Genomic DNA, 576,716 nt, shown 5'->3' with positions numbered 1-576,716 from the left:
ATCTTGTGTTTGTTAGTAGTGCATCTACAATATCGAACCAATTGGACAACCTGAGTACTTGATCCACAACGTTAGTAAATGCAATCTGCTCCTTTGTTGGATTTATGACAGAAAAGATGGGTATAACAGTAACAACACAGAAACAAATTTAACATTTGACTCCAGAAACTGCACTTGTGGCAGGGAATAGGAGAACACGTCAAAACAAGCCATGAGTATGCCCGAAGTGAATGAAGGAGATGAAGACTTCAGATCAATCCTAAAGGACTTGAAGCATAGCATGCATGCAATAGATGACAAAATAGATGCTTCAACCTATAGAATGGACAGAATGTCAGAGAGACTGGACGAACATACAACAAGACCGGATATCATTGAAAGATGTTGTCAGAGGTGGAGCTTGAAAATGCAACAGGAAAGGAAGCTCAATTCAAAGTGGATAAAAATCCTGCTCAATTCAAGTAAAAAACTGAAGACTTAGAAAAGGGTTTAAGGTACAACAACTTCAGAATAATGAGAGTGCACAAAATAAAAAATGCAGTGAACATGGAACAGTTTGTAGAAAAACCTTTAGGTAGTGTATTCGGTTGATAGACATTTTCAGAAGTCTTCATAGTGAAATGTTAGAAGTTGGGTCTCTGTTCTCTAGTTGGCAGAGGTATGCCCCGTCCAAGTAGAGACCACAATCCTAGTAAGGTTAAACAACAGACACAAAAAAAAAGAACCTAAGCTCACCCTCTGGTAGCTCGGCACAGAGCTGACAGTTTTATCGAAAGAGGCAATGTCTGGCTACAGGAGTCAGACTGGCCCCACTGACAAAGTGCTTTAGACGGAGAAAGCATCGACATTGAGTACTCAATGCCAGGAGTCACTACAACTTCGTCGAGCACATGGATGGAAGCGAAGCATCAGCTATGATCCTCACAGTCGATGAAGGCCTCGGTGTCGAACCTCTTTATGATGCATGTACTGCGTCGTCGTCGAGCCCACTGTCCATCGTCGTTAAGCTTTGCAGTCCGTCTAGGTGATGTCGTCAATGCAAAGTCATCACTGCGCTGAATTTGGACTGGATTGGCACTTTAGTAAAGGGAGGACTCACAGCAGCAGCGTTGTAAGAAGTAGTTAGATTTGGGGGTCTCTAGTTGGCACAGGTAGGTACTTGTGGCAAATAGGGACCCTCTCCTCTAGTTAGGGTAACGGGGTACACTCCTAAAATAACCCCTGCTCACCCCCTTGGTAGCTTGGCACAAGCAGACAGGCTTATCTCAGAGGCAGTGTGTAAAGCATTTGTGAACACATACAGTGATCCAGTGACAACACTCCAAATGGACGCCACACAGGTGGTGTATTTATAAAAATAGGTATCTTTTATATAGATTTGCCACAAGACCATAAACGAAAGAAATAATCCACAATATTATTTGAAATCAAAAGTTCTTGTTAAAAATGCTTAACTCAAAGTTCTGTTCGAGTTGGTAGCCCTGTCCGGCTACAGCATTGCTGAAATATCACAGAGTCTAACAAATCCAGCGGACTGCGTCGGTACGGGCCCACTCAAGTGTCGACAGACTCAGTCACAGTACCTTTACTTGAGGCATTTGTCGCGGTGCAGAAAAGAAAGCGTTCCAGGACGCGTTGTCCCTCGATGAGGTCCAGGCAACGGCCCATTGACGGAGTCGGTGGGTCTGAGGCGTACGTTGCAGGGCGAGACGGTGCTTCGATGCGGTGCTTGCAGCTTGCGGTGCGGCGACAGAGCCGGATTGAGGAGCTGGCGTCGATCAGTCCTGACAGCGGTACGAGCCGGGCGGTGAATCGTGAAGTGTGCGAGCGTTGCCCAACTCCGATGTGTTCACAGGACTCGAGGTCAGTAACAGTGATCGTGTTGGTCAGACCAGTTCGATTTGGTGTAGCGAGGCATTGCACGTCGCGGTGTCCACAAGTCACGGTGCAGGCAACGGCTCAGTGACAGCGTCAGAACGGAGTCGGTGTGCTCAGAGCTTGCCTTGTTCGATACGGACATTGTTCGATGTGGTGCTTACAGGACACCGGGTCAGTCGTGAGAAACGGTCACAGCTCCCTGCCTCTGTAGCCACTGAAACAGCGTTCCCAGCAGCAATCCACGAAGGCTGGTGAAGTCTACTGGTCCTGAGACTTCGGTCAGGGGGCAAGCTCTTTTCCAAGCCCTTGGAGATCCTTCACAAGTTGAAATAAAGCACACAAAGTTCCTTTCTCCTTTCTTTGGCAGTCAGGCAACCGCTTCAGGTCAATACCCCAAGCAGCACTTCAGCTTAGGGATAGTCTCTTCTCAGTTTCTTCAGGTTCCTCTCCTCAGCAAAGGTTTCTTCTTGTAGTCCAAAAGTTATCTAATTTCTTGGGATCAGGGTCCCAATATTTATGCCCCAAAATCCTCTGACCAGTTATGGAGCTCTCTGTTTACATGACTCCTTCTTTCCTTTCACAGTGCAGGGCAGAAACATCAGACGCCCCACAGGAGGTGGAGCCAGCATTATGAAGGAAAGGCACAGCCCTGGAGCACTTTGTTGACATGATTCCTTCTCTCCTTATCATTCTAAGTTCAGGCACACTAAACTTGAATTTCTACCATGCTCCCTGAGTCAGTTAGGATCATAAGATGTAATAATCTAACTGCCCATTCTGGCCTATGGAGAACAGGTAGCCTTGCAATAGTGAAAAACGAATATGGCTGTAATTCACTATTAGGACATGCCACACACCCCAGGGCTTGTCCTACCTTATTCTTAAAATGCAAACTGCCATTGGGCCTACCATAGGGGTGCCTGCCATGAAAGAAGGGAAGGTTTAGGGACTGGCAAATGGGTGCACTTGCCCCGTTAGCATGGTAGTACCAGACTGCGCACAGCCTCTGCAATGGCACACTTTTACGGGCTGCTTCTGTGGGTGGCACAACCAGTGCTGCAAGCCCACCAGCAGCATTTGGTTTACAAGCCCTGGGCACTCCTGGTGCACTGTACTAGGGTCTGACAGGTAAACCAAACCAGCCAATCATGGAATCACAAATTCATACATCAATTTATGACAGGGAGAGCATATGCACTTTAGCACTGATCAGCAGTGGTTAAGTGCCCAGAGTCATAAAATAGCCAATAACCGGTCAGAAAAAATATAGGAGGAAGACACAAAGTTCAGGGATGACCCTGCAAGAAGGGCCAAGTCCAACAGAAGTCTTTGATATCCCTGAGACTTCAGAACAAAGGGCAAGCCAGCAAGCCATTGGAGCCACTTTGGGTTCAAGTGAGATGTATCCAATCCTTGTTCTCGGCAGGGCAGAGATCAGCAGGCAGCAGGGCAGCTCAGCAAAGCAGAAAAGCAGAAAAGCAGTTCATTCAGAAAAGTCAGTAAAGCAGATTAGCAATTATTGTAGCATTTCAGTCTTTACTCCTGGCAGAGTCTTCACTGGTCCAGGAGTGTACTGTCTTGGTAGGGTCAGAGCTTCAGTACTTATACCTAGATTGACTTTGAAGTGGTGGTGATTTTAAAGCAAGCATTGAAGTTCGCAGGTCCACTTTCGTCCCATCCCTCTCTGCCAGGCTATCAGTGGGGGGTAATCAGCCCTTTGTGTGGGACCCAGGACTAGGCCTGGGTGCAGCGCATGGAGTTTCACTCCATGGAATTTTGTGAAGTAAGCAAAAAACTCAGACAAACTCTGCAGAATTTCATTAGCGGGCAGATTATTGCTCGCCCCCCCTAATTAGGATGGATCACTCTTAAGGGAACTGTCAGGCCCCACAAAGACATTTTTAGGACACAGTGGATGGTCACCTGAATCTTCAGGGGCACACGCCATACTTGCATCTCTCGCTCACTAGGAAGCCCTTTGGCTGGTTGATGTACTGGCCCTACTTATTGGTGCCGAGCTACACAACGAATTTACGATGCATGTCAATCTGGTCTCCGTAAAAACTGAGGAACTTCTGGTTCAGTAGTTCAGCACTTCATATTTGAAGCTATGCAGCATGGTAGAGGGCTAGGCAAAGACTGAGAAGCAGAACAGCATGGGCATGCTCTCGCTCACCTTATCTACCATGGCTGGAACTAGTTGCTCCGCCATGTTCACGTTCCAATTCCTAGTGTTTTTTCGTTCTCTAAGATTGCCTCTGAGCTCCACCCCCTGATGCTAGCAAGCAAGGGTGCCTATAGAGGAGGCATTCGCAGACTGGCTGAGTGAGTGTGCAGTGAAGAAGCTGAGGCATGTTGGAAGCAGTAGCTGCTCCTGGCACCACAGCGGACACTGCAAACTCAAATAGTTCCCAAAAAATGAGGCTCAACACTGGTCATTCTGGATGAGTACTGACTGCACTGGTAGAAATTGGACTTAGTGATTTTTGAGTGCTAAAACCACGCTTTCAATCAGTTACAGACTTGCTTACCACCAACGACCTGTTTCCTCATCAGCTGCTTTCTTCATTATGTTACTATTTGTGCTGATTTCTCAAGTGAAAACATGGTCCAAGAAGCATTAAGGGATTAATGCTGTCACAAATGCCCGCTGATGCAGGCGTGGTACAGCCTGTGAGGTAAGGAGGGGGAGGAGGGCAGAGGGATGGATGCTTACTGTTCTGTCCAGCTGGATTCTAAAGCTTCCTTAGGTGCAGGTGAATGTCTTCTCCTCATAATGCTGACAGCCTGTGGGCTCCTAGTGTCTGCAATAGTCATAATTTAGAACTTGCACCATATTTGCCTTAATGTTCTTCACTCGTATGACAGGAAAAAAACTGGGGGAGAAAACATTTCTGGAGTTTATTGTAGTGGAAAGAGAAATATTTCCAATTAGACAGAGACTCTTAACAATTGTGAACCCCCTCCCCACCCACTTTCACACCATCCTGTTTTTGTACTAGAAACTTATTTTTTTCATTGTCATTGTGCAATGCAAAAACAGATGGCGCCATTGCGGTGCCACTTAAAGATGTATCTTGCAATAGGCTGGCAAACAGCTATGGAGCCCTGTTAATGTTGACAAGTTTAGGAGTGAGCGTGTCGGGAAACTTGCTCTGCTGGTTGTTTGTGGAGTTTTTGCTGAACTCCGCACTCTATGCGGAGCGCGAAGTATAAAAACTCCATGAACTACACCAGCACAGCAGAGTATAAGTGCCTCCTATCCCTTGCTCTTTTCCCTCCCTCTTCCTGCCCAGGAAGAGCTGTCAGAAAGTAGAGAATTTGGGATGAGTTCTCTGTCGCATCCAGCCTTTCTGTGTTTGTGACTGTCTAAAGGGAATGCAAAAAGTGTAGCTGCAACCCACTCCAGAAGTGTATTGTAGACATGCTGCAAGGCTCACTGAGTAGTAAGAGCAGAGAAATGTCCACTTTCTAAAAGTGGTATTTCTAACACAGAAATGTTAAATCCAACTTCACCAGTAAAGAGGATTTATCATTACCATTCCAAAGCTATGAAACACGATGCAGCTACTCCTTTCTAATCAGGAATTACAGATGAAGAGTGTTGTAAGTAATTCCCAATTCTAGCCTATGTGAGGAGTGGGCCTCACTGTAGTGAAAAACACATTTAGCAGTTTCATTACAAGGACATGTAAAACTTAAAAGTACATGCCTTACAATTTAGTTACACAGCCCCCTGCCCTTAGGGCTACCAAGGGCCTACCTTAGTGGTGACGTAAGTGTAATACAAGGGGAGTTTAAGGCTTGGCAAGTGGTTTTAAATGCCAAGTCAAAGTGGCAGTAAACTGCACACTCAGACCTTGCAAGTGCAGACCTGGGACAGGTTTGAAAGGCTACTTGGGTGGGTTTCACAACCAGTGTTGCAAGCCCACTAGTGGTAATCAGATTACAGGCCCTGGGTATATGGTATACAACGTTACAATGGGCTTATAGGTAAACTACATATGACAATCAGGTCTATACCTATGTCACAGTGTATAGGGGTGAAGCACATGAACTTTGCACTCGTCAGAAGTGGTAAAGTGCTCAGAGTCCTAAGGCCAACAAAAAGATACAGTAAAAAGTGGAGGTAGCAGGCAAAAAGTTTAGGGGAACAGCATCCCAAGAATGACAGGTCTAACAAGGGAGTTCACAGGTCACTGCCTCCATCGCTAGAGCCAGAGTACTGAGGTAGAGAATCGAATTACGGGGATTGCCCCATGACCACTAGGAACAAACATGTGAATTAAGGACCCTGCAATACACTGGTGCAGACATTTCATTGTTTCCTCCTGATTTCATGATGCAAGTGTAGGAGGCTAGGTGAGCTTTCCTGCCTTCAAAAAGGAAGCTACAAGCAATGAACATTGAGTATAGTATGTAGTAGCCTCCTCATCTCATAGTGGGCCTGAAGGGCAAACCTTGTGTGTAATATGAGCTGCCACAGGTGTTGAAGGAACATAAAAATCAAACAACAGCCTGGAACCTGTATATTGATAACGATAACGAGGAAAGCAATTCTATATCATCAGGGCTCAACGACAACAAGTGTACACAAAGAGGCATTTTATTGAAGGTGTGCATGTGTGCCACAAACTGTTACTTAGTATAATCCTAAAGTTGGAAGATAATGTACCACGAACAATTTACTCATAAACAGTGTAGGAATGCAATAAGTACAAGTGTCAAAAAGGCACCCAGTTCTATCTGACATGTGTAACAAGTAATGCTGGTTTTTACATTGAATACTTACAAGGTAAAGCAGAATGTTGCTTAATGCCTGAATGATGGCTGTGGTGGCAAGGGTAAACCGTGCTTCCCAGTAAACTTCTATATGAAGTAGCTTTGTCCTACGGACTGCCCATCTACTAATAGAGCAAAATGCGACCACCACTGCCATTGCAGTAGAAGTGGCCCTCTCCTTGTGCTCCATCATGTTATTTGATATATTGCAAGGAGTTGGGCTGGGGGAAATGTAATTCCATCACAACTTGGGGAAAGCGGTATTTCAGGTGGGAGGAACGGATTAAGCATCAGGAGTTATGCATGAACGGAAAAATGAAGAAATCATGTAGTCCTGACCTCAACAAGTTGAAACACAGCAGTCAATTTTGCAGAAGTTAATGGTCTAGAACATATGCCCTTCAGCACTAATACAAATACAACCACTTTCCAATTGTATTCCCGAATGTAAGAGGTCTATAAAGATACTTCATAGATGGCACCTTTCTCCAGGAGATGCATCTTGCTCTCAGTACAACATTAGACCTAATGCAGAAAATTGACCAGGTGGCTAATTCGTACTAGCCAGAGGCCTGCTAGATTGGCAAAGTAGTGTCTTAACCCCTTCGACGCTGATGACGGAGCAGTACCGTCATCAGCGTCGGTTGGGCTGTGCTGATGACGGAACCACTCCGTCATCGGCACAGCCCTGGAGGGGAGCACTGGCGCTCCCCCCCTGGGGCACCGATCTTCATGCCTCAAGCGGGGGTGGCAGCGGAAGACTTTCCGTTGCCACCCCCGGGCCCCCCGCGTTTCCTGGTGATGTCAGCGCGCTGTTGCGTGCGCCGACGTCATCAGGATGCGCTGGACACGCTGAAATCCATTTCTTTCCAGCATGTCCAAAGGAGAGAGGTAGGTGTTTGCTCTCCGGTAGGGCAGGGGGCCGTTTCTCGGTGCCTTGAGGCATCGGGGGGAGGAAACAGTGTTTCCTCTCCCCTGATGTCTCAATGCAGGGCATTCCTGGTGCAGGATCGCGCACAGCGTCGCATCCTGCACCAGGAATGCCCCCACTAAACACCAGGGATCCTTTTCTGCTATGTTTAGGAAGCGACCCCTTGGGCAAGGGTTGCTTCCTTGGGGGAAATATGTTTTTCAGACTTTGATCGAGTCTCTTTTTCCCGAATCCCGACCTGGGGGGGCAGAAAAGCCCACTAGATACCAGGGATTATTTTTTTATTGCAAAGGTAGCAACCCCTTGGGCAAGGGTCGCTTCCAAGGGGACACATTTTTTTTAGTCTTTTCTGCCCCCCCCCCCCCCCTGTGGGCAGATCGGACATTTTTTGGGCCAAATCTGGACCCAGGGGGGTAGAAAAACCCACTAGACACCAGGGTATATTTTCTTTATTATAATGGAAGTGACCCCTTGGGCAAGGGTCACTTCCAGGGGGATAAATATATTTTTTAGACTTTTCTGCCCCCCCTGGGGGAAGATCGGCTGTTTTTTTTCTGATTGTGGACCCGGGGGGGGGGGGGGGGGGTAGAAAAGTCCACTAGACACCAGGGATTTTTTTTTGTATAAGAAGCGACCCCTTGGCCAAGGGTCGCTTCCTTGGGCCCATACTTTTTAAAATATATTCTGCCCCCTCTGGGGGCAGATTAGTGTCATAATTTGGCCTTTTTGCCCTCTGGAGGGAGCTAAAAAACCCACTAGACACCAGGGAAATCTTTTTTTTAAAATGGAAGCAACACCTTGGGCAAGGGTTGCTTCCAGGGGGCCCAAATTTAAAAAAGATTTATATTCTGCCCCCCATGGGGACAGACACCCCATTTGTGACATACCCTGTGACATAGCCTGTTGTAATGTGTATTGTTTTATTTTCTCTTAAGATTGTTGCAGTGTGCGGTTCCGTTACTCGTGGTTCTGCTGTTGTGCTGTTTGTGTAGTTGCATGTGTTTGGTAAGAGATCTTTTTTGATCAATTTTAATGTAATTGTTTTTTTTGCAAAGTGTGTAATAATACGAGTATGTTTGGTTTCTGTTTTTTGTGATTGTAAAACATGTTTTGCATTTGTTCTTGATGTGTGCTTCTGTAGATGTAAGGTTTTTTTTCTTCTTTCTAGTGGGATATCGTTGCCTATTTGCTGTGTCTTTGCAGAGTAGGTGCTGGTGAGTGTAGCTGTCTCTTGTAAGTGAATTGTATATTTTTTCAGTATATAGATCTTTGTGATAAAGGCTTACATTTTTTTACTTACTTTGCACAGTGTTGGTTGTTGAGTTGTTTGTGCAGACTCCTTTCTTAGTAAGGATAATGGCTAGCTGCTGGATTACTGTTCAGCAAGTTGTTGGAATGTTTTTTGATTCTTCCTCTGACCATCGTCCAGAGACTGACTCTGATTCAGAGGCAGAGGCGGGAGGTAAAGATTCAGGTAGTGAGTTTTCTCTACACACAGGCTTCATCTGATGATGAAGATACTCTGAGTGCTGATGAAGCTACTTTTGGTGTGGATGAAGTGCCTGTGGTTGCGGAGGACATTGCTGCGCCGATAGTGCACCAAGAGGAATCTGGGCTGCAGCCTGGGGCTGCTAGACTTCCAGTTGGTGTAGTGAGACAAGAGGCAGCTGGGCGGCAGCCTGAGACTGCAAGACTTGTTGTTGAAAGTTCTGGCCTCTGGGTTGCCCCAGGCATGGTGCAGCCGGCATTGCCTGAATTTACTGGTGTTCCAGGGTATAGGGTGAACACTGAAAACTTTTTGCCAATTGATTTTTTCAAGTTGTTTATGGATGATGTGTTTTTGGCAGAGATTGTAGAGCAGACTAATTTGTATGCAGAACAGTATCATTTTACTCGGGAGAACAAGGAACGCTGGGTGGTAGAACATTTGTGCCGGCACGGAGATCCCACGCAAAAATGTATTAAAAAGTGTTTTTTTTACCTAATTTTAAGGTTTGCAGGGAATTCTGGGTAGGAAAAGGTTGGGGGACCCACGCATGCCATACTTCCCTGGACTCCTCCGGGTGTCTAGTTTTCAGAACTGTTTGGGTTTGATAGTTTCCCAAGTTTGCCGCCGAGCCCCGGACCAAAAACTCAGGTGCCCCCCCCCACAAATAAGGTAGTTTTGCTATTGGTTATTTTTAAGTCTCCACTGTAGATTTGGGCCTTTTCCTGTTGCAGCCACTATGCCTACCCACGCAAGTGAGGTACCATTTTTATCGGGAGACCTAGGGGAACTTTCCAGCACAGAAATGTAAGGAAAATGTGTTTTTTTGGTCCATTTTTTTAGCATTGCAAGGGATTCTGGGTAACAGTGGTGGGAGGCAGTTGAGTCACGCCATCCTGAATTCCCCTGGGTGTCTAGTTTTCAAAAATGTATAGGTTTGCTAGGTTTCCCTAGGTGCCGGCAGAGCTAGTGTTCAAAAACGAAAGGTAGGCACTTTGCCAAAAAAGGGCCAGTTTTCACAGCAAAATTGAGGTGCGACCACGTTGCGTTTTGTGCTGTTTCCTGTCGCAGGCACTAGGCAGACCCAGGCGAGTGAGTTACCATTTTTACGGGAGACCTGGGGTAATGCTGGGTGGGTGGAAATTTTTTGATCCACGCAGATTCCAGAACTTTCCACCACAGAAATTAGAGGAAAATGCGTTTTTTTGTCAATTTTTTTAGCTTTGCAAGGGATTCTGGGTGACAGAACCTGGTGGGAGGCAGTTGAGTCACCCCATCCTAAATTCCCCTGGGTGTCTAGTTTTCACAAATGTATAGGTTTGCTAGGTTTCCCTAGGTGCCGGCAGAGCTAGGGTTCAAAAATGAAAGGTAGGCACTTTGCCAAAAAAAGGGCCAGTTTTCACTGCGAATTTGAGGTGCGACCATGTTGCGTTTTGCGCTGTTTCCTGTCGCAGGCACTAGGCAGATCCAGGCAAGTGCGGTACCATTTTTTGGGGAGACCTGGGGGAACGCTGGGTGGGTGGACATTTGTTGATCCACGCAGAATCCAGAAGTTTCCACCAAAGAAATGTGAGGAAAATGCATTTTATTGTCAATGTTTTAGCTTTGCTAGAGATTCTGGGTAACAGAACCTGGTGGGAGGCAGTTGAGTCACCCTATCTTGAATTCCCCAGGGTGTCTAGTTTTCAAAAATGTATAGGTTTGCTAGGTTTCCCTAGGTGCCGGCAGAGCTAGGGTTCAAAATCGAAAGGTAGGCACTTTGCCAAAAAAGGGCCAGTTTTCACTGCGAAATTGATGTGCGACCACGTTGCGTTTTGCACTGTTTCCTGTCGCAGGCACTAGGCAGACCCAGGCAAGTGAGGTACAATTTTTCTCATAAGACTTTGGGGAACGCGGGGTGGGTGGAAATTTGTTGATCCACGCAGATTCCAAGACTTTCCACCACAGAAATGTGAGGAAAATGCAATTGTTTCCCAATCTTTTAGATTTGCAAGGGATTCTATGTAACAGAACCTGGTGGGTGGCAGTCGAGTCACCCCATCCTGAATTCCCCTGGGTGTCTAGTTTTCAAAAATGTATACATTTGCTAGGTTTCCCTAGGTGCCGGCAGAGCTAGAGTTTAAAAACGAAAGGTAGGCACTTTGCCAAAAAAGGGCCAGTTTTCACTGCAAAATTGAGGTGCGACCACGTTGCGTTTTGTGCTGTTTCCTGTCGCAGGCACTAGGCAGACCCAGGCGAGTGAGTTACCATTTTTACGGGAGCCTGGGGTAATGCTGGGTGGGTGGAAATTTTTTGATCCACGCAGATTCCAGAACTTTCCACCACAGAAATTAGAGAAAAATGCGTTTTTTTGTCAATTTTTTTAGCTTTGCAAGGGATTCTGGGTGACAGAACCTGGTGGGAGGCAGTTGAGTCACCCCATCCTAAATTCCCCTGGGTGTCTAGTTTTCACAAATGTATAGGTTTGCTAGGTTTCCCTAGGTGCCGGCAGAGCTAGGGTTCAAAAATGAAAGGTAGGCACTTTGCCAAAAAAAGGGCCAGTTTTCACTGCGAAATTGAGGTGCGACCATGTTGCGTTTTGCGCTGTTTCCTGTCGCAGGCACTAGGCAGATCCAGGCAAGTGCGGTACCATTTTTTTGGGAGACCTGGGGGAACGCTGGGTGGGTGGACATTTGTTGATCCACGCAGATTCCAGAACTTTCCACCAAAGAAATGTGAGGAAAATGCGTTTTATTGTCAATGTTTTAGCTTTGCTAGAGATTCTGGGTAACAGAACCTGGTGGGAGGCAGTTGAGTCACCCTATCTTGAATTCCCCAGGGTGTCTAGTTTTCAAAAATGTATAGGTTTGCTAGGTTTCCCTAGGTGCCGGCAGAGCTAGGGTTCAAAATCGAAAGGTAGGCACTTTGCCAAAAAAGGGCCAGTTTTCACTGCGAAATTGATGTGCGACCACGTTGCGTTTTGCACTGTTTCCTGTCGCAGGCACTAGGCAGACCCAGGCAAGTGAGGTACCATTTTTCTCATAAGACTTTGGGGAATGCGGGGTGGGTGGAAATTTGTTGATCCACGCAGATTCCAGAACTTTCCACCACAGAAATGAGAGGAAAATGCAATTGTTTCCCAATCTTTTAGATTTGCAAGGGATTCTATGTAACAGAACCTGGTGGGTGGCAGTCGAGTCACCCCATCCTGAATTCCCCTGGGTGTCTAGTTTTCAAAAATGTATAAATTTGCTAGGTTTCCCTAGGTGCCGGCAGAGCTAGAGTTTAAAAACTACAGGTAGGCACTTTGCCAAAAAAGGGCCAGTTTTCACTGCGAAATTAAGGTGCGACCACGATGCGTTTTGCACCGTTTCCTGTCACAGGCACTAGGCAGACCCAGGCAAGTGAGGTACTATTTTTCTCATAAGACGTAGGGGAATGCAGGGTGGGTGGAAATTTGTTGATCCATGCAGATTCCAGAACTTTCCACCACAGAAATGTGAGGAAAATGCAATTGTTTCCCAATCTTTTAGATTTGCAAGGGATTCTATGTAACAGAACCTGGTGGGTGGCAGTCGAGTCACCCCATCCTGAATTCCCCTGGGTGTCTAGTTTTCAAAAATGTATAAATTTGCTAGGTTTCCCTAGGTGCCGGCAGAGCTACAGTTTAAAAACTACAGGTAGGCACTTTGCCAAAAAAGGGCCAGTTTTCACTGCGAAATTAGGGTGCGACCACGTTGCGTTTTGCACCGTTTCCTGTCGCAGGCACTAGGCAGACCCAGGCAAGTGAGGTACCATTTTTCTCATAAGACGTAGGGGAATGCAGGGTGGGTGGAAATTTGTTGATCCATGCAGATTCCAGAACTTTCCACCACAGAAATGTGAGGAAAATGCGTTTGTTTCCAATTTTTAAAGTTTGCAAGGGATTCTGGGTAACAGAACCGGGTGGGAGGCAGTCGAGTCACCCCATCCTAAATTCCCCTGGTTATCTAGTTTTCAAAAATGTATAGGTTTTCTAGGTTTCCCTAGGTGCCGGCAGAGCTAGGGTTAAAAAACTACAGGTAGGCACTTTGCCAAAAAGGGCCAGTTTTCACTGTGAAATTGAGGTGCGACCACGTTGCGTTTTGCGCCGTTTCCTGTCACAGGCACTAGGCAGACCCAGGCAAGTGAGGTACCATTTTTCTCATAAGACTTTGGGGAACGCGGGGTGAGTGGAAATTTGTTGATCCACGCAGATTCCAGAACTTTCCACCAAAGAAATGTGAGGAAAATGCGTTCTTTTTTGTCAATTTTGTTAGCGTTGCAAGGGATTCTGGGTAACAGAACCTGGTGGGAGGCAGTTGGATCACCCCATCCTGAATTTCCCTGGGTGTCTAGTTTTCAAAAATGTATAGGTTTGCTAGGTTTCCCTAGGTGCCGGCAGAGCTAGGGTTCAAAAACGAAAGGAAGGCACTTTCCCAAAAAAGGGCCAGTTTTCACTGCGAAATTGAGGTGCAACCACGTTGTGTTTTGCGCTGTTTCCTGTCGCAGGCACTAGGCAGACCCAGGCAAGTGAGGTACCATTTTTTTCAGGAGACCTGGGGAAACGCTGGGTGGGTGGAAGTTTGTTGATCGACACAGATTCCAGAACTTTCCATCACAGAAATGTGAGGAAAATGAGTTTTTTTGTCAATTATTTAGATTTGCAAGGGATTCTGGGTAACAGAACCTGGTGGGAGGCAGTCGAGTCACCCCATCCTGAATTCCCCTGGGTGTCTAGTTTTCAAAAATGTATAGGTTTGCTAGGTTTCCCTAGGTACCGGCAGAGCTAGGGTTAAAAAATTACAAGTAGGCACTTTGCCATAAAAGGGCCAGTTTTCACTGCGAAATTGAGGTGCGACCACGTTGCGTTTTGCGCTGTTTCCTGTTGCAGGCACTAGGCAGACCCAGGCAAGTGAGGTACCATATTTTTGCGAGAGACCTGGGGGAACGCTGGGTGGGTGGAAATTTGTTGATCCACGCAGATTCCAGAACTTTCCACCACAGAAATGTGAGGAAAATGCATTTTTTTTCAATTTTTAAAGTTTGCAAGGGATTCTGGGTAACAGAACCTGGTTGGAGACAGTCGAGTCACCCCATCACGAATATCCTTGGGTGTATAGTTTTCAAAAATGTATAGGTTTGCTAGGTTTCCCTAGGTCCCGGCAGAGCTAGGGATCAAAAACGAAAGGTAGGCACTTTGCCAAAAAAGGGCCAGTTTTGACTGCGAAATTGAGGTGCAACCACGTTGCGTTTTGCGCCGTTTCCTGTCGCAGGCACTAGTCAGAGCCAGGCAAGTGAGGTACCATTTTTCTCATAAGACTTTGGGGAACTCGGGGTGGGTGGAAATTTGTTGATCCGCGCAGATTCCAGAACTTTCCACCACAGAAATGTGAGGAAAATGCGTTTTTTTTTCCCCAATTTTTTAAGTTTGCAAGGGATTCTGGGTAACAGAACCTGGTGGGAGGCAGTCGACTCACCCGATCCTGAATTTCCCTGGCTGTCTAGTTTTCAAAAATGCAGAGGTTTGCTATGTTTCCCTAGGTGCCGGCAGAGCTAGGGTTCAAAAACTACAGTTAGGCACTTTGCCAAAAAAGGGCCAGTTTTCACTGCGAAATTGAGGTGCGACCACGTTGTGTTTTGCACCGTTTCCTGTTGCAGGCACTAGACAGATCCAGGCAAGTGAGGTACCATTTTTCTCATAAGACTTTGGGGAATGCAGGGAGGGTGGAATTTTGTTGATCCACACAGGTTCCAGAACTTTCCACCACAGAAATGTGAGGAAAGTGCATTTTTCCCATAATTTTTTAGGTTTGCAAGGAATTCTGGGTAACAGAACCTGGTGGGAGGCAGTCGAGTCACCCCATCCTGAATTCCCCTGGGTGTCTGGTTTTAAAAAATGTTAGGTTTGCTAGGTTTCCCTAGGTGACGGCAGAGCTAGGGTACAAAAACTACAGCTAGGCACTTTGCCATAAAAGGGTCCATTTTTAACTGCAAAAATGAGGTGTGACCATGTTGCCTTTTGCGCCGTTTCCTGTCGCAGGCACAAGGCCGACCCACACAAGTGAGGTACTGTTTTTATCGGGAGACTTAGGGTAATTCAGATTTGTAAATCAACTGTAATTACATATTGGGTTTTCATGCATTTCTCCCTTCCCAATGAAAGACATTGTGTAAAAAAAAAATCATTTTGAAAAATGACCAATAATTCTCATGCTAGTATGAGTATTCTCAATTTTGAAAATGTGCAAATATATACTGTTTCTAAACTCTATAATTTGTACCCAATTCAGAAATACATAGGTGTCTTTCATACTGATTTTTCCATGTATACATTTTCCAAGAATAAGTGCTCTATACCCGGTAAATAATAAAATACCATTGCAAGTTGCTGCTCAGTTTTTGGCTCTAGGTTCATCGGGTTCTTGGTGAAACTACAAGTCCTATATATCCCCACAACCAGGAACGTCAAACGGATGTAACGCTATATTATTTTTAAAGAGCTGTCAAAATTTCAAGAAGTTATAGGTGAAAACGTTGAGACAAAAGCCTGTTTTTTTTAACTAATTTTCAATTATTCCAATATTTAACTGTTAGTTTCTATAAAGAAACCTTCATGGATTTAGACAAATGACCCCTTTCTGAATTTATAATTTTGTCTACGTTTTGAAAATGTATAGCTTTCCAGGATCCATTATTGCTTTCAAACTCATTTCTACCATTAACTGGAAGGAGGTTGAAAGCTCTAAAAATAGCAAAAATAGGCTATGTCCCAGAAAAATGCCAAAACTGTGTGAAAAATGTTGGTTCTCTGACAAAAGACTGTCATTCCCTAAAAGCTGAGAAAGTGGAGATTTCAGCCCCACAAACCCTTTTTTGATAACATTTGCAGGGAAAAACCCAGAGGCTTTCATTTGCAGCCCGTTTTTCCCATTTTTCTGAAAAAAACAAAAACTTTACTGTATTTTGCTTAATTTCTGGCACCCCTCCAAGGGAATACACAAACTCTGGGCACCTTTAGAATTCACATGATGTTGGAAGAAAAGGACGCAAATTTGGCGTGGATACCTTATGTGGTCAAAAAGTTACAGGGGCCTAAGCGCGCACTATCCCAAATCGCCCAAAAAAGGCTTAGCACAGGAGGGGAAAAGGCCTAGCAGCGTAGGGGTTAATATGTATTCATGGTCCAAATTATGATAATTGTTATGCTTAAATTGAGCCCGTATTTAATGATCACTGGGAAGCAATATCTTTGATCGAACTGTTTCAGTATGGTAATAGTGTAGCAATGGAAGTTGGACACTCGGGGGGCTTATTTACAAGTCCTTTGCGCCGCTGGTGCGTCATTTTTAATATGAGGAAAGTGAGGTACTGGCGGCGCAAGGGGCTTGTAAATAACCCCCTCTGGCACAGTTTCTTTTTACTTTGGGATGGATCACCAGAGTATGCTGTCTTTTCGATGTGCTCAGCAAGGTGAGAAATGGTGAAAATGTAAACAAAATTAATCTGACGGTTTGTTTTTGGTTGTACCATTTAGTTTGCCCCAATTACACCATTAAAGTATGGGTCAGTAATCAAAGACGTGTCGGTTATTTAAGTAAATAAGAGAGATTTCTTGCCAGACATTGTTTTCCAATAATGTTTATTTTTAAATAGAGATGTTGTATTGTTACATGACTATTGAAGTATTGGGATTGAATTACGTTTTGTTATTTTGGGACACGTCTTTCCCCGTTCTTAGGGATTCGTGTTTGAGAATATCAACTTAAAAGGTGTTGATGTACCTCTGAAATTGAGACAAGTATGAGAAGTTGGAAAATGTAGCTCTTACTTTATCAGTAACGTTTTTTGGCTTCATACAACAACTATTAGTGTTTAAATTTACTTACAGAGAACTGACAAATTATAGATATGTCATTTAGATATTACAAACCATGAGAACTGATTGAATTTGAACTGTTTCCTTTAAGTAAGATATGTTATTTGTAGTTTGTCGTGACTTTTTGACAATGTATTCGAGGTTTGAAGTGAGTTGACACCTGAATCAAAGGCTCAGATTGATAAACGTTCGTCTAAAGTAATCTATTTCACAAGTAGATGACTGTCGTATGATGTGAGAACTTAATCTTTTAACATTTAGGAACGGAAGTGTACCCATGAATTGGGGCTTTAGTTATAAGGAAATGTATACGAACTAAGTATAGTTTCTAGCTCAAACGGTCCAAAGTTTGCTAAAAACATAGTAGCACATATTGCCTGGCAGTAGAAGGCCCTTTGCAAAGATTGACTGGTCACCTTTCTGTTTCTTTTTGGTATATTTGGGTGTTAGACTGGTCCTAACAAGGTGCAACCGATGTCAGACAGTGTTAATAAGTGTTAAAATGACCAAAGAATGAAGTAATACATTCACAAAATGTGCTGCATTATATCACATAATTTGACTTTTCTTGTCACATAATTAAACCTGCTGCATAATTTGGCCCTCCACTGCAACATAATTCCAGTGGCCCTGGCCATGAGTCTCTCTTGTGATCAAATTTTCTTTACATTTTCTTTGCAAACACTTTTTTTAATTTATGACAGCCTTGAAGTCCCTTCTGTGTTCAGGGACGAAACTCGTTGTCTGTGCTGTTCTTCTTGTTATGAAAGAAATAAAGAATACTTTTGGACTTGTGTTATTGAATATGAAGCAATGGAATTTTTTATTGTATTACTAATTTTGTGTTGTGTCCTTTCCATCTGTTTCTATTATTTGAAATAATGGCTCAGACTGGATGCCTCCCACCTTCTATACGTAGAGCTAATTGTGACAATATTGAATCCTGGCAAACCAGCTGCTCAGTGTTTGTCATATGACCATTGTCATTATTTAAGACTGATACAAAAATAATCACAAAGATACTGGCAAGTTCCATCGGTACACTTTGTCAGGCTTGGTTTTACAAAAGCAGACAGGATTTGTGCTTGGAGATCAAGCACACTAAGGGGCTGATTACGATGCCAGTCGGACATGTTTCCGACCAGCATCCGAGCGGAAGCAGAACTGCCCAATAAGAATCGGAGGTCACGCTTCCCAGATTACGATCAGACCGCCGTGTTGGCGGTCAGATCCTGTATTGTTTTCCATTGCGGGTTGTGCTGTTGCTCGCACACAAGCAGCAATGGAAAAAATGCAAAGTTTAAACATCCCTGCATCATGTGGCAGGCATCATGCAGTGCCTTCCACATTGTGCAGACTCTATAGCGTAGGGCTGGGGGGTCCTCCTGGGGGCCCCCTAAGTCTCATTCTGCCTGCCTTTTCATAGCAGGCAGACTGCCACGAAAGGGCAGGTATGAACCGAAATTGTAATCCCAATGGAGGATCCGTGGCTGGTTCCGCTGTGATTTGTGGATTACATTTCCGAACTCCGCCCTGACAGGTGTTGTGAGCCCATCGGCAATGGAGTGGTATTCCCCTGCGGGTTTCCCTCAGACCACCAGTATCGTAATACAGTGGTTGGATGGAAACCTCTGATATCGGGGGAAAGCCTCTGATGAGCTGTCAGATGGCTTTCTGCCCGCATCATAATGAGACCTTTAGTCTTAGAACTTTATTTGGGGGCGCTCACCCAATTGAACCAAAGTGTGCAAGCAAGGGCAGTATTTATAGATGCCGAAAAAGTCTTTGACTCAATAGACTGGGAGTTTATGTTCATGGTACTGACCCAGAAAGGAGTGGGTGATATTTTATGAATTTGGCTTGTCTACTGTACAATTATTCCATAGCCTAAATAAGAGTCAATGGCACCACAACAGACCCTAGTTCGATCGGAAGGGCAATTGGACAAGGGCTTCAGCTATCCCCATTGCTAAATATGTTAGTGCGTGTTCCCGCCCATTTTGAGGCCCACCACTAGGGGAGAACCACAATTACTGAAGAGCCCAGCAGGGCATTACGGGGCACTCCAGCCAGGATCAGTGAATATCATAGTGGAAGGTCTCTCGCTGTACCGGGAGCCCAAATGTCTTACTTTTTGTTTTTTTCCCTTTATCCTGAAAGTGCCCGGTCCCACCTGAGCACCCCTGCATGTCTCCTTCTTTTGGAGCAGCTCTGTGAGCGCACCTCTGGCTGCTCTGCTGTCTCCCTTATGATCCACACCTCATCTGCAGCCGTGGAGCTGACACAGATTCTCTCCCTGCCCGCTGCCAGGGGTAGGTTGGCTTCTTTTGCAGTGGCTGCCCCAATCCTCATAGACATGGCACAGGGAGCATGTGTGAGGCCACTGCCATTGGGGGACCCTTTATTGCTCCCCCTTCTTGTTTAACCTTTGGGGATCAGGGATGGTTGTCCAGCCCCATCCATGAAAAATACACCCAGGGGATGGGGCATCCAGTGATACAGAGAGTACGTGGAGGGGTCCCAAACATGCTCCCTTCCTGGGAAAAATTAATAAACAACTCCTATGCTTATTTATGGACCCAGGCCCACCCTGGGGGTAAAATAACAAATGTCTATGGAACTCCATGCGCTTCATAGCCAGCAAAGGGTAAAGTTCACCAAACATTAAACCGCCATAACTCAGACCCCGTAGGCCGATTTTGATGATCTTGTGCTCATTTTGCTCCTGGTGGGGCGCCCTAGCCACCTGGTGCACTTTCCTCAGGCCTCTGATCTCTATGGTGGCATACTTTGCCAGGGCTGGTTCCACTGGCTCCCTGCACCAGCCTTTGCCTTTTATTTCTTCTGTAGCGTCTCTCCTCTGTGGCACAGAAGCCCAGTTTTTCCCCCAACTAGTCCCCAGGTAGGAGTAAGGAGACCAATTTCCCTGGTACCTAGGAGAGCCCCACTGGTCTTGGGGTCAACTGAAGTTAAAGTCATTAGTCCAGAGTGCATCTGTGGGTTCTTCCTTCCAATTGCTCATGGCCGCTGCCTCCATTCCCAGTGTCCAGCAAACAATCGCAACCAAGAGAGAGCTCTCTCCCTTGTGCAAGACCTTTTAAGTTGGGCTGAGATGTTTCAGCAGTGAGGCACCTCTGGCCTAACCTGGGGTGCCAAATCACCTATGCAACCCATCCCAGAGTTTCTGCATAGCATGCTGAGACATTTCAAAATGGCGTCACTCGGGTATCACTTGCAACATCTGCTCTGAGGGCCTCAGTTCCACCCCTCGCTGACATAACTGCCAGCGTCTTTCCCGGCACATCTTCAAAGGGAGCCCTCCTCCAGTATTTGCTCCATAGGTCTCTGCTCCCTCCTTTGTTTAGTGGGCTTGGACAGGCCAATCCCCAGTACAGTGTGACAGCTTATTGATTGATATAGACCCTTCATTCCCAAACCTTTCCTCCTCAGGAGCTGTCATGTACTGTTGATTGCTACTATTCCCACTTAATTGCGGAGGGCCCCGAACTCCTTCAATCACTGCTCACTCCTTACACCCCCCAGCGCAATCTGCGCTCCATAGGTCAACATTTAGCAGTGGTCCCCCGCATTAAGTTCAGCCGCATCGGAGGTCGCTCCTTCAGACTCCGGGCGGCAAAACTATGGAACTCTCTACCCCTCCACATACGTTGTATCGACAACCTGATCACTTTCCGCAAAGTCATTAAAACCCACCTTTTTCCTTGTTGGTAGGTCCCCTCTCCCTCCCTCACCCCAGGTGGTTGTGCTGTGGTTCTCAGCGCCGGGACGCCCCATTGCTGGGGCAGCTGTCGCGCTCTAAAAAAACCCATAACATAACATAACATAACATAATGCCTCCCTGTCTCTGTTATTGGCCTTTCTAATAGCTATGTCCAATTTCTTGGGATTGTATCCTCTTTCAATGAACCTTTGCTTTCCCGCCATTTGATGATACTCTAAGTCACCAATCGAGCTACAAGCCCTGTGTATTCGAAGAAATTCACAGTATAGTATACTGGTGATGGTATGCTGTGGGTGAAAGCTAGTGGTGTGTAACAATGTGTTGCCTGCAGTAGGCTTTCTATACAGGCAGGTTTCAATTTTGCCTTGATTAATGTATATCGATATGTCCCGAAAGTTGGGTGAGACCTTATCGATGTGTCCTGTAAAACTTAAGTTCATATTATTGCAGTTGATGTTATCTAGAAATAATTCTGCTTGAGCTTGTGTTCCATGCCATATTACAAAAACATCAGCAATGTAGCGCCACCATTGAACTACATTGTTGATCCATGTATTGCTATGTTCCACCTGTAGGACATGCTCCTCCCACCAGCCTACATGGAGGCAGGCGTAGCTGGGGGAGAAGCAGGCCCCGATAGCCACACTTTGCATTTGTAAATTTGTAATTGTGCATTGCTCGCACTGCTTGTATAAATTATTTGTGCCTGATTGTGCCGGTGCCACTGCCCATAACATAGTGATATTCCAGATTGTGCCCCAATCTCGTCCTGTTTCGCTTTTGTTTTTGCTGCCATCTTGTTGTTGTGCCTCCTAGCCCGTCTCTCCACCCCGCTCCCGCCTCCCAGCTGCTCCTCCCTCCCACTGAAAGTTTAGGATCGTCCCGTTCTGGTTAAGCTCTTTGACCGCTCCTCACGCTCCCTGGTCAACTTGATATCGTAGCGCTATACTGCTCACTGCTGCTAATAATTAATTGTGCATTACTCGCATTACTCATATCGTAGCGCTATACTGCTCACTGTTGATAATAATCAATTGTGCATTGCTCGCATTGCTTGTATCGTAGCGCTATACTGCTCACTGCTGCTAATAATTAATTGTGCATTGCTCGCACTGCTTGTATAAATTATTTGTGCCTGATTGTGCCGGTGCCACTGCCCATAACATAGCGATATTCCAGATTGTGCCCCAATCTCGTCCTGTTTCGCTTTTGTTTTTGCTGCCATCTTGTTGTTGTGCCTCCTAGCCCGCCTCTCCACCCCGCTCCCGCCTCCCAGCTGCTCCTCCCTCCCACTGAAAGTTTAGGATCGTCCCGTTCTGGTTAAGCGCTGTGACCGTCCTGACTTCTTCAGAAGCGGTCGCTCCTCACGCTCCCTGGTCAACTTGGTATCGTAGCGCTATACTGCTCACTGCTGCTAATAATTAATTGTGCATTACTCGCATTGCTCATATCGTAGTGCTATACTGCTCACTGCTGATAATAATCAATTGTGCATTGCTCGCATTGCTTGTATCGTAGCGCTATACTGCTCACTGCTGCTAATAATTAATTGTGCATTGCTCGCACTGCTTGTATAAATTATTTGTGCCTGATTGTGCCGGTGCCACTGCCCATAACATAGCGATATTCCAGATTGTGCCCCAATCTCGTCCTGTTTCGCTTTTGTTTTTGCTGCCATCTTGTTGTTGTGCCTCCTAGCCCGTCTCTCCACCCCGCTCCCACCTCCCAGCTGCTCCTCCCTCCCACTGAAAGTTTAGGATCGTCCCGTTCTGATTAAGCGCTGTGACCGTCCTGACTTGTTCAGAAGCGGTCGCTCCTCACGCTCCCTGGTCAACTTGGTATCGTAGCGCTATACTGCTCACTGCTGCTAATAATTAATTGTGCATTACTCGCATTGCTCATATCGTAGCGCTATACTGCTCACTGCTGATAATAATCAATTGTGCATTGCTCGCATTGCTTGTATCGTAGCGCTATACTGCTCACTGCTGCTAATAATTATTTGTGCATTGCTCGCACTGCTTGTATAAATTATTTGTGCCTGATTGTGCCGGTGCCACTGCCCATAACATAGCGATATTCCAGATTGTGCCCCAATCTCGTCCTGTTTCGCTTTTGTTTTTGCTGCCATCTTGTTGTTGTGCCTCCTAGCCCGTCTCTCCACCCCGCTCCCGCCTCCCAGCTGCTCCTCCCTTGCTCCGCCCCCCTCCACTATCCACTTATGTCAGAGCAACATACGCGCAGCGTTTACGCGCAGCATACGCGCCCAAGGCGCGCCAAAGATAAGCCCGTCTACGCCCGTCCGCGCCTGGACCGCGCCCAGCGCCAGACCCCCTGGCCCCCGCAAAAACCACTCCACCCGCCTAACATACGACGCCGCCACCCTCTCTGCACTCAACCCCGCCCGTCTCCCAGACTGCCACCAAGCCGCCCCTGGACATACCCATGGACCCTTCACCTGCCACTCCTGCAAGTTCGACTGCATCAGGACAAACACTAAATCCACAAACGCCAAACAGAACCGACAATAACCACCTGAAGTGCATCCTACTCAACACCCGCTCGGTCCACAAACACGCCACTGAACTATGGAACCTACTCGACACCACATCACCGGACGTCGCCTTTCTTACAGAAACCTGGATGAACGCCTCATCAGTGCCCAACATCGCCATTGCCTTCCCGGACGGTTACAAGATCATTCGGAAGGACCGCATCAACCAAACAGGAGGAGGCATAGCCATCGTCCATAAGAACACCATCCGCATCACAACCAGCTCCGACAACAACCTCGCAGCCGCCGAACACCTCCACTTCCAGATTCAAACCGACCCTAGGACCACACTCAGAGGCACCCTCATCTACAGACCACCAGGACCCCGCACACAATTCAGCGAAGACATCACCGACTTCATCAGCCCACACGCCCTCCCCTCCGAGGACTACATTCTACTAGGGGACCTCAACTTCCACCTAGAAAAGAACAACGACAACACCACCACCACCCTTTTGGACAACCTCGCCAATCTCTGACTCAAACAACTAGTAAACACCCCCACCCACTACGCCGGACACACGCTCGACCCAATCTTCTCCTCCAGCAAGCACTTCTCCTTCAATCACGCCACAGGACTCCATTGGACGGACCACTACTGCGTCCACTTCAACTACAGAAAGATCACAACCCACCACCACCCACAACAAATCCCCCGTAGAAACTGGAACAAAATTACCACTGACCAGCTCACCACATCGCTAAACCAAATCTCTCCCACCAAATCATGGGACCCAAATCAAGCAGCAATCAACCTCACACAATGGATCACCCACAGCGCTGATGAATTAGTACCCTTGAAAAACCATCAAAACAAACCAGGTAGCAAAAAAGCCCCCTGGTTCAATGACGACCTTAAGAAATCCAAAAAGATCTGCCGCACCCTCGAGAAAGCCTGGCGAACAAACCTAACCACAGACAACATGACCGCCCTCAAGAACGCCACCCGCAAACACCATCAGCTGATCCGATCCACCAAGATATCTGCATTTAAGGATCGACTCGACAACAACGCCCACAACAGCAAGGAACTCTTCAACATCGTCAAAGAGTTTACCAATCCCAGTGCCGGCTCCAACGACATCACTCCCTCTCAAGAACTCTGCGACTCTCTAGCCTCGTTCTTCCACAGCAAAATCACTAACATACATAACAGTTTCGGCGACCAGTCCACCCCCCCACCTCCGAACGGAAGCCCCCCACCACCAACCTTTGCGCCTGGAACCCAATCAGCACTGAAGACACCATCCGCTTGATGAACTCCATCCACTCCGGATCGCCAACCGACCCATGCCCCCACCACATCGTCAACAAAGCCGACTCCATCATCGCACCCCATCTCCGAGATATCATCAACTGCTCACTCAACACCGCCACCTTCCCGGAAAGCTGGAAACATGCCGAGCTCAGCGCCCTCCTGAAGAAACCCACAGCAGACCCCACCGAACTCAAGAACTACCGCCCCATTTCGCTCCTCCCATTCCCCGCCAAAGTCATTGAGAAAACCGTCAACAGTCAGCTTGCCGCCTTCCTCGAGGCTAACGGCTCCCTCGACCCATCACAGTCCGGCTTCCGAGCCAAACACAGCACCGAGACCGCGCTCATCGCAGCCACAGACGACATTCGAACACTACTTGACAACGGAGAAACAGCTGCCCTCATCCTACTGGACCTCTCCGCAGCGTTCGACACGGTATGTCACAGCACCCTCATAAAACGCCTCAGCAACGTCGGAATACCAGGAAAAGCATTGGACTGGATCATCTCGTTCCTCACCAGAAGAACACAGAGAGTCCGCCTCCCCCCTTTCAGATCAGAGACCACTGAAGTCATTTGCGGCGTACCACAAGGATCATCGCTCAGCCCCACCCTCTTCAACGTCTACATGAGCCCCTTCGCATCCATCGCGCGCCAACACAACCTCAACATCATCTCCTACGCTGATGACACACAGCTAATCCTCTCCCTCACCAAAGACCCAAACACCGCCAAAACCAACCTACACGAAGGAATGAAAGACGTAGCCGAGTGGATGAAGAACAGCCGTTTAAAACTAAACTCAGACAAGACGGAAGTCCTCATCCTAGGATCTTCCCCCTCTTCTTGGGACGACTCATGGTGGCCACCGGCCCTGGGCAACGCACCCAAACCAACGGACCACGCACGCAACCTGGGATTCATCCTGGACTCCTCCCTCTCAATGACCAGACAAGTCAACGCCATCTCATCATCATGCTTTAACATCCTACGTATGCTCAAAAAAATCTTCCGTTGGATCCCCACCGAAACAAGGAAGATGGTCACCCAAGCACTTGTCACAAGCCAAATGGACTACGGAAACACCCTCTACGCCGGAACCACAGCCAAATTACAGAAAAAACTCCAACGCATCCAGAATGCCTCCGCCAGACTCATCCTTGACATCCCCCGCCACAATCATATATCCAGTCATCCTAGAGACCTCTACTGGCTCCCCGTCAACAAGAGAATAACGTTCCGTCTCCTCACCCACGCACACAAAGCCCTCTACGAGCTAGGACCCAAATACCTCAACACGCGGCTGACCTTTTACACCCCACCCGCCAACTACGTTCGTCCAATCAAGCCCTCGCCGCGATCCCACGCATCCAAAGATCCACCATGGGAGGAAGATCTTTCTCCTACTTAGCGGCCAAGACCTGGAATTCTCTCCCCACTCACCTCCGCCTTACACAGAACCACCTCTCCTTCAGAAAACAACTCAAAACTTGGATATTTGATAAATAACGTGCCCCCCCTCCCTCAAGCGCCTTGAGACCCTCTGGGTGAGTAGTGCGCTATACAAATTTTGACTTGACTTGACTTGACTTGTAAATAAAATACTGCCATCAAATGAAAACACATTGTTAAATAAGCACCATCTGATCATCTTAAGTAACATTGAGTTATGGCTATACATTGAAATTGGTCTTTTTTTCAAATATAAATCCACTGCTTTCAAACCATTGTCATGCCTAATGCTGGTGTACGTGGCAGTAATGTCTAAGGTGAGGAGCAAATATTCGCTTGACCAAGTATGACTATTTAATTTACAAAGAAAATCATTGGTGTCGCATATATACGTTGGAAGATTGGTTACATGTTCCTGTAGGTAGTAATCAACGTATCTTGATGTGCACTCAAATAAACTTTTCTTGGCGGAGATGATCGGTCTCCCTGGAATAGGACTGACCCCTTTATGGTCTTTGGGAATAAAGTAATATATATTCACTGAAAAAACCATAGGTTTCACACATGTTATAGTTAGGAATTAGCATTTAAAAAACCTTGCAAATTCATTGAAAAAAACATAGGTTTCACACACGTTATAGTTAGGAATTAGCATTTAAATAACCTTGCAAATTCATTGAAAAAACCATAGGTTTCACACATGTTTTAGTTAGCTGGACATTTCACTCATACAAAACCTTTGAAATTTCCCCGTTATAGTTAGTTCAGCTAACTATACCTCACGCGCCCGCAATGCACTGCTGATGACGTCACATATTACATCACTCATGACATAGTCAGTGACATCACTCATGACATCACTGATGACATCTCAAATGACATCCCTGATGACATCACTGATGACATCATCCAGTGAATGTGTGTCTTTCTGAAAAATAAATATTTTTGATATATGTATATCTAAAGGTCGATGTAAGAATAAATGGGTAAATAAGTGTCTAAATGGATGTTTTTTTGGGTAAAATTTATTGGTTAACTAACTTATTAAGTGTATCTTAGTGAATACATATATTAGCGAGTAATGTTTAAATATTTAAATATATGTATCAGTGTCTCACTTTGTGTATAAGTGGCTGCATGGGTTGGTGAGTAGCTACATGAGTGTGCATATGGGTTATTAGTTGTTTTTTTGAGTATCAGTATGAGTGTCTGTATGGTTTGGTGGGGGGTATTACTTAGCGCATAGATGCATGAATGACTGACTCACTGTTTGTATGTGTTTTGAAGACAGCATGTGTGCAGAACTGTATGGGTGGATGAGTGTGTGTATGGGTAAGTTACTGAGTGAATGACTGTCTCAATAGTATCTTTATGAGTAACTACATATGTTTTAATCTAGTATATGTGAGTATTGATGTATATAAGTGAGTATATGTGAGAGTGGGAGATTGGAAGAGTTCCTGTTTAAATAAGTATGTGTTTCTATAAGTGATTATTTAAGAGAGTAAGTATGTGTACGTTTCCGTAGAAGTAAGTGTGGTAGTGTGTGTAAAGCTGGAAATGCAAATAAATGGATGTTTGATAGTTTATTTGAATGTGTGAGTATGTGTGTGAGTAACTCTATGGATGACTGTCAGTGTGTAACAGGATGTGTAGGTGTATCAGTACATATGATGAGTAAGTACAAGTATGAGTGACTATATAGGACTGTTAGTGAATGAGTGGATGTGTATATAGATGGTGGAATTACTGTTTAGGTTGTAACTGGTATTGGTATCTCCATTTTGTTGAAAATTTTAGTTTCTATTTTTGAATGTGTGTATCAAAGGTTATATTACGCTGAGAGGAGGTCTGCCACTCTTTCACAAGGATGATGTCATCAGTGATGTCATTTGAGATGTCATCAGTGATGTCATGAGTGATGTCTCTGACTATGTCATGAGTGATGTAATATGTGACATCATCAGCAGTGCATTGTGGGCGCGCAAGTTATAGTTAGCTGAACTAACTATAACGGGGGAATTTCAAAGGTTTTGTATGAGTTAAATGTCCAGCTAACTATAACATGTGTGAAACCTATGTTTTTTTCAATGAATTTGCAAGGTTTTTTAAATGCTAATTCCTAACTATAACGTGTGTGAAACCTATGGTTTTTTCAATGAATTTGCAAGGTTTTTTAAATGCTAATTCCTAACTATAACGTGTGTAAAACCTCAGTGAATTTCAAAGGTTTTGTAAATGATAATTATTAAATGTATTGTTATATTTTTATACCGATTTACTACATTATTTTAAACTATTTATTTTTAGATATTTTATTTTTCAAATTACATTACATATTTTTAATATAAATTGAAAAAAAATGTTTTTAAAAATATTTAAATTGTAATATATATTTTTCAATTTAATATTTTTTAATTTATATATATGTTATATAGCAGGCAATGATATTCTATGGAAGGAAATTCAAGTTACTGGTAAGTACAGTTAAATTTACTTTTCAGGAATAGTACTGAGCTAGATTGGAGAATTAATTCCTCTCCAATCCTGAGGTCCCCTGTGAGCCAACTAGTCCACCAGGTACCTCAGTATGCGCCAGGCAGCTGTGTTGCAGAGAGGTGTTCAAACGGCACGCCCCCTTTTTACAACACTCTGCAACACAGCTCCGAGGTGCTTACTGGAGATACCTGTTGGACTAGGGGACCTCTGGATTGAACCGGAAGTAATTCCCCAACTTAAAACGCGCCTCAGGGCATGTTTGCACTCACATCACCTCAAGCCCTGCCCCCTACCTTCACCACTGTGCTAACACGCCCTGTAGAGTGTTCTAAGTTGGGGGATTAAGTCCCCTTACATACTGAGGGTCGCTGGGGGGCAACTAGCTCACCGGGAACCTCCAGTATACGCCAGGAGGCTACGTTGCAGAGAGGTGTAATGAGGCCACGCCCCTTTTTACACCTCTCTGCAACGCAGCCCCCGGGGCGCGTTTGCAGAGGGGGAATCAATTCCCCTTGGAACCTCCAGTATGCGCCAGGGGGTTGCGTTGCTTTGCCCCGGGGCAGTGTGGGGGGGTTGGGCCCCCCCCCCACACTTCTTTTTCACTATGCCCCCGGGAATTGGTCCCCCCGGGGGGTAATTTGAAAAAAAGCAGACCGGGTTTTTTGAAAGCAAAATTGGGGCCTTGGGGGTCCGGTGGGACCACCTGAGCAGGCCTAGGGGGTCAGGGTGTTTCTACCCTGCCCTCTTTTTGCGTTCTACACGTTTGTTTTTCTGCTTTCTTGTGCCTTGGTCTACCGAGCACAAGATGGCTGCCAACACTTCCTGGTTTGGAGTGTTGAAAGCCAATGAGCATGCAGCTCATGCTCAGAAAGGTACGTGTACCGTACGCGTACGGTACATATGCGTACCCCGCGATTTTTGTAAAAAAAAAATGGGGGGCCTTGGGGGTCCTTGTGGGATCCCCTGAGCAGGCCTAGGGGGTCAGGGTGCTTCTATCCTGCCCCCTTTTTGAGTTCTAAACATGTTTTTCTGCTTTCATGTGCCTCAGTCAACCGAGGCACAAGATGGCTGCCAACAATTTCTGGTTAGGAGTGTTGACAGACAGTTGACAGCCAACCAGCATGCAGCTCGTGCACGGAAAGGTACTCGTACCGTACTCTTACCGTACGCGTAACCTACTCGTACAGCACACGTATGGTTACAGTAAGATTACGATACGTGCGCCTAGATATATATATTACTTTACTTTCGATTTTCTTAGGAACTACTGGAGGGATTTACACCATTTGAGCAAAAGCGTGATCTGCGAAGCAGACTCTACCATTTTGCCCCCACTTGACGAATCCCCCCAAAACTTTCAGGGAAGGAGCGGAGCTGAACGGGCCATCTTCTTTGAGAAATTCACGAATATTCATCAACCGGCGCCAAAGGTATTCCCAATAGAATGTTGCGGATTTCCTATGGATACTAGGTCATAACAATAACTACCTACTGGCTATATTTATATCACCTATTGGCCGTCGCCAGTAGGTAGTTATAGTTAGGACCTATTATCCATAGGAAATCCACAACATTCTATTCCCAATAATTTTGGCACCGATTGATGAATCTTTGCAAACTTTTTCAAATTTTTGGCCAGCTCTGGTGATTCATCAAGTGGGGGCCGTGAAAAGGGGGGGTCCCAAATGTGTTTTCCCCATGCAATTTCTCATAGGACCTTTAGCCACAGCTACAGCCTGAACTGCTGAACTGAATGACACCAAATTTGGCAAAGAGGTAGCCCTCAGTTCAGACTTGTGCCTTTTGCTTAAATGGTGTCAATCTGTTCAGTAGTTCCTGAGAAAACTATAGTTAAAATCAATTATATATGTATGGGCGCGGTGGATCCGCGGATTCTGCGCGCATTGTCATCGTACCATAAGTGCACCCTTCCGATCACGCGCTGAATGCTAATTGGCTGTCAAGTGGTTGTCAACATTCGGAATCAGGAACTGTTGGCAGCCATTTTGTGTCTCGGTAGAAGCGAGGGTGAGGAAGTCCGTGGAATATGTGTGCAAAATGTAGAAAAGGGGCAGGGTAGAAATGATTTTACCCTCTAGACCTGCTTAGGGGGTCCCAGAAGGACCCCCAGGGCCCACATTTTAAAACCCGACAGGTGCTTGTAGAGTGCGTGGACTCTGCCGTAAAATAAATAAAATAAAACAGAGCTTTTTTTATATTTAGCCCCTGCGGGAGCTAAATACCGGGGGCAAAATTATTAAATTTTATGGGGGGCCCAGAGGGGCACCCCAGACCTGGGGATCATCACCTCGGGGCAAAAAAAAAATGGTGGGAGGAGGGGTCCAAGGTCCCCGAAGCCACGGGGCAACCACCCCCCAGGGCTTTATGTATTGTGGGAGGGTGACTGCATGACCCCCCTCCTGGAGCACTCGAGGGCCCCGTTATCCCCCGGGGCTACAAAAAAATGGTTGGGGGGACTGCAAGGTCTCCAATGTATTGTGAGAAGACTGGCTCCTGCCGTGTCCTTGGGTGTCCATCCTGCCCTCCCATAGCAAGGAAATCTGTTCTCTCTTTTAAAATCTAAATCAGATTGCTATTCCACATGGGGAGCTGCATGTTAGTAGCTCCCCATGTGGAAAAGCAATGCCGGCTCCCAAACGCGTAGGAGTTGTGCACCAAAGGCGCTGAAGTCGCGCACCCTACAGATTATGAGTCGTGCATCCAGCGCGTGCACACCAGGGGGCCGCACTGAGCGCTGTGCTGGGTGCGCGACTTTTAATTTTACTGTAAAAAAATAGCCCTTATCAGTAATTTCTCATATCCCCGGGGACCCTATCCCCCAGGTCTTATAAAAAATGTTGGTAACCGAAGGTAGAGCCACAATGCCCCCACGGTCCCGCCGGCTCCCTGCGTCCTTCGGGAGCCGGCATTGCTTTTCCCCATGGGTAGATGCTAACTTGAATGTGGAAAAGCAATCTGGTTTGGATTTTGAAAGTGAGAAGAGATTTCACTGCTGTGTCTTTCTCATAGCAAACAGCAGTGTCCCGGGGGTAGGCACCCCAGGACACTGCAGGAGCCGACCTTGGGGAATGGTGGTCCCAAGGGCCCTTGAGGGGTCCAGGTGGAGGACCACACAGTCTGCCTCCCACAATGCACAAATCCCCGGGGGTGGTGGTTCCCGGGGCTTGAGGGGGGTCGTTGATGTCCACACTTCTAATTTTGCAGGGGGAGGCCTTGGAGCCCCCCACAACCATGTATTTTATAGCCCGGGGGATGGCTCTCAGTCTTGTATAGGAAACAGCAATGTTGAGAAAATCTTCTGGTAAGATAACAAAGGATTTTGAAGTCCATTTCCAGCATTTTTGTTGTAGTTTGCAGGCGTTAAAGCAACAACAATTTTAACTCCGTCTTTGTAAATATGCCACTACGTTTTGTATTGTCGCCAATCTCGTCGTCCATTTAAATAGACACAAAGTATTTATTGAAGTTCATTGTCAATCGTGAAGCAACACTGTCTAATTGTGATCGATAAAGAATTGAATGAGTTGTGTACTTGTTTTGCTCGTAATGTGCATAGGGGCAGATTTACAAGTTCATTGCGTTACTATTGCATCACTTTTAAAATGGGAAAAGTGACGCGAAAGTGGGGCAAGGGGGTTGTAAATCTGGTACACAGTGTTCTGTTTTACTTTGCTTTCCTTTCTGTAATGTAGAGGATCCTGGCTAAATATAACAGTTTCTGTATAGCCAGTACCTTTTAACCCTAACCCCAATCGGTTCTCTGCCTGGTACTATAGTAACAGTTCATGGAACACTTAAATGAGCAAAGAGGTTAGAAGTTCACCACACTATGTTGCTAATCAAAACAGTTTCTGTGCTGGAGTTCTAAAACTTTTCCATAGGAACCCATGGTCATAGCTATAGACGCTGGTAAAGATCTGGTAAAGAGTTACCCTCAGTATTATACTTCAAGTTATGAATATCATTTCTATTTTTAAATGTTTTTCAACTATATCATTATCACACTAAATAATAGTGAAATGTCAGAAAAAGAAGACGTATAAACTTTTATTAAAACAATAATAAATAACTGGAAACGTAACTTAAAGATAACAATGTAATAAATAAGTAGAAACATAACTTTAAAAAAAACAATTCAACAAAATATGATATGGACTACAATAGAGGTAGGGTAGGTAATCTGCAAAACAAAAATGAAAAAAGTGTTTAAAATTAGATCGATGTGACTAAATGAGGTCAAACATTACACGTTAAGGTAACACTTGGCGAAATTTTGTTATTTGCACGTCTGCAGTGTGCCTGATACATTTCACCTGTTTTATAGGCCCGCGTTCAAGAGGTGTCTGTATGGAAGTGCCTACTGCGTCAGATTTACACTATGGACCAACAGGTCTTTAAAATGATTCAGAGATGAGACAGAATTAGGTGAGAGATCAAGTCATTATGCAGGACGATATTCTTTAGGGCTTATTTACAAGATTCTTGAGCCACTTTTGTGTTACTTTTCCCATGTTGAAAGTGATGCAAAAGTGGCACAAGGGGCTTGTAAATAAGCTCTTTTATTTATAATGCATTTAATCAGAGGCATTGTATATCTAGGCCACTCTGCTTACCTTCTATAAACACTGTGGCCAACTGAGTTCACAACTTGAACTCAGCTTTGGTTGTACATTGCAGACTGTCTTAAATTCAGCCTCGGCAGAGTGGACAGTAGCGTCCATAACTTTAAAAGAGAAAGAGAAACGATGTGAGAGTGAGAAAGAGAAAGAGAGAAAAAAACAACATTAAAACTGTGAGAGATGGAGCAGTTAATACTGGAGAAAATCTTCGTAGCTCACCTTTTTACCTCCTTTGTGTGTCCAGGCATGTGCCTGTTCATAGTGCACCCTCGAGGGTAGTGATCTGAAAGATAGTATATAGAGTTATTAACCTCATGCGCGCTAGCGGTTTTCCCGCTGCGCGCTGCGTTTTTAAAAAACCCGCGTTACGTGACGAGCTGAGCTCGTCATCAGCGTAGGGCAGGTTACGCCCATGATGAGCTGAGCTCGTCATCAGCCCCGAAGGGGTTAATAGCATAGTACATACAACTGCACACACATATCTTTGCTTTATTTATTTGTATACTCAGGATATTGTATTTCATCCTGTTCCACTGTAAGGAGGTGTCTGTGCGCTGTTTTTCTTCCAAAGTAGTATATCATATGCACTCCCACTACATAGCGGTGAGTTCTCAATATTGCGTACCTAGACTGTTGAACCCCATTGACTCGCAGAGTCCGGAGGTGAGTGTTTTTCTTGGGAAGTCAGAGGCAGATTTAGAAGCTCCTTGCACCTCTTTTCTCATGTTAAAAGTGACAGAAAAGTGGCACAAGGAGCTTGTAGATCAACCCCTCAGACTTTTGTAACCTATCCTTACTGCTTGGAGGTAATTGTACATTCCTACGCAATGAAGCTGCTGCACACTACCCACTATCTCTTTTCATAGATAAGTTGTTGTTGTTTCGGAAACAAGTTTCTTTGCTCACCTTGTGCCATTGGCGTGATTCAAAGAGGGTGCACCACGTGTCGAAGGAGGCTTCTCAGATGCTGTTACGCTGGCCACACATCATCGCAGATTACACGAACATAGAGCTTTGTAGGTTTTTTTTGGGGGGGTGACGCCAATTTGTGAAACACAACCTGTAAGATAAAAAGGAAGTTAACATTGTGTGTAATTTCTTCATGAAAGGAGTGACTGAAAAGAATATTCGTAGCTCACCTTTCTGTCACCGGTATGTTTTTTTACCACGTGCCGGGACATAATGCACCCTGAAGCTCTACATCTAAAAGATAGTATAAGAAACTGGTTATTATTGATATTTGTTACAATCTTAATGTGGAGTACAATAATATCACCCTTCAACACATCTTTCGCATTTAAAAACAACTATTTGTACAGTTTATATTCTAGACGTTTGACCGATTCTAAAAATGTTCCTGCTATTGGAAAAAATATATATATTAATGGAATAAGATCCGGTATATAGGACTGTGTTTGTCTAAATCGCTGCGTCAGTTTTTTGCATCCAGTCTGCTGCAGCCAATCGACTCCCTCTGATGTGCACCCAGGCCTCACTGCTCACCTTTTCATGGACAGGACACCTTCTACATCATGCAGTCCCGCTCTGCCACCAAGAAGTCTCACATATGGTGCTGAGTCTTGATATCGCTATGACTAACGACATACTCGTGCTTCCATCATCATTGCAGGTTCTCCACCCGCTCAGTCCTTCCAGTACCACTAACTCAGTGACCAAAGAGGTCAAGCACGTAGAGGTGGGACCTCGCGCTCGGTCATTCTGTCCTACATGAGGCGTCCGAATCACTAGGACGGGCCATCACAGCGCTTGCGATGGGAGCAATTCTAAAATGGCGTACTGCACGTGTGCCCGTCTTATTTATTAGTAGGGTCATGTGTGTAGCGATGCATGCGCTAAATGGGTGTGGTGTGGGTGTATATCAGCCATGAGGGAGTGTGTGTGTGCTGTTCTGACAACTAGACCTGGAACTAAGAAATCAGTACAATGGAAATCTTTGCAATGTTTTGTTTTTGCTTTTTCCTGGTAGCGTAAGTTGAGTGGGCTGGCTTGACGTATGCCAGTGCTGCCGAGGCTCTAAACCATGATTACGGAGCTATGGGAGTGGTCCCGTCGCGAGCTGTATGAGAAATCAAGTGATTCGGGTGTCCGTTTTGTAAAGTTGACGTCACCCGGGTCTTAAACGCAAATGTGTCATTATATCTGTAAAGTTCCACAACTTGGCCAACATGGAAGGTATGGGGTATCACTGACTCTATATTCGTTCATAGTTGCACACATAAAAGATGGTGGACATTACGCATTTCTGCGATTATGAATGTTTGTTGTACATTCAGTGGAGTGTTGTAGCTGTAGTAATACAGGGCTGTGAAAGGTTTAAGTTGCAGTTTTTGGCAGTTGAAGGGCAGCTAATATATATACGTATGTGGTTATTCAGGTACACTGTAGAACATGGTGCTGGAACTGAGTGTTCGAGGCCCGGAATTGCGTCCACATCCTGTTATTGTAGAGTAATGACGTAATGTACGCGTGTCTGAAAATGTATTCGTTTTGGGTTGATTTTGCACTATATAAATATGCTAAAAAAAAAGGGGATTAGCCCACACTTACTGTCGCAGGTAAGATGGTTGCATACGCTATTTATAGCACAATATAATGTGGTAGGGTGGAGGAGCAGCATTTTACAAACACAACAAATACACAGACACAGATAGATAGTTGAAGCGGGTACCGGCATGTGTGCTCAACTCCATTTTATTACGTTGTTGTTGTTAACATGTAGAATAGTAATCATGATATCATATACAGATATTCAATCATAAACAGTTTATGACTTCTGCTGTACAAAGGTAGGAGCATTGTTTGTGAAATAATACACAGAAGATTCTATCGTAAAGAGTTCATGAGTTGTGGTGCACTGAGGTAGGGGCGGTTTGTGTGGAGCCTATTGAATTTTGCCTTAAAAAGGGCACGTGGCGATTATTTACAGTGTACTGAGTTAGTGGTATGTCTGGTGTTTATCATGTGCTCACCCTGCGTTGATGTGTGGTCTGAACGGACTGCACTGAAATCATTCACTGTTGAATACTCGACTATATGAACTTTGAGGGGGAAAAAAACTAGCATCGATGGTTATCAATTGCTGTGCAAACTAGGTGTACTGATTGCTCCCCATAACAAATTAAACAACTCCTCTTCACGCAGTGCATTGTAACTTTCACAAATTGGGGATATATATCTGGTGGTGATGTTGAAGGTGATGCCCCAGAGGTACTTGATATTGCTGATGGTGGAGGTACATTTTGGTGCAATCTTCTACATTCTTTGTTATCATAGTTCACACGATGCAGCTATTGAAGGTGACGTACATACTAGCAGTGCAACAGCACTATTTGTTTCTCTGCTTTAAATAAATCGAGGCTGAATGTAATGCTGACTGTAGTGTAGATGAAAAGGTAAATTCAAGTTGTGAACCCTACTGTACACAGTGTACATAGAAGCTAGTAGTCAGTACAGTTATAGAAAAAAAATGTTTTCACTTATTTTAACAAAATCTGAATGCATACAGTATAATTGTCTCTGCATTAAATAAATCAAGGTTGAATTTCCTACTGTCTATAGAGTAGATGCAAAGGTGAATTCAAGTTGTAAATCCTGCTGTCCGCAGTGTAGATCTTAGGGTGACGTGCATCATCTGCAATTATCATTGAAGTGGAAGATAGAACATGTATGCAGCATGCATTTTATTATTCAACTAAATCAATAAGTGATTTAACATATTTTTTGAAGGAAACATACTAAAGGGATATTGTGTAGGGTTTGATAGGTGTTATACTTAGTTTGGTTTCCACTGAGTTAGTGGTACCTGAAACAACAAGTTTCTGTGGACCCTGCAATGATGTGTGGTTTGGGTAGGCCGTACTGATAGTAATGTTTTTTGTCTTGCGAATTCTGGCTTAGTAAGGCCATGTAATGATTTTGTGTAGATTTGAGGGACGTTACTTTGTTTTGTACTGCACTTTATAAATAATGAATGAAGAATCAGTTAAATTCTGCGATGAATTATGGTGCACTGAGTTAGTAGGACCTTTTGGACTGAGCGTGTACGTAACCTGCGATGATACGTGGTCCGGATAGGCTGCACTGGGGATAATGTTTTTTGACTACAGAATTTGGCCTTAATAAAGCCTTGTGGGGATTATTTATGGTGTACTGAGTTAGTGGTACGTCTGGTGTTTAGCGTGTGCTCACCCTGCGATGATGCGTGGTGTGAACGGGCTGCATTCAAAGCATTGACCGTTGCATACTGGACTGTATGTACTTTGAGGGGAAAAATAGTACCATCGATGGTTATGAATTCTTCAGCAACAAAATGATCAGAATCAGATGATTCTTCCAGTAGTGTAGCCATTTTTGTCTCCAAAAAAGAAATTCATGTTTCCAATGAAGAAAAAGTGAGGTTCAAATTGTGACCTATGCTATCCACAGTATAGACTATCATTAAGTGTACCTTTGCACTTGCAGAGTGAAATTTAATATTCAAGTAAAACTATAAGTGATATAAAAGAAGTTGTTAAAGGAAGCATAATAAAGGAATATTGTAGAGGGTTTGATAAATGTTATACTTAGTTTGGTATTGTACTCTGCAAATAATAAATCGACAGTGTAATTAATTGTGAGTTCTGATGACCGCAGTGTAGACAGGAGGCAGCGGTTAGCAAGAGCTCACGACCACATGGCATTGATTAAAGCTTGACAGTATTGGTAATTTAGTGTGTGTGCAGCCAGCGATGGTAAGTGGTGCAGTGACTTAGTGGAAACTGAAGCAACAAAGTTCTGTGGAGCCTGCAATGATGCATGTTCCGAGCAGGACGCAATGGTAGCAAAGTATTTAAAATCAATTTTTCTTATAAATATTGGGTGTCCCTTCACGGGAGTATGTTGCAGTACATCTCAAAAAACTATGATATATTTTCTCCTCAATAAGAGATCTGACTCAATACAGTCACGTGGCTAAGATTTGTGGTGCACTGAGTTAGTAGTACCTTTGGCGCTTAGCGTGTACGTACCCTGCGATAATGAATGGTAAAGGAGGGGCCATATTCGGACTAATGTCTTTTCTCTATTGAATTCTGCCTGAATACGGCCACGTGGTGATGAATATGGTGCAGTGAGTTACTGGTACCTTTGGCACTGAGCGTCTACAAACCTGCGATGGTGCGTGGTCCGGGCAGGCCACACTGGGAGCAATGTTTTTTGCCTAGTGAATTTTGCTTTAACAAGGCCACGTGGAGATGACTTGTGGTGCAATGAGTTAGTGGTGCATGAAGAACTCAGCGTGTGCGCACCCTGCGATGATTTGTGGTCGAGCGGGTTGCACTGGTACAATGTCTCTTGGCTATTAGAATGCGTCATGTGCAATCACCATTCCACCTGAATTGTGAGCCCTCAAAATGTAGATGGAAGGCAGTTGTCAGCACAGATATCGACAAATGATTTTTGTGACTTATGTAAAATAAATCTGAACACATACAGTAGAATTGTCTCTGCATTACATAAATCAAGGCTGAATTCCCTAGTGTCCTTAGTGTACATGGAAAGCTGAATTCAAGTTGTGAACATTGCAGTCTGCAGAGTACATTTATGGCAGTAGTTCACAGAAATATTGACAAATGCTTTTTTGTCATATACGTTAAGAAAATCTGACGACACAGTAGAATTGTCTCTGCCTTAAAAAAATGTAGAATTAATTCAATGTTGTCTGTAGTCCATATCCGCTTCTGGTATCAAGTTGTGAACTCTGTTGATCTTAGTGTACATTTGAAGGCAGTACTTTGTACAGACATTGACGGATTTTTTTTGTGGCATCCATTAACAAAATTGTCTCTGCCTTACATAAATCAAGGCTAAGTTGAATGCTGTCCGTAATTGTCTCTGCATTAAATAAATGAAGGCTGAATTTCCTACTGTTCAAACTTTAACAAAATCTGAGGACATAGTACAATTGTCTCTGCTTTAAATAAATCGAGACTGAATGCAATGTTTTCTGTAGTGATGATGCGCAACTGGTATCAAGTTGTCAATTCTACTGACCGCAGAGTAGATTGAAGGCAGTTCTCAGCACAGATACTGATAACAAATTTAGATTCAAAGTTGAATTCAAGTTGTAAACCCTGCAGTCCGCAGTGTGGATTGAAGACTGTAGTTGAAACAGACATAAGTCTGCTGTGCTGTGGCGCTGAGTTCCCAATGGGTCAAGACTGATTTGCATATGGCTGGGTCCGAACTGAAATGTCATGGTGAGCAAAAAATGATAGGTTTTGGTCCAGATCTCTGCACTGGGGTGAATGTATGACACTGTTCTGCATTCTGTCTATCAATTGTTCTTTTCGCACATGAATAATATAGCATCCATATCCCCTTGGACTGAGCACCATTAGATAAGGGACACAGTTCGGATGACTCTTTCTTTGATGCCACACAAAGCACGGAATGATAAATATTAGCATTTTCGTTCCTGTGCATAGGAAAACAGTGCACCAGAATGGACTCAAAAGTCAATAGCATTCCTCATTAACTCTGAAGACTGGAAAGAAGCTGTCAGCATACCATCTAACAAGTGGCAAGGATGTCTTACAGGAAAGCACTTCAGCTCAGGTATCAATTTTGACAGGTCATCACACAACTTTTTCATATACGTAGCTGAATCACTGCAAATACAAACAATATCACTCCAATCTTCCATGTTTTCCAATAGTCTGGTGTCCTGTTTTAACCACTATCCCAGATGCTTGGTGATAGCACTCTTTTCACATATACTTGTCAAAATACCTTTCATTGAATTTTTTAAAGTCCGAGGTGTTGGCAATTTGTCTACTATCAATGCTGACTCACTAGATACTGGGGGCTGATGTATTAAGGGTTTTTACCCATTCTCTGTGGGTGAATGTGATGACACATATAAGGAAAGATTCTTATAAAACCAGCCATTTTACCTATCAGTGAAAGATACAAACGAAGCCAAAATATCAAATAGGACTTTGATATTTCCTGATTCTGTATCTTTAGACCAAAGACCACAAAACTGAAAAAAATAAAAGGAAGAAAAAAAAAATGTTAGTGGCATCCCTAAACAACAATACTCAATTAGAATATTGTCAGACCAGACTTTCTTACTGCTATCTTGCATAACAAAGTAACATTTTATTGGACCCTTCCGGAACAAAAGAAATGACTCTTTCACTCTTTTTTTCCTTTCTTTGAACGGCATTTAGTTTGTGGTTGTGCAGTTGTTTTTTCAGTGTTTATATGTTTTCACTGGTGGGGTTTTATCAGTTATTATAGGTTTAAACCTAAAACCGGACAGTCTAATTAAAATGTATTATTCCAACTCCAGCGAATGCAACAGTAGAGAAAGTGTTGGATAGCCGAGAGGTAAGAATTAGTATTCCCACTCCAGTGAATGCAATAGTAGGGAAAGTGTTGGCCAGCGGAGAGGGACAATTTACTATTCCCACTACAATGAATGCAACAGTAGGGAAAGTGTTGGATAGCAAGGGACAAAAATTACTATTCCCACTCCAGCACAGTGCAACAGTAGGGAAAGTGTTTGATAGCAGAGGGTTAACATTTACTATTCGAACTCCAGCGAATGCAACAGTAGGGAAAGTGTTGGATAGAGGAGAGGTAAAAATGTGTTTTTCCACTCCAGTGAATGCAATAGTAGGGAAAGTGTTGGATAGCAGCGGGGATAAAATAACTATTACCACCCCGGCAAGTGCAACAGTAGTGAAAGTGTTGGATAGCAAAGGGGAAAAAATTAAAATTCCCTCTCCTGCAAGAGCAACAGTAGGGTAAGTGTTGGATAGTGGAGGGGTATAAATTACTATTCCCACTCCAGCGAGTGCAACAATTGGTAAAGCGTTGGATAGCAAAGGGTTACAATATAGTGTTCCAACTCCAGCGAATGCAACAGTAGGGAAAGTGTTAGATAGTGGAGAGGTACAAATTACTATTCCCACTCCAGTGAATGCAATTGTAAGGACAGTGTTGGATAGCAGAGGGGAATAATTTACTACTCCCACCCCAATGAGTGCAATAGTAGGGAAAGTGTTGGACAGCTGAGGGGTATAAATTACTATTCCCACTCCTGCAAATGCCACACTTGGGAAAGTGTTGAATAGCAGAGGGGTATACATTACTATTCCCTCTCCTATAAACCCAAAACCTGCTCTAAAAAAACACACAATTAGACTGTATATTCAAATACAGAAGTTGTACTGTTTCCAGTACAGATGGAAAATCCGACCCACATTGTGAACAGCACATTCGTGAATGGTGAACAGGTTACTTGAAACTGCCTGTATACCATTTACTGTAGGTGGTGAACCTAGCCTCAAATTCAAGGAGATTAAGGAAATGGCCCTCCAAGACAGACTCAACACCAATGCACACAACAGCAAAGAACTCTTTGTCATCATCAAGGAGTTTGCCAGGCCCAACAGTGAGACCACAGATGTCCCACCCTCCAAAGACCACTGCAACAAGCTCAGAACCTTCTTCCACCACAAGATCAGGCAGATCTAAGACAGCTCCCTCACCTAGTTCCAGCTTCTTTTAATTCCTTTCCCCCCCTCTCTGAAGAACTTTTTTTGTCCCTCCTCCCTAAAATCAAGTCCGGTTCCCCATCTGATATCTGCCCGGCCCACATCCTACGGCAGATTTATGCGGTCTGCCCGTTGCCCCCTCTGGGCTTCCTCAACGATTCATTGGCCCGAGGGGTTGTTACTCCAGCGTTAAAAGCCGCGTTCATCGTCCCCATCCTGAAGAAACCGGGAGCCGACCCCGCTGTGATGGCCAACTATCGCCCCATTTCCCTCCTCCCTTTTCTAGCGAAGGTGCTTGAGCGGCATGTTACATCTGCACTCAGCTCCTTTGCCGAGGAGAATGGGAGGTTGGCCCCATATCAGGCGGGATTTCGCCCAAAGCATTCGACAGAGTCAGTGGTGGTGTCGGTATCCGACACCCTCAGAGAGGGCCTGGACTCCGGTAGACCTCAGGCGCTGGTCCTTCTTGACTTGTCCGCCGCTTTTGACACGGTGGACCATTCCATCTTGCTTTCCCGTGTCAAGGCGGCGGGCATAGGAGGATCAGCCCTTATCTGGCTTTCATCCTTTTTGAAGGACCGGACCCAGGCGGTCCATCTTGGGGAGTTTTCAGCTACCCCCTGCCAGGTCCAGTGCGGTGTTCCCCAGGGCTCTTCTCTCTCTCCTTTACTCTTTAATCTGTATATCGCTCCACTCATCTTTGCCCTACAGCATCTGGAGGTCTCGGTATATAACTATGCCGATGACCTCCAGCTCATTTTCGATCTTTCTTCCTCTCCTGATTCCATCTCTAATTTCCAATCTATTCTATCTTTCATCAGGGACTGGATGAATTTCAACCACCTGAAACTCAACCCCGATAAAACGGAACTTGTGGTGACGGGTGGTTGCTCCAGTCCCTGGAATTCTTTCTTTTGGCCCCCCTCATTTGGTTCTTCTCCTACTCCTGTTTCCTCTGTTAAGACTCTCGGTATTAAGTTAAACAACCAACTTACTATGCACTCCCAGATTGGCTCTGTGGTTTCTTCTTGCTTTCTTACTCTCCGCACTATCCGTTCTATTTCACGTTTCTTCTCTTTTCCTGCACTTAAGCTTATTATGTCCGCACTGGTCCTGTCCCGCCTGGACTACGGGAACATCCTGTACAATGGTATCCCCCAGTACAGCCTCCGTAAATTGCAATTAGTGCAAAACCAGGCGGCCCGTCTTGCCTTTGGTCTGCCTAAATTCCACCATTCCTCCCCCCTACTGAAAACCCTCCACTGGCTCCCGGTGCGGGAACGCGCCTTGTTTAAATTAGGCTGTGTGGTGTTCCAGGCCAGGTCTGGCCTGGCCCCCTTATTTATTTCCTCAGCCATCAAGGCTTATGTCCCTGGCAGAGACCTCCGTTCTTCGGCACAACTTCTCTTGACCGTGCCCCGTTATCGGAAGAAAAGACAGGGGGGCTCAAAATTCTCCTTTCTTGCCCCCACGTTCTGGAACTCCCTTCCTTTTGATCTCAGGTCTCTTACTGACTATTCCGCCTTCCGTAAAGCTCTGAAGACCTTTTTATTTCTTCAGGCTCTTCTTTAGCAAACTGCCTATTCCCCAGCTGTTGTTTTTAGTTGCTGTCCTCGCTCAGTAAGTCGCCTTCTACTTTAGCGCCAAGAAACCGCCCAGGTGTACGTTGCGCTCAATAAATATTTTAAAACTTAAACTTAAACTTTGACACCCAAGATGCTCCCACCATGCCCAACACCACCACAAATAACCATGCCACAACCCAACAGATCCCACTCAACTGGACTTTGTTCACCATAGATGATATAGTCAAGATAATGAAGAGCATTCACACCGGAGCCCCCTCGGGCCCTTGCCTGTATCACATCTTACAAAAAATAGTCACCTCTATCGCTCCCGAGCTTCGCCGCACCATCAACTGCTCCATCGAGCTTGCCACCTTCCACAACAACTGGAAACATGCTGAGATCAACCACCTGCTAAAGAAGCCATCTGCGGACACAACAGACCTCAAGAACTTCAGACCCATCTCCCTGCTCCCCTTTCCAGCCAAGGTCATTGAGAAAGCCATCAATTCTCAACTCTCCAGGTTCATTGAAGGGAACTACGCCCTGGACATCTCCCAACCTGACTTTCGAAGCAACCAAAGCACGGAGACCACACGCCTCGCCACCGACAATGACTTCTTCTTCCTACCTGACCAAGACAAAATCACAGCCCTCATCCTACTGGACCTCTCAGCTGCCTTCAATACCGTCTCCCACCACACCCTAATCACGAGTCTCCATGATGCCAGCATCTTCAAAAAGGTCCTGGACTGGATCCACTCCTTCCTTTCCAGCGAAACACAGTGAGTCAGACTACCTGCATTCCTCTCAGAACCTACAGAGATCTGCAATGGAGTGCCCCAGGCCTCCTTCCTGAGCCCCACCCTCCTTGAACATCTACATGGCCCCCTCTTTGCCATCGTCAGGAACCACAGACTCAGCATTGTCTCCTTGGCCGACAACACCAATCTGATTCTTTCCCTCACCAACGAACCAACAACTGCCAGAATCAACTTCCACAGCAGGAGGAAGGCCGTTGCCACCTTGATGAAATATAACTGCCTTAAACTCAACTGGGACTGACCAAAGTACTCATCCTGGGACCCAACCCCTCAGCCTCGGGCGACACCTGGTGGCCTGCCACACTGGAAACACCCCCATGGACTTAAGCATCATACTGGACTCCTTGCTCACAATGAACCACCAGACCAACACCATATCCTCATCTTGGTTCCACAAGCTATACCTGCTTCAAAATACATGCAGATGGATTACCACAGATTCCAGAAAGACGGTCACCCACACACTCGTCCCCAACAGACTTGACTACGGCAATGCACTCTATGATAGTGTTTCCCGGAAACTCCTCAGGAAACTATACAAAATGCCGCAGCCAGACTGGCCCTCAACGTCCCCCACCACAGCCCGAACACATTTGACACCTCAATTGGCTCCACGTCAACAAAATGATCACCTTCAAGCTCCTCACTCATGTCTCCAAAGCTTTCCATGATGGTGGACCAGCATATCTTAACCACTGCCTTTCATACCAGGTACCCACCAGACACCTTCACTCCGCCCAACTTGCCCTGGCCACTGTTCCACGGATCCACAAGACCAAAAATGGAGAAATATCCCTCTCCCTCCTTGCTGCCAAGACCCTGCCTCTCCACTTCGGGCAATCCCCATTGCTGACCCAATGCAGGAAAGTTCTCAAGACATGGTTCTTTGACTGAACCCCTGTGTCCAGACAGATCAGCAGTCCCCACCTTCCTCAGCACCTCAAAACCCTTACGGGTGAGTAGCAGCGCTATATAAAGCCCTAATTGATATGTAAACCCCTGCTTGAATCCCCCAGAGAAATATGCAGTGTGTAATGCACCAACCTAATATTGTTTCCCTGGGTGTCTGTGGGACCTGCAGCCCCCCCACATAAAATGTGCACAATTAGTGCAATTCTTTCCAGTTGGTTTGCATGTGTGCCCGTTAGGTATATGGGACCTTGCCACATACAAATGAAGGAATGTTTCACTCTGTGTGCCAGTACAAACCATATTGCACAATTGTCTGTGCAAGGACATGTGGCCCTTTCTGTAATATCAGAGTGCCCACAGAGCAAAATGTGGTTTCAAATACCCATTGAACCTGCAGAGAACTTTTTGTAAACACCTTTATATGTTTCATTGCCCAGATGGTTGATTCTTCTTCGGAGATCAAAAAGCTACCATTCAGAAAGGAAACATTCATGTCTATTTTGTGAGTGTGTCAACACTCAGGGAGAGATTTATTAACAGTTCAAGCAGTGCAGCAAGGCACGTTGCTGTGCTGCATAGTGTGACTGGGAGAGAGCTAAAAAGCACCATATCTACTAACGCATGGAACTCGAAGTTGCCTAACGTCAATGTAGGCCCCCTTGCACCAGGGTGCCTGAGGACGAGCAGGATTGTTTTTGTGTAGAAAGGGATACCTTGGTGCACAAACAATGCTTAGAGGCATAATCCTCTTTTTATTTGTGCTGCAGAATGCAGCAGTCATGGAAAAAGGAAGTAGTAAAGAAAAATAAAGATACATCTCCTTGTTAGCACACCATTTGGCACAAACCCAGGTATACAAGTCTTTGTAAATCGTGGTTTGCATCAAAATACATGGGTGGATGCATGCAAATACCCATTAGTTGGTAACACTTACACAACATAAGGTAGCGCTGGGCACTGCATTGTTTTACTTTTTAGTTTTTTTAATGACGCAAAGTGGCTTTTTGTGGCTTAGTAAATGCCAATAATGATTTTGTGTCGGGCTATACCACAAACGTGATGCAGCCCTGTTGCAAAATCATAGTGAACCTGCGCCTCAATCTTTGGAAAATTCTCTGGGCCTCATTTATGAAAAGTGATGCATCGCTGGGTGAAAACAGTGATGCGTCACTTTTCATTGCGTCCTCCTTGTGACACCAATGATGTGTCATATTTACATTATGACGCATCATGTCGCAAGGAGTTACAGATACGTCAGTATTACTGACGTATCTGTAGGTGCAAAAGTGACACATTGCTGGAGTGTGTCACAAAAGTGACGCAACTCCAGCAATGTGTCATGTGAAAGGCCCTGCGTCAGTCTTACGCCTGCTGTGAGGTAGGCGTAAGAAATTGACGCATTTGTGTCCTAGAAGTGGCGCAGTGAAATCTCATAGATTTCACTGCGTCACTTCTATGACCCTGTCTTGCGTCAGAACGCCCCCTCTGCATACATTATACCTGGCGTAGGTATAATGTAGCGCAGGGGTTTACAAAGTGACGCATCTACCTAGATGCGTCACTTTGTAAATATGGTGCAACAAGGCACATTTTTTACGCTGCTGGGTCGTCACAAAAAGTGACGCACCGGCGGCGTAAAAGTGATGCACGCCTCATAAATGAGGCCCTCTGTATATATAGTAAAACTGTAATTATGAAATATCACATTTGATGGAAATCTTCTGAATATTGCTTTGTTGAGATGGATTCATTACAGGCTCAAAATAATTAATCATTCATATTCCGTTTCAAAACCATATCCGGCAGATTGAAGCACAGATACACTGAAATAGTTTGGCAACTGCACAATAGTAATACTCTTTTGTAGAATCTGGCTTAAGCAGCGCAACCTTCATTAGTTAAATCCTCGGCGAATAGACTTTAGTGAAGATATCAAAAGGGGACACACACCTAGTTCCTGTGAAGACAATTCTTTTAAAGTCATTTTAAGAACATCAGGTCCCGAGAGCACGTGCCAATCTGTTTCTTTCAGCATGGCACTTGATTAATTTTTAATGGAATTGCCAATCATTTGAAGATTAACAAATTCAAGGCTTCAGTTGCTAGGGAAATACTGTTGTCGTGTCCAATTTCTTTTGCATTGTCCTCCAGTGATTGTCCAATGGAAAAACAGTCCAACAGCTTAGGTTTAAAGAAATTAGCCAGACGGCCTTTGAAAATGCATGATAAAAGATTAATGTTCAAAGAGCAAAACAAATCGTACACTCACAGAAGAAAAGAGAGCAGGCTTAATTTCTATTCAATTGGCGCTATTCACTTTTGCAGAGCCAGTCATTTTTGGCGTCTGTTTTTTTCTGAGTGGTTCTCCCATGCCTTGAAGCTTTCAATCCAGTTCAGGACATGCACTGGTTCCACTAATTTCCTCTTAATGAGCAGAATGAACTTTTCGCATCGTCTGCAGATCATTATGTGAATGTTTAGTTAATTTGCAAAGTAATCAGGCCGGTTTAAAGTCAAGGCGCCTAATAGTTGACTGAACATTCAAACAATTAAGGTCGATATATATGACGAAAAATAAATGTTTGTAGTAACCAGACTATGGAAGATATTAAGTACACTTAGATTACTTCCTCGAGCAGTTATTGCACACCTTCAAAACAGATCTTTTAAGTGTTCTTTGGACTGTTTTAAAGTGAAATAGCTATATTTCTGAACGATGCACTGCTTACAATTGTCATCAAGTGAAATTCCCTAATGGCGACAGTGGTGTGATTTTCAAAGCATCTTAATTTATGTATTTTTAGGACTGCCGTTGGCCAACACCTCTAGATTTTACTAAAATTATATTCATATTATACTGGCTAACATGGGCTTTCAGCCAGTTGTTTTTATTAGTTGGCCTGTTGTAGGGTCGTTCACATATCAATTCCGCGCACTGCAGCAAAAAGAGGTGCAGAAAGAGGCCTTGTTGCAAAGTCAACCTGTGTCCCCAGATTTTGGCTGACGGTTACTGATGGTAACTAACTCTGGCTAACCAGGCCTAGAGTCAGTGATATGCTAAAAGACACCTAGAATACAGTGAAAACACCTACATACACTAGGGTACACTATGGGTTGTGGTGCCCCTGTGATTGGCATGACCTCCCCTGTAAGGCCTGTGTACATAATAGGGCAGGGAGATTAAAACTACCTCTAAGTCAGAGGTACAGAAACATGCTTTTTTAACAAGTAGCCGCGTTTGCAGAATGGTAGAGAAAGGGGGCGTGGCCTCAGACCACTCTCAGCAATCCTACTGTATGGAACTTACTGGAGGTAACAAGACGGTTACTTGGCCTCCAAGAACATTTTGGGGGCCAACTACCCCTCCTATTACCTCCAGTATGTACCAGACAGCAGGATTGCAAAGTTCTCATGACAGGCCATGCCCCCTTTGCCCACTACTCTGCAAACGGACTCCCTTGTGTGCTCTTCAATGAGGATTGAAAATGCCCCTTCACTGCTGGGAGTCCTTAGGGGGCAACTAGCCTACCTCTTACCTCCAGTAAGCCCCACACAGTGAGATTGCTGAGAGGTGGAGACAGGTCATGCCCCCTTTCTCCACCACTCCCGGAACGCTTTTGGTTGGGGATGAAGTCCCCTTTCCTCATGAGGGTCCCTGGGGGCCAACTAACCCACCAGTTACCTCCAATAAGCCATACACAGCTGGATTCCAGAGAGTGGTCTGAGCCACGCCCCCTTTTTACATCACTCTGCAAACATGGCTCCTGGTGCACAGCTATTTGAGGACCTCATTGCCCCACCAGCAGTGCACCAAAAGGTGCGTTTGCAGAGTGGTGTAAAAAGTGGCGTGGCCTTGGACCACCTCTCTGTTATCCAGCTCTGTTGCGCTTATTTGAGGTACCTGGTGGGCTAGTTGGCCTCCAGGGACCATCAGTATTCAAGGGGCTTATTTCCCCAACTTGCCAGGGGACGGGTTTGCAGGACGGTGCAGGGAGGGGGCGGGTCCTCCTGCAAGATGCCAGCTGTTTTTAATATATATATTTTTAGAAGGGGGGCTGTGTGGCCTCCCTTCCTTAAGTATTTTTGGGGCCCTGGGGACCCCATCCCCAAGGACCTGACGTTTTAGGGAAAAAAAAATAGGAAAGGGCAGCGTGGCCCCATCCCAAGGTAGATTTTGGCCCAGAGACCCCATCCCCTGGGCCGGCCCTCAGCGTTGCGGATCATTGGAGGGATCCCCAATACCCCCACGGTCCCTGCCGGCTCCCTGCCTCCTGCGGGGGCCAGCATTGCTTTTGGACATGGGGAGCAGCTGACATACAGCTCCCCTTTTCCAAAACCAATTTGCTTTGCTTCGTTGAAGTGTGAGCATGTTTCCCGCTCTCTCTTCAACAAAGCAAAGCAGGGTTTGCTATGACAGGGCGGTAGCCTTGTCCCCGCACTGATAAAGCAAACAGCAATGTCCCAGGGTTGGGCACCCCAAGGCATTGTGGGAGCCGGCCCTGGCCCTGGGGGTGGCAGTACCCAGGTCCATAAAGGGCTCCATAAGGGAGGCCTTGCTGCCCCTCTCCAACATGTAAATAGCCCAGAGAGGTGGTGGTCCCCGGGGCTGGGGGTCCGCAATGGACCCCTGTATTTAAATATTCAATGCCGCGAGGAGATGTTGGTCCTCGGGGCAGTGTCTCCTTGGGGCAGTGTGGGCCCCCACACTAATTATTAGTTGAAGCCCCTGTGAGATGGCAGTCCCCAGGGCTTGGGGGGCCTGTGAGGCCCACACCCTTATTTAAGTAAAGCCCCAGCGAGGTGGCGATCCCCTGGGCTGCGGGGGGGCTACGTGCCCCAACGAATAAATTATAAAGCCATGGGGAGGTGGTGGTCAACCGGGCCGTGGAAGCCCCTACAGGCCCCCACACCATTATTTAGAATTGCCCCCTGGACCTGGCCCACCCGTGGGCTTATTAACAAACAAAGCGCGGGAGACCGAGACTCATTTTTTAAACTAATTTCGTCCAGATTCGCGCACCCAGCGCCAATTCGGCAGAAATTATTAAAGCAAATTGCTTTATACAGGCCTGGGGGTCCTTGTGGGACCCTCTGAGCAGACCTAAAATGGGTCAGGGTGTTACTACCCTTCCCCTTTTCTTGTTTTTTAACTTTGTTTTACATTTTGTGTTGGCAGTCAATCAGAGTGAAGCTCGTGCCCTGGAGGGTTCACAAACCCTCCTCGGTGCGGCCAGTAGGTTTTTTATATATATATATATATATATATATATATAAAAATATATATATTACCTACTGGCGGTTGCCAGTAGGTAGTTATAGTTAGAACGTAGTTTCCTTAGGAAAAGTGTTTTTGATTTGCTAATAACTTTGGTGTCTTTTGATGAATCTTCACGAAATTCTTCCAAAAAAAAGTCCATCCAGATCTCCTCCTATCCTGGCAGAGTGGGGGTGATTCTTGAAGCAGCTACTGAGAAAAAAGGTGGGTCCAAAAAAGCATTTTTCATGTGTTAATTTCCATAGGAAATTTTGAGACAGGTTACAGCCCGAAATGCTGAACGGAAATACACCAAATTTAGATACGAGGTTGTGTTTGGTTCAGAAAGCGACCTTTCTTTTAAATGGTGTAAATCCGTTCAGTATTTGCTGAGAAATTAAAAAAATAGGAGTCAAAAAATTAATTTCCCATCGGAAACTTTAGGCAAGGCTACAACCCGAAATGCTGAGCGGAGGTACCCCAAATTTGGCAAAAACGTAATGCTTGGTTCAGAAAGCAACCTTTTTTAAAAGGGTGTATATCCGTTCAGTAGTTGCTGAGAAATTTAAAAAATAAAAGTTTCAATATCTAAGGCTGTGGTGGATTTGCGAACCCTCCCGACCACAAGCTTTATTTTAATTGGCTGTCAACACTACAAACCAGGAAGTGTTGGCAGCCATCTTGTGACTCGGTAGAACCGAGTCAAAAGAAAACTGAGAATTAAGCATGATAAACAAGAAAAGGGACAGGGTAAAAACACCCGACCCCCTAGGCCTGCTCAAGGGGTCCCACAAGGATCCCCAGGCCCAAAAAATCATTTTTTTAAAAATAGGCCGAATTCGCACTGGGTGCGCGAATCCAGACCGAAAATAAAAAACAAATGACGAGCAGGCTCTCGCGCTTCATTTTCAAAAAGCCCCCTGGTGGGCCAGGTCCCAGGGGCACTCATAAATTATGTAGCAGGGGCCTGCAGGAGCCCCCTCAGCCCCAGGGATACAAACTCCCAGGGGTTTATTAAATTAAATGTGGGTGGGTATGCAGCCCCCCTTAGCCCCAGGAACTGCTACCTCCCCGGGTCTTTCTAAAGAAATGCATGGGGGGTCCCAGCCCCCCACGCTGCTCCGGGACTACCACCTCTCCAGGGCATTTATCTAAATTGTCAGGGGGCCTTGGGGGCTCCTCGAGCCCTGGGGACCGCCACCTCCCTGGGGCTACAAAATATGTAGTTAGTGTGGGGGGCTCAAGCCCCCCACACTATACCAGGGACCACCACCTCCCCTGGGCACTTAAAATTGAAATATGGGGGACCATAGTGGACTAACGGCCCGGGGACCACCACCTTCCCAGGGCTTCACACATGTTGGGAGGGGGCCACACGGCCCCCCTCCTGGGGCCCTTGATAGCCCTGGGGACTGCCACCTCCCAGGGCTGGCTTTTGCAATGTCCCAGGGTGCCCACCCCCACGGCACTGCTGTTTGCTATGGAGGGCGGGAGCCTGCTTCCCGCCCTGCCATAGCAAACACTGTTTTGGATTTTGTAAGTGAGAGCAGGTTTCCTGCTCTCGCTTCCAAAATCCAAAGCAGATTGTTTTTCCACAAGGGGAACCTGCATGTTAGCAACTCCCCGTGTGGAAAAGCAATGCCGGCTGCCGCCGGAGGCGGGGAGCCAGCAGGGACCATGCGGGCATTGGGGCTCCCCCCATGGTCCCCACAGTGATGCAGGAATGGGGCGGGCTAGATATAAGAAGTTGGCAATCCTGTTGTGTGGGACTTACTGGTGGTAATAAAAAGGGTAGTTGCCCCCCTAGGTTGACGGTGGAGGCTGACTACTCCTCCTGTTACCTCCAGTAAATCCCACACAGTGGGATTGCTAAGAGGTGTTTCGAAGGCCATGCTCACCTTTCTCCACCACTCTGGAAACGTAACTGGTATGTTATAGTTAGAAATTAGCATGTAAAAAACCTTTGAAATTCACAGGAAAAAAACGTAGGTTTTAGGCACGTTATAGTTAGAAATTAGCATTTAAAAAACCATTGAAATTCACTTAAAAAACATAGGTTTCAGGCAAGTTATAGTTAGAAATTAGCATTTAAAAAAACATTAGAAATTCACAGAAAAAAAATGAGTGCTTGAATGTGTCTTACTGAATGCATGGGTTAGTGACTAAACTGTGTGAAAGTCTGTATTAGTCTCTCAGTTGGTGTGTAAGCGGCTGCATGGGTTGGTGAGTAGCTACATGAGTGTCTATATGGGTTATTGATTTGTTTTCTGAGTATCTGTATGGGTGCCTGAGTGTCTGTGTCGGTATGTGACTTTGTGCATAGATGTCTGAGTGGGTGATTCACTGGTTGTATGGATTCAAAAGTGCATCTGGGAAGGGCTGTATGGGTGAGTTAGCGTGTGTATGGGTGTGTTGGTGAGTGAATGAATGTTTCAGTGGTATATGTGTGAGTAACTACATCTGTTTTAAGGCAGTATATGTTAGTGTTTGCATATATAAATGACTATACATGAGAGTAAGTTATTTCAAGAGTGTGTGTATAAATGAGTGTCTGCTTGTATCAGTGATTTTATAAGCCAGTAAGTATGTGTTAGTATCTGCATAAATAAGTGATGTGGTGTGTGTATAAATATTGTAATTGCTATGTATAAGTGTATACATGAGTAAATTGGTATGTGATTGAGTCTTTGCATAACTGACTAGGTGTGTGAGTTACTCTATGGATGAGTGGCGGAGTGTTACTGTATGTATAGGTGTATTACTGCATATTATAGTACTGTATTAATGAGTAACTGCATGTATAAGTGACTGGATGTGTGTATGGACCTAGGAAATAGTGGATGGTATGTAGTATCTTGCATTGTTGTGTGTATGGTTTCAATAGTAGTAGTCTGTATTTTAGAGTGCGTGTATCAAAGTTTATATTAGGGCATCAGTATATACATCAGATTTTCACGTGGATAATATCATCAGTGATATCATCAGTGATGTCATTTAAGATGTCATCAGTGATGTCATGAGTAATGTCACTGACCATGTCATGAGTGATGTAATATGTGACGTCATCACCAGTGCATTGCGGGTGCGCAAGTTATCGTTAGCTCAACTAACTATAACATGCGAATTTCTCTGGTTTTATATGCGTCAAATGTTCAACTAACTATAATGTCCTTGCACCTATGTTTTTTGAGTGAATTTCTAAGGTTTTTTAATGCTAATTCCTAACTATAACGTCTGTAAAACCTATGTTTTTTTCAGTGAATTTCAAAGCTTTTTTAAATGTTAATTTCATATTTTAATGTTTATAAAACCTATATTTTTTCTATCATATTTTTAGATATTTTGGAACTCTATTATACTTCTTTTTTTTAACTTTAAAAATGATGGCATGTTTTATATCCTCCACCAAAAATATGTATCTCTTTTTTTCTTTTTGAGAAAACTGCTCTCCCATACCACGCGAATCCGATCCACCATATTACTAAACTCATAAATGTTGCGCATTTCGTGTCCGACAGGTTCGTGGCACCGCGTCCCGCATAACATCATATACGCATGAAGTCGCCCCAGCTGCTACTTTAGTATTTCACGGGTACGCAGTACCAAGCCACGAGTTATGTCATGTACGTATGAGGTCGCGCCCACTGCGCGTTGTGAAAGTGATGAGTGCACGCCGCCAGGACCTGTGTTACGTCACATACATATGGTGTCGCACCGGGTACACCATTCCCTATTTGTTTTGTCTCAAATGTATATCTAAATAACTTTAAACAGTATATGAGAGCAAGCGATAATCTAAAATATTTTAAACATTTATATATTTTTAACTGTAATAAACTAATATTATGATAAATATATTTTCTCAAAATCACGTCGGGTGCGGCCTCCTTTCACGCTCGGTGCGCGATTGCCATGTGACCTTAAAAAAAGCATTTGATTGCTTCATAACATTTCCCATTGTAACAGTCGGACGACCCCAACCATTTTAGTCATTCTCTCTACAGCATTTGAGGAGAGACACCTCTTCTGCTTAAAGAGCTTTTTTGAAAAGTTTTTGCACACATCTTATACTACACACAACATGCAACGATCATCTTGATCAATATTCATTGTCTGTACATTTGCCTTCCACGTGTGATGGCCATGCATCTCAAACGTTACATCAAAAAACAAATGTGTGATACACAATGCCCCTGGTGTGTGTTTGTGCACATTAGTGTGCTGCCTTTCAGCCTGGGTATTGGTGGCTCTAAGAAGTATCATCAGCCACGGGCAGAGTGCACATCCTAGATCACATGTGACAAACAGTAAAAAGTAATGTGTCAAATTGTATTGCTGTACACTCTGGTGTCAGGCTTTACCAATATAGCAGTGTGCTATATGTGAGACTTTCAGATTCACTTTTGACATACATTGCCTGACTGTAATGAGCGTTATCACCGTGTATGACGTAGCCTCACTCCTGATCCTCCCTCCATCTGAGCACATTCACATGTGTATGCTACGCGATAGCAACACTTTTAATAATACCGCACACCATTGACATGCGTGTCTGCGCATATCCACAACCGTGACAACGACATGTGATGTTCGCCATTCAATCTTTTCGAACAGCATCTCATTAGCGATAGTTGCCGCCCTCCCGATTCATGCTACATTAATGTTAATTGCACTCTCTGTGACGTCAAAACTGCAAAAGATCCCCGGAACAATTATTCACACCCCTACGCTGGGCTGGCGTACACAAGCCCAGCCCAATTTGCATACATATAAATAGGATAACGACAATGCCACATGTCCCAGTTCTTCCACACTGCCTCAGGTGATATGGCTGCATCCACCTTGCTTATCACAATGGGCAATAAAAAAGGAATCCATGAGGTGTACACCATCCTATCAATCAACACTGGCTCTAAATTGTGAACCCTATGGCCTGTCATGTTTCAAAAGGAATCCATGAGGTGTACACCATCCTGCAACAAACACTGCAACTGAATTATGCACACTGCTGCCCGTAGTGTTTGCACACACAACAATGACAGCAGGTGAGCAGTGGGGCCCTAGTGGACAGTGGCTCAAATTGAGGGTGGTGCTGCGGGAGGGGTGGGCTGCATCAGCCTGAGTGCGCAGGTGCAAACAAGCGAAGTTGCCCTGCGTAATGATGTGATCTCTGACCTCATTCAGTCACATCTCTGTCTTATTTTGAAGACCTGCTGGACGGTACTGTAGGCCTGAGCCAATGGGCAGCTCTGCCCTGCAGACACGTGTGGAGCGCAGTGCTGCAGTAGGGGTGGGGTGCATCAGCCTGAATTCGCAGGAGCGAACAAGCGAAGTTGCCATGCGTAATGATGTGATCTCTGACTTCATTCAGTCACATGTCTGTCTCATTTTAAGGACCTGCAGGACTGTACTGTAGGCCTCAACCAGTGGGCAGCGCTGCCCTACAGACACGTGTTGAGAGCGGTGCTGCGGGAGGGGTGGGGTGCATCAGCCTGGGTGCGCAGGTGCGAACAAGCGCTGTTGCAGTGCCTAATAATGTGATCTCTGACCTCATTCAGTCGCATGTCTGTCTCATTTTAAGGACCTGCTGGACCGTACTGTAGGCCTAAGCCAGCGGGCAGTGCTACCTCACTGACACGTGGCATTAGCTTTTAGGGCACTGTAGTGAGCTCATTACTAAGTGTACATTCACACAGGCTTCCGCCACTGCATTACACGCGCACATTATGCTTCTAGCATGCACTCTGTTCCTTTGTATGTGAACGTTGGTATAACATATTATTATTTAACCTATTGTATTCTCCTGCACTCCAACTCCTCTTTCAACCACGATTACCTCTAACAGTTGGTAGATCGTACTTCAAAAACAAAGGATGCACTCAACTGGGGTTTTCTATTAGGCTTGAAAAACACCTTCATTTAACTCCACATGTTTCCACCATTAAATTATTTCTCCCTTTTTAGACACTGAATTTATCATCATCGCCACCATTAATTCCGTTCTGACAGGGCTTTAAAGTAATGCCTTGTTGCGGACCTGATAGGTGAACTCATAAGATTCCTCCCTCTCGGCAGTAGGCGGACCAATCATAGGAAGGCTTGATGGTCCCACATATGCAAATATTTGGCTTCGGCACTACAGACCAGAATGGGTTAGCGCCTAAACCAATCATATCCTGATAGACAAATATTTAAACCGGGCGTAGGTAGGCACTTTCGAAACACACCACGTCAAACGTAGGAGCTGGGAACCGGGACCCTAACCTCAGGTAAGCTGGAATCATGATTAGTGTAAATCGCCCTCTTACGCTACACTTGAGCGTCGACAGACTATGAGAATGGTTTGTCTTAAACGATATACCGTTTTTACCCTAATAGCGATCCGTCTCTGTAACGTGAGACAGAGAAGAAACAGGGCCGTGTCCCGAACCATTGAAAGACGAGCAACTTTCGCTGCAATTCTCCCGGCCTGCTTAGGTGAACCTACCAAATATAAACCAACAGACTATTACATAAAGGAAGCCTGAGTAATTCTACAACTGTAAGGATTCTATGCATGTATTACTTTATAACACCATGAGTACTACCCGTGTGATAACAGAACCAATAAGGCACTGTCTAGGACCATCCTGCATATTTAAGTAAAGTCCCGGAGGCTGGCAAACCCCGGACTGCAGTTGGCCTCGAAGCCCCCTGAACAAATAGTAAACAATACCCGGGAAGGTGGCGATCCCTTAGGCTGCGAAACGTCTCTGTGCCCTCCTGCGCCTAATTTACATGTGACATTAATATCCCCAGTACTACAGAGACTCCCCAATATAATATTACGATTGGCCACAGAACATTACCCACCAGGGGCTTCATTTAAATGAACGGGTGAAACCCCGCTTCTTTTTTTTCTCTCCATTTTTACCATCTGGATCTGCTCTCTTAAAGCGATATGAGGTCTTCCTCCTCTCGCTTCAACTAGTCAAACAAGGATTTGCTATCACAGGGTGGAAGCCATGCACCCGCCCTCTAATAGCAAACATAAATTCCCGTGGATGCACACCCGGGACATTGTATGAGCTGCGCCTTGGAGGTTGCGCTCCCTAGGACCGTGATGCATTGGTTAGTATAAACGCATACTAACACTATTTACACACATGTAGTACAGTGACCAGAGTGTAGTGAAGAGGCAGAGGAAGTGCAAAATCTAAAAATATAAATCCTTCCAGAGGTCTGATGACATAGTTCAATGAACCGACGACCCTGGGATGCGTAGAAAAAGCTACACGAAGAAACAGGGTCTTCAGCACAACGCCAGCAACTTTGAAATATTGGTGAGTGCTGCCTCCTTTTTACCTTCTCCCGCTCGTCACCTAATTTATGTAATGAAGAGGCAGACAGCAGTGGATCCGATAAGTAGATTTATTACAGGAAATCAAGACACCTTATACGCCCACTAACAGGAGCAGAGAACAAGGCAACCGTCTTCGCCAGCACCGTGTACAAACTCCCCAAGGTTCCCCTCATGACAGCCCTACATTCTAACATTACATACTTACAGTCTAGTAGAATTACATACTAACATTATACTATGACTTACATTGGAATACTACACAGAGCACAAGGCTTTACAGCAATGAGCTCATGGTTTCATCCAGGAGTCTTGAGACCGGTAGGGGTGAGTAGTTTTCTTCCCACTCCCTGTATTATATAGACGCAAACTAACACTACTTCCACAGGTATACTACAGAGCCCAGAGCACATCACTTTACAGCAATGAGCTCACAATTTAGGCTCACGGTCTAATCCCCAAGTCTTCAGACCAGTAGGGGTAAGTAATTTGCTTCCCACTCCCTGTATGCCAAAACCCATACTAACATTACTTACACAGTTATACTACAGCGGCTAGTATCCTACAGCGCCCAGAGCTCATCACTTTACAGCAATCAGCTCAGTTTGATCTCCGAGTCTTCACACCTGTAGGTGTGAGTACTTCGCTTCCCGCTCCGGTATGGTATAAACACATGGTAGTGGTCAGTAATTCGCTTCCCACTCCCTGTATGGTATAAACACCTACTAACACTACTTGCACACATATACTACAGCGCCCAGAGCCCATCCCTTTACAGCAATCACCTCAGTTTGATCCCCAAGTCGTCACACCGGTAGGCGTGAGTACTTTGCTTCCCGCTTCCTGAACAGTATAAGCGCACGATAGCGGTCAATAGTTCGCTTCCCACTCCCTGTATGGTATAAACACCTACTAACATTACTTGCACACGTATGCTACAAGGACCAGAGCACATCACTCTACAGCAATAAGCTCACGGATTAGGCTCTCGGTTTCGTACCCGAGTGTAGCAGCATATCATCTCAGCACCATGTCACTCTGAGCAACACCGCACTTTCAGACCGGTAGGAGTGACTACTTCGCTTTGCACTCCCCCACAGACGTTACAGTGCTCCTACCCTCCTTTCCTACTTTTTTCACCCTTTTGTTCCCTACTCGCTTCAATGGAATCACAAAATAGTGGCCAACACTTCCTAGTTGCAACCGCTTGCACCGCTCGCAGGGAATAAGCAGCAAGCTCGTGCTCGTTATCTCTAAATTTTGATATTTCTCAAAAACTACTGAACGACTTTATAAAAAATAAACAAAAGTGTGCTCTCTAGACCAAGACCCTTCTCCCTGCTAAATTTGGGGTTATTCCGTTCACCTGTTTGACCTGTAGCATTGTCTAAAGTTTGCTATGGAAATTAACATGGAGAAAACACGTTTTGGGTCCCCCCTTTTATCTCGCCCCCCCTTGACCAATCACCCCCAACTTTCCACATAGGAGCTGATATGAACATAGAATTAGTTTTGAAAATGTCATGAAGATTCATCAAAGGGTAGATAGATAGATAGATAGATAGATATTACCTACTGGCTGTCGCTAGTAGGCAGTTATAGTTAGAACCATGTTTCCATAGGAAAAGCCTTTTTAGGGCTCAACCTCTGCCAATGCGCTTGCGCATTGCAGATGTCGAGACACATTGGGGCTTAACCAGAGCTTAATCAAACGGGCGATTTTATGTTGTGCCCGTGAAAAAAGCACGTGCACGCATCAAAGCCACCAGCCTCCCTCCCACAAGCTTCCCCCAGCGTGCGGTCTGGCATTTCTCCTCCCCTAATTATTCACTGCCCACGGCCGGCCTGCACATCAAAGGCTGCTGCTCCCTGTGCGTCTCGTCACCCTTACTCTCCCCTATTCTTCCCTTCTTGCCTCTCCCCGCCCCCACTCCCCACCACAGCAATGCTGAGAGCTTGTTTCACGTGTTGGCTTTGTTTTTTTAATAAAGTGCTTCATTTCACTTTACTGCTGCTTCCAGGCGCCATAAATAACATTTTATCCTTGCTTATTTGAATGATTCTTCATTTACTAACTTCAGCAGACCGGCTGTACCTTGCTGTGATTTCATCTCTTGACCACAAGTCAGCAACAAGCCTTACCCATTGGCTTTCTTTCTTGAATACCGATTCTGCTTTTTCTGTTTCCTATTTTTCTGTTTCCTACCTTGCTTCTATGGGCCACAAACAACAGCTCTGTTAAGTTAATTATTTCCCAAGGTAAGTCACATGCTTTTCCTCTGCCCTGCCATTCTGACCTCTTCAATTTTCTCGTATTTCTAGCACTCCATCATCCGCCTGCCTTTTTTCCGCTCTCCACAGCTTTATTTTCCCCACGCCCCCCCCTGGTGTTTTTGCACCGACACTTCTCTTCCCCCTTTCACGGACGTTTCAATTTTCATCCCTTCCTCTGTGCCCTTGCCTTGTAGGGGACCTCTGCTTCCTCAGTGCCTCCTTAATAAGATCTTTTTATATAGCTCTTCATGACACAATTCTTCGATGTTTTAAGTACTAGTGATCTTTTTACCAACCTCAGGAAGAAGGATTTGAACTCCTGACCACCCTCGTTGTCAGAAGAAATCCTCAAGCAACTAAGATATTTTGCCTGTAATCTTATTCCAGCCGTTTCCGTTCCTACCCTGGGCCACAAGTGAAAAATTGTATGTCTCCATTCAACCCACAATCCGTTCTCCTGCTATCTCACTTTTATTTTCTATTGAGTGCTTTTGTAGAGCGCTGCTATCCACTCAGTGGTGGTGTCAAACCGCTTTGATGACCTCCCGCTGGCATGCCATTTACAATGCTGTTCTCCGTTCACCGAAGTTTCCAATTTCAAAAAGAACACTTTGTGCCCTTGCCTTATACCAGACCTACGCTCCACCAATCCATCCTTGACCAATAACTTGTTTATTTTAGCGCCTCTTACCACACTTCTCCCAATGTTAGCACTATTAGCACAAGATCTTACTACTCTTCAACTTAATAGTATTCAATTTACTGATCTTGGAAAGCGGAGTCTACCTTGACAGTATCTGAAATTGTGACCGGCATATCTCCCCAGTTGTCAGCAACGAGCCTTAACCCACTGAGCCATCCAGCCACTTTGTTGATTTTACCTCTTCCTTTTTAACCCTGTCTTCCAAGGACATAAGCAGTGGTTCTCTTATACAGTTGACATAAATAGTCCACCAGTCCCATAGGATGTCTGTCTGCCTGTAGGACTGGGTCCTGCTGGGATTCAAAGCCCACCCATTGACCACCAGCAGTTGAGTTGTCTAGTAGTACAGTCTTATGTTCAGGAGGACGATTCCTCTCTCATAAGGGCTCCTGGTGGATGTCGACAGGGCTATACGTGAAGTCCCCCATCCCAACGTAGTAGTCTGGTTACTGCATCCACCGCCTGGAAGAACAGCTCCACACTTTGTATAGAGTGTTTTGGAGCATATATAGGAGTGTGGGTAGGGTGGTCTGCTGTAGGGCAGAGCGGCGCTGCACAAATTGAAGTGGGAGTTTCAAACAGTGACCTATTTTGTTTTTTATAATTTCTTTTTTTTAAAACTTTGTTTTATTCGGTTTTCAGTAATTTTGTACTTTACATCGTATAGCCACTGTAATGATTACAATTCCGATCAGAGCTATACAGAAATAAAACACTTATGTCATGCGTCATTGTGGTCAGCATCTTCTGTTATATATTTCTTGTGGTAGCTGTTGGCTTAACAGCGCAGTATATCGTACTAACTCCCATATTACTACAACATAATATAAAACATTGCACCCTACACCTGAGGCATGCACAGTAGAATTATACAAATCCCTGTGGCACACCTGTGCCGCCTCAGCATTCAACATAATATAACTTGTCACCCATGTTCTGTGTGTGTCAAGTTCCCCATGCTTACTAAGGTGCAAAACTTATTCTTCAGTCAGTGCATCATGTTGTGTGTGGACTATACGTCTACCTGGGAGGGGAGACAGGGAAAGTACTCATGTATGTGTGCAGGTCATCTTGACCAAATGTTGATCACCACATTTCGTTGCCTACACTAAGGACCATCTTTGCTCACCTGTCCATTAACAGACATAGATGTTCCCCTCAGTGACTCCAGATAGTCGCGCCAGGTGGTGCGAAAGTCTTATAATATCGCAGCCCACACTGCAGCTACTGGGTGCTTACACAGCCCTTTGGCATCTTCTCGTGACTTGCGCCCATTTTATAGTGTTGAAAGACCATCCCTAGGTTGTGCTTGTGGAATTCTTCCTGGTCTAATGTTATACAAAATGCCCAGATATTTGGACCCCTCTGTGGCCAGCATATCGTGCACTCCAAGCCTGCTGGGGATTACCACTGAGTAAGCGGGAATGCTACCGATTTAGTCCAATTAATGCGTTCTCTCGAGTGTTCCCCAAATATAGCCAGAATTTTTAACAAGCATTGGCATAGCCAATAGGTCTCGCCTTTGGGACCTTATAAGTGCTTAGCCATGCAAAACTTGATGTTGTTGCACCAAGGATATTTTGCTGGATAACTAAGCACTTATAAGGTCCCAAAGGTAAGACCTATTGGCTATGCCAATGCTTGTTGCTTTTATCTCTTGGCTCTTTATTTGCTTTAATCTATGTTTATCTTTTTGATCTCCCCCACCCCCCCTCTTGATGTACACACAATGGACTGTGTTGTAAACATTTCTGGAACCAGGTTACAACGAGGCTGTTAAGTGCAAAGCCGGGTATCTTCCATTTCAACATCATTAAATAAAAAGAATAGGTGCTTTTTAGGGCTCGACCTCTGCCAATGCGCTTGCACATTGCAGATGTCGAGACATATTGGGGCTTAACGAGAGCTTAACCAAACGGGCGATTTGATGCTGTGCCCGTGAAAAAAACGCGTGCACGCATCAAAGCCACCAGCCTCCCTCCCACAAGCTTCCCTCAGCGTGCGCTCTGGCATTTCTCCTCCCCTAATTATTCACTGCCCACGGCCGGCCGGCACATCAAAGGCTGCTGCTCCCCGTGCGTCTCGTCATCCTTACTCTCCCCTATTCTTCCCTTCTTGCCTCTCCCCGCACCCCTCCCCACCACAGCAATGCCGAGGGCTTTTTTCACGTGTTGGTTTTGGTTGCACATCCTATTTTACATTTGTACAGTGTTGACTTCGCTGTCTATAGATTTAGCATTGCTTTGTGTAGTTGTTTGGCTCCATACACATGGAGATTTTCCGTTGTCGTGGATTTTGCTTGGCCTACGAATGTGCTTACATAAGTCTTGTATAGCTCAGTCTTGTTATCGGGCTGTGTTTATAGATTTTGTTTGGCTTAATATGCATGTGTAGTTCCTTCTGACTGTACAAGTTTTACGTATTTCTCCTTGTCCTAGGTGGATTTTGACCTTTTCCTAATGCCTGCACAAATAGTATAGCTTTAATGTGTGATTCGACTTTGTGCGTTAGAAGTGTGAGTTAAGCCTAGACGGCGATTGCAAAATCTCTTGTTACGAGAAAAAAATCCTAAAGGGGTTAGAGCCCCGGCATTACTTACCTTTACTTACTACTAGTTGTTTCCCACGTTACTCGGGTTTCCTTTCTTCCTGTTGGTCAGTGCCTCCTCCCTCCAGCTTCCTGCTTGGCTTCAAGTCTTTGTTCTTGCTGTGGCGACTGGCTCAAGTAATGTTTTCGGCTTCCAGTGTCCTACCACTGGCCTTGCACCTGTAATATCCATGTTTTTTTTTACTGTTCAGCGTCCACATTCTATTTTGTTGCTTGCCTGTCCCTACCACGACCTCACGTCTGTCGCTCCATGCTTCTTCCCCTTCGTTGCTGGCCTGTCTCTCACTACCTAGATCCTTTCACTGCATGCCCCTTCCCCACCCCATTTGTAATTGCCTCCCTCAATCATAGCTTGTTTTATATAACGCAGAGTCCAATGGAAGGACTTGGAGTGATTTAGATGAGCACCAGTTACATTGCAGAAGGACACATCATTTTTCAGGCAAGGGGCGGCTATTTGATTTGCCCAGAATTACAGGATGTTGATCTGGTGCCGAGACTCTAATCTTGTACCCCAGTTTCAAAGTTAGCACCTCTGGCCGTAACACCAGTCTGTCTATGCTCCGTGTTCCAGCTAGCTACACTTTGGCACGCTAGTAACTTCACTGGGCATAAAGTATAGGAAAAATAACAATTTAAACTTCTTTGTACCTGCATAGCTTAAAGTAAAAAAAAGCGATATGACACGATCTGACCACATTTTTTATTTTTTACTTTACATTAAGCTATGTAGCACAGCAGCTTGTACTGCTGTGCAAAAAAATCAGGCTCCATTTGCTGAATTCTAGACTCCCTCCTCGATTGCCCAGAGGCGCTGACAACCCTCCGCCATCGCCTGCTCTTTACACTCGCCATGACTCATGAGCACGCTGTGCCTCTAATTCGAGGGGAGGAGGCTGACACCCTGTCCCCAGCAGGCCGCCTCCTCGCCAGACTGCGCTGTTTACTGCAGCTGCCGCTTGTTTTCACTTTTTAGAAACGCTGCAAACAAACAGGACATGTTTATCCGATATTTTACTTCCTGAGGCGTAAGATCTTCTGCGCAGAAACGCTTCTAATATTCTCACCAAACAATAGTGAGTAAAGATACTCCACTGCCCACAACAGAAGAACTGAAATGAGGGATGCGCGGCCCCTCTTATCTCTCCGCTCTCCTTACTCTCACCACTCTCCCCACCCTCTCTCACCTCCCTCTCACCTCAATCTCCCCTCTCCTCACTATCCTCACTATCCCCACTCTCCCCTCTCACCACTCTCCTCTCACCACTATCCCCTCTCACCACTCTCCCCTCTCTCCCCCTCACTCCCCTCTCCCCTCCCTCTCCCCTCTCCTCACTCTCCCCTCTCCTCACTCTCCAATCCCTCTCTCCCCTCCCTCTCTTTCCCCTCTCTCCCCACTCCCCTCTCTCTTCACTCCCCTCTCTCCTCACTCCCCTCTCTCCTCTCCATCTCCCCTCTCCTCACTCAACCCTCTCCTCACTCAACCCTCCCCTCTCCTTACTCTCCTCTCTCCCTTCTCTTATTCTCTCTCACCTCTCTTCTCCTATCTACTCTCTACCCTCTTACCTCTCTCGTCTCGTCCCGCTCCCCTCAGCACCACCACAGCATCACTCAGGGGCACCCCAACATCACTATGTGCCACCACAGCATCACTCAGCACCACCACAGCACCACTCAGCACCACCCCAGCATCACTCAGCACCACCCCAGTATCACTCAGCACCACCACTGCATCACCACAGCATCGCTCAGCACCACCACAGCACCACTCAGCACCACCACAGCACCACTCAGCACCACCACAGCATCACTCAGCGCAACCACAGCATCACTCAGCGCAACCACAGTATCACTCAGCGCAACCACAGCATTACTCAGCGCAACCACTGCATCACTCAGCGCAACCACAGCATCACTCAGCGCAACCACAGCATCACTCAGCGCAACCACAGCATCACTCGTTCAAATATGTTCTTTCAATGTTTCAAGCTGTTTTCAAGCTTTCACGCTTTATTACAAATCACAAAAAGATGTTAATATTTCACTTCTGTTCTTGGAATTTCCTCACAATAAAAAACACTGAACAAAATCTTCACAAAAGTTATTTACAAAAGTTTAAGCTATTGCCATTATAAATTAAATAAATTATTTAAGTATTAATTATTTAAAAAAATTAAAAGCCATTGTTATTTGTAATATCAATACATCTAAGTCACGTAAATACAAAACATGTTGCATTACAAATGCTATAAGTGTCACATTTGCGAAAGTTATAACTATTGGCATTGTAAATGACAAAGCTATTAATTTAGCTATTTTAAAAAATAACACATAAATAAAAAAAAAATCATTTATAAGACCAATAGCTCAAACTTTCCTAATGCGAGCCCTATTGCATTTCCAATGCTAGTTTGACTTGCTTATATCTTTGCTGACATTTGATGAATCTTCATGAAAATGGGTGCCTAGAAAAGGGGGGTAAAAAAAGTGTGTTTCCCATGTTACTTCCCATAGGACCTTCAGTGGAGGCTGCAGCCCAAAACACAGAATGGAATTACACCAAATTTGGCAGAAATGTAGATTCAGTTATGCAGATCCCACTTTCAGCAATTTGGTGGCAGGGTAGGAATACCCAGACTTGGTCTTGGAGTCCATCAGGGCCCCTGTCATTGCTTAAAAGCAGTAAAAAAATGGGTACAAATATGCAACAATAAAATAAATTAAAAAAACAAGCTTGGGCTTCCACGTGTGTTTGAATTATAGCCCACAGGTGGACTAGGTCCTGGGGGCATGCACGGCTAAAATAAAAAATGGAAGGCATGCACAGGGCCCCCCTCCAAGCACTTATTTTTGCCCCAGAACCACCAACTCCCCAGGGCTATTCTTTCCAATTATTGGTGGGGCCACTGTGACCCCCCCGAGCCCCAGAGATCGCCACCTCCCCAGGACTATTTTAAAAATGAGGTGGGGGGTCCACACAGACCCCCCGGGCTGTGGGGATTGCTGCCTCTCTGGGGCTATTTGCTAAATTTAACAAGGCAGGAGCCACGCCCGGCCCTGGGAACGGTATAAAGCAGGAATATCGACGGGATAATATCGACTAGCATAAATATCGAGGTAAGAATATCGAATTTAAAAAATATCGTTGAAGTAAATATCGTTGTTGTAAATATCGATTTTGTATAATGACAAAAATATCGTCAAAATAAAATATCGTTGTAAAGAATATCGTTTAGAGAAATATCGTTGAATATAATATCGACAAAATAATTGAATGTGTTATATAAGGGTAGAAAAATGTGTTTTATGTTTAAATATTATTAATTAAATGTCTATTTTTATTATTATAGGGATCAAAATGTTTAACAAAATTAAATGTTTGTAAATATTTTAGATATTATATATATTTTAGATAAGAGTTGTTATTAATATATATAAAGTGATGTTTATGTGTTATAATATTACAAATATTATGGTTTACTGTCCAGCAGTTTCTCTGACTTATGTAGGATTGGAGTTAGAATAGTTATTTATTATGGTTTCCTGTCCAGCACTTTATCTGACTTATGTATGATTGGAGTTAAAATAGTTATTTATTGTTGCTTACTGTTAAGTATTTTCTATGAGTTATGTTTTATATTTTTTTATTTATAAAAATTGTTTTAAAATATTATTTTTATTTTTTTATTTTTTAGAATTATTATTATATATAATGTTGTAATATTATTTTTATAAATAAACTAATATGAATATTTTCAAAATTTTTACATACATATCACAAGTGTCAACATTTATTAAGTACAATAGTAATATAGTTTTGTACACATTTTTTTTATTCATACTTTCATTTGTTGATGCAAACATTTACATAATTTTAATACACCTTTTTCAATTATTTGTTTACATTTTACATTGCAATTTTAGTCATATATACATTGTTATATTACATTAATTAGTATATTAAATTTTAAATTTATTTTTTAAAATTTAATATATTAATTAATTTACATGTAATTGTATTTTTCTAAAGTATGTACATAAAATAGTGCTCAGTTTTATACATATAAAAAATATTTTTTAACAATCAAAAACATATTTTTAATATACAATGTGTGTATTCTCTTCTTTTCAGCAAGGTAACCGTTTTCCTCCATATTTTGCAAAAAAATGGTCATTTAAGTTAAGTTTGTAATTGTATTTATAGTAGTGAGTTAATTAATGGTTATATTTGATTGGTTCAATTAAATATATTTTAAAGTCATTGGCTGACAACATTAGTTTGAATTTGAAAGCCGTTATTTTGTAAAGAGTTAGTAGCATCAATAATTGTTTTCGATTTTTATTACCAAATGTATTATATGTGTTTTATTTTAATGGTAAATATTTATTACAATGTTAAAATTAGTGAAATGTGATTTAAACTAATCCGATAAGAGTGTATGATAGTGTTTGGTAATGTTTATATTGGTATACAACCTTTACAATGCAACTTTTACAACGCACTACCATTACAACCAAACTTTTACAATGCAAAAAGCATTACAATGCATGTATTTACAAGGCATGTTTTTACAACGTAGGTACCTTTACAACGCATATCATTAGAACGTCAGGGTCAGTTTTCAGTTTTTGGGTAGAGGGGTATTTTTAGGGTCCAGGGTCAGTTTTCTGTTTTTGGGTAAAGGGGTATTTTTAGGGTTCAGGGTCAGTTTTCAGTTTTTGGTTAAAGGGGAATTTTTAGGGTTCAGGGTCAGTTTTCAGTTTTTGGGTAAAGGGGTATTTTTAGGGTTCAGGGTCAGTTTTTACTTTTTGGGTAAAGGGGTATTTTAAGGGGTCAGGGTCAGTTTTTAGTTTTTGGGTAAAGGGGTATTTTTAGGGTTCAGGCTCAGTTTTGTGTTTTTGGGGTACAGGGGTACAGGGTAAAAAAAGAAAAATTAATATATTAATTAAATATATTTTAAAGTCATTGGCTGACAACATTAGTTTGAATTTGAAAGCCGTTATTTTGTAAAGAGTTAGTAGCATCAATAATTGTTTTCGATTTTTATTACCAAATGTATTATATGTGTTTTATTTTAATGGTAAATATGTATTACAATGTTAAAATTAGTGAAATGTGATTTAAACTAATCCGATTAGTGTGTATGATAGTGTTTGGTAATGTTTATATTGGTATACAACCTTTACAATGCAACTTTTACAACGCACTACCATTACAACCAAACTTTTACAATGCAAAAAGCATTACAATGCATGTATTTACAAGGCATGTTTTTACAACGTAGGTACCTTTACAACGCATATCATTAGAACGTCAGGGTCAGTTTTCAGTTTTTGGGTAGAGGGGTATTTTTAGGGTCCAGGGTCAGTTTTCTGTTTTTGGGTAAAGGGGTATTTTTAGGGTTCAGGGTCAGTTTTCAGTTTTTGGTTAAAGGGGAATTTTTAGGGTTCAGGGTCAGTTTTCAGTTTTTGGGTAAAGGGGTATTTTTAGGGTTCAGGGTCAGTTTTTACTTTTTGGGTAAAGGGGTATTTTAAGGGGTCAGGGTCAGTTTTTAGTTTTTGGGTAAAGGGGTATTTTTAGGGTTCAGGCTCAGTTTTGTGTTTTTGGGGTACAGGGGTACAGGGTAAAAAAAGAAAAATTAATATATTAATTAAATAAATTAAATGAAATTAAATTAAATTAAATAAAATTTAATAAAAATCTATTCATTTTAATTAATTTATATTAAAAAAATTATTATATATTTACTAATACTTACGTTGTAATGGTATGCGTTGTAAAGGTACCTGTGTTGTAAAAACATGCGTTGTAAATACATGCGTTGTAATGGTTTTTGCGTTGTAAAAATTTCGTTGTAAAGGTATGCGTTGTAAAAGTATGCGTTGTAACGTCATACATACTTTATATTACTAATGTATTTTTTCTTATTATATATAAATAAATAATACATATTGTATATGCATATATGTTAGAAAAGCTTTTTTTGAATTTAAATAACTATGAAAAAGTGAATAACAGAAAGGTAATGTGTATATAAGGTTATAAAGAAAATGACGATATTTTTTTTATATTAATATAAGTAGAAAGGTAGTCGATATTAGTGTTGTCGATATTAGTGTAGAAGGTAATGTTATTTTAAATATTGTTGATAATGTAGTAGTCGATATTTATGTAGTCGATATAATTGTTAACGATATTAGAGTAGTCGATAAAAAAATATCGATATTTGTGTAAATCCTTGTTTAAGTATATGGTGACGATAATTTTGTAGACGATGTATTTGTGGCGATATTTTTGTAGGTCGATGTTTTAGTAATAGATATTTCATCATGGAACCCCTGGGAACCACCACCTTTCAGAGGCCAATTCATTTTAAATAAAGAGGGAGGGCAGCTTCCCCTCCTGCAGTCCTACAGAGCGCATTTTGGGGATGGGGTCTTGATGCCTAGGAATACAATTGCATCTCTACTAAACAAAGAAACACTTACTTCTGTTAAGTATAAGTCAACCAACTGTGCTTTCTATGCATTTTCACTGTGAAAAGTTATCTGTAATTGTTGATGGATGTGTTTACATCCTTGCTTTTCTCAAGCACAAAATCTCACACAGTGTCTGTGATGAGGGGTTCTTTCTTTGCTGGGTCTGGTGACTTAGTGGACTAATGCATCCACTGTAGGGACATGTTTTCACATCATGGTGACAGGATCAAATGCTGGTGTGTCCACTCAGCCTTTGATCCTTCAGAAATTGATACAATGAGTATCATTGAGTTGGGTAACAATAAACATCTGTTATTCAGCGCCAAGAGGTCTACGGGCGAACAGGCGCTTTACAAATACACGTTGTCATATTTCCTGTCATCTGCTGCTGAGACTAGAGATCGTGTTCTAAACTTTAAAAAACTAAAAGTACTTAAACTTACCTAGAAATCCCACCTATTTGGCTCCGCCTCATATACATTAGCGGTATGCAATGTCTTTCTGCCCTTTTCCCAGGATGACGGACAGTTTACTAAAAGGCACTCTAGAGCGCAGTTCCCACTGATTTTGGAGATGGGGTGTTCATGACCAGCAATACAACCACATCTCCACCAAACAAAGAAGCACTTACGTCTGTAAAGTTCAAATCATCAAAGTGTATTTTCTCTGCTTTTCCACTGTGACAATGTATCTGTATCCATGATGGAGGTGGTTGCATCCTTGCTTTTCTCAAGCACAATATTTGACATAGTGTCTGTGAAGAGGTTGTTCTATCTTGTCATCTGCTACTGAGACCAGAGATCATGTTATAAACTTTTAAAAACTAGAAGTATGTAAACTTGCCTAGAAACCCCACCCATTAGGCCCGCCCCATATACAATAACCGTATATAGCATCTTCCTGCCCTTTCCTCAGGATCATGGAGCACTTACTAAAAGGAACCCCTGGAGCATTTCTCACTGATTTTGGACACACGTTTTTCATGCCCAGGCATTTCCACCAAACAAAAAAGCATTTACTTCTTTAAAGTATAAATCCTCCAAGTGTGTTTCTCTCCAGATCCACCTTGTACAATTATCTGTTGAAGACGTTCAAGCAAAAATCACATTGGCTAAATTAAAGACACTCAAGGTCAGTGGAGACATTTCGATGGCATCTCTTATGCAGCTGTTGTGTAGGAGAAGCACAATACCATTACCAAATGAGGTAGCACTTACTAATTAGCCAGTAGAAAGAACTCCAGTTGGGTAGAGGTGTTGCACAAAATGGTGGCGTTTTCTTGGATCAATACACAGGGCATAATTAATTCTGGCAAGATGCTAATTTCATAAAAATGAAACATGAATGGGAAGCATTTACACATATAAACAAAGCGTGTGCCTGAGTTCAAGCTTCACTTCTGTAAAGTACTACTCATTCTAACTACATGGGCATGGGCAAGGCAAAGCAAGTGTGGTTCTCTGTTTTCCACTGAAAAGTTATCCTTAATTCATGATTGAGTTGTTTGCACCTTGGTTTTCTTGAGTGAAATACCCCACGTAGTTTATGTGGTGAGGGGGTTATTTTTTGTTATATGCTGCTGAGACCAGAGATCATTTTCTAAACTTTTAAAAGCTAAAAGTATGTAATCTTGCCTACAAGGCCTGCCCATTTGACCCCGCGCCATATTCATTAGCAATATGCTACGTCTACCCGCCCTTTTCCCAGGATCATAGAGAGAGCTTACTAATAGGCCCCTTGATCGCCTTTCCCGCTGATTTTGTTGACAGAGTCTTGGTGCCTAGGAATGCAATTGCATCTCCAGCAAACAAAGACCCGCTTACTTCTGTAAAGTACAAATCTTCCATGAGTGTTTTCTCTGCAGTTCCAGCTTGTAAAATGATCTCCTGAAGACACTCAAGCAACAATCACATTGGCAAAGTTACAGACACAGAAAGTCACTGGAGACATTTCCTCTGTGTCCTTTATGTAACTGTAGTGTAGGAGATGCACTATATATTTACCAAATGAGGTAGCACTGACTAATTAACAAGCAGAAAGTTCTTCAGTTGCTAGAGTTATTGCACAACATGATGGCCTCTTCTTGGATAAATACACAGGGGAGGATTCATTCTGGCACAATGTTAATTTCACAGAAACTAAACCCCAGCAGATTATAGCTCGAAAACAACATTTTAAAAAACATTGAAATTCTCTGGGAAAAAAAATTTGACTGGGATATTATACTTAGGAAATAGAAATTAGAAAAATCTTAGACATTCACTGAAAACACCAAAGGTTACAGGGATATTATAGTTGAGCCCACATTTCACTCGTACAAAACCAGAGAAAATCAGCAGTTCCTTAACTTGTGCCCCCCAGTGCATTGCTTATGACCTGACATATTACATCACTCATGACATGGTTAGTGGCATCACTGAGGACATCTCAAATAACATCACTGATGACATTACTGATGACCTCATCCAGTGAGCGTGAGTGGTTCTAAGTATATGTATATGTGAGTTGGTATATGAATTGCCTGATGAGGTTAATAAGTTGCTGTCAGTAGCTATATTGGAAAGTGTGTGACTGACTGCATTGGGTGAATGAGTGTGTGTGTGAGTTGTTGTATAGGTGAGTTATTGGTTTATTAGTGACAGTATTGGTGAGTGAGTAGGTGTATGAGTGGTTGTATGCAGAAGGAGTGGCTATGTCAGTGACTCAATGGTAGAATTTGTGTAAGTGTAAATAGCTGTACTGATATGTATATGGCAATTAGTGGGTGTGGTAGTGGCTGCACGTGTGAGTTAGGTTCTGTCAGTGACTTTGTAAGTGAGTAAGTTGGTATGCAACTGTCTATATGTGTGAGTGAGTGTGTGTCTGTGTGACTATGTGGGTGAATGAGGGAGTGTATGTCTCATTCTATAGGTGTGTGAGTGGCTAGATGGATGAGTGAGTGGGTGTGTCAGTAACTGTATCTGTCAGTGAGTAACTGTAGCAGTGAGTGTTTATGGATCACTTAGTAGGTGCGTCATTGGCTGTGTCGGTGTGTTAGTGTCTTAGTCACTGACTATATAGCTCAGTGAGAATGTGTGCAAGTAGAGGTATGGCTAAGTTAATGTCTGTCTTAGAGACTGTTTGGAGTAGTGAGTGAGTGTGTTAGCTAACTTTTACTGCTGTATTTATCTGGTTTTGTACAAGTAAAATCTGAGCCTAATGATAATGTCCCTGTAACCTTTTGTTTTCTCAGTGAATTACCAGGCCCTTTGACCAACCCCTCACAGGCATCCAGCTCCATGCCAAGCATGGCCTTTGGCCATGCACAGCTGTGCTTGGCCACAGGCCAGGCCCTGCAGGCAACCCACTGCAAAATATCTGAGTGGGTATATTATATGACTACGTATGTGAGTGTGTGTGTTAGTGTTTAATGGGTCTGTAACTGCATGAGTACGTTTCTGTGAGTGGTTTAGTGGGTGCCTGTATGGATCTGGGAGTGGTTGTGTGAATACCTGTGCAGGCCTCTAAGTGGTTGTGTGAGTGCTTGTGTGTGTCTGTGAGTGGGTGTGTGAGAGGTGCTATGTATTTTTGGCCAAATGGGTGAGGGGCCACGTGCCCCCCTCCTTGGGCTAAATTTGGCCCCAGGGACTCCATCCCCCAGTGGCAGCCTAAAAATATATATTTATTGAATGGGCAAGGGGAAGCCACACGGCCCCCCTGCCTAGGTTAATTTTAGCCCTGGGACCCCCATCTCCCAGGACTCAGCCCAAAAATATATATATTTTTAAAAATGGTAAACCGGGCGGTCAGCCCCAGGGACCCCATCCACCAGTGCTGGGCCTATATTTTTTAAATGGGGAAGGGGAGCCACACAGCCCCCTTTCCCTGGGCCAATTTTGGCCCCAAGGACCCCATCCCCGGGCCATGCCTTAATTTATTGGGGAAGGGGTTGCGCAGCCCCTCCCTGCACCATGTCTGAGTGGATCTGTGAGTGGGTGTGTTATCTCACCGGGCCTTTGAGTGGTTGTGTTAGTGTTTGAGTTTGGTCTATAACTGCATGTGTAAGTCTCTGTGAGTGGGTGTGTGTCAAGAGTCTTACTTGAAGTTTCCCAGGTACTTCACAGGAGCAGAATGAATACTGTTCCCAATGCCTCTCTTTGTCTCACTCTACACTTCCAGATATTACTTTTGTGAGTACCAAAGAAATACCAGAGCTGAGAGGGGGATGGGTCAGAGAAGAGGCAGCCTTGCCTTCTTATATCTGGTGTCTTCTATTTACTGCTACTTCTAGTTGTTTTCTTGCACAGCACTTGTTCAGTAACTAGACACTGTAACCATAAATATAAAACATTACTAGGACATTAACTAGAATTTACAGTAAATCATATACTGTCTACTTTTTCAAATGACATACCCCCAAAAGACTGGGCTAGTGCCTCTCCTGTAAAAGTTGTTGTTTTTAGATTAGCTCCATTGCAATTTGATAGAGCGTTTTAATACCTGTGTGAATTCAAACAGCAGTTTTGATAAATAACTTCTATGCATTCTATAATTCATCAAACTGTGATCTATGTGATGCCTTGGGCTATCTAATACTTTTCTTTTAATTGCATGAGGTTTTAAGGAAGCTGTATGCTCAACTGGTACTTCCACAAATGGTAAGTTTTTATTATAGTCAACTTAACTATTTAACAGTTTTACTAAATTGAATTTCAGCAGGAAATAAATAACAGATATGAGCTGTAGAGGAGCTAAATTTAACACTGTACAGGGAATAGACACTGAATCCACAGATTTTTCTCCTCAAAGGTACTTGGATGACTGGAGGTTTCTTTGTCTCCATCAAGAGAAATGCTCTAAAGGGTGTTTAGAAAACCGGCAGCTGCTCACAGACGACTCGGTGATTTATCTTCTTCACAGGCAGTCTTTAAACCAGAGGGTAGCATGATTTCAAAAACTACAGACGGAAGCAAAACAAAAAACTAACTACTCTCTCACAGGGATTTCACAGGATGAAACGCCAAGCACTATTACACTTGTAACAGTCTTGGTGAAGTGCGCATAACTGAGGGCGAGCATGAGCCTCAGCTGTGCTTAGAATCCTCGCGCTCTCTACGGAAAGGCTGAAGCACTAACCTTAGCGCTTCCAGCCATTTTAAAGGACCGCTGTAAGACCAGTTTGGTCCAAATCTGATCATTACGTTTTCCAAAGGAACATGGGAGCTTGAAAACTCTCTTTCCGCCAATTACTGTTATAGCCCCACAAGCTGGCATCTCTTCTGCCTTAATTCTTGATTCTTGACAATACCCCTCCACAAGGGGTGGTTCCCCAGTTCCCGCCATAAGGGGAAATTGTTCATGGAAGGTTCTTACTAATCTTGGGGCATACACATGAGAGCATGGTTCCCAAGACCTTTCCTCAGGATTGTAACCTTTCCAATCAACTAGGTAGTACCACTTTCTATTCTTCCACTTTGAATCAAAGATTTTCTTTATCTCAAACTCTTCTCCAAATTCAGTTCAAATTGGTTTGGGAAGTTTCCTGGGCCTGAGATGTGGCGAAGATCTTTTCAGTAAGGAGACATGAAAATCAGGTTGAATTTTCATTTGTGGTGGGAGCTTTAGCCTATAGGTCACTGGATTTATCTTTTTCTCAACTTCAAAGGGGCCTAGGATATGGGTTTGGATTTTTTTATTTCCTTTTAATTTCAATGTTTTTGTGGTCAGCCATACCTTACTCCCAATAGAATAATCGTCTCCTCTTTCTGTCAGCATAACGTTTATATATCTCTTTTGATCTCTCTAGCTTATCTCTAGCTGCTTCATGAGTTTCACTTAGATGTCGGACCAAGTCTTTACCTACTGGGACTGAAACTTCACTAGCACTAATCATCAGATTTGGGTGTCAACCATAATTTAAATAGAAAGAAGAATGGCCAGTAGAGCTATTTTGGGAGTTATTGTGTTCAAATTCTGCTGCCCAGAGGAGATCTGACCAGTTCCCCTCCTGATCTAACATAAACAGTCTTAGATACTGTTCTAGCTCCTGATTTGCTCTTTTGTCTATCCATCTGTCTCTGGCTGGTGAAGAATCTGGTTTCTATGTTTAAACCGTTAGAAAATGCCTTCCAAAAATGAGACAGGAATTGAGTACCACGATCAGAAACTTGGACCTTAGGGATTCTATGTATCCTCACCACATGTAAACTAAACCGTGTAGCCAATTTCTTAGCACAAGGAATGTCTTGCAGAGGAACAAAGTGATCCATCTTGGTAAAGGCGTCGACCATAACCAGGATTGGATTGTAGCACCGGCTGGAAGGTAGGTCCACAATCAGAACCAAGGTCACAGTGAGCCAGGCATAAGGGGGTGTAGGTAGAGGCTTTAATAACCCCTGAGGTGACCAGTTGTGTTTTTCCCTGAGTACAGATCCCTCAAACCAATACATATTGCTTGATGTCCTTTTGTCATATTCGGCCACCAAAATCAACTCTTCAGTTTTACTGATTCCTTTATGACCGGCCATAGGATGATCATGACAGTCATGTAAAATCTGTTCTTCCATTGCCAGAGTGGGTCCAAACAAGAGCTTTTCATGATAGGGTAGCCCATTTTGGATTTCTCTAGCTGGGTTGGACAAAACCCATTGCTGAAGGTCTTATAGAGAAAGTGATTCTCTAATTCTCTTCTCCAGTGTCTCATGAGTAATGGTTCCTGCTATCTTAGATTCTGGAATTATCTTTTGGTCTTCTGTTACAGTTCTTGGTCCTTCCGGATCTATTCTAGACGAGGCATCCTCCTTACCGTTCTTGTTTCCTGGTCTGTAGGTGATTATGAAATTGTAATTTGCAAAATACAAAGAGCATCTGAGCTGACGTGGTGTCAGAGTTGTTGGCCATCTCAAGAATTGTAGGTTCTTATAGTCTGTAAATACAGTTAGAGTAATTCTGGCCCCCACTAGATAATGCCTCCACTCCTTGAAGGCGTCTTTAATAGCTAATAGCTCCTTCTTGGTGATGGTATAGTTGATTTCAACTGGGATTAACGTCCGTGATTGATAAGCAACTAAGCAATTGGATGGAGTTGACCGGTCTGCTTGTGTCTTTGCGAAATAACTCCTCCTATTGCTTGATCAGACGCATCCGTTTCCAAATAAAAAGGCTCTGTGGGATCTGCGTGGAGAAGTATAGGAGCCGAAGTAAAACTTCCTTTTAGGGACTGGAAGGGGGCTTCTGCTTCTTCTGACCAGAAAAAAGGAATGCCTTTTCGTAAAAGTCTGGTAATTGGAATCACCTTCTGAGAAAAGACCTGGATGAACCTTCTGTAAACATTGGCGAATCCAATGAATCATTGTATTTCATTCACAGAAGTAGGGGATGGCCAATCCAAAACTGCCTCAATCTTGCGCATATCCAAAGTTATTCCCTCAGGAGACAGGACAAACCCAAGGAAATCCACTGAATGAACATTTAATGCACATGTCTCAAGCTTGACATATAAACTGTTCTCCCGCAGCTTTTCCAAGATTCCATTGACATGTTCTTGATGATCTTCTTCTGACGCTGAGTAAATTAAAATATCGTCAATATAGATGATTGCACACTTGTCGGTATATTGGTTTAAAACGCAGTTAATGAAATACTGAAAAGCTGCTGGCTCATTACAGAGACCGTAGGGCATCACATGATATTCATATAGACCAAACTTGGTCCTGAAAGCGGTATTCCACTCATCGCCCTCTCTGATCCGGACAAGGTGACAGGCCCCTCATAGATCAAGTTTCGTATAGATCTGAGCCCCTTTAACCTTAACCAGGAGCACTGAGATTAGGGGCAAAGGGTAGCTGGTCTTAATCGTTATCCGATTCAGGGCGCGATAATGAATACAGTTTCTTAAATCGCCTTCTTCGGTACAAAAAATAACGGTGATGATACAGGGGACAGTGATGGCCTGATGAATCCGTTCTTCACATAGGTCTGAATATATTCTCTCAAAAATGTATCATCTTTTTCCATCAGGGCATAGATGCTACTGCACGAAAGGTTCGCACCTGGTTCCAACTCAATTTTATAGTTGTAGGGTTGATGTGGGGGGAGTTTTTCAGCATTAACCTAGCTATACACATCTTTGTAATCTTGGTACATTTCTGGAATTTCTTTGGTTCAGATGACAGCCACGGAAACGCCACTTTCACACAAACTGGCAGCCAGCCTGGATTCCTTCACTTGATCCTCTCCATGAAAATATGACTCCTTACAATATTCCGATTTCATTTTAATGGATCATTTCTCCCAGTCAATCTGGGGATCATGCTCCGTCAACCATGGGAGACCAAGGATTAGTTGGAATTGTGGCGTGTCGATTAGATTAAATTTCAAGAACTCCTGATGTCCGTCAGTTAAGACGGGTTCCATCTTTTCTTTATGACTGACTATAGGGCCAGAAGAAAGGTTAGTTCCTTCCACTGCTCTCACGGCCTCACTTCTACATTTTGGTATGGCTTGCAAATCAATCTCGGAAGCGAACTTTAGATCGGAAAAATTTCCGGTCGCTCCGGAGTCAGTCATAACCGGAATGTCAGATTTTACTGATGTTCTGAATTTTAGAGTGACTGAGAGGGTCAAAGGTGGAGCTGCAGATTGTAAAGTGTTTGCTAACTGATGTGCGTCTGAGGTTATGATTTCTCTAGCATCTTCCAGTCCAGCCCCTCCTGCTGGTGGTGCCACCGGTTTTTCTCCAACAAAGTCTTCAGTTTCTTCGGACACACCTTGACAAAATGCCTGCTGGTACCGCAATACACAAAAAGATTATTCAATCTCCTCTTCTCCTTCTCTTCCTTGGAAAGAGGACCGCATACGGCTCCAATTTGCATGGGTTCTACCGTTTGACTACTTTCAACTGTTTTAGAGCCTTCTGACCTAATCCGGTCAAACCTTGGGACACCTGAGTCAAACTCCCTTGTTTTCTCACCTCTTCTCTCCATCTCTCTGTAATCCAATTCTAGGACCAAATCAATCAAGGCAGAAACTTCAGTCGGCTTGTTTGGAATCTGAGACAGGGCGTCTTTAAGTTCATCTTTCAACACCCAGTAGAACAACGCAGCTCTCTTGTTTGCTGGCCAGTCTGTCTCTACAATGAGTTTATTAAATTGGGCCAAATTCGCCACTAATTCGATGTTTCCTTGTCTCAGTTCATGCAACTCATTGTCTGCAGTTTGAGCTACCTTCCCCCAATCAAATATTCTTAAGAACTCATTCTTAAACTTTTCTAAGTCATACAATATTGTGTAGTCTTTGGAAACTAATGGCAAGGACAAGGCAGCTGCATCACCACTTAAATAGGATAGAATGAAGACTATCCGGGATTGCACATCAGGGAAAATGGCGGGCAGGCACATAAAGTGGAGAGAGCATTGTGTAGGAAATACTTAGGCCTTTTGTGGGTCTCCACTAAAGCAATCTGGGGGAGCTAATGGAATAGGTGGGGACAAGGAGTGCACAATATGAGTTGTAGTTCTTGGGTGATGTAGTGTGGTGGAACTAGAAGCCTGCAACTGTGGTTTCTTTCCTACAGGCCAATAAATCTTATCTTAAACCTCGATTTTCCTTGCTAACAGCTAGAAAATCTTTGTCAATAGCCTCTAAAACCCTGCCTAAATTCTTCAGGTCAAACCCCTCAGCCATTCTGCTAAGGGAAGTAAGAGATCGTGGGCCTTTCAATCTGGCAAGAGTCTTACTTGAAGTTTCCCAGTTACTTCACAGGAGTAGAATGAAGACTGTTCCCAATGCCTCTCAGATTCTCCCTCCGCACACACAGATAGTACTTGTGGGAGTACCAAAGAAATACCCAAGGGGAAATAGGGATGGGACAGAGAAGAGACAGCCTTGTCTTCTTGCAACGGGTGTCTTCTATTTACTGCTACTTCTAGTTGTTTTCTTGCGCAGCACTTGTTCAGTAACTAGACACTGTAATGAAAAAAATAACACATTACTAGGACTTTAACTAGAATTTACAGTAAATCATATACTCTCTACTCTTTCAGCTTACATACCCCCAAAAGACGGGGCTATTGCCTCTCTTCTGTAAAAGTTGTTGTTTTTAGATTAGCTCCACTGCAATTTGATAGAGCGTTGTAATACCTGTGTGAATGCAAACAACAGTTTTGATAAATAACTTTTATGCATTCTATAATTCCTCAAACTGTGGTCTATTTGATGCCTTGGGCTAACTAATACCTTTCTTTTAATTGCAGGAGGTTTTATGGAAGCTGTATACTCAACTGGTACTGCCACAAACAGTAAGATTTTATTATAGTCACCTTAACTATTTAACAGTTTTACTAAATAGAATTTTTGCAGGAAATGAATAACTGATACGGGCAGAAGAGGAGCTAAATTTAACACTGTACAGGGAATAGATACTAAATCCAGAGCCTTTTCTCCTATAAGGTACTTGCTTGACTGGAGGCTTCTTTTTCTTCATCAAGAGAAATGCTCTGAAGGTTGTTTACAAAACCGGCAGCTGCTCATAGACGACTTACGTTTTCCAAAGGAACATGGGAGCTTGAAAACTCTCCTTCTGCCAATTACTGTTGTAGCCCCCACGAGCTGGCATCTCTTCTGCCTTAATCCTTGGTTCTTGACAGTCTGTGAGTGCCTGTATGGATCTGGAACTGGTTGTGTGAAGGCCTGTGTGGGTGTCTGAGTGCCTGTTTTTGTCTGTGAGTGGGTGTATAAGAGGTACAGTGTATTTAGGAAAAATGGGTTAGGGGGCAGCGTGTCACACCTTTCCTATAGTGCCCAGCCCATATTTTAAATACTTTTTTTGGGGGGAAATGGGACTCATGCCCCCCTTCCTAGGACCATTTAGGCCCCAGCGACCCCATCCCTAGGGGCCATGCCTTAATTTAATTGGTGTTGAGCAGTCCCCTTCCCTGTGCCGAATTCAGCTCAGCGACCCCATCCCCAGGGCTTGGCCTAATTATATATATATTTTTTTAATGAGTAATGATGATTGATTAAACCCAGATTAGTTGACTGGGGTGAGTGCTTGCAATGTTCAACACTCCGTCCATCATCCCCTTTGGTTTTGATTTGCTCACCCTAAGTTGGCAGGGTATGCACAGACGGGGGTCCCTTGCTTACTTTGCCACTAGATTCAAGCTAGCTTGGCTGATGACAGCTGATTAGCCAGAAACCGGTCCCAGGATGCTTGTTTCCAGTCCAGGAAAGACATGGCTTGGCAGTTTGGGCTGGACTGTTCCCATAAGGCACAGGGTCAGGCCGATTTGCATATGGCCATGTCTAAACTGGGGTGGCGGAGTGAGCTAAAGAATGATGATGGATTAAACCCAGATCAATTGACTGTGTGTGAGTGCTTGCAATGTTCAACACTCTGTCCATCATCCCTTTGGTTTTGCTTTGTTCGCCCTAAGTTGGCAGGGTATGCCCAGACCTGGGTTCCTTGCTCACTTTGCCACTGGATTCAAGCTAGCCTGGCTGATGACGGCTGATTAGCCAGAAACCGGTCCCAGGATGCTTGTTTTTGGTCCAGGGATGACATGGCTTGGCAGTTCGGGCTGGACTGTTCCCATGAGGCACAGGGTCAGACAGATTAGCATATGGCCATGTATGAACTGGGGTGGTGGAGTGAGCTAAAGAATGATTATGGATTAAACCCAGATCAGTTGACTGGGGGTGAGTGTTTGATTTGCTCCAAAGCTCCGTCCATCATCCCCTTTGGTATGGCTTTGTTCGCCCTAAGTTGGCAGGGAATGCCCAGACGTGGGCCCCGTGCTCCTTTTGCCACTGGATTCAAGATAGCCTGGCTGATGAGGGTTATGAACCCGAAACCGGTCCCCCGATGCTTGTTTCCGATCCAGAGAAGACATGGGTTGACCGTTCGGGCTGGACTGTTCCCATGAGGCACAGGGTCAGACTGATTTGCATATGACCATGTCTGAACTGGGGTGGTGGAGTGAGCTAAAGAATGATGATGGATTAAACCCAGATCAGTTGACTGGGGGTGAGTGTTTGACTCGCTCCAACGCTCCGTCCATCATCCCCTTGGTATCGCTTTGTTCGCCGTAAGTTTGCAAGGTATGCCCAAAAGTGGGTCCCTTGCTCACTTTGCCACTGGATTCAAGATAGCTTGGCTGATGAGGGTTATGAACCTGAAACCGGTCCGAGGATGCTTGTTTCCGGTCCAGGGAAGACATGGCTTGGCAGTTCGGGCTGGACTGCTCCCATGAGGCACAGGGTCAGACTGATTTGCATAAGACCATGTCTAAAATGGGGTGGTGGAGTGAGCTAAAGAACGATGATGATTAAACCAGAACAGTTGACTTGGGGTGAGTATTAGATTTGCTCCAATGCACCATCCATCATACCCTTTGGTATCGCTTTGTTCGACCTAAGTTGGTAGGGTATGCCCAGACGTGGGTCCTTTTCTCACTTTGATACTGGATTCAAGATAGCCTGGCTGATGAGGGTTATAAACCCGAAACCAGTCCCAGAATGCTTGATTCCAGTCCAGGGAAGACATGGCTTGGCAGTTCGGTGTGGACTGTTCCCAAGAAGCACAGGGTCAGACTGATTTCCACATGGCCATGTCTGAACTGAGGTGGTGGAGTGAACCAAAGATTGATGATGGATTAAACCCAGATCAGTTGACTGGGGGTGAGTGTTTGATTTGCTCCAAAGCTCTGTATATCATTCCCTTTGGTACCGCTTTGTTCGCCCTAAGTTGGCAGGGTATGCCCAGACGTGGGTCCCTTGCTCACTTTGCCACTGGATTCAAGATAGCCTGGCTGATGAGGGTTATGAACCGGAAACCGGTCCCAGGATGCTTGTTTCCGGTCCAGGGAAGACATGGCTTGGCGGTTCGGGCTGGACTGTTCCCATGAGGCTCAGGCTCAGACTGATTTGCATATGGCCATGTCTGAACTGGGGTGGTGGAGTGAGTTAAACAATGATGATGTATTAAACCCGGATCAGTTGACTGGGGGTGAGTGTTTGATTTCTCAAACTCTCCGTCCACCATCCCCTTTGGTATGGCTTTTTTCGCCCTAAGTTGGCAGGGTATGCCCAGATGTGCATCCCTTGCTCACTTTGCCACTGGATTCAAGATAGCCAGGATGATGAGGGTTATAAACCCAACACTTCTCCCAGGATGCTTGTTTCCAGTCCAGGGAAGACATGGCTTGGCAGTTCGGGCTGGACTGTTCCCATGAGGCACAGGGTCACACTGATTTGCATATAGCCATGTCTGAACTGGGGTGGTGTAGTGAGCTAAAGAATGATGATGGATTAAACCCAGATCAGTTGACTGGGGGTGAGTGTTTGATTTGCTCCAATGCTCCGTCCATTATCCCCTTGGTACCGCTTTGTTCGCCCTAAGTTGGCAGGGTATGCCCAGACGTGGGACCCTTGCTCACTTTGCCACTGGATTTAAGATAGCCTGGCTGATGAGGTTTATGAACCTGAAACAGGTCCCAGAATGTTTGTTTCCGGTCCGGGGAAGACATGGCTTGGCAGTTCGGGCTCGACTGTTTCCATGAGGCACAAGGTCAGAATGATTTGAATATGGCCATGTCTGAACTGGGTTGGTGGAGTGAGTTAAAGAATGATGATAGATTAAAGCCAGATCAGTTGACTGGAGGTGAGTGTTTGATTTGCTCCAACGCTCCGTTGATCATCCCCTTTGTTATCGCTTTGTTTGCCCTAAGTTGGCAGGGTATGCCCAGACGTGGGTCCCTTGCTCACTTTGTCACTGGATTCAAGATAGCCTGACTGATGAGGGTTATGAACCTGAAACCGGTCCCAGGATGCTTGTTTCTGGTCGAGGTAAGACATGGCTTGGCGGTGCAGACTGGACTGTTCCCATGAGGCACAGGCTCAGACTGATTGGCATATGACCATGTCTGAACTGGGGTGGTGGAGTGAGCTAAAGAATGCTGATGGATTAAACCCAGATCAGTTGACTGGGGGGTGAGTGTTTGATTTGCTCCAACGCTCCGTCCATCATCCCCTTTGGTATCGCTTTGTTCGCCCTAAATTGGCAGGGTATGCCCAGACGTGGGTCCCTTGCTCACTTAGTCACTGGATTCAAGATAGCCTTGCTGATGAGAGTTATGAACCCGAAACTGGTCCCAGGATGCTTGTTTCCGGTCCAGGGAAGACATGGCTTGGCGGTTAGGGCTGGACTGTTCCCATGAGGCACAGGCTCAGACTGATTTGCATATGGCCATGTCTGAACTTGGGTGGCGGAGTGAGTTAAAGAATGATGATGGATTAAACCCAGTTCAGTTGACTGGAGGTGAGTGTTTGAATTGCTCCGACGCTCCGTCGATCATCCCCTTTGTTATCACTTTGTTTGCCCTAAGTTGGCAGGGTATGCCCAGAAGTGGGTCCCTTGCTCACTTTGTCACTGGATTCAAGATAGCCTGGCTGATGAGGGTTATGAACCCAAAACCGGTCCGAGTATGCTTGTTTCTGGTCCAAGAAAGACATGGCTTGGCAGTTCGGGCTGGACTGCTCCCATGAGGCACAGGGTCAGACTGAATTACATATGGCCATGTCTGAACTTGGGTGGCGGAGTGAGTTAAAGAATGATGATGGATTAAACCCAGTTCAGTTGACTGGAGGTGAGTGTTTGAATTGCTCCGACGCTCCGTCGATCATCCCCTTTGTTATCACTTTGTTTGCCCTAAGTTGGCAGGGTATGCCCAGAAGTGGGTCCCTTGCTCACTTTCCCACTGGATTCAAGACAGCCAGGATGATGAGGGTTATGAACCCGAAACTGCTCCCAGGATGCTTGTTTCCGGTCCAGGGAAGACATGGCTTGGAATTTCGGGCTGGACTGTTACCATGTGATACAGGGTCTGACTGATTTGCATATGGCCATTTCTGAACTGGGGTGGTGGAGTGAGCTAAAGAATTATGATGGATTAAACCCAGATCATTTGACTTGGGTGAGTGTTTGATTTGCTCCAACGCTCCATCCATCAACTCCTTTGGTATTGTCTGGTCCCACAAAGGGCACCAGTCTGCTCTGGTACTGCAAGGGAAGCCTCAAGGCCCCTGCAGTCCCTGCCAGCTCTGCATCTTCTACGGTACCCAGCTTTGTTTTCACACATAGAGAACTGCTAAATATGCAGCTCGCTGTGTCTGAAAGCAATCTGTTTGTTTTGAAGCTCGCTTGGCAGCGTACAATGAAACAGACAAGCTCAATTTTCAGGCAGCAAGAGCATTTTCACTGCTCTCTCTTGCTGAAAGTGGAGTGTTTGTTGTGGCTTGGTGAGAATGGTTAAAACTCCTGCCAAGCCACAGCAAACATCTATGTCAAGAGGATGGGCACCCTGGGACGTATCAGGAGCTGGCTCTGGGGAGTTGTGGCTCCAAGGACCATATATATTTCCAGGGTGGGGTCCAAACGGCCACCCAAATTCAATAAAATTAAAGCTTGGGGAGGAAACCCCATTAAATTAACTTACCATTGTTAGCCACGGGGAATTGGCAGTTCCCTGGTCTGCAGGGGCCCCTGTGGTCCCCCTCGCATTCAGTTACCATTGTTTTCCCCTGGAAGGTGGCTTTCCCCAGGGCTGCGATGGGCCGCACAGCCCCACTGCATTAAGTTTCTATTCTTTGCCCTGGAAGAGTGGTGCTCCCCGGAATATGGGGGTGCCACATGGCCCATCAGCTGAAGTAAATGCAGTGTCCCTGGGATCCTTGAAAAGAAGCGCTGGAGCCTGCACTTCTTTGTTTCAAATTTTCCAGCAAATCTGCCGATCCACTAGCAAATTCGATGCAACATTGACTCCACAAAAAAATGTTTAACCCCCAGCTCATAGACGACTTACGTTTTCCAAAGGAACATGGGAGCTTGAAAACTTTCCTTTTGCCAATTACTGTTGTAGCCCCCACGAGCTGGCATCTCTTCTGCATTAATCCTTGGTTCTTGACAGTCTGTGAGTGCCTGTATGGATCCGAACTGGTTGTGTGAAGGCCTGTGTGGGTGTCTGAGTGCCTGTTTTTGTCTGTGAGTGGGTGTATAAGAGGTACTGTGTATTTAGGAAAAATGGGTTAGGGGGCAGTGTGTCACCCCTTTCCCATAGTGCCCAGCCCATATTTTAAATACTTTTTGGGGGGGAAATGGGCCTTATGCACCCCTTCCTAGGACCATTTAGGCCCCAGCGACCCCATCCCTAGGGGCCATGCCTTAATTTAATTGGTGTTGCGCAGTCCCCTTCCCTGAGCCGAATTCAGCTCAAGGACCACATCCCCAGGGCTTGGCCTAATTATATATATATATTTTTAAATGAGTAATGATGATGGATTAAACCCAGATTAGTTGACTGGGGTGAGTGCTTGCAATGTTCACCACTCCGTCCATCATCCCCTTTGGTTTTGATTTGCTCACCCTAAGTTGGCAGGGTATGCACAGGCGGGGGTCCCGGGCTTACTTTGCCACTAGATTCAAGCTAGCCTGGCTGATAACAGCTGATTAGCCAGAAACCGGTCCCAGAATGCTTGTTTCTGGTCCAGGGAAGGCATGGCTCGGCAGTTTGGGCTGGACTGTTCCCATAAGGCACAGGGTCAGACCGATTTGCATATGGCCATGTCTAAACTGGGGTGGTGGAGTAAGCTAAAGAATGATGATGGATTAAACCCAGATCAGTTGACTGTGAGTGAGTGCTTGCAATGTTCAACACTCTGTCCATCATCCCCTTTGGTTTTGCTTTGTTCGCCGTAAGTTGGCAGTGTATGCCCAGAAGTGGGTCCCTTGCTCACTTTGTCACTGGATTCAAGATAGCCTGACTGATGAGGGTTATGAACCTGAAACCGGTCCCAGAATGCTTGTTTCCGGTCCGGGGAAGACATGGCTTGGCAGTTCGGGCTGGACTGTTCCCATGAGGCACAAGGTCAGACTGATTTGTATATGCCATGTCTGAACTGGGGTGGTGGAGTGAGTTAAAGAATGATGATAGATTAAACCCAGATCAGTTGACTGGAGGTGAGTGTTTGATTTGCTCCAACGCTCCGTTGATCATCCCCTTTGTTATCGCTTTGTTTGCCCTAAGTTGGCAGGGTATGCCCAGAAATAGGTCCCTTGCTCACTTTGTCACTGGATTCAAGATAGCCTGACTGATGAGGGTTATGAACCTGAAATCAGTCCCAGGATGCTTGTTTCTGGTCCATGGTAAACATGACTTGGCGGTTCGGGCTGGACTGTTCCTATGAGGTGCAGGCTCAGTCTGATTGGCATATGACCATGTCTGAACTAGGGTGGTGGAGTGAGCTAAAGAATGCTGATGGATTAAACCCAGATCAGTTGACTGGAGGTGAGTGTTTGATTTGCTCCAATGCTCCTTTGATCACCTCCTTTGTTGTCGCTTTGTTTGCCCTAAGTTGGCAGGGTATGCACAGACGTGGGTCCCTTGCTCACGTTGCCACTGGATTCAAGATAGTCTGTCTGATGTGTGTTATGAACATGAAACCAGTCCCAGAATGCTTGTTTCTGTTCCAGGGAAGACATGGCTTGGAATTACGGGCTAGACTGTTTCCATGAGATACAGGGTATGACTGATTTGCTTATTTCCATGTCTGAACTGGGGTGGTGGAGTGAGATTAAGAATGATGATGGATTAAACCCAGATCATTTGACTGGGGGTGAGTGTTTGATTTGCTCCAACGCTCGGTCCATCATCCCCTTTTGTATCGCTTTGTTTACCCTAAGTTGGCAGGGTATGCCCAAACCTGGGTCCCTTGCTCACTTTGCCACTGGATTCAAGATAGCCTGTCTGATGAGGGTTATGAACCTGAAACAGGTCCCAGGATGCTTGTTTCGGTCCAGGGAAGACATGGCTTGGAATTTTGGGCTGGACTGTTACCATGAGCTACAGGGTCTGACTGATTTGCATATGGCCATGTCTGAACTGGGGTGGCAGAGTGGGCTAAAGAACGGTGATGGATTAAACCCAGATCAGTTTACTGGGAGTGAGTGTTTGATTTCTCAAACTCTCCGTCCACCATCCCCTTCGATATCGATTTGTTCACCCTAAGTTGTCAGGGTATGCCCAGACGTGCATCCCTTGCTATCTTTGCCACTGGATTCAAGATAGCAAGGATGATGAGGGTTATGAACCAGAAACTGGTCCCATGATGCTTGTTTCCACTCCAGGGTAGACATGGCTTGGCAGTTTGGGCTGGACTGTTCCCATGAGGCACAAGATCAGACTGATTTGTATATGGCCCTGTCTGAACTGGGGTGGTGGAGTGAGTTAAATAATGATGATAGATTAAACCCGGATCAGGTGACTGGAGCTGAGTGTTTGATTTGCTCCAACGCTCCGTTGATCATCCCCTTTGTTATCACTTTGTTTGCCCTAAGTTGGCAGGGTATGCCCAGACGTGGGTCCCTTGCTCACTTTGTCACTGGATTCAAGATAGCCTGACTGATGAGGGTTATGAACCTGAAACCGGTCCCAGAATGCTTGTTTCTGGTCCAGGGAAGACATGGCTTGGCGGTTCGGGCTGGACTGTTCCCACGAGGCACAGGCTCTGACTGATTGGCATATGACCATGTCTGAACTGGGGTGGTGGAGTGAGCTAAAGAATGCTGATGGATTAAACCCAGATCAGTTAACTGGACGTGAGTGTTTGATTTGCTCCAATGCTCCGTTGATCATCCCCTTTGTTATCGCTTTGTTTGCCCTAAGTTGGCAAGGTATGCCCAGACATGAGTCCCTTGCTCACTTTGCCACTGGATTCAAGATAGCCTGTCTGATGAGGGTTATGAACCTGAAACAGGTCCCAGGATGCTTATTTCCGGTCCAGGGAAGACATGGCTTGGAATTTCGGGATGGACTGTTACCATGAGATACAGCGTCTGACTGATTTACATATGGCCATGTCTGAACTGGGGTAGTGGAGTAAGCTAAAGAATGATGATGGATTAAACCCAGATCATTTGACTGGGGTGAGTGTTTGATTTGCTCCAACGCTCCATCCATCATCCCCTTTGGTATCGTCTGGTCCCAGAAAGGGCACCCAGTCTGCTCTGGTACTGCAAGGGAAGCCTCAAGGCCCCTGCAGTCCCTGCCAGCTCTGCATCTTCTACGGTACCAAGCATTGTTTTCGCACATAGAGAGCTGCTAAATATGCAGCTCGCTGTGTGTGAAAGCAATCTGTTTGTTTTGAAGCTCGCTTGGCAGCGGGCAAATAAACAGACAGAAGCTCAATTTTCAGGCAGCAAGAGCATTTTTACTGCTCTCTCTTGCTGAAAGTGGAGTGTTTGTTGTGGCTTGGTGAGAATGGTTAAAACTCCTGCCAAGCCACAGCTAACATCTATGTCAAGAGGGTGGGCACCCTGGGACATATCAGGAGCTGGCCCTGGGCAGTTGTGGCTCCAAGGACCATATATATTTCCAGGGTGGGGTCCAAACGGCCACCCACATTCAATAAAATTAAAGCTTTGAAATTCGATATATGTGATATTGGCCTGATGTATCCAATATATGTGTTAGCCTGACGTACTTATCCATTCTTTGCAAGATATATATATATAGTATTGGCCTAATGTGTCTAAACCAATATGCAATTGCAGCTTATTATTCGTGTGCTGCAACCCACTGAGCTATCTTTGTTTTGTGCAAGCCTCAGGTGTATAGAATTGTTCCTGTAATGTGAAAGCTTTTATCTTATTTTTGCCTTCTCAGTAAGAGACCTGTTGTGGTACATTGCTTTCCTTTGGTTAGGTTTACATTATGGATATTTCTGTATACTTTGCTATAAGAAAGAAATGCTTGTTAATGGCAGAAGGACCTCTGATGCAGACACTTGCTTTGCATCTCCACACAGTTTGCCCCCCTCCTTCATGGAGTCTGAACAGCTGAAAGTATACCGTCTTTCCTTTCTATCTGAAACCCAAGGCCGCATCTGGCTTTGGGCTGCAATAAACACATTCCTGCAGACACTGTTCCTGTACTCCCATGCCCGAGATAGAAAGGGAGTCACCCTTCCTGACCTCCCCAGTAATGACTAGCTTGAGCTGAGTTTCGTTCTAATCTATTGTGCCATATATACGTTTTCCTCTAGGCTTCACGAGAAATAGAAACTTGCCATGTGTGGTGATTTCATGTGTTCACTGAAAGTATATCTGTCTGGTTTTGACTGTAAGCCAGCAGTCTTCTCCGCGCACCTCGAGGGGTGAGGATGTGAGAGGATCCTCTGTGCAGAGTTCTTTGTATAATAAATGATTGACCCTTCTTCACTGCCAACTGACTGATTATTGATTACTTGTAAGTGGGGAGGGGCTATTGGTAAGTATAGCTCCATAGCTCCTATGGTAGAATATTTGGTTCCTTCAGCTTGGGGAGGAGGAAACCCCATTAAATTAACTTACCATTGTTAGCCACGGGGAATTGGCAGTTCCCTGGTCTGCAGGGGGCCCATGTGGGCCCCCTCGCATTCAGTTACCATTGTTTTCCCCAGGAAGGTGGCTTTCCCCAGGGCTGCGATGGGCCGCACAGCCCCACTGCATTAAGTTACTATTCTTTGCCCTGGAAGAGTGGTGCTGCCCGGAATATGGGGGTGCAACCTGCCCCCCCAGCTGAAGTAAATGCAGTGTCCCTGGGATCCTTGAAAAGAAGCGCTGGAGCCTGCACTTCTTTTTTTCGAATTTTCCAGCAAATCTGCCGATCCACTCGCAATTTCGATGCAACATTGACTCCACAAAAAAATGTTTAACCCCCAGCGGATTCCCTGTGGGACCCCTCAACCAGTCCCTGGGGTCTGAGTATTTCTACCCTGCCCCCTTTCTTTATTTTTGTACGTCTTTTTTGAAATTCAGCTCAAGCTGAGCCCTAAGATAGCTTCCAGCACTTCCTGGTTAAAGTGATGGCAGACAATCAGATTTTAACACTGGACTAATGGATCGGCTGAAGATCCTCATCCCTCTATATATATAGATTTGGATTTCCCTTAATATTTCCAAAACTGCTGAACAGATTTACAGCAAATCATAAAAAGCATGATTTGTGGACGAACAGCTAGCTTTCCACTAAATGTGGCGTAAATCCATTAAGCAGTTCTGGCTGTAGGGTTGTCTAAAGGTCCTATGGGAAGTAACTGCAGGAAACATGTTTGTGACCCCCTATTTTCATCACCCATGTTAAACGAAATCAGGCCTGAGCGTAGTTTTGCTATGCAGAACTCCACAAACTTACAAAAAAACTCTGCAAAGTTCCACGAGCGGCGGAATGCAGTGGGGACTGCAGTTTGTGCTGGTATTCATGTCGTTCGGGTGGAAATTCTACCTGAGCGGGAGCTCGCACTCGCGAACTTACCGTTCACGATCGCGGCATTACTGTTCACATTCGCGACAAGGAAAAAACTGCTGCACATCGCAAAGCGGAGTTGTCTGCACTCCGCAAGCTCAATGGAATGTGGAGTGCAGAAAACTCTGCAAAGTCCGCAAACGGAGCGAAGTTCACCGCCCAGGCCTTCATGAAATGCCCCAAAACTTTCCAGACTGCAAATTAAGTAACAGGCAACTCCCTTTGGAAAATTTAATGAACATTCAACAACTTGCGCAAACAATATAGGCAACGGAAAATCACCTTTTCGGCAGAAACCTGGTCCTAAATATCCATATTTAACCCAGAACTATTGACTGGTGGAGAATGTTTGATTTGCTCTGCATTCCAACCAGCATCTGTGTGTCTTTTGATTTCTCACCCTAAGTGTGCTGGGTATGCCCAGACATGGGTCCCGGGCTCACTATGCTACTGGATTCAAGCTACACTGGCTGATGACGTGCGATGCCCCAAAACCTGTCCCCGGATGCTTGTTTCCAGTCCAGGAAGGACCTGGCTTGGCAGTTCAGTCTGGACTGTTCCCATGGGGCACAGGGTCAAGACCAATTTGCAAATGGCTGTGGCTAAACTGTGCTGGCATGGTGAGCAAAAGAATAATGGACTTAACCAAGATCTATTGACTGGGGAGAATGTTTGATTTGCTCTGCATTCCATCCATCATCTGTGTGTCTTTTGCTTTCTTGCCCTTAGTGCGCCGGATATTCCCAGACGTGGGTCCCGGGCTCACTGTGCCACTGGATTCAAGCTAGCCTGTCTAATGGTGGGTGATGCCCCGCAACTGGTCTCAGGATGCCTGTTTCTGGTCCAGGGAGGACCTGGCTTGGCAGTTCGGTCTGGACTGTTCCCACGGGGTGGAGGGTCAAGACTGAGTTGCATATGGCTGGGTCTAGACTGGTGGTGGCATGGTGAGCAAAAGAATTATGGATTTATCCCAGATCTATTGACTGAGGGAGAATGTTTGATTTGCTCTGCATTCCGCTGATCATCTGTGTGTTTTTTGGTTTCTCACGCTAAGAGCGCTGGGTATGCAAAGACGTGGGTCCAGGGCTCACTGTGACACTGGATTCAATCAAGCCTGGCTGATGAGGTGTGATGCCCTTAAACAGGGCCCAGGATGCTTGTTTACGGTCCGGCAGGGACCTGGCTTGGCAGTTCAGTCTGGACTGTTCCCAAGGGGCACAGAGTCAAGACTGATTTGCAAATGACTGGGTCTAAAGTGGAGTGGCACTGTGAGCAAAAGAACAATGGATTTAAGCCATATCTATTAACTGGGAGAGAATGTTGATTTGCTCTGCATTCCGTACATCATCTGTGTGTCTTTTGTTTTCTTGCCCTGAGAGCGCCAGGTATGCCCAGACGTGGGTCCCGGGCTCACTGTGCCACTGGATTTAAGCTAGCCTGGCTGATGAGGGGTGATAACACAAAATCAGTCCCAGGAAGCTTGTTTCCGGTACAGGGACAACCTGGCTTGGCACTTCGGTCTGGACTGTTCCATGGGGCACAGGGTCAAGACTGATTTGCATATGGCTGGGTTTAAACTGGGCTGGCTTGGTGAGCAAAAGAACAATGAACTTAACCCAGTACCTTGGACTGGAAGAAAATGTTTGATTTGCTCGCCATTCAGTCCATCATCTGTGTGTCTTTTATATGTATATAAAATCACTGAAAATACAAAGGCTAGATGGATTTTATAGTTAGGCTCAGATTTCACTAGTACAAAACCATTGGAATTCAGCAGATAAAATCACCTGAGCTAACTATAACTTACACCCCAGCAATGCACTTCTTATGACCTCACATTTACATCAATCATGACATTGTCAGTGACATAACAGACAACATCTAAAAATATATCACTGATTACATCATCAAGTGAGTGTAAGTATTTTTAATAGTTTATGGGTGTTAAACAAATATATTAACTTCCTCAAGATCCTACTGCCTCTTCGTGGTGCTTACTTGCTGCTCGCCACGCTGCAACTGCCCTTCTGAGAACCCCAGGTGGAACGAGGGTCCCAGGGGCTTCGCCGCCACTCCAGCGCTACCCGCATTGGTCTTCACACTCTGGGGTGGACTGCAGCCCCCAGAGTGCACCCCTGTATCTTGCAGCTGCCGCGAGTGAGGGAAGGTGTGGCCAATGTGCTCATAGCGAAGCTTCTCCCCCATGGCGTGGGAGATCCTACTGCCTGCTCGTGGTGCTTACTTGCTGTCTACCACGCCGCAACTGCCCTGCTGAGAACCCTCTATTGGGACGAAGGTCCCAGGGGCTACGCCACCACTCCAGTGCTACCCGCATTGGTCTTCACACTCTGGGGTGGACTGCAACCCCCAGAGTGCACCGCTGTATCTCGCAGCTGCCACGAGTGAGGGGGAACGCACTCATAATGCACGCGCGGCCAACGCACTCATGTTGCTGCCTCTCCCACCACAGCCCGGAGAAAGCCCAGACCAAGGGCTGGCCCGTCTGGGCCCGTCAGGGACAGGAAGAGACTGGATTGGGCCATCCCTCTTGGTCCTGTGCAAAGTGAGAACTACTAACTAAGAGCTATATTTTACTGTGTATAGGGTACCCTCGGGTACTTCAGATTGGGATACTGTCAACTTCAGGCCTGCTATTCTATAGAAGTCAACATGTCTAGGGCCATTTTAGTTATACTGCAGGTGGAGTACCATTTTAACTGGCCCTATCTGTGTTCCTGTAGTTATACGGCAGGGAATGTTGTGGTAAAACCTTTTTAGCTTCTCATAACTCTCCGCATTCAGGGTGCTTGTATTGTATTGGGGTGGCAACTGCAAGTAATCTGTCAGGGGTTACCTATCAATCACATTTTGGGGGCTGACTCTGTTATAAAACCATGGGGAGGCAGAAGACCCAAGCCAAACTAGAAGGGCAAAAGGTTGTGACCAGGACCAACGTTACAACTATGGATGCCTTTCTGCTGAGAGCTGCATCGGTAATTGACAAGGAGATCGAACTAGTGAAGATGAGTCTCTCCAGATCTCCATCTAATGGCCTAGTCTCTACTCTGGCAGGCCCTTCAGTCCCTCTAAAGGAAGCTATCACTAAATCTTTAGGTTCGCCCTCTATCCTTGGGTTGGGTGCTGGCTTACAGGATGATGGTGCCCCTTCACCCTTGCGAAGAACCCTGTGCGAGGTACCTCACAGATCACTATCTCCAGTCATTGTTCTTGAGAACAGGGAGAGCGGTGCTCCTTATTCTATACCTGGGAACGTTGGCAATGATAACTCTAAACTGCCAGAAGCGCCTAGTAGTGATAACCCCCTCCCACAATCTAGGGTGACACAAAGACCCTGTGAGAGTATAAATAGAAAATCTCAGCCACTAGGGAGTAAAGCTAAAAAAGTCAAACGCAACGCACCCGCTAAGGTAGCCAATAAAAATCTGACATGTGTATTGACTGCTGAAAATTCAGTTCACGCTGCTATGATGGAAACCTTCAAATCATCCATGAGTAGTTTGTTGGACGCCAAACTGAGCCCTATTATGGATAGGTTAAACTTAATCCAGAAAAGTCTAGTAGAGTATAACAGGCCTGTTCAACCCACTCAATCGGTGACTTCAGATGGGACTAGAGATATTATATCTTCTAGCAGCATACCTGTCCCTGTCCCTGTCCCTGGTCCATCTACAGAACGTTTAGACTCACGGTTCTCTAGTGGAGCTCAGTTCAAGCCTAAAATTGCTCCTTTTTAAAAAGTAGGAGGGACTGTAGATGATAGACGAGAAAGACAGACCTCTAGGGATGCTCCAACTATTCACCATCAGGGTCTGGCTCCCCAGCAATTATATCACATTGCAGATGACGAGCCCCGACATTCTCTGGTGCATTGTGGTCATGGAAGTTCCGTGTTTTTTTTATGGAACTCACTGTGTGTGACACGAGGCAGGTGTGGGTGTATTGGGGAGGAGCAACAGAGAGCATATCTGGTTTGTTTGAAAAGGCAGATGAATGAGGTATGCTGATACACTCATTTAAACATTGAGTAGGTCAGATGAAGTGCGGCGTCTTTTTGCAGGTATGAAATAATGCATTATAATGATTAGAGCGCTGACATTGTTGGGAGGTGGGAAGTTTTTTTCTGCATAAAGGGTTGAAGTCGAAAGGGTTATAGCGCTAACAAAAACGTTTGTTTTGAACTGCGGCACAATGGGGGGACTTACTGCCACATGCATCATTGTAGGTATTTGCGATTCCTAAATTGTGAAAATTAAGGAATCACAATTAAGAAATCGCAAATACCTATGCATTAAAAAATCGCAATTTTTTTTGCGATTTCTTATTTTTCCTTATTTGCGATTCCCAATTTTGCGAATCGCAAATAAGGAATCCCTTTACATTAATTCCTATGGGCCTAGAGGCCCATAGGAATCAATGGGAAGGCATTTTCATTTTGCGATTCGAATTTAAGGAATCGCAAAATGAGAATGCAATTTCTAGGATGCAGGGGGGGTGCAAAGTACCCCCCCTGCACCCCAGAAATGTAACTTACAGTCCATTTTTCACACATACATGCCCAAGGGCATGATTGAGTGTAAAATGAAAGTGTCAAAAATGCACTTTTGTGCATTTTTGAAACTTTTCTTAAATTACCATGAAGGTTGACTTCATGCTAATTTAACACTTCCAATTTGCGAATTCGCAAACTTTTTCAAAAGATGCATTGCATTTAAAAAATCGCAAAATTGCGATTTCTTAAATGCAATCGCAATTTAAGAAATCGCAAAAAATTTGCGATTTCTTAAATTGCGAAAAAACTAAAAAGGTTAATGCATCCCAAAACAAAGAATTGCATTCGCAAACGGCCGAATTTTGCGATTCGCACCGTTTGCGAATGCAATTCTGTTTGATGCATGTGGGCATTAATGTTTATAAATCGGGGAATGCAAATACCTTATGTTGACAAAGACAATCAAAGGATAGAGCAAAGGGCATGTGATTTAATGGTGGGGTAATGCAGCTATTAGGTACAAAGGTGAGGAATGGTTTAAATGTACTTGTGATGCATCATTGAGGAATCTGCATTGATTATTGCTTTGTCATTTTTCTAGTCACCCCTGATGAAGGGCATTTTTAGCCCGAAATGCATTGGGTTTCAATTTGAATAAACGCTGCTTTTTATGAATAGCGCTTCAGTCTTGTTCCTCATTGAAGTCCGGATGGGCACTTGGTGAACAAAAGAAACCTTGGAAAATGGCGCGCAATCCCACGTGTGGACAGGAACTGCAGTTTGAGTTGAAGAATAGAGAAAAAGTAAAAGGATAAAAATTGTTAATTGTAAAAAAACAAATAAGGAGTAGAATACACCGAAGGGGAGAAATCGCTGTGCACTGGTTTGGGGAGAATGGTCTTCCCGTATGTTGTTTTCCCAACAATTAGGCAGCTCACTGGAGGAGAGGCTGGGGCCGTTATCAAGTGCCCCACAGAATTCATTGGTCTTCAATCTTCCCCCACAATCCACACCCTTTGTAGTGATCCTGGGGAATGTGCCACCACTACTGACAGGGTCTCAAGAGGATGTTAATCAACTCAAGAATAAGGTTCTTCATTGGTTATCATTTAACACCTCAGTGGGTTTAAGAGTGGAACGCAACATTATTATGGTGCGCCGTGTTGGTTGGATAGGGAGTTAGAGGAAGCCCGGAGGGGGTGATTGTATTATCGTGAATTTCAACTGATCTTTTGTTGTGAATTGAATCTTACGTGATAGCTATACTGAACATATACATTGGGGTTTGGATATTCAGATAATCCCTTTGGGTTTCTTCTATAAGGTTGATCCTATAAGGCTCCCTACCACAAACGTTTCACACAATTGGTGGACCAGAAGACCTCTTGAAATAGTAGATTGCGGGTTTCCCCGAACTGCAAGGGTTTTGTCTCAAGCAACGGGGTATTACCCCATTCCCCCATTAGAGTTATCCAACAAATTTTCAATTTTATCAAGGTTGGATGAGTGTGATTGGCTACACAGGAATATAGAATTTGGTGTAGAGTTATCCCACCAACAGGAGTCTCCCAGCCATTCCATTTTAAGTGAGGTGGCTTGTGGGATAGAGACGGCTGGAGAGATCAACCCACAGCAGAGGGTCACATTGAAGGCAGTAAATCATGAGGTGATTCCTAAGGTAGACATAAATAATTTCCTGTTATGGAATATTGCAGGATTGGTAGCCAAGTTTTGGGATCCATTATGGACTAAGTTTATCAGACAATTCTCTGTGATTTGTCTTCAGGAGACTTGGCCTTTTACGTTCCCGCTTCCCCGTCAGTTTGCGATAGAGCTAGGGGGGTTTGGTCATTTTTGTATCTCTGGCTGTGTCCTGCAGGATCGAGCCTCTATTGAGTGTTAGTAAGGACCTCCAAGTATTAAAGTGGGGAAATGACAGTATGGGCATTATTAAATTTGACAATGTGGTTAACACACAGGGAGACTGTAAGATGGCCCAGCTGGGTTGTTATATAAGGCAGTACTGCAACTTTATTGCGCATAAACTTAAGGTGGCGGGTGATTTTAATATTCACCCTTATGGAGAGACCCCAAATATGTGCGTATGGCTGAGCTGGGTTGAGCAAGGATGCGGGGATCCCATTTTGAGGTGGTAGGTGGGTTGCTGCAAACACAAGAAAGGGGGGCAGCACCGGGCTTGTTAAGACCAACAGATGGGAAGCGACGCCAAAAATGGTCGCAGATCTCCCCGGACACTTTTTATGATGAGGTAAAAGTTTCCTGTGCAACTGAATTGGCACTTTGTGTTTCATCTGGCTACTCTTCGATGGCGTTCTTAGTGCCTTTGATACTATTATCATCAAGGTTGGGTAACTTTTAAGTGTTCCCTCACATAGAATAATGTTAACTGACCCAAGATAGTTCGTTCCTTCTTGTTCTAGGGCTGCGAGAAATTTGAAGGAAGCCCTAGAAGTTTTCCCAAGAAACCAACCCTTAATTTGTGCCCGTCAAATTGAGTATACACGGGCTTTGGCCACTCGCAAGGGGTATTTGAAGGAAGAAACTTGGCGAGCCCTGTTGGAGTCAAGTACTCTAGGGAATAGCTCGAGATTATGGTGCATTGTTAATCTCCCACTGTTCGATAAGGACAGGGATGGAGAACTCAGAGTCCATATAACTGAGGACGAATGGGTGGCCCATTTTAATTGTATTTTTAGGTGTCCCATAGATCACTTACAAAACCATGGTAGGGCTAACACTTCTGCCCCTGTGTCCTTTGAGCAGAAGGAGGTTGAGGCAGGGTTCCTCGGGATGACATGTAATAAAGCTCCAGGTCCGGACGGCATTCAACCAGACCTTTTTAAATCAAGCCCACATTTTTGGCCCCCTGTACTAGTGGATGTGCTTAACGCGGCAGCCAGGGATTGATGCCCGACCTCTTGGGCCACCTCTACCATTGTGCCGGTTTTCAAGAAGGGCGATCGTAACAGCACTTTGTGCTATAGACCAATCTCCCTTCTTAATTCTGTGGTGAAGGTTGTGGGGGGTGTTACTGAAAAGGCTATCTTCCTGGGCAGAGAAGTTTAAGATAATTTCAGATATACAATATGGGTTTCGACCAAGACGCTTGACTTTGGCCCAATGCCTCAACTTGTATATGATCTTGGGTAAGTACACCATTGCCCGCCCGGGCACAATCTACATGGCCTTCATAGATCTCTCCTCGGCTTTTGACTGCGTTAACCGGGAGAGGCTGTGGCAATCCTTGAGGGCCATGGGGGTGGAGGACAATTTGATTAACTTCCTGGAAGATCTGCACAGGGATACCAAGGTCAATATCAGATATGCACAGGATCTCCGTGTATCATGGGATTTTAGAATCGAGAGGGGGGGTCCGGCAGGGACGTATCTTGGCTCCTTTTTTATTCAACCTATATATAAATGATTTAGATAAATATTTGGTAAATACAGGGGTTGATTTCCCGTATGTGGAGCGACAAGGTTTACCCGTCCTGCTATACGCGGATGATGCTGTGTTTAATGCCAGAATCGCAAGGGGACTTCAGTCCCTGCTTGACACCTTTCTGAATTTTATGAACGCAAGTGATCTGGCAATAAACACCTCCAAATCATATATCTTGCAGGTCGGGACTCGGCCCAAGATACAGTACCCTTTCAAAGTGGGCAAGTAGAAAGTGCCAATGACATCGATCTTCTCTTACCTGGGGGTCTTAGTAGATGATCGCCTGAACTGGAGCCCCTCATACTGAAAGATAAAGGGGGAGGTTATAAGGGTGAATGCTGCTATTTTTAACTTTGCCACTAAAATGGGTAAGTGCCCAATTGCGGCGATGTTGAAAATGTATCAGGTTAAAAGTTTTGCCACCGCCAACTACGGGAGTGAAATTTGGGGGTATAAAGCTACAGACGACCTGCAGGTGGTCGAGAACACTTTTTTAAAACGTCTCCTAGGGGTGCCTAGCAGCATACCAAACTTGATGGTTCATGAAGAATTGGGGATGCCGTTTTTATGCGACATACTGACTTTGCGTCCACTGGTGTTTTGACTTAAATGTTTGCTAAATAAAGACCTAGCACTTTACCACCAGATTTTAAGGGAAAGCATAAGACTTGATCACATGATACGTATACCATGGCTGAGCTACATCAAGGGGTGTTTTGAAAAGCTGGGGCATCCAGATCTCTTTCTAAAGCCTGATTCTATCACTCTGAAAGACGTGGAGTTTGTAAAAAAAACTTTTATCAGCTTAAAAAAGTTGAGCTACAAATTGGAAAACCGAGTGTCCGTAAATTTGTGATGCTTAAGACAACCCCTGCCATTGAACCATATCTTCTGGGGCGATTGTCAACTCATGATTGTTTTTTATTGTCCAGGTTTCGATTGTTTTTTTTTTTTATTACTTGCTGTACCAAAAAGGAGCTGCAGAGGTCAGGTGTTAGCACCCTGTGGCAGTGGCAGTATGCCTCCACAGGATTTGCTACACTTTGTTTTTTTTGTGTACGTTTTATGAAGTACCTCGCAGACACTTTTTAATACTCTTTTAAAAAAGTTGAATTTTAATCAGGTCTGCCCAGTTTTCTTTTATTTACAGCTGCTGAAACCAGATTGTATTCCTTTTATAGCCGGTTTCTTGAAATCAACATTTAAACTTAGGACTTGTATGGACAGACAGTTTCCCCCTTGACTATGGTAGGAATCCCCTGTGATCACCCTGTTTAGATGCTTTTTAGTAATTGGGCTTTTTATATTTTTGTACTGTGTATATATATCTTTTTCAGGGGTTATTTCCCATGTATTGTATGTTTCATCTGTAATATGGAATTGTGTAACTGTTATGGTTTTATTCTAAAGCCGAATAAAGTTGTTTTTGATTGATTGATTGAACTTCATCAAATGTTACTACTAGGTTACACTATCTCTAACATATTAGATCTAAGTTGGTTTGTGACAGTATCAACGTGTGAGTGGCTGTCCAGGTATGTGAGTGCATACATGAGTGAGTGAGTGGATTTCTGACTAGGTTTGTGGATGTGTGAGTGGTTGTGTCAGTGGTTGTATGGGTGTGAGAGTGCATACCTCAGTGGTTGTATGGGTGTTTAAGTGGGTGTGTCAGTAGTTTTGTGGGTGTGTGAGTGTGTGTCTGAATGGGTGTATGACTTAGTGACTGGGTGTGTAAGTAGCTGTATGGGTGAGTGAGTGACTGAGTGAGTATTTGATTAAATGAGTTTGTGTGTGAGTGTTTGTATTGGATAGTGATTGCGTGAATGGCTGTATGGGTGAGTTAGAAGATATTGGTGTGCTTGCATAGGTTTGTGAATGGGTATGTAAGTGGCTGAGTGGGTATGAGAGTGCTTGTATGGTTGAGTGAGTGGCTGTGTTGAGAGGAGTATCTGTGTTGAGAGGCTGTATGGGTGTGTTAGTGGGTGTGCAAGTGGATTTCTAGCTGAATACATCTGTGTTTGAGCAGCTGTATTATGTGAGTGCTTGACTTTGTGATTGGCCCTGTGGGTGAGTGAATGGTTGTATCAGTGGCTGTGTGGGTGAGTGAACAGTTGTGTGACTGGCTGTATGCGTTAGTGAGTTGGTGTGTGAGTGGCTCTATGGAGGACTGAGTTGTTGTATGAGTACTTTTATAGGTCTGTGAATGAATATGTGATTGGTTGTGTGGGTGCGTAAGTGAGCATACAAGAGGTTGCTTGGGGGTGACAGTGGGTGTGTGTGAGTGGTTCTGTGAATGATGTCATCATATATATTATATCCTGCAACCATACAATTATTTTTTATTATATTTCTAAATACCACCAATATTAATGAAATAACACAAACTATAACTAGCACAATAAAATAACAACTAAAATATAGAAATTCTGACTAAAATATTAAAATTCAATAATAACATTGCAACATAAACCTTTTTTTTAAAAAAGTGCCCGACACTAAAAAGGTGAGATATTCTATTTCCACTCCAGTTTAGCCATATTGTGGAAGGTGTAGACCAGTAAACAGGTGCCATTTACTAGTCCCATTCAAATCTAACGGGAGACATCATTTACAATTTTTAAAAATCTTTTGTGTTTAAACTTGTGTTTAATTTTTAATTAAAGTCCTACCTACCCTCGCAGGGACCTTTCCCTGCTTCGTTTTCCTCCGCGCAGCCGAGGTAGACGCTGCAGCGGGTTGAGGCTCTCTCTCTCGCCGTCTTCGGTGACCCGCCCCCGAGCCACGCCCACTTCCACCTGGCCACGCCCTGATCGGCCCTATAAATCATGTACTTCCCCCGTACGCGCAGCGGACGGGCGCAGCGGGCGCGCCGTTTGTGCGCCTAAGGCAAGCCCGTCTGCGCCCGTCCGCGACGGGCCGGGACCAGGGCCCAGAGATGCTGCCCCTTTCATCATCTATTCCCCTGCTTCGCTCAGAAGCCTCCAGTGTCCCTCTTGTGCCCTTCCATCTACAACCTGGGATCGTCTGGTGTCTCTTGGCATCTCGGCTGATCTGCCTTCTCCTAGACTCCTTCGGGGACCCATGACCGCTCCTATCCCGCCCGAGACTTGCATTCGTACTTTTTATCTTAATACACGGTCCCTTCCACAACATCATGCCGATATCTTTCTCTTGTTGACGGCTGAGAATCCAGATATCCTGCTGCTCACGGAGACCTGGCTGTCTGATCTTTCCCTTCCCGACATTCTGGCCGCTCTACCCCCTAACTACTACATGCTGAACGCCAACCGGCCTAACGGCCGTCGTGGCGGCGGGGTGGCGGCAGTCATACGCAAAGACCTGCCTTTCATCACGTCTTCCTCGTTATGCCTCCCTGATGCCTAGAATCTCGTCATCAGCCTGGCAACTGAAGCTGGTGCCCTGACCCTTATCGTTCTATACCGCCCTCCTACTTCTATGCCCTTGTTTCCCGCCGCTTTCTGCGAGCAGCTCTCGGCCTTGATGACCTCTTCAGCTCGCATTGTTATGTTTGGAGATTTTAACTATTGGTTTAATGATGCTGATGCGGGCCCTCACGCCACTGAATTGTTTGAGGCACTTCTCAGCCTTAACTTGACTCAGCATGTCACCTCCCCCACTCATATCGGGGGTCATATCTTAGACCACATCTGGACACAGGGGGTGTCGCTCTCTTGTCCGATCATTTCCCCCTGTGTCTGGTCCGATCATTTATTGATCGAGTCTTCCATCCTCGTAAAAAGTCTGGTTAGGTCTCCTTCTTTGGAGGGAGGGACTGCTCGGAAATGGAAGCTCCTTGATTCACCTGCCTTCCTCTCGTCCCTTGCCGAGACCCAGCCTCCAACCACTGACATCTTAGATGTTAACATCCTCGATGCTAACATCGCCCATTGGCTCATGGCGGCTAGCGACTTATTTGCACCTTTGTCCTGCTTCCCTCGAACACGCCTCAACAACTCTCATAAATGGTACAACTCTGCCCTGAAACAACAACATCTTGAGCTACGCCAACTGGAGCGTAGATGGAGGCGCAACTATCTTAGCGCCGACAGGGAGACGTACGTGTCCGCACGGAAAGTTTATAAAAAAGCCATCATAACAACCAAGTCTGCTTTCATCTCTGAGAGAATCTTAATAGCCCCCAACAAACCCAAAGAGATTTTTAAGGTCCTCGGCGAATTAACATCAGACGCCAGGACACTCCCCAATCTGCCTCCCTCTGCTGAGTCATGCAACGCTCTAAATTCTTTCTTTATCGATAAGATCACCACAATTAAAAATTCTATTCCTCATTCCCTCCCTTTAATTACAGCAGTACCCCCCCTATCAATTCTTCTACTCTGTCTCGGTTTCCCACACTTGACCCGGATTCCCTCGCCAAGCTGTCCATCCGTGTGAAATCTGGTTCCCCGAAGGACTGCTGTCCCCCGTCTGTACTTCGCGATATTTGTCACACCCTTCCACAATGTATCCTCCCTCTACTTAATTCTTCCCTCAACTCTGGCATAGTCCTTAGGTCATTCAAGGAGGCCGTACTGGTGCCCCTGCTAAAGAAACCTGGCGCGGACCCAGCGGTTCTCACTAACTATCGGCCCATCTCCCTCTTGCCTTTTCTGTCCAAAATCTTGGAGGCACATGTCACCACCTGCCTCTCGCAATTCATCGAGGAGTCCAACTTCCTGGCTAATAACCAGGCCGGCTTCAGACCAGCCCATTCCACAGAGGCTGTGATTCTCGCCGTACTGGACAACCTTAGATGTAATGCCGACAGAGGACTACCCCAGGCATTAGTTCTACTTGACTTATCGGCGGCATTCGACACGGTGGACCATAACATCTTACTCCACCGTGTCGAGTCCGCCGGAGTCCGAGGGCCTGCCTTGTCCTGGGTTAAATCCTTCTTAGAGGGGAGATCTCAGGCAGTGAGGTTGGGCCCTTTCAGCGCCACCAGCGTTTCGTCATCCTGCGGGGTCCCTCAGGGTTCTTCCCTGTCCCCCCTTCTTTTTAATTTGTACCTTTTACCCCTCCTTCACTCTTTAGGCAGGTGGGATGTCACCGTGTTTAATTACGCGGATGACTTGCAAATTATTTTTCCCCTCACCTCCCCTGACGCTGTCACCAATTTTCAGTCGGTCATGACACACATTCAGCACTGGATGTACCAAAACCAACTAAAGCTCAATCCGGGCAACACTGAGCTCCTCCTTCCTGGGAGAAGCGCCTCTTATTGGGGTCCTCAGTACTGGCCCATCGAGCTTGGTACACCTCCTTCCGTTGCTGACTGTGTAAAGAGCCTCGGGGTCATTATTGACTCTGGCCTCACTCTCAAGGCCCAGGTGAGTGCAGTAACATCTTCCTGTATGTTCCAGCTATACAGTATACGGAAGGTCGCCCACTTCCTGACTCCCGAAGCCTTGCTACAAGTCATAATAGCCTTGGTGATGTCCCGTCTGGACTTCTCGAACTCGATATACTACGGCCTTCCCAAATCTCTGCTGTCCAGGCTACAAATCGTCCAGAACCAGGCTGCCAGACTTGTACTCAAAATCTCCAGATGGCAGTCGGCCCGACCTCTATTATATCAACTTCACTGGCTACCAGTCAGTGAAAGAATAGCTTTTAAGGTCCACTGCCTGGTTTTCAAAGCTCTTACCGGCCCATCTCCTGCTTTTTTGAACTCCCTGATCACTCCGTACCATCCCTCTTGTGCCCTAAGGTCCACCCACCTTCATCTCCTAGTCGTTCCCCGTGTCAAACTTACCAGATCCGGTGGCCGCAGTTTTTCTCATCTGGCCCCTAAGCTGTGGAACTCCCTCCCACTTCCACTTAAGACCTCTTGCTCCCTCCTTTCTTTCAGGAAATCCTTGAAAACATTGCTCTTCTCCCACTGTCACTAAATTCCCTCTGTTTAACTTCAGGATCCTATGTAGCGCCAGGAAACTCATGGTGACAGTGCGCTTAAAAAATGCCTCTTAACAATAACAATAACAACAATGCACGTGTTATTGATGAAGCAAAGCTTCGCATATTTTGCGGCTTGCCGAAGTCAAGAACCTCGTTTATGTGTAATAAGGTAACAAAATGTATGTTTTACTAACATTTATTCTGTTTAGGCAAAGTTCCCGAAGCTTGCCTATGTGTATTTCTAATGAATTTAATCCGTGTCCTCTAATATGGCCGCCGCTTGTATTTTAGTTACTGCGCATGCGTCAGCCACACTCACGTGTCCTGACGCGTCTGCAGAAGTGGAGGGAAAGTTATGCGCATGCGTAATTCATAGCTGTGCTTATCATGTGGTACTGCTCGTGCCACTGCTCTTGTGCCCGTATCAATGTAGCTAACATTTAGATGCAATAAGTTTATTTCTTGATGATGAGTTAAAAGTACAAACCCTGTGATGTGTTTTCATAATGACATTATTATGTATTAATTTGTTTTCGCTTACTTTTCATGTACCGCGGGGAATGGGGGTCCAAACTGATTGGGAGCCATATTGACGGTCTCTTCTGCGCATGACCAGGGAGCATTGAAAAGTGGCCACTTTGGACAGTGGAACTCAGCCAGCTGGCAGCCACAGTCAAGATGCGCCTGGGAAAGCCACCTCTGCGCTACGAGAACGGCGAATGTTGCTCCTCATGTGTTACAATGTTAATATTCTGCACAGTTCTCATGAGAACCCCAAACCTGCTAGGCGGTACCCAAATATGTTAATGAAGGCTTCAAATCGTGTATTGTGATTGGTGTGTTACCCAAATCCTACCTTAGGACCAATCGAAATTGAGGGATTCTGACACTTTGCAACATTGGGGGGTGGTACACTGTCCCCAAACTGTATATCTACCCTGGGTTCACCTAGTGAACCGTCCGACTTGTCTGGTTTAGCTGACCTGTCACTGACCCAACGCACTCAATAGGTGACTGAAGATACAGAGCGCTGCGGAGCACTCTGTCCGAATTTGACCATAGACTGAGGTTCTACTGAACCTTAAAGTGCTGGCAAGGCACTTAGCTGGGAGTTCGCTGACCCAATCGGGGTCTTGATCGATAGCTGCAGAGCGGGTGGAGCGCAGGCGTTGCTTCCGAACTGTGGGTTCCGGTCCTGTCCTGAAGAGGGTCCTGTCCTGAGGGTTTGCTGTCCTGTCCTGAGGGTCCTGTCCTGATTCCTATTCCGAGGGTATCCTGTCCTGTCCTGGGTGTCCATTCTGCACCTGCTGTCCTTTGAGGGGTATCCTTCCTTGAGGGTTTCCTGTCCTTAACTGACCCGTGGCCAGGGTTTGGTTTCCACACCTTTCTAGGTAAATATTGCTCTGAACCTCTTGAAATTCTTGCACCTTCTGAATTTCTAACTTTTGCTTTAATAAAGTTCATCATTGCATATGTTATATTTTCCATGCCTTTCCGCAACCATTGAAAGCTAAATACATATTTTTCCGTGAGGTTTTTGTTCTTATGTCTTCTCACTGGTTAGAAATTATATTTTGCATAGCAGTGTGTCATTTCCTGATATGGTCTAGAACTTCGTTGCCTAGATTGTTCAAAGGCCCCTTCACCTTAAGTGAAGCGTGTTATTCATTATAAGCTCTCCTATAGTCACTCACACTTAGGCTATCCCTGTTTAGATAATACTGACTTGCATAGTATCTTTTCTCGTTACATTTTATTAGTACTTTGATGATTACTCTGTCATTATTTCTTTATGCATATGTGATTTACGTTATCTTGGTTATTGATTGCCTTGTTTTATTGTACCTCATGCAAGAAAATAATGAACTTTAGATAAACATTTTAAAACTTCCAGTTGTCCGTGGTCATTTAAACAGTATTTGAATGTTATTGGTTGGGTTTGTATTTGCTGCCTTTCCTTTACAGCTAGCTCCCTGATTCATTGTGGTCATTAGGCACCCGCATCGGTGGATGGTAAGTCGGGTGCACCGAAAATTGGTAGCAGGGAACACACACACACCAACTTGGTAGAGCTCGTGAAGTCACCTGATCGATGTATATGGTGATTTGAAAAGTATATGGGCCCTGAAGCCGGAAACGGCGAAAACTATTGGTCGGGTGGCCTCGCGCGCTCTATCAGTTTTCTGGTAGCTAGAGGATGGTTAGGGACTAGTTGAGAGTAAGGCAGGGATTAGTTGGACTAGTTGAGTCGGAAGCTGCTATTATATTGATGCTGCTAGAAGAGCGGCTGTTCTAAGAGACCTGATCATTCTCTTGTGAATACGCTGCTGAAACTTATGAATTTTTGTATTATTATTATTCTTGTTCTTATATTGTTATATGTACTAATCCATGCATTTGTAAACCGTATTGTTTCGTGTTGTCCGAACTCCCCGGGGAATTGAAAGGGCAAGTGGTGAATAGAATCCATTGTCCTGAGGTCACAGGTTCGAGGAAAGTTAGGTGCAGGTTAGGATAACCGGGAAGCACTAACTAGGGTTTTCTGAATACATGTGTGAATAAATGACAGTAACGGGGTTCATTGGCAAAATTCCCATAGTGGCGTAACCTAGTAAGGGTCACATCGGAAGAGTAGCAGGTTCCTCGAAGCTAGCGTGAAAGCAGAGGGGTCCGCTGAGAAACCTTAAACTCGGAATATATCCCGGAAAGAAGTGGATGAGTTTAGGGGAATAACAGGTTCACCGATGCTAGAGTGAAGGGTAGGCGGAAGAGATCTGCCCGCAGCGAGTGAAAAGTAAATGGAAGTAGTTTACTTGCAGTAAAACAATTCTTTCTCTGTCTAGACACTTGAGCACTGTGGCGAATGTGTATTTGTTGTAAAATAACCAAGCACTGAGCACTTTAAAAGAAAGAAAGTTTCCGTTACCTTGTGAAGGGAGGGAGTCAGTCGCGAAGCGCCTCTGACGTCACTCTGTGCCGCGCTGGGATTGGTAGAAGCAGCGGGCGGGTAGCGGAGCTGGAATTGTAAAGGAGGGGTGAGCGCCGGAGCGTGGGAACTGTCTCACGAAGGGGCCGCGCACCCATTGGCGGAGCTTATTTAGTGTCGCGCACCCATTGGTTGCACGAATTTCTGAAGCGCGTTCTGATTGGAGGTAGTTTGTAAACAAAGTTTAGCGCAGAAGTCGTATGTGGCACTCGCAGACTACAGGAACTCGACCTGATCCAAGGCACCTAGGGTTTGAAAGGGATCAGTGGAAGACTAATAGATACGATATTATGTACGGAACCAAGAGAAAAATGTCCCTTGTAAGTAAGGTGAAAAATTATTTTAAAACGGACAAACCGATTAAATCTAGGGAAGGTGTTCTTGTCCCAGCACCCAATACTCCCGCCTCATTCATGATGTTTGACCGAGGGTACAATACCTGTGTGTGGTTGGAGAATTGGGTGAAGTACACAAAAGATGACGGAGTATTGGCTTTCCCGTTAGATGGTACTTTCAATGGTAGGATCTTATTTAATTTAAGAACCCGAATGAATGAACTGCATCCCAGACCGAGACTAACGCAGTATGAGGCATTAGAGGAATGGGAGATTGAGGCTTTTGAAAGAGAAAGACCCCGAATGGACAAGGGTTTGACCAAGTGGTACCCCAAGCAGAAACAGGAATCCAGGGATAAAAGGATGAAACAGTGGAGGCAGAGCATGATTGTTGAGGGTCTGTTTCCCATGATGCCGGCATGTCATAACATTGGAGCGGGTGAGAAAAGTACTGAAAAATTTAAGCATTGGGGGGCCCTGGGGGATTCAGATGATGAACTAATAGATGACATCTGTACCAGAAGTCCGCCACCTTACAATGAGGGAACCCGACCTTCCAGTGTAGGAGATGTTCCCCGACGCCACTTCCTAAAGGAAGAAGACAGGTCCCTGGGACTGGGAGGGGGTGGTCAAGTATTGCCCTATCCTGAAAAACCCGAACCGACGGAAACAAGGGATATATATCCCAAAGTGCCCGCAAGCCAGGAAGAAAAATATTCACGTACGAAAATCTTTTTCCCCAGACCCTTGTATGAAAGCGAAGAAAAACCATCGAATTCAGGACTGCCTTTTGTTCAACCTCCATATGGGGAAGAGCGCAGGTCCTTTAATACTGGAACTTTATTCCCGAAACCAAATTATGGGGGAGGACCAAGTGAAACGCATCCTACTGCCCCGAGTTTTACTCCTCCGTTGACCCCACAGATATTACATGACACAACTTTAAGAAGGGTACTAGTGGAAAAGGAGCAAGAGGCTCTAGCTAGACAAAGAACAGAAATAATTCAGAAAATTTCCCAGTTAAATACCAGTCCTGAGGCATTGACTATTCCAGTAACTATTGGACCGGTGGTCCCGTTATACGGAAATGGTCAGGGAAATCCGATTACTCCAGTTATGACCCCAGTCATGGCAACCCCGAGACAGGAACCGATCATCATAGATGATCAGTCCAGTGAGTGCGAGTCTGAAGTTGCGTTCTTGGACTTGCCAAACAAACAGACCGGAAAGGGAATGCAGCAGAGGCATAACCCTTTTAATACAAAAGAAATAAAATTAGAGTCAGCAACAGGTACTAGGAATGTCTCTCTGGTAACTCCGGATGAAATTGAGAGTTGGAGTCGTGAATTAGAGAAACAGACTCCGCAAACGAAACCTTTAGACCTCTACAAGCTGAGGGTCGAAATAGAAGAATTGATGGCAGGAAATGTGGGGTTGGACCGATTGAATACCTACTCTGAAGAAGAATTGTCATTTATATGTAAAAGCTTTACAAGGAACACCAGAGTGCTCCACGAAAAACTGACCGAAACAGCAGTTAGTATGGGGGTAGATATCTCAAAATCCAAGCCCTTACAGAAACCGTACAGAGCAGACTTCTCAGACAAAGATATAGAACACCTGAATGTGGCAGGGAAGAAGTTGCAGATTAAAGAATTAATGGGGGTACTGCAGAAATGGGGAGATGTGGAAAGATGGAGAAGCAGGTGGGCGAAAAAGAGAGAAGAGGTTCGCTCCCGACAAGTGACTCCCGAGTTTGCGTTAAGAGAGGTAGAAAAACCTGAGCAGTTATGCCCCATGCGCGAAGTTCCAGGAGGGAAATATGTGCATGTCCCCTGGTCTAGGCAGGATATTGTGTCCTTCACGAACGATTTTCCAAAATTACGAGAGAAACCAGTTGACTGGTACAGGCAGGTGGAAAGGTTCGTGAAGGTACAAAAATGTCTGTGGAAAGACCTGGATGGGTTTTTCGACATTGTGGTTCCAGTAGATTTATGGACCCAGTGTAAAATAAACATAGACTGGCCGAGTGAGGAGTACCCTAGAAACAAGGAAACTGGAGAGCCATCAAAGGATGTCATGCGAAAATATGAGCAGGTAATTCAGCATTTGAAAGAAAAGGTGCCCGCAAAGGAAACTGATTGGACAAAAATAGATAGAACAACACAGGAAAGGGACGAGACAGTGCACTCCTTCTATGAGAGGTTATTGCAGGTATTTAAAACATACAGTGGTATTGATAACATCGACCTGAAGGATATGACGCACTTTATTTACAGGTTTGTAAATGGTTTAAGACCTGAAATTTGTCAGTGGATAAAAGATAATAAAATCTGTTGGCATACAAAAAAAATGGATGAGGTCCTGCGGTACGCTAAGTACTGCGAGGATGAGATGGCAGAAAAGAAAAAGGCCCTCAAGGAAAAGGTGATGTGGGCTCAGGTGAAGCTCGCAGAACAGCAGGAAAAACAATTGAGTAACATGGTTAAAAATGCTGAGAACAAAGGTCCTGGGGGAGGGGGTGGAGGAAAGCCCCGGCCCAAATTTAGCAGGGAAGAGGCTATGAAGAAATTTCCCTGCCATCAGTGCGGCGAAATTGGACACTGGCGAAACGAGTGTCCCCAATTAGTCGATGTTAATGAAAAAACTCCTGATTTAACTCCACAGACGCAGAAAGAAAGACCAAGAAAGACTCAACCCCAGGTAAAAACAGTTCAGGTGCCTCGAGCACCCAAGCAGGTATACAGGGGAAGACAGGCAGAAGATGAAGAGATAGAGGTTTGGGAAAGCGGGGAGAACAGAAATACAGCAACTTCGCAGTATCTGCTGAATGATACCTTCCTTTGTAATGATCAGGACTGACGGGGCCTGAGAGGGGAGGACGAGGAGTGCGTACTTGGCGCTTCCTTGCCGGTAGACCAGTCTGGACCATATATTGAAGGAAAGGTTGACGGAAATGATGTCACCTTTCTGTTGGACACTGGCGCTACCCGTTCTACTGTAAGAACAGTGGACGTTCCAAACCTACCCCTCTCGGGAGAAAATATCCAAGTAGTGGGTGTATCTAATCAATTGATTAGTACTCCTGTTACCGAACCAATGGAGATTTCAATTGGAAATTTTAAACAGATGCATAGATTTGTCGTCTGTGACACCAGTCCAGTGAATCTACTGGGTCGTGATTTGCTGTGCAAAATGAACTGTACCATCTTTTGCACACCAAAAGGTGTTGAAATACAGACCCCAGATGAAGATGGCATTTATAAATTATTGTTACTTAGACCTGACTCAGAAATTAAAAGATTGACCCTGCAGGACTTGCCCCAAGAACTACAGGAAGCCGTAAAGCCAGAGGTGTGGGATTTCACTGGAAAGGATGTGGGGTTGATGAAAGATGTGGACCCCATACAGATAGCCATCAAGGACAATGCAGTATATCCTAACACTAGGCCCTACCGAATGAATGCTGAAGTGAAAGCAGGTGTCACTCTGGAAATACAAAAATTATTAGAAGGAAACATCATACAGGAAGTGATGAGCAGCCCATGCAACTCACCGATTATGGGCATCAAAAAGCCTAGTGGCAAGTATAGGGTAGTGCAGGACCTGAGAAAGGTTAACAAAATTGTAGTTCCTTGCTGCCCTATTGTCCCGAACCCTGCAGTGATATTGTACCAGATCCCTTGGGATGCTGAATGGTTCACTGTGATTGATTTATGTCATGCATTCTTTTCGATACCCCTGCACCCCGACAGCAAATTTCTTTTCTCATTTGCCTTCGAGGGTCACGTGTATTGTTGGAACCGGGTCCCTCAAGGGTATACAGAGAGCCCCTCTATCTTTAATCAGATCTTGAAAAAATGTCTAGAGACTTTGATTTTACCTGGGAACTCTGTGTTAGTACAGTACATAGACGACCTTCTACTGGCGTCTAAAAGTCACAGGGACTGTGTAGTTGACACCATTGCCCTCCTAAATCATCTGTGTGAGAAAGGGCATAAAGTGGCCCCTGACAAACTACAGTTCTGTGCGAAATCAGTAAAATATCTAGGACACCAGATAGAAAAGGGTGTCAGAAAAGTCACATCAGAAAGAGTGAGAATAATTCAAAAGATGCAGTTGCCCCGTACTCAAAAAGATGTCAGAATGTTCCTGGGGGTATTAGGGTACTGCAGACAGTGGATTCTGGGATTTGCAGCTTTAGCCAGGCCCTTGATAAGAATGACCACGAGAGGAATGCCAGATGTTGTAGAGTGGGACGATGAAAGTCTAATGGCTTTCACAAGACTGAAAAACTGTCTGTGTACAGCCCCTGCGTTGGGAATGCCAGATTATTCCAAAGAGTTTGCCCTTTTCTGTGACACTCGCGATAATTGCGCATTGTCAGTCCTGACTCAAGAACATGGCACGACCAGAAGGCCTGTGGCTTATTTCTCTGCCACATTGGACCCAGTAGCTGCTGGGTTACCAGGCTGTCTGAAAGCAGTAGCTGCTACCTGTGCAAGTTTGGAACAGAGTGAGTCCATTGTCATGGGACATCCTGTGACCGTGTATGTTTCACATGGAGTGGTAATTCTATTGACCAGAACTAAAACACAGTATCTCACCCCTAGTCGGCTGACTAAATACGAGAGGATTCTTGTGGGTGCAGCAAATGTAAGCATTGTTAGGTGCGGTATTCTGAACCCTGCCACCTTACTCCCCGACCCCTTGGAAATAGAAGGTGGGGATGATGATGAACATGATTGTATTGACCTGACAGAGTTCAGTACTAAGCCACGCCCAGACATAAAAGAAGTACCATTGCCTGAGCATGATAAAGAACTATTTGTGGATGGTTCCTGTCTAAGACATGAACTAGGAGGCTTGAGTGCTGCTTATGCAGTAGTGTCTTTCACCAAAATTGAAGAAGCAGGTTACCTATATAACATCAAGTCTGCACAAGTAGCCGAATTGATAGCCATGATAAAGGCTTGCAAAATTGGGAAGGACTTACGCATAACAGTGTATACTGACAGTCAGTACTGTTATGGAGTTGTGCATGACTTTGGCCAATTATGGCTACAAAGGGAATTCATGACTTCCTCAGGTACTCCCATTCGGAATGCAAAGGTTGTTCATGACCTTTTAGAGGCCATCCAGTTACCCAAAGAACTGGCAGTGGTAAAATGTGCTGCTCATCAAAGGAGCATGGACAGAGTATCACTGGGAAACGATTATGCTGATCGAGTGGCCCAATGGTGTGCCAAAGATCGGTATATTGTAAATCCAAAACGAGGGGGGCCAGGAACCAGCTGCCAGCTTCAGGTGTTTGAAGAAGTGCCTACGTGGGATGAAGTGAGAGAGTGGCAGGAATCGGCTCCCTGGCAAGAAAGAGAGAAATGGAAGGAGGATGGGTGTAGACCGAGACGTGTGGATGGTGTAATTTTGGGCCCAACTGGTATGCCTGTGTTACCCCGACACTTGCTTGGCACAATGGCAAGATTAATACATGAAGGATCACACATTGGTAGGGATGCCATGATTCTGGTATTTCAACAGACTTGGTACAGTAAAAAGTTCAGGAAGGTAGCAGAGTCCCTCTGCCAGAGGTGCCTGTCATGTCAACAGATGAACCCAGGCAAGAGGACAATGGTTGAACTGAGCAGGATTGGGAGATCAGGGGGTCCCTTTATAAGGATACAGATTGATTTCATCACCATGCCCCGTTGTGAAGGGAAACGATATGTCCTTGTCATTGTTTGCTTATTTTCAAAATGGGTAGAAGCTTACCCTACTCCTCAAAGTGACGCACTGACAGTAGCGAAGTGTTTACTAAAAGAACTGATACCTAGATTCGGAATACCATACATTATTGAATCAGATAAGGGTGGACATTTCCAGAATGAAATACTGGCTGAACTGTGTAAGGCCTTTGGAATAAGGCAGAAACTCCATTGTGCATACCACCCAGAGGCTTCTGGAATAGTGGAACAAGTAAATGGAACTATCAAAAACAGACTAGCAAAGCTGACTGATGCAACTGGCATGACCTGGGTGAAGGCCCTGCCCCTGGTCCTGATGGGACTGAGAAGTGTTCCTGACCGCAAGACAGGCCTAAGTCCCCATGAAATCATTATGGGAAGAGTGATGAGACAAGCATGGGTGCCAGGAAGCAAACTGTTGAGTATTACTGATGATTTGGTGCTTGAATACTGCAGAAGATTGGGTGACCAAGTGCGTTCTATCTCTCGCCAGATTGGAGACGACGGCATCCTCAATCCAACGACTCCTCTCCACAGCTTGGTTCCAGGAGACTGGGTCAAAATAAAGAAGCACACTCGATCAAGCTGTCTGGCACCAAGGTGGGGAAAGAAACGCCAAGTAATCCTGGTAACAACCACTGCAGTGAAGGTCGCAGGTGTTCCTCAGTGGATCCACGCTGGACACACCCAGAAGGTATTACCAGACAGAGGATTTGAAGAAGAAGGGCAACCAGCAGAGGACCCTGAAGGAGCCAGACCAGAAGCAACTGACAACGAGCAGCCCAGCACCAGTCAGGTTGCAGGAACAGCAGACGTTGGCCCAGGAGTAGTTGACTACGAACTGCCAAGAAACCAGCCTGTGGAAGAGGTCCAGGAAACTGAGCCAGGAGTAGCTGAAGACGAGCTGCCAAGCATATGGCCAGAAGAATGGATACCGATGATTGATCTGACCGAAGATCCTATCAGAACAAGAGAACGACTTAGTGAAGGTAGAGAGTGGACTAGTCAGGAAAAGCAAGGCACAGGCGAAGAACCTCAGCCGCTTGAGATTCACATCAAAACTGAGGAAGGAGAAGGTCAGACAGGGACAGAGCAGGTATTCGATACACCACCGCTAACACCTGATGCAGATAAGGGAGAGACTAGAAATAGAGTGATAGTTCGAGCAGAAGAAAATCAAGAGATCGAAGTGCTTGAACAGAATCAGAGAGGGTTAAAAGAACGGGTTCAGGAAACAGAAACAGAAACAGAGACAATCGAAAGCCAAAAACAAAATATTCCTGAACAAGGCCAGATTAGCAACCAGGCAGAAGAATTTGATGCTAGCCCTGGAACTAGCCAGATAAGGGAAGTAGGAGAAGAAAGTGGAGAAGAATTACCACAAGATAAAGAGAACAAGAGAATAAGAAAAGAAAGTGAAGTCCAAGTACCAACTAAGAGACTAAAGAAAAGAAACAACCTTGAGCCTAGGTTTGTAAAAAGATTGAGACTAAGGATAAAGACAGTGGAAGAAAAACGTGCAGAAGCAAGAAGAAGTGCTCGAATAGCAGAGCAAGAAGAAGACTCTTCCAAAAGAAGGAGTGAGCGAATAAAAAGACAAAACAAAAAGTACAAATCTCCTGAATGGACACTGGTATTGGAGGAACTTGAAGATCTTGATATAACTGACGTGAGCGACGGAGAACCCGTCCCAGAGTACTCAGCTGAAGAGGAAGACGAACCACCGTGAATTTGCACAAAGTAAGCTAATTGTGTGAAGCCAAAAAGAGGGGTTCGAGAGACTCCTTCTGAGCCAAAATGTCTGATTCAACAGTGAATGGTAGACCTAGTTGCAGCCGTTTTAAGACGTGTTGCAAGGTGTGTATATGTAGTGTAGTAGTACTGATAGTTATCTGGATAGGATTAACAATTTTCATTCCCTTTGCTGTAAGTAAAGATACTAACATTGTCCCTACTGAAGTTGTAAATACTGACAATGAGGAGCTAACAACACAGAGTGTAGCACGACATGAAAGAGCTTTGAGACAAACAAAACAGAACTTGGAAGCATCAGATGAGGGAGGACTACATTATCATGGAGTTAAGAACAAGACACACTTAAACGTTTTCGCAAACTTATTAATACACTATGTAGAGACTATGGAAATTGAAGATTGCTATGTCTGCATGAAGCTGCCTACTTCTGTGGCTGAAGGCGTGACATACCATCATCTGCCATTGACATATGGAATCTCCTGTAGCATTTTAGCTAGTTTATTCTATAAAAGAGGACCGTTACAGTACTATTACTCTAACAATGACGTGATCTTTTCTGAACTTCCTATACGTGGGAACTTGAATCCTGTACATACCAAAACTGACACCATAAGATATATGGGAGACTACTTTCTGACTATAGGTAACATTGACATAGCAGACGCACACAGAGATAACTTGACTTGTTCTTTGCGTGAGCAGGAAAAGATGTTCCTGAACATGGCAGAGAAAAGGAGAATTAAAATTCAAAAGAAGGCTAATGACGAAAGTCAGAAAAGGCCAAAGTGGGCAGAGAACATGGAAGGCACCTCATCTGGTGGAGCGGGTCCTGCTCTGTTGCTGGATTTTGAAAAGAAAGGCAAGCTATGTCTTCACCGCGAGAAGACTAGCTATTATAATAATGTTTTCATTGGTTCCAGTGAATGCGAACATAATTACAAGGTAATTGGAGGTTGGGGTTTCAAAAATGGGTCAGAGCCTGTGTTTCCTGGAATTTATTATATTTGTGGGGACAAGGCTTATTTCAAATTGCCGGATCACTGGTATGGAAGCTGCTACTTTGGCATTGTCTTCCCGAAAATATACCATGTGAATGGAAAAGCTGGAAGCAATGAAGATACTAATGGCTTAGTGCGTAGTAAAAGAGAAAGTATAGGTGAAATTATGGGTAGTATTTTCAGTGCACTGATACCTGGAGTGGGAGTGGTTCTGAACACTCACAGAATTTGCAAATTGTCTACTATAGTAGATGTGCTGTCTACTGAAACAGCTCATGGATTTCTGCTGGTCAATACCGAAATGGTTGCGATCAGATCAATGGTTTTACAAAATCGACTTGCTCTTGACACCTTATTAGCGAAAGAGGGCGGAGTCTGCCGGATGTTGAAGGCGCAACATTGTTGCACTTATATTCCGGATAAAAGTGTACAGATCAAAAGATATGTGAAAAACATTACTAATTTGGCAAAGGAACTCAAACCACTCGAGGTTGATAGTGCCTGGAAGAGACTGGTAGATGGTCTCTCAAATGTAGGTCATTGGCTTGCTAGCATAGGTAAAAGCTTATTATTCAAAATTCTGATGCCAATTGGTATTATAGGTTTTATTATACTTTCCATTTTCTTATGCTGTAAATACCGCAAGCGTACCAAAAAGCACGAGGTAAATGCAAGAGGAGTGAAACGAAGTGTGGATGAGATTGAATTAGAGGAGGTGAATGATCAGATATACAAAAAGGTGAAGACTTCTCACCCTGCTAAAACTGAGAGAGAAAAGTTAGAACGGCTGCTGGAAGAAATAGAACTTTATAAGGTATGAAAGAAAGTTGGCATCTGGTTCCATTATAATTTGTGATGATAGTAAATATCATCAAAGAGGGGATTGATGAAGCAAAGCTTCGCATATTTTGCGGCTTGCCGAAGTCAAGAACCTCGTTTATGTGTAATAAGGTAACAAAATGTATGTTTTACTAACATTTATTCTGTTTAGGCAAAGTTCCCGAAGCTTGCCTATGTGTATTTCTAATGAATTTAATCCGTGTCCTCTAATATGGCCGCCGCTTGTATTTTAGTTACTGCGCATGCGTCAGCCACACTCACGTGTCCTGACGCGTCTGCAGAAGTGGAGGGAAAGTTATGCGCATGCGTAATTCATAGCTGTGCTTATCATGTGGTACTGCTCGTGCCACTGCTCTTGTGCCCGTATCAATGTAGCTAACATTTAGATGCAATAAGTTTATTTCTTGATGATGAGTTAAAAGTACAAACCCTGTGATGTGTTTTCATAATGACATTATTATGTATTAATTTGTTTTCGCTTACTTTTCATGTACCGCGGGGAATGGGGGTCCAAACTGATTGGGAGCCATATTGACGGTCTCTTCTGCGCATGACCAGGGAGCATTGAAAAGTGGCCACTTTGGACAGTGGAACTCAGCCAGCTGGCAGCCACAGTCAAGATGCGCCTGGGAAAGCCACCTCTGCGCTACGAGAACGGCGAATGTTGCTCCTCATGTGTTACAATGTTAATATTCTGCACAGTTCTCATGAGAACCCCAAACCTGCTAGGCGGTACCCAAATATGTTAATGAAGGCTTCAAATCGTGTATTGTGATTGGTGTGTTACCCAAATCCTACCTTAGGACCAATCGAAATTGAGGGATTCTGACACTTTGCAACATTGGGGGGTGGTACACTGTCCCCAAACTGTATATCTACCCTGGGTTCACCTAGTGAACCGTCCGACTTGTCTGGTTTAGCTGACCTGTCACTGACCCAACGCACTCAATAGGTGACTGAAGATACAGAGCGCTGCGGAGCACTCTGTCCGAATTTGACCATAGACTGAGGTTCTACTGAACCTTAAAGTGCTGGCAAGGCACTTAGCTGGGAGTTCGCTGACCCAATCGGGGTCTTGATCGATAGCTGCAGAGCGGGTGGAGCGCAGGCGTTGCTTCTGAACTGTGGGTTCCGGTCCTGTCCTGAAGAGGGTCCTGTCCTGAGGGTTTGCTGTCCTGTCCTGAGGGTCCTGTCCTGATTCCTATTCCGAGGGTATCCTGTCCTGTCCTGGGTGTCCATTCTGCACCTGCTGTCCTTTGAGGGGTATCCTTCCTTGAGGGTTTCCTGTCCTTAACTGACCCGTGGCCAGGGTTTGGTTTCCACACCTTTCTAGGTAAATATTGCTCTGAACCTCTTGAAATTCTTGCACCTTCTGAATTTCTAACTTTTGCTTTAATAAAGTTCATCATTGCATATGTTATATTTTCCATGCCTTTCCGCAACCATTGAAAGCTAAATACATATTTTTCCGTGAGGTTTTTGTTCTTATGTCTTCTCACTGGTTAGAAATTATATTTTGCATAGCAGTGTGTCATTTCCTGATATGGTCTAGAACTTCGTTGCCTAGATTGTTCAAAGGCCCCTTCACCTTAAGTGAAGCGTGTTATTCATTATAAGCTCTCCTATAGTCACTCACACTTAGGCTATCCCTGTTTAGATAATACTGACTTGCATAGTATCTTTTCTCGTTACATTTTATTAGTACTTTGATGATTACTCTGTCATTATTTCTTTATGCATATGTGATTTACGTTATCTTGGTTATTGATTGCCTTGTTTTATTGTACCTCATGCAAGAAAATAATGAACTTTAGATAAACATTTTAAAACTTCCAGTTGTCCGTGGTCATTTAAACAGTATTTGAATGTTATTGGTTGGGTTTGTATTTGCTGCCTTTCCTTTACAGCTAGCTCCCTGATTCATTGTGGTCATTAGGCACCCGCATCGGTGGATGGTAAGTCGGGTGCACCGAAAATTGGTAGCAGGGAACACACACACACCAACTTGGTAGAGCTCGTGAAGTCACCTGATCGATGTATATGGTGATTTGAAAAGTATATGGGCCCTGAAGCCGGAAACGGCGAAAACTATTGGTCGGGTGGCCTCGCGCGCTCTATCATTATAACGTGTGCCATTACAACTACATTTTTACAAAGCAAAATCCATTACAACGCATTCCCCAAAGTAACACCCGGGCGGAGTTAGAATAGTAATTTAAGTTGTAATGAATTATTGGTTGTAATGTTTTGCTTTATAAAAAAAAGCATTGTAATGGCGTTGTAAGTGCGTGCATCCAATTCAAATCAAACCATAATTTGGGAAGGTGTTGGACATTAAAGGGTCGACAATTACTTTTCCCAATCCAATCTAATCATATTGGAAAGGTTTTAGACGGTTAAGCGTTTACATTTACTATTCCCATTCCAATCTAACAATATTGGGGAAGGTGTTGGAAAGTAAATGGTTACAATTACTATTCCCACTCCAGCCTAACCATATCGGAGGATGGGGTTGGCCACTACAGGGAGACATTTAATAGTCTCACTCCAGTCTAACCATACTGGGGAAGGTTCTGTATACCAAATGGGTGCTCTTTTCTTGTCCCACTGCTGTCTAAACATATTTGGGAAAGTGTTGGACACTGAGAGGATTACATTTCCTATTCCATTCCAATCTAACCACATTGGTGGACGTTTTCGGACAGAAAAGAGAAGACATTTACTATTTACATTCCAATTGAACCACACTGGGAATGGTGTTGACAGTGAAGGATGCCATTTGCTATACCAACTCCAGCATAACCATCATTTGGGGAAGGTGTTGGACTCTAAAGGGGTTAAAATAACTGACACTCCTGTTTAAAAAACTTGAATAAGAAGTTGGACTGTAAAGAGCTATCATTAGCTATGTACACTTCAATCGGTAAACTCTTAAAGTACACAAATGGAAAATAAATAGTCTATGTACACCATAAATACTCCATTCTTAAAAACAATTTCTTAACTATAAAACACAATAAGAAACACACTATCCAACACTACAGACCAAAACATCCATATATGAACATCAAAATATTTTAAAAATTTGATTACATTTACTATGCAATATTTAAAATATGATTACCATTCCTAAACTTTATACCTTAAAAAACGAAATGAAATAAATAATCCTAAATAAAAACATATATTAAAAATAGATTTTTAACCAATTTTTCATTGTAAACATTCAAATATATATTTTTATAGTTACCTTTTATAACTAAATAATAAATGTAAAACAAAATTGAATCATTTTGAAAACATATTTCTGAAAATATTTACATTTTTAAAAATTCATGTAATGGGGGCGTGGCTTCGACTCCGACGGAGATGGCCGCCTGAGCCAGGAGCTCCAGTGCACCGGGACGGGTTTCTGGACGCGAGTGCCTGCTTTTGTGTCCTTCTGCCAGACAGCCGCTGTTTCCTGGTGTGGGAACATGACGTGCACCCTGTGAGCGTTTGTGTCCCCTGCGGCGACCTCAAATTAGCCCTCTTTATGCCACCAACGTGATCTCCTCAGAGCGCCTGCCATTTTGCACGCTGCGATGCGCTGATGCTCATTAAGGATTATTCACACTCTGGAGCTGTCTTACGAGATTTCTTCTCACACCGGGGGCTTTTTTCCTCAAAACAATGCATACTTGCTTTACTTGGTGGCATGTTGTTATGGGTACTTTTTCATTTTCAACTTCAAAGTCCCATTTAACACAGCTATACTTTTAAGGTGTAGTTTGGGTGAAGGTCTTTTTTGAAGTACACAAAACACAATTTTTAAGGAGTTCTCTCTTGGATATCTCTACATTAATGCATGATACAATTCGGCTTTTCTTCAATACAAACCAGGATGTGTCAGTCTCTCGACATTCAAACAGCACCACAGATGGAGATGCTTACTCTATGATGACAGCAGCTTTTCCCTCAGAGGAAATAATTCTCCAACCACGTCACATAGCTGGTCATCATTAATTTGTATTTGCACTTCACATTTATTACTTTCACAATGATACCTCTCCTGGTGAAGTATCTTAAAAGCATTTTCACTTGAAATCATTGCTTTTAACTGAATTTGAAGCTTTTTGATCTCTCAAGTGCCTGTTTTTGTTTGCCTTCTGTGAGGATTGCTGCCTACAATTGCCTTTAGACTCATTTACTGCTTTTTACATACGGCTTACTTATCATCTATATATGGGAACGCTGTGTAAACCACAATTTGTATTTTTACCTAAACTTCATCCTACTTTGCCAATACTAACCTCTTCTTCAGCAAATATTGCACTTCATAACAAAGAAGAGATGGCGGGCATTTCATCTAACCGCTCTACTTCATCACAATCGAATGTCGCAAAATCCTCACCACCTTTATCGTCATCCAAGCATCTGAAGCAAGACCCTCCATCTCCTGACAAACCATCGCCTTCTTCTATATCTATGAAAATATTACTGGACAAAATTCGAGCTCTCCGTCCTTTTGTAGAGGAAACCAACAGTAAAATGTAACTCTTGGAGGAGAAGTGGTCTATAATGGAGAACAGAGTATCCTCAGTAGAGCAATAGAGCAGCAACTCAACATAGTGCATGATACATCTCAGAGACTCTCTTCCTTAGAGCAAGAGGTTTGTGACCTGCGGCTACATAAAGAGGATTTGTAAAACAGAAATAGAAGGAACAATCTACGTATTTACGGTCTTCCTGAAACCTTTGAGGGTGAAGATCCTGTTGCTTTCTTTTCCTCCTTCTTACCGAAGCTCCTGGATATGCCTCCCTCCACATCTCTCAACATTCAGAGAGCACATAGACTAGGCCAATGTCTCTCCAACTATATGACTCCCAGAAAATCGAGAGGAGTCATTATTCTCTTTTTGGAGTTTACCGACTTGCTTTCAGTTCTTTCGGCAGATAGAGCCAAATGAGAGCTTTCTTGGCTTGGCCAGGGGGTATTCATTTCTCAAGACGTATCCAATGCCACTTCATCAAGAAGATAGGAATTCCTTAATCTTCGAGCCCTCTGCGATCCCTTGGTGCTCATTATGATCTTTTCCACCCATGCATTTTCAAGGTAACATACCAAAATCAGACTCAGACTTTCCAAGACCCAGCAGATCTTGAGGAATTCATCCACTCTCATACTGCAATTGTGATGGATACAGCTGGTCCTTCCAATGGTTGATTTTCTGACAATCTTCCTTTTCTAACTCATTGACCATTCCACATTATGGCATAGTTTTGTTTTCAATTTTCCTTATTATTGTTCTTAGACTTGTTTATTATGCAGCTTGTTTCTTCTCTCTGAAAATGTATTGAAGCTAAATGATATTAGGTGTTTATATTTCTATCATATGTCTATCTCTTCATATCATCTCAATGTTAATTATTTCTTTTCTACTCCATATAGGTTTATTTGTCTCCAAAACCCGTAAGGTCCCTAACTTTTTTCTCCGGATGTTTTTGGTTTAGGTGATTCGTATTGTCATGTGACGTTCTCGCCCTGACGTTTCTTCCTTTGATCCCCATAGGTATGTCTTATCAGTCATCATGTTTGGATTTGTACTGTCTCTTCAATTTCTTCCTTTGTCTTTCCCTTTCCCTCCTCTTTCCTTTCCTTCTCACTCTTTTACAATCATACTATTCTCCTATTTGCTGTCCCATCTGACTGTTTCCCTTTTATCCTTTCCTTGTTTTTCTTTTCTTACTGGTATCTGCTTCCTTCTCTTCTATCATCTGCTGATTCCATTTCTCTGCCTCATTTCTTCATTGGTTTTTCCTCTTTATCTATATACTATTGCATACTTGGTTTTGTATAAGTCTTTTAAATTTTTTATGTTTTTACATTCAGAGTTATTTCCTGGAATGTAAAGGGTTGTATCAATCCAGAGAATCCTGTCTCACCCAGCTTCGTATAATCCTGATATAGTTCTCTTGCAAGAAACGCATCTTACAGAAACTGAATCACTTAAATTAAACAGAAGCTGTGTACGGTCTTATTCTCTCCATCTACCAATGAAAAATGGTGTTATCATTCTATGTCATAAAAAATTGAATTGTAAACTTTTATCACAAGAAAATGACGCGGAAGGTAGATGGGTACTAGCAAAGTTATCAATTAATTCTGTTCCTTTAACTGTTTTCAATATTTATAGTCCTACACAGCCTGACTGCACTTTTTGGCCTTTGTTTTCACAGACACAACTTATGGACTCTTGGAGGCTTTCTCACCCTGACACTCTTGTTTATTCTTTCTTCTCTCCTACTAATGCTTCTCTCTCTCGCCTAGACTATATCTTTATTTCTTAATCCCTGTGTCAAATGTTACTGTCTTCCTCTATTGAACCCATAGTTATCTCTGATCATGCCCCTTGACTTCCTCCCTGTCCAAAATCCTCTTGATGGCGTTTTAATAATTCCCTACTTACCGACCCTCTTTTCTCCTCCTCCTTTCGCTCTTTTACTAAGGAATTCTTCAAGTTCAATTGCTACTCTGATTCCTCCCCCTCCCGTATCATATGGGATTCCTTTAAGGCTACGGCAAGAGGATTCATCATAGATTTTGTCTTCAAGAAGAGGAAAAGTTTTCTTCAAAAGCAGAAATCCACTTTAGCACATATTAAGCATTTGGAGCATGAATTTTATACTTCCTCAAGAAACTCTATTTCACCTGAGTTAATACGAGCTAAGATAGAGTTCAACAAATCTCCTACTGACAATGTGTCATCAGTACTCCTCCGCAGTAGCGCTCATTAGTATGGTGGTCGCAACAAGGCAGGGAAACCGTTAGCAAATTATCTCAAATCCCGTAAAGAACGTACACTTATAGACTCTATTTACTCCTCTAATAATTCCCTTCTGTATAAAGATCAGGAAATACTTGATGAATTTATACTATTTTACCAAAATCTCTATACACCAGAATCTCCCCCTTCCTCTACTCTCATTCAGACTTATCTAGATAAACTCCCCACTCCTTCTACTTCTCAACTCAATCTTCTTGATCTTGATAAAGATCTTTCACTTAAGGAACTTTCCACCGCTTTAAGTATCCTTACTAAAGGGAAATCGCCTGGTCCATATGGATTTTATGTTGAATTTTATTTACATTTCTCCGATCAACTGCTACCCAAACTTTTAACGCTCTTTCATTCATTTTATTCAACTGATAAGAAAGAAGGCACCTTTCAGGAATCCACTATTTTCCTCATTCTTAAAGATGGCCGTGATTCTCAATTCTGTAAAAATTACAGCCCAATCTCCCTTGTTAATGTGGACGATAAGTTATTTGCTATGATGCTTGTGTTACGTTTAGATCCCCTCATGCCCCATCTGATTGGTAAAGAGCAATGTGGTTTTGTTAAAGGATTAACTTCCGACAACTCTTCTCTTTTTCTCAATGTCTTAAATAAAGCTTCCTCCCTTTCCTCTTCTTTGGCCGCTACCTCAGTCGACACAAAGAAACATTTTGATAGAGTTAATTGGTCTTTTTTGTTTGAATCCTTACACTGGCATGGTTTTGGTCCTAAATTCACATCACTCATTTCCTTACTATAGTCTGCTCCGAAAATATCGGTCTTAATTAATGGTCGTGTCTCTTCCTATTTTTCTCTTCCATGTGGTGTTCAACAAGGCTGAACTTTTTCTCCTTTTCTTTTCATCTTAGCCCTTGGACCCTTTTTGCCTTCTATTCGTAACAATGATTCTATTTCCGGTTTTCCTTATGGTGATCATCAGCTGATTATCTCTGCCTATGCAGAAGATATTCTTTTATTTATTTCCTCTCCCTAAACCTCTATTCCCCCTTTAATGTCTGAATTTGAATCCTTTTCACAGTTTATGGTTATAAAATGAACTCAGACAAGACTGAAATTCTTCCTCTTACAAAATATTGTCCTCCCCACTCCTTCTCTTCCACTGGATTTGCGTGAAATAGTAAAAAAATTAAATACCAAGGCATTTGGTTTTCCAATTCCATTGCCTCTTCCATCAAATTAGATATATCTGCATCCTTATCTCGTATTGAGAAACTAACAACTTTTTGGAACCCTTTTTTTCTTTCTTGGTGGGGTCGTTTAGATTCGATTAAAATGTGGATTGCTCTGATTTTAATGTATATCCTCTCCATGCTTCCTGTTCACACTCCTGCTCTCTATTTCGAAGGAATTGACTCATGCCTTTCTAGATTTTTCTGGAAGAATAAAAAAATCCAGAATTGCTTTATCCTCTCTTTGCAAGCCAAAATCTAATGGCGGTGTGAACTTCCCGAACTTTCGTCTTTATTATAAATCCTTCTCCCTTCGCCAAGCCTCAAAATGGCTTATATCGGACTCCTCCCCTTTACTCAACTTTGGCTCCTCATTGATCAAATCTAATTATTACCCCATTCTTTCAATGAAGTTATTCACTTTTCAACCAAAACCTCTCAAACCTCTCTTCCCCTATTTAGACATACTTGTTCCTTATTGAAACCTTTGGTCCGCCCTATTGTCATTTCTCATGAATCTTTCTTAGAATCTCCTTTTTGGCATAATTTGCTTATCCTCTTAAATAATAGACCCATTTTTTGGAAGGCATGGAGGTTAAAATGTATTATACAGGTTAATCATCTTTTTGATGGGGCCTCTCCTTGTTCCTTTCCCCAATTTCCATCCTTATTACATTGCCCTCGCTCCTTTCTTCAACAGTTCACTACACTTCTGGCAATTATCACTGACACGTACTATTCTCTTTCCTCCTCACCATCATCTGATACGCAAAACTCTCTCCTTAAAATACTCCGTACTTTACCCAAAGCCTCTCTCATATACAAATTATTTTTAGCCCCCAATCCAAATCGCATTAAATCTAAACTGGAACTCTCTTGGGAATTGGATCTAGGATACGAATGGTCTATAGCCTTTTGGGACAAACTCTGGATCAGTTCCTTAAAATGTTATCGTTCTGCCTCTCTTACCCAATCTATGTTTTTTCTTTACCACAGACTTTATCTTTACCCTTTTTCTTTAGCTCGTTTCTCTTCTTCTACTGACTTTAACTGTTGGACTTGTGGCTCTCCACATGCTGACCTCCTTCACCTTCTCTTCCTCTTGCCCTTCGGTCTCTGACTTTTGGGAAAAAGTCTGGTCCTACAGCTCTCGTATGTTCACTATCTCCATACCTTATTCTATTCCACTCCTCTTTGCTGGTAGTCTTTCTGACACTATAGAGCTTACCCCACATACTCATGGTCTTTTTGATCTCATGCTTGCTCTGGCTTTTTAGCATATCTCTACCAACTGGAAATCCCTCACAAAATTGTCCATTCAACATTGGTGGAACATTCTCTGTCAATTCCACAGACTGGATGTTGCTTTCGCCTCCTTGTGTAAGCCAATATTTAATAGAGATTTCTTCTGGTCGCCTCTCACCACCTATTTGGACTGAAAGGTACTAAACAATGTTTCCCACTTAACCTCTGAGAATTTTAAACCTCCTTGAAAGATATTATCTCTGTTTCTTCATATTTACCCTGTTAAATTGTGATACATTTTAACTCTACAAACCATTTTTGCCTATGTACGATATGTAATCTAGTATGCCTTCTTCTTCCTTATTTTTCTATTTCATAATGTTAGTATTCCCTACCCTCCTCCTCCCCCCTCCCACTGCTTCCCCTTCCCTTTCTTCTTTTTCTTTCCTATATATGTAAATCCTGAAAAATGCTTTTATATTTCTTTTACTGATATCAGCGTATTCATTTACCTTCTCTGTAGTTGTTTCTTCTATATATTACTGGTATGTGTGTACTCTATTAACTACTAATAAAGCTTTTCAAATACAAAAAAAAATCATCTACAAAAATCGAAATATTTTACTTTAAAAAAATATTGTTTTAAATATTGATATTTTGAAAGTTTTTGTAATACATCTTTTTAAAAACATGAGTATAATTTTTAAGTCACTGATACATATTTATATCATTTCATGTATTTGTTTAGAAATATTAAATAAGATTATATTTCAGAACATTTATATATTTTGAAACTTCTGTAAAATACTATGTTCTAGTTTTATTACTGTAATAAAATATGTGTTTATTTTTTAAATTATTTTAATATTTGTTATTGTTTATAAGACATTATTTTGCCCTTAATACCCATTAACATATATGTTTATTAATGTTTTAGGAACCATTACATCACCAAAACACATCATAAAATTATAATATATTAATTTGGATTTCATCACATTTTGTACCATAAATGTTACTATCAAATATATACTTTTTGAAAACCTCTTCTTCCTTCTCCCCCAAAAACCCCAAATCGCGCTGCTAAAAAAGTATAAAATCATTATTTATATGCATGAAAACAAGTAAAATTATAAATTTCATAATACCTAAATTATATTACTAAAATCATACATAAAAAACCATTCACAAATAAACAAACTACAATAAATTACATATATTAACATTTGCGAACGATAATGAATATAACATTTTCCACATCAATATTTTGACAAAAATATTAAAAACCATTATACTTTTACCATCGGTATTCCTGTAGTATTCCTGTAGACGATATTTCCGTAACTTTTATATTCTTGACACAATATTTTTGTATTATAATATTTTTTCAGCTATTTTGTCTAAATACCTACAAAAGTTCCTCATGAATTGGCATTGACTCGTAGGAGCACAAAAGCATGAAACATGTTGGCTCCATTTTAAGAACCAAAGGACCATTGTTCCCCTTATGTCTGTTTTTGATATTGGCATGCATTTCCTGTGAATAATAAATAATGAACGTTATTAACCCATAGCCAATGTTAATCCTCGCTACCAATATCTACCACATCCCTCTGATAGTTTGGCATAGAGCAATACTCAGCTGTCTAATTTCTGAACAGTTGATGTAGAAAGATCACCAGCAGAGAGCACCTCTGAAGGAGGCTGTAGGGAATTACTGTGCCTGCCCAGTGAGGAGTGGGGCCTGATGATGAAGCATGGCACTTTGGAGGGTGAGGGCCTGGGCATTGTTAAAAGAAGGCCTCCAGTGTCAGACCTGTAGCACCAACAACAGTGACATGTTGATATAACTACTGAACAGCTCACTCACATAAATAATGTAGCAAAGGAAGGGGGGATGGGGAAGCTGGGATTTTAATCTAGATTTTCTTATCCATCTCTAGAATCCCAAACCCGGTCGACAGAACTTTTTCCCTGTTCTAGAGGTATAAAGAAAGATTTTACATTGATAACTTTAAACCACTTCCAAATAAATCCAAATGAACTCAAATGACCACTGAAAACTTTAAAGATTTATTACAAAGCCAAAAATAGTTGAACATACAAACATCTCAATAAAAGGTTAAGAAAATAAACTGGCACTAATACAAACATAATTCTACACAAGATCCTTAAGCGACTCAGGACAAAAAGCAAAGTTAACTCGAGTAACATCAAGCAACCGAGAACAGTCCTAGCATGAATTCGGGACTGCATTTACAAAAGGAAAGGAAATGGTTAGTCTGTCCCTACTCTACCTTAAAGTGGCATCCCTACATAACATTCCCATCAGGCAAGAGTAAGGTGTCAACAGTGAGAACTTTCAAAGAGGTACCGTCACTTCTGGCTAAGCAGATAATCTACCATTGAGCTTGTTCTAATATGCTCCTTCTATACCTCACTCTACCTAAGTTCCCAAGACGCTCACTCTACAGCTTACTACATCCTGCTCTGTCAACCCCCTCCCAGAATCTGCTCTCCACCCTCGGGTGCTGTCCCTAATACAAAATCCCAAAATCAATCAACACGCCCAGAGGTACGCCCCTCTGGAAGGTGAAGATCTTCGGAGTTTTCTAGCATGGCACCTTTCCATCCAGCGTCCGTTGGTGTGTCCTTGAGTCTCAGACACCTTCTCGCTAAATGTTGCACTCCCAAATTCCTTGGCAGCTTTTCCTCCATCCGCGCCTTCTATCCTAACTCCTAAACAATGGACTCTTCTACCTAACGAGCCTTGTGGCCTTGCACCAGCAGGCTGAAATACATGGGAACATTTCTGCATCCATTCGAAGCTACAATTTTATATCTTACTGAGGACAGATTTCCCCAAGGAGAAAATCATTTCTTCTCGACTAAGGCTAACAAAAGAAAATATAGTTAGGCCTATACGGCTTCAGCATGTCTCAGGCCTCTGCACTTTTAAATGCATTTCTAACACAGCACAACATTGCATTCTACTATTATAACACGATATTTCGACTTTCAATGTGAGCACCAGCTTCCATTTTAAAAGCCTGTATTAATTCATTTAACATTAAACACATATTTCAAAGCATTTCATTTGCAATACGACATTTCTCATGCGGTTACATTTCTGCATTAGGCAACACTGCATTTTGATTAAGCCCATTAGTCTCTGATTAACACATATTGCATGCTGTTTCTCAGCCTAATATTACATATCTATACTACATTAATAGGTCCTCTAAATATGCGGGTGCTGACTACTTGGGACTATAATGCACCCCTACAAATTTTGAAATAACATGGCGCTCTCTCAGGGATGCGTGCTAGACTGGCCAATGCCCCTCACACCCTGTACTTTCTACACTCCCACGCGTGCTCTCCGTTCTGCTGATCTCTATCTCGCCCGCACCATTAGGGTGCGTAGGAGTAGAGCTTGGGGTCGCTCTTTCAAGTGCATGGCTCCGACACTCTGGAATTCCATCCCCCTGGAAGCACGAAATACCATGAACCATCTGCTCTTCCTAAAACTAATCAAAACTTGGCTGTTTTCCTCCTTTTAGGGCCTCCCTCTCGGACATTGCCCACTTTCTTCTCTCTCTATTATGTGCCTGCCATGCCCTACTGTTGGTCGGTTTGCGAGCGCTTGGACGCCCCATTGCTGGGGTAGCCACGCGCTATATAAACATATTTAACACAACATAACATAACATAACCCCCATATCATTTTTGGATTCCTTGTGCCCTAACAGTGTGTGACTACAAAGACTGTCTATGACTAGACTCTTATAGTACCAATGATATACCACTAAAAAGTAGGTAAAATGTTATATACCTGGCATTGTTGCACATTCCCTAGTAATAAAGTATGTTTTGCATGACTCGAGCATGACAAACATACTGAGAAAGTCACTAATGAGCAATTTATACTAGATTTAGACTACTAGCCATTCATGAGTTAAAGAAAGTAAGGGTCTGATTATGAGTTTGGCGAACTTGGACTGGGCTACCACACCAGTGCTCGCTCTAAGCACATCAAACCAATAGCCAATCTACCAGCCAAATTATGAGTTGTAATCCTTGCGGGTGGTCCTTCAGCAGCGGTACCAAATTGGTGCCTTGCTAAGGCTCAGAGGAGAGCCTTAGAAAGGCACTGCTGTAGTAGCACCGCTGGCCATTCCTGCACAGACATAAAAGAACAATGTTGTGCATTTCTGTCTGTGCAGAAGCGAGGCTGCAAAAATACAGGGGGGCACACCATGTTCCCCCCTGCATGCACCCCCATGCAGAGCCAACAGTGGTCCTGTAGGGCCCTTCTAGTTCCCTCAATGCCAACCTTTTCATGGCTGGATCACCGTCATGAAAAGGGTCACAGTGAGGAAATTGTAAAATCCTTTGTAAAATGCTTGGCAGTGCTGCAGTGGCACCGCCAGCATATTGCAGCCACACACCATTGTTATTGTTATTGTTAATTTAGTCTTATTAGGCGCACACATACCCAAGGGTTTCCCGCATATTAAACATCCATGTTTTTAAACCCTTATGAAAGTTCTCGAACCTGGTTTCAGTCCAAAGTATCATCGGAAGGGAGTTCCACAACAGTGGGCCAAGATAAGAAAACGACCGGCCACCCATGCGGGACAGCCTGATCCTCGGCACCGTGAAATTAGCCTTTGAGGCTGAATGTAAAGTATGTGATGGAAGGTAAAGGTGAACTAAAGCATTCAGATATTGAGGTGCTTTGCCACTTTTTATTCTGAACATATAGCTCAAGGCTTTGAACTTTAATTGGCTCTGAACCCGGAGCCAATGCAGGTCAAGAAGATCGCCTGAAACGGAAGCTGTTTTGGGAATGTTGCAAAGCAGCCTGGCCGCCGCATTTTGGACCAGTTCCAGCTTACGTACTACATCCTTATTGGCTCCAAGATACAGAATTTTGCCATAATCCAGCCTAGATGTAATAAGGGCATGGACCACAGTACATTGTGTAGAAGATGGCATCATCCAGAAGATTTATCTGTGCTATTTAAGGATGGTAAAAAAAGTGGAAGACACTTTCACCACTTGCTGCCTTATTGAATGTTGTTCATCATTTATGACCCCTAAATTCCAAACCTGCTGACTGGGTAGAGGTAGGACACCCATCTCAGATGGCCAATGTCGGGGGCACTATAAATCCACCATTGCGCCACCACCACAGGATCAGGGATCCTGTGTTCAGCGGCCCCACTGCCGGGGTTGTAATACAGCGGGCGGACCGCCAGTCTGGCAGTCCAGAGACCGCCACCATGGGTTTGTGTAACTCGGCCATAAGGGCCTGATTATGATGGTGGACGGACTCCAGTCAGTCTGCCATTGTCTCGGGTGGGGGACCACTTGCCTAAAAGGCAGCAGTCCCACAGGGCAAGTGCAAACTCCACCCTGGTGGTCCCACTTGCCATACTTTGCATTGCTGCGGGTTCTGCTGGCTGCAGCATCTGCCCCGATGTAAAAAAGGTACAAAAGGGGGTGGTGATGGACGGAGCATCTGAACCAATCAAACACTCACACCCAGTCAAAAGATCTGGGTTTGATCCATCACCGTTCTTTAGCCCACTCTAGCAGGGTATGCTCAGACGTGAGTCCCTTGCTCACTTTGCCACTGGATTCAAGCAAGCCAGGCTGAAGACGGCTGGAATGCCAGAAACCGGTCCTCGGAAGCTTGTTTCCGGTCCAGGGAAGGCATGGTTTGGCAGTTCGGGCTGGACTGTTCCCATGAGGCACAGGGTCAGACTGATTTGCATATAGCCATGTCTGAACTGGGGTGGCAGAGTGGGCTAAAGAATGGTGATGGATCAAACACAGATCTTTTGACTGGGTGTGAGTGTTTGATTGGTTCAGATGCTCCGTCCATCACCACCCCCTTTTGTACCCCGATGTAAAAAAGGCACTGCTTACATTTCCCAACTCAACCTGGCAGGCACCATGCAGTGCCTGCCACATGGTGCAGGGCAAAGTAGGGGGACACCTCCCCAAAAATAAAGTGCCCAGGATGAAGGGGGTATGTCCATCCAATCAAGCCTTTCCATGGCAGCTGAAGTGCCATGGACAGGCTGGCAGGGACTGACCATCATAATTCCTACGGCAGTGACTAATAGGCACCACCGCCATTTCAGGGTTTGCGAGGCCTCTGCAGCATTGGCAGGCTCAAGGGGCCCATCGGATGCGTGGCGGTTGGAGTTTCATACCACCATGGACCCGCCCACCATTATTATATGGCGGGCGGGAAATATCCTCATGATGGTGGTGAACCCGCCACCGACAGCCTTTCAGTAGCTGGTTCACCGCCATCATAATCAGCCCCTAAGTCTTTAGCTAACAGTGATTGTTGTGTTAAGTCTTTGTTATCACATTATGAATGGAGTTTGAGTTTGCAGTGTTTCACAGTGTGGACACATTTTTTTAGAATTTGCTATTCTATTACTTAATGAATTTCTTTTTCTCAATATGATTTTCCTTTATCCACAGATACGCAACCTGAAAATACTTGTTCGGTGTCTGTATGCATGAATACATGTATGCAATATGTTTAAAATGGATACAATAAAAGTAATATTTCTGATTAAAAAAACTCTACAGAGATCTCATTTTATTCTGACAAAAGCATGCTGACCCCTACAGGCATAACGAATAGGGCTGAAACATGTACATTAACAGAGGCATTTTAAAAAACACAAAAATTAAAGTATCAGAAATAGGGCATTTTGTAAGGCAATTTTAACCACTGAGAGGCCTTTTAACGAGCACAGTTGTGTCGCTCTTGCACCTCGCAACCTGGTGCATGTGCAACGCAACACAAAAAGGAGATTTATCAATCAATCAATCATATAATTTGTAAACGCGCACTGCTCACCCATGAGGGTCTCAAGGCGCTGGAGTAGGGAATGCTGCTACTGCTCGAAAAGCCAGGTCTTGAGGAGCTTTCTGAATGTTAGCAGGTCTTGGGTCTGCCGTAGGTGGATTGGGAGGGTATTCCAGGTCTTGACAGCGAGGTGGGAGAGCAATCTGCCACCGGAGGTTGCTCCCAGAAGCGGGGGATTGTGGCGAGGGTGAGGTTAGCGGAGCGGAGCTGGCGGGTGGGGGTGTAGATGCTGAGTTGTCTGTTGAGGTACGTTGTTCCGGTGTTGTGGAGTACCTTGTGTGTGTGGGTGAGGAGCTTGAAGGTTATCCTCTTGTTGACCGGGAGCCAGTGCAGGTCTCTCAGGTGGAGTGTGATGTGGCTGCGGCGAGGGATGTCGAGGATCAGGCGTGCAGATGCGTTCTGGATGCGTTGGAGCAGTCTCAGGAGTTTGGCAGAGGCTCCTGCATAGAGGGCGTTTCCTTAGTCCAACCTGCTGCGGAGCATGCAGAGGGTGTTGAGCAGGAGGAGTAGATGGCGTTGACCTGTTTAGTCATGGAGAGGGTGGAGTCAAGGATAACCCCTAGGGTGCATGCATGGTCGGTAGGTGTTGGGGTGGTTCCAAGTGCGGACAGCCACCAGGAGTCGTCCCAGGCCAAAGGGGTGGATCCGAGGATGAGGACCTCCGTCTTGTCCGGGTTCAGCTTCAGTCAGCTGTTCCTCGTCCATTCAGCGATGGCCCTCATTCCTTCGTGAAGGTTGGTTTTGGCGGTGTGGGGGTCCTTGGTGAGGGAGAGGATCAGCTGGGTGTCATGGGCATAGGAGATGATGTTGAGGTCGTGCCGATGGGCGTTGGGGCCAGCGGTGCCATGTAGATGTTAAACAGAGTTGGGCTGAGGGATGAGACGTGTGTTATGCCGCAGATGATCTCGGTGGCTTCGGAGCAGAAGGGGGGAAGGCGGACGCTTTGTTTTCAACCGGAGATGAAGGAGGTGGTCAAGTCCAGGGCCTTCTCTTGGATCTCGGCATTGTGGAGGCGTGTTCGTAGTGTGTGGTGGCAGACCACGTTGAAGGTGGCTGACAGGTCCAGGAGAATGAGGGCCGCCGTTTCTCCGTTGTCCAGCAGGGACTTGATGTCATCGGTGGTGGCGACGAGGGCAGTCTTGTGCTGTGGTTGCTGCGGAACCCGGACTGGGAAGGGTCCAGGATGTTGTTCTCCTTGAGGTAGCAGGTTAGTTGTTCGTTGACAGTCTTCTCGATGACCTTTGCCGGCCGGGAAAGGAAGCAGGGATATGGGCCAGAAGTTCTTGAGGTCCTTGGGGTCCGCCTTGGGTTTCTTGAGTAAGGCGTTGATCTTGGCATGCTTCCAGCTCTCCGGGAAGGTTGCTGTCTCAAAGGAGGTGTTGATGACTTTCTGGTGATGGGGTGCAATGGCTGTGCTGGCGTTGTTGAAGATGTGGTGTGGGCATGGGTCTGACGGAGATCCGGAGTGGATGGTGTTCATGATCTTGATGGTGTGGTCGTCGTTGATGTTGGTCCAGGAGAGCAGGCGGTTGGTGCAGATGGTGGTCGTGGGGGAGGAGGTCTCAGTGGTTGTCAGGGCGGTCATGGCGTTGAAGCTGTCGTGGATGTCTGCGATCTTGCAGTGGAAGAACGTGGCCAGCGAGTCGCACAGGTCTTGCGAAGGTGGGATGTCGTTGGTGTTGGAGCTGGTGTTGTTGAATTCCTTCACAATGTTGAAGAGCTCTTTGCTGTTTTGCACGTTGTTGTCTAGGCGGTCTTTGAAGGAGGCCCTTTTGGCGGATCTGATGTGGTGATGGTGTCTGAGGGTGGCGTTCTTGTGGGCTGCGTGGCTGTCTGGTGCTCGTTCATGGAGGCAGTTGGTGGGGTCGGCGGGTGGGCTCTGGGCAAGTGTGGTGGTTAGCAGGTCTTCTGTGACTTTGCTCCAGCAGCGGCGAGGCATCTGTTGGGTGCGGTGGTGCGCGGTGGGTTTCTTGAAGGTGAAGTGGATGCAGTGATGGTCATCCGGTGGAGTTCAGTGGTGGTGCCTTGCATGGCCCTGTGTGGCTTCATAAATCTCAAGGAAAGCAACTGCAAACACCTTTCTCTGCTCCAGGGAGGCATTTCATGGGCATTGCATGGTTGCTCCCATGCAACTGCCATGGTTTTGATGCAATCCCAGATTTACCAGAACTGATAAACCAGGGAATACACAAAAAAGATATGCATTCTCAGATGAGGCGAAACAAGCAAAAATCCCTTTATTTCTTCTTGCTACTTCCTCTTTCTGTTTGCTGCATTCTGCAGCACAGGTAGAAAGAGGAAATTGCCTCCCAGGATTGTTTTGTGCAGGAAGTTGTCACTTATTTCACAAAAACAACCCTGTCTGTAGTGCAAGCACCCTTTCACCATGGTGCAAGGGTGCCTGCAATAGAGATAGGCAGCCAAAGCGGGGCCAGAATGGGGACAAGGATAGGAATGCATCGTATTCTTTTAAATACAACACATTCTGGGGGGGCGTGGGTGCGCCCGACGTGAATGGCTGCGCGTCCGTAGCTCTCCGGAGACAGCGGGAGCGGAAACGGACTGGAAATGCCTCTTCGCCTTACGCTTTGAGCCCACACTAGAGGATTGTGCAGCGGAACCTCTGAGGAAAATTTTCCTAGCTTTTGCGGCTACAGGTATTTGGCCGTTTTCGAGACTTTCATGCTAACGCGGCTCTGAGTTGCTAGCGGCCGCCATTTTGTGAAACTCGGAACGGCACCTCTCACACCTCTCTTTATATCGACGTAGCTGCTCTCCTCTCAGCTCTGCTGGCTTCTTTCCTGCATAACTTGCTGCATTGTTATTTGCCTCTTTAAAGCTCTTGGATGCAAGCTACTCGACTCATGATGGTGTTTTACAGCGTTCTTCGCCATGGCCACCATTTTGAAGTGCTGTTTTTTCAATCTCCTCAGAGTCCAACATTTTTTCTTTCATACTTACATGAATATACTACTCCCTTCCTATATATTTTCTGCAAGAGGTTTTCAGGCATATTTGGTTACCATATTTGAGAGAAACTATTCAACTGGTTGGAGATGAAGTTATCTTCGTTGCTTTCATAATCTCTCTCAGGAATATGTGTTTCCTCCTGTTTCAGAAGCCCTCACTTGACGCCACTATAGATTTTTTCTCTGCACCTTGATGTTCTCTATGCCTTTGTCTGCTCGTCCTCTGCGCCTATCTTATCTGGATGTGACCCTTTCAGTTGACCTATACCTACCCAGTTACCTGGCAAGATTTGGAGTTACTGCTTTTGCTTTCTGTCTTTTGGCGCTAATAATGTATTTCTATTGACCTGCAGAGGGTCTATTCCTTGTCAAGACCCTAATTTTATTGATACTCTGGTATCTTTCTTTTTTCTGCGGATACTTCCGACGCGGCACTGTTTTTATTCCTCCCACTTACTGGGCTTTACTTATGGGTAAACTGCTCAAGGAGGCTTCTCATGTTAAGGCCACTGCTCGTAAATTCCTGATTCACACAAGCTCACGTTATCAGTGCTTATCCATGGAAGAATCAAATACCTCCTCTTCTCAATCTGCCTCTCCTAAGAAGACCTCTACATCAGCAAATAATCCATCTCCTCTAGGTGGCAAAGCTTCCTCCAAGAGACCAAAGAAGGACCCACCTTCTCCTCCTACATCAACCTCTTCAGCCACCATGGATTTGCTCCTTGAGGAAATTAGGGCTTTACGCCCCTTTGTTGAGGAAACTGCTGCCACTCTCCAGGCAACCACCTCTACTCTTCAAGAACTGTCTAACAAATGGTTGACTGTGGAAAGTCGTGTTACAACGTTGGAACAAAATGTTGACTCTTTGAATGCCTCTGCCTCCAAAATGGACTCCCTCTTGCTCTCAAGTCTCCAGCTTACACAAACAAATTGAAAATTTGGAAAATAGAAACCGTCGTAACAACCTTCGTATTCATGGCCTGGTGGAAAATTCAGAGGGATCGGATCCAATTTCTTTCTTCAAGTCCTTCTTGCCTAAAGTTTTGAATCTTCCAGAAGGTCCTCCGCTAAACATCCAGAGAGCGCATCGATTGGGTTCTTTGCCGCATCATACATCTGCTCCTTCCATGAGTAAACCCAGGGGAGTGATTCTTTACTTTCTCGAATACACTGATCTACTGAGAGTCCTAGCAGCCGCTAGGGCATTGAAGAAAATTACTTGGTCTGGAAATACTTTGTTTTTTGTTCAAGACTATGCTAAATCAACTGCAGATCGTCGTAAGGAATTTTTGGCATTGAGACCCCAGTTACGCTCCATTGGTGCTAGATATGGTCTCTATCACCCATGTCTCTTTAGAGTTACTGTCAATAATAAGACTATTTCCTATGAAGATCCACTGAAACTCAAAAGCTTTCTTTATTCCTTCAATGCTGATTCCATGGATACTGCATCTTCATCTGCTCCTCCATAATATGTTTTAGCTTTTGCTACATTTTTGTTTATGGCTTTTTCGCTTTGTTCTGAGATGTGCATATCACTTCCTCCTTGTCTTTTTATTGTTGTTTGTAATTCATCTTCTTGATTCTATCTTTCTCTTCTAGTTTCTATTTCTGCATTTCCTCTCCCTGAGATCTTCCTTTTTCCATGCTTTCTAGTTCTATTTTTTCTAGTTATTACTCTTTTCTCTATATTATTAACATATTTCTTCTTTTCACAGGTCGTCTACCCACTTCTCCTACCTCTCCTATTGTTCATTACTGGCTCGTTTGGTGCTGTTTCCCTCCTCGCCTCTCCTCCGTTGGTTCGGATTAGCGTCATTCCCTCGTATGGCCTCCCACCCTCCCTCCCTCCGTTTGATATACAGTTTCTGAAAGTTTTTACTTCTTTCCTTGTCTATCCTCTTTATGTTCTATCTTGTTTTCTTTAATGGTCCTTCCTTTCTTCTTATGTCTTTTCTTGTTCTTCCTGCATTCTTCTCCTTAATTTCTTTTTTTCTTTGCTTTACTTCTTCCTCTACCTCTTTGCTTTATCATTTCAATGTTTTTTACCTGATATGTTGTTTGATGTTATGGTCGTTTTATTATATTGTATGCTTTATGTATTACTGTACTATTTTATCTTGTTACATTCGTGGAATGTTAAAGGATTAAATAATCCTATTAAAAGACAGCGAGTGTTATCTCACCTGTCTAACCTAAAAACGGATATTGCTATGTTACAAGAGACCCTTCTCTCTGATGTTGAGGCTTCTAAGTTAACGAGACTCTGGGTTGGTAATGTTTTCTTTTCCCCAGCTCTAGGGAAAAAGAATGGGGTGGTTATCTTAGTTCATAAAAAATTCACAGTTTCTGTTATTCATCAAGAATCAGATTCTGATGGTCGTTGGGTACTTATTAAATTACTAATTGACAATGTACCTTTGGTTATCTTTAATGTTTATGCTCCAGTTACTGTTGATAACTCTTTTTGGCTGCTTATTTCTGATAAGTTGGTTTCCCTTGATGATGATTATATCATTGTTGGTGGTGATTGTAATCAAATCCATGATCCCATTCTTGATAGAAAATCCCCTGTTAAATTTGTTCACTCTAAAATGCACAATCAATTTACCTCGGCCACCCGTCGTACGTCCTTAGTTGACATATGGAGATTTTGCCACCCTGATCTCCAGGAATTTAGTTACTTTTCCCCTCCCCATAAGACTCAATCCCGCATTGATTATCTTTTTCTCAGTAAATCCTTAACCCAGTGCACGATTGCTTCAGAAATAGGCTCTATCCTTATCTCTGATCATGCCCCAGTTTTTGTTGACTTTGATCTAGTCCCTTTTTCTCCACCTTCTGGCAGATGGCGTTTTAACAATTCCCTTCTTGCAGACCCTAAATTCTCTGGTCAATTCAGTTCTTTTATTGCAGACTTTTTTGTTCTCAATTCCACCCCGGACTCTTCTCCAACCATGATTTGGGACTCTTTCAAAGCAACCGCTAGAGGTTTTATCATTAATTACGTCTCTCAGAAGAAAAGGATGTTCGAGAAACAATCCTCCCAACTTTTGACTCAAATTCAACAGTTAGAACATGCCTACTTTCATTCCTTCTCAGACACCTCTTTAAAAGAACTTATTACTGCTAAGGTCGCCTTCAATAAATTATCTACTGACGCTGCTGCTTCTTATCTCTTAAAAAGTAGCGCTCGCTATTATGGCGGCCAAAATAAAATGGGTAAACTTTTAGCTAATTATTCGAAAACAAGCTGTGATAGGACTCGAATTTCCTCCATAATTGATTCTTCTGGTACATCTCACTTTAAGGATGATGACATTTTGCAACAATTTGTCTCTTTTTACAAAGATCTTTACACTCCTGAGTCCTTTCCGCTTCCCTCTGATTTAACCTCTTACTTTCATTCCATCCCTCCTCCTCCTTCCTCCCATGTTGATTTTGCCTCACTTGAAGCGGATATTTCACTTCAAGAAATAACCCACGCAGTCTCAGTTTTAAAACGTGGTAAGGCTCCTGGCCCTGATGGCTTCTCTATTGAATTCTATGATCATTTTTCAAAATTTCTTCTTCCACACATGCTTGTTTTATTTAATTCTTTTATTGCGAATGGTTCTTCCCAAGGTACTTTTCAAGATGCTATGATCTGCCTCATCCCCAAAGATAATAAAGATCCTTCTTTTTGTAAAAACTACCGCCCCATTTCACTTGTTAATACGGATTATAAGATTTTTGCTAAATTACTCGCCCTGCGTATTGATCCCGTTTTACCCGAACTTATAGGTCCTGAACAATCAGGTTTTGTGAAGGGACGTTTGTCCTCTGACATTTCTAGAGGTTTTTTTTATGTCCTTAGTAAAGCTTCTTCCCTCACATACCCACTTGCAGCCATCACATTAGATGCTGAAAAGGCCTTCGACAGGATCAGTTGGACCTTTATGTTTCATGCCCTCACTTGGATTGGCTTTTCACCTAAATTGGTCTCCCTCATCTCCCTTTTGTATTCTGGCCCTAGAGCTTCTATTTTTGCTAATGGAAACATTTCTGATTATTTCTCCCTCTCCAGAGGTGTTCGGCAAGGTTGTCCCTTATCTCCTTTATTGTTTATTGTGGCTTTAGAACCTTTCCGTACCAAACTCCGGCTAGATGCCCAAATCACTGGTTTTAATCCTGGTCCCCATCAAGTTAAATTGTCGGTTTATGCAGACGATATTCTTTTCTATTGCTCTAACCCTGAGTCCACTCTTCCTGCCTTCTTGCTCCAAGTTGACGCCTTTTCACAGGTTTCGGGATATCGTCTCAATCGTGACAAATGTGAAGTTTTACCTCTTAATGTTTTGTGTCAACGCCATTATTTTGATCATACTGGTTTTTCTTGGCAGTCAACTAAAATAAAATATTTAGGGTTATGGTTTTCCCCTTCCATATCAGACACCTTGAAGGCTAATTTTGATTATACTACAAAGAAACTGAATGATTCTATTACTAGATGGCATCCCCTTTTTCTTTCATGGTGGGGTCGTTTGGACTCCATTAAAATGATGTTGGCCCCTGTCATCTTATACTTCCTATCCATGATTCCCGTTCGCATACCCTGTTACTATTTTAAACTGCTAGATTCACTCTTGGTAAAATTTCTTTGGAAAAATAAGCCCCCTCGGATCGCCTTGTCTTCCCTCAAAAAAGATAAACAATCTGGAGGTCTTAAATTTCCTAACTTTAAGACATACCACCAATCTTTCATCCTTAAACAAGCCTCTCGCTGGTTATCTACAGATACTCCCACTTACTCTCCTGTCTGGTTCACTCTGGAGAAATCTCTCATCTCCCCATTTACTTTTTTAGAGATTCTTGCTTTTTCTGCCAACGTTTCTTTTTTGAAACCTCCTGTCATTGCTCATTCCCGTCGTCTCTTAACCCCCCTTTTGCCCTCTTCTTATCCCGCTCTCACTTCTTTGTCGTCCCAGTCTATCTGGTATAATAAGTTCCTTCGCATTAAGAATCGTTCCTTTTATTGGAAATCCTGGCAATCCAAGGGTTTATCTTGGATCTCCCAACTTCTTTCTCAGAACATTCCTCTTTCTTTTACAGACCTTCGATCTCAATTCCTTCTTCCTGCTTCCTTTAGAAAACAATATGATCTGTTACTTCCTGCTCTTCTTCAATATCTTCATTCCCTTCCTTCTTCTTCTGAGATTCCCTCTTCTTACTCTTCTATTCGTCCACTTTTAGATTCCTCTCCGCCCGCCTCTCACTTTTACAAATGTCTTATGACTTCCCCTCACCGACTCAAATCAAAGACTGAATTGGCCTGGGAACAGGATTTGTCAATATCCTGGTCTATCTCTCTGTGGGATAAGCTGTGGTTAAAAATACACAAAACTTCCAGAGCTGCTAATACCACCCAGACTCTTTACTTTTTATACAATCGTTTACTTTTCACTCCACAGAAGTTAGCCACCTTTTCCCAAGATCTTTCACCTAAATGTTGGTCCTGTTCCTGTCAACATGCAGATTTACTTCACATGATGTTTCATTGTCCCTCCATTGCTTCCTTTTGGCAACTGGTCTGGTCTCGCTTACACAAAATTTTTGACTTTTCATTCCCTTTCTCCCTTCCTAATGTCCTTTTAGGTTCCTTATCCCCTGACTTACCACTTTCCCCTTCTCACTATAAGTTGCTTGACTTGTTTTTGGCCGTTGCATTTCATCTCATCACCTCCAATTGGAAAGACTCCACTAAGGTTAGTTATTCAGCCTGGTGGAATGCTATTTGTTTTCACCATAGACTCGATACCAACTATGTTACCCCCGTTTCATTAGCTGTTAAACGAGACATATTATGGATTCCTCTCACTACTTACCTTTCCAAGTCCTCTCCCTCTCCTCAAACTGTTATTGTTCATCACCAAAACCCATCCGATGATGTTCACAAACCACCATGATTTTGCTTATTTATCTTTTTACTTCAATTTACAACGTTTTTCATGCTTAGTTATTGCTTGCTGTTTTATCACATTTTTTCTTTACTTACACTTAGTATTTGCATACAATGTTTAAGTTTTAGGTTTTGTCATACTCCATTCCCCTCTTATTTTTGTTTTTCTTTTCTCTTCCATCCCCTGCTTTTTCTTCTCATGCTTTAGGTATATGTGTTTATTGATTCCATTTTAGTACCCCCTTTTTTGAATTTCATTTGTGTACCTCTTATGCCTCTCTTTGATTATCTGTATTACATTTTGTATTTTATGCTGTGTTTTTGGTTTCAATAAACTTGAACTTAAAAAAAAAATACAACACATTCTTGCCCTTTCCCTGTCATGCAGCTTAGCACAGGAAGGTGACTTTCTGTGCTGCGCTTCATGACTTTTTTGTAAATATGCCCCTGACTATATAGGTCTTCTGTCTAGAACAATATCTTAACAACTCCCTTGAAGAGTTCAAGCCCATCCAGATGCATCTACATTCCGAACGAGAACTCAATGATGAAGCATGCAACAATGACGAATTGGATGGGAATCCTTTTATAAAAACGGTTACTTTTTTTGAGTGATTTAAGTAAATGTGATAACTAATTAACACAGAAACTGCCATTTTGACAGACAATTTCTATCTCTGAACAAGTTTAGTAGTAGGGTATGTCTTTGGTGATTAATTGAACAATGTTTTCTGCCTGACTAATGCCTGTTTGCAAGGAGCTCAATTAATTTATGTTTACCAGTCAATTGACTAATTAAATTCAAAGAAAGCCCAACACAAAGGTGATTGGTAAAAAGCCTACAAGGTTGGTTTGACACTGAGCCCTTTTGTAATCAGAACATCATTTTAGTGACACAAAATACACGCCTGATATTGATCATTCTGACCAAGGTCCTATCTGTAGTGTTTTAAACCATAAAAGTGAACTTATGAAAGCATTGGTCCTGTCTTGGCTGACTAATTGTAATATAGTGTACATTGGAGCCCTAAAGAAGGAAATTATAAAAACACACCAGTGGATATAAACCGAGGACCTGATTTAGAGTTTGGCAGACCTGTTACTACATCACAATGTGACGGTCTCCCATCCATTACAAGTGCTCTATGATATAATGCATGTATATAATGAGAAAAGCGGACAGGATATCCAACATGCTTGTGACAGATTAATCCATCTGCAAAACTCTACATCAGGATCTAAGTCTGTGCCTCCTCCATTGACTTTCCGTTCCATGGTGTCCTCTTTCATGGAAAATATAAGCAATCCCACCTTTAGGAGTGTAATGGTTGGGAAAAAAGCTTGACATGAGTAATGAGAAATCACCAGTTTACAGACTATTCTCATATAGGAATTTAGTGAATGTGATTGAAAAATCCCCCTTTCTGTATCGTTAAATAATTGCATTAGGAAATTAAAAAGGCCATTTCTGTAAACATTAGTACATTAACAAAATTGCAGTTACTGCGCAGTTATGGGAGCCCCATTAATCTTTGACTAATCTTCAGTCTTCTTTTAAGTACTATGGTATTTAAATAATTGTCTCTTAATACTGGTCAGGGAAGTCCCATATTTTTTAGCGTGCATACTTTATTTAACAATTTTTAGATTAATTGTGAGGAGTTATGTATGTCATTTTGTGGAACCCTTTTATTTTTTTCACGGGGGCGCACAGCATTAAAAGGTTTAAAGACTATTGCACTGCAGTGAGGTACTCAATGTGTCCAATAAACTTTTTTTGTGGAAAAAAACTGAATGAATAGGCTCATTTACATAGGACGGGAACAAATTTCGCTTTCAGGCACAATTTTTTTTTTGTATCAAGAATTTTAGTAGAAACCAATATGTTGCCTCCCTTACTAGATCTCTGGGAATGGTTTGAGTGAAGCTGTACATACCTTAAAAATGTGTTGAATAAGGCATTCAGGATACAAGCGATGAATGTTTGTTTGTCTCCTGAACACAGACGTTTTAAGGCAAGGGTAAAGTGGGCTCTGGCCCAGGTCCCCAGCCTTTCAGGGTGCCCCTTGATAGAGCCAGCTCTGTTCAGCAAAGAGACTTGCCCCAGTGACCTTAAATAATTATTCAACAGATTATTTTAAATACCATTTTCCTTTCATTTATTTTCAATGTGTGTGATATGTGAGACTCTGTTCCAGACATTTTGCAGAGAAATGTTGTGTTGCTGTTTCCAGCAACATCCATAAAAAGTTTCTTTCAGAAAAGAAAACTAGACCGCTCATAAAAGAAATAGGAGGGGGTCACTAATATTATTTGCAATATTATTAGTGAGCTGCTGTGTTTCATTATTAAAAACACACCACTATGACTAAATCTTAGATGTAAAGCAAACACGTTTAGAATTTGGAATAATGTTCCTGTGTACTGTCAGTGAGATAGCCAAAGAGGGCATGGAAGAGGTGACATTAGACCATAAATCCAAAGCTGTTCCCAACAGGGGCGTCCAAAATCCTTAATGATACTTCATATTCTTTACTGTAAAAAGAACAAAATAAAAGCGTTTTCTTTTTTTAGCGCACTAAATGCAAACAGAAACCATTCCTAAAATGAAGCCCAGTTATCTGGTGCCCAATGAGCGCCAATTGTGAACACAGCATAATGCAATTATTATCTGTCAGTTTTTTGTTTCAATATAAAAGTAAAAGAATCAGCAGGAGTGACATTTTTGCCACGCCATTAAGGAACTCATTATACTCTGTGATTGAGGTTAATATATACACATAGGAAAGTTAATATATTCACATCATTGTCAAATGCAGCTTTTTATTAATGCGCTCGCAGCATGTCTCGCGACAGATTAGACGAAATGATGATAATTGAAGCATGATCTGACATTAAAAAGAAAAAGATGATTGTTAAATTTGGCTTTGTTCATATTTTTACACAAGCATATCTTTTTTTCGGATTAAAGGACGTGATTCGGTTTGTAAGTGCAAAATGTTACCGGCTAGGTTCTATTTCTGTGGATGCGTAGTTCTCATTTATTTGAGAATGTGTAACGCGCTATTATCCACCCTTTTAAGGCGTCGTAGCGCTTATGGGGCGCAGGAGCAATAACGGATGGAGGGATAAGTGGCAAAGCGGTGCAAATTGTTGCTGGCCACTCTACAGCCAAAGAGAAAATACATACTAGTGGATATTGTGAGTCGAAGTGTAGAGCATGTATATCTGACCACAAGACACTCGAAGCAATCAGAATTGACTTGGCCTTTAATGCTGATATAGTCCTAGGGGGTTACAACCACCTTGCGCCGTCAGTGCGTTACTTTTTATCACAGAGAAAGTGGTTGGGGACTTAGCAGCTGTGGTGGTTCCTCCACTGAGGTAGAGTACTGTGGCCCCAGTGCTTTCGGCAGTGGAATTAACGGAAAAAAGAAAATAATAATAACTGGTTATTATTATCATTTTATTTGTTCCTGCTGCAGCTTAGCGGGAGGGGCGGTTCTCCTCTGCTCTTGGAGTAGGGGAGGAGTAGTGGCACCCTCCTAAGTGCGCAATGACTGTTTGGGCCAACCAGTCACGAGCACTTTGCATGTTCTCCATACAGGCTGCATTACAGCCTGCATGGAGAACATGCCAAGGCCCCCATTCCCTGGATGAGCACCAAATCACAGCACCTAGACCAATCAAAACGCTGCATTGCAGCGTTGTGATTGGTCAGGGGAGCCTGGGTGTACTTCCTGGTACCTGCAGAGCAGAGTGAAGATGACGAGGGACTACAAGGAGCGGCGAGGAGGTATGGTAAGTTTCATTTTTATCGTTACTTTACCCTCTTCCCCCTCTTTGCCCCATCCTCCACCCTGCTACCCTGATCCGTACCGGCAGATACACTAAAATCAAAATTAAGTGGATATGTCAATGGGACATCCCGGAAGGGCCAGCTGATTGCTATTGCTCTAGGAGCAGCGACACAAAACACCCTGATACACTGGCACTCTGCCAACTCCCAAGGCTCTCTGGCTGGTTCCAGAGACTGTGGCTGGTGTTGGGCATGGAGAAACTCACTCTTATGTTGGTCGGTAGAGGGTCTGAATTCCCTGAGTTGTGGCAGCCCTTCCTCACTTTACTAATGTCCGAGGTCCGAGAGTTGACATGCCCTCGGTAACTCCGACTACTTCGCCTTCCAGACACACAGATTCCAAGTGGTGATCCCAGGAAAAACCGTAAACAACGGCGCTGAACACTGGGCGACTTCCCCTTTTTATCTTTTCGTTAAGGATGGACGAGGGGAGGGCTAGGGAGGTGGGAGGACGGGGGGGTAGTTGGGATTCTTTACGCTTGTTTCCCTATTTTGTTCAGTTTTGGGGGCCCGCTCCACGCTTATTCACTTTGGTAACAACATGTATTGCGACCTTGTTGTCTTATGTGCACTGTCTTTAAGGAGCTGGGAGCCTTGTCTTTTCTACCTGGTTGAAAATCAATAAAAGATTTAAACCATACAATCAAAATTAAGTTCTTTATGCTATTACATTGAAAATGGAGCAAGTAGCAGAAAAGTGATATCTTTTACTTAGTGGGATACATTTTTCGAAATTCTTTGTGCAGATATTTGACATACAACAGTTAAAATACTTTCTACAATAGCACATTTTGTAAACTTCCTCCATTGGTAAGCGATGTAAATGAGGCGTTCATAAATGTTATGGTTTATAAATCAGCAGCATATGAAGGATGAATAAGTGAGACAATCATGCCATGAATAAGACATTTTACTTGAAGATCAAAGTGGTGAGATTTTAGCTCACTGAGCCACCTGTCAGCTCAGCTGTATTAACGTGAGTGTACTTCGTTGGTCCATCATAATCTGGTTTGAATCGGGGCATCAGCTCAACATCCTGTGATTCTGGCCAAATCAGAAGGCGGCCTGATTTAGAATTTGGTGGACGACCCTGTCACATACATGACAGACATTACTAGTGACATATGATGCAAGCCACTTATAATAAGGTGGACGGGATAATCATTACGTTTGTTAATGAGTAACCCATTACCCAGACATTTGATCCCACCATTTATCTCCTTCTGCCTTAAAAACATGTAATGTCTGGGTCTGTTGGAGAGCTCTGTAGTTACTTTGGTATAGGTTTGCACTATTAAAACATAGTGCAAAAAAATGACTGGTGTGACAAAGGTGAACCTGGATGAATATGTATATTTCTATATTTGAGATGATTTGATACAAATACCTTGGTGTCTATTCATGAACTTCATCTTGCAGTGCTGCACTGCATGACAGGGAAAGATCATAAATGTGCTGTAATTAAGTCAATCCAGCGCATTGCTGTTTTTTCCTCTGCGCTGGCTTAATTTTGGCAGCCTAGTGTCAATGCAGGCACCCTTGCACCATGTTCCAAAGTTGCCTGTATTGCAAGCAGGATTCTTATGGTGCTTTGTGCAGATTATGGTGCCTTCCTGTACAAAAACAACCATGAGAGGCATAAACCTCTTTCTATGTATGCTGCAGAATGCAGCATACATAGAAAGAGGAAGTAATGTGGAGAAATAAAGATATTTCTCCTAGTTACACCTCTCTTGGGAAGGCTTATCTTTTTGCCCCATACCAGTCTTACCAGTTTTGGTAAATCCAGGAATGTGTACAAACCATTGGAGTTGTATGGGAGCACTCATGAAACACCTATGGAATGCCTTTCCAGTGCAGAGTAATGCAACACAGATACTTTAGCTGCGTTCTATTACTCCAGATTTATGGAGTCACTAAGGGCCATGCAAAGTGGCCTTGTGAGGCTTCATAAATCTCTTGTAAGGTGTCTGTCATTCTTGCACCACCTTGCGTGGTGCATGAGTGCTGCCACTCCGCTCATAAATATGGCCCTAATGCCTGCCTTCTGCAGCCTGTATGGTTCTATTCAAGCGATAAGCACTGGGGGCCTGTGAAGTTTTGGAGTCATGATTTTGTATCTAAACAGTATAATGCTAGTACTACCACTAATACTAAAATATACTGCAATGTTATTACTTAGAGTATGCTCCTGATTTAGTGTAATAGTAAGTTGGCATACAGTAACCTATAAATAAAATGGCTTTGACATTATTCACAATTTTTGTAAAACAACAAAAGAGTGTCGTGGGAGAAGTGTGTAAGCACTAGACACAGAGAAGAAATCTCCCTGAAGAAGTCACAGTGGAAATCAGCGGGGGGACCAAGAGTGTCCTTTTCCCTCTCTCCCAATTTGTTATTACTAATTATTCACAATTTGCCAAAGTTTAGAATATATAGTCATTCTCGCAGCACAGGTTCACATTTTTGTAAAATATAGAAAAATAGCTCGAACACTCTGGCCTGTTATTGCTTGGAGAATTAAGATTGGAGGGGCATATTATCTAGGGTTGGCGATAATTATCGATGAGCGTGCTTTTCTTTATCGCCGGCTATTGCTGGAATATCTCGCCAAACTAGCGCTGTATTACCAACGCTCTGCGCTATGGCGATAAATGTTCCAGCGATAGCGGGCAAATGGCCAAACATCGCCTAAAAAACAGGAATGTCCCTCCCAAAATGGCGATTTTCTTGGTGAGAAGGCCCTGTGGCCTTAACCCCATAATACACCTCCCATGTTAGGTATGCCTAACACAGGAATTTAGCATTCCTGCATTAGGCCAGAGGTAGCGCGATTATTATCATCACTACCCCTCCTTGCTAATATCGCAAAGCTGCCTTTGCGTTTTTTTCCCATGTTGTTTCTGTCATCCACGCCTACTTTGCATCGCATTATCGATGCGTAGCGAGTGGTGACAGAAACGGGAGATAAATCAAGGATACACGCACTAGCGTGTCCTTGTTTATAATGCAATAGAATTATCGCCGCTTTTCGGCTGAAAACGGCCACTAAAGCGGTGATAATTCTCTTGATAATATGCCTGGTAGACTTTTCATGAATTTGTAAAAAAATACTAACATTTATCACCATTAATGAAATATTTTTGAGGCATTATTCACGGGGGGGAGGGGTGAGCGGCCTAGAAATATTGAATAATTTATGAAACAATTCCATTTATTTCTGAGAATTTTTTTTTTTTTTTAATGAGACACTTCGCAATACAATTGTCTTCAAGATCAACACCTATAAATGTTGGCAGGAAAACGAAGAATTATCACAATTAACTTGTCTGGGATGTAATCAGTACATATTCTAAAGATAGAAAAAAAACCTTTACCTCTGGGAAGTTGTTGGTGCCAATATTTTGTTCCTTTCATAGATCGCTTGAGAAAAAAAAATAATGCTCAGTAAAATAACAATATTTCTTCAGACCAGAAATATTGAAATCTGTCTGAATATTCTCCCAGTTTTGACTCAATAATATTATCTTCCCATTAATTAATAGTATGGATGACATGTAGTATACTGAAAATCGGATCATATGAACGAACAGAGCGTTTAGAAGCTAAGGTTATCATTTAGTAGACTGTTTGGGTCCAATAAAATTCACTCACAAGTGTGGATGCCCAAAGAAATGTTCTGCAGGTCCATTCTTGACTCTTTCGATGTAATAGCATGTTGAATACCCAAAGTTACGAAAGCCAACCACAGAAAGCAGAATGCTCAGTTTTGACCACCAGAACAGGTTTGCTGGTTTCATTTAATGTTTATAATTGGCCATAACCATCTTGTTGCATGTGTTACTTCACTGGATTTCTATATCCCGATCTATCTAAATGTTTAGACAATTTCTTTGGGGGTTTGAATTGTTTCAAAGTTCAAGCATCTGTTTTATTTATATTCCTTCTGAACCAGGAAAACTCTTCTAAGTTTAGGGGCAATTCATACAGACATTTGTTTGCATCTACAAGGAGTTGTTTTTGGAATAGGCATTTAATAAAAGTTATTTCTCTCAACAGCACAATTTATATGGCACTCTGGGGCATATGCTCAAGAATGTGTGATAACCATCGCAAAAATAACCATAAATGTAGAAAAACACAGACAAACAAAATGCCAAATAGCAGTGAAGCACAATGGATGTTGCTGGAGCAAGTATGGAGGAGAAACAGAACCCCACGTGCCCCCCTGAGGACCTGCCTGGGACTTCGGGGTCAGGGAAGGCCAAGGAGAAGAAGAGTAGGAAGAAGCGATTTAGTCCGCAGGAAAACGGGATCCTGATAACGGAGGTGGTAGAACACCATTAACAACTATTCATCACTTCCACTGTGTCATTGGCAACCAAAAATTTACTATGGCAGACAGTCGTGGACAAGGTGAATGCAGTCTGAGTGCTGAAGAGGACAATGGAAGAATTCAAGAGGTGCTGGAATGATGTCAAGTGTAAAACCAAGCTGAAACTCGCCAACAACCGGAAAGCAGTAATGCAGACTGGAGGTGGGAGTCGTGTGCCAAAGGAGGAGCTGGACGATATGGAGGAAATGGTGTCCACAGTCTTCAGTTGGGAGACGGTAGCTGGAGTCGGGGACCAGACACTGCTCAACATGACCGAACCGAACAGCAGCAGGGTGAGTAAAGACCAGGGACTAGGGGGACTGGGGGAGATTGGCACAATGGCACACCTGCACAATTGAGCTGAGCACATCTGTGGACAATCCATGCCCCAGCCCCCAACTCCCACCAAGAGACCAACGTACCCAAGTATGCCACATATCAGCACTGTATAAGCACAGAAATCAAAGGCACATTGCAGGAAAGAGATAAGGGGCAGCAAAATTAGAGCAGCAGTTGCAACTCCCCCAAAATGCAGCACACACACATAACATGCATAGCACATCAACACTGACAACAATGTGTCACAAACCGCAACACGTCCACAACAGAACGAAGGACACAACTGGTGCCAACTGGGTGTAGACACTGGCCAATCACAGTTGGCATTGCATGGAAATGTGAGTTGACAATGTACAAGTACAGACACATCCGTGATGTTGTCAAAATGTCTACTGTCCCCATCAAAGAGGCAGCTCCTCCCAAACAGCCACGATGTACACAATCATGCAATTTGTATCTAAACATGTACAATGCAACAACATACATGTGAACACATTGTTAAACTGCATCTCCCCTTCACATTGCAGAGGGAAAATCAACACCTCCTGCAGAGCAGCCCGAAACCCTTTTCTCTGATGACGAAGAGGACCACCACAGCTTCGACTTCGACGCCCTCCAAGACTTCATTGACAGCCTCCGCAGCCCACCTCCAGGATCAGGGCAGCCCAGCTGCAACACGGATACCCAAACCCCTGCACACACCACACATCAGGCAGCAGCCACCACCACGACTGCCTCCAAGGACCTCCACGAAGAACCTTGTGTGTTGGGGTGCCAGGAGTAGCTGGCTGAACAGGTGCGGGTGGGCTTCGACTGCATGGCAGACAAACTAGATGCCATATGTGGGTTTCTAAGTCCCATCAGGGACCACTCTCAGTCCCTATCGGACACCCACAGTCAGTCCCATGCTCTCCAACAGACCATGGCTGACATTGCTGGAGCCCTGACTCAGAGAATAGAATAACTGTCCAGTCAGAGTGGCTCTAGCCAGTTGGGACACATGCAGAGGTTAATGGAGACCATGGAGCGGGCAAATGCAGAAAGAGCAGCTGCCATGGCTGCACACCAGCTGGGTTTCTCAATGACCTCAAAACCGTCCTCATGGCATTGCTGCCACAGGGCCTGGGGCTGATGCATGCTGCTGCTACCACTACATTGACATTTCAGGCCCCTGAGGTGTCACTGCCACATAGTGCTGGAGAAAGGCCAGCACCATCCACACGTGAGGCACATGGAACAGCAGAAGACGAAGATGCGGATGAAACCGCCTTCGTGGTAAGAAGGAAGCAGTAACATTCATCTCCGCCATATGGCTGGTTTCTGCTTGGTTCTGCCCTCTGCATCATCACCTTCCACTGTCCCCCAATACACTCTGCGACACTCACCTTGACCTCGACATGGACTGCCATATGCTGTTTGATCACCAATGACACAGCAATCAGACTGCGGATTGAACACTCCCCCTTCCTTTTGGACTTGTCATTCGCTGAAGGATTCTGGCTGATCCTCCATGGGCCAACATTGTACAGTGGGCTTTGCACGGCCCTGTACTGCTCCAGATGCAACACTCTGCTAAATGTGCATTAAACATTTCGAATCACACAGATGTGTTGTGTCTATGGTATTTCAAGTGTGGAAGTATGGATGAATGTAGCGTCAGTGAATTCCTCTTATGTCCATGTGGATCATGTTGTTGGACTTGGGTTACAGGGTGACACATTGCCGAATGTTGTCCAGGTGGCGCCAGTGCAACAACAGGGACACACGCATTTACTACGCCCAGAGCCCCGGGGTCATTGTTCAAACCCTTCTGCTGGACTGGCATGCCCCAGGCCAGCCCACTCCGCTTAGGCTCACAAGGGGGGACAGCAACGCTACATGTCCCAGGCCTTCCCTGAAGTGATCTGCTGATCACAGGTCTAGTTGTCAGCATGCCACAGCCACTACCTCATAGCTGGTATACACCCACACCACACCCATCCAGCACTCGCATCACCGGACATGTGTCCCTGCAAATAAAAAGGGCCGGGCGCACATGCTTGACGCCATTTCCAACCTCTCTCTGGGTGTATCCTTGTGGTGTGCATGGAGGCATGGAGGCCCAGGAGCCTGCAACATCACATTCCGCTGGGCCGGAATTGACATGATGGCATCCGCACCACAATACCCAATCATAGAGGGTCCATGACGTGCGGGGCACAGACTTGGAGGCACTGGATACACTTCGGCCGGCACAGGCACACCGACACGGGACGGTGACTTTAGGTGCACTGAGGTTGGGGCACCTTAAGTGCTGAGCGAGTGTGCAGCCTGCGATGATGCCCTGTCCCGTTGGTCTGGACTGCTCAGATTTTGCATGCCCTGCTGGACCGCAGTGTAGGCCTTAGCCAGCAGACAGCGGGGGCCTACTGCCACATGGCGTTGCCTCCTGGATCACAGAGTTAGTTGCACCTATGAGGCTGAGCGGGTGTGCAGCCTACGATGATGCCGGGTGCACTGGTATGTACTCTGCCATGGAAAATCAAGACATAGAATAAAAAGTGATACCTGGTGGCCTGCGGAGTGGAGCTGCATGATGTGGAGGGTGCCATGTCTGAGGGCCCTGGGCTTGTGGCTTACAGCAGCACCTGGTGGGACCTCATTTCTACATGCCGGTGGCGGAAGGTGAGCAGTGAGGCCTGGGTGCGCAGGGGTGGGCATGTACCGCTGGGCGGTGGTAGGGGCTGGGGTGAATCTGCATTGGTGAGCAGGGGCGGACAGGCGATGATGTCATGTGCAATTGTATGTGCTTTGTCATTTATGTATCTGAACTCTGTTTTCAGATGATGGATCTGTTTCAGATGTGGGACCTGGTGAACTGCACTACATACCAGTACATGGTTGGAGACACACCGGTTGCAGCAGGTGAACAGTGCGGCCTGGGTCAACAGTGTCCGCACTCTCTCTTCCTGTAAATCTCTTCTGTTATCTGTTTCTCTCCCCCTTCTCTATCCGTCTATCTCTCTCTCCCCCACTCTGTCCATTTATCTCTCACTACCCCTCTCTGTCCGTCTATCTCTCTCTCTCCCTCTCTGTCCGTCTTTCTCTCGCTCCCTCTCTCTGACCATCTATCTCTCTCTCCCCCTCTCTGTCTGTCTATCTCTCTCTCTCCCCCTCTCGTCCGTCTTTCTCTCCCTCCCTCTCTCTGTCCGTCTTTCTCTCTCTCCCCCTCTCTGTTTGCCTTTCTCTCGCTCCCTCTCTCTGTCCATCTTTCTCTCGCTCCCTCTCATTCTCTCTCTGTATTTCTCTCTCTCCTACGCTCTCTCTCTCTGTCCTTTGATGTGTGCAAGACACACCTTCTCATCATGATATTTGTCTTGCAGGCTGTGACCTACGGATTGTCCCGAGGGAGCCGCCATGTGTTTTCAATTCTTTTCTGTGTTTATTTGAATACATTTTCATTTGTTAATTCGAAGGTGAATGTGTGATGCTCATTTTTGTGACAACACATGCATGTCACCAGATGTGATTGTGCAACATCAAGCAAATTATTTGGTACATGATTCTGTGTAGTTGATATGGCATGCCTTTGGCCAGGGGGGTGGGCGCCCAGGGAGGGGGGGTCCTGGGTGTGGTGGCGGTGGATGTTGTGGCCCTGTTGGGGATCCTAGCTGCATGATGAGTAGCTGTTTCCCTTCAGGTGTTGCTCTGGGCTGGGCTCCCTTTTGTGGTGCAGGCTTTGGTCTGACTTTACACCAGGTCAGAGCAGGTGTTATTGTCCTGCTGCTAACGCACCTTATCGCATGTGTTATGGTCGTATCACCAATCTGGCTGGTCGGTGAGAATGTTGCGGAGTGGTGTTGTCGCGGCTTTTAGCACGGGAATGCCTACTCTGCATATCATTAGCGATAGTTGCCGGGGTCATCTGTGGCGATGTTTTCTGCGGCTGCTATTCCAGGTAAACTGATGCTATGGGCTGTTAGCACCAGCTTGTAAATAAAGTGATAGGTTTATCATGAATTTGGCTGCGATAAAGTGCTGTTAACTCAGCGATAACTCCTTGAGAATATGCCCCTATATGTTTAACTGTTCAGAGTATCTGTATGGGTGTCTGAATGTCTGTGTGGGTGGGTGGGGGTGTGACTCTATTCATAGATGTGTGAGTGGATGATTCACTGGGTGAATGGGTTCAAGAGTGCATCTGTGAAGGGCTGTATGGGTGGATTAGTGTGTGTTTGGATGTGTTGGTGAGTGAATGGGTGCATTTGTGGTAGATGTGTGAATAAGTACATGTGTGAAAGGCAGTATATGTGAGAGTTGGAGTGTATAAATGACTATATGTGAGAATGAATGATTGTGAGAGTGGCTGTATGGATCAATGTGTGCTTTTATTAGTTATTGTATAAGAGTGTAAATATGTGTTAGTATATGTTTGAATAAGTGAGGTGGTGTGTATATAACTGTATAGGTGAGTAAATGGGAGTGTGATTGATTCTTTGCATGACTGACTAGGTGTGTGAGCAACTCTATGGATGAGTGACAGTGTGTGAGTGTTTGTATAGATATGTGAGTGCATATGATAATGCCTTATTGATGGTTGACTGCATGTATGAGTGACTATATAGGTGAATGAGTGGATGTGTGTGTAGACCTAGGAATTTGTTAGTGGGTATGTACTAACTGGTATTTGTGTGTCTATGGTTTCGAAAATGGTAGGCTGTATTTTAGAGTGGGTGTCTCAAAGGTTATATTAGGGTATGAGGAGGTGCATCAGATTATCATATGGATGATGTCTTCAGTGATGTCATCAGTGATGTCATTTAAGATGTCATCAGTGATGTCACTGACCATGTCATGAATGATGTAATATGTGACGTCATCACGTACATGATGCTGGATGGGTGATTGGAGGAGTGCATGGGTAGTGACAGAGGGATTTCTGGAGTGCAAGGGTTCTAAATGTGTAATTGTAGGAGTGAATCAGTAGTGCGTAGGTGGATAGGGGTCTGCTTGAGAAATGCTCAGGGGATTGCAGCAGTGCATGTGTTAGTGCCTGGGCCATTGAATACGTAGATGGTGATGGCTGGGTGATTGGAGGAGTGCATGGATAGTGACAGGGCGATAGCTGGACTGCATGGATAGTGCATAGGAGATTGTAGTAGTGCATGTGTTAGTGCCTGGGTCATCGCATGAGTGCATGGGTAGTGACAGGATGATTGGAGTGCTGCAAAGAGTGTAGAGTAAATGGTGAATTTATAAGTGCTTGGATTTTTGCAGAGTGATTGGATAAGTACATGGTACTGACTGGGTGATTGGGGGAGTGCATAGGCAGTGCCAGGGAGATGGCTGGACCACATGGGTAGTACTCAGGAGATTGTAGCAGTGCACGTGGTAGTGCCTAGGTCATTGCATGAGTACATGGGTAGTGACTGGATGATTAGTGTGCTGCTAGGAAAGTGCATGGTGATTTTATAACTGCTTGGCTTTTGGCGGAGTGTTTGTATAAGTACATGATAATGGATGGGTGATTGGAGGAGTGCATGGGTAGTGATAGACGGATTGTTGGAGAGCATGGGTACTTCCTAGGTAATACGAGGAGTGAATCAGTAGTGTGTAGGTTGTTAGAGGTCTGCATGTGGAGTGCTCAGGGGATTGTAGCAGTGCATGTGTTAGTGCCTGGGCCATTGCATAAGTACACGGGTACTGACTGGATGATTAGAGTACTGCAAGGGCAGTGCATGGAGAATTTATAAGTGCTTGGTTTTTGGCGGAGTGATTGGATAAGTACATGGTGCTGACTGGGTGATTGGAGGAGTACCTAGGCAGGGACAGGGAGATGGCTGGACTGCATAGGTAGTGCTCAGGGGATTGTAGCAGTGCATGTTTAGTGCCTGGGTCATTGCATGAGTACATGGGACTGACTGGATGATTAAAGTACTGCAAGGAGAGTCCCAGGTGAATTTATAAGTACTTGGGTTTTGGTGGAGTAAATGGATAAGTACATGATGCTGGATGGGTGATTGCAGGAGTGCATGGGTAGTGACAAGGAGATGGCTGGTCTGCATGAGTAGTGCTCAGGTAATTATAACAGCGCATGTGTTCGTGCCTGGGTCATTGCATGTGTTAATAGGTAGTGACTGGATGATTAGAGTGCTGCAATGACAGTGCATGGTGATTTTATAACTGCTTGAGTTTTGGTGGAGTGATTGGATAAGTACATGATGCTGGATGGGTGATTGGAGACATGCATGCACAGAAGGATTGCTGGAGTGCATGGATACTACCTGGGTGATTGGAGGATTGATTCAGTAGTGTGTAACTGGTTAGATCTCAGCCTGGGAAGTGCTCAGGGGATTTTCACAGTGCATGTGTTTGCTGCCTGGGCCATTGCATGAGTACATGGGTACTGACTGGATGATTAGAGTACTGCAAGGAGAGTGCATGATGAATTTATAAGTGCTTAGGTTTTGGTGGAATGATTGGATAAGTACATGGTGCTGACTGGGTGATTGGAGGAGTGTTTGGGTAGTGATAGCGCGATGGCTGGACTGCATGGGTAGTGCTCAGGGGATTGTAGCAGTGCATGTGACTGCATGGGTAGTGCTCAGGGGATTGTAGCAGTGCATGTGTTAGTACCTGGGTCCTTCCATGAGTACATGGGTACTGACTGGATGATTAGAGTGCTACAAGGACAGTGCATTGTGATTTTATAACTGATTGGGCTTTGGCAGAGTGATTGGAATAAGTACATGATGCCGAATGGGTGATTGGAGGAGCGCATGGGTAGTGACAGAGGGCTTGCTGGAGTGCATGGGTACTACCTGGATAATTGGAGGAGTGAATCAGTAGTGTGTAGGTGGTTATAGGTCTGTATGGGTAGTGCACAGGGAATTGTAGCAGTGCATGTGTTAGTGCCTAGGTCATTGCACAAGTACTGACTGAATGATTAGAGTACTGCAAGGAGAGATCATGATGAATTTATAAGTGCTTGGATTTTGACAGAGTGATTGGATCAGTTCATGGTGGTGAATGGGTAATTAGAGGAGTGCATAGGCAGTGACAGGGAAATGGCTGGACTGCATGGGTCGTGCTCATGGGATTGTAGCAGTGCATGTGTTAGAACCTGGGTCATTGAATGAGTACATGGGTACTGATTGGATGATTAGAGTAATGCAAGGAGAGTGCATGTTGAATTTATAAGTGCTTGGATTTTGGTGGAGTGATTGGCTAAGTACATGGTGCTTGCTGGTTGATTGGAGGAGTGCATGGGTAGTCACAGGGCGATGGTTGGACTGCATGGGTAGTGCTCAGGGTATTGTAGCAGTGCATGTGTTAGTGCATGGGTCATTGCATGAATGCATGAGTAGTAACTGGATGATTAGAGTGCTGCAAGGAGAGTGCATGGTGAATTTATAACTGCTGGGGTTTTGGCGAAGTGATTGGATAAGTACACCCATGTCACAACAGGCCCCGCCTCTTCCCTTCACCACTGTGCAAATGCACCCCCTGGCAGGTTTTAAGTTGTGGAAATACTTCCCATTGAATTCTGAGGGTCCCTGGGGGACCATCTAGCCCCAATACACACAACAGACCTGTTCCCTCAGGCTTATCAAATCTCTACTTTGGAATTTGGATTTTTTTCCTTCACTTTTTTCAAAACACTCCTTAATCTTTACAAGGTAGTGTACTTCCACTTTGTTGGCATTCTTTATATATTTGTCAAGTGACAGCTATACCCCATCAATATTTAGACAGGGGCACAACAGTATAAATACCGGAAAACACACCCATATATGTGTTCAACTAGCCCACCAGGTACCTCCAGTAAGAACCATAGAGCTGCATTGCAGAGAGGAGGTACAAGGCCAAGCCCCTTTTTACACCTCTCTGCAACGCAGCCCTGTGGCGCTTACTGGAGGTACCTGGTGGGCTAGTTGGCCCCCAGGGACCACCAGTATTCAAGGGAAATTAATTCCCCAACTCTTCAGAGCAAGGGCATTTACATGCTGTAAGGCAGTATAGTTAGCCTGTCTAGTGACAAAACAATTGGTCCTCTTCTGGACCCAAAGACCCCATCCCCCTGGGCCTGGCCTCTCCATTGGGAACCATGGAGAAGAGCCAATTCCCCCACGGTCCTGCCAGCTCCCCGCCTCTGTTACAATCCCTATTCACCTGACCAACAGGTACCACAGGAACAAAGAGAGCCTTCCCTCTCACCTCCGGACCAGTCCCCCACACAGACTATGACAGCATGGGCGAGTGGTCCCAGGGGGAAATGGAAGAGGATGACACCAACTCTGGTGTGCTGGGACACAAAGTAAAGGTACTAGGAGGGATGTCAGATAGGGCAGGATCTGACGGGAAGAAATACAGACAGCGTCTGTAGGATAGCCTTGGAGACGGTAGGAATGAGTGAACGGTCTGCAAGACAAAAATCGGGGAATGAAAAGATGGATGAACTAGACTCTAGTTAAAGCTATTGTTGAATATAAGGAAGGGAGAAAAGAAAGAGGCATACACATGCTGAGAGTGACTCAGCATGGCGGGATATAGCACAATCCTGTTGGGCATCGAGGAACAGAGCCAGAGGTTCGAGTGCTACATACTGAATGCAGCTCAGGAGGGAAGAATCAGGGGTGTTGGTCCCTACAGTACATAACAAAATGCTAATTTCTTCTAATGAGCTGTTTCCAAAGGGGTGCAAAGAAAACAAAGAGAGAAGCCAAACTCGTCTTGGCGTTGGAGGAGGTGCTGCCACTACCTGCCGTGCACCTCAAAGATAGAAGAGAGGTAAGGCGACCGCCCTCCCAGTCAGCGTTGGTTATAGCTCCCTCACAGCTCCTGCCACTGTTGAAAAAGCTTCACTGCCCTTGCCCTACATGAGGTCACCTTGCTGCTCCTGCTTAAGTGAAAGATATAATAATAATCAATTATGATGCTCTCGTTAAAACCACGATAATGACTCTAAAAAAATGGCATAAAATTCCCCTTAATATTATAGGTAAGATCAATTTGATCAAAATGAAAATACTGCCTAAATTTCTTTATTTATTTCGCTCTATCCCTCTGTCATTGAGTAATTCTTTCTTCAAGAAGCTGGATGGAATTTTTAGCAGCTTCATCTGGGGTTATCATAAAGCCCGGCGGTCTATGGAGCTGCTTAATTAGTGCTAAGGCACTTGAAGGATTTTACTCTAATTTCCATTGAAATGAATGGGCAGTCCATGACGAGTTACCCTTGTCATTAGCATCCAAGTGGTTAAGGCTGCCCCTGAGGACGGTGGGCTGAATTTCCCAGACTTTAAGTTATATTTTTGGGCAACTTTCTTAGGACGCTTGCGGGGCCTACTTGGTACTGATAATAAACCTTACTTTTTTATTTTTATGCTAAACACAGATTCTGATTTATTTTTGTTGAGGACTAACGACCCTAACTATTTCAAAAGAGTGAAATTTAAGACGGTTAAGGATTTAGTCAAAATCTGGCGCAACATTTTGTTTTTTTGTCACGCCTCCTTTTATCATCCTAAACTCTTATTATGGGGGAATCCTGGTCTTCCTGGAATATTCAATGATGGGGGGACTAATAGTTGGGACAGATGTGGTATAAAAACACTTGGGGATTTATATGGAGCTCAGGGTTTTTTGAGTTTTGAGTCACTAAAGGTCATATATAAGGTCACGGAATTAATGAGGTTTAAATATATACAGATGTATGATTTTTTTATTCGGAAAATGAAACTTCTTGAGTTATTGGACTCAGATATATGGGACTATTTGTATTCTGAAAAGAATAAATCTCTAATTAGCATCGGATATAAAGGATTCGGGACGTAAAAGGTAGCTGACTGCTCCAAGCTGGCGGTAAAGTGGAGCCAAATGCTGGGGACTAATATTACCCCGATTATGATTAGTCAATCCCTTCGGAATAGCAACGGCTCCACCTCTTCTTCTAGCTTGAGGCTTCAGCAATTTAAAACTACTTGCATGCTGTATCATACTCCCGAAAAGATCTCAAAATCGTCAATAAATGCTTTATATACTGAACGAACTAAATGCCCCAAGTGCGCTTTGGCAGCAGCGAATTTGGAACATATGTTATTTTCGTGCCCTAAGTTATCTGAATTTTGGACGGCCTTAGATAAAATAATGAAACAAAAACTAACATATTCCCCATCTCTCACGGCTTCTCTAATATTACTGGATATTCGCTCGGTTAATACGCCCCAGCAAACCTTAATCACGATTATGTTGTCATGTGCTAAGCTAATAATTGCCCGTGCATGGATTTCTCATATTTCTCCACATATCATGGAATGGTGGTATCTTCTAAACGAAATTTATATGATGGAATATGCTCTGGCCAAACAAAGAGGCACAAAATCGTTAATGAAATTTGAGAAAATTTGGGACTCCTTTCTGTAAATGGAATCTTTTAAATGTCCTAATTGCTGTTATCATCTGTAATATCTGATTCTGTTATTTGGCTTTTGTGTTTGGATCTATATGTATGAACTTTGTACCAAAAGTGATTTTTATTCTGTATCCCTCCTCTTGTGTTAATTCCTTTTTTTTATGTGTAACTTCCGATCCATGAGATGCAATAAAAAATGTTTTTTAAAAAAAAGAAAAGATGGATGAACTAGACTCTAGTTAAAGCTATTGTTGAATATAAGGAAGGGAGAAAAGAAAGAGACATACACATGCTGAGAGTGACTCAGCATGGCGGGATATAGCACAATCCTGTTGGGCATCGAGGAACAGAGCCAGAGGTTTGAGTACTACATACTGAATGCAGCTCAGGAGGGAAGAATCAGGGGTGTTGGTCCCTACAGTACATAACAAAATGCTAATTTCTTCTAATGAGCTGTTTACAGAAGGGGTGCAAAGAAAACAAAGAGAGAAGCCAAACTCGTCCTGGCGTTGGAGGAGGTGCTGCCACTACCTGCCGTGCGCCTCAAAGATAGAAGAGAGGTAAGGCGACCGCCCTCCCAGTCAGCGTTGGTTATAGCTCCCTCACAGCTCCTGCCGCTGTTGAAAAAGCTTCACTGCCCTTGCCCTACCTGAGGTCACCTTGCTGCTCCTGCTGCAGTGAAAGATATAATAATAATCAATTATGATGCTCTCGTTAAAACCACGATAATGACGCTAAAAAAATGGCATAAAATTCCCCTTAATATTATAGGTAAGATCAATTTGATCAAAATGAAAATACTGCCTAAATTTCTTTATTTATTTCGCTCTATCCCTCTGTCATTGAGTAATTCTTTCTTCAAGAAGCTGGATGGAATTTTTAGCAGCTTCATCTGGGGTTATCGTAAAGCCCGGCGGTCTATGGAGCTGCTTAATTAGTGCTAAGGCACTTGAAGGATTTTACTCTAATTTCCATTGAAATGAATGGGCAGTCCATGACGAGTTACCCTTGTCATTAGCATCCAAGTGGTTAAGGCTGCCCCTGAGGACGGTGGGCTGAATTTCCCAGACTTTAAGTTATATTTTTGGGCAACTTTCTTAGGACGCTTGCGGGGCCTACTTGGTACTGATAATAAACCTTACTTTTTTATTTTTATGCTAAACACAGATTCTGATTTATTTTTGTTGAGGACTAACAACCCTAACTATTTCAAAAGAGTGAAATTTAAGACGGTTAAGGATTTAGTCAAAATCTGGCGCAACATTTTGTTTTTTTGTCACACCTCCTTTTATCATCCTAAACTCTTATTATGGGGGAATCCTGGTCTTCCTGGAATATTCAATGATGGGGAACTAATAGTTGGGACAGATGTGGTATAAAAACACTTGGGGATTTATATGGGGCTCAGGGTTTTTTGAGTTTTGAGTCACTAAAGGTCATATATAAGGTCACGGAATTAATGAGGTTTAAATATATACAGATGTATGATTTTTTTATTCGGAAAATGAAACTTCTTGAGTTATTGGACTCAGATATATGGGACTATTTGTATTCTGAAAAGAATAAATCTCTAATTAGCATCGGATATAAAGGATTCGGGACGTAAAAGGTAGCTGACTGCTCCAAGCTGGCGGTAAAGTGGAGCCAAATGCTGGGGACTAATATTACCCCGATTATGATTAGTCAATCCCTTCGGAATAGCAACGGCTCCACCTCTTCTTCTAGCTTGAGGCTTCAGCAATTTAAAACTACTTGCATGCTGTATCATACTTCCGAAAAGATCTCAAAATGGTCAATAAATGCTTTATATACTGAACGAACTAAATGCCCCAAGTGCGCTTTGGCAGCAGCGAATTTGGAACATATGTTATTTTCGTGCCCTAAGTTATCTGAATTTTGGACGGCCTTAGATAAAATATTGAAACAAAAACTTATATATTCCCCATCTCTCACGGCTTCTCTAATATTACTGGATATTCTCTCGGTTAATACGCCCCAGCAAACCTTAATCACGATTATGTTGTCATGTGCTAAGCTAATAATTGCCCGTGCATGGATTTCTCATATTTCTCCACATATCATGGAATGGTGGTATCTTCTAAACGAAATTTATATGATGGAATATGCTCTGGCCAAACAAAGAGGCACAAAATCGTTAATGAAATTTGAGAAAATTTGGGACTCCTTTCTGTAAATGGAATCTTTTAAATGTCCTAATTGCTGTTATCATCTGTAATATCTGATTCTGTTATTTGGCTTTTGTGTTTGGATCTATATGTATGAACTTTGTACCAAAAGTGATTTTTATTCTGTATCCCTCCTCTTGTGTTAATTCCTTTTTTTATGTGTAACTTCCGATCCATGAGATGCAATAAAAAAAAAATTTAAAAAAAAGAAAAGATGGATGAACTAGACTCTAGTTAAAGCTATTGTTGAATATAAGGAAGGGAGAAAAGAAAGAGGCATACACATGCTGAGAGTGACTCAGCATGGCGGGATATAGCACAATCCTGTTGGGCATCGAGGAACAGAGCCAGAGGTTTGAGTGCTACATACTGAATGCAGCTCAGGAGGGAAGAATCAGGGGTGTTGGTCCCTACAGTACATAACAAAATGCTAATTTCTTCTAATGAGCTGTTTCCAGAAGGGGTGCAAAGAAAACAAAGAGAGAAGCCAAACTCGTCCTGGCGTTGGAGAAGGTGCTGCCACTACCTGCCGTGCGCCTCAAAGATAGAAGAGAGGTAAGGCGACCGCCCTCCCAGTCAGCGTTGGTTATAGCTCCCTCACAGCTCCTGCCGCTGTTGAAAAAGCTTCACTGCCCTTGCCCTACCTGAGGTCACCTTGCTGCTCCTGCTGCAGTGAAAGAATATTTTGCAGCTCCTGCCACTGAAAAACAAGATTCACGGCCTTTGCCGCTTGAAAGGAAATGATTGGGTTGCTACTACTGCTTTTGTTTTGCACTTGCGGTTTCTGCCGCATGAAGTCAATGTTTTTGCGGCTCCTGTCGCTTTTGGTTTGCACTTGCGGCTTCTGCCGCATGACGAAAATGTTTTTGCGGCTCCTGCCGCTTTTGTTTTGCACTTGCAGCTTTGTCCACATAAAGGCAAATGTTTTGCGGCTTTGGCCGCAGCTGAAAAGGAACTTGCAGCTTCAACTGCGTGAAGTAAATGTCTAGCGGCTCCGGCCGCAGCGAAGATGAACTCGCGGCTTTAGCCACGTGAAGTAAATGTCTAGCAGCTTCGGCCACAGCTGAAAAGGAACTTGAGGCTCCTGCCACGTTTGAGAAGTGCTTGCGATGTCATGGCACTTCCAGGTGGAGAACTTTGGAAGGGAGAGGCATGCTCCAGCACCTTCTCAGGAATAGGAGTTTGGGGAAAGAGGTAAAGGAGAGGCACGCTCCTGCGTTCTTTCGGGGTAGGGATTACACTGCGGTTAAGTCAAGCACCTGTATCAGGAAGGGGACAACCAATGCCAGGGGACAGGAAAGAAGACAAGGATAGAGAACAGAATAAAGAAGTAAGGATTGGGACAGGATTTGGGGAAAGTGGTGACAGCCTCCTGCGGGAGCCGGCATTGCTTTTCCACACAGGGAGCTGCTGACATCCAGCTCCCATTGAAGAAAAGCAATCTGTTTTGGATTTCTGGTAGCAAGAGCTTCCAAAATCCAAACCAGTGTTTACTATGACAGGGTGGGAGCCGTACAGCTCCCGCCCTGCCATTGCAAACAACAGTGTCCCGGGGTGGGCACCCCGGGACACTGCAGGAGCCGACCCTGGGGGGGTGGCAGTCCCCAGGGCCATCAAGTGATCCAGGAGGGGGAACGCATGCCCCCCCTCCCAACATGTGCAAGCCCTGGGGAGGTGGTGGTCCCAGGGCTGCAGGAGGCTGTGTGCCCCGTGCATATTTAAGAAAAGCCCTGGGGGTGACGGTCCCCGGTGCTTAGAGGGGCCTTGGAGCACCCCCACAAATTGAAAAACAAGCCCCAGGGAGGTGGCGGTCCCCGGGCGTGGGGTGGGGGCTCAAGCCCCTCTACACAGGTTTTATTATTAAACAAATCAAGCCTCAGGGGGGGGTGGTCCCTGGGGCTGTGGGAGGGCCGTGTGCCCCTACGTTTATTTACCAAAAGCCCCCGGAGTGGCAGTTCCCAGGGCTGCAGGGGAGCCTGGTGCGCCCACGCATATATAAGAAAATCCCCGGGGTGTGACAGTCCTCGGGACTCGGGGAGCCTTGGTGGTCCCCCACAAATTAAAATACAAGCCCACCTCGGGGCTTTGAAAACAAAGGTCAGGAGACCGTGCTTCATTTAAAAAAAAAATTCAGACGGATTTGTGCACCCGGTGTGACGCCGCCCGAAAACAAAATGCTTTTTTTGGGCCTGGGTGTCCCTGTCGGACCCCCTGAGCAGACCTTTTTATTTCCCTCTCCAACCGAGGCACAAGATGGCTGCCAACACTTCCTGGTTTGAATATTTGGCAGCTAATCAGAGGCAAGCTCATGCTTGTGAGGTTAGGCTCCGCTCAGATATCAAAACTTTTTTTAAAAAATTCTCAGGAACTACTAAACGGATTTACATAATTTACCAAAAAGGACTTTTTCTGAACCAAGGGCTACCCTTTTGCCGAAATTAGTGTAATTCAGTTCAGCAGTTCGGAATTTAGCTTTGTCTAAAGTTTCCTATGGAAATTTGAATGGGGAAAACGTGTTTTGGGACCCCCCTTTTTTTCTCGGCCCGCTTGTCAAATCACCCTGAAACTTTCAAGGTTGGAGCTGACCGAAGCGGGCCACTAGTTTTTAAAATGTCTTGAAGATTCGTCAACCAGCACCAAAGCTATTGGGAAAAGAAAAAATGCTTTTCCTATGGAAAGTAGATCCTAACTGAAACTACCTACTGACAACCGCCAGTAGGTAAAATATTGAATTTATTTTTTTCTATTTTTGATCGTGTGTATCAAAGGTTATATTACGGTGAAAGGAGGTCTGTCACAAGGATGATGTCATCAGTGATGTCATCAGGGATGTCATTTGAGATGTCATCAGTGATGTCATCAGTGATGTCACTGACCATGTCATGAGTGATATAATATGTGACGTCATCAGCAGTGCATTGCGGGCGCGCAAGTTATAGTTAGCTGAGCTAACTATAACGGGGGAATTTTGTAAGATTTTGTAAGAGAGAAATGTTCAGCTAAGTATAACGTGTGAAAACTAGGGTTTTTTCAATGAATTTGCATGGTTTTTTAAATGCTAATTCCTAACTATAATGTGTGTGAAACCTATGGTTTTTTCAATGAATTTGCAAGGTTTTTTAAATGCTAATTCCTAACTATAACGTGTGTGAAACCTACGGTTTTTTCAGTGAATTTCAAAGGTTTTGTAAATGATAAGTTATAAATGTATTAATTATTATGTCTTTCTTTTTACACTATTTTCTTATATTTTTAATATAAATATTTATATGTATTTAATTTTTTAGATCATATTTCATATTCTTATTATAAAATAATAACAAAACTAAATTGCAAAGTAATTTTTGGATTAATTATTACTTGACTTCGGTTGCAAGTATAACACAACTCCAGCAATGCTCTGGAGCCCTATGCTCACAAAGCTGTATCAATCCTTACACCTGCTTCAAGCATGTGCAAAGTTTTGACGCAGCATTAGCTCAAAAGTGACTGAATGAAATATTATACATTTCACTCAGTCACTTTTAGGAGGCGTTGCTGCACCCCCTTCTGCTCAGGAAAGCCTCTTCTGGCGCAGGGCTTTACAATGTAATGCGCCCTCCAGATGCGTCACATTGTTAATAGCACACACCATGGCACATCTTTTGCACCACCGCTGTGTCACAAAAGTGACGCAACGGCTGTGTAAAAGAGGCACAAGGGGAATGTTAATCCGCCCCTAACACATACAAATTCACCCAGGCAGTTTCACCAGCAGCGCAAATTGAAGCATAGACTTCTAACACATTTATGTACATATGTTACATTCAAGTGCTTCGCACATACTACAGTATACTATAGGTAAACACCTTATAGATTTATGCTGTAGCACTTCCTTATAGCTCTGCACTTTCACATTCTCCATACACTAGTAATATATTCATTCATTCATTTATGAACTACACATCTGACAAACTTTAACACACTAACATAGAAATATAGTTCTTTCTGTGACCAGTGAAGGTAGTTCTAAAAAGAACTGTTTTTTTGTTTTGTATTTTCTTTGTGTTTTCTCAACAAATTCCGAGCGGAACAAAAGAATGAAAAAAAGAACAACTAATGTCGAGGACAGCAATCATCCTGTATCCTGCGTTTTATCAGGTCGATAGACTGTTTCTCATAACACAAAAGTTTATTGCAATAAATGCAAAGAAATGTAACTTTAGCAAAATCAGAATCAATATGTGGGTGTGGACTGCTTGCTGAAAATACTGCCGCAGATGATGTGCTTGGTGTAGCAGCAGGTGGGTTCTCGTGCAACCTCCGTCTTTCAGCTAGAGCAAAGTTCTTGTGGTGCAAGTTCTTCACGTGTCGCACCATATTTGCTGTGCCAAAGGAGTATTTTTTACATGGATCACCCCTTGAAAGAGTTGTTTGGCAAATTTTACAGGTTACTTTTGCAGCGTTAAGGTTTTTTTGACCTTCTGGAAAAGTGAAAAACTTCCAAATTAGAGCTTCTTTCCTCTTCTTTGGAGCTTCTTCAGGAATGAAATCTCCCTCTGAAGAACTGCTGGAATATGACTCAATTGCTCTTATTATGGTGATCTTCGTTCTATTTGAGAATATTCTCACAACAAATGCTTCTTCTTAGAAAGTCAAAGTCGAATAATTATAATGGGAAGGAACTTTCAACACTCGCAATAGGAAAAGTAATGAACCAATCAAATCTCTACTTTTAAAGTCACATGGCTTTGCGTACGCTTATGATGCGCTTGCGCAGGTCTTTCAATACAAGTACGCATGATCTTCTAGCGTGATTTGTGTAATTCTTTTTAAAACTAATATAGAATTAATAAAAGTATTTTTAAAAAATCATAGTTATCTCAAATGTCTGCCCTTAGTATCTACATTAAATACATACCTGTTTTAAACCAAGTAGAAACATTGCCCCCTTTTGCGTACAGAACGCCGTACATGACGTCACACCGAAGCTTTAATGCGACGCGTAACGTCAAAGCATATTCGTACCGTAAGCGCGGGTACACGCTGACTATGATAAGCAGTACAAACTATGGTGCGATCACCCTCTCAGTGACAAATCAGAGCTCAGGGCGCGCTAATGAGAATGATTAGATGTGTTCACTCATTGCAGATCCGATTCTGGGCCTGCCTCTGCGTATATTATAACACCGCCCCATCTCTCTCTGTTGTTAATTGTTGGTGCACACACTAATACTTTCACATGCGCGGTGCACACCCACCCACACTACCCACATGCCACCACCAAGCATGCTTGCTATCATTTAGCCCGGAAACCAATACATTAGCCAATGTGATGTCCCCCAGGGCCATGATTCTTATAGACCCCGAAAACTCTACCAATGACGGCCCTGGGCATGGTTTGGTCAGCCCCCGCGGTTCCCATATAATGCGGGCACTGACGTGAGCACGCTCTCTTTTGCCCGCCTCTGCTGCGATGACAGACAGACTGTCGAAAACACCCCAGACTCAGCAAAACCGCAGCCTTTCAAGACACGACAAAAGACGACAGAAACAAAAGTAAGAGAAGACGTCACAACATCAGCCTCCACTGTAAATTGTATATGCATAATACTATTTTTGTATCCTTCATATGGCTTTCCTACCCCTCAATGGTTTTAAATTGTATGCACATAATTGAAATATTTCTTTATTAGTCACGAGGTCCTATATACCTCTAATCTTAAAAATTGTGCGTGCATACATTTCTGTGTCGTATTTCTGTACTATGCCACGTGCTTAGGCCTCTATTATTATTAATTGTGCGTCCATGATAGTATTTTTTTTCTGTGTCACGAGGCCGTCCCAGGCCTTTATTAACTTATTGATCTTCCTTTGTTTGCTGGAGTTGCAACTTTCTTAACTACAGAATATTAAGAACCCACATTAAAATTCACTTTTGATAGTAGTTACGCAACTCAGTTTACGATGACTAATCAAAACGTCCTTTTGTTTCCTTCAGCAAACATCCTTCAGAAGCAACCACGGCCTATCGAGCAACAGCAATGAAATTCTCTGCAACTTATTGAATATACTTTGACATATAGAGGCAGAGTTCAAGTCCAATGGTGAACTCCGGTGGCCACACTCTTTATACAAGGTAAGCACAGCAGCCTAGATTTACAAAGTCTTCATAGCAATGCATTAGAAATAAGTCGCCATAACAGGCGTCAGTAACGCAGTAGGTACTTCCATATAGACACCACTTGAACGCGGCACCATAACAAGTAAAATGTACCATGTACACTGCACTCGTAAAACTGTAGTGTAACTTTTATTTATGAAAGGAGAGAGGGCCATATTATCAAACCTTGGCAACAGAATTATCGCCACTTTATCGGCAGGAAAGTGGCAATAATGGGTTTGATAATATACTCTATGGAATTCCAATTGAAGCTCATGTTAGATGTGAAGGACATCTGACATGAGCTTCGTTTGGAATTCCATAGAGCATATTATCAAACCCATTATCGCCACTTTAGCGACACTTTCCTGCCGATAAAGTGGCAATAATTTTTGTCGTCCAAGCTTGATATTATGGCCCAGAGAGCGTAGTGTACATCAGCTTCTCTGTAAAATGTATAATTACCTCCGAGCAGTGACAACAGATAGGTTACAACAGTTTGACAAACAGATCATCAACCTTATAACGCCACTTTTGAGTCACTTTTAACATGGGTAAAGTGATGCAAGGAGCTAGTAAATCTACGTCTGGTTCAACAAAAAAACTCAACTCCAGACTCTGCGACACAGTTTTAATGTTGTTTTCTCTCTCACTCTCTGTGACATAATTTCTCTTTCTATCTTAAACTTAGACACTGCTGTCTGCTTGGACGTGTAGGAGAATTGTTAAAGTGAAGTTGTGAACTCCACTTCCTAATGTGTTTGGGCGCAAAGTTTACACAACGGTAAGCACTGAGGTCTAGATCTACAAATCCTTCATAGGAATGCATTAGAAATAATTCGGCATAACGGGCGTCAGTAACGCAGTAGGCACTTCCATATAGACACCACTTGAACATGACACTATAACAAGTAAAATGTACCAGGTAAACAGCACTCATAAAATTGTAGTGTTAGCTTTATTTGTGAAACGAGAGAGGGCCATATTATCAACCCTTGGTGACAAAATTATCGCCACTTTATCGGCAGCAAACTGCCGCTAAAGTGGCCATACTAGGTTTGATAGTATGCTCTATGGAACTCCAATGGAAGCTCATGTTAGATGTGAAGGACATCTGACATCAGTTTCGAATGGAATTCCATAGAGCATATTATCAAACCCATTATCGCCACTTTAGCGACACTTTCCTGCCGATAAAGTGGCAATAATATTCGTCGCCAAAGGCTTGATATTATGGCCCAGAGTGCGTAGTGTACAGCAGCTTCTCTGTAAAATGTATAATTACCTCCGAGCAGTGACAACAGATAGTAAGTAAGTAAGTAAGTAATGACGTTTATTTGTGCATGGTTAATTAAAACCTTTTACAAAATTATAAAAACACCAGTAGGTACATTTAGAAAAAGCATTTGTACTTTAAGATTCTCAAGTTAAATTTAATTAAAAGTAGAAAGTTAATTAAGATCAGTTCGTGGTTATCCTCAGAGCCATATAATGTTCGTCAAATACTGTTTAGTCTTTTCCTTGTTAAGTCAAAGAACCTCACGACTTGACAGTTCAATTTAGTGTTATTGGTGTTAAAGCATAGTTTGACTTGCTTCCTGCAGGTCCGAACGGCATATAGTTTAAAAAATGATTGTAAAAAGTTATACCTCAGGTCCTTTAGTCCAGGACCGATTCAAATCACATGAACGATGTCCTCCTTGGCGGTTTTGCACAGGCGAAACTGCTGTGATGAATTGTTTCTTTCCCAGGGTGGAAGGTGTGGGAGTATAGGGATTACGCAAAGGTTTAGTTTTAGCAACTTTTCTTTAACTTTTCTTTTCAAACCGATGCTAAGGTATGCTTGTGGTTGCGTTTTTCCATAGTCACCCAGCGTTATCCAGCCATGCGCCCTATTTGCTAGGTCCTGCTTGTCTTCGATCGCCGAGACAATGCGTGCTGATTTTTTGGCGACTTTTTTAAGAGACAAGAGGTCTATTGATGTTTCCCAGATGTCAGTCAGGCATAGAACTTGGAGTGATTCGAATAGGTAGTCTCTGGGCAATGATTTGCGATGCCGAAGTAACTCTTCCCATACGTTGGAGCTTAAAGAGCCCATCTCTGCAGTGCGGATCTTGTGCCAGCTGGCTACGCACACGCTCCGCCTTTCTAGTGTTTGTTTAAGGATGCCGAATCCTAGTCGAATCTGAGCTTGAGAGACATATTTTGGAAGGTTGAAAATAGCCCTATATGTGTTGGCTATGACTGTATCCAGTAATACGACATCCTTCCCATGGAGCGATTCACTACCGTATGTAAGGGTAGGCTGTAGCTTTGCACGCAAAATTTCAAGGAGAGGTTTGAAGGTGAGATCGGGCAGTTTTGCCTTTAGTGGTTTTAATGCTAGCTAGATCATTGTCGCCTTACCTCGTAAGGAGTCAAGTTGTGCCCTAGACGTGTTTTTGCAGTCCAGGATTATTCCCAGGTACTTATAAGTGGTCATCCGATCAAGCTTTTCTCCATTCAAATGCCAACAGAGGTTCCTTTTTTTTCTATAGTTCACCGCCATGACCTTTGACTTACGGAAATTTATTTGTAGGGACTTCTTTACTGAGAAAGTGTGAGCTACGTCCAAGAGATGCTGAAGGCTCGTTGGTGACAACAGATAGGTTACAACAGTCTGACAAACAGATCATCAACCTTATTACGCCACTTTTGAGTCACTTTTAACATGGGTAAAGTGATGCAAGGAGCTAGTAAATCTACGTCTGGTTCAACAAAAAATCTCAACTCTAGACTCTGCGACACAGTTTTAATGTTGTTTTCTCTCTCTCTCACTCTCTATGACATCATTTCTCTTTCTCTCTCAAACTTAGACACTGCTGTCTGCTTGGACGTGTAGAAGATCTGCTCAACTTAAGTTGTCAACTCCACTTCCTAATGTGTTTGGCGCAAAGTTTAAAGAAAAACCAAAGGTGGTGATGGACGGAGCGTTGACAATACAAACACTCACCCCCAGTCAACAGATCTGGGTTTAATCTATCACCGTTCTTTAGCTCACTCCGCCACCCCAGTTCAGACATGGCCATATGCAAATCAGTCTGACCCTGTGCCTCATGGGAACAGTCCAGCCCGGACTGCCAAGCCATGTCTTCCCTGGACCGGAATCAAGCTTCCCAGGACCGGTTTCTTGCATTACAGCCATCTTCAGCCGGGCTTGCTTGACTCCAGTGGCAAAGTGAGCAAGGGACTCACGTCTGAGCATACCCTGCCAACTTAGGGCGAACAAAGAAAACCAAAGGTGGTGATGGACGCAGCGTTGACAATACAAACACTCACCCCCAGTCAACAGATCTGGGTTTAATCCATCACCGTTATTTAGCTCACTCCGCCACCCTAGTTCAGACAAGGCCATATGCAAATCAGTCTGACTCTGTGCCACATGGGAACAGTCCAGCCCGGACTGCCAAGCCATGTCTTCCCTGGACCGGAATCAAGCTTCCCAGGACCGGTTTCTGGCATTACAGCCGTTTTCAGCCGGGCTTGCTTGACTCCAGTGGCAAAGTGAGCAAGAGACTCACGTCTGAGCATACCCTGCCAAATTAGGGCGAACAAATAAAACCAAAGGTGGTGATGGACGGAGCTTTGACAATACAAACACTCACCCCCAGTCAACAGATCTGGGTTTAATCCATCACCATTCTTTAGCTCACTCTGCCACCCCAGTTCAGACATGGCCATATGCAAATCAGTCTGACCCTGTGCCTCATGGGAACAGTCCAGCCCGGACTGCCAAGCCATGTCTTCGCTGGACCGGAATCAAGCTTCCCAGGAACGGTTTCTGGCGCAACGTTTACACAATGGTAAGCACAGAGTCCTAGATCTACAAATCCTTCATAGGAATGCATTAGAAATAATTCGGCATAACGGGCGTCAGTAACGCAGTAGGCACTTCCATATAGACACCACTTGAACGCGGCACTATAACAAGTAAAATGTACCAGGTACACTGCACTCGTAAAACTGTAGTGTTAGCTTTATTTGTGAAACGGGAGAGGGCCATATTATCAACCCTTGGCCACAAAATTATCGCCACTTTATCGGCAGCAAACTGCCGCTAAAGTGGCCATAATAGGTTTGATAATATGCTCTATGGAACTCCAATCGAAGCTCATGTTAGATGTGAAGGACATCTGACATGAGCTTCGATTGGTATTCCATGGAGCATATTATCAAACCCATTATCGCCACTTTAGCGACACTTTCCTGCCGATAAAGTGGCAATAATTTTTGTCGCCAAAGGCTTGATATTATGGCCCAGAGTGCGAACTGTACAGCAGCTTCTCTGTAAAATGTATAATTACCTCTGAGCAGTGACAACAGATAGGTTATAACAGTCTGACAAACAGATCATCAACCTTATTACGCCACTTTTGAGTCACTTTTAACATGGGTAAAGTGATGCAAAGAGCTAGTAAATCTACCTCTGGTTTAACAAAAAATCTCAGCTCCAGACTCTGCAACACAGTTTTAATGTTTTCTCTCTCTCTCCCACTCTCTGTGACATCATTTCTCTATCTCTCTTAAACTTAGACACTGCTGTCTACTTGTACGTGTAGAAGATCAGCCCACCTGAAGTTGTCCATCCTAGTGGCTGCAGTGTTTGGCCGCAAGCTTTATACAACGGTAAGCATAGAGGCCTAGATCTACAAATCCTTTACAGGAATGCATTAGAAATAAGTCGCCATAACAAGCGTCAGTAACGCAATAGGCACTTCCATATAGACACCACTTGAACGCGGCAATATAACAGAACAGGAATATACGAGTCACACTGCACACTTAAAACTGTAGAGTTACCACAACTTGTAATGCTTCAGCTCATTTACTCACATCTACATAATTCTAAACTCTAAATTTATTTTTTCTTTTGCAGATTACCAATCGGACACCTTTTGGAATCCTTTTCACAATTTCTTTATAACATTGTTTAACTTATTTTGCCAGTTCTAATATAGTTATAATTGAGTTTAATAAAAGGTAATTGAGTTTCGTTTATATTTATTGTTTAATAACAGTTAAAAAAAAAAACTACATACTTCTTTTATTTTGTGGAGGAGGGATATGACGGTCCACAATACAAATAATGTTGAAATACTATAGTAAGATATTCAAGACTAGGATTGAAAACTACTGAGTTCTAACTAACTTATATAATAAATACAACTGTGAGAAACTACTAAAATGGGGATGGACGGAGTATGTATTCAACATTTGGCGCCTCAGCACTACCTTTCAAATAAATGTATATAAAATATGACTATTAATACTGTACAAAAGTACAGCACCAGATGAATCACACGAACCGGGAAAAGAAAGCGACAGATTTACTAACTGATATAAAGAAAGGTTTGCTTGTTGAACTTGAAGAAAAAAACGTGAACTTCGAAACGACGCTGAGCATGTGAAGAGAGTACAACTGCTATATCAATAAAAAGGAAAGCTTTACATACAAAAGGCGATACATTATCGTCGCTTTTATCGACAGGAAACTGCTGAAAAAGCAGCGATAATGTGTTTGATAATAGGCCCTTGTAACTTCCCATAGCAGCCCAGGTTCTGATCCTAACCTAGGCTGCTATGGTTATTCACAAGTACATATTATCAAGCCCATTATCTCCACTTTATCAGCAGTTTCCTGCCAGTAAATGCGACGATAATGTATCGCCTTTTGTTGACAATATAGACCATTGCTCTTTTTTTTTACTAGTAAACTTAGATGCATATTATCAAGGACCGGTGTTAAAATTATCGCAGTTTTATTGGCAAGAAACTGCGATAAAACGTCGATAATGAGCTTCATAATATGGCCTTGTTATTTCCCATAGAACCCCATGTTAGCACCAGAACATAGGCTTCTATGGGAATTAACAAGGACGTATTATCAAGCCCACCCTCCCAACATTAATAAAAAACTCCAGACAATGCAGGTACCCGGACCTGGAAGGTCATTTTACATATCACTGCCCCCGAAAGGTGGCATTCCCCGCAACGTGTACGGGGAGAGAGAGAGAGAGAGAGAGCGCTCAAAACATTTTTTTTTTTAAAAAGACCCCAGGGGTGCCGCTCCCGAGACTGCGGGGAGTAGGACCGTAACGCCCCCGCATACTTCAAAATAAAACCAGAGGAGTGCTGTTCCCCAGTGCTTGGGGCACCTTACAAGCAACCATTATGCAGAAAAATTGTCCCCGTAATTTACCCCCCCGGGACCTAATGAATAAAAATTGCCCCCGTAATTACCCCCCCGGGACCTAATGAATAAAACAAACTTCTACTTTTTTTTTCACCTTTTCCACTGCGTACAAGTACTGCACGATTACCCCGCCATTTTTTATTTTTTTTAAATAAAAATTGAGCCTAAAGATCCATGTACTACCCCCTGACCAAGACTATAGGCTCAGAATGTTTCTACCCTGCCCCCTTTCCTTATTTCTCAACTTTGTTTTATTGTTTTCTTGTGACTCTGCTCTTCTGACAAACAACATAGCTGCCAATACTTCCTGGTTTGGAGTATTGACAGCCAATCAGCATGCACTTCCTGCTCGTAATTGTAGGTATATACATACGCGTATGCCGCGATTTTTCTTTAAAAAAATAAAATAAAAATTGAGCCTAAACATCCATATACGACCCCCTAAACAAGCCCAGAGGGTCAGAATATATCTACCCTACCCCCTTCCCTTATTTCGCAACTTTGTTTTATTGTTTTCTTGTGACTCGGTTCTAGCGAGGCACAAGATGGCCGCAAACACTTCCTGGTTTCGAGTGTTGACAGACAGTTCACAGCCAATCAGCATGCAGCTCATGCTCGTAATTGAACAGATTTCAGTACGCGTACTGAACTCCGACTCTAGATATTGCTATGATTTTACTTGCAATTTTCTCAGAAACTACTGAACGGATTTACACCATTTAACAAAAAGCACAATCTGCGAACAGAACTCTACCTCTCTGCCAAATTGTGTGTAATTCCGTTCAGCCGTTTGGAAAATTGCATGGGGAAAACACGTTTTGGGACCCCCCTTTTTTCTCAGTCCCCACTTGACGAATCACCCCCAAACTTTCAGGGAAGGAGCGGAACTGAGCAGGCCATTTTCTTTGAGAAATTCACGAAGATTCGTCCGCCAGCGCCAAAGGTATTCCAAATAGAATGTTGTGGATTTCCTATGGAAACTAGGTCCTAACTATAACTACCTACTTGCGGCCGCCAGTAGGTTATATATATATATATATATATATATATATATATATATATATATATATATATATATATATATATATATATATATATATATATATATATATATATATATATATATATATATATATATATATATATATATATATATATATAACCTACTGGCGGTTGCCAGTAGGTATATATAGTTAGGATTGATTTCCATAGGGAAATCGCAACATTCTATTGGGAATAACTTTGGCGCCGGTTGAGGAATCTGCCTGAATTTTTCAGCAACTTTGCCTCGCGGCGCTCCGGTCCTTCCCTGAAAGTTTAGGGGGGATTCGTCAAGCGGGGGCCGAGATAAAAGGGGGGTCCCAAAACGTGTTTTCCCCATGTTCATTTCCATAGGGCGGTCTGTCGCACTTTTAGCTCGAACGGCTGAATGGATTTTCTCCAAACTTGGCAAAATTGTAGGGACTGGTACCCCGATGTGCCTTTGCTATGTCTCAAGATATATGCTCCAGTGGTTTTTACGAAAATTAACTTTGAAAAAATATATATTGGGTTAGATTGGGCTATATATATGTTAGAGCCCAAATGTAGCCCAATGTAGCCCAATGTAGCCCAATGTATCCCAAAGATGGCCACCAGAGACAAAAAAAAACAAATGTAGCCCAAATATCAGCCAGATGTAGCCCAACTATAGCCCAATGACAGAATGTCCCAGAGTGTTCTAAAGAACAACTAGAGCGCTAACAGTCTTACTTATGACAAAAGTATGGCACACCTGAAGTCATCTTGATTGGAATAAAGTGTTAACACTTAAAGCATTTAATTTGCAAAGGAACAAAATGAGGGGGTTCATTTTGCCATAGAGATTATGATTAGTGCTGAAGAAAGAAAAATTAGGGCACATTTTGAGTGACTTCTCAAATCCTCTTACATTTCATTAAAAAAAATTCTGATATGCAGTCTCCCAAGATGGCCACCAGAGACAAAAGAGCCCAAATGTAGCCCAAATATCAGCCAGATGTAGCCCAACTATAGCCCAATGACAGAATGTCCCAGAGTGTTCTAAAGAACAACTAGAACGCTAACAGTCTTACTTATGACAAAAGTATGGCACACCTGAAGTCATCTTGGTTGGAATAAAGTGTTAACACTTAAAACATTTAATTTGCAGAGGAACAAAATGAGGGGGTTCATTTTGCCATAGAAATTATGATTAGTGCTGAAGAAAGAAAAATTAGGGCACATTTTGAGTGACTTCTCAAATCCTCTTATATTTCATTAAAAAATTCTGATATGCAGTCTCCCAAGATGGCCACCAGAGACAAAAGAGCCCAAATGTAGCCCAAATATCAGCCAGATGTAGCCCAACTATAGCCCAATGACAGAATGTCCCAGAGTGTTCTAAAGAACAACTAGAACGCTAACAGTCTTACTTATGACAAAAGTATGGCACACCTGAAGTCATCTTGATTGGAATAAAGTTGTAACACGTAATACATTTAAATTTGAAAAGGAACACAATGAGGGGTTTCATTTTTCCATAGAAATTTTATATATATATATTACCTACTGGCGGTCGCCAGTAGGTATATATAGTTAGGATTGATTTCCATAGGGAAATCGCAACATTCTATTGGAAATAACTTTGGCCCCGGTTGAGGAATCTGCCTGAACTTTTCAGCAACTTTGCCTCGCTGTGCTCCGGTCCTTCCCTGAAAGTTTGGGGGGATTCGTCAAGCGGGGGCCGAGATAAAAGGGGGGTCCCAAAACGTGTTTTCCCCATGTTAATTTCCATAGGGCGGTCTGTCGCACTTTTAGCTCGAACGGCTGAATGGATTTTCACCAAACTTGGCAAAATTGTAGGGACTGGTACCCCGATGTGCCTTTGCTATGTCTCAAGATATGTGCTCCAGAGGATTTTGAGTAATTTAGGTACAAATTTTTTTATATATCAATGGCCGTGCCCCGGTACGCGCACCGGGGAGCGCTCTGGGCGCGCCACGCGACTTGCGCACGGGAAGCTGATTGGTTCTCGGGTGTCTGTAAACATTCGAAACAGTCCGCAGCGGCCGCCATCTTGTGTCTCGGTAGGATTGAGACACAAGAGGTGGCAAAAATCAAAGGGGGAAATGACCAAAAGGGGGCAGGGTAGACCCCCCCTGACCCCCTAGGTTTGATGTGGGGGCCATCGGTGATGTCATCAGTGATGTCATTTGAGATGTCATCAGTGATGTCACTGACCATGTCATCAATGATGTAATATGTGACATCATCATCAGTGGATTGCGGGTGCGCGATATATACTTAGTACAACTAACTATATAGGAGCAATTTCAATGGTTTTTTATGAGTAAAATGTCCAGCTAACTATAACACTACTAAAACTTATAGTTTTTTGAGTGAATTTCAAAGGTTTTGTAAAAGCTAATTCCTAACTATATAACTCCTGAAACCTATGGTTTTTTCAGTGAATTTCAAAGGTTTTTTTAAATGCTAATTCCTAACTATATAAGGTCTGAAACCTATGTTTTTTTAATATATATATATATATATATATATATATATATATATATATATATATATATATATATATATAACTGACCCTTTCCCTAGATGTTGCAAACAGGATTGATAAAGTTGAAAATTGCAGAAAAAGCTGAATATGTCTGTGCCCAGTTCTGTGACTTGGCAAAGGGCAATGCCAAACCAGCAGTCTGGAAATCTGGTCTCCTGTAGGCTCTGCTCATTATATTGAGGAGCATAGCCTGCAACGTAGTACTGTGCCTCACAACAGGAGAGAGCTAGTAAGAAGAATGTTTGGTACCAGAACTAGTGCACCAGGCATCTTACTTCAAAATCCCTGTAGAAATTAACTGGCTGGGGTGTGTTGTGAGTGTAACACCCTCCTGCCATCTTAACTTATTATGGCCAAAGGTTGTTTGCGGCACTCTCAGGTCTCTCCAGCACCAGGCTTTTCACATTGTTTAGCAATGCATGTGGCAGGTGCCAAAAGGCAAGGGGGATAACTGCAGAGCAGGTGCTGCGGGGGGAGGTGTACCATGAAGAACTGGTGATACAGATAAGTGTTTCCGTGAGAATGTGCTTTTTTCTGTACGGAGGTTTTGATGGTCCACAAGAATGCATGCCACAGAGGAGGGGGCCCAGCAGAATATGTGCCACTGGGGAAATGGGAACGGGAGAATGGGTGCCACTGTAGGACGTTGTCCAAAAAACATATGCTATAAGGGGTCAAGATAATGGGAAGACCCCAGTACAGCTGCTAAAAGAGGCCAAGTCATTATATACCAGCCAAGTCCAAGTCTCCCATTTGCCAAGGACTTGCCTTGTCTTTTCGTCACGCAAGTTGACCCAAGGTAAAGTAAGTCCTTATGTGCTATTTACTGAGCCATGCAATTTGTCCCGCTTTGCTTGACTTCGTAAAGAAATGTAATGCAATGCAGCAGCTTCAAAAATTCTCTGTTGATATTAAGTTGAAAGGATGTTGTAGTTCTGATGTTCATTCTATAAAACGAATTTTCAACAGCAATATCACAATAACTTGCACTCATGTGAACGAAAATTGAAATGCCAAAACGTAGCTAAATGGACCAAGCATGTGCCAAATTTCGTGCAGATTTGCAAAATGGTGTCTAAGTTATAAGCAACAAAACTTTTGAACGAAACTGAGACACTTGTTAATTACAAAGGATGATCATTGGCTTCAAATGTGTGACATTCACATTTTGACTGACCAAACTAGAAACTTACTCATGTTCTCAATCAATTTCTATATAAATTCGACCCAATATTTTTGGTTGTGTGGAAATAACACTTTGTACTAAGCTCACTTCATTTTCAATTCTGGTTTTAAATGTAAAATACAATGTTTATTTGTTACTTTTGTTATCATTGTTTTAAAGAACTGCGGGCCATATTATCAAGGAAGCTGCGGTAGTTTATCGCCGCTTTACCGGCAGAAAACTGCCGATAGAGCGGCGATAATGGGCTTGATAATATGCGATTCGAATTTCAATCGATGCCCAGGTTAGATGTGTGAACATCTAACCTGGGCTTCGATTGAAATTCCTGCCGGGAAAGCGACGATAAACTACCGCAGCTTCCTTGATAATATGGCCCTGGACTTTAATCGAAACAGTAGGCAGGCCTGTTCTGGAATCCTTTCAAATAATCTCCAGTACTTTTGAAAATATATTTCTAGTGAACCACACAGTTTTAGAGGTCTTGCGGGATCCCAGATCTCACCACTTTAAAAGCAATATATGTTCATTAAAAACATAAAGTAAAATTAAGATCAAAACAGAAGCAGTACACTTCATTAACGAAACAGAAAATCTTTGAATTATTCAAGGAAACACTCTTTGAAATGTGACTGATGTAACCATTCTGTTTCAATGTTAAATTAAAGGAAACAATGTCTAGCAAAAAGAAGAAATGCGGTCGAATTCTATACAGGGCCTCTCGTCAGTGGTTCATAGCATTCATAAGAGAATTGGTAAAAGGATAAGAAACTGATAGAAAACAAAAAAATATCTTCCCATTTACTTCTGTTTTATTCTCTTTCCATTCAATTTATTCTTACCCTGGTAGAGTAAATTGCTTCAGCTCTCCGGTCATTCTGTCACTCACCTGTCTAGCATCAAAGCCCAGGCTGTTTTACCGTGAGCAAAATCTCCAGGGATTGTTCTTGGACTAGAAATGGCATACGTGACCTTTTTCCTTACATACTGGAGTTCTTATTTTTATATTTCCCTTCATCCTTTTGTTCATATGTACAATCAAGCGAGCACACTGCCTGGGTAGCTAGTTAGGAAAGCGTTGCTCTTCAACATGTAAACATATTTATTTACGTATTTGTTTAAAAATGTTATATAGCACATACAAGAACCGAGGGCATCAGAGCACATTACATAAATATTTCTACATAGAGAGCAGGTATTATATGAAAGATCAATATGCGTACATGTCAAGTATTTTCAATCTGAGACAACTATGTCAGATCAAAAAAGTGTCGTAATTAGTTGCTTCTAAATGGAGTTTATTATTTCTTTGGACAAACTAATTACTTACTCAGTCACTAAGCTATTCAAAATAATCACAAAGGATTAGGATGGGGAAAAATACTTTATCATGTTTTACATTTGGTTGCAACAAGGAATTAAAACACAGCTGTGATCCTAGAGAAATTCAGAAGTAATAAGATAAGTGAAGTCGACAATATTAATGTATGTATATATTGATGCACTCGTCCCATAGGACAGTCGAACTTCTATGGGACCAATGCATGAGTGCGCTGTTCTAATATATGAGGTACAAATACACACACCTGTAAATGATTCGAATATTGCAATTCACAAACATTTTCCTGTAATACTTTATAGGCATGTGCAAGCAGGCTAATTATTTCCATATTGTTATGAAACTCTGAAGTGGTTGGCAACATTTTATTACATACAACTGGAACATTTTATTCTACATACAATATATAGAAGAGTGCAATATATGTGTAAAAAAAAACTGGCTATATTTGTCTTTTTAAAGTCCTGTTGTGACATCATATGGCACCAGTTGTAACACATTTACTTTTGTACTCTTCTTTAAAAACCTTTTACAGTTAAGTTATGACGTCATAATGTCCGTAGGCAGAGAAAACCGACAATGCGAAATGCAGGTGACAGAACTGAATTAGCTGATTAAACAATGACAGACCGAAACAGCTTTTCACCCCTACTACAACAAGCATTTGCAATGCAATAGGTCTCGTATTTATGAGAGTTTAAGCTATTGGTATTTTGAATGACAATGCCTTTTATTTATGTTTTAAAAACCAGAACATAAATAAAAGGCTCTGCCATTTACAATGCCAATAGCTCAAACTCACGTAAATGCGAGACCTATTGCATTGCAAATGCTTGTTTCGATTTAAGTGAGCCACGTGTCTCATTGCGCATGGCCGCCATTATTTAGCATGTAAATAAAAAAAAAACAAGAGCTAGGAGACTGAAACAAACAACAGAAGGCATGCGGGCAGGGAAGGAATAGTAACAGGGGAGGGATATAGCAAGAAGATGTAGGGAAAGCGCCGGGGAAGAGAGATGACTGTCTGCAGATGCAGTTAAATTGAGTGCTCGGTAGCAAAGCTGGCTCTCGGCATTGCGTGGGCGGGGGTCGCATTCCTGAGAGTGTGGTTCAGTAAAAACAGACTCACTCAAAGACCGTGGGAGAAAGGTAGGAAAGAAGAGACAATGAAGGACAAAGAAACAATTTATCGTTTCCCTCTTGTCAAAAAAGAATGAGCTACTTGCTTATTAACACTTCAGTGGTGGTTAATGGCATGTTATGCTATACTAGATTGCTACGTGGCGTTATGTTATGCGGCATTCCTGAAGACCTGGCTTCTTGGCGCTGCTAGGTATTTAAATGGAGCTAAAACAAGTAAAAGTGCAAGATAAAACAGAGGTGGGGGCCAAAGGAAGAGATGGGCAAAGACTGCGCGGCAAACAGGGATGAAAACAAGTACTAAACAAGCACTGGGGGAAAGCGACGCAAAAAGGGGGGATGTGATCAGCCCAGTGATTCACATGCATGGAGGCTTGACGCTGAATGCAGCCTGTAGTGTTACACCAGCGCACTGCAGAAGCAAAGATCTTTCACCTTCTGCAGATATTACTTCAGAAGGGAAAAATGTGAGTGAAGGTGTGGCCTAACGGCCAGAGCAGTTGATTTTTGAACGGTGGAAACAGATGCGAGTCTCGGCATGGGGTCCAACATCCTGTGATTTTGGGTAAATCACTTAATCTCCCCTTATCTACCAAAATGAATGTGTCCTTGCATAATGTAAGTGGCGCTTATGTAAAGCGCTACAGTACCTTCGGGATGAGTTCCTGCCATTAACAAGGAACCAGTCTTAACCCCCAGTGTGGGTCACCGGATTCCAATAATTTTTCTTTGGGGGTCCCCAGATTCCAGTTATGGTTAAGTGAGGAGCACAGAAGTCAACAGCGTTTTTTTTAAACTATTGTTGAATGAGGTATTTTTTCCTTACAGGAGAGTAAACTCTTTAAAGTGAGTTGGAATGTTTCTTTGAATGATTACACTGCAAAGTAACCGGTAAATGGCATGTATACACCTCCATAAATAGTGCAGGGAAGCGTCATGAACAGCATGGGTGGAATCCCAGTGCAGTCAGGAGCTCTGCAGGTCTCTGCGTTGCATTCAAAGAGTCGAGTGCTTCGTAAAGAAGAGAAAACTTTCAAAGTCCTGCTCAACAGACTCAAGTCTCACAGCCCCTTAAAAGCACAGAGTCGTTTTGAGGTGGGGCGGGTAGTGGGAGAGGGGACATGAGCCAGAGGTGACTAAGTGATCTGCTCCACTGGGCCATTTGACAGGGGAGTACCAGGCGGTGTCACCCCGCCGGGGAGGGCGCACGCCCCCTGTGAAGAAATGAAATCAGCCAGAGATTACAGAACGGATTAACAGAGGTGGAGCAGAGGGTCAGTGCTGGGGATGGAGCGAGGAGGGCGATGGCTCACCCGAAACAAGCACTAGTAACATTACACAGTAACATGTTCGTATTTTTTGTAGACACAGGGAGATTAATTGGCATCTCTGTTAAACACATTTAAGTAATGCTCTGAGCTGCCGATTAATCTTCCTGTGTCTACAAAAAATATCAAACTGCAAATTGTATAATGTCACTGGTGCTCGTAGGAAGCGCTTCTATTGTGAAACAAAAAGCCTGAGAGTGAGCTCATGCTAATGCGAGCACAGCCTGCAGCGGAGAGGAAGTGGCTTAACAGCGGGATCTGCAGCCTTCGGCACTCGAGCCCCAATTTCTCGTGCCTAAACACAACGTTTAGGCACAAGCGGACACCGTGCTTCCAATCAAAGTAGAAATAAGTAAATCAAGACGCCAGAGAATGCTGGGGGGAAACTCTGCGAGGCACGGCCTGCGGCCGTGCTTCCAATCAAAGTAGAAATAAGTAGTGAGCTCATGCTAATGCGAGCACAGCCTGCAGCGGAGAGGAAGTGGCTTAACAGCGGGATCTGCAGCCTTCGGCACTCGAGCCTCAGCGTGGGTTGAACGTCTTGGGAATGATTGTGGGAAATGTTCGCTCTAATATACACTGTAAAATAGAAACCATTCATCGATATTGGAGGAGCGGTGGGGGCCCACACAATCACTATTGTAAGAGGGGTGGGTTGGAGATCGCCATAGGTGAAGATACTGTTGGGCATGCCTGCGCAAAACAAAACAGTGGCAGCTACGCTCAGAGAGAGCCCGGGCAGTGTCGGAAAATCACTTAATTCCTCGTGCCACAACGTTTAGGCACAAGCGGACACCGTGCTTCCAATCAAAGTAGAAATAAGTAAATCAAGACGCCAGAGAATGCTGGGGGGAAACTCTGCGAGGCACGGCCTGCGGCCGTGAATAAGTGACAGCGGGTGGGGGGGGAGAGAGGGGAGGTGCTGGTGTGGGAGGGGGGAGGTGCTGGTGTGGGAGGAGTGCTGCTAGGGCAAGGCTGTGTTTGCGGGGAGAGAGAGGGGAGGTGCTGGTGCGGGAGGGGGGAGGTGCTGGTGTCAGTCCTGTCAAGTATCACGCATTAGGTGTGACGCTCACGCATTTCAGTGCGGTGTTCCGCATCACCGCACTGAAATGCATTGTCACGCATTTGCCACCACCTGCCAACCTGCGCCACCAGCCGTGCCAACCTGCGCCACCAGCGGCCCCTCACCGGCTCTCTGTGCTTCAGTTCTCTCGAGTTCAAGCACCGTCTGCGCTCAGCTCTGAGAGCGCTACATTGTATCAACTCACTCTGCCCCAGCTGCCTGTTGTGTTGCCTGGCAACAATGCGCAATATCTGGCCGTGGCACCAGCGTGGCGCGCAGCCGTTTACACAGAGTGCTGTCAGTCATGGAACACCACGGGGGCCGGAATTAATTGTGAGCTATGAATCTTCATGCTAGGCTTCAGGCCCTGGGCATTCCCAGACATAGGGGGAAACCCTAGATCAGACGAGGAGCTTGATCGGGTGTGATTATAATTGCATTTAGAAAGTGCTTTCTACCCCTGATGAGGAGATGATACGGTTTGTGCCGGGAAGTATCCGGATGGCAGGTAGGGTGCCGTCACGTCCAGAGTCTCTCTCTCATGGCCGCCCGCTGCGCAAGGGGCATGACAATCACATCGCAGCAGGCGGCAGGCGGCGCAAAACACAGGCTCACAGTGAAGTTGGCCAGGGAGCGGCGCCGGGGTCCCGGGACGAGTGCCCAGTCAGCAGTCCGAGAACAGGTAGGCTGCAGAGAGTGCACCATCCATGGGCAGCAGTGCAGCCACAGACCGCTGCAGTCTCTGAACATTAAGTAAGTGATTTAGTCTGTGACACATTATACGGTCAAGTATTTAGCACGTGCATGTATGCTAAATTATAGCAAGATAAAAGTGTGGCAACAACTAATGTGGAAGTAACCTGAGCCTGTGTGTGTTTGTAATAGACGGTGATGATACCAGAGCAGCGCGCAATCTCATCAGGCAGCAGGCGTACGTTATGGAAACCTTGTAATTCCGAAGTCGTTAGAGAAAGGCTTATCGACACTCTGTGCAGCAATGTAAATTGTGTATGTGAGTGTGCTCTGCTGAAAAACGGAATGCTGTCTTCCTCCTGGTTTGTAAATCATGACGGCTTAATTGGCAAAGTAGCCGTGTTTGCAAAGGTCGGTGTGAACTCTCCTTCACTAGGACTTCCTGAGTCCAGGAGAGGCTGAGCAGGTGATTAGGGCAGGCCTGCCTCTCACATTACCTGAACAGTGCCACTATAACCAGTTCTGCATAGAACTTGGCCACTGTACAGCAGCAGACACAAGGTATTATTAAATTAAGTCTACCACTGTGGAAAGCATTTGAATGTTACATTGCATATTCCCAAAACTACGATCCGTTTGCAAGGCACTAGGTTAATTCCCTTAGATTTCTGGTGATTAGCAGCAGGTTTAAGATTTTCTTAGAGTTTCAATGGGTGTCATTCTGATATTTATATATGTTTCCCTTGTCTTGAATGCTGGATTTTGCTTGTGTAAAAGTGTCACTCATAGTGGCTGAAATGTCACTCATAATTACACTGATTTTATGAAAATGTCACACACAGCAATCTGAAACCTTGGCAGCTATGTGGGAGGAGTGCTGCTAGGGCAAGGCTGTGTTTGCGGGGAGAGAGAGGGGAGGTGCTGGTGTGGGAGGAGTGCTGCTACGGCCTGGGGGAAGCTGGCTGGGGAGGGGGAGGAGAAATGCAAGTTTATGGCCCAAAAGCGCGTGCCTGTGGCCACGTGAACTTCATGAAAACCGCAGCAAAAAGCTAGTGGTTTCATGAGGATTTTGAGCACTTGAATTCTCGATCCCTCAATGCGCTTGCGCGCATTGTAGGTCACGAGACCTAAAAATGTTTCCCCTCTGAAATGTACATTTAGCCGCAGAAAAAGACATCCAACGGCAGTATGTTTAGCTTCTGCTTGGTTGGAGATCATTATATATGAAAGTAGAAATCTCTGCACATCGACTCACACTCGATTTACAGCAGTCTTTAAAAATGAGTTACGTCAAGCGGCTTATAAAAGATATTGACCAAATTTAGTATAAGTTGTATTTCATTTTGAACTCATTGGAGGCTACTCCGCTGAGGCGGAGGTGCATCGCCCGAGGAAACAAATGGAAAACTAACATGATAAGAAATATCATGTTATTTTTCCTATAGCTGTCAGTGGTTCTCGGGTGGGGTGGGGCTGGCCAGAGCAGGGGAGGAGTGCTATGCACTTCCAATGTGCACATGAACTGTTTGGCCTCTACTCTTGGGCCAACCAAACAAATCATGCACGCTTTGCAGGTTCCTACCTGGCTGCATTACCCAGCCTGGTCAGGAACATACACAGGCTCCCTGTTCCAGTCTGAGCGCCGATCCTCGGTTCTCAGACCAATCACGACGCTGCATTGCAGTGTTGTGATTGGCTCAGGTGAGCCTGTGTGCCAGGTGCTTTCTGCTGCTGGCCGGAAGTCTGAAGTATGTTGACAGAGGACGCAGCAGAGGAGGTGACCATTCCAGGTAAGTGTTTTTTATATGTTTTTGAATTTTTGTTCCTTTCTTCACAACACCCCTTCCCCTCGCTCACCACCCGGGTCCAGTAGCAGCCACTACTGTTCGCACTACAGAAAACCATTGATTTAACCTTTTTGGAGAAAGGTAATGGTGTGACTTTGTAACATAAGGAATATATTACTCTGTGCCCTTTATTAAAAGAATATTGCTAGGCACCTTGTAGTTCCTTCTGCATTGTTCCTCTGTCTGGTTACTGATCTCCTTGCTAACTTGCAATATTTGTATTATGTATGATAAATTCTAACTTTTATATAATGCATAGGAATATAACCTCGAATTATTTATTTTCGTACGTTCATATTGCATGTATGTTCTGATATTAAAAGAGACCTAAAGAAACCGCTTCTATTCACAGTAAGCTTTATGGCAGTCGTGTATCTATCTCCTACGCAGAGCTTTTCAATGAGAGACCTTGATACATGGGTTAAAATACTGTTATCGACACAGCAGCACGTGGCAAAGAGGAATCTTTTTTTAAAAGATGCATTTCTTCTTCACATGGTAGAGGCTTAATAGAAACATTTCCTTAAAGTAGTTTAGTTGCCTTTTTTTAATGTTTAATCTTTATTAAAAACAAAGGCAAGACGTTTCTCTTACATGAAATGTGATCTACATGATTAATTGGAATAGACGTTCACATAACATAATACAAACAGAACGTATCACTGCTTTGTGCAAAATGCACTCGACTTGTACAGTCCAAAGCAGACACAAGGCAAAAGTGCCAGAGACACTTGTGTCAGCTTTAAAAACGCTGAAAGACAATATTTCAATATTCATTATGAACAAGTTAATAAAAATGCAGGTTTTTTTTATCTTTGCAGGTTTGCACAAGACATCTGAGGTACCAGACATTGGAGGCATCCTGGGGTCCCCATCCTTGGCACAAGGAACAACACCCCAAGAGTGGCAAATAAGTCAGTTTCCATATGTCACAGCAGTTTTAACTAAATGGGATGTAATATGGCCATCTAATTAATCTAGACTGGGCCACATCTCTATGTCAATCAGTAAAACAGACTCCAAGTATCATTCAATTCAATACTTCAAGTCTGGATTAATTGATAAAGCATTTTTGGTTTAGTACGCCAAGCACCAGTAAATACGGGCACCCTTACTTCGAAAGCAAATGTTAAGTATGCAAAGCAAGAGTTTAGGATGACCAAGAAGAGAAGCAATTTTACTTTTAACCACATGGTGCTTTCAGAAGTAGGTTCATGTTAAGAGCGCCCACAAAAAAAGTGACTATTGCAAGAAAAATTGGAACTTTAAGATCACCAAAAGTTAATCCATGCCAGATTTCCGAGCGAAGGTAGCTCTACAGTGGTTCAAAATGAGCATTTTTTGGAGCCGACTGGATCATCGCAAAATCAAGCCCTTGGTTCTTGAATATTTTGCACTGTATTTATGGGCGCCGTTCAAGAGATAAGGAATGAACAAATTGGGGTGTTAAGCAGTAGCGGGGTGGAGGGATGGCTGATCTTGGGCCTTGCAATTCTACATGCTCAAAAACTAATTGGTTGCAGTATCATAACTGATGACATAAAATTTGATTCATAGAGACAACAGAAGAGTATATAATTCATCATCATTCCCGGAAGGAAAAATCACATCCTAGAAAATGGCTTAAAAATTGAAGCATTTACAAAAAGGTGCACTGGTAAAAAATATATACATATTAAAAAAAATATGAGAAGTGGAATCGCCTTCACAGAAATATTGAAACAAGTCAGAATTGCAAGCGGTTCCTTAGGACAAATAGAATTAGCTCAGAGGTAAACCCTGAAGTAAAGCCAAGGAGCAGAGTTCAAATATAGAGGTAAAGTGTGGATACTTGTCTGAGTAAGAGAAATATTCACAAAAAAGGATTAATGTGTATTGGAAACACAGACACATGGTTTTAGCATGGAGGGTCCCTTTTCAGCTAGAGTACAGAGGGTCTTCAAAAATCGACAAGGAAGTCCAAACCAGAATAAGCCCTTTTTAGAAAACAAAAAATGGCATTTAATTCAATTACTCCTGCATGTTGGATGTCCGACGCCTCTAGATACTAAACTAAATAAGGAATATATTACTATGTGCCCTTTATTAAAAGAATATTGCTAGGCACCTTGTAGTTCCTTCTGCATTGTTCCTCTGTCTGGTTACTGATCTCCTTGCTAACTTGCAATATTTGTATTATGTATGATAAATTCTAACTTTTATATAATGCATAGGAATATAAACTCTAATTATTTATTTTCGTACGTTCATATTGCATGTATGTTCTGATATTAAAAGAGACCTAAAGAAACCGCTTCTATTTACAGTAAGCTTTATGGCAGTCGTGTATCTATCTCCTACGCAGAGCTTTTCAATGAGAGACCTTGATACATGGGTTAAAAACTGTTATCGACACAGCAGCACGTGGAAAAGAGGAATCTTTTTTAAAAAGATGCATTTCTTCTTCGCATGGTAGAGGCTTAATAGAAACATTTCCTTAAAGTAGTTTAGTTGCCTTTTTGTTGAAATAGCTTACTTATACTTTAATAATTTTATTGATTGTTTATAAACAGTTTCTTTCCCTAGCTGCGCCTCATAATGTGCCTTACTTTTTGCCAGTCCTGGCATTCTAACCAAAAGAAAGTCTTCTGTATCATGCATCCTTCCTATTTAACATTATCATATTGCACACGCAGGGCCTTATTGACAAAGGTAAATTTACACTTTTAGTGTACTTAACTTCTTTTTGGTATTCACAAACCACTAGTGTAGTTTGACGTGCGGTATTTTTACGACTGCAGAGACTGTCCTATATTGTATGGTCTGAATTCTCCCCAGATGTAAAGATAGATAGTAGGTTGTAAATAACAAAAAAAAATAGTAACATTACACTAAACGTCTACGTTTTCCTTTGTAAATAAGATCCACAATCTCAGCATCCAAAGTGAGTTCGTTTTTTTAAAAAAAGGACGAGCTGAAGTGGATAAAAAAGTCACATGGCAATTTTTGGTGGGATACAACATTTTCAGAAAAGAACAGAAAACTTTGTCCCATTTATATTCAATTGAGGGTCTGACTGTAAGGTACTTTTATTAATAGCATTCGAGTTTGAATGTGTCCATATTTAATTCTTGTCATCTATGTGTATTGATTCGAATTATTGTTGTGTTCTTTAAAAAATGTAATGGAAATAATATAGTTCAACATATATGTAAATGATAAATTTACACTCGCAATGGAATGAATTTCTGGAAATAGTCATATGAAATATAACAATATGCTACTCTGAAAACATTAGTATTGTAATACGAACACAAATGCACAAACAGTAATATGAATCAAGCATGGTAAATGAACTAGGCCTAGGCTCTGATAGTCTTTGCCAATGCTTTTTTCAATTACATTTGCATGTGAATACTTGCAGTGTGACGCATGCGTATGCAAGTAGAAGCATAGCCGGCATTTTGGCATTGAAAAATTTATTTTAAGATGACTGTCCATGTGTATGTAAATGGCACTACACACACACGGGTGTGCGTTCTGGAGCATGCACACACGAGAGTTATGATGCGTGCATCATGATACACAGTGTGCATTTTATCATGTTTTATTTGCTGTTTGAACATGACGACAGCTATTTAAAAATTGGAAATAAAAAAAATGCAGTAAAAAACAAAGTGAAGCAAAATGCAGAGAAATTGAGTGGCCAGATATCACTTTACAGCTGCTAGGCCTTCATTAACAAAATAAATCAATAAATTAAAACATGTAAAATGCAGAGCGGGACATGAAAGGTGGGTCATTCAACAACTGGGAAGGGGAAAGAGAGTGGAAAGAGAGCAAGGGGGGATGCATTCCCATGGAGTGCTGAATGCTAAAGAAACAAGCACCGGCAAAGCCAATAGGTCTTGCTTTAATGTGTTAGCACATGCAATCTCAGGCATGCACGAACGTTCTTCACACGAGTTATCACATGGAAGTCACGAATATTATGTTAACCAAGGGTTGATGAAGGACAGCGTTTGTTGCTGTATTTCGTGCAATGCACATTGTTTCAATGAAAGACCTTTGAAGTTTGTGCCCCCACCTCCACACAGCATACTCCCTCTCTCCATCTCTCCCTGGTCCAAACTGCAAATTATTCTCTCCTTTGGAAGGTATGTAAGAGTAATGGAAGCAGAAGTATGTGAAGTGGCAGGAAGTGATTTCACAGTATGATGGGTAGTAATTTAAGTGCCAGGAATGGGAGTAACAGTAGGGAAAGCGATATTAAGGGAAATAAAAGGAAGGCAAGTGCCGTCTAGGAAGGTGGCAAACGGTAATCAGACAGCAAATCAAGTGACAGTAACTGAAGTGACAAAGTAAAAGTGGAAGCAATTGGTGTAGTAGTAATAAAGTGGCTACATTAGAAGTTACATTAATGGGAGTGATCATAATGGGAGAGACAGTAAAGGAAATGACAGCAGTGGCTGTAAGAATAATAGATGAGACAGTAAGGGAAGTGAAATTAACAGCTGTGACATCAACGCGAGGGACAGTGAGAGAAGTGACAGTAATTGAGAGGACACTAAATAAAATGGCAGTAGCCAACACTAATGAGGGTGACACTAGTGGCTCTGTTAGTAATGAAAGTGACAGTAATTCGAGTAATGGCAATGGGAGTGACAGAAACTGGAGTGAGAGTAATGGTTGAATGGGAGAGTGAATATTGTAAATGATAATAATGCAAGTGGCAGTAATTGTAGTGATAATTATGGTAGAGCCAGCATATGAAGGAAATGTAAGGTAAGTGACAGCAAAGGAAGCAACAGTTACACCATTGGATGTAACAGTAAGGGAAGTAAAATTCACAATAGTGACAGTAATGAAAATTCGAGTAATGCGAATCAGAGTGATAGAAAATAGAGTAATAGTAAAGGCAAGGATTGTTATATATGTCAGAATAAAGAGAGTGGCTGTATGTGAACAGACAACAATAAGAGCCTATGGAGAAATGGGGTTTTTTGGGGTACAGGGAACTGCTGTGTGGGAGCACCCTCCCCGCTGACTATCGCCCTGATATCGGATCCCGCTGAACCGAGCGATCTCTTGCCTATCACTACCGAATATACCACTCAGATACTCCTGTATCTTAATGTGAATGCTCGTACCATTGGGTGGCATAAACGCACTTCAGGACTTTGGAGCACTGTTTTCCTAACGTTGAGCATCATTTTCACCACATCTTTCTACTGGATCTGGAGCAACATCCATTTACCACCTTTAGCCTGGTCCCGAGCATGGGCCGGGTCGGAAGTATCACCGGCTAAGCGACCTGTGGTCCTTCCTCTTCTCGCTACAGCCCTGATGAGTCGTGCAAGCACTGTTACCGCTTGACGACGAAACACGTGTCGGCTGGCCATTCATGCAATAAAAGAGGATTCATCCAACAATCATTTTCCTCTGCTTCGATCACTGTTAATTGTACTTTTATGTCCATTGAGGCATCTCTCTCTTTACTGTATTTTGGTGTGCATTTGGTTTTTGTTCAGACAACAATAAGAGTGCCAAAAATAATGTGACAGTAATGAGAATGAGAGTTATGCAAGTGATAATAATGCATGTGATGGATATTATACTGATACAGAGATTGACAGTACCATCATTTAAAGTAAGCTAAAGTAAAGGGAGTGACAGTAACGGGAGTGATGGATAATGGAGTGATATCAATGAGAGGGACACACATATAAGTATAATTAAGGGAAGCAACAGGAATGGGAGTGGCAGTAAGGGAAATGGGAGTACTGGGAGTGGTACTCAGGCAAGTGAGAGCAATGAAAGTGATGGAACGAGATTCAGAATGATATTTTGTTCTGACTCGCAAAGTTAAACTTCCATAATAAAATAACTGAATTAACTGACTTGTGGTGAATTATTAACCAATATAGTTTTAAAATGCATTTACACAACATGAGGGACTAACTTATGTGCTCTTTGTTGCAAAAGCAAGTGCGTATAAAATAATAAACTAACCTTGTCTATTGTCTTTGTCAGTATTAAATGCGGCTGTTAAATTAATGGCATGTGCTTATGTGTGTGCTTTTGTTATGTCTTATTTCTTTTATGTGGCATAAGTCTGTGGAGAATCCTGCGGCCTTAAAGAAGAAGGTTGATATGTAATGCAGCTTTGTGTGCTCAGCTAGGTAACGTAAACTAATGGGTTAATAATTAGCAAAGGGGGTGGGTAACAGAATGGGTCTCAATTCTCTAATTAATTGATGTCTTGTATTTGTTTAAATAATAGTTTTCGAGTGAGGCCTAAGGCCTGAAAAGAAATGGCAGTGGTCGTGAAACTTGTCCAGAGTGGAGCCTTGTATTCGCACAGCAGTGGAAACATTTACCACATTGTTGGTTTTGACAGAAAAATGCAGACTATTAACTGTGCTGAACGTGCACTCGGTGAGGATGGCTCAGGGACAGGAAACCAAGCGACATTGCCAAGGTTAGGAAGTCGTGGACTGTATCTCGAAGGAAAATGTTTCTCTTTTGAGGAAGCCAAAAGACGTGCAAGCAAAAGGACAATAGGGCTTAAGAGAAGCCTGAACTTGGTTTGGAAACGGAGATGACCTACTGTTTTAATCGTGGACTGACATGGCATAGCCAATGAGCGGTGTGGATTTCAGAGAAATTATACAATTTGTAGAAAGTTTAGCTAGACAGAAAGGTATAAAACTTGGCCCCTTTGACAGGAGGGCGCTTCTGGCTTTCCGATTCCTGATGGGCGTGTCGTGCTGTTGGACTTTTGGCGCACGTAAGGATAACAGGCTTAAATGACTTTATCTTTTAAGGTGGAGTGAGTTTTAGTCAGGGAAATAGACTTAGGGAATGGAAAACTGTTATTTTGCTTTAACTCATACATGCTGATTTGCTTTGAAGATGTCAATTCAATAATTCATGTACCTTAATTGATGCTGCTTAATTTGCTAATAAATAAAGATTTCCTAATGAGAATGCACTTTCTTGAATAATAAAGTTAATAAATAGATTTTTGAAACGATAAGCTGGTCTTGTTTATTCATGGTCTAGTTATCATCAGCTGATCCATTTACCTAAGTGACTTAATTAATATGATAAATGCATAAAACCATGGTAAGAAATAATAAACTGCAGTTGCATATATAAATATAAATAGTTTGTGAATAGGTATTATTAATTAGGTCACATGATTCAGTCGCCCAAAAATTGTCTCGTTTGTTAATGGGCCTTGTGAGTGTTTTATGATTAATGGTGAGTATTATGATTGATGGGTGGCGTTAGTGAGACAGTTTTTCTATAGGGGCGCTGGATCAATTCCTTGGTAGCAGAGTTCGGTTGCTATGGTAACTGACATGTTACATGGTAATTACATAGGATCGATGTTTAACACATGTTAAGTTTGTTGAGTTTGTTCAGTTGTTATATGTAGTCGAAAGGTTTTTTCCAGCAGTGTGAAAATTCCTAGTTGTGCCGGCAAGAGTAGTGTGACAGGTGAAGTTGCACTGTGCATTTGTTCTGTTTCAAATTAGTGGTACTGTGGGGGCGTGGCTTGGCGCCCGACGAGGACGGCGGCTCCGATGTGAGCGCTCCAGGTCGGCAGGGGATTTCGCTTTCTTCAGCCCAGTACCGTCGCCTGCCAAAAGCACTATTCAAAATCGGAGCATAGGGAGAATGGTGCGCTCCTAGCTGCAGTGGTTTTCCGGCGTCGTTATGGACATTTCGGCAAGTTCTTCGGTGGCCGCGGCTCTCTGACGGCCGCGACCGCCATTTTGTTTTCTCATCGCGCGATTGACGGCGCACCTTGCCACGGAAATGCTTACCTGCCACTGCGCTCCTGACACCAGCAACTGCTCATGGTGAGCTAATTTAATCATTTTCAGCCTGCTACCACCTTTAATCTGTCTGCGCTGACTTGTGCGAGTTTTACTCGCGATTTTACGAATTTGGCGGCCATTTTGTATTAATGGAACTTTTTCCTCATGCAGACTACCTGTGCACGTCATTTGCGTCTGCTCTTCACCAAGCGCACTATAATTCCTTGCACTTTTTCACATTCTGACTTTCTTTATTTTTGGTAGCTCCTCACGCCATCTATGTGTTTTCTGGCCAGCGCATTCACCTCAGGCTGCTCCTCTCCATTATGATGATGTGCTTCTTCTAATGGACTTTTCCTCTTCCATAATACGCTGTCCTATTGAATCCCATTGGCATGAATACTTTTCGCTTTGCTCTTCAGCGTAAGGGCTCCTTCACATAAGTATATGGATGCTGTTTTGTTCCTATATATGACTCTTTGGCTTTCCTAAGTGGTGAAGAGGGAACCTTCTTGAGACCCTATTTTCCTTCTTCCTTTTTTGGAGCTTGTGTGCCTCTGCTCATTGAGGTGTTCCTACACACATGTATTAGTTTATGCAGGCACGCAAGGGATACTGCTGGAGTTAGTTTTTCTCTTGTTTTCTCTCTGGAGGCGACTATTAATGTATGGGGAGAAATGCAACCACTCATATTCCCAAAACTCCACGACGTGTTTTCATCAAAAACTCAAGAGTCTTTTCTGCATTGGCGCATCTCGAGGCATCTCAGGCGCTTGCTGCTCAAATGTCGCAGTCCAACGCGGAGCGCCTTGTTCAACCTTCAGGGAAAGTCACGTCGAAGTGCCTTAAAAAGGATCCTCCATCACCGACAGGTTCCGCTTCGGCTGTATCTATGGAGATGTTGCTGGAGGAGATACGTGCTCTCCGACCTTTCATGGAGGAAACTAATTCCAAGCTGCAAGTTCTGACTGACAATTGGTCACAGATGGATGCAAGAGTAACTACAGTGGAACGCTCTATATCTTCTCTTCAAGAGTCATCTTCCAAAGTGACACACATGCAGTTGCAGATTTCCTCTCTCCAGAAACAGGTTGAGGAGTTGGAGAACCAAAATAGACGCAACAACCTTCGACTTTACGGCCTGGCGGAGAACTGTGAGGGTAATGACCCCATTGCTTTCTTTAAATCATTCTTACCCAAGCTTTTTCACTTGCCCGAAGGCACCACGCTCAACATCCAACGGGCACATAGACTTGGCCGCATCTCCTCAACTTCCTCTACTTCTTCACGACCCAGATGTGTCATCATGTATTTCTTAGAATACACTGACCTTCTCAAAGTCCTCTCAGCGGCCCGTGCCTCCCCTCGCCTTACATGGTCAGGCTCTACTCTCTTTTTTGCGCAGGATTACGCCAGAGCCACAGCCAGCCGCCGTAAAGCCTTCTTGGATATGCGACCAGAGCTCCGATCTATTGGCGCCAGATATGGCCTTTTCCATCCTTGCCTGTTCAGAGTCACTCACAACAACAAAACGACGACCTACGAGGACCCTGTTCGTCTCCGGAGTTTTCTGAACTCTGCACAGGCGTCTGATATGGATTTATCCAATAACTCATCAGCTTTTCCTCCATGATTTTCATGTGTTGCTGTTCTGCTCCCTTAGTTAATCTGCATAATTGATGCCAGTTGTTTTCTTGTTCACATCTACCTTTCCTCTTATATGATTCTCCTTGAATCTCATTTGTTCCCTTATGTCTCTGTAATATAGTTATATGTTGTTTACTATTGTCTGCCATTTCGTTTTTATTACTCGCCTTCATCAGGTCTTCTTCTTTTCAAGTTTTTTGTTCTTTTTTCTCTCCCGCAGGTTTCACAAAATATAGTGTGTTTCCCCCTCGGTTTGGTGGTTCGCTTACGTTGGATGTTCTGCCTCCTCTAGTTGGGGCTCCCCCCTCAGTCCTTTCTTCTCGTCTCCTCTCCCCAGTGATCGTCCTTCCCCAGTTCTTTTCTCCGTAAGTATGTTCTCCCCTCTTTCCCTGTTGTTTGTTACCTCTTTTTTATCTTTCTCTCTATTCTCTTTCCTAGTTCTCCTTGTCTCACAGGTGTCTTCCTCTTCTGCTTTTCGACAATTCTTGTGTTGCAACTTTTTTCATATCTTTTTCTCTCTCACTTACATTCCTCTATTTTGCTTCCTCCTTCAACTGATTTTCTTTACCACTCTTTTACTCTTTCTTTCTCTTCCTTATTTGCTTTTTCGATCTCATATTGTATCACCTCTTCTTGACTCTCTTATCCTTTTTGCTCTCCTTTCTCCTCTGGGCTCTTCTTTTATCCTTTTTTCTCTTATTGACATTTTCTTTTTTACTTTTGTGAAATGTCATTGAAAATAATTACATGGAATGTTAAGGGCATTAATTCTCCCATCAAACAACAGAGAATTGTGTCGCACCTTGCACGTTTAAATGTAGATATTGCTTTCTTACAAAAAAAAACATTTGTCTGCTGAAGAATCTGTTAAATTGAAGAGAAGTTGGGTGGGAAATGTTTACTACTCTCCAGGGGATGGTAGGCGTAATGGAGTAGCCATTCTCTGTCATAAAGCTCTCTCTCACTCTTTGCTCGCTCAGGAATCAGACGATGATGGTCGCTGGACCTATGCTAAGCTCTCTATTAAGAATGTTCCAATTTCCCTTCTAAATGTATATGCCCCCACTGCTGGTGATCCTACTTTTTGGTATACATTTTCCCGTCACATTACCAGATTTATTGACGATAACTTTATTTTAGCAGGGGACTGTAATCAGCCCCTAGATCCCTTTTTGGACAAAAATTCCAAGGCTCACTTTATTCCTAATAAGTCACATAAATCCTTTTCTCAAGCTGTCTCCCAACACAAACTCACTGATGCATGGCGTTTATGTAATCCAGAGTTGCAGGAATTCACTTTTTACTCTCCATGTCATCATTCCCAATCCCGGATTGATTACATTTTTGTTACTCACAACATTGCCCAAACCCTTACTCATGCTGAGATTGGTCCGATTTTACTCTCAGACCATGCCCTCACTTTGGTTCAACTGGACATCTTGCCCAAATCAGTTGGGCCCAAGCGGTGGCGCTTTAATAACTCCCTTCTTTTAGATCCCAAGTTCACTGCATCCTTCACTGACTTTTCAGATGAATTTTTTTTACTTAATGATACTCCCTCCATTTCCAAGCACACTATTTGGGAAGCCTTTAAGGCTGCAGCAAGGGACTTCATAATTGGCTTTGTGGCAAAAAAACGGAGGGCTGCTCGCAGCTTTACAGCGGCTATCCTTCTTGATATTAAGAAGTTGGAGCATTCTTATTTTACTTCCCGTTCACAGGAAAGTTTAACAGCCTTGATTAATGCCAAAATGCAATTTAACAAAAAATCCCACGGATGATGCGTCTTAATATCTATTGAAATCAAGTGCCAAGTTCTATGGGGGCAAAAATAAGGCTGGGAAGGTTCTAGCTAATTATCTGAAGGTAAAGCACAATAAGTTGAATATTGAATCAATCTACGACACTCACTCTGTTCTCAAACATACGGATACAGACATTCTTGCTTAATTTTCTGCCTTCTACAAAACTTTATACTCCTATGAAACTCAACCCTCCTCTCAATTCCTAGACCGCTTTTTCTCCAATATTCAAAAAGCAGCTCACTTCCCGCTTGACCTTTCTCATTTAGAGCTTAGCATTTCCCAACAAGAGCGGCTCACGGCACTTCAGACTCTCCAAAAAGATAAGGCTCCTGGGCCAGATGGCTTTACTGTTGAGTTCTTTCTTCACTTTTCAAAACTTCTCATTCCAAAACTCCATTCCCTCATTGGTGCTTTCCTCACCTTGGGTTCCTCCTCAGGTTCTTTCTCTGATGCTCATATTTGCCTCATACCCAAGGAGGGGAAGGATCCTCAACACTGTAAAAATTACAGACCAATTTCCTTGGTTAACATCGATTACAAAATATTTGCGAAGTCTCTTGCAGCACGTCTTGATCTTCTTCTCCCGGATCTTCTGGGTGAGGAACAGTCGGGCTTTGTCAAGAGTCACTTCATTACTGTCATTTACCCCATTCCCTTGCGGCTATTGCCCTTGATGCTGAAAAGGCGTTTGATAGAGTTTAATGGACTTATCTATTTCACACCCTTCGTGGGTTTGGTTTTGGTCCTAATTTCATTTCTCTGATTTCCTTACTTTACTCCAACCCACGTGCAGCTGTTTGTGCTAATGGTCAAATATCCCCTTTCTTCGATTTGCAAAGAGGCGTTCATCAAGGGTGCCCCCTATCTCCCTTTCTCTTTAACTTGGCCTTAGAACCCTTTCTTTCTAAACTTCGTCAAAACCCCACCATTAAGGGCTTCCAGATATCTGGCTCCCACGTCAAGCTAGCCGCATATGCGGATGACATCCTCCTTTTTATCTCTAATCCCACTGATTCGATTCCCGCCTTTCTTGCTGAAGTACAGGACTATTCTCAAATATCTGGTTATAAACTTAACAACGATAAATGTGAGATCCTACCCCTGACAAAATTTACTTTTAAGCCTGATTTCGCCGCATCTAATTTTACATGGAAGTCCTCCCATATTAATTACCTTGGATTACATATTACTCCTACCATCCCAGATACTGTCTCCCTTTGTATGTCCAAATGCATCCAAAAATTAGTGGATCTAACGTCCAAATGGCATCCTCTTTACCTGTCCTGGTGGGGCCGCCTTGATACTATCAAAATGATGTTATCTCCTATAGTCCTATATACTCTTTCTAATATTCCAGTCTCCGTTCCTTCCAAATTTTTTTTAAAAATTAACTCCGTTCTAATGTCCTTACTTTGGAATAAAAAGAGGCCTCGAATGTCTCTAGCTCGACTGATTCGTCCTAAGACGGAGGGTGGAGTCAATTTCCCAGACTTCCCTGTTTACCATAAAGCGTTTCAATTACGACAAGCCTCCTTCTGGTTGCAAGACCCTAGAACTCCCTGTCCTTTATGGGCCAAATTTGAACGTCTTCTTCTTTCTCCTTTTTCCTTTGATGAATTTCTTTCTTTCTTTCTTTCTCTCGTAAACCCTCTTCCATTTCCACTCCCATTCACAAATTTACTACTAAACTACTCCTATCTTCTTCCCATTCCCTCCCCACGACCATTGCTGATTTCCTTTCCTCCACCATCTGGCATAACACTGCTCTACTTATCCGTAACAAACCCTTTTTTTGGAAAACATGGCATTGCAAGGGGCTGATGTGGGTCTTCCAACTCTTTTCTCAATCCTCTTTCCTACCTTTCACCACTCTCCACTCCCTCTATGACTTACCTGCCTCCTCTGCTCGCAACTATCATTTACTTAAGGACGCAGCACTGACAACCTATAATCGGCTCTCTCAGTTATGTCCCCTTCCTGCTTCTCCCACTCTGATTTCCTTACTTCACTCCTTTTTACGCAATGCTCCAAAGGCTGCCGCTATTTACAAATACCTTCATAACACCGACTCTATTAGACCTAAGTCCAAGGTGGAGGAATGCTGGGAACATGACCTCTCCACGTCCTGGCCAATTTCACTTTGGGATAAGGTCTGGATCAAGATCCGTAAATCCTCGAAAGCGGCAACTTTAACACAGTCTTTGTTTTTTATTTACAACAGACTTCTTTACACACCCTTTGACCTCCACAAATGCTTCCCAGACACTTCACACACATGCTGGTCTTGCTCATCCCCACAAGCCACTCTGTTTCACATGTTATTCTTATGTACCTCTGTTCATAGTTTTTGGTTACAGGTTTGGGCTCAAATTAATCTGATTTTTCATACCTGTATCCCCTTTTCTCATACAAACATTTTCCTAGGCAGCCTTTCCCCTTGCTGGGATAATGTTGAACTAAAGCCTCAAATTATCGATTTGCTACTGGCTGCTGCATTCCAGCAGATAACGGTAAACTGGAAGGACTTCTCCAATATCTCCTTTAAGGAGTGGTGGTTTAATGTCTGCCATAACCATAGACTTGACACTGCTTTTGTTTTTCCGGCCCGTATGGCTGCAAAGCGTATAGACTTATGGCTCCCTGTCACGCTTTACTTGGATGCATGTGCTAATCGTTTGTTTCGTCTACCGCCTACGCAACAGGAAGTTCCCAAACCTCCTTAAATGCTCATTGCATTCCATTTTTCTTCACTGTATCATTTCTGTGTTCCTTTTGGATATTTTCATGCTTATTATGATTAATGTTTTAAATGCTTTTTCCATTTCTTCTCTTTTTATTTTCTTCCATTGCCCAGATTTACCTTTTCATACTATTTACGACTGTATGTTTGTTTTATTTCTCACAGTTTTCAAGTTTACATTCCAATGTACTATGTTTTGACACCCTGTTTTTCTTTTGTTCTTATCAAATAAAATTTTCTTGAACTTAAAATTAGTGGTATTGTCATATATCACTAGTGTTGTGGTCGCACAGCACAAGTTTAGGGATTCTAGGTGTGTAAGGTAAAATGTATAGTGAGGATTGTCCATGAAATTCTAGATTTTTAGTATAGGGACTTGGAGCCTGTTTTAAAACTCACTGTGAATAGAGTAGTAGATTTTATCCAAGCTTGAGTGAAGGGTAAGGAAGCGTTGTCTATCTTACTGGCAAATGAGGTTTTTCTTGTGTTGGTTAAAGTCCTACCAAGATTCATGTATGTATGGTTAGGGATTTTTCCTGTTTGAATGTGCGTAAATGATTTTGTAATATCGATCGAGTCAAACTTTGAATTGTTACTTAATGTACATTCGGAGAGAAACGAGTTCGTTATTACCTGCTAGAAGGGTAGAGTAGCCTTACTTTATCAACGAATTTAAATATTCTGGGAGAATAGCGTTGTCTATTCCACGCAAATGAATACCTGAGTGACTGTAAAAGCTATCACTTTATTTTAGTAAACTTGACAAATGGTTTGTTTTTCTGGAGTTACTAACTGAATTCCATTGAAAAGATTCGTAAAAAAATGGCGCTTTGAAAATATTTTGTAAAGTAGGGGTGAGCTCAAGGAATGAGAGACGAATAGCTGCAGCGGCAGTCGGTACACAGACATAATATCGACTCCAAAATATCGTTTGGACAGAATATCGAGTTTTAAATATCGTTTGGAGAAAATATCGACAGGACAGAATATCGACAGCCAAAAAATCATTTTTAAGGTAAGTGAAGTAATATCGACTGTAAATAATATTGAAAGTAAAAAATATTGTTTTTTATATAATATGTAATTATTTATAGTGTTTTTATGTTATAATTATTTTTAATTAATGATTTTTTTTTAAATTATTGTGTAATTTTATTCTGTAGCGGGTTGTGGGTTTATAGGGGAATAGGGTGGGAAGTAGTTTAATTATAATTAATTAAATATGTAAATTAATTAATTGGTAGTAATAATGAATTAATTGGTAATTAAATAATAAATTAATTAATTGGTAATTAAATAATATATGGTATTGGTAATTAAATAATATATGTTAATTATTTAAAATGTAATTGGTAATTAATTTAATTTAATTGATTAATTGCTAATTATGTTAAATTAAAGGGGTATTTTTAGGGTTCAGGGTCAGTTTTTAGTTTTTGGGTGAAGGGTATTTTTAGGGTTCAGGGTCAGTTTTTAGTTTTTGGGTAAAGGGGTATTTTTAGGGTTCAGGGTCAGTTTTTAGTTTTTGGGTAAAGGGGTATTTTTAGGGTTCAGGGTCAGTTTTTAGTTTTTGGGTAAAGGGGTATTTTTAGGGTTCAGGGTCATTTTTTGGGTAAAGGGGTATTTTTAGGGTTCGGGGTCAGTTTTTAGTTTTTGGGTAAAGGGGTATTTTTAGGGTTCAGGATCAGTTTTTAGTTTTTGGGTAAAGGGGTATTTTTAGGGTTCAGGGTCAGTTTTTAGTTTTTGGGTAAAGGATTTTTTTTGGGGTTCAGGGTCAGTTTTTAGTTTTTGGGTAAAGGGGTATTTTTAGGGTTCAGGGTCAGTTTTTAGTTTTTGGGTAAAGGGGTATTTTTAGGGTTGAGGGTCAGTTTTTAGTTTTTGGGTAAAGGGGTATTTTTAGGGTTCAGGGTCAGTTTTGGGTTTTTGGGTAAAGGGTTTTTTTAGGGTTCAGGGTCAGTTTTGGGGTACAGGGGTACAGGGGAACAGTGTAAAAATAAAGTAAAATTAAATTTACATTATTTTAATTTAATGAAATTAAATTAAATTAAATTATATTTAAATAATTTTAAATAATTTAAATTAAAAAAAATTATTATATACTTACCAATACTTACGTTGTAATGGTAGTGCATTGTAAAAGTTGCGTTGTAACGTCATATATCCACTGTTGCACTCTTTGCAGTGGGAATAGTAATTTTTACTCTTTTGTATTTGTACGTTAATAATATTGGCTATTATTTAATAAAATTTTGTTACTATATATATATATATATATTTTAAGAAATATGATTAAAAAAATATAATTTTTTTACTCTTATTAATTATTTAATTATTAAAAGTTAATTTAGGTATTGTTAATTATATTTTAGTAATTAATTTTTTATATTAATGTAATTAAACATTGTTTTTATTAAAGTCGATATTTTTTACAACTATATTTTTGTAAACGATATTTTGTACTCGATATTTTTGTACTTACCTGTTTGTACATACAAACTCGATATTTTGGTTGTAGATATTTTTTCCTCGATATTTTGGGAAGTCGATATTTTGGTAGTCGATATTATTTCAGTGATCCGCGGCAGTGTACGTCACTAGGGTCATGCTGTGATTGGCTAGCATACGTCACAGTATTCGCGTACTGTTTGGCTCATGTGACTAGCCAAGCTAGTAGCTGATTGGCTCTCCCTGAAAAGCAGCAATTCTATTGGTTGAGCAAAGCAGTGACGTAGCTTAACCTGATTGGCTTGTTGGTGAGTTTCGCGCACGGATTGGTTGGTTTTGCGGAACAACCAGGAAACATTTACGATCCATTCTAAAGTAAGCGGAATCATTTTAAAACATGGATTATTATTACATGAAAGAGAAAAAGAAACTTTCATGGTTTTAGAAATTGAAAAATAAATTGAAACCTGATAAGAAAATTAAAACGCGAGGTTGAAGATTACTTCATAAGTATAAAACACCCGCAGCTTATATGTCAGGTGAATATGGTTAGTTTGGTTACCATACTTGTCTTTGGATTGAGAATTGGATGGAATATACCAAGAATGATGGTGTATTAGCATGGCCAGAAGATGGTTTGTTTAACATTAAGGTTATGAAAAACCTTAGAGAAAAAATGATGACTCTTGAACCAAAGCCTTGACCTACACAATTTGAAGCTTTAGCTGAATGGGAGGATGAGATGTTTGAACTGGAACGAGAGAATAGAGGCATAACAAGAGGTACCATATTGGACATAAATAGGGAAACTCATGAGGATTGAATGTGTCGATGGAGACGTGCAGACATGTGTGAGGGTTTGTATCCAGCAAGAACTGGTGAGGTAATTAGTCAGAATAAAGCCCAAAAGAAAAATAATAATGCTGAAGAAAGTGAATTAGAAGATGCAGTTTTAGAAGAAATTTATATTACAAAACTGAAAAAGCCTCCTCCTTATCAACCAGCTTGTACATGGTCTTCCCCGATGGTTCCTTCAGGAATTTCTCCAAGTGCTCCTCCTAGAGAGATTGTTAATGAGGTATCACCCAGATTAAATCCAAATAATGCAAAAACTCCTGAGAGAGTAGAAACAAGATCTAACTCCAGTATGTCTGGAGAAAATAGAAATTATGCTGAAACCCCAGTTCACAGAAATGATACTCCAAGAAATGAAATGAGAACAGACAGATGTGAGAAAATCTCAAATACTTCAGAATATTTCCGGTCAAAAGATGAATTAATACAGCAGTTAACAAAAAGCATGGAAGAAGTGACGGTACCAGTAACAATTGGACCTGTTCGACCGGTATTTGATCAAAGAGAAATTACACACTCAGCTTTAACTATTCCATTAAATGCAGAAATTCAGAAAGTGGCAGAAAAATTTTATTCAGATTTATCAGAAATTCACAGAGAGAAAACAATGATGCCTGACTTAACTTTTAATCAAAGCTTCTCGAATAAAACTCCATCTGGTGCAGAATCTGATTCTGGAACTCCGGAAAAGAGCATTAATAAAATAGATTTAACGCAAACCCCACAAAGCTCAGAATTTAAATTACTTGATGTAGCAAAACTGAAAGCAGATTTGGAAGAATTAATTATTGGCACAATTGGACCTGACAATTTAAAGCAATATCAGGATGATGAATTATTGTTTATTTGTAAAAGCATACAGTGGAAAATGAAAACAAAATACGATCAATTAGAGGAATTAGCTGCTGAATTTGAAATTGATTTGAGTAGACAGAAAAATTTGGGAAAAAGTTATAGAGTGGATTTCTCAGAAAAAGACATAGAGAGCATGAACACCACAGGAATAATTATTCACATAAAATAATTGTGTTCCTAAAAAAGTTAGGTGCACTAAGTAAGTGGAGAGTAAAATGGACTAAGAAAAGGGAGGAAGAAAGAAGAGAAAGAGGAGAGGTAGCAGGTCAGTTTCCAATGAGAGAAATTGCTGGCGGTGGATATGTGCATGTACCTTGGTCAAGACAGGACATTTTACTGTTTACAAATGATTTTCCTCGGCTGAGAGAAAAACATGTGGAATGGTATCGACAGGTAGAGAGATTTGTTAAGGTCTCAAAGGTTCTGTGGATTGATCTTGATGGTTTCTTTGACATTGTTGTCCCGTCAGATCTTTGGACAGAATGTAAAATTTCTATAGATTGGCCTAAAGAAGAACCTGCTCGAGATAAGGTAGCAGGTGCTCCTTCAGCAGATGTTAGTAATCTGTATGATAAAGTAATTTTCTGGTTGAAAAACAAGATTCCCCCAAAAGAATTTGATTGGGTTAAAATTGATAGAACAAATCAAGAGCCAAAAGAATCAGTACATTCATGCTATGAAAGATTACTGCTGGTATTTAAACAATACAGTGGTTATGAAAAATTGAGTGAGAAGGACATGAGCCACTTCATTTACAGATTTGTTTTTGGCTTAGGACCTGAAATTGGTGATACGATAAGGTCTGGAATAGTTGGCTGGCAATCACTTTCGGTTGATGACATTTTGAGAAAAGCAAAATATTGCAGTGATGAAATAGATGCTAAACAGAAAAAGCTGAAAGAAAAGGCAATGTGGGCACAGGTAAAAGTAGCTGAACAGCAGATAGCAACCGTAGAAAACAAACATGTTAATCAGAATCAAGGTAAATTTAAAGGTCATTTTAATAAGCCAAAATTGATGGGAAATATTGAAGAGTTAAAGCAGAAACTCCCATGTTTTAATTGCTGCAAAATTGGACACTGGAAGCGCGAATGTAAAAATCCGCCCAGAAATTTTAAAAATGCATCATTAAATCCACAGATGCAGAATGAGATAAATCTGCAGCAACAGCTACAGTGACAGGTAGTGAATCAACAGAGTCAGATTCCACAACCGCCACTTCCAAATTGTGTAAATATGCAGAGGTACAATACAGAAACAGGATTCTGCGTAGGTGAACAGGTAAACAGATCACCACGAGTGAATGTGTCAAATGTTTCTCAACAGTATTTGTTGAATGAAAATGGAGGGAGTGATTCTGATGATTACTTATGACGGTGCCTGAGAGAGGAGGAGGAGTGTGTGCTTGGAGCCACTCTTGAGGTATATCAGGCTGGTCCATTTGTAAATGGGAAGGTGAATGATGTAGAAATCACTTTTCTTTTGGACACTGGTGCTACCCGTTCTACTGTTAGATCAGTGGAAATAGAAAACCTACCTCTCTCGGGTGAACAAATTCAAGTAGTTGAAGTAGCTAATCAAGAGATTAAAACAGATTCAACAGAACCAGTAAAAGTAGAAATTGGCAAATTTAAAGACAAACATAGATTTGTAGTTTGTAACAGCATTCCTCTAAACTTGTTAGGAAGGGATATACTCTGCAAGATGAACTGCAAAATATATTGCTCACCGGATGGTATAGAGCTCTAGACTCAGGAAGAAGATGAGCTTTACAGATTAACAATGTTAATGGTTGAAGCAGAGGAAAGTACATTATTTCCTGCATTTGATAAAAACAATCTTCCTGAAGAATTAAAAGAGACAGTCAATGCTAAAATCTGGGATTTAACCGGAAACGAAATGGGTTTGATGAAAAATGTGGACCCAGTTAAAATAACAGTAAAGCAAGGAGTAGATTTTCCAAACATTCCTCAGTATAAAATGAAAGCAGAAACTATTGAAGGTGTTATACCTGTAATTGAAAAATTCATAAAACAAGGTGTTCTAAAAGAAATTGAGAGCAGTCCATGCAATTCACCGATTATGGGAATCAAAAAGCCAAACAAAACTTACAGGATTGTTCAGGACCTGAGAAAGGTTAATCAAATAGTTGTTCCATGTTGCCCAGTTGTACCAAACCCAGCGGTAATTCTTTATCAGATTCCGCATGATGCAGAATGGTATACAGTAATAGATCTTTGCAATGCATTCTTTACTGTTCCATTGCATCCAGAAAGCCAGCAAATGTTTGCGTTTAGGTTCCAGGACCGTATTCTAGCATGGTGTCGTATCCCTCAGGGGTATACAGAAAGTCCATCTATTTTTAATCAGAAGCTAAAGAAATCCTTGGAGAATCTAGATTTACCTGGAAAATCAATGTTAGTGCAGTATATTGATAATCTCCTTGTGGCTGCCAAAACAATAGATAACTGTGTAACAGACACCATAACTCTTTTAAATCATTTGGCAGATGAGGGACATAAAGTGTCTCCTGCAAAATTACAGTTTTGTAAACAAGAAGTGAAATATCTTGGTCACATGATTGCAAAAGGAATCAGGCAAGTAACAATTGAGAGAGTTAAAATGATTCAGGGAATGCAACCTCCAAAAACACAGAGACAAGTCAGAATGTTTCTAGGAATGGTTGGTTATTGTCGCCACTGGATTAGTGGATTTTCAGTAATTGCAAAACCACTGCAGAGACTGACAAAAGCAGACACAAAAGACCCGATTATCCTAACAGAAACTGAATTAGAAGCTTTTGAACAGTTAAAAAGAAGTCTGTGTGAAGTACCTGCTTTAGGTATGCCAGATTACGAAAAGAAATTTGAGCTGTATTGCAGTGAAAGGGAAGGATGTGCATTATCAGTTCTAATTCAAAGACATGGAAAACTGAGAAAGCCAATAGCTTATTTCTCAGCAGTTCTTGATCCTGTTGCAAAAGCATTACCTGGCTGCTTAAAAGCAGTGGCTGCAACAAGTGTAAGCCTTGAACAGAGCGAAGGAATAATAATGGGATTCCCTGTAAAAGTGTATGTACCTCATTCAGTTGAAATTCTTCTTACCAGAAGCAAAACACAGCATTTGATGAGTAACAGGTTAGCCAAATATGAGAAGGGGTTTTCTGGGTTCAGATAACGTCTCGATTGCGAGATGTGTGAATTTAAATCCACATTATTGCCTGATGGTACTGTAACAGAAATCAGAAATGAAAATGACATTGATCACGAATGCTTAGATGTTTTAGAATACTGTACTGAACCCAGACAGGACATTAAAGATGTCCTGTTAACTGAATCGGATTTTGTTTATTTTGTTGATGGTTCATGCTTGAGAACAGATGAAGGTACTTTGAGAGCAGCATATTCTGTTTGCACATTTGCAGGTATAGTTGAAGCTTCTTGTCTCAAAGGAATTTGTTCAGCTCAAGTAGCAGAATTGATTGCTTTGATTCGTGCATGTGAAAGAGCAAAAGAATTAAAAGTTACCATAGTGACTGATAGTCAGTATGGATATGGCGTAGTCCATGACTATGGCCAGCTCTGGTCTCAAAGAGGTTATTTAATTTCTGCGGGAACTCCAATAAGAAATGCTGATTTGATAAAAAGGTTAATTGACGGAATTCAGCTTCCAGAGAAAATTGCTGTCGTGAAATGTACAGCACACAAAAGGGGCGATGACTATATAACAAAGGGAAATGCTTATGCTGATGAAATTGCGAAGTTTTGCGCGAAAAAATAATATGTCAATCAATCGGGAAATAAACAATGAACATGTTTTGAACTCACTTATGCTAACATCTGTAGTTGAGACATGGCAAGGAGTAAAATATTTACAAGATGAGGCAAGTGATGAGGAAAAAGACACATGGTTAAAAGCAGGTTGCAGACAGCGTGCGGAAGATGAAATTTGGGTTTATAAAGATGACAGACCAGTTATGCCAGATAGCATGATTGCTGACATGGCAAGAATGTATCATGAATAACATACCGTGGAACTAAGGGTCACAGGGAATTTTTAAAGACCAAACCCAGGATGAAATCCCCAAAACTACAATCTAATCACAAAAAACAACCTGGGGGTCTAAAAGGGAGCTATTGGTGATCCCACAGTACACTAAACTTCTATGGAAGTAAGCAAGTGTCCAAGGTATTAGATCAAGCGTACTACCTTTAATAAAGATAGAGATACAACCTCACAGTCAAAGGACCCACTGCGACTGGGAGACCAGATATTATTGGCCTCCCAGGAGGTGATCCAAGATACTGAAGACTACAGAGCTGAGTGTCTACGACAATTACATGTCGAAACATCATATGAGATACTTACTGAAGATCCTACAGAAAGACTGTCCTTGGAGATCAACACTCTGGTAGAAGAAGCCTTGAGCGAAGGCTGGATTACGAACCATGAAGCCAAGTTCTTGGTAACTGCTCATCCCACAATGCCATACTTTTACACTTTGCCAAGGCTCTCTTCTTGAGTCATTATCGGCATTTGTGGATCATTTTCTTAGACCCATTGTCCAGACAATGCCTACGTAATCTTAAGGATACAACTGATGTCTTGAGAGCTTTACCTGGAATCGGGTATAACAAGGAGACAGACTATCTGGTCTCGTTCGACGTTGAGTCGTTATATACATCGATTCCTCAAGACGAGACCTTAGACATCATCAGGAGCATTTTAAGTCATACCGAATTGAACTCTATCACTCCAGTGCCTTTTATCATGGCCCTGGCGAAGTTAGCCATGAAAGACAAATCCTTTAGATTTGAGGACAACATCTTCCTCCAGACCTCGGGGACCAGTATGGGCAGCATTTTCGCCCCAAGTTTGGCGAACTTGTATGTCCACACGTTTGAACAGCAACACATCTTAACGACATCTAATCCCTTCCACCCTTACATCAAGTGGTGGAAGAGGTACATAGACGACATCCTAGTGATCTGGAGAGGCGACCAGGAGTCTATTTATTTATTTCACCAATGGCTGAATATGCAGAATCAGTACCTACGTTTCATGGTAGAGGTGAATAAGGAAAGGATCTCCTTTCTGGATTTGTCTATTTATGCCACTGACACTGGTCTTGAAAGCAAATTGTTTCGTAAGCCTATGGCTAGGAACTCCCTTTTACTATATGGGAGTCAACATCCAAAAGCCCTGAGAGACAATTTGCCGTATGGGCAATTCCTGAGAGTGAGACGTAACTGCTCAGAGAAAGAGACTTTTTCAAAACATGCAGAATCTTTAAGTCAACAGCTGATTCAAAGACAATATCCCAAACAGCTGGTTAAACTCTCGCTGAAACGAGCAACCAACAATAACCGTCTTGCTCTTCTTGACCCCCCAGTAGCCAAACCACCTTTGGAACGCATTACTTTTGTGAGCACATTTAACACAAGGTCAAATCACATACAACGAATTGTAAAACGACATTGGAGAATTTTAAATGCGAGCAATGATAAAATCGAACCCCCTTTGTTCGCCTTTATGAGGGCTACAAATCTTCGGGACAGGCTGGTACACACCCGTCCCAAAGACACACCCAAAAGGCCCGTTGGTACTCTTTGGGACCTTCCAGCAGTGACAGGGCATCACCCCTGTGGGTCCTGTTCGGTCTGTCCTCAGACATCTCGCACGTTAGAACTAGACAATGGGACGGATCGACCGTGGGTGCAAAAACAATTCACGAACTGCAATAGCACCAATTTGATTTATCAAATAACTTGCCCATGTGATAAGAAGTATGTGGGAATGACGACTCTAAAGATTCGAATTAGAATACAAGAACATAAGAGTCTGTTCAGATGTAAGAAAACCGTGTCAAAGTTGACCAAACATTTCTTGGAATTAAATCATTCTGAGACAGACTTTATGTGAACCGTTTTGGATAAACCCCATATCCCCTCCCATGTGGGTGATATATCCAATTTTTTATTTTTGAAAGAACAGAAATGGATATTCAAACTGTCCACCGATACACATGGACTGAACGATGAAATACTCTGGGTGGCTTTAAACTGAACAAGTCTGCCTTTTTGAGTCGTTTTGATGTGAGGCATAAAGGTGTTCCCTTAGGTACCCAAGGCATGCGTGGGAAGTCATGTGCCTGGCACAGTCATTTAATATGTCAACCAACAATTCTGTGTGGCAACCTTAGGGTAAATACATTATTTTATGAAGCTACTCCTTCCCAAGGTGCAGCTAGAACTAGAAGAGTTGGGTATATATTTCCATTCGACTAGTTAAATGAGGTGGCTTTTGATTATGGAACCGAATTCTTACCATATGAACACGAATGGAGCATTGAGAACCCACTATACACAATATCAGAATGGTTGAAGAACTACCAAAATGACTCCTACTAAGCCGTTAAAGAAAAACTACTCTGGAGTATCATCCTGGGTATCGGCTTAATTTAAGCCTGGATGCTGTTTGTTTTTGACTCATTTTCACTCTGATCAGTAGTCATCTTTAAATAACAAGGGATTAAGAAATATTCTCTTTATCTCGAACCAAAAGGTTTTTTGTAGTTTTGAGTAGAAATCGGACTACACACAGCATCATTAAGAGGCGATGAACTACTAAAATGGCTCCTACAAAGGGGATTTTAACACACGCCAGGAGTACAAACCGAGATACCGCTATATTGTAGCCTGCATGTTGACTCGTTTTGCAAGTTAATTTTTGCCACCTTACTATAAAAAGAGATTAAGATAATATGCTCTAATTTCTTTTCTCTTCTTCTGAATGATGTGATTAATTTGTAAATCCAAGTGAGAATCTCGCGAGATTAAACGCCGGGACTGAGTGCTAATCTCGCAGTTAACATGGCCAAAGAAGTCATCGGAACTACGTTTACAGGACCGGTGATGTCACTTTGTAGTCCCGGTCTTGCATCTCACGTGATTACGCAATAAAGCGAACAATGGGTGAGACTGTAACCTCCATACCGGCTTCGTTTTGCAATTGAAATTGGTGTACACGATAGGGACTACAATAATAAGGGTCAATTGGAATTATGCGGCGCGCTGGGTTTACAGCATCAATACCGGGTGCTGAAGCTCCGCCCACTTCCGGTTTTCTTCAGTATTTGACCAGACAGACATCAGTGTGCCTTGCCTCCCACTAAGCTCAGATGAGCGGGAAGGGGTCGCGGCGGACAGGTTAGTTCTCAACACCAAGGGACTTTAAATCTTTGTTTAATTGCTGGAGAAAAGGTTTTTCTCCTTTTCCATTTCGATGGGATTGGGAACTTACAACTAATATTGACATTTATCTAGCAAGAGGGACACTGGGTACTCAGGTGGTTCTGCAACTTGGTCTGACCCCGTTTTTCTTAGACTCTTAACGGTACGCCAAGAGGTTTGGATTAAGTGGGTGTGAGGCACAGATGTAGAGGCAAGGACAGCACTAGTTGGTCTTCCCACACCTCTTCACAGACACCCCTTCCTTACCTTCTGTAGAGCGGGACCTCCTTCTATTCCTGAGCAAGGTTTCCAGGAGAGGTGAGGCACACTCCCTGTACAATGCGGATGAGTACGAGTGATTTTTTAATGTGGACTCACTAGTATGGGGTTAGCTATGGTTTTATTTCCTCCAATATGACTCATTGCTTGTGTTGTTTGTTTTATACAGATGGATGAGACACCAATTTGATACAGAAGAAAACTAATCCTTATTTGTACACTGATATCCTTTTTTGATTTCTGTTGCACTTTTGAAATGCAGTAGCGAGTATTTAGAACTGTGGCCCTGACGAAAGCCTTTGGAATTAGTCCATTCTGGCTGAAACATGTTGGCCTTTTGATATGCAGCTATTTGGTTAAACTGCTCTACTTGTTTGGTTTTAATAAGGGAGAGAACAATGTTGATTAAAGATTGTTCTTATTGTTCTCTGTCCTTTTTTAAACACACCACTTTTTCCTTTTGGCACTGCACTTTTTCCCATCCTGATCATAGTTCTATGGTCATCACGGCGATTGAGGGTCTGACCTGGATGAATTTGGGGCCTGGCATGGTCTTAAAGATCAAGAGACACACCAGCCCGATCAGGATAACCAAATGATAAACATTTGATCTACACTTTGTTGATGGGAATCCTATTTTGCTCTGTATGGGTCTGTTCAAGCAATCGCAGTGGGTCCTTTGACTGTGAGGTTGTATCTCTATCTTTATTAAAGGTAGTAAGCTTGATCTATGTTATGTTATGTTATGTTAATTTATTTCTTCTATAGCGCACGGCAACTCCGAGGAGCATCCCGGCGCTTTGGCGAAGAATATCAGCATAAAAGCAGCCACACAACAGAGAAAAGCAGAAAAAAGACAGAGATCTATTTCGTGAAGAGCCAAGTTTTCAGGTCCTTTCTAAAAGCAAGAAGACAGGGGGCCTGTCTCAGGGACAGTGGTAAATCGTTCCAAGCCTTAGGTGTTAAATGGCGGAAAGACCGGCCTCCCAATCTTGCCCGTCGAATTGCAGGGACTGTCATCATGGACAGACCCGATGACCTCAGGGTCCTACTCGGTGTACACCGGGAAAGACGTTTCCCAATATACTTGGGGCCAATACCATGTAAGGCCTTGAAGGCCATAGTCAGGCATTTGAAAAGAATTCGCTTGGAGATAGGTAGCCAGTGTAAGGTGTTCAGTAAAGCAGAGGCACCAGCTCTCCTCGGGAGTCCAAAGATGGTACGGGCTGCCGAATTCTGGACTACTTGCAAACGGGTCATAAGATATTTCGGTAGCCCCAAAAAAAGAGCGTTTGCGTAGTCCAGTCGTGAACCGACCAATGCCTTAACAACTGTTTTCCTGTGGTTAAGTGATAGAAGAGGAAGAAATTTCCTCAACATCCGTAGAATGCCGAAGCATTTCCCTGAAAGAGACGAGATGTGAGGCCCAAAAGATAGTTCACAGTCTACTATCCCTCCCAAATTCTTGGCCTTGAGGGACACCTTGTCAGGGGGAAACATGTCTTGTGGCCACCAAGATTTCCAATTGGGTTCCGGGGCGCAGCCGAAAAAAAGGAGCTCAGACTTATCTGAGTTACATTTTAGGCCATGACATCTGAACCACTCAAACACCGCACCAAGGCAATCCCTGATCTGTATGCCATTGAATGACCCGCCCCTATCGCATGTGAACAGGAGCTGGGTGTCATCAGCGTATGACACGATCTGGGCGCCAAAAGATTCCGCGACTTCCGCCAGAGGGGCCATAAAGATGTTAAATAGCATAGGGCTAAGGATGGAGCCCTGAGGGACTCCCACCTCTAGCGGAGCCATATCAGCGGAAAAAGGCGGCGCCCAGATCGTTTGTCGGCGGTCGGCCAGAAAGGATTTAAGCCAGTTCCACACCGTTCCGCGAAGGCCACATTCCCAGAGTCTTACAAGGAGGCCTTCGTGAGGAACGGTGTCGAAAGCCGCCGACAAGTAAAGCATGACTAACAAGGCCTTTCCCCCAGAGTCGAGTACTTCCCTGATGGCATCAGTGACCTCAAGCAAAGCCGACTCCGTGCTAAAATTAGCACGGAAACCGGATTGCGAGGCGTGCAACAGGTCGTTTCCTTCGATGAAACTGGAAATTATCCTGTGCACGTATCTCTCGGCCACTTTCGCCAGAGCAGGGAGAAGGGAGATTGGCCTGTAATTGGCATGGATGAGGGGGTCCAAGGTAGGTTTCTTGAGTAGTGGTAAAATCATGGCACGCTTCCATGCCAGAGGCACCTCCCCAGTAGACAGGGAAGTGTTCAGCAGGGGGTTCACCAAAATATTAATGGCAGATGCCACTTTCCCCAGATATTTGGCCGGACATGGGTCCAGAGGAGAACCAGATTTCAAGCCTGACAAAAGCTCCAAGGATGTATTGATATCAATATGAGGGAATTCGAAGAGGAAAGGGCCATGGCCTTCCATAAAAGATGGTGGCGTTGAATGGCTCGAATCCAATTGAGGGCCGGAGAGAGAGGCTTGAATGGTACGGGCTGCCGAATTCTGGACTACTGCAAACGGGTCATAAGATATTTCGGTAGCCCCAAAAAAAGAGCGTTTGCGTAGTCCAGTCATGAACCGACCAATGCCTGAACAGCTGTTTTCCTGTGGTTAAGTGATAGAAGAGGAAGAAATTTCCTCAACATCCGTAGAATGCCGAAGCATTTCCCTGAAAGAGACGAGATGTGAGGCCCAAAAGATAGTTCACAGTCTACTATCACTCCCAAATTCTTGGCCTTGAGGGACACCTTGTCAGGGGGAAACATGTCTTGTGGCCACAAAGATTTCCAATTGGGTTCCGGGGCGCAGCCGAAAAAAAGGAGCTCAGACTTATCTGAGTTACATTTTAGGCCATGACATCTGAACCACTCAAACACCGCACCAAGGCAATCCCTGATCTATATGCCATTGAATGACCCGCCCCTATCGCATGTGAACAGGAGCTGGGTGTCATCAGCGTATGACACGATCTGGGTGCCAAAAGATTCCGCGACTTCCGCCAGAGGGGCCATAAAGATGTTAAATAGCATAGGGCTAAGGATGGAGCCCTGAGGGACTACCACCTCTAGCGGAGCCATATCAGCGGAAAAAGGCGGCGCCCAGATCGTTTGTCGGCGGTCGGCCAGAAAGGATTTAAGCCAGTTCCACACCGTTCCGCGAAGGCCACATTCCCAGAGTCTTACAAGGAGGCCTTCATGAGGAACGGTGTCGAAAGCCGCCGACAAGTCAAGCATGACTAACAAGGCCTTTCCCCCAGAGTCGAGTACTTCCCTGATAGCATCAGTGACCTCAAGCAAAGCCGACTCCGTGCTAAAATTAGCACAGAAACCGGATTGCGAGGCGTGCAACAGGTCGTTTCCTTCGATGAAACTGGAAATTATCCTGTGCACGTATCTCTCGGCCACTTTCGCCAGAGCAGGGAGAAGGGATATTGGCCTGTAATTGGCATGGATGAAGGGGTCCAAGGTAGGTTTCTTGAGTAGTGGTAAAATCATGGCACGCTTCCATGCCAGAGGCACCTCCCCAGTAGACAGGGAAGTGTTCAGCAGGGGGTTCACCAAAATATTAATGGCAGATGCCACTTTCCCCAGATATTTGGCCGGACATGGGTCCAGAGGAGAACCAGATTTCAAGCCTGACAAAAGCTCCAAGGATGTATTGAGATCAATATGAGGGAATTCAAAGAGGAAAGGGCCATGGCCTTCCATAAAAGATGGTGGCGTTGAATGGCTCGAATCCAATTGAGGGCCGGAGAGAGAGGCTTGAATAGCTGTAATCTTACTGACAAAAAAGGTGGCTAATTGTTGTATCCAAGAGTCCGTGTGGGTATGACTAGGAGTACAAACGGCAGGAGAAGTAAAATCCTGAACCACTTTAAAAATTTCTTTGCAGATATTATCAGCCTCATCAATACGATGTTCAAAATAGGCCTTTTTTTCATCCCAAATTGATCGATGGTAGGCTTTTATTGCTGCTCGAAATTTTGATTTCTCAATTGGATCATAAGCCCGCCTCCAGACTCTCTCAGCCCTTTTACATTCCTGTCGTTGTATCCTCAACCGAGCAGAAAACCACGGGGCCGACGCTCTGCGCTCTCCTAATTTAGATTTCTTTGCGGGGATTAGAGTCTCAAATCTGGCTAGAAGCCATTTTTGGAGGAGGGCAAGATTCTCTTCCAAACTTCCCAGAAGGGGGCAAGGAGAAGTGATGAGAGCCTCCGATAACATATCCCCGGAGAGAAGATGGAACGGGCGTAAGGTCCGCGTGGCCTCTATTACTTCTCTCTCCCGAATGAAGGCAGTGACAGGCAAGGAGAAGGGAATTAAAAAATGATCAGACCAAAGTACTGGCTGTAAAGAACCAACAAAAATGGGTCTCGTTGAAAATACCTGATCTAAGGTATGGCCTTTGTTATGAGTTGGTCCTTTCACGAACGGGGATAGCCCTAACGAGGCCGTAATATCAAGAAGTTTGGTAGCATCGGGGTCACAGCTATTGTCCATATGGACATTGAGATCTCCAAGAAAAATGCAATGATCAGACCTAAGACAAGGGACTGATAGAGCTACTTGCAATTCGTCAAAAAAAGGTCCCGTCGAACCAGGGGTTCTATACAAGAGTATCCCGGTACATGCCTGGAGAGGGGAAAGATGTAAGGTGAAGCCAATGGCTTCACATCCCTGGATGTTCTCCACCGGAAAGGTGGAGCAAGAAACACTCTTTTCCACGATAATAGCTACTCCACCTCCTCTGCCCAATGTTCTATCCCTCCTAAAGATGTTATAATTCGGAGGGATAGCATTGGCCAAGTCCGGTGCGGAACACTCACCTAACCAGGTCTCAGTCAAAAATAGACTGATACCTTGGACACTTGCTCACTTCCATAGAAGTTTAGTGTACTTTGGGATCACCAATAGCTCCCTTTTAGACCCCCAGGTTGTTTTTTGTGATAAGAATGTATCATGGTCAAGGACACATTGGAAGAGACTCAATGATTGGGTTATTTAGGCAAACATGGTACAATCCAAAGTTTAGACTAATTGCAGAATCTTTTTGTCAAAGATGCTTGATCTGCCAGCAGATCAACCCAAACAGAAAAACAGTTGTGAGTATGGGAACCATAGGACGGGAGGGTGGTCCTTTTTTTACCAGATTGCAAATGGATTTCATTGACATGCCACCACATAACAAATTGAGATATGTCTTGGTAATAATTTGTCAGTTTTCAAGATGGGTGGAAGCGTTCCCAACACGTCACAATGATTCGGTTACTGTGGCTAAATTGCTTTTAAGGGAAATCATACCAAGGTACGGTTTTCTAGTGACGGTCGAGACTGATCGTGGAACACATTTTGAAAACAGATTGTTAAAATTAGTTTGTGAAGCACTGAACATAAAGCAAAAGCTCCATTGTGCTTACAGACCAGAAGCATCAGGTGTTGTTGAGCAAGTGAATGGCAAAATCAAGAATAGAATTGCCAAAATGTGTCTAGCTACAGGAATGAAGTGGACTGACGCACTACCACTTGTTTTGATGTCATTGAGAAGTACTCCAGATAAAAAGACAGGATTAAATCCCACATGAAATACTCATGGGCAGAGTCATGAGACAAGCTTTTGTACCAGTTGGCAGGTTATGAGCATTAATGATAGTGTCATTTTGAATTACTGCAAGAACCTTTCTGACGTTGTGACTTATGTGTTCCATCAGGTGGGAACTGAAGTGTTAACGAGAGAGAAGTAACAAGCTCATGATCTGTTACCAGGTGACTGGGTGAGGACAGAAGTACACCAGAGAAGAAACTGTCTAGTACCCAGGTGGAAAAAAGCAAGACAGGTGATACTTGTCACAACAAATGCAGTAAAATGCAGAGGTTTGAAAAGGTGGATTCACGCTAGTCACACCATACGTGTGCCAGCTCCTGAAAATCCTGACGAAGGTGACACCACAGCTGATTCAGATTCTGAAGAAGAACCTGAAAAAGATCCAGATAATGAAGATCGACAGGAAGGTCGACATCTGGAAAATTCAATTGCGAATGAGGCGTTGAATGAAGATATTGAAAAAATTGTGATACAAGACTCTGAAGATGATGAAGAGAAAAAGAAGAAGATTAAGAGTCTGATCAAGTGGTGATTCAGGATCAGGAGAGTATTGAAAAGCAGATTGGAAGCTCTGAAGGCAGGAACGGTAATTCTGAAACTGGGAAGTTGGAAGTAATTGAAGAAGAAGAAGATGCAATTCCGAGTACCAGCTATAAGGATGATGTTCCTAACAGAGTAAAACTGCTGAGTAAAGAAAAACCTAGATTTAAAATTGAAATCTCAGATACTGAATCAGATGAAAGTGATGATGAGTCCAAAGTAAAAGGTTCAAGGAAAAGAGCTTGGAGAGCAGAGTGTAATCAATCTGAACCAAAGAAGAAAATATCGAGAAAAGGAGATAATTGGCCTGATGAACATGAAAGTCTAAAGTTTAAATTAATAAACAGATCAAAGGAGCAGGTGAATGAAATCTCAAGTCAAAAAGGAGATACAGACAAGAAAATTCAAGCAGGAAAGAAAATAGAAGTGATTAGCAGTAGAGCAAAGAGAGTAGTGAAGCCTAATCAGAAATACAAGTCCCCTGAGTGGACTTATATCATCATCCCACCAGTGGTGGAGGTGAATAGCAGTAGTCAGGAAGATATAGATGACACAAGTGATAATGATTGATTTTGTTTCCATATAAAGTTAAAATTTTGTACTTGGCATGAGGCTGAAGAAATTGTGTTAGGTGACACAAGGTCGAAGAAATTGTGTTAGTTGTAAAAACACATTGATGTAAGTCGCAAGGTCGAAGAAAAGCTGTTATAAAGTAGGGTTTTCTTTAAAACAGGGGGGTGAATATATGAATATTAATTTTTAAATGTTTGATTTTTGATTTTTGCTCTTGTTTCAGAGTAAAGATGCCTTCTGTCAATAACAATTCCAGATGTTCTATCTTAAGGAGATGTTGCAAAATGTCTTCTATATGTGTGATTCTAATAGTTTTGGTCTGGTTAATTCTAGCTGTCATTTTTCCTTTTGGTATTGATAAAGAAGAATACAAGATTAATATGACTAGTAAAGTTGTAGCAAAACAAGATAATCGTAATGTTGTAGGCAAGTCTAACAGAGTTATTGAGCACAAACCAGAGATCCACCAAGATAGATCTGTTGGTGATTTTTCTAGTAATACTTTTTCAAGACTTTTATCTGAATATGTTAAAGTAATGGATGTTAAAGATTGCTACATTTGTGTAAAGTTACCTGCTTCTGTTTCTGAGGGGGTCACCTACAATATGCTTCCCCTTACTTATAGAATAACTTGTAGTGTTATAGCTAGTCTATTTTATCGGACAGGTCGCTTGAAGTACTATTATTCTAACTATGCCGAAATCTTTGCTAATTTAAAACTTGACAAGAGCTTGAATAAACATAAATATGCTAAACAGGTGAGGGTATTTTTCATTGTAACTAATGAACTTACTTATGAGTAATCTTTTAGAAACAATTTAACATGTAAATTGAGAGCTGATGAAAAATCTTTCGTAAACTTAGTTGAAGAGAGAAGAGCGATTTATAAGCGTAACAAAATGCTGAAACAAACCAAATCTAAGTTTTGGGAAATTGAGGATAAAAAGCTAAATGGTAGAATTGAAAATGTTGCTATTCACATAGATAAACCTGTTAGTGGCAAGCTTTGTATTCGGAGAGATAATACTCTATTCGATAATTATTTTGTTGGTGCTAGTCAATGTGAAGACACTTATCAAATCTTGGGTGGATGGGGATTTAAAGGTGGTAAAGATCCAATTTTTCCTGGAATTTATTTTGTGTGTGGAAATAAGGCCTATTATAATCTACCCGATCACTGGTATGGCATTTGCTATATCGGATTCGTTTGTCCCAAAAATGTTCATGTAGATAGAAATGTAAAGGGTTCATTTGAAATTAGTAATCATTTGAATAGATTCAGAAGGGAAAGTTTTTCAGAAATTTTGGGAGATATTTTTGGTGCAGAAATACCTTTTGTGGGTATAACCCTGAATGCAGTTAAAATCAGAAAAATGTCTACAATTGTTGACAGATTGTCTACTGATACTGCTAGTGGATTCCAATTAGACGATACTGAACTTATTGCCATGAGATCGATGGTTATGCAGAACCGTCTTGCTCTTGATATTCTTTTAGCGAAAGAGGGAGGAGTTTGTGGAATATTGCATGTCCAGCATTGCTGTACATATATTCCAGATAAGAGTCAAAACATTGAGATGTATATTAAAAATATTACAGAATTACATTCAGAAATTGTACCTTTAGAAGATGAAGATTTTTCAGAACGTTTGAGCAAAAGATTTGCATCAATCAAAACCTGGTTTCAAGAGATTGGTAGTTCAATTTTAGGCAAAATATTGTGTCCTTTATTAGCTATAGTTTTTGTGATATTTTTGCTAAAAATTAGTTGCATGTTACACAAGAGAAAGAAGTATCTTAGGGAAAAGAAGAGGATTTACAAGCTCAGAAAAGAACAGGAGAAAGAGATAGAATTAGAAGAGTTTCGTAGGTCACAATATGAGAGTTACAAACAAACAGCAGAATCGAAAGTTTAGAAACACTAATACTGTGATTGTCCAAAACATGTTCAAGGGTATTAAAATTGTGCTAAAATTTTGGATGTAGTTTGGTGATTTTGAAATCACCAGATGAGGGAGTTGATGGAGCGAGATTCAAAATGATATTTTGTTCTGACTCGCAAAGTTAAACTTCCATAATAAAATAACTGAATTAACTGATTTGTGGTGAATTATTAACCAATATAGTTTTAAAATGCATTTACACAACATGAGGGACTAACTTATGTTCTCTTTGTTGCAAAAGCAAGTGCGTATAAAATAATAAACTAACCTTGTCTATTGTCTTTGTCAGTATTAAATGCGGCTGTTAAATTAATGGCATGTGCTTATTTGTGTGCTTATGTTATGTCTTATGTCTTTTATGTGGCATAAGTCTGTGGAGAATCCTGCGGCCTTAAAGAAGAAGGTTGATATGTAATGCAGCTTTGTGTGCTCAGCTAGGTAACATAAACTAATGGGTTAATAATTAGCAAAACAGGTGGGTAACAGAATGGGTCTCGATTCTCTAATTAATTGATGTCTTGTGTTTGTTTAAATAATAGTTTTCGAGTGAGGCCTAAGGCCTGAAAAGAAATGGCAGTGGTCGTGAAACTTGTCCAGAGTGGAGCCTTGTATTCGCACAGCAGTGGAAACATTTATCACGTTGTTGGTTTTGACAGAAAAATGCAGACTATTAACTGTGCTGAACGTGCACTCGGTGAGGATGGCTCAGGGACATTAAACCAAGCGGCATTGCCAAGGTTAGGAAGTCGTGGACTGTATCTCGAAAGAAAATGTTTCTCTTTTGAGGAAGCCAAAAGACGTGCAAGCAAAAGGACAATAGGGCTTAAGAGAAGCCTGAACTTGGTTTGGAAACTGAGATGACCTACTGTTTTAATCGTGGACTGACATGGCATAGCCAATGAGCGGTGTGGATTTCAGAGAAATTATACAATTTGTAGAAAGTTTAGCTAGACAGAAAGGTATAAAACTTGGCCCCTTTGACAGGAGGGCGCTTCTCGCTTTCCGATTCCTGATGGGCGTGTCGTACTGTTGGACTTTTGGCGCACGTAAGGATAACAGGCTTAAATGACTTTATCTTTTAAGGTGGAGTGAGTTTTAGTCAGGGAAATAGACTTAGGGAATGGAAAACTGTTATTTTGCTTTAACTCATACATGCTGATTTGCTTTGAAGATGTCAATTCAATCATTCATTTACCTTAATTGATGCTGCTTAATTTGCTAATAAATAAAGATTTCCTAATGAGAATGCACTTTCTTGAATAATAAAGTTAATAAATAGATTTTTGAAACGACAAGCTGGTCTTGTTTATTCATAGTCTAGTTATCATCAGCTGATCCATTTACCTAAGTGACTTAATTAATATGATGAATGCATAAAACCATGGTAAGAAATAATAAACTGCAGTTGTGTATATAAATATAAATAGTTTGTGAATAGGTATTCCTAAGTAGGTCACATGATTCAGTCGCCCAAAAATTGTCTCGTTTGTTAATGGGCCTTGTGAGTGTTTTATGATTAATGGTGAGTATTATGATTGATGGGTAGAGTTGGTGAGACAGTTTTTCTATAGGGGCGCTGGATCAAAAGCGTCAGGAAAGGAACGAACAGTAAAGATAGTGACTGTAATGAGAGAAGTAGGAAGATCAGTTACATTAATAGGAACTGCAGCAAGGGTGGTGATACCATCAGAAGGGACAGTGATAGGGATGGGAGATGATAAACTAATTATGACAAGACTCTTCTGGGAAGTATGTGTCATCTTTGTAACAGGAATGGGATGTTTGTTTCTTTGCGAAGATTTGTCCAAGCAGAAATGTAGTTCCAGCAGTATTGCTGTTCCGTCCTATTCAAATAGCATCAGAAAGGGTTAAGGCTTTTTCAATCCCAGGCTTTTTTTCAATTGTCTACCATTGTTTTTTATGTGTCTATTTTTTGCTTGTGTGAAATTGCTGTGTTGCGTTGACTACGGGATCTCCAACCACAATGGCGCAGCCCTGGACATGGTGCTTGAGATATTTGTTGGTGGATCCTGAGGAGGAGAGAGCTGTTCTGTGACAGGGGATCACAAAGCAAGCTGCAGTGACACAATGAATTCTTAGAAATCGGGTCTTGATTAGGCACGGGAATGCGCCCTTTCCAAGAAGTGACCACTGCTCAATTCAGGGTAAGTTATTAGGTTGTGCTCACCCTCTGGTAGCTTGGCACAGAGCAGTCAGGCTTAACTTAAGAGCCAATTTGTAATGTATTTGTGCAACACCTGAAATAGAAAAACTGTGAAAACACCACTTGAAAATAATACACACCAGGTTAGACAAATAGAGCTTAATTCAATGAACAAAACAAGAAAAAAATCCAAAAAAGTCAACAGGAGTTACAATTTTTTCTAAAGATTTCATGGACATCTAAGGCTTAAAAGTCAATATCACTAAGGAGTTACTTGAGTTCATGCTGGACCGGGTCAAATCTGAAAATTCAAGCCAACGGTAATGGATTGCAAGTTGAATGTAGATGCTCCAAAGGCCTCATAATAATAAAGTCCCCTTTATTATTATGTGTTATTATTATGTGTTGAATCTCTTTACAATGAAGGCACTGAGTCATCGATGAGCCTCACAGTCGGATCTCATGTTATTGTCAAACCTCTTATGATGAAGACACTGCATCATTGGGGAGCCTCGCAATCAAGTTCCTTGTCGTCTTCGAACCCTTTATGATGAAGGTGCTGCATCATCGTTGAGGCCTTCTGTGGAGTCTCAGAAGTGGCACTTCAGCAGCATCAAAGGCAAATGTGTTGGTATCGACCAGCACAAAGCAGGTGATGTGTGAATTTAGGCAGAAAACAGCTGCAGACCCCCTCTTGAAGTCGCAGGACTGGGTAGGCACCTCTTGGCAGGGTAGGACTCACAGTTGGCAAAGTCCAGCAGCTGAGTCAGAGTTTAATGAAGTCTTTGATGTCCCTGAGACCTCAGAACAGGAGGTGAGCCAATAAGCCCTTGGAGTCACTTGCTTATGGGGATGTAGAGAGTCAGGTCCAGTCCTTCTCACCACAAGCAAGCGGGCAGCAGGCAGAAGGGCATGCGCTGCAGTGCAGGAGGCCAGCAAATCCAACAGAATCCAGCAGAGTGTCAGTTCTTTCAGCAGCACGGCAGTCCTTCTTCCAGGCAGAGTGTACTAAGTTGATGGTGTCAAGGGTCCAGTACTTATACCCAGTAGTGCCTTTGAAGTGATGGAGTCTTCAAAGAGACCCTTGAAGTACCCAAGGTCCCTGCCCTTCCTGCCCAGACTCAAGACTCACTACACAGGTGTAAGCAGATTTGTGTATGGTGACAAGCACCGTCCTATTCAGGTGCAAGTGTCAACTCCTCCCTCCCACCTAGCCCAGGAATACCCATCAGCCTGGTGATGGGCCATCAGGAGTCGAATGTCACACCTCAGTTCCTTTTGTATGTGACGGTCTAGAGGGAATCTACAAAGGCCAGCTGCCATCCACCTCAGACATGTATTCAGAATGGTTAATGTAAGAAAATGCCAACTTACTAAAACTGGCATTGTCAGACTTACAATTTAAAATCCAACTTCACCATAAATTTTGATTTTAAATTGTGAGCCCAGAGACACCAAACTAAAAATGTCTACCTTGTCCCAATTGGAAAGTACACTGAAAAATGGAACAAGATAATCCCAATGTTGACCTATATGTAATATAGGCCTAGCAATAGTGAAAGATGAATTTAAGAGATTTTCAATACTTGAACATGTAAAACTTAAAAGTCAGTGCATGTTCAGCCTTTTAAATGCACTGGACCCTTTCCTTGAGGCTGCCTAGGTCCTACATTATGGGTAATGTATATTTATGTAAAAGGAAGGTTTGAGCCTGGCGAGAAGCGTAACTTGCCAGGTCGACATTGCAGTTTAAAACTGCATACACATGCTTTGCAATGACTGGCCTGAGACATGTTTGTAGGGCTACTGAAGTGGGTGGCACAATCAGTGCTGTAGGCCCACTAGTAGAATTTAATTTACAGGAAATAGCCACATATAATGCACTTTACTCGGGAATAAGTAAATTAAATATGGCAATTGTGGATAAGCCCATGTTTTAGGGACAGAGAACCTACACTTTAGTACTGGTCAGCAGTGGGAAAAATTCCAAGAATCCTAAAGCCAGCAAAAATGACAAAAGAACAATTGATGGACAGAATGCTGAACACTCTCAATCAGGTTTTTGCTCACCATGCGATTTAAAGCGATTGATTTATGCCCAGATCTCTGTACTGGGTGTAAGTGTTTGACATTTTTCAGCATTCTGTCCGTCAATTGTTATTTTTTAATTTGTTCACCCAAGTGAGACGGGGATGCCCAACTGTGGGTCCCTTGCTCGCTATGCCACTGGAATACAGCTTTTTGGGGTTATGTCCCAATACTGGTCCTAGGATGCTTGGTTCGGTCCAGGGAGGTCTTGGTTTGGCAGTTCGGGCTGGACTGTTCCCATGGGGAGCAGAGTCTGGATTGATTTTCATATGGCTAAGTCCTAAGGGGGTGCCATGGTGAGCAAACCTGCTATGGATCGGGGCCCAGATCGCTGTACTGGTGGTGAGTGTTTAATATTGTTCAGCATTACGTCCATCAATTATTCTTTTTTCATTTAGCAGAAATAAAGTCAGCAAAAGAGGAGGTCAGAAAGCAAAAATGCCTGGGAAACCACAGCAAGGATGTCAGGTCTACCTGTAATGTAATCTAATGAAGATTTCTATAGTGCAACCAATACCCAAAAAATGGGCTCCTAGGTGCTATAGTCAGATGAAGGTCACCCACAGCAAATACCAGAAAGGCTAATGAGAAAGGAAAAGCCAGGTCTTTCATTCCTTCGGAAACTGTGGGTGATTTGACTTAGTACACAGTCTTATTGTATGATTGTTCAATATTAGGACCAAGGACTGCAAAGTAATTACCTTTTATGTGACATGGGGCCATATGTATCAATGTTAGGTTTTGCAATTCTCAAATAGCTAATTTCTGGGATTCGCTATTTGAGAATCGCAGAAACGCTATGTATGTAGGATTTGCAATACATTTTGCGAATCTTACATATTCCATAATTGCGAATCGCAAATTGCAATGCACAATAAAGGAATACCTCCCCATTCATTCTTATGGGCCTAGAGGCCCGTAGGAAGGAATGGGAAGACATTCTCAATTTGCAATTCTCAATTAGAGAATTGCAAATTGGGAATGCAATTTCAAGTGTGCCAGGTTGTCAAAAGGACACCATGTTGCACCCCTGAAATGAGCATGGGTGCACATGCCACTTTGAAAAATGCAAAAATGTGCATTTTTGAAAGAAATCGCAAATTACCACCAACCTGTAGTTGGTGGTAATTTCGATTCTTTATGCCATATTCGCACAACGTGGGTGCCTCATACATTCCATTTAAGGAATCTCAATTTGCTATTCTTTAAATGCATTCGCAAAATAAGGAATCACAAATTTTGCGATTCCTTATTTTGCAAGGCAGTTTTTCTTTAAACATACCATTAAGCCTACTTGCAACCGCAAAGGATGAAATTCTGAGAATTTCGGTATTTGCGATCACAATTTTGCATGATACATATGACCTCAGGCCAATACTTTTGAGGGAGCAGGCAACTAGAATTAGAAGACCTAAAGTTCTTGGAGGAGTGAAAAGAGTAAGGAGGATCGGAAGGCTCCTCTGGCTACTTGTGTGAAACACACTATGTATAATGGATAGTGTTTTACATTTTATATTTTGTTCAAAAGGAAGCCAATGCAGATGCTTTTATTTGAGTGAAGAAGAACAAGATTTGGGAAAGTTAAGTAATAATCTGTCCTCTGCGTTTTCGCCTAGCTGACGTTTCCTGGTACGATGAGGGGCAAAACCAATGTAGAAAGAGTTAGAGTAATCTAGTCTTGAGGTAATAAAAGCATGCACTATAGTTGTTCTGGCAGCCTGAGAAGGTGTCCAATCACTTTTCTTAACATTTACCTCAATCTACAGCTTGAAGTGGCGATAGGTATAATTTGAGGTTTAAATGAAAGTTGCTTAAATTTCACCTCGAAATTTTTGCAGCCTTGGTTATAATCAGATGTGAGAAAAGTTCCACAGGCCACCAATTTTCAGACCAGAATTGACAATTTGTCAATAGAACCAGGATCTCAGTTCAGCTTTAGATAATGTTTGTTCATCCAAGCGAAGACTCTAATGAGGCATTACTTAAGTCTGTTTTGGTGGAAAGTACTCTCATTAGTCAATCTGGGTAGTATCTGTATGTGACAAAACTTAAAATCTGGAACTTTGCATCAGGGCTGCTAAAGAATCATATACATGTTGAAGAGTGTAAGGCTCAAGGGAGATTCCTGTGGCACCCTGTGTGGGAGCAGCAGAGATTTAGAGGAAACAAGTGAAAGCTGAATAGTCTTGGTTCTGCCAGAGAGCAAATGAGTGTTCCATGAAATAGCCATAGACTTGACACCTATATCTTCCAGTCTATGGATCAGAATGGCATGTTGTCAACAAATCAAGAAGGACAAGGGCAACCATGTAGGGATTTGAGATGATCAGGTACATTGAGAAGAATTGATTCTGTGATATGACCCAATGGAAACTGAGAAAGACCCAGTTCTGCCAATGCCAGCAGTCACGAATCAGAGATTTCAAGGCTGTGTGACTTACTGATGTTGTGTTCTCATTGAAGATGAGCAGCAAGTATGGCCAGACTGTCACAACATTTAGAAGCTAGCTGCTATGCGGGGCAATCATGCATTTTTCGGTTTCTGTTCATTAAGCGGGACCATGGATGACTAGAGGTGTAGGTCAGGTTTTTGATTAAACATTTTGCTGGATAGTGATATTAGTAGAGTCACCTGGTTTCAGACACGTCTCAGACTTTAGGTTGAGCCCACAAGCACACTAGTAATCTGAGTGACATCAGAGTTGGGTGAGCAATTCATGCCTGTTTTAACTGGTAGAGCTTTCTTGGGGTTTCAGTCACGCACACAAAATCCTAGTCTAGAAACAGTCTTGCCCATGACGCCACATCAAAATACTTGCCATATTCGCATAAGGTTAATGGTGTAATGTCCTACAATACAGATGTTTGCTGTTTCTTTTATGGAGTGATGTCCTAAAATGCAGATGTTTGCTGTTGTTATTTACCACAATTGAAATAGGTGAGGTTGCAGACAACCTTTTAAGCTTATGCTGCATGGGTGCATTATTGCTATTTTGCATGTACTAGAGTGTATTCCTGTCATGCCATGCCAATAATGCACCTCAAATCACAATGAAGCAGATGGGTTCCATATACCTTCAATGTTAACATATATATGGATCGTTACAAAAATGAGTGCTTGAATACTGTGCATTTTGACTCACTTTAAGGTGATTCATGACTTGGAAGAGACAGAACAAAGACAGACCTTGGCTCCGTAGTCTAAAGCATTCACCCCAAAATCCATGATTTAAAAAAAGTGGCAACGGATTTGAATCCTGGTGGCGCGCTCAACATTTTTTATAACCAAACTCTAACAAAAATTGCTTCCACTAAGTTGGGCAGCAATAATGTAAGGTTTTTAGCACAGAGCTGTGATGGTGAATGTGTGCATTACAATTAGACTTGGGGAGAACAAAGAAATTAGTTGGAGTCTGGCCTCATTTGTAAGCCCATTGCACCACCGGAGCATTACTTTTTTAGAAGCACTGGCGGCGCAGTCTTTGTACCCATATCTACAAGCCACGTAAAATCACCTTACGTGACTTTTTATGGGCGCCTTTCAAGCATTACTCTGTATAAAAAGGGCATTCCATGGGTGTTCCCATGCATCATCCATGGTACCTAACATGTTCCCAGATTTACTAAGTGTTGTAAACCTGGGAATGTGTCAGAATCCTACTTCTCCCCAGGGGATGCATATGAGTGGAGCAATGAGAAGAAATTCATTTATTTATCCTCGTGTTCTGCTCTTTGTATGTGTGCTGCGCGCTGCAGCACACAAAAAAGGAGCAAATTGCTTTTAATTATTGTTTACATGCCAGAAGGTGTCCATTCCTGTACATAAACAGTCACCACTGCAGCACAGGCACCCTTGCACCATTGTGCAACGATGTCTGTGTTGGCTCACGGCTCCTGGTTGTGCAGGGGAGAAGGACAGGAAGGCATGGTTTCATGTAGATACAGTGCATTCTTTCCCTTTTATTTGGAATCACGGCAGTGCAGTAGGAAGTGTTGCTGTGCTGCTGTGCATCAAAATATAGTAAATAAGGCACTCTTTTTTTGTACTCTGCACAACTACACCTTTACTGGTTCATTTAAATCCAATGATTCCCAATCACTTCACTTCAATAGACCAGGGACGTTCAATGGAATATTCATTCTTGCTAACTCCTGATGATATCGGATAATAAGCAACACTTCTGGTGCACTGCTGATCAAAGACAGGACTTAAAACAAATAATGGTTTCAGAATCTGCTGTGTATGATAAAGCTACAATATCAATGAGATGATTACAATCACCTGGTCAGAACGTACTTAAAAAGTATATATTTTAGTGGAATTGTTTATTACTGTGATCTGTGTTGCTCTTTGAAAAAATTGGATTAATGTATACATATGCTTGCCATACACAGAGCAGCAGTGTAGAGAAATGCACATTTAGCCATACAACTGATGTTATCTGGGCAGGGTTAATCAAGACAGCATCTTTTTCCAAATCATTTATTGTTTTTATTAGTGTCTATTAATGCTTCGAGAGGCTGTTTGAATTACAACTCCAAAACTTGAACCCAGGGACACTTATAGACACCTATCATTGGCTTTTCACATTTACCTGAACTGAAGACAGCGATGGGTAGAGCTGCCTCCGAAAGAAATGTGAACAACTAATTTTCCTTGAATGCCATACAGACTTCCATTTACAATATGGATGTTGCCAATTTTGTAACAATTTCGCATTAATACGCTATGGCGGTATTAGGGAACCAAAAGCAGCAGTGGAAAAAATTCCCAAATCTGCCCTGCACCCTTCTTTTCCTCACTCTAGCTCACTCTTTCCACTCATCCATTTTTTCTGTCTTCTCTCTTTTCCCTCACTATTCTCTCACTTCCTCCCTATATCTCTCTTCTCACTCCCTCTAATGCTCATAAATTGCCCTGAGTCTGCTGCAGTTATCCTCAGGGGGTTGTGGAAAGGGACAGAGCCACCAGTAGTGGCCCTGGGTTTTCAAAACCAGCCTCCAATGGCTCCAGCCCACCTGAAAATTCCTGATATAAAAAAAGGCCTGTCAAGCCCTGAAAATGGCTGTCTGATGGAAATCAGGAAAACACTGCTGCACTTCAGCGCTGTCGCTATGCTTGTTTGTGAAAATGTAGAGCGCAAACCTGACACCAGAGCTAGGAAGGTGATACGAAGCACACACAGTCTCACGGAGTGCTCCCTTTAACATAATAAAAATAGTCCCCTCAAACCTGCAGTGGAAGGATACAACTCATCCCTTCAGACCACTGTGAGGCATATTCACTATGGCGGAGCGCGGAGTTATCCTCCTTGCATTAACGCCGTGCTCCGCCACTTCTGAAATGCAGTACTGCACCACATTTAAAACAATATTGTGCAGCCCTGCATTTCCCCTTATACTGGCACTAAATTTAGCAGCCTAGCACCAACGCCGACACCCTTGCACCACAGTGCAAGGGTGTCTGCATCGAGGGGAAGATTGTTCATGTGCAGGAGGGTCTCCCTTCCTGCACATACACAATCTTTAAATGGTGTTTTGTAACTTCTATGTGTGCTGCTTAATGCTTAATTAATTGTTTATGTGCAGGAAGGTTTACCTTCCTACACATAAACAATCAATGGCCTTTCGCTGTTTCTATGTGTGCTGCACAACTCAGCACACATAGAAACAGCAAAAACAAAGAGAAATGAAACATTTCTCCTTGTTGCGCCTGTTTAAGACCATGTTTTAGGCCCCATTACGTGGCCTAATGCTGCCTTGTGAATAAGGCAAAGCCCCTATCGCCACTACATCCTGAAAAATAAAATTGTGGTGGCGATAGATGCTTGTAAAAATGCCCATGTGACACCAAAGTATTCCTTGAGCGACAAAGGAGCAGAGACAAGTGAAAAAGCCAACAAAGCCATAGGTGATAAGCAAGTGGTTGACCGAAAACCTTGTGTAATTATATCATAAATATGTTCTTGAAACAATAGGTCTGCCAACACACAGACAAATGTTTCTGTAGGTGAGACCTAAAAATCGTATTCCTATTTTAAAATTCCCATGCTGTCAATCTGCACAGCTACTGGACTCAAAGTAATGATTCACAGCATGGAGAGTGCCTGGAAACAAGATGCACCTTATTCATTTTCCTCTTTTGTAAAAATAAATACAGTCAGGGAAACATATTCATTGGTGTCTACATTTATGTGTAAATAGTAACAATGGAAAAAAGTTTAGCCTTTATTCTAGACTCTCAAATAAAAATGACTAGGACATTGCAAGACACCTCAGTGTTCCTTAACATCATAAGGGTACTTGAACGGTTGCACTGTCCCACTATATGAGCACGGAACTTGGTTACTTGAAATATTCTTATTAAATAAGTTGGTAATTCAATATTCATATATTATGATGGAGCCTATACTTTTCCAAACAAATATATCCAACATTCATCCCTCTCTTCCCCATTTTCTAAAAAAATGCTTATACTTCTTTTCTCACAGTTTTTTATTTGTAAATTGTTTGCATGTTCACACCAAATTTTGTTTTCAGATCACCACCATTTTCATAATCATTGTCTGCCATCTCTGTTCCTAAAACTACAATTTTGTTTTCCCTTTTCTTCCAATTCTTTCTGGACCAAATATTTTAATTACCACTCACCTCCCATCCTGTCTCTTCAATTCCCTCCTGGTAATGAAATATATTTGTATTGTTAATTTCCTTCCTACTCTTTGTGGGCTGCTGTCAGCACTGTCAAAGAAATTCTATAATGGAACGTTTATTGTCATTGGTGACCAGATGCCCTCACCCACATTACACTTACTTATATGAGCTGTCAGCCAACATTCTTCATCCATTGGTCTGCTATTGTGTCATTCATATTTTCTTCTGCCAACTACATTCTACAGCATGGGGCAAAGGGTCAGCCCACTTCAACCATTCGCCAACAACACTGGGTGTGATGTAATTCAGCTCTTTCACAAGGAGTCCATTCGCAGACAAATAGTTCCCTTCGATATTTGCTTTTTGAGACCAAAATAGTTCGTTTTTTTAAATATAAGGGAGAGACTTGCAGCTTCCACAAGGCTTTATAAAACAATGGCAAAACCAGCACTAACAAATTCAACAGGTTCGTAGCCAAAACCAGATCGAGTGGCTTTCCAATGCTTGTTTTCTCTGAATCTTCATCTTTGCTGTCCCAAAATGTTGCCCTGAAGTTAGGAGAGTGTTTTATGCGCATTCTTCTGCTGCACAGCACAGATGCTGCTCAGTCACTGAGTATTATCATTGTTCACAGTTCGAGGGAAGGCGGTTGCCCGCTCAGTGCATTTATTTAAAGTGCCTTTCAAAGTTAAAACGAGCTTCTAAGAAAATAAAAGGTCCGGATTTATAAAGAGAAAATACACTTTTTTCTATATAATAAAGTGCTAGAGTTGAATAGTGGCCTCGCAATTACTGATACCAGTGTCATACAACTCTAAAAAAGCAGATACAATAACAGAACAACTAGCTCTCAAACACTCTGTCAAATAAATAGCTTTATTCTCACGTTCAGCTGAGCTTCTTTCTCAGAAAGTCTATAATTATTTGCTGGATAATGGAACATTCAAGGTCCTAACTGCAACTCTAAAAATAGTCGTCTGCGTGTTAAAATGATGTAAATGCAGTGGCGGCTCCTCGAGGGAGTGATGCGGGGCGGAGGGGCGGGGCAGGATGGGGGTAGTAAACTCGGGCATACGGCCGAACCGTACACAAATAAATAAATAAAACGAATTACATTGCTCGCTCTGCAACCCAATCGGTGAAGCAGCGAGTGCAATGTAATTCGTTTTATTGATTTCTTTATGTACTTAGGGGCCTATTACGATTGCGTTTTTTCCGCATCCTCCGGGCCGGCGGAAGCCACCGCCGGCCCGGAGGATGCGGAAAAACCGCAGTGGACCCACCAAAGACCCACCGCCACATTAGGATGGCCGGTGGGTCCTGGTTTCCGTCTGCAGCTTTTCCGCCGCGGTTGGCTTACAACCGCGGCGGAAAAGCTCTAATATGGTGACAGTGTCTCTCAGACACCGTCAGCCATATTAGGATGGGCTGTTAAAAATGCTTTTACGCGGTGGGTTTTCCGCCGTGGAAAAGCATGTGTAACTTCACTGCGGGGGCCTGTTGCGGGCCCCCTGGGTGAAGGGGGGTGGGGGGGGCACATGGGGGGTACCTATGGTACCCCCCTGCATTTGTATGCAGAAATCCGCAGGCACCACACGGTGCCTGCCGCTTTCTGCATACAAATGCAATGTATGCATTTTTACCATTGCGGCGGATGCAGCTTGAAGCCGCACCCGCCGCAATGGTAAAAATAGAGGATGTGACCGCCAGGGTGGCGGTCACATCCTAATTGCACAGGAGGGAACTCCGCAGGCCATGCGGAGGTTCCCTCCTACTCTATGGTGGCGGACGGACTCAGGTCCGTCCGCCATCATAATCGGCCCCATTATTTGGTTCGGCCATATGCCGGAGTTGACTACCCCCGCCCCGCAGCACTCCCTCCAGGAGCCGCCACTGTGTAAATGTGCCTGTGCCAAACACTACTGGCTGTCACTTGATTTATTTTCTTTTTGCTGAAAACTTAATATTCCTAGTGTGGGCCTTCTTTACAAACATTTTGCTGTACAACTCCTGGACTACTCCCGAATTCCATGCGTAAACCACGAGTCGCACCAGCTCAGAGCAAAATCTTTGTGAATTGGACTTGAAAGTGCTGGGACATATACTGAACGGGATCAATGCAGCAGAACAGAATGGTACTGCTGCATACTCTGCAGTGCATGGGGACCCCTAAACCTTCGGGGGCCCCTGGACCCATCAGGGTCTCCTATTCAGCACAGAGCCAATGGATATCTGGGAGATATGGGAGACACAGGGGCCCCTCATTGAGGTTTGATGAGTGGAAAGCATTACATCTATCCCTACTCCAACAGTAAGGTGACATGCCTACTTAAGCATTTTCAGAAGAAATGACAAAAGGTGTCAGTATGTGGAGTCTTCCTAGGAAGTCTCTCCATGATCAATGGGTCAAAGAGCATAAAGCTACCTAAGACAGAGCTCGTCATATGATGCTCTATCTCTGAAGGCAAGCAAAAAGTGGTGTTCTATCTCGAATTCCAACAACTCCGATGGTGCATTTTGAATCACACCATCCACTCTGGGTACCGCTCTGAAGGTAATTTTCTACGATGTGGACAGTGTGCCTTCCTTGCGACAATTTGTCTTTGGTTGCCAGGCCTTCTCCTATGCAAAGCTCAATAACCTTCTTTTATTGACTCAAGCCACACAATTTTAATTTCTTCTCTCCTTGCCTAACTAATAAAACAAAGACATAATTCTGCCTAAAAGAGGCTTCTTCACCTGTAACACAAAACATGAGACAGAACAGATTCCACAGCACACATGAAATTAAATTAAACTGTTAATGCTAAACATGAGCTTTCAGGGACTTGCATTTCAGGTCTACAAGGTTTAGCCAATAAATAAGATCTCCACTCTATCAGGGCTATGGGATGGGTTTCAAAAAATAAAATTGAATGTTTATGTTTCAGTTTTTTTACAGTAGGCAGTGGTCCATGGAATCACTGCCTGCTCTTAAAAAGATATTCTGTTCAACATTCACAAAGGGGAAAGGGGTCCCTTGGGAACCCTTTCCCATTTGTGAATGGTTACCACCTCCTTTGAGATGGGAGTAAAAAATGAATGTGTTGTTCCCTCAACTCAGTAGCAAAATATTCATACATACCACTGTGATTCAGTATTTGAAAGGGATGCCCTAAACAAATCTCTTTCAAATACCAAATCACTAAACTCAAATTGTGATTCAGTAACATGTCACCAAATCATAATTTGTGCTTTGTACGTATGAAAAAGCTTTTTTTATCAGAAACATTTCTGTAAATATGGTCAGTACTGACCACAGGTACAATGCTTTGTACATGTGTCCCAAAGTGCTTAGCGCAAATGGCCATGTAAAATTTAAAAAAAAATGACATTCCTATCCACCAACAAAGTAGTCAAATGAGAAAATAAAACAGCAACCGCAGTAGAATACAAACAAAAGAATGCAATCATGTCACACGAAAACAAAACAGCACAAAAAACAACACACTACATCACTGTCATAGAGAATGGAACTCAACAAAATTATACAAACATTTTGGTGACACATTACCACTTCCACTAATCTCTTTCAAATTACTGTGGTAAAAGGTGTTTGCAGTAATCATTGGGCTACTTAGTACTACAGACAGGTAAAAGACCCAGTAAAAAATTATGTGTGTCACCTGGACGCAGATTGGACGAACACAAAAGGATGCATTGAGAGGAGGTGCAAGGACAAAATTGGGGACATGTTCTTCAACACCTATTTAGGGCTATATCAATTAGAAGTGGGGTGTATTGTGTGCTTGATCAGGTTATCCGATCACTCTTATATCACTAGCCAAAGGAGCATAATGGGTATCCATTTTCAGTGCAAGGTGTTGCTTTGCTGATATTAATGTAGTAGTACAAAGGAGTATATTAATTAGATTGAATGGAGTTTTTTAGTGTAAATGTTAACATTTATTTTACCTACAACTCTCAAAAAGCACGCTGCTAACAATGGCCCTTCCTTGTCTTTTGACAAATATTCACCACTTCATCCATATATCATATTTTCTCCTCTTTCGGACGAAGTATGCACCAATGACCGCTTCAACGAAAGTAAGAGAAGAATGGAGATATGCGCCAAGCTGACATTCTAAAACTGCTGCAGGGGTATTTGCCAGGGTAGGGTGACCAACTGGCATTGGTGCAAATTCAGGACAGTGAGTGTAAAAATTCAGGACAAAGGGTCAAATTTCAGGACACAAATTCAGGACAGGAGGTCAAAATTCAGGACAAAACTTCAGGACAATAGGTACGTTTTACAGACACATCAGAGGTCGCGCAATAATATATAAGTAAGCCCAGCCATTTCCAAACATATTCAACCATTTGCAAACCTATCCATCATGTATCCTTCATCTATCATTTCACTCATCCATCACTTCATCCATCCCCTCATCCATCCTTTCACTCATTCTCCATTATCCATCCATCCATCCACCCTTTCACCCTATCCATCTGTACACTTATCCATCCACTCTTCATCCCATCCATCCATTCACTCACCCATTCAGCCATTTACCCTTTCACCAATCCAGCCATCCTTTCACTTACTAATCCTTCCACCCATCCACTCTTTTAGTCATCCATCCATCCTCCCTTTCTCTCTCCATCGACCCTTTCACTTAGCCATCCTTCCTTCCATCCATCCATCCATCCACCCACCCATCCATCCATCTACTCATCCAATCATGAATCCATCCATTGACCCTATCACTCATCCATCATTTCACTCCTTCACACATCTATTCATCCTTTTGTCCATCTACCCTCCCTTTCACTCACTCATCCATCCTTACATCCACCCTTTCACTCATACGTCCATTCATTCACCCTTGCACTTATCAATCCATCCATCATTTCACTCATCCACCTACCCACCCATCATCCACCCAACCATCCACCCACCAACCATCCACCCATCCACTCATCCATCCTTTCACCCACCCACCATCCAATCCACTGATCCATCCTTTCACCCACCCACCATCCACCCACCCACTCCCCCATCCATCCTTTCACCCACCCACTCATCATCCATCCATCGCTTTCACCCACCCACTCATCATCCATCCATCCATCCTTTCACCCACCCACTCTCCATCCATCCATCCTTTCACCCACCCATCATCCATCCATCCATCCGTCCTTCCCCTCATCATCCATCCGTCCTTCCCCTCATCATCCATCCATCCTTCCCCTCATCATCCATCCATCCATCCTTTTCCCTAATCATCCATCCACCCTTTTCCCCCATCATCCATCCATCCATCCATCCTTCTACCCACCCACTCATCATCCATCCATCCTTCCCCTCATCATCCATCCATGCTTCCCCTCATCATCCATCCATCCATCCTTTCACCCACCCCCTCATCATCCACCCATCACCCTTCCCCTCATCATCCATCCATCCACCCTTCCCCTCATCATCCATCCTTTCACCCTTCCCTTCATCATCCATCCATCCATCCTTTCACCCACCCCCTCATCATCCACCCATCCACCCTTCCCCTCATCATCCATCCATTCACCCTTCCCCTCATAATCCATCCTTTCACCCTTCCCCTCATCATCCATCCTTTCACACCCCCCTCATCATCCATCCATCCATCCATCCTTCCATCCATCCATCAGTCCTTCCCCTCATCATCCATTCTTCCCCTCATCATCCATCCATCCTTTTCCCTCATCATCCATCCATCCTTTTCCCTCATCATCCATCCATTCATCCTTCTACCCACCCACTCATCATCCATCCATCCATTCATCCTTCTACCCACCCACTCATCATCCATCCATCCTTCCCCTCATCATCCATCCATCCTTCCCCTCATCATCCATCCATCCATCCTTTCATCCACCCCCTCATCATCCATCCATCCACCCTTCCCCTCATCATCCATGCATCCATCCACCCTTCCCCTCCTCATCCATCCATCCATCCATCCATCCATCCTTCCATCCTTCCATCCATCCATCCATTTATCCTTCCCCTCATCATCCATCCATCCTTCCCCTCATCATCCATCCTTCCCCTCATCATCCATCCTTTCACCCACCCATCCATCCATCCTTCCCCTCCATCCCTCCCCTCATCCATTCATCCATCCCCTCATCCATCCATCCTTCCCCTCACCCATCCATCCATCCATCCCATCTATTTATCCTTCCCCTCATTCATCCATCCTTCCCCTCCATCCATCCATCATCCATCCATCCTTCTCCTCATCCATCATCCTTCCCCTCTTCCATCATCCAGCTACCCTTCCACCCATACATCCAGCTATTTACATTTTCTATCCATCCTTCCCCTCACTCATCAATCCACCCATCCTCTCTCATTAGCCATGTATTCAATCTTTCATTCATCCATTCACCCTTTCACTAATTCATCCAGCCATTCACCCATCCCTTCACTTACTTACTCGCCCAACTTTCCATATTAATTTTGAGCTGAGCCCTTTTGAGAAGAGGCCCATCAAGAGCTTCACCCTCGCTTCAGGGGCCGTTCCAGGACTGGGACAGAAGCCACCCAGGGTGGAGACAGGATCCACCACAGGGGGGGGACAAGAGCCATCACAGGCGGGGGTGGACTGGAGCCACAACATGGGGGGACAGGAGCCATCACTGAGTGGAGGGCAGGAGCCATCACAGGAGATGGAACAGGATCCACCAGGGTGGGCACAGAGGTGGGCATGCAGTATTCTAGTATCATCTTGGGCTCCTCGCCCCATCCTACACAAGACAACGAAGACAGGCTCTCTGTCCAAAATGTTATCCCCCAATGTGATGTACAGTACTTAAAGGAGATACTCGAAGAGAACTGATTGAACGGATTGTCCTCCATACTTTGTTAATCAGTGTGGGTACGATTGTGCCATTTCTTTATTGTATTACATTATAGACTGCATGTTTGAAGAACCGAGGTTTGCTTACAATTTAGTGACAGTAATTAAGCTCGGTGAAGAGAAGCACGTGCTGCCTCGGTGTAATCAGGGGTGTAATCTGGCCGAGTCTCGGATGTTTGGGGCCCTGGGTAGAAATGGAATGTGTGAGCCCCCCTCTAAATAGCAGAGACATGATGCGGTCAGGGCTGTTTGCATGTGAATAGATGTCACTGCTCCTGAACCTGCAGCCCCTCCCTCTCAGTCTCCTTCGAAGCACCTCTTAACAGCTCATCAAGGGCTGGAGGTGTGAGGGTTGCCATCCCACTGCGCCTCTCCAGTGCTGCTGAGTATCTGAGGAACTTTGGAGCAGCATCGGAGTGAAGAAGGGAGGTGGGTGCAAGCTGTGCCGGCTTTAGGTCGAGGCAACCGGTGCCCTGTTAAAATGACGGACAAATGGCGTCCGTTAAAGAATCCTTAACGGACAACGGACAGACGGCCGAAATTACGGACTGTCCGTGAAATTTACGGACGGTTGGTCACCCTATGCCAGGGTGAAGCTAAATTGGGAAGCATCCTCTTCACAGAAATTATACCGTTTCTTTTCCCGTCTATGTCTTGAAGAGAAAGCATGATTTTCACTTTTAGGCTGTGCTTAAACTGGCTGAAATTCAATCCTGGAAGCACTTTAGTACAGTACCAGGCAAGCTTGCAGGGAAGGTTCAGGGCTTACTGTGGCAATCTGATCACAATTCATAAGCTATGGTTGGGTCCGTTCATTACATTAGTTGTCTTAGCTTTTCCAGTGCAGGCGACAAACCTCTTGCAGGATCGCAGAACTTATGAGAATCCAGGATGGGCCTCAGGGGGCGGCTCCTCTACTATGGTGGAGGAGCATCACCCCACTGCTTTCCCACAGTGCAAGGAGCAGAAACGTAAAATGGTAATAACTACCATTTTATGTGTCTGCTTCTCGCACTGCGAGAAAGCAGCAGTGTTTGGTTGGGGGCTGTTGAATGAGTCTGTTCTGGGGCAGGGGAGGAGTGGCTTGTCCACTGCTGAGAGCGCTGCCTGCTTGGTCCGTCCCCTGGGGCAGACCAAACCAGTCATGCACATTCTGCCTTTTCTACATGTAGGTTGCATGCAGCCTACATGCAGAAAATAGCCTCCCCATAGGCCCCTGGCTGGTCGGCATTCTGATCAATCACAAAGCTGCCATTGCAGCGTTGTGATTGGCTCAGGGGAGGGGAAGAAAGCTACTTGCTTCCTGTTCTTGCCAGAGGCAGGAGAGCAGGAGCAGGTGCAGAGCAGGACGGGTGCTGAGAAAACGTGGGACTCTTCCCCGAAGGTAAGATAACTTTTAACAAATGTTATTGTTATTTTAAATTATAACTCCCCCCACGCGACCCTCTCAATGAGTCATGCCTGACGTGACTGCACAAATAAAAGAATACAGACACTTAGGGGCAGATTTATCATTGTTTTGTGTCACCATACATTGCCTTGAGTGGTGCCTAGAACTTAGAATCCTATTCCGCAAGCTTAGCAAGGCCAATCTGGTGTAACACAAGGCAGCGCAAGTCACTGTCCTGCATTACGCTGCATGATCACGGAGATACATGGCTGGATGTTACGATGCATCTGTTGCAGGGATTCTGCGAGATCACAGAACCATGCTTGGGATCATAGAACCTTAGTAGTAGAGGCACTGAGTTATCCATGAGTACCCATGAGCCCGGGAACGACTAGCTATAGTGTCTCACTCACAGGCGAACAAGTGATTTGACATCCCAGAACACAACACCCTGGCCCTCCCAGGAACTGCGGCATCAGAACACACCCATTCACTCTCACACTCGTATTTGTCTACAATAAGTTCCATCTATTAGTATATGGGTCTGCGTGTGTGTGATAGCATCTCTTCCAATAGCTAATAGTATAAATTAGTCATAAGCCCTTTTGTTCCATTAGCTTGTCTAATAAATCTATCAGTGTCAAATCTCTGGAAACTGCTTCCTTAATAGTTGGATGTAATACGCTGTTCATAAGCTGACCATACACAGTCTTTCTGTTTCTTCATGGCCAAAGTCTGATTAGCAATCATTAAACAACTTGATATTCCTGTTGCTATATAGATCTCTCACCATAAGACAGGTGCCTTTCCACTAGGCCTTAAAGGGCCAGAGATTAAGAGCCAGTGTGAAGGGCAGGTTAAAATGACACGTGTATATGGGGGGAACTATGAGGTTAAAGCTAGTTTAGTAGTTACCTCATCCCAAACATGTCATGCAGTATTTGCTGGGATGCTCAAATAGAAATTATGAGGTATTTTGGCCACCAAATGAAATCCCACTGACTTGGCTTTACAGATTTCCAGGAAGCCCAGTCTGCCAGTAGGGATGCTATGAAATAAATCTTGTGTTCAAATATTACAGCCCCCCAAATATATTACACAAATTCAGTTTGGTGAGTAGCGGAAATTGCAGTCAGAATGATTAGTGGTAGGGCATGGAACGGATATAGAAGTCTAGCTATGATATTTATTTAGCATTCATACATCCCAGCCAGGACACCGGGAGGGTTCCCATTCCCTAGGGTTTCTTTATATCCCTCCCCAGTAGGGAAAACATGTTACTAGCTTACAGTCTTGAAGGGGATGTCAAAATGATTTACTGGCAGTTATGTGATATATTTAGTTGCCCACCTAAAGTTAGTATGTTACATCACTGTTGAAACTTCAGCTGGTAAGAGAGTTGGATTAAGAATTTTGTATTTTGAGGTGTTAGTCTTAAAGCATGCTGCCTTTTCGAATTTGTCTACTTGGTACTGAAGTTGCAGAATTGAGATCTCTGGTGTGTTCAACGCCAGTAATACATAGTCAGCAAACAGTCTTAGCCATGTTTCTCTATGCAAAATTGGATATGTTACGTCTCTGAGGTGTGACGCAAGGAACCCAATGCTTAAGGCATAAATGAGGACGGACTTAGGGCATCCCTGTCTGATTCTATGCTGGAACTGAACTGCCAGTGATATTCAGCATTGTTATCAATATTCTGTATTGCAGACTTTGATAGCCCTATACTGTTATGGTATGGCATTTGGGGCCTATTCCTACCTTTTCCAGTACTCATGATGGGAAATACCAGTCCTCCATATTGAAGGTTTTCTTTGCATCCAAAGTGACTAACACTGCCTTCATATTCGCTTTTTACACTAGGTGAAATATCAACTTTTTGTTGCCATTTGACTGCCTTTAATAACCCTGAATGATTGGCATGGGTGAGGCCTGGTAGGAGCCCCTTCAGATGCATTATAAGGATTTTCATACAGATTTTGGCACCAATGTTTAAAAGCACTTTGGGCATCTAAGACTTGCATCTCTGATGATATTAGCTTTATTTAAAGATAGATGTAAAAATTGCCTCTTTCATGGACAGCAGAAGTGTTTTGATGTTTAGGAAGAATTGTGAGGACAGCGACTAGTTTATAAAAGATTTTGTAGAAGTACCGCGTTCATCAATTTGGTCCTTTTTAACTTAATTTTCTCTAGGGCTTTCATTTTATTGCAAACTTTGAATGTGAAGTCATCATGTTCAATATCTTCACACTTCCCTTTTCTGACTGCCTTCTTGTTTCCACAATCACAACTTAATTTTCTCTTAAAAGAAATACCTTCTAAAGTTTTAATGGAAGAAATAGATTAATTAGACTAAGGCAGTCCCATAGAGCAGAGTGGAGAGCTTGGAAGTCCAACCACTGTATTACAAGTTGTGTGGATCACCTTTGCGAAGACTGCCACTGGACCGCCGAGACCACCAACCTCTGGGTTTGCGATCAGGCAAAGGCAGCCGCCATAGGGCGGCACAGGGGAGCTGCACTGCCATCCATTTTATGAGTTGGCTGTTCCATGCGCGAACCCTGATGGTCTGACCGCCTGCTTCAAGGTGTCAGTGACGAAGGAATTGGTTTGGCTACTCACCTCTTTCTTGTTCTTCCAGGCAGATTCTGCAGAGGATCCCTTTTTCCAGATCCCCCTTTCACACCAGGATCTTTATGCCGAGGATTACAACCCTGTCTACTGCGATCTACAGGTGAGTACTTTTCGTCCCATATACCCTTTGCCTGGACCCATTGCCTGGACTGCCCACTGGAGCTGAACCCCTCCACATATATCATGCATATGTGTCCATCCGATACAATTGAACTCGAAATGCATACACAGGCATCAATATATTTAGGAAAAATACTCACCACAGCTGCAAGCTGTGAAATGCATACACAGGCATCAATATATTTAGGAAAAATACTCACCACAGCTGCAAGCTCCCCTCCTCCACAGGGCTGGCCCATGGTCACCTCGTAATATAGCGGTCTTTGGAACTGCAGTGCCGTGGGCTGCTGTCAGGGGCAGACATGGTCTTATGGAAGTCGGACTGCCAAACTCATAATAAGGCCTATGTATAATTATAATAGAAGGGGTTAGTATACTTTTTAATCGGCCACCATCCGCAGCACCAAACCATTAAGTAATCTTTGCAATTCCTTTTCCAATTATACTTAACAATGGAACAATCACTTCCAATAGACCAGCCTCTCCCAAGATTTTAGCTTGATGAGAAATATTAATCATATTATTAATATATTCACTAATTATCATGCTATTGTCAGGCACACATGTACAACATTGAAGGACTATTATTACATAGTACGCATCACTTGCATTCTCAAATTAAATTTCCAAAGTTAGTCTGTTTGGAATAACCATTGCATGAATGGCTTGCATCTCCTCATTAATTTTAGTGAATGCACAGAATTGCTAACCAAACAATCCACTAAAGTAAACATATTTCTAAGTTTTACATCACTCAAAGACACATACTTAGGAGGGATCAACAAACCAAATATATCCATAACTACTTGCAAAAACTGACTTTTCACTCTTTCAGGAATCATCTCGTTTATCTCAACTCCATAATACATTCTTGGAAAGCCTAATGCAAGATTGTAGGAACCTATACAAATACTTTGAATGTAAAAATATGCTGTATTATCACAATCATGACAAATGACCCTAAATATAGGGTCACTATCCAACATATAATCTCAGCGAACTTATTCATTGTAACTACAGACACTCATCCCAATAATCTTATAAGTTTCCCAGTCATGATGTTTCTCACGCATCATACTTTTAACTCCTTTCTACTCCATGATTGATTCTAAGTCCAGAATATATCTTTGAAATTGTAAACTCTCCTGATCTTCTTACTATGCCTCAATCCCTTTCAGTTCTGCAGCATTTCTACTCATTTTCACTTCCATTCATTACTTTCTCTAATAGGGTTATTGTTGTACTCTATGAAGGTAGACACCCGTATTAAACACTCTTCTTTATTCAGTCTCCAGTTCAGGTTATATCAATCTTTAGTCCAGCCAGCAGAGGTGTGGTACCAGCCCCACCAGGAGCAGCCTGCCTAGCTGCTCAGCCCATCTCTAACTGCCAACACTCATCCACTCAGACACCCTGGCATTCCACGCATCACAGACGCACCAACATTCTTTGACCAACGCACACTCTGGCTGAGCAGCTAGAGACAACAGGGCTGGAATACATGTTATACAACTAAGTAGGGTATAACATTATCCCTTTTTCTTCAAAGAAAATTAAAAATGAAAATAATACAACATCAATCAAGAACTATAAACAAGAAAAATGAATAATGGTACAAGTCTTTGGATGCAGCAATAAAGACAAAACATTGCAGGAGAAAGAACCATTAAGACAAGAAAAGATGCTTAAGATACATACATGTGAACAGCAATATCCCCCATCACCCCTAAAATGAGATTATAAAACATTTTGAAGCTTAAGCAAAAGCGTAACATTACAAGAAATACAGTTCGTAGCATTTTATATCATACACTGTGATGTAATGTACTATAACACAAGGGGTAAAAGAACCCGCAACACAAATGCCCAAAAGCATAATATAGTAGGGCTAAAGGTAGAATACCCTGCAACTTCAATCCCAAGAGTAAGGGAAACCAAAAGTAAATGGGTCGACACCCATAAAACACCAGTGAAGGGATGTACTATAGGACTGTGCGTAACTGTAACAGGGGTAAAAACCCACATCCAACCCAGTGTAAAGGTTAACCTAGGTACATATATATGGGAACTAACCCAAGTACAAGCACCTTGGAGGGGTTACCTACCCTGTGTAGGAGTAACAAACAATGAAACATAAGAGGTAAACTAGCCCACAACCATTCCTCGTGTATGGGAACAATGGGATGACCACCCAAAAGGAATAAAGGAAGAACCATCCCCCAAAAAAGTGTAAACCTGTTGCATCACGACATCAAAAATGCTGTAAAAGAAACTCCGTATCAATTAAACTCAAAGTAATTAAAATACTGTAGCATTTTGACACAATACAATAAGCAAACTAGAAACCCCCACATGCAACACACCAGTGAGGGACCTCTCACCCGAGTTGTACTACACTGGGCACACACACAAATACTGAACACCCCAAGTAAAATGTTTTAAATAATAATAGGCACAAGCAAAACGTTGGCAAAATGAAGTACTCAATGCAATGGAGTTAATAAAAAAACAGACTGTAATAATGACCACAGTCTTGAAGATCTTCTTTTACCTCACCTACAGTTAATGAGGCCATGCAAAAGACAAAGTACTGCCAAACTGTCCACAAACGTGTAGATTACCTCAGGGGACAAAGACTCCAGTGTCCACAGGGTGTCCTTGCTGGCACTAACCACCATATCAGCGTGTGCAGGGTGTCTCTGGTGTCATCACAACTTCTATAAAACCATTGGACTCCCACGTGCTGATGGATCCGACATGCCACGGGTACTTCGATAATTTTTTATTGTTTGATTATTTAAAATCTTACAATATTTCCAATACAAAAACATATTTTTAAAATACAGTATATTAAAAACAGGTATATCCTACAAAAATTCTGTAAAAGTTATTATAAAAGCAATTTTTCTAAATTATTCTCCCAGTTTTGTAGATGCTATCTTTAGGAACTTTACAAAGGCAGCGTTCATGACTATATCATTTGAATGAAGACAGGTTTTCAAAGCCTGCCTACATGTCCTTGTTCCACGCATATTAAAGTGAGGTTTCAGTAGTGCGCATCTTTCATTGCGGAGTCCAGGGAAGATACATAGAAGGTGGACAATATTCTCTTCTCCACCATTACATAGTCTACACAATGTGTTGCTGCTGGTCTTTTTCCACGGCGGGGCATGACTGAGGCCTGGTAGTATTCCAAATCTTGCTCTCATGAGACATTGTTTGCTTTTTTCAGACCAGGGTATCTCCAGATAATCTTGTACATTCTTTTTTTCGTATCCATTTATTACTGACCACGAATGCTTTCTTTTTGCCAACGTATCTTTGTCCTGTACAAGTGATAGGTGATTTGTTGTTCGATTTACTATTTTTTTAAATGATCCATTGCTTATCATATTGATCCAGATTGGCATTAGTGCAAACTCTTCTACTGCCTCATTGAGATATTTCCATGCAACCGATTTCGTATTCCTATTTATTTCTTGCCAAAGTAATTGAGATATATGATTATCATGGTCATTTTTTATCCTATGCCAAGTTTTAATAAATTGGCCTTTTCTTGCAAATTCTTGATTGTTTAACCCGAACTCCAGTCTAATTTGTGCCGGTGAAGCATTATTTGGGAGATAGAAAAGTGATTTATACGTTTTAGAAAGGACCTTGTTTATCGTTTCCGCATCCATCCCCATTAATGCTTCGCTATCATATGTTATTGTTGGGAGCAATTTAGCCCCTATAATTTTCAAAAGCGGTTGATGGGTCAGGTTTCCGAGCGATTTCTGTGCTATCTTAAATGCTGCAGTAAGTGAATTCGCTTTTCTTTGTATATCCAGTTTTTGCGATTGAAAATTTCCTTTTTGGTCAAATAGTACCCCCAAATACTTGTACACTTCTATTTGTTCCAATTGGGTGTTTTCCATATACCATTTGTTTTTTTTGTCTCTGTTTTATATTCCTAGTGACCACCATGATTTTTGTTTTGGTTTCATTTATTATCATTCCATTTTCCTGAGCATACAGATCTATTCTGTTAATTAGGCGTAGAAGACCGATTTTAGTATGACTTAAAAGGATGGCGTCATCTGCATACATTAAGTTGGATATCTGTTTATCCCCTAACTTAGGAGGAGGGGCGTTGAGCTCATCCAGATTCCTTGATAGATCTCCAAGGAATCAATTAAAGAGGAGAGGGGCCAACACACATCCCTGCTTTAGCCCGTCTATTGCTGGAATCTCCTTTGTTAGTGATCGGCCGTCCCCCATCCTTACTCTTACCCAGGTTTTACTGTGTAGTAATTGAATCAATTTCAATAGTTCAATTGGAATGTTTTTTTCATAAAGTTTTTTCCACAATAAATTTCTTTGCACACAGTCCAAAGCAGATTTAAAATCTACAAAGCAAAGATACAAGGGCTGTTTTAGTCTGAGTGATTTTTCAATTATTAATGATAGTGCCATGATATTTGTCATTGTTCCAAGCCCCTTAATAAAACCAGTTTGATTGAATGGCAAGATCTTATTTTCTGATGCCCATTCATTTAATTTAATCAATAAAATTCCAGCAAACAGTTTAGCATCCGTGTCTTGTAGGGTGATGAGTCTATAGTTCTCCGCAAGGGCCCAATTACCTTTCTTGAATATGGGGGAGAGTAAAGATCCTCGCCAGGACTCCGGGATGTTACCTGTCTCTATAACTTTTTTGAATACCGTTTCCAAGTAGCTCGACCAAAAGTCAGGGTTTTCTTTAAAAAGGGCTAACGGTATCCCATTGGGTTCAGGTGCCCCATCTTTCTGCTTCCTTATTAGTTTTACTAGTTGTTCTTTTGAGATTACAATTTGTTCTTGTATTTTGTCACTGATTATTGAGCTATGCTGTATGTTTGCAGTGATTTTTATAGCTCCATTACTGTTTAGATGCTTTCCAAGATAAGTAACCCATTCTTGCTCAGTTAGAGTTGATGAAACTTCCAATTTGTTCGGCCGTACTAATTTGTTCATAATTTTCCAAAATTCTCTTGCGTTTGCTTGTTTGCTTGCATGAAATAATTTAGACCACATTTCCTGTTTAGCTTGGTATTTCTCATTCCATATTAGCTTTTTCTGGTATTGATTTATTGCTTTTAGATTGTTCAACATTTCCTCATTACTTGCTGTGGTGTTAATTTGTCTCCTCATTCTGTTCCGAGCTCTTTTTAACTTGGTTATTGTGTATGGAATATTCATATATGAGTCCTCTCCTTCTTCTTTCCTTTTTACCGTTCTTTTATTGGGGTTAACCTGGATTTGGGGTTTCACTAATTTCTTGGTGAATTCCTCCCACTGCTCAACTGCTGTTTCCGTCGTATTTTCAATAAAGCAGCTCTTTATAATGTTCTCAACTTTTTCATTCATACTATTCTTATTCAGATTGGTCCAAATTAGTTTTTTATAATTTATTGTTCCAATGTACCCCGGCACAGTATGATATGGTTGGTAAATATTGTTTCTAATGTTGGTGGTTATTAACTGCTGGCAGTGGTCACTATCTCCAACTTTAACTACCCTATAGGAATTTATGTTTTGAAATATATTCAGTGAAACCATTGTATAATCAATCCTAGTACTCGCATTGTGTGCAATATACGTGAATGCGGGGGGTGTATCCTCTTTAAATCTGCCATTAAGGACTCGCAATCCCAATGCTTCTATATCCTTAGTGAATGTTATACCAATTTGGTTTCGTGCCTGTTTTATCATGACGCCTTGGTGATCCTGGTGTGGAATTGACCATTGAAGGTCTTGTGATTGCGCTACATCATCCCTTATGAACGGTGTTAGTAAATTAGGGTTGAAATCCCCAGTCATCACATACTCCACTAATGGGTTTTCTAGCATTTGTTCCAATAGTATGGTGTTAAGGGTTGCACACATAGATGTTCTACTTGTTTTAGTGGGGTGGATATATACATTGATCATAATTAATGACCTATCTTTTTGATCTGCATTTTTATATTTCAATCTGATTATAAGAATGTTATTACTATGTGATACTAGTTGCTCATGCTCAGCTTGTATGCCGCAGGAAATGAAAGTTGCTAACCCCCCACTCAGACATCCATATCTATGAATTTTACTTGCATTTTCATAGTATCCTACGTAGCCCTCCAAAACAAAAGGATGTTCTTCCCAGGTTTCCTGGAGAAATAAGATGTGACATGGTAAAGGATTAGACTTTATTTGTGCATTGGAAAGCTTTGTCCCTACTCCATTTATGTGCCATGAACACATTCTCAACCCGGTTACTTTTGATTGTGGGGTTGGAGTGTTGTTCCTTCATTGTTCTATATTACTATGCAGAGCCTGTGCAATCCATTTTTCATTTATTCCAGGAGGTTTTTCTATTGTAGTAGGTGGTGAGGCCGCTCTCAATGTGCTAATGGATCTCCCCCAGGCATTCCTTAACACTGTTCCTTTTTGTTTGGTATCTTTATTTTCTGTTTGGAGCAGATTTGTTTCTTTAATAAATGGAGTAGGATACACTTTCGGCGCCTGCTTTGTGATAAATATTCCCCAGTCCTTAAATGTTGAAAACTCTTTTAATATTTGCTCTGCTATTGATGTTGATTTTAGTGTTACCAGAGTCAATTCTTGGGTATTGTTTTTATCGGCAATGAATTCAATAGAATTAATATCATCGTTCTTAATGTTGATTAATGCTGGAATTGATTTAAATAATCTAAAGATGTTCCCTCTATTCAATATGTCATATCTACCTCTGGATTCATATTCAGGTTTAAATATGAGCTGTGTTTTTTCAACTGGCAGTCGGTTTTCTTTGTACAAGGCTTCCGTTGTGTGATTTGTTTTACATCTAATTTGTTTTTCTCCTTCCCTTTTTCTTTTTTTTTTTTTTTTTTTTTAAAACCTTTATTGTGCATGAAAAGAACAAATACGGGCCCACAACCGTCAGGTCGGACACGATACATCGAAGCACAAATGCAAATAAAACAGTTCCCCCGCGGCAAGAGATGGTGTAGCAATAATCAATAAACATCACACTAGAGCGAAACATGGCGCCGGGGAGAAGGAGCATTGAAGGTTACTTTTGAAAATTTTCTGTACGAAACATAAATCAATGAAGAATAAGAGCAAAGAATACTGAGTCCATAGAGTAGCATCATTACAGGAGCGGGAGGCATCATCACTAAAAACCACAAAGGAAATTAATACATCGGACAATATGGCGGTACTAAGAAAACAACAAAATCAGCAGCCAGCATGTATGTACGTACCACCGTCAGCGCCACCCCCTCCCCACTAACCCCCAGCACGGACCCAGAACAGAAACAGGAGAAGAAAGTGCAGAAAGATAAAAATAAGGCCCATAGAAACTAAATGGAGAAAAATAAAAACCCTCCCCCCACCCTACAGCAACGCGGAGGCTACGGCCTACCCCCCCCCCGGCAGAGTGTCTGTCGCCCACTAAAGAACCCGAAATATAGACAAGAAAGAAAGAAGGAAAAGAGAAAAAAGGAAAGAAAAAGAAAGAACAGCCCCAATAATCTCCCATGAAAGGGAAAGCGGGGAGGAGCCCACCACCCGTCCCCCGGCTCCGCCCACCCGCAAGGCCAACAGCGCAAAACATGACGACCGGCGGCGGCAAGAATTACAATCAAGAGAAGTCGGAAACACAAAGGCAACCCACATCATAGGCAAGGATAGCGCTCCACCTCCCACATGTCTGCCCTCAGTATCACACTCCCAAACATCAATAGGGATGGAGAATCAGGCGCCAAAAACATTACCAGCAAAGCAATTCACAAGGCACGAAGCCGGCACAGTGCACAGTAAAAGAAATCAGCATATCACAAATCTGGCTCGGTCAGCAACGGGTAACCCATCAGTCAGTAATAGGAAGCGTTCATCCCTGTCCCGTTTTTTCACGAGCACCACAGGTAATCAAAATGTCCCAAAAAAACGCAAACAGCAACCCAGGATCGGTAAGTCGGTACAACCACCCAAGCATGGCAGTCCTGCTCAAATCCAATGATCCCATCCCGGGCAAAGAAGGAACCATCTCCATGTCACAACGCGGAGCCAAGTCAGGAGGAAAAATGGCCACATCCAGCAACTCCCGAGGTGACCCCCGGGCAGTGGGGAGCATGACTAGGGGCAAATACTCCCACCGCGGGTCCAGTCCGAAATCTTCACATCGCCCCGGAAACGTAACATCAGCAGCCTTGAAGTTTCCGAGGTCCGGAGATTCGGATCCGCCATTGTGAAACAGGGCAGCCATCTTGATGGAGACGGACGAGGAATGAGAACAGTAGAAATGTATCCGCGAATCAACAGGTCGCGAGCTCCCCAAGGCACACATGATATCTTCCACCTTGCCGATCAGGAGTTTAGCAGAGTGTGCCAGAGCGTGATGAAGGGAGAGGACAGCAGCCAGAAGATCGCCATTCCCCAAATCTACACCACTCTCCCCTTCGAGTGTGTCCCGTTGCACTACACGTCCGCCATAACACTGCAGCACCGACTTCAGCAGGCTGTGTTCCATCATGGCCGCCGTTTGCGTGGGGGTAGACACTATGAAACAGGTCAGGGCATTCAAAGTGGGAAGCCAGAGTTCCAATCAATATAACGGTCACCAAGAGTGCCAATACGTTGCAACAAACGGAGGACCCAGAGAGACGGGCAAAAGTGAGCGGGAGCAGAGAGTCGGGAGCCTCCCGCTGAGTTCGGCGCTCCACAAAAGCCGGGTCTCGGCAGCCAGTAGTTAGGGCACTGGCCGCCGCGCGGTGCCTCAAACAAAGCGCCAGGCACGATTAACTCCGTACCTGCAGGAGAGCGGGGCATGCGTTGTGAAATTCGGGTACCCTTCACCAGGAAAAGTTCCGACCGGCTCACAGCGGTTGCTGGCCTCCCAAGTCGAGCACCGAGCGGCCGGCCTCACCATCCACTCGAGGTCCCGGTCCGAGAAGCGCTGCGGGCCGCATATTGCGATCCAACCTTTCACCCGCTAGCGAAAACGGCCCCGCATCAGAATTTCTCCACCGGTCGCCGCACGTCGTCACAATCACCAATCTGCCATGGCGGGCCAGGATAAACGGCAGGATAATGGCAAAAGCGGAGATGACCCTCGGAGCCGAGGGACTGAGCGTCCTACCCGGACGCCATCTTGGCTCCTCCCCCCCTTTTTTCAATTATCAAATGATCCCAATACGGAGATTTGGTTTTAGGCTCTACTGTTCTTTCTATGCTCGATCTTGCTACGTCATTCTTATTATCTTTCAAACTTGTTTCTGAGTTCACATTGTGATGTTGATATAGTTGCTCGCTCGGTTTTATTGTTATTTTTAATGGCATACTGTCAATTATTCCGTTGTTTTGATCGCATTTTAAAATGTCCTCCTGGATAACATCTTCTTCCCTTATTATCTGGTTTGTGGTCCGTGGTAGCCTTTTGGTTTTTTTCATTCACTTCAGGCTGTTTTTTAGCCTCTTTATTCGATGCTTGTTCCCTTAAAGGTTCTTGTACAAATATTGGGAATACTTTTTTTGGCTCATTCTTAATTGTTGAAAGAGTTTTTTTTCCAATTGATTTTTCTCGTTGCATTCTATTGTTTTTTATTGTACCATCAGTTTTTGTTGACTCATCAAACTTATAGATATTAGGCTTTTGATTTTTCCTTGCTTTACGTATTTTTTTCCTTTGTCGTTTTGACATAATATAACCGTTTGGATCCTGCTCTTTACAATCATGATCGACCTTTGTTACTATACTAGTTGCTTCCTCGTGTGTTTCATCCCTTAGTTGGGTTTCTATTGACAAGTCTCTTTCATCCTGTACATTTTCTTTTTCCTGGGACTTCCTTAATATTGCTAATTCTTTTTTATCCACTGTTGGCGTGGGGTTCTTTTCCTCCTTTTTTGTTGTTTCCGTCTCCTCCCATGTATTTTCCTTTATATTCACTTCCTGACCAATTTCCTTTTTTAGAGCCCTTTTTGTGTCTTCTATTATAGTATGCAAAACATCAGGTATTGCTACAAGCTTATCCATAAGTGGGGTGCAAATACATTCAATGTCCATATTTTGTTTATCATTTTGGACTCTGATTAGCAGGTTGTTAAGCTGTGCGAGTTTGTTATCTATCCCTGTAACCGCATTTGCCATCATTGTGAGTAGGTCAATCTGGATGTCCATCTTATTCGATTGATATTTTAACGCCTCTAGAGTTATAGTCGATGTTTGATAGAATATGTCCCAATTTACTCCAACATCTGGGATTTTGGTTCTTTTAAATCACTTTCAGTTGTAATTCCGTTTATTTGTTCCTCAATAAAGCACAATCTGATGTAGGGAAGGTGTTTGCTTGTGAGAGCACATCCTCAATTGTTTTATTATCATGCCATATTTTAGGCGTTTGTTTTTCTTCTCTTTTCTCATACCCAGTTTTATGACTTATTGTACTAGCTGATTTGATCATGTTTTCATCAACTGATGACTGAGGTTTTTTCATAATTTCCACATTTACTTCTATGGGAATTGGTACTCGGTTTATTTCCATCATGCCGCTTTTAGTAGGTACGCCTTGTATATCCTGTATGTCCAGTATTTCTAAATCCTCTAGATCAATTGGTTTGTCATTTTTTTTATCAGGATAGATGGTTACATTTGAAATATCCTGGTCTGTAATTTGGAGTTCATGCTCCTTCCTTTGCAAGTTGCAATCCCCGTTTTGAGGAGTACTATGGATCACTTGTTTATTGTATTTTTCCATACACGTCGGCTTTATTGGAGTTTGAAGTTTGTCTTTTTCCCTATCCGTATGCATAGTGATAAGAGCGCCAGCTGGATCTTTCATAATCTCAAACTTATCCGGGATTTTCCCTGATTTTGCAAACTATCTGGCTATTGGGGAAATTGGAGTTTGATTTGCTCCTGCAATATTTGCTTTCACCTTTGGCTGTTGAATTCTCTTAATACGTCTGACAGTTGTTCCTGTAGTTCTCACTTTGCCAGAGCGCATTATTCCTTGTGTATTTCCTATAAAGAAAAGTCTGCACTTTAACCCCGTACACCCACGGGTGCTCACCCTCCCAAGCCCGTCTGCCCTATGAATAATGGACAGCTGCCGTCGGGGAGGGGGCAATGGCAAGTGCGGGGAGGAAAAGCTAAGCACTGTAGGAGTGTAACCCGGATCATCAGTGAGTCAATGGAGATAATGGTGACCCTTTATGTTGTCGACCTCGCTCACCCAGACCGGCTCACTCCCCCCCCAGACCTCCAAGTTATCCAAGCTATCCAAGTTATCCAAGCTGTGCAAGTTTTCACAGGTCTTTCCCAAGTATTTCCAAAACCTATCACCCCTCCTGCAGCACCACAGTTCACAGTACACAGTAGACAGTATACAGCTCACCGTCACCCCCCAATTGTACTCACTGTAGTCACGAGTTGTGTCTGTTGAGGGGGGGGCACCAGGCAAAAGGTGGTAGGCTCACTGGCTCACTGGTTCTGACGTCACAATGGCAATGGCAGTGATTTACTGTGATTTACTGTTGTTTAATGTTGTTTTCTCCGTTTCTCCGTTTTTCCAGCAGGATTCGGCAAGTAGGAAGACTACTTTGCTCCTCACACTCCTTAGCATGCCCCCATTAGGAGCTACTGAGTAATTTCCTGTTTGTGTGCGCACCCCCCTTTTAAGGTGTCCTTTCCATCTTCCTTTCAGCCCTTTTTGGGCGTATGGTCTCTCAGACCCGCTTTACAGCATCCCAGGCATCCAGGGCACAGCTCCCGCAACCAGCCCAAGTTATCTGGCAGCCTACACTGACGTCTGCCGCTGCCGCTGCCGTCCGTGCTCACCAACTCAGCCCGCAAGGAGCCGAGGAGCCGCGGAGCGGCAGAGCCGCCAGATGCGTGAGATACGGCACGGGACGGTGCGGCGGTGGCGATGCGGCGACTCAAGGCTTGCGGGCATGCAGGTACAATGGGCAGGGGCAGCGAAATCACCCGTTCAATCTGGGCAGAAACAAACAGTCAGATGGCCAGCCTTCGGCCTCCTGACCAGGGCCGAATGGCATCCTAGCTTCTTGATCCTAGCTCACGAGCTCCCTCTCGTGTCTCTCTCAAAACTGCAATTCTGGAGGCTGGAGAGACAAGCACATACATGGGATATGCCACAGGTAGAAACAGCAAAGAAAAATAAACATCTTGTAACTTTCCATGGATTCCACTTGCGATCTAATGTCCCACGAAAACGTCTTTATATAGTACGTCGACACAGCCTTGAGAGCTGCTAGACATAGCGTGAAAATGGCGCAAACGCAAAAGATACAGCGGATGGCATTGAGAGAAACCAAACAAGGTATGTGCTGCCGCCAACCACAAGATGGCGACACGCACTGTTGATGCTCACCGGGAGGCTCCAGGCACGTAGCTGCAATATAGCGTCCAGTAGCAGAAATACCTCGCCAGCAGCCTGGAACGTTGGAGGGAATACCAGATGGCAAGAGAGTGCGCGCGCTGCATATAACACGCGCCTCAGCTTTTTGAAAAAATGATAGACACGCTAAGTGTCCACGCGGAAGGCACTGATCGCGCCAAGTTTAAAAATGAAAGAGGCGGTTGAATAATGTTCACTGACTTGAAGTCTCAGCTGGGCCCATAAATAAAAGATAAAGTTTGACTCACCACATCAGAGAAAGGCGGTGATGTCTTTATCCAAATGCGAGCCAGGAAAAATACAGAATGTGTATTTTTGAAGATGGTAATAACGATAATGACACGATATCTACAGCATGCCGAAGTTGACAAGCCACTCCCTTGCACTGTTCATTGTGATTTTTTGTAGACTGATGTGCATATTCGCTCATCGCTGCAGATGTGAAATGCATCCAAGTGCCCAGTATGACGCCTTAGTGGTCTCCGCTCCGAGACTGAGTTTAGAGTGTGTCAAAACAGTGTGGGCTGATAAGCAACTTCTGTACTTCTGTAGTATCCAACTGGGTTTAATGTCCTTCCAAGTGTCATAAAAGCACATAACTTGATGATGCCACGCCACAGAACTGATGTTGGTTCAAGTATCAACATGCAGCAAATGTCAGTTAAACCCCAGAAAATTTCCATCTGTGCAGTCACTGCACGCTGTTTGTTCTGACCTCTTTTTGACGAGGAATCCCAAATTTTGCCTTTATATTAAAGACACTGAAGACTCTGTAGAACAATGTGCCTGGAACACCAACAGCTGGCTGTAGTGCAACTACTCCACCAACACACTGTAATCCTTTATGTGAAAAACGTTGTGGCTGGAACACCAAATGCGGTTGTAGTTGAACTACTCCTCCAACTCACAGTTGCTTTGTAAATCGCTTTGAGTATTTCCAGGCTAAAGAGTCAGTGGGTGATGACATTGTGCGGTGGGCCTGTCCGTTGGTAAGGATACTGGTGGAGCTGGCGCTGGTATGCCTGGAAATAATTTCTTTGTAGAAGTATTTGCTTATTAGATCTCTTGGTTTCTCTTGAAGTTTCTGTGTATTTCCTTTGTTTCTGTGCTGTACCAAGTGTCTCTAGGGTCTCAGTCCGCTCGTCGCCAAAATCATGTTGTACCCTATGAAGGTAGACACCTGAAGCCAGGATGTATTAACAACTCTTCTTTATTCAGTCTCCAGTTCAGGTTACATCAATCTTTAGTCCAGCCAGCAGAGGTGTGGTACCAGCCCCACCAGGAGCAGCATGACTAGCTGCTCAGCCCATCTCTAACTGCCAACACTCATCCACTCAGACACCCAGGCATTCCACGAATCACAGGCATGCCAACATTCTATGACCAACTCACACTCCGGCTGAGCAGCAAGAGGCAGCAGGGCTGGAATACATGTTATACAACTAAGTAGGGTATAACAGTTATGCTCTACATCAGCCAACATACCCACACTCCTTGAATTAGTTTGGTGAAGACTTTGGTTATTTAGCATAAAAGGTCTATTATGTTTGTAATTGCAGCTAAGTTGTCAAAAAAGTCACTCTTAACTCACTTAACTGTCTTCCAGTAGATCTGGTCCCACATTAATTGACAGTTTGATGCGGCATGAAACACCATAAGTCAATGGGAGTTAGAAATAAGTTGCTCCCTCTGAAAGAGAAGTAGACAGGGAAGTACATATATAACAGTTTGTAACATTCATGACTCTTTGAAACTTGGTGGACAAATAAAAATAAGCATTTTTCCAGAAAATGCACTAGGGTATGAATCATTTATTTCTTCAGAAACATATCCTATCAGACGATTACACTAATATGGCAATTAGAATTTATTAAAAAAAAGATTAATAAAACCTATTTTTAGAGCCAAGCAAAGTGTTTTGTGAATATTCAGTTTCTATCTATAAAATGTTTGAAAAAAAATGAAACCTCTTAATAAGGTGCAAAATTTCCAAAAATACATTCTCAAAACTGTAGGATATTCTGGTGTAAGTATTTTCATAAGCGTGATATGATTCAGCAGGTCAGTTTATAAGTTCACTGTAGACACAAAACTAGATTTAAAACTGTACTTAATGTATTACATTAATCTTCTTGAAAGTGAACATTACTATTAATAAACCAGCATAAACAAAAAAAATCTGTCAAAGAATATACTCTAAGAGTGTTATGCAGGCACACTATCAAAAATAAAAAAAATTATAATATTTTTAAACATTCAAAAAATTGGATTCCATTACTAGTTCAGGAAATGATTCAATGCTGATCACCTTCATTCTCAGTTCATTTCTATTCATGGAGATTTCTCCAATAAAAGTTGATAGTCTGTGAGATCATTTTCTCTGTCTCCTGGTTCAATCTCTGACAAATATGCCCATTCAGGAGCTGTGCACCTCTTTTTTGATGTTCTTACTTTTCTTGATTTTCTGACCTCAGACTTTTAAAATATAAATAATGGAACACTCTGCCAATTGGATGGTCACAACATAGGCATCATGCTGTAGCATATACAATACACAATTAACTGAGGGTCCGAGGGGAAAAGAAGGATTAGAGACCAAGTAGTATCCTATCACCCAACCTTAGTATACTATAACACAAATGGGTACTACCGGTCTGAGAAGATGCAGCAAAAAATGGATCCGTAGTAGCAAAACGTGTACTATGACAGCTGAATGTGTTGCTATACAGTAAAATGGAAAGGAACCCATCAGCCCACCCAATGGCGGAGCATCGTCATCTGGGATTTGAAGAAAAGGTATCTGATAGGTATCTCACTTGATATTATCGTGAGATGTCCTAATATAGATCCACCAATGATGGAAAGGCCATTAATGTACATTCGGTGGTACTGAAAAATAATTTGCAGTGATTAAATGTGAAAATAAATCATGAGTGAAAGGATAATATTGACTATTATGACGCCAGGAACAAATTTATTAGGGGGTCGTCATAATGCCAAGGTTTAAAACAGCGTGTTGATAGTTTGAAAAAATTGTAACTATCGACTGGTGACTAAGGAGGTCGACATGTTTCAGCCAAAAGAGGTCGACAGATAGACCGATGGCTTTCTTCAGGACCAAATTGTACACTACGGCAAAAAAGGAAGTGAAAAAGTAAACAAAATAATAAGTCCTACCATGTATCAAATTCCGAAGTCTAGGAGTAATATCTCTGGAAATGGATTCTTTCCTGGAAAATAGAAACATATATACAAACACAAACAGTACGTTTAGACAAAACTACAGGAACACATAATGGCCGCATATATTGTTCTGTGGATTTTCATCAATAATCTTGAAAAGTATTAAATATTAATGTAAATAGATACAATACTGAGACGGTATCTCATTTGAACTCACCCAAAATGTCTTGGGACTAGACCTCACCTCTCCTGGCACCCGCTCAGGTGATGAGGCCCCGCTCTGTAGAATGGATATAAATAGCATAGGACAATACATTATCCCTCCATTCTTTACCATTCTTAAAAACCTTGGTACTACAAGTAGCAAAAAAGAAAGCAATCTATGACAGACTCTAGTACATCCGATTTGCCCAAAACTCCTTTGCGCAATCTGATTCTAGTCAAAGATAGTGTATATATAGTTAGTTCTATTTTGGAACAGGAATGTGGTATCATGACCCAGGGGGTATTATATAAACTAATTAAATTCTCGTGTCATTGGCCTATATTGCAAGGGCATGCATCACTACTTGCAGAACTAGTATTTAACCCAAGGCATATTGTGTAAAGGAAGGTGCCCTCGCTGTTAGATGTAACTAATATGTTGCAGCGAGAGAGTCCCAAAGAGCGAAAGCTCTAACAAAGTGCAGAGTCTTGGAAAAATCAGCTCCGCAGTGGCCCGCAAAGGAAGAACGGGTGGCTTAAAGCAGGCCGACGAAGAAAAGATCCCAGAAAATCCGCCGTTGTGCATCTCCGCCATACCTGTCCATCGGTACCCCAAGCTAATCCTAAACTGAGGGGGAGGTACCGGACGGAATATCCTGCTTCCGCTTAAACTCCGCGGACCAGGGAGGAAACCACAGTCTACAGGAAACTAACAAAGCGTTTCCTGTTGCCACTTGTGAGCGCTAGCGGACCTGTAAGGGAGCTGCTATAATTATTGCCCAATGCGCATGTCCGCTTAGATTGACATCGGTGTTGTGCCTTAATTCAAATATAAGCACATGGTGACAGGGCGGGCCAAGAAAAAGATTGTGACCAATCGCAAGAGTGAAACCAGGAGCACCAAGGAAAACCCTTTAAGATGTTTCCTGTATGTTCACACATGCGCACCAGGGAGGGACCCCAAGTCGCCAGAAACTTGTCAGAACTTTTCTTGTTGCCTCTAGCAAGCGCTAGCGAACCTAAGAGGGAGCTGTGATGAATGTAGCTAAAAGCGCATGTCCGCTTAGTTTGACATCATTACCTGCTGCCTCTAGCGAGCGCTAGTGGACCTAAGCGGGAGATGTGAAGAATTTAGCTAAAAGCGCATGTCCGCTTAGTTTGAAAACATTATTGCGCCCTTATTTACTTACTTATAAGCTCATAGTGACGGGGCATGCCTAGTAAAAGGTGCTGACCGATCGCATGAATGGAACCAAGTACACCAGAATATGCCCTTAACGGTGTTACCTGTATATTTACACATGCGCATCGAGAGCTTGTTACAAGTCCAGATCGAAGCTCAGTCAAAAAACGTATGATTGTAAACACGTGTCAAAAAATTACCAAAGGTATTGTGCTAGTTTAAGAAAAGCCTACAGGGCACCCCATCCGATATAGGCCCCCTTGTGGTAAAAATTAAGTACTCCTGACGTTAAACCTGGTGTGTGCAAACGCCGGGGTAGGCTATGCACCTGCGCATTGAAAGCCCAGGTAGGGACTACAGGTGCAAAAAAGTGGATGTAATCCAATGTCTGTAGCACAGTGAACCACAGACCTGGATACCCCTCCCATTTTTACGTGCATGCGTGGGTATCATGAAATAAATGGGGTACTCCAGATAGCACGCATGTTCACCGCCTTGTATGTAAGAGCGAACGTAGGACAAATATTAACTTGTTTCACATTAAAAATTGCGGACCTATGGGGAACCTACAACAATGTAGTATAAATGGAAAGCGGCACCTATTGGCAAATTGGTGCATGAGCATTACTGGTCTGTTTTTCCTGAAGGCAACGGCCTGGCACCCAACTGGATATTAAGTGGACCCTAGTTCTGAAAGGTCACAATTGATGTAAGCCTCAAAGTGAAATGGCAACAGATTGTAGCATCACAGGTCTATCACATTATTGTCCCCCAATGTGGTCAGTATGCCAGCTCGATATTGTGTTACCCTTGCAAAATTAACTAGCTCTCTCCCTTGAGAAGTCATATAGATGTATAACATGTGTCAAAATAGGGAGTGACATCCTATCTGATGTAGAAATATAAGTAATTAGGAGTTGCGAATGTATGCAAGATGTAACGCAAAGGCCTAGGTCACTAGATCCAGGCCCGTGGCAATGAACTCATAGAATGATGATGGAATGGGATAAACCTTCAGATCATAACTCACGGGATGTCATCATTCAAGCCCTCCGTGTCACATTTGAGCTTAAAAATCCATTTCTGCTCTTTTATGAACAGATAACGTGTGACATCATTGATGTGCTGGGGAATAAAAGGCTGTTCTAGAACCACCCATCTCATCTCTTCAGCTTTGTGTTTTTTGTTTAGAAAGTGGCTGGTGAGGCGTGTTGCCTGTTTATTGCACCTTATGGTACTCTTGTGTTCATTAATTCTCAATTTGACCTTCCTAGTGGTCATACCCACGTACTTCAAAGAGCATGGGCATGTAACCATGTAAATGACCTTGTCACTGTTGCAGTTTGTATGCTTCCTCAATACCCATGGTCTCTCGGTTCCTATGTCTACCGTCAGCGTTTTTTGTGTCTGAGGGCAAGCAGTACAGGAACCACAAGGGTAATGACCTTGGACTGCCGGAAGACTCCACAGTGTGTTGGCAGACTCCTTGATCTGTTGTCTTGGTCTAGTATGCACTAGATTTTTCCGTAGACTCTGTCCCCTTTTAAACGAGAAAAGTGGAAGTGGTATGGTTATACCAGCTGAATTCAGGATATCCCAATTCCTCCGAACAGACTTCTGTACCTGAGTAGATAAAGTACTGAATGTAGTAACAAAAATGAGTCTATCTAATGAGGTTTTGTAACTGAAGGACCCAGAAGGGCATCACGTTGGTTGTTTGAAGCTTTTTTTTTAGCCTTCCGTACAAGATGTTTAGGGTAATCCCGTTGTCTGAGTTTAGTAGACAGATCGCTGGCGTATGTTTCAAAATCTCGTTTGTCTGAACAATTGCGTTGGACGCGCAAAAATTGACCAAACGGCAAATTCTCCCGGAGGGACCTGGGATGATGACTATTGAAAGTCAGGAGTGAGTTCCTTGCCATCGGTTTCCTATAGAGTTTACTACCCAGTCTGCCTTCTGTGGGAAAATCAGTATTTCCAAAAATGGGAGCTCTGATTGACTATACTCTACCGTGAATTTCAAAAACCGGTTCCTGGTGTTAAGCCAAGTCTGGAAGGCAAGAATGACACAGCATCCCCTCGCCAGATGACAAGAATATCGTCGATGTATCTTTTCCACAGCAACACTTGATGGAAAAATGGGTTGCTGTGGTCAAGAACACAATCTGTCTCAAAAAGATGAACATACAGGTTTGCCAAACTGGGTGCAAAGACACTACCCATTGATGTCCTCGAGATCTGAAGAAAATGGAGTCCTCAAATTTAAAAAAGTTTTCGGTCATTGCTAACCTAGCACACTCCATTATGAAACTCATGGGTGTAATGCTGTCAAGGTCACTGGCTTCAAGAAGGCCCCTGATAGCTTGTAGGGTTTCTTCCTGGGAAATGCATGTGTAAAGAGATTCAACATCAAAACTGACCAAAAAGTCAGTCTCAATGTTGAACTCAACCTCCGGGAGTAACCTCAGGACATCCTTGGTGTCCTGAAGATATGTTGGCATACACTTGACAAGGGGCCTCAAGAAAAAGTCTACAAACGTAGACAGAGGTTCAAGTAAGGATCCGATACCCGATATAATGGGACGCCCTGGGGGTGGTCTTTGTGTCTTGTGGATTTTAGGCAAGACATAAAAATACGGGGTAAACGAATAGGAGGTGACCACGGGCCTTCTTGAAGCCAGTGACCTTGACAGCATTACACCTGTGACTTTCATAATGGAGTGTGCTAGGTTAGCAATGACCGAAAACTTTTTTAAATTTGAGGCCTCCATTTTTCTTCAGATCTCGGGGATATCAATGGGTAGTGTCTTTGCACCCTGTTTGGCAAACCTGTATGTTCATCTTTTTGAGACAGATTGTGTTCTTGACCACAGCAACCCATTTTTCCATCAAGTGTTGCTGTGGAAAAGATACATCAACGATATTCTTGTCATCTGGCGAGGGGATGCTGTGTCTATTCTTGCCTTCCAGACTTGGCTTAACACCAGGAACCGGTTTTTGAAATTCACGGTGAAGTATAGTCAATCAGAGCTCCCATTTTTGGACATACTGACTTTTCCCACAGAAGGCAGACTGGGTAGTAAACTCTATAGGAAACCGATGGCAAGGAACTCACTCCTGACTTTCAATAGTCATCATCCCAGGTCCCTCCGGGAGAATTTGCCCTTTGGTCAATTTTTGCGCATCCGACGCAATTGTTCAGACAAACGAGATTTTGAAACATATGCCAGCGATCTGTCTACTAAACTCAGACAACGGGATTACCCTAAACATCTTGTACGGAAGGCTCAAAAAAGAGCTTAAACAACCACCATGATGCCCTTCTGGGTCCTTCAGTTACAAAACCTCAATTAGATAGACTCACTTTTGTTACTACATTCAGTACTTTATCTACTCAGGTACAGAAGTCGGTTCGGAGGAATTGGCGTATCCTGAATTCAGCTGGTATAATCATCTTATTTCCACTTTTCTCGTTTAAAAGGGGACAGAGTCTACGGCATGATCTGGTGCATACTAGACCAAGACAACAGATCCAGGAGTCTGCCAACACACTGTGGAGTCTTTCGGCCGTCCAAGGTCATTACCCTTGGGGTTCCTGTACTGCTTGCCCTCAGACACAAAAAACGCTGACGGTAGACATAGGGACCGAGAGACCATGGGTATTGAGGAAGCATACAAACTGCAACAGTGACAAGGTCATTTACATGGTTGCATGCCCATGCTCTTTGAAGTACGTGTGTATGACTACTAGGAAGGTCAAATTGAGAATTAATGAACACAAGAGTACCATAAGGTGCAATAAACAGGCAACACGCCTCACCAGCCACTTTCTAAACAAAAAACACAAAGCTGAAGAGATGAGATGGGTGGTTCTAGAACAGCCTTGTATTCCACAGCACATCAGTGATGTCACACGTTATCTGTTCATAAACTAGCAGAAATGGATGTGTAAGCTCAAATGTGACACGGAGGGCTTGAATGATAACATCCCGTGGGTTATGATCTGAAGGTTTATCCCATTCCATCATCATTCTATGAGTTCATTGACACGGGCCTGGATCTAGTGACCTAGGCCTTTGCCTTACATCTTACATACATTGGCAACTCCCAATTACTTATATTTCTACATCAGATAGGATGTCACTCCCTAATATGACACATGTTATACATCTATATGACTTCTCAAGGGAGAGAGCTAGTTAGTCTTGCAAGGGTAACACAATATCGAGCTGGCATACTGACCACATTGGGGAGCAATAATATGATAGACCTGTGATGCTACAATCTGTTGTCATTTCACTTTAAGGCTTACATCAATTGTGACCTTTCAGAACTAGGGTCCACTTAACATCCATTTGGGTGCCATGCCGTTGCCTTCAGCAAAAACAGACCAGTAATGCTCATGCACCAATTTGCCAATAGGTGCCACTTTCCATTTATACTACATTGTTGTTGGTTCCCCATAGGCCCGCAATTTTTAATGTGAAACGAGTTAATATTCGTCCTACGTTCGCTCTTACATACAAGGCGGTGAACATGCGTGCTATCTGGAGTACCCCATTAATTTAATGATACCCACACATGCGCGGAAAAATGGGAGGGGTATCCACGTCTGTGGTGCACTGTGCTACAGACATTGGATTACATCCACTTTTCTGCACCTGTAGTCCCTACCTGGGATTTCAATGCGCAGGTGCGTAGCCTACTCCGGGGCTTGCACACACCAGGAATAACGTCAGGACTACTTAATTTTTACCACAAGGGGGCCTATATCCGATGGGGTGTGCTGTAGGCTTTTCTTAAACTAGCACAATACATTTGGTCATTTTTTGACACGTGTTTACAATCATACGCTTTTTGACTGAGCTTCGATCTGGACTTGTAACAAGCTCTCGATGCGCATATGTAAATATACAGGTAACACCGTTAAGGGCATATTCTGGTGTACTTGGTTCCATTCATGCGATCGGTCAGCACCTTTAACTAGGCATGCCCTGTCACCATGAGCTTATAATTAAGTAAATAAGGGCGCAATAATGTTGTCAAACTTAGCGGACATGCGCTTTTAGCTAAATTCTTCACAGCTCCTGCTTAGGTCCGCTAGCGCTCGCTAGAGGCAGCAGGTAATGATGTCAAACTAAGTGGACATGTGCTTTTAGCTAAATTCATCACAGCTCCCTCTTAGGTCCGCTAGCGCTCGCTAGAGGCAACAAGAAAAGTTCTGACAAGTTTCCGGCGACTTGGGGGACCCTCCCTGGTGCGCATGTGTGAACATACAGGAAACATCTTAAAGGGTTTTCCTTGGTTCTCCTGGTTTCACTCTTGTGATTGGTCACAATCTTTTTCTGGGCCCGCCCTGTCACCATGTGCTTATACTTGAATTAAGGCACAACACCGATGTCAATCTAAGCGGAAATGCGCATTGGGCAATAATTATAGCAGCTCCCTCACAGGTCCGCTAGCGCTAACAAGAGGCAACAGGAAATGCTTTGTTAGTTTCCTGTTGTCTCTGGGTTCCTCCCTGGTCCACGGAGTTTAAGCGGAAGAAGGATATTTAAAGAGGCCTTCCTGTTCCGTCCGGTACCTCCCCCTCAGCTTAGGATTAGCTTGGGGTACCGACGGACGGGTATGGCGGAGATGCACAACGGCGTTTTTCTGGGATCTTTTCCTCGTCGGCCTGCTTTAAGCCACATGTTATTTCTTTGCAGGCCACTGGGCACTTTGTTAGAGCTTTCGCTCTTTGGGACTCTCTCACTGAAACATATTAGTTACATCTAACAGCAAGGGCACCTTCCTTTACACGATATGCCTTGGGTTAAATACTAGTACTGCAAGTAGTGATGCATGCCCTTGCAATATAGGCCAATGACACGAGAATTTAGTTAGTTTATATAATACCCCCTCGGTCATGATACCACATTCCTGTTCCAAAATAGAACTTACTATATATACACTATCTTTGACTAGAATCAGATTGCGCAAAGGAGTTTTGGGCAAATCGGATGTACTAGAGTCTGTTATAGATTGCTTTCTTTTTTGCTATTTGTAGTACCAAGGTTTTTAAGAATGGTAAAGAATGGAGGGATAATGTATTGTCCTATGCCATTCATTTCCATTCTACAGAGCAGGCCTCATCACCTGAGTGGGTGCCAGGAGAGGTGAGGTCTAGTCCCAAGACATTTTGGATGAGTTCAAATGAGATACCGTCTCAGTATTGTATCTATTTACGTTATTATTTAATACTTTTCAAGATTATTGATGAAAATGTACAGAACAATATATGCGGCCATTATGTCTTCCTATAGTTTGGTCTAAACGTACTGCTTGTGTTTGTATATATGTTTCTTTTTTCCAGGAAAGAATCCATTTCCAGAGATATTACTACTACACTTTGGAATTTGATACATGGTAGGCCGTATGATTTTGTTTACTTTTTCACTTCCTTTTTTGCAGTAGTGTACAATTTGGTCCTGAATAAAGCCATCGGTCTATCTGTTGACCTCTTTTGGCTGAAACATGTCGACCTCCTTAGTCACCAGACGATAGTTATCATTTTTTCAAACTATCAACACTCTGTTTTTAACCTTGGCATCATGACGACCCACTAATAAATTTGTTCCTGGCGTCATAATAGTCAATCTTATCCTTTCACTCATGATTTATTTTCACATTTAATCACTGCAAATTATTTTTCAGCACCACTGAATGTACATTCATGGCCTTTCAATCACTGGTGGATCTATATTAGGAAATCTCACGATAATATCAAGTGAGATACCTATCAGATGCCAGTTCTTCAAATCCCAGATGATGATGCTCCGCCATTTGGTGGGCTGATGGGTTCCTTTCCATTTTCCTGTAGAGCAACACATTCAGCTGTCATAGTACACGTTTTGCTACTACGGATCCATTTTTAGCAACATGTTGTAGCAGCCATTACAGGACTTGAACAACTGTTTATGTGGCTCACAGAAAGGAACACATTCAAATGGGGATAACAGATTGTAGTCGTAATATTATTTATTTAATATAGAAGATTATAGAGTGCGCAGCTAGCCAAAAGGGTCTCCCGGTGCTATTGGCGGACAATGGCAGGGGCACAGAAAATATAAAGCCTAAGGTGGTGACGGTTCAGTAAAGGTAGTTGAAGAGCATAGTTTTTCGGTTCTCCGAAAGTGAAGCAATGACTTACGGGATCTGAGAGCAACCGGAAGAGAATTCCAGAGTTTTGGACATAGAAGGGGCGCCCATTAAGATGAGCTCTGCGAAACCTAGATAGAGTAAACAGTGCAAGGTCATTAGTTATTGGTACAGATCATTTTTTATCGGTACCATACTAATCTCAGAAGTTTTAGTATGTTGTAATTTGATTTTACCAGTGAAAATGCTAATCTTCTCCTGGGATTTAATGAATCATGTTTGCAAGGAAACAGTTTCCTCTCCTGATCTTCACACAGAGTTCATGGATGGTACTCCAGAAGCTAAAATAAAAGCACACATTCTGTAAATTCACACTATCTTTCTCAACTAAGTGTGAATAAAGTATGATATTCTGAGTAAAACATGTACTTAAAACAGAAGCAGTAGCCTGTCAGTTGATTCTCCGGTATTCTACTGCAGTGTCCCACAATGTCCTAATGAATAAGTAGAGTGCTAACAATATCTTTTTATAGAACACTTGTGGCACATCTGAAGCCATTCTGAGGGATTAAAAGCTGTAAACACTTAACAAATTTTTTCTTAAGAAATAAAAAAATGTGGAGGGGTAATTTTGTCATAGAAATTATGGTGAGTGGTCTAGTAAGCTTAATGATGACACATTTTCTATAAGATCTCAAATGTGTTCTCCATCCAAGTCAGTCTTTTGGGTAACACCCCAGTGCATTATTGCAACTTTCAGGTGCTCTAATAAAGAACTACAGCACTGGTATTTTATTACTGACATCAGTGAAGCACACTTGAACCCATCTTGATTAAATCGAAGTTGTAAATCCTAAATCATTTCCTTTACAAAGGAAAACAATGAGGGAGTTCTTTCCATCATAAAAATGATGGTAATGTACTGGAAAGCTAAAATGAGGACAAGCAGATGACAGAAACAGGGCAGCATAACAGACAACAAACTGCAGGAAAGAAAGGTCAGGGGCACGTGCAAGAACAATGGAGGGCTGGGGGAGAAGGTAACCCCACTGACCAGGGAGGGCACATGGCAGGTGCAGTGGCAGCACAACAAAATGCAAAGGGAAAAAGGGGGCGGGTAGGGATAGCACTTGGGCAACAGATTGCAGAGGGGAAGGGACTGAGAAAATAAGCTGACCAGGGAGGGCAGGAAGTAGCGGCAGCAGCAGCACAATAGTGTGGGGGGGCAAGAGAGAGGAGGCAGGGGCATGCACACAGACAACAGGCTGCAGGGGAAAGGTGAGTAGGGACAGCAAGCTGACAAGGTTTGGAAGGCAGATGGGTGGTGGAAATACAATAGAACAAGGAGTGCAAGAGTGAGAGGCCAGGAGCACACAGACATACAGCGAAGGGTAAGGGAGCAGGGGTGTTACAGGGGCATGCACATGGATAACAGAGGTTCCAAAGCAAAGACAAGGAGATGATGGGCGGAGCACTGAATCTTTTCAGACACTCACCCCAGTCACAGATCTGAATGGAATCCAGCATCTTTCTTTAGCTAATTTTGGCACCCTAATTCAAAACCAGCCACATGCAAATCAGTCTTGACCCTGTTCCTCATCAAACAGTGCAGCCCGAACTGCCAAGCCAGGTCTTCCCTGGACCAGAAACAAGCATCTTGAGACTGGTTTCAGGGTAACACCCCTCATCATCCAGGCTAGCATGAATTAACCCTGGGCGTAGTAGGCATAGTGGGGCTACGAGAAGCTACGCGAAGTGGGCAAGAAACTACGTCCACCTACGCACTTCGTGTAGCTCCACTACGCGCCACCCGCCTCCCTCCCGCTCTCCCTAAATACTACCCGCCTCCCTCCCGCCCTCCCTAAATACTTAAATAACCTTTTTAAAAAGAATAAAAACCACTTACCTTGTCCGCTGCGTCTCCGGGGCCCCCTCTCGTAAGCGCGCCGCCTTCTTGGATACTAATGCGCATGCGCAGCCGCCCGCGCATGCGCATTTCTTGTGAGAAATGCGCATGCGTGGGCGGCCGCGCATGCGCATTAGTGTCCGAGACGGCGGCGCGAATACGAGAGGGAGCCCCGGGGATGCAGCCGACAAGGTAAGTGGTTTTTATTCTTTTAAAAAGTGTTATTTAAGTATTTAGGGAGGGCGGGAGGGAGGCGGGTGGCGGGCAACTTCGCTACTCCCACGGAGTGAGCGTACTGTTGCCGGCTACGCCTACTTTGCAAATAGCAAAGTAGGCAACACTACGCACACTCCGTGGGCGTAGCGAAGTACTACGCCCAGGGTTAGCATGAATCCAGTAGCAAAGTGAGCAAGGGACCCACATCCGAGCATACCCTGCCATCTTAGGACGAGGAAAGCAAACACAAGTAGATGATGGACAGAGTGCTGAAACTTTTCAGACACTCACCCCTAGTCATAGATCTGGGTTGAATCCATCATCGTTCTTAGCTCACTTCGCCACCCCAGTTCATACCCAGCTATATGCAAATCAGTCTTGACCCTGTTCCTCATCGGACAGTGCAGCCCAACTGCCAAGCCAGGTCATCCCTGGACCGGAAAAAAGCATCCTGGGAAAGGTTTCAGGGTAACACCCCTCATCAGCCAGGCTAGCTTGAATCCAGTTGCAAAGTGAGCAATCAATCAATCAATCAATCATATCATTTGTATAGCGCAATACTCACCCGTGAGGGTCTCAAGGTGCTGGGGTGGGGAATGCTGCTACTGTTCGAAAAGCCCGGTCTTGAGGAGTTTTATGAAGGTCAGCTGGTCTTGGGTCTGCCGTAGGTGGATTGGGAGGGTGTTCCAGGTCTTGGCGGCGAGGTGGGAGAACGATCTGCCGACGAAGGTTGCTCTTTGGAAGCGGGGGACTGTGGCAAAGGCGAGGTCGGCGAAGAGGAGCTGGTGGGTAGGGTTGTAGAAGCTGAGTTGTCTGTTGAGGTACGTTGGTCCGGTGTCATGGAGTGCCTTGTGTGCGTGGGTAAGGAGCTTGAAGGTTATCCTCTTGTTGACCGGGAGCCAGTGCAGGTCTCTCAGGTGGGGTGTGATGTGGCTGCAGCGAGGGATGTCAAGGATCAGGCATGCAGAGGTGTTCTGGATGCATTGGAGCTGCCTCAGGAGTTTGGCTGAGGCTCCTGCATAGAGGGCATTTCTGTAGTCCAACCTGCAGCTGACGAGGGCCTGGGTGACCGTTCTTCTCATTTTAGTGGGGATCCACTTGTAGATCCTGCAGAGAATGTGGAGGATGTTGAAGCAGGAGGAGGAGACGGCGTTGACCTGTTTAGTCATGGAGAGGGTGGAGTCGAGGATGACCCCTAGGTTGCGTGCTTGGTCAGTGGGTGTTGGGGTAGTTCCCAGTGCGGTCGGCTACCAGGAGTCGTCCCAGGCCGAAGGGGTGGATCCGAGGATGAGGCCCTCCATTTTGTCTGAGTTCAGCTTCAGTCGGCTGTTCCTCATCCATTCAGCGATGGCCTTCATTCCTTCGTGAAGATTGGTTTTGGCGGTGTGGGGGTCCTTGGTGAGGGAGAGGATCAGCTGGGTGTCATCGGCGTAGGAGATGATGTTGAGGTCGTGCCGACGGGCGATGTGAGTGAGCGGTCCCATGTAGATGTTAAACAGAGTTGGGCTGAGGGATGAGCGCTGGAGTACGCCGCAGATGATCTCAGTGGCTTTGGAGAGGAAGGGGAAAGGCAGACGCTCTGTGTTCTGATGGAGAGGAAGGAGGTGGTCCAGTCCAGGGCCTTCTCTTGGATCCTGGCATTGTGGAGTCATGTTCCTAGTTTGTGGTGGCAGACCGTGTTGAAGGCGGCTGACAGGTACAGGAGGATGAGGGCCGCTATTTCTCCATTGTCCAGCAGAGATTTGATGTCATCGGTGGCGGCGATAGGAAAGTCTCAGTGCTGTGGTTGCTGCGGAACCTGGACTGGGAAGGGTCCAGGGTGCTGTTCTCCTTGAGGTAGCGGGTCAGTTGTTCGTTGATGGTCTTCTCAATGAGCTTTGCCGGAAACGGGAACAGGGAGATGGGTCGGAAGTTCTTGAAGTCCTTGGGGTTCGCCTTGGGTTTCTTGAGTAAGGCGTTGTTCTCGGCGTGCTTCCAGCTCTCCGGGAAGGTTGATGTCTCGAAGGAGGTGTTGATGACTCTCCGGAGATGGGGTGCGATGGCTGTGCTGGCTTTGTTGAGGATGTGGTTTGGTGGTTTGGGCCCACAAGGCCTTCAATGCCTCTGGGGCCAAATATATCCAAAAACGGCTGGCTCTTTCTCTTCCTGCTAGATCTCTGAGATCAGCGTCACAGTCTCTTGCTGTGGTCCCAGCTATACGAAGAGCACGGACTGGGGGCCGGTCCTTTAAGCGACTCGCGCCTCAGCTCTGGAATACTCTGCCAATTGCTCTTCGCAGAAACTCCAATTTGCTGGCCTTCAGAAAGGGCCTGAAGTCCTAGTTATTTAGTCAGTAGGCCTTGCTTCTCTCTAACTGTCCCTGCCTCCCCTGTGGGTCTTAAAGCGCCGGGACACTCCCCGGAGTAGCCGAGCGCTATATAAAACACCACCTAACATTAACATTGGTCTGACGGTGATGCGGAGAGGGTGGTGTTCATGATCTTGATGGTGTCATCGTCGTTGATGTTGGTCCAGGAGAGCAGGTGATTGGTGCAGATGCTGGTTGTGGGGGCGGAGGTCTCAGTGGTTTCTGGGCAGTCGTGGCATTGAAGTTGTCGTGGATGTCTACGATCTTGCGGTGGAAGAAGGTGTCCAGCGAGTCGCACAGGTCTTGCGAGGGTGGGACTTCATTGGTTATGGAGCTGGGGTTGGAGAGTTCCTTCACGATGTTGAAGAGCTCTTTGCTGGGACCCACATCTGTGCATACCCTGCCAACTTACGGCAAGCAAAGCAAACACAGGGAGATGATGGATGGGGCTCTGAAACCTTTCAGACACTCACACCAGTCACAGATCCGGGTGGAATTCATCATCATTCTTTAGCTCACTTTGCCACCCCAGTTAAGAACCAGCCATATCCAAATCAGTCTTCACCCTGTTTCTCATGTGAACAGAAGAGCCCGAACTGGCAAGCCAGGTCTTCCCTGGACCAGAAACAAGCATCTTGGGACTAGTTTCCGGTCAACACCCCTCATCAGCCAGGCTAGCTTGAATCCAATGGCAAAATGAGCAAAGGATCAAAACTCTGGGCATACCCTGCCAACTAAGGCAAACAAAGCAAATACAAGAAGATGATGGACTGAGAGCTAAAACTTTTCAGGTACTCCCCCAGTCACAGATCTGGATTGAATCCATCATTGTTCTTTAGCTACTTCGCCACTCCAGTTCATACTCAGGTACATGCAAATCAGTCTTAACCATGTTCCTCATGGGAACAGTCCAGCCCAAATGGCCCCCATCTTCTTCAGCTAAGTGTGAATAAAGTATGATATTCTGAGTAAAACATGCACTTAAAATAGAAGCAGTAGCCTGTCAGTTGATTCTCCGGTATTCTACTGCAGCCTCCCGCAATTTTTTAATGAACAAGTAGAGTGCTAAGTTTTTCTCTTTGTAGAAGACTTGTGGCACATCTGAAGCCATCTTGAGGGATTCAGAGCTGTAAACACTTAAAGCATGTTCTTAAGAAATTAAACAATTTGGGGGTTCATTTTGTCATAGAAATTTTGGTGAGTGCTCTGGCAAGCTCAATGAGAACACATTTTCTACAAGATCTCAAATGTGTTCTCCATTCAAGTCAGTCTTTTGGGTAACACTCCTGTGTGCTATTGCAACTTTCCACAGTGCTCTAGTAAAGAACTACAGTACTAATACTTTTATAATTGACATTATTAAAGTACACCTGATGCCAAGTTGATGAATAAAAGCTGTAAATCCTAAAGCATTTCCTTTACAAATGAAAACAATGATGGGGTTCTTTAAAGCTAAAATGAGTACACGTAGATGGCAGTGGCAGTGGCAGCATAAGGGACAAGAGAGCAGGGTCAGGGCCATGTTCAAAAACAATGGAGGGCTGGGGAAGAAGAGAAGCACACTAACCAGGGACGGCACATGGCAGGTGCAAAAGGTGCATAGCAGAATGCAAAGTGGAGGAGGCAGGAACAACAAGCTCACCACGGAGGGCTGGAAGTAGGGGCAGCAGCAGCATAATGGTGTGTGGAGGGCAAGAGAGAGAAGACAGGGGCATGGACACAGACAACAGGGTGTAGAGGGAAGGTGGGTAGGGACTGCAAGCTGACCAGACTGGGAAGGCAGCTGGTGTTGTGGAAACACAATAGACCAAGCAGTTCAAGAGTGAGAGACCAGAGGCACTCAGCCATACACTGAAGGGTAAGGGAGCAGAGACAGTAAGCTGACAGGTGCAGCAATGGTAGTTGCAGCACAGTGGCCAGTAGAGGGCAGGGAGTGAACAGCCCAAATGATGGATGGCAGACATAATATCGATTAACCCTGGACAAAGCACTATGCTATGCTCGCGTAGTTTGCGAAGTTTGCGCTACTTCGCACTACGCGAACTGCATGTAGCACAGTGCAAACACGCGTAGCGTAGTGCAGCGGTTATTTTTTGCTTACTCGCGGTCCTCAACGTCAAGTTAGCGACCGTGAGCAATCAAAATTGCATCCCAGCGAGACTTTTTCCTCGTTCGCGATCAGCAACATCAAGTTGCCGATCGCAAGCGTGGAAAATAAACCTCCCTGCGAGATTCTCAATGTGGGAAGGTCAGGTTTCTCATTGCGAGTGGTCGCGTATGCTCGCGACCGCTCGCAATGAGAAACTACTAGTCCGCTTAGAGAAAGCTGCCCTCGAGTAAAAATCTACTTGAGCGGCAGAAAACTACAGCTCGCACTGTGCAAGATACCGTTTTCAATGATTGCACAGTGCCGGATGCTTGTCCGCACTGTGCTATTCATTGCAAATAGCATCTTGCACAGTGCAGGCAGGGCACTACGCAGTTTCCGTAGTGCTACGCGTAGCTCGCGTAGTGCGAAGTGCACTTTGCGTAGCTTCGTGTAGCGCTACTTCGCAAACTACGCCCAGCCCTAATATCGATCCATAAAATTCGAAACAAAAAAAATATCAGAAAATGAAATATCAATACATATACTGAAATATAAAGATCACGAACATGGGGAACACAAATATTGTTGCTAGAAATGTCAGATTTTACATATTTTGATTCACAAATATCGGAAAGAAAAATATTTGTACCTTTAAATAAACATATAATATGTCACAAATATTGATTCACACAATATAGACTATAATATTTTGGCAAAAATAAATAATCATTAATCAAAAGATACAAAATATTTTTTACATAAGCCTATTACTTCAAATAATCCCGAAAATTGTTACACACCTATTTAACCCCTTGCATGCGTCGGATGGCCCCCGGCCATCAGACGCAGCGGTGGGAGTGCATGTGACGGCCGGGAGCCATCTGATCTGATCATAAAAATGTTACATCAACAATATTTACCATTCACTCCCCCAAAAATGCATATCTAAAATGTATACAATAAAGCCAACCCAAAAATTCTAAAATGTGCATAAACTGCAAACATTTAAATACTTTATATATATAATACTACAGTATGAGACACAAAACATAAGATAAATATCAGGGTCTCCAATATGCGAATATCATAAAAAAATAAAAAAATGACCATGAAATGGTCATTAATAAAATGGACAAAGGGGGCAATATTGTGCTCTGCCTAGACAACAATACCTCCAGAAGCAATATCGCCAGCTTGATGATGAGGAATGCTATGAAAGATCAAATATGAAGGAGTACAACAAAGCTAAAGAAGGCTTGAAGAAAGAACTGTTACAGTGAAAGTGATAGGGGTTAATCTCAAGTGAGTAATACAACTTCAGGTACCAAGAATTCCTTCCCGTCATCTACTTCATACCAAAAATTCATAACTAAGTAACACCTATCCCTGACAGACCTATTATCTCAGCTAATCATAACTTTTGTGAATCTATATCTCAATATGTGCATTATTTTCTTCAGGAACATGTCCAAAAATTGCCCTTGTATATTAAAGATACTGTAGACTTTCTAACTAAAATCAGTCAAGTTATCTACCGCTTATTACACTAGACATAGAGTCGCTGGAAACTAGCATTGAATATCAAGTAGGGTTCACAGCATTTAAGCACTATTTAAGTACACGGCCGATGAATAGATACAATCATAACCTTATGCTTTTAGACCTTATCAAGTGGTGTCTGTACAACAATTTCTTTTTGTTTGGTAAAGAAATATTCAGACAAAAGCGGGGTGTGGGAATGGGAGCCTGTTTCTCCACAGCTATGCATGTGTACATGTTGGCTGGTGAGAGGAACATGTTCTGAGAAAAATCCACTATGAAACATACAACACACATGTTATGTACTGGATAAGGTTTATAGATCATGTATTCATTATATGGAAGGGCAATCAAGAAAGTGCATTGAATTTAATCAAAGAAATTAACAATAATAACGTTAATCTCAAATTTACTTCGCATATTAATGAACAATACATTGATTTCTTATATGTGAAAGATTATGTGTCCAATGTGAAGCTCGAGAACACCTTAAATCGTAAACACACAGCAGGCAATTCCATACTGCACGCTGAAAGTTTTTACCCCAAAGATCTTGTGAATAGCATTCCCTATAGAGAATTCCTTAAACTTCGACGGATCTGCAGTATGAATGCAGACCTTGAGAAATGCCAACAGGTAGCAAGGGAAAGATTCCTACATATGGGTTATGATGAGAAACTGTTAAAAGGGGCTATGCAAAAAGCCAATGAAAAACCTAGAGAAACCCTTCTTTTGCAAAAGAAAAAAAAATACTGATCAGTAGGCCATAGTACCAACTATAACTAATGGCAACACAGTCAGACTCATAACCACATACAATCCCCAAGAACAACATCTTAGGGCAATTATTAACAAGAATTAGCCAATCGTACTAACAGATGGAGTGCTGGTGCCTAGACTACCAACGAAACCTACACTCACGTTTAGACGAGCAGCCTCTATGAGAACCCATTTGGTTAAAAGTAGTTCAGAGATCAGCCAGAGTACATCTTGGTTAAAACCAAAGCAAGGGTTTTACAAATGCTCGTCCTGCAGGGCCTGTAAATTTGGCATCAATACAACATACTACTCTACACCATTCAATCCCACTATGGTAACAATCAGTGGCAATGTGAACTGCTGGACTGATTTTGCAATATACGTGCTGGAATGCAGCTGTGGCCTTCGGTATGTTGGGATTACCAAGCTGCAGGTACATGTCAGAATTCTCCAGCACCTTCGTGCAATACTCAACAATGATGCCACATACCCTATGGAAAGACCTAATAAATCTGAACATCAGAATGGTTTGAATTGCCTCAAATACTTTGTGATTGATGCCATCCCCACCCTAAGGCGAGGTGGTAAAATGGAACTTATGCTCCTGCAGTTAGAGTCATGTATGATCATAGAACTTGACTATGGAGCACCAGGAGAACAACAATGAAGACCTACACATCTTTCTGTAAAACAGCAACTCCGTATCAAGTTTCTTCTGCAAAATACCTTATAGATGGGGAATTCTCTGATAGAACCATGATGATTATTTTAAACTTGGTAGTACAACACACTCTTGGCACAGTAAATGTATGCACATGATATATATTGTTTTAAACTGCTCAGTATTCATGATGCGTATGCTGCGTTGAACTAATCTAATTCACTAGAATTTAAATACAAATTATCAGACTATTACCCAGTGCAATACTGTACCAAATTTGAGTAGGTTAAAGATCCAGGTCAGTACGTACCAATATGGCTTCAATATTTTTAAATAAGACTCCAAAAGCTGATCTCTGGTACAAATGTATCTATATTTTTAGATGTGAGATATTGAAAAATAAATGGAAAATAGATAATAAAAACAACATCATGCACATTGGATACTTTGTACAGCTATGCACCAAGCCCTTTTAAAGCACTACACACTTATATGGTACAATTTAAGCACGCATAGCACTTTATAAAGGATATTCAGATTTGTATTGCCCATCGAAGGATGAAAATGTTAATATTTCAGATGTTTTAGACTATATGATATTTAACAACATGGTTGGCATTATAGTCAAAATGCAATATATATATATGGGGTAGTATTGTGAAAATGCATTTTAGGAGCAAGAATTGTAATACACCAATTCCCGCTACAATGCACTAAGATTTAAATGCGTTCTTATTTATTTATGTATTTACTTATTTATAAGATCAATGTGGTATGATGTTTTTTTAAACAAATATATAAAAAAAGGAAAGTCTATTAATAATGATGCAAAAGAAGGTCACTGCAACTAACTAAGTCTGTTCACTATGTCCTTTGTAAATGATGTCATGTAACACAATGGGTGATTTCTAAACAAGTCTACAGCAAGTCGTTTCTTTATGTGATCAAGGTCATTGTCCTGTGTTGACCGAAACATGTAACAACATGGAGGAGTGAGGCTCATTAAATTTTTGCATGGCAAACCAAGAAGAGTTTGTACCCATGCGTTTGTTCCCTTTAGAAAGCTGAAGGCCAATTTGTAGCTTATATATATATCTATATATATCTCATGATGGCAGGGCGAGCTTCATCGAATAGAAACTAAATTGCTCACTGCAAACCTTGGGTCGGCTCCTTTTTCCTTGCCTTGAAGCGCTCCGATGCATCTGGAGTTCGGGGGTTCCTGGATTGGGTGTGTTGCATATATATATATATATATAAATATATATATATATATATATATTACCTACTGGCGGTCGCCAGTAGGTATATATAGTTAGGATTTTTTCCCTATGGGATTTTTGAAAATTCTATGTCTAATAACTTTGGCGTTTGTGGACGGAATTGGCTGAAATTTTCTGGAAAATGGAACATTTTGTTTCTGAGCAGCCCCTGAAAATTTGGGGGGGGTTCGTCCAGGGGGGGCCGAGAAAAAAGGGGGGTCCCAAAACGTGTTTTTAACATTGATTTTTCCATAGGGCGGTTAGCCTCATTTTTAGCCCGAACGGCTGAATGGATTTGCACGAAACTTGGCAAAATTGTAGGGACTGGTAGCCCGATGTGCCTTTTGTAGGTCTCAATATATGTGCTCCAGTGGATTTTGAGAAATTACCGTTTAAAAAAAGATATATATCTGTAACAGCGGACCGGGCAGCTCCCCGGTTCGCGGACCGGGGAGCGTACCAGAACTTCGCGTAGCGAAGCTGATTGGCTTTCCGGTGTCTGTCAACATTCTAAACAGTCCGGAGCGGCCGCCATCTTGTCTCTCGGTAGGATTGAGAGACAAGAGGAGGCCAAAACAAAGGGGGAAATAACCATAAGGGGGCATAGTAGATCCTCCGTGACCCCCTAGGTTTAATGTGGAGGCTTTAAAAGGGCCCCGCGGGGCAAAAAATAATAATTTTTTTTTGTTTTTTTTCGTGGGTAGCGCCCGGTCCGCGAACCGGGAAGCGTTCTGGGCAGCGTACTGCAATGAAAAATGAATGAGAGACTTTTCAAATGCAGTATGTTAATTGATTGTTGGTTTTGTTGATTATTTTTTATTTTTTTAACTTTTTTAAGCAATTATTTATTATTGTGATTGTGGTTGAAAATTTAATAACATTTCTAACATTTAACTAGTTTATTAATTACATATAAAAATGATTAAAGACTCAAACAATTTTTTAATATTACATACAATTTTATTTTTCGGATTGTTTTTCAAAATTTATTAGTACGTCTAGCATTTGACTGTCCGATATGTCCTCTTGTTGAGTGAACATAAGTTCCCACATTTGACCGTCATCATAATGAAGTAAATGATCCACAGATTCTACACATTGAACTAATTCATGGTCCCGTGATTCATCCATGAAATCAGAGTCATCATTGTCCTCAATATCTTTTTCTGTGTTGTTCTCCAGAACAATTTCAAAGGAAACATTCTGCTCACCTTCCATTTTCTTGCTGTAATTTGCATAAAAAATAAATATATCAGTAGAGATAGGGCACTGTTGGGTTTAAGTTCAGACAGGTACTTGTGAGTTTATAACAGAGAAGTAATCTATGGGCACTGTATGGTTTCAGGCGTGAAGTAGTACTATTAAAAAGTGCCTGTGAAGAAGCCTAAGTAAATTCATAATTATACCACAGAAACCTAAATCAATCCATAATTATAATAAAGAAGCCTTTCTCAATGTCTAACTCTTACAGAGGGATAGTATATAACTATCTGAAAATGTTTTCAAATTTATAAAATAATATCTCACCTTCTAAAATCAAGTTTAAGTTGTGGGTGAAAATGATCTTGCAATGTAGTTCAGGAAGTAGTAGTCAAAAATGGCTGTGTTTCTCTCTCTTCCTTTATATATATTCAGGTACATAACCAATCAAATGTCAGGTAAAAAAAGTAGAAAATGAAAGTAACATTTTCATTGGTTGTCAATTCCAACACTTCAGATGTGTTTTGTGAAGTAATTTACCTCAGGGTATTTAGAGAGGTCTACAGGCTAAATGGCTCAATGGAATTCCAATCAAATTTGTGAAAATGGTAGGGATTGGTATGTAGTATGAGCTAATCTATATTTGGTGAAATTGTCTCCAGTGGCTTTTCTGTGAACTACTTTCCCACCTTTTTTGATGGTGCGCTTCCCAGGGAGCGACCCGGTACGCGAACCGTTGAGCGCCCCGGTTCGCGAACCTTAAGCGTTCCGGGAGTCCACCATTTTGTGTTTCGGTCGAATTAAGATACAAGATGGAGGGCAAATAATGTTCAGAATGGGTAGAAGGGGGCACGGTAGAGTTATCTTGACCCCCTAGGTTTTCTGAGGGTGGCTGAGGAGGCTTATATGTGCGAAAAAAAAACATTTTTAAAAAAAAATTCGCGAGGTTAGCTCCCGGTTCGCGTACCGGGTAGCGGCCCCGGTAGCGTACTTTGTTGAAAATTAGTGAAAAATGTTAGAGTTAAATAATAATTGTGAGTGATCAGATGTAGGGTAGCTCTGAGAAGAGCTTTTGGGTTTATGGTACATTTAGGTACTTATAAGTAGGTACCAATGCACATTCTTAAATTCAGAGTGAAAATTCTGTTGCCCTCATCTGAGAAGTGAACTCCATCTCCTCTGTAGATATCTTGCATGTAGTAACGCAAGTTATTGTTGTACAGGGAGCCCATTCCATGGTCTCTCATGTAAGCTGAAACAGATTTGTTTACATGCTTCCTCGACTTCTCAATTTGTGGACAAAATTGGTTTGACCACCTCCATTTCTGTCTTTGGCATATATTTGAATATACCAAGGCAGTCTGAGGAAAAAGTGCCATTAATTGCTCAAAGGTGTCCTTTAAAAGCATTTCCAGACCTACACCAATCAAAGTGCCCAAGTCATTACCTCCACAGTGCACAATTAACAGGTCAGGTTTTGGCAAATGCATAAAGGTTTTCACCAATGGTATCAATTGGTGACATTTTAATCCTCTGTGGCCAAACCACTTAATTTCCACATCTTGTAAATTGAGGTTAGGTAAATTCCTGCTTTCAACGTACCTTTGAGCCCAGTGAATATAACTATGTCCAACAATCCAGACAGAAAACATGGTGAGAGAAGGTTCTCCTGCAGTCAGATGAAGTGTGGCAATGAAATGGCAGTTGAAAAAATGAGAGTGTAAAATGAAAAAAAACCTGTGGAGTTTCTGTGTTCATGAAGCAGTAACAGTGATTGGTGGATTTTGATTGATGAAAACAGAAAGTTAGGGTGCACGGATGTGTTCTTTGAAAGATGTATTTTGAATGGTCAATAAAAAATCATTAAATGAAAGAATGCACTGGATATGCAGGTGCACTGAGAGTTCAGAGTTCAATTGCAACAAAGTTGTGTGAACTTGCAAACACCAGAAGTCTTCCAAGAGGTGGTTGCTATGCAAAATAGGCAGAAAGGGCAGAGGGGGGAAGGGTTTTCATTTGAAAAAAAGTGAGGGAAGAGTTTTGATTGGGTGACATGAGAAATATGTGTGAAGAATTACAGCATTTCTGTGCTTTTGATAGCTGCAGACTCTGGAGTGCATACCTTTTGCTCTGCTGAAGACAAATTGGTGTGTTTCTGAGACTGTTTTCAAACTCAAAGTATTTGCTAAGGTGAGAAAATATTTCTTTAATTTAGATAGAGAATAGTGTGCTTTAAGGAGAAAATTATGAATTATGTGGCGCAAATTGCTTGTAAATATGCTCCCACATGTGCATGGAAAATTTTGATTTTGAATGTTTGTGTTACATAGCCATGTTAAAAGTGATACAAACATGCTGCAAAGGCACTGAACGGAGTGCTAGTGACTTACTTCGTTGCTTGTAGGAATTTTGGGGCAGTTTTCATCGCACAGGAGTGCGTGTCCTTTCACCAGCACCTGATCACTGAGGGCGGAGGCAGGGGTGCGAGGTAAGGCGTGGGCTGCGAGTGTGCAGGGACTCCAACACCCAGGAGTCCCTGCGAAGACCACGGACTCACCATCCGGTCCGCTCTCCCCGCCGGCCCGCCCCCTGCACACCTGAACCTGTAAAAGGCGCTCCTCCCTGTCAACCCTTGGGACGCTGAACGGAGTGCTAGTGACTTACTTCGTTGCTTGTAGGAATTTTGGGGCAGTTTTCATCCCACGGCTTGCCGCTCCCGCTTCGCGGGAGCCGCTGCGCACAGGAGTGCGTGTCCTTTCACCAGCACCTGATCACTGAGGGCGGAGGCAGGGGTGCGAGGTAAGGCGTGGGCTGCGAGTGTGCAGGGACTCCAACACCCAGGAGTCCCTGCGAAGACCACGGACTCACCATCCGGTCCGCTCTCCCCGCCGGCCCGCCCCCTGCACACCTGAACCTGTAAAAGGCGCTCCTCCCTGTCAACCCTTGGGACGCTGAACGGAGTGCTAGTGACTTACTTCGTTGCTTGTAGGAATTTTGGGGCAGTTTTCATCCCACGGCTTGCCGCTCCCGCTTCGCGGGAGCCGCTGCGCACAGGAGTGCGTGTCCTTTCACCAGCACCTGATCACTGAGGGCGGAGGCAGGGGTGCGAGGTAAGGCGTGGGCTGCGAGTGTGCAGGGACTCCAACACCCTGGAGTCCCTGCGAAGACCACGGACTCACCATCCGGTCCGCTCTCCCCGCCGGCCCGCCCCCTGCACAGCACGCCCACTATTTCAAGGTCCAACACTCCCGCAGCGCGGGACGCAGCCCGGGCGAAGACAGGGCAAAGACTGGGCCGTTTGAGGCCGTTCGAGGTCTAAGAGGGCTGGGTTGGGCTACCCCCTTTGTTACATTCTAGCATTACTGTCACATTTTACAGTTTTATTGTTGTGTGTATAGCTATTTATTAACTTGTACTCTGTAACATGTGTTCACGGGGTAGCCGGAGTAAAACCCTCATGGCGGCTAGCAACTCCAATAGATCTATAGATGATTTCCTGGTCAAAACCAATCTGGCGATTGACCAGGAAATCACCAAAATGCAGCACAAGGTCTCTCTAGAACTTGATGCTGCACGAAGGTTGTCGGCGCACATTGCTAACGCCAAAAAATCCTCGTTGGGGGAAATTGCATCTGCTCGTTCCCCTGATTGCCCTGCTGCCCTACGCCCTCTGATAACAACGGCAGTCATGCATCCTGCTCCCTCCACTATCCCTCTAGATCCCCCTTCAATTTCCCCACCTGATCCAGTGTTACAGAACACTGCCCCTGCCCCTATATTTAGTATTGCGGGTTCCTTTCCCTCCCCCAAAATAAGTCAAGCTGCCAGTCATTTTAGCGCTAAGAAAGCTGCGGCATACAAAAAGAAATGTCTGGCAAGAACTATACACGCTAGGAAAAAAGCCAGAATAGCAAGGCTAAAGTTTTTTAACAATAGAAGGGTCATGGGTTCCCTTGGGATGAATGAAGCTATCCCCAAACTGACCAATACTGTTTTTAATGGGGAAGTTATTACTGAATTACCTAGCCGGGTCGAAGATGATATTCTCACCATCCCTCCTAGTCAGGATAGCATAAATATCCTGGAGGGTCGGGTGAGTGCATCCGTACACGATAGGGAGAGTGATAGTGAATTCCTTCAACTAGTCTGGGGTACGTTAAAGCAGTTACTTTCCCCTCTGGAATTGAGGCTCTCTCGCATAGAGAATAACCTCCTTGAAATGGAAAGGACTATAGTCACTCTAGCTAGCTTGAGCCTCAAGGAAATGGATGCTAAGCTCACATGCGCAACGGAAACCACTTCACAACCTAAAGAAACACAATATGTTCAACCTCCCTCACAAAGAGTCCATAGTATCCCCGAGACCCTTCCCAAGCCTATTCCAAAACCCCGTACCACGGTTGTAAATACTACTCCCCCTACTCCGAGTTCTGCAACACGCAAACCTCCTCATTTGCAGAAACCAGCACAGAGGCCGAATACAGTATTTAGGGCACCGGCTATCCACCCTTCCAGGCCACCCTCGGTGCATAACCAAACACGACAGGTTAGTCGTCACAATTTTCGTGGAGGGTTTATAGACCTCCCGCCAGAAGCAGGGTCGTACGTTATTGTTCTAGCGGGTGTTCCAGAGTTAGATCAGCAATCACAGGAAAATGATTTTTCCTTAAAAAATAAAGTCATCCACTGGCTCAATTCTAATAAACAACTCCCCGATCACCAAAGAAGTAATATACTCATGGTGCGGAGAGTTCCCTGGATTGGTCGTACCCATAAATCCATACCCGGTGACTGTGTGGTGGTATCATTTTCTGACCCCCTCACAGCCCGGTGTTTATGTGCAGGGCCATCCTTCGAGCCTAATTCCACGATTGTGGTTAGGCCACTCACCTTTTTTTATCCTCCTAGGCAACAACATGTAAGTGAGGGGTCATGGTCTACTGTTAGAAACCCTGGTCGACCAACGTATAGACTGATCGGACAAAATCAACTCAATTGGTGGCAGGGGGTCCCCACTTTAAACAGGTTCGGCTGCCTGGAGGAGGTGGATTGACTCGGGAGGTCTGGAGACTCATCTCCCTCTGAGATCGCTCCCCAGCAACGGAGCCCTCCACCCCTCAAATTATCAGATAGAATGGAGGACATTCTGGCAACAACGCTTGACGAACCAATCCAGATGCCAGTTATGACAAACTCGTCCCCACTGAGCGTTTCTAGCCCACTTGGCTTCACACTTCCTTCTCCCAATTTTATGGCCCATCACGAATTCAATGATATGGCTGTGAGCCTGTCCTGTATAGAAGTACCACACTTAACCATAATTTCATGGAATGTGGCTGGGCTCTCTAGCAAATTAGACTGTCCCGAGTGGGGTGCTTATGTTAGTTCCAAAGATATAATATTACTACAGGAAACCTGGGCGCGAGAACCAGTAGATCTATCTGGCTTTGCTGTTTTTACTAAAATAGCCAAGTGGGAGGGAAAGGGGAGACCATCCGGGGGACTAATGATAGGGATAGCAACGGATCTTGGCTGTCAGGCCTCCGTTCTGGAGACCGCTTCTGATGATCTGTTGGCCGTCCTATTACAGTGGCCCGGCGCATTAAAGCTTTTAGTTATCAACATCTATTCTAGGCCGACTAAAATGTATAACGAATCCCCCACTATAGACGAATTAGCAAGGTTCCTTGAAGACATCCCGTGTGATCACCCCTGTCTAGTGGGCGGAGATTTCAATTCCCACTATGAACCCCTCTCCGGACTACGTGATGGTCCTTCCCTGGACGAAGACTCAACCTGGCTGATTCCAGAGTCGGCGGCACCACCCCCAAAGGCCTGGACCCCCTTGGCCTTACAAATAAACGCCCTCACCCTTAACCTGGCCCTTCGGGCATGTAATGGGCGCTGTAATTCGGACATACCAAGTAAACCGACTTACAACAAACCCGGTAGTGAATCCCGTCTAGATTACATTATGGTCAAAACCTTCATGTGGCCAGCAATAATCGATTTTAAAGTATGCCCAAGAATGGATAGCGACCATAATTCCCTGGAATTGACTTATTCCCTTCACTGGAACCAGGAACCTTCACAGGGAACTGGCAGTGACAAGTCAGGCCTCCTACTCGAAAACAATCGTAGGAAAGTCAAGTGGGAGACGCTAGTTACTAGCGCAAATAAAATACCGTGCCTCTATGAAAGGCTAATTCCATTTTTAGAGTGTGCCTTTGAGCTAGGTACTAAAGACCTAGATGAAGTAACTAGAGGCGAACTAGCAATAATACACAAAAATATTACAGACTCCCTTCAACATGACTTGTTCACATCCGCCGCGAAAAAGAAGGGTTTAAAGCCAAAGATCTCGTGGTATAATGCCACGTGCAGGAATGCAAAGGCGCACTTGATAGCTGCTATTAAGGGACGCCTTGGCAGGGAAGAAATTAGTGACAGGAGAACAAACTACAAGAGCCTTGTGGCGAATGCCAAGGTGGAATGGGATCATGATTACTGGGAGACCCTCACGAAAGCACTATCAACCAGAGATTCACGTAAATTCTGGCGGGTAGTAGCGAATGGTACGACTGAGTTATCTCCAGCACTTGAGCCAAATATAGCCCCTTCTGCGTGGCAGGCCCACTTTGAAGCATTGTATGAGCAGGGTGTTGGGGATCCCACTAATGAGTGCTCTCTGATTTGTCCAACCCCTTCTGGGCCTCCTTTTACAGAGAAAGAAGTGAGGCAGGCCATTAAGAGCTTATCTGCTGGAAAAGCACCTGGATTGGACGGGGTTCCGGGGGACCTGTTCAAACAGGAACCAGGGATTTGGGCACCGTACCTCACACTTATGTTCAATGCTATTCAGGGTGGAATGACTGTACCAGATACTTGGATGGGAGCAGAGGTAGTCCCAATCTTTAAAAAGGGATCCCCTCTGCTCCCATCCAACTATCGTCCTATCAGTCTGATAGATATATCCCAAAAACTCTTTGGCAGACTGATTTTAAATCGTTTGCAGGTGTGGATTCAAGAAATGGATATCCTGTCACCATATCAGGCAGGATTTCGGGAGGGTGTATCTACTACTGACCAAATCTTCAGGCTTCAACTCCTTTATTGGAGAACAGCGGTTATCGAGGGCGGCAGTCTATATACCATCTTTGTAGACCTCCGTGCCGCCTTCGATTTGGTTCCCAGGGCAAGGTTGTGGAGCGTCATGAAGGACCTGAACGTCCCTGAGGACATTTTGGCAATCCTGATGAGACTCCACTCCAACAATTATGCCCGAGTCAGGTGTGGCAAAAGTGGCAAGCTAACCGAAAGGTTCCCCGTTCGCAGAGGTGTAAGACAGGGTTGCGTGCTTGCACCTACCCTGTTTTGTATCTTTGTGAACGGGGTAGTTGCCCACCTCAACAGGATTGCTAACTCTGATGCCCCAAAGTTGACTGGCAACAGGGTGCCCGCAATCATGTTTGCGGACGACACCCTGCTGCTGTCTAAATCTCCGATGGGGATCCAACGTATTTTGGACGGCTTCCTAGACTTTTGCTCTGAGAGGGGATTGGAAATAAACCCCCAAAAAACCAAATTTATGATTTTAAATCCGAGCGCCCGAAATAGAGCCCCTCCCAACCTAGGAAAAATCAAGTTAGAACGGGTCCATAACATTGAATACTTGGGCATTACGATAAATGAATATTTCGCTTGGTCATCCCACCAGGCCAAAATGACCATCAAACTGGCACAGTTGGCGGGTGGCACTTTGCGCCTGGCGAATAAATCAAGCTATCGACCCCTTGCCCCAATTATTCATATATACAAGATGCAAGCGAGAGCAGGGGTTACTTATGGGGGTGAGCTGTGGGGCTATATTCAACACCCGAAGCTGCAGGTCAGTGAGAACAAATTTTTGAGACAGCTAGCCACCCTTCCCCAGAGTACCCCATTACTTCCACTCAGGCTAGATCTGGGTATCATTCCAATAACAGAGGAACTGGGACTCAAACCCCTAAAATTCTGGAGGCGTCTGTGGTCTAGTCCTGATCTTATAACTTACAGAGAGGAATTACAGGAATTTCTGGAAATAGGGAAGACAAAGAAGATTCCTTGGCTGACCTATGTCAAGGGAAGGCTCGAAGAAATTGGGCTCTCAGAATTATGGTCTGACCCTATCAATTCATGCACGAAAACTTCCAAGAAGGTACTCACGAGCGCCTACAATGACTTGATGCTCACTAAAGCCTTCAATAATTCCCCTGAGGGGTCCCTGACAAAATCATTCCTGAAAATTAAAGACACTTATTCTCTCGAAAAGGTATTGGACAATATTTCCCCCGCATTAACAAGGAAATTGTTCCTCCAGTGGCGCTATGGATGTCTGCCTCTGGCCTCGTACACAGCGTCTTGGACAGCGTGTTCTACGACACCATCGTGCCCGATGTGTGCCTACCCGAAAGAGGATGACATCCACGCAATCTTCTTCTGTAGGGGTTATGACCGAAGTAGAAAATACTGGCTAGTCCCTATGCTTAGGAACCTGGGTTTTAGATCTTTCCATACTGCGTACAGAGTTCTAAAATCTGACCTCTCCCCTCATGTAGTTTTTGCACTGTCAAAATTTTTAACTGCATTATGGGTTACTCGAACTCGCATGCTGAAAAGACTGGTATAACGGACTCCTTCAGCGATTTCCCCGAGTGTTTTATTTAATATTTAATGATTTTTATCACCGATCACTCATGTTTAATACGTTTTTAAAATGTCTGTTTTTGTTGCATCTTTTATGATCTGTGATCGAAATAAAGATTTTTGAAATGAAAAGTGACCCAACCATGCTGGAAAGGCAATCAAAAAATGCTTTCATGTGTTTTAATGACATTTTAAGTCATTTTCCCATGTGCAGTGTTTTGAAATTATGATTTGAAAATCGTTTTTGGGGAAAAGGAATTGTTTTTAAATTCATGACAAGGACATAATGGTGTATGCTTCTTTATAAGGCAATTGACTGTCCCTGATGTTATTTTTCTCATTTTAGTGTAAGACCTTTCTCTGTGGCGCAAATTGCTTGTAAATATGCTCCCACATGTGCATGGAAAATTTTGATTTTGAATGTTTGTGTTACATAGCCATGTTAAAAGTGACCCAACCATGCTGGAAAGGCAATCAAAAACGCTTTCATGTGTTTTAATGACATTTTAAGTCATTTTCCCATGTGCAGTGTTTTGAAATTATGATTTGAAAATCGTTTTTGGGGAAAAGGAATTGTTTTTAAATTCATGACAAGGACATAATGGTGTATGCTTCTTTATAAGGCAATTGACTGTCCCTGATGTTATTTTTCTCATTTTAGTGTAAGACCTTTCTCTGTGGCGCAAATTGCTTGTAAATATGCTCCCACATGTGCATGGAAAATTTTGTTTTTGAATGTTTGTGTTACATAGCCATGTTAAAAGTGACCCTACCATGCAGGAACGCCAATCAAAAAACGCTTTTATGTGTCTTAAGGACATTTTAAGTAATTTTCCCATGTGTAGTGTTTTGAAGTTATGATTTGAAAATCGTTTTTGAGGTAAAGGAATGTTGTTAAAAATTATGTGCGCCATATGCCCCCAAATTTCTTTTTTAGGGGTGCAGCAGGGTGTTCTTGAGACACCCCTGCATCTTTGGAAAAAATTCCTAATTTGTGATGAGCAAATTGTTAATCGCAAATTGCACCTTCATTTATATGAGCCTCCTAGCCCATGGAAATGAATGGGTAATTTGCAATTAGCAATTTTCTCATCGCAAATTTGGAATGGTAAAGAATCGCTATTTATTCCTTAAAATTCGCTTTTTTGGAAATGCAAAATAGTTATATGATACATATGGCGGTTGATGTCTAACAAGATAAGAAGCTTATGGATTCATTTATGCTGACTGGCGCAATGAAGTAGACATCACTTACTTCATTGGTAGAGCTTTACATGTATTATCTCCTCTGTATTCTTCATCAAGCGTAACTTTAATCTGCAATCCTGAGTAGGCCTCACCTTAAACAAACCTTTGGATAGGCCACACCTTATTGTCATCCTGGATTAATCATTTAAAATGCTAGGGACAGATTTATGATAGGTGTATGCCTCTTTTGTGCCACTGTGCGTCACTTTTATGATGCAGCGGTGGTGCAAAAGATTTGCTATGAAGCGACAACATTACAAATTGATGCATTTAGGCAGATATGTCATGGTGTAAAAAAAACGTACCACATGAAACCGATGCAGCAGTGATGCAAAAGATGCACCATGTCGCAAGACAGGCCTCACTTGGGGCCATATGTATCAAGCTAATTAGCATTCGCAAAGATCAAAATTCTACGAATTTTGGCCTTTGCGAATGTTAATTAGACAAATGGTATGTATCAAACAAGTTTGATGCAAAATAAGGAGTAGCAAAATTTGCTATTCCTTATTTTGCAATTGCACTGAAGGATTTGCAAATTTTGTGACTACTTAAATGCAATGTATCAAACAAAAACTATGTAAAAAATGACATTAAGGATTTGGAAACTATTGTGGTAAATTGGTGGTAATTTGTGAATTCTTTTCAAAAAGCTTTTTTTCAAAAAAACAAAAGGTGCCATATGACGCCAACACATGCCCTTAGGGCATGTATGTGTGCCATATGCCCCCAAATTTCTTTTTCAGGGGTGCAGCAGGGTGTTCTTGAGACACCCCTGCACCCTTGGAAAAATTCCTAATTTGTGATGAGCAAATTGCTAATCGCAAATTAAACCTTCATTCCTATGAGCCTCCTAGCCCATGGAAATGAATGGGTGACTTGCAATTAGCAATTTGCTCATCGCAAATTAGGAATGGTAAAGAATCGCTATTTATTCCTTAAAATTCGCTATTTAGGAAATGCAAAATAGTTTGATGATACATATGGCAGTTCATCTCTAACAAGATAAGAAGCTTAGGGATAGATTTATGATGACTGGCGCATCACCAGGGATGTGCCAGTCATCCTGCGCCGCTGTTCCGCCACCCATGGTGTGCTGCATTTACAATGCGGCGCAGCATGGGGCAAAAACGGCACAGATGTGTGACGCATCTGTGCCGTAAAGGTGGCGCATTGCTGGAGTTGTATCGCAAGTGCGATGCAGCTCCAGCAAGGCTCAGGGGTGCCCCATCTCCACAATGCTGCGTCAAGACCTATGCCAGCTTCAAGCAGGCGCAGGGTTTTGACGCAGCTTTCTCCTATCTGATTGTAAATGCGGCACACCATGGGTGGCAGAGCAGTGGTGCACGTTAACTGGTGCATGCCTGGGGATGTGCTATTTAACATAAATCTGCCCCTTTACATTTAAGTATGTGCAGGGGACACAGAGTCGGTGAGGCTTATCCAAGGTTAAGAAGAGATGAGTCCTGTTCAGTGAAAAATTAGACATAGGCTTCACCTGCTCAGCATCGCTGGACATGGCTAAATAATAGCTGCAAAATGTTAATCTTGTTAAACAATTTTACTATTATAATCTCTGAGATTTGTCTCTTACCTTGCAACATCTCATTGTTGTTATCTTTCTTTAAAGATAAAGACAACCTCAACATGAGCGACAATCTGCAATCAGTTGATTTTGACCTCATCATTGAACTTGTAATTGAAACATCAGTGGATGTTGATCCTTTGGATGATTTAAATCCTGAGGATGAAGAAGAGCGTGATGAGGATGCAGATTTGTCCGAACTATATGATATAGGATGGGAAGCTGACCTGCTTGAGCCTTTGGAAATATAAACATTTATTTTTAAAATGTATAATTAATAAAAAGTAAAAAGGTAAACTGTTTAATTTAAAAATAAAGACACCTTCAAAAACAGGTTATGTGTAGTGTCTTCAATAAAATATTAAAATATGCTCATAAAATTAGATCAGATTCACATATAAAATAGCATAGGTAACATAAATATAAATGTCATTTCTTTTCTGGTATTTCTGTATTGTAAATTTGCCAACGACTAAAAAATCTTCTAATTAAAATGTCAAGTAGTGTGTTAAGTTTTTGATCACTGTTACTGATTTACTGTTTGGTAATAATGGTTAATAACATTTTTTATTATATTTTTCCACAGATTCAACTGCAGATCATTTCAAGATTTCACCATGCCTACAATAGAAAGACAGATAAAGGCTGCAAAACGTCAAAGACAGCAGGTGAAAAAAAAAACGCAGCAGTCCTCTAACAAAAAGATTTCTCAAGCCACGAAGAAAGCACCGGGTAAGAGCTCTAAATATTTCATAAGAAATATTTGTAGTCAAAAAAATATTACTACAGAAAATGTTTCAGTCCATAAAACGAGAAGGAAATCAAATGGAAAGGAAAGGACAATGAAAAATGTTACTGCTAGAGCAAGAGATAAATCTGTGCATGATAGTAGAAGGAAACAACAGTTTAGGGAGATTCGTAAACGAATGTTCCGGAACAGGATTATTGGCAATTTGTTAAAAAATATTAAGAAAGGTCAACAGAAACTAGTTTTTTATAAGAGAAAAAAAAAATTGAGAAAGTTATTGATCAGGCATTTGAAATTAAACGTAAGTTATTTATTTTGATAATCAATAGAATTAGGAAGCTAAACAAGGCAATTTTTGATTTCAAAAGAAATAGTAGATGGAAGAGAATAGTTAATCGTAGTAATTTTTGTGAAGTTTTTTCTGGAGAATGGATGCATAGTTCAAGCTGTGAGGCATTTTTTAATGAGGAGAGTTATTTCCAGGATAATGATTTGGTGCATGCAGTTGACACCAGTGGTCGTGCTTATGAAGTGAAAGATGGTTGTCCAGTTGAAAAAGAAAAACTTGTGACAACAGAGGCAGAAGAGGTGTTAGGTAATGAGGTTTTAGGAAGACGTGGTAAGGGTCCTGTGTACACCTGGAAGTGTAGTAGTATTTGCAGTGTGCGACAGGATTCCATCAATTTGCTTTGTGATTTTGTACGGTCATTTAATAAAAAAAGTTTGAAGCAGAAAATGATGTTGTTGCAAGAATTAGATCCTTGCAGAGTAAGAGAAGTGACAGGTTTGCATGGTCATTCACTGGCTTGTCTTTCCAGGAGAGTATGCCAGAGTGTTTTTCATCATTTCAGGATGCTAGCAGTGCATCATAACAAAGTGAGGAAATTAGTTAGAATGTTGTATTATGCTAAGAGTCCAGCAATTATGCTGAAACAATTATGCGCTGCTCTTTTGCATGGTTCTGAAATAGATGTGAAGAATATATGTGAAGAAATTGAGTTTTGTTACTTTGGAAGTAAAGAGGAGAATGTTGAAATTGAGCAAGAAGAAGAGGGTCATGTGGAAGATAGTGTACAGGTTTCCAGTACAGATAATTTCCAGAGGGAAATTGCGACGTTTGAGGTGAAATCAAGTGAGAGGCCTAATTTCACTTGTGTGTGTTGTCGACGCACTTATTATAAGAATCAGACTAAGTTAGTGGATTTATATGCAAAAAGTGAAAGGGAAAATAATAGTGAATGGAAGGATTTTGCAACATACTTGATGGTAGAAAATTGTTTGATTTGGGATTGGATCAACGTGTGTGTACTTATTGTTGTTGCAAATTAAATCAAAACCAGATGCCTGCTAGAGCAGTTCATAGTAATCTGGAATTGGTTGAGATTCCTTCTGAATTGAAGGATTTAAATACTTATGAATCTATTTTGATTCAAAGTATCCATCCCTTTCAGGCTATTGTAAGAATGGAGCCAAAGACAGGGAAATTGCCTCCATCAGATTTACAGAGAGGATTAAAGGGAAGAGTTGTTTATTTGCCTCTAGATTTGAAGAAAAACATTAACACAATTGGAGTAGAAAAAGTGGAAGAGGAACCTCTGGTTATCTTAGTTAATGGGGTTCCGACAAAGAATAAGAAAATATGGCAAGATTTAGTAGATGTTAGGAAAGTCAAAAAGGCAACATTGTATTTGAAAAAAATAATAAATACTATAAGAATGTATATGTTGCAGAAGAGGAAGTAAGTGAGGAAGAGGATAGCGATTTGTGTGCTGGTCAAATTGAGAAAGTAGAACCCTCTACTAGTGAAGAAATATATGAACATTATAGTGTTCATCCTTTGCATTCCAAGGAAGTCATGGGGAATGCTATTGAGTTGTTTCAAATGAAACAAGCCAAAGGGAGTCCCATTAGTGTTTGGGAGGAAAGTTTGGAAGCTCGGTGTTTCCCACAGCTTTTTCCAACAGGTCAGGGAGGAAGATATGATGAGCGACCTCATCAAATTCCTGCTTCTGAATACCGGACTTTGCGATTGTATGCAGGAGATGCTAGGTTTCGACAATGCATTCCTTATTTGTTTCATCTCCTGTTTGAAAGCGATCTGTCTGGACTGTCATATGCAGTGAACCACATCTTGAAAAGTGGTATACACATGCAAAACATCTCGGCAAGTGACTTTATGGATAAAGTCAATGTCCAAGATAGTATTTTGGATTCTCACCTGATTAATCTCATGGCGTGTCAGCGTGGTACTAATGAGTACTGGTACCGTCGTCATGGTGATTTAAAATGTATGCTGAGGAACTTAGGTACTCCCACATGGTTCCTCACTCTGAGCTGTGCCGAGTATGGCTGGGAAGACTTACTTGAATTTCTACGAGAGGCAAATGCTAACGTAGATAACATCGAATTCAAGACACCCGGAGAACTGTGCTCTTTGGATCCAGTCAATGTATGTAGGTACTTCAATCATAGATTTGAAGCTATGATGTCTTTCATCATGAATAAGAAGAATCCACCTCTTGGAGAGGTGTTGGATTTCTTCTGGAGAAAGGAGTACCAAGCAAGAGGTGCTCCTCATATACATATGTTGCTGTGGATCAAGGATGCACCTAAATTTGGAACGGATCCAGAAGACTCAGTGATGAGTTTCATCCAACAGTATTCTACGTGTGCTGTTCCAAACGCAAAGGAGAAGAAAAGCCTAAGAGAAAAAGTTCTGCGTTTCCAAAGCCATCGATGTGGAAAGTACTGCCGTCGTAAATTCCGAAACAAAGACAAGTTCTACACTAAATGTCGTTTCGGCTTTCCACGACCGGTGATTTCTAAAGGAAGAGTAAACAGTTTGATGTCTTCGCTGCGACACAATGTCATGAAGAAATCACCTAAAAACACTTACAATTTGAAGAGGAACGAAGAGTCCAAGTACATCAACGACTACAACCCGGTGATTTTGTCCATGTGGAATGCTAACATGGATATACAGTTTGTGGCTGATAACTGTATGGCTGTGGCTCGGTATGTGACGTCTTACATCACCAAAAAAGAGAAGACAGAATTGAAGGATATGTGGGAGGACATTTCCCATGAAAAGAGCCTCAGCAAGAAGTTGTACAGTTTCAGTCTGAAGATGTTGTCGCATCGAGAAATCGGAGCGTACGAATGTTCTGACCGGTTGTCTTCAGCAAGTCTCTATGCCAAGTCCAGGAGTATCGTTTGGGCGAGTCTTGGTCTTGCTGCAACGCGTAATCGAGTTCTCAAACCTGTGCGGGAAATTGAGTATTTGGCGGAAGAGGAGCCAAACAGTACCGACATTTTGAAGACAAACATGTTGGATACATATTATCCAAATCGAAGCAGTCACCTCGAGAATGTTTGTCTGTATGAGGTTCTGCAAAATTACATATTCAAGAGGAACATCAAAGAAGATACTGAGAAAGGAGTGTATGCTGTAATAGGAAGTGAGGGATGTCTGGTCAAGCAAAGAAAATGCCACTTGGTAAACCATCGAAAATTGAGTGGCGAATCTCCTGAAAAAAAGGAGTTTTTCTATTTAGCACTTTTGCAACTTTTCAAGCCTTGGCGTGCAGAAGAGGAACTGCTTGGAGATTTCCTCTGTTACGAAGACTCTTTCAATGCCGCCAAGGAGACCATAGAATGTCCTGCTTTTCCCAAATATGTAGAAATGTTGAATGCGGAAATTGAGCAGGAAGCAACGATTGCAGCCGAGATTGCCAGAGACAGTTCTCAGGACAGTCAGAGTTCTGCTTCATTGAGTCAGGATCCACTAGGAGGACCTGTTATCGAAAATGAAGCTGCCACTGCTATGAATGAAGTGGAAAGAGCCATGGCACATGCTCAAGAGGATGCGGTTAACTTAGAAGAGTTGGAAAGACAACTCAACGTTGAGCAGAGGAAAATATATGACGAAGTTACCATGCAAATTGATCATGGATTAAGTCATGATAAGAAAGAGTGCTCATGTACGTCGTTGAAGCCTGTCCGACTGTACGTGAGTGGAGAAGCGGGAACTGGAAAAAGTTTCCTCATTAAAGCAATTTCATGCTATTTGCAGGAAAGGACAGAGTCATCGCTGTCTTGTGTTGTCACTGCTCCAACTGGACTGGCAGCACATAATATTAAAGGGATTACTTTACATCGTTTACTGATGCTGCCAGTGGAGCATGACAACAAATTACAATATCACAAGCTATCTGGAGATGCTTGTTTTGAAGTTTCAAGAATCTTGAGGAAAATGAAACTTCTTATCATTGACGAAGTAAGCATGGTTTCCAATGTCATGCTTGCCTTTGTGCATTTGAGAATGCAAGAAGTTCTCAAAACAGAGTATGATGTGTTATTTGGTGGCAAACACATCATTGTTTTCGGAGATCTTCTGCAGCTGACACCAGTGAAAGGGCAACCTGTGTTCAAAATGCTCACGCATGAAGATACCAGGAAGTGCCTAGGCAGCATTGGCAACGTCAATATATGGTTAAACTTCAATTATGCTGAACTGCATGAAAATATGCGTCAGGCGAAGGATGAAGTTTACAAGACTATTCTACAAGATGTTAGAATTGGAAAAGTGACCGAGCATGGGAAAGAAGCTTTACATGCACGATTACTGTCAAATTTATATCCAGAACAAGATGTTGTGCCTGAGAATATTTTTCAGAAAATTACTGAGAAGAAATCTGGAATATGTTTGATGCCAACTCTTGCAGAATGTGCCAAATTTAACAACAAAATGTTGCATTTAGAAAAGCAAGAGATTGTGAAACTGGAAGCTATTGATAGAGTAGAGCATATGGGATCAACAATTATTTTGTCTGAGAATCTGAAAACAAAATTGGATTCATTAGAGAAGAGTATATCTAAAACTGCAGGTTTTGAAAAGACTCTGAATGTGTGCTTGAACTGCCGTATAATTTTAAGAAGGAATTTACATGTTGAAAGAGGTCTGGTAAATGGATCAATGGGTAATGTTGTTGATTTTGTAAAATACAGAAATAGAGATGGAATTGAATTTTTAAAAATTAAATTTGATGGCATTGAGGAAGTACAGCTAATTGCTCGTTGTTCTGCTAGATTTTTGCTTGTAAAAGACTTATATGTTCGCCGTAAGCAGTTTCCTGTTTGCTTGGCATATGCAGTGACAATCCATAACTCGCAAGGTTTAAGTGTAGACAGTGCATTGGTGAATATTGGCAGTTCTGTGTTCAAGGAGGGTATGGCATATGTGGCATTGTCACGAGTTAGAACTTTATCGGGATTGTACTTGATTGAGTGTGATGTCACAAACATTTGTGCGGATCTAGATTGTGTTAAGGAATACAATAGGTTAAGAAGAGAGTATGCGCCACATTTGCCTCAGTATCCTTTGTTTGAGAAACGTGTGGTAGGCCGGAAACGAAGAAATGAGAACAATACTGGGGAGGTTGTAGCAAAAAGACAAAAAGTCAATGAACCTAAAATTACAAGCAGAAACAAAAAGGATTCTGTTGAAGATGTTGTTGGTTTTCAGTTTGAAAACAGTTCTGGTGTCAACTGCTATGCTAATGTAGTGATTAATGTATTGTTTTCTCTAAAAAATTTAAAAGAAGAGATTGTGGTCAATTCTGATCAAAGATTTTGCAGTTTGTTAAATTCTGTGTTAGAGAAATGTACCACTGATAGAAGAAACATAGAAAGTGTGTCTGAAATTCGAAATCTGTTAGACAGATGTTCAGGCCAAACACAATTCTCTCAAAATATTCAGCAAGATTGTCAGGAGTTTTTAATGTATATGCTTGATGTATTACATGCTGAAGGTGTAAATGTAGATCAGCTGTTTGGGCTTTCTTATCAATGGCAGCATGACTGCGAGAACTGTATGGTATCAAGTACTACTAGTGTAGACTCAGAAAGATTTATATATTTAACTTTGCCAGACAGTAAATCAGTCTCCTTTAATAAGCTAGTAAAAGCAGCTGATCACAACATGGAGTGTAGCCAATGTAAATCTGAAATGACGTCCACATTATTTATATGAACATATGGCCAGTACGTCATTTTAATGTTCCAACGATGTAGGCCTGATGGAACAAAATTGACAACTTTAATTAAAAATTTTGTAGCTTCGCAGTTGTCAATATCAGGAAGGACTTTTGTAACTGCAGCAATTATATATCATGACGGCCCTTCAATAACATCAGGACATTACACAGCTTATTTAAAGTCTAGAAATGGCTGGTCATTCTGCAATGATTCTGTTTTAATTTTCAAAAAAAAATTGCCGTATGACCTTAAAAACTCTTACCTGGTGTTTTTAAAACCAAAATTTTAGGGAAATAATCTCGGGATGTGCTCTGTGGAATTTCAAGAAGTTCTAATGGCTCCTACACTATTTGGCCTTGAGGATAAGTGTAGTTCAGAGACATAACTTCTAACCATAAGACTGGACATCATGGAGAAATAACTGCACTTTGAATGAGTTCAGAAAAACTGTTTCTTTTTATAAGCTAATTGAAGCAGCCAATCAAAACATGGAGTAGAGGGAATGTAAGTCTGCAATGCTGTCTACTGTTTTACATTGCTTTGTGATTAAAAGTGATGTAGAGAATTAAATAATTGTAGTAGTCATAGAGGTAGTGTAAGTCTGCTTGTAGCAGTGTCATAGGAAAAGTAGAACATGACTGAGCAAGAAGGGGAAGATATTACTATTCCAGGATTGTGAAAATGATCTTCAACATTTTAATTCTGAAAGTTGCGGAAATGCGAAAAGACGGGATTGGCTAACAAGAAATCCAAGAGTTATACATGGCTCTGACAAGATTTGGCCTTGTGGAATCTTGTGGTAGAGAGCAAGAAGTCATTTATTGTATGTAACATGTTTTTAAAAACGATGGAGATTTTCTTTCAGAAAGTGGCGGGCTGAAAGTAATAACAGCACAAAAGAGTGTAAGCTGTTCATAGGACATCCTTGGACGTCATGGAAAGTAAGTTAACTTTAAGGAGTTCTGAATTTTGATTTCTGATGTTGTATGGGTTTTTTAAACACAATCATTTTGATTGTGTTTTTTTTTCCCCGCTGTTACATGATGAATACCTTCAAGTCACTGTTTTTAGTGAATTTTGATACATTCTGAGAACAGCAAAAATAAACCATTTAACATGTATAATTAATTCTGTACTGTTTGCATTTATGATGTATATGTAGAACTGTGTAGGAGGCATGGAGAAGGTGAGGCTTCTGTAAGTGTCAAAGTTGTTGCATGCAGTGCTGCACTTCTGCGTATTCTTTCATATGCTAGACTACATCTGCACAATGAGATACCTAAGCAAAGGAAACACAAGTGATGTGATTGTGAAATGAGCAAAATAAATTGCATGTATTTCAATTACATCACCTGAGTTTCCTATCATTACGAATCACATTGTGCAGATCAAGTTTAGGTCTGTCCAGGGAAACATAGGAGGTTTGGACTTTGTTGAAGATTGCAGTGGACATGACTCACTTCATTGGTAGACCTTCACATGTATTATGTCCTCTATTCTCTTCAACAACTCGAAATTTCATCTGCAACCCTGAGTAGGCCTCACCTGAAACAAAACTCTGGATAGTAGACATCTTATTGGCATCCTGAAGCAATTATTTAAAATTTTAGTGTCTTGCAACACTTTTCTGAAACAACAGCAATGCAAAATATGCACCATGTTTTAAGATAGGCCTCACTTCATCTGCATCAAGATAGTGTTAGTTTAAAATGTATATCTTTAGGACTGTGTAGCTTCTGTAAGTGTCAAAGTTGTTGAAAAACTGTTTGTCCTTCAATCTTTGCCCTTGTCTTTTGTAATTTTTTAATACATGTTTTTATATTTTTCAAATGTTTGTTCTCTCTTTCACAGATTGAAAGTATAAAAACAAAAAGTGAGTAATTTAACGACAATTATAAGGTAAATATTTTGTACTCTTTTCGTTACATTTCTATCACATTGAACTACTATTAGTTCCACTGCTTCATTTCTTTAATCCTCAGTTTCCTGCCTTTCCTACTTCCCTCATTCCTTTCTCTATTACCTACTTACTCAACTCCTTCCACTCTTTTTCTCAGTCCCTCTCTTCTCATAGTTCCTCACTCTTGTTCACTCACTCCGTCTCTATTACTCTTAGTGTCTTTGACTGATCACTATATCACTATTTGTTCATAATGCTTTCTCTGTGTAGTTGAAGCACACTAAGTGGCATATTATGAATACAGCCAATAAAATTATTGCTCTTTTTATTGGCAGAAAACTGGTGCAAAAGCAGCTTTAGCGACACATTTCTGCCGATAAAAGCTGCAAAACTTTTATTGCCTATGTTGATAATATGCCCCTATGTTATTTACATTAGGGCTATATTTTCCAGTATAACAATCAAAATTGCTCTCCAAAGACACCAGGCAAAGCAGACGCTCCCTCAAACAGATCACCAAGCGCAATTTACCCTACTTACAGCCTAGCCTGTTCTCTGTCGAGACTTTAGCAATCTTTAGAGCACAAGATAAGATCTTTTCACATGGAAGAGTCAGACGTATTGCAATTCTACTTAAGAAACAAGCATTGGCATAGACAATAGGTCTCGCCTTTGGGACCTTATACGTGTTTAGCCATGCAACAGTTGATGTTGCTGCACCAAGGATATTATGCTGCATAACTAAATACTTAGAAGGTCCCAAAGGCGAGACCTATTGGCTATGCCAATGCTTGTTTTTCTTTCACTTCGTTATCTATTTTGTTTTTCACAATTATACCCTCTTCTGTCTTTTCTTCGGTAAATAGATCTATTAAACAGTATCTCTTCTTTACTCCCTATAGCTGTCTTTCTTTTAACATCACTCTCTGTTTACTTTCCTTATACTTACACTTTTTTTAAAAAAAAAAAAAAAATTTTTGGTTAGCTCCCGGTCCGCGTACCGGAAGCTAACCCGGGAGCGAACCAAAAGAAATAGAGCTTGCCAGAGTGCTAAACATTGTAGCAATTTTTTTTGAAAGGGAAGGTAGTTCTGAAAAGAACTTTTTTTTTTATATTTTTGTTGTTTTATTTTTTTTTGTATTTTTTGAACATTTTTTGTTTTTTTTGTATTTTTTGAACGATTTTATATTTTTTTTGGTTTTTTTGGGGGGGGGGAAACAACAAAAAACAGGCGTTGAAAAGGGCTCAACAGGAGCAAAAAAAAATTACTGGGGGCGGTTAGGGCAATCATGGTGTTCATATGCAAGGTTGAGTGCATTGATGCTCATGTTGCCACAAGCTAATAATGCACGACAGTGCATACATAAATGTATCATATGCCCAAAATTTGGTTGGATATTTGGCACAGTTTCCCGTGCCTCCTCTGGTGTTAAAGAAACCGATGTTGTTGGTCTCGCCACAGGAGTTGGTCTAGGATTGTCCATCATATCCCTTAATTCCGCCCGGCTGTAATTTAGGGGATGTTTCCTCGTCATGTGCCTATGCATGGTGTGATTACCATAACTGTATTTTTTGTCCGTCCCTCTGGACAATTGTTCCTTGCATATGAGGCATGTTGCGTACCTGGCATTGACCTTTTTTTGGCCAGGAGGGATGGAAAAAAACTGCCAGATGAAACTGGCTTTCTTTCTTGAAACCCGGGGCAACTCTTCCAGGAATTGTGGTTGTTCTCCCTCCTCATCCATTTCTTCATCTTCCTCCTCAGTGTTGGTAACCACCTGGGGAGGTGGTCCTCTCTTCCCATGAGGAGGTGGAGGTGGTGGTGGGGGTGCACCAGCTGCAGCAATCAATGAAGCCATTTTCACACAAGCAAAATAGGTCTTCCAAGAAGCAAAATAGGTCTTCCTCTCACAATAATGAAAGTCAGAGTGAGGAAAGAAGGAGTGGTTTTCATCATTTGGAAAAAACAATACTTCTCAACCAATGAAAAGTGTTATTTTTAGGTCACCTGACCTAGCCTTCCATAATTATGAAACTAAAAGTGAAATGAACCAATGAAAAGTTTTATTAACAAGTCACATGACCTCTAACGCTCATGTTACGCGCTGCGGAACGCTCCCCGGTTAGCTTCCGGTTCGCTGCGCTTCGCGCCTCGGTCCGCGCCCCGGGACACTTCCGGGTGCGCTAACGCGATACGTCACAAGACGCATTTCGCGGCAACGCGATACGTCGCGCTTTCGCGCCGCGGATCGCTTCCGGGGAGTTGCGTTTCGCGCCTCGGTCCGCGCCCCGGGGCACTTCTGGGTGCGCTATCGCAGTACGTCATAAGACGCATTACGCGGCAACACGATACCGTCACTATGTTGATTTCTTACCGGTTCGCGGACCGGATCGCGGAATCAAATTGAGCTAACGGGAAGCTTCCCGGTTCGCGGACCGGGAGCGAAACAAAAAAAATATTTAAAAAAAATTATTAATAAACATATAAAATATATTTTTGGATTTAAAGAAGAATACATTTTACAGCTATAGATATTAGCTTTTAAAAAACCAATGAAATTCATTGAAAAAACCATAGGTTATAGACCATATATAGTTAGGAATTAGCATTTACAAAACCTTGAAAATTCACTGAAAAAACCATAGGTTATACACCATATATAGTTAGGAATAGCATTTAAAAAACCTTATTTTACTCACACAAAACCATTGAAATTCCATAGTTAGTTGTACTAACTATATATCGCGCACCCGCAATCCACTGCTGATCATGTCACATATTACATCATTCATGACATGGTCAGTGACATCACTGATGACATCTCAAATGACATCACTGATGACATCACTGATGACATCTCAAATGACATCACTGATGACATCACTGATGACATCTCATTTGACATTACTGATCACATCACTGATGACATCATTCATGTGATAATACGATGAAGCTCTTCAGACTCTAATATAACCTTAGATACAGTAAGTGTAAACAGACACTCACAGACTGTCACTCATCCATAGAGTTACACACACACCTAGTCAGTCATGCAAAAAATCAATCACACCTCCATTTTCTCAACTATACAGTTATACACACCTTACTTATTCAAACATATACTAACACATATTTACTCTCTTATACAATCCCTGATACAAGTTCACAATGATCCATACAGCCACTCACACATTCACTGGCTCTTATGCACAGTTATTTATATATGTCAACTCTCACATGTACTGTGTTTTACATATGTACTTACTTTGACATGTAGCACTGAGATATCCATTCACTCAGCAATACACTCATGCACACAGTCAACCGCCCATACAGCTGTTTCCACATGCACTTTTGAACCCATACATCTAGTGAATCAACTGCTCACACATCTATGCACAGAGTCATACACCTCCCAGCCACCCACACACACACTCAGTCTCCCATACAAATACTTGGGCAACCAATCAATAACCCATATAGTTAATCATATTGCTAATGATTAACACATGCTGCAGTTTACAGAACAACAGACATAATGATGCACAAATTAAGACAGTTTAGTCACTAACCCATGCACTCAGTGAGACACATTTAATCACTCACTCATACAGTCAGTCATGCACCTACTAAATCCTTCATTCAGACATTTCTACATCCACTCATTCTTAAATATGTAAGACATATTTTAACTTTACAGAAAAATACAGTCACTGGATGTTGTCATCAGTGATGTCATTTGAGATGTCATCAGTGATGTCATCAGTGATGTCATTTGAGATGTCATCAGTGATGTCATCAGTGATGTCATTTGAGATGTCATCAGTGATGTCATCAGTGATGTCACTGACCATGTCATGAATGATGTAATATGTGACATGATCAGCAGTGGATTGCGGGTGCGCGATATATAGTTAGTACAACTAACTATATATGGAATTTCAATGGTTTTGTGTGAGTAAAATAAGGTTTTTTAAATGCGAATTCCTAACTATATATGGTGTATAACCTATGGTTTTTTCAGTGAATATATATATATATATATATATATATATATATACATATATATATATATTACCTACTGGCGGTCGCCAGTAGGTATATATAGTTAGGATTTTTTCTCTATGGGATTTTTGAAAATTCTATGTCTAATAACTTTGGTGTTTGTGGACGGAATTGGCTGAAATTTTCTGGAAAATGGAACATTTCGTTTCTGAGCAGCCCCTGGAAATTTGGGGGGGGTTCGTCCAGGGGGGGTCGAGAAAAAAGGGGGGTCCCAAAACGTGTTTTTAACATTGAGTTTTCCATAGGGCGGTTGGCCTCACTTTTAGCCCGAACGGCTGAATGGATTTGCATGAAACTTGGCAAAATTGTAGGGACTGGTAGCCCGATGTGCCTTTTGTAGGTCTCAATATATGTGCTCCAGTGGATTTTGAGAAATTAACGTTTAAAAAAAGATATATATCTGTAAGCACGCTCTGGGCAGCGCTCCGGTCCGCGGACCTTAAGCGTACCGGAACTTCGCGTAGCGAAGCTGATTGGTTCTCCGGTGTCTGTCAACATTCTAAACAGTCCGGAGCGGCCGCCATCTTGTCTCTCGGTAGGATTGAGAGACAAGAGGAGGCCAAAACAAAGGGGGAAATAACCATAAGGGGGCATAGTAGATCCTCCCTGACCCCCTAGGTTTAATGTGGAGGCTTTAAAAGGGCCCCGCGGGCCCAAAAAAAAAAAAAAAAAATTTTGTTTTTTTGCGTGGGTAGCGCCCGGTCCGCGAACCGGGAAGCGTTCTGGGCAGCATACTGCAATGAAAAATGAATGATAGACTTTTTAAATGCTGTATGTTAATTGATTGTTGGTTTTGTTGATTATTTTTTATTTTCTTTAATTTTTTAAGCATTTTTTTTATTGTGATTGTGTTTCATAATTTATTAAGCTTTCTAACATTTCATTGTCAGAAATTTCATAATTATCATTGAATATACATTGTAGTCTCTGAGGGTGTAAAATGTCCTCATTTTCAAGGAGGTTATCTACTGCTTTTACACATTGCAGTAGTTCTTTGTCCCAAGTTTCATTGAAAAATTCAATATCATTTTCATCAATGATTTCTTGGCTGCTCTCTTGCAGGACAATTTGAAATTCAACTTTCTGTTCGCCTTCCATTTTGCCTGAAATTTAGATTAAAAAAATATATATTAGTAGAGATAGGGCACTGTTGGGATTAATTTTAGATAGGCAGTTTTTATCAGTGAATTTATCTTTGAGCAGTGTATAGTATCAGAGTGGAAGTAGGAATATAAAAAAGTGTATGTGATTTAACGTAAGTAAATTCATAATTATACAAGAGAAGCCTAACTCCATCCATAACTATAACAGAGAAGTCTATCTAAATCTATAACTACTACAGAGGGATAGTATATAACTATCAGAAAAAGTTTACCATATTAACTTATAGTGCACAATATACTTCAGTTTTAAAAATAAAAACTTACCTTTAGAAAGAAGTTGAAGGAATTAGTGAAAATACTATTGAAATGTACACCAAGAAGTAGTAGTCAAAATGGCTGTGTTTTCTTCTCTTCCTTTATATATATTCAGGTATATAACCAATGAAATGTCAGGTAAAAAAAGTAGAAAATGAAAGTAACATATTAATTGGTTGTCAATTCCAACACTTCAGATGTGTTTTGTGAAGTAATTTACCTCAGGGTATTTAGAGAGGTCTACAGGCTAAATGGCTAAATGGAATTCCAATCAAATTTGTGAAAATGGTAGGGATTGGTATGTAGTATGAGCTAATCTATATTTGGTGAAATTGTCTCCAGTGGCTTTTCTGTGAACTACTTTCCCACCTTTTTTGATGGTGCGCTTCCCAGGGAGCGACCCGGTACGCGAACCGTTGAGCGCCCCGGTTCGCGAACCTTAAGCGTTCCGGGAGTCCACCATTTTGTGTTTCGGTCGAATTAAGATACAAGATGGAGGGCAAATAATGTTCAGAATGGGTAGAAGGGGGCACGGTAGAGTTATCTTGACCCCCTAGGTTTTCTGAGGGTGGCTGAGGAGGCTTATATGTGCGAAAAAAAAACATTTTTAAAAAAAATTTCGCGAGGTTAGCTCCCGGTTCGCGTACCGGGTAGCGGCCCCGGTAGCGTACTTTGTTGAAAATTAGTGAAAAATGTTAGAGTTAAATAATAATTGTGAGTGATCAGATGTAGGGTAGCTCTGAGAAGAGCTTTTGGGTTTATGGTACATTTAGGTACTTATAAGTAGGTACCAATGCACATTCTTAAATTCAGAGTGAAAATTCTGTTGCCCTCATCTGAGAAGTGAACTCCATCTCCTCTGTAGATATCTTGTATGTAGTAACGCAAGTTATTGTTGTACAGGGAGCCCATTCCATGGTCTCTCATGTAAGCTGAAACAGATTTGTTTACATGCTTCCTCGACTTCTCAATTTGTGGACAAAATTGGTTTGACCACCTCCATTTCTGTCTTTGGCATATATTTGAATATACCAAGGCAGTCTGAGGAAAAAGTGCCATTAATTGCTCAAAGGTGTCCTTTAAAAGCATTTCCAGACCTACACCAATCAAAGTGCCCAAGTCATTACCTCCACAGTGCACAATTAACAGGTCAGGTTTTGGCAAATGCATAAAGGTTTTCACCAATGGTATCAATTGGTGACATTTTAATCCTCTGTGGCCAAACCACTTAATTTCCACATCTTGTAAATTGAGGTTAGGTAAATTCCTGCTTTCAACGTACCTTTGAGCCCAGTGAATATAACTATGTCCAACAATCCAGACAGAAAACATGGTGAGAGAAGGTTCTCCTGCAGTCAGATGAAGTGTGGCAATGAAATGGCAGTTGAAAAAATGAGAGTGTAAAATGAAAAAAAACCTGTGGAGTTTCTGTGTTCATGAAGCAGTAACAGTGATTGGTGGATTTTGATTGATGAAAACAGAAAGTTAGGGTGCACGGATGTGTTCTTTGAAAGATGTATTTTGAATGGTCAATAAAAAATCATTAAATGAAAGAATGCACTGGATATGCAGGTGCACTGAGAGTTCAGAGTTCAATTGCAACAAAGTTGTGTGAACTTGCAAACACCAGAAGTCTTCCAAGAGGTGGTTGCTATGCAAAATAGGCAGAAAGGGCAGAGGGGGGAAGGGTTTTCATTTGAAAAAAAGTGAGGGAAGAGTTTTGATTGGGTGACATGAGAGATATGTGTGAAGAATTACAGCATTTCTGTGCTTTTGATAGCTGCAGACTCTGGAGTGCATACCTTTTGCTCTGCTGAAGACAAATTGGTGTGTTTCTGAGACTGTTTTCAAACTCAAAGTATTTGCTAAGGTGAGAAAATATTTCTTTAATTTAGATAGAGAATAGTGTGCTTTAAGGAGAAAATTATGAATTATGTGGCGCAAAATGCTTGTAAATATGCTCCCACCTGTGCATGGAAAATTTAGATTTTGAATGTTTGTGTTACATAGCCATGTTAAAAGTGATACAAACATGCTGCAAAGGCAATCAAAAAACTCTTTTATGTGTCTTAAGGACATTTTAAGTAATTTTCCCATGTGCAGTGTTTTGAAATTATGATTTGAAAATCGTTTTTGGGGAAAAGGAATTGTTTTTAAATTTATGACAAGGACATAATGGTGTATGCTTCTTTATAAGGCAATTGACTGTCCCTGATGTTATTTTTCCCATTTTAATGTAAGACCTTTCTCTGTGGCGCAAATTGCTTGTAAATATGGTCCCACCTGTGCATGGCAAATTTAGATTTTAAATGTTTGTGTTACATAGCCATGTTAAAAGTGACCCAACCATGCTGGAAAGGCAATCAAAAAACACTTTCATGTGTCTTAAGGACATTTTAAGTCATTTCCTCATGTGCAGTGTTTTCAAATTATGATTTGAAAATCGTTTTTGGGGAAAAGGAATGGTTTGTAAATTTATGACAAGGACATAATGGTGTATGATTCTTTATAAGGCATTTCAGTGTCTCTGATGTCATTTTTCACATATTACATTAAAAGACCTTTCCCTGTGGAGCACATTCCTTGTAAATATGCTCCCACCTGTGCTTGGTAAATTTAGATTTTTACTGTTTGAGTTACATAGCCATGTTAAAAGTGACCCAAAAACTTGCAAAGGCTTTTAAAAAAAACTTTCATGTGTCTTAAGGACATTTTAAGTAATTTCCCTGTGGGCAGTGTTTTCATATTATGAATTGAAAATCGTTTTTGAGGTAATGGAATGTTGTTAAAATTTATGTGCGCCATATGCCCCCAAATTTATTTTTCAGGGGTGCAGCAGGGTGTTCTTGAGACACCCCTGCACCTTTGGAAAAATTCCTAATTTGCGATGAGCTAATTGCTAATCGCAAATTGCACCTTCATTCATATGGGCATCCTGGCCCATGGAAATGAATGGGTAATTTGCAATTAGCAATTTGCTCATCGCAAATTTGGAATGGTAAAGAATCGCTATTTATTCCTTAAAATTCGCTATTTTGGAAATGCAAAATAGTTATATGATACATATGGCGGTTGATGTCTAACAAGATAAGAAGCTTAGGGATACATTTATGATGACTGGCGCAATGAAGTGGACATCACTTACTTCATTGGTAGAGCTTTACATGTATTATGTCCTCTGTATTCTTCATCAAGCGTAACTTTAATCTGCAATCCTGAGTAGGCCTCACCTTAAACAAACCTCTGGATAGGCCACACCTTATCGTCATCATGAATTAATCATTTAAAATGCTAGGGACAGATTTATGATAGGTGTATGCCTCTTTTGCGCCACTTACAAAACACTGTCCACGGGGAAATGACTTAAAATCTCCTTAAGACACATGAATGTGTTTTTTTAAAGCGTTTGCAAGTTTTTTTGGGTCACTTTTAACATGGCTATGTGACTCAAACAGTCAAAATCTAAATTCACCATGCACAGGTGGGAGCATATTTACAAGGAATGTGCTCCATGGGGAAAGGTCTTATAATGTAATATGGGAAAAATGACATCAGAGACACTGAAATGCCTTATAGAGAAGCATACACCATTATGTCCTTGTCATAAATTTGCAAACCATTACTTTTCCCCAAAAACGATTTTCAAATCATAATTTGAAAACACTGCACATGTGGAAATGACTTAAAATGTCCTTAATTCAAAATTTGCTATTCCTTATTTTGCGATTGCACTGAAGGATTTGCAAATTTTGCGATTCCTTAAATGTAATGTATCAAACAAAAAATATGTAAAAAATGACATTAAGGATTTGGAAACTACCACCAACTTCTAGTTTGTGGTAATTTGCGAATTCTTTTCAAAAAGCATTTTTTTCCAAAAAACAAAAGGTGCCATATGACGCCAATACATGTCCTTAGGGCATGTATGTGCGCCATATGCCCCCAAATTTCTTTTTCAGGGGTGCAGCAGGGTGTTCTTGAGATACCCCTGCACCCTTGAAAAAATTCCTATTTTGTGATGAGCTAATTGCTAATCGCAAATTGCACCTTCATTCCTATGAGCCTCCTAGCCCATGGAAATGAATGGGTACTTTGCAATTAGCAATTTGCTCATTGCAAATTAGGAATGGTAAAGAATTGCTATGTATTCCTTAAAATTCGCTATTTAGGAAATGCAAAATAGTTTGATGGTACATATGGTGGTTCATCTGTAACAAGATAAGAAGCTTAGGGATACATTTATGATGACTGGTGAAATAAAGTGCAAATCACTTACTTCATTGGTAGGCCTTTACATGTATTATCTCTTCTGTATTCTTCATCAAGCGTAACTTTAATCTGCAATCCTGAGTAGGCCTCACCTTAAACAAACCTCTGGATAGGCCACACCTTATCGTCATCATGAATTAATCATTTAAAATGCTAGGGACAGATTTATGATAGGTGTATGCCTCTTTTGCGCCACTTACAAAACACTGTCCACGGGGAAATGACTTAAAATGTCCTTAAGACACATGAATGTGTTTTTTTAAAGCGTTTGCAATTTTTTTGGGTCACTTTTAACATGGCTATGTGACTCAAACAGTCAAAATTTAAATTCACCATGCACAGGTGGGAGCATATTTACAAGGAATGTGCTCCATGGGGAAAGGTCTTATAATGCAATATGGGAAAAATGACATCAGAGACACTGAAATGCCTTATAGAGAAGCATACACCATTATGTCCTTGTCATAAATTTGCAAACCATTACTTTTCCCCAAAAACGATTTTCAAATCATAATTTGAAAACACTGCACATGTGGAAATGACTTAAAATGTCCTTAATTCAAAATTTGCTATTCCTTATTTTGCGATTGCACTGAAGGATTTGCAAATTTTGCGATTCCTTAAATGTAATGTATCAAACAAAAAATATGTAAAAAATGACATTAAGGATTTGGAAACTACCACCAACTTCTAGTTTGTGGTAATTTGCGAATTCTTTTCAAAAAGCATTTTTTTCCAAAAAACAAAAGGTGCCATATGACGCCAATACATGTCCTTAGGGCATGTATGTGCGCCATATGCCCCCAAATTTCTTTTTCAGGGGTGCAGCAGGGTGTTCTTGAGATACCCCTGCACCCTTGAAAAAATTCCTATTTTGTGATGAGCTAATTGCTAATCGCAAATTGCACCTTCATTCCTATGAGCCTCCTAGCCCATGGAAATGAATGGGTACTTTGCAATTAGCAATTTGCTCATTGCAAATTAGGAATGGTAAAGAATTGCTATTTATTCCTTAAAATTCGCTATTTAGGAAATGCAAAATAGTTTGATGGTACATATGGTGGTTCATCTGTAACAAGATAAGAAGCTTAGGGATACATTTATGATGACTGGCGAAATAAAGTGCAAATCACTTACTTCATTGGTAGGCCTTTACATGTATTATCTCTTCTGTATTCTTCATCAAGCGTAACTTTAATCTGCAATCCTGAGTAGGCCTCACCTTAAACAAACCTCTGGATAGGCCACACCTTATCGTCATCATGAATTAATCATTTAAAATGCTAGGGACAGATTTATGATAGGTGTATGACTCTTTTGCGCCACTTACAAAACACTGTCCACGGGGAAATGACTTAAAATGTCCTTAAGACACATGAATGTGTTTTTTTAAAGCGTTTCCAATTTTTTTGGGTCACTATTAACATGGCTATGTGACTCAAACAGTCAAAATCTAAATTCACCATGCACAGGTGGGAGCATATTTACAAGGAATGTGCTCCATGGGGAAAGGTCTTATAATGTAATATGGGAAAAATGACATCAGAGACACTGAAATGCCTTATAGAGAAGCATACACCATTATGTCCTTGTCATAAATTTGCAAACCATTCCTTTTCCCCAAAAACGATTTTCAAATCATAATTTGAAAACACTGCACATGTGGAAATTACTTAAAATGTCCTTAATTCAAAATTTGCTATTCTTTATTTTGTGATTGCACTGAAGGATTTGCAAATTTTGCGATTCCTTAAATGCAATGTATCGAACAAAAAATATGTAAAAAATGACATTAAGGATTTGGAAACTACCACCAACTTCTAGTTTGTGGTAATTTGCGAATTCTTTTCAAAAAGCATTTTTTTCCAAAAAACAAAAGGTGCCATATGACGCCAATACATGTCCTTAGGGCATGTATGTGCGCCATATGCCCCCAAATTTCTTTTTCAGGGGTGCAGCAGGGTGTTCTTGAGATACCCCTGCACCCTTGAAAAAATTCCTATTTTGTGATGAGCTAATTGCTAATCGCAAATTGCACCTTCATTCCTATGAGCCTCCTAGCCCATGGAAATGAATGGGTAATTTGCAATTAGCAATTTGCTCATTGCAAATTAGGAATGGTAAAGAATTGCTATTTATTCCTTAAAATTCGCTATTTTGGAAATGCAAAATAGTTTGATGGTACATATGGTGGTTCATCTGTAACAAGATAAGAAGCTTAGGGATACATTTATGATGACTGGCGAAATAAAGTGCACATTACTTACTTCATTGGTAGGCCTTTACATGTATTATCTCCTCTGTATTCTTCATCAAGCGTAACTTTAATCTGCAATCCTGAGGAGGCCTCACCTTAAACAAACCTTTGGATAGGCCACACCTTATCGTCATCCTGGATTAATCATTTAAAATGCTAGGGACAGATTTATGATAGGTGTATGCCTCTTTTGCGCCACTGTGCGTCACTTTTATGATGCAGCGGCGGTGCAAAAGATTTGCTATGAGGCGACAAAATTACAAATTGATGCATTTAGGCAGATATGTCATGGTGTAAAAAAAACGTACCACATGAAACCGATGCAGCAGTGATGCAAAAGATGCACCATGTTGCAAGACAGGCCTCACTTGGGGCCATATGTATCAAGCTAATTAGCATTCGCAAAGATCAAAATTCTGCGAATTTCGGCCTTTGCGAATGTTAATTAGACAAATGGTATGTATCAAACAAGTTTGATGCAAAATAAGGAGTAGCAAAATTTGCTATTCCTTATTTTGCGAATGCACTGAAGGATTTGCAAATTTTGCGATTACTTAAATGCAATGTATCAAACAAAAAATATGTAAAAAATGACATTAAGGATTTGGAAGCTACCACCAACTTCTAGTTGGTGGTAATTTGTGAATTCTTTTCAAAAAGCTTTTTTTCAAAAAAACAAAAGGTGCCATATGACGCCAACACATGCCCTTAGGGCATGTATGTGTGCCATATGCCCCCAAATTTCTTTTTCAGGGGTGCAGGAGGGTGTTCTTGAGACACCCCTGCACCCTTGGAAAAATTCCTAATTTGTGATGAGCAAATTGCTAATCGCAAATTAAACCTTCATTCCTATGAGCCTCCTAGCCCATGGAAATGAATGGGTAACTTGCAATTAGCAATTTGCTCATTGCAAATTAGGAATGGTAAAGAATTGCTATTTATTCCTTAAAATTCGCTATTTAGGAAATGCAAAATAGTTTGATGGTACATATGGCGGTTCATCGGTAACAAGATAAGAAGCTTAGGGATAGATTTATGATGACTGGTGCATCACCAGGGATGTGTCAGTCATCCTGCGCCGCTGTTCCGCCACCCATGGTGTGCTGCATTTACAATGCGGGGCATCATGGGGCAAAAATGGCACAGATGCGTGATGTATCTGTGCTGTAAAGGTAGTGATTGCTGGAGTTGTATCGCAAGTGCGATGCAGCTCAAGCAAGGCTCAGGGGTGCCCCATCTCCACAATGTTGCGTCAAGACCTATGCCTTCTTAAAGCAGGCGCAGGGTTTTGACGCAGCTTTCTCCTATCTGATTGTAAATACGGCACACCATGGGTGGCAGAGCAGCGGTGCACGTTAACTGGTGCATGCCTGGGGATGTGCCATTTAACATAAATCTGCCCCTTTACATTTAAGTATGTGCAGGACACACAGAGTCGGTGAGGCTTATCCAAGGTTAAGAAGAGATGAGTCCTGTTCACTGAAAAATTAGACATAGTCTTCACCTGATCAGCATTGCTGGACATGGCTAAATAATAGCTGCAAAATATTACTCTTGTTAAACAATTTTACTATTATAATCTCTGAGATTTGTCTCTTACTCTGCAACATCTCATTGTTGTTATCTTTCTTTAAAGATAAAGACAACATCAACATGAGCGACAATCTGCAATCAGTTGATTTTGACCTCATCATTGAACTTGTAATTGAAACATCAGTGGATGTTGATCCATTGGATGATTTAAATCCTGAGGATGAAGAAGAGCGTGATGAGGATGCAGATTTGTCCGAATTATATGACATAGGGTGGGAAGCTGACCTGCTTGAGCCTATGGAAATATAAACATTTATTTTTAAAATTTATAATTAATAAAAGTAAAAATGTAAACCGTTTAATTTAAAAATAAAGACACCTTCAAAAACAGGTTATGTGTAGTGTCTTCAATAAAATATTAAAATATGCTCATAAAATTAGATCAGATTCACATATAAAATAGCACAGGTAACATAAATATAAATGTCATTTCTTTTCTGCTATTTCTGTATTGTAAATTTGCCAAGGACTAAAAATCTTCTATTTAAAATGTCAAGTAGTGTGTTAAGTTTTTGATCACTGTTATTGATTTACTGTTTGGTAATAATGGTTAATAACATTTTTTATTATATTTTACCACAGATTCAACTGCAGATCATTTCAAGATTTCACCATGCCAACAATAGAAAGACAGAGAAAGGCTGCAAAACGTCAAAGACAGCAGGTGAAACAAAATAAGCAGCAGTCCTCTAACAAAAAGATTTGTCAAGTCACGAAGAAAGCACCGGGTAAGAGCACAAAATATTTCATAAGAAATATGTGTAGTAAAAAAAATATTACTACAGAAAATGTTTCAGTCCATAAAAAGAGAAGCAATTCAAATGGAAAGGAAAGGCCAATCAAAAATGTTACTGCTAGAGCAAGAGATAACTCTGTGCATGATAGTAGAAGGAAACAACAGTTTAGGGACATTCGTAAACGAATGTTCCGCAACAGGATAATTGGCAATTTGTTAAAAAATATTAAGAAAGGTCAACAGAAACTGGTTTTTTATAAGAGAAAAAAAAAAGTTGAGAAAGTTATTGATCAGGCATTTGAAATTAAACGTAAGTTATTTATTTTGATAATCAATAGAATTAGGAAGCTAAACAAGGCAATTTATGATTTCAAAAGAAATAGTAGATGGAAGAGAATAGTTAATCGTAGTAATTTTTGTGAAGTTTTTTCTGGAGAATGGATGCATAGTTCAAGCTGTGAGGCATTTTTTAATGAGGAGAGTTATTTCCAGGATAATGATTTGGTGCATGCAGTTGACACCAGTGGTCGTGCTTATGAAGTGAAAGATGGTTGTCCAGTTGAAAAAGAAAAACTTGTGACAACAGAGACAGAAGAGGTGTTAGGTAATGAGGTTTTAGGAAGACGTGCTAAGGGTCCTGTCTACACCTGGAAGTGTAGTAGTATTTGTAGTGTGCGACAGGATTCCATCAATTTGCTTTGTGATTTTGTACGGTCATTTAATAAGAAAAGTTTGAAGCAGAAAATAAGGTTGTTGCAAGAATTAGATCCTTGCAGAGTGAGAGAAGTGACAGGTTTGCATGGTCATTCACTGGCTTGTCTTTCCAGGAGAGTATGCCAGAGTGTTTTTCATCATTTCAGGATGCTAGCAGTGCATCATAATAAAGTGAGGAAATTAGTTAGAATGTTGTATTATGCTAAGAGTCCAGCAATTATGCTTAAACAATTATGCGCTGCTCTTTTGCATGGTTCTGAAATAGATGTGAAGAACATATGTGAAGAAATTGAGTTTTGTTACTTTGGAAGTAAAGAGGAGAATGTTGAAATTGACCCAGAAGAAGAGGGTAATGTGGAAGATAGTGTACAGGTTTCCAGTACAGATAATTTCCAGAGGGAAATTGCGACGTTTCAGGTGAAATCAAGTGAGAGGCCTAATTTCACTTGTGTGTGTTGTCGACGCACTTATTATAAGAATCAGACTAAGTTAGTGGATTTATATGCAAAAAGTGAAAGGGGAAATAATAGTGAATGGAAGGATTTCGCAACATACTTGATGGTAGAAAATTGTTTTGATTTGGGATTGGATCAACGTGTGTGTACTTATTGTTGTTGCAAATTAAATCAAAACCAGATGCCTGCTAGAGCAGTTCATAATAATCTGGAATTGGTTGAGATTCCTTCTGAATTGAAGGATTTAAATACTTATGAATCTATTTTGATTCAAAGTATCCATCCCTTTCAGGCTATTGTAAGAATGGAGCCAAAGACAGGGAAATTGCCTCCATCAGATTTACAGAGAGGATTAAAGGGAAGAGTTGTTTATTTGCCTCTAGATTTATAGAAAAACATTAACACAATTGGAGTAGAAAAAGTGGAAGAGGAACCTCTTGTTATCTTAGTTAATGGGGTTCCGACAAAGAATAAGAAAATATGGCAAGATTTAGTAGATGTTAGGAAAGTCAAAAGGGCAACATTGTATTTGAAAAAATATAATAAATACTATAAAAATGTATATGTTGCAGAAGAGGAAGTAAGTGAGGAAGAGGATAGCGATTTGTGTGCTGGTCAAATTGAGAAAGTAGAACCCTCTACTAGTGAAGAAATATATGAACATTATAGTGTTCATCCTTTGCATTCCAAGGAAGTCATGGGGAATGCTATTGAGTTGTTTCAAATGAAACAAGCCAAAGGGAGTCCCATTAGTGTTTGGGAGGAAAGTTTGGAAGCTCGGTGTTTCCCACAGCTTTTTCCAACAGGTCAGGGAGGAAGATATGATGAGCGACCTCATCAAATTCCTGCTTCTGAATACCGGACTTTGCGATTGTATGCAGGAGATGCTAGGTTTCGACAATGCATTCCTTATTTGTTTCATCTCCTGTTTGAAAGCGATCTGTCTGGACTGTCATATGCAGTGAACCACATCTTGAAAAGTGGTATACACATGCAAAACATCTCGGCAAGTGACTTTATGGATAAAGTCAATGTCCAAGACAGTATTTTGGATTCTCACCTGATTAATCTCATGGCGTGTCAGCGTGGTACTAATGAGTACTGGTACCGTCGTCATGGTGATTTAAAATGTATGCTGAGGAACTTAGGTACTCCCACATGGTTCCTCACTCTGAGCTGTGCCGAGTATGGCTGGGAAGACTTACTTGAATTTCTACGAGAGGCAAATGCTAACGTAGATAACATCGAATTCAAGACACCCGGAGAACTGTGCTCTTTGGATCCAGTCAATGTATGTAGGTACTTCAATCATAGATTTGAAGCTATGATGTCTTTCATCATGAATAAGAAGAATCCATCTCTTGGAGAGGTGTTGGATTTCTTCTGGAGAAAGGAGTACCAAGCAAGAGGTGCTCCTCATATACATATGTTGCTGTGGATCAAGGATGCACCTAAATTTGGAACGGATCCAGAAGACTCAGTGATGAGTTTTATCCAACAGTATTCTACGTGTGTTGTTCCAAACGCAAAGGAGAAGAAAAGCCTAAGAGAAAAAGTTCTGCGTTTCCAAAGCCATCGATGTGGAAAGTACTGCCGTCGTAAATTCCGAAACAAGGACAAGTTCTACACCAAATGTCGTTTCGGCTTTCCACGACCAGTGATTTCTAAAGGAAGAGTAAACAGTTTGATGTCTTCGCTGCGACACAATGTCATGAAGAAATCACCTAAAAACACATACAATTTGAAGAGGAACGAAGAGTCCAAGTACATCAATGACTACAACCCGGTGATTTTGTCCATGTGGAATGCTAACATGGATATACAGTTTGTGGCTGATAACTGTATGGCTGTGGCTCGGTATGTGACGTCTTACATCACCAAAAAAGAGAAGACAGAATTGAAGGATATGTGGGAGGACATTTCCCATGAAAAGAGCCTCAGCAAGAAGTTGTACAGTTTCAGTCTGAAGATGTTGTCGCATCGAGAAATCGGAGCGTACGAATGTTCTGACCGGTTGTCTTCAGCAAGTCTCTATGCCAAGTCCAGGAGTATCGTTTGGGCGAGTCTTGGTCTTGCTGCAACGCGTAATCGAGTTCTCAAACCTGTCCGGGAAATTGTGTATTTGGCGGAAAAGGAGCCAAACAGTACCGACATTTTGAAGACCAACATGTTGGATACATATTATCCAAATCGAAGCATTCACCTCGACAATGTTTGTCTGTATGAGGTTCTTCAAAATTACATATTCAAGAGGAACATCAAAGAAGATACTGAGAAAGGAGTGTATGCTGTAATAGGAAGTGAGGGATGTCTGGTCAAGCAAAGAAAATGCCACTTGGTAAACCATCGAAAATTGAGTGGCGAATCTCCTGAAAAAAAGGAGTTTTTCTATTTAGCACTTTTGCAACTTTTCAAGCCTTGGCGTGCAGAAGAGGAACTGCTTGGAGATTTCCTCTGTTACGAAGACTCTTTCAATGCCGCCAAGGAGACCATAGAATGTCCTGCTTTTCCCAAATATGTAGAAATGTTGAATGCGGAAATTGAGCAGGAAGCAACGATTGCAGCCGAGATTGCCAGAGACAGTTCTCAGGACAGTCAGAGTTCTGCTTCATTGAGTCAGGATCCACTAGGAGGACCTCTTATCGAAAATGAAGCTGCCACTGCTATGAATGAAGTGGAAAGAGCCATGGCACATGCTCAGGAGGATGCGGTTAACTTAGAAGAGTTGGAAAGACAACTCAACATTGAGCAGAGGAAAATATATGACGAAGTTACCATGCAAATTGATCATGGATTAAGTCATGACAAGAAAGAGTGCTCATGTACATCGTTGAAGCCTGTCCGACTGTACGTGAGTGGAGAAGCGGGAACTGGAAAAAGTTTCCTCATTAAAGCAATTTCATGCTATTTGCAGGAAAGGACAGAGTCATCGCTGTCTTGTGTTGTCACCGCTCCAACTGGACTGGCAGCACATAACATTAAAGGGATTACTTTACATCGTTTACTGATGCTGCCAGTGGAGCATGACAACAAATTACAATATCACAAGCTATCTGGAGATGCTTGTTTTGAAGTTTCAAGAATCTTGAGGAAAATGAAACTTCTTATCATTGACGAAGTAAGCATGGTTTCCAATGTCATGCTTGCCTTTGTGCATTTGAGAATGCAAGAAGTTCTCAAAACAGAGTATGATGTGTTATTTGGTGGCAAACACATCATTGTTTTCGGAGATCTTCTGCAGCTGACACCAGTGAAAGGGCAACCTGTGTTCAAAATGCTCACGCATGAAGATACCAGGAAGTGCCTAGGCAGCATTGGCAACGTCAATATATGGTTAAACTTCAATTATGCTGAACTGCATGAAAATATGCGTCAGGCGAAGGATGAAGTTTACAAGACTATTCTACAAGATGTTAGAATTGGAAAAGTGACCGAGCATGGGAAAGAAGCTTTACATGCACGATTACTGTCAAATTTATATCCAGAACAAGATGTTGTGCCTGAGAATATTTTTCAGAAAATTACTGAGAAGAAATCTGGAATATGTTTGATGCCAACTCTTGCAGAATGTGCCAAATTTAACAACAAAATGTTGCATTTAGAAAAGCAAGAGATTGTGAAACTGGAAGCTATTGACAGAGTAGAGCATATGGGATCAACAATAATTTTGTCTGAGAATCTGAAAACAAAATTGGATTCATTAGAGAAGAGTATATCTAAAACTGCAGGTTTTGAAAAGACTCTGAATGTGTGCTTGAACTGCCGTATAATTTTAAGAAGGAATTTACATGTTGAAAGAGGTCTGGTAAATGGATCAATGGGTAATGTTGTTGATTTTGTGAAATACAGAAATAGAGATGGAATTGAATTTTTAAAAATTAAATTTGATGGCATTGAGGAAGTACAGCTAATTGGTCGTTGTTCTGCTAGATTTTTGCTTGTAAAAGACTTATATGTTCGCCGTAAGCAGTTTCCTGTTTGCTTGGCATATGCGGTGACAATCCATAAATCGCAAGGTTTAAGTGTAGACTGTGCATTGGTGAATATTGGCAGTTCTGTGTTCAAGGAGGGTATGGCATATGTGGCATTGTCACGAGTTAGAACTTTATCGGGATTGTACTTGATTGAGTGTGATGTCACAAACATTTGTGCGGATCTAGATTGTGTTAAGGAATACAATAGGTTAAGAAGAGAGTATGCGCCACATTTGCTTCAGTATCCTTTGTTTCAGAAACGTGTGGTAGGCCGGAAACGAAGAAATGTGACCAATACTGGGGAGGTTGTAGCAAAAAGACGAAAAGTCGATGAACCTAAAATTACAAGCAGAAACAAAAAGGATTCTGTTGAAGATGTTGTTGGTTTTCAATTTGAAAACAGTTCTGGTGTCAACAGCTATGCTAATGTAGTGGTTAATGTTTTGTTTTCTCTAGAAAATGTAAAAGAAGAGATTGTGGTCAATTCTGATCAAAGATTTTGCAGTTTGTTAAATTCTGTGTTAGAGAAATGTAGCACTGATAGAAGAAACATAGAAAGTGTGTCTGAAATTCGAAATCTGTTAGACAGATGTTCAGGCCAAACACAATTCTCTCAAAATATTCAGCAAGATTGTCAGGAGTTTTTAATGTATATGCTTGATGTATTGCATGCTGAAGGTGTAGATGTAGATCAGCTGTTTGGGCTTTCTTATCAATGGCAGCATGACTGCGAGAACTGTATGGTATCAAGTACTACTAGTGTAGACTCAGAAAGATTTATATATTTAACTTTGCCAGACAGTAAATCAGTCTCCTTTAATAAGCTAGTAAAAGCAGCTGATCACAACGTGGAGTGTAGCCAATGTAAATCTGAAATGATGTCCACATTATTTATACGAACATATGGCCAGTATGTCATTTTAATGTTCCAACGATGTAGGCCTGATGGAACAAAATTGACAACTTTAATTAAAAATTTTGTAGCTTCGCAGTTGTCAATATCAGGAAGTACTTTTGTAACTGCAGCAATTATATATCATGACGGCCCTTCAATAACATCAGGACATTACACAGCTTATTTAAAGTCTAGAAATGGCTGGTCATTCTGCAACGATTCTGTTTTAATTTTCAAAAACAAAATTGCCGTATGACCTTAAAAACTCTTACCTGGTGTTTTTAAAACCAAAATTTTAGGGAAATAATCTCGGGATGTGCTCTGTGGAATTTCAAGAAGTTCTAATGGCTCCTACACAATTTGGCCTTGAGGATAAGTGTAGTTCAGAGACATAACTTCTAACCATAAGACTGGACGTCATGGAGAAATAAGTGCACTTTGAATGAGTTCAGAAAAACTATTTCTTTTTATAAGCTAAAGCAGCCAATCAAAACATAGAGTAGAGGGAATGTAAGTCTGCAACGCTGTCTACTGTTTTACATTGCTTTGTGATTGAAAGTGATGTAGAGAATTAAATAATTGTAGTAGTCATAGAGTTAGTGTAAGTCTGCTTCATAGTAAGCAGTATCAGTGTCATAGGAAATGTAGAACATGACTGAGCAAGAAGGGGAAGATATTACTATTCCAGGATTGTGAAAATGATCTTCAACATTTTAATTCTGAAAGTTGCGGAAATGCCAAATGACGGGATTGGCTTACAAGAAATCCAAGAGTTATAAATGGGTCTGACAAGATTTGGCCTTGTGGAAACTTGTGGTAGAGAGCAAGAAGTCATTTATTGCATGTAACATGTTTTTAAAAACGATGGAGATTTTCTTTCAGAAAGTGGCGGGCTGAAAGTAATAACAGCACAAAAGAGTGTAAGCTGTTCATAGGACATCCTTTGACGTCATGGAAAGTAAGTTAACTTTAAGGAGTTCTGAATTCTGATTTCTTATGTTGTATGGGTTTTTTAAACACAATCATTTTGATTGTGTTTTTTTCCCCCGCTGTTATATGATGAATACCTTCAAGTCACTGTTTTTAGTGAATTTTGATACATTCTGAGAACAGCAAAAATAAACCATTTAACATGTATAATTAATTCTGTACTGTTTGCATTTATGATGTATATGTAGAACTGTGTAGGAGGCATGGAGAAGGTGAGGCTTCTGTAAGTGTCAAAGTTGTTGCATGCAGTGCTTCACTTCTGCGTATTCTTTCATATGCTAGACTACATCTGCACAATGAGATACCTAAGCAAAGGAAACACAAGTGATGTGATTGTGAAATGAGCAAAATAAATTGCACGTATTTCAATTACATCACCTGTGTTTCCTATCATTACGAATCACATTGTGCAGATCAAGTTTAGGTCTGTCCAGGGAAACATAGGAGGTTTGGACTTTGTTCAAGAGTGCAGTGGACATGACTCACTTCATTGGTAGACCTTCACATGTATTATGTCCTCTATTCTCTTCAACAACTCGAAATTTCATCTGCAACCCTGAGTAGGCCTCACCTCAAACAAACCTCTGGATAGGACACATCTTATTGGCATCCTGAAGCAATTATTTAAAATTTTAGTGTCTTGCGACACTTTTCAGAGACAACAGCAATGCAAAAGATGCACCATGTTTTAAGATAGGCCTCACTTCTTCTGCATCAAGATACTGTTAGTTTAAAATGTATATCTTTAGGACTGTGTAGGGGGCCTGGAGAAGCAGAAGCTTCTGTAAGTGTCAAAGTTGTTGAAAACCTGTTTGTCCTTCAATCTTTTCCCTTGTCTTTTGTAATTTTTAAATACATGTTTTAATATTTTTGAAATGTTTGTTCTCTCTTTCACAGATTGAAAGTATAAAAACAAAAAGTGAGTAATTTAACGACAATTATAAGGTAAATGCTTTGTACTCTTTTCGTTACATTTCTATCACATTCACCTACTATTAGTTCCACTGCTTCATTTCTTTAACCCTCAGTTTCCTGCCTTTGCTACTTCCCTCATTCCTTTCTCTATTACCTACTTACTCAACTCCTTCCACTCTTTTTCTCAGTCCCTCTCTTCTCACAGTTCCTCACTCTTGTTCACTCACTCCGTCTCTATTACTCTTAGTGTCTTTGACTGATCACTCTATCACTACTTGTTCATAATGCTTTCTCTGTGTAGTTGAAGCACACTAAGGGGCATATTATGAACACAGCCAATAAAATTATTGCTCTTTTTATTGGCAGAAAACTGGTGCAAAAGTGGTTTTAGCTGCAGTTTTCTGCCGCAAAAGCAGCTTTAGCGACACATTTCTGCCAATAAAAGCTGCAAAACTTTTATTGCCTATGTTGATGATATGGCTCTATGTTACTTACATTTCTTTGCTGTTTCAATTAATCTTTTTCTGTTATTTTTTGTTTTCTGTTTTCTATTTTTTCTCTCTGTTATTCCTCATGTTTTAATCTTATTTTGAACATTCACTCACATTCTCCAAGAAACTCTTCTTTGTTAATGTTATACTCTCTTTTTTTTTCTTTCACTTCGTTATCTATTTTGTTTTTCACAATTATACCCATTTCCGTCTTTTCTTCGGTAAATAGATCTATTAAACAGTATGTCTTCTTTACTCCCTATAGCTGTCTTTCTTTTAACATCACTCTCTGTTTACTTTCCTTATACTTACTCTTTTTTTTTTTTTGGTTAGCTCCCGGTCCGCGTACCGGGAAGCTAACCGGGGAGCGAACCAAAAGAAATAGAGCTTGCCAGAGTGCTAAACATTCTAGCAATTTTTTTTGAAAGGGAAGGTAGTTCTGAAAAGAACTTTTTTTTTTATATTTTTGTTGTTTTATATTTTTTTTTTATTTTTTGAACATTTTTTGTTTTTTTTGTATTTTTTGAACGATTTTATATTTTTTTGGGGGTTTTTTTTGGGGGGGGGAAACAACAAAAAACAGGCGTTGAAAAGGGCTCAACAGGAGCAAAAAAAAAATTACTGGGGACGGTTAGGGCAATTATGGTGTTCATACGCCAGGTTTATAGCATTTATGCTCATGTTGCCACATGCTAACAACGCACGACAGTGCATACAAGAGTGTATCATGTGGCCAAAATTTTCTTGTATATTTGGCACAGTTTCCCGTGCCTCTTCTGGTGTTAATGAAATTGGTATTCTTGGTCTGGCCACAGGAGTTGATCTTGGATTGTCCTGCAAATCCCTTATTTCCGCCCGGCTGTAATTGAGCGGATGCTTCCTTGTCATGTGCCTGTGCATTGTGTGATTTCCGTAACTATATTTCTTGTCCGTCCCTCTGGATAATTGTTCTTTGCATATGAGGCAGGTGACATACCTCGCATTGACTTTTTTTTGGCCACGAGGGATCGAATAAAACTGCCAGATGAAACTGGCTTTCTTTCTGGAAACCCGGGGCACCTCTTCTAAGAACTGTGGTTCTTCTCCCTCCTCATCCATTTCTTCTTCTTCCTCCTCAGTGTTGGTCATGACCTGGGGAGGTGGTCCTCTCTTCCCATGAGGAGGTGGAGGTGGTGGTGGGGGTGCACCAGCTGACGCTACCAATGAAGCCATTTCTCATATAGTAGTAAAGGTCTTCTTCTCACAATGATGAAAGTCAGAGTGAGGAAAGAAGGAGGGGTTTTCATCATTTGGGAAAAACAATACTTCTCAACCAATGAAAAGTGTTATTTTTAGGTCACCTGACCTAGCCTTACATCATTATGAAACCAAAAGTGAAATGAACCAATGAAAAGTTTTATTAACAAGTCACATGACCTCTCACGCTCATGTTACGCGCTGCGGAACGCGCCCCGGTTAGCTTCCGGGTCGCTGAGCTTCGCGCCTCGGTCCGCGCCCCGGGACACTTCCGGGTGCGCTAACGCGGTACATCACAAGACGCATTACGCGGCAACGCGATACATCGTGCTTTTGCGACGCGCCGCGGATCGCTTCCGGAGAGCTGCGTTTCGCGCCTCGGTCCGCGCCCCGGGGCACTTCCGGGTGCGCTAACGCAGTACGTCATAAGACGCATTACGCGGCAACGCGATACCGTCACTATGTTGATTTCTTACCGGTTCGCGGACCGGGTCGCGGCATCAATTTGAGCTAACGGAAAGCTTCCCGGTTCGCGGACCGGGAGCGAAACAAAAAAAATATTTAAAAAAAATTATTAATAAATATATAAAATATATTTTTGGATTTAAAGAAGAATACATTTTACAGCTATAGATATTAGCTTTTAAAAAACCAATGAAATTCACTGAAAAAACCATAGGTTATAGACCATATATAGTTAGGAATTAGCATTTACAAAACCTTGAAAATTCACTGAAAAAACCATAGGTTATACACCATATATAGTTAGGAATTAGCATTTAAAAAACCTTATTTTACTCACACAAAACCAATGAAATTCCATATATAGTTAGTTGTACTAACTATATATCGCGCACCCGCAATCCACTGCTGATCATGTCACATATTACATCATTCATGACATGATCAGTGACATCACTGATGACATCACTGATGACATCTCAAATGACATCACTGATGACATCACTGATGACATCTCATTTGACATTACTGATCACATCACTGATGACATCATCCAGTGACTGTATGTTTCTGTAAAGTTAAAATATGTCTTACATATTGAAGAATGAGTGGATGTAGAAGTGTCTGAACAAAGGATTTAGTAGGTGCATGACTGACTGTATGAGTGAGTGATTAAATGTGTCTCACTGAGTGCATGGGTTAGTGACTAAACTGTCTTAATTTGTGCATCATTATGTCTGTTGTTCTGTAAACTGCTGCATGTGTTGATCAGTAGCTATATGATTAACTATATGGGTTATTGATTGGTTGCCAAAGTATTTGTATGGGAGACTGAGAGTGTGTATGGGTGGCTGGGAGGTGTATGACTCTCTGCATAGATGTATGGGTTCAAAAGTGCATGTGGAAACAGCTGTATGGGTGGTTGACTGTGTGCATCAGTGTATTGGTGAGTGAATGTATATCTCAGTGCTACATGTCAAAGTAAGTACATATGTAAAACACAGTACATGTGAGAGTTGGCATATATAAATAACTTTGCATAAGAGCCAGTGAATGTGTGAGTGGCTGTATGGATGATTGTGAACTTGTATCAGGGATTGTAAAAGAGAGTAAATATGTGTTAGTATATGTTTGAATAAGTAAGGTGTGTATAACTGTATAGTTGAGGAAATGGAGGTGTGATTGATTCTTTGCATGACTGACTAGGTGTGTAAGTAACTCCATGGATGAGTGACAGTCTGTGAGTGTCTGTTTACACTAAGTGTATCTAAGGTTATATTAGAGTCTGAAGAGGTTCATCGTATTATCACATGAATGATGTCATCAGTGATGTGATAAGTAATGTCAAATGAGATGTCATCAGTGATGTCATCAGTGATGTCATTTGAGATGTCATCAGTGATGTCATCAGTGATGTCATTTGAGATGTCATCAGTGATGTCATCAGTGATGTCACTGACCATGTCATGAATGATGTAATATGTGACATGATCAGCAGTGGATTGCGGTTGCGCGATATATAGTTAGTACAACTAACTGTATATGGAATTTCATTGGTTTTGTGTGAGTAAAATAAGGTTTTTTAAATGCTAATTCCTAACTATATATGGTGTATAACCTATGGTTTTTTCAGTGAATATATATATATATATATATATATATCTATATATATATATATATATATATATAACCTACTGGCGGTCGCCAGTAGGTAGATATAGTTAGGACCTAGTTTCCAGAGGGAATAACTTTGTCGCCGGTCTGCAAATGTTCGCGAAATTCTCCAAGAAGATGGCCTGCTCTGCTCCAGTCCTTCCCTGAAAGTTTGGGGGTGATTCGTGAAGCGGGGGGCAAGAAAAAAGGGGGCCCCAAAATGTGTTTTCCCCATGCAATTTTCCATAGGGACCTTTAAGACAGGCTACAGCTCGAACGTCTTAACGGAATTATACCAAATTTGGCAAAAGGGTAGAGTTTGGGTCGCAGATGGACGCTTTGTGTTAAATGGTGTAAATCCGTGCAGTAGTTCCTGGGAAAATCAAAAGTAAAATCATAGATATATCTATGGACGAAGTACCATCCGAGGATTATTCACATACCCTTACGACTGCGAGCTGCGTGGTAATTGGCTGTCAACACTCCAAACCAGGAAGTGTTGGCAGCCATCTTGTGCCTCAGTAGAACCGAGGCACAAGAAAACAGAAAAAGAAACGCGAAAAACAAGAAAAGGGGGCAGGGTAGAAACACCCCTTTAAAAAACAAAATAGCGGATGCTCGTAGGGTATGCGTACCCTGCTTATCCCCCCAAAAAAACAAAGCGTGGGCTCCCACGCTTCAATGTTAATTAGCCCCCATCCCGGGGGCTTTATAAAAATAAAGTGTGGGGGTGCCCAATCCCCTCCACACTGCCCTGGGGACCACCACCACCCGGGGCAAAGTATGTATTATAGCGGAGGCACACGGCACCCCGCAGACCCGGGGACCGCCACCCCAGGGCTTAAATGTATAATGATGGGGGGCCTCTAAGGCCCCCTGAGCCCGGGGGACCACCACCCCCCAGGGCTTTAACATGATGTATGCGGGGGGCTCACGGCCCCCTGCAGCCCCGGGGACCGCCACCCCCGGGGCTTCTTTTAAAAAAAAAAAAACCTGAGTGGGGGGGCTCAAGCCCCCCACTTGCCCCAGGGACTTCCACCTCCCCGGGGGCACTACATATTTAAATTGGGGGTCTGTGACAGACCCCCAGCCACAGGGACCACCACACCGCGGGGCTTTTAAATGTTGGGAGGGGGGCCACGAAGCCCCCCATCTGGAGCTTTGTGATGGCCCTGGGGACCGCCAGGGCCGGCTCCTGCAGTGTCCCAGGGTGCCTACCCCCGGGACACTGTAGTTTTCTATGGTAGGGTGGGAGACCATAGCAAACTGCTTTGGTTTTTGGAAGAGAGAGCAGAATACCTGCTCTCTCTTTAAAAAACCAAAGCCGATTGCTTTTCTACACTGGGAGCAGCATGTTAGGTGCTCTCTATGTAGAAAAGCAATGCCGGCTCCCGCAGGAGGTGGGGAGCCGGCAGGGACCGTGGGGGCTTGTGGACCCCCCCACGCTCCCCAATGGAGAGAGCTAGACCCCGGGGGATGGGGTCACCAGGGCCAGAAGTGGCCCGGGAGGAGGGCCACGTGGCACCCCTCCCCAAATAATTAAAACTGTTGGTTTCTGCCGAAGTCGTACCTTCGGACTTCGGTGACCACAACCCCATGAAGATAATGATACACACAGACCATCGGGCGACCTTTCAGATCGAATGCGGGGCCACAAACTTAGCGGTATCAACCAACAACCTAAGACTGTGTTGGAGGGGGGTCGATAAGTAATTCCCTGAAAAGTAATTCTAACCGTACTTACAGTAACTCGAATTTCCTTCCATAGGCTAACATTGACTGGTTTCACTTGGAAATTCTTCTAAGTGTGGAGTTTTGGAACTTTAAAAAATTCACCTAAAATCAGCCAAATAACAAATTATGATTTACTCAACTGTTAGCAGGTGAGACCTCAGTGCTGTATCTTTCAGCCCACCAACCATACTTACAGTAACTTGAATTTCCTTCCGTAGGCTAACATTGACTGGTTTCACTTGGAAATTCTTATAAGTGTGGAGTTTTGGAACTTTAAAAATTCCTCTAAAATCAGCTGAACTACGAATTCCGATTTACTCACCTGTTATCAGGAGAGACCTCAGTGCTGCATCTTTCAGCCCACTACTGATCCCGAAAAGTAATTCTAACTGTACTTACAGTAACTTGAATTTTCTTCTATTGGCTAACATTGACTGGTTTCTAAGTGTGGAGTTCTGGAACACTAAAATATTCCTATAAAATCAGCCAAACTACAAATTCCAATTTACTCACCTGTTATCAGGAGAGACCTCATTGATGCATCTTTCAACCCACTACTGATCGTGAAAAGTAATTCTAACCATACTTACAGTAACTTGAATTTCCTTCTATAGGCTAACATTGACTGGTTTCACTTAGAAATTCTTCTGTGTGTGGAGTTTTGGAACTTTAAAATATTCACCTAAAATCATCCGAACTGTGAATTCCAAATTACTCACCTGTTTTCAGGAGAGAACGCAGTGCTGCATCTTTTAGTCCAAAAAGTGTAAATAGGGAGCTACCCTTTCTGGCAGGAAAAGGATTGGGTCAACAATCTTATAAAAAACAGAGCTCCTTCTCCTGAATTTCGTAAATGATAGGTGGTGTTATGACATTTACTACAATTGGAAGGATTACAATGTTACACCGGTTACCAAATTAACAACTAAGTGCATATCAGGCCCAAGAGTACCATGAAAAACATACTATACAGAAAACAATTCTTTTGTTTAAAAAATGTTCATTCATTTATTTAGAAAGATTAAAAGTTGGTGATAACATATTTTTGCAATTAAAAACATATACACAATCGTTATTCCTGAGATTCAGCAATTAGTAATAAAAACTTAAAAAACAATATTTATAAAAAATGCTATTCAAGCATTACTTTACACAAAACATTCAATCAAGCATCATATTTACTGATCAATAGATTATTATGTTATGTTATGTTATGTTATTAGTATTTGTATTGCGCACGGCTGCTCCAGCGAAGGAGCGTCCCGGCGCACCGACAAGGTAGCGAACACAACACAACAGGACACAGAAAATATTATTAAAAATGGGGGGTATGAATTTTAACAGAGCTCGGAAAACAGAAAAGTTTTGGCGGCCTTGCGGAAAGAAAGCAAGTCGCCAAGGGTCCGGAGTTTCAAGGGAAGATCATTCCAAAGTGCAGCTGCCCGCACCCTAAAAGAGCGACCCCCCGCCTGACTGAGTTTGAACCGAGGGGCTGCCGCTAATTCTTGGTCCAACGAACGCAGAGTGCGGCCCGGGATGTAAGGGCACAAAAGTTGGCACAATAAGGGAGGTGGTAGGCCCTTCAGAATCGTGAAAGATATGCACAATACTTTGAAATGGATCCGCTGCCTGACGGGTAACCAATGCAAGGCTCGCAAAGTTGGACCGGCCGAGCAAAACCTAGGAAGACCTACGATTGCTCTGGCCGCTGCGTTCTGTACTCTTTGAAGTCGGGTTAGCTCGGCCTGGTTTAACCCTATAAGAAGGGAGCTGGCATAGTCCAGCCGAGCTAAAACCGTTGCTTGTACCACAAGTTGACGGGTTGCGGCATCAAAATATTTAAGGGCAGGTCGCAGATTGCGCAAAATGCCAAAGCAGCACGCCGCCGTCCTTTTGGTATGGCCAACAAAGTTGAGGGAAGGGTCCAGCCAGACACCAAGATTTTTGATCTCCGTAACCGGAGTGGGGGTGGGACCCAACTCAGGGGGCCACCAGGTATCTCCCCATAGGTCCGTCCGTTTCCCAAAGACCATCACCATTATAGGAACGAAATTGTCGACGCGGCATTTCGGTGCTTCTTTATATTCTGCACCTTCTTCAAGGACTCTGTAACGGGGTGTCCCGGTCCGGGGTACCTGTCCTGGATACCGTCCCCCCTCCTACCCCTGTGACCCCGCATTCTGTCCCTAGTAACTGCTCTTCTATCCCTCAACAGACTGACCATCACGGCAATTGGGAAGACTGTTCCGATGGTCAGGAAGCAGAGCAGTGCTGGCCCTTTAATGCAGGAGAGGAGGAAGAGTGGGCGGAGTCCTGGAGCGACTGGACCTCGTCAAAAGAGGCCGACCACAAGAACCCGGTGTGCCTGTACACCCAGGGCGGGTCCGACGCGAAAGACGGAGAGACGGACGAGCACGGAGACTCAGCAGGAGGAAGAACGGCCGGACCAGGAGGACGATCGCCTGGAGGCCAACGACCCCATCTATCGCCCAGCCACTCACCCAGGGGAGGTGCGTGGCTCACGCAGGTGCGTAATCGGCTCCGGGGTTTGATGGGACACCGGGGAGGTGTACCGCATGTTTGACAGGTCACCCTGGTTTTCCCTGTACACTGCTCACGAGTCCTGCCCCTCACACGAGCCCGTCCACGCCCTGACAACCTGAGCCCTAAGTAGAGCGAAGAAAAGGGAGCACGTGTGTTTGGTGATAAACCCCTCACTCCCTTACCCTGTGAAACGGCCGATGCAGTGCCGAATACTCTATTAAGAGTCTCTTGTATTTCTTTTTCTTTCTGCATACGTCACCGAGCCCGGGAGGCAAAAGGGGCCACGACGGATCTGAGAGACACAACAGCCCGACGGAGCCTGTCGGACGACGTCACGCCTAGAATCTCGGAGGAGAAGACGGTCCAGAAGCCGATCCCCCAGGCGTATTCCGGTGTCAAGAAAGACTTGTTCTGACTTTTTGTTGTCCACAATAAAGCCCTCTATCACTAAGACCCGCCTCTTGCCCTTTACTGCGGAGCCCCCTGCCAGCGCCAAGCTCACAGTGGTGGAGAATGCGGGCATAGGCGCCATCTGTGACCTGAAGATGGAAACCGTGATAGAGAGACTCACCAAGGGACAGGAGCGGCTGGAGTGGGTAGCCGAACAACAACTCACGGCCGCCCAAGAAGACAGGGTCCTGATAAAAGAGGCCCTAGCTGCGAGGTCTGCCCCACCCTGGGTGGATCCGGTACAACCCCTTAGCGGAACAGAGAGGGTCATACCCCATGGCTCGGCGGCCATTGCCTTACAGAAGTATCAGGCCGGAGAGGACCCGGACGCGTTACTCCTCAATTTTGAACGGGCAGCCCGAGCCTGTGGCTGGCCGGTGGTGAAGTGGCCGTTCTTTCTGGCCCCTCTCCTGGTGGGTGAGGCGCAGGCCGCATACCAGGTGGCCAACCCCACAGGGGACACCCCATATCACGAGGTGAAAAAGGTCATCCTAGAGCATTTTGGATTGGACGCTGAGGCATACAGGTTGCGTTTTCGGAAGGAGCGGGGAATGCCCGGGGAGAACCCCCGAACCCTGTTCGTACGCCTCAGAATGGCTGCCGATAAATGGCTGACCCCCTCCACCAGCACCAAGGCCGAAATCATGGACCGGATTTACCTCGAACAATACCTAGAGGCCCTTCCGTATCCTACCCAGAGGTGGCTTCGCCAGCATCATGATCTCACGGCGGCACAGGCCATTGACATGGCTTCTTCCTTTGCTCGGGCCCAGCCCCGCGGACCAGTAGGAGAGCCAGACAGAGTCCAGAGACCCCTTCACAGGAACGGGAAAAGACCGCAGCGGCCTGTAGAGGCCCCCAAACCACGGCTTTGGCACCCAGTCCCCCAGGGAGGGTCGGGTCCCCAATGCTTCGACTGCGGGAACTGGGGACACATAGCGAGACATTGTCCCAAGAAACGTCCCACGGAGGAGCCTATAGAGGTTGGGTACCTTCCAAAGGCGGTCCTGTTCTCTGCGGAAATGGGCGGCACGTACAGAGTAAGTGTCAGTGTAAACGGGTCATCCATTTCAGCCCTGTTAGATTCGGGGTGCCGGCAATCCGTAGTTCAGACAAAGCATGTCCCCCTATCCCAATACGTTCCCTGTCAAGTGGTTAACATCAGGTGTGTGCATGGGGACGTTCGTCCATACCCCGTGGCTTCTTTGCCCATAAACATAAGGGGAATACTGCAAACGGTGCGGGTGGGGGTCCTTGCTTCGTTGCCTGAAGATCTCATTATTGGTACCGACAACCCTCGGTTTTTGTCCCTGTTCCAGTCCTGCCTGAGCGGCTGTCCCTCCCCAACCCCGGCAGCAGACGACAAAGGGGGACCCTGTCCTGCCCTGCTCTCCCCTGAACCATGGGTATTGGACCGGAGTTTCCGCTACGCCCAAACAAGTGACCCCTCCCTGTCGAACGCATGGGAACAAGCCCATCAACGACAGGGACAGGAACCCGACAGGTACCCCCGTTTTGTCATCAAACAAGACCTGCTGTACCGAGAGGGCGCCGCCAACGAAGAGGCACAGCTATTGGTGCCGGTACCTTTCCGCGGCCAGGTGTTGTTTTTTGCACATAGCCACCTATTAGCGGGTCACACGGGAGGGGAGAAGACGACCCAATCCCTTCTCCAGCACTTTTACTGGCCGGGCATCTATAAAGACACGGCGGAGTATTGTCGGGAGTGCAGTATCTGTCAAAAGAAAAATATGACCAAACCCCCGCAGGTGCCGCTTCAGCCCCTCCCCATTATCGGGAAGCCTTTCGAGAGGGTCGGTATGGACCTCATCGGCCCCCTCCCGAAAACCAGAAAGGGGTACCAGTATGTGTTGGTGATGGTCGACTATGCGACCCGGTTTCCCGAGGCCTTCCCGCTGACTACTACTACCACAAAGCAAGTTGGGGAGAAGATGATTGAGGTGTTCAGCCGGGTTGGCTTCCCGAAAGAACTACTAACGGATCAGGGAACACCCTTTGTGTCTAAACTCATGGGGGAAGTCTGCAAGTCCCTTGATATCAGTCAGATCCGTACTTCGGTGTATCATCCGCAAACGGACGGCCTGGTAGAACGGTACAACCGCACCCTCAAAACAACATTGCGGAAGATGCTTGAGGTCAGTGGAGAGGAGTGGGATCGGCTCCTTCCCCTGGCTCTCTATGTCATCAGAGGCCAACGACAGAGCAGCCTAGGCACTTCATCCTTTGAGCTGTTGTATGGGAGACAGCCACGATCCCTGATGGAGATGACGAAGGACGCATGGGAAAATGAACTACCAGATGAGACCGCCTCTACCCTCGAGTATGCCCAAAACCTGAAGGCCAGGCTGGGGAAACTCCGCGACGTGGCCCATGCCCATCTGGCACAAGTTCAGAAGCGACAAAAAAAGAGCTATGACAAAGGGAAACGGTGGAGACGACTGCAAATCAACGATTGGGCCTTGGTTCTTCTCCCGTCGTCCACCCAGAAGTTCCGAGCCGAATGGGTGGGGCCACATCGAGTCGTAGGCACTATAGGAAACACCTCTTATCGCCTCCAAGTAGGGCCGCATAAAACGCAGGTATATCACATCAACCTGTTGAAGAAATGGCTGGGTCCTGCTCCCTCTGGTGTCCACGTCGCAGCCCGTGTACTCGCCCCTTCCACTAGAGACGAGCTCATGCTCAATGATGAGCTATCACAGCGCCAGAAGGAAGAACTAAGCCAGGTCTTGAGGCTCCACGACGCCCTCTTCTCCAATCAGCCAGGACGCACCACCATGGCCGAACATAGTATCGAAACACAACCTGGAAAAACAGTGAGGATCCGACCCTACAGGGTTCCGGAGTCCAGGAGGACAGCGATACAAAAGGAAGTCAAAGACATGTTGGGAATGGGCGTCATACGTCCTTCCAAAAGCGAATGGTCCAGTCCCATAGTAATGGTGCCCAAACCCGATGGAACGCGCAGGTTCTGTATGGACTTCAGAGCGCTCAACGAGATCTCCTGTTTGGATGCCTACCCCCTTCCCCGGGTGGACGAATTGGTCGAGAGACTGGGCGACGCCCGATATATAACGACGCTGGATCTTATGAAGGGCTACTGGCAAGTGCCCCTGAAAGAAGAAGACCACCGGAAAACAGCCTTCAGCACTCATGGCGGACACTACGAATTCACAGTCCTTCCCTTCGGGTTGCACGGGGCCCCCGCCACCTTCCAACGTCTTATGAACACTGTGCTGAAGGACGTGTCTGGGTTCGCTTCGGCCTATCTGGACGACATTGTCATCCATAGCCCTACCTGGAGCGACCACCTACGCCATCTACATGAGGTATTCGTGGCTCTGGAGAAGGCAGGTTTGAAGGTGAACGCCAAGAAGTCCAGAATAGCCTACCAGAAGGTTAAATATCTGGGTTATGTCCTGGGACATGGTCTAATAGAACCCCAGATCGAGAAGATCCGGGCGATATCTGAGACCCCGTTCCCTGCCAACCGCAAACAGATGAGGGCTTTCCTGGGGTTGGTGGGGTATTATCGTCGTTTCATACCCCGTTTCTCACACGTTGCTGCGCCCCTATCGGACGCCTTGCGTCAGCCCGGCAAGGCTGGCCTGCCCATCCGGCCCACTGAGGCCATGTTGGCCGCCTTTGCCTTCCTGAAGCGGGTTATAACCTCGGCCCCGGTGCTGTCTTCCCCTGATTTCACGAAGCCCTTCCTCTTGCACACTGACGCCTCGGAGTTTGGTATTGGGGCGGTACTTTCACAGGAGAGTTCCGATGGGAGGGTGCACCCCATTCTGTATGTGAGCCGGAAACTGTTTCCCAGGGAACTGCGCTATGCCACTATTGAGAAGGAGTGTCTGGCTGTTAAGTGGGCTGTTGATAAGCTGGCTTATTATTTGGAGGGCCACCCGTTTACTCTGTTCACTGATCATGCCCCTCTCATCTGGATGGCCAGGAACAAGTCCAACAATGCGCGCGTTATGCGCTGGTTCCTGTCCCTCCAGCCCTACTCTTTCACGGTTCACCATACTCGGGGGTCTGACAACGTGGATGCTGACTACCTTTCCCGTCATCCGCTCCCCGAGCGTGAGCGTCCTAGGGGGGGGGTGTGTAACGGGGTGTCCCGGTCCGGGGTACCTGTCCTGGATACCGTCCCCCCTCCTACCCCTGTGACCCCGCATTCTGTCCCTAGTAACTGCTCTTCTATCCCTCAACAGACTGACCATCACGGCAATTGGGAAGACTGTTCCGATGGTCAGGAAGCAGAGCAGTGCTGGCCCTTTAATGCAGGAGAGGAGGAAGAGTGGGCGGAGTCCTGGAGCGACTGGACCTCGTCAAAAGAGGCCGACCACAAGAATCCGGTGTGCCTGTACACCCAGGGCGGGTCCGACGCGAAAGACGGAGAGACGGACGAGCACGGAGACTCGGCAGGAGGAAGAACGGCCGGACCAGGAGGACGATCGCCTGGAGGCCAACGACCCCATCTATCGCCCAGCCACTCACCCAGGGGAGGTGCGTGGCTCACGCAGGTGCGTAATCGGCTCCGGGGTTTGATGGGACACCGGGGAGGTGTACCGCATGTTTGACAGGTCACCCTGGTTTTCCCCGTACACTGCTCACGAGTCCTGCCCCTCACACGAGCCCGTCCACGCCCTGACAACCTGAGCCCTAAGTAGAGCGAAGAAAAGGGAGCACGTGTGTTTGGTGATAAACCCCTCACTCCCTTACCCTGTGAAACGGCAGATGCAGTGCCGAATACTCTATTAAGAGTCTCTTGTATTTCTTTTTCTTTCTGCATACGTCACCGAGCCCGGGAGGCAAAAGGGGCCACGACGGATCTGAGAGACACAACAGCCCGACGGAGCCTGTCGGACGACAGGAGGACGTCACGCCTAGAATCTCGGAGGAGAAGACGGTCCAGAAGCCGATCCCCCAGGCGTACTCCGGTGTCAAGAAAGACTTGTTCTGACTTTTTGTTGTCCACAATAAAGCCCTCTATCACTAAGACCCGCCTCTTGCCCTTAACTGCGGAGCCCCCTGCCAGCGCCAAGCTCACAGACTCGTTCACAGCTTAATTATATCCAGGTGGGTTATTCCCTGGTTCTGTATTTTAGTTCTCTATGAGCACGTGTTCATCCGCTCATATTCCTATTCTTTTCCTTATTCTTAAATGTGGATATTGTTGAATTCTGTTGACACTTCATTCGGGTCGCAAGATAAAAAGGAGCAACTTCAATCCAGTCCTATTCTCTTGGTCTTTTAAATGTTGGGGGGGTACGCCTCAGGGAGCTACCTTTCGTTATTCCGATCTCCGCCTTATCTTTATGGTTAAAGGGAGTTGCTTTGTAAATTCATTCCTTGTATTCTTTTCATCATAAATTCAAGGATCTCCTTCTTGAAGCTTTTTTTAAAATTAGCTGTCAAGCTTTGTTATCGGTAGCTGAGCTGCACGGCGTCCTCCTCCTTGCCTTGCCACATCATAACTTGTAGTTGTTCAATGTATTCACTGGAAATCCTGCTTCTTGCGGATTTCAGCCCCCTTCGTTCCGCTGCAGATCACTTGCTGTATAATTTACCGTAAATTTTTCCGGCAGCAGTGCATGAAGTCTTAATTCCAACTCCTCCTGGTTACACAAGCTTCACACACTCAAGAACGGGTGCTTACGCGGGCGGTGCCTCCTGCTATAATCCATGCTCAAATTTTACCTCGTAGAGAAGAAAGGAAAGCACTCTCAGGGGCGAGTTCAAATCTTTATTCAGAACTCACAGTGGCCAGGCGCGTTTCGGCAGTTGCCTTTTTCGATGGTAAATTGGCGCGCCCGAAACAGCCATTTTTATATGCATGGTTACATTGCATCACATATATACATATAACCCATAGAAGGGTACAACTCGATTACAGGTTCTCCAATGTTGTGTCAAAATCGGCATCTCCACTGAAGAAGCTGCACATCGTGTAAGTATTTTATAAAGAAAGAATTGTGCCTTACACGATGTGCAGATTCTTCAGTGGAGATGCAGAATTTGACATGTATATATGTGTAATTATAAATTACAATGTATTAACATCGCAATAACATGTTGAAAGATGGCGCTCATACATATGTAAACAGAGTCCTCTTTCTATTTCAATACATTTGTCGGAAATGAAATGATACATATAAAAATGGCAGTTTCGGGTGTGCCAATTTACCATCGAAAAAGGCGACTGCCGAAACGCGTCTGGCCACTGTGAGTTCTGAATAAAGATTTGAACTCGCCCCTGAGGGTGCTTTCCTTTCTTCTCTATGAGGTAAAGTTTGAGCATGGATTATACCAGGAGGCACCGCCCGCGAAAGCACCCGTTCTTGAGTGCGTGAAGCTGGTGTAACCAGGAGGAGCTTGAATATATATATATATATATATATATATATATATATATATATATATATATATATATATATATATATATATATATATATATATATATTCACTGAAAAAACCATAGGTTTCACATCAGTTATAGTTAGGAATTAGCATTTAAAAAACCTATTAAATTCACTGAAAAAACCATAGGTTTGACACCAGTTATAGTTAGCTGGAAATTTTATTGACATAAAACCATTGAAATTCCCACGTTATAGTTAGTTGGACTCACTATAACTTGCGCGCCTGCAATGCACTGCTGATGACGTCACATATTACATTACTCATGACATGGTCAGTGACATCACTCATGACCTCACTGATGACACCATCCTTGTGACAGAGTGACAGACCTCCTTTCAGTGTAATGTAACCCTTGAAACACATATTCAAAAATAGAAACTAACATTTAAAAAAAAATGGAGATACCCATACCAGTTACAACAACCAATTCAGTAATTCCACCATCTATATACACATACACTCATTCACCAACAGTTCTATATAGTCACTCATACATATACTCACTCATCATATGTAGTGATACACCTATACATTCTGTTACACACTGACAATCATCCAAAAGTTACGCACACACATACTCACACATGCAAATAAACTATTGAACATCCATTTATTTGCATATACAGCTACCAACCGGTTACCAAATTAACAACTAAGTGCATATCAGGCCCAAGAGTACCATGAAAAACATACTATACAGAAAACAATTCTTTTGTTTAAAAAATGTTCATTCATTTATTTAGAAAGATTAAAAGTTGGTGATAACATATTTTTGCAATTAAAAACATATACACAATCGTTATTCCTGAGATTCAGCAATTAGTAATAAAAACTTAAAAAACAATATTTATAAAAAATGCTATTCAAGCATTACTTTACACAAAACATTCAATCAAGCATCATATTTACTGATCAATAGATTATTATGTTATGTTATGTTATGTTATTAGTATTTGTATTGCGCACGGCTGCTCCAGCGAAGGAGCGTCCCGGCGCACCGACAAGGTAGAGAACAAAACACAACAGGACACAGAAAATATTATTAAAAATGGGGGGTATGAATTTTAACAGAGCTCGGAAAACAGAAAAGTTTTGGCGGCCTTGCGGAAAGAAAGCAAGTCGCCAAGGGTCCGGAGTTTCAAGGGAAGATCATTCCAAAGTGCAGCTGCCCGCACCCTAAAAGAGCGACCCCCCGCCTGACTGAGTTTGAACCGAGGGGCTGCCGCTAATTCTTGGTCCAACGAACGCAGAGTGCGGCCCGGGATGTAAGGGCACAAAAGTTGGCACAATAAGGGAGGTGGTAGGCCCTTCAGAATCTTGAAAGATATGCACAATACTTTGAAATGGATCCGCTGCCTGACGGGTAACCAATGCAAGGCTCGCAAAGTTGGACCGGCCGAGCAAAACCTAGGAAGACCTACGATTGCTCTGGCCGCTGCGTTCTGTACTCTTTGAAGTCGGGTTAGCTCGGCCTGGTTTAACCCTATAAGAAGGGAGCTGGCATAGTCCAGCCGAGCTAAAACCGTTGCTTGTACCACAAGTTGACGGGTTGCGGCATCAAAATATTTAAGGGCAGGTCGCAGATTGCGCAAAATGCCAAAGCAGCACGCCGCCGTCCTTTTGGTATGGCCAACAAAGTTGAGGGAAGGGTCCAGCCAGACACCAAGATTTTTGATCTCCGTAACCGGAGTGGGGGTGGGACCCAACTCAGGGGGCCACCAGGTATCTCCCCATAGGTCCGTCCGTTTCCCAAAGACCATCACCATTATAGGAACGAAATTGTCGACGCGGCATTTCGGTGCTTCTTTATATTCTGCACCTTCTTCAAGGACTCTGTAACGGGGTGTCCCGGTCCGGGGTACCTGTCCTGGATACCGTCCCCCCTCCTACCCCTGTGACCCCGCATTCTGTCCCTAGTAACTGCTCTTCTATCCCTCAACAGACTGACCATCACGGCAATTGGGAAGACTGTTCCGATGGTCAGGAAGCAGAGCAGTGCTGGCCCTTTAATGCAGGAGAGGAGGAAGAGTGGGCGGAGTCCTGGAGCGACTGGACCTCGTCAAAAGAGGCCGACCACAAGAACCCGGTGTGCCTGTACACCCAGGGCGGGTCCGACGCGAAAGACGGAGAGACGGACGAGCACGGAGACTCAGCAGGAGGAAGAACGGCCGGACCAGGAGGACGATCGCCTGGAGGCCAACGACCCCATCTATCGCCCAGCCACTCACCCAGGGGAGGTGCGTGGCTCACGCAGGTGCGTAATCGGCTCCGGGGTTTGATGGGACACCGGGGAGGTGTACCGCATGTTTGACAGGTCACCCTGGTTTTCCCTGTACACTGCTCACGAGTCCTGCCCCTCACACGAGCCCGTCCACGCCCTGACAACCTGAGCCCTAAGTAGAGCGAAGAAAAGGGAGCACGTGTGTTTGGTGATAAACCCCTCACTCCCTTACCCTGTGAAACGGCCGATGCAGTGCCGAATACTCTATTAAGAGTCTCTTGTATTTCTTTTTCTTTCTGCATACGTCACCGAGCCCGGGAGGCAAAAGGGGCCACGACGGATCTGAGAGACACAACAGCCCGACGGAGCCTGTCGGACGACGTCACGCCTAGAATCTCGGAGGAGAAGACGGTCCAGAAGCCGATCCCCCAGGCGTATTCCGGTGTCAAGAAAGACTTGTTCTGACTTTTTGTTGTCCACAATAAAGCCCTCTATCACTAAGACCCGCCTCTTGCCCTTTACTGCGGAGCCCCCTGCCAGCGCCAAGCTCACAGTGGTGGAGAATGCGGGCATAGGCGCCATCTGTGACCTGAAGATGGAAACCGTGATAGAGAGACTCACCAAGGGACAGGAGCGGCTGGAGTGGGTAGCCGAACAACAACTCACGGCCGCCCAAGAAGACAGGGTCCTGATAAAAGAGGCCCTAGCTGCGAGGGCTGCCCCACCCTGGGTGGATCCGGTACAACCCCTTAGCGGAACAGAGAGGGTCATACCCCATGGCTCGGCGGCCATTGCCTTACAGAAGTATCAGGCCGGAGAGGACCCGGACGCGTTACTCCTCAATTTTGAACGGGCAGCCCGAGCCTGTGGCTGGCCGGTGGTGAAGTGGCCGTTCTTTCTGGCCCCTCTCCTGGTGGGTGAGGCGCAGGCCGCATACCAGGTGGCCAACCCCACAGGGGACACCCCATATCACGAGGTGAAAAAGGTCATCCTAGAGCATTTGGGATTGGACGCTGAGGCATACAGGTTGCGTTTTCGGAAGGAGCGGGGAATGCCCGGGGAGAACCCCCGAACCCTGTTCGTACGCCTCAGAATGGCTGCCGATAAATGGCTGACCCCCTCCACCAGCACCAAGGCCGAAATCATGGACCGGATTTACCTCGAACAATACCTAGAGGCCCTTCCGTATCCTACCCAGAGGTGGCTTCGCCAGCATCATGATCTCACGGCGGCACAGGCCATTGACATGGCTTCTTCCTTTGCTCGGGCCCAGCCCCGCGGACCAGTAGGAGAGCCAGACAGAGTCCAGAGACCCCTTCACAGGAACGGGAAAAGACCGCAGCAGCCTGTAGAGGCCCCCAAACCACGGCTTTGGCACCCAGTCCCCCAGGGAGGGTCGGGTCCCCAATGCTTCGACTGCGGGAACTGGGGACACATAGCGAGACATTGTCCCAAGAAACGTCCCACGGAGGAGCCTATAGAGGTTGGGTACCTTCCAAAGGCGGTCCTGTTCTCTGCGGAAATGGGCGGCACGTACAGAGTAAGTGTCAGTGTAAACGGGTCATCCATTTCAGCCCTGTTAGATTCGGGGTGCCGGCAATCCGTAGTTCAGACAAAGCATGTCCCCCTATCCCAATACGTTCCCTGTCAAGTGGTTAACATCAGGTGTGTGCATGGGGACGTTCGTCCATACCCCGTGGCTTCTTTGCCCATAAACATAAGGGGAATACTGCAAACGGTGCGGGTGGGGGTCCTTGCTTCGTTGCCTGAAGATCTCATTATTGGTACCGACAACCCTCGGTTTTTGTCCCTGTTCCAGTCCTGCCTGAGCGGCTGTCCCTCCCCAACCCCGGCAGCAGACGACAAAGGGGGACCCTGTCCTGCCCTGCTCTCCCCTGAACCATGGGTATTGGACCGGAGTTTCCGCTACGCCCAAACAAGTGACCCCTCCCTGTCGAACGCATGGGAACAAGCCCATCAACGACAGGGACAGGAACCCGACAGGTACCCCCGTTTTGTCATCAAACAAGACCTGCTGTACCGAGAGGGCGCCGCCAACGAAGAGGCACAGCTATTGGTGCCGGTACCTTTCCGCGGCCAGGTGTTGTTTTTTGCACATAGCCACCTATTAGCGGGTCACACGGGAGGGGAGAAGACGACCCAATCCCTTCTCCAGCACTTTTACTGGCCGGGCATCTATAAAGACACGGCGGAGTATTGTCGGGAGTGCAGTATCTGTCAAAAGAAAAATATGACCAAACCCCCGCAGGTGCCGCTTCAGCCCCTCCCCATTATCGGGAAGCCTTTCGAGAGGGTCGGTATGGACCTCATCGGCCCCCTCCCGAAAACCAGAAAGGGGTACCAGTATGTGTTGGTGATGGTCGACTATGCGACCCGGTTTCCCGAGGCCTTCCCGCTGACTACTACTACCACAAAGCAAGTTGGGGAGAAGATGATTGAGGTGTTCAGCCGGGTTGGCTTCCCGAAAGAACTACTAACGGATCAGGGAACACCCTTTGTGTCTAAACTCATGGGGGAAGTCTGCAAGTCCCTTGATATCAGTCAGATCCGTACTTCGGTGTATCATCCGCAAACGGACGGCCTGGTAGAACGGTACAACCGCACCCTCAAAACAACATTGCGGAAGATGCTTGAGGTCAGTGGAGAGGAGTGGGATCGGCTCCTTCCCCTGGCTCTCTATGTCATCAGAGGCCAACGACAGAGCAGCCTAGGCACTTCATCCTTTGAGCTGTTGTATGGGAGACAGCCACGATCCCTGATGGAGATGACGAAGGACGCATGGGAAAATGAACTACCAGATGAGACCGCCTCTACCCTCGAGTATGCCCAAAACCTGAAGGCCAGGCTGGGGAAACTCCGCGACGTGGCCCATGCCCATCTGGAACAAGTTCAGAAGCGACAAAAAAAGAGCTATGACAAAGGGAAACGGTGGAGACGACTGCAAATCAACGATTGGGCCTTGGTTCTTCTCCCGTCGTCCACCCAGAAGTTCCGAGCCGAATGGGTGGGGCCACATCGAGTCGTAGGCACTATAGGAAACACCTCTTATCGCCTCCAAGTAGGGCCGCATAAAACGCAGGTATATCACATCAACCTGTTGAAGAAATGGCTGGGTCCTGCTCCCTCTGGTGTCCACGTCGCAGCCCGTGTACTCGCCCCTTCCACTAGAGACGAGCTCATGCTCAATGATGAGCTATCACAGCGCCAGAAGGAAGAACTAAGCCAGGTCTTGAGGCTCCACGACGCCCTCTTCTCCAATCAGCCAGGACGCACCACCATGGCCGAACATAGTATCGAAACACAACCTGGAAAAACAGTGAGGATCCGACCCTACAGGGTTCCGGAGTCCAGGAGGACAGCGATACAAAAGGAAGTGAAAGACATGTTGGGAATGGGCGTCATACGTCCTTCCAAAAGCGAATGGTCCAGTCCCATAGTCATGGTGCCCAAACCCGATGGAACGCGCAGGTTCTGTATGGACTTCAGAGCGCTCAACGAGATCTCCTGTTTGGATGCCTACCCCCTTCCCCGGGTGGACGAATTGGTCGAGAGACTGGGCGACGCCCGATATATAACGACGCTGGATCTTATGAAGGGCTACTGGCAAGTGCCCCTGAAAGAAGAAGACCACCGGAAAACAGCCTTCAGCACTCATGGCGGACACTACGAATTCACAGTCCTTCCCTTCGGGTTGCATGGGGCCCCCGCCACCTTCCAACGTCTTATGAACACTGTGCTGAAGGACGTGTCTGGGTTCGCTTCGGCCTATCTGGACGACATTGTCATCCATAGCCCTACCTGGAGCGACCACCTACGCCATCTACATGAGGTATTCGTGGCTCTGGAGAAGGCAGGTTTGAAGGTGAACGCCAAGAAGTCCAGAATAGCCTACCAGAAGGTTAAATATCTGGGTTATGTCCTGGGACATGGTCTAATAGAACCCCAGATCGAGAAGATCCGGGCGATATCTGAGACCCCGTTCCCTGCCAACCGCAAACAGATGAGGGCTTTCCTGGGGTTGGTGGGGTATTATCGTCGTTTCATACCCCGTTTCTCACACGTTGCTGCGCCCCTATCGGACGCCTTGCGTCAGCCCGGCAAGGCTGGCCTGCCCATCCGGCCCACTGAGGCCCTGTTGGCCGCCTTTGCCTTCCTGAAGCGGGTTATAACCTCGGCCCCGGTGCTGTCTTCCCCTGATTTCACGAAGCCCTTCCTCTTGCACACTGACGCCTCGGAGTTTGGTATTGGGGCGGTACTTTCACAGGAGAGTTCCGATGGGAGGGTGCACCCCATTCTGTATGTGAGCCGGAAACTGTTTCCCAGGGAACTGCGCTATGCCACTATTGAGAAGGAGTGTCTGGCTGTTAAGTGGGCTGTTGATAAGCTGGCTTATTATTTGGAGGGCCACCCGTTTACTCTGTTCACTGATCATGCCCCTCTCATCTGGATGGCCAGGAACAAGTCCAACAATGCGCGCGTTATGCGCTGGTTCCTGTCCCTCCAGCCCTACTCTTTCACGGTTCACCATACTCGGGGGTCTGACAACGTGGGTGCTGACTACCTTTCCCGTCATCCGCTCCCCGAGCGTGAGCGTCCTAGGGGGGGGGTGTGTAACGGGGTGTCCCGGTCCGGGGTACCTGTCCTGGATACCGTCCCCCCTCCTACCCCTGTGACCCCGCATTCTGTCCCTAGTAACTGCTCTTCTATCCCTCAACAGACTGACCATCACGGCAATTGGGAAGACTGTTCCGATGGTCAGGAAGCAGAGCAGTGCTGGCCCTTTAATGCAGGAGAGGAGGAAGAGTGGGCGGAGTCCTGGAGCGACTGGACCTCGTCAAAAGAGGCCGACCACAAGAATCCGGTGTGCCTGTACACCCAGGGCGGGTCCGACGCGAAAGACGGAGAGACGGACGAGCACGGAGACTCGGCAGGAGGAAGAACGGCCGGACCAGGAGGACGATCGCCTGGAGGCCAACGACCCCATCTATCGCCCAGCCACTCACCCAGGGGAGGTGCGTGGCTCACGCAGGTGCGTAATCGGCTCCGGGGTTTGATGGGACACCGGGGAGGTGTACCGCATGTTTGACAGGTCACCCTGGTTTTCTCCGTACACTGCTCACGAGTCCTGCCCCTCACACGAGCCCGTCCACGCCCTGACAACCTGAGCCCTAAGTAGAGCGAAGAAAAGGGAGCACGTGTGTTTGGTGATAAACCCCTCACTCCCTTACCCTGTGAAACGGCAGATGCAGTGCCGAATACTCTATTAAGAGTCTCTTGTATTTCTTTTTCTTTCTGCATACGTCACCGAGCCCGGGAGGCAAAAGGGGCCACGACGGATCTGAGAGACACAACAGCCCGACGGAGCCTGTCGGACGACAGGAGGACGTCACGCCTAGAATCTCGGAGGAGAAGACGGTCCAGAAGCCGATCCCCCAGGCGTACTCCGGTGTCAAGAAAGACTTGTTCTGACTTTTTGTTGTCCACAATAAAGCCCTCTATCACTAAGACCCGCCTCTTGCCCTTAACTGCGGAGCCCCCTGCCAGCGCCAAGCTCACAGACTCGTTCACAGCTTAATTATATCCAGGTGGGTTATTCCCTGGTTCTGTATTTTAGTTCTCTATGAGCACGTGTTCATCCGCTCATATTCCTATTCTTTTCCTTATTCTTAAATGTGGATATTGTTGAATTCTGTTGACACTTCATTCGGGTCGCAAGATAAAAAGGAGCAACTTCAATCCAGTCCTATTCTCTTGGTCTTTTAAATGTTGGGGGGGTACGCCTCAGGGAGCTACCTTTCGTTATTCCGATCTCCGCCTTATCTTTATGGTTAAAGGGAGTTGCTTTGTAAATTCATTCCTTGTATTCTTTTCATCATAAATTCAAGGATCTCCTTCTTGAAGCTTTTTTTAAAATTAGCTGTCAAGCTTTGTTATCGGTAGCTGAGCTGCACGGCGTCCTCCTCCTTGCCTTGCCACATCATAACTTGTAGTTGTTCAATGTATTCACTGGAAATCCTGCTTCTTGCGGATTTCAGCCCCCTTCGTTCCGCTGCAGATCACTTGCTGTATAATTTACCGTAAATTTTTCCGGCAGTAGTGCATGAAGTCTTAATTCCAACTCCTCCTGGTTACACAAGCTTCACACACTCAAGAACGGGTGCTTACGCGGGCGGTGCCTCCTGCTATAATCCATGCTCAAATTTTACCTCGTAGAGAAGAAAGGAAAGCACTCTCAGGGGCGAGTTCAAATCTTTATTCAGAACTCACAGTGGCCAGGCGCGTTTCGGCAGTTGCCTTTTTCGATGGTAAATTGGCGCGCCCGAAACAGCCATTTTTATATGCATGGTTACATTGCATCACATATATACATATAACCCATAGAAGGGTACAACTCGATTACAGGTTCTCCGATGTTGTGTCAAAATCGGCATCTCCACTGAAGAAGCTGCACATCGTGTAAGTATTTTATAAAGAAAGAATTGTGCCTTACACGATGTGCAGATTCTTCAGTGGAGATGCAGAATTTGACATGTATATATGTGTAATTATAAATTACAATGTATTAACATCGCAATAACATGTTGAAAGATGGCGCTCATACATATGTAAACAGAGTCCTCTTTCTATTTCAATACATTTGTCGGAAATGAAATGATACATATAAAAATGGCAGTTTCGGGTGTGCCAATTTACCATCGAAAAAGGCGACTGGCGAAACGCGTCTGGCCACTGTGAGTTCTGAATAAAGATTTGAACTCGCCCCTGAGGGTGCTTTCCTTTCTTCTCTATGAGGTAAAGTTTGAGCATGGATTATACCAGGAGGCACCGCCCGCGAAAGCACCCGTTCTTGAGTGCGTGAAGCTGGTGTAACCAGGAGGAGCTTGAATATATATATATATATATATATATATATATATATATATATATATATATATATATATATATATTCACTGAAAAAACCATAGGTTTCACATCAGTTATAGTTAGGAATTAGCATTTAAAAAACCTATTAAATTCACTGAAAAAACCATAGGTTTGACACCAGTTATAGTTAGCTGGAAATTTTATTGACATAAAACCATTGAAATTCCCACGTTATAGTTAGTTGGACTCACTATAACTTGCGCGCCTGCAATGCACTGCTGATGACGTCACATATTACATTACTCATGACATGGTCAGTGACATCACTCATGACATCACTGATGACACTATCCAGTGAATGTGTGTCTTTCTGAAAAATAAATATGTTTTATATATGTATATGTAAAGGTCGATGGAAGACTAAATGTTTAAATAAGTGTCTAAATGGATGTTTTTTTTTTTTTTAAATTGATTGGTTAACTGGCTTATTAAGTGTATCTTAGTGAATACATATATTAGCAAGTAATGTTTAAATATTTAAATATATGTATCAGTGTTTCACTTTGTGTATAAGTGGCTGCATGGGTTGGTGAGTAGCTACATGTGTTTGTATATGGGTTATTAGATTTTTTTTTAGTATCAGTATGAGTGTCTGTATGGTTTGGTGGGGGTATTACTTAGCACATAGATGCATCAATGACTGACTCACTGTTTGTATGTGTTTTGAAGACAGCATATATGCAGGACTGTATGGGTGGATGAGTGTGTGTATGTGTGTGTTAGTGAGTGAATGACTGTCTCAATAGTGTCTTTATCAATAACTACATATGTTTTAATCTAGTATATGTGAGTATTGATGTATATAAGTGAGTATATGTGAGAGTGAGAGATTATAAGAATTTCTGTTTAAATAAGTATGTGTTTCTATAAGTGATTGTTTAAGAGAGTAAGTATGTGTAAGTTTCCTTAGAAGTAAGGTAGTAGTGTGTGTATAGCTGTATATGCAAATAAATGGATGTTCAATAGTTTATTTGCATGTGTGAGTATGTGTGTGCGTAACTTTTGGATGATTGTCAGTGTGTAACAGAATGTATAGGTGTATCACTACATATGATGAGTGAGTATATGTATGAGTGACTATATAGAACTGTTGGTGAATGAGTGTATGTGTATATAGATGGTGGAATTACTGAATTGGTTGTTGTAACTGGTATGGGTATCTCCATTTTTTTTTAAATGTTAGTTTCTATTTTTGAATATGTGTTTCAAGGGTTATATTACACTGAAAGGAGGTCTGTCACTCTGTCACAAGGATGGTGTCATCAGTGAGGTCATGAGTGATGTCACTGACCATGTCATGAGTGATGTAATATGTGACGTCATCAGCAGTGCATTGCAGGCGCGCAAGTTATAGTGAGTCCAACTAACTATAATGTGGGAATTTCAATGGTTTTATGTCAGTAAAATTTCCAGCTAACTATATCTGGTGTCAAACCTATGGTTTTTTCAGTGAATTTAATAGGTTTTTTAAATGCTAATTCCTAACTATAACTGGTGTGAAACCTATGGTTTTTTCAGTGAATTTCATAGGTTTTGAAAATGCTAATTCCTAACTATATATAGGGCCTCAAACCTATGTTTTTTTCAGTGAATTTCAAAGGTTTTTTAATAGCAAATTTCTATAGCTATGAAATATAATATTTTTTTATAATGAATCCTATATATTATATTTATGTAATACTATTTTTCTTATGTATATTGTTCATGTTTATTTTATTTTTTTGCCCTGGAGCGCTCCCGGTGCGCGTACCGGTGAGCGCACCGGTAAGCGCAGTCTTGCGGCGCGCCCCGCTGCGCGTACCGGTGAGCGTCCCGTTAGCGCTATTGCCGCGAATGAAAACATCATCGTGACGTATCGCGTAGCCGCGTGATGAGTCTTATGACGCACGGCGTAAGCGCACCCGGAAGCGCACGAGCGCATACGATCGCGCAACGTACGCGCCCCGGGGTACGTAGCGTAAGCGCGTCGGGTCATGTGACCTGAAAATAACACTTTTCATTGGTTCAGAACAGTTTTTTTTCCAAATGATGAAAGCCCCCACCTTTTTTCCTCATTCTCACTTTTGTACTTTGACTGAGGAAGACCTGTTTCTAGGAAGTGAGAAATGGCTACAGTAGTAGCAGCAGCAGGAGCATCTCAACCACCACCACAAGGACCACCACAACACCACAGTGGTGGTGAAGAAGAAGAGGAGGAGGAGGAGGAGGAGGAGAGGCAGTTCCTGCCTGAAGATAATACATCCTATAAACCCAAGGAGCACTTTGTGTGAGAGTTTTTTAAAATCCCAAGGGGACTAAAGAAAGTAAATGCTCCAAAAGTGACCTGTCTCATCTGTGGCACTGTACTTTCCAGGGGGAACCCTGCAAAAAAGTATTCATTTGCCAACCACACAATGATTCGCCATATGCAACGCAAGCACCCTAACAACTATGCTGCGGCAGAGGTCACAGAACTGACAAGAAACCCTCCCCAATCTTCTCCCAGCACCTCCAAAAGCAAACAACCCACTCCATCGGGTCCAGAGACAAGGGAAATGGTCCCAAATATCCAACCCCAGTTTGGAGATTATAAAATAGTTTGTAAATTTTGCGGGACTACAATTTGGTATGGAGAGCAAAGTATCAAACTCATCAACCGCGTTGGAGACCACCACAAATGCAAAAAGGATCCTTAATTTTTTCCTGATTTTTTTTGCTCCAGTTGAGCCGTTTACAATTCCCTGTGTTTTGTTTGTCCCCATAAAAATTACAAAAAAATATAAAATTGTTCATTAAAAAAGCCAAAAAAAAGTAAAAAATGTTCAAAAAAACAATAAAAAAACATATAAAACAAAAAGAATAAAAAAACATTTCTTTTTAGAACTACCTCCAATTTATAAAAAAATGCTACATTTTTTAAAAACTCTGTCATTCTTTTTTTCTCCAGGGTACGTTCCCCGGTACACTCCCCGGTGCGTGTACCGGGCGCTCTCCCTGCGAAAATGGAAAAAAAAAATGTATGGCCCCCACATCAAACCTAGGGGGTCAGGGGGGGTCTACCCTGCCCCCTTTTGGTCATTTCCCGCTTTGTTTTTGCCACCTATTGTGTCTCGATCCTACCGAGACACAAGATGGCGGCTGCTCCGGACTGTTTGGAATGTTGACAGACACCCGAGAGCCAATCAGCTTTCCGCTCCCGAACTCACGTAGCGCGCTGGAGCGCGCCTCGGTGCGCGTACCGGGGCGCGCATATAGATATATATATATTTTTTAACCTAAATTACTCAAAATCCACTGAAGCACATATCTTGAGACATAGCAAAGGCACATCGGGCTACCAGTCCCTACAATTTTGCCAAGTTTGGTGGAAATCCATTCAGCCGTTCGGGCTAAAAGTGAGTCCAACCGCCCTATGGAAATTAACATGGGGAAAACACATTTTGGGACCCCCTTTTATCTCGGCCCCCAAACTTTCAGGGAAGGAGCAGAGCGGAGCTGGCCATTTTCTTTGAGAAATTCAGCCAATTCCGTCCATCAACGCCAAAGTTATTCCCAATAGAATGTTGCGGATTTCCTATGGAAAACGATCCTAACTATAACTACCTACTGGCGAGCGCCAGTAGGTAATATATATATATATTTATATATTTTTTTTTCCAGCAATGTGATCCCATTAAGCTCGATGAGAGCGCTCCACAGCGTGTGCACAGCCCAGGGGTCGGATCCTGACCCGAAAATAATCAATTTTGAACAAAGGAGGTGGCACAACCGGATACTTTTAGAAGCCCTTTAATTCAACGCTTCATCCCACCAACGCGTTTCAGCCACACAAGGCTTTGGTCACGTTCAGTAAGTCCTTCTTCTGTTTCTATATTTATACTGGCCCATATTAGCCCTTAAGTGGCATTATGGGATACGTAGTTTGAAACAAATAATTTAAATTAAAAGGAAAGAAAAAGGTAAGACAATTGCGCTTTACTTTACATTCATATACTATGCAGCGTCCAGTGTTGTTTCACATGGCAGAGTTATTTATAGTCATTAAACGTTATAGGATTAGTGCCCTTGTTTCAAAGTTCTTTTTGTATTGGGTTAGTACCCTCTTTTTGGAAAGTCATTCGCACTGGTTATTTCAGATGTATATGAAGTTCTTCTCCAAAGTTGATGCCTCTTGGGCTCTTGGTTCGTAATCTGATTATCAGGCGTGATTCCATTTGACGCAGTTTTCGAACGGAATCTTCTCCTCTTTCCATTTTTGGCAACATTCTGATCCCATAGAAAGTCATAGCTCTCCAGTTTCCATTTTGGCCTGTGCTGATGTGTTTGGCAGTCGCATATAACATGTTTGAGTTCTTTACTGCACGGATGTGCTCAAGAATTCTCTTTTTCAACATGCACGTGGTACTGCCTATGTATTCTTTCCACATCTGCATTCAATCATATACACTACATTTTTCGAGGTACATGTAATGTACTGTTCAATATGCATGATTCTTCCGTCCGGTTCTTCAATGTTCTTCATGCTTTTTCCAATTTTGCAAGCCTTGCAAGATGAGCATGGTTGGAATCCTTTACTTTGTTGTGTCAGCCAGTCTGGTTTTTGTTTCATTTCAAAATGACTTTTCACAAGGAGATCTTGTAGAGATGTGTTTTTTCTGTAAGTTATCGAGGGTTGTTTTCCAACAGTTTCTCCTATATCAGGATCCCCTGATATTAGGTGCCAATATTGTCTCATTTTTTTCGCAATACTACCACTTTCTTTGCTGTAGGTAGTTATGAATCTTGGGGGATCTTTGTCCTGGGCGATCTTGGGTCTCTCTACAAGGGTTTCAGCCCTTGTTTTCTGATCCACTTTTCTCTTGCAGTTATTTAGGACACGTTGTCTGTATCCTCTAGATTCAAATCTTTTTTTACTTTCCTGAATTTTGATTTCCGCATCATCTTCCTTTGAACAGTTTCTCGTTAAGCGTATGAACTCCCCATATGGTATGCTAGTTAGCAGGGCTTTAGGGTGCAAACTGGTGCCGTGAAGCACACTATTCGTAGATGTTTTTTTCCGGAACAGGGTTGAATCAATGTTCCCTTGGAATATGTAAATTTTGGTATCCAAGAAATCGATTTGTTTTTTGTTTGTTACACATGTGAACTGTAACCCAATTTCGTTGTCATTCAATTTAAAGAAGTATTCTTTGAATTGCTGTTCAGTTCCATTCCATATAACAAATAGGTTGTTGATGTAACGTACCCATAAAATAATGCGATCTAGATCAATCTGGTTGTTGCTGTCCCATGCAATTGTCTTTTCCCACCAGCCCATGGTGATGTTGGCATAGTTGGGGGGAAATGAAATCCCCATGGCAGTTCCACACTTTTGTTTGTATAGTTCTTTATTGAAGAGAAACACGTTGTTAGTTAAACACATATTGATCATTTCTAGGAGCATTGTTGTGTGTTCAAGTTCTGTGATGTTACGTTGTCTCAAGAAATGCTGACACGCCTTCAACCCTATGTCATGTCTTATAGAAGTGTATAAGGATACAACATCTATTGTTGCTAACAGGTATCCTGGATCCCAGGTCACATCCATAAGAATCCTCAGAAAATCCCCTGTATCCTTTAAGTATGAGGGCATTGTTTGAGCAATTGGAGCCAAAAAAGTGTCAACGTATTTAGAGACATTCTCGTATAGGGAACTGCAAGATGAGACAATCGGTCTGCCAGGGGGGGTTGATTAGAGTCTTATGTACCTTTGGTAAGAAATATATACAGGGGATTGTAGGGAAATCAGTTGTTAGAAATGTTCTTTCATTATCGTTAAGCAATCCTTTAGTATGCCATTTGTTTATGTGTTCATGTAACTCTTTTGTCATTTTCATCATTGGATTATTTTTGATTTTTGAATAATTTTGTTCCACATTCAATTGTCTCATGGCTTCATTTACGTAATCGTTGGTTTCCATTATTACAATATTCCCCCCCTTGTCGGCGGGCTTAATTGTAATTTTCTCATTCTCCATGAGAGTTTTGATTGTTTTACGTTCTTCCATTGACACGTTCTCCCTGATTTTATTATTTCTTACTTTCGTTAGTTTATCCAGTTCTTGAAGCGTTTAATTAAAGGGCTTCTAAAAGTATCCGGTTGTGCCGCCTCCTTTGTTTAAAAAAAAACAAAAAAAAACCATATATATATATATATATATATATATACATATATATATATATTACCTACTGGCGGTCGCCAGTAGGTATATATAGTTAGGATTTTTTCTCTATGGGTTTTTTGAAAATTCTATGTCTAATAACTTTGGCGTTTGTGGACGGAATTGGCTGAAATTTTCAGGAAAATGGCACATTTTGTTTCTGAGCAGCCCTTGAAAATTTGGGGGGGGTTCGTCCAGTGGGGGCCGAGAAAAAAGGGGGGTCCCAAAACGTGTTTTTAACATTGAGTTTTCCATAGGGCGGTTGGCCTCACTTTTAGCCCGAACGGCTGAATGGATTTGCACGAAACTTGGCAAAATTGTAGGGACTGGTAGCCCGATGTGCCTTTTGTAGGTCTCAATATATGTGCTCCAGTGGATTTTGAGAAATTAACGTTTAAAAAAAGATATATATCTGTAACAGCGGACCGGGCAGCGCACTGGTTCGCGGACTTTTCGCGCAACGGAGCTTTGTGAAGCGAAGCTGATTGGTTCTCCGGCGTCTGTCAACATTCCAAACAGTCCGTAGCGGCCGCCATCTTGTCTCTCGGTAGGATCGAGAGACAAGAGGAGGTCAAAACAAAGGGGGAAATAACTATAAGGGGGCATAGTAGATCCTCGCTGACCCCCTAGGTTTGATGTGGAGGTTTTAAAAGGGCCCCGCGGGGCAAAAAAAAATAATAATAATAATAATTGAACGGCTGAATGGATTTGCACAAAACTTGGCAAAATATTAGGGACTGGTAGCCCGATGTGCCTTTGCTAGGTCTCAATATATGTGCTCCAGTGGATTTTGAGAAATTAACGTTCAAAAAAAGATATATATCTGTAACAGCGCTCCGCTTCGCGTAACGGAGGTTTGCGAAGCTGATTGGTCATTCTGTCACTGGGCTATAGTTGGGCTACATCTGGCTGATATTTGGGCTACATTTGTTTTTTTGTGTGTCTGGCGGCCATCTTTGGGCTACATTGGGCTACATTGGGCTTCATTGGGCTACATTCGGCTAATTAGCAAATAGCTCATCGCAAACTAGGAATGGTAAAGAATCGCTATTTATTCCTTAAAGTTCGCTATTTAGGAAATGCAAATACCTTTGATGATACATATGGCGGTTCATCTCTAACAAGATAAGAAGCATAGGGATACATTTATGATGACTGGCGCATCACCAGGGATGTGTTAGTCATTCTGTGCCGCTGTTCCGTCACCTATGGTGTGCTGCATTTACAATGCGGCGCATCATGGGGCAAAAACAGCACAGATGCGTGATGTATCTGTGCCGTAAAGGTGGCGCATTGCTGGAGTTGTATCGCAAGTGTGATGAAGCTCCAGCAAGGGTCGGGGGTGCCCCTGTCGCAGGGTTTCTGTTCTCACACAGAACTGTGGACAGAGGATTGGAACCTCGGCGAATGCATTGCTGGAGTTGTATCGCAAGTGTGATGAAGCTCCAGCAAGGGTCGGGGGTGCCCCTGTCGCAGGGTTTCTGTTCTCACACAGAACTGTGGACAGAGGATTGGAACCTCGGCGAATTAGGGTGTCCCAAAACTCACGTTAGTAATCAAAAACTATTTAGCAAGCTAGGTACAGTGTCACATTGGATATAACAAACTCTCAATGTTTAGACAATCCAGAATATGAACTTATAGTACCTCAGGATACGTGGAACTCATGAACAGTCGGTCGTTATAGATTTCTTAGAAACCAGAACATGGAGTTAAGAAGAACAGATGTGTATTTGAAATGTTTATTTACTAATGCCGTCTTCTCAGGCGTAGTACCTTAGATAATAAAAGTACACATATTATCAGTAGCAAAATTACCAGCATAGTTACTAGTACATAAAAAGTGAATGGTGATAGTATGTTAACATGCTGTAAATGAATAAGAGTTAGCAACAGTTATAAGCAGCCGCGGGCCGTGGAGGGAGTTACGGTGAGGCAGGGAGGCGGGGAGGGGGAGAAGCAGGGTGGAGAATACAAGTACACATATTATCAGTAGCAACATTACCAGCATAGTTACTAGTACATAAAAAGCGAATGGTGACAGTATGTTAACATGCTGTAAATGAATAAGAGTTAGCAACACTTATAAGCAGCCGCGGGCCGTGGAGGGAGTTACGGTGGGGCAGGGAGGCGGGGAGGGGGAGGGGCAAGGTAGAGTGGGCTCCACCCTGCTTCTCCCCCTCCCCGCCTCCCTGCCCCATCGTAACTCCCTCCACGGCCCGCGGCTGCTTATATCTCACCCTCCCTAATACACATATTATATTATTTGCTAAGAAGGTCTCTTTGTGTTGGTTTAGGGCGTGCCCATACTTTAGTGTCTTAGATTTGAAGGAATCACATCAGCATACACCAGCTCTCTCTTCATGTGAACCGCATCAACTGTTGTGTATGTGTGTTCGGCAAAGCAATATAAAACCCGCCTCATGCCCAGAATTGGCAGAAGTTGCACTTATGTTATGAGTATGAAGTCGTGGAGATCAGACCTCATAACAATTCTGTATCGTGTTGTTCTTGAAACTTTAGCACTCGCTGTACAGATATAGTTTAACAAGTAAAGCAGATAGTAGACCAATAACATATTATTCTCATGTAAACCACGATGAACTACTAGGTGGAAAGCTAAAGCAACAACTAAGTGTCGTGTGCAGAAGTTGCAAAAAAGGAAAAATGGCGTTTAAACCGGTAATGAGCCCATGCTAACTTAACACGGTGTAAAGATATCCAGGACCTAGATGACACCTCCTCATGATCCGGAAACGAACTGAATAAGATAATAGAAGTGCCATCTCATGAGAGCAGATTGCAAGTTTATATGTGGACGGTCCGCAAGGTAAAGCATTAAAAACTAGGAAAATTTAATGCTAAAGAAAAATAAAACAGCCAAGTACTTTATCGAGTCTTAAGCCAATAGGCAAGGTAAATAATAAAAACTTGACAAATAAGTCAATGAATTGTCAATGAAATGCTAGTACTCAGCATATCAAACATGAAAAAGGTCTATGACATAACTGTGTATGCAAAATAAGCTGCAACAGCCTCCAATAGGAAGTCACCGTCTTCATCCGAAAACAGTTCAGCCATCCAATTTAAAAGCGGAAAAGAACATACGTGCTCTCCCAGCACCGGATCCTCTATCACCATCAGAGGACAGCTCGGTGGGTTTTCAAGAAAGCTCTGTTCCAAGAAAGACTGTGCTGCCGCCAGTAAATTCCAGGGACCAAGTAGTCCATGCATCAATGCCACAGCCATAATCCTTTCGCCAGGACAAACCAACTCGTGAGTAATGATAGGAGTCATCAGCTGATTAAAGTCGACGTCAGGAGAAACCGGTCCGCAGAGACACAAATTGATGGCCCAATCGAAATCACAGGTCAGGCAGTGAAATACAGGCTGGACACAGGTGAAGTAGGAGAACCGAAAAGATAATCCATATGCCGTGCTTAATATCGCCAACGGCATTGTGCCATAATATTCTAGCATGCGATTGCGGAACAGTGTCAGCAGCTGCAGGGTCGGAGGTTGCATAGGAGGGACATCCATATTTAAAAATGTAAAAAAGCACAAGAGCGTCCGCTGGTAATGCAAGTAAAAATGCCAATCTACGAACCAGAGTGCAGAAAATACAATGAAAGGAAGCAGGGATGACTCCAAAGATTTTCTCAAATGAAGTCACGAGACCACTGGTAACAACTTTAAAAAAGTGTGCCAGGGATTTTGTGGAGGATGCGTTAAAGATAGTCGGAAACATGTTGCTGAAATTGAAAGGCAAACCTGTGTACGGGTGTTCGCTATGTGAAGTACGAAAGTTTCACGGGCCGAACTCAAGGCCACCTCTCTCTGAGACAAAAGAGCTCTTATTCTTGCCATGCCGTTGAAACGTGTCCCAAGGTTGGTATTTGTGGCCAGATTGAAAACTCCCTATGTTCATGTGTGGGAGGAAATAGAACATTTCTGCAGCAAATAACCCGTTCACTTACTGTTACGATAAAAGGAATACTTTTAATTAACTCAGAACAATCTTCATTATTGAGCATCAAATAACTACCATTTTCCAACAACTTGAACGTGGGGATGATAGCAGGAACTGGCGTGCCTTGCAACACGCAAGCCATATTTGGTCGGTGTTTGTTGCATGAATCGTGTAACTGTATGTGCCTACACATTAGTGAATGATCTGGCGTCTCAGTGCATTCCTCTCCATTCAGATAAACTTCTTGATCATCTTTGAAACATCTGTATGTGTATGGAAGCGACCAGACCTCATGAAGAAAAGCACTACCTAAAGGTTCATAACGACCTATTGGTATATATTTCATACAATTTGAAAACTTATATAAAGCAAAAGGCAGCGTTATTAAACCGTGGATAAGGCATGTTGCCAAAAAACCCGCAATCCTCTGCTGATGATGTCACTGAGCATGTCATGAATGATGTAATATGTGACATCATCAGCAGTGGATTACGGGTAATGGTATCTCTAGTTTACTCCCCTATAGCTGTCTTTCTTTTAACATAAGTGTGTGTTTCCTTCCCTTATACTTACTGTTTTTGGTTCGCTTCCAGTTCGCGTACCAGCGAGCGAACTAGGAAGCGAACTAAGAGAAATAGAGGTTGGCACAGTTCCAAATATTGTACCAATTTTTTAATAACGGGGAGGTAGTTCTGAAAAGAACTTTTTTTTTTATTTTTCTGAACATTTTTTTACTGTTTTTGAATTTTTCGGAACAGTTTTATATTTTTTGGGGTTTTTCTTGGAGGGGGCAATGAAAACGATTCATTGTAAAGGGCTCAACAGGAGCAACAAAACAAAAAAAATAAGTATTTATTATTTTGGGCGTTTCGGACAAACTTGCATATGATAGTCAATAGCTCTGTTGATCAGAGTGATGCTTTTTTCTCCGTAGGAAATGAATCCATCGCAAAATGCGCAGGTGTGTTTTACATCACCAAATCTCATTTGTATATTTGGCACCATCTCCCTGCCCTCTGGTCCCGTTACTTCCGGTACAACAGATCTTCTGGCCATAATAGGGAGATTATCTAGGTCGTTCCGAAACTGTGCAGCACTGTAGTTGTTAGGATGCCACCTAGTCATATGGCGATGCATTGTGTAGTTTCCGAAACTGTATTTTTTGTCGGTCCCTCTGGACAGTCTATCTTGACATATAAGGCAAGTTACGTATCTTGCATTTACTTTTTTCTGACCTTTGGGAATTTAAAAAAATTGCCAAATGAAGTTTTCTTTCCGGTGAGACGTCCTGGGCTGCTCAGGCAAAAACTGCCTCTCTTCGTGCTCGTCCTCCTGTTCCTCTTCTTCTTCTTCTTGTTGAATTACAACTTGAGCAGGTGGTCCACTCTTCCTTGGATGTGGTGGAGGTGGTGGGGAAGCACCAGCTGAAGCTACTAAAGAAGCCATTGCTCAGTGATCACAAAGGGTCTTTCTCTCACAATGATGAAAGTCAGAGTGAGGAAAGAAGGAGGTATTTTCATCATTTGGGAAAAACAAGAGTTCTCAACCAATCAAAAGTGTTCATTTTAGATTATATGACCTAGTCTTACATCATTAGGAAACCAAAAGTGAAATGAACCAATGAAAAGTGTTATTACCAAGTCACATGACTTGCTGTGTTTACGTTAAGCGCTTTGCAGGGCCTCCCGGTTTGCTTCCAGAAACCTGCGCTTTGCGACTCGCTTCGCGTACCAGTTCGCTAACGTAGCACGTCATATGACGTATCACGCGACAACGTGAAACGTCATGCGGACGGGAGGCGTCACGATGTTGTTTTCTAACGCGGCACTTGCGGTAAAGAAACGTTTACCGGCTCGCGGTCTATTTCGCGGCATCAAGGTCAGCTAACGGGAAGCTTCCCGATTCGCGAAGCGGGAACGAAGAAAAAAAAATATTTAAAAAAAAAATTATTCATAAACATATAAAATATATTTTTGGATTTAAAGAAGAATACATTTTACAGCTACAGATATTAGCTGTTAAAAAACCAATGAAATTCACAGAAAAAACCATAGGTTATAGACCATATATAGTTAGGAATTAGCATTTACAAAACCTTGAAAATTCACTGAAAAAACCATAGGTTATAGACCATATATAGTTAGGAATTAGCATTTAGAAAACCTTATTTTACTCACACAAAACCATTGAAATTCCATATATAGTTAGTTGCACTAACTATATATCGCGCACCCGCAATCCACTGCTGATGATGTCACATATTACATCATTCATGACATGGTCAGTGACATCACTGATGACATCACTGATGACATCTCAAATCTTGGACCAGGAGCAGGACCTGCTGGACCTGCTAGGAGTGGAGGTCCCGAGGCTTGGTGAGTAGCTATTTAATAATTACTACTTTGTGTCTGTTCTTCTGCTCTGTGTTATATATCACTAATATATATTTTTTTCTGACCAGCTAGAATGCTGCTGCCTACATTGCAGGTAAATTATGTTTAAAAGTCTTCTGTGATTGCTATGACACTAGTGCTCTGTGCTACTAATCTTACTTGTTTGCAACTTTGCGCTCGCTTAGCATGATTATGTAAGAGTTTCTTTTAGAGTACTTAAGTTAGGTAATGCTAGAGTGACTCTAGTCCTTCCTTTGTCCTGTCACTAAGAAATAGTGGTGGATTGATACTTAGGTTTAGTTACTTATTGGTATTAGTTAGTAGTATTTTAGTGGTCTGCATGATGCACCCTCTGCTATGTCACGTGCTGCTTGCCCCAGTCCTTAGTAGAACCTTTTGTAGTTTGTTCAGTGAGTGGTAATATAGGCGTAGCACCAGCAGAACATCAGCAGCATCAATTTGGTGTGTGCAAAATGTCCTCCATTTATGCATTTGTGAGGACTAAAAGTAGTGAAAATGTAGACTTAATGAACAATTGGCCTGTGATAGGTGGGCTAGGTCAGGTGGTATTTAGGCTTAGTTAGTTGTGTCCTATGTAGAAAGACACCAGGAGACAGGATGTATATTCAACACTTCTTTATTCAGTCTTCAGATCAAGTTACATCTGTCATGACTCCTGTCAGCCTAGTGTGGTACCAGCCCCACCAGGAGCAGCCTCCTAACTGCTCAGCCATCTCTAACTGCCACTTTCACCCCACTCAGTCACCCAGGCATTCCACGCATCACAGTCACATCAACATACTAATACCAAGACACACTCTAGCGATAAGACTATTGCCCATAACGATATGACAATTGCCCAGACCTATCCCTAATTTAAGGAATAACTGTGATGACCACCACCAAACACAAAAATGTGTAAGACTATTTAGCACATAACTGCAGCATCACTTCTCACTAAACTGCAGCAGCTATGAAATATTAGCGAATATTGTGCGCTTACCCACCCAAATGAAATACTATGAACACACTGGAACACTGTAATCTCCAAATTGACACACTGCACAAAGTTTACACGGTACAGTACACATTTTCGCTATACAGTTGCGCACGCTAAAAAGATTAATAACAAAACACTATCTGCATGAGATACTCATCTTAGACTAAAAATACTTGGATTAAAAATTCTTCATGCAAATACCTCCTTATAATTATATGCTTACTTTGTTGCTCATCAGAATAAAGACATCCAACCTCAAATTTACAAACTCATTTGTCACCTGCACAGTTCCATTAATATATTTCCATCTTCTAGCACAGGAAGCCTTTCCCTCGAAAATCCATTCAGCCTTCTGCGCTGTGAAGAAAAACAGACACAGCTCTGACGTGCAGACAAGCTTCAAGCACGCATCCTACTGTGCTGAGAGTGCTCAATCACGTTCCAGAATGACTGATGACGCAGAAAGATCACCAAATCCCTTTGCTGGATTCTACTGCTTCATCAGTCTCAACAAGCAGCAGACCGATGAACAGCTCCGGTTCCAACGAACTTCCACGGAGCACTTCGAGCACACAGCTGATGTCAATTAGGCAGCCCACGGAGACATCCATAAATATGACTCATTTTAGCAGATAACACCATGCCCCTCCCGTTAGCCTCCTCACCAGTGCATTATGAACAAAAATCAGGCGCTGGACAGACTACTCTTCAGTAATACTCTGCTGCAAGAAGAGGTAGGGCACTTTCTGCTTTTCAATTCAAATGTCTACACATTCACTGCCATATACAAAAAAAATTCTTCTTTTCTTGTCGTTTTTCTTTTGTGTATCACTCAAAAACGAGCTTTAGACTGTGCAACGCCGATGTGGTAATGATCAAATGGCAACTGGCAACGGTTTAACTGCCATGATGATGACACCAAATCCAAAGTCACTGCTAACAAAAACTGATGGTCAAAGTCACACTCATAATAACACACCTCAGTGTATTAACATTTGCCTTTTGACAATTGCCTCCACATCCTAGGCCAATAGTTGTAAGTAAACACCTTATTTTCTCAATCTGTACAGATTCTTGTGAAAGACCCAGTGAAAATCGATCTCTATAGTCATGGATGTACTTTAACCTCTCGTGCAGTGAATTTAACACTATCAAATCCTCCAACAAAGCAGCAACAGCACACTGTATGTTCATACATCCTTTGGGTATAAATTCCAATTGTGTAGTCACTGCACGCTGTTAGATAATAACTCCTTTATGACTACACATCCCAAATTGTGCCTTAACTTTTATTCTGTCACTTAATTTTAAAGGCACTCTTCACACATTTGCGTGATGTGGCTGGTACACCATCACCTGGTTGTAGAGAGGCTACCCATCCAACTCACAAGCATTTTTGTATGTTACCATGTGGCTGGAACACCAGATGAGGTTGTAGTTGAACTACTCCACCAACTCACTGTTGACCTCTGTGGCTGGAACACCCAAAATCGGTGGTAGTTGTACTACTCCTCCAACTCACTGTTGACCTCTGTGGCTGGAACACCCACAATCGGTTGTAGTTGTACTACTCCTCCAACTCACAGTTGCTGTAGTATTCCCAGGCAGAAGTGTCAGTTGGTGGTGACACTGCTCGTTGGGGCTGTCCCTTGGAAGGACACTGGTGGGGCTGGCGCTGGCTTGCCTGGAAATACCTTATTTTTTCTTGTAGTTGCTTGTAGGATCTCTTGGTTACTCTTTAGTTCCTTAGTTTCTTTATTTCTTTGATGTACCAAGAGTCTCTAGGGTTCAAGACTGTCCTCGTCGCCAAAATTATGTTGTGTCCTATGTAGAAAGACACCAGGAGCCAGGATGTACTTTCAAGACTTCTTTATTCAGTCTTCAGATCAAGTTACATCTGTCATGACTCCTGTCAGCCTAGTGTGGTACCAGCCCCACCAGGAGCAGCCTCCTAGCTGCTCAGCCCATCTCTAACTGCCACTTTCACCCCACTCAGTCACCCAGGCATTCCACGCATCACAGTCACACCAACATTCTAATACCAAGACACACTCTGGCTGAGCAGCTAGAGGCAGCAGGGCTAGAGTACATGTTATACATTTAAGTAGGATATAACATTAGTATTCTGGAATCAGAATGGAACACTGGATTAGTGTTGATAAATAATAACTACTCGGGTCGCAAATCTCCCAATACTAGTAGTCGACCAGATTAGATAGGTCAATTTTATTGCAATTGTTGTTTACATAAATGTTTTTTGAACCATTTTAAAAAATATTTTATTTGTTTCACACGAATCTTCAATGTTTGTCTCTTTCTTTCTTATATCTTTCATGATCACCATCCTGGGGCAAGAAGATGGGGTTGGAGCCGTCGGGAGCAGTTGAACACCAGGGACAGGAGAACCAGGACGAGGGCTCCTAATGCTATTTTTTTACCAATTCTCCTTCGATATACACTATCTGTTTCTAAATTCTTGTTATCCCTGCCTCTAACTGCCTCTGCAATGACTCTCTGTCTGTAGCTAAGCTTTCCCAGTTGGCCACTCTCTATTTAAAAGGTTTTAAATAAAGCTCAGATTCACCAGTAGCTCTAGCCATTGAGTCAAGTCGGTTGGGTTGTCCTCTTCTGCTACTTCTAGTCTTCTTAATCTTGAGGCTTTCTTAATCTTTAGGCTTTTCGATAATTGCCACCAACAAAATGCCCAACCAGATTTTACTATTTTTGATAGGATAGGACATACTACTACTGTTGTAGGGATTTTGCACGTACAGAACTTTGCACAAGAAAATGGGACATTGGTAATGGGAGGTTGGACCTTTCACACATCTCAATCAGAACCCACCACAATACCCTGCCCGACTAGTTATAGTGGTGTCTCATTAATATTAGCTCTCGGAACCCCCAAGATACCCAATGAGTAGACAACCCAGAACATAACACTCCCGACCTCTCAGTCATGGAAGCAATGCACATGCACACCCTTCCTTTCGCTCACTCACTCGTGTAAGTCCACACCAAATGCCACTGAGTCTATGTAAGTTTAAAAGCTTTATTTTCAACTGACAAGCTCTGTACGTTGTTCTATAAGGCAGCACCAACAGCAAAAAGCATTAGATGAAAACAATAAACATTGTTACATTTAGTTACACTTACAACAACTACAAGTCCATAAAACAAAGACAACATGCGAAATCATGATAACTGAACAGAGGTGGAAACACCACCCTCCCCATAGTAGGAATATAGTTTATATAAAATTATAAATGAAGATCTCTGAGGGAATACTGGGGACCCCTCACCTTAGAAGAACCTAGTACTGGTTACATCATAAGCTCTGCAAAGCTCTGGTTTGTAGAAGCAAATCTTCAGTCTGTTATGAGAAAAATGGTATGCGTTAGTATATTGCAAGCGTTTCTCAGTTGTGCCAAAAAGTGTAGCATTTTTATGGATAAGCGATATGGACTAACACCAGAACTCCATAACAAAGTTGCTTGTTTTGTTCGACCTTGTACGCAGCGCTTAGACAGTAGCATATGAGCTCATGTGGGCTCAAAGGCGTCTTACACAACAAGCTGCAAGATAACGTGCAGAAAAATAAAAGACACAAAGGTAAAATTGTTACATGGCTCGGGCTAACTAAGCAAAGACTAGAATGACACTAGGGACCATATAACTACTAGTGTCTACTCTACTACCAGATTTGTACTAGTGATGTATGATGTATCTGTATGTATTAACTCTTTTTTCAATCTTGCTAGGGAAAATAGAGGGAGGTGTATATGATATCTAAAAAATGTGTAATGTTTTTCTAGGCGTAGTACTGACCTCCAATGCCGGGGCCAGCGGCGAAGGTGACACAGCTGCTGAGGGAGAAGATGCCGCAGTTGTGGAAGGAGCTGCAGGGGGTGAGCTAGCAGCAGTGGCGGGCGGTGGTAAGTTATATTCCTAATCCTTACTTATTGACATTACACTCACTGCAAGGGTGTACTGTATACTGTACTGTTGAGACTTACTAAGTAAGAACTTGTTGTGGATGGTTGAAGACACCCTTTTCTTAGCATTAGTAAACACATTAGCGGCGGGAGTGTTGAGTAACCAATGGCCTCTTCTATCTTACTTCAACTCAGCTGTGAAAGTTTTAGGGAGAAGACTAAAAGTCAGATCAGATGACCTTGATGGATGGATTGAATGGGAAGGGAAAGAAGGGTAGAAGGAAGAAGGATGGGTGAAATTTATTATTTATGACTGGCAGAGAAGATTATGTGGAATGCATGCATGCATAGGTGGCTGATAGGAATCAGATGCATAGGTGGTTGAATGTCTGAGACTCCCACAAATGTTAAAGGCCAAGGAAGTGGGAGGATAGATACATACCACAAATGTTATGTACCGTGCTTGCTAGTGCTACCGTGCCACTACATGTAGAATTAATTTGTCTTACTGTTTTTGCTGGGAGTATATTTTACGATAGTCTTGTTTTTTCTTCTTGATATAGATACTCCTTCCAAAGGGAAAAAGGACAGGAAGGAGTTGGCAGCCAAGGCCCGGCGCCGGAAGCTACAGACCATACAACAGGAATACCGTCGGCTGGTGGTTCTGGCAGGAGGAGGCGGCAGCAGCTGCAGCCTCCTCTAATGTCCTGGACCCCAGCCCCCCCTCCAGTGTCACGGCGCCACGGTCTGGCAGCCGCCTGCTGCCGCCCCTCTTTAAACATCACTGCTGCCCCCCCCCTGTGGATGCGATTGCCACATGTTGTAGCGCCATGTTGCCCGGCTAGAGGAGCAAGTATGTGTCCTCCAGGAGAGTCAAGCCTGCCAATCATAGGACCCTGATAATTGCCCCTTTTTTATTTCTTCTTTTGGTGGGTGGGAATCGGGGGTTGGGGTTAACTTTCTTTGGACAATAGGACATTCATTTAGGTTGGACTTTTTCATTACGGACATTGGTTGGGGTTAGGGAGAGGGGTGGGTCAGATGTTGTTGTGGGATTTTTTACAAAGTTTATTTCTGTTAGGGGATTAAATTATATATTTATACTTTACATACGATGTTGTTAATGTTTTGTGGGTGGGGTTACTGTTTTATGTCACACTGTTTCCTTGCTGTTGCAGGGCCACAGCCCGTGTTTGATTTAAATAATTGACTGACTTTGTTAGACACAAACAGATAGATGTGGCACCCCTCACTGAGTGACTTCTCTTACTAGTACTGTCAGTCTCCCCTCCTAGTCTATGCATTCTGCAACTAGACTCAAAGGGGTGTGTGAAATTGAATTAATGAAAACATGTCTATTATTAATTATGCCTCCCTAAACTTCTCTTTCCTTTGCTTGATGTTTAACTTAGGCACAGCGATGGATGAATGGTGATGATGGTTTTTCTTTCCTAACATGCCATGGTTGTGGTGGTGGTAGTAGTAGTAGATACTGCCAGTAGCATTTGCAAAAAAAAGGAAATAAGACAGTCAGTCGCCTGAGAGAGACTGCTGGAGGAGTAGTAGAATGAAGTACAGTACAGAACTTACTGCCAAACAATAATATGCAAAAATGCAACAAAACATAATCGTGGTGGGGATAGCCTAGTACATAGAGTTACAAACTCTAGTTGTGTAGAGTCACTCGTCTAGGCCTACAGTACACTGGTCACAAGCGTAACCATTAGTGCTGTGTAGAAAGATGGCAACATATCCAAGCGATGCCGGCAATTATTGCTGATGTATTAGGTTCCTTTGGTAAACAAATTACCTCACAAATATACTGCTCATAGGTGGGCAAGCAGAAAAAGATCTTCGCCCTGCCTTGAAATTGAATTATTGTTGCTTTTTCCACATCCGCCCTAGCAAGGTGTGATAAATTATGGGTGTACATTTAATTTATTCACACCTCAATAAGTCAAACAGCACGGGGGGAGAGGGTTCGGGTTTGTTGAATGGTTGGGAAGGGGGGTTTGGGGAAAGGTTTGACATAGAAAAACATTACGCATGGACAAACAACAAAACATAATATTTGTACACTACCATATTAATATCAATCTGTTAAAGGAGAAAAAGGAAATACATGCACGGTGATGATAGGGAGACCTGGATTACAAACAGTTTGTGTTCCGATGTACCAGGCTTACTTTTAAAGATAGCAAAGAAAATTAAAAAATATCTGTAGGGATGAGTTATAAACAGAGAGCAAACATAATAATAATAACAACAACACACTGTAGTAATTATTGAAGACAAAAAAGAATTAAATTATTTAAAAGATGTTGAAAGTTGATACTGTTACTGTGTTATCCTGGTCAAAAGGGGGAGTTGCATCTCAGCATTCCTCTTGGTCATCCCTTCCATGGATGCTCCGTCCATCAATCTTGGATGACGCCACTGCCTGCCTGGCAGATGAAGATTCATTGGTAAGGTAAGTGTGCATTGTTTTCCCAAGTATAGCACAGGGTAAGGCCCGGCCTGTAACTGTAGATGGAAAAACAAAAGGGATATTGAGAAACCAAGTCGAAAAATGTCCCAAGTTATGGGGTAGTGCAACAAGAACTCATTAGGAGGCGGCATAGTTGCATCGTGTCTAATCTAGTCTGTTTCCAGCATTAACCTACAACAACAACAGGACAGAGCAGGCCCACGGTGACGGCACCCTTTGCACATCCTCCATTTAGCGTACATTGTTTAAAAGAGTTGGACAAAGCACATATCCAGCAACATAGCATTTTATAATTTAAGTGGCTAAATCAATGCACCTGAGTCATACCACACTACACTTGATTCCACCGGTACACAGACATTTAGGTCTGCTGTTGACTTGTTTAACTTTTATGCCACTCATGAAACACCCTGACCTATTCCATCAATTATCTCCGATCCTACTGAGTGACTGCGAAGATGCTATGTCCCTGTGGTCATCATGATGATGTTGTTCAACTCAGTCTGCAGTGTACCGAGTGACTTCAGATTCCATATTAAAAAATGCAATGGATCGGCCTGCAGTAGAAGTACACTTTTGTTATTAAACAACAAGAGTGGAAATATTGACTTGAGTCACTGTTAGTGTGTGGATTAAATCTAGTACACTTTGACTTCACTTCATGCACAACAAACAACAACAACACAAACACCAATCACTCAGAGTCGGTGTCCAATGCATGCCATGTATTACCTGTTACTTCTCATCTTAAGTGAAGGGGCAGTCTCTCTGGCCATCATCATCATGGTGTTGTCCTACTCAGTGTGCAGTGTACAGATTGAGTCCCCTTTCTATATTCAAAATGTAATGTATCGGCCTGCAGTAGAAGTACAAATTTGTCTTAAAAATACAAGAAGGGAAAACTGCCTTGAGTTACTTTTAGTATGTAGATTTCATATAGTACACAATGAATTAACTTCATGCACAACAAACAACAACAAAATCACTCAGTCAGCGTCCAATGCATGGCATCATTCATTACCTGTTCCTTCTCATCTTCAGTTAATGGGCAGTCTCTCTCGGCTTAGGAAGGAGGATAGCTATAGTAGTCATCATCAAGTTCCACTTCTTTTGGAGGGACTCAACAAGGAAAGATTTTCTTTTTTCTTCTATTTTGCATCATCGAATCATCATCTGGCGTGAGGGCAATGGATTTAGGGAGATTCAGGAGGATGGAGGAGCAGGATTTGGAGGAGTGGACTGTGAAATGTTGTGATTTGAAGTTTCTAACCAGAAAGACAGACACACAAATAAAAGAAAATAAGGGAGGAAGACAGTAAGAAGTGCAAGCCTAATTGTCAGGGAAGTATAGCTCGTCCTCAAACTCTTGGGGTTAAACCAGAAGTAGGCAATCATCATCTAACACACTACTTCCGTCACCTGAGCCGCTGTCCTCATCTTCCTCCCTTGATTCATGTATTGTGTAATTCGGTGGTATAAAGTGTTGATTCATTTTGATTATGGTTAACATATCTACGTTTTTGGGTGAGAGACTGGTCCTTCTCACTGTTACAATGGAACCAGCAGCACTGTTCAGAAGAGACACTTGTGACAGGGCAAGCCAGATAGTTGATCGCCAGCCTGCTGAGCAGTGGCCATTGGCCCCTTTTCCCATACCAATACCGCTATATGTTTTGATCAATGTACACCTCTGTAGGGTCGTCCAGATAGGCTTGGACCATCCGCTCAATGTTCAGGGGTGCTACACTTTGTTTGTGCTCTTTTGTCTTTGCATCAGCCCTGGACCTACCAAGTCCTTGCCGTAAATACCAATCATTTAACACTTTTATTGGGGCTAAAGATCCTGTTCTTGCTGTTGTCGATAGTGTTGGTGAGTGTTCTGAGCCAAATGCACTGCCCTCAGGCTCTGAAGTTGAACGTGACGCCGGATGCCCTGCTGCAGTACTTGTGGGTTTATCTAGCAGGCTTTTAATTAGCAGCGGTTCATTTTCCAACTTACTGGCTGACTCAGCTATCCAAGTTTTGTACCAGGCGACATCTCTTTTGACCGTGGATCCAGAATTGTAGCACAAATGTAATGTTCTTGTGACAAAATCTTATTTTGCACCCTTGTATTGTCAGCTAAGCGACAGGCTAAGTTCGACACCAACTCATATGATTCTTTTGTTTCCTCTACACCTTTATAGGCTTCAGACACCTCCTTCAGCTTTTGCTCTAGCATTTGCAACAATGGGATAGCTTTGCCCATAGTACAGTCCTCCTTGCTGACTTCACATGTGAAGACCTACAAAGGAAGAAGCAGCTCAGTCAGGCATTTAACTAGGCACCATTGGTCCATCTGAAGGGTCATGCCTTTCACAGTAGCATCCCCTCTTTGCATGACATATTCATTGATTGGCCTGTACTGCTCAATCAGACGGTCAAGCATGTAATAAGTTGAGTTCCAACGTGTTGCCACCTCCTGGATGAGTGCTTTGACTGGCATTCTATAGTCACGTTGAATGATCCTCAGCTGCTTCCGAGCTTTAAAAGAATGGCTGAAATGAGTGCATATTCTTCGGCAGGTAGTTAGTAAGTTGCTGACTATGGCTTCTTTTTTCAGAAAGTCTTGAACTATAATGTTAATGCAGTGCGCCAAACATGGGACCCTGAAATAGGAACCAAGCGCCATGGCCTGAAGTACATTACTGCCATTATCTGTGGAAACAAAACCAATCTTAAGCCCTCTTGGGCACAGCCATTCAAAAACCTTGCTGTGAAACTCTTCCAATATGTTTACAGAAGTATGAGATTTCTCCATGGCGAACATGGCTACAGTTGCATGTTTCCGAGTAGCATTAAAAATCTCAGCTGTGTCAACAGCACCTACTTCAGATAGCTTATCTCTAACCCCCACAAAAGAGACCCAGTGTGCAGTGATGCACATGTAATCAGTGGCTTGGCAACTGGTCCACATGTCTGTTGTCAGGTGGATATTGTGAACAGCACTCTACTGCAAAGCTTGTCCAACCCATTCCAGCACAATATGATGTAGTGCTAGAACAGCAGCTCTGGCGAAATAGGACCAGCTGGGAACCTTCCATTTAGAGCAGATTTCTGACACAAATTCAAGGAAACCCACCCCTTTCACAAATGAAAAAGGGAGATGTTCCAGAGCCAACATTTTAGCCAGGTTTGCATTGTACAACTGTGCCACTGGGTGGTTGCGTTGGTACTGCTCCTCCAACCTAAGCATGCTCACAATGGTAGGCTGGATAATTTTCCTTTGTGATGCAGTTGTTTTCTTGAACTCAGTTAGGCTCAATGACACACTTTGTTTCATTGCAGTACTCAGTCGCCTTGGTGTCTCAGTCTGACTCCGAGTATGGCTCTTACTGCGGTGCGATACAAAAGGGGGATGATGGATGGAGCGTTTGAGCAAATCAAACACTCACCCCCAGTCAACTGATCTGGGTTTAATCCATCACCATTCTTTAGCCCACTCAGCCACCCCAGTTCAGACATGGCTATATGCAAATCAGTCTGACCCTGTGCCTCATGGGAACAGTCCAGCCCGAACTGCCAAGCCATGTCTTCCCTGGACTGGAAATAAGCATCCTGGGACCGGTTTCGGATTCATAATCCTCATCAGCCAGGCTATCTTGAAACCAGTGGCCAAGTGAGCAAGGGACTCACGTCTGAGCATACCCTGCCACACTTAGGGCGAACAAAGCGATACAAAAGGGGATGATGGACGGAGCGTTTGAGCAAATCAAACACTCACCCCCAGTCAACTGACCTGGGTTTAATCCATCACCATTCTTTAGCCCACTCAGCCACCCCAGTTCAGACATGGCTATATGCAAATCAGTCTGACCCTGTGCCTCATGGGAACAGTCCAGCCCAAACTGCCAAGCCATGTCTTCCCTGGACAGGAAACAAGCATCCTGGGACCGGTTTTGGATTCATAATCCTCATCAGCCAGGCTATATTGAATCCAGTGGCCAAGTGAGCAAGGGACTCACGTCTGAGCATAGCCTGCCACACTTAGGGCGAACAAAGCGATACAAAAGGGGATGATGGACGGAGCGTTTGAGAAAATCAAACTCTTACTGCGGTGCCCCTGAGATGTTGCTGAGGATGTGGGCTAGAAATGTCTCCCTCTTGTTCACCTTCCACTGTGATAATATCTTCCCCTGATTTTTAATGAGTTTTACTTTGTTCTAAGCGAAGTAGGTGGGCCTCCCACACAATATTGTGGTGTAATTTGAGATGACTAGTACGGCCTCCGGTATCATAGTTTGTACCAAGCTTACCCCGCCTAACACCATGTCAACAAAAATTGAGCATATAGCAATGTTCTCCTCCTTACTGCTAACCAAAAAGAAGTCCCAAACTGGGGAGGAGAACTTTCTGGCGCTGCTGGATGTGCCACTTTGAATACCAGATGAACTGGAGGGTGTGCTTGGAATGTGACTCTGTGCAGCTACACTTCTACCACTATCTACTGAAGTGGTGCTTGAGCTGGATGTAGGTCCCTGCCGGGCCATGGCAAAAGCAAATTTGGAAGCTGGAGGTTGTGGTGGTATTACCAGTGTTGGTGGTATCCGTACTACATCCCTCGCGGCCATTTTGGATAGGGTAATAATGTTGGTCTCCATCTCCTCTGGGTCGGGAGTGATGTTCATGATGACTGGCTCGTCCTCATCATCATCCCCCTCTTGTACATCTACCTCCATAACTCTAAGGCCTTCTGGAACCTTTCTTTTCACTAGCCTTGTATTGTGGCGTGCATCACTCTCAGACTGAGCTGGTGGCTTCCAAGTGGCATCTCGATCAGAAGCGGGGCTTGAAGAAGAAGATGATGGACTATTCCTCGTTTTCCTTGCTGGAGGTCTGGAAGACAATGGATCTTCTGAAACAGTGGCTTGCTACACTTTGTCTGCAGGAAGCTCGATTTCCTGAAATGCCCCTACTCACGATGAACAACTGCTATTAGGGGCTGTTGTTGTGGCTGTTCTTGTGGCTGCTGCTTTTCTTGTGGCTGCTGCTTTTCTTATGGCTGCTGCTGTTCTTGCGGCTGCTGCTGTTCTTGCAGCTGCGCCTGCTGCACACTTATCTGCTGAGTTTCTGCCTGCGTTTGTTGTGTACTACTTTGCCATAATGACATTTCAACATCGCTGCTTGTTAGTAGACTGGCTACCTCTGTGACACTAATGGGCTTGGGCCTAGGTTGAATGAATGAAAGGTAATTTATAGGGCGCAACTTAGCCCAAGGGCATCAAGGCGCCAAATAAAGCATATATTGAAATAACAGTCTCGGGTCACCGGGTCCAAGGCTAAAGATAGGCCTCTCGGAAGAGCAGGGTTTTCAACTCCTTTCGGAAGAGTAGAAAGGATGATTGCCCTACCAGGGCAGGGGGAAGGGAGTTCCAAAGTTTAGGAGCCAGGATGGAAAAGGCTCTACCTCCCCATTTAGTCTTAGAAAATTTGGGAACTAGGAGAAGATTTTTGGTGGAAGGTTGGTGAGGTTGGCCCGCTGATGTGGAGGTGCTGCTTCCAGATTGGTCTCCGGATAGCGCTGCTGTGCAGGCGTAATTTTTTATGGCCCAAAAAACACATTGGGCGGCACACCAGTCGTGGTAAGTGCCACTTCCTTTTTGTGTTCCTTCTTCTTCTCAACGGAAACTTTCTTGGTACTGGAGGACCTAGTACCTTTCTTTGGGGCCATCTTCTTCAGATGTCAGGCAGGACGCAGGTGCACAATTTACAGAGATGTTTGTGGCACAACGTGGACATGATGTGGTGCGCAGCAGGACTTCTGTCTGGCAGTACAATGGGTGATGATGATATCTTGAGGCACAGCAAAAATATATTCATGTGTTACAACAAATATGTTGTACCACTCAAAAACATACCACAGAATGCAACTCAAAATTGCACAGAGAAGGAGAGGGATCATCAGCCTCCAAAGCTCCAGCCACTGCTCCTGGTGACAAAGTTCCACCTAAAGTCCAGAGAAGAAAAAGTGAAATGTCACCAGACCGTAAACATTTTCCTACCTTCTGCATGGACTGTAAAACCATTGTAGCAGCCGGGGGGCAGTCTCTAGATGTAATTTTACAGAATGTGAAAAGCTATAATTGGTATTTTTTTGCTTTTTTATTGCAGCACTTCAAGCACATGTTTTTAGTCAGTGCTTACAGATATGTTATTTTGGTTGCCCTTTTATTTTAGAAAAAAATAAAAAAGTAACAAATTCAGAAAAACTTAAATCAAAATCAGATCCGAAAAAAGAGAAAAAGATGTTCTTTTTAGAACTGCCTTTCCTGGTTAAAAAAACGATACGTTGAGTGAATAAATGAGTACATGAGTGGAGCATAGATGTTAGAAGGAGTACATGAGTGATGCATGAATGATTGCATGAGTGCATAAGTGGTGTGTGGATATTAGAATCACTGCAAAAGTGGTGCCTGGGTAATTCTAAAAGTGCATGGTTCGTGCCTTGCTAATTGTATGATTGCATGGGTTGTACCTGGATGATTTGATGAGTGATTAGAAACTGCCTAGGTAATTAGATGAGTATATAAGTAGTGTCTGGGTGATTTAATGAGTGCATGGATTGTGCCTGGATGATTGAATGAGTGCATGCGTAGTGTCTGGGTGATTGGATGAGTGTTTGGGTAGTACCTGGGTTGTTGGATGTATATCTGAGTAGTGCCTGGGCAACTGGATATGGGCATGGGTAGAGCCTGGGTAATTGTATGACTGGATTGGTAGTGTATGGTTGATTTGATGAGTGCCTGGGTAGTGTCCATCTTTGTAACATTCTTTCCTGTTTTTCCAATATACATTTTGTCCACTTTTATATTTCTCATAATTTGGTTTTCATTTACATTATTTTCAAATCTTTGCAGGTGTCCAGATATATTTTTAAGAAATGAGTTTGTGTTCTTACCATTAGCTCTTTTTCTTTCACTACGTTTTCTGCTTTTTCCCCTTTTGTGTGTCTGTTTTGCAGAGATACAGTAGTTGCTTCTGTTAATTTTTCCTCTGAACTTTAGTAGGCATTGTAACTGTCTGTAGTTATGTATATATTGTTCTGTAAAGGAAACATAAGTATGTTTTAATTTTTACTCTAGCCAACGTACCAATTACTTACTACTTATTTACACATAATACAAAAACAGTGTTTATGTTATGTTGAAGTTTTACATTTACAGATGAAACTAGCTATAACTACATGCAATTACTTCAATATACCAAACTCAAAGCAAAATTCAAAACTTTATTTATTAATTCACTTTTAACATTATAGCACCCTCTCCTACAACACAGATTCACCATATCTCCGTTCTCGTTTATATATGCTGAAAGACCGGGTTATCCCTTCTGTAGTACATTTTAAAATGAACATCTGCCAAAGTGTAGAAGGACATAGTGTCTCAACACTGTAAATCCAAAAACACAATATAAGAGCTATTTGTGTCCCCCTCTACCACTGTGTCCTTGGTGCATTTAGAATCTCAGTACTTTTCTACTTAATGTATCACATTTACATTTTGGGGATTGTTGCATTTAAAAATCTGAACATTAATCTCTATCAGAGCATATAGCTCAATAAGTCGTCTGGGAACATGCAAAGAGTGTGTGACAGGTTGCATATATAATTCACTAGATAGTTCTCAAAGACTTCCTAGTCCTCAAAAAAACTTGTAAATACATGTGTTTGTGGTTGAATATATCAAATACTCCCTGGATGATGGAATGAGTGCATAGATAGTGCCTAGGTGATTCCCTGAGGATACAGGTAGTGCTTGGGTGATTCCCTGATTATCAGGGAACTTTGTGGGTTGTTCCATATCGGCATAGTTACTGCCTGTGTGTTTGTATGCGTATATCACTACTATATGGGTGTTTGAATGAGTGCAACTCTAGTGCCTAGATGATTGCAAAAGTGCATGGATAGTATATAGGTGATTTATAGAGTTTATAGAGTGCATGTTTAGTGTGTAAGTGGTTGTTAATGTGCATACATAGCACTTAGCAGATTGGATGAGTACATGAGCAGTGTTTCAGTGATTGGTTGAGTACATGGCTGCTGTCAATGTGTTTTTGGTTGAGTGAACAGGTAGTGCCTGGGTGTTTAGATAAGTACATGGGTAGTGCCTGGATAATTGAATGAGTGCATCAGTAGTGTCTGGCTGATTAGATGAGTGCATGACTTGTGTCTAAATAATTGCATGAGTCCATTCTCAAAGCTAGGGTGATTGCATGAAAGCAAGTTTACTACTGGGGATTGCATTAGCGGAACAGTATTGCCTCAGTAATTGAATGAATGCATAGGTACTGGATGAATGATTGATACATTGCATTGGTACTGTCTGCATGATTGTATGAGTACATGGGTTGATCCTCAGTATTTTGATGAGTGCATATGTTGTAAGTGGGTGTTTGGAAGAATGCATGGGTTGTGCTTAGATGTTCGAATGACTGCATAGCTACAGCCTTGGTGATTGTATAAGGGACAGGTTAGTGCCTGGATGATTAGATGAATGAATGGGTAGTGTCTCCATAATTGAATGATAACATATTTAGCACCTGCATGATTGCAAGAGTGCATATATGGTGCCTGGATAATTGAATAAATGAGTAGACAGTGCATGAGAAATTCGTTGAATGCCTTAGTAGTGACTGACTGATTGGATGTGTGGCTGCGTAGTGCTTGGCTTACTGTGAAAGTAACCCCATTGCTATTAGATACATCACTGTTGTGACTATATGACTCATTGTTTAAGTCCTCCAATTGGTATGAAACTACCTGTTTTAGTATATGTAGCCTTTCCTACTGAGCTATGTGTGAGTGAAGTTTAGATATCACACTTATATATAATTGAATACATGGCTCTCTAGGATCATACATTGTTCTATAACTCAGTGTGCACATGCATCAGTAAATGTATAAACCTGAAAACAACAATGCTCACCTTTTTAAAGCACAACACCTTTTTTAGTGGCATACCTGCATTATTTCTCAAATATTTCTTGTATATTTAAAACATATATTAAGTATTTCTCAAAGAAATGTTACACACTAAGTGAAGCTAGCACAAGAACTCTCAAGAGATATTCTGTATTATTAACCTCCTCAATTTTAAACAAAGCATGTAAAAAGAAATGCACCACCCTCACCGCATACATGGCATTTTTAACAGCCTTGAAGATCAATCATCATCATATAACTTTATTCGGAGTCATAAAAAACATCCATAAAAGCAAATATACAAAAGAAGAGAAATAGCATACATGTATCTAATTCATTTCAATTTTTTCTAGTAAAAAGTAAAATGTTATACAAAAATAAAAATGTGGACTCCTCTTGTTAAAGACTTACATACAGTTCATTTAGCTGCATATTGATAAACCATTAATAAGCTACTAATTGTAAGAATAGATGTACGCAATTCCATTACCAGCCATTCCATACATTTTTCCATTATTCCCTTTGCCAATACAGTTGTACTTTGTTTGTTTTCGTGTTCAATTCCACAATACTCTTCATCCCACTATATTTCTTTTCTCCTTGGTTCGTGCTCTATTTATCATGACCCAGATGGCAACAGGTCGTGTTTTTTTCTAGCGTAGAAGACTGCCCAAAGAAAATACGCCATTCCGCCACACATCTCAAGTGTTCGCAATTATTGTATATACAGGTAGGCAGGACGATATTGAATAAAAGACATATGTTTAATAAGCGGCAGAACATACCTCTTTCTATATACAGTATACATTTTACAAAAGAGTACAACGTGCATTGTGTTATGGGTCATGTCATCATTACAAGGGCAGTTTGTGAGAATTGAGGACCAGTTGTTCATTGTGGGGAAGGTAATTAATCTGTGGAATATATCTAATTTTAAACGCATAAGAACAAATCTATGGCAAACATTTAAAACAGATTTAAGATAAAGCTGGATGTTAAAAGTAGTTAAAATCAATAGATTTTTTTAAAACACTGGGTTTAAAAAGTTCAGTAGTCCGTTTTAGTGTTTCCAGGTGCGCAATAGCTTCTTTTTTTAGTGATTTTCGGCTTTTTGTACCCAGTGTTTCAGGTTTCTCAAAGTACTCAGGGTGGGCCATGTCACAGATAAAACCATTCAACGTATGTCAGTACTGGGATTTTTGAGTAAAATGATGATTTCAAACAGTTGCCAATTATTGCTTTATCGAGTTCTGTATGATCAGAAGTCCAAATGTTGTGCCACAACAGTATTGGTTCTAACTTAATCATATCTTCGACAAAAGGGTTGCCAAGTTCAGTATGGGATACACATACAGACGTGCTTTTGGGGATTGCTAAGAGGTATCTAAAAAAATAATTTTCTATAATTTGCACACCTTCACATTTCTTACATTCCCATATACCCACCCCATATAATGCTATGCTGAGGCACTTTGCTTTATATATCTTAAGCATCATCTCAGGGGGATTTGAGCACAGTCATATTGCAAAGCTTCTGAGAGCCCAGCATGCCTTACTGCATAGATTCTGTCTAGTTTCAATTGCATTGTTCCATGAACTGGCTTTGGCGAATATGACCCCTAAGTACAAAAAATAGTCAGTGAAACCAATCTTTATTCCAGTTATCGATATATCCCTACATTTCATGGTTTTCTTCCCACACTTCATGATATAGGTTTTTGATTGATTCACATGGAGGCCCAGATCCTTCATATAGGCTGCAAAGCAAATCAGCAATGACTGTAAGGCCAGTGGGGTGCAGGCCATTAGGACTGCGTCATCAGCATAAAGGAGGGAAGGGACAGGGCATATTCCTATTTGTGGGATATCTTTTGCAACTGCCACCAATGCCTCCCCCACACTGTTAATATATAGTGAGAACAGGAAGGGGCTAGCACGCATGCCTGCCTCACACCACTCTCCACGTCGAATGCTCCTGTGCATTCTTCTTTGGCATCAATCCTATCCTTGGCTCTGCACCCTGTGTATAAGTCTCTCAAGAAGCTAATAATCGGAATATCTACCCCCTTATCTTTCAATTTCTACCAATTTCTTTCATGTATCACACAAACTAAAGCTGATGAGAGATCTACGAATGCTAAATAAAGCATCCCCGTTCTCATCTTACCATACTTCACAATTAATATGTTTAAGTTAAGGCTCTGTTCCATTGCACCGAGCCCACTATGGAAAATGAATTGAAGGTCTGATAGTTTCTAATGTGATTCTGCCCAATTCTGGAGCCTCAATAAAATTATGCATCCTGCTATTTTGGCTAGGGAGTCGATCAGTGAGATTGGCTATAACAAGCCAGATTTATTCGGTCTCCCTTTTTATAGGAGGGAACAATGATTGATTCTTCCCATGTTGGCAGAAAGCCTGCAGTGCATATGGCCCTCACAAATATAGTCAATAATGGTCCCCAGAGGGAGATGTTACTTTTATACAGATCTATGGGGATGGCATGGGGATCTGGCACTTTGTTGTTTTTACTTGATTGTATCGCATTGATGACTTCATCCAAAGAAAACGGGGGGATAGACGCAGTTTGATTGGAAATTAATGTGTCATTATTAAGATGTCCTTGGGCCTGTGAGTTTGTCAGGGAGGATAGAGTATAAATATTTGAAAAGCGGTTAATCCATTCTTCTAGGATTGCAAGTTAAATTTTGGTGGCCTCATCTGTGCTCCACTGGCATGTATTAATGGTCTTCCAGAAGTTTATTTCATCATTACTGATGCTTGCCTGCTGTAATGTTTCTCAGGCAACCTCAGTGACCTACAACACTGAGCCTCATCGGTACTTCTAGGTGTTCTGTGCAATGCCTCCCTCAGGCATTTATGTGCTTTTATGCATGATGCGTCAAACCACCCCATTTCCCTCTTTTTTTTTGTTCTACCTTTATTAACAAAAAGGCTCTCCCTAACACCCTGGCATATAGTCAGGAAAGCCGCAATGATTTAATTTGGGGGAGTAGTGCCCTGTAGGCATTGATCGAAGGCCTCTTTATTGTCACCTATCAGTTGTTTAAGGAGCTTCTTATGGAATAACCTGAGTCCAACGTAAGGTATAGCCATTACTTATAATATATAATACTAATATTTGAGCTCCCATTAAAAGTTTTCTAAAACAGGTATGTGATTTCATAATAGATATACATCTTCAAGCCAGCTTTCCAAAAATATTCAGATCTCTACATCTTTAACTATGCTCAAGAGTCTCATCCTAGATATTTATATTTGTATTTGTAATTTATAAAGGGCTGCTTTCAGTCTGAAAGGAGCATCATGCCGCTGAGCGGAGGTTTAGCCAGCTTCATTTATTTATTACATTTATATGGCGCAACAGCTACCCTGAGGGTTTTCCGGCGCCTTGGATCTGAGTTAGGCTTGATAAGATGGAAAGTTACAATTAGGAGTGTGGAGTCTATTGATTAAATAGCCAAGTTTTGATGCCCTTTCGAAATTGAAGGTACTTTGATTCAAGACGCAATTCGAGCGGCAGTGAGTTCCACAGAACTGGGGCCAAGAAGGCAAATGAGCGCCCGCCCAAACGTGCTCGTTTGAATCTAGGGACAGACAATTTTGCCTGATGCATTGACCGAAGGTTTCTATAGGGTAGATATTTATGTGCCAGCTTACATAGATAGGCAGGAGCTTCCCCTGTGCCAATCCTGAACATATAGCACAGGGCTTTGAATTTAACTCTATTGGCTATCTTCAGCCAATGCAATTTCTTAAGATGTTCCGCAACACTTGTTCGCCCCGGAAGATGGAGAAGCAGCATTGCAGCCGCATTTTGAATGACCTGAAGTCGATTGATGATAGCTTTATTGGTTCCTAGATATAAGATATTCCCATAGTCAAGTCTGGAAACAATGAGGGACTGTAAAACTGTTCTCTGCGCCCCTTCTGGAAGCTGCCATAGGATTTTCCTCAGCCATCTAAGGATGGCGAAACAGGTTGAGGCCGTTTTAGCTGTTTGGGCACACATAGACAGTTTCTCATCAATTATCACCCCCAGGTTACGTGCGGATTGGACCGCTACCGGGGTAGGGCCCATTTCCGTCGGCCAATGAGTAGGACCCCAGAGTTCTTTGTGTTCCCCGAAAATAATCAACTCAGTTTTATCCCCATTAAGTTTTAATTTCTTGGTATGCAGCCAATCTGCCATTCTCAGTAGCCCGCTGCGAAGGGAGAAGGTGTTGGACTTGTCGGTGGTTGATAGAGAGAACACTAATTGTGTGTCATCCGCATAGGAATATATTGTGAGACCCATTTCCTCTGCTATTTTGGCCACCGGGGTCGCATAAATATTGAAGAGCAGCAGCTCAGTACGGAGCCCTGGGGGACCGCAAAAGGGGAGTTCAAGACATCGGAGGCATTGTTTTCGGAAAAGACCTGGAAAGTCTGGTGAGAAAGAAATTGTTTCAGCCATTCCAGTGCTATGCCTCTTACCCCTATGTCCTCCAGGGCCTGAGACAGGGCTTTATGTGAGAGGGTGTCAAATGCGGCACTCAAATCTAAAAGAATGAGTGCCACCGTGCCACCACTGTCCAATTCCTTACAAATCGCTTCAGTTACCCCTAATAGGGTGGACTCAGTAGAGTGGCACCTTCTAAACCCCGATTAGGAGGGGTGTAGTAGCTTGTTGCTGTTAACAAAATCCGCCAGCAGTTTGTTCACATGTTTTTCCAAGATTTTGGAAAGATTAGGCAGAAGCGATATTGGGCGAAAGTTAGAAAAGACCTCCGGGTCTCCATTTGCCTTTTCAGCAGAGGTACCACCATAGCATGCTTCCAGTCCCCGGGCACAACTGCTTCCGTTAGGGAAGTATTTAACAGTGTTCTAATTATAACCAAAATGTATGGATCTAGCTGTTTTAAGATACGTGCTGGTATTGGGTCCAGAGGAGAACCTGAGGTGATGCTGTTTAGTATTTCCTTAAAAGTAGTAGTGTCTAGTGGTGGTCAGGCAGTGAGTAGATACTCAGGGGTATTGTCCCTTTTGTCAGACTCCTTAAGAGTGGGGGTTAATCGTGGGATGGCTGTATCATCGCAACTTTCATTGAAATTAGAATAGATCTTGTCTATTTTCTCATTAAAAAAGTTAGCAACAAGATTGCATTGGATGGTAGACAATGTCGGGGGTTCTGGTTGTAGTGCAGCTCCTGCCAGGTCCTTTATGACTTTAAAAAGAGTGCTGGGGTTACATTGGGCTTCTAAAATGGTGTTTTTAGTGTGTTCTCCCTTAGCTATTTTACAAGACAAGTGGTAGGCATTGAGCGCCAGCTTATAGACTTCCTTGCTGGCTGTATCATATTTTCTCCTCCACTGCCTCTCTAGCTTCTTACAGTTGTTTTTCTCTTCCTACAAATTCTCCTTAAACCACGGGACCGGGGGATTACAAGATTTCCGTTGACTCAAGGTGAGCGAATAATCGTTTGAACTGCTATCGATAGCCATTTATTGATCTCTTTGTGGTCACTGATTTTGAGCTCACTAAGATTAATATCAGGTTTTGACTAAATTAGTTGCGAATTGAGCTCAGTTATGTTCAGTTTTTTCCAGTTCCTGAACCAGGCCTCAGTTCTATTCACATGTTCTTTTGTAGTGGGTACCCAGATTTTGAAATAAATTAGATAGTGGTCAGAGCAGGGAATGGGCGATGCGGGCTCACATCTTAAGTTGTTAAAATGTATAAAGATCGGATCCAGTAGGTGACCTGCTACATGTGTGGGGCCTTCGTTCCATAACTGGATATTAAGTGCTTCTAAGTCTGAAAGAAGGTTGAGGATCATGGGGCAATTACGGTCCTCCAGATGCAGGTTAAGGCCACCCAGAATGGAGAACATGGATGCTACCATCAAGAATGGCATGATAAAATCTGAAAGAAACATGAATAACTGGATCACAATAGTCAGATGAGTGAGGAACACGATGAGTCCGGGGATACACAAATCCAGGTTTTTAGTAGTTTCCTAAAAATGTGTTCGGATTCAATGCATCTCAGACAACTGGGTAGAAGGTTCCAGCGTTTGGACCAAAGAGCAGCCATGGATTTACCAAGATTTGTCTTACACCTGAAAGAGGGATGTCTAAGTCGGTTTTCTGTTGAGGATCTGAGTAAGCAGGTAGTAACGTAATGTGTAAACCTAGATGTTAAATATTTGGGCCCTAGTGATCTGAAAGCTCTAAATGTAATTAACAAGATCTTATATAATACACTTTAAGGGATAAATAGCCAGTGGTAGAAGGGTTTTTAAGACTGATGAGGCCAATGAGGGGCACAGCAGTTTCAGTACCAGATGTGCGGCTGCATATTGTACTGTCTGCAGTTTCCTCAGCACCAGCTTATTGGTGCCTGCATACAAGCTGTTCCAATAGTCTAACCTTGATGTAATAGGAGCTATTGCCACTGTCTTTCTTTCAGAGTAGGGAATGAGATGAAATAACTTTTTTAGAGATTTTATCAAATTTAAACACCTTTCTGTCACAGATAGTGCTTGTGGCCGGAAAGATAGGGAGATATAACTACCTGCAACCAGAAAAAACATATCTCACCATCTAAACATATGCAAACTTGTCATATAGGTTAAAACCCATAACGACAAATACTTCCAAGTACATACCTAACAAGTATTACCATTTTTTAATTCATATACAGGCCCAGAACATTTTCTTATGTTTTATTCATGACTACACTACTCCTGCTTAATAATGTGACTAAAGGTACTACAGTTCTCAGATTACAAATATTACACGACCTGTCTGTTCTGCCCTTGATCCTCAGACATTTAAAAAATTGTCACTTTGAAAGGCATTGCTCATGAAAACTTTCAACAGTACTAACATCTTAAACACATACCTTCTGCCAGATACAGTTCATCTGATGTATGTTTTTCACATCACTGCATTACTCTTTTTTATCATACTCACAAATACATCTGCATTAGTAATGTGCCTTTTTTTAATTATTAAAACGTATCTACATACCAGTGAATTGAGTTTGTAGATTATATTGTTGTTTTAGTTCGTTCTGGATTGTTTTGACATTGTTAAAATGTGTAAAAATTAAGCACAACAATAGTACACAACTCTCATAGAAAGCAACTATAAAATGGCAACCTCTTCAACTTTCCACTCCATGTTCATGAGAAAGGCAGCAAAAGAAAGCATGTGTTTCATTTTAGACTACTGCGTCTCCACTTGTGAATAGTTAGCATCTGTTAAGCCTTTCCCTCTCTTTCAAGATGAGATTCCTGTCTCCATGTGTTGGTGGTGTTTTCGCGATGATCGTGGAGAAATCACAATATGCGAAACCAAAATGTAGCTTCATTGTTTTAACCTTTAAATACTGCACAACAGTTTATTACATAGTCCTACTTTGGAAATTAAAGTTTACCATTACTTAAAGTGTGTCATATCTCTATAACTTTTAAATAAATGTTCTGTCTCTTTAACACCCTTCCCCCAATACACTCTTAGCTCAGTGTACCTAGCAACCCAGTGAAACCAGTACGTCACAAGTTCACAGCACATTCTAGAAGGAACATGCTACTTCCAAACGAGGTGCAGCAGGTGTGGGTTACTCCACAGATTCAAAAGTATATCCATTTTTATATTACATTTATTTTTTAAACAACAGCCGATAATAGGAATTCTAGCTACTGCATCCAACACACTACCTAATTTTATTCACTTACATGCTGACAGCATCCAAAGAAATATATCTTTTAAAAAAACTCCTCCTTTTTAACTGCTTTTATTTTGGAAAATTACCCAATTCAGCTCCAGCCTTCTCTTGACTGCTATTCACCCTTCACTTCAAAATGCTTAGAGTGTGGATTGTTGGCCACAGCTATGTCTATTGGGCTGCTGAGGCTGCAAGAAAGAAAAGGATTAAAAGGGCCTTAGGTTTGGCTAATGTGAACTTTACTTGGATTGGATAGAGAGGATACACGTTTCATCAATTACTATCTTTGGTTAATAGCATTGTGGATTCACTAGCCTCTGACCTTATGATTGTGCACTGTGGTGGTAATGACCTAGGCCCTTTAACTGGAGTAGGACTGGGAATCCTAATGAAGGATACCTTTGCTGAACTGATGACTTTTTTCTCTCACACTGTCTTGGTGTGCTTTACAAATAATGTGAATAGGGTGTTTCTAAGTAACTTGAAACTCTGCATACAGTCTTATCTGTAGCTGTCTTATAAACACTCTCAACACAAAGGATCTTGTCGGAGCCAAATAAGAGCCCAAAATGTTGTTCATTTTGTTACTAAATACATTTTTTAAATAATTTATTTAAGTAATGACAACTTTGGGATGATAGCGAATAAGTTGCAAAATCACAAAAAAGCAGACATTCAATGGCCACCAGCACATCCAAAAATAATGTCTACAAGCGGATCCCCGTCCTTACCTACACATAAATCAAGCTGCTGGTCGTGTGCTACTTAAAGGTGGACAACTTTTGGAGCGATAATTAACACGCGGCCGTCCAGCCGCGGAGTATGCACCACCTTGTAATTCTTGGGGGTCACGAAATTGAAACAGCAGCCGTATACAGGATCAAGGATGGGCCCACTTGCAGAGTCCATACAGGACTTGATTGTGTGCTCTCCGCACTACACTTCCCATAATACACAGTCTCATCTGAGCCTCCCATTGGTGGGTGTGTCATATAGAAAATGCTGAAGTGGATCAGCGATTGTGCACACCGCTTCCGTTAAAGACTCTGAAGAGAAGCATATGGAGCTTCGAAACGCGTCAGGCAAATCCATTATGGAGCGGAATCTACAAGCGGATCCCCGTCCTTACCTACACATAAATCAAGCTGCTAGTCGTGTGCTACTTAAAGGTGGACAACTTTTGGAGCGATAATTAACACGCGGCCGTCCAGCTGCGGAGTATGCACCACCCTGCAATTCTTGGGGGTCACGAAAGTGAAACAGCAGCCGTATACAGGATCAAGGATGGGCCCACTTGCAGGGTCCATACAGGACTGGATTGTGTGCTCTCCGCACTACACTTCCCATAATACACAGACTCATCTGAGCCTCCCATTGGTGGGTGTGTCATATGTAAAATGGTGAAGTGGGTCAGAGATTGCACACACCGCTTCCCTTAAAGCCTCTGAAGAGAAGCATATGGAACTTCGAAACGCGTCAGGCAAATCCATACGGAGATGCATCTACAAGCGGATCCCCGTCCTTACCTACACATAAATCAAGCTGCTGGTCGTGTGCTACTTAAAGGTGGACAACTTTTGGAGCAATTATATATATATATATATATATATATATATATATATTACCTACTGGCGGTCGCCAGTAGGTATATATAGTTAGGATTTTTTCTCTATGGGATTTTTGGAAATTCTATGTCTAATAACTTTGGCGTTTGTGGACGGAATTGACTGAAATTTTCAGGAAAATGGAACGTTTTGTTTCTGAGCAGCCCCTGAAAATTTGGGGGGGTTTCGTCAAGGGGGGGCCGAGAAAAAAGGGGGGTCCCAAAACGTGTTTTTAACATTGAGTTTCCCATAGGGCGGTTGGCCTCACTTTTAGCCCGAACGGCTGAATGGATTTGCACGAAACTTGGCAAAATTGTAGGGACTGGTAGCCCGATGTGCCTTTGCTAGGTCTCAATGTATGTGCTTCAGTGGATTTTGAGAAATTAACGTTCAAAAAAAGATATATATCTGTAACAGCGGACCGGGCAGCGCTCCGGTTCGCGGACTTTTCGCGGTACGGAGCTTTGTGAAGCGAAGCTGATTGGTTCTCCGGCGTCTGTGAACATTCCAAACAGTCCGTAGCGGCTGCCATCTTGTCTCTCGGTGGGATCGAGAGACAAGAGGAGGCCAAAGCGAAGGGGCAAATGACCATAAGGGGGCATAGTAGATCCTCGCTGACCCCCTAGGTTTGATGTGAAGGTTTTAAAAGGGCCCCGCGGGGCAAAAACAAAAAAATAATAATAATAATCGAACGGCTGAATGGATTTGCACGAAACTTGGCAAAATATTAGGGACTGGTAGCCCGATGTGCCTTTGCTAGGTCTCAATATATGTGCTCCAGTGGATTTTGAGAAATTAACGTTCAAAAAAAGATATATATCTGTAACAGCGCTCCGCTTCGCGTACTTTTCGCGTTACGGAGCTTTGCGAAGCTGATTGGTTCTCCGGCGTCTGTAAACATTCCAAACAGTCCGTAGCGGCCGCCATCTTGTCTCTCGGTAGGATCGAGAGACAAGAGGAGGCCAAAGCGAAGGGGCAAATGACCATAAGGGGGCATAGTAGATCCTTCCTGACCTCTTAGGTTTGATGTACCATTTTGCCAAGTTTGGTGTAATTCCGTTCAGCCATTCAGGCTGTAGACGTATGTAAATGTCCTATGGAAAATTGCATGGGGAAAACACATTTGAAAGTGTTGAAATTTAGAACCAATTAAAATGTTACTTTGGTTTTGTATTTGTTTGTGATGAAAGTTAATTGGTTATGTATATATCTCAAATGAGAGGAAACCACAGCCATTTTGTGATACTACTGTCTGAGGTACATTTGTGAGGAATTTTTGGTGGTGAATTTCTGGTGTTTGATTTACACAGTACTAACACTTCTCCTACTTTTAAAAAGGTGAGTTGTTAATTTGTAAGGGGAACTATGTTGTACACTTGAAGATAATTTGAAAAATGTTTTCTGTTATTTATTTGCAGTCCTTCTGTTATACTAAATACTTGATAAAGTTAGTTTTATATTATGTATTACTAAAAACGATAAATGAAAGTGATTATTTTTTTCTGCAATTTACAGCAAGCAATTTCAAAATAAAATGGCTCACAATGAAGAGACCGTGGCAATTTCTTTTGAATTGTCCACTACATTGATTGAAATTGACAGCACCAATAATGAAATATTGTCACAAGGAGGAGATGACTTGAATGATTCCACTACATTGATTGAAATTGACAGCACCAATAATGAAATATTGTCACAAGGAGGAGATGACTTGAATGATTTTTTTGATCAATCTGTTGATGGCGAATTTATCGAATGTTTGGAGACCATAGAGTTACAAGAATCATCATTGCAGACTTTTAATGAGGAGATTCCAGATGAGATGATTGAAGAGGAAATTCCTGATGAGGACATGTTACTAGTTCTTTCACATTTAGAAAATTCAGAAGAATAAATTTATATTTAGAAATCAAAAATTGTTTGAGACATTATTCATTTTTATTTTTAATTTATGAGGTTGTAGCGAAGTGATTGTAGTATAAAATGAGACTTATAGTATAGAGTGCAACATTTTTATGTTACATGGTAAGTTTACTCATATTTACTTCCCTTCTCCCACTATATTATCTCCAATGTGTATTTTACATCTCTTCTTCATCTCCGGCCTCCTTTCTCTCACTGTGTGTCTCTGATGCATCTTATCGCTGCTATTTTGTGTAATTACAGAAGAGAGTAAAATAAAATAGTTCGGAACGTGAAAAGGGGGCAAAGTAGAGTACCCCTCACCCCCTAGGCCTTCTCAGGCGGTCCCAAAAGGATCAGTTTCTGCTTTCCTGAGAGATTATGGTATGAGTTCCATATACCACAATAATTTGCATTACAACATGCAAGATATATATCTCCTATTACCAACTTTTGGAGATATTCGCGCTAAGCGCGAATATCTCCAAAAACTAACACCTGCCCTGAGCAGTTCTTAGCCATGTTATCCAATGGGAGGTGGATAACATGGCTAAGAGCATTAGCTCGGTAATGCATGAATATCGCTGAGTTTTCAGCGATATTAATGCATTGCGGTCGTTTTTTATCGCATTTGCGATAAACCTTGATAATAGCAAGGTTTATCTTCGATAATTTCTGACGATGCTTAGCGGTAAAAAATTCGTTGGTAAGCATCGTTAGCGATAAATATCGCTTAACTTTGGTAATATGCACCAACGTCTGTTAACGTTCGATTCGAAGGAAATGAGGAAGTGTTGAAAAACATTGTTTGCGCCATCTTGCCTTTTTTGAAATGCCACACTTTTGTCGTGCACGGCAGCCATTTTAGATGCCTTGACCAGACCCACTCTCTGCACGCTGTCGATTCGTAGCATGGCTCCCCCTTGCAAGCATCTTCCCCAGGCACTGGTCACCCCCGCTCTCTGTGTTATGCATGGGCAATAAACCTCTCCCCATCTGCGCTGCTCTTCCCTGAGAATCACACTCTGTGCCCGCCCGACACCTCCCTTTCACCCTATTCACTACCGCACCCTCTGACACTCCTCTTCCTCTGTGTCCGATTGTCCAGGCTATCAGCTAGCCCTGCAGATGTAGTTTATGGCCCCAGCTGTAAAGAATCACCCCTCTTCAAAGGAGTTATAGTAGATCAAGGCCCACACCCGATGAGATCCGTCACACCACACGTGTTCCTACTATCTGAAAACCATCCTGTATTGTGATTGGGGAGCGGACCGAGCCTGAAGCGGAAGATTCCAGGGATGACTCTTTGTACATCAAAGTTTTTACATTTATGTGTCACATTAAAAATATATAGCACTCCAACAAAGTAGTAGGATTATAAAACTTTAATAACTTATAAATATATACAACAAAACAAAAACAGTAAAAACATTTAAACAACGAAGAGACCGTGGCAATTTCTTTTGAATTATCCAATACATTTATTGAAATTGACAGCACCAATAATAAAATATTCTCACAAGGAGGAGATGACTTGAATGATTTTTTTGATCAATCTCTTGATGGCGAATTTATCGAATGTTTGGAGACCATAGAGTTACAAGAATCATCATTGCAGACTTTTCATGAGGAAATTCCTGATGAGGACATGTTACTAGTTCTTTCAAATTATGAAAATTCAGAAGATGTTGCCTGGAGTGGGTCGTCAGTAGCAGTCTGTTGTGCGAATAGTTCCAAGGCAGCAGAACGCGCTGAAATCTAGATGGCACGAAGGTGATGTCTAGTAAGTTGCCGCCCAGCAAATAACGGCGTGGGGCGCCGCGGGGGTGAGTGAGTCCAGTAGGCACCACAGCTATTCTTACCGGCATTGCAGAATTACTGCTGGGGACAATGCCTGTGCTGTAGCAGGGTCACAGCAGAAACAAAAAGGATTCTGTTGAAGATGTTGTTGGTTTTCAATTTGAAAACAGTTCTGGTGTCAACTGCTATGCTAATGTAGTGGTTAATGTTTTGTTTTCTCTAGAAAATGTAAAAGAGGGGGAGGCAGTCCAAAGTTCTGGTAAAAGGGCAAAGGAAAGGATCGGTGGTTTGAACCATCAGTCAAAAAGGGGAGGGGGTGCAACAATTTTTCCTACCGGGTCACAGTGTGCTTTCACCGGAACTGAGGTTTGCAGAATTCTAGTAATTCAAAGTGAGGCTGGCGCCAGCATGGGAGCGCCGACGTCCCGCGGATACAGTTTCGTCACTCCACGGGCGATCATGGCAGTCATTCCCCATCGGGGGTGTCTGCGGGGGTCGGAGACTCCCGCGGCTCCTGTAGAATCTTCAAGGTCGTGGAGGACTACGGTGGTGGAGTCAACCAGTGACCGGGCCATTTCTTTATGCTGGGCCCGCTCTTGCCAGGTCGATCGCCATTTTGAGAGTTCGGTAGCTACTGGCGATCGCGGGGTCAAATGAGCGGACGGGCTCCACCCTGCCGGGCGAGACGTTGCAGCATCGCCACAGTGGAAGAACCCTTTTCCGGGTGCCTGGAGCGCTGAGGGTGCAGGTGGGAAGCCTCCACTGGGGAGGCGGGAGAGGCCTGTTCGCACCGTCTCTCCCTCCCAGTGCACCCCACGGCGTCTCGCTTGAGATTTGTTATGGCCGGACCAGGCGATGTGGACGAGGGGGGGGGGTCGGAGGCATGTGCAAGACATCCCCCCCAGTGTTGTCAAAGCCATTATTGAAGAAAGAAGAAATGTCCCGTCCGTCTTCGGGCCGGGCTTCCGGTGGATGTCGGCCGGACGCCCCTTGCTCTGGCCCCATGAACGGGTTCCTTGGTTTATCGGCTGCAGCCGGATCCCATCGGCCCCGGCCGTTGGTGGCCGGACCGGTAGAGAATGTGGCGGGACTACCTGAAACTGTCAAGGGCCACCGCGGCCGGACTGGGAGAGAGAGGGGAGGGTCGAGGACACGGACATTCCCCCCCCTGCAACTCTCCAGCGTTGTCAATCCCCCTGGCCGGGTCCCGCTGGCCTCGGCCTCGGCCTCTCCTCCGGCTACACCCTACGTGATGATCTCCGAGGCGTGGCAGCAGGACCGCCTTATATGTGTTGCTTCCGGCTGGGCGTAGCCGAAAACCTGTTGCCCTTTGGAAGTTTCTAGAATGGGGCGGATGTCTGCTGACTTCTATCTTTCCCAGTTTGCCGTTATTTGGCCGTGGCAGGCGGTGGGACAGACAGGTTTTGGGGCAGTGAGGGGCGATGTTTTCAGGTTTCTTATTACGGGCTTACTTCTAATGTTTCTTGTTTCTAGGACAATAATAGGTTTTATCATTACGTATTGTTATCGTTTCTTTGTTTGTTATTTAATAAAAAGTTCATCAGTGGCCTACTGATTTTCGTTTTCCTATTCTTTTCTTTCCAGGTTGTTTCATGCTAAAGTTTCTGTTAACAGGATACAGTGATCACTTCGTTATTATTGCATATGTCCTTTTCACTAGGGGTGCTCTCTTGTTGGGCCAGATGACCTATCTCTAGTAAATGGTCCGGGTGAAACAGGTGCATCAATCAGTGGGGAGTAGATAGGCATGACCGATTACAACGGGGGAGAAAGGTCCGCATTACCTACACTTTCACTACTTGCAAAGATTTTCCTACGTTTATTTGCAAACAGGGAATACCTCCAAAAAGAACTAATTCCCAAACAGTCAATGTTCGGACAATCAATCAATCAATGAGGAATGAAATAGGTACGACGTGTTAAAGGCTTGCGTTACCTACCCTTCACTATCTGCAAAGGGAGAGAGAATATTCCTATTCTTCCTCGTTTGCAGGCAGAGAAGATCCTTAAGAGAACCAACTTCGAACAATTCAATGCTCGATTCAAACAATCAACAAGGGGTACTGTGAACACAAATGAACGCCGCTTATGTACATACACATTGCTATTTTCAACAGGTTGTTCCTAATGTTTCTATTTTAGCGAGGTCAAAAAGAGATCCCATTAGTGGCCTACTGATTTTGCTCGATTCCTTTTGTTTTTTTACACGATTTTTCGCTATCTGCAAAGACTAAACAGAGTATTGCGACTCTGTGCTTGTTTGTAAATAGAGAATGAACCAAAGAGAACAATCAATCAAATGGAGAGAGAAGCATGCACGACGGATTACAAGGGGGGAAAGGCCTGCGTTAACTACCCTTCACTATCTGCAAAGAGAGAGTACTCCTAATAGAAATGAGGGGTGGGGGGCAGCATTCAAAGCAGATCAGTGTTCATAAACACGAAAATGTTTTTACTTACCACGTACTTGACATTCGACAGCTTATGATATTTGCTATTAAAAAACCATTGAAATTCACTGAAAAAACCATAGGTTATAGACCATATATAGTTAGGAATTAGCATTTACAAAACCTTGAAAATTCACTGAAAAAACCATAGGTTATAGACCATATATAGTTAGGAATTAGCATTTACAAAACCTTGAAAATTCACTGAAAAAACCATAGGTTAGAGACCATATATAGTTAGCTGGACATTTTATTGACATAAAACCAATGAAATTCCATATATAGTTAGTTGCACTAACTATATATCGCGCACCCGCAATCCACTGCTGATGATGTCACATATTACATCATTCATAACATGGTCAGTGACATCACTGATGACATCACTGATGACATCTCAAATGACATCACTGATGACATCACTGATGACATCTCATTTGACATCAATGACCACATCACTGATGATATCATTCATGTGACAATACAATGCATCTCCTCACATTTTAATATAACCTCTGTTTCACTCAGTGTTAAATACAGAGTATAATTTTTGAAACCATTGACACACCAATACTAGTTACTACATACGCACTCACTGATTGCTACGTCTACACACACCTTCACTCATTCACCCATACAATCATTCATACATACAATCACTCATCTTTACAACACTATCATATGCACTCATACACCTATACAGACACTCACAGTCTGCCACTCATCCATGGAGTTACTCACACACCTAGTCAGTCCTGTAAAGAATCAATGACACTTCCATTTTCTTGTCTATACAGTTAAACATAGAGCACCTTACATTTTCAAACATATACTAACACATACTTACCTTCTTATACAATCATTGATACAAGTACACATTGTACACAGCTAGCCACACACACACTCAGTCTCCCATACAAATACTTGGGCAATCAATCAATAACCCATATAGTTAGTCATATAGCTACTGATCAACACATGCAGCAGTTTACAGAACAACAGACATAATGATGCACAAATTAAGACAGTTTAGTCACTAACCCATGAACTCAGTGAGACACATTTAATCACTCACTCATACAGTCAGTCATGCACCTACTAAATCCTTCGTCCAGACACTTACACATCCACTCATTCTTCAATATGTAAGACATATTTAAACTTTACAGAAACAAAAAATCACTGGATGTTGTTATCAGTGATGTCATCAGTGATGTCATTTGAGATGTCATCAGTGATGTCATCAGTGATGTCACTGACCATGTCATGAATGATGTAATATGTGACATCATCAGCAGTGGATTGCGGGTGTGCGATATATAGTTAGTGCAACTAACTATGTATGGAATTTCATTGGTTTTATGTCAATAAAATGTCCAGCTAACTATATATGGTCTCTAACCTATGTTTTTTTCAGTGAATTTTCAAGGTTTTGTAAATGCTAATTCCTAACTATATATGGTCTATAACCTATGGTTTTTTCAGTGAATATATATATATATATATATATATATATATATTCACTGAAAAAACCATAGGTTTCAGGAGTTATATAGTTTGGAATTACCTTTTACGAAACCTTTGAAATTCACTCAAAAAACTATAAGTTTTAGTGGTGTTATAGTTAGCTGGGCATTTTACACACACAAAACCATTGAAATTGCTCCTATATAGTTAGCTGTACTAACTATATTTTGCACACCCGCAATCCACTGCTGATGATGTCACATATTAGATCATTCATGACATGGTCAGTGACATCACTGATGACATCTCAAATGACATCACTGAGGTGGTTGTGCAGTCAGGGGACGCGAGGAGCTTCGGTGTTGCAGAGGGCAGTGCGGGTCATTGGGAGAGAGCCGCCTGAAGGATCCCCAGTTTCCGCAACTTTGCGGCCAACCTTGCCGAACTGATGCATGTTGGGACTTGCAGTTTGCTCCACCGTTTCACAGCTGCAGCAGGTGACACTGATCCCCGCCTACGGGGTGGAGCTTATTTTGAACTGGGTTTAACTGGGGCAGCGACCTTTTGGCAGCATTTGTACTCACCCCCCGTTACATGCTGGGCGCTGAAGAGGCCACACGGCCGAAATGCATACGCCCGCCTACCTGCCTCACTTCTGCAATAAAGGAAGCTTCACATTGTTCCCCTACTGAGGCCTCTGCCTTTTCTTTGGAGGAGGGTTTTCTTGGACATTACTTACACTGCGAGCCAGCAGCGTGCTTTCAGAGGCCCCTGCACACAAGCTGGCCTGGCTATCGTTGGCGCTGGTTCTGCCTCGGTAGAATCTCTCTTTGTTCCGTGGTAGCGGAAAAGCCAGGCCCACCATCCCATGCAGGAAGAAGAGAAGCGGTGCCGGAGTCACTGTACTCCGCTCTGGGCTTGGCACACTGTTGCACTTGCCCCCGTGGACATTACACCTGACTGTGGTGGTTGTGCAGTCAGGGGACGCGAGGAGCTTCGGTGTTGCAGAGGGCAGTGCGGGTCATTGGGAGAGAGCCGCCTGAAGGATCCCCAGTTTCCGCAACTTTGCGGCCAACCTTGCCGAACTGATGCATGTTGGGACTTGCAGTTTGCTCCACCGTTTCACAGCTGCAGCAGGTGAAACTGATCCCCGCCTACGGGGTGGAGCTTATTTTGAACTGGGTTTAACTGGGGCAGCGACCTTTTGGCAGCATTTGTACTCACCCCCCGTTACATGCTGGGCGCTGAAGAGGCCACACGGCCGAAATGCATACGCCCGCCTACCTGCCTCACTTCTGCAATAAAGGAAGCTTCACATTGTTCCCCTACTGAGGCCTCTGCCTTTTCTTTGGAGGAGGGTTTTCTTGGACATATATATATATATATATATATATATATATATATATATATATATATATATATATATATATATATATATATATATATATATATATATATATATATATATATATATATATATATATATATATATATATATATATATATATATATATATATATATATATCCACAACAAAACCTCCGAAGAAGGAACGTCCAACCCTTCAGGGCAGCCTCTGGCGGGCACGGAGAGGCCCGAAACTTCATGCCACATGAGAGAACAGTGGCCCATCACTGGAGAGCAAGATGCTTTATTCCAGGACAATGCAGCACACCTGCTCCCAAACATGAGGTCTCTCGCAAGGGTTTATTCCCTTTAATACAGTGCACATTGTCCTTACCTCCACACGAGATGTATTGTAAGGGTTCTTGTTCTTCTACTGGTGCACAACACTGACCTCTACATGAGGTGTCTCACATGGGTTACATTCCCATCTTTACGGTGCACAACATGTTTACCTCTACATGAGGTGTCTCACATGGGTCACAGTCTCATTTGCTCAGTGTACAAGAATTTACCTCCAGGGTATTCCTTCCTTTACAGTGCACACTATGTCACGGGTTCCTACCCATGTATTTGGGTTCCTACCTGAAAAGCTTACTTTTATGTTGCTTTAGTGCACAATGTGGAAGCTCCACACCAGTTGTCCATACACGGACACCTCTCATCTCATTTGTTTACCCTACGCAGGTTTTATTTGAGATTTTAATGTAATGGGAATTTTGTGTGATTTATCTTAAATTGTCTCATTATTTACCTTTACAGCTCAGTTTTCCTTTTGATATCTTCTACTGGTGTCATATGTGGATTCTAGTTTCTATTTTTTCCTTGTTCTTCTCTGTCTTTCTCTCAACTTTGTGTCTTCTATCCATTGGAGGTTTTCTTCTCTTACTCTTGTTAGTGTCTGTTTTTGGTTTGTTGGTCTTTGTGTTGTGCTTTGACTTGTCTCTTTTTATACATGCCTGGCCAGCTACTATATCATGAGGTAGTCGCTTGGTGTTTTCTCTTTTTGTTATTGTTGTTGTGAAGAAAAGAGGATAGTATCCTCACCTTTTGTCTTTTTTCTCTGTTTTCTTCACTTATGTTTTCGCATCTTCTTTTATTGCTCTTTTCTCTCTTTGTTTTACTCTTTGTCTTTCCTTCATCTTGGTTTTCTTTCTCTTTTCTTTCTTTATTGTTTTTATATGGAAGGAAAGGTGATATGTAATATCCTGGCTTTGATGTTATTCATGAAATCTCTTGCTCTGCCAGTTGAATGTTCATCCTATGATGTGTTTCAGAATGTTGGGTGGCAGAGATGTCAGTTGAGTAGGGCTGCACACTGGCTGCTCCTGGTGGGGTTTTATACTAAATTGAACTGGATGACTTGCAACTTACTATTAATAAACATCTAAAGATCCTCTGTACGGCTGGACTAAGTCACTACAGAAACATTACACACAGCTACAGTTCAAACTGCTGAACGGAATTGCACCAAATGTGGTAGTAAAATAACTCTTGGTTCAGAAAGAGACCTTTCTTTTATATTGTGTAAATCCGTTCAGTAGTTGCAGAGACATTTAGAGAAATCCCCAGTTGTATATAGAGTGACACAAATACTCGTGAACCCCCCCCCCCCCCCCGGCTCTCATGCCTCAGATCTGATTGGCTGCCAACACTTCAAACCAGGAAGTGTTGACAGCTATGTTGTGACTCGGTAGAACTGAGTCACAAGAAAAAAGGTTAAAAAAGAAAAGATGGCAGTATAGAAACACCCTGATGACTTGGTCCCACAGGGACCCCCAGAACCCAAAAGCAATAAAAAACAAAATTGCCTGGAGTTGCGCTGGATCCATGACTCTGGACAAAAATGTTTTTAAAAATAAAGTGCTGTCTCCAATACTTTGTTAAATAAAGGCCCTCGGTTGGGGCAGGTCCCAGGGACAGTTTATATAGTAATGTGGGTGGTACCTATGCAGCACCCCCTGTGCCCAAGGGACCATCACCTTCCCAGGGTAAACATAATGAACAAGTTGCTGGGGCCCGCATGGCCCCCTGCAACCTCAGGAACTGCCATCTCCCTGTGACTAATTATTAAAGAAGTGTGGGAGAGGCCCAATGGGCTCCCCCGCATCCCTGGGGACTTCCACCTCCCTGGGCTAATGAAATTGGGGGCCTCAAGGACCCCTATGCCCCGGGAAACTGCCACCTTCCTGAGGCTTTTAAATATTCACGTTTGGGGCCTCACAGAACCCCTTGACTCCAGGAATCACCTCCTCACCAGGGTGAAACTGTATTTTACGGAAATGGGTGGGGGCTGTGTGGTCCCCCTCCTAGGAAGTTCTCGGCCCTGGGGACCACCACCTCCAAGGGGCAGGCCCTAGTCACGGAAGAAGGGGAGCCATGTAGCCCCCCTTCTGGAGACGTACATGGTCCTGGGGACCGCACCCCCCGGGCTGGCTCTAGTAATGTCTCAGAGTGCCTACTCTTAGTACATTGCAATTTGCTATAGCATGGTGGGATCACCACTCCCACCGAGCCATAGCAAACAGTGCACAGCTTTGAGCAAGCAAGAACATGTTGCTCTTGCTTGCTCAAAGCAGAGCACTCTTTGCTTTTACACAGAGGGAGCTGCACGTAAGCAGCAATATGTGAGTAAAAAAGCTATGCGGGCTCCCACAGGCGGTGGTGAGCCTGCTGGGACTGCGGTGGCCTTCAGGCTCCCCCGTGGTACCAAATGTGTAAAATATTAGTGCCCACACTATAGGCTGGGCCCCAGGGGATGGGGTCCCCAGAACTAACATAGTCCCAAGAGGGGGGCTGCGCAGCTCCCCCTTCCATTTTTTAAAACATAAGATTGAAGTTCCCTGGGCTGAATATGGCCCAGGAAAGGGCGGCCACACAGCCACCCACTCTTAAATAAATTAAACAAATAAATACAAAGTAAAACCTCTGTCAAATGTCACCCGAGGACACGCCCCCTTCACCACCACTCTGCAAACACACCTCCTGGTGTAGTGGTGGTTGGGGGATGAAGTCCCCTATGATGTTTAGAGTCCATGGGGTCCAGGAACCACTTCTGTTACCACCAGTAACTCCCAGACAGCTAGACTGCTGAGAGGACTTGGAGGCCATGCCCCCTTTCTCCACACTTCCTGGAGAGGTACTGGTTGGGGAATGATTTCCACTTTACCACTGAGGTCCTCTGGAGTAAAGTTGACTTATTCCCCCAACCACGAGATCATCATGAAGTACTTTTGCATAGTGGTGGAGAAGAGGTGGGCCTCCGGACATCTCATAGCAATCCAGCTGCTTGAGTCTTATTGAAGGTAACAGGAGGGCTGGTTGACCCTCAAGGACCCTTAATAGCCAAGGGAACTTCATCCCACTACTGATAGTGCACCAGGAGGCGAGTTTGCAGAGTGGTGGAAAAAGGGGGCATGGCCTTAACTACCCTATCTGCAATACTTACTAGAGGTAACAGGAGGGATAGTTGCCCCCCAAGGACTCTCAATAGCCAAGGTCACATCATCCCCCCACTGTTAATCCTACACAGCGGGATTTCTGAGAGTTGGTCGGAAGCCCAGCTCCCTTTCTCCAACACTCTGTAAGTGTGACTACCAGTTAAAAAACCTTAGAAATTCCCTGTAAAAGACAAAGGTTAGAAGGACGTTATAGTCAGGCTGACATTTCACTTGTACAAAAACAGTGAAATTCATCCATTATAGTTAGTGAGCTAAATATAACTTGTGCCCCCGCGATGACTGCTTATGACCTCACATATTATATCCCTCATGACATGGTCAGTGACATCACTGAGGACCTCATCCACAAAATCACTAACTGACCCACTCACACCCCCATAGAACCTTTCATACAAACTCCTACTCTCACACAACCATTCACAAACCAATTCACAAAAACATAAAGTTTCTTAAATACCCACTCATTGATTCATAGATCTACACACATATCTACTCACTCATCCATACAGCCACTCATACACCCACTCACTCTCTAATACAGCCACTAACATTTCCACTCACACACCAACACAGCCACTCACACACTGAGGGCCCGATTTCAATGTCGCACGGACCTGAGTTTGTCCAACATTGATTCTGTACTGGGACCGACTGACCTTTTCTCGGCGGTCCCAACACAGAAATTAGGATGTGACCGAACACTGTTTCGGTTCCACTCGTATTCTTTACAATGGGAGCATGCATTCCGATTGGAATTCATGCTCTCACTGTAAAGAGCGGAGGTGCAGTTCATCCCGGCACCCCATGGCAGGCACCTCAAGTCGTGGCATCGGCCGCCATCTGGAAGCCTTTCACCCATAAAGCCCTGCTGAGGACCCCAACGTCAAATTCCAACAGCCTTTCTGTGTCAGAAAGGCCTGCACAGAAAGACTGTCTGAATCTGACATTGTAATCCCTCAGGTGGAAATAGTCACCCTTGAGATTAAAGGAGGCTTTCTGAATAGCAGAAATGTCATTTGGAAATACAGTTTGGATTAATTTCTGACTGACTCCATCCAAATGGGTCGGTTGGAAATGATTCCAAACTTCTGATCACAATGCATACGAATGGCTCCGTCTGAGGGTTGGAGCTGTTTTCTATGGCATTGTAATTGGCCCCTGAGTTAGTCCCCATAGTGCTACTCACACAGTTACTTACTCACCCATACAGTCAATCACACTGCCACTTACTTACCCATAGAGTTACACACACACACACTTACTTATTCATGCAGGTCCAAGCCCATACTCATTCACCTATCCAGTCACTGACAGAAAGCATGCTACATTCACTCACTCACCCATACAGTCACTCATATACACCATCACTCACCTATACTGCCTTCCACATACCAATTTATTCACCATTATACCACTCACACACCCACTCACCCACACAAACATGAACACACTCCCTCACCTATTCAGCCCCTTACACACACACTCACTAACCCATACAGCCACAGATTCCCCCACTCACTCATTCATGCAGGCAGCCATACATCTCCTCACCTACCTACACAGATACGCATACACCCATACAGGTACTCAGACAACCAATCACCACAAAGCCAGTCACATACCTGCTCACCAACCCATACAGCCACTTAGTCACCAATGGACTTCACACAACTTAGTCACTCACCCATACACTCACTGAGATACCTAATCAGTCAATTATACAGTCAGTCATGCAGTCACTGTATCTCCCATACAGGCACTCATGCAACCACTGATTTACCAATTATCCTTGGTATATATATTCAACGCTCATAAAAAAATTGGAAACACTCACAGACACTGGAATATGTAATCAGGGCCGGACTGGCAACCGGGCAGTTGTGTGTGCTGCCGTGCTGGGGTCTAATTTCGTTGATGGGGACCTGCGTGTGCAAAACGAAATTCGTTTTGCTTTTTTTATTTCAAATCGCACGTAGGTTCCCATGAACGAAATAAGCCCCCACAACAGAGAAATTAGCCCCCAGCTCGGCAGAACACACAACTGCCCGGTAGCCAGTCTGGCCCTGTATGTTATCAGTGAGTGATATCACTGACCATGTCATGAGTGATGCAAAATGTGAGGTCATGAGCAGTGGGCGAGTTATAGGTAGCTCAATAACTATATCGGCTAAATGTTATTGGTTTTGTATGGTGAAATGTCAGCCTACCTATAACGTCCCTGTAACCTTTGTTTTTTTTCAGTGAAGGGATGGGGGCAGGAGCACACACACAGAAAACAGGAGGCAGAGGGGTGAGGTGAAGGACAGGGGCAGCAAACTGACCATGTAGGGCACTGAAGACGGGGAAGGGCCACCCAGTTGGTGAACAGAGAGTGAGAGTGGGCAGGAGGGGTGAATAGGCAGCCAGCTGACTATTCAGGTCAGGCTGGCATGTTCAGGGCAGCAGGATGACCACAGATGGCAGGAGGGGTACGCTGATGGAGAATGAAGTGCAGGCAGAAGGGCAGAAGTGGCAGCCAGCTGACGACAGAGGGCAGGCTGCTGTGGATTGGCTAACACTGTAGGGTAGGTCAGGGGCAATCCCCTGCTGTTCATGGCCGATATAGTACCTGCACTTCTCAGGACCCCTGCAGTACTTTTAATGGGAGCGAAAAGGCCCTTCTCAGGAGTAGGCAAGTCCTCTAAAGATAGAGCACCTGCACTTCTCCATTTCAAATAGAACTTATATGTCACTAAATGTTTTAAATGTGTCCTTTCTTAATAAATATATTATAGTTTTTGAATAAATGAAAGCTGACACTTCTGAAAAAATATGTCTCAAAACACTGTAGAACGTTGCAAAGGCAGCGAAATACCTTTAACTTTGGCAAATAAATAGTCTTACATATGTTCGCATTCAAATTGACAGAAAAAAGAAAATTCAACTATGCAATGCATAGCAGACAGAAGCTATGGCAATTTTGTTTGAAAAAAAGTTTGAATAGCATGGCTATAAAAAGAAAGCATTCGGAATGGGAAATTGAATAAACTGATCTTGAAATTAATCACATTGCAATCACCAGAGATGCACAGAGAAGAACAATGCAATGTCTTATAACATTACCTTTACTTTCAAATAATTGGACGGATAATAACACAGTAACCTGGGTGATCCTATAAATCAAACTGCAATTCTATGGATACAAAGCACTTACTGGTACAAAAGAAGAGTCATTCACCATAGCTTCCTGGAGTCATTAACTAGAATAGAGAAATTAAAGAGTCAGAAGTAGAGATGTCACTGAACAGCAGAATATAGACACACACATTTAGACACGCACATTTAATATTGCGAAAGGAAATCTACACTTTTTTCCATTTTTCGCACTGGCATTACAAAAAAAATTAACATTTCTAATTCTAATAAAGAGAGAAGGCTGACTGCAGACCAACATATAACACAATTGAACTATTTTAAGCATTTCATTTTCCTCTAGAAATATATTTCATTTGATAGACAAATTATACTGAAAGTTAAGCATAAAAGCACTATGAAAAAACTCGTAATTATTCCCTGAAACAAATCGTCGTATCTACAATATCCGTTTTCTGTATATACGTATATATGCACATTTGGATATACAGAAATTAATACATGTTCTTGAACCATAAATCACATAATGAAAAATCGTATGTTTTGTATACTGATTGTATGTCCATCTACCTCTGGTTTTGTTTAAAGAAGTTTAAGGTTTCTTTTACAAAATGTAATAAAAGTGTGGTGTAATGCGAGCATTTATTAAGGAATTACTGTCGTGACAAGATGCTGAAGTGTTTTCTGAAAGGGTTGCACTCCATACCTTGGGAACCCAGCGTGGTGATTTGGTTATGTTCTAGGTTTAAAAGTTGACCACCTGCTTTCATGTCTGTCATCCATGTTGATGTATGCATCTTGTGCAATTTTTTGTGAAATTCCTTGTACGAAGGTTAAAGAAGCTGTGTATTTTGAGTTTGATGATATGCTTTACATTATTATGAACCTTGACATTTTATTGTATCGTATCGTACTGACATGTATCTATTGTTTTTACCCCAGGCAAGGTATTGAAGGACTTTGTGGAAGAGTAGTAATCTATTTAGGTGGATACTTACAGCATTAGGGACATTTGTCATGCAAATTGATTACACCCAGTCACAGTGTTTATCACACAGTTGTCACACAGCTTGTGGCTTGGCATGCAATTTGTCAGGCACTCCGTTATAAAAAGTTATTACAAACTGTCATGCAATCCGTCACACCATGTGTCCTTAAGAGATTATGCAATCTGTCTTGTAGGCAGTCCTTTAGGTGATTGCGCATGTGGTTGCATAGTGATTGTGCAGTCTTTGACGCGTGTAGTAGTTTACAACTACCATCTATTAATTGAGGTACCTATGAACTACTATAAGCAATCATCCCAGAACTGACAGGGCCCAGGCCATTTTGTAGTGCTATGAAGTAACCCAAGGATGTAGAAGACTAGCACATTGCAACAGTGCCAAGCACCCAGCAAACCGCACATTGACAGATAAATCAGTGTCTGATTTGTGGTTTAAATCAAAAAGTTTCGAATTCTTATATAAAAGCAGTAGTTACTTTAGGTGACATTGAGTAGTATTTGTAGGAGGAATGGGTCAAGTTCAATGAAGAGACATTGATGGAGTAAGAAGTTAAGGAAAATAGTCCAGGCTAAATGGCAGTTGAGAATGTAGCCTACTAGCCAGCTTGCAAATGACTTTCACCTCTTTGTCATCAAGTGTTGTCTGTGCCAGGCAGATTGCAGACTTTGCTTGTTAAGGGACCCCCAGGAGCATCAGAAGAGAGGGCTGTGGCATGCCCTGGTTACAAGCACTCAGGCTAAATATCAAATACACAAGCAGCAGCACACAAGTGTAAACTGGTTGCAGGCATCCTGATAAATGCCTATTTGGTCTTCCCAGAAGTGACAAAGGAAACCCCATATGGCATGCTTTGGCCACAGGAAGGCAAATAAATGTCTCCTGGGTCCAGTACGAAAAAACAGCAATAAAAGTAACACAGATATATTTAATGTTAAAAAGGTTGTAGTTTATCAGTCTCTGTCTGGGTGACTTACGGGACTTTCTTGATGGGAGTGGGTTAAATTGCCATTGTAGGAGAAGAGGTTCTGGCCAAGTTCACTTCTAAGGCCAAAAAGGCCTAAATGTGGGAGATGACCTTAAGCAAGACACAGGATGCCTGCGTGAGAGATGCCAGGTGAAATGTAAAAACAAAGGCTACAACATTTTCATACTCCGATGGGCCAGATTAGCCAACACCTAATCAGCCCATTGACCATTTCAGGATATTGCACTGCTAAGTCCACAAACATTTAGGGGCAGATGTATCAATTTCTTTTTTAGTCGCAAACGCTGTGAATCGCTAAAAAGCAGCGTTTGCGATTAAATATTAGGAAAAAGGTATGTATATAGATATTTGCATCGCTAAATAAGTAATCGCTAAATTTGCGATTACCTATTTTGCGAGAACAGGTTTTCTGTGAATTTTTCTGCGATTCCTTATTTTGCGTGGTTCTTAATTTGCGATATTCGCAATATAGAATTCCCACAATTAGAAATCGCAAAGAGATGTATGAAAAATTTGCTAATTGCGAAAACCTGAAATTCGCATTTTAAGAAATCCCAATTAACAACAACTACATGCAGGTGGTAACCAGGTTGAAAGGATAAAAAAAAAACACAATGCAACGTAAACTTTTCAAAATGGCTGGACTTTACCTGATAGCCAGGAGGCTGCGTATCCAAGCCCTTGCACAGAGGAGACAGAGAAAGGAAAGAATTTTTAGACTGCGCATTACGCTGTTCCAGCAGACTGAAGAGGACATCTATGACAAATACCGACTTCACCCACACACTATTTTGGATCTCATTGATGAATTGAAACCTTTTTTGGAGCATCCAACAGGCAGGACTCAATCAATTCCTACTCATGTGCAGGTATTGTGCTCACTGCACCTTTTGGCTTCAGGGTCTTTTCAAAGCGTCATTGCAGAGGTTGGTGGGGTATCCCAGAGTGCTCTCTCACGCTTTTTCCATGGCTTTCTGGATGCAATGCTGAACAGACTTCAACATCGCATCTACTTATCAAACACCCAACAAGCCATGCAAGAGACTAAACTGGATTTTTACCAAATTGCACGTTTCCCAAATGTGATTGGTTGTATTGATGGCACCCATATTGCTATCACTCCACCACCAGCCACTGAATATGTGTATAGAAATAGGAAATGTTACATTCACTCAACATTCAGATTGTGTGCAATGCAAAACACATCATCAATGATATTGTGGCAAAGTACCCAGGCAGCACACATGATTCCTTTATTTTTCGACATAGTGGAATTCATAGACGTCTGAGTGCTGGACAGTTTGGAGAGGGATATCTTCTAGGTAAATGAACCTCATGCATACAGCCATTCACACAACAGTTACTCATTGATGTAACACACACTCACTCTTTCTTTTTCATCATGCAGGTGACAGTGCCTACGCAGTGCGGGATTTTATTCTAACTCCATATTTGAATCCATCAAATGCAAGTGAAAGAAGATATATTAGGGCACACCGGTCAGCTCCTGGTGTCATTGAACGTACATTTGGAATTTTAAAAAGCCGTTTTCGTTGCACACACAAAGTGGAGGTGCTTTACAATACAATCCAGAAACATGCTGTAAGATTGTAACTAGCTGTGCAATGCTACATAACATGGCTATGAGATAAGGAACAGAAATTGAAGTGAGTGACTTAGAATCATCTGATGATGATGACATACCTCCACCTAGAAGGGCTACAGCTGGAGTAGGAGCTGCGGCTGGCCGTCAAAGACGGTCTGAGATAACACAAAATTACTTTTAGGTAAGACAAGGTCTTTCACAACATTTATTATTTTTCCAAGTGAATGTTTTAATTTTCAAAACAATAAGCTTACTATTGTATGGTAACATGACATGTTAGTGCACAGTCATGATAATGTTCCCAAAATATCAAAGTTACCCCATATGTGCAAAATCTGATAGGACAAACTATTTCAATGCAAAATGTCATTTTCTACGGTGTTGGCTTTGCGCAGAGTGCTGCTGACAATCCACGCTCTCCAAAACAGATGAATTACCAGCATGTCTTCTACTTCTGCGCTGCGTCAGCTGAGAAGTTGTAGTGGGGTTGCTACTACTCCTGCTGGAGGTGTCCTCGCTGTCTGCTGAAGCCATAAGTGCACCTGGCGCCAGAGTTTGCTGTTTGTAATATTTCCACAGCAGATGTGACCTGGTCAAGGCCTTTGGTTATGTTTTGAGTGCAATCACTCAATTCTCTCTGCATGTTTATGCTGCGCCTTGTAAAATTACATGTCACAGTACATAGTCTGTTAATGGCTTTAGTGTACCCATGCATTCTGCCATGTGCACGGTGAGCAGCCCTGTTGCGTGATGTTTCTGTGCGTTTAAGAGTCAAGCACAGTCTGTCTATTGATGCTGCCATAGATTTCATGCCTTCTCCCATGCTTTCTTGGTTGTGGTTTCATTTTGACAGCTGCCTATTAATAGAACGAAGGGCCTTATGTTGCAGGCGCTGCACATAAGGCATATCCTACTCTAAACCTGCAAAGACTGTTGGAGTTTCCAGATGACCACTGCTGCTCCTATATCTATCCAAGCTATACATACGTGGCCTTCTTTGTGTTTGGGCTTGGTCTTCATTACCACGAGGGACCACTGTGTTAAGACCACTGTCTCTTGTACCACCTTCATTATTAAGGTCATCTTCTAAAGGAGGCAGAGGGGCCACATGTCTGCGCTTTCTGCGCACAATGGGAGTAGAGACAGTCTCATCACTGCTTCCTCCTTCTGCACCAGAAACATCTTGGAGAGGTGATTCATTGCCCTCAGTTTCATCCCTTGAATGCCTTGATTGTGCTGTGGATGTAGAGTGAGACATATGAGTTTGTTTTATGATGTGCTTTATGAAAACAATAAAGTGTTTCTACTTGAAAATCTAACATCATTTGTGGTACATTTCAGTCTTCCTAAAAAAAGCACTATGTGGGTCTGTGTTTACTTGATGCCAAATATGAAAATTTACAGGTAAACTACAACACCCATGATGCATTGCTTGCTGTATGTTAACTTAACTACCAGGATTACAAAAATTCCTACCACTGATTACTTCTAATACACCAATGCACATGCATTCACCATTAACTTTCAAATTTAAAAACATGCCTCTTACCTTGTGCACTTTGTGTAGGGTCAGAGCTGTCTATATCAGCCACTCCACTCACACTCTCAGGCAGGAGAGTGGCCTCCACAAGTTCCTTGTGTGGTGTTGGTTGATCTGCTGTGGAAGTTCCACCTCCAGTCTTGTTTGCCTCCTTTATTCTTTCAGCAACCCTTTCTTTTGATCTCTGGCGCATGTCGTACCATCTTTTTCTTAGGTTCTTCAATGGTATGGTTTGTAACTCCTACAGCATTCACTTTTTACTGTATGTCCGGCCAGATCTTTCTTTTTCTAAATTCAGGCACTTTCAATGCTTTTTTAGCAAAAAGCAACTCATGGCTGCAGACCATCTCTTCAATAAGTATTTATTGTTCCTTTTCAGAAAACTTAAGTTTTCTCTTTCTTTTCTCTCCTGACATTCCCTCCTGGGTGTTTTGGGTCTCTATTACAGTGCAAGCAGGTCTTTTCAGCCTCCAAACAGTCTTCCAACTGCCACTGGGTTTGGTTCAAGCAAGCAGGTGCAGGTAATCACTTCCACTTCCTGACTGTGATGTCATCAACCTGCTCCAGCATTGCAGATTCCCTTTTTTGCGATTTCTTATTTTGCGAATCTCGCAATTTAGAAAATGGCAAACAATTTGGGGAATTTTTTGCAATAAATCGCAAAAAATACATACATCGCATTTTGCGAATCTGCAATTGCGAATCGCAAAACATGGCAATTATAGAATCGCAAAACACTTTCTTTATACATTTGCCCCTTAATCACAAATATATTTATTTAACAATATTGGCCCTTTTTGAAGAACGTTCATACCATAGCACACGGAAGGAATTATTTGCAATAGCAAAACGCTTTTAAAACAGAGAGCGTGTCAATATCTTGTCTCCAAATTAATTTGCAAAGTTCACTCAAAACAATAACCAACATTTACATCAAAAAATAATTTTTACTAAATAGCTTTTCTAAAGTAAAATCCAACAATTTAAGTCGTAAACACATTCACTTGGTCGTTGATATCAGGTGTAGATAGTACTCAATGTGCAGCCTTAATAACTGAGACCTTGTAATGGGATTTGGAGATCTAAAATTCCTCTTGTGGAATATAAATGGTTTGCGAAGCCCCTGTAGACAGAGGTTAGCGATGAAGTATCTAGAACAGTGTCTCGCTCAAATATGTTTTATTCAGGAGATCCACTTGAGCCATATAGAGAGTCGCATAATGTTTGGTAGGTATTGATGGATATAACACTATTGTACCTCAGAACAGATAGTTCATTGTAAGGGAGAGGCTATTTTGATAAAATGGGGCAGGCTGTACTATAAAAATCAATAAAAGCTGATCAAAGTGGGAAATGGGTAATGGCTAGATTAGACTTTGGAGGATCGGAGTTGATATGCGCATCTTTTTATGGTCCCAACACGGATGACCCTTCATATATTTGTAAGTTGCATTGGATCCTGATGGAAGTAGCCTCACCAGTAGTAATTGATGGGGACTTTAATGTTCTTTTAGATCCTCTAAAGGATAGATCCAATCAGAGTCACTATGTTGGGGCACCCCAGGTGCACCAGGCCCTAATCAATATGATACACGATCTAGAGCTTGTGGATCTGCCGAGGGCAAAGAAGGGTAATAAGCAGGGATACACCTTCTACAGTAAGAAATATGGACATTTCTATAGAATCAATTATGTTTTTATTGACTTGTGCATTGAAGAGGGCATAACATCAATAGACGCCTAGCCACATATCAGACCATGCCTCTGTTGTATTCAACTTAAAGGGGAGCCAAGATAATGTAAGATCTAGATGGACACTTAAAAGATGTATGCTATCCGACCCAGAGATAGCAAGAGATCTTAAATGTGCAACTAAAAGTTATTTCTCAGATAATATTGGATCAAAATCTATGGATGTTGTATGGGATGCCTTCAAGGATTATATGAGGGGTTTCCTACATAGTCGCATATGTACAAAGAATAGGAAGGAATCACGAGAGCTCCGACTGTTGGAGGATAAAATCCCCCAATTAGAGGCAGAAAGGATCCAGCTTAATTAGTGGGCACCTGAAAGAATATCTCAAGTTCAGAGGGACCTTGACAATGCCCGCCGGGTATTTAGAGTAGGGCTCGATCAAAAATATAAGACACAGTGGCTGTCAAAATCCATGCAGAATTTTAAATATGGAGAGAAGGCAGGAGCATGTTGGCTTGGAAAGCCAGGGTAGATCATGTAAAAATCACATAAATGGATTAATTATCAACAAAAATGAGGAAACATCGAGTAGACAGGTGGACATGCAAGCTCGGTTAATTTCATTATTTTTTTAGTTATATAAGGATGAAATTACACCTAATATGGAGGCCCTTAAGAGCTGGCTGAGGGAGAAATCCCTTTCAATTCTAACAGCTGAAAGTTGTGACCTCCTAGATGCCCCAATAACCGAGGATGAGATCAGACAGCAATTTAGGAAGTGTAAAAACAACAAAGCAGCTGGCACAAATGCACTACCTAGTGAGATATACAAACTTCTGCAGGAAGAGTTGGCCCTAATTTTGTTTTTTTTACTCAATTCAGTCTACCAGCTAGAGGGCAAGATACCTAGCTCAGGAAAAGAGGCAAGTATTGTGCTTATACTGAAACCTGGAGAGGATCCACAAAGGGCGGAATCCTGTAGACCGATATCCCTGCTGAATGCCGATTATAGGATCTTTATGAACATTTTAGCAGAAAGGTTGGTCAAAATTGCCCCACAGCTGATCAATGCTGATCAGAAAGGCATATTCCTAAGAGATACATACAAGAAGAAACGCAACAACTAATTGGCAATGTAGATCTTGCCACAGCTAGATCCAAGCCCTTCGCAGTAGTGGCATTAGATGTTGCCAGGGCACTCGACAGGGTCTGTTGGGTGTACCTTTGTGATGTGTTAAGGTGAATGGGTTTCGGGCCTATTTTTATCCAGAGTCTAGTAAATTGTTACCAGGGGGCCTCCGCTAAAATACCGGTAAATGGGGTTTTAACATCTAACTTTGACATACTAAGAGGAACAAGACAGGGCAGCCCCCTTTCACTCCTACTCTTTAATATCTATATAAAACACCTGGCCCAAACAATCAAGGCAGATGATCTGATTACTCACTTTAAATCCCACCAATACAGCTGTAAGGTCACCCTATACGCGGACGATCTGCTACTATATACGGATAACAAAGTAGTGGCAATACCAAGGATTGAAGTTTTGTTAGAGGAATTTGGACCTTTTTCAGGATATCTAGCTAATACATCTAAAACCGAGGTGATGCACTGGGAGGGTAGAACAAGTCAAGAACTTAAATACTTGGGTATTACAATCATTAAAGAGATTGAAAGAATTCCGCAGATCAATGTAAACAGACTATAAAAGAAGATGACCGATTATTAGGTGGAAAAAACTTCCTTTGCCAATCTTTGGCAGGGTCAACTTAGTCAAAATGGTTATTCTACCTAAACTAACATATATCTTTAATGCTATTCCCCTTACCTTTCCAAAATTAGATATTAGTAAAATCCAGAGAAAGATCACAAGTTTTAACTGGGCCCATGAAGGTGCCAGGTTGACTTGGAAGAAGCTAAGGCGCAGGCCTATTGAAGGGGGACTAGCCCTTCCGGGTATTAAATGGTATTGTGCCACTTTTCAATTCGAAAATATCAGGATGATGCTTATGAAACCAGATGAGTCAACGTGGGGCAGACGTCTGGCAGGAATTATAAGGTAGGAGGGGGAAGAAGGTTTTCTTTATAAATTCGGAGTGGCTAGGTACTTAAAAAAAGTGTGATTGAAAGTACTGAAGAGTGCCCTTAGCTTGTGGCATAAGTTCATAAGTAGATGGGGTAGGGTATTACTCTGAGTTCGTGATAAGTAAGACCCCCCTCCACATCTTATATGGAATCAGGTCTCCTTGGAAAGTGACATACAAGATCTTTATGAGCCGTCCCTGAAGCTGTTGTATGAGTATGTGAAACCAGCAAACCTAAAGGAGAATCATTTCTATATTACACCCCCGCCAGGATAGCAAAGCTTGCTCCTCTCTCCAATCCCAAATGCGCAAGATGAGACCTTATATATGCTAACGATTTATACATATTTTATGAGTGTCCCAGACTCTTTGCCTTTTGGAAGGGAGTTGAGGAAGCCCAATATGGTATCTTCGGAGAACAAATCATTTTAAATATGACTCTGGCATTATTTGGGGACAATGGCATGCTAAGCAAGAAACTGAGACATACACACAGAGGCTTAATGTTGTACCTGATGTTAATAGCTTGAAGGGAAATATGGCTGAAGTGGAAAGATCCATTGCCCCCCAAGTTCCAGGACTGGGTCAAAGCTGCCTCTATAATAGCTAGATTGGACCAGGGAATCAATAATGACAACTGTTTGAATCTCTGGCAGGCCTTTACTGTGTGGGGTAGAGGTCTCAGTTTTGTATAACACCTCATGATCCTATGATTACACCAAGCCACCAATAAAGTGACTGGTCTGGTTCTGGACACTAGACTAAAAGCGAATGCAGTAGCCATGGGGCGCACAGGTCTGAAGTGCGGCTATCCAAGAATTGCAGACGCATACTTGGTGAGATGAGGACAAAAAAAAAGTAAACACATTTAACGATTAAAGGAAGTGCATGACTGCTATTGTTGAAGTGAAAGCAGCAAAACATGCATATTCATTCAGTCAAAATGGAGAGTAAGCAGGGACCAAGAAAATCTCAGCAAAGGTGTTTTTTCCATGGCTGTATCAGGCCAGGGAAGAAACACTGCCATTTTACATGCACATGTTTCTTAAGCTGCCTTCTTTTCTTACACAATGACTTTTGACACACATTTGAGTGTATGACAATGCAGGATTGGTTTCTTTGAAACCACATTGCTTACAATTCCACTTCGAAAGTACACTATTATGACATCTTGAACATTTAGTACAACCCCTAAACACACACTGTGCAAATGTTATTTGTTATACATCCGCAAGGCAACATAGCAAGCACATGAGGATAAACAATGATGCCCTGGCTGAGGCCTAAAAATGGAAGCAAGGATATTGTTAATATAAATACACATGCATTGCTGTCACTGCGAGGTCAGAGTCTGAGCCCAGCTGATTCCTGTTTTTCCTCTCGGAGGAGGGACGTCCAACTTGTGACCAAGACAGGGACCTGCACAAATGCAACTTCAGGTATGGGGAGTTAGAGCATCCAAAGGGAAATTGGGTATATCACCTGTCATAGAAATTTAGGTTAGGGATGCATAGCAGGATTACCCTATACACCGAACTAATATGCCAGCATACATACACAGTTTTAGCACACTAGTGATATTGTTTATCCTCTTCACTGTTCTCATATTGCTGACCATGTTTATCTGGTTATGTCTATTAATAATTGCAGCACATGATTTCACACAAGGGGCACAATAGTTCAATAAATATTAAAATGCCTGTTTGTCTTTTTTCTTTTGCATCTCATTGGGCATGCACGAGTGATTGAGCGAAAAGGTTCTAGATCTGTTACCACCATTCCTTGGGGAGTCAGGATTGTCATGTTCTGAGATAGCCCAAACCATTTGTTACCTAAGTATGGTTAAGGGTAGTTATGGTGACAGTGTGAGCAAGCAGGTCTATGTACCGCTTTGTTCGCCATAAGTTGGCAGGGTATGCTCAGACGTGAGACCCTTGCTCACTTTGCCACTGGATTCAAGCAAGCCTGGCTGAAGACGGCTGTAATGCCAGAAACCGGTCCTAGGAAGCTTGAGTCCGGTCCAGGAAGGCATGGCTTGGCAGTTCGGGTTGGACTGTTCCCATGAGGCGCAAGGTCAGACTGATTTGCATATGGCCATGTCTGAACTGGGGTGGCAGAGTGGGCTAAAGAACGGAGATGGATTAAACCCAGATCTGTTGACTGGGTGTGAGTGTTTGATTGGTTCAGATGCTCCGTCCATCACCACCCCCTTTTGTACCGCTTTGTTCGCCATAAGTTGGCAGGGTGTTCTCAGACGTGAGTCCCTTGCTCACTTTGCCACTGGATTCAAGCAAGCCTGGCTGAAGACGGCTGTAATGCCAGAGACCGGTCCTAGGAAGCTTGAGTCCGGTCCAGGGAAGGCATGGCTTGGCAGTTCGGGTTGGACTGTTGCCATGAGGCACAGGGTCAGACAGATTTGCATATGGCCATGTCTGGACTGGGGTGGCAGAGTGGGCTAAAGAACGGAGATGGATTAAACCCAGATCTGTTGACTGGGTGTGAGTGTTTGATTGGTTCAGATGCTCCGCCCATCACCACCCCCTTTTGTACCGCTTTGTTCCTCATAAGTTGGCAGGGTATGCTCAGACGTGAGTCCCTTGCTCACTTAGCCACTGGATTCAAGCAAGCCTGGCTGAAGACGGCTGTAATGCCATAAACCGGTCCTAGGAAGCTTGAGTCCGGTCCAGAGAAAGCATGGCTTTGCAGTTCGGGTTGGACTGTTCCCATGAGGCACAGGGTCAGACTGATTTGCATATGGCCATGTCTGAACTGGGGTGGCAGAGTGGGCTAAAGAACGGAGATGGATTAACCCAGATCTGTTGACTGGGTGTGAGTGTTTGATTGGTTCAGATGCTCCGTCCATCACCACCCCCTTTTGTACCGCTATAGGCCAACGTATCCTGAGCGGGAGCATAGAATAACTCTAGCACCATTCAACGTTTATGTTATCCAACAACGAACGATTCCTGCTGAGAAAATGGAAAACATACAACAGATTCATTGCAAATGAGGCCAGGCTTGCAACAAGGCCATTTGTAACAAAGTCCTGGTTTGCAAACTTGAAAAAAGCCGAAGGCTGGCTAGAAATAACTATTCACAAAGGCAATTTTGCTAACAACTGGTACCATCTTAGCAAGTTGAAAGGATAACACTTTTATGGATTTTTTCTGAAAAGCAAAACAGTTTCTGAAGAGAAATCAGCAAAGAAAAACATGTTTACTCAAGAAAAAGGAGGGTGGAGCAGGGAGCATGGAATTTTCAGCAGATGTTTGAAAGCAAAATGATAAGGATTGTAATGAATGCTTTTGCATTGTCTTGGGAGACACAGATTTTGATTTTTCTTCCCATATCAAAGATTATTTGAATTAGGTTTATATTGTTATTACCACAACCCCAATGTTATCCTTTGAAGAGATAGGCCCTGCAGTAGAGAAAAAGAATGTATTCTTTTTGACGGTAGATCCAAACAATCTTTTTTGTTTGGATCTACTGTCAATAAGAAAATAAAAGAAACATGGACTTTGAAGATACTCATTGATGTAAAGTCTGCTTTTTTACTGAAACATGCAACATTTGGATCATTATAATCTTGTCAAGAGAAATGAATGTATAAAGTATTGACTTCATAGATCTTAGGCCTTTACATTGGCTGTTTTTGTTAAATATAAGGGTGTGCTGAATATCTTATTTCAATCATATTAATTCTATGTACACAACTCTATTGGTGTGTCATTAGGCATTTTTGTGGGTAGTAGGTGCCAAAAGGATATAATTTGCACCCCAACAATAGAGGAATTCTTGATGTCAAAGAAATTGCTTCACACTATGATTTGTTCTGCTTGAAAGTATCCATTAGATGTGCGATTCCATCCCTGTAAAAGGGAACACTACTACCTCTTCTTTGTTAATATTCTTCATAATCATTTCATATGTGTGTATGATTAAGGAAACAAGTCTAAATGTTAAGATTTAATCTGAATATGATGCCTCTGTGAAACTTTCAGAGATTGTTTTTCACATATGTACTAATGTTATACACCGAAAGGCAACCCTGAGTCCTTTGTTTAAAATATATTTACAAGTTAGTAATAAAATTAGCAGTTTATCTTATTGACACGTATTGACACGTATCCATTATAACCTTAATAAATGATTTCCAAATACATCAAACTCATACCGGAAATCATGACATCTTTATACTTCCCATGAATGTGTGCTTAATAACTATAAACGTTTTACATTATATTAGCTTAAATTAATGTGGGCCTGACTGAAATGTTAAGTCTCTTGACTTGCTACATTCACTGCTCATAAGAGAATTTCTTAATATAACAAATAATGTGAAACTGTATTTTTTTGCTGCCTTCTCATGTACTGTGCAAGACATTTTCCTACATTTCAGTTACAGTGAGGACCATCTACCAGGGAAACATTCCTCTTAAACTTGCTTACGTATTTTTGTAAAGGAGCATTGTTCCAACGTTTCACATATTGGATTGCTTAAGGACTGTTCAATTGGCCCACCTCGCCTGACACTCATCCTATATGTACTGACCAATAAACTAAGTGGTCTGACCAAATGAGGGGATTCCAGGAGGTCACCCCCGGAACTTTAAAAATATAATATTTCCTAATTGAACTGAAAAGGCGGCAAACTGAGTGGCTGGTGAACTGGCACACAGAGTGCCAGTGTCAGATGGACTGCTGGTTATTTCCTTACTATCACTGGCAGAGTCTTGCAGAATTCTACTGGCAATCTTGACTTGCCCAATGCCGACTCAACTGGTTTCCTTTCTGAACAGACGCATATGGCATATACGCCCAGTGGTCTCTTCCTTTCTGGGAGACTGCTTGAACTGGCCTGCTTCGTGTCCCTTCCTGAACTTTGAGCTTTGGATTTTTCGAATTTGACCGAATCGTCCTATAACTTGATGACATTTTATTGATGCATTTTTTTCCCTTTAACTTTTGATAAACTATACTAAAATTTCCATATTGACTCTGCTATCATGATTTATTCCTTCCAAATTGAATGTGCATTCCTAATATGGGGTTACTAATGATCAGGAGGGATCATATTAGGGAGATCTGAGGGCATCAAATACTAATGCTGATATTTTGTATAGCTTTAACTCAGATCTTGGTGTGTATGATTCTGACTCACATTTCTTTAGGAGATTTGGGTTTGCAATAGTCATCCTATATCTTTATAGCATTGTTCTGAGAGTAATTTACATGAATCTGATTTGCAGTTTGTAGACCAGTTATCCAATTCCTGATCCTCATTGGATGTGTGTTGAGACCCTTATATTCAACCCCTCTCAGCACAAAACAAGGCCCATCGGAGGACCAAGAGGGTGGTAAATAGGAGAACAAGAATATGGGCCCAGTGATGCTACAGCACCACCTTTCAGCGGATTGAACATTGTATTATTTATATTTATAGGCCTAACGTTCACCATTTGTGGCTGCCAAATTCTTATGTGAACATCAATCTTTGAATCTTGAGGCTGTGCTTGGATCCTAAAAATACTCAGTGAGAGCATTATTCTTGTCTGTTTCCTGAGGTTTTGTCAGGGATTATGTATTTGCTTATGTTGTGATTGGTCTATTTCTTCAGAATGATAGCCCTTCCTGATAATTTTATACACATAAGGATACCATATTGTAAGAAGAAGCACAATTAGGTGTTCTTTTTATTTTGTTGTCACTTCCTGTGCATAGTATCTTGATTGTAAAATAACTGTGGGTGTACTAGCTTGATAACTATCCAAATGTCTATGCCTGCCAAATTTACAATTTCACTAGTAGTATCTTCCTTTAAAAACATTCTTATCCATTCCTTGAGGAGAACCCCTTCACTTCAGAAACCCACAACCAGAATAACACATGTAGTTTAGCATGCATCTGTCGTGCAATCCCTTAATTTCATATGGGAACACATAAACCCTCCTCCCTGGAAGCCCTTCAATTAATTCTATAAAGTACCAAGTGAATAAATAATGATCTGAACAATTTGCATTCATGAATCACCCCAACATTTCAAACAGTGCATTAACCCACCATCTCTACGGTGTAAATGTGGAGAACTATGACTCAAGTGCCACATCATATTAGTGACTAAATACTCAGTGAAATAACAAACAATAATCCATGAATCCAAATATGTTACTTCACTTATTTAATACTACTATTTTAACTCAATTATCCTGACAAAGAGAAATGCTTCTGACATTAAGCTGCCATATATACAGAGCCAGTTCTATCCACATTGACTGATTAACCTATTTTAAGCAGCTAATGAGTGGGTAGGGAGTACCCTTGGATTCTAATATTTCATATTTCAATAAATTCACACTGAACAAAATTTGATATGCACTAATTAAAAGGCAGGTCTGCCTTTTTATTTAAACACTGTATGATATCTTTCCAGAATTTAGTTGGACAGGGACATGTCACAAACATATAAAGATGTACAGTTTGAACTGTTTAGCATTTTGGACGTAAATGACGTTTCAGTCTTGACAATTCAATTAGCTTAAAGGGGTGATGTAGATATGCAAACGAGGTTAAAACGTTCAACACAATGTTTCCCCATGTGAATATTTGCATATCAATACTCTCTCTGATCCGACCAGTCTTCAAATAAATATTTTATACAGTCCATCCGCAGCCTCCTTAGCCTACTCAACTTTTTAAAAAAAAAGAGAATTGAATATTTTAGAATATTTAGATTAAACTATTGTTTGCAAAACATGTGTTGGTGTTTCCATAGCTGTGCATATACTTATGGAGTCCTGTCAGAAATTGGATTTTTCATTTGAAAGTGGGGTGCCCATACCAACTTATTTAACACACCGTGATAAAATCACAACACAAGTCTCATCGAAACTCTGCTCAAATGATTTGGACAAAACAATATAGAAAAAGTAAACTGCCATTGAATAAAAAAAAGAAAAGGTCTGTCATGTGACCTTTGGAGAGCAGTTCCAGTACCTGACTACCTGGATGATGTCAGGAGTCTTCTTTCCTCCAGCAACGCCCTCTCCTTTTAGTCGTTCTCTTCAGGCTCAAGAGTGTTCTGAGGATGTAGTGGTGAAGTGTCAGTCTTATCCATTGCACTAGATAGTCAGTGAATAAATTGCCCTTCCCAATACTGACTACTTACTGACCTTATGTCTACTTCCATTTGCTGCTCTTACTCTTCACTTGACCGTAGAAATACTCTGAATCCAAGGTGGCTGAAACCTTCTGCCTTCCGGAACAGCTCCAGGAAGGTTCATAGACACTACCCTAATAAGATGAAGGACCTTCCTTCTGTTAGAGTCCACAATGGTTTTCCTTCCTGATAGGATTTGAGACAATGTTCTATAAGGGCTTTAGGAATTAATGGTATCAGCAGTGGTGGCTGATCCCAATGCGACATGGTAGGGCAGCAGCATGGAGGGATAGAAGAATAAAAACACAAAGAGAAACATTTTTTTTTAAATTACCACTTACCTGATGCTACATCTGCTATCTTTTTCCTCTCCCAATCCTGCATCAGTGCGCACTGTGGAGGCTCCCAGATGCCAATCCCAATGCTGCTCTCATGTTGGGAATGCTTTTACCCAGCATGAGACAAGTTCTGGGATTGGACTGAGTTTTCTTTTTTGCCACTGAGCCTAGGAGCCTATTTGGTCTCCACCCAGCTGTGCAACACAACTCAGGTTGGAGAAATGCTAAGTGTGCATGTTGGTTTCATCGTCCTAAAACGGCTGGCCAAACCGACATGCGCACTTCGCTTTGCCCATCTCTTCTCCCCCCTAAAGCCCAGGTTGGCCTGGCCCCACCTCACATTGTGACTTGGCTGGCTCAGTGAAAAATAAAATGATAACAAAATTAGTTTATCATTTTATTTCTCACTGTTGCCTCTGCTGGATATCAGCATTGGGGCGATGCTCCTCCGCCATAACGGAGGAATAGCCCCTGGGTATCATATGCTGTCAGCCCCATTTGAGATCAGCAAGTCAATCAAAGTAGTGTTAAGACTGTTCTGCCAACAGTTCTGTCCGATGGCTAATCCCCGCAATGTGTCTACTTTATGACAACACCTCTCCTTCCATGGGTCCAGAGACTAGGCTACCATCGTCTAGCAGGCAGAGTTGTTAACTTCAGACATGGATGTGTTTTGGTCTCTGGAGGTGTGATGAGTGGCTGAGCATGTTGCGCCAGTTTTGGCCCAGGCAGTCTAAAGTGCATTGTATAATGATACTTTTAAACTAAAATGCACAAACAATCTGATTTCACCAATAAGCCAGATCTTGAAAGTAAGTGGAAAATAACTTGAAATTATTTTCCAAATATTTTCCCAGTCACAGATGTAAACAAAAAAGGGAATCACACCCTGCCCTGTCTATGGAAAATCTAGCCTAACCTAGCTTTTAGGACAACTTTTACAAATATGACGTAAGCCACTTTTTATACATTGCATACTTTGCTTGGTGGTCTTACAAGGCACACTTTAAGGGTGACAATAATGTATAAAAATAGATTTTCTTACATACCAAATACACTTTTCCCTACCATGTCTTACAGTAGTGCCTTCAAACTGCACCCAAGCTAGAGCACAGTGGTCCTGTGGCAGTTATATATTTTTGCCATATATGTAGGCAGTATAAATACACACTGCAGCCCACATGTGACATTTATCTTCCAGGCCACTGGTGAAATTGCCGTGCCATCTACGATGGGATTACTGGAAAGTCAATTAGACCAACTTGGCGAAACTAATTTACCAGTGCCATTTTAGGGTCGGAGTATATGTACTCTGCAACTAAATAGCAGAATCAAAAGACACAGGGGGGTTAAAACCAGCAAAATAGGGTCCAGAAAACAGCAAAAAAAAAAAAAAACAGGGGTGACAATGCAGAAAAAGTAGATTTTCTCCATTTTGCTACATGTCCAAACACAGCCTGATTTCATTGTGCAAAAGAAATGTATTGTTTTGGACTCTGATATAGCTACCAAAACCTTCAATGATTTTACCCTTTTCGGATGCAGGTTTGCTATGGTGGTGATATGTTACTGGATTATGGAATCTGACCATATTTATAGTGAAGGGAACTTTATATTGCACCATGATTGTGTATGAAAAAGAATTGATGCAATTTTAAGTATTTCTGATTTTCCACTATGTATATGTCATTCTCTTACTTACAGTAATCTTATTTTTTCAACATTTTGATTGATTGAGTATTGATTATAGATTGAGGAAAAATGATTGAAGACATTTAGTATGTAAACGATTCTGCTGTGAAGACAGGAAACATGTGAGGACAAATAGAATGGTTAAAATATGCACATATGGTAGCCACAGTGCTTTGTGCAAAGTGCAAGTTAAGTCTTAGTTCTTCTTTGCAGAATAATCTGACCACTTGAATTGCATCATGGGATTTGTAGCTTACTTCAGTTTATTCTTCTGATACTCAAGTTGTCTTAACCTATGCTCAAAGCAAGTTCTCCAGTGCCCTCCCTATGATTTAAAATACCTCTGATGAAGACTATGCTTCTGTGAAATACTCTACCCATTTCCCAACAACAGGACCTCTCTCATCAATGCTCTGCTGTGTAGAAAAGTTCGACATCTCCCAAATAATTGATGGGATAATGCCTAAGATTGGAACTGCAAAAGCCTGTGTAAGCCAAATGAAAAAAACTCCTTTTGGATTATCAAAATATTTATTTTTATCCAATAACATTTGTTTCATATAAAGTGCTAATTAGTACTACATAACCACTTCAGGGAATATATATGAGATTTCACCATAAGCATTTTGAAATTATATTTAAAACATCCAAATTAATTAAAGTGTTGTGCTGTGAATCAAAAATGGGTCACCGATATTCAGCTGCCAAGTTGTCCCAAAACGTGACTGATGTTATTTATGGAAACGTACATGTGGCACAGAGGCACAAGGCATTTCACAAACCAAGTGACATTTTCTTTCACTTTAGAATAAATAATATTACGGGTTCTCTTGTGCCAGTGAATTACAGCTCTCAGGCCCATCATAAGATGGTCTACTGAAGACCAAATGAAGGCTAAAATTGTTAGATTTTATCCTGAAACATAAAATCAAATAGGATTCTTGGTGTGCATCTGCCTGTTATTCGGTATGTCTCCTAAAAAAAAAAGTAAAACCATTATTCCCGTAAAGCTACATCAGAACTGCAATTCAATCCCTCAACCTCTTTCATCTGGATGGTGGTAATGTTCTGCTCCATGGCTTCTGTGAGAAATGACCGCATATTTAGAAAACAACATATTTTCGCACATTAGAAATGCAATTCAGAATGTATTTTACCATAACATTTGCACCAAGCAACTAAACGTTAGCCTGTGCAGAGACTAGGCCTAAAGCTTTTCTTAAACCTGTGCTCATTGTCAAATATTTTGTGCAACAGCCTAATATTGATGTCACCTAAGAAATACTGACATTAGTATTATGTTCATTTTGTTACAATCACCCCATGTTAGATCATATCCATTAAGAATAATAGGCTTAGTGATACTGAATAGAATAAAGGGTGATGTAGACTTATCATGTTGCTTAAATGTTAACTCAATATATGTTTTCACATTTGCTCACTAGCGTTTGTTTCTGCTCTGAAACTCACAATGCATCTTTAGCTTAGGTAAAGGGGTATCATGGGAACCTTCCTTCATGTAGCAATTGAACCAAAGGACTGTATCAATTACAGATGATGAGGTTGCAGACTGTGGGAATTGGAAGAAGATGCATCATATTATTGACAACACACCCTTACAAACTGTTCTGATTGGACATCGGGGGAAGGCATCTATATGAATCGAAGCATGTGTTCAAATGTTATAATAACAAGTGTTCCTAGGTAGTCGACAACACACCTCAACTTGCCCTCTTTCCGGTCCGGTAGTCTTGTTGCTAGTTTTTCTCCTTCAACTGGGACTCTTCTTCATGGAGAGTTGAAGCCTTTAGACCTTTGAGGTGACTTCTTTTATTAAATTCATGATCAATGCTATGGCAAAGATCGTTATTCTGAAAGTTGCTACTACAGCTTTAGGAAACTCTGCTGAATTTCCAGAACTGCACTTCAGGAGGAGTTTGCCTTTCTATTCATTGCTCTCTTCCAGTAGAACTTTTTATGGGTTCTTATTTAGATCTGGTCTTTAGGTAGCTTATTGGGTTACTTTATGGAACAAATGTTTTGATTGCTAATTATTAACCTTCTTTTATATTTCCGTATCTTTTTCAAATTTGACTAAAGATACTTGAAATTTTAACCATATACGTGAATAAACCCTTTAAAACTAAATCCCACCTCTCATCATCTTCTCAACGTAAGCTTAAATGTCCATGATGGTTCATCACCTGACTTTATAGGTGGCTTAAATTCTCAACACAGTGGAAAAGGTCCATTCGACCTCCTCGGAGCCTGGAGGATTCTCCATGTTGTTATTTGTAAGTGGGTATATTTTAAGGTCAGAGCCATTGAGGAGAGGCTTGGAGAAGGGTTTTTAGTCAGGTTTGAGAAAAGGGTGCACAGCTAAGTTTAAGCGCAAGGATATTATGTGATTATTTAGTAGAATGTGAGGTGCAAAGCGGTTGAGGAGATAAGCCCTATAACCCCCCGATGTAGTGACAGCCAGGCTGACACTGCGTACAGTACAAAACAACAAACCTATGCACACTCTAATCATTAAACAGTAGTGTCAGTGTAGACATTTCAGAACATGGAGACAAAGCCATTCATTATCAACAATTAAATAATTGGTGTTCTTGAAATCGGTAGTTTCAAACGGTGTCTTTAATGTTCAACAGAACCAGCCGACACGTGTTTTGTCGCATAAGGGACAATCTTCCCGCGACTCCTCAGGGCTCAGAAGAAAAGAAGTGTCGTGGGGAGAGTCACACCGTCTGTGATATTTCCGACCCGACAGGGCCCAGGACTGGTGATCGGATATGGTATGTCAAAATTCTCATAGCACTTACATCTGTAGTGTGGGTGAAAGTGAGTTGAAACAGTCACGTGGGACACTCCAAATGGCGCTGAATAAGCGATCGAAAAGACTTTATACAAATTTAGAAATGGTATCACCACAGAGAATTGGGCATCGAAGGATATGCGGTGATCCTTCTGAGGAAACTGCCTTGGGTAAAAGACGGGTGCATCTATCCCCAGCTTCTCCTGCCGTGTACCGGGTGTGGTCACCATATCCGATCACCAGTCCTGGGCCCTGTCGGGTCGGAAATATCACCGACGGAGCGACTCTCCCCACGACACTTCTTTTCTTCTGAGCCCTGAGGAGTCGCGAGAAGATTTTCCCTTACGCGACAAAACACATGTCGGCTGGTCTGTTGAACATTAAAGACACTGTTTCCAACTACCGATCTCAAGAACACCAATTATGTAATTGATGATAATGAATGGCTTTGTCTCCATTTTCTGAAATGTCTACACTGACACTATTGTTTAATGATTAGAGTGTGCATAGGTTTGTTGTTTTGCATTGAGGAGAGGCCTTTGGGTCTCCAGCACTTCCCTGATTCCACAGTAACCCCCTTTGAGCCCACCCTTCACACCACAGCATGTCTCATCAAGTGCCACAAGAAATATATCCACATCGCCCATACCATGATGGATTTCCACTGGTTCCTCTTGCTGGCCTGCTCCATCTTCAAAGCCAGCTGCACGTTCTAGAAAACCATCATGACTGGTACCATTGCATGGCTGGATTGCAAGCTCACCGTCTCTTCATGTCAGTAGCCAGGACACCATCAAATTGGAAATGAAAAGGTGCATAACAAAACAATGCAACAAATCACATTATCTATGCACCCAGGAACTAGAAGAACATAAGTTTATCTATCAGGACTGCCCCAACACTTCTCTAATGTAATAATGAGCCGAAGACCTTGTAAATACTAGATCATGATACAGTCATTGCCGACTCATGCTCTTGGAGACCAGTGCCTGAAATAGAAAAGTAGAAGTGCAGGTACTCTGTACCAGAGTACCTGCTTGTTTCTGAGAAGTGCCAGTACTCTCCAATTAAAAGGAATTAAATTTCTCTTTAGAAGTGCCGGTTCTCTTCCTCTCAAAATAAAAAAGTGCCAGTACTCAGTACCGGACAGTACCGGTCCATTTAAAACACTGCCTACCCCTTCAATCATAATCTGACTGTATTTTTACCTTCGACCCTGTACAGTACTCAGCTGACTTTCTGCTCGGTTCGCTCTATAACCATTACATACATACGCGGGAACACTCGATTACTGGATGTCTGAAAACAGGTTCATGAAAAGGGAAATGCTACGGGTCTGGCAGTTTGCTTTTGTGCACCACACAAGAAATTACTAATTTCACAACGCAACAAAGAAATACTTTCCATAGTCAACATGGCAGCTTTCATTGACAAATCTACCGATATTCTGTTTTTAGACAGAGTCCAATATTTTCCGATTGCACCAAATTTTCAAATGTCATCGATGATTTTATACTTCCACATTGTGTCATATGACGCTGAGTCTTATTTAGAACTCTTTGCTTTTCCCTCCTCTATCCAGGAACTACAAATTGCATTCGATAATTCACAGCATCAGGTGGTGGGCACGTGAGGCTGGGTAACTTGGAAAAATACGAAGCATAAACTTATTTTAACGGTTTCTTACTTGGTAACAAAAAGACTGATGAAAGCGCTAACCTTTTTGACTTCTGTCTCCTCTAGTGCCACCCTGAAGAGTTCACCTTCTATAGTGATGACGTACTCGGAGCTTACTTAGGTAAATTGTCTGTTCCCATAAACACAGATTTTACCTTCTTCCAGTAAGTTCTTGTGATTGATTCAGACCTATTGCCAAGACCGTTCCTGTAATTTCACCAATGTTTCTCTATGTCTAGTCTTAACCTCTATTATTTACTCATTTTTTCAACATAAAATAGTAATCCGGGAAACGATTAAGGGTAAGTGGTATCAGAGAAGGCACCTTGCCAATGTGCGCGTATTAACTTTGGGTTGCAAAAAGGTAGCCCGATGGTTTTTAAGGATAACCTGGAAATCCTTCACCATCCTTCCTTTGTGTCAAATTAAACAATCACTTCTGAATCCTAAATCGCTCGATGTGGCCGGTTTTTATACACTTTTCTGATTTTCTACAGGTTCATTTGTTCTTGTTGGAATAAGATTTTATAAAATATATATCTACATCCATGACTCCTTAAACTGCAATAAACAAACACTCGACATGCACAGTGTACATTTCCTCACATCCATACCACGTCATGAGGTCGATTTATAAAAAGGTCGACCTAGAATTGGGCTCAAAAAGGTAAATGTAAACATATGCAGGTCAAGCGATAGATCGCCTTATTGCTTAAAAACAGCTGTGCTCGTTAAAGCACTGCACGCATAATGTATACGCACCTCAACAAATCACTGCCTGGAAAACATTTTGACTATCTCGCCTTCCCTCATGATAGACCGGTTACTTCGGCTGTGATTCGTGGGTGTTTGCACCACAGACTTGTGTCTTGAAAGACCTGGTGCAAATCTCAGGAGCAAACTGATAGAAATGTCAGGGCAGATTTACAAGAAAGTTCAGCAGCGCTGCACCACAAGCCCTTTGGCTGCGTCACACTGCAGCACTTTCAGAGCACAGGAATGCAACATATTTGCAATGATATTTCGCAATCCTGTGCTCTCCGCTGTGCTGGTGCATAAGCAGCTGCCAATACTCCAACGCAGGCACCCTTGCACCATGTTGCAAGGATGCCTGCATCATGGGGAGATTGTTTGTATGCAGGAAGGGGCACCTTCCTGCACGAAAACAATCACTACTGGCATTTTCCTCTTTCAAGGCTCACTGTAGAATGCAGCACGCATTGGAAGAGGAAAAAATGAGGAGAAATGAAAATATTTCTCCTCAATGCGCCTCCCTATGCTTCCCCTAGGGTGGCGTAGCATACCGACACATTTCCAGGTTTACGATTCCTCGTAAATCTGGAAATGTTTCCGGTGCCACAGCAACACCCATTAAACACCCCTTTCACGCAAAGTGCTGCGTGTAAAGGGGCCATATTTACAAGGACAGGAAAAGCCACACCGGGTACTTTTCCTGTCCTTGTAAAAATTGGGCAGAAAAATGCACTGCCAGTGCATCACAAAAAGTGACGTCCTGGTAGCGCAAGAGGCAAATATGCCCTGTAATGTTGCACACGTTGGAAGCAGACGTTCCCCATTGCTTCCCGGGTAAAAGCTAATTGGTGCAAGCTGCACACCTGCTAATTTGTGCACCACACCCTATCACAAATTAGCAGGTGCTTTGCTTGCATGCATTTTATGAAGTGCAATTGTGGTAGAACCCTGAGTGGGTATAACAGTAAAACGGCTACATGTGATACTGATTTACCTCGACGATGGAATGATTAATCCACATAATAGCATGACAAAACTCTATGGGGTTCATTTATAGTGTCTTTCCTTGACACAGGAGCCTGCTCCCTATTTACAAGGCAACACTAAGCCACTTTTTTTGGTTTAATGCCTCGAAAATATGGTTCCCTTTAACACAGGTTTCTGCATTAAAGGGGAATGCAATGGGTGTTGCTGTGGGCATTCCCAGAAACATTTGTCTGTATACATTTCAGTACAATTACATCCTTTGTATATTTAATAGGAATCAGCAGTAAATCAATCATTCATTCCCATAATATTTCCAATCTTTTTCCTTATCTCCATCTCCTTGGTAGGTGATGTACACAGTTCACCTTGGTACACATTCCACCCATTCCATTTTTTATCCAATTTTTTGGGACAACCTCTGATTTTGAACACCTCTTTTTCAGCTATCATATATCTGTCTAACTCCTTAGTCTAACACTTCGGCGATGGCTTCTCTTCCACCCCCCACTTCATTGCTATTACGCGTTTCACTAGTGTGTATCCCAGAGTGGTAATTTGTTGCTCCACTTTTGTAAGGTCTGTAGCCTCTGATATATTAAGGAGTCCCAGATGGGGTGTTAAGACAATTTCTTTTACCAGCGCTCTCTGCATGTGTGTTGTGGCCTTCGCCCATCGAGTTTGTACATGGGGACAGCCCCATATTATGTGGTAAAATGTGGCTTCTTGATTGCATTGGCGGAGACACTGCAAATCTTGTCTCTTCCCTACTTTTGCTAACGTAAACCCGGTAAAATAGGTTCCATGTAGGATTTTCAATTGAATGAGTCGAAGCCTAAGGGGAATGGCTGCTTCTCTCTGGGACATCAGTGCCGTTTGCCAGTCATCATCTTCAAGTTGCCCGCATTGGCCTGCTATCTCTCTCTCGAGGAGTATGAAATGGATCTGGCAAGTTTTTACAAAGATTTTTATATGTTAAAGGTACAGATTTCTCTAGTATAGGTTCTGAAAGCAGCCAGACCTCCAGATGGGATGATTCTGGTATACTTGCCATGTTTGAGAGTGCAGCATAAAGGGCATACCGTACCTGTAGGTAGCGGAAGACCTCTCCCTGAGCTAGTTCATATTGTAATTTGTAATTGTAATTGTAAGTGTCTTGTAAAGCGCACTGCTACCCGCACCGCAGGCCTCGTAGCGCTATAGACCGCTGGGGAACCCGTCCTGGCTTTCCCTGTGAGATAGTCCCTCCTGGGAGTCTCCAAGGTGAAACCAGGCATCCCCGGCGTTTGTGAGGGGCGGTTGTGGAGATGAGGCAAGCTTAATGCCCACAGTTACCGAGTGTGATCCCTGGTTAGAGTAGGCACCGAGGCGAGAATTATCAAGTCCGCTGATCCTGGTCCAAGTTCATATTGCTCCCTTAGTTCCGTGAACGTTTGTATCGTCCCCTTTTTAGGTTTTGCTTGGCAATGCGTACGAAGTACGCATGCGCTAGCAAAATCTTATGTTTTGCTCTGTGGGGTCGGGTATCCGCCCCCTCCTCGCCCCCTCCTCCCATTGGCTAGCTCCATAAATGGAGGCTAGCCATTGGGAGCCGGATCTGTCCGTCAAGGCCGGACCAGATTCGGGGGCGTTCCCGACATTTTTTCTCTCTCCGCCTCTGCGATGTCGTCATCGCGGCGGTGGGCGGAGTTTCGTTTTTTTAAAAAATGTGTTTGTTTTTCCCATTACGCGGCCGACCGCCGCTGGAGGAAGTCGAGGTGAGTGCTGCCGTTCCCTCCCCCCTCCCGCTGTCCGTGAGCCCCCCCCACCCACCTCCCGCGTCTCATGTCGATTAGTTTCTGGAGCTCGGCTTGGGTCCATTCCCGCCCCCCTCCCGCTTCCTGCACCCCCTTCCCGCTCGGAAGTGCATGTGCAGTTGCCACCCGGAAGAAGTCCAGGTGAGTGCTTGCTTTTTTTTTTTTTTTTTGCCCGTTCTCACCCCCTCTCCCGCTCTCCCTGTCTCCGGCCCCGTTCCCGCCCCCCTCCCGGGCTCAGTGCTAAAGTGACAAGTGTGCGGCTACAAGAGAAAACAAAGCATCATCCGAGGCACAACACTGCAAAATGTAAAAAGACCCCCATCCACAAAAACAAGCGTCACGTCACTGATTTGTTATACTGATTTGAGCTTGGCGCCTGCAGGAAGAAAGGCACGTTGTGGTGTGTATGTAGTTTGGTGGCAGGGAGTTGTACTATACTTCGCGTGCAACATCTAACTAGCTCCGGAATGCGCTATTCCCTGACCTTCGGTGTACCATGAAGGACCAGATCGAACTGGCCATTAAGTTCCACTTCTAGCCACGCTCCCGCCATTGCTTGTCTCGACCTTTTAAAGTGTGCATAGCACGATCGTTGTGAGCGGCAGCGCCAGGCACTTAGTTCTTACAACGTTTATTTGGGAGGTGAATATAAAAATATTGTATTTGATGTTTTTTTCTTTCAGCGCGAGTTACCTCCATGAAAAGACCGAGGCATATGTGCCATGGTGTGGACAGGGTTGCCCAAAAGCTTAGCTAAATTGGACGCCCCTCCCCTTTCGGATTTTCCCGGTTTGAAGTTAAGACATTGTTGGCGGCTGACCCTCCCCCACGTAATGCTGGACATGCCATGCGTTCCGGCCAGATCTCTTCACTGTTGCGCCTTTTCACGTTAAAAGCAGATCTTTACTTAGATTTTTGCCGACTGTTGTTGTTCGTGCAATAACACGCTGTCCATCCTCTCTACACGCTAGTCCCAAACCCTGCACCCGGGACCAGTGTCACATGCTCCTGTCTCCCACCTCTGCCCCCTAGTACCTGTGTCTCCATGCGTCTGTCCGCCCTGTGCCAGCCTTTCCTGTCCAGACAACCCCGTCACTTGCTCAGTCCTCACCTTCATGAACAACTTCCTCTTCGCTCCTCCCACTCCCTGTGGCTCCATCACTCGCTCTTCCCTTTCACCGCACTCTCCTTCTCTCACTGCCTCTCTCTCTTCTGCTCATACTCTCATCCCGTCACTCGCTCTTCCCTTTCACCGCACTCTCCTTCTCTCACTGCCTCTCTCTCTTCTGCTCATACTCTCATCCCGTCACTCGCTCTTCCCTTTCACCGCACTCTCCTTCTCTCACTGCCTCTCTCTCTTCTGCTCATACTCTCATCCCGTCACTCGCTCTTCCCTTTCACCGCACTCTCCTTCTCTCACTGCCTCTCTCTCTTCTGCTCATACTCTCATCCCGTCACTCGCTCTTCCCTTTCACCGCACTCTCCTTCTCTCACTGCCTCTCTCTCTTCTGCTCATACTCTCATCCCGTCACTCGCTCTTCCCTTTCACCGCACTCTCCTTCTCTCACTGCCTCTCTCTCTTCTGCTCATACTCTCATCCCGTCACTCACTCTCCCTTCAACACACTGTTAACTCTCTCCAATGCACCACTCTCTCACCCTAATTTGTTTTTCCTTCTTGGCTCTATCTCTATTCATTATCCCTCCCAGACTCCTCCTGATTCTATAGAGCACTTTTCAAAAATTTTTGTAACCATCGTCCATTTGCGTGAGATTACGCTATTGGCATTGTAAATGACAATGCCATTAATTTATCTGTTTTCAAAACCAACACATAAATACAAAATTTGTCATTGACAATGCCAATACCTCTAACTTTGTCAAAGGCAAAACCATTGCATTGTAAATGCTTGTTTACTAGGTGACCCACTGTGGAGATTTCTATGGTATCCCATCTATCAAAGCCAGGTTGGTTACAGAGTAATCCAAGCTTTTGGGTGGGCCATAGTGGGATGGCTTGCATCAGTACGTCTGACCAACCGAGAAGTCCATTAGCCTGATGCCAAATCTCCACGGAATGGGCTGTTGGGCCCAGGTATCAACCTTTCCGGACAGTAGAGCGGAGGAATCCTAGGTATCCCTCCCTGCCCCTTTGATATTTATCCAGCAGGTATTCCTGGTCCATTGGGGAGTGATAGATCCAGGGTTTCACCACTATCAACTGTGATGACCAGTAGTACAGACGCATATCTGGGAGTGCAATACCTCCATCGTACCAACCCTTAGTTACTTTATGTATCGCTATATGGGCGCCCTCCCATATAGCGTTACAGGATATATGGAAAATGGGGAGAGCAAGCATCTTAATAAAGGGCAGCTCGACCCAGCAAGGAGAGGGGCAGTGACCTCCAGTGCCTGACGTCATTACGCAGTCTCTCCAGAGGGACGGCCAGGTGTCTGCCATGGAAGATCTGAGGATACGGAGTTATATAGATACCGAAGTATCGGAATCCCTCAGTGGCTGTCTCTATCTTACATCCTGAGAGGAGCTTAGGAATTGGCACATAATTTGCAGAAATCACAGACCTAGACCAGTTAATAGAATGACCGGAATATTTACTGAAGTTCGTGAAGATATTTAAGATTCTGTTCACCGATTTATAGGGGGACACCAGATATAGCAGGATATCTTCTGCATAAAGGGATATCCATTCTTCCTGTTCTTCTGCCCACTTCACCCTCTAATCAGTGGATCCCCTCTCACTCATGAGGCCTGTGGTTCTAATACTAATGAGAACAGGACAGGGGACAACCCAGTCTTGTACCTCTTCTTAGTGAGAATATCCTGGACAGTCGGTTGTTGACCTTGACTTGGCCATTTAGGTCTGTGCAGAGCAGCTTAATCCAGTGTATACAAAACATAGGCACGGAAGCACTTCAAAGAGATATGGCCATTCTATGGAATCAAATGCCATTTTGGCGTCCAGAGAGAGTACCACTGCATCTTCCTCTAATAGTTGTTTGTGGCCCAAAACATTATGAAGACGAAAGATGTTTGAGCAGTAATCCGGCCTGGCACGAAGCCCGACTGGTCCACATGAACCAGTGAGGGGATCCTTGAGATCAGGTGAGATGCCAGGAGTTTGGCAAGGATTTTCACTTCTACGTTGATTAGAGAAATCGGCCTATAGAATCCACAGTTGTCAACGGGTTTCCCCGGCTTATGAATGACCACAATAGAGGCCAACTGTTGATCCTCCGGTAAAACTCCTTTTTCATAACTTTCATTGTACATTGCTCGTAAGTGGGATGCAATATGCAAGGCCGTTGTTTTTAGGAATTCAATTGGGATCCCGTTGGGCCCCATTGCCTTCCCCGATTGTAAACTGTTTATGACTAGGCGGATTTCATCATCTGAAAGAACCTCCTCCAGTATATTCCTATCTTAAGTGGTTAGGGTAGGCAGACGGATATCTGGTAGCAATTGGCGGGAGTCTTCTGCGGTAGCAGTGGTCAAGGAGGTGTACACCCTCACCAGATGATCTGCAAAAGCATCCGCGATGGCTTGCGGGTCTGAGAGATGTTGCTTATTACTAAGTGTTAATCTGGGTACCCAGCGCTCTTCCTGTTCTCTCTTTTTCATCCATGCCAGCATCTTGCCAGCTCTATCCCCCAGTGCGTAAAGTCTAAGCCATGTGTCAAGCAATCAGGCTCTTACCTTCTCTTCTGCTAGGGTTTTATATTCTAGCTGTCTAATGGATATCTCATGGGAAGTTATTTCGCTGGGTGACTGTCTGTGTTTTGTGATGGTGTAGTTCGCTCTCAAATTGTACTAATTGTGCCTGTTGTTTTTTATTATAACCCTCTTTGAGCGCCAATACCTGCCCCTTCAGGACCATTTTAAAGGCCTCCAATATTAATTATGCGGATTCCTCTGAGCCTACGTTTTCATTAAAGTAATGTTCCGACTGAGTTATTAGACTCTCCTTTATTTCCAGAATTTTAAGCAACCAGGGGTTAATGACTATGGTATTGCTCTGCCGCCGGTTATAGTATGTAAGGTCCACCCACACGGAAAATGGTCAGAGATGCCTCGTGGTAGACAACGTGGGTTCCAAAAATTGCCAATGTCTGCCACGCGTGTCAAGAAATAATCTATGCGAGATAGGCTTGTGTGGGCAGTTGAGTAATATGTGAAGTGGGTTTGATCTGGGTGGAGTATCGCCAGATGTCAGTAAGTCCCATGGCCTTTGTGAATTCTGACATATGCGTGCTGGGGTGAACCTGGGGGCGTATTTGTTTCCTATCTATATGGTCATCAAGGGTCATGTTACAAATGCCGCCCAGATTAAGGTTTCCAACCGGGAGATCTATCATAATTTTCCCTAGGTCTGTGAGCGCCACCTTACCTAGCGCAGGTGGAAGGTAGGCTGATATTACATTAAGCGCGTTCCCCTCCCAACTTGCCTCCAGCCTCCAGTACAGCAAATCTACCCTGGGGGTCTGGCCATGTGCGTATCGGGGTAAGTGCTAGACTTTTTTTGACTAGGATGACTGTTCCCCTAGATCCGGAAGTGTAACCCACGTGGATCGGGAGTTTGCAGCCCCACCACATCAGGGCTTTACACTTATTCCCCACCAGATGTGTTTACTGTAATAGGACCAGATTGGGGGTTTGTCTTTTGAGATATTGTAATACAATGCCGCGTTCTATTCTAATCCCCCATTCCATGAACATTACAGGTCAGGATGGAAAGTGATGTGTCTACAAGTTTGCCCACCATGTGTCCATTAGAAAGGTTTCTTGAGAGCTCAGGGACAGATCACAAGGAGCGGAGACTTCAATAATCACTATAACTTTCAAGACTGTAAACAGTGAATGACAGGCAAGCAGACAGGTTTTGCAGAACAGTGTGAACTCATCCCCTTCACCTGTGGAGATGTTACATGTGACTGATTCCAGTGTGTCAAACCCTGTGACTTGAACATATGAACAAAACTTAAAAAACGTACCCCCTCTTCCCCTCCCATAACTCCCCCTCCCTGCCCCCCTGCCAGTGGACTTTCTACTACCCACTCCCCAACAAGGCAAAGTGCCTGTCCCCCCTCCCTCCATTTAAAGGTGCCTGATCTACGGCCTTTAACCACCCCCGCCCAGTTCTAACTGTTGCAGTAAGTGATTTGCTTTACGTGGGTTGACCCCAGACCCATCCTATATTCGGAGCTGAAGTGTACCAAGCGTAGCTACTCCATTGACGGTTACCCAGTAATGTCCTACAGGTACTACATAACCCCTTCAGAGTCCATTAGCTGTGGCTTAGATTGGTCATGGTACACTCAGGAACATTGATGCTTCAACTTCATGTTGTCTAGTCTGTTTCTTTGTTGGCCAAATCAAGTTGCAGCTCGTTGTTGTGGTCTGTTCTATTATTCCGTGGTCCCACATGTCTCTCCTTGTGGGGTTTCTCTACACGACGCTAGCCCTCCAGCCAGTCCCACGTTTCCTCAGGTGAAGAGAAGAACCATGCTTTACCCTCTTCCTCCACTCTGAGTTTTGCTGGAAAGATCATGGCGAACTTCACTTCTTTTTCTCTCAACGCCTTCTGGACCACCAGAAAGCTCCGCCGTAGATTTTTGACTCTCGTGGTAAGGTCTGGAAAAAAGGACACCACACTATTTGGCAGGAGGGTTAGAACGGGCTTCTTAAAGTATGACATCGCCATCTCTAAAGTTAAAGACGAGGGGGAGCACCCTGCTTGGGCCGTGCCCTTGGAACTCAGTGAACCCATTCAATAGAAAAATATTTTGAAAGTCTCTTAAGTTGCAAATGTTTTTAAAATTAAGTCCTCTACAAAGAAATCCACTGCAGGGCCTTCTGCATGTGCTGGAACTCCCAGGATGCACACGTTATTCCTTGGCGCCCTTCCTTCATACGCATTAAGTTGCACTTCCATTCTAGTTTGCTTGTCCTGCAGTTGTGTCACTTGGTGTTTTAGCAGGGAGGTATCTTTATTTAAGTCTGTTTTGCCGTTTTCCACCTCCTTAACTCTGGAGTCCATTTTGCGGAGTTCTGCCCGTATGAGGGAGACCTAAATATTCACTGAGTCGAGACGGGATTCCAGAGATGTGCGAACTCCAGCGATTGCTCCCATTATATCCTGGAGCGTGGGTCTTTTTGCGCCTGGTGGGGTTGCATCACATCTTGGACCTCCGGGTGAGCGGAGTCTGGAACATCTCCGTTTGTGTTCCACTCAAATTTAGCAAGTTTGTTTTGCATCGCCACTTTATTCCCTCTCCCTCCTGCCATTGTTAGTAGTCACAGGGTGGACAGATGTCAAGTGATTAGGGAATGCACTCAGTAATCCCCAACACCTGCCCAGGAGTCAATTCCCTCCAGCGGACTGTCGGGGATCATGGTATCTGCCCCCTGAGTAGCGGACAGATTAGGAGATTCAGCAGTATGTGCTGCACAGCAAGTCTACTTTAAGCAACTGTCCAACTAAGGAACGCTCCTTCTCCTGATGAGGGTGCTCAGTACAGCGGTTCAAACCAGATGGAAATGTCTCAGAGGAAAGCAGAGGGTGGTAACCCACCTCCACGAAATGGCACGGCCTGTTGATCTGCCGCTGGTTCAGTGAGCCCCTGACAGGGGTAATTAGGCCCAGACACAATGAACTGCTTCAATCCAAGCGGGGGGCACCCCACCTCCAGTAAAGCACCAGGTCTGCTGCCTCTCTCCAGCCCCCAGCCCACAATCTTGCCTCAGAGCAGTATGTGCTACCGCAGGGGTGCACCCTTGCCTCCTGTCTTCAGGGCCTGCCTCAGTCCTCGGGCCGTTTGTCCCCACCCGGTGGCGTGCACCTACTGAGTCATTCATTGGCACCACAAGAAGTCCAGCAGTCTATGCAGGCCCGCACTGTTGCATGGATCAGGAATGCCCCGTAGTGCCCCTTGCTTGCCTCCAATTATCCCCGCTGTGCCTTACTGTCAGGATCTTCCGTAGTGGCGCCGAGCTGGTGTATCGCTGCCTTAACTCCGGTGCAGAGCCCAACTTGGTGGTGAGATGTCGGAGGTCGGTCTCCACTCATGCAGCCTGTTATCGAGAGCAGCACTCCTTCCGCCTGTCCTCCACACTCACTCCGGTGTAACCGAGACCCGGGCAGACGCACCCTTCAGCCTCTTACCCAAGGCTCAACGAGGTACGGCGCAGCAATTTTGTGGATGCCACATCTCGCTCATGACGGTCGCTTTCCCATTACCGTGTGGGTCTTCCAGCCTATATTATCCTAATTTCACAATGCCTCTGAGATTGGGCACTGGGGTCTCTTCTGCAGCACACATAGAAAGAGGAAAAAGCCTCTTGTGATTGTTTTGGTGCAGGCATCCTTGCACCATGGTGCAAATGTGCCTGAGTTGGTGCACAGCAGCCCATTGTTTACCAGCGCAGGGGAAAAGGAATTGAATGTGCCGTATCTGATAGATGTGGGGCATTCCTGCCCTTTTCTTTTGCGGTAGGGCAACGCAGAAGGAAGGCCTGCGGTGCTGGATTACGACAAAACCTCATAAATGAGGCCCTATAACTTTACGATCAGCAGAAGTTTGGTGGTAAATTTAAAGGAAAAAATATATACATTTACGACATAACAGTGTTTTGTATAAACCTTTGTTGATTGAAAACCATAAAAATCCTTGCTTTGGAGATGAAAATATAAACACTAATTTAATAGAAACAAAAGATAATTTTGCAGGTTGGTTTGAAACAGCATAAACTGCTGCTTTAAAATTGGTGGGAAATGAGTTGTTAAGTAAGCTTGGAGCTTCAGATGTTGATATGATGATATACCCATCCATACTGGGGATTGGCAGCTAGGGTGTTCTTCTCTTGCAGCTGTGAGAAAACTCTGTCCAAGGTATTGCTTGGTCAAGTGAAGGACGCTCTTACTACGGGGAGGGCCAAGCTTACTTTAACCTAAAGCCATGACAGATGACTACAAATAGCCTCCCCAAGAATTGTTTACGTTTTTGCTCATCTGGGACTTGATTTTCTACCTTCACATATTGTTCAAAGAACCTTTTTTAGAACCACAGAAAGTCCAGCTTAACTTTGCAAATGCATTAATTCTTTGTGGTACGTTTCTCAAGCCATATTCAAGCAGTACTTGAGCTTGTGAGACCAACCTCGGCAGGTGGATGACCTCTTTGTTAACATTTGTTTGCTAAGGTGTCAATAAATCCGCCTCTTTTCCATGGGTGATTTCCAGGCCGTATGAAATCATCGGTAGGAGCTGTGCTGCCATTACTGTGAGTAGGTGTTGTTGTGACAGGAAGCTGGTCTTATTTTGAGGCTGATTAAATGCAGAAGATCAAATGCGTGCTTTTGCTCACATTGCAGCAAAGTGTTGCTTGAGGGTCCGATGATGCTCAATCACTATTCCAAGATATTTGTGAAGGGCAGTCAATATGACTGCCCTTCACAAACCAATTAAGAGTTTGTTTTCTTTGTATCAACCAAGCGGCTCACCTTTGTTTTTTTTTTAGATTGAGCTCCAGGCCTTGCTGCTCAATGTATCCAATCAGTGCATTTATTGACCTCTGTAAGCCGACCGGATTCGCCACAACAATGTCATCTGAGTATTGCAGATGGCCAATTTAATCTGTTGCCAGACTTGGCAAAAAAAACTCTACCTGTGCTGTCAAGTGCTGATCTAAGTCAGCCAAATAAAGGTTAAATAAAGAGTGCGCTCATTTGGATCTTTGTCTTGACACTCCTGCTGTTGCCTACTTTAACTTGAACCCATGTGTCGCGGTACTGGGTGATAATCGCGTTTAGTAATTTTTCAGGTAGACCCAATTCTGCCAGTTTTGCCAAACGGCCGGCATGGGGAACTCTGTTGAAGGCTGATTTGTGGGCGACAAAGCATGCAAATAAATTGTTGCCCCATTTGTTGTATGGCCTTTCCAGCAAGAAGAGTAAGTAGAGACAAGTTTGGTATTGCGATCATGCCTAGGTTAAATCCCGTTTGGGTTTTTGGTATTAACTTATTCTCACTCGCCTATGCCTGGAGTTCTCGTAATATCCAGGACGGTACATAGTTTGGCTTCAATATCTTTTAAGGCTGTTAGCCTGTAATTTAATAGTGATGATTGGGTGGCAATCTTGTATATTTGGATTAAGAATGCTCCCTCTCCAAGATGGTGGGATGGTGTTGGAGCTACTAATCCATTTAAAAAGTGGTATTAGATGACTAGTCCAAAAGTAAATATCTTGCATCAACAGTACATTCGGAAGGCCATTATGGCCCAGTGCCAACCTTGGTCTTAATATCTGTGCCAACTGCTTCACATATGGAATGGGTTCTACAAAGTTACTTGGAATATTGAAATTTAGCGAAGTCATTGGCGTCATTTCGAATTTGTTGATGTAAAGATCTTCTGTAAGCTGTCGATGTATTCTAGTACATGCTAGATTCATTCGGTATTGGGGCTGCACCTCAGTAGAGTTCACCTTTGGTGTCTCAAAGTTGATTGTGTTCAAGCTTTCCCCACAGATGGATTCCCTTTCTGGAAGAGAGTACATAGCATGAATGTGGGACACCCAGGCATCCCCAGAGATCCCTGCATTGTGATGATAGTTTTTTCCTATGACCAGCTTATTTATCTCACCCCTGGACTGTTTGCTATTGGGTTGTTTGCTGTAATTTAGGAGCCTGTTCCATATTCCTTCCAAGTAGATCTGTTTTGCTTGCCATCTTTCTTTTTGTAGGTCTTTCTTAGGTGCCTGTATGATTATTTGCAAAAACACCATTCCAGTTCTTGCCATCCGAGTGTACCTTCTTTCTTCTCTATTAATGTGTTTTTATTTCCCACAGATGGCTTGTATACCAAATCTGATTTTGAGGGGATGAAGGAACGTATTTCTCTTGCTGATTTGAGTACTCCTTTAAGGCAATGAGTAAATTCCTAATTAGCCATTCCCATGTGTGATTTCCTTCTTCAGACATGCTGTTTGTGCTCCTAGTGGTGCCTGCTAAGATGTGTACCAAGGCCACGATTTGCCCAATATCAGTGTCAGGCCATTGAGTCCTTTTAGATTTTGACAATGGAAAGCACAGAATATTCCGGCTGTTGTCAACAGTTGAAGGGAGCGAATTCTGTTTTGTTGACTTAGGGGCGGGAGAATGCATTTGGAGTGATGGTCAATTTGAGATGACCGTACCAGGGTGAATGATTTGCTGCTAATAAAAGTACAGTCTATGATTGTGCCAGTCCAAATTCCTAACAAAGTTGTTGCAGTAGGCTTGTCTTCTTCAAATTACCATTCAGGATGTTCAAATCTTGATTTTCTAGCTTTTGACAAACATTGGAAATTAGACCCTTTTTTATTAACGCTGGGGCATGGTGACAAAGAATTCAGAGTGGTTCTGTTTTTAAGGAATCTGATGTTAAAAACCACTGGAGACTATTTAATGTGAGTTTGGATACATATTTTACATGGTCCTGATTAGTGACAGCAAAGTGGAGATCCTGTCTTCCTTCTTTGATTTACTTGGGGGATATATAGATTCAGGAAAATGAGTGCCTTCCTATGTTCATACTGATCTTTGAGTTCTAACTTGGTGCTCTGTTGCCACTCAACCCCCAAATCTATATCATCCTGTGACAGTTTCGAAGTTGAGATAAAGGTAGGGATCCCCCATTTGACAGCCATAATGTGAGGACCTTAATGCAGGGATATGAAATTCTATATACCCAGTGACTGGTGCTGGACATGTACTCCAGGTTTTCTGTAATAACATGCTATCAAATTTGTGTAAATAATGCATTGTATCTTTATCCAGCAGCATTTTACCAAACCTGTGTACATTCCAGGACATATTTTTATATGATGGTTCTCAGGAGGGGCTTGCAGTTTAACAGAACCAACTGTGGTCTACCGCTTGCTGCAGCCAGGACTATTCTTGTGTTTTCTGTTCAGAGGGACCTCTTCTCAACTGGTTTTACTATTGTTAATTTTGGTAGGTTAATGGGTGAAGAATCAGCCCCAGGGTGCCACTTAGGACAGTATGCTCATTAGTTAAATTTGCTAAGTTAGCATGTCTTGAGGGCGGGTTAGAATTTGTCTGGTTTGTTAGTAGCAGAGGCCATAGATATTGTGGTAATTCAATTATGCTTAACTCCTAGCCCAGTTGTCTATGGTGGCTTCCTGTTCTCTTAGATAAGGTTGTGGCTGAAATTATATTGCTACTAGATGTGTTGGTTTAGGGTATGCTAAAACACTGATTTTCTTCCTTAGTTTTAACACTTCCCCTTTAAAGTATCAAATGCCCCTCTTTATGTATAGTTTATCCTGGATGGTCCCACCTATCTATCGGAGAAATGTATACCTACCTTCCCTCTAGGTCTCTCCGCTCGGGCTCCAAACATCTCCTGGAGGTCCCCCGAGGTAGGAGGGCAAGACTAGGGGGAAAGGCACTTTCCTATTTTGGCCCCCGCTACTGGAACTCCCACATTTGTTTAATGTTTAAAAGGCTTCCTCGCGCCATTTGAGCTGACGAGCTCGTGGAGAGGCACCTGGGCGCCTTGAGAGTTACTGAGAACCGAGAATACTTCGGCAGCCTGCTCAGCAACTTCTTACATTCGAATTGCCTAATCTCTACTGATGACGGATAACAATCCAGAAACACGTTTTTGGAGATGGCCAGCACCAATCTGCATCTACCTGGTGAAACACTCGAGAGACTTTGCAAGTACACACACTTGGCGAACTGCATTGACCATGATACCTAGGGGCAAACTTGCTGGGAGGTGAAGCAGTGTGATTCCACATTTGTTTCCTGCCCCTGGATTCTTGCTGAATAATCATTGGGCACTGTATTTTGGTTGCCTTGTGCCAGTTGCAGGGTTTCTTGAGTTTTTATAGTGGCTGCTGGTTCATCATGATTAATGATGATGTGCGTTGGTTCCACTGTGGTTTATAGACAAAATTCCTTTCTGTTCATGGGTATTATTTGTTATTGTATTATCACCACCCATTTTTTCAAAGGAGAAAAATGGCAAATGCCATGTTGTTGTTGCACTTTTGTTTCTTGCTTGTTTTTCTGGCTCTTTTCTTTTCTCCTTTTGTTTGGATGGCTCATTTATTAAAAGAGTCTTCCTGGTAAAGTATAATGGTTTCTGTTTGCTGTCATGCAGCAAGTGTTTAAGGTTTATCTGTTTTTGTGTAACCTGATTTCGGAAGGGATTAGCTCAAGATTTGCACTTAGAGGTGACCAGGATGACTTGGCTGGAACCACAGAGGCCAGTGTTTGATTTGATGTGTCATTACCAGTTGTTCAAGGCTCATCTGATGCCCATTTGATTGGGTTCTAACTATTCCCAAGTTTTCATACAAGATTGTTTTTAAAGTCTGTAACTTGTCTAATGTGGAAGAACATTGATGGTGGCTGTACTGCTTTAACTATGTAACTGTTTTCCCTGGCCCTATGAATCAGATCATTCAGCGACTACAATTTGCTATCAATGCTGGATACATAGATGGCAAGTGTGTTGAGAAGATCCACCAGTAGTCCCTTTTTGTATGATTGAAAGCAGATGTTCATTGTATTTAGAAGTGTGGTCCAGGTCGGGCATGCAGTGTTACCCTCATTTTTCAGGGTATCAGAGATATTTAAAATGTTGTCTTGCTTTGCCTCCACTATCTTAGCCGTACCCATGTTCAAGTTCAAGTTTGTATTGCTGATAGCGTGTGATGAAGGGGAGACATTGTTTACAACGAATGCTCTACAACGCATTCCATTACAACACAGTCATTACAACGACCGCATTGTTACAACGCAAACCATTACATCGCAAGTCGTTACAAAGACTTAAAATCCAACACCTTTCCTGCTGTTGCACAAACTGGAGTAGGAATAGTAAATTATATCATTTCAAAGTCCAGCGCGCCCCCTACGGCAAGTTGTTGTAACGATTTGCGATGTAATGGTTCGCCTTGTAACAACGTGGTTGTTGTAGCGACTGCATTGTAATGGGATGCTGTGTAGAACATTTGTTGTAAAGAGATATATTTGTGATAAAGTCGCATAGCTGTGTGATGAAGAGCTGTGAGGGTTTGAAGTGAGGAGTGGACTATGTCCCTTATTAGGTAGAAGGGGCTCAGGCCGGCGATGGTGGAAAAGAAAGAAGGCACCTTTTTGCAGATATGGGGGGGGCGTGGGTTGTTGGGCTAAACTTTAGCCTTCCCTTTGGGGGTCTCCAAATCTGTCAATGAATTATATCAAAATTTAGTCCCGAAGTTTGAGGTATTTAGGTTGATAATTAATACCCAAACTTTCTGAAGGACCAAGGATGCCCAGATCTTTATTTGGTATGGGGACAACTGGAATGTAGTTTGCCCCGAGGTTCAGGCTGTGAATCTGGGTTGTACCTACTACATATTTGACCGATGGAGCCCCTAAGCTGGCTGAGTATTCATCTGTTGCTTAGTAAACTCAGCCCAGTTTCTATTGTTTTCTAAGGAGGAATTTGGCGGGCTCTCAACGTCATATGTTTTTGGTTGCAGGAAGTATGTTGTTTTGTGTTCTGGATGTTTTTCTGCTTCCAGTTTTCTTCCTTTTTTGGTAGGATGATTGTTTAATTCATATCCCATGTTTCTCCACTCCTCCCCATGTTATTGTGTTCAGAGGTCCCTGTCTTTCTGTGGCTTTCTTCCTATGCTGCCCCAAGTCACCCCCTGCTTTCCCGTACCTCATACTGGAGACAGATTGTGACTGTTATGTTTGTGGATTGATCTTCATCTGGTCCAGTCTTATCTCACCTGGGAAATTGAAATTAGGGTGACATGGGTGAGGCAGTGACTGTCTTGTCACACCAGCAGGTCTAACACAGAGCGAGGTAGTGAGGTGATGAGGAGCAAGGTACTGGGGAGGTAATGATGTTGAAGGGCGGATGTGAAATGAGATCCACTGATGGTAAGCTGGTAGTTAGTAAGCCAGTGTTACAATTCACACCAAGACCTAGCTTGGCCTCCTCCACAATGCCCGGGCAATCCCATGATGCACACCTGATGTTTGCCTCTGCTTACTGACGGATTACGTTGTCAGCCAATGTTGGCCTGTGTTTGCCTGCATTGCTACAGGGATGATGAATGGCTGGGCAGGTAAGCTATGGTGAGCAATTGCTGTGGCCTTAAGGTGACTTGGTGGAAGTACAGGCTGGTGAACTAGTGGGATGCTAACAGATGCACTGCCTTGCTGATTGGCTTATTGCTTTATCAGTATAGCAGGGAGCTGGGATCGTGTCTCTCCTTTTTTCCCTTAATGCCACTACTGCTACTGCTCCTGAGTCTGGTGCGCAGTTTCAAACTTGACCTCAATGGCTTCAAAAGCCGAACCTCCAGGGACCACCTGACTCGGGCCTTCTCCTCTCCTGCGCCCTCTCCACTTTCGTTTCTCCAGGCTCTGCTCCGCCCCTGCTTTTCCTGCTGGCTCCTATCGCTATCGCCTGTGGGGTGAGGCACGGCTTTTATTTTGTGGCTTGCGTGCCCCCACTTCGTTGCTGCTGCCACCTGCCCCTCTTGCAGCTTGCAAACCAGCTCGCGAGTTGTGGCATGCAGCTTGCTGCACACAGATACAGGGTGCTCCAGGTTAGGGCGTTGCTCGGTGCTCGCCGGGGGGGGGGGAGGGCAGCTTGGAGTGCGGATTTTAGAACGTCTGCCTCGTCATCTTGTGACATTACTTCTAGCTCCACTTCTGGTAACAGCAGCTCCCTCAGTCCAAGGTTTAAATTCCCTATTACTCAACACGTGTTGCTAGACATGCGATGCCAAGGCGAAGTCCTGGATGCCATTTTGTCTGCATGTGATGCAGTCCACGCTCTATAATGGCCCCCTCTTTGCTATTCATAAGTTAAATACACAAATGATCCTGTAAGTAAATGGCCTCAACTTGCAAGTACATAACAGTGAGACTGTGTGTTACACTGATATTAATAAGACAAAACATCAACCCAGCAATTAATTGTAAAAATAACAAATTAATTAAGTAATATTATCACAGACTGTGCCACATTAAGCATCATAATGTTGCTTTTCTTGCCACATAATTTAGTAAACTCTTCTACATAATTTGGCCCACCCCCGCCGCATGAACCAGAAGTCCTTCACTTCTTCACTTTAAGCTGTATTACTCCTATAAAAGCCAAAGAACATTGGTGATGGCAAGCCAGGCTCTTACTTTGCTCTTTGCTCTAACTGAGCATTTTAGTGACAAATTGGAAGCAAATCAGTTGTGCAAATAAATCACTATATTACTTCAAATATGTCTGTTCCATACATCTTGGTTTGAATACTTACATATTTCACAGCACCATAGATATCTCTCACTTACCATCTCATGAAATGCATTTTTTGCGTGGATCATATCTCCACAATATTTCCTCTAACAATATAATTTTTCTTTTAAGTAAACATGCTTTCCCCGCCACTTTACTTAGCGTACAATTAAATCTAGGTGAATATGTTTCAATGATGTTTGTCTTTTTCTTCCTTTGGAAGAGCATATTGAGACCTTAGGCATTTACAGTCAAGGAATGTATACCATTAGCTGCATCCACCATATTCTGATTTTAGCGAAGTAATTTGCGATATCACCTCAGAAACACTCCACAAACTTTCTCCAGCAAACAAATTATACTTTTGAGAATTCTGGGATTTGCACAGTGTTCCTGGTTCAACTATGTGGTATTACTGCTTCTGGTTGCAGCATCACCAAAGAGGTTTACACAGAACAAGTCTGAAACAGGGACCATGGTTTCCTCTCTCAGTTTTCAACTTGTTCTATCTAAAGTTCGAGCATTAACTTGTAGACATTCCGAGTTACATCTATGAACTTTGGATGCCTCATACAGAAAAAACAGGCACTGAGCCAGCGCAGCCTGTCACGATAAGGCCCAGTATATTCTGAGCCTCTCCCAGATTGTGTACCGTTTACCACAGGAAATCCGTAAATACAGTTTAAAGACTTTGAGCCTGATTTAGAGTTTGGCGGGGGGGGGTACCCAGTCACAAATATGCTGCATATACAGTCCACCTTGTTGCAAGTGTATTATAGCCTATGGCACTCACAATTCTTCAGAAGGGATAACCATCATGTTTGTAATGGAATATCTGTCTGCCAAACTCTAAATCAGACCCATTGAAGCTTAAGGCATTAGGTAAAGAGTTAAATACAAATGTTTCACATAAAGTGTGGTATATTACTCAATGTTTCACTTTTGAAACACATCAATTGGGTACTTATCCTTTCTGCACATTGAATGGCTATTGATTATATGTATATCATGGCATTTAGAAAGAGCATATTTCACATCAGTCTGCAGAGATGTCAAATGTCTTGTATGGAAACGATTAAAAATGTCAGCAAAATGTGAAAAACTGTTGAATCCCTTGCTGTCACACTGAAAAACCGATGCAGCCTTGCATTACCTGAATTTCATCCGAATTATTTTTGTGAAAGAGACTTTTACAGAATAATGAAATATCACTACTACTGCTAATACTACTACATTAATACAGAACATATTATTTTTTAACAATAATGATAATAAGAATGAAAATAATAATAATAATACAAATAATAATAATAAAAAATGCATAAACAAAAAACAGAATCGTAGGTCAATTTACGTTGATGCATGATGCGGTTGCACAAAAAAACTTCTTGCAGCCTTTTGTTGAAGAACACTGTGAAGCCCGCTCTCACCGAAGTGCGATATAGATTTGGCTACATTACTTGCCATTATTTGACGTTGTATCCTTAGTCACTGTGTCTAGTAAAGTTTATATTCATACATTCTTAACTAATTCATAGATTCGACTTGCAACATGTTGCATTGGTCAGTAGTACAATGAGGGATTGAAAGTATTTGCATAGGGCTGTTTAAGGTTTACCTTTCGTACTACTGTATGATGATATGTAGAAGGCAGTCTCACGCGGCTTTTAGTGGTATGTAGCTCTAATGTAGTGCAGATGTCTTTGTTCTGGGTAGCAACCTATTCATAAGAGTAATATATTTTCAAACTAAGGATTGGTCAAATGTATTGAAGACAATATACAATGGAGATGCATATTAGTACATAAAAATACTTCAATTTACTAAACTAACTTTCTCATCGGGTGATTTGACTGATAATTCTATGCCTCCTTGTAGGGTAATAATATGTCCAGAAGAGTCCACTACTCAATACATTTCTATTGTTTTCTTTACTGACAAGTGGGGTAGATCTAAACGGTCAACACCTCAGCTGGCTGGCAGTTCCACTCCCGTTTATGGATCCCTATGAGATGCATGACTTGCCTTCACTAACATAATTCAAAATACATCTCTAAGTTCACAGATGTTTGAAGCACCAAGTCTTGTTAATGGTTTTGAATTAATTGACAAACACTCAAAGGAATTAAAGGTCTCCTGAACACGCACACTAATCTTCGTGCCAAAATTCAAAAGAAACTCACAGGTAAAAATTATAGAATTGTTCCTATGTCAACATTAGCTCGTTCTGAGCAAATGTACTACATGAAGGCAGAAGAAATGAGATGGCAAAGGAACCATATTCGATGACACACAAAGGAACTATCGTGGGTGTCACCTTGCTAAGGTTGCAAACAGCAAGAATTCGTGTTACAATATGTTGTTTGCTTTAGTTCAACATCCACCACTTTTAAACACCCCTTGGTTCTATTTGGTTGAAGCCTTGATAAATGTTATGGTAGGTGGAGGTTCCTCTGTGAGGTCGTTTCAGACTCAGAGCATGTAAATATTATCATACTCCTACTTCAATGCTGCTCTCTGATTCTAAGAGAAGTGTATTCTTATTAATAAGGTGCATGTGAATTGGATCTCTTATTTGCACTGTCCTGTTTTAACTTGTATTCTCTGTCTCCTTCTCCTTGTGCTCACTGTTAATTTATTGTATATATATTAGCCGCAGCTTTCACCACGGATCTCTCGGTGGGGCTTTAGTCTTATCATTTTGTGCATACAGAGATGAAGGATGCATGTTTGTGAACAGAGTGTTGTATACATTGCAGTGTGTACAAAAACCTGGCAGCTCTCAATAATATATAATTGCAGCGGTTCCCCTCTGCCAACTTAGGGCGAACAAAGCCTGGCTGACTGATTTGCATATAGCCATGTCTGAACTGGGGTGGCAGAGTGGGCTAAAGAACGGTGATGGATTAAACCCAGATCTTTTGACTGGGTGTGAGTGTTTGATTGATTCAGATGCTCCGTCCATCACCAACCCCTTTTGTACCGCTTTTGGCCACCATGTGTGTGGCAGGGTATGCTCAGACGTGAGTCCCTTGCTCACTTTGCCATTGGATTCAAGCAAGCCGGGCTGAAGACGGCTGGAATGCCAGAAACCGGTCCTCGGAAGCTTGTTTCCGGTCCAGGGAAGACATGGCTTGGCAGTTCGGGCTGGACTGTTCCCATGAGGCACAGGGTCAGACTGATTTGCATATAGCCATGTCTAAACTGGAGTGGCAGAGTGGGCTAAAGAACGGTGATGGATTAAACCCAGATCTTTTGACTGGGTGTGAGTGTTTGATTGATTCAGATGCTCCGTCCATCACCACCCCATTTGTACCACTTTTGGCCGCCATAAGTGTGGCAGGGTATGCTCAGACGTGAGTCCCTTGCTCACTTTGCCACTGGATTCATGCAAGCCGGGCTGAAGACGGCTGGAATGCCAGAAACCGGTCCTTGGAAGCTTGTTTCCGGTCCAGGGAAGACATGGCTTGGCAGTTCGGGCTGGACTGTTCCCATGAGGCACAGGGTCAGACTGATTTGCATATAGCCATGTCTGAACTGGGGTGGCAGAGTGGGCTAAATAACGGTGATGGATTAAACCCAGATCCTTTGACTGGGTGTGAGTGTTTGATTGATTCAGATGCTCCGTCCATCACCACCCCCTTTTCTACCGCTTTTGGCCGCCATAAGTGTGGCAGGGTATGCTCAGAAGTGAGTCCCTTGCTCACTTTGCCACTGGATTCAAGCAAGCCGGGCTGAAGACGGCTGGAATGCCAGAAACCGGTCCTCGGAAGCTTGTTTCCGGTCCAGGGAAGACTTGGCTTGGCAGTTCGGGCTGGACTGCTCCCATGAGGCACAGGGTCAGACTGATTTGCATATAGCCATGTCTGAACTGGGGTGGCAGAGTGGGCTAAAAAACGGTGATGGATTAAACCCAGATCTTTTGACTGGGTGTGAGTGTTTGATTGATTCAGATGCTCCGTCCATCACTACCCCCTTTTGTACCGTTCATTGCTGCAGTGGCACCATTGCGGTGCCCCTCCCCCGCTTCCCTGTACCTTAGCGCATGTGGGAGTGGTGCCTCGGAACTCAACAGGGCCAACACGGAACCTGCAGCTCAAGACCACTACTGTGCCTGGATTGCCCCGCATAACTTCTAGGGCGGAATGCCCTGTCCGTAGCCACCGAGACTGTCGCTTCTGGAGCGGTGGAGCAGAGGATCGCTTGAGGGCCCAACACGCCGATCCCGACATCGCTGAGTGCATCATGGTGGCGGCGCAGGGGAACTGAGCTGGTCTTCCCTGAGACCCTGGGGCCCGACTGTGAGTTGGTCGACTGGTGGCTGCCCGCTGCGCGGTTCCCTGAGTTTCTTCCCCCACATCAGTTGCCTGCTCTGTGGAGTGCGCAATCTCCCATACATACGACCGCCTCCGGAGCCAGGCAGGTGGCGGTTCAGGCCCACCCGGGGAGGCTGGAAGATGGGCCCAGATACCATCGAAGGCCTTGGGAGGTGTGACAATTGGAGACACTGGGACAGGGCCCGGCGGCTAGATCTGAAGGGACTTGCCACGCGCTGCTGACTGCCGCCTGCCGGTCTCATACTACCTACCTTGCTGCCTGTGCCCGAGGCTGGGGCCTGTTGGCCCTGATCCTGGTGGTCTGCGGTCTCAGCCATCATGGGCAAGGATAAACATGGTGCGACAGCCTCTAAGCAGCACACAATGGACCACTATACCACCACTACCCCCGCGGGGAAAGAGGCAGTGGAGGGTTTGTCCTCCGATACAGAGACGTTGCTGGCAGCAATTAACCAGTCGCAGATGTGCTAGAGGCCCAGATCAGAGCTGTGGGCTCAGAGGTGTCTTTCCTTCGTCAGGACCTCCGGAAGGCGGCTGACCGGATCACTAAAGCAGAAATGATGATCTCCACCGTGGAAGACACTGTATCTACCCTCCAGCAGAAACTGGATAAGCTCACCATGGTTTCTTTGGAGCTGTCAGCGCGGGTCGAAGATCCAGGGGTAGGGCCCGCCACAATAATATTCGCTTGGTCGGTTTTCCGGAAGGTTGCGTGGGGACGTCGATGGACACTTTCCTCTCTGGTTGGCTCAAGGCGCTGTTGCCACCTGAAGACATGTCCCCCTGCTTTGTGATTGAGAGGGCCCATCGAGCTCTGGCCACTGGCCAAGAAGCCGCCACCAGGAGAGCGACCGAGGCCAGTAATCGCCTGGCTCCTTCATTATGCTGATCGAGATGCCATCCTTTGGTTTGCCCGGTTCCATAAGGACAAGATGATTTTCGATTCTCACCCCATCATGGTTATGTTATGTTATGTTACTTTAATTCTTTTATAGCGCACGGCAACTCCAGAGGAGCATCCCGGCGCTTTAGCAAAGAAAGGAACAGCAAAAAGCAACCACACAACAAAAGGAAGAGGGAAAGGAACTGTTACCTAAAAAGCCATGTCTTCAGGTCCTTTCTGAAAGCAAGGAGACAAGGGGCCGATCTCAAGGACAATGGTAATTCGTTCCATGCCTTAGATGTCAGATAGCGGAAGGATCGACCTCCCTGACGAGCACGGCGAATTACATTCATGGTGTTTTTGGACTATACTAGGCTTGTCCAGCAGCAACTTCCATCCTTCGCGGCGGCCAAGTGACGACTTTGAGAGTTTAACTTATCCTATGCGCTGCTGTTTTCCGCCCGGATGAAAGTCATGTATAACCCCAAGACATTTTTCTTTGAAACTCCGGAGGCGGTCTTCAAGTGGACTGATGAGAGATGCAATCTCAAGCCGCACTCCCCACCCCCTGCAGACTCTGACTCCTCCCAGGGCTTGCACCAGAGTGGTTGGCAGGGTAGGGATACAGCTGCAAGGTGCCATCGATCTCGATCCAACTGGCGTGCTCAGAGACAGGCAGGCCCTGGAGACTGAGTTGCCTGGGCTTCTGGACTTACTTCAATCGTTGGTTGCAGATGGTGGTGGAGGCCCCGTGTTGCGTTGATCTTGATCACGTAGTTGGGGTCAAATACCTACCCTGAGGGGAGTCGGACATACTATGCCCTGACTGTTTTGGGTAATGTTGAGAGGGGGGATCCATTGGAGGAACCACTTGGGCGATCGTGTTTGGGGCCTGGGAATTCACAGCGACAGATACTCCTTGTTCTTGAAAGTATGGGAGTGGGGTCTGTGGGAGGGTCTTAGGGGGTTATTTGTTCTTTGTTTTAAGTTTTACACACCATTCACACACACCATTGTACTGTCATCTTCACTTCGTCTAACACTATGCACGGGAACACCTAGAAATGGCCCACATGACGGTTAATTTCCCGATGGGGGAACTCAACATCTTGGGCTGGAACGTGCGAGGCTTACTGAATAAGATTAAACGGGGGCGGCACTCAAGTTGGCAAAGCGTTACTCGGCAGAAGTTCTGCTATTGCAGGAGGCACATTTCCTGGGCACCAAGGCCCCTTGCCTCTCCCGTTAATGGTTCACCACAGTGTATTATTCGGGCTTTACTAGGGGCGAACGGGGTACAGCAGTTCTTGTTCATCGCAGAGTACCACTCCAGGTCACACAGCACTGGTCCGGCCCAGGAGGCTGTTATAAGGTTATCTCTGGTAATCTAGCCGGCAAGCAGATTACAATTGGGAGTGTCTATGCCCACCCCTGCTCGGCCAGACATTCATAGACAAATTGACATAACTCTGTGGAAATCTCCCGGTTGGCTTGATGATACTGGGTGGAGACTGGAATGAAGTTATGACTCCATTAGACAGATGGCGAGCTAGGCCGGTGGAAGTGCCAACCGCCAGATCTAAATTGCACGCACTGGCACACACACTTGGTTGGGCAGACGCTTGTCGGGTCTTGCACCCCTCGGAAGCTGGATTCACTTATGCGTTGTCGGTACACCCCACCCTTTCAGGCCTTGATTATATTTTTCTTCCACACAGCTATGTACTCAGAGTTTCCCACACATCTATCCTGCTTCAGGGTCTTTCCGATCATTTGCCGGTCCAGCTGTGGCTGCGCCTACAGACGCATCATGCCCCATACCGGTGGCGTATGTCCTCATGGCTTCTCCGGGATGCTGAATACCAGGAAATGCTCCATCGGGCAATTGCAGAGTTTCTCTGCTTTAATGCTGTAAACTCTCCATCCCCAGTCATTCTCTGGGATGCTCTTAGACCTACGATTAGAGGGGTAGACATCAGTTATCGTACTGGGGAGAAGAGGCACTGACTGGCACAGATACCAGACCCGGAGGACCGTTTGGTCCATTTGCAATCTCAAACGGTGGAGAATTCATAATCCTGTGCCCGTCGCAATATGATGCACGTGCAGCAGCAACTCCATCAGTTGCACACAGATAGTGCTAAAGAAGCCTGGTTGGTGACCCAATATTGGATATACCAATGGGGTGATAAGTCCAGCCAGATGCTCCATAGGCTATGCCAGGCCAGAGCGTCCCCGAAGCAGGTCCCTATACTGATGTACTCAACCGGAGACATGTGCACCTCCCCGAGGCTGTGGTTCAGGCCTTTGCCAATTTCTATGTGGCGCTGTATGAGAAACGTGAAGTCATTGCTGAATCCATTATTGATGATTTTTTTCACAGATATTCCTCCCCGCCATCTATCGGACGAACAGCGCGACGCCCTCGACGCACCCATATTCCTTTATGAGCTTCAGGCAGCATTATCCAATATCCATCCAGGACGCGCACCGGGACCGAACTGGTTCCCGGGTGACTTCCTACGCCCTCATATGGGGACTCTTGGACCGTGTCTGCTGAAGGCACTACAAGAGGCCTTTGAGCAGTGCACCCTTCCCCCGGACTGGCGACACGCCAAAATTGTAGTCTTTCTCAAGCTGGGCCGTCCCCCTGAAGACCCTGGCACGTATCGTCTCATCTCATTATTGAATTTCAAGCCTAACTTGCTAGGGAAGGTTCTTGCCGAGTGCCTTCGCACATGTATCCAGGACCTGGTGCATCCAGATCAGTCAAGCTTTATGACACAACACTCTACCAGACACATCAGACGGGCTCATAACACAGTGGCCGAAGCCCACCGGCTGGGCCCCCCTGCCGTGGTCCTGCTGGCAGACATAGATAAGGCGTTTGATTTGTTGAGCTGGACTTATCTGTTTAAACTTCTGGAGGCCGTTAACCTGGGACCACGCTTCCGGGCCTACATGAAATTATTATATACGGACCTTACGGCATCGGTTTGTGCCGTTGTACATTGTTCGGCCCCCTTCCCTTTCCACTAGGCAGGGGTGTTCCCTCTCCCTGCTGTTATTCGCCTTGGCAATGGAGACACTAGCCACATGGGTACGCCTGGACTCCATCTTCCGAGGGTACCCTATCCCTCCGTTGTGATTTCTCCAAATGAATGCACTCCTGAACCTGTATCTTTGGCTAGGGGGCGCGGTTCGGGTGGCGCTCGCAACAAGCAACATATTGCGGTGGGATTGCTGAGGCCGATATACGGGCGTATTACTGGGCCTCACAGTTACTGGTAATTAATGAATGGTGGTATGGCTCTCAGATGGACCCGGCTTATGCCGTGGAGAAGCTCTTCATGACGGACACCCCGCTGCTCCATTACCTGTAAAGTACCACGTCACTGGAGGAGTTTCCTCTGGCCTGTAGGACAGTTATTCAGATTTGGATGTGGGTGGTCCGTTCTATGGGTTGGTGGGGTAAGCTGACTGGGGCTACTCCCCTCTGGCAAGAATCTCATCTCTGGCCCGTCTCGTCACTGTAGGGATTTCGTAGGTGGAACGATATTGGGATATCCACTCACCTTCTGTTCTTGGGCCATACACTGGCAAAGCATGACATTGCGAGGCATTTGAAATATTCATCCCCACCCCGTGTAGTGAATTGGAAGAAGGCCATGGACAGGTGTATGTCTGCGGAGGTTGCGGTGTTTCAGGCGAGAGGCTGCCCGCAATGCATGGGAAGATCTGGGCCAGGTGGAGCACATATAGAGCAATTGATTTGTCCTTATTGCTGCAACCCGTGACTCAAAATCCCCTAGAACGACTGGTGGTAAATGACTTATCGGTTTAATGTGAGGGGTTCATATAATTGTGGATGGAAATTTGTGCAAGTGTATGTGCTCTGCAGTTGATGGGTTGTATGGTGCATGGGTGGGGGTGGGGGTGTGGGGCGGGGGTCGGTTGTCGGTCTGATGTTCGGCAGACCTTTCGGGAGAAAAAGGTGCAGTGCCTAGAGTCTTTCCAATATGTATATTTCTTATTGGGCTTGGCCCATTTGGTACTGTAGAAAATCAATAAAATCTGTTTTTAACAAAAAAAAAGAATGTAAGTAGATGGAGGATTGAAAGGAGGACAAATTAAAGAATAGTACCAGTCCAGAACACTTCATACCCAAACTTAAACAACAAGCTGGGACGTTTGAGAAACGATCTGGGTATTCAAAAAACAAAGAGAAAACTGAGGTTATGGCATGGCCAAGTGTGAGGTCAATGCACTGCCACAAGGGGTAGGTTAGGCATGTTGGGGGATTTAATAACATACAAGCTGGGTGAGCTTTCTAGGAAAACTCTGGCCAACTTCAGCAAGGAAATCAAAAGGCTGTTAAGAAGATGGGGAAGAATTTGCCATTGGGTATCTGTGGAAGGGTAAACATCATAAAATGATGGCCCTTCCTAATGTGACCTTTGTGCTTGATTCCATACTGGCGTCATTCCTCAACAAGCAGATCAGGAAACTCAGGAGAAAGCTAAAATGGGGGCTTAGCAGTGGCTGACTTTCAAATATATTGCTATGCCTTTCAATTTAAACATTTTCGACTTTTAGCAAGGACTTCAGATGATTCCCAGCTAGGGCTTATGTATATAACGATGCTAACGCATTTGGGTGCTAAAAAATTCCTGTACAGGTTGAGGGACTCAAAATTCTTCAAGTAGGTTAGGTTAAAAGTTCTACTCGCAGCACTTAGGGTATGAGAATACCTGAGGAGAGTGTTGGTGATCCATTATTACACAGAATTGGCACCTATTTGCGAATCTCCTGGAAGCCCTGACTGGCTAAAGCACAAACTTAGATATTCTCTACAGAATGTAAAATTTAGTACCATGGGAGACTTTAGAGTTGACGAAACCCCTATCGCCTTGCAAAAACTCATGGCGTTAACTGAAGGGAAAGTTTCAAAATTCGAATTTTTCCATTTATGTTGTTAGTGGTCAGCGCAGAAACTAGCAAAGATTGACTTTTGGGAATATCAAATCAAGAAAGAAGTTTCCTTCTGCTGCGGGGATATGGTGTTGATGAAAGACAAGAAGATTAAGGGCCCCCATTAAATTGGAAGAAGGACTTGCCGGAGAATTATGGAATGTATCTTTGAACTTTTTTTATAATACCGTAAAGCTCTCGCCATAAAAACAAAACTATATTTCACACTGTTTTAGGGCCTACTGGACACCAATGGGACTGGCGACATTAGCCTGGGAGTCTCCAGGATGCAGCAGGTGCAATTTGGTTGGAACGGATTATAAACATAAGTTTGAGCTTTGTACCATTCCTGTCCCCTAATGGGATGAGATAAGTGGATGGTCAGACACACTAACCCTTAGTGAAATAATGTCCAGGGCAGAGGGTGAGATCTTTGTGTGGCCTTTTTACCATCTGCTGGCCTGCTTGACCGAAAGGAAGGGCAACAGAATGATCCCCTTTGGCCAGGAAAGGGATCCTTTGAACCCAAAGACATGGCCAATGCAGAAGAAGTCAGCATAGAGTGGGTGATCCAAAATGGAACTACACCTACTTGTAGGAAGGCCTGAAGAGTTGGAAGCGGTATGCCGGGGAGAAACCCACTGAGCAGCCCCAAGCCAGAATGTGCCTATTACTACAAAAAGGGGCAGTGGAAACCATCTACGTGCCTTGGACACATATGGAAAAAGAAGGGCTCAGGAATAAACTGCCCCGATTGATGGATGGGGCAGGAAAATGGTTACCATGTTGTGAAAACAACACCGTTGGTATAAACGTGGCTATAGGTGATGTTGAAAGTCTGCTCAGTAGACTCATTGCGGAGCAGACTGACACAGTGTTCTCTCAAGCCCACAGTCACACTCACCAATGCCAAACATGACAAGCTGTATTTAATTAATTCAGACCTCAAATTTGGATGACCACAAGGGAGATGTTCTTTGACAACCTAGATGTAGAAAGACTGACGGTAGAAAGCATGACGCCTGGGGATACAATGACTGAATTCCTAGACAGAATGAGAGACCGATGTGGGCAGGTGACAGGACAGCCCTGGACTGACACAGGTCTCCAGGTTGCATTTTTCTACAACATCCTCAAGAGAGGACAACTCACTAAGATCCAGACTGGGTTAGATAGTGTAGTATGGCTAGACAATAAACCTTGGCGGGAATTACAAGCCTGCATACTACACTATTACTGGAAGAGACCGGAGCTTCACAGGGCAAAGCAGGAGCAGTGACAGTGAGATGCCATCAAATTGGTCCAACATAAGCTGAAAAGGACAGTCATTGAGGGGGCAGCGCTAGACAAAAGCATTCAGATGTCCCCTGTATAAAGGAGAGCTCCACTCAGATCTAGGCCCAATAGAATGCTACTTCTGTCACACAACTGGCCACATGGCCAACCAGCGCAGCCAAAAATTATATACTATGATCACAATAGAATAGTACAGGGACAGCCCCTACAGCACATCCAACCCCAAAACCATGCACAGGACAACATGCACACAATATACAATCAGCTAAAAGAAAGTTAGGCTGCAGCCGTCCCACCGGGTGGGTGGCAGAACACACTGCAATCACTGCAACAACCAGGGAATTCAGTTCAGCAGGGGCCGGACCCACAGTCACGGCAAGGTGGGGTGAATCTCTGGGGCGGCAATGCCCTAATAAATTCCCAGAATACAAATGAACCATAGTCAAAAATCTTTCCCAGAGACAATTCAACCCCTTCATGTCACTCTCAGTCACACTCTCTTACCTGCCCCGGAAGTCAGTCTTTAGGACAACCATGCTATGTCCATCGGGAATTTGTGTTTGCTATCTGGAGGTCCACAGGGGTCCAGTGCCCCCTTTGTTGCTGATCAACCGAGGTGGGGTTGGCTAACTGCACCCTTGGAGGGGATGTAGACCGACAAAGGAGCAGGACAACCCTTGCCGGTGCACAAAAGTATGTAACAAACAACGTCTCAACAGGTAATATTTCCAGGCAATTAGATAGGATGCAAAAACAATTGACATAGAACAGAAGCAAGGAGACAACAGTTTTTGAGAAGAAAAGCAGTCTGAATTAGGAACTACAAATCCAAATTGCAATAGTTATATCAGCTCTATTACATTGTATGTAGGAGTAATCCAAGAATTAGTGTGCACAAATGTGCTCGTGTGGAAGTGAACGGTGCAAGCGAACATGTGATGAAGTGCAAGGAACAGCAACACGGCACAACAATATTCTAAAAATGTTTACAAAACAGGGGCAATGAGGACACAATTAATGCAAGACTTGTTAACAACCTAAAATACCAAGAGTATGCGGAGTGGTCGATGGCGTTTCAACCTGCTTGAATTTCAGGTCATCATCCGGACCGGATTACATATAATTCTGTTGGTGCTCTGGTTGTAGATGATAAACTCAGATATAATTGGAAGAAACAGTGTATCATGCAGTACACCTGGGCCCCATTGCGCACAGCAGGGCAATCTCAGTGAGTTTTAGTTAGTCAGGTAAGCGATTGCAATGTAGACATTCAAATGAAAAAAGCCACCAGGTAAAATGATCCGAAGTGTAAGCTCAGTAAATGGAAGACAGCTAGTCATGATGCGTGCTGGCCGACAAGATAATATCAGTAAATACAATGTGAACCTATTGCATAGCCTGTGCCAACACAATCACATGAATGCCATCAAGGAAATGTCAGTGTATACGGTAACTTGTGCCCGCCGTGCCGACATCAGCAATAAGGATACAAATGCATTTCATAATTCATGCTTGGATGATAATATTATTGTTGCCAATAAGAACAGTAGGCCCGATTCACAAAAGTAATCTGAGACAAAATCCTAACTTTACAACTTTCTATATTCACAGAAGGTATTTAGGAGTACTAAAGTTATGATTTTATCTCAGTTAAACTTAAGTTTTGGTCTTAAGTTAAACTTAAGACAAACTTAAGTTTAACAGAGACAAAATCCTAGTCTTAAAGTTAGGATTTTGTCTCAATTAAACTTAAGTTTGTCTTAAGTTTAACTTCAGACCAAAACTAAAGATTGACTGAGACGAAATCCTAAATTTAGTACTCCTAAATGCCTTCTGTGAATACCAAGACCCGTAAAGTTTGAATTTTGTCTTAGATTACATTTGTGAATCGAGCCCAATGTCATTGTACGCTCAGATCAAAGCAAACATCTCTTTGACAGTACCAGTAAGAACTATTTCAATGTACAAGATTACAACTGTATGCGCCATGTTGATAATGTCAATAAAAAGCATTCCAGTGGCTGCCATATTATCCGCATGCGTGCGGGCGGAATTCCGCTCGTACGCTGAGATTTTTTAAAGCGCACTTTACGTGACGAGCTGGGCTCGTCATCAGCGTGCGAGGAGGCTACGCCATGACGTATAGGAGTTCCAATGAACTCACATCATTGCTGTCAGATTCACCGACGGTAACCTCTCCATCAACACAGAGTCAGATTATGTGGTCAGGTAGGTCTTGTGACCCATGCCATTCCTTTTGAGCAGCATTTCAGAGGTGAGGTCCCCCATAAATTAAAGGCAAACACACACCCAGGAAAAACCCTGATCAATTTTACAGATAGATAGTTGCACCACAAACAGGTCAGAGGTAATTGGCCCCAATAAAACACATTTGGCCAAAGGTTCACGTTCTCCAGAAATACCAGAAAGCTAGATACAACATGAAGCTAGGTGCACTAAACCAAACACCACATGTAGTGATCTCACACTCCTCATTCCGGACATCTGGACACATACACACTGGCCCACATTAGTTCTCCCAGAGGTCGAGAGCATCTGTGTTCTTATCAGATGCATACATACAATTGAGTTACAACTAAGGTACTCTTTAGGAATGTAGAGATCATTTTATTGTACCGCATTAATTGTATAATTTGCTGGCCAAAACTTTGTACATCAAGAGATTATGAGCAGACACACTCTGTCCAGGCTCTCCTGGCGACAACGTTTAATTAAACAAACATGTTCCTGTTTTCCCAAATGCCTTTTGTCCTTTCATTTGTTTAGGGTAAATTCATATCCGAGTAACAGTCCCATTGTTTCTCTTTTCCGTGATAAAGTTATTGCTCTCCAGTGTAATTTCCAAGAATATGATGTATACTGTCTTCACTATGTATTCTACAATCATTTACATTTACTTACCGCCTAATATCATGCTTATATGATGATTTCTAAGCACTGAACATATCTGTTGTTAATATGACCTTATTTTCTCATATTGAAGCTGCGTATATGATGTATTAGATTACCCAGAAATGTAACTTTTTTGTGAACATAGAACTTAGTTAAATAAATCAACCTTCCCAAAGTGTTTCTTCTGTTCATGGGTCCATATTTTACAGACCATACAGAAGGATTTCTTGACATTGTGGGCAATGGAAATATCACTTTACTCTTTTCATCATTTACAGAAGATCTATTTGACTTTTTTTAAGTAGTTTTTTTGGCTTGCAGCATGGTTATACCTTTGAAATAGATGTTCATGTTAAGTTCTCTGCATGAGTGGAAATTGCCTAGTGAATTTAAACAGCAATTTAATCTTCAGTGATTTGGTAAGGAAAGGTCTGTCATGATCGGTTCTTGGCATCTCCTAGAGTTGCAGATGGAAAGTTAAGGTCTGTTTTGGGAAAATACAGAATTTAAAATGGTTTGTAGTTCAGGGAACCCCTTTAGAAAATGGCACCTGAATTTTTAACTGGGCATCTTAGTTGTGGGGACAGCTGGTTAATAATGGAGAAACTCTTTGATTTATATTAGTGTTTAAGTCCAATTATAAATCACATTGCACCATCAGAGTGTTAAGTATCAACATGATTAATATGAACATGCATGCAGGGATCTCTGTACTGGGTGAATGTATGACATTGTTGAGCATTCTGGCCATCAATTGTTCTTTTTGCATTTACCACCCCGAGTGTGACGGGTATGCCCAGACATGGATCCCCTGCTTTCCTTACCACTAGAGTCAAGCTAGCCTGGCCGATGAGGGAGGAAACCCCGAAACAAGTCCTAGGATGCTTGTTTCCAGTCCAGGGAGGACCTGGCTTGGCAGTTCGGGCTGGACTATTCTCATGGGGAACAGGGTCAAGACTGATTTACATATGGCCAGGTCTAACCTGGAATGGCATGCAGAGCAAATCAAACTATGGCTTTAGGCCCAGATCTCTGTACTGGGATGAATATACGACATTGTTCAGCGTTCTGCCCATCAATTGTTCTTTTTGCACAAGGCATGGTATCTTGCACTCTCTTCTCTATAGATTCTCTATAGATTGCTATGATGTCATTTTGGCTCCTTATATAATATTTCTCAATCCTGTCCAAGACGCAGGCCTGTCTGTCAATAAACTGTGGAATTTGATGTATTCCCTGTAGTGAGTCTGAAATGTCAGAGAGAGTAACCCTCATGCACCTACATCAGTCTGTTGTTGGAAAAATAAATCTTACCACTGGCCCCCATGACCATCTACCAGCCCTCTCTACATGGGACGGTCTCTAATATAACCATCGGGTCCATGGGCATGGGTAACAGAGGCACGTGGAAAGCTATGAGAAGAAGATTGGTGCCTAGGGGATCCCTGCTCCCTGGCAGATGTGTTCAGCCCCTCAGATGCTTGAGATTAGGCCAGGGATGCACTGTCATGGGAGGAGTGTATATGATTGGTTGGTCGGATTAAATCTTCAGAACGCTTATCTCACTGCTCCTATTCATCCTTCTTGCAGGAAATATCTCCAGTTTCAGTGGGAAAATTCTGTTTATCATTACAAGGTTCTTCCCTTTGGCCTGTCTTCAGCCCCGTGGTGTTTTACCAAATCTCTCAAGCCAGTAGTAGCCTTTCTCAGAGCTCAGGGTATTTGTTTGATCATTTATGCCCAAGGATATTGTCATCATGGCCCAGGATAAGGATCTTCTTCTTTCTCATCTTCATATTTGCCAAAATCTCCTGTTTAGTTTAGGTTTTCTGATAAATCTAAAAAAGTTGTTTCTGTTCCTGTCTCAACAGCTGGAGTTTCTCTGTTTCCTCATTGACACTTCCCGCTCTATTCTTCAACTTCCATCATACAAAGTATCTCTTATAAAAAAGGAAATCTGTCATTCCCTAACTCTTTCTTTCTTCTCCTTCAGGTCTTTGGCCCTGTTGGTAGGCCTTCTTTCCTCTTTGATTCAAGCTATCTTTCATGGCCCTCTTCATTGTCGGGCCCTTTCAACGATTAAAAGCTCAGCATCTTCACAAAGTCTTGCCTGATCAGATCCTGTTTCCCTATATCAAGATTCCAAAGAGGAGCTTCTATGGTGGCTTTAACACCTAGGGGCCAGATGTACAAAGCAAAAAATAGCACCTCGCAAATTGCGAGTCTTTTGCGACTCGCAATTTGAAGGGCACTATTATGCATATGCAACAGTGTTTTTACACTGTTTTGTGATTCCAATTGAGGTCACAAATTGTGAGGCTGATTAATATTAATGAGCCTCTCGCAATTTGCTAGTCCATTGGAAATGCCAGCACTCCCAGCAATGGTGGCCTGCTGGACTCACCAGTCCACCATGTCTCGGTCTGCTTTTTAACCCCTTCGGCGCTGATGACAAAGCCAGCTCGTCATGGGCGTTGCCTGCGCTACGTGGATGACGAGCTGGCTTTGTCATAAACAGCGCGATTTTCAAAAATCAGTGCACAGCGGGAATAAAGCAGCTTTTTAAAAAAAAAATTCGCCTGTTTTCCTTATAGGATGCATTAAAAAAAACATATTTAACATTTTTGTTTCATTTTTTACGAGCTGGCAGTGGTCCCTGGGACCACTGCCTGCTCTTAAAAGATATATTTTCCCCTCCATTTGAAAAGGAGAAGGAGTCCCTTTGGGACCCCTTCCCTCTTTGCGACACCATTACCACCCTCTTGAAGAGGGTGGTAATTTGCAAGTGTTTTGCAGCCGTAAAACATTTGTACATGGGGTGCACTTGCTGTTTGGAAGGGAACGCCCCTTCCTAAAAGCGACTCACAATTCCAAAATAGCAAGTCGCAACTAAATCGCAACTCGCTATTTTGGAATGGTACATACCCCAACTGTTTTTTTCATGCGCTGTTGTGTAGTTCCTATATTACCCATACAGGATCTGCACGTTTGGATAACATAAACTGTAGGATTGGTGGCAGACTCTGTACACCCCCACCGAGAATGTTAGCCATTCTGTTTTAGCCTGCTCACAGTTCCACGAGAATCTCCTCTTATCGGGGAGAGGCTAGTTATTGGCAACCTCAGAACATGACTTCCTGATCCCTCAGAATCGTGGAAACAATGCACTACCTTTCGCTCAGTCACTCGTGCTTACTTATTCAGTCTTAGAGATTTACACAGAAGAAACAGTCGGGCATGTTCAATAAGAATTTATTGCACAGTTGTTCTTCTAGTGTAAAATAGATGTGCTGCAACAACCGTTAGACAGTAGCAGATACATATGATTAGCAGTACAGTAAAAATAAAAGGATAGTACAGTTCTATCATCTTGCAATAATCAGGAATACATACATGAATATAAAGTGCATGATAAGAAGAGAGCGCCTACTCCTACAATGCCTGTCTAGATGTCACTAAGTGTACCTAGCATGTGAGTAGGTGTGAAGCCAAGAATCCCTCAGGGTTTTAGTCTAACCCCATTACCTGAAGTGAGAGAGTGTGGAACCCCGTACTGGTCTCGAGTTGGGCACCCTGCGAGGGAAGTGTTAGACCGCTGTCAGATGGAACGTCTGCATGCAGGAGCCTCAGCATCTCTGGTCAGTGGGTCGGCAGGGAAGTCTCGGTCTCCTCTCTTTAACCCTAGTAAGATGTGCTGTTTTTATACAAAAAGTATCTAGGGTTTGTTTGTTACTTGTTTCTTGTATTAACCATTTTTGAATTTAAGGATGACGTATGGAATTAACCTTGTACATAGATATTATGCAGGTGGCGTAGCCCCTGCCTGGTTTCTAAGAACCCTTATGAATATTCATTCATACTGCAGGAGTCCATTGATGAAGTTATAGGAAGCTATTGTTTGGGCAAAAACCCCTCCTCCTACGCCCAGGACTAGAACTAGGTAACGGTTCAATCCTAAAAGCTTGTACTGTGTAGTATAAGGGAGATAATGTAGGTGAAGATATATGATATTACCCAGGCCTATATTAGGGTACTTATATGGAACATAACAGCGCAAAAGGGTTCGAGGAGGCTATCCAACTCATACAACAGTCATGGGCTCCTGGTACATCAAGGATTTACAGGTCAGCATGGCTCGCCTGGTGTAGCTGGTGTATGGACAGGAACTCAGATCCCTTTTCAGACAGTGTCACTTTAGTTGTAAATTCCTTAGCTTCCTTAGCCTCTCAAGGTAAAACATACTGCACCGTGAATACATACAGACCCACTATTTCTGCTGAGCACTATTGTGTGGATGGTAGACCCATTGGCAAACATCCTTTAATTTATCTTTCTGTTAAAGAGAGTTAGACATGTTAAACCTCCTGTTCCTAAGTACAATGTTATGTGGGATGACAATTTGGTTCTTAAAATGTGTATTTCATGGCCTGATAATGTTTCACTTTCACTGACACAACTCTCTGCCAAACTTGCTATTCTCTTAACCCTGATTTCTTTTAAACTTGTTTCGGATGTTAAAGGTTTGGATGTGGCTTCCTTCCACTATTCATCCCTTGGTGTCTCTTATCACGTTCACAGACATACTAAAACTAATGTATCTTCTATTCACTATCTATTTTTCCCTTCTCAACCCAAATTATGTGTTGGCAATTGCTTAAAAATGTATGTTGCTTGTACTGCAGGTTCAAGATCTTCTTCCTCTTCTCAATTAATTGTTTCCTTTCAAAAACACCACAATCCAGTTTCTTCTTCAACCCTTGCCCACTGGGTCAAATGCATTAGGTCTCTTGCTGGTATTAACATTGACTCTTATGGTGCCCATTTGGCTAGAGGAGCCATGGCTTCTCAGGCATTTTGAGCTGGAGCTTCTTTGAATGATATCCTCAAATGTGCAGATTGCTCAAATTTGAATACTTTTAGAACTTTTTACCGCAAACATGTTACTTATGTTTCTGATTCTGTTATTGCAATGCTTTGAACTTGAGTAATAGGTGCCTCCATGTCTTGTAAAAAAAAATAATTTTCCTAGCCTTGGTGTCAGAAAGAATTAATTTATATAAAGACACGGGGCGAGTATTATCCCACCACAATTTTTTTAACCCTGTCTATTTTTTGGGGGGCAGTTCCAGCTCATCCACCATTTTGTCCTCCTAGTATGAATAGGACAGCTTCTCCCTTAAAGGATTCGGTTCCTCTCCTTGGATTTCAATCTCTGTGTGCTTGGCATAATCCACATATCTTCATGGACTATTTCATGGACATTTGTATCATGTTATTTACTTTCTACTAAGTTTTTTTATTTTTCTTCCTCATCTCTTTAACTACTCGCTTCAAGAAAAGAGGACTTGTTGTTCACAGTCAACATAATTATTGGGTTACTTGACATCTGATTGGTGTTTTCATTATTATGTCATCCTTTAGTTGTTTTCTTCATTTTTCTGGGAAATTTTGCTTGGCTATTGTTAATATTAAAGCTAGAAAATACTGCATTATGCTTTCCTCTGTGTCTTTAATAAAATCTAGCCTTTTTTACACCAAGGCTAGGAAACCCTCAATTATAAATTAATTAGTAGCAAACATTAACTACATAGCTTACTGGACTTCTCACATTCACAAATCCAAATGGTGCTTTAGAAACTTTTCTATTCCTCAGAAAAAAAACAATTAATTTCTTAGGAATGTAATTTACCTATCACCAAAATCCTTCATATAATATTGCCCAAATGGACACAAGTCACTATTAAGCTAATACATGATGTTATGGGAGAAAAGACAGTGTGTGTTTCTGTTAATCCTGTGAAAACATTTGAAAACATTTGTTAATTGTATATGTATAACCTGTGATCCCTTAAAAGAAACTGGGTCAAGGGAACAACAAGGATGAGTGAGCTTCTCCATGTTTGTGTCCTCTCAAAACCTCAATCTCTACCACAAAAAAGGCAAATGAAACACTAGGGTTAACACGGAGTCCCACCCTAGGGAATTACCCGGATAATGGGGATCCTGGAATCCCTAAGTGCTATATGTCTTAAAAAAGACCAGAAATTACAAATATTTCTAAAGGATGGCCTCACACACCACCCTGTGTGTCGTGCTTCATCATTGGCCATTCACGCACACTGAAGAATGGCAGGCAGGCTCCCTGTGTTGGCAGGGAGTACTTTTGAATGAGTGGTGGAGAAAGGGCTCCAAAGTGTGTGAGTAAAAATCTCAGTTGTAGGGTAAGCAAAATATACACTAAAAGACATCTTGTGCTCACCTTCAGAGCAGTCAGGCTTATCTAAAGAGGCAATGTGTAAAGTATTGGTGCAACACACACACAATAACACAATGAAAACATCACAAAATAAATAAATCAAGACCAAAATAACAAAAATCCAATACAGAGAATATGAGTTATGAATTTTTAAGGAAAAAAGAGTTCTAGCGCTTAGAAGCAGTAAGTGCCAATGGGGGTTATCTGGTTGCACAGGCTGGGGACAAGAGCCACGCAGGCCAAGTGAAAAGAGTACCTTGATCCCGGTCGAAACAGTGAGATGAGGGGTGTAGATGAGTGATGCTTCAATGTCGAGCCCACAGTCAAGGTGATGCATCAATCTTCTCCATGCAGTGGTGGTGATGCATCAGTTCTGTAGATGAAGCAAAGAGAGGTGTTGGTTCTGAAGCAATATGCCGGGTTTCTCCATGCAGTTGAAGGATGGTTAGATCTTGGCAGACTGCTGCGGTGGCAATGCGTGGTTCCGGCATGAAATTCTGAAGGTGCTGCAGCAGTTCCAATGTGATGTGCTGGGTTCTGCTCCTGTCCCAGGGACAATGCATACACCTCTGCTCACTCATTCAGGGGATGTGTTGGTGCCTCTGAAGCAAGTATCTGTGCCCACTTCCAGTGAGACTGGTGCAATAGCAGGGGTAGAGACTTTGATAGTCCTGAGTCTAAATCAACAGGATGCAAGTCAGCAAGACCTTAGATTCCATCTCTCCTCAGTAGGATCAGAGAACATCTGGCAGTAGGGCAGCACAAGAGAAAATCAGGCCTACTAGGTCAGCAGTCTAGCAGAGTGTCAGTTCTTGATGCATCACAGCAGTTCTACTGATAGAGTCCAGTTGCAGGCCTTTAGCTGTCAGATTCGATGGGGTCCCATGCTCACTGTGTCAGAGGGCTCAAGGTTCACCTCACTGACGAGACCTAAATAGGTTGAACCTAGTATGCGGTTGCTTGTGTTACTGCATTGAGGGCACATGGTCTGGCTGTTTGGATTCAACTCTTGCTATTACAGAAAAACCAAGACTGCTTTGTATAAGACTGGTGTTTGTCTAGAGTGCCATAGTGTGCAAAAAACTATGGACTATGAGGCAGCCCTAAGCAGTTGTCAGTGACTGAAATGAATTTAAGCATTCCATGTAGCACTCTGTTATTGTTACAGTGGATGATCAAAGTGCAATAGGTATCCCCTACTCACTGTTCATTAGGATTCCAGCTATATCTCACTGATGGGACCTAAGTAAATCAAAACCGGTCTGGGGTTGCTAGTGTTCCCATCTGGAGAGAATCTAATCATGCAATTCAGGCTAGACTATTTCTAGGGGAACACAGCCAGCACTGATTTGCATATGCCGGTCTTTCTCCATAGTGTCACAGTGGGTGAAATATGATGGGCTGGAATGCAGAGCCAAGCCATTGCATAGCCTTTGCCATCTTGCTCAACTTTCTTTGCACCTTGCTTAGAGCCCCCACATCGTTCTCTCAGTTAATCTGGTTTAACAGTGGTAAGACTTCTGAGGAAAGTCACCCTTATTGTCCATCTGTATAGAAGAAGAAAAGAAAGGATATGTGATTTGCCATTAACAGATTGACATGATCCATTTTTATCTGGGGATTTCATTAAACAATCTTCATCAATGTTAATGCTTCCATGTACCAAAGTAGGACATGACACAAGTGTTATTCATCTTCTATTGTCCATTATGTTTCCCTGCAGAAATAGCTACTTTTCAACGTATTATGGAAGTATTGTGCTCGGTATATGTAGTCTATTCAGTGTGCAAAACTGGAGTATTAGGTACTGCGCTGTATAGGCCTCTATGAACCTGACCAATATAATGTCATGCATATAATGCTGTACTGATTTGAGGAGATATGTACAACTGGTGATTCACTTTTGCAGTAGTTGCTGATGGTGGGCACTGGCCCTCATTTTGGGGACTAGAACTTATTATTCATGTTTAGACTGACCCAGAGCCAGAAAGAGAGAGAATGACTGAAAACAGATGTAGGAGAAGGAACAGAATTACAGGAAACTGGTGACAAATAAAAAAGCAGGGATGAAAAGATCTAGCAAGGGAGTGACAGAGATGATGGTGGAAGAAAGGGGCAGGAATGGAAATGTGAATGGGTTAGCCGTGGTAATTTTCGGCCGAAACGGAGAATACACACTACCAGCAAGACATCACGAGTTTGTCCATTGCAGTCGGTTAGATGCAGTTCATAGTGCCTTTGAATAATTCATAAGTAGAGAGTATGTGGCACCAGTGTTGGTGCAGCCAATGTTTTAGTCTTTGGACAGCTGTATCTGCATTCTTGGCCACCTTCATCAGAGAGCAGCAAGGAGGCTTGCAGTGCTTGAAGTATCATGTAAAGAGCCAATCCAAAGCATGGATATTTCATTGATATTGTCCTACATGGTTTTAAGCAGCAGCAATGGCAAACTCTGAAGAAAAACTTGGGGCTCTGCATATATTTGTTCATGCAAGCTTTGTCCACAATTGTGTTTTCCTGAGTATTATGTAAGAAAGGAAGCATGGACACTGTTCAATATTCAGCATGGGCATCATGTGAATCATTCTAAATCTTGGGGAAGAACAGAAGTCTCGGTATTGTTTGGATATCTGCATGGATCTTGTGACTATTTATGGCCCATGGGTAATAATGGAAACCTGGGTACTGTTCGATACTCTAGATGGCTTTTATGCCTAGTTGTGGCTCTCTGGCAGAAGCTACAGTCCAAAACATGCTGGGAGTAACCCGTAGAAAATTCTGAATTCGAAGTCATGTTATTTCTCATAGGCCCATGTCTTTAAATAAATCGTGGGGGATGTTGTTGCAAGTAACTGCTCCCAATGTAGAGGTACTGGAAAGGAAGAGCACAGAGGTAGAGTCTAAATTCCCAAGATTACCCACCATGTTACATTGGCGTGCAGGAATAGGAGTGACTTTAATCTCAAGACTAGAGCCTTTATTTATAGTTTGTCGGATGGGTGATTACTCCTTCAGGGTGACAGAGTAAAGTACTCTGTCATCCTGAGGGAGAAGTCACCACCAAATTATGAATTGTCCTCTGGCCTAGCAGACATATTTTGCCATTACAGGAACTGCGGGGTCCTGTAAGTGATTTGAAAGTTCAATGGACAGATCCATCAAAAGGATGGACCCGTGCGGCACACGTTCAATGTTTTTGCTTTTCAAAAAGAGAATCCTAAAGCAGGATGTTATTATTGAAAATGAAAAACAATGACACCCCGTGCCATTGACTTTTCTTTATGGTATGGGGGTCATTTTACAGTTTTCTCTGTCCCTTACCAACCGGTTTTACCTGACAGTGACAGACAGTGAAAACTGGCCATTTGCAGCCCACTCTAAATAGAGTGTGCAGACAAATGAGAAAACCTTCAACAGGCCTTTCCCTATTGGGCCATCAGAGATGTATGCTTCGGTGGAGAAAAAGTAGTCCCCACTGTCAACAAACTGAATGTCTGCCCAAAATGAGACATGCAGGCCTTCAGTCTGGAAGAGAGGTTACTCCATCACCATGGCAACAAAGTACACTCGCGGGCAAAATGTTAATCAGGCCCTTGGTCTGTGGTAAATCACATCTATCACGAAAAATCATTGTGGTTTAGACTGGGCATATTTAAAGGATGAACCTTGACCACAATCCATGTTTCCTATTTTCATTGTGTGGGCCAAAGTCATTATTCACCACCTCCTCAATTTTATAGCAACTCACAGTACCACATCCTAGTTTCACTGTAGGATTTAAGGCATCTCTGATAGTTGGAATCTGGTTGGTCTTAATTTAATTAGCACCAAACAAATGGGAAGTGATGCAAATATAATTATTTAATGTAAGAAAGACAGAAAAGAAAGGGTAGAAAATCCATTGAAATGAATGAAATAGTGCAAATTGCCAGAACCATGATAAAGCTTTAGTAGAGCTACGTATCTATAATTAAAATAGTTATATAATTACTAAATATTCAAGTAATCATGACAGTAAGGCTATATAATCATCAATTGGTTTCCAAAATAAATTACACTTGGATGTGTTCTGTTTTTCTTCTTTTCTAAACTTGTAAAAATTACTGATGAGTGTCCCAGTTGCTGTGCAGCACAGGGAGTGGATTTATTAAAAGTAAGGGCACTTTTATTAATCTGCATGGACCTAACATTGGACCTGCAAGATACATAAATGACAACTGCCAGATAACTATGATCATAATCTAAGCACACTTATATCTCACACACCCCTCCTCTGTCACATTGCTAAGCACTGCACCACAAGGCAAGAGGACCTCTCTGGTCACTCACAAACAACACTAAAACACTTTCCACCGAGGTACACAGCAAGTACTAAACTCTTCTAACCACAAACTCTCCCAAAGTATAAACTGCTCAATTTTCGATTATATGTTTCTGTGCACCATTATGTGATATGAAGCACAATATAACTGCATGTACAATACATTACAAGTCAATACAGCACACTACAATAGGCCTCAAGTGTGGAGACTTACCCAAGGCCACATGAAGTGTCAGCTGGTTGTTGAAGCTCAATTCTATGAACTAACCTCCACTTCTCCCAGCTACAGGTCATGGTAGTATTGTTTTGTGTCCACAAGACAAAATAAGAGCACATTCCTATATATAGTGCACATTTGTATATATAGTGCGCGCTGAAGCCAGGCGCTTCACTAGCTATTGGACTCCTGAGGCGGAAGCCGGGAGAAAGCATAACTTGTGTTTTTTAAAATTTTACTTGTGATAACGTGTTCCTATCACTCCCCCATCCTACTTGCACTTCTTTGCATCTCCTCAAACAGCGCTCCACGCTGCAACGACCACTCTCTTCCAGCCGCCATTCTCGAGCGCGAGGCGCGCCACAGACACGCCCACTCTGTTGGCCACGCCCCCTCGACAGCTTGTATATATAGTGCGCGCTGAAGCCAGGCGCTTCACTAGCTATTGGACTCCTGAGGCGGAAGCCGGGAGAAAGCATAACTTGTGTTTTTTAAAATTTTACTTGTGATAACGTGTTCCTATCACTCCCCCATCCTACTTGCACTTCTTTGCATCTCCTCAAACAGCGCTCCACGCTGCAACGACCACTCTCTTCCAGCCGCCATTCTCGAGCGCGAGGCGCGCCACAGACACGCCCACTATGTTGGCCACGCCCCTTTCAACACCTCGCCTCATGACCATAAATCATGTGTCTTGGTAGGAAGCGCAGCGGACGAGCGCAGCGGGCGCGACGATTGCGCGCTGAAGGCGCGCCTAAGGCAAGCCCGTCTGCGCCCGTCCGCGACCGGCCGGGACTAGGGGCTTTACACTCTGCCCCACTTATCACCTATAGCCCGGACCTACTCCGCAGCTACCAGGGCCCCTGGCCCATCACGGCCAGTATTAGCTCTCGCATCTCTGCTTTCGGCATAGCCTCCCTCCCTCCCTTTCCTCTCCCTCCTCCTACCCCGGATACTCCTCCCACGACCTGTAGGCCTGCTCCTTCGCCAAACCCTAAAAACATCACAGCTTTTTACCTTAACACCCGTTCTGCCGTTGCCCACTCGCACGAACTCTCGGTCTTGCTGGATTTACAGGCTCCAGATCTTCTCTTCTTAACTGAGACCTGGCTCTGCGATGACTCCCTCCCTGCACTCCTATCCACCCTTCCAGCCTCCTACTATGCCCTCAGGGCCGACCGCACTTCGGGCAGAGCCGGAGGCGGTGTGGCAGTCATCGCACGTACCGTTTTCCCTTTTCAAATTCTTTCCCTACCTAACATCGCTACCACTGAATTCCTGGTGATTCGCACAGTATCCACCTCTCCCCCCCTTACCTGTCTCCTCACTTATCGTCCTCCTCAGTCCCCCCTACAGTTTCTTCCTGATTTTCTGGAGGTCTTGGCTACCATTACAATCAACAATTCCTCCATCCTGCTCCTCGGCGATTTTAATTTTTGGCCTTCCGACCCTGCCGAATGTCCATCATCAAAGGATTTTTCCGAAACCCTCCACTCACTTAACTTCATACCTCATGTCCATTCCCCCACCCACATCAAGGGTCACCTGCTTGACCAGATCTGGTCCCTGAACTGCCCTGTGGAATCCCTGTTTATCTCCCCTTGCACCTGGTCCGACCACCACTTGATTTCATTTCTCCTTCCTATTCTCCCCCCAGCTAAGCCCTCCCGGCCCAAAACACCTGGGTCCGATCATGGGGCCGTGTCAACCTCGAGAATCTCTCCTCTCTCCTTACCAGTTCTCTCCCGCCTCTTCAGGGCCTTACCACCGTTTCCCAGGCTGACACCATAGACCAGTGGCTCTCTCGCAGCTGCGACTCCGTTGCCCCACTCAAGCGCATTACTTCTAAACGCGACAAAGACGCGAACCGGTGGTTTAACCAAGAGCTTAAAGCCACCAAACTAACAGTTCGCCGCGCAGAGCGGGCTTGGAGGAGAAACTACTGCCCCATTTTGAAACTGGAATATATCAACATTCTCAACCAGTACAAAAAAAGCATCTTGGAGGCCAAAACAGCTTATTTCTCCTCCAAAATTTTAGCAGCGGAGAACCAGTCTAAGGAGATTTTCTCCATCGTTCACAACCTGGCGTTTTCGGACAGAACTACGTTAAAACCAGCCCCGTCCAATGACCTCTGTCTTTCTCTTAATAATTACTTCATCCACAAAATTATCACCATTAAGGCCAACATCCCCCCACCTTCCCCATCTTTCGTGGATCCCCAATGTCCCCCTCCCAAAGGCAAATTGACCATCTTTCCCCCCATCACTCGGGAAAACCTGGCTTCACTGGTGCCTTTGATCAAATCTGGCTCCCCTCTTGACCCCTGTCCTGCCCACATCCTCCGTCACATTTTTGTCTCCTGTCCAGATCCCCCCCTTCACCTCCTCAACAGCTCCCTCACGCAAGGCATAGTCCCTAGCTCCCTGAAGTCTGCGGTAATTGTGCCCATCTTGAAAAAACCTGGGGCAGATCCTTCTGTCCCTGCCAATTTCCGTCCCATCTCCCTCCTGCCTTTTCTAGCCAAGGTGCTCGAGCGCCACGTCACCTGCGCTCTGAGCTCCTTTGTGGAGAAACATGGAGCCCTTGCCTCCCGCCAAGCCGGTTTCCGCCCCGCACACTCTACGGAGTCCGTTGTCATGTCGGTCCTCGACACCCTCAGGGAGGGTATGGACACCAATCAGCACCAGGCCCTTGTGCTCCTCGACCTCTCAGCCGCCTTTGATACGGTGGACCACAACATCTTACTTTCCCGTATCGGGGCGGCGGGGATCGAGGGGACTGCCCTGGTCTGGTTGTCCTCCTTCCTGAGTGACCGCACCCAGGCTGTCCGCCTGGGTGACTTCACAGCGGACTTCCGGAAAGTTCAGTGCGGGGTTCCTCAAGGCTCATCTCTTTCCCCCCTTTTGTTTAATCTATATATCGCCCCTCTTATTTTCTCCCTCCAACAGATGGAGGTCGCCGTATTTAACTATGCGGATGACCTCCAGCTGGTCTTTGATCTTTCCTCTCCTTCTGCTGTCTTCAATTTTCAAACCATCATGTCTCACATCAGGGACTGGATGAGCCACAATCACCTCAAACTCAACCCGGACAAAACCGAGCTGGTATTGACGGGTGGTTCATCCAGCCCCTGGTCCCCCCTCTTCTGGCCCCCCTCTCTTGGCTTTCCTCCTGCCCCCTCTTCTTCAGTCAAAACACTAGGCATTAAACTTAACTCCCAACTCACCCTCCACTCCCAGGTCAGCTCTGTGGTATCTTCCTCTTTTCTCTCACTGCGTACTATACGCAAGGTGTCCCGTTTCTTTACTTTTTCTGCTCTTAAACTTATCATTCTGGCCATGGTGGTGTCCCGCCTGGACTATGGGAACGCTCTGTATGCCGGTATTCCTGCATACAGTCTGCGCCGCCTACAACAGATCCAAAACCAGGCGGCCCGCCTGGCTTTCAACCTCCCCAAATTCCACCACTCTACCCCACTTCTGAAATCTCTTCACTGGCTCCCCGTGCGGGCTAGACTTCAATTTAAGCTCGCATCCATCACTTTCCTGGCCCGATTGGACTTGGCACCCGCCTTCATCTCCTCCGAGATTGTTCCTTATGTCCCCTCCAGGGACCTACGTTCGTCTTCCCAGTCCCTCCTCACCATCCCTCGCTTCCGGAGAAAGAAGTGGGGCGGCTCCAAATTTGCTATTCTGGCACCTACCCTCTGGAATTCCCTTCCCCTTCATCTTCGTGCTATCACCCTCTATCCCCAATTCCGCAAAAGTCTTAAAACCTACCTATTCACAAAGTCCTTTGAATAAAGGCTCCTCTCTCTCTCCCTGCTCTTAAACCTCAGCCCCCACTAGCTACAGCGCCAAGAAACCGCCGGTATACGTGCGCTCTAAAAGTGCTTTTAAACTCAAACTCAAACTCCTGGTAACTTTGTGAAAAGGAGCAGATCAGAGCAAAACCTTGCTTCTGTGGAATCCCAAATTCTATGTTATCTGAGTACTGATTAAGTATGTTTGGCTCTCTGTGTGTTCTTTTGACCCAGAATACGGGGCTTAAATACAGAATCTGTTTACCTCTTGCTGATTGATGCTCTTGTAGACTGATGATTCCCTAGTGGTCTGACCTGACATGTGGTAGGATGGGTGGACAGAATGGAGAGGGTGATGGGTTCTGGGTATGAGAGTTCAAGTGTATGCTCCACCATCCTGTGCTACACTATCCCAAAGAGAATATTTGTGTTATTTTATGTGACTTAGGCCAAATTCAACACACCATACTTATATTAATAGAGTTTACAAGTTACATTGAAAATATATCATCCAGTTTTGACTTGCCTGAAAAATAAGAGGGAGGGGGTTTAAAATAAAAAGAAATCAATTTCTTCTTCAAACATTACCAACTGAGTTAAATGCTGTGTTGTTGGGCAAAACCTTTTATAGTACATGCCCAGACCAGAAGCCTCATGCTGTAAAAAGTTGTGCACTGCTTAAAAAGGCAAACAAAGTATTAAAGCAACTCATCCATGAGCCACTTGCTCCAACCCTTACTCACATTTTTTAAATCCAAACATTCCAATTCTAACATGATTGTTCTAACTTTCATTATGACCATCCATGTTAAAATATACTGCCCCACCATTGTGCCATCTCGATGCCATACTTCTCTCCCCAGTGAAAATTACTACAATGGACATATCCCTTGAGAACCAAGACAGATGGGAGAGGCAGCAGATGGTGCTATTGTGAGTTTCCTGGGAGCCAGCCGCCACACCACGAGCTACACGTCGGAGCTCTGACGATCGGTGGTCGATGTGCTGACCTGCAGTTTTCCCGTGGCGATCTGGGACTGATGTCCGTGCTGGCGTTGGTAACTGACCGGGAAGGTAAAACCCCCGGCTGCTGTAGCCCACTTCTAGGCAGCAAGGGTGTGCGAGCTGGAGCCTCTGTTTTGCTGCATTTGAGGTGCTGCATTTTTATCCTTGAGGGACGATCGGCTGCTATTTCGAGTGAGGCTCAAGCCGGCTTGCTCGGAAGGAGCTGAAGCCCCGGGACTTCGAGACCACCTGCAACACACCTCTACTGGCAGAAGTGTAACATGACGACGCAGGGGCAGAAAACTATTAAACTAAAAATGTCTCTGAATCAAGGAGGCTTAGAAAGAGACAACATAGAGAGACCAGCGGAGAGACTCCCTGAAAAAAAGGATCCCCTCCCAAAAGGTGAACGGGATGGGGGGAATACTAAAAAGAATCGTGGGAAGTCAGTAGGACTTAATGTGATAAAAGAAAGCTTAAAGGCAGGAGGCGGGATTTTGCCCTTCATTGCCAAACATTTCCCTTTTATAACTAAGTCCCCCCACACACTTATAGACTCTAATACACCTGATGGGGGGGCCCATTAATCCAAGTGGGGCTAACCAGGTGGCTGAGGGGGCCAAGGAGCCGGATGCCGTGCTACAATTTTTGCGAACTGCCTCAGTCAATGCCTCAGACAATGTTTGAAATAGTACCAGGAGTGAGGTGACTGGGGAGTATATGTTGCTGCTAACACCAGCTCCAGGGGTATCAAAACATGTCCCGGTCACTGCAGAGGCACTAAGTCGCACCCCGGTCATTCCAGACACCGCCACCAGCGCAGTAAATCCCTCCCGGGAGAAGAATGAAACTGTGGGTAGTGATTATCCTAAGGAGGGTGGTTGCATGGACCAATAGACCCGCAGACTCCGGATCTAGCTACCGAAAACTTTTTCTCGGTCTCTGATGGGTCATTGTCTGGAATGGAGAATGAAGATTTTCTGGTCAGCTCCTCCGAGAGCAGTAAACAAGAGGACAATGAATCTGACCCAACTACTGGGAAACATCACTTACAACGAAACTTTTACAACGCACTACCATTACAACGCAACCATTACAACGCAAACCATTACAACGCATTGCTGTGGGGGGCGCTATAGGATAGGGAATAGGTTAATTTACTATCCAATAACCTTCCCTAGTGTCCACGGGGACTGGAGTTGGAATAGTAAATGAAACTATGCACTATCCAGCACCCAGAAGCACTATGCGTTGTAATGGTATGCGATGTAAAAACCGCGTTGTAAAGGCATGCGTGGTAAAAGCATGCGTTGTAATGTCATACATCCCAACTACTAGAACCATTCAGCAAAAAAAGAAAGTTAGGAGTAAAAAGCGGAGTCAGCTGAAATGGGATCATTTAGACTCTCACGGATCATTCCCCCTGTAGGCTTCCCCCAATCTCCAGACTGAGAAGAGTCCACATACAACCGCTGGAAGTCTGCTGAACCCTCCCTGGCTTCCATACTGGATTCTATTAAACAATTTTGTGATGAAGCAAGAGCGAACAGCCTTGCCGCCAAGGGGGCTTCTAAAAAACTCCAGGGTGGTATCAGGAAGTTGAATAAAATCTGCACGTATACTGGCGATCGAGTCCCAGTGGTTGAAGCCCGGCTGAGTCTTTGGAAACCAATATGTCTAATGTGAAAGAGCAAGGTTCATCTCATGCTGCTTGCTTAACTGACCTGATGTCAAAGCTGGAGGCTGTTATAAAACAGGGGCTAACCCAATTGTAGTCAAAGGACCTGGGTATCAAGTGTTATAGTCAACAGTTGGTCCTAGACAACAATTCAACATATAAATCAATTTTTATAGTAGTCTGCTATGAATAATTTCCTTTAGTCACCTTTGGATTAAATCACTATGATTAATACAGAACAATACATGATAGATATAATAGCCCCAAGATTTATCAATTGGTACAAGATAACCACACCTGAAACCAATAAGTCTCCATAAAGTCCATGAGACTTTCTTATTTAATATACATTTTGTAAATAGCAATTATAAAATACAATTATATACAAAAGGGGTTCCAATATCAATAAAGTGCACAGAAAAGAGTGAGAGTAAGTGCTCATATGATTGATCAAGAGGATCAATGAAGAAGAGTGAAAATGATTTATATACAGAAATGAGCCTGCCCTAACTCAAAAGCTCGCAAAAAATGTAACTCTTTTTCGCTGGCACATGGATCATAAGTCCTCCCGTATTCCTTAATTTGCGACAATTGGCAAAGGGAAGGGGGAGAGAGGGGAAAGGGGCCGGAAAATGTAGGTGCAGGCTCCAAGGGAAAATTGTCGACGTTTCGACCCAGAGCGGAAAGGCGGGTAATTGGATTCTTCAAGGACGGGTCTTCATCAGGACGGGGCAGGGAAAGGGGGCGAAGGGTTTCCCAATGTGCACGAAGATAAAATAACCCCAAGGTCAGTGGGCACCTGTAACAACAAATGAAATGCGGGCTAAATATCTCCAAATCATGTTCTAAACAAAAACTAAATGAAAGAAGAAGGTCGCGCACTTACCCTTGTATGGTGTGCCACCTGTGCATTGTTAATCCCCACCCAAATGGTTTATCACTGTGCTGACTCTAGCACTGAAAAAAGGAAAGATGCAAGTTTGTCATCAGTGCTGCTATTAATCAGGAGCATCTGGTCTATGCATGGCGATTGTGCACTCATATACATCAAGATATATCACCATGTTTAGTCAAAGGGGGTATCCCTTAGTGAGTCACCATAATTTCTCGTTCTAGCAAAAATAAGGGGAAATGTGCACCAAAATGGTCACAACCTCTTCAAAAAGAATCATGCTTTTTGAGCCTGTTTACCACAGTATCATACTGTGTCGACAAACGACACTGCCTGACCATTTGAAAAATCTCACTCCATAATTTGAAAGAAACCCTGGGTCGTACTCACCCACGAGTCGTCCCACGGTGGCGTTCTTCGTTAGTAAAAGTTGATTGCTAAAAAAGAGCGGGAAACCCTCAATTAGAAACTGGACACGAAGTTCATAAAAGAAAAGGATCGCTTAAGAGCCAGAGTTGGGGCTAATCATTCTCTACGTCATACCTCAAGTCGATTGTACGACTACGGAGGAACAAATCTTCTCCTTCACAAGCAGTCGATAGCTCTGTACTGCCTCGGTGAAAAACGCAGAAGCAACGCGCACGACGTAGCTCACCGGTAACATAGCAACCGGCGCGTGTACGTCACGGTTTCTTCAGCGCGAACGTGGTTGCCTAGCAACCTAGGGGAAGTCCATAATGTATGCATCACTATTCCTAGTGGGCATTTATACTGGACATTTTATGACGGCTTATGACAGAGCGGTTCCGTCATGGCCCGCCCCGCTCAATAGAACGCTCAGCGCAGGCGCGGAATCCGCGCCACGCAGGCGTGCCGGGCGGGCCATGACGGAACCGCTCCGTCATCAGCACAGCGCGGCCGCGGCTGATGACGGAGCGGTTCCGTCATCAGCAGGGGAGGGGTTAATCACTAACAAATGTATAATCATCCTTCCATCAGTTGTCCAACAAACACCCTCCTCTCCCTTCTACAATATTAACACTAACGCGCAACACACACACTGCACACTACCACACTTTGTAACTCTTGCAACAAATCAGTCTAAGATAAACACTCTCACCTCTACTTCATTCCCTCCTACACACAACATACACTCTACTCATAAACACATCACCACCCCCTCTAAATCATATCCTCCTCTCACAAACAATACTACACAACCAAATCCAGTGCATGAAACATATACATCAGCACCCTTTTTCACTACTCCTCAAAAGCAAAACATATCACACACACCAGCACAACAAGATCTTCAAAGCGCAACACCTCATAACACTTACCATCACAAAATACAAACATATACCCACCTTTCAAACCACACAAAGGAACAAACTCCAATGCCAAGCTTTCACTCTTCCACCACACCTAACACAAATACAGCAATACAGCACCTCTCTTCTAACCGCCTCTCATCCATTGGACAATTTAGAACATTACTACATGACCCACATGCTGCACCATCTCCCCTGACTCATACATCTTCCGCCTTAAACACACACAAAAAATATAAGCAACATGTCACATGTCACAACTTTGCTTCCCCATGTCTACTTCACAACAATGTTACACCACAAAAGCAACACAGCACTCCAACTCACTCTCAAACACCATCTCCAACACATACACATGCAGACCCATCAAAATGCCTTCTTAGCATGCTGGATGAGGAACACGATACAGAACAGCTACATGATTGCTATCCTAATACAGCTAATACCAGCACTAAAAACACACCTGCTACCTACCCACACAATGGATGTATGTCGTTACAACGCATGCTTTTATAACGCATGCCATTACGACGCAACTTTTACAACGCAAGTCGTTACAACGGCTGGCGTTGGGGGGCGCTGGATAGTGAATAGTTTAATTTACTATTCCAACTCCAGTCCCCGTGGATAGTAGGGAAGATGTTGGATAGTAATTAAACTATTCCCTATCCTAGAGCGCCCTCCAGCGCAATGCGCTGTAATGACTTGCGTTGTAAAAGTTGCATCGTAATGGTAGTGCGTTGTAAAAGTTGTGTTGTAAAGGATGTTTCCCCCTCACAATACTGGTCACTCTATCAAACAAAGTCCCACTATCACCAAAGGCCACTCATTAAACTGTCTACTAATAAATGCTCGATCCCTCTCTAAAAACAAGCATCACATCTACGACCTTCTCACCGATGCAAAACCAGACATACTATTCATAACCGAATCATGGTTGGGAGAAGATATGGCTCCAGTCCTGCACGAAGCCATTCCTCTAGGCTATCAAATAATCACCCAAAATCTTATCGCCGAAAAAGGAGGTGGTCTAGCTGTTGTATTCAGGCAAACAATACATATCACTAACATTGACAACATCTCCATAAAGAATTGTGAGGCTCTTCTAACAAGATGCAATCCTACACTGTCCTCGTCCTGTAGCTTCCTGCTCCTTTCAGACCTCCACCTAGCAAGGAAACCTTCCCAGAGGCACTTCTAGACACAGTTCAAACCTGATAACAGTACACTCCAACCTATGCGTTCTGGGTGACTTTAACATTTGGTTTGATAAACCCAATATGACCCTTTCAAAAACTATAATCACCAGCCTAGACACATTGAACCTGCATTAGATTGTCCACAATCCTCCGACACACACCGCTGGACATATCCTAGCTGTCATTTTTGCTAATACTGAACTAGTTACCTTTCAAACTATGACTCCAGTCACATGGTCAGAACACCACTTGCTTGCCTTACAACATAAACAACGCTAAGCGACTCACCAAAAACTACCTTACATCCATCCACCTATCGGCCGTGGAACAAACTCAATTTGGAACACTTGGAAACACAACTAACATCCAGTACAAATCTGGAAAGCATAAATTCTGTTCAAAATCTATATGAGTGGCTACAGGAAGCTTTTGACATCCTGATACCACTCAAAACCACACAACAGAACAAAAGAAAAAAAGCGCCTTGGAGAAACATAGAAATAAAAGACATAAAAAAATTAATTAGAAAGCTGCAACGTACCTGGCTCAAAACAAGCGCCAAACAAGACAAACTTCACCTACAGAAATGTAACATATTATACAAGTCTGCTATCAAAAAAGCTAAGAAAAGGTACTATTCAGACAGAATTCAAAACGCTAAATGTGCAAATAAAGAATTCTATAAAATACTCAATGAATTTCGCAAACCAAATTGCCTAGAAGGAACTCATCCTGTTACTGGAGAAGTGTGGCTCACTGGTTAGAGGAGGCAGACCTGGAAGCAAAGGTCAGCCCGGAACCAGGGTTCAATTCCTGCCTCGACGGGGTCTTGAGTCCTAAAGTGTCCATGGACTCGACAATTCTCGCTCCGGTGCCTACTCGATTCACGGGTTCACACTCTGCGACTCTGGGCAATAGCTTGCTTAATCTCCACAACGGCCCCTCGCGGCGGGATGCCTGGCTTTCACCTTGCGGATACCCTGCCGGGGTTATCTCACTGGGGAATACCGGGACGGGTTCCCTAAGCAAGCGCTTGGTGATTTGCGCTATATAAATACCTGTACATTTACATTTACAATTACTGAAGATTTCACAGACAAACTGGCAAATCATTACATAGACAAAGTAGACACATTGGAATCGCACTTAAAACAGAAACAAACAGAAACAAAGCACCAGCCGCAACCCTTGTACAAAACAACAATCCAAGAATGCTCTAATCAAGCCTCTCCGTTCCTTCCGACACATCTCACACAATTAATTTTTGAACCTGGTCAAAGCAAGCAGGCCTCCCAGCAGCCTTTCTGACCTCTGTCCGCCACAAACTTTCAGGACAATTCTTTTAACAACCTCTGCTGCCACTCCAGTAAGAAGAATCATCAAAGATTCCTTAACTACTGAAATATCTCCAGAAGAACTCAAAAAGACATACTGAAGAAAACAAACTTGGACCAGCTGAACCCTGACAACTACAGACCCATTACAAATGGACCGTTCCTGGGCAAACTGATAGAAATAGCAGCGTTCACCCAGATGTCACAATTCATTGAAGAGAATGACATACTTTCAGACTTCCAAACAGGATTCCATCCGAGAAGAGGCGCTGAATATGCCCTCCTAGCCATCTGGGATGACCTAAAGAATACAGTTGACCGCAGCAGGGTTGCTGCACTACTCCTCTTGGACCTCTCAGCTGCCTTTGACACGGTTGACTATGACACTCTGAAACAAAGACTCTATGAAGCCGGCATAGAGGGAACTGCTTTAGACTGGATAGCGTCCTACCTTCGAAACAGATCTAATGTCATTCATGCCCCACCTTTCTCGTCCAAACCATACTCCACAAAAGCAGGGGTCCCTCAAGGTTCTATCAGCTCGTCCATGCTTTTCAACATCTACATGACCAGTACTGATCAATACATTTCACCTCACGTGCTATAAGTATGCAGATGACATGCAAATACTCCTTCAACTGAAATGCCCCAAAGACATTGGAAAATCACCAATTTTCAGCTGTCTCAGAGCCGGGGTTCAGTGGATGACCATCTCAAATTGAATACTTCAAAAACATAAATACTCACGTTTGGCGATTGGAAACATTCAACCCATTTGCCGCATGACCTGATGAACTGGGATCACTGCATAAAGTATTAGAGGAAGTAAGAAACCTCGGAATGACCATGGACTCCAAGCTGTCGATGAATGCTCAAGTGGATAAACTAGCAAGATCAAGCTTTCCCTCATTTGGAATTTCCACACAAGGTCCAAGCTACCATCTCCCTTGTTCTGTCCAAACTCGATTACGCCAATAGCCCCTACCACGGATCAACTTTAATGACCATGAAAAGACTACAACGGATTCAGAACTCGGCTGCCAGACTACTCTTGCATATCAAACCACAGGACCACATCTCCCCTGCCTTGAAAGCCCTGCATTGGTTACCGGTTGCCAGAAGATCCACGTTCAAGCTGCTTTGTATCACCCACAAAGCAATACATGGAATGGGACCGCTCGTCATCAGGAATAAAATCACCAAACACATTCAACAAAGGAACTTCCGCTCTAAAGGAGCATCTCGCCTCAAAATCCCACCATACATGAAAAAAACAATGGGTGGAACTTCCTTCTCTGTTCAAGCAGCCAAACTATGGAACTCTTTAACCCCCAAAATAATGTCCACCGACAACCACCTTAACGCGGGAAAACTACTCAAGATTTGGCTCTTCCCCACATAAGCACCATACGCAAACAGAAATTTACAGCATATCCCTGTGTATGTACGCATTTTTTTTCACTATAGATATGTACCTATCTTTGTGTATTACTTTGTATAAACATGTAAAATAATGATGTTGTTGAGAGAAAAAATAATAATAATAAATAAATAAATAAAAATCATCTTTGGTCTACATGTACATACTTCCATTGTGCATCTATGTACCTTCCATGTACTTGGATCTGTGTGTCTGTTACTTTTCTCCTGAAAAAGCATATCCAATGCACTACCCTATTTCTCATCCTGTGCCTCTATCAATATTTTTAATCTACATATACTTACCTCCTTTATGTATCTATATACTTTCAATGTAATTATGGATCTAAACATTTATCACTTTCTTCTAATTTAGCATTTCCAATGCACTACCCTATTTCTCAGCCTATACTTCGCTCGGACTTCTTTCAGATAACAACCCTCTTATTATTCATATAGAGGGATTGGTGAATAGTGAGTGAAGCTCTAACTGGACCTTTGAAAAAGCCCTCTTACACGATAATGATTACCGAGAACACATGAAAAGCTGGATAGATGAGTTCTTAGAGATAAATTCTGGGTCAGCCTTGGTAATGGTTGTCTGGGACACACTAAAGGCAGGTATAAGGGGGGAGACGCTCAGATTTTCCATTAGAAGGAACAAAAAAGAGAATGTGCAGGCTGAGTCGTTACTCAATCAAATGATAGGAGCTGAAAGAAAACTAATACAGGCTGTGCAGTCGGGAACCAGAATTGAAGAAGCACAGACCAACGTTGGGGTTGCTAAGGCAGAGATGGAGACAATATTAGCAGAAAGAACTGCGGCAAAATTGGCCTCATCCCGAGAAAGACTTTATGAATGCCGTGAATTTATCGGCCATCAATTGGCCTTCACTACCAGACAACAGATTGCTTCTAATATAATTTCTTCAATCCAAACAAACTCTGAAGGGCTAACTAATTATCCTATAAAAATTGAGGAGGCTTTCAGAGATTTCTATGAGAAATTATACACAGAAGAAATTACTAAGTCTAGAGAGCTCAGAGAATCGGAGATTAATAACTATATAGATGCTATTCCAGTAGCTGGGCTCAATAGAGAGAGTAGCGACCAACTGGAAATCTTCCCAGCCTGGAAGGAAATTGCAACTGCTTTAGCAAGCCTCCCCGATGGCAAGGCTGCAGGTGAAGACAATATTCCAGTTGAATTCTATAAAATCTGTTCGCAACAAATAAAATACCTATTTATAAATGTAGTTCCTTCTATCTTTAATGGCTTATCCCCACCGCAGTCTTGGTCAACATCAAAAAATATTTCTAAAAAAAAACAAACCTCCTCTGGAAATGTCCTCATACAGACCAATAACCCTCGTTAACACCGACCCAAAGATATTTTCTAAAATTCTTGCATCCAGATTGTCCTCAAATATTGAGTCTCTTGTTTCCAACTGGCAGCACGGATTTATACCAAAAAAGGGCAGCACGGAACATGTCCGTCGGACCATCACCCTACTCTACGCTGCTAAGGTATCAGGAGACCCAATCGCACTAATACTCGTAGACGCTGAAAAAGCATTTCATCGTGTCTCCAGGAAATATCTATGGGGGGTGGTCATGAAGCAAATTGGTTTCGGTCCCAGGTTTCTGCAGGCATTGCAAGCTTTATATCAAGGTCCCACTGCTAGAATTTCGATCAATGGACATCTGACAAGGCAGATAGGGATAACACGCGGTACAAGACAAGGATGCCCTTGCTCACCGCTGCTATTCTCTTTGTACATTGACCCTTTGATCAACAAAATCAAACTTACTCCAGAAACAGTAGCAGTGAGCAGGTTTGGCACTGACACGAAGATTATGGCCTATGCCGATGATCTAGCCTTAGTAACTCCTGAACCCGAAAGGGCCGTTAAGGCTAAGTAACAAGAGGCTCAAGAATTTGGGAAGTTATCCGAATATGCCTTCAATAAATCTAAAACTCAGATTGTGCTAAACAAATATATAAGCTGGGATGATGCTAGAGTAACCCAGAAGGCTAAATATTTAGGGGTCAATATAGTCTCCAATTTAGATTTAATCTATACAGAAAATCTGACCCAGCTTGCATCCGATATGAAAAAGTCACTTAAAAGGATTAAAAACATGCATTTGATAATAGTGGGGAGATGTAATATTCTAAAGATGACCTTTTTCCCAAATTGTTATACTTCTTTAGGACCATCCTGTTAGAATTTAATAATACAATGCTGCATATATTCGATCACATTTTCTCTCAGTTTATCTGGGCTTATGCACAACCAAGAAGAGCTTTTACATTACCCAGAGAGAGCACGGAGGGTGGGGTCTCACTAATATAAAATTATACTACTGGGCTACTGTTCTGCAATATAGTTCTGAGCTTCTGCATGATCTTCCCACGGAGAACCCCTCGGGCCTTCCATCCCCCATACAATACTACTAGTCGAAACGGTAAGGGGATGCCTTTGGCATCAGCTGGATCATTGTTATTTCAAACGGGTCAGATTTAAGACTCTTATGAATGCTTATAGAGTATTTATTAATATGCGCAAATTACTCGGACTCGCCAAATTAAATTACTACACACTCCACCAGGAATAATAGTAACCTACCACTCATTTTTCAAAATGCATATCTTCCACTGTGGTATCAAACGGGCTTCTCCGAATTGGGAGATGTAATTCCTTCAGAAGGCATTTGGCCTTTCAGTACTCTGAAATCCCGGTATAACCTGGACAATAGTCAGCTTTTTCAGTATAATGCCATCACAGGATATTTAACAAATAAAACTGGCTGCCCAGCAGGGTTCGCTAAAATAGCCCTTATAGACAAAATCCTAAAGCCCAGTATACCACGGATTGGAAGTATCTACATAATGCTAAATGAGTGGAGGTCGGATGACATTAGTAAAGTGGATGAAAAATGGCAGCAGAAACTGAATGTGCCACCTAATACCTTTTGCCAAGCCCTAAGTCTCACACAAACACAATTTTTTAAAACCGTTAATTTCTTATACATAACACCAAGCAGAGTGGCTAAATTGGGTAGCGGTACTGGAACAATTTGCCTGAGATGTGCTGAGTGCAGTGCAGACTCAGTACACATGTTTGCCACATACCAAAACTGGCCCCATTATTTGATAGGGTGCAACCGTTCATTAATAGAGTTCTTCTACAAGAAATACAATTGTTACCGGTCACTGTAATGCTAGGACTAAATGATACGATCAACATAAAATCGGGGGGAGCCTTCTTGTTTTTGGCTATGACTATCCTTCAGATATGTATTGCCTCATATTGGAAGGACCCAAACCTTCCCTCTTTTGCACAATGGCAGGCTCGATTGCTTGCCACTTACAAACTTGAGATAGCTATATATGCCAGAAAAGGTAGGGCTGGGGAAAAAAAGGGATTAGAGATTTGGGCTCCCCTAACCCGGTGGCTTAGCACATTGACTGTACAGGAGGTGTAGTAATGTTTGGTATTGTGTGATAATACTTTTGCTGTGCATCTATTTCTGTCTGCCGTTCGTGTCTTACTCCCCTAGCCTTCCTCTCCGACCCAGCCTCTTCCCCACTTGTAGGTTTATTCTTTCTCTCTTCTCCCATTCGGCTCCGGTTTATGTCTCTCTTTGTGTTTCATGGCTTCCCCTTACGTCTTTACCTTTCTGATTTATTTTTCTAATTGATCATTAATCTGGTTAATTGATTTGCACTGCTTGCAATATATATTGACATTTGCTTTCGGACTTGGTGAGGGGGGGTCTTTGGTCTGGGAATTGAAGTTATTACATTGTAATTTTTTTTGTTTGGAATAAGAAACAAAGAGATCCAAGACAGATTACTAAAGAGACACATTCTATAAGCTGCACAACAAACAATAATAGGAAAACCTATACATACAGATATCAGACAACAAAATCCTACTCTTTATAGGTGTGGAAGTTGAACACATTGATTCCACAGGTGTGGGAGCCCTGAGATTATCTTACATAATCATTTAAATACTATGCACGACATCATACTCAATCACACCTTCTCCTACACAACACTCTCCTATGCTCAAACAACACAGGTATCACTCTATTACGACCATCTCTTTCCACACTTTCTTTAACTTCTTTTTCACCTCTCAATTCAGAAGGTGGAACCATTGTTATGGGTTTTTTGGCCCATATTTTCCCATCACTTATATTAATTGCATTTCTGAAAATATTAATCACTTTTATGGCCTTAGTAAACGTTGACTGCTTCTGACAACCATTAGGTGCTTTTACTTTCACCCTGTCCCCTCCTCTTCATTTGTTTGTCTAACACATTTTCCATCCATTCTTTCCCATTACCATAGTATTTGCCTTTTTTCACTGCATTCAACCTAAACAAGTTTTGCTACCTGGTGTTCTTCTCAAGAACAACTCAAATAGAGATTTCTTAGTTGTTGAATGTAGTGCTAAATGATAAGCTGTATCCTGTTCTTGCAACATTTTTCTCCAATGAAAATCATTCACTCTTTCCAAATGAAGGCATGTGTTAAGAGTCTTGTTCATTCTTTCCACAGCACCATTATTTTCTTAATGAAAATTGAACTTGTTTATGCTCACATTCACAAACTTAAATATATTCCTCTATCTTTCTCGAGTAAAACTGAGGATCACTCTCCCAAAAAACACATTCCAGATAACTTTCTCTTTTGGAAACATCTTTTAGAAACATAATTATACTACTGGACATGAACTTCCCTACACTCAGCACCTCAACCACCTAGAGTAAATATCTATCATAACCATTAAATAAGGATGTCACGGGGTCAAGACCTGCCCCGTAACTGACTCTCGCTCTCGATTGCAGGACTGGCCGGGGCCCTTTAAGGACGGCCCGGATTTTCCTGCCTGGTACTCTGCCCCTGTGACGTCAGGCTCCCCAAGCCTATCAGGAGCGCTGACTGGACGGCAAAAGGCGGACCCGGAAGACGCGGAGCTGTGGACGTAGCGACACGAGTTGCAGGTGGAGAAACCGAGTCGTAGTGAAGCCGAACACCTCTGAGGAACGGACGGAGAGTACACCGGAGAAAGGAGAGCCACCATCGGTACAAAGACCCACGAAGAAGCTGAGGTCGCGGATGCCGCTGGTCGAGGGAACGTCCCGGAGGCGTCACCCCAGGAGGAGCCAGGAGGCCAGGTCCCCACGCTTCGCCCAGCCACGCGCAGGAAGACGCGTGGCTCCCACAGGTACGAGAACGAATGCGTGCCTTGCTCACTTTTAACCGGGCTGGAAGTGGGTAACAGAGGGAGGAGGGAGGGAAGGGACTGGGCACTTGTCTTTTGAGCACAGCCACCCTGCACTGATCGGGTAGAGCTCTCCAGTATCAGGTGAAGGTCGCTTATCTCCTCACGATTGTTACCCTCACGACCCTTTGCCCTTTCAGTTGTAGTGGTATTGAGCTGTGCCCTAACAGCCGCGTTTCTTTTAATTTCATGTTGGGTTCGAGCTCTACTGGCAGAAGAGGAAGAATACCCCGCCTACAAAGCAAGCCTGCCCCAACCAAGAGGATCCCTGCTCTTTGGACCGGACTGTGCGCAAGCAGCCTGTTGACTCTGTAAAATCCTTAATAAACATAAGTAAACTGCACTTCAGTGTTGGCTCCTTCCCTCCTTGTCAACCCCCAAGGTGACAAAGCAGTAGAAGGCTCACCTCTCAAAGGTCTTACAAGACCAACAGCTGTTATTTGCCATTGATAATCAGGCAAGTTTCTACAAACCATAGGGATGGTTCTTGTTTTCAATTTCTATTTCTTGTCACAAATATTACATTCAGTCCTGACTCTTACAAAATGTTCAACCTCTAAATGGGCACCAAAAATCTGCTCTTATTGTTTTCTGTGGTCTTCATCATCCCTATATGCCCATCATGAGCCAACTCCAGCAACTTACATCCCAGAGACTGCAGAGGAATCAACTGTGTTCCTCTCAATTACAAACCCGTCTCCACAGTCAATTCATCAGTAACCTTATTCCAGTTCTTGTCATAGTCAACAATATTACTAACTCAATTACCCTAATCAAAATATCACCTTTTCCTAAAACTCACCTCCAACTCCTTTCTCCAATTGCACCTACTTCACCTCACACACATTCATTCCTTCATCATTGAATTAATCTCCTAACAAAGATTCCTCATCCATGCTCATCAACCTGGACAAATATTCAACTGAACTTTCCAACACTGAAAAAAATATCTTACAACTGAATCCCCCCTCCCTTATCCTGGTCCAAATCACATCCAACCCTATTTTTGTAAAAGCCTTTATAGGTGGTTTATGATTGGTATGTACTTTAAAACTTGTTATCCGGATCAAATTCCAGAACTTATTCAGCCCCTAATAGATAGCCAATGCTTCTTTCTCAATCACAGAATATTTTGGCTGTGAGGTACCTCGAGGGGAAATGCAATCAATTTTTCTATACCCTGACTCGTATGAAGAACTGGCCCTTTCTTTTTCACTTGTTCACTACAGTTGTTTTGTCTCCAGGCGCAAATGCGTACAAGCAAAGTTCATGCAACAAATCCTCTTTTAGGATTACAAAATTACTCAGGCATACATTTCCCCACAAGATACTTCTCAAATTCCTTATAGTAACAGATGTATCTGCATAGTTTTTTAAATAAACTGTCCATATTAGACATTATTATCTCTTTGCTACTTGTTTTTTTCATTTTTTGAATTGTGTTGATAAATTCCTTCTTTTGAGAAACCTCCGAGCCTGAAATGAGATGTCCTAAATTGTTCACCTTGCTCACCCTAAATTGACATTTCATTTTTCTAACCGCAATTTTAGCCGATAAATTTGTAATCTTTCCAACACACATCTTAGCCTCATGTGATGTTCTTGAATATCCTCCCTAAATAGAAATATATCGCTGTGATAGGATTTCACTCCATGAGCACTTTTCATCACACTCATCATTAGTCTTTGAAAATGGAAGATGCTGAAATGAGTCCAAAAAGCATTCTTTCAAATTTGACTGTGCCCATTGGCATTATAAAAACTGCCAATCTTTGGGATTTCTCTTCCAATTTGGTCTGATGGTACGTTGCTGTCTAATCTAGTGCTGTAAAATACTTTTTGTAGTATTCTCTTTATATCTATTGTATGATGATATCTTGGAACCTGGAATGCTATTATGATGAATGTTCCTAATGATTTCAGTTACTGCTTTCTAGCTGATGGTTAGGGTGTTTATAAATAAACCTTGCTACAATTTACATCTTTCAATTACCTTTATTTACAACTTTTCATTGGCTATGAGGACGGGATGGAAGAGAAGAAGAAAAACACCTTAACATCAAGCTAAGTGTTTTGGCACATTTTTTGAACTAATTTAAAAAAGAACTTTGCGTGAAATCAGAATGAAGATAAATAATTTTTAAATGTGCATGAAGAGTTGGTAAATTGCAGTCAGTATTATCGTTGTCTGGACCGACTTTGAGCTTCCCCTGCGGCTGTAATTTTAAATGGGAAATTAAAGAGTTTGCCCAGCGGCAGTTGGTTGAATCAGAGGAGGCATTCTGAAGGTCTAAAATTTGTTAAGAAGAGAAAACGATAACTTTGTTGTGAACAGTCAGAATTCATCACTTCCCCTGCGGCAGTAAAGTGAAAAGAGAAGTATATATATATATATATATTTTTTTTTTTTTATTGAAATGGTGACTTCTCCCGCGGCAGTTAGTGAGTACGTGTTTGGGAAGGAAAAGAAATGAAAGTACAGTATTGCTGCGCTAACGGAAGGAAGAAAATTGTGTTCTGTTATTGAAAAGAAACGTCGTTTTCTGTTACCGTTTACATCTTCGTTGGATTGAAAAACTGTAAGACGAGCTCTTCCCTGTTCGGCGTTGTCAAAGGAATGATGACGTGTTGGAACGTATAACGGGAGATGGTGAAGGACAAGCTAGAAACATCGCGAGATTTGGAACGCTTTCTTCTCTTCGCGTAAAAGGAAAAAACGTCAACTTGGAACGGCCTCGGTTTGTTGTGTTATTCGAGATTTGTAGCGCATTTCTCCCAATGCGTGTTTAAGAAAACATCATTTTTATCTGCCTCAGTCTGCTGTGGGTACTTTATCGTTTCTGTGGCAGTCTTGGACTTGTATGTGAAGAATATCAACAGGTGTGATCGAACTGGGAAGGAAAACTACTGTAGTAATTGGAAAACAAGATAATTTATTTTATTTAATTTTTGATTTCATTTCTCTTAGTGTGAGATTGTTTAAATGTCTTAAAAAGAAGAGACATTTACTTAAGTTATGCTAATTATTAGTGTGTGATATCATATTAGCAATATGGTATAATATTTTTTAAAAAAGGAAAAAGAAGAAATTATATACTTAGTACTGTGCATATATTTGTTGATAAATCTAAATTAAGATGCAGAATGTAACAACTCCACCGTTTTTTTTAAGTGATCCAGGGGAACCAAGGGTAAAGTGGAGTAAATGGAAAAAAAAATTCGCACATTATGCTAGAGTATGTGGTGCAAACTTAAGTGCAGAAAGAAAATATTCTTTGTTAATGCATTGTCTTGGTGGGGAAGGACAAGAAGTTTTAGAAAATGTGCCTGCTTTGTCTCATCAGGAACAGAGAGGGTTAGATGAATATGAGGTATGTTTGTTACAACTTGACAAACATTATTTACCTCGTGTAAGTACTATAATGGAAAGGTATCATTTTGGTAGAAGGGAACAAGGTAAAGATGAGTCAGTCGAGGAATATTTAACTGCATTGAGGAAGTTATCTGCTACGTGCAAGTTTGGTCCTGCTAATGAGGAACGTTTAAGGGATCAGCTTGTGTTAAAGTGTAGAGAGGATAAGATTAGAGTAGAATTTTGGCTCAAGGATGAACCACGTCTTGAGGAAGTTGTAAGTATAGACAAGAGGGTTGAACACATGATTAAATGTGTTGATGAATTAAAACATGACAAAGGGAAGACTGAGGAAAAAGTAGAAAAGTTAGAAGGAAAGGAAGATGTTTCACAGATAAAGGAGGTGAAAGAAAGTAAGGCCTGGGCAAATGATAAAAGTAAAGAAGAAGCCTCCTCGTCAGCTGTAACATGTTTTAGATGTGGTAAATCGGGACATAAGGCTAACTCTAAGTTTTGTCCAGCGATGAGTTTTCTCTGTCATGGGTGTGGGAAAAAAGGTCACTTTGTCAAGTTTTGCAAATCTAAGGAAAAGAAGGTAATTAATAAGGAAATAAAAGAAATTATTTGTCAAGTGAAGAACAAAGATGAAAAGGATTATCCAACAGGAATAGTTAAGATAGAAGGTATTGAACTTGAAATGAAATTTGACTCTTGTGCACGTATAACAATTGTATCGAAAGAATTTTATGAGAGATGTTTAAAGATGAAAAACAAACTGATCAAAATGGATGTAAGTGCAGGAGGTTATGGTGGTGCCCCTATAAGCATGATGGGGTATTTCAATGCTTGTATTGAATTCAAGGAAAGGATAATTGTTGGAAAAGTCTATGTTTCCAAGGTGGGTGATTGTTTAATTGGGTGGCCACATCAACGTTTGCTGGGGGTTATACTGAATCCAAATTCTAATCCTCAGATTCAGGTACAGGAGATTGTATCTAAAAGTAATTATTTTATGGAAGAGTTTCCCAAACTTTTTCAATCAAAATTGGGTTGTCTTAAAGGCTATAAACATTGTATAAAGATAAGAAAGGATGCTGTTCCTGTTGTTTCTATAGTTAGGAGGATTCCTATAGCTATACAAGAAAAGGTTGAACAGGAATTGAAAAAATTACAAGATCAAGATATAATTACTGCTGTTGAGGCAACTGAATGGTTGTCTCCTATTGTTGTCGCAAACAAACCCAATGGCGATATAAGACTATGTTGTGATTTAAGATCACTCAATAAGGAAGTTGTAGTGGACAAATTTCCGTTACCTAATGTAGATGAATTATTATCATCTTTAGGTGATGCTAGAATTTTTACTACACTAGATCTAACTCCGGCGAACCATCAGATTGAGTTGACGCAGGATTCACAAGACCTTACGGCGTTTATCACTCCAATGGGTGCTGTCAAGTATAAGAGAATGCCTTTTGGTCTTGTGTCTGCTGCGTCGGATTTTCAACGTTTAATGGCATCTATTTTGAAAGGTATAAAATCTGTTAAATGCTATCAAGATGATTTGTTGATCTATGTTGTGAAGCAAGTGGAGCATGATAAAATTTTGAGGACAGTTCTCAAAAGATTAGAAAATGCTGGTTTGACTTTAATATACGAGAAATGTAATTTTTCTGTCACTGAGGTGAATTATGTAGGTCATCGCATATCAGCGGTTGGTATTTCACCTAAGAAAGAATTGGTTGATACTATTGAAAATCTGGTATCACCAAAGAATAAGGAGGAGGTTGTTTCTTTTCTTGAAATGGTGGAATATTATGGAAAGTTCATCAAAGATTTGGCAAGTAAATCTGCTGGGTCAAGGGAACTTTTAGGGAGAAATAAGGAATTTAAGTGGTCTGATGAATGTCAAAGAGAGTTTGATGATATAAAGAAAGATTTGGTTGTTGCTCCAGATTTGCAGGCATTTGTTCCTTTTGAAGAGACATATGTAATAACCGATGCAAGTTCAAAGGGTTTAGGGGCGATTTTGAAGCAAAGAAGGAATGGACAGGAGAAGCTTATTGCCTGTGCCTCAAGGAGTTTAAGAGGTGCGGAACTTAACTATTCGGTTATTGAGAAAGAAGCTTTGGCTATATTTTGGGCTTTGAGGAAGTTTAGGAATTTTCGGTGGGGCCTGAAATTTAAAGTTTGCACTGATCATAAACCCCTAAGAGAGATTTTTATGGTGAAAGGTTTAGACAATGTTTCTTCAAGAATCAGAAAATGGGTGATTAGTCTTCAGGAATTCTATTTTGATATTGACTATATACCTGGTGTGGAGAATGTATCTGCAGATTGTCTATCACGACTCGTTGATGAAACTCAAGGGGTTGCTTTAAAGGAAGTAGACTGTGAAGGTGAGGTAAATGTTTGTGAGATTACTTCAGGTGTCATACTTGAGGAGGAATGGTTGGAGGAGTGTAGTAAAGATTGTGAGATTAAAAGTGTAATTTCTTCGGTTACGAGCAATTCTGATTTTGAGAAAGTCTTATCAAAAGTCTGGCATTTGATCAAGAATGAGTAGTCTGTGGAGAATGGTATTCTTTTAAGAGGTTCTAAATTGATTCCACCAAGTTCTTTGTGAAAAAGGTTGATTGAAGAGGCACATCAAGGACATATGGGAATTGTAAAAACCAAGGAAAGGATTCGTTGTTCTTTTTGGTGGCCAGGGATGGATTTGGAAATTGAAAGGGAGGTGAGAGAATGTTTGCAATGTAAAGTAAGTGATAAAATTGTAGTTTCTCGCACTGCTCCTATGATTTGTCGTAATCTTCCTAATGGTCCATGGGAAGACATAGCTATGGATATTGTGGGTCCACTTTCAGGTGAACATCAAACACCTTATTTGATAGTTGTGATAGATCTTTACTCAAGGTGGGTTGAGATATCTTCTGTTTCAGAGGTAACATCTTCTTGTGTCATAGGCTTTTTAAAGGAAATTTTTAAAAGGGAAGGTCTTCCGAAAACTCTGTTGACAGATAATGTTCCTCAATTTTGCTCAGTATTGATGTCAGATTTTTTAATATCTTGTGGCATTCAGCATAAAAAATCATCTGTTTATCACCCAGAGACTAATGGAACCGTGGAAAGATTTAATAGGGTGATAAAGGAAAATATTCAACTTTCAAGGGTTAATGCGTTGGATTGGAAGGAAGAATTACAAAAGTGTATTCTGGCGCATAGGTTTCCCCTCAGAGGTCTACCATGAAAACTCCATTTGAGTTATTCAAAGGGAGAACACCCAATACCAGTTTGAGTCCGGCATGGATGTTCTGGGGCAAAGGGGTAAAGGATAATGGTATTGGTGATTGGAGACTAAGAGAGATAAAACTGCGTTTGAAGAATAAGTTGTGTTTTGATGAAAGAAAAAGGGTAAAGGAAGGAAAAGTTGCAGTTGGGGATGAGGTAAGGGTCAGAGCATCTGTGGGTTCTTTGTCTTGGTCTAAATTCTCTTCTCCTATGAAGGTTATTAAATGCTTTAATAATTCAGTATAATTAGAAAATGGAAAGATATGGAATTTAAATCGTGTTGCTATTTTAAAAAAATCCAAATTTGATATGGATTCTGTTGTACATCCTCCTGTCCCTTCTAATAGCTCTGTGGTATCTCCAAATAGATTTAGCACTCGTGTTAAGAAAGTTCCATCTTATCTCAAGGATTATACTACTTGAAAGTTCTTCTTGCTTTCCAATGATATGATACTTTGCTCTGCATTTTGTTTTGTTCTGTTATACTGATGCTTTCCTCATGAAGCTGTTTATTTAGATTTCATGTGTTAGTTCTATCTTGTTATAAGAAAGAAGATGTGTAGTATTCTCTTTATATCTATTGTATGATGATATGTTGGAACCTGGAATGCTATGATGATGAATGTTCCTAATGATTTCAGTTACTGCTTTCTAGCTGATGGTTAGGGTGTTTATAAATAAACCTTGCTACAATTTACATCTTTCAATTACCTTTATTTACAACTTTTCACTTTTCCTCCAAAAATATTATGATGATCTCATCAATATAAAGCAAATCATATTTATCCACAATCACTTCCCAATTCAAAGCCCTTAAATTGACACACAAACTATGTCACAAAATATGGCAATCACAGCAGGTGCCAATCACTCTGTCGGCTCCACAGGTTTATTAGCCTCAATATACTGCAAATGCTGTCACTCCTTAAGCATACTCCCTTGCATACATAATGGTATGCATCTTACTTTTGCTGTCCTAGGCAGTGCACTTTGGCACAACCTTATTTTATTCTTGAATCCTTCTCAAATTTCTCTACCTACATCTTGCACCTGCACTTCAGAGAATTAACTTCAGACTTAAGCTAACATCTAGCATTTTCTGATGCGACTTCTAAATTAGATCGTCCTCCTTGATTGAAACAAACACCATCCCCACCACATATCTATAAATAAACTCTGAACATGGCTAGAAGTATCCCAACATTTTTATTGGAACACCTTCATACACCCCGGGTTTTACATCAGTTTTGTATAATTTCACTGTTTTCTCGAAAGTTTTCTAAAATGTTGCTTGTGTGCTTGATCTATTTGTGTAATTTGGTAGAGTGTCTCAAAACTACTTCCTTCCCTGTGTTCTTCTGTTCAGTTTCCATCTACTCTTGCAACATTTTAAAAATTACACTTTTTCCCACAACCAAGAATAAATAACATCATGGTTGGACACTCCTTCACATTTGCCATGTGTCTCTGGTTTCCATATCTGAAGCAGACCCCTTTCAACTCTACTCTTGCTTTTGTCTTTACTATTTGCTTTTTATCATTTACCACCTCTCTCACAGAATTTTCATCTACATGTGTGTTTCTCCTTTACTTTTTTAAGTGAGATATACATTCAACTATATGGTCAACTCTTTTATCCAATGCTATTGCTTCTTCCAAAGGTGGTTTATCTTTCATCCAAAGATCCTTTCCTTTTTTCACTGTGACATTTAAGTACAATCTGATCTCATATTCCTTCTTCTGTACCCTTTCAAAATGTACAAATCATTGTCAATTTTTGCAAACTTGTTACATAGTCCTTAACTGATTTTTCTCACCCATGTGCTCTTAACCTAAAACGGTAACATTCCAAAATAGTATGAATGCGGGACAGATAGTTCAAATCTAGCTGAATGATAATCTCACATTCATTCATGTTACTTATTTCATCTTTACTTAAATAAGATGAATTATTCAACACATCCTGATCCTCTGTGCCTAAGCAGTACAGCAACACTGAGTATTTCGGCGGTGCACAAAGATTCATTCCACATACCCTGGCATAATTACAAAACACATTCTTTCACTTACTCCACCTTAGTATAGGTTCCCTTTGCAAATGCAAGATAAATGGAGTTGTCACATTGTGCATGTTTAGTTGACAGATGCCTTATGTTTGCTTTCAGGTAGTCTACTTCCTAGCCCTTAGAAGATTCCCACAAAAAGAGACCAGGCCCAAATGTTTACAGGAATCGAAAGGTGTACCTATTGCTGATTTGCTGATGGTAATAGAGCTGGAGTAAAGCTTCCTCAACAAATGAAACTGGATCAGGCTTGCCTTTCACAATCTTGTGTTAGGCTGGACTTGTAAAATAACATTTACCTCTCCTCCTGTCTTTGTGCCTATTTGTGATAGACTTCAACATGTGTTATCACTGCAGTTTGTAATAAGACACTTTTGTGCAATTAAAACCAATGAATTAGTGATATTTCCCTGTTGTGATGACAAATATTTTACACTTATGATAGAGTCAAAGGTGTGCCTATCACCAATCCCCTACTTCAAGGCCAGAAATATACTGTCTCCCGGTACTTCGCTTCATACACATGGCAGCATTCCTTCCTTTACTTCCTTTTTCAAAGAAACCAGTTTCCCCGAATGGCCACCATGACACCACCCTGCATCCTACTGAAAGAAAATGGGGCTTATTTTTGTGGCCTTCCCAAATTTGCAAGATGTCTGCTACAATACCCTACACCACGTCATACTCTTAAGGCGTTTTCACTTGTTCGTGCCTCACACTAGTTTCTATAGGCAATGGGTCTTAATTGCAGCATGCATTTGATCAATCATGCACATACCTCTACTAAATGTTTATAATCCACACAGATAAACATCCTTATTTTCCAGCAATAACACTCAACACATTGTGCTTTCATCTCTGGTGAGTTATTATACTGTTCCACCTTGGTTTTGTTTTTTGTTGTTTTTTTTTTGTTGGTTTTTTTTGTCCTCATTTGCCTTACCCTCATTTTGGGAGATACCAACCACCTTGTCTTTCACTAAGAGCCGGAGCAAAAATAATTTTACCCATCTCCAGCGCCAGAACCCGAGTATGGTATAATGGTGGCAGAGGGGTCCCAGGGGGAAGAGGGGCTTTGGAAGCTTGCGATGACTCCATCAAGCTATGATTCAACCTGTAGGACCAATATCGTAACGAGGCTAAACCCGGTCCAAGGAGTGTTGATGGCATAATCATAGGATCCGGGGAAAAAAAAAAACCCGGAATACTATCTCCACTGGGTCAACAGATCCCAAAAAGCCAAGTTACACTTACTGCATGGTCTAGTCAAGTCCACCTTCGATGTTTCGTATAGGGACGTAAGCCAACCAGAGTGTGATGGGGCAGTTTTCTCCACCCAATGTATACAAATTTGCCGTCTGGCCAACAAAATGGCATAGAACAAAAAGGACCTAGCCTTGCCGGTTATACTGTCCGCCAAGCCAAAGATAATAAGTGGCAGAGTAATTGACAGTGATATATTTAAGATGGAGTTTAGAGTACACTTCACTTCCTCCCAGAACCGGCCGATGTCAGGACACTCCATGAACATATGAATGTCCGATGCTTCCATAAAGTTGCATTTATTACATTTCTTATCTGGGAGAAACTTGGAAAGTCTCAGCGGTGTAATGTATGCCCGATGAACTGTGAACAGATGGTTTCGTCTTAACCATGATGGTTTCACAATTTTGTAGAGGAGGGCAAAGGATTTTAACCATACCTCCTCGCACTGAAAGCCAGTCGCCTCCCCCCACAGCTCATCTGGGAGGGTAAACTCCCCATCAATTTCCTCCAACAGCTGCCAATACCATAAGGCAACCTCCTTTCCTCCCCTAGATCGTTCCACTAACAGCTGCTCCAGGTTACTGGCCTTCCCAAGTTGTGCACCTTTACGATCCACCTTGGTTTTGTTACTGATCTTCTTTTGTCACAGAACACCAACAGTTCATAAGGCTATTGCATGCTGAGGTACTTCTTGTCTTAAAATCCAATGATTTTTGCCAGCTTGTAAAGTTGTGCAGTGCTTAAAACACACAGAAGAAGTGTGAGTAGAAGGCTACTTTGCTGAAGCCCCCCATCTATCTGTCAGGTGCTCCAAACTTCACTCACAAACTTTAAATCCAAACATTCCTATTCTAACATTAGATTCTATCTCTCATTCTGATCATTCTTGTTAAAGCATGAAGACTCATATCGGCAATGTGTGTAAGGGAGCTAATCACTTGATAAGGATACTCGGAAATATCAAACCATTCCTTCCACAAACTGATTTTAAGTAGGTGGTCCAAGCACTTGTGTTGCCGAGACTTGACGAATGGCCAGGGCCAGACTGGGAACCCAAACGGGCCCTGGCAAAGTGCTCGGCCGCCCCCCCCCGCCCCCTCCTCCTCACGAGCTCTTTGCCAGTGCCGGTTTTCGACTGATTTTGTTACAGGGCCGAATTTGCAGCTATGCTGCAAAAACGGCCCTGTAACAAACACGCCCCCAGGGGACCAAAACCGCCCCCCATCGTGCGGCGCACTGGGGGATTGCCCGGTCCCTGCTATGGCCAGTCCAGCACTGACTATAGCAGCGTTACGCTCTGTGGACTCCCCAAATACACCTTGGCTCCTCTAAAGGTCTTCTCTGAATGCTGTAGCTAGGCTGGTTACAGGAACCAAAAGAAACACCCACATATCCCCAGTCCTAAAATCAGTCAGTCAGTCAATTTATCTTCATTCGATTTAGTTAAAAATCTTCCAAAGAGCATAAAAAACGTATTATGTACAAGTAAAAAACAATTAAACATTTCCATTTCAATCGAATACATGTGGTGTGGTATACAGTAAAAACAAGGTTTAAAAAGGAAATATAAAAACAATGTATACAGGGAAGTTTACTGGTTTCTTGCGTAATCTTAATCTAGCTGCCGCAACTAAAAAATTTGCCACGCAAAATGTGATGCGGATGTTATTCAATGATTGGAGGTAAAACATGGCTGGTCTTACCTGGGAAAAACCAGCTTCCCTTAAAGCAGGTAACAAATGTCCTAAAATCCATTAACCCCTTCAATGCTGCCGTCGGCCATTGGCCGATGGCAGCACTACCTCGCTGGTGCTGCCCTCATCCAATGGCCGACGCGGCCCCGCCCGTTTTGCGGAAGTGCCGCACTTCCGCAAAATCGGCGGCGCAGCCAACAGGTTAAATGATTGCCTTGTGAAGCTCAAAATCAGCTAAAGATGGCTTGTCTGGTACACAAAGTCCTACATTTCAAAACCCCCCGTTAGTTACCTAGTGCAAAAACTTGAACTATCTGGGAGCGGTAGACCCTCAAGAAGTGTGAACTCTTTCCTCCTGAAACCATAAATCTATAGCAAAAGGAAAACCTGCCAACAAGCCTTCTCTGGTGCTGCCCCGAAGATCTGGAACTCTCTTCTACAGAGAGTACGCAGAACCTCCTTTACTGCTGCTTTCAAACTGGAAGCTAAAAAATTCCTAATGAACATGTTCCTACCTTAAATGGGTTATGATCGTCCGCTCTAAGTCTCTGATCCTACAACCGTTAGACCTTCATTTGATGACAATCTTCTTTACCTCATCGCTTGCCCGCTTCTTAGCCCGATATGTATTAGTTGTTGTATTTTTATGCTTTGACCCCTTTGTACTGTAATTATTCATTTTTATTATGCTTTGTTTATGTCCATTTTGCATTTATTACCTTTCTTCCATCCTTTTGTAAAGTGCTCTGATATCCTTCGGGATCTTGTTTGCGCTATATAAAACTTTATAAATAAATCAATAAAATAACTAAATAAATGCAACTCTTTGTGTAGGGACAGGCACAGCCCTTTCAGGTGCAAGTGTCAGCTCCTGTCTCTCATCCGGAGAATGATGACCTATCAGGACATGAGTGGCCCATCAGGATGCGAAGGGCCCATCAGGTACACCTACTCTCCCATTGTGTGTGACTGTCTAGACACCCATATCAAACATGTATTCGAGACATGCACCAGGTACACAGGGCTTAAGAGCAGAATAATGCCAGTTTTCTAGGTAAACAGTCAAAATATCGACTTCAAAATATCGAATGGACATAATATCGAGTTTTAAATATCGAATGGACAAAATATCGACATGAAAGAATATAGACATCAAAAATATCGTTTTTAAGGTAAGTGATTTAATATCGAATGTTAAAAATATAGACAGTTAAAATATCGAAGTATATAATATAGATTATTAAAATTATCGAATTTTTAATAATATTGATTTTTTTATAGTGATTTTTATGTTAATATATGTGTGAAAAGTGTGTATTTATGTTATAATTTATTTTAATTAATGAAATTTGTTGTTTTAATTTTTGCATAATTTAATTCTGTAGCAGGTTGTGGGTTTATAGGGGAATAGGGTGGGAAGTAATTTAAATATAATTAATTAAATATGTAAATGTATTTATTGGTATTCATTTTTAATTAATTGTTAATTAATTTATAATTGATAATTAATTAAAATTTTATTGGCAATTCATTTTAATTAATTGATTAATTGTTAATTATGTTAATTTTACTAATTTATTTTATGTAGTGGGTTGTGGGTGTATAGGGGAGGTGGGTGGGAAGTAATTTAATTCTAATTAATAAAATATGTAAATTTTATTATTGTTATTCATTTTCATTAATTGTTAATTAATTGATATTTGGTAATTATTTACATTTTAATTGGCAAATAATTTAAATTAATTGATTAATTGCTAATTATGTTAATTTTACTAATTGTATTTCTGTAGCGAGTTGTGGGTTTATAGGGGAATTGGGTGGGAAGTAATTTATTTATAATTAACTAAATTAAACAATTTATTTAATTGTAATTAATTTGAATTAATTGTTAATTATTTTTTAAATGTGAAATTATTCATTGTTAATTTGTTATTAATTTTTATTAATAGTTAAATAATTGTAAATATTAACCTTTAATTTGTAATTTTAATTGATTCATTATTATATTATATTAAATTGGTAATTACTTTTATTTAATTTTTTCTAGATATTTATTTATATTAATAGAAATATTATATGAAGTATTTCATATCCCTACTTTTGCACTCTTTGGAGTGGGAATAGTAATTTTAACCCTTACGCTATCCAACACTTTCCCTACTGTTGCACTCATTGGAGTGGGAATAGTAATGTTTACCCCTACGCTATCCAAAGCTTTCCCTACTGTTGCACTCTTTGGAGTTGGAATAGTAATTTTTACCCTTACGCTATCCAACGTTTTCCCTACTGGTGCACCCACTGGAGTGGGAATAGTAATGTTTACCCCTACGCCATCCAATGCTTTCCCTACTGTTGCACTCACTGGAGTGGGAATAGTAATTTTTACCCCTACGCTATCCAGCGCTTTCCCAACTGTTGCACTCATTGGAGTGGGAATAGTAATTTTTACCCCTACGCTATCCAATGCTTTTTCTACTGTAGCACCCACTGGAGTGGGAATAGTAATTTTTACCCCTACGCTATCCAACGCTTTCCCTACTGTTGCACTTACTGGAGTGGGAATAATAATTTTTACCCCTACGCTATCCAACGCTTTCCCTACTGTTGCACTCTTTGGAGTGGGAATAATAATTTTAACCCCTACACTATCCAACGCTTTCCCTACTGTAGCACCCACTGGAGGGGGAATTGTTATTTTTACCCCTACGCTATCCAACGCTTTCCCTACTGTTGCACCCACTGGAGTGGGAATAGTAATTTTTACCCCTACGCTATCCAACTCTTTCTCTACTGTTGCACCCACTGGAGTGGGAATAGTAATTTTTACCCCTACGCTATCCAACGCTTTCCCTACTGTTGCACCCACTGGAGTGGGAATAGTAATTTTTACCCCTACGCTATCCAACGCTTTCCCTACTGTTGCACCCACTCGAGTGGGAATAGTAATTTTTACCCCTACTCTATCCAACGCTTTCCCTACTGTTGCACCCACTGGAGTGGGAATAGTATTTTTAACCCCTACGCTATCCAACGCTTTCCCTACTGTTGCAACCACTGGAGTGGGAATAGTAAATTTAAACCCTACTCTATCCAACGCTTTCCCTATTGTTGCACCCATTGGAGTGGGAATAGTACTTTTTACCCCTACGCTATCCAACGCTTTCCCTACTGTTGCACCAACTGGAGTGGGAATAGTAATTTTTACCCCTACGCTATCCAACGCTTTCCCTACTGTCGCACTCACTGGAGTGGGAATAGTAAATTTTACCCCTACGCTATCCAACGCTTTCCCTACTGTTGCACTCTCTGGAGTGGGAATAGTATTTTTTACACTTCTGCTATTGTACGGTAATAATATAGGATATTATTTAATTATATTATGTTACTATATATGTATGTTTTTACTAATATGATTGTAAAAATAATTTTTTTTACTTTCATTAATTATTTAATTTTTATAACTTAATTTTAGTATTTTTAATTATATTTTAGTAATTGATTTTTACTATTAAATTAATTTAACACTGTTTTTAATAAAGTCGATATTTTTATAAACTATATTTTTGTAAACGATATTTTGTACTCGAGATTTTTGTACTTACCTGTTTGTAGATACAAACTCGATATTATGTCAGTCGATATTTTGGCATCGATATTTTTGATAATCGATATTCTGTCCGTCGATATTATGTCAGTGATCCAGTTTTCTAATAGTGGCATTTTAAAGGTTGTGATCATAAATCCAGCCTTGCCATTAAAGAGGATTTATTATTACAAGTCCACAGATACCAAACATGATAGTTCTACTCCTTTTCAATCAGAAATTACACTTAATAAATGTCTTAAGGAATCCCCAATGTTAACCTATGAGAGGGATAGGCCTCCCAGTAGTGAAAAACGAATTTGGTAGTTGTTGGCTACCAGGATATGCAAAACTAAAAAGTATATGCCCTGTCTTTTACTTACACACCACTCTGGCCTATGGGCTACCTTAGGGAGGACATGTATAATAAAAGGGGCGTTTAAGGCTTGACAAAGGGTTTTAAATGCCAAGTCGACAGGGCAGTAAAACTACACATCCAGGCTGTGCAGCGAGAGGTATGAGAAAGGTTTAAAGGGTTACCTAAGTGGGTGGCACCATCAGTGCTGCAGGCCCACTAGTAGCATTTAATTCACAGGCCCAGGCACATGTAGTACACTTTACTGGAGACGTTTAAGCAAATTAAATATGGCAATTGTAGATAAGCAAATATTACCATATTTTAGAGAAAGACCACATGCATCTCAGCACTGGTTGACAGTGGTAAAGTGATCAGAGTCCCAAAACCAACTAAAACAAAGTCAGAAAAGGGGAGGGGGAAGGCAAAATGTTTGTGGTAACCCTGCAGAAATGGCCATTTCCAACATGCATATATACGAAGGAACATACAGACACAGATGTTTCCTGAAACACAACCCAAAAACCTATCATCACCCATGCACCCATCTCAAAAGACAAACGGGCACCAATACAAGCAGACCTTTACATTAAAGCATTCAGATTCCAAGCAGTAACAAGCCTCAATCTGAGCCTCAATGGCCCCAGGCAGTGATCTATCCTCAAAAGGCAAAGGCAGTAATGAACCTCTGTTTCCTTATCTCGCTTCTCAGGCCCTGCATTCTTTCTCTCTGTGCCATTGTTCTGGCCTCCCTGCTTGGCTGGGACAAGAGGAAGGCAGAGCAATGATGAGGTCCGCGCTTGCAAATGTATATATACGTTTTTTTATATGTAGCTTCTGTTGTTAAATTGCTGCTAAATTCCACAATGAAGTTTGAATTTGTACACTTTGTAACATCTGGGACCGAAATGGTCACTAGGCTCTGAATGAGCACTTGTTTCTCTTCAATTAGGTGCTTCTTTAAAGGAACTTTATGCAGCTTTTGTGTTGCAGCAGTTCCATGTATTTATTTCGCTTTAATTTAATCAAATAGCACCTTAAGGTGCCAATATTTCCTACCATAGCATATATGTTAACTCTTAAAGTCACACACAGCATCCAAAATAATGACACCCTTTTGAGCGGCAGACTTCCCTATGATGAAAGACTTGCCTCTGTTTTCTATGGCAACCATATTAAAAAAATAATGCCTCTTTCACCCACCTTAGCAGAAGCATTTTTAAATGGGTAGCGCTCATCACTATTAGATTGCCCATGGAAACCGCAGGTCACTTTGCATTTATAAACGGCATTACCCCTGGAAAAAAAACTGAGCATTTGGTGAACCAATTCCTGGGAGTTACCTGACTAAAAGGAACTCTCAAAAACTCAGAACGTTGACACTTTCAGTATTTTCAGCAATCTGTGTCAATTGCACATTTGTAAAGACATGTAAGTGTGCTCTAATTTCAACATAACAAGAGCTATTGCTAATTGGCTTTGCCTATGCGTGATCCTCTATTGCTATGCTGCATGTGATACAGGTTGTAGTGGAATGAAATAGACAGTACATCTATATGAATAATTAAGCATTATATTGTTGTCCCCGGTGAGGCCATAAACCTTGATTAGTTGAATATAGCCCTCTGCAAACAGCATTAACTACTGTTAATCACCCACTCTATAATTATAGACAACAGTAAAAGGAAAGGGCAATTAATTGCTGTTAACCCCTGGCAGGAGGTGAGCAGGAAGGCTATTAGCACTTCAAATCAACCAATAAACGTAAGGAGACAGTGTGACCTAACGGCTAGAGCATGGCCCTCGAAGCTGTGGAACCGAGTTCGAGGCTCGGCAGGGATGCTCGGCATACTGTGGTTCTAAGCAAATAACTTAATCTCCCTGTGCCTAACAAAAAAAATACAACCTGTGGTTCTGGGCTTAATCATCATCTACCTGTGCCTGAAAAAATATTCATTTGTCCACCTGTAAAGCAATTGGTGCTCATGTAAAGTGATCCGATACCTTCGCGTTTAGTCCATGCTATATAACTCCCTGCCCCACCCCTCAATAAAAAGGGACACATTTGTCTCCCCCACATACTGATCCTAAAATGCATTATGGCACTACGTAATGGTAACATGCTTAGTACTTTGATTGGGTGATTTTGTTTTAGGTCCCCAACCAATACATGAACATAAAAGGGAATGTTACATATTTGTTTATTTTCTGAGCAACAAAATAGAGCGAGCCCATCTTAGCATTCCACACAGGATCCTTATAATTGTTCATGAGCAGCTGTACTCCATTGTTTTTATCAGATATCCTTTATTTTTTTGATCTAGGCTACAGGCAGCTTGACTGTCTTTTTAGAGACCTTTTGTTCAAAAAAATTAGAACATACATAGACTGGGCATTGGTTCAGTTCCTTGCTCATGATAGCTTTGTTATCTACTTCATGTCCCTTCTACTGATTGTCTTTCCTCCCCATTCTTCTGCTTTTCCCATTCAGGAGCATTTCGGTCTCCCAGTGTTTTCATTGAGTGATGTATCTTTTCATTGCTGATTTCAGAGACATCTTTTATCTCAATATTTCGCTGTTGTTTTAACTCTCTCTCTCTCTCTCTCTCTGCACCTCTCCAAATATCTTTGGTATTTCACCCCCCATAGTAACAAACTCTGGGGGATATTCTCAAGAAATGGTGAAAACTATCGCTAACCTCAGTTAGCGTGTGTTTATTTATCGCTGTGTACCACGAGAAAATATTGCTGTGTTAGTGGCGTATCACAACACGCCGCTAACTGGCGATAGTTTCCTCTACCGGGTGAAATGTTCGGTGATAAGATTAGGAGCACTGCAATTAAAATACTCACGCTAACGTGGAAAAAGTGGTGATGGGACAATTAGCAATCAGAAACTGCCCGCTAATTAGAGCCAGGCCTGTATTTTTAACATTCTGGCAAAAAAAAAACACTATTAAAATGCCCGCTAAGTATCCCAAACAAAAAATAAAAAAGAGAAGAACCATGGAAGAAGCAGTACCCAGTACAGACGCCAACAACAACCCCCCAAACACCCAGGAGGACCAGCCACAGACCAAAAGAAAGGGCAAGGAGAAGAGGAAGAGGAAGTCCTGGTTCAGTCAGCATGAAAGCCAGGTCCTGATTGTGGAGGTGACAGAAAAACAATAACAACTTTTTGTCAGCTCCACAGTATAGTTGGGCACACAAAATGTAATATGGCAGTCCATCACAGCCAAGGTGAATGCTGTCGGAGCGGTGAGGAGGACAGTGGACGACTACAAGAAGCACTGGCATGATGCTAAGCTCAAGACCAAGCAGAAACTTGCAGCTGATCTGAAAGCAGCAATGCAGACTGGAGGTGGGAGTCCAGCACCACAGGAGGAGTTGGATGCGTTGGAGGAACAGGTGTCCGCTGTCATCAGCGAGAAGACGGTGGTTTGAGTTCCAGGACAGGATACTGCTTAACATGACCAGACACACCACCAACAGGATGAGTAACAACCAGGGACTGGGGGGACAGGGGAGATGGACCTAATGGCACCCATGCACAATTAAATACATGGCAGTGCGCACCCACAATGACTGCGGATCATGTCCTGGATACCCTTGGCCCTGGTGGCATAGACACATATCATGTGTTAAATATTGAGAGAGACCCCTTAAACACACCAGGGGTTTATGGTACTTTCAAACAGTAAAACAGGGGGGATCCCTTGATGGACAAACTTACATCAACTGTCTGTGTGCTCTTCACACCAACTATAGCCCATGTATTAGAATTGGTACCTAATACTAACACGATAGATGACAAGATGGGTAGATACTAGACTTTCCTTTTATTTTTTGATTAAGAACAACATCCTAGGTATTACAACAATTAATTCTAAAAAAAATACATTCCCATTAAAAACATGTGCAGTTATATTACATTTGTATCCAGCTGTATTTCAGCAATCTAATACAAACATTTGATAAGAAAACGAAAAACCAAGGTTTTTTTCATGTAAACTAACAATAAAATTGCCCAAACTAAATATTCATAGGCACTATACCACAAGAGAGATACAGACAACATACACTCTTTTTTGTCATAAAATCACACATCAAGGATAAAAATACTTCTTAGGTCATCCAAGACACCCTCAATCTTTCATGTCTACAGGATAGGCTGTGTCCCTTGTTTGTGTGCAATAAGGTGTCGACGAGTTTCGATGGTTAAAAATGATAGGCCATCTTTATCAAGACAATTATATATGTCTCTCTTACAGTGGGCACTGGTTGGTTGCCACTTTACTTAGTTTCCTGCAGATAAACATAATTAGATACATGTTTTTAGCAAAAACGGCAAACTTCCTTTGTCCAATACTATACATTTCCTTTTTAAAAAAAATAGTTTTATAGACCTATTATACCTACAAATTCTATGGGCTGCTCATTTCTACTATACATTTTCTTCGTAATGCAAAGTATTATCGCCATATTTTTATCACAAATTACATTGAGTATACTATCCTCACTTATTGGCGTAACATTTTCTGCGCATCCTATACCCTGTCATTATTTATACAACTTTGTCATACACATTTTTATTTTTCTCATTGTAATAAATGGGCTGTTTCCCTTGTATATTAAAGGTCCCCTCCTCCTGTAATCCCCAATTCACTCCTAGATATATCTGCCCTATTCGTGAGTCCAGGGTGGCGTGAGCATGATTATAGTTACAGGGAACAAGAAGGACCTATCCTAGTCATTGGGTACTATTTTACAGTTTGTACTCTACATATACCGTGGGGGCACTCTCTAAGAAAGTTATTGATTTACCTTATCTCATATTAAACGCTTCCATCCATGATATCCCCAAATGTCTTGTATTTACTTATCATGACCTGTACGTTTCCTAGAAGGTAATTCGATTTACATTATTGTTCTATCCTTCTTTAGTTGGGTTATGCTAGATGCTACGCTAAAAACCTACCAAGAGTCATATCCTTTAATTATCCCGACACCTTGTATATCTTGATAATGAAGTGTTCGCTTTTGTAGGTATGGTACTTTCAGTATGGGTAATCTATTAAAATCATCTAAAAGGAAACAGATGTTATAGTCCTAATTCTTAATGAGCACTTAGAAAGTCCTATTATCTTTTATCAAATGTTCTCTATTGTGTACCTACTTCAAGGCCACATTTGTGTGATATCTTCTTCCCCGCCAAATCTTTCTATAGTTGGAAAGGCAGGAATGATCCTTCTTACAAGAGATACACTGGCACCTCGAGGCTCTCTCTGTTAAGAAAGGGGGACTCATATCAGTATGCTCTTATATTTATCTACTTCGTAGATGTGGATACTCACTATGGGGAACCATGCCTCACCTGAGCCTTAACACACTCCGGCGCCGGGTGGTCACTGTCTTTTAATATTTCTTATGCCCTCAGGGACTTGACAATACTTGCTCTATATTGGGAATAAACACAAGAGAAGGTCCTCTTGTTAGGGCATTTATATCCCAAATATACTTAGTCTAACTCCTATTTCTCGTGGTCTGAGTGAAACATGGTAGAGCAAGTGACATGATATGCGAGGATGAATACAGGTTCATTTTTAATAATAATCCAATGATCCCGGCAATCTATGGATTGCCAAAAATCCATAAGGAAATAGTGAATCCACCAATGCGGCCCATTGTAAGTAGTTTGGGTTCAATCTTAGAGCCCCTCAGCAAATATGCTGATTTTTTCTTAGACCAATTGTACAAAAACAGAGCTCATATTTAAAAGATACTGCCCATACTATTTCGATATTTGAAGCACAGAGCTTCAACAAGGTGACCCAATTATGGGTCACCTTGGATATCGAAGCTCTGTATACTAATATCCCGCAAGATGATACAATAAAGGTAATGTCATCCATTTTGGATGGAGAAAATTTGAATGGTGGACAAAAGGAATTCATCCTTGGTTGCATTGAGTAGGTTTTGAAAAATAATGTCTTTCTGTTCAAAGATGAGCTATAAACAAATCAAGGAGACCAGCATGGGGGCCACATGTGCCCCCAATCTGGCATGCCTCTATGTTGGTCACTTCGAACAGAGGCATATTTATAATGAAATGGCACCGTATTTTGAAAACATTTCCCACTGGCACCGTTTCATAGACGATATTATTTTTGTCTGGAACGGTGCTAGTGAGGAATTAGCTTCCTTTCTGGAATGGTTAAATTTGGGGGATGAAAATCGTAAGTTCACTGCAAACTATAGTGATAGTAGTGTGGATTTTTTGGATATTAAGATTAAGGACTCTGAGGGTGTACTGGAGGTTGAGCTGTTTTCAGAGCCCACCGACAAGAACACCCTCTTACAATATCAAAGTAACCACCCCCGCTCACAAAAAGATAATATCCATTTTGGGGACTTTTTAAGGTTACGGCGTAACTGCACAACCTTGCAAGACTACTATTACCATGCGGAAATCATGAAAAAGAAATTAAGAGACAGGGGGTACCCAAAAAAACTGATAAAGCAGTCACTAAAACTTGCAAGATTTTACGATAGGGACCACCTTTTAGACATTAATAAAGAGAAAAAGAACAAAGTCTAAGATAGGATTGTTTTTGTTAGCCAGTATTCGGGATTAAGTAATAAAATTAAAAATATAGTGAACCGCAATTCGAAAATTCTTAATAATGGCCTATCCACACCATTGACTAAACCACTTTTTTCATTCAGGTGGAACAAAACAATCAAGAATGCTTTAGTGAATACATACAAAAACCCTGTAACAAGTATTCAAACTACTTTAAATAATCAAAGAGCCCTAGGTAATTACAAATGTGGCTCTTGTTCAATCTGTTCCAACTGCATAGAGACTAAGACCCTAAGTTTTAATGGTAAAACTCTGATGACGAAAACACTGAATAACTGCAGGAGTAAGAGTGTGGTGTACCTGCTTGTCTGCCCCTGTGGCTTAGGCTATGTGGGGGAGACGGGCAGGGAACTCCGCATCAGACTCCTGGAACACAGGTCAGTGGTGAAAAATAAAAAAGAGAACGCGCCACTGACTGAACATTTCCAAAAATATAACCATGATTGTAATCAATTTACCGGGTATATTTTGGAAAAATTGAGCGTAAGCAGAAGAGGTGGGAACCTTGAAGCAATACGAAAAATGCGTGAACAATGGTTCATGTGTTATCTTAATACCATCGATAAAGGATGAAATTAGTGGCTAAACAATAAGATACTAATAGAATATGAGGGACAAACAATTACAATATATATGATAAAACAAATGAAATAACGACTCTGGGGCCTACTAATAAGCGTTTGTGACCGAATGCAAATTCCAATCATCTAGACAGTATGTATTATGACGAAACGATAAGTTATAACATTTTGGGATTGGTTGCGTTCCTGTAACATGAGATAGAGTAACCTTGAAGGTATAGGAAAAACATACCTGGCCAGTTATACCTATAGCCCTTACATCTTTGTGAATATATGATCACTATTGAGATGGATTTATGAATCATGTACAAATCGTAAATGAATATTCACGAAGATAGACTCAGGGAGTATGGATAATGTGGAAGATTTGTGAATTAGTAGAAATTTAGGTTGTATAATACATTTTCGAACTGTGAAACTGTATATCAGTGCTCATAAAACAAGAATAGTTTCATTTAATTAATATAAATAAAGTTTTATTGAGGTATGAAAATGAGGCTTGCATCTCGTCCCATTGTTATGAAATCGAGGCTTGAGACCCGCTACTGGGAGTAGAAAAGCGGTGCTTGAAACCCGCTTCGAGCAATATGAAAAGGAGGCTTGAAACCCGTTTTGAGTTACACGAAAACGAGGCTTGAAACTTGCTAGTATTAGACTGAAAGCAAAGCTTGACAGTGATCCTTCCGGGTGAAACAAGGAAGTAGGATCGATGCATTGTAATCGTCGCAAGAAGTAAGTAAAAAAACGTAGGGGAAATCAGTAATCACACCTGTAGATAGTTGATGAAGGGCCAATGGTGTAACAAGATACAATATTTAAACGTGAAGCCAAGACTCACAAAACTGTAGCGGTTGTGGGTGTGTGTATGAGGAATAACACAGATTCACTGTAAGGAGAGAGGGAACTCTGACCACGAGAAGTAGGAGTTAGACTAAGTATATTTGGGATATCATGGATGGAAGCGTTTAATATGAGATAAGGTAAATCAATACATTTCTTCGAGAGTGCCCCCACGGTATATGTAGAGTACAAACCGTAAAATGGTACCCAATGACTAGGATAGGTCCTTCTTGTTCCCTGTAACTATAATCATGCTCACGCCACCCTGGACTCACGAATAGGGCAGATATATCTAGGAGTGAATTGGGGATTACTGGAGGAGGCCTTATTGCACACAATCAAGGGGCACAGCCTATCCTGTAGACATGAAAGATTGAGGGTGTCTTGGATGAGCTAAGAAGTATTTTTATCCCTGATGTGTGATTTTATGACAAAAAATAGTGTCTGTTGTCTGTCTCTCTCTTGTGGTATAGTGCCTATGAGTATTTAGTTTGGGCACTTTTATTGTTAGTTTACATGAAAAAAAACCTTGGTTTTTCCCTTTCTTATCAAATGTTTGTATTAGATTGATGAAATACAGCTGGATACAAATGTAATATCACTGCACATGTTTTTAATGGGAATGTATTTTTTAGAATTAATGTTGTAATACCTATAAAAAGAAATTCTAGTATCTACCCATCTTGTAATCTATGGTGTTAGTATTAGGTACCAATTCTAATACATGGGCTATAGTTGGTGTGAAGAGCACACAGAGCAGTTGATGTAAGTTTGTCCGTCAAGGGATTCCCCCCTTTTTTTCTCTTTATAGAAATATATCACCCTACTCAACCAATACTTTGCATGACACATATTAGTGGGATCATAGACCTGGAAATGTGCACATAAAAGTCTACCAAGTATCATATCAAACAAAAAAATAAGGGCTCCATGAAAGAGCAAAGGGCTACATTGATTGGAGATGCGGCAGGGTGTAAAAATGGCCCCCTGCCTCAACGCCACACATATGCATGTTCCCATATGTCTGAGTCATGTCCAAAATTGTGCATGTGCATCAAGGGTGACGATACTGCACATATACAATCTTGCACACAACTCAGACACATGGGCACAATGGTGCATGTGTGCTGACATTGCTGGCGGAATGCGCACTTAAGCACATGATCAGTAACATACACAGTGAATCCTCATTTTGGCGTCAGAAAGATGCGGGACGGTGCAGACCAGTAGTATGTGTGTGGTGTTGAAGCAAGGGCGCCATGTAGACATCCTGCCGCATCTCCAGTTAATGTTCCCGCTTGCTCGTACAGGAGATGCAGTCCTGTGTACACTAAGTGAGAAAGCATCTAGTGATTCTGCATACCATAAACACATGCATTGTCACAACAAAGCAGCGAATATGTGCCTACTGGCTAAAAGGTGCATATCCCACAATGCACACAATCAGCAGACTTGATTCTAAATGTGATGAAATACAATAAGCAGGGGGGATATGCCTACTACACTACAGTGCGCGGACAATGCATTTCAGGAATGTGTCACGCAAATATGTACCAAAGACTTGTCCTTGTGCCATACTCACAGAACTATAATGCCCCTGTATAGATGTATTACAATGTAAGAAAGACAACAAGCAAGCATAGCAAAGTAGCACCAACTAATGACAAGTAGTAAAATGGCACAATCACCCCTTTGGTCAAATAGCACTCCTCCACTATCAAGTGTAAACATCTGCCATACAGAAAGCTCCATTCCACATGAGTCCGGGTGTGATTTGCCCATTACACCATTATGTGCATGTAAACCTATCTGTTTGGTAAGTCAACAGTGTCAGTGGAAAAATATGCAGTCATGGTCTTATCATCCACACGCAAAGCCCAGCATTCAATAATCTGAACCACAACAGCATGTCTCATCCATTTGACCATCTGCATGGTAAAAACACAAACACACATCACCCTGCCATTTGCACCTGTTGGGAGGGAGGTGGAGACAGGGCCTGCACACCTGTAATACTCCTTAATAAATCCATATCCATCAAATCCAGGCCCACTCATACACCACACGTGGGGTCAACATTGAGTGTAATGGGTGTTGACACTGTCTGTTCAGCCAGGATAAACAATGGCAACTCAACCTGCACCATACTCACAACGGGAATGCCAACAGGAGAGCAGTAAGCAATGCATGCAAGAAAAAACATGACTGACGATATGCACACAAGATAAAACACAATAGCCTAAGCTAGCTGGATGCACATGTGCACCGCATTGTGCAGCACACAAAGAAACAGCAAGTAGACCTTTGTTGCAAATGTGCATAGAGGGGACTCTCCTCACATATGACTATTTCGCACCAAACCCATGCACATGTGCAGTACCTAGCAAAGCTGGCTGTCTGTTTCCCACACTGACAAAGTAAGTGACAGTGCATGATGAATAGTATTCCTGCCCCCCAAACATTTTAACATGGTGCAGGCCACGTCACTGAAGTGCCTGAGTGTGGACTTCCTCCTTAAATGAGAAGCTCACACTCTGACACTTCCTCGTGTACATACAACCCCTGGTGTAAATAAGACAACTCTGACCGAGACCCATATTTACCCCAACTTGCAACATCTCACCATTGTAAAGGCACATGAGTGAAAGGCCCACTGCCTCAAAGGGATAAGGCGGTACAAAAGGGGGTGGTGATGGACGGAGCATCTGAACCAATCAAACACTCACACCCAGTCCACAGATCTGGGTTTAATCCATCACCGTTCCTTAGCCCACTCTGCCACCCCAGTTCAGACATGGCCATATGTAAATCAGTCTGACCCTGTGCCTCATGGGAACAGTCCAGCCCGAACTGCCAAGCCATGCCTTCCCTGGACCGGAAACAAGCTTCCTAGGACCGGTTTCTGGCATTTCAGCCGTTTTCAGCCAGGCTTGCTTGAATCCAGTGGCAAAGTGAGCAAGGGACTCACGTCTGAGCATACCATGCCATCTTATGGCAAACAAAGCGGTACAAAAGGGGGTGGTGATGGACGGAGCATCTGAACCAATCAAAAGGATAAGGGGCAGCAATACCAAAGATGCTGGGGCAACTATCCCACGATGCAGTGCGCACACACACATACATCTAATCCACTCAACATTGATTTCAATGTGGGACAAAGAGCATCACTTTCACAACTTAACAGAGGACACAACTGGTGCCGCTTGTGTGTAGAAATTAGCCATTCGCATGTGTCATAGCTGTGAGATTACAATGTACAACTACAACGTCACATCTGTGATGTTGCACTAATATTCACTATCTGGCAACAAATATGCATCTCCTCCAAAACTATCACAATGGACATTGTCATGCAGTTTGTTGTAAACTCACCCAATGCATGTTCATACATGAAACACACAGCTAAACTGCATCTCCCCTTTACATTGCAGTTGGAGAAACATCACCTCCGGAACAACAGCGAGTCCCTCTCTTCACTGATGAAGAAGAGGAATACGCCACCATCAACACTGACACACTCCAGCAGCTGCTAGACTCACTCAGGGCCCCATCTCTAGGAGCAGGGCAATCCAGCTGCGTCGTGGAAACTCCAACCCCTGCACAAACCACACAGCAGCAAGCACCTACCACCACAGGTGTCTCACAGGACCTTGAGGACCCACTACTGGCATTTGAATGCCAGGCGGTAGAGGTCCAGCAGGAGATGACTGATCAAGTGCTGGTGGGATTTGACAGCCTTGCGGCCAAACTTGATGCCAGACGTGAGTGTCTGTGTCCCATTCGGGATCAACTATAGATCATCACAGACACCCACAGCCCACTCCATGCTCTCCGACAATCCATGGCTGACATTGCTGGAGTCATGACAAGAACAACTGTCCAGTCAGAGTGGCTCCAGCGTTGTCAGCCAGGAGTTGGGCCACATGCGACGAATATTGGAGAACATGGAGCAGATGCAAGTGGAGCAAATAGCTGCCATGGCTGCACACCAATGAGACGTAGCTATAATCTTCCATGCCCTAATGCTCATCATCACTGCATTGCTGCATCAAGGTTTGGCACAGATGAATGCTGCTGCTGCTTCTAAATCATATATGCCCAATGGCCTGTTTTTCCTTGGATCTGGGCTCAGCATCATGGCCTGTAACATCATCTTCCACTGTCCCTCAATACACTCTGTGACACTCACCTTGGACCTCAACATGGACTGCCATATTATGTCTTGTTCCCAATGACACTGCAATCAGCCTGCAGACTGAACTCCGCCTCTTTCTCTGGACATTTTACTCCATCAGGATTCTGACTGACCTATCACTGGGCGTCTATGGGATGTGGGGATTGTTTGGCCAAGTACTGGTCCAGTCTTCACCAATGTCAACAGACTTGTAAATAAAACATTTAACTCACACAGATGTGTGTTGTCCATGATTAATCAAGGATAGGGGTCTTTAAAAATGTAGGGCCCATCAATCCACTAAAAGGGACACCAAGGGAAATAAGAGAAATGTATATGTTTTACTGTGACCTGGATAGGCAGTGAGATGACCGGGTATGTGTGAAATGGCGGTACCCACATTGTTCCAATACAACATTCTAGCAATATTGCTAGAGTATGAAAAAAACATTGCGTTAACGTTAATGTGGGCATAGATGAACTGTCTTAAATAAATTTCATTTCAGACCCCAAAAAACACCAGGAAGAGCTTGTTTTAACCCCAAATGATACCCTAAAGTTCAATACAGTGCCCCAAATGACACCCTAAAATTCATAGTTCACCCCAAATTACACCCAAAATTCATATTTTACTCCAAATGACATGCTAAAATGTATATTTTATCCCAAATGACACCTTAAAATTCATACTTAACCACAAATGACACCCTAAAATTCATATTTTATTCCAAATGACACACAAACATTCATATGTTATCCCAAACGACACCCTAAAATTCATATATTACCCCAAATGACACCCAACAATTAATATTTTAACCCAAACGACACCCTAAAATTCATAGTTAACCACAAATGACACCCTAAATGTCAAATTTTAGCCCATATGACACGCAAAAAAGTTGAATTTAGTACCACAATTGACACCCTAAAATGTCTAGTTTTGCACAAATGACACCCTATAAAGCAACTCCCTGTACAGGGGAGACATACTCACTATCAAATTACAATTGTGATATTATTGCCACTTTATGTTACTCTTACACTCGTCAGAGTGATGTACTTATGCAGAGCAGAAACATGCACACAGGGTATGTGTGTTGTGTTTTTTATTTGCACAAACTGTGCTAGGGATCGTTTTGCACTGATATACAATTGCTGAGGACTGTCACGATGTGACGTGCTCAGGTTAAGAATTTTTTTATGATTTGGTTTTGTTGGGCAGTTCCTGCTGCAGAAACTGTGGTGTGTGCTGTACCAGCCTCATCTTCTTCATTATCCTGGTCATCCTCCAGTGCACTTGGACCCACGGGACATTGGTGCGTACACATAAATTGTGCAATACACCACATACTATGATTATCTTGCACACTTTCTGGGCTGTACAACAGTCTGCAAACTGTGATGTAAATGCAGCGGTAACATGAGGTTAGCATGCCAAATGTGCACTCCACAAAGGCCCTTGTACGTCCGAGGGCCAAATTATACTGCTGCTGGGCCTGGGCGTTAGTGGGTCGGAGTGGTGTCATCAGCCATGGGGAGAGTGCATATCCTTGATAACCTGTAACATGTAATGGAGAGATGTGTCTATTAGTGGTTACGCATTCTTTGTTGGCAGCATTAATAGTTTTGTGGTGTGTGATTTGTGCTACTTTGGAATTTGTGTTAGCCATGTGTAGCGTCTGACAAATGACCAGCTTCAATGCTAATTACATTGCCTCACAGCTGCTCGTCCCTCCCCCAGAGCCTATTTAATTGTGTGCGCTGCGCGATTGCATCAGTGGCACTCCGACAGCGCTCCAATGTCAGGCCCATCTGCCCATATCCGCAAGATTAACACAAACACCAGCAGGGACCATGGCTTACCTAATGTCTAGCGCTCCCACTCATCTGCCCTCCTCACAGTCAACGCCCGGAGAACATTAAACTGCCAATAGGCCACACCAGACACGGCTCATGGTCAGTTCTGCTGCTGCCTCTACCCCCAGACCTTCCCCACCGCACAACACTTGCACTTTCTGATCCAGACCTTCCACAAAGCAACACTCAGCGGCACCCTCACCTGCAGGGCCCACAGAGGGCGGGAATGCTTCACTGACACCATCAACATCATCACACGCTACGCCATCTACTCCATTGACTTTGTACTCATTCCTGTGCGGAGCCTCCACGTCACATACCACAACCACTCCAAATCTATTACCCTCTGGCAAATGCTTGCTGACATCACACTGACCCAACTTTTCACCACACTGAGCCACAAGGCAGGGCACAACCTTGATCCCATCTTCACATGTGGAAACTGGGTCCACTTCATCAGCACCACTCAATTCCCAATGGAGGGACCACCACTGCGTGCACTTCCTCATCGAGAAACGCCAAGACACCCAAACCCACAGCTGGTGCAACGCAAACTTACTGGTACTGAGTCACAGAGGACCTGGTACACTCCAACATCAACAGCAACACCCACTCCACTGCAGCCAACACTGACAGCGCTGCCTGGGATTTCCACACATGTATATCTAACTGCTCAAACACACTTGCCCCACTATGCTACTCTAACATACATCATACAATGAATGCCACCTCAGTCGCCAACAACATCCAAGATGACAGATGCGTCTGCAGATGCCTGGAGAAGAACTGGAGCTACATGAAGAGAAGCATTAAACATCACAACCTACAAGGACACCAAGCTCACACTCTCCTTTACCAAGGTGCCCACACACACCAGACGGGGCTTCCAGGGAGGATTGCAGCAAGTTGCAACATGGATGATCAACAGCTGGGGGGTGCTCTACAAACATGAGACATAAGTCCTCATCCTCCTGACCACTTCATCAGCATGTGACAACACCTGGTGGGCCACCGCGTTCGGCAGCCCCCGACAACTCTAGGTACCTAGGCATCGTACTCAACTCCTCCCTCTCCATGAACATTTCTACGCAGTGGTCTGCAGCTGCTTCAACAGCCTCTGCATACTCCATGCGACCTTCACATGGTTTCCCCATCAGGTAGGACAGTCAACCACACAGTCATTGCCATCAGGCTGGACTACAGAAACGTACTATACACCCACATGGACATGCCTGTGCTATGCAAACTCCAGACTGTCCAGCACACTACCGCCACACTCATCCATGTTTACATACTTTCCTTATAGGTTGAGTCCATCCATCACACATACTTGATTCATTGGCAAATATGTGGCAGAGCAGCTAGGCTTTTGGGGATGGTTTGTCTACATGGCTAGCCCCAGTTGCCACATTTACTTGTGTTGTTGTGTCTGGCAGGTGGGCATGTTGATTGACATGTTGTATGTGAGTTTAGGATATGTGCATTCTCATGATTGTGGAGTTGAGGTGTGTGATGTGTTAGTTAGTACTTACCAACAAGAGGTGCATTTCCATGTGTGCCATCCTGAAAGCACTTGTTGATGATGGACTGGTAGAAGATGTAGTTATCATGCACACTCCCTGGAAACTTGGCCACGACATTGGTGAACAGGCCCCTGTGGTCCTCTATTGCCTACACATTGATGGAATGTGTGTCCTTTCTGTTGCGGTATTTGTGTGCAGTGTCCGCATGTGGCACAAGTAGGACATGTGTGCAGTCAATTGCCCCCAATACCTGCGTGAAGCCAGCTATGGCGTAAAAGGCTTGCTTGGTCTCAAGCTGTTCCTGGCAGTGTTGAGGAAGCGTAGGTGCTGGGGTATTAGGCTGATGATGGCATCCAAGACAGTTGGGAGGAACTTTGATAGGGCTGGCTGAGCTTTGTTTGTGGAGGGAGGTTGGTTATCTGCTGTGTTGGTGTCATCAGGCTGTGGGCTATCTGAGTCAGGATGCAGAGGACGAATGTCCTTTTGAGCCTGTAGTGGGCAATGACATCCTCTGGTTTGTGAGCCTGAGGTGTCGGCGATAGACCCACTGTCTTATTCGGCGCTGCCTCGGTGGTTATCCTGGGGGAGGTGGCAGTGGTGGTTGTTGAGGCCTTCTTGGTGCTCCAAGCTGCATGAGTAGTACCTCCATGGCATCAGTGGGTCTTCAGATGAGGCTCTGGCTAAGTCTCCCTTATATACTACTCTTTATCACCATTTTAAGACCTATTTTTTTCTGGTCTTAAGTTCCAGCAGCTAAAGGGCCTTAGAGGCTATTTTTTTATCGCATCACAGGTCCGGGTGATCGTTGTGAATATCGCGAAGTGGGGTTTGCGCACGGTTTTGCACGGGAACGCCTACATTGCATATTATTAGTGATAGTAATTGCTAACATCGTTGGTGATGCTAGATGCGGCCGCTATCGCCAGAAAGCTGTCGCTAACAGCTGGTTTTGACAACTTGGTAATTCTGAGATAAAATTTTGCAGCAGAAAAGTGCTGCTAACGCGGCAATAACTCCTTGTGAATATGCCCCTCTCTCTCTCTGACTTGGTATACCTTTCTTTTTCTCTCTCTATATATATTTCTTCTCCCCTCCCTTCTGCCTCTTCTCGGTATTTCTCTGACGCCCTGCCTCTCTGACTTTTGCCTCCCTTGACATGCAGCTTGCCAATATTGACACCAGCAATGCCTCACTCTATGCCTACTTACCACCAAACACCCTCCCCAACTAATACATGAACATGAAAGTCAATTTGACATATTTGTTTATGTTTGGAATGCCGTATCACATTTTTGTGTCACTCTAATAGTTTTTTATCCTAAGGTAAATTATTTCAGTTCAGATAAGGTTTATGCGACAGATTTAGTCATAAAAGTCCACATAAATAAAGCAAGAATAATTACATTTGACCACAATATTAGTATTAAAGTACATTTACATATTGAATAAGGGTCACAATGGCACAACCAATTAAGGTGGTAAAAGGAATAAAATATAGTATTTCATCATTTAAAAACAAGTAGGGGAGAAAAAAGCTTTACCTAAATGGGAAGATCCGGATGTGGATCCAAATTATTGGAAAGCTAATCAACCACAGATAGAAATGAATAAAACACAATTCATTACATTCACAGTAGCACCCCATATTGAATATTACAGACTTGAAAATGTAAAAAATGTTCATACTGCCCTTGCTCTTATCACCCACATCCACCCCATGAACTAAGCAATGGCACAGGCATAAGTTAGATTTGGAACAGATCTCAGAATCCTGAGGTAAATTGTGCAGGAGCAGTGTGGGGTATGGATGGCAAGTAGATGTAGTTACTTTTTGTATTATTCAGTTTAGAGTTCTGATGAGGAAGCTGTTGAATTGCCCATCTGTTTTTAGTAGCTGCATCTCAACTCAATGCATTTTAGTAGGCAGACTCAAATACCCTTCTTCTGAGGTCCATCAAATAAGAATGAATTACAGATTACTGAGTGGCACAGTTATGAAATGTTACTGCTCAGTGCGGACTGCATTACCAGTGCATGATTTGTGGAAAAATCTTGTTTCTGCTTGCAGTGCTGTCGTGATGGGCTTTTTCAGGGGATTTCTGTGATTTTGTAATTTAAGGTAAGATTTAATGACCATATCTGCTATAAAATCACTGGTATCTAAGCACTGAATGATCTGATTACCTGGCCGTACCTCTTAGAGACTCTGGAACTCGGTTCTAATGTCCTCAATTTGTTTTCAGAAAATAGCACAACATAAATGTCAACATATTTAAGCAGTAAAGTGGGAGACTTTGGAAAAATAAATGAGAGGAATGTATTTTCTCCATTGGCTTCTATTGAAGCAGAGTCAATTTAAGCCTGGAGACATCTAAAATAAGGTTTGAAAAATCATGAGTGTCCCACCTGAATCTGGTCTATTGATATGCATTCTATAAGGGGGCAGTGTATGGATTCCCTTAGTGCCTGCTACTTGTTGGGAAGGTAACCCAGAGGGACCCCCTGGAATAAAAGATATTTAAAAAAATGGTACCATGTAACGTAGCGCATTCAACATGTGCAGTATTGCAATATTCTAGTGGAAGCTGGTACCCTGCAAGCTTCTCTGAAGGAGGTGTCCCCAAAGCTAAAGTGAAAGCACCTTTTCTACAAAATCACACCATTTTACTCTGCCATGTGAGAATAAAGTCTTACATTCTGATTAAAACATTTACAACAGATGTTGCAGCCATTTGATTCCTCAGTGTTCTACTACAGATTCAAACATTCTTCTAATGAACAATTAGAGTGCAAAGAATATGTATTTATGATTTACTAAAAAACATAATGCATTTCTTTTTGAAATAAGAAGGGATTTGTTTTTTCATGAAAATGATGGTAAGTGCTCTAGAAAGCTAAAATGAGATTACATTTTCTGTGAGTTCTAAAATGTGTTACTCATTTTTGTCAGCAAATCATCCAGACTTGCAGACTGAAACTTACATTTGTCAGTTAACTTTCCAACTAGAATCCTAACATTCTGTATTAATGACAGAAATTAGGCACACCTGAATCCATTTGATGCATTCACAGCTATAAAATGTAAACATTTTCTTAACAAATGAACAACATTAGGGAGTTCATTTTCAGTCATGTAATTTGAGATGTCATCAGTGATGTCAAGAGTAATGACACTGACCATGTCATAAGTGAAGTAATATATGAGGTCATAAACAGTGCATTGTGGGGGCATAAGTTATAGTTAGGTCTGGTAAATATAACTGCTGAATTTCACTGGTTTTGTACGAGTGAAATCTGAGCCTAACTATAATGTCCCCTTAACCTTTGTATTTTTCAGTGAATTTCTATGGTTTAAAACAAATTCTATTACCCAACTATAAGGCCCCTGTAACCTTTGTTTGTAGCAGTGAATTTCTAAGGTTTTTATAATGTTAAGTACGATGTCTATTGCAATACACAGTGGGGCGAGGCGTTGAATGCGGAGCCTGTCCTGGGATTGTGCTGCCCTCACTAAGCTTGCTGCTCCTGCCCCCTCCTCCTTGCCATCCATTGTACAGGTCCAAGGCCATGATCCCTAATTACAGCTGTGTGTGGACGTTTTTCTGCCACTGTCCTTCCTGCCTGCCCTAAAGAGTTAGCTTGCTGCCCAATCCATATCCTCCCGTACCTCCTGTTTTCCGAGTCCATGCACCAGCACCCCTCCCTCCTGTCCTACATGGTCCAATGTGCTGCTACTGCCCTCCAATTACTTGCCCCATCAGTGCCTTTCTGCTTAGATTGTGTGCTTAGTTTGCTGCCCCTACCCTCCTTCCCGCTGCCCTCCAATTTTTGTGTGCATCCCCCTTCTCCCTCTGTTTTGCACACCATATTCCATGAACCTGCCTCCCTTCTTTCTATTCTGAGTTTTCTGTTGATGTACCCCTGCCCCTCCCACCTGCCTAGCATGGTCAGATGGCTGCCGCTTGTCCCTGCCAACCTCACCCTGCCTCTTCAAGTTCTATGCCCCTATTGCCCCCTCCTGTCCTCCATGGTCCATTTTGCTTCCACTCCCTTCTGTCCTCCATGCTCTGTTGTGCTGCAACTGCTTATCCTGCCTGCCCTGCATGGTCAAATGTGAAGCTCCTTCCCCTGCCCTCTTTTGTCTGTGTCCATACCCAACTCCTACCTCTGTCCTCCATGGTCCTTTGTGCATGCCCCTGCCCCCTCCCTTTTGTCCACCATGGCTGCTGTGCTACCACTAACTGTCCTGCTTGCCATGCATGGTTATCTATGCTGCCTCAGCCCTCCCCATCTGCCCTGTGTGGTCAGCTTGCTGGGTGTCGCCCCTCCCACCTTCCCTCTGTTGTCTGTATGTATACCATTATAGTCTCACTGTTGCCCCCCATGGTGTGTTGTGCTTCTAGTGCCCATCCCGCCTATCCTCCATTGTCAACTTGCTGGCGCATTGCCCCTGCCCTGTTCCCTAGACCCCTGCTCTCCATTTTCCATGTGCAGACCCCATCCCATCCCTCCTGCCTTTTCTGCTTTCTGTTGTCCATGTACATGGCCATGTCCCCACCCTATTGCCTTCCATATTACCTTGCGCTGAACTGCCGTCCTGCTTGCCCTGAGTGGTGTATTGTGCTGCTGCAACCCCTGACGCCTACCCTATAAAGTCAGTTTGGTGGCCCTGTCCATCTCCGTCCTGCCCTCTGTTACCCAAGTCCATATCCCTACCCCATTCCTCCTGCCCTTCGTGATCAAATATACCTTACTTGCCAACCTTTTGAACTTGGTAAGAGGGATATTTTGAAAAAAAAACTGGGGAATTACATTTTCTCTATTGACCTAAATTGAAAAAGAGGAGATTTAAAGCAGGAGACAGATAAAGTAAAGCCCCTTTGAGCATAAAAAACATTGGGAGTCTCTTGCCTGACTCAGATCTGCTGGAAAGTGTGGTTAATACTGCCACTGTCTTTTCCTTCTGCCCTCAATGGTATTTTATATTGCCACAGCTTCTCTTGTCTTTATTGTGTGGTTGGTTTGTTGCCCCTGCCCCCCTTTCCCTGCCATCCATGGAGCATTGTGCTGCCACTGCCAATCCTGCATGCCCAGCATGGACAACGTGTTGCTTCTGCACCCTCCTCCATGAGAGGTTCTTCTTCCAATAGAAATTATGGTTAGCACTTTAAACTACTAAAATGAGGACATATTTGCTGAGTTCTAAAACAGCATCAACGCTCTCTAATTTGCTATCCTTGAGTTTTTTTTATTCAGTTGATCACTTGATTATATGACACACTTAAGGGACAGGATGTAGCGTTACGGCCAGAGCTGCAGACTTGTCAATTTGGGAACCAGGTTCGAGTTTTGCCATCAGCTGTGATTCTTGGCAAATGCTTTAGTCTTCCCATGTCTAAAGCTGCAACAAAATAAGAAAAATAAGGGCCTCATTTATGAGAAGTGACGCATTGCTGCCTGAAAGCAGCGATGCATCACTTCTCAGTGAGCCCACCTTGCGACATGATGGATGTGTCATATTTACTGTATGATGCATCATGTCACAAGGAGTTACAGATACATAAGTATTTCTGACGTAACTGTATGCGCAAAAGTGACGCATTGCTGAAGTGTGTCACAAAAGTGACGCGACTCCAGCAATGTGTCCTTTCACATGGGGCAAGTCCTATGTGAAGGAGTGTGCATCAGTCTTACGTCTGCTGTGAGGCAGGCGTAAGATGCTGACGCATTTGCACCCTAGAAGTGGCGCAGTGAAATCTCATTGATTTCACTTCGTCACTTCTGCGAGGCTTAAATATGTGGAAACACCCACCCTGCATACATTATACCTGATGCAGGTATAATGTAGCGCAGGGGTTTACAAAGTAATGAATATACTTAGATGCGTCACTTTGTAAATAGGGCGCAGCAGGAGGCATGTTTTACGCGACCAATGCGTCACAAAAAATGATGCAACGGAAGCGCAAAACTGTCGCAAGGCCTCATAAATAAGGCCCCAAGTGTTTTGCCCACTTTTGTCTTTGGGATATAGTTGGGATACATTTGGGTGATATTTGTGCTGTATTTAAGCTCTTTTTTCTCTGGTGGTCATTGCAGGTTATTTAAGTTATTTGTTATGAAGCTCCCTAATGTCCTCATTAACTGTAGTATCCTCAGTAGAAAATGCTTTCAGTTTGCCACTTCAATTGCATTAAGATGACATTCAGATGAGCCACACTTTTTGCATAAATTCTGAATGTTAGCAGTCTAGTTGCTCATTAGAACACTGCAGTAAAGATGCTGATCATCAGGGAGTTAACTGGCAGTCTACTGCTAGTGCTGAAAGTGCATATTTTAGTCTGCATGTCAGAATGTTTTAATGAAACAGAAGAGTGAGATATTTGAGAACTCACTTAAAATGTGTCCTAATTTTTCTTTCTCTAGCACTAATCATAAATTTTATAACAAACTGTACTCCCTCATTTAGTTCCTTTCTAAATCAATTGTTTTAAGTTTTACAAGTTTGTTTCAAACAACATGACTTTCAGTGTGCCATACTTTAGTCATAAGTAAAGCTATTAGCGCTCTAGTTGTTCTTTAGAACACTCGGGGAGGCTGCAGTAGAACACAAGGGAATCAACTGATAGGCTGCTGCTGTTGAAAGTGCATGATTTACTGAGAATACTAGACTTCATTTTCATACGGCTCAGAAAGACAATGGGAATTTACAGAAAATATGCTCTCATTTTAGCATCTGGAGAACTGTCCATAACCTCTATGAGAAAATCATGAGAAAAGTTTTCTCTCAAACATGATTCATAAAATTCCATCAGAAGGTTTTTTAATTAGTTAAAATCCCCTTAGAACATACGCCAATTCCTAAAATTAGTATGGTGCCATCAACAAATACCTTATATTGTATCTAAAATCGTATCACCCTTTATACTCTCTCCTTTTTGTGACCCTCAAAACCTGCCATTCACTACAACGCATTTCAATGGGGTTTTAACATGTATATTGGTCCCAAGATCACTGCCAACACTTCCTGGTTGAAGTGTTGGCAGCCAATTAAATCCCACCGTGAGAACTGTGTTTACGCTTCGGTCAGATAAACAATGTTGATTTTCCTTTAATATCGAATGAAAAAGCTTTATTCGAGTTATACACTCATAAAAGCACACACATGAAAGTTTATACATTAAAACTCTTAACATACATTTAACAGCATAGTACAATTAAAATTCATAATTCACACGCATAAAATATTTAGCAATATTAATTAGTGCAAGCTTTCTCAAAAAGTGCTAAGACTCAGTACATGTTGAAAGATAAACCCTCCACCTTCTGGAACATGCCCAAATTTATACAGTCAAAACTCTTAGCATGCATTTAGCAACATATTTCAGTTAAAAATTCATAATTCACACACATAAAATACTTAACAATAATAGTTAATACAAGCTTTTTCAAAAAGTGATGAAACTCAATGCATGTTGGGAGATAAAGCCCTCCGCCTTATGGACCACGCCCACCCCAAATATTTTGCCGTTCCTACTACAATGGACATTTCGGTGGAGGTACAAATAATTCTCAACCCCTCAACACCACTTAGTACACCAAGGTTTCTACAAACAGGTGCCAACCAGGATCTTCTCGGGTTTACGTAGGCCTCACACAAAAATAAGAAATGTGCAATACTTTCGTTGGTGGCACCACATGACGGGCAACACGAACTACTACTAGTTCTCCAACTAGACGTCAATGACCTCAGGGGGAGGGAACCTGCCCTTAACTGGAAAAATAATTTCCTATCTAACGGAACAGTTATAGTGTCCCAATACTGTTCTAGGGCATGTCTCATTTTAATTTCCATAAATCTACCCCCCATAGATTCTGAGGTTACGCTCCTCCAGAGCTTCTGCTCTATGTAATCCCAATATATGGCCTTTATAATGTTTTTACTAGGGAATACTTCCCCGAGGGGGTTTTCCCAGAGCTTGGAAAGACCGAGCTCAGCGAGGACATCCCTGAGCATCTTCAGCCATGCAATTTTGTGGAAGACATCTGATTTAACTAAGGCTAAAAACCCCTCAGCATAGTGTCTAATTTCTGCGGTCGTCCATAGCCGTCTCCAGTAGAGGATAGGCCTTAGTCTGGCACGGTCGCTAACCAATCTCCTTCCTAGATCCAGACCAAGTGGTATTAGTGGGGTGCTTTGGGGGAGGCTTGTTATTCCTCTCAGAAACCTGTTCTCTGATCTTTGGAGGGTATTAAGCCTCTCAAAGCCCCAAACTTCAGCCCCATAGAGGGCTGCACCCAAGGCTTTCGCATCGTATACCATAAGGACCGGTTTTATAGGCCTAGTTTTGGATTTTACTTGTTCTACCCGGAGTGCTCCTGAAATCTGCTGGTGTTTCAGTACCGCCTTCTCAATATGTCTCGACCAACCAAATTTACTCGATATCTCCACCCCTAGGTATGTAAAAACATTTACTACCTCCAGTTTGGTGTTGTTCAGGGATACCCTTGGTTGAGATTGGCGCCTTTGTCCGAAAACCATCAGCTTTGTTTTACTTACATTAACTTCGAGACCTTGTTCATTGCAAAACATATCAAATATGTTCAAGGCTCGCTGGAGTCCTGCCGGGGTTTTGGACACAATCAGGGTGTCGTCAGCGAACATCAGGATCGGAACCCTGATGCCCGCTAGCGAGGGTGCATCTACCCTTGCATCCAACATCCTATCCACTATACCGTTAATGAACAAGGAGAACAGCAGGGGTGCCATGGCACATCCCTGCCGTACCCCCGGTCAACTGGGAAATTAATGGTAGATTCCCCGTTCCTCCCCCACTGGATTTTAGCAAAATTGCTTTCGTGGAGACGCATAATTAATGTAAGCAACTCGAGTGGGACCCCTATCTTACTCAGGACAACCCACAGCTTACTCCTAGGCACCAGGTCGAAGGCAGCCCTCAAATCTACAAATGCCACATAAAGGCTGCCTTCGCCAAGGAGTACAGTCCCCCACCGTAGCATAGTGAAGCGAAATATTTGATCTATCGTGCTGGTTGCCCGCCTGAAGCCTGCCTGGTAGGGGGATAGAGCATTATTTTCATCTACCCAGACCATAAGTTTGTCGACCACCATCTTCCCCACCACTTTTTGGATAGTGGCCAGCAAACTTATCGGTCTATAATTTGCCGGGAGTGACCGATCGCCTTTCTTAAAGATCGGTATTATTATTGCCCCCTTCCATACATCTGGGATTTTAGCCCCTTTAGCAAGGGCATTTCCCAGCGCGGTCACGTACCTTGCCCACCGAACCTTATCGTGTTTAAATATATCTGAGGGAATTCCATCTAACCCCGGAGCTTTCCCCCCTTGCAGTGTTGAAATTACAAGTTCTGCTTCTTTATTTGAGAATAAATCTCCCTTGCAAAATACCACTGGGATAGGTTCTATGGCCATTGTGTCCCTATTCTCTGCATACTGGGGTTTAAAATACTCGACCCATGATGCCTCATTAACATTATTGTCTGGGTTCTTAGGGGTACCACCTCTGCCCCATTTCACGATTTTCCAAAAAAGTCTGGAATCTCTTAACCCAGAAGCCTCGAGTAACTCCTCCCAATGCTCCTCATCCCACTGCTTCTTAGCCTTACGGATGTTTTCATTGTATTGTTTCCTGGCAATACTAATCAAAGCCTTATCTCTACTTTTGATTGCCCTACCCAACTCCAATCTAGTTACTCTGCACTGCTTATTGAACCACCTCACCAGTTTGATAGGTGCTTTTCTATTTGCCTTAACTAATTTAATAAAGTGCGGTTTTATCAAAGAAAAGAATGTGTCATGTATGTCTGTTATTAAAGAGGAACCCGGTATTACAGGATTGACTGTTTCCATGGCGGCGATAGCATTATCCACCTCCAAGTTAATGTGATCCAAGGTGGCCGAATTGGCCAGCACATTTGGCCATTTCACCCTTCTTGAGTCATTAGCCATAACAGGTACGATCTCGCTACATGGCTCTGGGTTGTCAGGCGCGGCCCTCCACCATGAATGGGTAACACAAAGGGGATTATGATCGCTTTCTAATCTACCATTGATTTCCAAATCGCCCACGCCACACCATAACTCGAGACTACAGATGACATAGTCAATCCTACTTTTGTTATGGCCATTATCAAATGTGCAATTTCCTCCTTGGTCGCTCTTTGTCCTGCCATTAAGGGCCCTCAGACCATATTCCAAACATAACGCATTCAACAACAATATATCTTTTGTCCACCGCTTCACTGGTATAAGATTTAGGTTTGGGACACCCCATTGGGCATCTTCCTCCTGTCCTATTGGATGTTCCGTGTTTTCTAAAGGCTCAAATGTCCTGTTGAGATCGCCGGCCACAACCACTCTATTTCCCAGTGACTGTGATTCTAGGAAGGTGGATAGAGCTTCTAGGGTAGGGGAGTTCCCAACACAAGTACCCCTAGCATAAATGTTATAAATATCTATAACACCCCCCTTTCCTAGTGATAACCTTAATAATTGTATATCCTTACAGCCTAGGTCAATCACTTTTATTTTAACTTTTGAGTTTTGCTTGATCCAGGCTGTTAGACCTCCCATAGGTCTGCCCCTGGGGCCTCTACTCGCTGGTATACAAAAATTTAGATAACCTGGGAGGTAAATTGGATCGCAAGCCCACGTCTCTTGAAATAGGCACATTTCAAACCCATTAACAAAATCTATCCAGTGTTGTGACAGCAGTCGACTGCCCAACCCCGCTATATTCCATGAAAGAAACCTCCCCATGGTGTCGCATTTACAGGTCCCCCTTTCGGTAACTACCATAGCCGGTGAATTGGTCAAGCTCTCACAATCACCGCCCTCTCCTGGGACAATATCTGCACAGTTAACATCTTTACCATCATTTGCACCAATACTTGATGGAAGTCTGGGTTCACCCCCCTAATCTTCCAGACATGCCATAGTGCCCCCCCTCGTATTTCCACATTCCCTATTAGTAACCACTTTGTCTAGATTACACATTACATCCCCATTGGATGCCAATTTTGGCTCCAGGATACTTCCCCTGGCCTTTTTTCCCCCAAAATCTATGTGTTCAACTGGTTTCCGTCAACATCCCCACCTCATATACCCTAGCCCATTGTAGGAGTTATATACCTGGTTATAACAATCGTTTGGTCGTGGGATAGGGGCAGGAAAGGGGCTAGCCTCTCCCCAGGGAGGGAGACTAGTTCTCAATGGCTCATTACTCCCCCCAAATTGGGTGGCTACCGATCTTGGGTAAAAGAAGGTGAGGTCCACAACACCAATCCCACCAATACTAATATTCCAACCAGGTCTCGTGATTAACCCTACTACCCTTGGGTCTTGGAAGTTAATTATGATACACTCGCCCCCCTGTTTTTTCAAGGTATTCCCTATCCAATTGACCCTTCTAACCCCAATAATCAGACCATCCACTCCCCCTGGCAAAGGTCTATTGACCCGCAGCCAATGCATGGCTTTGTTTTTTAGCATGTCATAGGTTTCTCTTTGGCCTTCCAATAAGGGTGGAACATTGGTGAGAATGGCCACATAGGGGAAGGAATCAGGGGTGAGTTGTACCGGGGGTATCCTAGTCGGAAATTTTGTCACATATGACATTGGTTGGCAACGTTCTGGGACAACAAGGCATGGTGGGGGAACATTTTCCAATGCTGTAATAGCATTATTACCATCAGCTATGGTATTTCCATCCCTTACAGGGCCACCCCTACTTACTATCTGGGGGGCAAGCGGCACATTTGTTCCAACACCATTATTACAGTGGGTTTTAACATTTCCTGACAATGTGCCATTTCTAGTTTCCGAAGTAGTTGGCAAGGGTGGGGTATTTTTATTAGCGGTAGTAGCAGAGTTTTTTGGACTGTCCTTTCTACCTTTAGCTGCGGTGCTATTAGGCTTAGTTTTCCCGCAATTGCTATTACTTACAGTATCTTCAAACTACCTACAGGATTTACACCAAATAGTAAAAACATGATCTCTGGACCATGATCTAACTTTCTGCCAAATTTGGTGTAATTCCGTCCAGCAGTTCAGGCTGCAAGTGTGTCTAAATCTTTTATGAGATTTACTATGAGAAATGCACTTTCCCCTCCCCTTTTGATCGGCCCCTGTTTGATAGATCACTCTGAAACGTCCCACACACAACAAGACACAACTTGACACTTTTTTGGGAAATTTTTGTGAGGATTCATCAGATGGCACTAAAGTTATAGCAAGTAAAAAATTAGGGCTGGGCGTAGTTTGCGAAGTAGCGCTTCGCGAAGCTACGCGTAGTGCACTTCGACTACGCGAGCTACACGTAGCACTACGCGAACTGCGTAGTAGCTTGTTTGCACTGTGCAAGATGCAGTTTTCAATGATTGCATAGTGCAAACAAACATCAAGCATCCGGCACTGTGCAATCATTGAAAATGGCATCTTGCACAGCGCGAGCTGTAGTTTTCTGCCGCTCTGTTGTGGTTCTATCTAGGACCCTAAATTCGATAGTCGTGATTTATGCCTTTATGTGGTTATAATCAATAATATCCTTATAAAGGCATAAGAATCATATCCAAATTTAGTCATAGCCCATGTTGTCCAAATGAAGCAAGGCTACTTCCCCAGGCTCCTAGCAAGTACAACGAGTTCTGTAAACAAACCAAACCTCCAGCAACCTGGGAATTCCCCACTGCTTTTGTTTTGATTTTGTCCTAGAACTCCTGTGAGCACTCTAAGAACGGCCAGTTCTTAGTGACATCTTTATTGACGTCTTATGTCCCACCTTACGTCAAACCCGGCACCTTTCAGGTATAAATATACCAACGTTGCCTTAAGCAAACACACGGTGGTGGTTTTGGAGCAGAGCAGCTATCTACTTGCCCGAGAGCCCAGCTGATGCGAGAGCCCACGGACGCTGCCCCTCCTCTTTGACGCACTGAGAGAGACGCTGTCTTTTCTCCTGCCGAGAAATCCAGCTCCGGTGTTTTCAGATACCTTCGCGGGTTACTGGGAACTCGAGTCCTGAGAGAGAGATACAAGACCTCCTGCTTTCTAATACCCAGGTACGGAGCTGACTAAAACCTTAGAGAGAATTCTTGAGTCAGATTCTTGGCAAAACCAACTTAACTTAAACTGCTACTTACTTACTCCTTCCCACGTATTAGGCTTAGGTCAGGTACACCGGGGTAGGCTTAGTTAGAAGCACCAGTTGAGTACGTTAGTCAATGTATATAAGTATGTATATATTTTATCTATTTTAAAGTATCTTATGGCTAAGAAACCATATCAATGCTTTTACAGTATTATTTCTTAATCCTCCTTTTACTGTACGCACTTTACTTTACTATGAGTATTGCAATTGTGGCAATTCATTTCTCTTGCATGAGAAAGAAGACTGCTCAATAAATAACATCCTTTAATGAAAACACCCGTCTCTCTTTTCTCTGCACTCTGGTGAAACTAAGTATGCACACTTGACTGAGTGAAATAGCTGTCTATTGTTTTCACACGACTCTAGAGATACACTCTTATTCTGAGGAAGCAAAGTTGTCATGTTATATGGTTGTCAGAAGCTAATCCCTTCTTGTCTATCCAGGGAGGTTAAACTCCTCCTCGTTTATTCGAGAAAGTTTCTAGTGACCTCTGAGCTAGCTGGCAAAAACTTAAGTCTAATATAGTCAGTAGAGACCTAGTCGACCTCAGTCCTACGTCTACACTGCTGAATATATTATTCCAATGCACAGAGCCTATTGGGATAATAGGAACTACACTACATGGCGCCCAACGTTTGGTAAGGCGATAAATCTAACGCAAGACGTTAGAGTAACTCAGTCGTGCTTTTTCACACATAACCCTTTTCCCGTAAATACTCCAAAAGACGTCTGGAGTGGGTAAAAGGTTAAAATCCGCCGGAACTTAGTAGGAAGAGATTCCTATGTATAGTTTTTGGTTTAGTCAACGTTGAAGGATACAGTGTTCCAAAATATTGTGCACCTAATCTTTGTTTCCTTGAAACTTGATCTGCAAGAAAAAAGTTTTCTGTCAGTAAAATGCCTGAAGGAGACAAAGAAAGAGATGCTAGAGCGTCTCAACTGTTGTTGGAAGACACAACTCTCCAACAGAATGACCCGAATGCTATACTCATTCCGGTCAACATAAGATCTATAACTATTAAACTTATAGAAAATGGACTGAAATCGCGAGGTGGTACAGTCATATTCGTGATAGAGGCCCATGAATATCGGCAGACAGAGGTATTCTATTCATGGATAAACTTTCCAGCAGCAAATGCTGTGACACACGATTTCCACTATTACAAAATAGAGGAACCTCCGGAAGAGTACACCCCTTTCGACGAGGTGGAAATCCCACTAAATTACCAAGAGCACCTGCTCTGGTTTAATGGCGCCCTAAAACATAACAATCACATCACAAGGCTCGGTCCACTAGGTAGACCAGGAGCAACGTGGCCGGTTCTAGCCAGCTACACACCACATCCAGACATCGAAAAAATGTCAGTACCAGAACTTTTAGCACAGCTAAAACAACTGATTAAAATACATAGACAATTAGTCCAATATGTAATGCGGACTACAACAGTCCAACCAGCAATTAACATTCCACAACTGACCCCTCATCAGGGGAACACAAACAAAATAACACCACAGAACATACAATCATGTCTTGGTAAAACACCCGCAAAACGGGAACACATTCCATTCTGGTTAGCACAAAAAATACTACAGCTCGAGGAGATTTTTACTCAAGCAGCAGCTTTCTCAATGCAGACTGGTAGTTTCTCATCGCCAACGGTCGCTAGCATACGTGAGAAACCAGACCTCCCCACGTTGAGAATCTCGCAGGGAGGTTTATTTTCCACGCTCGCGATCGGCAACTTGATGTTGCTGATCGCGACTGAGGAAAAAGTCTTGCCAGTATAAAATATTGCTTGCTCGCAGTCGCCAACTTGACGTTTAGGACCGCAAGCAAGCAAAAAATGACCGCTTCGCAAACTACGAGAGCATAGCGTAGTGCTTTGCCCAGGCCTAAAACAAAATTGTTTTCTATAGAAACATGGTCCTATCTAACTACCTGGTGGTGATCACCTGTAGGATATGTATATATGTCTATATCTGTGGCACCAGTTGATGGATCTTCACAAACATTTTCACAGAAGTGTGCCAGTAATTTTTGTTCTGCATTGAAAGTTTCAGAGCGATCTGTCAAGCGATGGAATGGGGGGGGGTGAAAATAGTGTTTTTGCCATGTTAATATCCGTAAAGATTTTAGTTGCGACTACAGCTCGAAATGCTAGACCGAATTACATAAAGTTTGGCGGAAAGTTAGCTCTTGGTCTAGAAAGAACTCTTTTTGTTATTTGGTGTAAATCAGTTTAGTAGGTTTTGGCATATTAAAGGGAATGTATATTTGTAAGTCTGAGGATCCAATAGTCCCAGTGCTGAAATGTGATTGGCTGCCAACACCTAAAGCAGGAAGTGTTGGCAGCTGTCTTGGGACTCATCCTTAGCTGAGTCCCCAAAAATGTTTTTAAAAAAGAAGGCGCAGGGTAGGAATACCCTGACCCCCTAGGCCTCTTGGAGGGGACAGGCCTAGGGCAAAAAACTAAATCTAAGAAAAATTGGGCGGAAGTTACACTGGATCAGCGCCTCCTGCTAAAAACTTTTAATAAAAAGAAGCCTGGCCTCCTGCGCTTCCATAATGTTTATCCCCCGGTCGGGACAGGTCCCATGGGCATGAGGACTTTAAAAAAAGAGGGGGGCGCATGGGGCCCCCTCCTAGGGTTTATGAAAAGCCTTGGGGACTGCCACCTCCACAGGGCATTGCTTTTAATGCATGCAGCGGGAGCCCTCATGGCACCACAGCACCCTGGGGACCACCAGCTCCCCAGGGCAAATCTCTATAAATAAATGTAGGGACCCGCATGGTCCATGTGCGTCCCCCCTGCAGCCCCTGCAACTGCCATCTGCCAGGGGCACTTAAAGATATATATACAGGTGGGCCCACAGGCCACGCCTGCCCCCCGTGGACCATTACCTGCTAGGGGCAAATTCAACTAAATTAATGCAGGGGGATCTCATGGCCCCCTGTAGCCCCAGGCACTGTTACCTTCCTTGGGTGAGACATAACATTAATGCAAAGGGCCCATGCACCCCTCCCCGCTGCCCCGGGGACTGCCACCTCCCCAGGGCAATTCATTGAATTAAGGAGGAGGACACACGGCCTCCCGCAGCCCCAAGGACCACCACCTCCCCGAGGCTAAGTACTGCAATGGAGGGGGGCAGTGCAGTTCACACCCACTGGCAGATAAGGTACCTATAAACAAACAAATAATAAGACTTTAGTCTACTATTAACTCCAGAAATTAGCAGAAAGAGTCGAAATAGAGGTCAGAGACTAGCAGAAAGAGGCAAACTAAAGGACAGAACAAGCAGCACGAGGAAAGGTCAGAAATTAGCAGAAACAGCTAAATATATATTCGCAGAAAGTGGAAAACTAGAGATCAGAAATGAGAAGAAAGAGTCAAAATAAGGTCATAAACGAGCACAAAGAGGTAAAATAAAGGTAAAAAACTAGCAGGTATTAGTTCAGTCACTCGCAGAACTACGGACACACCCAAATAGATACTCAGACACCTGCTCACACCCATTCTGGCACTCTCCAATCAACTCACAGACCCACACAGCTGCACACATACATCCGGCCACACAACCATACAGCCACTCACACACCCTCCCACATAACCATAGACCCATACAGCCACTCACACAACCATTCACAGTCCCACACAGCCAATCACACAAACCCACTCAAACACCCACAAACAAAACATACAGCCACTCATACTCCCACTCACAACCTGTACAGCCACTCACACAGACAGTCACCAACCTATACAGTCACTCACACATCCACTTTCAAAGATTACAGGTTACAGTTAGGAAATACAAATAAAAAACCTTCAAAATGCACTAAAAATATTAAGTTTACAGGATTTCTACAGTAAGGAAATAACATTAAAAAAATGAAACTTACTAAAAAATCCAAAGTTTACAGGGCCTTGATAGTTAGGAAACAGAATTAAAGAAAACCTTTGAAATGTACCCAAAAAACAAAGATTCCAGTTAGTTAGGCTAAGATTTCACATGCACAAAACTATAGAAATGTAGCTGTTATATTTCCCTGAGCTTACTATAACTTATGCCCCTGTAATGCACTGCCTAGGACCTCACATATTACATCAATCATGACATCATCAGTGACATCACTCATGTCATTTCAAATGACATCATTCATGACATCACTGATGACATTACACCAGTGAGTGTAAGTGTTTTGTAAACATTTCTGAGACATAAATAGATATAATAAGCTACTGCATTAGTTAAATTACTATTCTTTCTGTACTACTAATGACTGATACTATATCCGAGTGGCTGAGTGAATGGCTGTATCAGTGTGTGAGTGGGTGTCTGAGTCGCTCTATGGGGCTGTGAGTGAGAGTTTGAGAGACTGTATGGATCTGTCAGTTGGTGTGTGAGTGGCTGTGTTGGTCTGTCAGTGAGTATATGAGTGGCACTATAGGTCTATGAAAATTATTATGTTACTTCTACGTTTAAATTATATACTTGTATATTTAGTGATGGTAGTTCCCATGCAACACCCATGGAACAAGACACATTTCCAGATTTACGAGTAATCGTAGACCTGGAAATGCGTGTGAATGCTATGCCTCCCCCGGGGAGGCGTAGGGAGGTGCAACGAGGAGAAATGTTTTCATTTCTCCTTGTTTTTTCCTCTTTCAATGTGGGCTGCATTCTACAGCAAGCATCGAAAGAGGAAAATGCCTGTAGTGATTGTTTTTGTGCAACAAGGTGACCCTTCCTGCACAAAAACAATCTCCCCACGACGCAAGCATCCTTGCTCCATGGCGCAAGGGTGCCTGCGCTGGCGCATGGCTGCAGTTTGTGCGCCAACGCATGGCAGAGCACAGGAATGCAACATATTATTGTAAATATGTTGCATCAATGTGCTTCGAAAGTGACTCAGTGCGGCGCAGCCAAATGGCTTTCGGAATGCACTGAGTCACTTGCATTGTAAATCTGCCCTTCCGAATTTTCTATTTCCGTAAAAAAAACTTTGCTAGACCTCAGGAATAAACCATTGCACTATGGTGCAAGGGTGTGTGTCTAGCAAAAGGTAAGCTAAAGTAAGAAGTGAGTAGAGAGAAATACAGCACATAACTCAGTTAATTATGGTACCGTTCTGCTCTCTTCCTCTCATGTACGCAGCACTGCAATTTTGGTGGGTGCTCTGTGTAAAGTATTAGTACATTTGTCCCCAAATGATTGTTTTTTTTCATAAACTACTCTTCTAACTGCATGACCAGTCATTGCACTAGTAACTTCGAAGGAGTGATCTGCAGGAGTAAAGTGTGAAGGAATCTATGCTCGTGACTGACTAATATGGGTTACATTTAGGAGTCATCAGACTGAGTGCTCGGTTGGAAAAAATAGAAAGATTATACATGCATTGTGTACAATAGAGCCACGGTGGAGAGCGTTGGAGCCGCCTTTGCAATGACAAAAATAATACTTATCCCTGGGGTGTTTATTTCTGAATTATGGTAAGTTTTCCATAGAAAAGGAATAAATAGCCGCGCCTGCAATGAAACACCTTCGTATTATTGAGCATTACCATAATAGACTGATGTATTAGTCACAGATGCCTATTAAGACACCATGCTGAGTGCACCAAACTGTGTTTGATAATATAGAATCATAGCAGTCCCTCGTGTCTCTGTAATTGGTACATACATCATTGTAATGTTCAACCTTGAATGGGAAAACTTCAGGGCACTAAGGAATATTAATGACCGCGGTCAACAAACACAGGAAGAAAGATAATACAATTGTTCATATTGATTACAAGCAGACCTAGCGCTAGAAAGGAAGGTCACTAAATTCGATCTGAAGCACGTAGCATGTTTTACAGGTAAGAAAAGCTGCTACAAACAGAAGTTGCTTTTATCGACTTTCAGTTTAATCTGCAACAAAGCGGTTTTGGGACAAAGAACGTCAGTGAGCACCAAGACACCTGCAATTAAAGTTCTGTTAATGTATAAAGATATAGGGCCATATTTACAAGCCCCTTGCGCGCCCGGTTCGTCACTTTTAATATAGGAAAAAGTGGCACAAGGGGCTTGTAAATAAGCCTCTTAGTGTTACTTCTTCCCCACTCGGACTGGTCTGTAGGGCAGTCTAGCAGAGCTAGACGGACTGGTCTGACAGACTGACAGGTGCAGTGTGTAGTCCATTTTTTTGGCAGTTTGTGGCCCCGTTTTGTGATGTGGTAAGACGGTTTTTACTGTTGATTTTCCTGATATTATCTATTACAAACGTTGGCTGAGGAAAGCATAAATGCATGCAGTTTTCCATACCATGGAAAATGCCCGTACAATGTGTCCTTTCAAGTTGAAAACCTCCCCAGTTTGCTATCCCTGCCCCTTTTTTTTTAACTATCTGAGTCACTAATGGGGGACACTTTTATCCTGGAAACCATACACCCATTCAAATCTGGAGGCCGACTGTAGTAAAAAGGGAACGCCTACGCTTCAGGCTTCTGTACATTCCATCACCCCATTTTAAAGGATTCTGGAACATTCGTCTTCCAGGCATCAAGGGATGTAGATTCTGCGGACATGAAGATGAAACTATTGATCACAATATCTGGCTCTGGCCAAAACCATTGGCTCTGCGCTAAAAAATCTAAGGGCAGCCTGATAATATTTTATTAAGGCTCAAAGTTTTATTATGTTTTTGGCTCTCGTTGAGGGCCACATAAAGTTATACTATTATAATATTTTATTAGTATTTTGTACTTAATGTTCTCATGCTGCTTATAAAGCTGAATGTGGATGTATTATAATTACTGATAAGCGGGTCTAATGTTTCTGACAATATCTGATGTATATTTGTATTAATTTCTTATTCATTGTAATCATATGTAATAGAATAAACTTACACTTTTGTATTGGTTCCTGGGTTTACTTTTTTTGTCCCAGTCCGACCCTGCTTCCTTTCATCTTTTTTGAAGCAGATGGAAACCACAGGTAACTTCCTTTATCTCCCCACTCCCGTCTGTGTTTTTTCATCTTTTTTTACTTGATGCTGTGCCATTATTCTTTCTTCCCTGTCTTTTGTTGTGTTCTTAAGCACAACCCGCGGCTTTCTTTTCTTCTGCATTCCAGCAATCAATTGCACGTTTGCATTTTTCCTACCGCCCGCTTGGCTCAAAAAAGATCGATCTAAATTAATCAAAATAATTTTGTCAAAGGTTTTAGTTTCATATTGTAAGTAATGTTTTGCTGTTAACGTCTCCGAAAATGTGAATGTGGTAGTGTAGTATCAGATCCATGTATTAATATTATCAAAAAATGTTGATATATTTTAGGCGTCATCTTCTAAATAATCTTTGTATCAATTAGTTAACATTAGCCTTCTTCCTATGAACTTTCAAAGTCCTATTAGCAAGCCTCATTTAGAGGTATGTAGGTGTAGAGAATATGATAACTCCTGCACTAGAATCACTGCTCTCCCCACCCACAAAGATTTAAAATGGCCACCAGAGACAGTCGCACATCTTTTGCTATGGAGTCATTAGCGTACAGTTTGCTGCAATAGCATGAACACAGGGATAGTCCTTCACACATGGACACTTATCACATGATATTATATCAACGCATGCAGATGGCATAATTCGATTAATCAAAAATCTAGAGGAAAACCTAACACCAGCACTCAATGTGATTACGAGGATTGGGGCCTACTCAGGGATAGTGATTAACCCGAGCAAATCTGAGATTTGTTCACTAATGCCAACCACTCAGAGGTTACATTAGAATACCAATTGCTATGGAAAAAAGACAATAAGAGCTTTGGCTATACAACCGCTAAACTGTTAATAAATATTCAACTGATAATGTCCAGGCTCAAAAATATAAATTATTCCATCTGTGGACATGTGTTGCGCAACCGCAAGACAATGAAGACAAAGAAAATGATGTCCTGCCCTGCCCAATGCTTGATACAAGGACTCAATCATGATAATGTGATTGCACTACTGCACTAGGGCTGAAGTTTATCTGCTATGATGCAATGATGTTTATGAATGTCAAGGTTACCCTTTGCACATTACAGGCTTTTATCGGCCTATCATGGGTAGTGGAATGAGATGGGACCACTGTGCAAGTGCAGACATGTACGATTATTGCTACCTTAGTGTCATGTATGCTGGTGTGTGAAAGAAAATAAAATAAACATATTTGAAAAAAAGAGTTGTGCATCAGTACAGACTGCCTATTTTGTTTCATAGAGTCCACCTTGGGGGGATTCCTTTAGGCTCACAAAGTTACAGCGCCTAAAAAAAAAACATGCCAACCTGTGGGAATTGACTAAATGTTCTCTGGGATAATTGAAGCAACTTGCAAGAAGCAACTTTCCTTGTCCGAACATCACAAAAATAATAACATTTAAACAATAACCCTAACACGAGAAGTGCATACATTTCAAAGTTCTTTAAAAGTTGCAATTTTGGCTGCTTATCCACGCCTACAAAGCCCTCCACAACACAGGACCAGCACACCTCAACAACGGATTCCAACTCTCCAAAGCCTCCAGACAGCTATGCTCCTACTCTCTCTCGCACAAATTCCCCGCATCAATGCCAAAAACTGACATGAACTTTCTCAATACATCAGGAGTGCCTCTCCATTTTCTCAACTTACACAAGAAACTGAAGACCTGGCTTTTCAACTAGGAGCATCGCCGGTCCTTTGCTCCTGCTCCAGCACATGGATACCCTCTTGAGTGATAAGCTGCATACAAATCTACATAACATAAGATAAAGTGGAAATACATGAGTTACACTGGGTGGAAAAGTGTGGCCAAAGTCTTTCCTAAATGTATATATTTAATCGAATGTTGACAAATTGTTTCCATATTAATGCATTATTATGTATATATGTGGTACTTACATAGCGGAAGCCTAGAGAAAAGGCAGTGGAGAGCTGTATTGCATCATTGAATACTGGTCTTTAAAGAGTTGAACTGGTGTGTATGCACATTTTGTGCTGCCCTGTGTGCATACACAGGGCGCGAGGCACCCCTCATGGCCGCCTTTGTTTCCTCTCTGGTTTACATGAAGTAAGAACCTCCATGTAAACCCTGGCAGAGAGAAACCTCGTAATATGCTCGGCGGGACCACGGCTGTCGAGCCAAGCATATTGGGGCCTCTGGACCACTGAACCACCTCCAGGGAATGGCAGTCTCCCTGGAAACGGTCTCATGGCTGTCCAACCACTTGACTCACAATCGGGCGGTCAGGAGACCTCTAAGCGTTATTGTAAATTAACATGATGCAAATTCAAATGGCAAGTTTGACAATGTGTCCTTTCATAACCACCCAATTTTTTTTCACAATTTTGCAGAACAGGATGGAAAGGACATCAAGTTCATTCAAATGATGCTGAAAGCCTTGCTTGCTAATCTGCCCATTTCCATGGGCCTCACATTGCTAGACTACGACTACTGCAGAGCCCATGGGAGAGATGCAAGGCCTCTAGAGTTGACAACTGGCTAGTATTTTCCTAGTATGGTCAGTATTTATATGTCTGAACCAGAAGAAAAATTGGATAAAGTTCATATTGCTCTCTGTTTTCGGCATGAGGAAGAGATCTGATTTGCATATATTTAGTCCTCGTTTGTAGCACACAAGGCCTAAACAAAATAGTCTGGAACACTTATTACAATAATAGCAATGGCTGAAATGAATTCAACCATTCTCTCTTTCACATATTTCTTCATGTCATCGAAACTCTCTATGTACAATGGTGTGAGAAATTTGGGTTGTTGGTTGACTGCGGTGTGAGACCTGGTCAGGCAACAGTCACTATTCGTGACCGGGTGAACCACAAAAAAAGAATAAGCTGACCTGGGCGTAACCATTGGTAACTTGACACAAAAAACAGTAAGGCTTAATTTAGAAGCAATATGCAAATTATTTATACAGCACACAAACAGTAATAAACTGAAAACACAACACAGAAAAAGTCCCAAACTAATTTAGAAAAATTGAGTATATTTTCAGAAATTAATTGACACCAAAATGACACAAATCCAATCAGTAGAACAGAAGTTATGAAGTTTTAGTAAAAACTAGCTCCTAAGATATCAAAGCACCAACGGCAAACATCGTGTGAGACCAAGTCAAAGTTGAAAAATATGGCTGACCGCAATGGAGTGAGGTTTGGATACATTAAGGGGATAGGACCCAGTCAGCACTTACTTTTTGACATAAACGAAATTCTGAAAAAAAATGTCTGAGAAGGTAAAGTTCAGCAGGGCAAAGCTGCAGGAGGTGTCCAAGGAGGGAGCTTCATAGTCAGATGGCCTTCGGTGGGAGTCACAGTGAAGATTTCTATGTTTGGACTTAGTCATCGAAATGGAAGTCGTAAATCTCTAGTGGGACAAGGGAGAAGGCTGTAGCAGAAGACTGTTTTATGAGGTGGGATATCGCTTTGTCGAAGGAATCCTGAAAAGGGGGGGTCTCGCTTTTCATCGTTGTGGGGCACTCACCTTGAAGCTGCTGCTTGCTCATTTCTCTGCCCTGCCGCTGCCCGTGTTGGTCCCCTCCTGCCGCCTCAGTCCACAACATCGCAGCGAGGCGAGCGAGGAGCAGGGAAACCACAACCCCCAGCATTTCTAGCGGTGGAGGCCGCCTACGCCCTCACGGTGTCGGCAGCGCATAAACAACAGCTGCACCCCGGTGGAGCGGGGGTCTCGCTTTTCATCATTGTGGGGCACTCACCTTGGAGCTGCTGCTTGCTCATTTCTCTGCCCGTGTTGGTCCCCTCCCGCTGCCTCAGTCCACAACATCGCAGCGAGGCGAGCGAGGAGCAGGGAAACCACAACCCCCAGCATTCCTAGCGGCGGATGTCGCCTACGTCCTCACCGCGCCCGGAGGTGCATAAACCACAGCTGCGCCCCGGTGGAGCGGGGGTCTCGCTTTTCATCATTGTGGGGCACTCACCTTGGAGCTGCTGCTTGCTCATTTCTCTGCCCGTGTTGGTCCCCTCCCGCTGCCTCAGTCCACAACATCGCAGCGAGGCGAGCGAGGAGCAGGGAAACCACAACCCCCAGCATTCCTAGCGGCGGAAGCCGCCTACGCCCTTACCCTGCCTGGAGGCTCATAAACCACAGCTGCGCCCCGCGTCACGGGACCGCGTGCGGGCTGCGCCGGGCTAAGCCCGGGGAAAGGGCGGGCCGTCTGTGGCTGTCCGGGGCCGGAGGAGCGCGGGCCGGGCAAATTCCCTAACATCTTCGTAATCGGCTTATGAGCGGTGCATTCCGCTACATAGAATACTCGCGGGAGATTAGGCCACGCCATAATGGGCAAACACAACGCTATCACCCCAGCGAGCAAAATAACTTCTATAGACACCATGCTAGAACACGCTATGAACTAGGTGAGTAGTGAAATCAAGCTCACTGAGAGAAGATTGTCTTCGGGCTCCTCAAAACCGCCACGCACTGATCACTCTGATATTACAGATTTAAGTGTGGCACAGACATTGAGGCATAGAGCTATTGTACACTCGCCACAAACTGTAACTGGAGATAATATGCTGGACATGGAAGGGCCCGACCCCACGGGATCAGTTGACAATGCTGAAGTTGGCCAAAGCCCGACTGAATCTCCGATTACAGTAAATTCGCTCCTATCGCCCAACCCAGAAGTATGCGGGACAAAAAAGAAGAGGAAGGCGTTGAAACCATCTTACGCTAAACCCAAACGAAGACAGACCCCACGTTTGAACTCTCAAAGTTCATCATTAAACAAGTGGATTAGGGGCAATACAAACACCGCTGACCCAATCATAAACAGCGACTCATGTTGTAATCCCATTGACCCAGTTGATGTAGTCGATGTGGACACACAATGTAACTCCACTCAGATGAAGTCTACATAAACTGCCTTCTCAGATTTTACACTCGGGGACACTGCTATTGACATTATTGTTGACACATTGTATAATCACGATAAAGGGCTTGTGGACAGAAGCTTTAAAAAGTTGTGGAAGCGTTTAGATCGCTTGGAAACTTTAACTTCCAAGGTTACACCGCCCTGTAGGGAATGTCATAACACAATCGGACAGGTAAATACCCAGAGAAACCTCCCTCTTAGTGCTCAACGGTCCCACCATTTACCCTTAGCCCCCCAGATTGAAAAATCGGCGCCAACCACCACCAATCCTAGTAAACCAACATGTCTTGGTACCTCCCAAAATGCTAATCCTAAAATTGCACAAAGAAACTCGATAGTTAGTATAAGTACCGCTGAGGTCAGCCATAAGGGGCAAGCCGAACCAAACAAGGACACCTTGAATTTACCACCTGCTTCCTGTCCATACGTGTTAGTTCTCGCAGGGGTACCCCCATTAGAGAAAAATACATCAGAGTCATGCGAATAATTAAGAAACAAATGTGCGGACTGGATGGCCAAACATAAAGGGTACAGGAGGTCTGACATGCATGAAATTTTAATGGTACGTAGGCTGGTTGGGTGGGTCCCGCAACGAAAACTATCAGGGGGGATTGTATTGTTATCAACTTTTCACGGCCAAGGACTGCTGGATCCATACTTGCAGTTAAGGAAACTAACAGTCTCTTTTCAACAAATATTTGTGCCCTCCCCCTTGGGTTCTTTTATAAACCCCCACCGACACAGCGTCCATTTTTTAGTCCTTCCCATCAGTGTGTAAATCGTTTTTCGGCTATCTCCGATTTAGATGCCCTCGATTGACCCTTACCCAAAACCCACCTTAATAGATTGGCGCGCATGGAAACTGATGAGATTGTCTATAATAGCCCTGGGGTGTCACAGTCCCACACAATTGATTGTTTTGATTCTATATTGAAGGTCATGAGCTGGAATGTGGCAGGCTTAGCCTCAAAATTAAACTTAGAGGATTGGGTAAACACGATAAACAAATTTTTTTTTTTTTTTTTTTTTTTTTTTTTTTTAAAAACCTTTATTTGAGTAAGCAGAAATATACAAGGATGGGCCTACAACCACACGGGCCAGCCGCTAAAAAGGAGGAGAGACATATCACATAAGCCCGCAGAGGTAACCGTCAATCAACAATGCAATACTCCACATTATATACAGGACCAAAACAGGTTTTATATATATGAAAGAACAAACATACAAAAAGGCGAGAGTGTATCACTGAAGGTCAGCCCAAGGGACTCAAGGGGGGGACAGCAGCGGAGGTGCAATAATAATATCCTAAGCACCAAGGAGTATGGAGCGGGGGGGGGGAGGGGGGCAGAGACCAGGAAGAAGAAGGGGGGAAGAGCCGGTGACACCAGCTCAGTCCCTATATGAAGATTCCGGGAACGCCAGCCTAGGGAGATAGAGTAATCTCGACAGTGTCCACAAGGGGAGGAGTACAAATGTCGCCACGGTATTCGTTCCATTGACCCCACACCTTCACCCATGCCCTGGGTCTACCCCTGGCCACATAAACAGTTTTCTCACGGAACATGGACCAATCCATATTATCCTCCCATTGCGAGAGGGCAGGGGGCCTGGAGGCCCCCCAGAGTTGCGCAATATCTCGCTTCGCGATCATATAGCCCAGGGTGGCCCATCTAGTCTGTGCCACCGAATAGTCCGTGGGCTCCCAAACATTCAAAAGACAGCGACGAGGTTCCGGTCGTAAGGATATCCCCGTCACCACAGTCATCAGATCAAGCACGGCCACCCAATAAGCAGCCACCATCGGGCACTCCCAAAGAATATGCAGGTAAGTAGCACGCAAACCACATCCACGCTTACACAGTCCATCGGAGGAAAAGCCCATCACCATCAGTCGCGGTCCCGTCACGTACACCCGATGAAGGATCTTCAATTGGACCAAACGGAGTCGAGCCGGTATAGCTACCTCCTTCGGAGAGGAGAGGGCCGATTGCCAATCCTCATCATCAAGTTCCAACCCATCTCCCATCCACTGTTCCCGAATCCGGGCCAATAAGTCAGTCCGATTGTTAATCAACTTTTTATAAATCAGGGAGATAGTGCTATCAGGAAGATGTTCGTCAAGGATACGGTCTTCAAGTGGGGAAGAGTCAGGCGGAATCTCACCAGGAGCAAACACCGAAACCAAAGCGTGCCTGATCTGTAAATAACGAAAGAATTCCCGACTACTCAGGCCGTAGTCAGCCTGGAGGGCCTGAAACGGGCGCACCGAACCCTTAGAATATACATCCCCCACTTTAGAAATCCCAATCAAGTCCCAACGGTCAAAACCCTTGGAAGACCAAAGACCGCCCAGACGTTCTGAAGCATAAAGCGGCGTCGCCAACGTCAAGCGATCCTCCCAGCCCAGGCTCACATTCGCAGCACGCCACACAGTCAAAGCAGTCAAAGTAGGTCCCACAAGATGGCGCCCGGCGGAGCGAGAATAGAGCACTCTATTAAAGTCACCTCCCGGAAGCTGAAGTTTATCCATCTCAAACGCCGGATTACGACCCGGAGAGAACATGGCGTGATTAATAGCGGACAGATGGGAAGCCCAGTAGTATCTCTTAATATCGGGGAGCGCCATGCCCCCATCGTACCATGGGATGGAAAGTTTAGCGAGAGCAATGCGCGGTCGCCCATCCCAAATAAGTTGCCTCTGAAGGCTCTCAATCTCCCGAAAATAGGTCTTGGGGATAGGATCATAATAATTCTGGAGAGCGTAGAGAAACCGCGGTAGTGACATCATCTTAAACAGGGCCGCCCGACCCAGTGGAGACAGGGGAAGTTTGCGCCAGCGGGCAACGTCCAAACGGAGCCGAAGCAACGGGGGAAGGAGAGTACGATCAAAACGAAGGGACGGATCCAAGGTAACGAACACCCCCAAGTATTTGAAACCATCCCGGACCACCTGAAGAGGAAGTCTACTCGGCAACGGAGGCAAGATACCAGACAAAACGTATACACAGGATTTAGACCAGTTGATGACGAGGCCTGAGTTAGCGCCAAAGGACGCAAGAACGTCAAATAAAACAGATAGAGACTTGCGAGGGGAAGTAAGATACAAGAGGATGTCGTCCGCATAAAGCGAGACGCGGTCTTCGAAGTCCGGGGCCCAACGAATACCTTAAAGGGACGGTTCCCAACGGAGCCAGGCCGCCAACGGTTCAAGAGCGAGCGCGAACAACAGAGGGGACAAGGGGCAGCCCTGACGGGTACCCCTGCCCAAGGAAAAGGGGGCCGATACTCTACCGTTCACTACAACTTGCGCCAGAGGTTCCGCGTACAACAGCCTAATCCAGCTAATAAACTCGCACCCGAATCCGAATTTCTCAAGTGTCGCCCATAAATAGGGCCACTCCACAGTATCAAAGGCCATGGAGGCATCCAGGGACGCCAAAATGGCCGGTTCAGTCAAAAGCCCCGCCCTCGCCAGCGCACCGTGGAGGCGACGTAAATTCAGAGCAGTGTTGCGATGCGGGATAAAGCCAGATTGATCCGGATGGACCAACTCTCCAAGAACCGAAAGGAGACGGGTCGCCAAAAGTTTAGCCAACACCTTAGGTTCAACGTTTAATAGGGATATGGGCCTATACGAGGAACAGAGGTCACGTGGTTTACCCTCCTTGGGAATGACGACGATCGTCGCCAGACGCTGATCATAGGGAAGCATGTTCCGCTCACGAGATTCTAGAAACATGGCGCGGAGATACGGCGCCACCTTATCGGGGCATAATTTGTACAACTCAATAGGCAAACCGTTCGGGCCCAGTGCTTTGCCCGAACGGAGCGATCGAACTGCATTGGCTATCTCATCATTCGTAAAAGGGGAGTCCAAAGCAATACGGTCCAAGTCGGTGACACAGGGCAAAGCGATATCACGCAGAAGAAGGCGGGAGTCGGCAACATCCCTCACAGACACGGGAGCATATACCACACGGAAATATTCCGCAAAACGATCAACAATGGCGGTCGGATCTATCACTTTCTCACCACTCGCAGACTGAATCACGGGCACCACACGATTAACCCTTTCTTTCTTGTCCAACCACGCTAGGAGTTTTCCCGCTTTGTCACCCACATCATACAATCTGCCCTGCTGCTCACGAAACATCACCTTTGCAGCGTCAGTGACCAGAGATTTATATGCAAACTGTTTGAGACCCAGGGCATGGAGTTTGTCAGGCGTGACACCAGATTCCAACTCGTCCTCCAAAGCAGAGATCTCCCCCTCAAGTTCCACCACCTCCTTCCTCCCTGCCCTCTTAGCTTCAACAATCAAGGAAAGGGCCTGTCCACGAATCACAGTTTTAAAAGCCTCCCACAGGGACACAGCCGAAGAGACCGACCCCTCATTTTCCAGGAAATATGAATCCATGGACTTGAGCAAGAGGGTACGAGTCTCAGGGGAGGAAAGATACCAAGGATTAATGGGAGCCACTCGGCCCGCCGCCTCTACCCCAACCTCGAAGCGAGTGATCAGAAATACCCCTCGGCAAGTGTAAAACCTCACGCACCGCTGATGATTGGGCTGCGGGCATCAGGAAATAATCCAGCCGGGACAGACTGCCATGGGCCCCAGAATGGAAGGTGTATTGGAGTTGAGTAGGATGCAACAGTCGCCAGCAGTCCACAAGGCCAAAGGTGTCTAAAAACCCACCCAACCACTGCTGAGCCTGCGGGGTATCTCTAGGGGGATGGCGATCATGAAGGCCGGAAAGCACCGAATTAAAATCACCGGCAAGAAAGAGAGTGCTATCAGGGAGCTCCAACAGAACACGGCCCAAGTCAGTAAAAGTAGAGGCCTGCAAACCCGGGGGAACATAAACATTAAAGAGAGATAGGGTGCGGCCTTCATATCTACCCACCAGGACAGTATATCTCCCACGGTCATCATGAATCACCTCATCAATAGCCAAGGGGAGGGAGGTTCGAACAAGAATACCCACACCCCTAGATCCGGAGGTAAACCCTGAGTGCGCCACAAGGCGGTAGCCCCATCTATTCATCGCATAACAAACATTACCAATCAAATGGGTTTCTTGCATGAAAACAATGTCCGGTGACAAACGTCGAATACATTTTAAGACCACACTGCGCTTAATACGATCCCCCAGGCCATTAACGTTCCAGGAAAGAAATTTCAACCCTCTACCCCCCATCCCAACCACCCGAGCCAAGACCCCTCGTCCATGAGCTAGACATCAGAAACAGCAGCAAACACAGGAGCAAATCGCCTTGAAAACAACACACAGAAAAGAAAAAACTTCCCAACCCCCCTCCCCCAAATTGAAGAGAAACACCCCCCACCCTGCACCCCTGCAAAAAGCTAAAGAGCCACCCCAACCTGCAGTGTGCCTGTCGCCCAAGAACCCCTATTCTACACAAAGACCCCGGAGGAGGAAAGGTCTCCGTTCCATCCACCCCCTGACCTCAGCAAGAACAAAATTAACAAACGAAAAGACAGAATGATCCCAAAGTAGAGGGACGCCGGCCAACACTCCTGAGAATGTATTCAAAATAAGACATAAGAGCCGAACAGTTAGATCTCCACACCACCTTCGGCACCGCCAGGGTGAGCGGCGGAGTCTGTCTCAGGAGGACGGTCAGGCAATGAGTCCAGCCAGTCATTAACAGCATCTGGCCGATCAAAGAAAAGGGTACGTTCATTGTATTCAACCCGGAGTCTAGTGGGAAAGAGCATGGCGTAACGTAGGCCCCGATCCCGGAGACGTTTCTTGGCACCACGAAACTCCATACGTTGTCTCTGAACCTGTTGGGAAAAGTCCGGGTAAAAGTTCACCGTGGCGTTCTCAAAGGCCACCGGGCCCTTCACCCGCGAGGCCTGCAGGATAGCGTCCCGGTCTCTATAATGAAAAAGCTTCGCTACAATGGGTCTCGGCGGGGCTCCCGGCTTGACTTTGCCCCCTGGAACACGATGTGCACGTTCCACCGTGAAAAATTTCGTGAGACCAGAAGGGGCCAAATGGTTCAAGACCAGATCCTCAACCAGGAGATCCACCGAGTGGGGTTCAGGGTTTTCCGGTACACCAACCAGGCGAACATTGCAGCGACGCGCCCTATTTTCAAAGTCCTCCAGGCGACGGGTCATGAAGTCGTTCCCCCGACGAAGATTACCAATCTCAGTTTGGAGCTCCGAGACGTCATTCGTAAGGCTAGAGGATTTAATATCCAGTGATTGAACCCTCTCATTCGTCTTGCCGAGATCAGCACGAATCAGATTCACCTCAATAGCCACGGTGTCAAGTTTGTGGGCCAAGGCCTCGTACTGTAGGCCGATGGATTCTCTCACACCCGAGATGGCGCCCATGATATCCTGTAAGGAGGGCTCCGCCGATTCTTCCAAAATTCGTTCGGACGCAATATTAGAACCAGGCAGGGCAGCTCCGGGGGACCCCTTAGAATGGGTATAACGGTCCATGACATTCGATTGAACTGGAGCTCCGCGCAGAGGTGTTTTCGTCTTGCGCGTCTCTCTGTCCCCTCTGCCCGCCATTTTGAAGATGCGTCACAGGACGAGCCACCAGGTTCGACGGGCCCGACACCCAAAGTACAGGATCAAAAGTACATAAAAAGGGGGCACAGCTCGGGTAGAGGTCGCCAAACCAGCAAATAGGTCACATGAAAGCCCAACAGCCGATCTGCCTCCAGGTCTCAGTCGCAACACGACATCCACAGCCGTGGCCCAAGTCGGAACAGAATCGAAACCGAAACCTAGGAAGGGGGGACCCACAAGGCCAGATCTCCTGCCGTTGTTGTTCAATTGCAGGACGGCTACAGTACCGCACCCCGTCCCGGGCGCACCTCAAGGGCGGAGCCCAAAAGTTCAGAGCACCATAACTCAGGAATACGAGATCCAAATCGATTCCTGAAAAGTGCCAGGGTAATCAGCCGAGCGTCCCCTACACGAATTCTTGCAAGAAATCAGGATTCAGCCAGGATAAAATGTCGGGAGCGGCGAGGGTCCGGAGAGCGCTGTGCTCAAGCGGCCATCTCGGATGCCCGCCAAGCTCCTCACGATAAACAAATTTGATATCCTCTTGTTCCGAAAAAACCTGGGCCACTAAAGAATTATATCTCGAAGGGTATGAATGTTTTAACATTATTCCCCCTAAATCTAAATACAGCAGACCATTGTGGGGCTTATCAATATGGGTTAGTATCGCCTCAGGTGGCAGAGCCAAATCAATAATCAATCCCCACTGGGAACATTCATTTTCAAGTCTTAATCTACACACTGGGTGCCTCGATTTGTTTTAATAATTTTTATAATAATGATTTTTTAACCACCCCTAATTCTAATTTTGTGCAACTCTTTAATTTTATTCAGGACCAAGACAACTTACTGGGAAAGTATAAATTGGCGGGGATATGTCTGGGGGGTGACTTCAACGCAAAGATAGGAAAGGGATTCAATGGGAACCCCCACCAGTTAACCCCATATAACCCATGCTAGAGAGGATATGAGCTATTAGATCATTTATCAAGTTCCAGCCTTGTAAATGTGATGGACATTGCCCCTATAAATATTATTGACAATCCACTCCCAACGTATAGAGGCTTAGGACGAGCCTCTATTATAGATTATGTCTTCATACCCCCCTCACTACAAGACTATCTACTTGGGGCGGAGGTAAGGCCGTCCACCTTTGGAGACCATAATTCAAATATTGTACTATTAAAGGTGGCACGGCGTTCTAACTTCAGAAGAGAACTGGGAGCGGGCAATTTACATCTTTCAACTGATAGCTTAAGAGTAAAATGGAGGGGGATGGATTATAGGGAGATTTTCATGAGGATGGTAAAAACTTATCCCTCTCTCTGTGAGGCCTGTCTTACCCTGCAGACGCTAATCCTGAGGCAGTCTATGCTTTCACTGAATTATGCGAAGGTATTAAAAATCTGATTTCAAGACCAGTGGCCGCATATAAATTTAATCCTAGATGGTTTGACAACACCTGTTCCAGAGCCAATAGGGAATTGAGAGCAGCTTTATCAGCCCAACCTAGAGATCCCACCCTTATTCGTACATTAAGGTCTCATTATAAAAGGGAAATAAAACTTAATCGTGACATGGTCTTGAAGGAATATTGGAACAATTTGGCCGGCGCTGCCAAAATTAATAATACAAATATCTTCTGGTCTGCCACCAAGTCTTTGAGAGCTTTTGGGAATCCATCCACCCCTCTCGATTGTAATATCACTAGTGAAGCGTGGGTTGCCCATTTCTCAAAAATATATGCTTCCCCGCCATATTGTGATGATACTCTGGAAAACCTACCGCCTACTCAAATTAAAACGACTTTAAGTGAGGTTGAGGAGGCAATATCTCAGAGTGCGGGAAATAAAGCCCCAGGCCCGGAAGGGCTGCCTATTGACCTCATAAAATTAGAGCCGGAGTTCTGGGCCCCTCTGTTATTAAATATTTTTAATAATTTAACTACAAAACAATCCCTAGTACATGGTCAACTTCTGTAATTATCCCCATTTTTAAAAAAAGGATCTAGATCCGACCCCAGTTGCTACAGGCCCATTTCATTATTTGATAACACCCTCAAAATATTGGGGAGAGTTTTATTTAACAAGATCAGGGCATGGGCAGAGGATGGAAACATACTGAATAAATGCCAGCTGGAGTTTTGAAGCCACTTAGGCACAGTGGAACAGTGTCTGAACCTTAATCTAATAATAGGAAAGTATACCATCGCTCGACACAGTCCACTTTACCTGGCATTTATGGACCTCTTGTCCGCCTTTGATTTTGTCAACAGATCAAGGCTCTGGCAACGCCTCCTGGATTATGGTCTAGATAAAGATTTGGTGCATTTTTTAGCCTACCTGCATAGAGATTTAAAAGCCCGAGTAAGGATTAGCATGGACGGATCATTGTCAGGAGATATAGCGGTCGGCAGAGGTGTTAGACAAGGATGTGTTCTTGCTCCACTTTTATTTATTTGATACATTAATGAACTTCATAATGTCCTGCCTAACCAAACCCCCGATGTCCCCATAATAAATGTGTATCCCCAAATTTCAGCCCATAGGTCATAATTGGTACACATTGTGTCCTGTAGATTTTAAGTAATGACAGTACCACCTCTATTCTTTTTGGTTTAGGGAGGTTCAGTACTGAATTTATAGCTCATAGGAACTTAGACCGTCCATAGACCAAATGTGGGGTCCAAGAGCCACTATCCGTAAATTGTATGCCGAGATAGGGAAAAGTGTGAGTGCATAACAGGGAGTCTTGATCCAGAGTAATCCTATTAATGGGACGTTTATTGGGGCCACAACACATTAAAAAGGATTTTTTTAAATTGGTACAAAGATCCAAACTATACATAAAATCTGCAAATCCCCTGGCTAAAGTTCTCAAGGCGTTTGGTGTACGACCCATTAAAACAGCATCATCTGCATATAGTACTTTGCACCACTGCACAGCCGCACTTTACTTAATGTTGCAAATGGTAACTTATATGAGCTTTAGTAATCTGCTCTTTCAGCTGTTGCTATGGGAAACCTTGCATTTTGCACCTTATTTTAATGTTACTTTAAACAGGAACTATGCACTTTTGCACTTCATGCACTTTACTCGATGTTGCTATTTGTAATCCATACGAGCCCTAGTAACCTGCCCCTTTAGCTGCCGCTATGGGAAACCTTGCATTCTGTATGTTTTGCTGCTACCTCAAATGGGATCTTTGCACTTTGGCACTTTACTTGATGCTGCTATATAGTAATATATCTGAGAGTTGGTGACCTCTTGGGAAATAACGCATTTTGCACATTGCCATTCTAGTATTGCTGCTGTCGCTAATGAAATGGAAAAGCTAACAACGTTTTATCTTAACTTTAATGCTGATTTTTATTATCAATAATGATGGACCATGTACGTGATTATGTGTGTATAATTGTACTTTTATGGATAATGAAATATCAGAATAAAGATTATTGACTTGACTTGACTCCTGAAAAGGATTAGCTGCTGTGGAGAAGAACGTAGTGGGAGAAACAGTGAAGTCAATCCGAATGGCGATGCACTCAGGCAGATAGGCGAGCAGGTTGTTTCTGGTCTCCTTCAGGTTATTATTATTATTATTATTATCATTTATAGAGCACACGGCTACCCCCGACGGGGGTGTCCCAGCGCTAGCAGCGGCAGGAGAGGGAGACTAAAAGTATCATGGGAGGTTAAATAGCCATGTTTTGAGCTTTCAGAGTAGCTTTGGGCCAAAATGTTTCCAAGTCCTCAGTTTTGGATATTAGCCATCTGGGCACCTTTAGCACCACAACCAGGGGTTCAGGACTGGTGGGACACCACTTCGGGGTTCAGGACTCATTCAGGCTGCATCCAGGCATGGGTTCAAGATAATGGGAGACTATTATGATACTGTGAACAGCTCGTGAAAGAGGTTGTGTTGTGTGAAGGAATCCCCGGGTGATTAAAAAAAGTTTGGCGCCGAGAAAACAAGAGAAGAGTTGGGCCGAAGTGGCGAAGCACTAAAGTACCTACAAGAAGTGAGCATATTACGGTGATTCTAAACTTTGGTGAGAAGTGGCGGTTAAATGATTGGATGCAGCTAGGCAGATTCAGTCACGCATTTGGCAGACATTCGTGTTTCATGATATTGGGCTTTGGGAAAGCAGCACCACCCGCACAATCGAGGGCCAGCCCAGTTGGTTTCCCCACCATGCAGACAGCAGCAAACCTGATGGATCAAAACTTTGATCATCAGATCATACCAATGTGTATATAATTCAGAAGCCCTGATGAGAGCCCCTGGAGGTCCCCTGGGGCTTGAAACGTATTGGCATTTGCAGTAATAGGCATTAAGATCAATACTGAAAGGGTGCTGGATACTGAGGAACATTGAATGAAGTCTGGTTCCCAGTTTGGAGAATTAATTTCTTTCTATCAGTATCAGTTGTAAATGATACATTGGTGGATTAATTATATTGATTTTTTTTGTATTGTGATAAATATATGTAATGTATAATGTGGTAAATGTTGTAAAGATATATAAATGTTTCTAAATATAGGAACCATTTGATATGTGTTGGTTTGGAAGGATTAGAAGTCTGTTTTGCCTACGTTCTTGCTAATATATATAAATCAAAAAAGATAAAATGAGCTATTCAAGAAAAAAGGTTTAATAAATGACTAATCATATGAAGCAACTCATTGTGATTATTGCAGTAAGGAAATTGCATAAATTACTCAGAACACCAGGTTTCCCCTTTTTTTGTACTTATTAATACGTCCCATCCTGGTGTCTGTCCTCTTGGGCCTTACCCCTTCTCTTTGCATACTTTTAGTAAGCTGGCATTTTTCTGCCCTTTGTACCTGCAACCTGTCGTGGGTCACATGACTGGGTCTGGGTGTAGCTGACCGACTTTGTGAATTTCTCTCAGACAGTCAAACAATAGAGCAACTAGTTGTGTCTTAATGGGCCATCTGCTAGCAGGATTGGGAGTGCAGCCCTGAGCAAAATCCTACTCACAGCTGATTAGCCTGTGCTCTGCCTTCACAAGAAGAGCCTAACAATCCTTCATTTGTCACTGCTGCCAGCTTGGAGCCGGGGCAGGGGAGTCAGGAAACTCAATGCACTTCAAAGAACCTTTCCAGAAGCTTTCCTCACCTCCTGTGACCTGTTGTGTACTCTGCCACATAGCTGCTGTACCTGGTAGGATGGCATTGCTACCTGGAGCCTGCCTTGAACCCTTCGGAAGCCAGACTGCTGTTGAGCGTTACATCTTCACCTGAGCCCAGGACTACTAGAAGTGACTCCAAGGGCTAGTTTGCTGGCCTTGTGTTCAGAGCCGCAGGGACAGAAAAGGCTACCCCCATCTTGAACCTGCACCTGGGCTGAGGAAGAGTGAGTCATGAACCGCCAAGTGACGTCCCAACAGTCCTGGAACCTTGTTGATGGTGCTAAACGTGCCCAGATGGCAATACCGCAAAACACTGAGGACTTAGAAAACATTTGGTGAAAAACTTCTCTAAGAACCAGGTGGCGACTGGGGCAACTTGCTCGACTATCTGACAAATGTGCATCGCTGGTTGGACTGACTTTGCGGCTTCTTCTGCTACATTCTTCTCCATAGCAGCAATTCTTGTTCAGTGGTCGTTCGCCAAAGGGGTATCTGGCCTTGTGGAACTGTCTTCAGCTACAGCCCTCTGCCTCGTCCCACTGGAAATTTCAGACTTCCAAGAAAGAGACTAAGTCCGAATATTGAAGATCTTAACCACAGCCCCAACCCAAGGCTCTACGACGGCGACACTCCCTCCTCTGACACTGCCTGTAGCCTTGCCCTGCTGAACTTTTCCTTCGCGGATAAATGTTTGCAGAAATTCTTCTAAGTACGAAGGTATATGCTGACCAGGCCTAATCCACTTCTTGCATCCAACATGTGCTCCATCGCAGTGAGCCATATTTTTCGACTCTGACCTAGTCTCACGTGACTAGCTGTCCACGGTTAGCACTTTGATCTTTTAGACACTAGTTTTTACTAAAAACTTAAAAAATTCAGAACTCCGGTTATACTGTTTGGATTTTTGTTGCTTTGGTGTCAAATCATTTTTTTTAAATCTACTCCATTGTTCGGAATCGATGTGGGATTTTCCTTGCGTTGCATTTTTTATTTATTACTATTTGAGCACTGCATAAATACTTTACCCATTACCTCTAAGTTGACCTGATTGTTTTTGTTGCAAGATATCCAGGGTTAAGCACAGGTTAATTTAGTGATTTTTGTGTTCACCCTGCAAGGGATTGTGGCTGCTGCTTGACCAGGGCTCATACCACCGTCAACCAACAACCCAAATTCTTACAGGTGGAGTTCAGGGGTGTTGAGGGAATTTTGGGGTTCAGGTATGGTGGAGCCTACGGATAGGGATGAGCTTTAGGAGTCAGCAAAAGGTAGAGTTTTAGAATGGTAAGAGCTTTTTGTGTTAATGGATGGGTGGGGGTAAGAGGTGCTGAAGGGTTTTATGGTTTGTGTTGGGTGGAAATGTATTGGTGATTAGGAGTTTTTAAGTGACAGAGATGGGTGGAGTTTGGAGGTGGTGATAGGCTTTTAGGGTCCTGTGAGGGGATAGTTTAAGGGCGGTGAGGGTATTTTAGTGTTTCAGGATGATGGACTTTAGGTTTCATGAGGAAATCTTAGGGTTTAGAAATGGATAGAGTTTGGGTACAGAGATAGATTATTAAGTGATCAGGGATTTAAAAGCTACTGAAGTATATACACATATGGGGCCCTCTTGTACCCTAGAGAACCCCAGCAGAGCCTTTAAAGTGTCATGTGAATATTGGGTGAATGTGGGTATACTCTGAGCTAAAGGTAAAATGGGGGGAAATCTTCCCTATTCCTGGTATTCCCATCAAATGACGTAGTTGACCCATTCCAAGTGGGCAATGCTCTTAAATAGTAGCCTGACATATGAGAGTCTGGTTGTGGGAAACTTTGGGAAAACCCTTGCTGGGCTCCAATCATCCTGGCCCTTTAGGAGGGGGCTTCCTTCTCATCCCTGGGAGGTGTGGATGTTGCAAAAATTATAATACCACATGTTTATCGAATCATTTTGTTGCCATCCCAGTTATTTTTCAAGCAATTGTATTTTTCACAGAGATTAGCAGCTTGCTTCCTGTCCTAATTTTGGTGTCTGGGAGAAAGTGACTGTCCATAGCAACAGCAATGATGCTCTTTACAGAAGGTGGCATGGGAGTGCTAAATTTGGAGGTGTACTGCTTCCCTGGGCAACTCATACAGCATATGCAATGGATTGCTGTCCTTGGTGGCATATAATTAGAGATCTGAGCTATGGTGGGAGGGGGGGCGAAGAAGCACTGCGGGTAATATGAAAGGTTTAAAGAACCATATCTTTAAACCTAGGGTCGTTCACAGGGAAAAGCACTGCTGGAATAAAAATCAGGGCATAGTGAGTGAATGGAACCTTATGCGAATGAGCTACTACTGTGATGCCTATCATGGGTTCTAGGAACTTGTGTATCATTGTGGTAACAAACTATGGATATAGGGTGGAATTCAAGTTGTCAGTAACCTATAGCAGGGTGGCTAAATATGCACATTTGAGAGACTGAGGGATGGGATTACTGGCATTTTATGGGGCAGTCCATGGGCCTTGCCACGTTGGTGCTGGCTTTGAGGTAAAAATGAAGGCAGAGGACATGGAACCCAGCAGATCTGAGGGGATTACCAATGTACACAATTTGGGAAACTTGAGACATACTGTGACAAAATTACAAGCTTCAATGGCACATGCCTTTTATGCTGAGTTATCCTCAGTGAACAGAAAATGGGAACCATGTGTAGGCAGATAATTCATATTGGCTGAATCGGTTGCTATACTGGGTTATCTATTGATTATTACAAGAAACCACAGGTACAAATATACTCAGGTAAATTACCTACATCAGACATATCTGTCACCTTACATAATTGCTATAATGGTATTCAGGGCAAAGGCTACTGCTCCAGATGTCAATAGATGCAGGTTGATTTTTACCAAATTGTATATTGCTGCCCTCAAATTCAAACACATTGGTCCTCGATAGTGGGAATTTCCAGAAAGACTGCAGGTAGGACAGTTCCACTGTATTGTGTACTGTGTCTACTGGGATAGCTGTAAATCTTAAAAAAATGTTTGCCAATTTAAAGATCTGCCCTTTATGTCGGCCAGGAGGAATATTCCAAAGGAATGGAGGGCACATAGAGCACCCGAAAGTAAGTCATGGCTTAAAGATGTTTCAAGTAAATGTTAGCAGAAGTGGGTGCCTTACACAACATAAAATGATGGAGGGTAGGGAACAAATTGATTATTAGATTGGAGAGGTTTCTATTTGGTGTCAAAGCTAAGTCAGATCATCTTCTACCACAATCGGGGGTGGTGAAAGAACAAATTGCTGAGAACGGGTTGGAATGTCTAGAATTTGGGCATGGGTGGCACGCCATGTGGGAACGGAGTGATAAATGGACTCTCAAGTCATATTCATAATCCTCCTGGAGAAAGTTTGTCACATAATGCCTGTTTGTGCCTCTCCAAACATTGATTATAGGCAAACTTCTTCCTTTCTCATATTTTGTATCTCTCTTCATATGTGTCAGAATTCCCCCGGCTGAGTGTAGACATCTTCCCTCCAGTTGGGTTGGAATTGTAAGGCGTGGAGACCCTCAGCAGCTTTCTTACCGCTTGCCGCAAAAGACAGCTTGGGCTCTAGCCATAGTGACCCATTCTCCCATTAAAGAGTATTCTCCACATGTCACCCTTTGGGTATAAGGGGGAGGGTCCGTGTATGCTTATTTCTCCTCCGAGGATGCGGCTCACCTGTTAGGTGGGTGGCTCTGGATGTGTCTCTACCTTGTTGTTGTTTGCTTTCTTGAGTTTTTGTTCCTTTCAGCCTGCTGCAGCGCTGGACGAGCCTTGCCGACCCTGTGCGGCTGCGCAATCTACATATATGGCAGGCCCTTCGTGGCTGGACCGACGCATCTCTACCACGTCGATGACAGCTGCAGCAGCTGGGGCTCACGCCATGGGTATTGAAATCCCACCTAGCACCGCCAAACCGCTTCTCATCACAACCTGTCCCTAAGCGGGCCCGCGACTCTTTTCTTTTTCTGTTGATGTTCGGGTTGGCGTTTCCTGGCATGAGCGAGATCAGCCATCAGAAGATAAGTGTTTTCATCAGCATTCCGCTCTTGATCCATGTATTAAGGCAATCTTATTCATCACCTGCACACTCGTGCAGACAAGGGGTGCCAGCATTGTCGTAATAATAAAACTCTAAAGCAGAAATGTGAAGAACAGACTTTATTCCGTCACCTACTCTCCAGGACTGACAGGAGGATGCCAACATTCTAAGGTGAGCTCCAGCGGAACATACCATAAGGGGAGGGGAGTAAGAGGGAGGGACATACCAAAAAGGGAGTGGGGAAAGAGGGGAAGAAAGATTACAACACATCTCCCTTCGATCGGCATAGACAAGGATAAAACATTTATAAAGGCATGTTTAACCCTAACGAACAAGGAAACTAAATAGAAAGAAAACTTAACCCCTGTAGACAACCCATGGCAAAAATAAACCATAGGCAAACATCCAGCAACACCCCAGGGCATGATGTTGGGAATAACCAGGAAAGTACCATGTAGAAAGTTGTTGTGCAAGGATATCTCCATTAAGCCTTCTCAATACGCTGGAGGAAACATGACATAGAAGTCTAGGCAACCCTTAACAAGTGAAAGGATATTTTAAAATCAAAGAGGGCGCCGGTAGTAATATCTGAAACCAATTGGTACTGGATCGACTTGGAAGAGAAATGGTGAGTAAAACCCAGAATATATTGGGTTCCTAACTGGTCATGGAACCAATACCTCTGCAGCAAGTAGAGACCATGTTACACCTGGTACAATCTCTAAATTACAGAACGTTCAACATTTTCACTCTCAAGCAGAAAAAATTCTCTTTCATTCTCAGATAAAGTGGCCAATATGTCAGGGGAATTTCGCATTGTCGCCGAACCACACACTCTCTTATTGTTGCAGACATCACTGTTGCTTTTAGCTAAAGGCCCCTCTTGGGACGCCTCCACAACCTTATGGAAATCCTTGTCCAACATCCCCAGGCAGACTTCATCTATGTTGTTGGGGTCCAGCACGATCCCTAACTCTCTTTGATGGTGCCAACCTAATAGGTTTGAACCATCTTTTACAATGTAAACGTTGCCACATATTGATCTTCCCCTGAAATCTATACACATTTCAACCATGCCTACCAGGGTAATATATTCTTTAGTATATCCAATAAGTGATATGTTAGGCTTTAACACATTAAGACTTGACTTACAGAATAATTCCTTCATATGATTATGACTAATCAAGGTAAATGGAGAACAAGAATCATTGTAAACAATCATAGGTTTTTTGTTCAGTAGAATGGTACATTCAGGATACTCATTTTGTTTGGAATGCATCATTGAAGACTCACTATCAATATTTTTTACTTGGAAAACATACTTCAGAGTGTGTTCCTCTCCACTGGAAACCATTTTCACCTGGTTGTTCTCCCCCTCTCTACACAGTCTAGCGAAGTGCCCCTTCTTATTACACTTCATACATGTTGAGTTACGTCCAGTGCAATGAACACTATTAGCAAGAGGGTTACTGCTGCCTCATCGGAAACACTTCAAACCTTCGGTCACGCTAACCGCTTTATCAACCTTTACTTCTCTGGGTCTAATCTTATATATCCCACCATCATTGTTGTCATCAATAGCACACTTCGAGTTGGTTACATTACAGACAGGCTCTTTGGGAGGTTTCATTTCCAAAATGCACTTAGCTGTATGTTCTATAGATTGTGCTATAATAATGGCTTCTTTTAAAGAAGGGTTTTTTGACAAAAGTTTCTCTTTTCTACGGCTGTTTTGTGTACACCTGACTAACTGATCCCTGATAAGGGAGTCATTAAGTTCGCCAAACTCGCATAATTGGGTAAGTCCTCTAAGAGCAGCTACATAATTAGTGACCGACTCTTGTTTGCCCTCAACACAAGTAAAGAACTTATGCCGCTCTAGGACAACATTTACCTTATCCCCAAAATGAGTTTCTAATTTCAAAAGTGTGATCTTAAATACATCCATGTCAACTTCATCATCTTCTAATTCAGGATCAGGTAGGGTATCGTACATTTTCCTACCTTGAACACCCAAGTTGTGTAAAAAGACATGTTGTTTACGGACAGCAGAAAACTTTTCCCCCCCTATGGCAATCAGGTAAGAATCAAATAGAGTAATCAAATTCTTCCAATGTATATCAGGATCACCAATTTCGTTTAAAAAGGAAGGCGGTTGACTCATGGATGACGCAGCCATAGTAAGGAAGGAAAAACAGGTAATACCCACCGAATGAGGTAAAGATCACAGAATATATGTAAATGCACTCTACCAACCAACAGAGGTACACAGAAATGGTTAGTTACCAAAACTTAGCTATAGCATAAATAAAGGATATGCCCAGGAAGGTGACAATAGGTAATGGAGGAACACGAAAGAAAAGCACCAGGTACACAAGTCACTGGATTAACATATGACGGGCACACAGAGGACAAACAAGGTGAGGGTGGGAGGACTAAGGTATACACAAAATATAATAGATGGGAAAGGTAAGGATGTGCTTATCGCTGCAAGGTAACACACAGGCAGACCATGTAATGAAAAATCGTGACAATAACATCTGCACGTTGAACCCTGAGGAGGAAGCACTACAACCACACTAATTTGCACAGTAATTAAAACTATACTTAAAGTTAGGTTCTAATTAGATGACCAGTGAGAAAGGAGTGTAAAAACTAAATTGCCAGTCTCTTAGTCTGGGTTCCTGGAAGGGGCAGAGAGATCAAAATAAAGTCATGAGGTGAGAGTGTCACCGTATGAAGACGCACTGCCAGGTAATGTTGTGAGGAAGAAAAAAATATACGCTAATGTCCTTGATATCTGCAAACAAAATAATGTAAATAGAAATCTTCCTGACAGGTACCCAGGATAGTCTTACTTCTGCTACATCTGTTGTACTGATTAATGGAAGAAGAAGGAAAGAGCACTGTAGCAATCCGACACTGGCATCAGACAAGGGCGTCTTCACACGCTGCAGCTGAGGAGAATAACGCCCACCCCAAGCAGGTCACAGCTGGTAAACACCACAAGAGAAGGAAAGCACACCATAGCGACAGCAACTGAGAAAGGCACATTACCAACCCAGAGGCCTCAGCTGAAGAAGCGCACCGACGGCAGCGCCAACTGGAGGTTGCGAACCTTGATGAGGAAATAATCCGGCTCCGAGACGCTGCACCGGAACAACACAGGCAAGGACCGGCTGCCCAGGGGCTGGGGATCCAGAATATAGCCCAGAGACACTGTGAAGAGCAACTTCCGATATTGCAGCAATGAGGATCCACACCAGCAGGAAAACTCCTCCGCTGTGCACTCCGATGGCCAAAAGACTTGGAGCTCGAACTTTGAGACTTGAGCTTTGAGAGCTTTGAGACGTGAGCTTGAAGGAATCCGATGGAAATCTCAAGGCAGTCCCGGAGGAATTTTCACAGAACTGCACAACAGACGGAGGCAGTATTTCACCTATGACAATTAGGAAGGAGGCAGCAGACGATGTCCTCACACTCGGCAAGACTTTTCAAAGGAGGAGACAGTTTCCCTCGTGGCAGAAGGATCCAGTGTAGAAAATGTCAATTGTTTTTAAATTTGCACAACTCCACTTATCCGAATCAGAAGGCATGGAACGCGGCACTGCAGGATGATTTCAGACTCCTCCACAGCACAAACAGCACGGAGAACCTCTAACATGCAGAGAATGGGGGAGCACAGAAAGGGGAGGTGACGGAAGAGGCCCCCTGTGCCAACTCGTTGCCAGTGTTGTAATAATAAAACTCTAAAGCAGAAATGTGAACATACCATAAGGGGAGGGTAGTAAGAGGGAGGGACATACCAAAAAGGGAGTGGGGAAAGAGGGGAAGAAAGATTACAACAAGCATAAAGGTGGGGTTCCTGGTCGCGGAAGGCTTTCCGGTTATTCACTATGTGAAGATTTTATTTTGTTATTTCATTTAGACTCACAAGACTTCGCCTGTGTATGTAAGAAATATTCAGGGGCTTGTCAAATCTATTGATGATTATAGAAATCTTTAATTGTTTATCTGAATAGTATACTTCCTTGATATATGCATCAGTCCCTGTTTGGCTAAAGGGTTCTGTAATGCTCCCAAACCTTTTGGGGATCCTCTTACTGTGTTACTCAAATTCATTGTTTATGAAGAGTGCTTATGTATATTTGGGTGTAAGTGTGAAAGTGTGTTAGTGGTGAACTTATTTATTTTCTGTGTGTAATTGTCTGGAGTATGTGTCTGCCTTCCAACTGTACCTCCAGATGTCAAAGAATAGGGCATGCCATAATGTCAGTCAAAGTATCGTCAACGTTTTCTGATGCACTTGCTTAACTAGGAGCTGGTATCCATTTCCCTTTTAGGGACTGGGGCTTTTTCTAGTGGATTAAGTGACCCAGCATTTGCATTCTCCACCAGTACAAACGTGCATCAGTTGTTACCTTCTTTTTTTTACCTTTTTATTTTAATTCTTTATTTTAGTTTATTTTGTGTTCCCAAACCCCCTTCCCTTGAGGTCATCTAAAAAGCACTGGTGTTTTCTGATACACTGCTCATTGGATGGTTCCCAGGGATCGTTGGGTTCCAGCTGCCTCTGTGAGTTCGTCAGAGAGAAGAACGCGTTCCAACATTCATCACTGCAGCTTCATTCCTGACAGTATGAGAAGCCATAACTAATTTGTCTCGCCCAGGCAGCATGGCATCCGGTTCTTTCGATGTATCTGCCTTAAATGACACCTTGAGGGATCTCCAGCAACAGGTGGAGTTGGTGCGAGTGGACAATCAAACGCTGAGTCACATGTGAAAGGGATGTCCCAAAGACTAGATCGTGTACAGCGTTAGGGAACTGATGCGGGACCTCGCCCTACCATGGGAGGCACTTATTCCATTCATGCACAAGAATGTCAACAGGTAGCAGTCCCATTAGCACCCCCAGAGCGCTATCAAGGGGATCCACAAAAATGACATGTTTTCCTAACACAATGAAAATTATCATTCCCCTCTCCAGAATCAAGGATGACGTTCGTCCTATCATTTATCTTTCTGGAGATTCAACGGCATGGTCCACCACCTTAGTAGCCAGTGACGATCCCATTTTGTAATCTTTTGAGCGTTTTGAACAGGATCTCAGATGCATTTTAGATAGAAGAACTGCTGGCAGACCGTGGATAATGAGCTCCGGGAGCTACGACAGGGGAATAGAGATCTTCTTACTTACTTGGCGCAATTCAACAGACTTGTAGTCAAGGCACACTGGCTCAAACTCAAAAGAGTGTTGTTGTTCCACCGTGGGTTGTGTGATGAACTAAAGGACATGCAGGCACAAATTGTGGATTGTCCTTGAGACTGTGACATCATCATAACCCTGGTATTCCAGTTAGACCACCGGCTGTCAGAAAGAAAAGGAAAAAAGAAGCGTGCAGAAAACAGGCTACCACCTCCTTTGTTTCGCAATGACTCCCGACAATCAAAAAAAACTTTGTGGGAAGCCAGAGAACCTATGCAGATTGGTTCCATGTGGCATCCTCTAACTAAAGCTGAGAAGGAAAAAAGACAATGGGACAACCTTTGCCTCTATTGTGGACCAAGTGGTCACTTTGTGAAATACTGTATAAAGAAACCAAGAAACGACTGGAGACCAACTACTTTCCAGAAGGGAAGTGGTGCCAATACTACCCAAATTGCAGCTACCCAGGTCACCTTAGATGTATCCTTATTTGGTACTGCTTTCCATCTTCAACATGTTTCAGTCATGATTGACTCAGGGGCCACAGGGAAATTCTGCGACTGGGGGTTTGCTCATAGTCCTCACATCCCTGTTCATTGAACAGGTGTGTGCTGTAGATGGTTCCCCACTGTCCTCTGGGCCCCTGTCTCATAAAACAATTACTCTTAAAATGGAAACACCCATGGAATATAAAGAAAAATGCCAGTTAGACTTAATTGATGCTCCACAGTATGGAATAATTCCAGTTAGACTTAATTGATGCTCCACAGTATGGAATAATTCTAGTCATTCCCTGGTTGGTAAAACACAACCCCACCATAGACAGGCAAACACGGACTGTCCTCTTTCTGTCTGAGTACTGTTCACGGTTCTGTATGGGTCACACATGCTCACATCCTGCTCCGATACCCCTTAGCACCACTCAGGCCCCAGGACACCAAGCCATCGCCATCGCCATCACCCTTGCTTGGTTGTCCAGAGCATGCAAGGAATTTTTGGACGTTTTCGATCAGAAAAAAGCAGAGACCCTATCTCTTCATCGGGAGTTTGAGTGCCAAATCAATCTCAAACCTGGAGGACGAGTCCCATGTACCTGCATATATTCTCTAACTGAGAAAGAGAACATCTTCTTGAAAACCTACCTGGACAAATACTTAGCGAATTGATTCATCCGGCACTCTAAATCACCAGCTTCATCCCCACTTTTCTTTGTCTCAAGGGTAAACAGCATTCTGCGTGAATATCTGGACATTTTTGTCATTTTGTTTTTTTTACACTCTCTCCCTGAGCATGTTAACCACGTGCGAAAGGTACTACAGGCTCTTCGTGAAAATCAAATATTTGCAAAAATCAAGAAATATGAGTTCCAAGTCACTACTGTACACTTTTTAGGGTTCATCATCTCGCCTGGAGGTTTGACTATGGATCCAGCCAAAGTTCAAGCTGTGCTCGATGGCCAACACCAACCTGCATCAAAGAAATCCAATGCTACATCGGCTTTGCCAATTTTTAAAGGTGTTTCATTACAGATTTTTCGCAAGCGGTGGCCACCATTACCTCTCTCCTTCGTAAACATCAGATACTTACTTGGAGTCCAGAAGCCGAACAAGCCTTTCAACAGCTAAAGAAGGCTTTTACAAATGCTCCAATTTTCTAACACCCCGACACCAGCCAACCCTTTTATCTGGAGGCCAGTGCCTCTAACATCGCCCTAGGTGAGTTTTTTTCACAGAGAAACCTGGATACAGGGCAATTACATCCAGTGGTCTTTTATTCTCGTAAAGTAGCTCAAGCTGAAAAGAATGACACCATTTTTGAATCCTGTACCATGTACACAGATCACAGGAATTTACAGTTTCTAAAATCAGTTTAAGAACTCACGCTCATGACGTTGGCCTTTTGTCTTTGCTGATTTCTTCTTTGTGGTCACCTTTCAAACAGGATGTAAAAATGGCAAAGCTGATGCCATTTCTAGACCCACACTAGAGGCAGAACATACTCACGAACCTCCCTTATTATTGGCCAGGACTAACATCACCACCAGGGATGCCACATGGACCAGGCAAGCACGCCAGGCCTCTGCCCAGGTGGACCAGGCACAATGGTTAAAAGAACATCCTGACCGCCAAATGATCGACAGTGTACTTCATTATCTAAATCGTCCGTTCCTTCCAACAAAGGTTCTGCAACAACAAGCCCTGTGATGGTGCCATGATTCACCTCTTTTAGGTCACCACGGCATCACTACAACATTTGAAATACTTCAAAGAGATTACTGGTGGCCAAGCCTACGCACTGATTGTCGGCAATATGTTCAAAATTGTGACCCAGCTTCTGCATTCCCCACCAGCACGAACGCGCACCAGTTGTTACCTTCTTTATTTCACCTTTTTATTTTAATTCTTTATTTTAGTTTATTGTGGGTTCCCAAACCCCCTTCCCTTGAGGTCATCTAAAAAGCACTGATGTTTTCTTATACAGTGCACGTTGGATGGTTCCGGGGATTGTTGGGTTCCAGCTGCCTCTGCGAGTATGGCTGAGAGAAGAAAGCGTTCCAACGTTCATCACTCCAGCTTCATTCCTGATAATATGTACTTTCTCCTAGTCTCCCCAGGATAGTATTCCAATGGTTGGGTATTGCTGCTCTGGGTGTAAGTGGGAGATCCTTCGGTAGTTGTTGACCTTAAAGTTTGGAATACACCTTGGGTTCATCATGATGTTAGGTCTGCAGTCATGGAACTGTAACACGACCTGAAACAAGGGGACTGCTTCACACAAGAACTTACTAATTAAAATTTAATAAAGAGCACTTAAAAAGAATAAAAGGATCAGAAGTTATTGTTTTTCAGTGAATCATATCTACATTCAAAGTAATGTCCCCATAGGATAACAGGTACAAGAAAACACTTGAAATAAAGTGACATGCAAACTATTGCGAGGCCCAGGTAAGTTTCCCTCTTGGAGTGTAGTAACATGGAGGAAGGTTCCGGGGCAGGAATACCAGTGGTGTATCAATTGTGCATGGGGCCTGGTGCAAGCAAGTTAAATGCTTTCCCCCCTCACCACTTACTGGAAAGTAAAATAAACCCAAAATACGGATGCCTTCTGCCCATAAACCCATGTGTCTATGGTGTCACTGCAGTTGGTGCACTATTGATAGCTATGCCCTGCAGAGGGATCATCTCCCTTGGGTCTGACTCTCATGATGCAGAGCTGAGATGCCCAGTAAAGGAGGTGCTTTCCCCTGTGTTCCCACGCCATGGTCTAGTGAAGCAAAACCCTTGGAGGATGGTCCTATCCCATGGGCCTCGGAGTCATGGTCAAGTGCTTTGAATCCCTTGGGAGGGGCCCCCACTACAGTTGGACTCACAGCTATACTGTAGTGCTGCAAGGCCCAGGGAAGGTGAGCCCTCTTCCCTGAGCCTTGCACATATGCTCCAGCAATGTGCATCTCTGGGGAGGTGGGGCTCCTTCACTTGTGCCTCTCAGCCGTGGTCTAGGTGTATGATGCCCAACTTCTCCATTTGACTTCCATTATTCCATTCTCACTTCACAGGACACTTAGAGACAATCTGCATACAGAGACATCAGAAGATGTTAGTTTGAGAGCAGTGGCACCATGAGTTGCACAGCACATTTTTGGGGTCTCATTCCATATCTCCCTTCTCTAAATAAGGCCATTTTAAACTATAACTCAGTTAGAGATTGAGTTTGTCGAGTGGGACTATTATTTCTGCTGTATTTTGGTTCTAATCCCTTAACTACCTCCTGGAATAAGCCTTGACTTCTCACTATTCCACATTTGGTATCCAAATGGAATGAAACTGTAAAGAGCTTTGAAATGCCAGTGGTAAATATCAGTGTTTACCACAAATGACGCCCAGTAACTACCCACTGCTACAGGACCTGGTCCAGTGGGTACGTGCAGGAAATGTTGCTGCTATTGACCAGGGCTCATTCCACAATCAACCAACAACAGAAGACCAGGATGAACCAACTGCCAGGGTTTGTCGTGGGGTCCGGAGGCCCAACACCTTGAACTTCCCTCCATACTTGCCACTGGCCTGTTAGGTAGGGCTTGCCATGCAGAACGTATCTGAAGCCATTTTCATAGGAGCCAGTAAAAGTGGGTGACAAGCCTTTCAAAGATCTTGTACTACACTAGATGATCTGCCATGGGTATGTCATTAGCCAGCTTTAGTAGGAATGCCCTGTAGCATTGGGGGACTACCAACACACAGGTTGCACTAGGTTCAGGAACCTTAGGCTCACTCTACTGGAGACCATTCTCCCAATAAATCAAGTGATCACCAGAGGTGCTACCAGCTGCCTGGGCCTTGGTCTGCTGTCATAAGTCATCAAGAGTAGTATACTCCACCCGCACCTTGCACAACTCCTCACTGTTGGGAAATGCTCCCTACTGCCAGTTGATCAGCTCAGGTAGCTTTCCCAGGGCAGCAATGTCCTCCTCATAGGGTCTGGGGTGCCACTCTCAAGCTCAGCCTCCTCCCTGGCCATGGAAGTTTCAGGACCGTGTTTCCAGCACCCCTTGCTCTTCTCCTTTTTAGCAAGGCACCTGTGCCATTCCTCCAGGCTCTAGGTCTTCCTGACCACCCTCTCCGGTGGCATTGGACCAGGTTCACCCACTCAGGCAACCCTAACATCTCCAAGTGTGACTTGAGCTCCATCTTCTTCCAGATGGTATGCTCCAGGGCATTGAGAACCAGACAATCCACAGACATAGAAGGACTCACAGCTACCCTCAAGGAACCAAAGACACCCCCTACTCAAGGGGAACCAGACCCACTCGGTAGTGACTTTCATGGTTGTCGGTTGCAACAACTTGGTGGAATGTATTAGGAACTACCTGGTCTGAGGTCACCAGATTACATCTGACAGTTGTCATGCTGGCTCCAGTGTCTCTCAGAGCCTTCGCCCTCTGCCCATTGATGGTAACTCACTGCCTTTATTTCCTAGTATTACTAGGCATGTGAGATCTCTGCACCATCTCTCTGTCACCCAGGGACACCAGGGTAACCTCTGCGCTGTGCCCTACACTATCTGGCGCAATCTCCTCCTCACGTGCTGCACTAACCACCCCTGGTGACTGCCCATCACTGGGGTTCTCTGCTTGCTTAGGATACTTGTCTGCTTTCTTGTTGTGCCCAACCTGTTGACAATCACAGCACTAAGGGTGTGTCTTCCCTGATGACTTACTGCCAGCGATCTATTTCTTCTACTGTTGTTCAGGTGGGGATTGAGAATTCTGACCATGTGAGATAAATTGGGAACCATTATAGCACTCCCTGTTTTCATGTTTGACTACCCCCGCTTATTTTGTGTAGGGACCCTACCTACCCTTGCATTGATCCCTTCCAGATACCTTCTAGTGGACCCTGTTGCTGATCCAGGGGTCTGCCTCCCTGCCAATCTCCCAGAGGTTAGTGAGCTTACTATCAATAAGGTGCTGGCACAGATATGCAAAATAAGACTGAACATCTGCTCTCTTGCAGTAAAATTGTACAAGCCCTGATAATCCTTAACATCACTGCCCTTCACCCAACCATCCAGTGCCTTGAAAAATGTGTCTACACATTTCACACAGGACTGTTGGGACAGTTTCTGATTGTCCCTAAACTTCTTCCTGTACTTTCCTGGGGTGAGGCTATATTATCTGACAAGGGGTTTCTTCATGGGGGGGATACCTTATCCTATCCCCTTCTCTAGTGCCAGTAATGTGTTCCTTCCCTCACAAAAGATATGCTTCCAAAGGCCAGCCCCTTATTCTTCTTAAAGATCCTATGCATTTGAAAATCTACCTCAGATGCTTCAAACCAGTTGTCAATGTCATCCCCTACAACAAAGTCAGACACCAGACCCTTGGGGATGTGGACCATTCTGTCTCCAGCTGAAAATTAGATGTGTTGCCACCATCACTGCTGGACTCTGCCTGTCTCGCCTTGATGTCCATATCTTTAAGGCTCCTCTAATGAGCCAGCTGATCCAAAGTGATGCTCTCCTTTATGGCCAGTTTCCTTTCGTCCAGAGCCAATTTCTTCTATTCCATTCTCAACTGGGCCATCTGCAGCTCAAACTTTCTCTCGTCCCTCCTTCCCTCCAGCTCCCCTGAGGACAGGCTGCAGGAAGACATACGGCTCCCTGACGTGTCTACGGGATCCAATTCAGGGATAAAGTCATCCCCCTCAAATGCAAATGGTAGAACAGAGAGGTCTTCAGCAGGCCCTTCCATCTCATTATCCTCTCATTTGCCTTCAGCCAGTGACTGATGAGTTTCCATCGAGGCATTTAGGCCCCGATGTAGGTAAATCCCATTTACCGAATTTGAAATACCGAATTTTACCGATTCGGTATTTCAAAATCGGTAAATGGGATGTAGGTCCCAACATCTGGATTCGTTACCGAATCCTTAACAATTCTTTAATTACCGATTCGGTAAATACCGAATCGGTAATGCCCATTCATTCCTATGGGCTTTGAAGCCCATAGGAATGATTAGGCATTACCGATTCGGTATTTACCGAATCGGTAATTAAAGAATTCACAAGGGTGCAGGGGATGTCACTTTGACACCCTCTAGCACCCCCAAAACGGGCATGTGTGCAATGTGGCACACAGACATGCCCTAAGGGCACGTCTGTCTGTCACATGGCACATGTGTACATGCACAGATGTGCATGTACACAGGAATCGGTTTTTTACCATGGATTTGTATTCCATGGTAAAATACCGATTCTGTAAGCCATGTGCTGATGGAACATAGGCTACCTACATTGCATTTTCGGTAATTTTACCGATTCGTTATCATTACCGAATCGGTACATATTACCGATTCGGTAATGATAACGAATCGGTAAAATTACCGAAAATGTGCCCCTACATCTCCATAGCCCTTTACCGATCGGAAACGGCCGAAAATCGGTATTTTCGGCCGATTCCGATCGGTAAAGGGCTACCTACATCGGGCCCTTAGTGACTTTTGGACCTCCAACTTCCAGGTGCCACTCTTGGCTGAAAATCCCCTCTCCTTCCTGGACTCCTTTGTCTGGGCTGCAGTGTAGGTATCCATATTGGCCAGCACAAATGTCATTCTTACAGGTGTGGACCCAAGCACAACGGTCAGGGAGAGAATTTTGAAAAAGTAAAAAAGCCAATCAAGGAGAATTTGAGCTCAAATTGGTCTTAGATATGGGATGGTAGTGAACACCAAGTCACTTCATGGCAGTGCATAAATATAAGTCCTGATCATTACTGCTGATCACCCATGTAAGTAATAGGATTGATTACTGACTGGGGTGTGAGCCCTGGCCAAGCTGCAACCACAGTCCTTGGCAGGATGAGGCACAAGCCAACCCTAAATTAGCCTGTGCTCAACCCTCTGATAGCTTGGCACAGAACAGTCAGGCTTAACTTAGAGGATTTGTGAAAAGTATTTGCATAACATTTCAAACAGTAATAAAGTGAAAACACCACACAATAAGCATCCCACCCTAATTTATAACAATAGAGCTTTAATCACTAAATTAGACAAGATCAAAACTATGAAATTCAATGAAAAGAACTGGAGATATTCAAGTTTAAAGATGTCACTGAAAATAGTGCCAAAAGCACCAAGTGGCAACTGTGGGTATCTGATCGTTATGGACTGGGACAAAGTCACAAGTTCAGCCGGACCACGATGGAGCATGGGCCACTGACAGGGACCCAGTTGGACCTGCTGAGCACAGTACCTTAAATTCTGGTTTGTGGAGCATTACAAGGATCTGCGTTAAAGATGCATTGCTCAGCTGAGACGAAAAGTCAATTCCAAGATGTGGAGAGGCTGCGTTGCGGGGCCTGAATCGTCATCGAGAAGACCATCGACGGGGCTTGCAATGCAAAGTCTGATGTCGAGGATGCGACACATAGTCAAGGTAGTTCTAATGGAGCTGTTGCAGTGATATGGGTCTGAATTTATCAGAGGTATGTAGGGTTATCCATTGACCCTCTCATAAAGGACATAGTAGGAAAGTTGATCCTGCAGGCTCTTTATCGAACCGAATTATTGGCCCTTGACCAGCGGGTCTATTGGGATTCCTTGGTGAGTCTCGGTCTGAAGATACTTGTGAGAAGGTGGTTTAGCTCATCAAATCTGCCAGGATTCTTCACTTTTAAATCACTTTGTTTTTGACCTTTTTACTGTGAGGGAGCCTCATAACCCATCATTCACCCAAGGTAAACTCATGGTAATATGGACTGTGCATGAATAACACCAGTTTCTACCTTTAAAGATAAGGCCAATGTGACACAGCAAGAGTAAGGGGCACTTGGTTGTTACATGTGAACACGTGCTCATTTGAGGGCTGCACGTGGGAAACTTGTGTTGTGTGCAGCACAGGAACTGCACATAGGTAACCTGGAACAGAAGGGACTCTGCAGGATTGGGTACTGACCTGGGTTAGGCCTCATGATGTTGGAGTACACATATAGGGAAAGTCACTGTAGTTTATGGTCTTGTCGTATGCAGTGACACTCTATTTTACACTTATGGAGAAGGCTGCCTTTTAGTGCAGCTCCATTTTCCCATGGTCTACAGACAACAGAGTTATACAGATTTACATTGTAACCTGTGTAAAAAGACCAATTTTTCAAAGTCCAAAGACAAATCTGTACAGCGTATGGGTCATCCACAGTGCTTTAAATGGGCCGGTACTGTCCTGTACGGAGTACTGGTACTTTTTTATTTTGAGGAGGAGCATACTAGCACTTCTCAAGTGAAACGCAATACCTTTAATTGAAGAGTACCGGCACTTCTCAGAAACAAGCAGGTACTCCGGTACGGAGTACCTGCACTTTTACTTTTCCATTTCAAGCACTGGTCATCAAGGATTGTCATATTTCTCTGGCTTAGCTCATGATCAGAGCCCAGGCCTGTTGTCACCCTGCTGGGATGGGTTAATTACTTTTCTATACTGCAGAAGGAACAAACATCTCCTCCATAAAATGGAGCAAATACCAGTGCTTCAGTCAGGTCCTGAGGAGGAAGGGGTGGGGTAGACTGTTCTGCATCAAACAGTAGGATGTCACCCTGTGCCAGGAAGAGGGCCTGTCCAAGTCCACTAATGAAGGGAGGGAGCCCAGACCTCTGGAACCAAACCAGGAGTGGGGTTCCTTTAAAGGTTTGGTGAGGAAGGCCATGGCAGTGATGTCAGCCAGGGTTGGAGCTCAGAGCAGATGTGGCAAGTGACTCCTGGGAATGTTGTTTTGAAATATTTTAGCAGGCTGTGCAGGGAGGTTGTGGAAGGGGAATGCAGGTATGTGGCACAGAGATGCCTCCTTGCTTATACCTCCAACTTAAAAATTCCTGTGCAAGGGGAGAGGTCTTTCTTGGTTGTGCATTCCTGATGGGGTTTGGACCTTGCGGCTGACGACATGCGTAATTTAAAGAAAGAACCCCCTGACTGGTATCTGAACTAAGGACTCTGCCTCTAATTAACCCCAGAGCCAGGGGAGCACTCCTCAGTATGAGGGATGCTGGTCCCCTCACCCCCTGAGGATTAGTTGAGGGAAGGATTGAGCTTCTGCTCCAGGAGGAGAAGCCCTGAAGAGAAATAAAGAGAAAGCCTGGTGCAGGGAACCAGTAAAATCCATCTCCCTGCAAGGTTACTCACCTTTGAGGCCAGGAGACCTAAAGAAGGACCACCAGGAACGAAACAAGACTGAGAGCATCAAAATCAGCCCCATGGAACCCGAGTTATTGCCTTTTATAGTTTGGCAAAATGTGACCCCTTTTCCGGTGATAAAGCATGTAGGGCCCTGCCACCATTTCGAGTTTTACCCCCAGGGCCTGGGAGCTGCCCCAGAGAAGAAGAATCTGCAGGGGAAGCACTGTTGCGCTCTCCTGCTATATGTTAGGAAGGTGCCCAGTGTCAAAGTTCTAGGTTTCGCCACTCACTTATCGTCCAAGTGGTTCTGATGAGCTGATGCTGAATCCCTTCTCCACCCAAGCACTAACCCCAGCATACGATGATAGACTTGGCACTGGTGTCATTACCCGAGGCGAAGGGGGAATGGGATTGACAAGATGTTGCAGAAATACTGGACTTGGCATTTGTCAATGAAAAATAAACAATTAACTCTGCCTATTCATGAATGTACTCATGTTATAAATTGTTCAAACACTGTCGGTATCTCGCTTCTAAATGCACAGGGTATCGCCTGGAAACTATACCCTCACCTTGTTAGGATTTGTATGCTTCAGGGGTTCATGGAGTATATAACATGCATTGCAGCATGTGACTAGGAAGATCTGGAACTGTGAATTGTCCACCATATCATGGAACATCCTCTTTAATTATGATCATAAATAAGGAAACACGGGATACATCATGGCATCATTACAAGTTGCATACTAATCATGTAAGTCTTTTGACATTGTTTTATTCAGTTCCAAACTTATACAATAAACCTTTGAAATTCAAAGTGCATCTTCTGCACAACTAGCAATAGCATTTCATGTCCTTGATCATGTAAGCCTCTGTACAAGCGCTAGAGTGATAATGCAATTTGTCACAAACTGTCTCTTTGCAAGTCACTGTAGCAACAACGATAGCATTCTAATGCCAACCACAATCTTTGCAGTTGCATCATGTGAGTCTCTGAGGTGCTGAAGTTTATGATTCTGTGGGAGGAAGTGCTGGGTACAGATTGAAGAGCCCACGTGCAAGCCATGTGTAAACAGCTGTGTGCCTTTCTAGACTGTGCCGAGTTCTGCTTCAGTGCAACCATTGCCACTAGGGGTATTTTACAAAAACACAAATAAAATATTCATTGTAAACCTACCACTGCCACCAGGGATATTCATGGCATTGCATAATAATGCATAAATCATGAAACCTCAGTAAACCACTTCACAAACTCTAGTGAGGGGGCCATTCTTTAATTAACCAAGGACCCAGTTGTCCATGCTTCCTACCACACAAGTTATGCATTATAGGGGCTTGCAGGGGTGATATTTGGATCCCTGACACCAAGGTCCCCATCCCTGGGCCCCATAATGAGGAAAGACAAGGCAGCGCCATCACAGTCCCTCCGCCGAAGTGGATAAGGGGGCTAGGGACTCCTTCCTTGGGCCCCAAAGCAGAGGGGGGTAAGGAGCACTCTTAATAGGAGGGATGGGCCCAGGACACCTTCCCTGGGCCTCAAAGTCATGAACGGTGAGGGGGAAGTGCCACCGCACTTCCCCGCTTGGATGGCCCTCCTTGCTCTGACCCTTCCTATGTTCTATGTGGGGATAGGGTAGTCCAGCCACCAACAAAGCGATTGCTTGTAGCAGGTGGGCCAGAGAACTTCTGCTGGCTCCTGCATCAGTAAGCAAGAGAGTTGACAGCTCTGAGAGTCAACGGGGCTGTCGGGGGTGGGCGCCCGAGTTGTTTCGCTTTAAGAAAGTTTGCACACAGGGTGCCTGGGTGGAACTGGGCTCCCCTAGGGAAATGAAAGCATGTGCTAGGCCGCAAAGGAAGAAAAACAAAGGGAAAGGAAGATGCAGCCCCTCCCCCAGCACCACTGCACAGCTGCTAATTCAATATTCACTTCACTCACAAGGAATGCCCCATAATTCCCAGGGGAGCCTGTCACTTGTGGCTTGCTTTTGACAAATTTTTAACATGTGGTGGTCCCAGGATGATGAGGTCACCACCAACTAATTTGAGAAGTGCACAGGGTGCTGCATAAGCAATGCAACCTCCCCTCAAAAGAATTTTAGGAGTCCCCATTCTAAGTTGGATAGGACTCTAAAACAATAATCTCCTAGGTTTTGATAAGCATTTCCAAGTATTCCCCAAGGCTGGAGGATGTATGTTACAGCTGGGAGCGCTGTGCTCTCTAGAGGCTTAGATTGCAACCACTGTAGCCTAAAGATAGTCAGCAACAGTTTTCATGTTTCACAAACACCGTCTGGGGTGAAATGTGGTCATTAAACAGATTGTGATGCCCTTTAGGGGCTAGGTTTTAACTTTGTTGGTCATGCTAAAAGGGCTTATGAGTGTTCAAATTATAAGATATGCCTATACACTTATCTTGTACCTGGATCAATGAAATAATTCTGCTGACAGTCACTCAAGACCAACGTTTGCACGCTTTTCAAAAGAAAAAGCACAGACTTGACAATCATTTATTGAGTGGAATTATTGTGTATCTGTGAGTGGTGATTACTAGCCCACACCACATCCCTTGAGTAGGCCTTGGACTGCTCTACTTTGCTAGCCTAATGGCCTGTTTTCGAACAATACTCTTGATGCTTCACAAAAAAGCAATATTGCAAGCAGTGAGGATAGCAATAAATCTTGATTCCTGGACTACAAGTGATAGATTGCATGCCACACTCTTTGTCCACTGCTTTAGATATAATGACGCCATGGATAAATCAGTGTCAATGATTGTTAGATCTGTAATCCTTAGGGTGGTCTTTCCCCCAACTTTTTGCCTTTGCCTCTCATTTTCGAAAGAATAGATGATGGAGGGAATGCTGAACAAATCACATTCAGCATTGCGACAATCATCTGATCTTTTTGCAATTGTCGCCCTAAGTTGGAAGAGTATGCCCAGAAGTAGGTCCGATGCTTGCTATGGCAACAGATTCAAGCTAGCCTGCTGGTGAGGGGTGACACCCCAACACCAGCCCCAGAATGCTTGTTTCAGGTCAAGAGAGGTCCACGCATGGCATTTCAGGAACAGGGTCAAGACTGATTTGCATAAGTCTGCTGCCAAACTATAATTGCCTGTTGAGCAAAAAGAACAATGGTTTTAACCCAGATCTGTAACTGGGGTGAATATTTCATTTGTTCAGCATTCTGTCCATCATCTGTTCTTTTTGCACTTTTAGAAAATGGACATTTCTCTGTACTTACTGCTATTTGTGCCTGACAGCCTCTCTCCAATACATGTCGGGGCAGGGTGACAGCTACACTTTGTGCAATCCCACTAGACAGCCACAAATACAGGAAGCGCTGCGGAGCACTCATCCACATTCATCTGCTTTCTGATATCCTCCCTGGGCAGGAAGGGGGAGAGAGTCTCACACTTATACATAAATAGGCTGCGTCCTATCCTCACACACAGCACTGATGTTCCCCCAGGGTTAGCCTGGCAGACAAAAGTGGGTTGCATGTGATTTCACAGTCACTTATGGATCTTGAACTGAACCTCTGTCAGCAGGACTGCTGATTTGCTTAAATGACTCAAATGGACTGCATTTATGAAAGGACTACTTTACTGCTTGTTGCCCTGTTGCCTGTTGCTCCCTGACTCTGCTGGAAGGAGAGCTGGACTCTGACTTCCCTCCAAGTGATCTCCAAGGCCTTGCTGCCTTTCCTCCCATTTTCTGAAGTCTACGGGACACACAAAACGTCCTTCAATTCTGCCACTGCTGCTGGACTCAGCTTTCTGTGAGTCCTACCCTTGCCTGAGGTGCCCCCTCCAAGCGCTGGCCCTCAGAAGTGGGTTTTACAGCTGCTTTCATCATCTTCAGCTACCTGGCCCCTGAAATCAAGTGTTTGGGGTCTTCGCATTTGCACTGGGACTGTGCCGCTCAC

This window comes from Lissotriton helveticus, chromosome 4_1 (assembly GCF_964261635.1).
Source record: "Lissotriton helveticus chromosome 4_1, aLisHel1.1, whole genome shotgun sequence".
Lineage (NCBI taxonomy): Eukaryota > Metazoa > Chordata > Amphibia > Caudata > Salamandridae > Lissotriton > Lissotriton helveticus.
Note: the sequence above shows the minus strand (reverse complement) of the source record.